This window comes from Sturnira hondurensis, unplaced genomic scaffold (genome assembly GCF_014824575.4).
Source record: "Sturnira hondurensis isolate 20B ecotype Veracruz unplaced genomic scaffold, ASM1482457v3 Scaffold0004136, whole genome shotgun sequence".
NCBI lineage: Eukaryota > Metazoa > Chordata > Mammalia > Chiroptera > Phyllostomidae > Sturnira > Sturnira hondurensis.
The window spans coordinates 42,382,193-42,958,908 of NW_028076767.1; the positions used below are offsets into that span (position 1 = coordinate 42,382,193).

The 576,716-nt window shown below is 42.8% G+C and overlaps 4 protein-coding genes across 17 annotated transcripts in view; all 4 read right to left on the reverse strand.

Moving 5' to 3' along the window:
- Positions 1-54,345, reverse strand: part of MAP3K20 (mitogen-activated protein kinase kinase kinase 20) — a 158,768-nt gene extending 104,423 nt beyond the window's left edge. The window contains exons 1-2 of one of the 3 annotated variants that reach the window (XM_037044437.1): positions 54,238-54,345; positions 41,388-41,580 (exon numbers count right to left, since the gene is read on the reverse strand). In XM_037044437.1, the coding sequence (XP_036900332.1) occupies positions 41,388-41,546 (159 nt within the window). In that variant the 5' untranslated portion in view covers positions 41,547-41,580; positions 54,238-54,345. Of the gene's footprint in view, positions 1-41,387; positions 41,581-41,747; positions 41,928-54,237 lie in introns of those variants that run through there. The other 2 variants (XM_037044438.1, XM_037044440.1) reach the window with 2 other exon arrangements.
- Positions 54,346-75,500: 21,155 nt separating this feature from the next.
- Positions 75,501-362,761, reverse strand: RAPGEF4 (Rap guanine nucleotide exchange factor 4). 10 transcript variants are annotated; one of them, XM_037044441.1, is made up of 31 exons: positions 362,558-362,761; positions 323,377-323,519; positions 320,321-320,409; positions 298,799-298,945; positions 200,557-200,629; positions 196,689-196,708; positions 164,593-164,646; positions 164,193-164,299; positions 160,024-160,145; positions 158,313-158,496; positions 140,378-140,462; positions 138,527-138,587; positions 136,739-136,815; positions 136,168-136,314; positions 134,219-134,334; positions 128,162-128,250; positions 124,554-124,632; positions 112,887-113,037; positions 110,988-111,076; positions 110,053-110,083; positions 109,752-109,830; positions 108,449-108,595; positions 106,613-106,710; positions 99,280-99,405; positions 98,685-98,863; positions 95,584-95,674; positions 91,806-91,856; positions 90,929-91,016; positions 90,453-90,517; positions 79,704-79,758; positions 75,501-76,768 (listed from the first exon to the last, which is right to left on the reverse strand). In XM_037044441.1, exons 1-31 carry the CDS (start codon positions 362,620-362,622, stop codon positions 76,641-76,643), a joined length of 3,036 nt encoding a protein of 1,011 aa, XP_036900336.1. In that variant the 5' UTR covers positions 362,623-362,761; the 3' UTR covers positions 75,501-76,640. The 10 variants fall into 10 exon arrangements, with proteins under 10 accessions (XP_036900336.1, XP_036900337.1, XP_036900339.1 ...); XM_037044442.1 differs by lacking the exon at positions 164,593-164,646; XM_037044444.1 differs by lacking the exons at positions 298,799-298,945; positions 320,321-320,409; positions 323,377-323,519; positions 362,558-362,761 and adding an exon at positions 291,692-292,087.
- Positions 362,762-423,593: 60,832 nt separating this feature from the next.
- Positions 423,594-457,183, reverse strand: PDK1 (pyruvate dehydrogenase kinase 1). Of its 2 annotated transcripts, none has more exons than XM_037044453.1 (11): positions 456,891-457,183; positions 454,927-455,068; positions 451,938-452,009; positions 449,739-449,923; positions 449,139-449,234; positions 448,057-448,134; positions 446,495-446,572; positions 444,331-444,368; positions 432,881-432,991; positions 428,814-428,927; positions 423,594-426,815 (listed from the first exon to the last, which is right to left on the reverse strand). In XM_037044453.1, exons 1-11 carry the CDS (start codon positions 457,090-457,092, stop codon positions 426,675-426,677), a joined length of 1,257 nt encoding a protein of 418 aa, XP_036900348.1. In that variant the 5' UTR covers positions 457,093-457,183; the 3' UTR covers positions 423,594-426,674. The 2 variants fall into 2 exon arrangements, with proteins under 2 accessions (XP_036900348.1, XP_036900347.1); XM_037044452.1 differs by having other exon boundaries at positions 444,331-444,429; positions 446,496-446,572; positions 456,891-457,180.
- Positions 457,184-471,575: 14,392 nt separating this feature from the next.
- Positions 471,576-541,652, reverse strand: ITGA6 (integrin subunit alpha 6). Of its 2 annotated transcripts, XM_037044455.1 has the most exons (26): positions 541,248-541,652; positions 511,270-511,394; positions 509,743-509,822; positions 508,425-508,680; positions 506,465-506,596; positions 503,022-503,232; positions 501,943-502,136; positions 501,719-501,807; positions 500,933-501,051; positions 497,864-497,962; positions 497,539-497,600; positions 490,746-490,906; positions 490,413-490,556; positions 488,669-488,784; positions 488,350-488,539; positions 488,179-488,262; positions 488,003-488,082; positions 487,772-487,849; positions 487,581-487,683; positions 486,007-486,180; positions 483,843-483,941; positions 483,635-483,745; positions 483,438-483,536; positions 479,560-479,685; positions 475,863-475,992; positions 471,576-473,748 (listed from the first exon to the last, which is right to left on the reverse strand). In XM_037044455.1, the coding sequence occupies exons 1-25, from the start codon at positions 541,427-541,429 to the stop codon at positions 475,885-475,887; spliced, it is 3,222 nt and encodes a 1,073-aa protein (XP_036900350.1). In that variant the 5' UTR covers positions 541,430-541,652; the 3' UTR covers positions 471,576-473,748; positions 475,863-475,884. The 2 variants fall into 2 exon arrangements, with proteins under 2 accessions (XP_036900350.1, XP_036900349.1); XM_037044454.1 differs by lacking the exon at positions 475,863-475,992.
- Between the last annotated feature and the right edge of the window lie 35,064 nt (positions 541,653-576,716).

The window sequence follows — 576,716 nt, forward strand, 5'->3', positions numbered from 1 at the left end:
ACATGCACACACATTTCTACATATCGCATACAGATACACGGACTCATCTGTGACTATACATATGCCTAAGCTTTTGTACGCAGTAAATACTTTAACCTATTTGATCTCAGTGTGGAAGGAACTCTAGAATCAGAATCAAGAGACCTGCATTCTAGTCCTGGTTCTGACACTTGATGGCTATGTGATCTGAGGCCTCAGCTTCCCTACTGACAGAATGTCAAAACGTGGCGGTAAAAACAAAACAAGGAATGATCTAAAAAGTCTCTTCGGCTCCAACACTCTGACTTAAATCTGACTGGGATGGGGTGGGGGCCAGACATGGGTGCTTCTTAAGAAGCTTCCCGGGTGAATGTAATGTGCAGCTGTGACTCAGACCCACTGGTCTGGAGCGCTTCTGTGGCAAGCTGAGCGGCAGCCTCATTGCTTTGGAGTCAGAAAACACTGGGGCTACTTCAGCTCTATCATGTAGGAGCTGTGTGGCCTTGCAAGTCTCAATGTCACTGAGCTCGCTCACTCTTCAGCTAGAAAGTAAGAAAACCAGTATCTACTTAAAACAGCTGTAAGGACTATACATGAAAAAATGCATGCTAGGCACGGGGTTTTCTCCTCAATAAATGTTAGCTGCTAGCAGTTGTACCTATAGTGAGCAAAGAAAACATTTTTTAAAGACACAAAGCGCTGAACTCCGATCTGCAGAATGTCAGCTGGAACTGCGAATTGCTGGCAGACAGATCCGAAGACCAACAGCAGGAGCAGGGTGAGACTCATAGAGATGGGAAGAAGCCAAAACACAGGTCTGGGCAGGACACTGGCCACAGACTGGAGAGAGGCCAAGTGACTGCGACAGCAGAAAGAGTTAAGGCACCGGTCATCTCGCACACTTGGTGGGGGGGGTGCTGTGGCTGTGGAGAAAACCTCCAAATTTAAAGGCCAAACGCCAAGATGATCACAACTTGTGCAGCTGGTTCTTCAAACTTCCAAATAAACCTCTTAAAGGGTCCCACTATTTTTAAAATCAAGTGCTAAGCTGAAACAAAGTGAACATTACTCCTCGTTTCTGGCTTACCATCACCAGCCTCACAGTTACTGCAGTGGAGGGGGAATCTGGGTTTGACAGGGCAGTTCTCGTGTTTCTATTTTCTACCCGTTCTCAGATGTTCGTGTCAGAGGTCACAGGAGACCACACTATACCATCATTCTTTTTCAAAACAACTCTCTTTGGCCCTGGTTATCGTCATCACGATGAGATTTCTGTTGTATTGTTTCAAGCACATGAGTCCCCCAAATGAGCCCATCCAAATATGGAAGGACTACAGACCCAAGGTCAATGGGAAAAATACTTTTGAGTTATTTTTCCAGTAGGGAACATGGATCACAATGATCTATTATCTGCACAACGAGGACATTATCTCCCGAATCTCACAAGGCTATTGGGTGACGACGTGGAAGGCGATGCGTTCTTACTGGGGCAACACCGAACACAGGCCGAGCCAGGGACGCAGACACTGGGGTGGGAGTGTCAGCAAGTTACTTAGCCTTTCAAATATCAGCAGCTGGTGCAATGGGGGCTAATATAAACCATTTAATCAACTTAAAAAAATAAACTTTATTTTGGAATAATTTTTAGATTCAGAGAAAAGCTGCATTCTAGATTATGTTTAGATTCAAGGAAAAAGATACTAAAGTCCCTGGGTAGCCCTCACCCAGGTAACACCTTCTGTCCCCACAGCACACTGCCGCTGGCTCCACTCCAGGCTTTGTCTGGACCTCACTAGTCTCCCCTCACGCCCGCTCTGTGCTCCAGGACCCATCCGGGCCGCTCCTCACAGTTAGCTGTCAGGTTTCCCAGGGCTCCTTGGGCTGAGTATCACAGGATTTTGGTGAGAATCAAATAAATAGTTTATAAAACAGAAAGAGGTATTAGAACATAATTTACTATTGTTGCGCATTAAATGAGTTCCTGCATGTAAAGCACCAAGAAGACAGCTTGAAATGCACTAAGTTTGAAATATGGGTTATTCGCATTACCATTGCAAATATTCATAGCTACCCTACACCTTGACCAATTCTACGTCTTCCACAGCTGCTTGGGGTTCAGAATTCCTCTACGACTACGGGCCTTATTTTCTCTGTAGTCAGCTTTATAGAGTTTGCTCTTGACCTAATCGTGAAAAACAGTTCTAACCAACTGAATTAGCTAAAACAGCTCAATCTTGGGGAGCAAGACAAGAAGACAGAGTTTAGGCAGAGGTATTAATGGAACCGCAGGAGTCACCAGGTTTCATTTTATCATCAAACATCCATCTTGTGCCTCAGAACTACACAGCCACACATGCCATGAAATTCAAGAGGGCCTGTCCCACAGAAACCAGCGAAGTGACCAATAGCTGCACATTTCCTGTTACACAGGAATCTGCACACAGCTTCCAAGCACCACTAGGGGGTTAAAAAAGATGACCTGTGGTGATGAGGAGGCAGGAGAGTGATGCTTTTCTTCATTCCTCAGCTCACTGAATTGTTAACTTGCCTGGGACAGAGCTCAACCAGGATCCACACTACTCAGACAACTCATCCTAACGAGATCAGGAAATTGTGCATGTATTCCAAGTTGCTTTAGAAGAAGAAAATGAAGGAGCAGCTCTGGAGCTGAACATGTACTTAAAATCACTAGACATTATGCCTCTCGTGGCATAAATTTTACTAAGAAGTGTTCAGAAGTTTTTATGACCTGAGAACCAGGGAGAACACTAAGAGTTGTTTTTTTTTCGTAGAGAGGCCAACATGTCCAGTTAAGGGTATGTTTTTCAAACCCATTAAATATAATGTAACATTAGCTGATTAAAAGCATCAGAGAGAGAGAGAGAGAGAGAGAGAGAGATGGTGAGCAAATAGCTTAACAGAGGCACAAGAAAGAGTGAAATAAAAATTTTTAAAGGTTTTACTTATTTATTTTAGAGAGATGGGGAAGGGAGGGAGAAAGAGAGGGAGTGAAACATCAGTGCGGGGTCGCCCCTAGCACACCCCATACTGGGGATATGGCCTGCAACTCAGGCACGTGCCTTGACTTAAATTCTTTACTTGTAATGAACAGCAAGCCCTGTCAGCTTTCAGCATTATCTTTAGCATTATCACATATAACAAAAATTTTGGAAGCCAGTTACAGGATGCTTTTGGATCAAATTTATATTTCACAGTGGTTAGGATAATTCCTCATGAAGTATGGTGGTAGACTATTTTGAGCCCAAAGTAACAACTACATGTGCTGTGGCAGTTGGTTAGGACAGCAGTGACCCCAACCAAAACTTTCATCCCCTACCTGCCCTGTAGCTAAATGTGGCCATATGACACAACTCTGACTATTAAGGTGAAAGAAGCTGTTATTCACGTACAAAAAAATTAAGTTGGACCCCTTCTTTACATCATACACAAAAATTACTTCAAGTTGGGTCACAGACATGAACAAGCTGAAACTACAAAAGTCTTCCAAGAAGATAGAGGGTAATCTTATTGATCTTGGGATAGGCAAAGCCTTAAGCAATGGTAGAAAAATAGATAAATTGAATCTTATCAAAATTAAAAACATTTGTGCTTCAACAGACATCATAAAAAACATAAAAAGACAATTCACAGCATGAGGGACTATATTTCTAAATCATATGTCTGATAAGAGACTTGTATCTAGAATGCATGAAAACTCTTACAAATCATTAATAAATGACAAATAAATCAGTTGGAAATAGGCAAAAAATCTGAATAATTCTCCAAAGAAGATATACAAATGGCCAATAAGCATATCAATAGATGCTCAACATCAATTTTGTTTTGAGTGTTCTGTGCATAATCACATCCTGTCTCTTTTCCTTCCAGAACTCCAATTATACATATAATTGTATATTGATTGATTTTATCTCACTTTATTCAGCATTCAATTTTTTCAGCCTGCCTTCCTTGTGTTCTCCTGACCTGCTGCATCCCACTGACCCGCCTCCACACACACTGGCTCCTCCTTGGGCCTGCCCTCACCTGCTGTTCTGTCTGAAAGATTCCCATCTCAGAGACTGCACTTTCGCAGGTTCTAAATTCTTAGTCTCCATCTCTCTGCTGAATTCCCCATTCGGTTCTCTCTTTATGGCCACATTTCCCTTTAAGTCCTTTGACATGCTTGTAAAAACTGTTTTAAAGTCTATGTCTGCTACTTACAGCTGCGTCATCTTGATGTTTCTACTGAAACACTTTTGCGTTTCTCTGTATGTCTGGTAATTCTTATTCTACACTGGGCAATAATATAAGTTAGTATAAAAAAGTAAGGGTAAATGAATAAATAGTATTTGAACATAAAATATAAAAGTTTTTCAGAGGAATGACTAGCTCTATAAGTAGTCACATGGTGCCTCAATATACTAAGCTAAAAAAACAAGTGCAATATTATATATATATGTATATATATATATGTATATGCATGTATGTATGTTATATATATTATAGCATGGTCCAATTTTTAACTTTTATTTTGAGATAACTGTAGATGTATATGCAGGTATAAGAAGTCATACAGTGATCTCACGTGTTCTTTGCCCAGCTCACCCCAATGTTAACTATAGCAAAACACCACAATCAGGACACTCACACAAAATACCACCCACATATCTTACCCGGATGTCACCAGTTTCACATGTGTGCATGTGTGTGTTTAGTGCGACACAATTCTACCATATGTGTGTTCAAGTGATCACCACCACAGTCAAGACACAGACAGTTCTACCACAAACTTCTCTTGTGCCATCCTTTTCTCTATAATCTAGATTTTAGGGGTGGGGGTAGTATTAGTATAGTTACAAACGCAGAGAAAAAAATCAATCTGCAAAGTTAGTCACAAACTGGTAAGTTTCAGAGTACAGGATTCAGGGAAGAGCAAAGTATTCGCTTTTTTTACTTTATACACTGCATAATGTCTGTTTGACTATACAATAAGTGTGTGTCACTTTTATAATATAAAAATAAAATGTGGAAGATAAGCATAACATGGAAACGTCTGGTTTTAAGTACAGCAGGGTCACAGAGAACAAGCAGAAAATTGAAAAGAAGCATGATACTGAAGTGTATAAAGTAAAATATTTAGGAATCTACTTTTCTTTTTTTCATTGCTTTTAGAGAGAAAGGGAGAAAGGAAGGAACAGAGAGAGAAACATCAATGTGAGAGAGAAGCATCGATTGGTTGCCTCCCATACGTGCCTCCACCAGGGATCGGCACCCAGACCTGGGATCGAATACATCCAGCCCACGGGTCGCGCTCACCCACACCCGGACTTGGGATTGAACCTGCAACCTAGGTGTATGCCCTGACAGGGAACCTCACCCGCAACCTTTCAGTTCTGGGACAATGCTCCAGCCAACTGAACCACACTGAATCTACTTTTCTATTATTGTACTAGTACACCACATACAAATTGGGTTTCTTCACTTAAGTAAGAACTGGTCACTTCCAATGCTAGGAAGAGATTTCAAAAGCAAGAAAAAACTTTTAAAAATTCACAGAAACTAAAAAGCTACAATAATGGAATCATATTACTTATAAATAAGAGGGAATAATAGGCACTTAATAAATGTCACTTGGTAAGAGTTTTCTGAGGAGTAAACTCTTGTTTTTAAAAATCTCATGAGAGTATTCCATTTTCCTTTTACGCTTGGCCAAAGACATACTGTGGCATTTGGTACAGACTCAGAGTAACTTAGAGGAGAACTTTCTTACAATCCGTTTTTCAGAGGTGCAACAGATCGACCCAGGAAGTTAGTGAGTTCTCCATGGTCAGTAATCAGAACTCAAACAGAAGCTAACTGCCCACTGTGTCAAGAATGTTGCAGAAGAGATTCAGGCAACAGAAATAGTACTGATTAAGGTCTTTTCCAGAACTGAGATTCTATTAAGGGTAAAGAGCACTGGACCCAGAGCCAGAAAAGCTAGGGTTAAGCTCTGGGTCTCTCTCATTATTTTGGGAATCATAATGAACCTGATTCATCATTTGTAAAGAAAGTAAGATAAGTACCAGTACTTTGTGAATGGTAGAAACCCTATGTACATATCCATTTATTATAATTTGAGGATAATGCCCAGGATGCTGGGTTACAACTTTAACACTTTATTTAAGCCACCCACGAGGCACCCTTCTGAGTGGTAAGGACTGCAGAGACCATTCTTCCAGAGAGCCTGTGGAACTGTAACAAGAGATCCGTAACCCTCAGTACCTGGGGATGATTTAGATATAATCTTGATCTAGTTCAAGAAGCTGAATTGTGAATTAGGTGGCACTTTCTCCCTACTTGCTAGAAATACTATGAAGGAAAGCAAAATGATCTTTTATTATTAATGTTAGGATGTTATCAAATGCCTATCCCTTCAGCATATTTAACCTTCTCTCTTGGAACAAGTGTAGGGTAGGCAGTGCATGCCATTTAAAAGTCACAGATGCAGCATGAACTTGACGGTGCACCCTGGATCAGAGCCCCAGGCTGGCAGACCAAACACCCGGGCCACACAACTGAACTTACTGCCCAGCGTAACCGTCCCGAACATCAAATCACTAATTTTTTTAAAACGGGGTTTGGAAGTGTTGAACTAAAATAGCTATTAAAATTTCAGTGTGAGTATTGCCCAAGATTTCTGGTACACATCTTTTTAATTCTGTGCAAACCTATCCATTAGGCAAGTCACCTGCCACAGTATCAATTCTTTATCATTGTTCAAATCTCCTTTCTCCGATGATATTGATGGGACTATGTACAAAGTAGCCAACTCTTGACCCATCCATGATTAAGAGTTCACAACACACACAAAAGAAAACATACCATGGTCCATAATCATGAACACTTTCACATTTTAAACATTCTTTCTAAAATTACAAATATTTGTTAAATCTATGTATCTTTTCAAATAAGCCATTTACCAGGAACAAATGGGGATTGTTAAATTAGAAAAAAAGCCAGGTAATTGTTTAAATAGATTTTTGTAGGTTGGTTGGTTGAAGAGCACATTTATTTTCTCTTACTGAAATCTTGCTGTCCAAGAGCCAATGGTCCTGGTATTAGAGAATTTTATGTGGGTTACAATTTAAGTCAGTACTTTTAAACACTAGACAAAATAAAATCTCCTTCTGTTTCTGCTCATGGACTCCCAGTTCTTTCTTAGGACCCCAAATTGTCCACGGAATACAAAATACAGTATTAACAAGACATGTATTCACTGCAAGAAACAAAAGAAAAGAAAAACAAAAGAAAACACATTCCTTTTTTACTGTTATATACGATGACTAGACTACCTCCCTTACACATAAAATTACTTGTCCTAAAAAAAATCTTCTCAAGACAATATTTTAATTAAAATGGATGCTTTTGTCTTCTCTTTTGCCTTCATACTGATGCCTGCCTCCCCAGAGGACTTGGGATGTTTATAATTCTCTTCTCTGCACACACGTGCACTAGGCTACGTGCCTCAATAACAAGAAGACCACCAAAGGACAAAGACTCCATACAGCCACAATCACTCGTATTCTTTAGGCCAAGTGTTTTGGCAGATTCCTAATCTAGATTCTGATAGTAAATGGGGACCTTTGCATATAAATTTTATGGTATTATATTTAAAATCTAAAAAAACATTAGGAAGAGCCTAATAAAAAATCTAACACTTGAACACCCCAAGGACACACACAGGAAATCATGTTTTCCCACACCAAGTTCACAAGCACGGCCACACGTCCCTTTGAGGCTGAGAGAGAAATGGGGAAGACTAGTCTGAATATTTCCACAGCTGCTGCTCCTGAAAAGTGGCGCCTCTTGCAAGAAAGGGACGGAACAAAGATCTTAATGTTGCAGGTCTGAAAGATATCCACATCAAAACCAGGTACAGTGGTCCCAACCTGAGCAACTGGCAAACTGCAGGACGGATGTGGGCACTCTTCTGCCTAATAAAATCTGAATCAAACACTTTGCATCTGATTCTCCATGTGAGCTTTTATGCAAACTTCTAAAGTGCAAGGAATCCTGGGGTGGAAGAGCTATTCTGAGAGATTTCACATAGTTCATGTAATTAGGGAAACCACTTCCTTTGATTGTAAGTGTTCAAAACAGCTGAATTTCTCCTATCAAAGGCACTCTGTGATTTGGGTCACCTCTTTTACTTTCTCTTTCATGTTTCTCAGGATGAGAGGTGAAGCTGGAGAGCACATTATTTAGGGGAAAAAGAGATTTTGCTTTTTGTTTTAGAGATTGAACTTACACTATATAAAAGACTGTCACTTAGAGCCTTCCTTTCTTTCTCACCCTCTGTCTCTGTCCTCCTCTATCGAGGCTCTTCAGTAACTACAGAGGACACAATCCAAAATGCCAGTTTAAGGATGATGGGAGACTGCCACACCACGTGTAAAAGGATTCTGATTTTCATGACTAAATATGTTTGGGCTTAAAACATATTTAGAAAGAACGGCAATCTGCAGGATCTTGGTCTCCACATTGTGCATTTCTGTTGCTGTAACTAATGGTTGAGTAAGCAAGAGACAGACAGAGAGAGACAGGACTGGGATGAGGGGACTTCTCTCCCTTCCCCTCAAAAGCCCAGACCACTAGCAACAAACAGCATCAAAGAAACCGCCACTCTGGTCTTTTGCTACATATTCCTGGAGCATCCTTTTTCCCTACAAATGGAATGCGCTTATTCAATGAGGTGGTTCACGCTGCTTTTGCTACAGCTCATTTAGCACTGATGCTGTTAAGATATTCAGCACAAATTATTCTCAAATACCTTGGTCAGTCTAGCACACAGATTTGTCAGTGAATCTACAAACTAAAAATGAATATACAAACTAAAGTAACTCACCATGTATCAACCAATTTGATGCCCACATTTTACTGACTATAAGGCAAGACAAAAAAAAATAATGTACATGCTATAATCTCCTAAGATTTTGGTTCATTTAAGTTGCAATTAATGAAAATTCTGGATGGCTAAAAGTTGGTGATGTCAGTCATATCAAGAAAAAAGGGGTTTTGAACCACATGAATAAAATATGGCAAAATTCTCTGAAGTGACAACGATACCACTTGCATTTGCTCTTTACATTTCAAAAGGGAAATATGATTAGGCAGGAATATCCCCATTTTACAGGGGAGGAAACGAAGTTCCAGAGAGGTCAGCTGACTTGCCCAACATCCCAGTTGATAAACAGCAAAGTAGGAGCAGACTGAGAACTTCAAACAGGGCAGAACAGGCCATGGTCCCCCTCGTTCAACATCCTAAATTTCTCTTATCATACTGTGAAACTCACATTGGCTTTCCCAACAAGGATGTCACACTGAATCTCCTAACAAGCCAGATACAAACTGTCCTTTTGTTAGGCCGTATCTTCCTCATCTGCCCACACTTAGCTTTCCAGAGTGGTTCATTATAGGGTGGTTCATTTCCATCTGTTGGCTTACTGCTCTCATCTGCGGAAACCTTTTCAGGTTCCTGTTTCTATTGCACCTTTAACATGTCAACTACTTTTCCTACTATCATATTAACTGAATCAGATGCTATCTAAATTATTAACATAAGCATTAAATTAGACATGAGTAAAATTATTTAATTTAATTCCACAAGGATTAAGTGCTCTTTATTTACTTATAAACATGTATATGAACTCACCTAATTTGTACACGGAAACCTTATTTTTATATTTTTATATCAGTACCAGATAAACTTTGCTGTGTGAATAGTAACGTATCCTCTTTGTCCCTAACACTATTGTAACCCTTAGCATGTTTTTTAGTCCAAATGTATTGAGCACTTACTACATGCCAAGCATTGTACTGCAAACCTTTAATTCCCCCAAAGGTATGCTAAAGTAGGTCCTAGTAGCATCCTCACCTCGGAAATGAGGAAATTAGGGCATGAGGAGCTTGCCTAAAGACTAAGCCAGTCAAGTGGCTGAGCGAGGGATTCCAGCACAGGTCTGACTCTAGAGCCCACTGCCTCTGTCCTGAAGGTATCTGGTCACAGTTTGTTTCTCGCAGGTTAACTGCAAGATTCTGTGGGCCCTCCAAGTTCCAGCATGGACCTGGAACATTTTAAGTACCTAATAAATGGCTTCTGAATTAAGTTAAAACCACAGCACAATAAGGTGACAAAGCCTCTGCAGAAAGAAAGTTTAAAACAAGAAGGAAGTTTAAAGAGCATCATAGCTGTCTCCAAATATTTGTGTGCTGCCAGACGGAGGAGGTATCGGACTCAGTTTGTGCGGCTCCAGTGGACTGTACTAGAACCAATGGGCAGAGTTAAAGGGCAGCAAATGTTAACTAAAACCAATTAAGGCCTGTGAAAGAGAGCAATGCCCCCTGCCCCCACCACCAAAAAAGTGTCTTAATATAAGGAAGGTTCTTATTGCCAGAGGTATTTCAAGTACCCAGATAACCCGATAATATAAACAAGAATCCCACATGAGAATCTCTGGTTGGGGCAGATCAGTGATTTCTAAATGCCAGTCCACCGACCTGCTAGACTCTACTCTGGAGCTACTAAATCGGATCTTTGGAAGCAGGGCCGACTACGTAATTTGAACAAACCAGGCTCTTCTAATGTGCAGCCAAAATCAGAATAACTGGACTTGTGAGGTCGGTCCTTTTCCACTTAAAATTTCTCTAGTTTTATGAAGTATGCTCTCAACCGTCTCTTTAAATTTCTGAAGTTCTACAGCTGCTATAGTCCCCGCAGGAGTCTCCCTCTGCACACCAAACTCCGGCCTCATCCCTCCTTTCACCGTGTTCTTTCTGTTGGTTATTGTGAAAGAGCTTCTTCCAGGCAGTTGGTGGCCAAATTGTGCGTCATCTCTCCCCGTGTTACCCAATCTGTTTCCAGATCATGTCCACTTTTATTAGCACGGATAAAAACAATGACATCAGCTCTATGGGTAAAGGGCTCTTGGAAGTTTACACTGCTTTGGTATTACTATATATTGTCCTCTAAATTCAGGAGTTATAAATAGAGTATGCATTCCTCACCATACTTCCCGTCTTAAAATACATAAAAATTTAGGTAAAGCATTGAAAAATATTGCTCCGTAAATTTTATATACTTCCATTCCCTGCTTTAGTAGAGAAACACTTATGGAGGACTCTACAGAAATAAGCCAGTTTCTAATTAATAAATATTTCTGAGTACCTACTATGTGTGAAGTGTTGTTGGGAGCTGAGAAGTGGAAGTGAAAGGATATACTCACTATGTGTTTCTATAACACTTACTATGTGCTAAGCACTGCGTAAATGCTTCCCTCACTGCGCTGCACACCCTGCAGAGGGTAGGGCTAACGTCTTAAACAAAGCACCTGAGGACACACGTTGTGTAGAGGTGGAAACAGAGCTCTGTGAAAACTCTGAGGGAGAGCTGCGCTCCCACAGAGGGCTGGGAGAGCTTTAAAGGAGGGGATTTTAAGGACAACAGCCTTCGGACCTGGCAGGAGTGGGGAGAAATGCATTTTGGCAGGAAAGTACACTGCCTCATGGGAGAATGTTCTGTCCTCTCATGAAGGAAATGTAGCAGGAGAGGACACTGGAAGCTTTGTTGGAGATACATTTATTTAAAGGATCTAATACGTTATTAGAGGTTAGAAGTTATTCTATAGGTAATGGAAAACCATCAAAAGTTTCTGGCGTAGGAATGACATGATCTTGATCTGTTTTTCTTTTTCAAGTTGGTGTCCATATGGCCGATGGATCAGAAAGGGGAAACGGCCAGGTGCTGAAAGGAGAGATAGTAATGAGTCGAATTATGGAAGCAGAGATGGAGATAAGGTAGTCCCAGTTCTAAAACATCCCTCTCTGCTGCCAACCAAATGCACATGGTGGAGAATTCAGCTAGATGAAAACTCATTTCCTTAGGAGTCCTAACCTTCTGTTCCAGGGGCCTTGTTTTTGAATGCATTTGCTGAGAGATGAGAATTTCACTGGGGAGGGTCAGGGATGAGATCAGCGTAAAACTACTCCTAGGCACAGGGGAGGATGTGAAATCACATCAAACTAGCTGCTGCCCTTACTGCTGCTTCTGTCGTATCTTATTAGTTTTCATAACTTGCTCCTTTCCCAAATCTCTGCTTCATAATCAATCCAAAGGCTACCATAGGGCTCACAACTCCAAGGGCATGGGAGCAGACCCTTGGAAAACTTGCTTTCTGCTTTCCTACCACCGCCCTTCTAGGTTTTCACACTTGACGTTTTGAGTTCTTTGATTAAAATATTTTTCTCTTAACAATAGCTATATGCCATATAATATTCTAGCTAAATTGAAGAATTCTGGCCAGCCTTGTGGCTTACAAAACAACAGACAGTATAAAATAACGTCCATTAATCGATACTCATTCAGAAACATGGTTTCCTTTTAATTGACAATTTTAAAAACAACTATTTGTATATGTGACTGGTTTAATGGTTCCTATTTCCGGACAGAGTATTTTTCGAAGTACCTCAAAATCAAATTGCTGAATTCCTAAGCAACTCTTTCCCCATCTCCATCACACTGGGTATCCATGGCAACATGTCCTGAAGAAATGGTACACTGTGCCACTGCATTGTTTAATGGGGCACCTAATGTCAATTACCATATATGTAAGTTTACATGCATGTGTATTACTAATCTATTTTATATTCTATAAGGCACATAGGATAGTCTCTGAATTCCCTGAAGATAATATACATTATCCCCTCTAGTGGGTAAAAGCCAGCATAGAAAAACAAAATGGCGTATGCCGAGGATGATTTAAGATCTTCAGGCTGCCAATGGCTCTGAGATTTTCACCAAGTTAGAAGTCACAGCCAAGGGCTTCCTCCAGGCAGATGAAAACTGCACAGAAATGCCACTACTATGTGAAGCAGTTACAATGCCCGAGAACTCACGTGCCCGTTGTTTTCTTAAGGCTCTGACAGACAACTCAAAACCTGTTTTTGGAAGCATCTTGTTTTAGTCAGAGCCAGTACAATTAGTCAAACTCTGACTCCTGGTGCAGTTCAAGTTTTGTTTTACAAGGACATGATGATACTTCCATGGCAGTGACAGTCACCAGCCTGACTTGCCCTCTGTCACTGCTAAGCTCATGTTACTCACCAGGCAGTTGGCCAGGAACAGAAAGGCAGAGCCTGAGGGCTCCCAGGTAACACCCGTGGGAGAAATAATGAAAGGGATGAAGAAAGACCCTCTCTCCAGCAACGCTGCAGAAAGCCACACACACAAGGTGCCCAGGGAAAGAGCTTTGCTGTCCTCCGAAACAAGTCTAAGAACCCAAGAAAGACGTATGAAAAAGAAGAAAGAGCCCCTTCCCCACACACAAACCAAAACTAGAAACTTCTGGGTTAATTCTGTGAAATTTTGAATAGCTGAAAAATTAAATGGCAATTGCCCTGGGATTTGTGTGTGTGTGTGTGTAAATTTTGGACCTACAGACACACACATACATGCACGGCAAGTAACAATACAGTAAGTGTAATAAAGGGAACTAATAAAATATTTTTTAGCAATGGAGGAGAACCAAGTTCTTGTCTAAAGGAATTTAAAGGAAATTCTATTTGAATAGGAAGCGATCTATTATTTTGTACTTCCAGGAAAGAATCAGCTCAGTAACACCCTGAAATCACGATCTTACATAGGTACGGGAGAACTAACACAAAGAACGGCATGGAGACTTTTCACCCAAGTCAGCGTAGCCGTGGTGTTTTCCGCCGCTGCTCTGCCGCAGCTCTTCTGCGGATGCCGGGGCCCAAACCAGCGCAGCTTCCTGGGCGTTCCAATCAGAACACCACCATGAGAAATACTGGAGAAGCACCAAGCAGGAGTGTGAGAAACACCCACTATTAGAGGGAGAAACAACTTTCTCTTCTTAGTTCAGTAATTTTCATACATGTTTAGTCTCGAAGTTAATTCATTTTATTTCTCTCATTAGAGTCCAAAAGAAATGTAGAGCTAGGCACTGGGAGGGCTTCACCTAGGTGGGCCTCAGTCGACAGAGGCGCAGGGAGAGAAAGTGCGCCGGGAGCCAGGTGCGCCTGGATGAGTTCCACCCCTCACTACGTGTAAGTGAGCGTCTCTCCGTTTTTCACCTGTGTGTGGGCAACACCAGCGAGGGCACACAGAGCAGTGGGACGTGGGAAGAGTTCAATAAAGGAGACTGCAGTGGTATTACTAGTTGATATGTGTGAGTTACAGGGCTTCTGACTTCATCGCTTCTTGTGCCCTAACTCCGGAGAAGTTTTACTAACTATGTGGCAGCCTGTCAAGGCCGGGCAGGTTCACACGGGATTTGGGCAGACGGAAGCAAATTCAGAGCCGTCGGGATGTCTGACGTGCCTTTATTCAAGCGTAGGGTGATCCATGTACACGCGCAAGCCGTGTGTCACACGCAGGAGTCCCAACTCCCTGATACACTGAATGCACACAAAGCAGGCAGGGTGCCAAGATATTGTATAACAAAGAGTGATTCTGCATGTGTCTGCCCACTCAAGTTCACGGGAAACTGCTTCCCTGAGTTGCCCAGACATCTGGGTGAGGGAGCCCGGCTGACTTCACTCACCCTACAAACATTGTATTCTGAACCAACACACGCACTGCAAGGTTAGCTAGCACCTTTCTCCTTGTCCCCATCCCCATCTCATTTAGGAATTAGGCAATTTTTTCAAAATCTTCCCCAAGGAAGGTCTGCCTTGTTTTCTAAAAGCACAGTAGCACAGTTTTGCTTTTTCTCATATCTCACCAGTTCCCACCATCTTTCTTCTCCACCAGAAAGTCTTCACAATGCGAACATGTTTGTTTTTAGCTGAGATCCTAAATTTGAAAGATGCTACTAATTTTAATGGTCACCTTGTTAAACAGAATCTTCGAAACAGCAAAATTGCTGTTTCTAAACAAATTATTTACGAAAGTATTTTTTTCTCTCTCCCCATTATGACTAAAAGAATAAGTCTTAAGAAATGGGGTAAGAAAGTAGTAAGTGGTTATCTAAATATTAACAAAGGTTGATTTGAGGTAGACAGTGGAATGTGGGGAATGGGAACTTAACCTTCACAGATTTTACAAACAGTGTACGTCTGTCTATCCTTTTGTTCTTTCTAAAACACACTGAGTAATGAGAGGGGAATGACCACTGTGTTGTCCTCTGCAATGGAAACTGTTTGTCTTATTCCTCGCTTTATTCATTTTCCAACTAAAATCCTTGTGTGTACTGCTAAGTTGTCATAATGCTATTCCCTACTTCCTGTTGCATGTTCAAAGAAAGCCACAAACCAAACAGGACTGTGCTTTGGCGAGAAAATGAATGTCCATTCTAAAACCACGTGGCTGTCACACATGGTACGAATACTTGCAGGCTCCACTTCATTCTCTAAACTCCAGAAAACACAAACCTCTTACTTGCTGCAGTGGCCAATGTCTGAGCCAACTGTGTGGGTGTTGCCTAGCTGAGGGTGGATCCTGCCCAGAATAGTGTGTAAGAGTATTCTGCAACTCAAGCAGTCCTCACTCCCCTTCTCTCTGAACTGACAATAAAAATAGGAAATGAGTGTTCCCTTTGAAAAGAAGCATGTTTTGTTACCTTAGACACCACCCTCTCCCCATCTCTTGGCTGGAATACTATAGCCTTGTCTCTGTCTCTCCCTATGTCTCTCCCTATGCAGGTCATTCTTCTCTCTGCCCCAACTACACAGTAGAACCCGAAGTCCTATACCCACTCTCGTCCGTGTCGGTGCCCGTGTCCAGTCATCTATGCACATATACACAGAGAGACAAGGTCTCATTCTCTGCATTAAACCTAATACAATTCCCTAACAAAATTTAATTACACTGCTGCAAAGTATTTGTTTTGAATCATTCTAGTGGTATAATTTTCTGTTCATTTATAATGTACAGATTACTGGAAAACAGAATTAGAAAGCATACAAAGCCTACACCCCTCAGTTTAGGAAATTAAAAGGAAATGAAGGGGGGGAAAAGCCTTCTGAGGAAGTTCCCTGGCATGAAACGCATCTTCCCTTCCACTCCTCTGTCTCCTCTGTCTCCTTTCAGGAGACAGAAGTACTAGCAGGGCGATATTCAGTCATGTAAGGCTCTGTTTTCAAAGACCGTATCTGAAATTTAACTTCATTTTCTACTTTCAAACTATGAGGCAGAGGCTCTAAGCAGAGAAGCACAAGCAAGCGAGGTTGCTATGAAGGTAACTGGGGATCCCTGTTCTCACTGTGGTGAGGGCTCTCACCGTGCCAAGGAGCCATGAAGCAAGAGTATGTTCTTTAGATGTTTTCCCAGGACACACAGATATATTAACGATCTGAAGCCCGAAATACATGGACAAGAGTTTACTGCACTAAGCCCTAGCCAGGTAACTCAATTGGTTAGAGCGTCATCCTGATATGCCAAGGTTGAGGGTTCGATCCCTGGTCAGGGCACATACAAGAATCACTGACTGAATGCATAAATAAGTAAACAACACATCGATGTTTCTCTTCCCCTCTTCCTTCCCTCTCTTTACAAAATCAATCAATAAAATTTTTTAAAAGAGTTTCTTCCACTGACAAAGTGCTTTCTTTTAGGAGGTAATGTACAGGAGATTCTACAAGAGATCTTTAAAGGTAAAGTGAACATAATGCATCTTCCACAAAATATACAAACTAATGATGAGGCTATTTGTGTATCTTCTTTGGAAAAAATGGGCATTTCCTCCATGTCTTGCATACAAGCTATTAGAGGTTAACTTTATAATTTAGTCTTTAAGTACAGCATACAGTGGGGCTGTGAATTAATTTGAAGAGAAATTAAGGAAGCTGGCAACAGACACAATGAGTGCTGGGACCGTGTGACTCCTCAGTTTAGGGAACGAGCGAGCACTTCTCCACTTGTACGAGGCATGGCTGGCGGCGCTGGCTGGCAAAGGCAGAGAGTTGTCTCAGTACCACACGGAGGTTCAAATGTGTGTAGAGCGTGCATAGACAGGAGTGGGCTGTGCTAGGTAATCGGTTGTTGTCTCTTAGAACCCAGCCATTGTTTTCAGCCCTGCTTTGGGAACTGGAGCTGGACGTGGTATCTCCCCTTTGCCAGCAGGCACAATGGTAGGCTGTGTCAACAAAGGGCGTGGGAGGGACACTGCAAGGCACAGCAGGGGAGGAGACTTCTCTTTCAGTTTCCAGTGATTCTTCCCACGGTGGCTGTGGTTGCAGGCAGCATGTGTGACACCCAGTGTCATTCGCCCTCAAGTGTTTTACTGGCACCTCCATGGGGAGACGCCTTCAGGCCAGTTCTAGTCTGCCAGCACTCCTGCAGGCGGCCTCCTGCACTCCACCGAGCACTTCACCGGAACCCCAGCAGACGGCTTCTGTGGACCAGTTCCCGCCTGCGACACCGCAGTCTGGTAGGCTGCATCCTGCATCGGCAAGCTCTCCAGGGAGGTCTAGTTCCAGCCTGGGGCGCCCTCCTCCGAGTCTGCGCCTTCCTCTGGTGCTTTCCCTGCTCCAGGGGCAAGAGCTGCGCCCACATTTGTTATTCTTACATTCTTTAGAGGCTCTCACTAGTCAATGGTAGTTGACCTCTTGCTAGTTAATAATTTTTATACTGAATTTTCACTGTTCCAACTCCTGGTGTGGTTCCTGTCTCCTGAACAGACCCTGACTGATACAATCTACTGTTCCACACTATAGCAACTTCCATGTACGGCACTGCCCACTGGACAGGATTGACTGACTGTGCAAACTATGGACCTTGCACACTTACTGACAGCTACTTCTAAAATCATTACCTTGATAACATTTTAAGTAAACAACAGGAAGAAATTGTAATTTCTCAACTGGAAGAAGACAGTTTGAAATCAAGTCCAATACACCACGATGACACAGATGCCAAAAAATGACAGTGAACTGACACCATCTCCACCAACTTGTGAGTCAGGCTTGCCAGAAAGGACTCTCCTCCTCAGGAGCCCAGGGAGTCTCTCTGTCCAACACACGCCCCACCCCGTGCTTTACACTGTGAAGTCACCATATCAGAACAAAGCCTTGTGGAAACCCAAGGGGGAGAGCATGTGTGGGAGTGTTGTGCACACAAGTGTGCTTGTGGCTCCTGAGTGGTCATGTCTACAGGGATGAAAGCTAGACACATAGTCAGTCCAGTAACCAACACATAAAACACACACATGCTACATTTTTTTACCCACTGTTTTTCTAAATGGCTGTTCCACCACAAACCCATAACACAGAGTGGAGAATCTGGAAATTATTTTTAAAAGTTAATAGGTCCCTACAGCTGTGTGGTTAGTTCTTGCTCCCCCAACTAGACTCACTCATGTTACTGGCTGTACATCTCATTCTTTCTGGCACATCTACTTAAAGGGTTATTTTATCTTCTTCAATGAAAAAAAACACAATAAGCTAAGAAATATTCTGATTGGAGGAAAATGGAATTACAAATAGAGAAGAAATGAAACATGATCTCAAATTCTTCTAAATGGCTACATTTCTCCATTTACGGAACGAGGGGAGCAAAAAGAGCCAGCCTCATGCAGAACACTTTCAGGTCCAAACCGTCCCCATTATAACTGTAGAAAGAACAGAAAACCCCGTGGGCTGAGTCTCCTGCCACAGCTCAGGTTCAGATGCTGCACTCTTGTCCCATCTCCCCACTCCCCACCCCCCCAGCACCCATCACCCCCCCACCCTGACAAATGGCAGGTGCATCACTCTCACTGAACAGAGAAGGCCTTTATACGACTTAGGTGTCTTTCTAATATGCACATACCTTAGGAGGAAAGAGGACAGTGTCTACTGTATTAGGGGCTGGCGGAGATTAACTAAAATTTCTGTAGCCAACAATTATTTATATCTCTTTAACTCTCTCAGACCCATTTTCTAGATGAGCACTCCTCTCCAGTATGCTAACATCTGTTCTGTGTTGTGTAATCTTGGAAATTATTAACAAATACTTCTTGTGCAATGAAAGATATTTAGGTTACAATCTAAACAGTGAAATTTTATTAAGGAAATAAGTGGCACAATAGATGAGGTATGTAAGAGCCTTCGTGTTATTTTCACTAATGGGTACATCGTCAAGGAGTTAATTCATATAAAAGTTTATGTTTATTGTTACAAATGTCATCGTGTTTTTAAAAACTCTCTTCAATAAACAAAAAAATTAAATATACCACTGCACTTAGCATTTCTTATATTTTGGGGAGAAGACTTTACATGGAATGGAAATGTCAGCTAATAAAATACTCTACGATGTATTAAATGTTACATGTTTTATTTCTTTTGCTATCAGAGAAGTAAAAAAAGAAAAGTCAAAATGCGGAATATGCATAGCCTGATCATTCCAAAACTCTCAGAGAACGCTTCTTTCCGTCCTCAGAGAGAAAATGAGGAGAGAAGAGAGAGCTTCGTGTGGAAAAAGAAACTGAAAAAGACACATTGATCTTTTCATTATCACTGTTCTTGGTTTTTGTCTCACTCCGTGATTGCCACTGTTATGACCGAAACAAAAGAATCACTGCATTAACACTTCATCACATAAAAATAATCACCTATATCTGTGGTTTGGGAAAATAAACAGAGGTAAAGAATAATTTCCTGAATTATTTCTGCTATCAAGTCAGAAATAGTTCAGGAACTATGATCACAGTATTTGAGTTCAGAAATCTGCTTCTTGCCTAAACATACATTTTAGCTCATGATTTTTACATTTTGTGTTTTTGTATTCCTACTTATAACTTTTATACCAAAAGTCAATTCCAAGAATAAATTTCAGTATGTTTCACGAAAACATATTATAAAATTAATAAGAAAGTTTAAAAGTTTACGGGAACATAACCCTCCTTCATAAAAAGACACTCGGTGCATTCTTGAGAAATTCAGTTTAATATTTCTTCATCTCTCAGAAACATGTTACAACTAATTTTTTAAAAGACCAATTCTCTTATTTATTTGATTGATTGCATTGTTAAACACTGACGAAAACTGCATGTTATTACAAGACAATGATAAAAGAATAATACTGATCTTTACTAAATCTTTTAAAACTGATGCTCTGTGAGAGCCTGAAGTGGCCAGTCAACCTACAGTCGACCACAGGGACCCCTGCACTCCTCCTTCAAGGAAGCCAGAACTCTGTTTTTTCATGCAGATCTCACCTAAGTTTTAAATGCTGACGACAGATTTTTTAAAACTAAAGCGCTGGGTGGACCAAACAGTGCATATCTGCAGGACAGACACACACACAGGCTGCTACTTTGGACCATATTTTGAACAATGAGGACCCTGGCGGACTAGAACATGGCTGAGCCAGTGCAGGCTGCCTGCTCTCCAGCCTCTCAGTCCTCGCCACTTCCCGCTGTGCGGTACCTGGCTGACCTGACTCCTTCGGATGACTGTATGTAGACTCTGACGTTTGTAGCCTAGATTTAAAAGTACAGACCTTGGGATTCCATTAGTTGGGTTCCTCAGTATTGTAAACATTTGTCCTCTGGGGGTGGGCTTACTTTTTGACACAGCCAAAAATGATTAAAAGTAAACCTGTGAATAGGTAGGTTAACATTCACTGCCCATTAAGAGGAAACAATGAACATGGAGCCAGGTGATACAGAGATGCAGAAAGCCACCGTGTCTGTCTTCACTGGCTAGAAGATGATGACCAGAGAGACAAGACAGGGGCTTAACCAGATTAAGCGGCTTGGAGACGAGCGAATCCAAAAGCGAGTGCTGAGTTTGGAGAATCAAAGTCAGATGCCGGGATAAGGATGAAGAAAGGCAGAGCTGTTGGGAGACCGGGTAAGATAAATAAATGATGAAGAAAGGCAGAGCTGTTGGGAGACCGGGTAAGATAAATAAATGATGGGCAGAGGAGGGATGCTCGGGCTCGCTATTTTGAAGGCAGAACAGTTCTGAGCTGAGATGTGGACGGTTTTTCCCAGAAGTGGCTGAAGAAAAGTGTGGCTGACAGAGCGGTCGTGACACTAGTCTGCAGGCAGCTCAGTGGTCCTTACAGAAGACCCCAATTCACTCAGATTGACAGTCCAAGACAGGACGAAGACCGTAGCTGAGGCGGGCACTGAAGTCAAGGAAGGCGGGGATATTTGCAAGATAAAGAAGTGAGGCTGCAGCCCATGGTTTAAGGAGCCGTATGGAAAGAAAGTCCGAGGGGTGGTAGCAAATGAAAACACAGGTAAGTTTCTCACATGGCTTATGAACCGATTCAGTCAAAGAGGACACCACTTATTTTGATTTAGAAGTTGTATACAAAAGAACTTTGTTTCTTTTTAAAGTAAAAAGGATATTCTTTTTACTCATGTCATCTAACTTATTACTGAACTGAATTAAGAATATCTTAAAAGGAAGATCATAAAACATTTCTTCGGAGGAGACAAATACAGGGCACTGCACCTCCCCACCCCCAAACGGGACTTCCTAATACACTACTAGGAAAAGAGAGACATTTACTGTATCGAATGGGGGCCAGAACTGAAAGAAAATTTTCATTAAAGAAAAAAAATTCTAAACCCTAAAGTGTGTTTCTGAAAATGCATCACAGAAGGATCCCGTGAACATACACAACTCAGCGAGCTGAGCTGAAAGAGCTGCACAGAGGGACCCGGAAAGAAAGGGGCAGCTTAGGAGGGGTCCTGCCTGTGGACACCGATGGCGGCCCCTCCACCCGGCTCTGAGTGCTCTTACCCAGAGCTGACAAGGCGGCAGGACACTCGGAGGTTTGCTGGACTCTTCTCTGAGTGGAAGAGTTAATGGAGGGACCGCCTCCCCCTTTCTGCAGGCCCTGCTAAGACAAACAGGTGTGAGGTGCTTTTCTCTGTTTATACGCAGATCTTAAAGAGGAAAATTCCTACCTAACTCATCCCGACAAATGGTTGTGGGTAAACATTGCAGAGCCTTTACGGGTTTGCAAAAACAAAAAGAAACAAATAATCCAACAGAATAAAGGGAAAGAAATTATTTCAATTACCACCAAAGTACTGGATTAGGTGTTCTTCATAGGTTCTCACCTACAGGGCAATCCCGATTTCCCCTTCTCATAATTACAGATCTGGAGCGAGCTAGAAACAAAGGCAAAATTCTAAAGCCCTATTGGTCAGTAACTAAATGCGCTATTTGTATACCTAAAGAACACTAAAGGAAGGTGCTGAATGCCCAGATAAATGCAAATTACATTTAACTTGAAATGCCTGCAATGTTTCTTCAGCTAACAACTGAGGCTAGAGAAACTGTTAAGTAGAATCAGTGTTTATTTTATACCACATGTGCGCAGACCTTCATGATGGCAAAGAAAACGGGAGGAAAAAAATAAGATAAATGAGAAGATTAAAATTCTAGGCCATCAATGATAATCTAGGGGAGTTGAAGCAGAAAATATCAAAACCATATGAATACACTTTCAAATCACTTTGCAGGATTCAAGACTTAACAGAGGGGAAATTGCCTTTGTATGCAAAACACAAATTATAAAGATGCTTTTCCCCTCTACATGCTGTAAGATTCCATGCATTAGGTTAGCTTTGTTGTTTTTTTCTGATTATAAAGATAGCATGTGCTCACTGTTTCCAATTTTTCATGGTCACACCCAACTCCTAATACATATGAATGTTCATTTTTCCATTTTCATAGAACAAAGTCTCTAAGGGTGAGGGTGATGAGCCAAATGGCATTACATTTCACTTTCTGTCAATCTCCTCAACTACCCTCCAGAAGGTGATGTCATTTTAGACTTGGGGGAGAAATCTGAAGTTCCTCTCCTTCCCTCACCTCCTGGAAGGCTTCTCAGCAGCAGTGGGTGTGTCTCCATCAGCACTCTCCCCCCCACCTGGAGGTGAGGCGGCCCTCCCTGTTTCTCATTACCACTCCAGCTCTCGTCCCTCCTCCTTCCACACTGAGTCACACGTCTTTCCACTGCGCTATTCATTATCCCTTCACTGTTGCCACCACATACTGAAAGATCTCATTATTCCATCCCCTCACCAGCACTAAGCACGCCATTCCCCTCCACCTCCCCGACCCCATCGTGGGGCAAGGTCTCCATACTGCTCTAGTATGCAACCATACTGCTCTAGTATGCAACCACAGGTTCCACGGGACAGTGATCCTCGAGCAGGAAGAGGAGGGCAGGGAAAGGGGAAGGAACTCGTTCAGTTAAAAAAAGGTCAAATATCCTACTTCATAACACAAAGTACAGTAAATTCATGACCAAAGATTGTTGGCTGGTGAGAAAACAAAAATAAGATGAGAAAGCATCACAGAAAACATGGATTTTAAAAGATTGGGCTTTTAAAAGATTGGGAATTACTAGTTATCTACAAGCCTCTTTTTTTAATTTAATTCAATTTTATTAGATTTTCATTGAACTTACTGGGGTGACACTGGATCACAAGATCACACCGATTTCAAGTGTGCAACTCAACAAAACGCCACCGGCACACTGCATCGTGCACCCCTCACTCAAATTCTGCAAGTCTTAAAAAAAGAAAGCCATGTTGAAGTACATGCTAACAAACCGCCAAGGAGAGTGTGAATACTGGGTATATTCTGATTATAAGTTGCTCAAATAGCAGTAATAACAACAGTCACAAATACTGAAAGCTGACCGAGTGCCAGGGAGCATGGTAGGTGCACTTACAGGGATTACCTCACTTGGCCCTCCCAACACCCTTCTGAAGTGCGCCCTGTTATTACGACCTCTCACAGAGGAGGAAACAAAGACCCGGTTAAGTAATTGCCCATGCAGCTAATGAGTTGTGGAGCTGGGATTTTAACCTACACCGCCTTACTCCAGAGTGCCAGCTCTTAAACACGAGGCTGTACTTGTGTCCTAGAACGAATGCCTCCATTTCCAACAAGACAGAAGACTTTGTGTAAAACCTGCCAATGAAACTGCATCATAAACGTTGACTGCTACCTTTGCCAGTAGAGGGATTCCCCTCTAAGGACATGCAGGCAAGAAGGCCTTCTCCGCTGCAGATTTCCTAGATGCTTCCAATGATTTTATGTTTTTGCTGCATTGTAGATGGTATTTTTTTAAGGTTTTTAATTCCAATTGTTCATTGTTTCTATCAAAAATGAACTCTTGACCCCGCTCACAAACCTGTTCCATCCATCATGCTCTTCCCCATCTCACGTGATAGCAAATACACCCTTCCATCTCCTTGGCACGGAACTGCGAGACTTCCTTGACTCTGCTTTCACGGAGCAGGTCTGATCAGTGAGCAAGTCCAGTTGGCTCTACCTTTAAAATATGCCCCAAATGCAACCACTCCCTTCTGCCTCCATTTCAACCTTCCTGGCCCCAGCCACAAACATCTCTTACCTGGATTCTACTCCTAACTGGTTTTTCTGCCCCTGCCTCTGCCCCATATAGTCTTTTCTCAACAGAGTATCGAGAGTGGTCATATTAAAACACAGTCAAACTACTTCACTTCTCTACTCCAAAGCATTCGATTGCTCACCATCTCCTCCCAATTTGAATCAGAAGCTCTTACAATTGCCGACAAGGCCCTACACCCTTTGGTCTTGGTACCTCTCTGGTCCAGTTTTCTGTTTCTCCTCCCCTCACACACTCCACTCTGGACGCAGTGGCTTCCTTGCCATTTCTCCCGCCCCCCAGACATGCTCCCACCTGGCATCTGCCTACGCCTCTGCCTGGAACGTCTAACCCTCATAGGTACACGTGGCTCCCTCTCTTCCTTCCTTAGGGTTTTCACCCAAATATCACCTTCTCGTTAACCGACTAACCTATTTAAATTTGCAACCTTAGCCCCTTCTGGCACATTTTTTATACAAACTTTTTATTTTGGATTAATTTTAGATTTATAGAAAAGTTGAAAAGATCGTGCAGATGGTTCCTCTTACCCTGTCTCTCTCTAATGTTTACACCTTGCACTACCAGGGTCGATTTGTCAAAATTACAAAACCATCATTGGTTTACAGGTATTAACTAAACCCTAGACTTCATTTGGATTTACTATTTTCTCACCAATGTCCTTTTCTCTGTCCTAGACTCTAATTCAGGTACCCTGTTGTGTTGGGTCATCATGCCTCCTTAGTCTCTTATGCACTATGACAGACCCTCATTCTTTCTGTTTGTTTGTTTGTTTATTTGTTTCTCAAGACCTTAACAGCCTTGAGGAGGCCTGGCCAGGTACTTGGAAGAATGTCCATCACTTTGGGATAGCTGATGTGACCCTCAGGGCTAGTCTGGGGTTGTCGGTTTTAGGGAAGGAGGTCACAAAGAAGTGCTTTGCTCATCACATCATATCGGGGTACATGCCCCCAACATGACTTACCACTAGTGACATTAACCCTGCTCCAAGGTGGTGTCTGCCAGGTTTGTCCACTATAAAGTTAGTAAGTCTTCCTCTTCTTTAATCTTTGGAAGTCAGTTACTATGTTCAGCCAATATTTAAGAGGGATAAGGAACTTTATAAGGTTTAACATACTATTAATTTTGTTTATGTCCCCCATTTGTAGGTAAGCTCTAAAAGGACATGAATTTTTGTCTGTTTCATTGGCGGATATGGCTCCAGTATCTAGGGCAGCGGCCTGGCAGGCAATAAATACTCAGTACTTGTGGGATGACAGATACAGAAAAGGAGGTTTCCTTGTAATGTGTTCAGGTCACAGTGCCCTAGGCATCAATCATGCATCTCCCCTCCTGGAAAAGTATGTGCTCAGGAGTAAAACCACATATGTCATTTACTGAGATATTACTAACATGTGGATTATTGTGTTTTTCGGACTATAAGATGTACCCCCCCAATTTGGGAGGAACAATGGTGTTTAATGCTGCTGTTGAGTTCTGTTTACATTTACATTGGTGAAGTATTATGTTATTTATGTTATTAAATATTTTACCACATTTTTTGCTTCAAATTTTTTCCTATTTTCCTCCTCTAAAACCTAGGTGCGTCTTATGGTCTGAAAAATATGGTACCTTTCTCAGTGCCTTTTGCAGTTTTATTAGGGAAAACTGCCTTTAAAAATGAAGTTACAATGCTAAAATTTGAGACATTAGCAATAGGATTAAATAAGGAATATATGTTAACTGTTTAGAATAAAGGTTATAAATAGGAACTCAAGAAATGTTCATTTTCTTATATTTTCTTATCTTACATTCAAGTGAGAGAGATTTGGGGGGTTACCTGGAACCCCCAAAATATACTTATTCTACTTATTAATGATCTTAAATTGTTTCTAAAACAAGGCAGAGTATAAAATGGTAACACTCCATACCCCCAAACCCAGTTAATATTGTTTTCATCTCTTCTTAAAATCTCTTAATTTCTTTGAGTATAAAGTCTGTCCCAAGGAAAAATGTAGGTTACACTCAGGGGCCTTATTTTGTGGTTAATAAATTATCCTGAAATTTTAAGGGGAAAACATTCTCTATATTCACAACTCTAAAAATTTGCTCAGCAGCTAAACAGTTTTGGAGAAGTTAGTTTAGATGCTACCTAAACTATGTACTATATTATAAAACACCTATCCAATGATTTAAATAAAAATGTATACATCTTACTTAAAGGTAGGCTCTATGGCCATAGTTCCAACAAGAGAAATTCCTTTCCCACTAAGGAAAGCACCGTTTTACCTGTTTTTTAAAATTTAGCGGGTTAACCTGATTCTGTGCATGAATTGCTTCACATAATCTCTTTTCAAAAGCAGAGCAACCATACAGTCCCCTGTCTGCAAACAGAGCCTGCATAAACACTGCCCAGACATTGCCTCCTCATCAGTGTAGCTGCTCTCAGGTAGCTAATTGTACCAAGCGCTGTCTTCTTGAAGCACAGTATCAGGGCTAGGAGTCATATTTTCATGTCATTAAAATGCCGGCAGTCTCATTTCATTTAAGACACCTTAATTTTTCTCAGATCATGAATCAGTGAACATCTGATATTAACAGAGCTAAGAAAAAGCATCTTAGATTCCTTTTTTGGAAACGGGGTTGAAAAACAAACCAGAATAAGAAACATAGCCAGGAAAAATCCCTCCCAGCTGCTATGGAACAGAACCTTTCATTCAAAGACAAACTAATTTATTAAGAGCTTAAAAACAAAACAAAACAAAATCAGCCAAGCATGGAGAAAAAAAGGCTCTGATGTCGACTAGGAATGGCAAGCTGTTTTCGTTTCTGCAGATTTAGAAGAGCAAAACCTTACGCAAATGTGACAAAAGAAGAGAAAGTTAAGGTGATCACTGTGTTTATTATTTTGTTTATTTATGCCCTATGCATTTATTGATTGTTTATGGCGGACCAGGTACTAGGCTGAGCTCAGAATATACCCAGATCATTAAGATACAGGTACAGTCTCAAGAAGCTGACACATGGAAGAAGGTAAGGTTTGGCCCTGAAGACAGAGACCATATCAACAGCTAGAAGTTACGCTATAAGGAACTTTCTAAGAATGGAACTGTTTTCCAAATGAACAGCCCACACCCCACAAGTTATCAGTGGTGGTGTTGGAACAGAAACTCGCTGTCCTGACCAGGAGTAGGAATCAAACATGAACAAAAAAACTGATAAGACAGTCACTATCTTGGGCAATTTCATGTCAGTGACTTCCTGTCTACACTCAGAAGAAAAGAAAATTCTTGGCAGCTTTTTAAAATACAAGTGAGGTCATTGTATTCTGAAGACTGAGAGCAAATCATGTCTACTTAGATCACAACTATTCATGGGTGGCTCTTCCTCTCTTTTTAATTGTCTGTCTGTTAGGCTTTGACTTTCTCAGAAATTCAATGTATGCCTCATACTATTTTTCTTCCAGCAGCAAGAGTCTGGCTTTGTATAAGACCAGTTAGTCAGAATATAACATTTAAAATATTTTTTTATTGTTCAATTACAATTGTCTCCATCTGCCCCCCCACTACTCTCCCCTGCCTTACCCATCCCCCAGCTCTCACAGTCAATCCTCCCCTGTGGTTTTTGTTCATAGGTCCTTTAGACATGTTCTTTGACTTAATATTTGTTTAAAGATTTTATTTATTATTTATTTTTAGAAAGAGGGGAAGGGCAGGAGAAAGAGAGAGAAATAGCAACCATGTGTGGTTGCCTCTCACATGGCTGCCACTGGAGACCTGGCCTGCAACTCAGGAATGTGCCCTGACTGGGAATTGCACTGGCGACCCTTTGATTCACAGCCTGAGCTCAATCCACTGAGCTACACCAGCCAGGGTGACTTCACATTTTTATTGCAATACATTCACTGCTTTGACTTCAGCACAGTATGGAGAGCATGGCTGGAGACAAGTATTAACTAACTGAAATGTTTATTGCTTAATAAACCAAGATCAATACTACTTTGGTGAAAAGCTGAAATAATAGTTGCAATAAAGTTCCTGATATGACAAACCAAAAATAACCTTCACATGCAAGTAAACATGTAGCTAACAAAGTTTTTAAAGGATTTTTACAATTTTTAAATGACTAAGTAGCAAAAATAAGAATGATAGGAGCTTTCTCTTACAAATAAAATACTTTTTTAGTAATAAAAACTGACGCTGATTACATCTTTTCAAAGGTGATACAGGCACTTGATAAACACCATCTCACCACTTTTATAGGACGAAACTGAGCTTTGTCAAACGACACAACTTACGATCGGCAGAACTGGAATTCGAATCCAACGTGCCAGACTCTGAATCTATCCCTTTCACCCCACTGTACTGACTCAATACATGCCTTCTCACGCAGAAAGGCATTATTCCTGTGACCTTCTGGAAAGTGAGGGGTCACTGAATGTCACACACGTGGTTACCCAAATCAACTTCCCACCTGGCACATGCCTTCCTCCCAGAGCAGAGGGGAGGCCTGAGCACCTCAGCCAGGCTGTCTCTGCCATGGCCCATTGTGTGAACCACCTGTGCTTTTTAGGAAGTTTGATCCTAAACAGAGTGGCCTGACCACGGCCTGCCCGCGGCTCGCCCCCAGCCCTGCTCCCCGGACGTGAGGCAGTCATCCACACAGCCACCCCAAAGCTCTCAAAGACAATATTCTGTTCCTTACCTCTCTGACTCTTAGCCGGACTACGTATCTTCAGTTCTCCCACTTTCTTTAAAATGTGGTATAATTTTCCACACCCTCCATCTTTCTTATTCTCCTTACAGTGCTCAAAGTGCCATTTCCCTCGTAAAATCTAATACCCCAAGTTCAGTAAACTGCTGAGCTATGTCCTGATGGGTAAAAAACATGACGAATTTTTTTTGCCAAGTTTTAAATTTAATTTTTCTCATTGTGGAACAGGTTTACACTTGGGCTCTTACTGAACTTAGGGTTCAGTGAAAACCTCTGGTCTATTTTTCACTGAAAATACTACCAAATCAAGTTTCTAAACACTCATCATTTAAATGTTTCTTTGGGTTTCTATTATTTTAGTTGCTAGAAGTAAGGTTGAATTCTGATTTTGCCAATGCTCCCCTAATCCTGCCAAACTAAGGAACTCCGTATTTGATGTTATCTTCAATGCCTTCATCCGAGGCGTGGATACCCAAGCTGAGCGAAGTGAGTCAAGGTCAGGGCATTCTGATACCTCAGACGACCAACCGGAGGGAGGATTCCTGCCCTCTCTCACTCTGTTCTCTAGATTTCCTTAGGGAGCTACCAAGAACAACGGAAAACACTTAATGCTCATTTGGCTGCTTTTCACGGTTATTACAAACACCAACTGAAGTCTCAGGTAAGGCCCCGCAGAGGACTGACGGAGGGGGCATTAAGTCAGGATTCATAGCTTTGTTCACTCTTATTTTCCCTTTATCTCCAGCTGAAATAAGCAGGGACATATCGGTGAATAACCCAGTGTTCTCTGTAATCCACTTGGATATTTTCCATACTTTCAAGAAAAATGTTCCAAATGGAACTCATTATCTTACTTTTGATCCTTTCTTCTTCTTGGTCATGCTGGCTCACGGCCTCCCTTTCTCTCCAATAGTCAGTGTCTCAGTCTTACGCTCATTTTTGCACTCCTTTCTGTGCCTCATATCTCATCTGTGGCTGCATGCCTCAGCTGTATTTCTAAACAGCTTCCACACTGAAACCTTATTCTTTATTCTTTTTAAAACATTTTTATTGTTTTATACTATTACAGATGTCCTCATTTGACCCCCTCTTTGTCCACCTTCCCTCAGCCCCGACCCCCTTCCCTCTAGCTATCACCACACTGTTGTCCATGTCCGTGGGTCATGCACGTATGTTCTTTGGCTAATCCCTTCACCCCCTTTCATCCCGTACCCCCTTCCCCCACCCCTAACAGCTGTCAGTCTATTCCATGCATCCATGCATCTGTTTCTATTTTGTTTATCAGTCTATTTTTGTTTATTAGATTCCACGTGTAAGTGAGATCATATGGTGTCTGTCTTTCGCCAATTGGCTAAAAAACATTTTTATGGTCATATCAAAGATCTGAAAAATATCACAGAGTGATGTCTGTCTCAATGTAATTGCACCTCACATAACATAAGAACCTTATTTACAGTTCAGGTAATTTCCTAAACTTTCCTTGGTCCCAGAAGAATCCATTCCTGTAGCTTTTCCTCACTGGAAAGTTACCTCTCCCATAAGGTTTGTGTTACCTTTAGAAATATCAGTAATATATGCTTACTTGTTTTGTTTACATATTTGTTGAACATGTGCCCAATTTTCTATGTCTCTTCACTTTATTATTGTTTTTACATTTTATTTTTCAATTACAGCTGACATTCAATATTATTTTATGTTAGTTTCAGGTACACAGCATAGCGGTTAGACAATTATATAATTTACGAAGTGATTCCCAGATACTTCTAATACCCACCTGGCATCGTACATAGTAATTACAATATTATTGAGTAGATTCCCTATGCTGTACTTTACATCACAGTGCCATTCCATACCTGCCAATTTATAACAGTTCACACTGGGGTGTCTTAGATTATAAGCCCCCATTAATAGAAATATCTCATAAAAAAAGCTGAGTGACAGACAGCTGTTCAATAGAGACTTCTGGGTGATGACTGCATTAATGATCAAATAAAGGAATTCATCATTTGAAATTGCTTATTCTCTAGTTCAAATGATGACGTATATATGTAGCACAGAGTTGAAACATGGCACAGGAAATGTTTAACATTCCTTAAGCAGAAATGGCGCGCCAGTCTTGGAGGTACCGAAGCTAGGGCATTTATAAAAGTCCAGCATCAGGTAAACCACAGGTAAGTACCAAGAGTTCTGTTACTGCGCAGCTGAATGCAGGTCACAAGCATTGACACAATAAGGACAGAGGTGCTCTATCCTTTCCACAGCTCACAGAGCAAATGAAGTAAATGAAGCATGGGATATTGTTCCTGAATGCAAATGAAAGGCGAGTCTACTGCGGCACGATACCAGGCACCAAGGAACAGAAACTGCACCGTGAGCGAGGCACGGAGCCAGGGGCTGTGAGGCAGGCAAAGGAAGGCGCTGTTTGTATTAGCCCGGTTGCTTAACTCCTCTGAGCCTTAATTTCTGATCTGTCCAATGGAGATCACAGTCCTGCAACACGGCCGTGCAGGAGAGGGCAGTAATGCAAAGCCCCTCACGAAGCGCTCAGCTCACAGTGGCACCTGTACTTGGCACAGTGGTGATGACTACGGATGTGATGGCATCAGCCACAAAGGCCATGGCAGTCCTCGCCCTCAAAGGGCTTGCCACCTACGTGCTTGCCCTTCCACATCCATGCTGAGCCTCGTCATGCCTCTCTCCCGCAGACGGTAAACATGGCCTCTGACCCCTTCCCAGCCTAAGATCCTAGGACCCAAGCAATTGCAGTTCTCAGGACACCTACGTGCTATCCTGACTTCAGAGAATGGCTGTGAAGACACACTGCTAGTTAATACTACCCAAGTCTTCCTGTGTGTGAAGCACTTTCCTAGATATTTTACATGAATTATCTCATGTAATCCTCTCAATAACCAAACCCTGTGATGTGGGTTCTGTGATTAGCTCCACTTTTCAGAAGAGAAGACATGGCACGTTCACACGAAAGTTAAGTGGCAACAGCTTAGAGTAAGTTCTAGAATCTCAAGGCAGTCGAATCACACGTTCGATTAGTGGTACGGGTGCTAACTGTGACCAATTCAGGAAGAAAAGGACAAAACTTATGCTGTGGGACCTGAGAGTGTTTCACAAAGAAGAAAGAAGGTAAACCTGAAGAATGAGCAGGATGGGCCCAGCAGAGAAGACGAAGGTGTTTCAGGTGAAGGAGAGGACGTGAACAAGGCCGCCAGAATGGGAAAGTAGGACAGGGGAGCGGCTGAACGGGAGAGGGAATTCAGGCCATAAAACGAAAGACAAAGCTGGGAAGTCAGGTGAGAGCGAGACTGGGGAAGGTTTGGAATCGGGGGGCATTGGCCCGAGGTTTCAGGGACGCCCGCCATTCTCTGCCTTTAGTCTATTCAGCTGGATGACACCACGGAGCAGGGCCTGGGCACGGGCGGTCCCCGGACTGCAGTGAATTTAAAGGTCTACAAATCCTCTAAGAACCAAAGTCTCTCCACCACCAGTTTGGCAGAGTACCTAAAATTCCAAACTGAAGTTTAGAATTTTGACATGTCCCTTGTATTTGACATGTCACTGGCTGGCTAGGTACAACCGAAAGCAGTGATTCTTAAACCCTAGGGGCATCAGAAACATCTGGAAAGCGTGTTACATCGCAGACTACCCAGCCCCACACACCCCGGTTTCTGAGTTCGTAGGTGTGCGGTGTGGCCCAAGAATCTGCATTCCTAACAAGTCCCCGGTGATGCTGGATACTACTGGTCTGGGGACATGCTTTGAGAACCAGTGACCTAAAAGAACAGCATCCAGGATGAGTGAGTTCTGACTGAAGAGAGAAAACTTCTACATGGGGTTATTTTAATTAACTTAGAAGGGACTCCTGAGGGAAGGAGAAGAGACTGGGGATGTGGAGATGCTGTAACAAACGAGTTCAGCGCGGCAGCAACTTCCAAAGTCAACGCCAGTAGAACCAAAATGGCAGTCTTGAGGCTTAAACCCACCAGTGGTCATTCTGGTCATTCTGGAGGACCATTTTGGACAAATCATCACAGAAACTATGCCAGGATTCGAGTATCCACGACATTTAATTTTTGTCTGTGCTGGGCCCATCTGTATTTTTAAATACTGAGAGGATTTACAAAGAAAGTAAATGTAGTATTATTCTTCTTTATTGTGTTCAAGGGAAAACATTAAAACAGCATTCCTACAATGGAAGCAAATGCAAATTTAAGTCAGCTACAGAACTACAAAGTTGAGGAAAAAAGGGTCTCTTATGAAGTAATAAAGCGGTAGCAACATTAACTGGCCTTCTATGAAGCACTGAATGTTGTCGTGTTGATGAAGTTTGTATAACGAAAGCTTTTATATTTAGTTCTTTCCTAGCTCTGTCTCAAAATTAAGATCGTTTTCTGTGTCACAGGGATATTTTCCCCTTTATATAAAAAGTTGCCAATAGTTCCTGTTCGTATGATCAGTTTAGACATTTTTGATCTTCTCTTTTTATAAATATTTACAATGTGGGGCAGTTTTGAAACTTGAATTTATATGGCTTTCCACATTTCCACCAAAACTCAAATTGGGGTAGAAAAAAAACTTTTTTAAGTAAAGAGAGTAGTGTCTTGTGAAAGGCAAGGCAGATAAAGAAAAAGCCTCATATTTTACCTCTTGAGGATTCTGCTTCCTTTCAACTCTTTTGAGGAAATACAAAACAATCCTGTTTCTTTCACATCTCAGACTTAAATCTGGTTTCCTACTATCAGGTGAATATCAGCAAATCAAATGCTTACAGGTTTCCATCTCTCGGACAGAAAAAAAAATTGTGTACAGACACGTCTGGTTCTACATATCACGAAATACAGTGTGAAAGCAAAACGAAGCTGTTCTGATCAGCCCTTTCGAAAAGCTGCTGTGGGGAGGGGGAACTACTGGCACGGGCACGGTCTTCTGGGTCCGCAGCAACAGCTGGCGAGAGGATGCAGGGCCCACAGTGCCCTCCTCCGCCCTCCCCTCCACACCTGGCTTCCGTTTCTACCTCAGCTGTTTGGTCTGACCTCAGCTCAACTGAAATTTCCCCAAAAGGTACAATAACGATCTCTTCTCATCCCTCTAGGGTATATTCTGCAGATCATATTTTTTTCCTGTTGAACACTTTTAAAAACAAAAATAAAGAGTGCACTATAAGTAAATCTTCATCCAAATAAATGAGGTAAATTACCACTGAAAATCCTACAGTACTGCTATGGAAAAGTAAACATTAAACATTTTAGGGATTTATGACGTACTAAGGAGTTTGATAAAACTCAATTCACATGAACAGTCTTAGAAAGTGCCACAGACTATCAGAGCTACAATTTTTAAGTGAGTTTTTTTCTGATTATAAAAGTAAATAGGTGGGTCACAAGGTGCTCGCATTTGTCAAAATGATAGATGCATTTGATTGTATGTAAATTTTACCTCCATAGGAAACAAAACTGTAAACACACACGGAACTCTGGTAATAACGGGCATGCTTTAAAGGAATTTCACGGGAAATGTACTGATGCGTGTAACTTACTCTGTAATGCATGAGAGTAGGCTGATACATGGAAGCATACATAGCAGGGTGCATATGTGATACCTCCGGTGTTAGTATCTGTGTTGATGACAGACCCCAGATGGGAGACACACAGATGTTCACTATAAAACCATTTTGACTTTTTAATTTTGCAATTGTTCATAATAAAATATTGGGTGCAGGAGAAAAGGATGACATGATCATAGAAAATTATGAAAAATAAAAGACAGTACAAAAATAATAAAAACACTATACAGACACCAAGCAGACACTTGAGATTACATTACAATGTTTTGGAACTTGCTTTTACCACTTAGCAGTAGATTATATGCATTTTCCTAACTCTGTGGATATTCTGCCAAGGTGCAACAGAATTCTATTATACAAATGCAGCATAGTTTTTCAGCTTTACTGAGATGTAATTGATGAATAAAGTTGTAACATATTTAAAAGGTACAACACAATGATTTTAATATATATATATATTGTGAAAGGGCTCCCACAATTGAGTTAATTAACATATCAATCACCTCCCATATTTGCCCCTTTTTTGGGGGGGTGAGATATCCCATAATTTAAAAGATAACTTGTTGTAGACACACGGGTTGTTTCTAATCCTTCACCATTATACATGTAAGATGCACAATAGCCTGTTACATTCCTCTCCCTGCACATCTGATTATTCCCTACTTCCCAGTATTAAGTCCCAAGAGTAGAATTTTTGTTTCAAAGGAAGTCTATATTAAGACTTTTTGATACATTTTGCTATACTCTTCTCCAAAAATTTTACCAATTAACATTTCTAACAGGAGCATAGTATAGATCATAGCTATTCTGATGTATCATGTTAAAATTTTAAATGAAATGCTTCCATAAATACGATTTATCTAAACCCCTTTTTTTTCTCTCAAAAGAACAAAGGCTCTTTTTCGACAGTCTACAATGAGCATACCTAATATCGAAATCTTGGCTTCTAAATACCATACTCCCAAATCATGTACCCAGAACCAGGGCTTCTTAAAAGAAATGGCTGATCCTGGAGTATCTTTTGGTCCCCAAAGTAAGAAAATGCTAAAAAAAATGATGATGATGAAGACATATCAAAAGGACAAAGGAGCCAACCTGAAAGGATTCTTGACTTACTAAATCAAAGGCAATTTAATCATGAAAGTGAAAAATAACAAAAATGGACTGTAACATTTTGAGTTTGAAAAGAATATCTGTACATCTACAATGAAACAATACATAAATAAATAAGTGGATGAATAAATAAGTGAAGGAAGGAAGGAAGGAAAGAAGAAGACTCATTTTATGCTAGAACTTTTTGCTTTCTACATAATAACTGTCATGATAATACTTGATTCTTTTTTGAATCAAGAATTCTTGTTTGATGGATGCAATAACTCAGAGTAATGTTTGCTGAGGGAAAATATTTACATAGACTCAAAGTATCTACTAACAGCTTAATCATTAGTTACTCAGGAAAAGGAGGTATTTTTACTGTGAACAAATTGGGTGAGACCCCCTCCCTTGATCAAGGGTTCAGTATTATTATCACCAATAATGGAGCAACTGACATTGGTGGTCTCTCATTAAGATACACCAAGGACACGTGACCTATGTAGCATTCCTACCAAAACTACATAACCTTAAACTAGGCAAGAGGAGGAAAAATCAGATAAATCCTAAACAAGAAACATTCTAGAAAGCTGTCCTGCACTCTTCAAAATGTCAGAGTTTAAAAGATTAAAAAAAAAAGGCAGAGAAACGGTTACAGATTAAAGCAAACTAAACAGATATATTAACTAAATGCAATATGTGAACCTGGATTGGATCCTCGGTTGGAAAAAATCGCCCTAAGAAGCCGGTATTGGGACAAATGGCAAAATTTGAATATAGACTGTATTATTATTGAATCAATGTACCGTTGTGGAATCAATGTTACACTTTCTGAATTTGACAGTTGTGTCATGGTTGTGTTCGTGGAAGATGCCCAAGTGCTGGGATATAAAGGGACACAGCATCTGAAACCTGCCCTCCTGTTTCAGTAACAAAATTAAACAGGCATAAGCACACGTAAGTAAAACATTATAGAGATGGGAAATACTGCAAAATGTTAATAAGCGGTGATTTTAGGGAAAGGATATGCTAGAATTCATGGTATTCTTCTTACAATTTTTCCCTAGGTGCAGAAGTTTTTAAAAAGTAAACTTTTAAAGAATGACCAGAAAAAAAGAGAACTACTGAGATTTAAAGTAAGTATCATTTTTCTTTATTTTTTCTAAATTAGAAAAGTATACTCACTAAAGCGGAGGAAAGTAGTAATACATACTCACTAAATTAGAGGTCTATAAATAAAGTAAAAAATAAATAGTCTTCCTCTATCTCCTCACATGGGCTAAGTTAAAGAATTTGGTACATATTTTCTCCATCTTTTTCTAAGTTCATCAAACATATATTTAATCGGGTATCAGGTCATTCTTAAAGAAATACATGAATGAGCAACAAACATATTATTAAATATTCCACTGCTTCTAAAACTCATTGGCAAAAATGACCAAGTGATATACGACTGAATCTATAAATTATAAGAAAATCCAGAGCTAATTACTTTTATCTTACCACTTAGAAAGCTGATACCTAACAAGCCGATACCTAGTTCATAAAGTATAACAAAAATTTATGAAAGAAAAGCATATTTTCTTTCCAGTAGTTGCCAACCCCCTAGCAAAACTTTTCCACAACCTAAACTCATGTTGATTCAGTGTGGAGACGCACCATTGCTCTGCAATAATTTACATCTCTTTACCACTGACAATCACTGACTGAACCAAGCCCCAAAGCTGAAACAGAGTTTATGTGTTCCCTACTTACAAGTTAATGAGTTATGCCCCTGCAGTTTACTGTAACCCACTCAACTTCTGCACGACACAGAACACCAGGTTAAAAGCTTACACCACAATTCTGGCCAAGAGGCAGGCATAGGTAGACACACTGTGCCTCCTCACACAACCAAAAGAAGGACAACAACAACTTTAAAAACGAAAAACAACTAGAATTGCCAGAAAAATCGAACTGTATGGAAGTCTGACAACCAAGGAGTTAAAGAAGAAATATGCATCCAGACCGGTAGGAGGGGCAGAGAGGGACAGAGAGGGACAGAGAGGGGCAGTGGGGGTGGAGAAGACATGTGCCAAGGTGGCAGCAGGCGGACCAGGTGGTCCCACATTCGCATGCTGATAAACTGGGAGGAACAACTGAGGGGAGAGACAGACAGCGCAACCCAAGGTTCCAGGACAGGGAAATAAAGCCTCAAAACCTCTGACTAAAACCACCTGTGGGGGTTGAGCTGGAAACAGAAAATTCCCAGCTTTACAGGAGAATTCGTTGGAGAGACCCACAGGGTCCTAGAATGTAAACAAACCCGCCCACCTGAGAATCAGCACCAGAAGGGCCCAATTTGCTTCTGGGTAGTTAAGGAAGTGACTGCAAGCCAGCCAAGAGCCAAACAAGCAGCATTGTTCCCTCTCGAACCCCTCCCCCACAGACAGCGCCACAAAAGTGGGTTGCCCCACCCTGGCAAATACCTCAGCCTCTGCCCCTTACTACAAAATAGGCGCACCAAGACAAAAAAAATATGGCCCAAATGAAAGAACAGATCAAAGCTCCAAAAATAAAAATAAGTAATAAAGAGATAGCCAACTTACCAGATGCACAGTTCAAAACACTGGTAATCAGGATGCTCACAGAAATGGTTGAGTGTGGTCAAAAAATAGAGAAAAAAGTGAAGGCTATGCAAAGTGAAATAAAGAAAAGTGTACAGGGAACAAATAGTGACAGGAAGGCAACCAGGACTCAAATCAATGATTTGGACCAGAAGGAAGAAATAAACATTCAACCAAAATAGTATGAAGCACCAAGAATTCAAAAAATGAGGAGATGCTTAGGAAACTCAAGGACAACGTTAAACGTTCCAACATCTGAACCCTAGGGATGCCAGAAGGAGAAGAGGAAGAGCAAAAAATTGAAAACTTATTTGAAAAAATAATGAAGGAGAACTTCCCTAATCTGGCAAATAGACTTACAGGAAGCCCAGAGAGTCCCAAAGAAATTGGACCCAAAGAGGAACACACCAAGGCACATCTTAATTAAATTACCCAAGATGAAAGATAAGGAGAGAATCTTAGAAGCATCAAGAGAAAATGAGACAGCTACCTACCAAGGAGTCCCCATAGGACTATGAGCTGATTTCTCCAAAGAAACCTTGCAGGCAAGAAGGGACTGGAAAGAAGTATTCCAAGTCATGAAAGGCAAGGACCTACATCCAAGATTACTCTATCCAGCAAAGCTTTCATTTAGAATGGAAGGGCAGATAAAATGCTTCCCAGATAAGGTCAAGTTAAAGGAGTTCACCATCACCAAGCCCTTATTACATGAAATGTTAAATGGACTTATCTAAGAAAAAGAAGATAAAAAATATGAACAATAAAATGACAACAAACTCACAACTATCAATAACTGAAAAAAACAAAAAAAAACCAAACTAAGCAAATAACTAGAACGGGAACAGATTCACAGAAATAGAGATCACATGGAGGGTTATCAGCAGGGAGGGGGAGGAGGAGAATGGGAGAAAAGGTACGTGGAATAAGAAGCATAAATGGCAGGTACAAAATAGAAAGGGGGAGGTTAAGAATAATATGGGAAACAGAGAAGCCAAAGAACTTATATGTATGACCCATGGACATGAATTAAGGGGGGAGGAAGGGAATGCTGGAGGGAGGAGGGGGGTGTAGGGCAGAGGGGAATAAAGAGGAAAAAATGGGACAACTGTAATAGCATAATCAATAAAATCTATTAAAATAAATAAAAGCCTACACCAGAGAAGTACCTGGCACATATCAGCTCCTAGTTCACATCCCACCCTCCCAGGCTTTCCTATGCCATTTTCTGGCTCTCTTAAGATAGCCAAAAGGGCCCTGGCTGGTGTAGCTCAGTGGATTGAGCACGGGCCTGCGAACCACACGATCGCGGTTCGATTCCCAGTCAGGGCCCATGCCTGGGTTGCAGGCCAGTTCCCAGCAGGGGATTCACAAGAGGCAACCATGCATTGATACTTCTCTCCTTCTCTCCTTCTCTCCTTCCCTTCCCCTCTAAAGATAAATAAAATCTCCTTAAAAAAAAAGAAATACACAGTGCTGTTTGTTAAAAAAAAAAAAGATAGTCAAAAGGTATTAAGTATGGGTGGCAGTGGAGAGAATGGGTGCAAATTATTGTTTGCTTATCAACATGTGTTTCACGTTTCATAAAGTCGCACATCCAACAATCATATAAAGGCAGGTTTGTTGTACTGAAGTTGCAGGACCTAATGTAAAAAAATATCGGCCCACTTACATACTTCCTAGAGTAAAATTTGATGGAACTGACTCATTTTGTTCTGCACCGTGCCAACCAGAGGTTTCAGAGTTTAAAAAATAAAGCACAGGGGGTGTGGCCTCCCAGATCTCACTTGGCCCTCCTGGGGCGGCACCAAGCATTTTTCACAGCCCTACTTCCTGCCCTAGAGAACAGGTACAGATAGGCTTCTTACAAAGGCTTCAGGCGTTCACTGGGGAAAAGAAGTCAGGTGCAGTCCAGAGAAAGACATGGTGTTATCACTGGGCTACTCTTTAAAAATTTGTTGACCTGGAAACGAGGAGAAGGAAACTTGGCCTACATAATGCCCTTCCGGTTTGGGGCACACATTGGCTTTAAAGGCTTTCACTGCCTGAGCTTCCCACAACCCAGAGATACCCCAGGCAGGCCTCTCTCAGTCCTCTGACCGGCTTCCGTGATTGGAAACCCTGCCGGTGGCAGCACAAGCACGCGGCACTGCTGGAAGGAGAGGTCCCCCCCACCCGCTGCCTTTTGGGTGGCTGCCCTCTCTAATCCACGGCATGGTTCACCAGCAGCAAGTAATGAGGGGGAAATGAAATCATTCAGGGAGATTACGAAATAATTACAGAAAAGTTCACTTTAAAAAGATACTGAAAAGAATCATAACTAGCCAAAACAGGACTAGTAGAAGTAGAAATAGAAAAACAGAAATGACCAAAATGAGCTCCATGGGGTCAGCTCTACAACCCGCTTTTCTCTCAAGAAGCCAAGCTGAACGTGGCGGTGATGTTGTATCACATTCCTGAGCAAGAAGAAGGGCCAAGGGCCAGTGCGTTCTGAGCTGGACATGACCTGCACGTATCCCAGACTCTGAAGGACTTTTCTGGTTTTAGAAGTAGGGCAGCTCTGTCTGGCACCTGCTAATTTTGTAGAAAACAAAGTCCATGACTTTTGGCTTCAGGCAGAGGTGAAATCCAGAACACCGGTAGTGCTTACATTTAAGTAGGATACGCTGTTCCTTTTTTAAAAGGCAACTCCAGCTGGCCACAAATCCACCCACAGAAAATGGAAAGGGGATGAAAACTCTTTACTGACCCCTCTTGGCTGATCCGGGGAAAAGAAAAGGTCTGAAATCTTACCTCTCCCCCAGGAGAGTTCAGAGAACATTTGCTCTTTCACGCCATGGAAAGAAATCCTCTCAGTTCAGATGACCCCTAGCAGAACTCAAGCCTAAAGCACACGCAGCAATAATTTCTATTTATGGGGCTCCTGGAATGGAAATTGGGAAACGGCCTTCCAGATCAGCCCCAAAGGCTTTTGCTAGGTCCCTGACAGCCTGTGACCTCTGACTCTAGCTGAAAAAGTTACATAAGTGCCATTGTGACCACTTCTGATAGCAAAAAAAGACCTTACCTCTTTCTCTATTTTGAGTAGCTTCTTCACAGCCACCTCCTTGTCCTGTGATATCCATTTGGCTCGATAAACACTCCCAAAGCTTCCTCCGCCGCAGTTTTCAAAAAACTGCAAGTCATCAAATTTAATTTGCACAAAGGAGGGACCGAGAGACGACATCGCATAATGACAAAGTATTATACTTCCACAAACTCTGCAGAGAGAAAGAAAAAAGTTGGATTACAAATACGTTAGAATGAATCCTCTGAATCCTACTTTAGATAATGTATAACAAGTCCTGTGAAACTTCCAGAAAGAATCCTGGATGACTCAGGAGAAGGAAAACCAGGACTATAAACAAATCAAAATGCAAACACTTACTCTGGCAGCCCGTGCAAAATTCAACAGCGACTTGCCCAGACTCTGCAACCCAGCTGTCCACAGAGAAATGGCTCAGATTTCCCCCCGACAAAACCTGCAGCCGGACTTCCTGCACATCCCAGGAGCTCTGCCGAAAGGCTACTGTGTCACCAGGTCTCCTATCACGAAACCCTGACAAAAGGGAAGCATGCTTTCCACAGCACGCTTGCCTCGCTCTCCTGGTATGTGAGGCATGCCATCTCTCCACACTGTGCTCACTTCACACAAAATATACGTGGCCTAGGCAACTGAGCATCCCGGCCCACGGAGAGCCACCGTGCTGGGAAATGGGCACACATTCAATGCTTAGATTCCAAAAGCAAAAACATCCACCTTCGGGATGATAGAAGAGTTGGCCAAGCGTTTTCCTGAGTGGTTCCCTGGACTATACACGGTACCACAAAGTTAATTAAAGAGTAGAAGATTTGCCCTTGATTACAGTATATTAAGTCATCCAAAGACCTCTGCCAAGAGTGTTTAAAAAATATTATGCCTGTTTCCAGAGGAACGATTTCCCCTCCCAGAGATCATTATAGTGGCATTTTTCTGCAGTCCAAGGTGTTTACCATTCACCAGGTAAGTGTTCACCCTTCACACCCCATGCCAAACTATAGACTAGCAGGGAAAACAAAACACTAAACTTTTGAACTGCATAAAATGCAGGTAGATACCAAAGTTTATTTGCATACACTTGCTGAAACTATAAACCAGAACGGCATAATGAGGGAGCGGAAAGACAAATTCACAGGTGCAGAGCGTTCCACAAAACCGGCGGCCTGGGCTCCTCACAGCTGTCAACGTCGTGAAAGGGGCTTTTTTTTTTAAAAGCAGGGAAACTTGTAGCATAAAGAGGATTAAAAATGGTGACTAAATGCAATGCATGATCACTGGATTCTGGATCAAAAAAAACCTACAGAAAGTACTAGTTGGGATTTTAGGGAAATCTGAATATCAATTCTGTATTAGAAAATATTATCTATGGCAAATAATGGTATTTTAGCTTTGTATGAGGACGTCCTTGTTCTTGGGAGATATACTGGGAGATGTATTAAGGTGTGATATCTACAGCTTAATTTAAAATGATTCAGCTTCTCCTCCCTTCCAACAGAAGTGTGAACATACACAGAGAGAAAGTGAATGTGGCAAGATGCTAAGAACTAGCAAATCTAGGTGGAAGTTCATGGGCACTTTACTACTTCGGTCATTATTCTGTGGGATTTGATTGTTTTCAAAATAAAAAGGTGGAGGGGGCAGTTTGTATCCATACAAATCGACAAAATGTATTTGCAGACAACTTGTAGCTTCACTGTGTGATGTAAACAGTCTGCTCAGAGACTCAACGTGCGGCTGATGAGCAATCCCATTTTAGGAACGCCGGTCACTGAGGAACGCTGATTTCTCCCGTGAAGTCAAGCTCTGCCCGACTTTGGGGACAAGGAGAGAGAGAAGGCTGTTTATTGTCTGAAGTTGAAAAGATAACTTGGAGTCCACATAAAAACACAGTCAGAAAAAAACTGTAGTATCTAGGTACAGTCTAGACACATAGTTGAGTCAATAATTTACCTTTACTAAATTTCGCTTCAATTTTAATTTAGTTAATCATAGAAAAGAACAAAATGTGGATAAAATTTAGGAATGTGCCAAAGGTAGGGACACAAAATATGCAAGTTAAAAAGTTTGCGCAACCAAATACAAAACACCACTTGCAAGATTCCCTCAGGGTTACAGATACTTGGTTCAATATTTTTATCAAAGTCTAAAAATAAAATAGAACAACAAAGCTAATAGTAAAATTAGAACTGCCTGCACTGAATTCTCTCTACAGAGGGAACTGAATTCAACTCCTTTAGTAGCATTTTCTTCTGGTATTTACCTCCAAATTTCTTTCTTTCTTTTTTTAAAATCCTCACCTGAGGATAGGTTGAGTGATTTAAGAGAGAAAGAGGGAGAATTAGAGAGAGAGAAACATCAAATCAGTTGCCTCCAGTATGTATCCTGACCAGGAATCAAACCCGAAACCTTTTGGTGCATGGGACAACACTCCCACCAAATGAGCCACCTGGCCAGGGCTTACCTCTGCATGTCTAAAAAATGTGTTTATATTGTTATTTTTGGCTGTTCCATTACAGATATTATGTATTAAGTCTGCCCTGTGGAAGACAAGGATTTAGTTCTCACATGCCACCCTTAACCTCTTTGCATATGACACGTCACACCTGCCGAATCCTCCCAGCTTCCAACCACATTGTAACAATTACGTCAACAATCAGGGTACACAGTAGTCTGACAAGGTAAGTACTATTCCCAGGAGTGTTATGTAGAATTCCGTAGCTATTCCTTTCTTGAATAACTTCTTGTTTCTCCTAGAGTTATTAGTTGCTCTGTTTTCATTTTTGTTGTTTGCTTAGCTCTTTATACGCCTAACACTTACTAACCTTATTGAACTCTTCCAAGAACTGCAAAGCTACTCTCAATAAAGTAAAAACATCAGGTAATTTTTTTATTCTGTTTTTTTTTTCCCTTGGGCACATTCCTCCTATATCCTTCATCTTGATTCAGCCTGGCTGGAACAGTCTCTCTCAAGGCCTGACTTGGACCGAGACTTCCCTTCACTGCCATCCCAAGAACTTCCTGCGCGATTTCCTCTGTGGGAACCCCTGCCCTTGGACCTCCTTGCTCCTCTTTCCCAGTTTACCTTCTTGTTTTGACAGTGTACATCTCCCTTTAGCTACCTGATAGAGTGCCCCAAATGTAATTTTTTTTTTTAAAGAATCTGTGTCTTAAAATACTGACTGGTAGCCTGGCTGGGTATGTAATTCTAAGTAGAGAATAATTTTTCTTATAATTTCGGAAGTATTACTTCATAGCCTAGTTTCTAATGTGGCTACAGAGCAGACTGATGCTACTCTGGTTACTAATCCTTTTTTCATATCTTTTCCTTTCTGAAAGCTTTTAGGATCTTGTATTCATGGCTGGAATCCTGAATTTAACAGCATATGTTTCGGGGTGAGTCTTTGGTATTCACTGGCAGTACCCACAGTGAATTCTGTCTGTAACTCATGTCTTTCAACTCTGGGACATTTTCTTGTGTTCTTTACCAGTGACATCCGCTGGCACTTCCTGTCTTCCCATTCCCCATACACACGGAGGAACCACTCACAGTTCCCAGTACACGCCGCTCTCTCTCCTATCTCCTGTACCATTGCACCTTGTCTTTGCTTAGAAAACCTCCTGTTTTTCGAAAGTAAACTGTCCACAACCAGCTCCCTTTTTTAAATCCTCACCTGAGAACATTTTTTCACTGCTTTTAAAGGCAGAGGAAGAGAAGAGAGAGAAACATGGATGTGAGAAAGAAACACTCATTGGTTGCCTTCTTGGATGTGTCCTCATCTGGGATCGAATCCAAAACCTGGGTATGTGCCCTGGCCTGGAATCAAACCCACAACCTTCTGGTATACGGGACAGCGCTCCAAGTGACTGAGCCACACTGGCCAGGGCCACCACTACTGGCTCCATTGAGCCTCAAGAGTAGAGTTAAATTTTCCTTCTTCTGTGCCATAACACCTTCTTCACCCATTCATCTTTCCCCCTTAGTTCCCACCAGACTGTAAGTTCCCTAAAGGCAAAAGCCATTTGTATTTACATCTGGATCTTCAGTAGCCAGTACACAGCCAGGCGTACGCACCTTTTCCATTAAAAAATATTTGCTGAATGAACGAATAAATAAATAAATAGTTTCTGGCTATTCTTCCATCATACCTTTTACAACTGCAAAGATTCCAACCCCACTAAGTACAGCCTGAGACCTACAGTATTTCCAAGTCTCCCCACCTCACCCCCAAAGGATTCTGAGGCAAATCTTGATTTGGAAGGGGGTGCCTGGGCTTCTTGGGAGACTGAATGAGTGTATGTTTTGGGACCTTCACAACTGGGTATCTCTGAATCCAAAGAAGAAGAAGGAAAAAGAGGGGGAGAGGAAGGAAAATCCTTTCTAAAATACATGTAGAGATTGGAACCAAGATGAGATCAGTATGAATAAATCTAAACCCTCCAGTGCAGAGCGGGTCCAGGGAATATGGATGCACCGAGGTAGGTTGGTGGCATCTGCAACTGGCCTAAGGGGGCCAGAGAAAAGGGGACCTCTGAGACGCACAGACCTCCACGACCTTTACCCTTTGAGACGAGGCAACTAGTCCTGTTCTCCCCAGAACCACTATTACTCAACTGTGATACATCCCGCCATTTGGAAACTGGCTATGTGATTATGTGAAGATCTGCTGAGACCACACAAAACGAAGTCCCTTCTGATGACCAAAGAGACACAACGCCGGGGCCCACGGGGACAGGTCTGAACTCCAGTGAGCTGGCCATAAAGCCTCCCTCTGCCGTCTGTGAGTGTGGGGCCGCATAGATTTCTTTTTCCCCTGCGGCTTTCTCCCCTTTAACTTTAAAATCACTATTCTAAGAGGGTCAACTTACGACCATAAAAATGAAAAATCTGAGTTGCTGATTAATCACATTAACAGCATCTTGCGGAAGACTGCTACCAAATCAAATTATATTCTTATTTTTCCGATGTATTCTCCAGTAAATACACTAGCACTTAACAATGAGCATCATCTATATCAATGTATTCACACAGAATATCCACTTATATGATGTTTTCATCCCACCATGTTAAAATTAATGCTTTCAAACAAGAAAGGCAATTTTTCTCCATGCAACAATTTCCAGTTCTAATTTTGTGGCATGCTAACTTTTCTTTCATAAACTCTCAAAGCTATTTGAAATATTAATAAGTCTCTACCACACGGCGCCAAGGGGCATGTCACCCAAATCAAAGCCTAACGGAGGGTCACGACTGTGGCAATGTGGAAAACCACTAACTCAGGGGTGCATCTGATCATCCGAGGACTGTAGCAAGACAATGTTTTTAATTTTAAAATCTTTCCTTAAGTTAAAAATTTAAAAATTTAACTATAAATTGCTGAATGCATACACATACACCATTGGCTAATTATTATTAAAAATAAAACCACACGAAGGCAGAAAACTTTAAAGGTAGTATTACATTACTTTTTAAAGTGTTCAGCCTTCTAGTCCAAACAAATGGACTTTTACCCTGAATTAAAAACAACAAAAACAAGAAAGGCCCATCTAAGTTGTAACATAATAATGATAACGACGTTTAGAACAGATAGGAGTGAGTCTGCTCCACCTCTACCACTCGGTGACCTCCGACCAATCACCTTTTCTCAGATTGCGGCATTTCCTGAAGCAATAAATACAAAATTTCCATTTTACTATCAAATGTCTCCAAATTGATAGGCCAAATGTTATTAAGTCTGCACAGTACGATTTGGCTTCTCTGATGACTCTTCCAGATGGAGAGATCTAACAGCAAAGCTGAACCTAGCAGCTGCGAGACCTGGGACCAGGCCCTGTGCCTCTCTGAACCCAGTTTTCTCACCAGCAGTAACCCCACCCACGTTGCATAGGTGCTAGGAAGTGGGAGATGCTGTGAAAGGGCCTTGCACAGTGTCAGACGCATAATAAGTGGGAATTATCACTCTAATTACTTTAATGTCTTTTTTTAAAGATCTTATTTATTTTTTAGAGACGGGCAGGAGAAAGAGAGGGAGAGACACATCAATGTGTGGTTGCTTCTCGTGCGCCCCCTACTAGGGACCTGGCCCACAACCCAGGCACGTGCCCTGACTGGGAATCGAACCAGCGACCCCTTGCTGCACAGGCCAGCACTCAATCCACTGGGCCACACCAGCCAGGGCTAGTTTAATAAGTCTTGATGTCACATGTAGCTGTCTACTTCTTTAGCCTCTGTATTCAGGTGTGTTTTCCTCAACAGTTTTCCTCTCTTGTTTTCAGAATTGCCTTATATTGTATTTCTATGAGTTTTGCTGAGCAATTATTAATAGATAAATGTACTATTGATCCCCAAATCCTTTTTATCTGTGCTTCTCTGAGTATTTTTCTCTCTTTTTACTGCTTTTAATTTTTGGTCATTTTTGCCAGATCTATCTTATTAGTAAATAATTATAATTTTCTTTCAATCATTTAATAAATTGACCATATTTAAGTTACTAAGAGACAACACTTTTTTTTAGATACTAGAGTTACTAGGACCTGTTCGTTCCATGATAGCACTGGCTTTGGGAGGGACTGAGCACCCCTCCTCCCAGTGGTGGCTGCTGTCTTCTCTCAGACCTCGTTTCCTGCACAGGACGCAGGGAGCCGCAACCCGCTTCACCAAACACCTGCAAGTCACAGCTCTTCAAAAGATTCAATCTACTTGACCAAAGGGTTAACTTTACTAGAAAACAGGACTTTGGACTTTTTCTGTTTTTTTTATCTTTTAGGTTTATATGGGCCCCACTTCTGAATTCTGATCCTTCATCTTCCTCTTCCCCTAATTTACACTTTCCTTTTCCACAAAGTTACACATTTACTTGTAATGCAATATAGAAAAACTACATTTGTTATGACCCAAGTGTGACCAAAAATAAAAAGGCTTTAGAAAACGGCCCTCGACAAATTCTTTTGCCAAGCCTGCTGCCCTAATACTTATTTTTGAGAATCTACACTACTACTTAGTATTATTTCAGCCTCCTTAACACAGATTAGTGAATAAACTACTAAAAATGTGCTTTATCATCAGGTGTATTAAAACACCACCACTTGGGTCCTGGCCAGGTAGCTCAGTTGGTTAGAGTGTCATCCCAATATGCCAATGTTCCTGGAGTTCAATGCCCAGTCAGGGCACGTACAAGAAGGAACAAATGAATACATAAATAAGTGGAAAAACAAATCAATGTTTCTCTGTTTCTTTCTCTCTCTCTCCCCCCTCCTCCGTGTAAAATCAATAAATATTTTAAAAACAGTACTTGGATTATGGTTTTGCAATTATTTTTTTCCTACAAGTCTATTCTTCAAAAAATGGGGAAAGCTCAGGTTTGGTGTTCATCACACCAAAGTTAAGAATGTAAATACTCTTTTTCTGAACAGGGCTGTTGTTCTACTGTGTTTCTGTTTTTCAACCCCGCCCCCCAAAAAAAAGATCTACACTCGCAACAGGAGAACAGGTGTGTGAGTAGAACTAACTAGTTGTTAGTTACCATGGATAGTCCTTCCTGCCCCCCATGTGCAGGGGGAGGAAATCAACATATCATATAGAACAGGTCGGGTTCAGTGAATAGGATCACTAGCCACAGATATGTGAGAGAATTCGACTTTAAGAACCTTAAAATAGAACCACTACTGTTTCTTTTTTTCCCCACCCCTCTATGCCTTACTATATAAGTAACATAATTCTCTAGTTAGAGCAAAGGCTAAAATAAAAGGAGCTATTTAAATGAAACAGCCTTAACAGTACTTTACTATTTCAATTAAGGAGAACAAACTGCCACGACACACCTCCTCACCAGAAATGGTGTTACGAGAGACAAAACACAGGAGGAGCAGGAAAGTAAGGGCAGGTGCACTGATGTCGCAGAAACGCCGTGTGGAAACGTGTCTGTGCTCGCACCCCGACGAGGACACGAGGAACGGGCCTGATCCGTGACCCAGGCCACTGCAGGGGCTTCCTGTGTGGAATGACTGGCGGCAGGAGGAACAGGAATTCAGGCTTTGAGTGGAGCACAGGAGCTCTGGCGAGGGGCACATGGCGGCGGCGGGGGGGGGGGNGGGGGGGGGGGGGGGGGGGGGGGGGGGGGGGGGGGGGGGGGGGGGGGGGGGGGGGGGGGGGGGCGCTGGCTAGAAGAGGAAGTCACAGGTGTCTGCAGGTGCCTTGGGGACGGCAGCTGCTCCTGAGTGAAGGTCTACTTCGGTCAGCAGCCCCACACCTTCCTAGATCCTGCTGCTACTTGGCCTTTGTTTCTACCCTGGAACCCGGTTTTCTGTCAAATAGGAAGAATCTGACCATATTGGCTACTGCTAGCAAACAGGTACAATTTTCGGACTAATTACCTAGAATGAATGCTCACTGAGAAGGGCTGATATGAGGGTCAGATTCTGGTGATCGGGATGTAAAGTGAAAGAAAATTGGGGTGCTAAAACTAGAGAAGCCCAAAGAAAGACTCTAAATGATGCATCACCGATCCAGAGGAAAAGCCATCCATGGACAAAAATTATAGAAAAGAATTTCTGGTTATTAGAGTTGCCTAACAAGAACATATGCCACCTTGTTTAATAGTGAGTTCCCCAGCACTGGAAGTGTTCAATGAGAGGCGGGCACGTTCTGCAGTAGGAAATTCTCACATCAGCCTCCAGAGCAGAAGGAATGTTTTTTTAAGATCCACTCCAACCCTTTGAGTAAACAACGGCTAATTAACCTACTATAAAGTATGAATGGTCCCCTTCTCTTCCTAGGGATAGTCAGAAAGCTGGCACCAAGAGCCCCTTGATGTTGAGGAGGAGCACAGTGATTAACATCAGTGAGGGACACAATGGTGATGACTGGTCATCCTTCTCAATTTCTCCTCCCAGACTGCTGGGAAGGCAAAAGCCACATGCCAGAGTCCTATCCTACAACTGTCCTCCGCCCTCCCCCTCCACTTCCAAGGCAAAGAGCTCTTTTCACCTGGAAAGCCACAAAAAACCCCACAGAAAATGAAAACTCTTCAGATGAGGATCTACCCCTATTATTTTCTCAGCAAGATGGAACTGCATCACCGCATGCACTGGGCTGGGCTGTGAGCTTAACGGCACAGCACCGTTTACCAGAACCAGGCCCGCAGTCCACGAGCATGGGTATTCCCACAGGTGGGGCACCCGGCACAGTGCAGAAGGCGTATGAGTAAACACACGTCCTGCAGCCCTGATTTTACTTTTTAAGACCTGGAGGAACAAGGACACAAAATGCTTAGTATCTGTTTGTATGGGTTTGTTCAATAAAGTCAAACAGTACAGAAGAGAATGCAAACTTCACATGAATTTTCATGATTAAATGCAACATTTTAAAGAAAGTGCTTGCTTCCATTGGGGATATTTATGGCTATATTTTAAAATCCCTGAAGGAATACATTCTTCCCCATAACAGGACACACTGGCAGATAAGTTTAGTACGCAAAGATTTACTCCATGACCTTTAAACACACCTCCTGCCTTCTTTCGTCGGTTTTCCTACATGAAGTCCAGAGATAAGTCCAGAGATAAGTCCAGGAAGGAGGATGTTGGGCCCCAGAGATAAGCTGTGCTCAAAATCGGCTCTAAGGATGATTCTGGTCTTAAGCTAATAACCTTCTGCTATTCATGCAACCCCCCAATTCCTCAAACTTCTCATGTAAATGCATTAATTTTCAGATTCACCCCTGAGAACATTACAAAGCTGCTTTAGAAACCCTTACACTAAAAGGAAGAGAGTAGCTATGAAAGCCTCCTGGCCCTGCATAGACAGATAAGCATGACCTGGGAACGGGGCAGGCGACAAGGGCGAGCCTTCGCCCAGGGGAGGGGAGCCAGGCGGCTCTCTCTGTGGATAACCTGGGGATGTGGCAGAACACCCTTCCCTATTACTCAGTTATGGCAGCTGAAGTTTCAGGCACTGGTTCAAGCATTTCCATGTGCTGTCTCATATGCTTATAAAGCAGGTATTACCTTCCCCAATCTACATGTGAGGACACTAAGCATCAAAGGTATGAGAGTTGCCCAAGCCGACTGACTGCCTAACTGAGAAGTGACACAACCAGGATTCAAACCCAGGTCTGACCCCAAAGGCACACCATTTTCCCCACCACACTGTATGTCTTCCTTCCACTGTGTCATTCTTCTTCTTCCTTCTAATTTGCTTTCTCCTCCCTCTTTACACAGACCCTTTTCTTATTATAGTAATTACTGGATTGCTTACCATCCCCCTAAAGTTCAGTCCAAGGCTTTCATTTCCTGTTCACAATCCTGATGCTGGGGTTCAGGTGTCAAATGTGTGGCTGCTTTGTCCTCACAGAAACTCCTACTGTGCTGGGATTATTCGCCCGCGATTAGGACATATCGATGCTTCTACTGTCCATTGGAGGGTCTCACCCAAAAGCACCCATGTATCGGTCAAACCAATCTAAGCTGTAGCATTTATAGCTCTTTCCTTAACAGGTGCAGTTTTCTGTTCACAGCTAGAATTCTGCTTCTTTGTATGTAGCAGGACAAGGTTAACAGCCACAAACGATGTGGCCTACATCTTCCGTGCAGCAGTTCCCAACTCCGTCCCTATCGACCTGTCCAGGGTAAAATAAAATGGAAACCAAACGATCCAAATTGACTTTTATTTCCAACATCTCTGGATACAGACATAAGGCTCTCATTCTAAGAAGTACTATATCACCACAAACACCTTTTCTTGGTTTAAAAAAATCATTGATTCTCTCCTCTCTTTTCTCCAAATCCATCAGTTTCTAAAACCAACTGTCCATTTTTTTTCTTCTGCTCCACACTAATAGCTTCACTCTATGTCTGCCCTCTTTTCATGGAACATCATTGTAATTCTGCCAGTGTTTTCTATGATGACTAGATTATTCACTCCATGCCCCTCATAATTCTGTTTATAATTTTGTAGCCCTATCAAAGTCAGTTTCACAGCTCATTCCAGATAGGCACTCAGCCAATATATTGCCAATAACATTCACTCATGTGCTAACTTAAAACACACAGTGCGGCTGGCCAAGTTTCCTTATTTGGCAAGAAAGTCCCTTAGTTCCCAAGATCTTTGACCATCCATTTTTAGATCCAAATCCCCATGCTTAATATTGAGTTATTTCTCTCTCTCTCTCTCTCTCCCCTCTCCCTCACTCTCCAATGTGTTCTTATGTGTTCCCTGAAAGAATAAGGGAAGAGATCAACCACTTATTTGTTTCCCTGGACAAAAAAATAATGTCATGTTACGGTTATTTACTCTGGAATATTATTAGCACTAAAACTTTTGATTTAAACAATATTTTCCAGCTTAAAAAAAAACCTCCCAAAACTATTCCAAAAAAAGTTATCGTAAGAATTAAATGCTTTAAGATTAAAATAAACAGTACATTGTTCTGAAAGGCCCTTCTTCTTTATCTTAATTCTCTCTTTCCAAACAAACGAAATTTATATTCATTTACAATTTCCCAAATCTCTCACTATTGTAGCAGGAATTTAAAACAAAGGCGCTACAAATCACCAAAACCATAAGCAAAATGCAGCCATCACATATTTTTTTGAAAATCGAAATCATAAAATTTCACTGTGGAGACAAAGAGGACATTAACTGTCTTGAATCACTTGTTTATTTTTGTCTTTCAATGTGTTGGCAGGTTTGGATTCATTGAATTCTGGTGGTTCAATTCAACCGAGTTCAGAAAAGCAAGAGGATTCTCCTCAAACAGCTTTCGGGTTAAAATACGAATGTACTTTAACAATCACTTTAGCTCAAATACTCCCGAATTAGTAAGTTGATTCTAATACACCATTACTGATGAGAGGGCTGCTTATTGTAACATTTGGCATGTGCCACTAAATGGTGTTGCTTTCATTATTAAAGAAACTGACAAAAATAGTAATTAAGTTCTCCATAAACAATGTTTTTGCAAGATCTCCAGGCGTATCCGAAAACGTACATTTTTCAGCACTCTAACAATGACTGCCCCATTTTATTTTATTTTTTGGCAGTTGGATGTACTCTTCCCAGTTCTGTACTGAAGTTTTTCTACAAGCTGTCAGGGGCGAGCGAGGAGTGCCGGCGACCTCAGCACTCCTCTCCAGGTCTGGCACTGGTCTCAGAATCCATGAACCCGGGGACGCCACAGCGTAGGCAAAGGGGTGATCCTCAGCATCCATGAAAGGAAAAGGGGGACGCTGGAGAGTGCGGGTGCGTGGTAGCTCCACTCTGCCCAGGGCCGGGCAGGAAGTCGCCACTCTGGGTGGGAGATAACGCGCCCGGCCTGGCAGAAGAGCAGAAGTTTGTGGTCTCCCTTCGCACGCAAACACCTCTGCTGGAAAGTGGCCTGCACCCTGCCCTGATTTGGGAAACTCGAGTTTCGTTTTCGAGCGGTAGCCGGATCACCCACTGAGAGGCCGGCGCTCGGGTGCCGCCGGTCCGTGGGGGAGGAGGCTGCCCGGGAGGCGGCCCACGCCGCGCCGCGCGCCCAGGGCCCAGAAAGCCGCAGACGCTCCGGGCTGCACCCCGCTCTCCTGGGCGCCAAGTTCTGCGTGGGACCGGCCCAAACTTCCCAAACTGCTTGAGGCCGAGCCGAGGCTGAAGTCGGGCGCCGAATCCGTTAGAGCCCGGAACGCTCGCTCCCGCGCCGCCCTGGAGGGCTCCGGGTTAGGGAGAGGGTCCGGGTGGGGACCCAGAGGGCCGCCAGGCTCCGGAGCCCGGCCCGGTTGGGCCTTGGCCAGGAGACGTCGGGCGACTCGCAAGGGTGACGGGCCTCCCTCGCACCCTCTCCCTCCCCGGCCTCCTCCTGGCTCTTACCTGGCTCCCGGGCCGGACGCGAGCAGCAGCCGGGCGCGCAGAGGCCCCGCGCGCGGCGAGGGCAGGGGCGGCAACCAGGGGTCGAGAGGACGGCGTCCCGTGTGGCTCCCACGCTTCCCCCGGAGTCAGGAGTTGAACATTCCGCCTCTCTACCCCGCGCCAATGAGGAAGACAGTCGCGACAACAGCACCACCTACCTCCGAGCGCGGAATGGCTAGGCCTCCCTGCCAGCCGGTGGTCGGGCCGCAGCTCGGACCGGTCAGCGACTGGGGCGTGGGACAACGCTCAGGCCCCGCAGGCCTGCATCCCAAGGGGTGCCATCCGCCCCAGCTCCCTGGAACCCACCAGGCAGCTGGCTGAGGCTGGTGGGGCGCGGGGTGGGGGTGGGGGGCGGTGCACTCAGCCGGGGACACCTGCCCTGTCACGGGGGGCGCAGGGAGAGGGCCCATGCCTTTGCGCCCTTTCATGCCTTCACATATTTTTAAGCGCGTTACCACCACCCATCCCGACAACTCAGTCCTTTTCCACAAATAGTAGAAAGCTGGGAGGTTGCTACGTGCCCTAAAGAACTTATTTATCTAGTTAGGAAGGAGACAGACCTGTAAAGCTATTTCCGAGGAGTTAGGGCTACAGATTGCCTCAGTGGAACCACTCGTAGATACCTACCGAATTTTGAGGAGGGGTCATGGTCTGCTGCCCTGGTTGGTGACTTTAACAAAACTGAGTTCAGATAAGGCCACTAAAATTCATGTCAGGTGTGAGCAAAAGGTGGAAATAGATATTGGGAAGGGTGGTTCTGTGAAGGAAAAATTGCAACGGTATGGCACCATTATCCAGGGGGTTGAGTTTGAAGTTCATTATCTATGGACACTGGGGACAAGTGGAAAGCTAGAATCAAAGGGGTCAAATAGGTCTTTGTCTTTTTCGTTTAATGGTGATTTAGAGAGAGAGCAGGCCACAGTGGTTGTTGGATTGGTTGGCAGGACAAAACAGGGAAGCAGCGTGAGTGGCACATACTGCCATTACCTGGGAATGGGATTGTGAGAACCGGAGTGAGAGTACACATCAAAAAGAAGGAATGGGGTGGAGAGACGTGTTTCAGGAGGAGGCCACAAAAACTGGTGACCTACTAGATGTAGAATGATGCCCTGGTTTCAGACCTGGATGGCTGGAAGGGCGATGGTGTCACGGACAGAAATAGGGCTATGTGGAGGGGAAGCTGGCTTCCCATTAAGCTGAGGTCATGGGAGGAAAAACAGGGATGCAGCGGTTGAAATAGAGGCCCAGTTTCAGGAAAGAGGTCAGGAGGGAAATATATTATAAATCATTTATATAGTTAGACGTGAAAGTGGAGGCATGGGTAAATACAGGTCAAAAAATAGCTTTCTAGTCTGTTATTCAGATTCATTATCAAATTTTCCCTTTGATAAGAGAAATTTTAGCATGGATGGATTCTACTTCAGTAGCTGAGAAATTGGGATTGATGCAAACTGTCATTCTAAAAAAAAGTGTTAACATAGCTAATCAAATAATTCTAAAAACCATGTAAACACTAAAGGGGAAACTAAGGCCCTTTAGCACAGACCCAAGCATGAGGCAACACCAGCCCTTTCTCCTCACCTTCAAAGGCACTAACTGCACTGTGGCAGAGAGGACACTCACTGGGGGTCAGAGGATGTGGCTTCTGGTCTTAATTCTGTCACTCACCAGCTGGGTGCTTTGCTAGACAGACCTCAGTTTTCTGCTCTGCAAAATAAGAAGGCCCACTTAAACATTAGCTACAGGTTCCAGATTTGAAATTCTCAATGTATTGCTGCAAATTTGGAACATGGACCTTAAGAGACAATATTTTTAGCCATATTCCCCTTCTTTCCCATCCATTTTTCCTTCATTCTATTTCCCCCTTATAATTGGCTGATAGAATAACCGGCCGGAACAGTGAACACTGAAGAGGAGTCTCACAAACCTGATTAAATGACAATCGGGCAGACATTCTCTTGAATTCCCAGTTATGTTGTAAGCTCCGTGAGGTCATCTCTTCTATTCTATTGCATGTGTTCATAGCTGAAATACATACATATTGTGTGATAAGCTGATTGCCTTAAGTATAACTTCCTTGCTCAAGTTGCTGGTTTCCTTATGATTATACTACTGCTCTCTTTAATCCCCAGACCTAGTATCTGTAGTCTAGTGCTTATTCCCATGGTTGACTCTGCTTTTTCAAGCTTTCAAATCTTTTTGGAAGCATATTACTTAATTTTCACCTATACAAGTTTACAAACGTAAAGAGCAATAGCAAGAGAGACCCAGTCAAACCTCTCTTATGACTGACGCCTTCCCATTTTTTATTTCAAATGTCTCTATGCTAAAAATAGATGTACTCTCAGGAGGGGGTGGATTGGAAGTCCTCAGCACCTACTCATACCCAAGAACGCCCTCCGAAATAAACATGCAATGACACCAAAAACCATGTATTTGCTATGCAAATTTAGGCTAAGGAAGAAGTCTCCTAGGCTCTCATTCAATTAGATTGTTGTTACTAAGCTGGTCTTTTTTAAAAGAGTTTATTTATTTATTTTTAGAGGCGGGGGAAGAGAAGGAGAGGGAAAGAAACATTGATTTGTGAGGGAAACATCCATAGGTTGCTTCTTGCATACGCCCCAACTGGGGACCAGGCCCACAACCCACACTTGTGCCCTGACTGGGAATCCGACCAGCGACCTTTTGGCCGGCACCCAACCCACTGAGTCACACCAATCAGGGCTCTAAGCTACTTTCAAATAGAAATTCTGGAACTGCCACCAGCTATCAGCAGATCGGAGAAGTGCAGACATAAATTCTCTTAAGGATAGAAGGAAAGGCAACTTAAAAGGAAGGAAGCATTCTGTTGTATCCTTCCCTCTCCTTACTGCGATAAGAGCTGGGATGAGAGCTGGTACCCAGGAGCATTTTCGCTGGTCATCTCAGTTCTCCATCTTAGATGATGAGTAGTCTGTGTGGGGATCACAGCTAAGAATTAACCACCTTTTATCTTTCACTCCTGTAACACTCTGGATCCCTGGGAAATTCGGGCATACAATCAAGCATCCCTTAAGGTATGTAGCCATTTCCTTAAAATCACAAATGAAGACCAGGTCATTGTTTGAGCTTAGTTTTCACATTTAACCCGAGGACTCAAGATTCACAAGCATATCTCGGGTCCCCAATTTGCTTAGGTGTTCTAGAGCATGAATGGAGCAGTGGGGCAAGAAGAGAAATTGGGGGACTTTTGCAAAATGTATAGAACAAACCTTGACTGACTGGCAGGCACTGTGCTGAGCTTTGTGATTATAACAGAGACTCAGGCATGGTCCCTAGTGTCACAGAGTTTTCCAAGTGCAGTGGAAAAGCCAGAAAAGACACAGGAGGTTATACTGCGATGTACTCTTAAAAGGCAAAAATGGGGGATTACACCAGGGTGCCTGACAATTTTGGGAGGTCAGCGAAGGTTTCCAAGTCAAAGAACCTCTGAGTCCCTACAAGAAGAACAAAGAAAATCTGCTGAACAAAAAGAAGGGAAAGGTATTGTAGCAGGAACAACAAGAGCAAAGGCCCAAGAACATTTAACAAGTTCAAGGAAAAAATCCCTCGAGTATCTGAGTAAACACAGTGCCTGGAGTAACAGTCCCCATGGCAGTAGTAATAGTAGTAGCCGTAGCAACAATAATAATGACCATCATCATCATCGTGAGGGCAGTCGCTAAGATTTACTGAGGGCTCATGTGCTACACAGTGAGCCGAGAGTTTTACACTTATGGCCCCTTCGTTGCCCATACTCCGTTAGGTAGATAGTACCAATGCACGATCGCGTGTCTTCACTGGTCACTCCCTTCTCATCAGTATGGTTTTCTGTTTTGTTTGGCTCTGTTAACAAATATGCCTGATTTCTATGTTTTCTTCATTTTGCTTGCCTCCAAAAAGTCCACAGCTAAGCGATATAGCTCTGGTCTTCCTAGAGACAGGCTGGAGGAGTAAAGAAACAGCTACCGGCCAGCAGATGGCCCAGGCCCTCTCAGGAGCGGATTAACTAGTCCGTTATAATCAGAAGATCCCGATCAAATTCCAGAGTCATCTTTTCAGTCACACTTCTTTTGTATTATTTTTCTGAAGTTTGACTTTTGCAATGACTATTTTTATAAGTTCTATTTGCTGCTTTTTTTTTTTGCCAGCATTGACTTTTACCCAATTTTTTAAGGTCCGTTCGTATTAAGCCCCTGTCTGCATTGTCGTTTGTAACACCTTCCAATTGAGTGTCATCTGCAAATTTCATTAACATGCTATTTACTCTCTCTTCCAGATCATTAATAAATGCTATTTCTTATGTATTAAAATTTGCGGTCGAATAGATTTAATTTGCTGTTGTAATGTCAATCCTGTTTTCTAAAAATACAGTGTAGTTAAGAACGGCCTTAACATCGGCTTAAATCCATACGCGTTTATAGTTATTTTACTATTAGGCAATTCATTTGTGTTCTCTAATCAGCACTGTTGTGAGCTTCATTGCAGCAATAATCCATCGATTCTCTCTTTCCTCTGTCAATACAGTCATCATCTTGGCTTTAAATGCACAGCAATAGCAGAGTTAGAACTATTGTATTCTAATCCCTAGCTATTTATAAAAGGAAATTAAGTCTTTTTCTCAGTGGCTATTCTTCCATGGGTATAAGAAATATTCTACATTAAAATTATTTCATAATCGTATTTCATTTTCCTATGCATGGTCTCATTGTTTTAAACAGAAGTAGAATTTAGATCTTTTGTTTTAAAGAAATTTCTTTTTTTTCTTTTAAAGGTTTTATTTATTTTTAGAGCGAAGGGAAGGAAGGGAGAAAGAGAGGGAGAGAAACATCAATGTACGAGAGATACATCCATCAGTTGCCTCTTGCACACCCCCTGCTGGGAGTCTGACCTGCAACCCAGGCATGTGCCCCAACTGGGAATCGAACCAGCAACTTTTCAGTTTGCAGGCACTCAATCCACTGAGCCATACCAGCCAGGGCTGGAATTTAGATCTTATAAAAAGCATGTAAATATAATATATATTATATTTATATTTTAAATAAGTATATTGTAAACATGTATTTATTAATATAATACATATATTAGAGGTATGTGTGTATTTTCTTTTCTAATAAATCCACTCCCTGTTTCCCTGACTCTCAGAGGATCTGGGGTGACTTCGTTTCTGCAATCGACTTACACATGCCACCTTCAAATCAGAAACAAGACTCATTAAGCCTTTGCCTCACTTTAGGTCACACATCATTCTCCTCATTAGACCTTTATAGTGCCAGTTTTTTGTTTGTTTTTTCAGTGAGATGAGCCTTCCTACAAGCCACCTATTTCAGAACTTATGTTCACATATTGCAATTTTAAATCATTATGCATGAGGTTAGTCTTCATGTTTCTACATAATATTTCCAGGAACTACTTTTTTCCCCTGACCACCAATACCGCTCTCTCTCTCCCCTCCCTTAGTGTTAACTGAATATAAGTCCATGCTAATCTGATTTTCCACTGTGAAATTTTATTTAATAACCTCTAAACCTCAGTCTCCCTGCCCGTGAGTTGTCCCCTCATAACTCACCTGTTCATCTCAGCCGGTTGTTGTCAAATTCAAATGAGATGATTTATGAAAAAGTGTTTATAAATGATAGAAAAGCAAATAAAAGGTGTTGTTTTTATTGAAACATAGTAAGGGCACATATAGGCTATTGTTTTAATTGAGAAATAAAACCTTATTTCTGGAAGATTTTCTATGTTGAACTTTCAGTAAATGTCCATTTTTATATGAAAAGATATGCTATCTTTTCATAATTGGTGTTCAATGCAATTAAGTACTAAGTCTAAGATTTGAAGAGAAAATATCTGTGATTCAGAATTTCTCTAGCTAAACAACATGCAATTTCATATAGGTTCATAGATAACTCCATAGTAGACCTGTGAGTTAAAATAACATAAGACATCACCCCCCCCCAAAAAAAAAACAGAGTAAAACTTGTTTTAGTATGGGAAATTCTTTTTCATTCTTTTTTCTTATTTTCGAAGTCTTAAAGAACTGAACTTAGGCCAGGAACAACAATTGGGTTATTCATTAATTTAATTTTTCATCCAGAACAACTGGTCTTATGTAAATTTTTGGAGATTTTATGAGAATTTATTCTTGTGAAGGACACTTACTGGTTCCTCCTCTTGCTAATTCATCCTCCTGACACATTCTATTCCTTTCCTTACAATCATGTTTAATGATAAATCTCTGCATTATCCTCCCCACTTTTTAAAAAAGATTTTATTTATTTTGAGAGAGGTAAAGGGAGGGAGAAAGAGAGGGAGAGAAACATCAATGTGTGATTACTCGAGCCTCACTGGGGACCTGGCCAGAAACCCAGGCATGTGCCCTGACTGGGAATCCAACCCGCGACCCTTTGGTTCACAGGCCACCATCCACTGAGCCACACCAGCCAGGGCTATTATCCCCACTTTTAACTTCTCTTTAGAAATGGTCTTAGTCTTCAATAATGATATAGTGGGTTTTTCTCCCTGGGGGGAATGAAAAATCAGACACTTGCAGGTGGGTGAGAGGAAGAATGTCAATGGAAGGAATGTTCTATCAGAGTGACACATATACACACGGGACGTGGTAGAAAGTTGCTATGGACTGAATTGTGTTCGCCCAAAATTCATTGATTCTGTAAGCCCAATGGACTGCATTTGGAGGCAGGGCTTTTAGGAGGTAATTAAGATGAAATTAAGTCATAAGGGTGGGGTCCTTCTCTTGTAGCATTGGTGGCCTTTAGAAGAGAAAAATCTACCTCTGTCTCTCTCTCCCCTCACGTGCACTGAGGACAGGCCATGTGAGGACATAGCAAGAAGACAGAAGTCTGCCGGCCGGGAAGAGGCTCTTCATCAGAGCCCAATTGTACCAGCATGTTGATCTCAGACTTCCGGCTCTGGGACTGGGGGAAAATAGGATTCTGTGATTTAAGCCACCCAGTTTATGGCATTTTTGTTATAGCAGCCCAAACTAATACAGAAGTACTTCATTTTTTTTAAATTGTTCAAGTGCAGTTGTATCTATTTTCCCACCATTTTCCTCTGCCCCACCCACACCCAAATCCCACCTTTAATCCTTCCTCACTTTGGCTTTGTCCATAGATCCTTTATGCATGTTCCTTGGTGACCCTTCCCCTTCTTTCCCCCATTATCCCTCCCTCCTGCCCTCTGGTCACTGTCAGTTTGTTCTTTATTTCAATGTCTCTGGTTATATTGTGCTTGCTTGTGTGTTTTGTTGATTAGGTTCCACTTATAGGTGAGATCATATGGTATTTTTCTTTCACTGTGTGGCTTATTTCACTTGGCATGATGCTGTCTGTTCCATCCAAGCCGTCACGAAGAGTAGGAGCTCCTTCTTTCTTTCCGCTGCATAGTATTCCATTGTGTGAAGACACCACAGTTTATTGATCCGCTCATTTACTGATGGGCACCTAGGTTGCTTCGGGCACTTGGCTATTGTGAATCGTGCTGCTATGAACTTTGGGGTGCATTAAAAAAGAAGAAAACATTTTTTAAAAATTGAAAGTGATAGGGAGAGAAAGCAGAGAAATTTTGTACTTTCCCAACAAGATAAAACTGATCTTCAACTCAGGGCTGTCTTCTCCTAGTTTTTAAGGTCTAACTAAAGTCGATTAAAGGGGACAGTGAGAGCTATTTGTCCTCTGTCCAGAAGGCTGTCCCTTCTTATATCTGATGACTTTCCCCAGCCCTTGCCTCCAGCACAGGACCCAGGTGTGAACCAGGGTAATATCCCATTTCTTGGCCACAGTGATTGATCTATGGGTACGAATGTACCACATACAGGGTCGAATTCCTTCCCTGGGATTTCTGTATGGTCCCCATGAGAGGTTCCCTGGAACTGGAATAAATTGAGGTTCTTTGATTGTCAGCATTATAAGCCAATGCTAACTACTTTAAGCAAAGAAAAAAAAAGTTTTTCTGGAAGGATGTGAGATAGTTCTCAGTAATGAAGCAAAGCTTAACAACCAGACCATGTGAAGGAAGGCAGCTTTAGGAATGGGAGAGCAAAAGCTAACAGACCATTTCTCCAGCGGTCAGGACCCAACCTCCAGGATAAGTCAGCTCGAGTCTGATTCTGCCACTCTTCTCTCAACTCAACTCAATATTCAAGATCCTGAAAAAGAGCAAATGATTGGCTCTGCTGGTCACAGCCTCCCCTGAGACAAGGAGAGGGACACATGGTCCACAGTCCCACAGGACTACAGTGAATGGGAGAGGAACCTTCCCCAAAGCAAAATCATGCCTCTGTGGTAAAAAGGGGGAAGTGGCCGTGAGCAGGCAAAAGCAGATGTTCACTCTAGACTGTTAAGCCAGGGCAGCTGGGGATCTTTCTTGATCTGGGCCTGTGATAGTTCAGATGGCACTGGTAGGGAAAGAAGAGCCGAACAAGCAGCCCAGAACCCCCGTGCTCAGCCTTCCTGAGGTAAATATTTCTATGAGGTAAATATTAAATTTTCTTAGGGACTTGCTATATGGAAGTCACCACTCCTATCTTCTCTCATTTTCCCTATTATTCATTGCTGGTGTTTATTGGTTCAAATGTAAAATATCCCACCTTGGAATGGTTTCTGTCTCTGAAGATTTAATAAATGCTTAACACCCTTTTCTGCAAACAAACAAACAAACAAAAGCCTTCAGAGGAAGAAATGATCTATCAGAGTGGAGTGGAACTAATTATCTAGCATGTGCTCGTAACTGTAATCCCCTCCTCCCCCACACATATGCTTACAAATACATTTTGCTCAATTATTTAAATGTTTTATCAAAATTCTCCTTACCACCAGATATCAGGAAAAAGTAAAAGAGTTGAAATGACTAGGTAATTGTCATAGTGTTTCAATCCATTTACATAAAGCCAACCTTATCAAAGTTTTGTGGTAGGTACTCCAAACTAATTATAAGTCAGACTTGCAAATCCTACTGAGTTATTTCAGTTGATGAGTAATCAGAAGTCAATCTCATTTAGCCGGCCTTGGCCTGTCTTGACAACCGGTTTATCTGGGTCGTTTTGGCACGTGAGTTAGTTGCACAAACCTCTTTAACAAGTTTCAGTGTGCGAGATAGCGCAGCAGGGCATCCATGAGCAACATCCCCAGCCTCTGAGGAAATTGCATTAGATGTATCTCTAGACAGATGTCTTTCAGATTTTCCTGGCTTTAAACCAAGTTTTAGTGTTGATATCCAGTTTGAGAATGAAGCTCACAGGTAGTCTTATCTTCCAATGTGTGTGTGGAAGGCAACCAAGTTCAAGCTCTCACCCTTTCCCAGACTTTGAGGCAAGTCAGTATGGAACTTTCACGGTCTTATAAGTGAGAACTTGGTAAGTGGATAGGTCCCTTGGGTCAAATGTTTATGAAGACTTCAAAGTGTCTACAACTCAAAGATGAAGGCTTTCAATGCAATATAGCACAGGGACGAAGAACATAGGCTTTGGATTTAGATAACTTGGGCTGAGGTCTGCTGCCTATGAGCTATGTGACTTTAGGTACTTTACTCAGCTCCTCTGAGCCTTAGTTTCTTCGTCTGTAAAATGGGGATTATAATAGAATTTTTGTTTGTATTAAATAAATTAATATATGGCCCTGACTGGTGTGGCTCAGTGGGTTGGGCACCATCCCACAAACTGAAGGTTGCTGGCTCAATTCTAGGTCAGGGCACAAGCCTGGGTTGTGGTCAAGGCCTCCAGCTGGGGGTGTGCAAGAGGCCAATGTTTCTCTTGCACATCAGTGTTCCTCTCTCTCTTTCTCCCTCCCTTCCCCTAAATAAATAAGTAAAATATTTTAAAAATAAATAAACATGCCTCAGAGTTCATTGTTATTACTGTTACTATTCATTGTTATTACATTGTTATTACAGAGTTTATTGTTATTACTGGTCATGCTTCAGATGCTAAATATTTGCTATTATAATTATTATCCAGTTACCTGGATTAGTTCTATTTTCTCTGGAGTCAGTTTTTCTCCTTATTTTCCTTTACTTTCCTCTTTCAGGCTATTAGTTTTCTCAGAAATCTCTGGTGATTGTTAGTTATGGTTTATATTTTAAAAAGGAAAAATCATGCTGACTGGTTTGAGTGGCTGGCATGGGTTTCCGCTCTTGTTGTGAAGCAGGTGTTTGTTCTGTAGGACATGTCCCGGAATAGGAAGACTCACTGGGAACCTCAAGCTGATGGAGAGACAAGCTGACCAGTAGGTTTGGTTTAGGAGGCACTCACCTAACTATGTATTTTCATGGTTGACTCAGCCAGTACAACACTATTAGTGCTATCATGTCTTGGACTCTTTTATTTTGGAGAGATATAAGCTATTATGGCTAATGAAAAAAAAGTGTGAGAAATAATGCTGGGAGTGACCCAAAAATGTACCCAGGAAGAGTAGCCTGTTGGAGAGTTAAATGAAAGTTTCCTCCAACTTCAGAGTCCAGTTATCAAGAAGGTAAGATCAGGAACAAATTGGGAGTTGGTAGAAGTTCTTTGATATTATGAAGGGCATTAAAAATATCACTATAGCCTCTGAGGATTTGTCAAAAATACCAGGGAAAAAACTATTCCCTAAGCTTAATGTGACTCAGGGGACCTTAAGAGAAAGAAAAGTGACGTCAGTGTGTGTTCTGGGAATTTGGCTCCACTCGGGAAAGGGAAGGCTGGGTCACACTCCTGTTTCCATGAATGCACCCCCTGCTGAGTGTGCTAAGGCTCAGCAGAACTGGGTGGGGGCTCTCACGTGTCAATCTTTCCTTCTCCCTTTCCTCACCAGTCTCTGAAACAAAAGTAAGAAGAGACAGACTTACTTTCTCTGATGGAAATTATGCCCCCACCCTTAGGAGGCAGAGGGCACTGTGGCCAGTTTGGTTCTAAATAAGACCATGTTTCCTACTTTCTGTCCTAACCGTTTTTGCTAAGTTTTTCATCCATTTATACTACCCTCCTAAAGAGAATGACCCTGGTAATAAGACAATGTCTTCAACCGCAGGCAGAGTGGAGATTTTCAAGCTTGGGGCTAAAGCTATGTGAAAATTAAGCTGATTTGCACAAGTGAGTAAGTAAGAAAATCCCAAGGATCTGTAACATGAAGGGGGCAGGGAGAATTAGGAACAGAAAGAGGAGACCATATGATTGGCAGCAAAGAGGAGAGATTTGGAAGACAAGGTGTGTCCAATGAGGATTTTTTAGAGAAGTGTTGTGATGTTCTGTAATGAGACCCTCTTTGTTTTTTCTGCAAAATATTCAGTAAATCTACATAGTTCAATAATGCTTTGATTTTACTGGAGTCCATTTTGAATAAATAAAGGATAAAGAATAATACGAAAACAACCATTCAGCTTAAGAGATTAAGCATTCCAAACACGACAGAAACCCCTTCCTGAATTTGAGTGCTTTCTTTAGGGTGAGTGCAGAAAATGTTGTACCTTGATCAATGAAGACTTCCCATGGCATAGAAATGGTACATGGGAAACCTATTGAAGGGACACACACGAATGCACACATACATTTGTATTTTAAAAACAAGCGTTTATAGAAAATAACCCCATATCTCTTTTCTAAACTTCACTTAGAATATTTTTTCAAAATTAATCTAGTGTTTGGTTCCTGGCCTTTTTTTCTGTCATTTTTAGCTTGTGGCATCAAAAGCCTGACTACTCAGCGCACTTGGGGGCACACAGAGAGGTAGCCGGTGGAGCCTCCTGCTTAACAGCACGTGCTTTGGAATTAGATACACTTGGTCTGGAAGCCCAACCCTGCCGCAATCCAAGCATGTGACCCTGAGCAACACAATTTTCTCCTTGTTTTCTCATCAGTAAATAGCTAGACCATTCATACCTTAGGTATTTAGAATAAATACTGGTTCCAGCCAAGATGGAGGCGTAGGCAGAAACCCTGGGCTTCCCCACACAACCAAAAGGAGGATAGCAACCAATCTAAAATCAATAAACAACCACAAATTCCAGAAAATCAAACTGCATGGAACTCTGACAACCAAGGAATTAAAGGAAAAAACCAACCAAAATAACCAGACCAGTAAGGCGGACTGCACAGGCTGACTCAGAAAAACCGTGGGGAGATGGCTGGGGGGCGTTGGGGCTGATGGCTGAGCTCTGCAGAGCTGCGAGGGAGGGACTGACTGAAGGGGGAAACTGAGACTCACAGCTGACTGTGGGCTACGGCTGGGGTTGTCACGGTGGGAGATACGTCCAGTCTGACACAAGCGTCTGTTGGAAAGTGTGCTGGAGGTGAGCCACACTGTTCCCTCTCTGGCCCCTCCCTGAAAGACAGCAGCACAGCAAAGAGGGTTGCCCTGCCCTGGTGAATACCTAAGGCCCTGCCCTCTTACAACTTATCAGCTGTGCCAAGACAAAGAAATACGGCCCAAAAGAGAGAACACAGCAAAACCACAGCAGAACCAAGCAATGAGATTGCCAACCTATCTGATGGAGAATTTAAAGCTCTAGTAATCAAAATGCTCACAGAACTGATTGAGCTTGGTCAAAAAATGAAAGAACAAATGAAAGATACCAAAATATGACCTAAATGAAATAAAGCAAAATATTCAGGGAACCAACAGTGACAAAAAGGAAACCAGGATTCAAAGCAACAATTTGGAACAAAAAGAACAAATAAACATCCAACTGGATCAGGACAAAGTAACAAGAATCCAAAAAAATGGAGAGAGGCTGAGGATTCTCTGGGAAAACCTAAAACATTCCAATATCCAAATTATAGGGGTGCCAGAAGGAGAAGAACAATGACAAGAAATTCAAAATTTATTTGAGCAAATAATGAAGGAAAACTTCCCCAATCTGGCAAAGGAAATAGATTTCCAGGAAATCCAGGAAGCTCAGAGAGTCCCAAAAAAGTTGAACCCAAGGAGGAAGACACCAAGGCACATCATCATTAAGTTACCCAAGATTAAATATAAAGAGAGAATCCTAAAAGCAGCAAGAGAAAAGAAGACAACTACCTATTAAAAAGTTCCCATAAAGCCATCAGCTGATTTCTCAAAAGAAACCTTACAGGCAAGAAGGGGCTGGAAAGAAGTGTTTGAAGTCATAAAAGGCAAGACTACATCCAAGATTACTCTGTCCCACAAAGGTATCATTTAGAATGGAAAGGCAGATAAAGTGCTTCCCAGATAATGTTAAGTTAAAGAAGTTCATCATCACCAAGACCTTATTATATGAAATGTTAAAGGGACTTATCTAAGAAATAGAAGAAGATCAAACACTATGAAGAGTAAAATGACAAGAAGCTCACAACTATTAACAAATGAACCTAAAAGAAAAGAAAAAACAATGAAAACAAAATTAAGCAAACAACCAGAACAGGAATAGACTCAGAGCAATGGACATCACACAGAGGGGGTTCAGTGGGGAGGGAGAAGGGAAGAATGGGGGGGAAGGTACAGGGAAGAAGCAGCGTAATTAGTAGGCATAAAATAGACAGAGAAAGATAAAAATGGTATAGGAAACAGAGGACTCAAAGAACTTACATGTACAACCATGGACATGAACTAAGCAGGGGGAATGCTGGAGGGTTGGGGGGTCAGGGCGGAGAGGGGATAAAGGTGGGGAAATTGGGAAAACTGTAATAGCATAATCAATAAAAATACTTAAAAAGCAGAATAAATGCTGTGTATATGTACAGGTTTTCAGAAATAGCAGGTGAACCGACAGGTGAAAAGCATTGATGATTGAACTGATCAGTATATTCCAGAAAGTTATCTTCCAAAGTCAACATTCAGAAACCTTTGTATGTAAAACATTGTATTCTTTAGTGACCCCACTTTCCTTCCAATTTTAAATAGAGGTAGAAAATGTTTTCTTTTTCTCCCTAGCAGTCATCTGTGCTCAAAAGATTCCCATGCCCTGTGTCACAACTTTATTCAGTTGCTCTATAAATGTTTTTTTCTAACGCGTAAGTGAACTCTGCACACTAAGCTCAGAGCACAAGTGTGTATCTCGCTTAGTCCCATAACCTCTCCACCTGCGACTGATTCAATGTTGACTGAATGTTATTCGTGTACTTGCATCGTTATTGAAAGTGAATTGTTCATTAAAATGGCCCCACACCACCTGGCCCACGTAGAGTGCCACAGGCAATAATCCCTAATTTAATGTATACTTTGACTCAGACCTTTAATTTAATTCCTGGTCATAAATATAAATGCACTTTATAAGGCTCCGTGAGCATCAGATGAGAGGATATCAGAACTAGTAACTAAGAGCAACTTTCTTAGGAGGGATCTCATAACAGTGCACAACTGTTTCTAGGCTATGTGGACTGAGCATGTGAATGAACACCCCGTTTAAGTGAAAAATACAACTTCTAGTGCGATCCGTGGACATATGACTTATGTTAACCCCTGGTTTCGTTTCTGATCTACTCTGTCATATATGAACATTTTATTTGTTGGTAAGAAGCATGAGTCTTTTATTCTATTTTCTTTCACTTCTCCCCTTTCTCATTCAGTCATGTGAAATGTTTTCTATCACTGTAAATAACGTCAAAGCTGGGTGTAAGCAAGATCATAGCATCCTGTTTTAATTACTGCAGCAGCAACTTTCCGAATTGGTGTAAGTTTTGGGGTGCAAAGGATGAGGTTAACAACAGGCCTCTTGAACTGCTCCTCCACCCCGAATCAATTTCAATGACTCAAAGCCACAGTGAAAGCTTCTTCCCTTCTCCATCCTTTCAAAATTGGTTTGGCCGGAGACTGAGGCACACTTGAATGTACTAAAGTACTCTTTAATGTGGCCCCTTATAGCAGATACTAGTGTCTCTGGATCACCAAGCACTCAGCACACTGGGCGTTTCATCCACCTTAACCCACTGAATCCTCACACAGCCCTTGGGAGGGAGCTGTTGTGACTCCCATCAGCAGAGGTGGGAGTGGAAGCTCAGAGGTGAAATACATTGACCAGTGTTCACAGCTAAGGCACAAGCCTGGCACAAGCTGGCACAAGCCCAGGGAAGCCTGGCGGTGAGGGAGCTCTTTGGCGGGGCAGCGCCAGCTGGAGAGAAGGGTTGCTTTTTCCTAGCACACATGAAGGTGCCATACACGCTGGAGGTGGCTCTGATCAAGTTGTCCCCAGATATTTCTGATTTTAAAGCTCATTATGTTTCCACTATTCCATGTTAGAAGTAACTAGGGCAACTAGACTGGGCAACTAGATTCACCTCGGAAAAGCATTTTAAACACACAGGAACCCCAGGGCCTCCCCAACTCCCCCCACACAAGAGCAGTGTACCCTCCAGGCCCTCACATTTTGTGCTACCTCCACTCTAGTAGATGGTTTGCAAAAGTGGCAGTAACTTCCTTCCCTGTATCCACAATCTTGGCCATGAGACCTAGAAGCTCTGCACGGGAAGAGGCAGTTATTTCTCCACCCTTTGAATCTTGGCTGACCTCTTGACCAGCTTGGGCCAGCACAGTGCTGCAGAGGTAAGGGTGTGCCTGTTCTGAGCCTGGGCCTCAGGAGCTCTTGCTTACCCACTTACTCCCTGGGAAACTGTCACAGCCCACAAGTGAAGAACCCTAAGGGAGCCTGCTGGAGGACGGTGACAACGTGGAGCTGACCGCAGACACATGATGGGGCCCAGCCCTGCCCCACCCAGCCTGGCCCAGGTTGGCAGCACTGCCCAGTTGGCCCATAGAGTGGTCTTTTTTGTTTTATGGTACTAATCTTGGGGTGGTTTGCCACACAGCACCATGGTTAATTTTCTGTGTTAACTCAGAGGATGTTTGGGGATGGGATTACCATTTAAACTGGTGAACTTTAAGAGAGCAGATTGCCCTCCATAATTGGATGGGCCTCATCAAAGCAGTTGAAGACCTACTAGAACAAAAAGACCACCTTCCTCAAGCAGAAGGGGATTCTCCTGCAGACTGATTCGGATTTCTTCTGTACCATCCATTCTCTTGTGTCTCTCACCTGCTGACCTACACTGCAGATTTGGGGCTTTTCGGCCTCTGAACTAATATATATATACATACAGGGTCCGGCAGAAGTACAGCCATTGAGTGTGGTTGGTTAGGTATGTGAATGTCTCACACAAGATGGACCGCAGTTTGAATATTTCACCTAAAGTGTCAGATGGTGTGATTGAATGTGATGTCATTACGTTACAGAATTACATGCTTATGACTTTGTAATTAAGTACTTTTATGTAATAAAAAGAGGCTTATTTGTGCTGGATGCTGTATTAGTGCTGTTTGTCCAGAGAACCCTGTCTAGTACACGCAGCCACTGGTACACTTCCTAGTGTGGTTTATCTGACCGTCTGTTTCTTCGTCCTTCTCAGCTGCTGCAGCACGGCTGGTGCGGCACCTGCCGCCCCCGGCACTGTGGTAACTCCTCGCCCTGAGCCCTTCTCCTTCCGGGGAGACCAAACCTCTTCCCCTGCACTCACATTTTAGGACTCCTACTGGAGCCATCAATTCTCCTCCATTTCTGCTGAGTCCCTGTTGCCACCACACTAGAGACTCTCGCCACCTGCCTCTGGGTGAGTGGGGGAGACCTCATGGGGATCTTCTAATCCACTATTATCCACAGGGCCTGCAAAAACCTGTTCTGAAGACTTTTATGCCAACTTTTTCTTCAATTATTCTCTTGGTCCTCCTATTGTAGAATTCCACTCCTCTTGAATTTCCCAGCCTGGGAAGAGTCTGAACCCTTCCTGCCGGTGCTGAGGGAAGAGAACTATTGCAGAATCAGGCAGCTCTCACATGTCCTGGCCCCAGCCTCTCTTTATTCCTCAAGTCTGGGGTTGCTCTCATGACGTCTGCACCCAGGAGTTCACAGTGTCTTGTGTTCACTTCTATTTATAGCACAGCTTTGGCCCCAATCTTTCCAAATTTAAATTGTCCAAGAACAAAGGTCCTAACTTCCTGTTGCATCCAGACGAGCTTAGGCAACCCAGCCATGGACTATCCCGTTCCCAGGCCATTGTTCTCTTGGGATTAGTAACATTTCCTCCAGCTCCCCCATCCTTAAGTGTCAGGCAACAGTAGATTGACACAGTAACCAACAGAGCAGCAAGGACAGACCAAGGTTCTAGGGCTGTGACTGCCTTGTGAGCCATCATGGCTTCAAGGAGGGCACAGAGGCAAATGCAGACCTTTTGCTCTGTGCCAGGACATCCATACACTGAGGCTGCGTCCCCTGCCCTTTGCTTTTCGCAGCAGCTATGCCACACATTGGCAGCCTCGGTCTCCAAGGAGATGACAGGTAAGCAGGGGCTGTGTCACACGTAGCCCATAAAATCGTACAGCAGCCGTGGAAGACAGTCTGGCAGCACCTCGAAAAATTAGACATAGAATTACCATTAAATTCAGTGATTCTCTTTCTAGGTACATATCCAAAGAATTGAAAGCTGGGACCTGCACAGGTATTTGTGCACCCATGATCATAGCACTGTTATTCGCAATGCCGAAGGGGGAAACAAATTAAATAGTGGATGAATGGATAAACAAAATGTGGTATATATTTTCAGCCTTAAAAAGGAAGAAAATTCTGACACATGCTACAACACGGGTAAACCTTGGAAACCCCAAGCGAAACAAAGGGACAAATGTTTTATGATTCTACTTATATGCAGCAACCTCCAAGTTCGAGAAACCGAGAGTGGAGCTGCAGCTCCCGGGGCTGTGGCCGGCAGAAGTGAGAGCTGTCACGTAATGACTCATCTCGGTTCGGGAGGGTGAAGCACTCTGGAGGTGGCGGTGGTGGTCACACAACAATGTGATTGTCCTTTATGCCCCTGGCCTGTACAAAGCATGGTTCAAATGGTAAATTCTACGGCAAGTACATTTTTGCACAACAAAACATTAACCACTGGCCCAGCACAGAACAAGTGGGGAGGAGGTGCAGGGCTTGGCTTCATGTGCGTAGCTGGGTCCACCACTTTTAATATTTTCATTACACACACCTTTTAACATCATCCACAATTTTCTCTGTCCGACCTCTGGCCTGCATAATAAAGTAATTAAGGAATCAGGGATGACGCCACGTGTGTGGTATTGTGGCGTGACGGCCTCACAGGACATAGCGCACAGCAGAGAGAGTATTGTAGCAACTATGTAGGGTGACAGATGGTTACTAGATTTATTTCTAAGGTACATAAAAATGTTGAATCACTAGGGTGTACACCTGAAACTAATACAATATTGTGTGTCAACTATAATTAAAAATAAAATTAAAAAATGCACCATTAAAAAAACCCCAGGAATACAAAACAAACAAAAACAAAGTGATGACCTTCCCTTCCGAGGGCTACCATTAGAAAGGCAGTGCCCTGCCCCGAGCCCTCCGACGGCTTCCCACTGCTCTGGGGTACAAGACAAAGCTCCTGGAAAAAAGGCCTGCAAGACCTTGAGTGCTCTGAGCCAGTCTTAGGTCCCCAGCACATCTCGGAGCCTGCTTGTCCAGTTCTCTCTGCTCTGCCACAGTGCGCTTCCATCCTTCACACTAGCAAGGTTACTTCATGCTTAGAACACATTCTTCTCCTCCCTGCTGAGTTAGCATCTCCATCCTTCTGAGTTCAGGCCAACCGTCACTTCACAGGAAAACAGTTCCTCACTCAGATCAGGTCAAATTCTCTTGTTGTATATTCCACATCCTCCCTTGGAAATGCTTTTACATTTATTCTGAGTGTGATTATTGGGTTAATCTTCTGTCTCTCCTGCTGGATGATAAGCTCCAGGAGAACAGGGACCCTCTAATTTTCCTCATCACTGAATCCTGAGCTCATAGAGGGCCTGGCATTCAGCAAGTTCCTCAACCATTATTTGCTAATGAATTAGTGAATGAATGAATGAATGAATGGAAAGATGACAAATAATAGTGAAGTTAAAGGTCCTTCTCCAGCTTGTATGGCAGAGATGCTGCCCTGGCTGCTGTGGCTCAGTGGATTGAGTGCAGCCTATGAACCCAAGGGTCACTGGCTTGATTCCCAGTCAGGGCACATGCCTGGGTTGCAGACCAGGTCCCCAGTAGGGGGCGAGTGAGAGGCAACCACACAAATACGTTTCTCTCCCTCTCTTTTACTTTTTCTTCCCCTCTGTCTAAAAATAGATAAACGAAATCTTTAAAAATAAGGCAGAGATGCTGTGACTGACTCACCACACTCTTCTCCGCGTAGGACAAATAGAGAAAATTAAGATTGTTCTGAAACAAGAGGCATAATACATTTTACGCTGGCAGTTTAAAAAAAAGATATTCAAGGTAGAAGTTAATTTTTAGCATACTACATATTCTATGCTGATTTAAAAAAAATTATAAGCACAATTTTAAACCAGAATGACACTTCTTTTAATTTCCCACCCCGGTAGTCATTGATCTGCTTACTTACTTCCCAGAAAATGCCATTGAATTCAAGGAGAAATCTATTTAACCTTGATGGTATTCAAAAATTGCTGAAAAAGCTTGGCTCCTGTACGCTGTGCCAGTGACCTTGCTAAGCAGGTATGTAAAAACACTTTAAATGCATAATTTTGTGCAGGCGCTTTTGGTAAAAACATTCTTTCTTCTTTTTTCATGTCTTCTGCAAACCTCATTATCCTTCTTGTGACCCAGTAGGTAACCCATTTTCTTTTGGCTTGTTTGCAAGTTCGAAAATATTAACTGCAGCTCCTGCTCCAGGAAGGGTTGCTTGGCTACTCGTTCCCAGTTTTAGAGTGTGAATTCTTTCATTTAGCCATTGCTACCTTGAATAATGGAGTTTAATGCATTTTCAAGGAAGACAGTCGTAATTAAAAATCTCTTATCTTTATTAAGTGCAGCAACAGTTATCTCACTTGGGAGACCAAGGAGGATATATGTGGGAGAATATATATTAAGTTTGAATAATGGGGAAACCAAATTAGAATAAGGTTATATATAAGGGGTCATGGAAGTAGGGGAAGGAGCTGTCAGACACAGGATACCAGCTTTAAGTAAGGCAGGAGTAAAGAAGAGCGAAACAAGAGCAAGGAGGCCCAAGGACTAGGCTTTCGGTGTTAATTGTTACCTTTAAAAATGATCTAGAGAAGGAAAAGCAGGTGAGTGAAAACCTCACAGCTGGTATTGGGGTCAAGGAGACAGTGAAGTGCTGAACAATAATGACTTCAAGAAAATCTATTCAGACTCTTGTGTTTTTTCTCTAGTGGATTCCAAGCATGATGCTCTCCTTGGGGCAGGAGGCTAACACTGCATGAAGACAAAGTCTCTGCTCCAGAAGACCTCCCTGGGGCTGCTGGGGATCGACACGGAAAGGCATTGGGCTGGCCCAGCTTCTCCAAGCGGGCGTGGCTCTGGGGCGGGAGAAAGGACGGCATCAGGACTTCCCGGAGCCTCTGGCACATCCATGGATAGTCACAATTATTTCTGAGAAGGGGGTACGTGACAGTGGTTCCCGGGTTTATTTGAAGATACCTTTTGGTTTATGGTTTTTGCTTTGCAGTTGTGTGTCTGCTTTTGGATACACAGCATGTGAAGTTGTGAGGTTAGTATAGCTTGGAACATACTATGGCAAATGCTGACATTAAAAAATAGAGATGGCTGGAATTAAAAAAAGTTTGGAAATCTTTTCATCAAATATTTACTAAGCACTTACATCACTGAGAAATCATATGAGACCGCTCACCAGGCTGCTTTAACACCCAGTGCCCGTTCATACCAGCAATATTCCTGATAACTGAAAAGCAGAAACAGCCTGAGTGTCCAACCCGTGAATGGACAAACAGCATGTGGTACACCCATGCAAGGAATACTATTATTCAGCTATAAAAAGTAATGAAGTACTTATACACGCACTAACATGCGTGAACTTGAAAGAACGCGCTAAGTAAAAGAAACCAGATACAAAAGGCTACCCCCATGATTCCATTTATTTAAACCAATGTCCAGATTAGTGGTTGCCGGGCACTGGGAGGGGAAGAGCGTGAGGAATGACCACTAATGGGTGTGAGGTTTCTTTCAGGAATGAGGGGAACGTTCTGGAATTACAACGTAATGATGGTTGTACAACCGTGTGAATATACCAAAACCCACCGAATTGTACCCCTTCAAAAGGTGACTTTTATAGTATGAGAATTTTATTTGAACTTTAAAAATCCAGGACCCCACCATCCCAGTTATCTCCCCCCTATTTGAGGAATTGAGGAGCACAGCCACTGCTTGTCAACAGTCGCATTTAATGAAGATACTAGCTGTTATTTACAGGAGATGTACATACATACAGTTCCTACACTAAATGCAGCCTAACTGTAAAACCAGGAAAAATGTACCCCAGATCACATACTAAATCAAATAAATAAGAAGTAGATATTTGGCACAATAGCTATTATGTAGCAAATAAATAACTCTATACCCTTGATTGAATGAACTATTTACAATCTATTTGAAAGTGCAAAACAATTGCTGAAAATTAAGGTATTTGCAATAACATTTAAGTCCAGAAAATATTTTTTAATCAGTAACAATAATTAGCCAAGAGTAAAGGTGTTTAATGCCCAGGAAAATATTTAATTTTGAAAAATGTTCTGTGCATATTGTGCTCTTCTGAAATTTCTTTTTTTAAAATCTTAATGCTGGCAATTGTAAGAACCTTGGAGTTTCTTAGTGGAATTCTTATGTATGTAATCCTTATTTGTGAGTTTAAAAAAGTTACATTGTAAACATAAATATCATTCTATATATCATCCAGAAATTATAGACTGGTCCTCCCTAAATCACATAAATGGGCATAATGTTTCATGGTGATATGGTCAGGTTCAATTCCTCAGAGGTCAGACTCTAAAGATGGAAGAACACAACCTTGATGTGGATTTATACTGATGTCTTGACACCTTCCAAATACCTCATGCTCCAAATCAAGATGTTAAGTTAAAAATTATGGAACTATATGATCACTGATGTATTCAAATAAATCCCTTATATGTAGCACATCTCACCCTGTAAATGGTCTTAGAAAAAATGTCAAGGGCTTGATATTTCTCTTGACAACGGTATTTCTACCAAACCCTTCACATGGGTCTTATTTTATGTTTCGGCAAAGAAGACGGCACAGTTGGAAATGAAACCGGGTGACTGCGAATGGGGGGTCCGAAGCTAGCGGTGCAAGCTTTATGCAAACTAAGGAATTTCTTCTCTTGTTGTGACGCTGGTAAGTTGAATGCAGCCCCAAGATGTCTCAGGGTGTGTTTTTGCTTGTTTTGTAGAATTCTCCCGTGACAATACAGTCAGTGGTGGCATAAATGCCATTTCTGAAAGACCGTGGGCTGAAGGCAAACCATTGTTCTGGACACTTTAAATGTCTATGGCCGACGAGGCTCTAATCGGTGTGACAACTGGGATAAAGTTCTCTGGTTGTCAATCACATTTAATTGCCGTACATAACTCCGGACATCCTGATGGTTCTTATTAGCTTGAGCTGCATCAGGATCTGTGGGAAAAGAGGAGACTTGGCATTGCATGATATGTGCACATAAGACACAGCTTTATTCTCTACAGCTACTCATTACTCTTATCTTGGATTGCTGGGTTCTGTCAGGACCTTTCAACACCACCGTATTCACTGAAATGTTTCCACTTGGATGGTCCATCTCCTCCCTCTCACCCTTTTCTTCCCTGGAATCACCGGTTTTGATCATTTTCCTTTGCATGTTGTAAAAAAAAAAAGTCACGAAAAAAGAAGTGAAAGCATCACCTGATAGTCCCTGGTTAAACAGTAAAACTGTTTCCCATACCATCCCACCTATGTCTCCTACTCTGACCTCTGCCCACGCTGATCCAGATGCGGACTAATGACAAAAGACCATTGTCATTAGCTCCTAACAAAAGCACTTAAAACCTGGGCTGACCGGAAGCAAGCCCGTGAGACTGGTAAGTTCAGCTCCCTTGTTACCTGCGTGCGACAGGCAGCATTACCGCAAAGGCTGTGCGTTCTGAGATGTCCACACTCAGGAAAAAAACCAACTCACGGGTTGAAGTCACGGCTCCTGCTAGACCTTTGATTCTCTGACGTAACTTACTCTGAAACCCCGGCTACCATTCTATCCTCACTGGCCCCCAAACACGTGAGCAGCGGAGCCCTCTGACTGACCCGTTTCCTTAAAACCAGGCCGAAAGAAGATTCGAATGCTTCCAGCCCCACACAGGGCATGTGCTGGAATGAGGAAGGCCGAGCTTGACAGTGGCAAACTAGACACACACGCCCCTCCGGAAGTGGCCATTAATATTCTGCATCTGCACTCTGAGTTGCCAGATTTTTCCTCTTTTTCTAGAGAAATGAAAAATCTGAATGTCTTCCCTGGGGATTCTCTCCATTATTAAGTGGTGACACTATTTTAAAACGAAAGGTTAAAAAATGCTCGGTGTAGACTCAAGCCTTCTGCTGGGGTCCTTAGGCCCCCTCCATGCTGTGCATCCCTGGCGCGGGGCTCTCCTCCAGCAGTGGGCCAGCAGGAGTGGCCAACCCAGAGTCCGGACTCAGACCAGAGACCTTCCCACCACAGGGCAGGGCTCTGCGGTCCATTTGCTCTAGGTGGCCCACACCATTCCCACAGACAATCAGAATGCCATCTGCCTGAGGGCTGAAGGGGAGCATTGCAGGTCTGAACACAGAGAAGCAGAGAGAAGATACCAAGGCCCCTACTTGCTCTAAGAAGAAACTCATCAGTATAATTATCACATATAAATAATGCCACAGTGTTTAATTTCCTCGCTTCTCACTGGCAGTGTACTCTGCATGTACAATATACTGTAATTACATTGTACATATTCCCACAATGTTTACGAATCTATTCCTATAGCTTTATCTATAGATTGTTGACTTCAGAGCCGAGCAGCTGTTGTTTACCAGCAGTTACTGATAACTTCAACACACGCAGCAGGGAGTTACATCATGGAGAAAAATTTCGCCCCCCCCAGAATTCTAGGAGAAAATGTAGGCGGACGGGGGTTTATTTCCAAAGAGGCCTATAGAACGAATTTTACCGTGGTCCTTCCATCCTTGAACTTCACTGAGAATCTTCCCAAGGCTATGAACCCTCTTCAGCACACAAAACTTTGCAATTGATTCCAGGAATTTCTTGGACAATACCCCTTCCCCAACCCACCGGCTTCAAAGGGCCATGGATTCTAGATACAAACCCTTGTTGTAGGCTGGCACCAATGACATATTCTCCTATTCACTTGTCTAATGGCTTAACGACCAAGTCTTTATACATAGGGTGAGTTTCCAGGCGAGGAGGTGTGAGACACTCGGCTCTGGCAGAGGCCACCTGGGAGCCGCGGACGAGGGGCAAGACTGTTCTCACTTCACAAGGATGGGAAGGTACAGCCATTTCAGTCAGTTTCTGAAAGGTCTATTTGCTCCCAAAATCGAGATCATGTTTCCTAGATTATTTCTGCTGCACATTGAGAAAAACGAACATTTAGCAATTCCTGGTCCCATGTTAGCGAGCCCCCCTGGCCAGTCTGACGCTGAGAGCAGAGATGGTTAATAAAGTGAGAGCCTGTCAGTCTCTTAGCAACAGGTTTACTGGCGGGGAGAGTCCTGGCCGCCTCACAGTCATGTTTAGGTCAAGGCAGGGTGTTGACTTAGTGAGCCAAGTGACTTCAAGTGACTCATAAAATGAAGCCAGCAAAAAACTTTACAGGGGCCACCGTCTCACTCCAGGCCCAACTTGAGGAAGCCAAAGCCTCCCCGCCCCCCTACCCCGACCCAGAGTCCCAGCCCAGGGGAGACAGCAGCACCTGTGGGCATTCGAATCCGGTGTATGATGCAACTTAACTCCCAACAGTTTAAAATTGCTATCTATTATTAGCAATAGTTTCATATTAAAGCACATGTTATCCTAGATATTCAGATTTAAGAAGAGCCCCTTAAATTCACCTGGGAATACTAGAACTATAAATGTGAATTCCTGCTGTGGAACATTTTACGAATGTGCTATACCCATTAATGGATTCTTGCAACACGGCAAGAAACAATACATTTTGTCTTTCCCAGTTCATACAAAACAGGCCGGCACCATCAAAAGTGGATGTGCATTTCTCAACACCAAGCAGTGAGTCATAAGGAGAGTTGGTTTGAGGCAGGATTTGTTGGCAATCATGCCTTAGTTGTCTCTGGCCATACTGAAAGGAGCAAGTTAATTCTTTTTAAGTTCATTCATAAAATAAATAATATTCCTGTGGTTATTTTCTAGTTGAACAACTAGAAAATCCTGAAACCCAGGCTCTGGTCCCATGGATTTCAGGGTCCCAAGTGTCTCCGACACAATCAAATGTTGTCCAGACTTCCACTGTGTCCCAGCAGCCTCATTTAAAAAGGACCCGATCCCCATCCATCCGTGTCACAGCAATGAACTTACTGAAAGGTTGGCTTCTGCAGTATCTCACTGTTCTGGCAGTATTTGCAATCATGCGCTAAAAAGAATAAAGAGAAAAGACTGAAATGCAGGCAAGCTTAGTGTATAACCCAAGAAGGAAAACAAACCATTATTAATTGCGGCAATACCTGGGACTGTGTAAAACGGCCTGCTCTGAGGTGCTCACTCTCAGGAGGCAGCTGACTGATGTACAACCTGTGTAATCACTAGACAGAGGAGCCACACTCACACGGATGAGGCCCCGCTCAGGGGAGGAGCGGGATGGCGTGATGCCCCCTGCCCTTCGTTGGTTCCTCAGGTGACAAAAAGCAGCCTGCTGTTCCTGAGACCACCTTACTCCTGAGGACAAGCTCTCATGTTTGGAGGTCACTGTGAATTTGTTCAGAGAATTTGTAACTATGCTAGATTTGGACAAGGGTCAGCTAGTTAAATTCCTCTAAATGGAGGACTCAGGAATGAGGTATTAGATCAAATTGACTGAACGGTCATAGTTCGAATGTTCTAGCTGTATATTTTTCTACATGCTATGTGTTGCTTACCTCTCAAATTTCCAGCAAAGGTGTGTGTTTTAATGTTAATTTCCCTCCCTCCCTCATTCTTCCTTTCCAGTTATAACACTAACACATGTACATTTAAAAAATAAAAAAATATAGAAAATGTCAAGAGCAAAGTTAAAACCACTCAGAATATCACTGCACAGAGAAACCTCATTAATATTTTGGTACATTTGTTTCTAATACTTTAAAACTAAATCTATAGCAGCGTATTTTTCAAAAAATTGAAGACATATGCACTTTTGTTTTAATCTGAAGTTTTCACATGGCATTGTGACTCTTTTCGATACTCTTTTCATTTGAAAACATTTTTTTAAATGAGCAGGTATTCAGGAATAGAGATGGATCATAATTTAGTTAGCCTTTGTTAATTTTGCAATTAAGTAGCCTTAACTTCTTTGTAAAATTTTGTTGACATAAAGACTTATTAGGAAATCTTTTGTACTTTATTCAACTTAGTTAAAAACAAAAGAAGAAAAGAGAAAGAAAAAGAAGGCACGGAAACCCGAGGGAAAACATCAGTGAGACCTAAGCCCCATTTCTTGGCCGGGATGTACATTTCTTGCTCATGGTATTTGAATAGCAGCTTGGCCCCCCAGCCTCTGGGCACCGTCTCAGAACACCGTTGCGGCTCAGATCTCAGATTCTAAAGGGGATCCTGCAGACATGGTGGATTAATTCTAACACTACTAGAAAATTGATAAGGCTCCAGTCCAGAAATGAGACTTTCTAATCTCTGAGTGGCTATATAATTCCATTCCTTGCTATCTTCTTTCATGCACCCTTGGCTTACCAAAGTATAGAAAACGACTTTGAGAAAGCTCATGCAGTGTTAAAAATATATCAACTTATTTGGCAGGACAAAAATCCCTAGCAGCGTCAAAGCTTTAGAAACACATATATGTGGACATTCATAACACTTCACCGAATGCTCCAACTTCAAGGACTGGCAGGCACCGAGTGACATGTATCTGCACTATGGATGGTTTCTCATACACAAAGAGGCAATTGGAAAACTTTGAACTTCACTTTCACAAAGGATCCTAAAAACCAGCATGTCTGTTGAACAGCATGAGAAATATATTACAAATACCTCCAAGAAACTGCAGCATACAATGTATAATTAGCCTCTGATATATGGAACCCTGAAATAAACAGTAACTATGATAATTTTCCTGCTAATTTACTTTAAGTTGTTTTTTCACTTCTCTAAAGGCTTTGCATCTAAAGGGCACAAGTATATTCCATGTAGAATTATTGTAATTCAGATATTGAATGGAGTGTAATTACCGAAAACCCTGGGAAAAGCTGCCAGTGTGCCCCTCTGAAGAATAATAAAACAATTAGCAGGGGTCAGAAACCTCTTCCTATACCATTTTTGTAGGGAGTAATTGTTCTGCTTTTTAGTTTGAAAGCTAAAACATTTCATTCTGACTTTAGTTTTAGACGACTCTTTATAGCTATACTCAGAGGCTTCATAATTTTTAGCTCATTATGTAGTTTAAAATGTGAGAATAATGGTTTAAATCAGTAATTTCCAGCTCTGGAGTTCATTCTACCCTTCTCAATCTTTGATTAATTTTCACAATAGTTTTAATTTTGACGTACTCTTTTTAATTGCACTCAGAGATAACTTTGAAGTCTAAACCTGGCTTTGCCACAAGGTCCATCCCTCTCTGTCGTGAGGCCTGCACTGTGCGCTGCGTGCGACATGAGAACCCTCAGAAGCAGGGTGTGCGCCCTTGAGCCTGGCTGGCCCGTGCCTAGTCACGGAATGCTGGCTCAAGGCCAGAGAAGGGTTAACTTGATCTTTTGACTCCACCCCCACTTGCCCTCCTGACACCGGCAGTATTTAATATGCTACTAACAACTACACTCAAGTAACCAGAAGGCACGCTCCTGGGAGGCTGAAGGAGGCCTCGGAGGTCCCCTTCTCCAACTGTCTCTGGAGCATGTACGACTTTTATAACTTGCCTGCAACCAAGGGCTTTCCCACTGTTTAAACGAAGGCACAGAGGAATGCTGACCCTGTAAGGAAAGTCCCTCTGGTTTTTCGATACTTTTCTGATGACTACAGATTTCCTCACTGAGTCAACATTTCTTTTTCTCCCTCTGCTGTTCACCTGCTGATTCTAGCTCTGAGCTCTGGAGTGCCAACACCTTTAGCTCCTTTTTAATAGGAAAGTCCTTAAAATACTTGAAGACAACTCTCATGAACATCTCCCTACCCCCTAGTCTTTCCTGGTCGGCCTAAATATCGACAATTTCTTTCACAGTTTTTCATAAGAAGGTTTTGGGTCTCTTCTGGACAGGCTCTAGTGTAGTGCCCCAGACCAAGCACATCCCAGAGTGCAGAAGAATTATTATTTTCCTTCCTCGATCTAGACAAAACTATGTAGCTAAGTCCACAATTTAAAAACCCCATTACTGACATCCATTGAACTAAGAGTGAATGAAAGCTCTCCTTTGATGTCACTGCACTGCTGTTTGCTCTTGGCTTCCTTCTCTGCAGATGTGCATTTTATTTCTTCGGCCAACGTAAAAAATTTTGCAGGTATCCCCACTAAAATCCATCTAGTTAGAGTCTTTCCATCCCTGTGTGGACTTCAGCTTCCCATGTGATTCACTGGTGTTCCCAGTCAAGGTTGGCAGAAACTCAGGTTGAGGTGATTTAGGCTTTATTATCCAAATTTCACAGCAGAGATGAAGCCAAAAATTATACCCTAGGCTCTGGGGTCCTGCCGGAGCAGGTTGCCCTGCCTAGAGCAGGGCGGGCAACTTTCCCGCAGTGCCAGTGGGCAAATACCTGAGTACTCCCAAGCAGATCTTCTCATCTTTTCCCATCTCAGCAAACCTGAGGTTTATGACACACTCCCATTAGCAACTGGCTGGTTCAAACAGCAATTTATATAATCCAGGGATAAATGGGAGCAGAATGAGCTCCTTTAGAAGGCACTCCGACTCAGTGTGGTGGACAGCACGACCCCCCTCTCCACACCGGAACTGACTCTGATGTCCCCTCACTCCCCGTTAGAACCACCGCTGTAGGGGCTGCTCGTTGGTCTGCCCCTCGAGGCCTGACAGCCCACAGACAGAAGGCCAGGGCTCCCCGTGGGGGTCCACATTTCAAGTTTCACACAGCCACTATTTCTCTTGGGACTAATTAGCTTATTGGCAAAATTAATACGTTCATACAGCTCCTCCCTACAGGGCTGAGAAATGGGCCCAATGGAAAACTGATGAATTTCCCTTAGGACATAAACTCATGAAGGGGGGAGCTCACAGAGGAAAAATGAGGTAGCAAGTGAAAGAGTCTATAACTACCCCCAAGTAGTTTATTCTTTATTAGCTGGAAACAGAGTGACTGAGAAGCAGATGTCTCTCTTGGGGCCTGAGTTGCACAGTGACCAGGACAAAGATGCCGACCAGAGGAAGGGTTGACCAGCTGTCCGCACTATCCCCTGGCACAGGCAACAGACCCTGAAGCTACTGTCCCAAACACAAATTTCCCTCCAGCTCTGGTGCAAGGGATGGCCCTTAAATCCAATGGAGTATCAGAGGGGCCTCTTCTCAGACTGGGCCCTAGGTGGTGGGGAGGGCGGGTGGGCTCCCTATTTACCTTTCTGTGGCACCTTCCCCTCAGGGATGGGAGGACCAAGTTACACCTTCACTCTTATCCAGATGAGCTGACAACAACCGGGTCTTTCCGGCTTACCCAGCTTTCCTGGCCAGCTCTGTACTGACTCTTGCTCCCCAGCCAAACTTTTCCTTGGCAATTCCATCACCAAAGAGGAGCAGCAGATTTTTTGACACACTTCTATTAGCAACTGGCTTATTAAAAACAGCAATTTGCAAATTGAGGATAAAGGTGAGGAGAGCTCACTCCTTTAGAAGGCGCTGTGACTCGGCGTGGTGGACATTGAGACCCCCACTCTCCACAGCGGAACTGACTCTGATGTCCCCTCACTCCCCGTTAGGGTCGCTGCTATAGGGGCTGCTCATCAGACTGCCCTGAAGGACTCCCCACAAGAAAACAGCCCACAGTCTTCTCAAGTTCAGACTGGCAGGCCCTCCAGGTGAGGCCACCTGGCACGGTTACACTCCTGGGCCGCCCTCTTGCAGCCAGCCGCCCGCAAAGCCTCTCTCTTCTCAGGCTGGGCATCCGTCTGCAGACTTCACACCTCCTCCAGGCGCCTGCGCTCCACAGTTGTCTTTCCTTCCGTTTTCCCTCAAGGTCTCTGCCATCCTTGGTTTTTAATGCTTGCTGGATTCCCTTTCTTATTTCTGCCCTGACTGATTCGATTCTACCCCGATCACAGGCCTATCAAATATATTTAGACTCTCCGTCAGTGATTCCACATTTACACCATCTGATCATTTCACTCAGACCTTCATGTATTTAGGACAGGAATTTTTTTACACAACAGGATCTAGAAGGATATAGTCTCTCAGCTACAAAGATTGTCCCTGTGATCGCCACTGAGTAGAATTGAGTGCACTGTGAGGGCCGGAGGTAAAAGACAAAAAGGCCCGGGAGCCGAGTCTGCCTTCACTCAACGCAGCATGGAGGACAAGCCCAGGGCCCTGCGCCCTGGCCGTGGATCCTCACTATTCGAGAGGTATGTGACACGCAGACACACGTGTAACATGCATGATGGTATACTGTACATATGATGGCTATGCATCATGGCAGTCTGGGCAGAGTGCTGTGCATGTCTACACTTGGGGAAGGACCTGGAAGGACAGATGTCATGAGCACCATGGGGAGGGGGAGAGACAGAATAATGTCCAGTTAGGAACAGATGGCTAAGGGAGTCATCTCACATAAAGTATCAGTAATGCAAAATGCTTGGGATGTTCTGCTTAATCAAATTTCCTAATAAAATAGAAAATGCTTTTCCATGAAATCTTTGTTACGCTAATCCTTTGAAAATGTTTTAGTGTGCTGTCCCATCTCACTAAATCCAACACTGGAATATGATTTGGTTATTCTTTAACTCAACAAATAGTTTGTGCATACTTTGATATGCCAAACACCTTCTGGGTGCTGGAGAGATATTAGTGAACTAAACAGATGAGATACCTGGTCTAGGACATTTACATTCTATTCTAGTGGGGGAGACAAACCATGAGGAGGTGAGTGAAGATCATCGCAGGTTGTGAAACCACCTAAGAAGACAAGGCTATCTTCTGAAACTGCAGGGTATGGAGGGCAGAGGGATGTTTGAAGGATGGCCAGGGAAGACCACTCGGAGGAGGGGACATGTGAGGTGAGACCTGTGATGAGAAGGAGCCAGGCAGGTGAGGAAGAGGGGAAGACGATTTCAGACAAAGGTAATGGCTATTGCGATACCCTGAGGTGGGAAGGAAAAGGGAGCAGCGGGTTCTGCCAACTGGGACTGAGTACAGGGAAGACGAAGTGTGAGAGGCTGAGGGGACGTGCACAAGAACACGTCTGGAAGTGATTATATCATGTTACTGCATTGAACAGGGCTTTATTTTCTTCTGACACAGCTTTCCTTACATTTTGTCCTTTGACATCTTTTTTATTGTCATTGTGAACTTGTTTTTGTATTTTTGTTGATTCTTAATATTTCATGTCTTTATCATCTCAACTGTGCATAATCTCCCAGGGACTGAGGACTACTTTGGGGATTTCTTTTTGCCTTCTCACAAAGCTCTTTGCCTGGACACTTTACATGTACTGTATTGCTTTGAAACACGCCCTCTAGAAAGTCTGCCCTTGGCGCAGTCTGTGAATTTTATATGAAGGAGTGAACACTCCAAGTCCTCTTGCAGATTTCTACTGTGTGGGAAAGGTCTGGGAACTAGGTGGTCTTGACCATCCAGGTGTTTACTTGGAGACTCCTTGTGATACTGGCCCCTTTCCGTGCTCTCTCCATGATCTTGTAATGATGTTATCGGTGGCAGAAAACACATCATTGCTAATGACATCATGGCATGAAGGGGAACAGAGTTTGCCACCCCAAAACATGAATCTTTGGGCTATTATTTTGAGGCCCAGAAGGCTCAGGAAGAACCTCCCTCGAAACGTCTAAAAGAATTTAAGATGGAAGGCCTATTCCAGGAAGCAGCTCTCACCATAGATAACAATAGTTGATTGACCCTTGAACACGTCGGGGTCAGGGATGCTGGTCCCAGTGCAGCAGAAAATCTGAGTATAACTTTCGACTCCCCCCAAACTTAATGACAATTGTCCAGCAGTATCCACCAGGGATTGGTTCCAGGCCCCACACTAATACCAAAACCCCAGGATGCGCAAGTTTGTTACACAAAATGATGCAGGACAATGCATCTGGTGGGCCCCCCACATCCACGGAATCCCAACTGTGGATCAGAAATACTTTCACCTACATTTGTTGATAGAAACCTGGGGCTTTGAAGGGCAGACTGTAGGTTTATTGAAAAAGAAATCCGTATATAAGTGGACCTGCACAGTTTCAAACTCACGTTGCTCAGGCAGCAACTGAACAGTTTCTTCTGAATGAGGTGTGTGGGACCTGGCAAGGCCCCTTCGATCAAAATCTGTTCTCTGTCCCATCAAATATTTGTTTACTAAACATGAACTCTTATCACATCCCTGTGAATGGTTTTAGTTCCCTTTGAAGTCCCAGACCCTTGCTTCTCTCTCTTTAGTCCAGGATGACATATATACCTTATTTTGCTTTACTGTCATTGGAATTCCATGCTTATGTGAATCCCTGTAGGTATATATTCATTTGATTTCCTCCTGTTAATCTGCCTCATGTCACTTTATTTATCCCACCAGCCATGAGTATCAAGAGGGAAAGGGGTAATTTTCCTTCTCCCAGAATACAAAAATAAAAAGATTCCAAACATTTCTCTTCCTTCATGAATTAGCTCCGGTTAATGTTTCCAGAAGCACAGACTTTGCCTCATGCATCTCATTCCAAATAAAATGACTACCTTAAAATAACGTCCATAAGTAAATACACCTAAATATGGGTACATCTGAAATAGAACCAACCTCCTAATACAGTAGCAACTGTGGCTATCAGCATGCTCTGTGCAGCCTGGGAGAGTGGCAGCCGGCCAGCACATTATCCTCTAATCCACTGCGAGACTACCTCCTAAACGTCATAAATATTCATGTATGCCATAGAAAGCTACAAAGGGCTTTATTCAAACAGTTTTTTGAATACTCCTTTATGTTCCCCCCAAATAAAAGAATGTCTGCCTTTTCTTTTTGCATGAGGATCAGAGTGTGAATTCTCTTTTGTTCATACTTCATAAATCCTGAAAACCAATATGCAACAAATTCTCTAATCCTCAATTCGTACCCCAAGGGTGAAGAGGTTCAAAATAAAAATACTGAGGGTTGGCACGGTAGTTTGCGGTGGCTGCAATGCTGCCCCCAAGAAGAGGCATCTGTGTTCCTGGCCACCCTGGTGACTTTTGCCCCTGGCAAGGGCTCCTTCTGGGGATATAGCCTACCAGCCCCACAAAGGCTGCCAGCTCTGCTCACAGCCTTGGCCTTGCTGATGATTGACTGGGAAGCAGCGTGAACATCAACCTGAAAAGGGAGATGGTTCCTTCCTGAAGACACACAGCAATAACAGCAGCCCCCTAGGGGAAGCTGTGTGGTAGTGGTGGAGGTGTGGGGGCAGGGGTGGGCTAGGCCATTGAGAGCAGGAGTTGGAAAGTTGAGAAGTGCCAGGTTGGTCAAAGCCAGGTTTAGAAAACCACAATCAAATATTTTTGAAATTCTATTTCATTTTCCAGTAACACCTAACTCAGGGAAGGGCAACTGTAAAATTAAACATTGTCATGATATGATTTACCAAATGAAGTAAAAGTTACAGTTGCACGAGCAGAGAACTGACAGTACTCTTGCTGTGTCCTTTCTCCCTTTCTCTGCCACAGTAATAGAACCTCCTGATTTTCAGTGGGGCACATGGATACCAAAATAAGGGCTACATATTTCACCTTCCCTTTCATGGGACTAAATTTCTGGCCAGTAAAATGGGGCCAAGTAGTGAGTGCCACTCCAGGTTGTATCCTTACAGGGAAGAGGCTTGCCTCTGCCTGTTCATTCCCTTTCCCCTTCCCTTTGGCCGGAATGTGGTCCTAGTGGGTCTGCCACCTTGGACCACGTGGGATGAAGGGGAACCAACAGGAAGAAGCCTGGAACCTTGACTGCTTCCTGGAGGAGAGCTACCGTGCTGGTTGAAGCTTAAAGAGAGCTAGAAATACACTTATCTTGCCGAAGCCATTGTGAATTTAGGTTTCTGTCATTGCAGCTGAACGGCTATCATAGCCACTGAGTAAATGACAAGTAGAAGTGGACTCCTTCTGAGAGCAGGGTGTAAAGGACCTCTCTCCTCACTGCTAGGCATGCAAGAACCACTGCTGTGGGCATGCAGGGCAGCCATGGGGCAGGGGAGCCCCCCTAACATCTACTGAATACAACCTTGACGTTGCCTTTGTGGGTTATGAGTACAACACCAATGTCTACAAGCCCAGATGGAACAACTTTCATCCTCCTCAATGGGTACTTCTGCTGCTCTTGTTTGCTCTGTTCAGTTAACTTTAACGATCAAAAGCTCTAAAAAGCCCAGCCAGCTCTTTAGGAAAATCCCTGACTTCTACGCCTCTATGCACATCTGTACTTCATAGTCAAATGGTTGGCTGCGGCACCCCTGCCTGCATTTCTGCGTAAGTGATCCAGAAGGTCCTCCACTATTTTCTAAATCTTTCATTTCTGGAAAACAGGTTTTCTTTTGAGAAATCATGGAAAGGTATTTAATTCTCCATACTAAGGAGTGAACAATTCTTTTTACTTTGATCAAAGAATTATGAAATTGACATGGCAATGGAGATGCTCATACCCTTGGGGGGTGGGGAGTGTGGGGGAGGGGAGGACTGCTGAGAAAATATTTGCCCTCTTATAGTATGGAGTGTCTTGGAGGAGTGTGGACTCATGTGCTATATCTTAGGAAGCTTCAGATACGGGAACCTAATGCCCAGCAATCGCAGCGCTTCTTTATCAGACTGGGCTTTGCAATGAGCTCATTTCCAAAGCTGAATGGCTTGAGCCTTATAAAAGTACTGCTGGATGTTTCAAATTCTCTTGGTGTCACAGAGGTTCAAAAACCAAGCAGAAGAGTTTCCTGATAAGACTTCTATAGCACTGTATGGCTTACAGGAATACTTCTATAGCTGGGCCCACCAGCAGTCTCCAGGGATAGATACAGCAGGCACGATCCCAGCCTTCTTTTCGGGAAACTGACTTGCAGAGAAGGGGCAGCTGCAGAGTGCCGAAGCTGAGAGCTGAACCTCATGCACCCTGCACTCCAAGTCCTGAGCTGCTGCTGCAAGAACCCGGTGCACCTCTGTAAACCGTGGCCCTGGGCAGATGCTTACCCACACATACAACACTGTAGCACCTTATCCACCCCAGCTGCAGCCAAAAAGGATTTAGAAGACAGCAGAGCATCCCATTAACACGCACTATGTAGCTAAATAAAGGTTCTGGCTTCTCAGAAGAAAAGAAAATAAATTGCAAAGTAACTAATGTTGATGCCAAATAACACAACTTTTTTTTTTAAATTTTTGGGGGAGGGGGGGAGGAGTGGCAAATGCTGACTAGATGCCAGTTCCATATCTGTTACTTATAAGAATGTTGGTTTTAGATAGGGAGAGTTTCAACAGCTTCACCCTGCTGCACTTTGGTGAACTTTATTGGGATGAACAACACACATTTAGATGAACAGACCATAATAAAGAAGGGCTATAAAGTTGCATTTTACCTATGTGCACTAAAGTCAGGCTCAGCAGATAAACATTTCAAAGGCCTCCTGGGCAGTCTAGCACTACAGATCTCACAACAAAACAACAACACAGAAGTCACTGGGGAGCGTTCATGCATTTTAGCAACAGGCAGCCAAGGGCAAAGCACTGGGCCTAAGAGCCAGTGGCTGCCGTGAGTGGCAGTGCAAACACCATTCGGTGTCACAAAAGAGAGCTGACAGGCTGAACTAGGTGGCCCATTTGAAACACATGTTTCAAAACTCTGCTGTGTGTAACCACCTTTCTAACATGGCAGCATACGTGAAAGTGATTTCCTTTATTAGTATAAATGCAAATGTTATTTTTTAAAAAACCATTGTGGTTAAGGTAATAATACTGCACGTACCATTTTTTCAAAGTTTACTAGATTGTCAATGAACGTCTTGTTCCCCTCATGAGTAAATGTCATATCTGCAAAGAAATAAAAGTTACAGTCTAATCACTAACAGAAATATGTCATACTAAGAAATCACAATAGCACCATTAGCTTATACAGGAGGATTTGCATAACACTGGGGTTGAAAGAAGCTGACAATAGTTCCTTTTATGTTAGGTGTTTAACTTTCTAACATACTTTACTTGAGGTTAGTAAAATTTCCCCATTAGCCCTCTGTTTTACTATCAAATCCTCCAAATTGAGGATTCCTGCTCCGCCCGTAATCTTCCGGACCCTTTCAGGGAAGTCTGGGCTGAGGGGAGATGACAAAGAAGAAGGAAGAATGGGATCACTCTTCCCCAAAAGATGGGCCTGACGAGGCCCTTGCTCATTTCCTCCCTGGCACGCGCACCACTGGCTTGGCCTGTGCATGTCCCCAGAATTACCTTTGATGAGCAACGGCATGAAGGGGATGAGAGGAGGATCCAGCTTAGCGACCGTCAGCCTGTAGGCCCTGTGGTTTCTCGAAGGATCCTTCGGGGAAACAGAGAGGCTGATGAACAGGTAATGACACACACACCCCACACCTTTACCTCCTAACACACCCAGCCTTGGCACCCCACAAGCCGGTAGTTTGGAATCGAGCATAGCTACAAAAGAAGGGTAGACTTAATGAAACAAATTGATTTGTGTTTCAGAACAATTTTATGTGACATGAAAATAATTTGCTTTTTGTTTCCTTTTGTTGGAAAGGGAGATTTGCATATAGAGATGGAGGGGAGAGACTCGTTTGAGAGCAAATACAAAACATGAAAAACAAACAGCAGCCTGAGATTCCCTTCTCCCAAAGCCCTGCTCCTTCCCGGGGGCTCTCCTCCCCGGGGCTGCCCTCCTCTGCCAGGCCCGGCCAGTCCCGACTTGCCCCCTCTGCGACCATCCCACCACTGCTGCCAAGTCCCATGCACTCCTTTTCTGTCCGTTAACACCTCCCAGCCAGTGGGGAGAAATAATTTTGGCAAGCCAAGAGAAACGCAGCCTCCAACCCATCGTCAACCTGTGCTAGCCGGAAAGGACCCTATTACGCTGCTTTTCTTAGTTACACAAATTGACCTTATGTGGGACATAAGTCCTCTTTAAGTTAGTTCCTGAGGGTGCCATTCATTAGTCAGACATGCTTGTTTTAGCAGCACTAAAACGGGATCATAAACTTCTTAAAGTCATACAAGGACAGATAAAATGTCTGAAACGAGGACTTCAATTCAGCTAATCAGAAACTGGATTAACGCAGACAGCGCACAGAATAAAGGAGCCGCTGTCACTTACCATTAAACTTTCAAACTCTGCATAGAACTTCTTGAACTTGCTTGGCAGTTTCTGTTAATGAAATGAAAATGCCACATTTATATGTCAGATTCAATATCTCAGTATGTATCAAGGGTTACCATTTCTAAAGGAAATGTATTTCTTTTGGCTCTTAATCAGGCACCTCTAGGAGAGGCCAGACCGCAATCCGTCTTGTCATTTGAGGATTATCCCCTGGAATACAGAGAATTCACCTTTTAAAAGTCTTAACCTGACCAGGTGGCTCAGATGGTTGCAGTGTCGTCCTGGGCACCAGAGGGTTGTAGGATCGATCCCCTGGTCAGGGCACATACCTAGGTTGTATGGGTGTGATCCCCGATTGGGTCATGTACGGGAGGCAACTGATTAATGTTTTTCTGACATTGATGTTCCTCTCTCTCTCTCTCTCTCTAAATCAATAAACATAACCTTGGGTGATGACTGAAAAAAAAGTCAATTTAGTTGAGCCAAAAGTTACTATGGATGCTGTGGTCTTCCTGCTTTTACAATGTTTTCTGGAATTGCTTATTCATAAAGCGGACAGCAGTCCCAGATTCCATATGTTTTGGAGTTAAACTCTTTGATTCCTATAACTAGGAATTTAGACCAGAGAATACTAGGATTAAAAGTTATAAAATTTTCTGTTTTAACCCTTCTCCCTTCCCCTACAAGCTACATGAGAACAGGAATTTTTATCAGTTTTGTTTACTGCTATGTCTTCAGTGCCCCAAAGCATCAGGAACTCAGCAGGTGTTCAATAAACATTTATTTGGCTAGATTAAACCTTTATTTTATAGATGGAAGAGACTGAGTCTCAGTTTAAGTGAAATGCCCAAAGTCACGCAGCTGATTACGGTCACAGACTGTAACTCACCTCACCGGCTCCCTTCCCCATTGCCTCCCCACCTGCTCCATCTATGCTCTTCTACCGGAGCATCTCTCCCCCAGGCCTCCTCTGCACTGCTGTGATACAAACATTGACAGTTCCGCCAACTTAGCCGTTTCTCCAGTTTATGTTTCGCACACTACTCAGCACCACTGACTGCCCTTGTCTCTCTACCAGTCGGCCGATACTGTCACACCTTTCCATCTAGGGGTCTCACTGAGCTTAGGTTCTAGGCTTTTCGTAGAGCTGAACGTTTCTGTTCTGACCGGGCCACACTGGGAGAGCGCAGTGTGACCTGTTTCCCATCCTGAGACTCCAGAAGCATCGACCGAGTCCTGGGCCTCAGAGAGTCCCAGCTCAGCTCTGCGTTGTGACTTCAACGACCGATTTACGAATGAGGTCTCTGCCACCCACAGAATAACTCCTCTCTTCTCCTCTCCTCTCTTCTACAAGAATCCACTTATCAATTTAAATATTTCCACTTAAATATTGTAAAATATCTTACTCTGTGTCTAGGAAGCCACATTCATTTTCCTAGCACCTATTTTCAAGGTGGGCTTCAGGGAAAGTTGACATCCTGGCTTGGAGGGGCTGTTTGAAGGCATGAAAACGGGAAGGACATCAAGAGACGTAAGGGTCTCGTCCCACAGGCAGTCTCCAAACCCTCCTGCCCAGAGGTAACTCCACATGAACAGAGATCGTGTAAGAATGGGGAGCGAATCCCACTCTGGGGCACTCAAGTTCTCTTTCTCGACTTGGCTGGCTTTGGGGTAGAGGCAGGAGGGCACAGGGAAGCCAGGCTTCCAGGGCAGTGGTTCTCAGCCAGGGGCACTTTTGCACCCCTGCCCCCCCCAGGGGATATTTGATGATGTCCGCAGACATTTTTTGTTGTCACTGGGGTGGGGTGAGGTGACAGGTGCTGCTGGTACACAGCAGACAGAGGCAAGTGATGCTGCTATGGATCCTGCAGTGCACGGGGCAGCCTCCAGGCCAAGAACAACCCCACCCCAAACGCCAGTCCCACTGGGGCCAGGAGCCTGCTCCCGGCTGTCATCCCCATTTGCTTCATTTCAGATGGGCCTTTCCCTACCATTCTGATCCACTTCCTTTGCCATGTGGTCTAACTTGCTTTTTTCTGTTTTGTCCATGGACAGTTTCGTATGATTCTGTAGTTCCTGGAGGTTGGGCCCCACCTCCCACACAGCTCGTGGGGCCATGGGGTTCTCACCGAAGCTGTGGGGGGGGGAGCCTTGGGAGGCACTTGGCAAGTACAGGTAGATAAGCCAAAATCAAAGATCTCTTTACTGTGTGATATAATTATATTTACCTTAAAAATAGAGGCTTATACCTGACGAAAGGTTAATCTTCTCTTTTCAGTAACATGCAAGGATGAAAAAAGAAGCTCAGAGAATGATGGATGCCTTCCTCTTCCCCTGAGATGGAGGGCTGGCCAGTTAACTCTCTTCCTTTGCTGACGGCACCCCCCTCCACCTAGCAGCCTCCATTCTCCTGGACCAGGAGAGAGGACTCCCTAGGGTTTCCCACGTGCTGCACCCTTCATTTTTGGCTGCTGTCATATAGTCCCTATACAGGGCCTCCCTGGACCCCTGTGAGGCTTTATACTTTGATTATTCCATCCAACTCATGTGAACGCTGCAGGGTCAGGAGCTGAAACAGCTCGGGGAAAGCAGACTATGTGAGAGGAAACCCCAGGTCACCAGAGATCCCTGGAGCCGTGGGCCCTGGACAGGTGAGCCTGCACCGCGGCTCCACTGCTCGGCGGCGCTGACAGCACCAATCCTGTCCTTTCTCCAGGTGGAAGATGACACAGCTGCGTGGCCTGTGGGCCTCGCCGATTCCCTCATTCCTATATTCGGGGGATGAGCTGCTGTGTGCTGCATCTGCCTGGGAGTCTGAGAGAAAGCCGAGACCGAAGGACTTGTGAGGACCTGCCCTGTAAACAGCGTTTCCCTTGAAGAAAACAGCTTCAAGGGGGACTGAAGGACATGTTTCAGGGAAACATCTAGCGGTGCAAACAGCTGCCTTCGCCATTGCACATTAAATCTCTGCTCTCTCCTTCTTGCCCTCTTTTTGTGTCCCACTTACACATACTTTTTACTGTTAGTCAGAGTCTATTTTCGTGTGTAAGTTCTCTCAGAGGTTAGTATTTCTTTGACTATGTACCACATGCAAGGGGTCAGGTACATTTTGAGTACTTAGCTAATGAAAAATGAGGACGTTCTCTGGCACAAATGAACAGCTACCAACAAACTACTCTTCACATTTGCTACAGAAATTCATGACACAACTGCGTAACTTTTGCCCCAAACTGACCACTGGCCAGTGGCTGTGCCTCCAAACCCAGAGAGGTCTGCCAGGCAGTTACAAGATACTCAGTACTTGGCTGGGCCAAACAGTTGGCCTGCTGGCTAATTCTCCCAGAAGTGAAATGACTGCTTGGGCATGGGGTGGGGGAAGGATCTCCTGCTATCTCTTAATTGTAGATAAGGTTCATTGCAACAGCAAAAGCAGACGATCCAGAAAACAATGGAATCTATGAACAAAACCTTTGAATCATCTAAGCAATGCTGTTGACTCACATCAGACCCAGGAACTGGACTTACTATTATTTACACTGTAGAGACTGAGAAGCTGAGATCTCCCCGCTCCCCCCACACAAGAGAGGGACAACACCTCTTTAAACTCACACTCCGAGGCACCTAGAAAAAGAAGGCAGGTCACCTCCCTCAAAGTGTGCCACCCTTCACACTGTGACGCGAGTGTGAGTGGTATTTCTATGCAAAAAGCTCACTGGTGTGCCCGGGTTTTTCTCCCTACGGCCACGGTTGCAGCTGGATCGCGGTGGAAACTCACCTCCCAGGTCAGCGCCAAGCGGCTCACGGCAACGTTGCTCAGCCCCATGACGATAGCGAAAAAGGAATTCAGATTTTTGTACTCCTTACAGCTGAAACGCAAGAAGTACACGTGTGAGTAAAGTGCCATGCTGAGCGAGATTAAAAAAAAGTCGGAACTCTATTTTCTGGTAGTCGTTAACGTTCACCGGACCCCTTTATGAGGACAGGCAGCAGCAGGTCTACTGCAGTGCCTGTTCTAATGGCTGAGTTCTCGCCGCGATTGCAGAACGGTGGTGGTTGGGGTCCACCCCGCCCAAGCTTGACAGGGGACTTAGGGACACCTACCCTAGGGATTGTTATTGTGACCCCAAAGTTTGCTAAAAGCCTGTGGAACCTGAGGGAAACATCTCCAGGGGTGGGAAGAGAGGAAACAAATGTCCTTCACCAAAGGCCAGACCTGCAGCCCGAAGCCGGGCACCTCCCGTGGCAGCTTGAGAGACAAGGAGGAAATCACACGGCTGAAGAACCGTGACTTTCACCTGCCGCGTAAATGCTTCTAATCTATTGAAAAATATCAGTTTACAAGTCATGACTCTAACGGACTCAAGGAATTTTAAAGCTGAGAGAAAAAAAAAACCTAAGCAATTGACAAAAATAAAAAAAGAATCTTATTTTCTCTGTTTTACTGCTATTAGTGAAGCCGACCATTTTGAATCTGTACTTACGCCACTATTAGCTCTTACAAATATATATTTGGGAATAATAATATTGTGGAATAAGACCAAAGATTCTTATTAGAATGGCAATATTTAGCTTAGGTACTTGGGTTAATTTTAAAATAAAAGGGAATCCCCAACTTCATACCACCTTCTGGAGAAGAGAAAGAATTCATTTTGCAGTAAGTGCAAATCCTTCACCCCAAATCGATTGATTATCTAACTTGACTACATCATGATCAAATCCTATCTGGATTCACAGTTTGTAACAGCTTAACTAACGCGTTACATGTGGTGCCCCTCTTCTTGCAGAGGGAGCAACCAGGGTGGCTCTGATGGCCTGTGTGGAAACGGGAAAACCGAGTCTGGAGGTTCTCAGCCTAGTGCACGTGGTCTCTCCAGCGACAAGGCAAGCTAGGCCTTTGCTGGGTGAGGACAGTGGCTCCCAGGACAGGGCTGAAAGCAACTCAGAGGCCCCCAGGGCTGATGGCAGTGGGGATGGCCATGTCCACGCTCACCTCTGTCCTGTCTGTATGACTTTGAATGAACACAGGCAGGACCAGAGACTTGCCTTTCTGGTGGCTGCTCTGATCACTGTTACCAACTGACTTTATCTCCCTAAGTCAGTCATGACATTTCTCTGAGCCTCAGTCTGTTCATCTGTCAAAGGGGATAATAACATTTGGACTCCCAACTTCCCCAAGTTCTGGGCAGGTCAAAGAGCTGAAGTAGAACATGTTGAAGTTCTGTAAAAATGCCAGACGACACACGCTATGCTTCTGGGTTCAGAACTCAGTGTTATGGATCTTGGCGTATGAAAGTCTGTGGTCCTCTCCAGCCGGGCCGTGTAAACAGTGCCACTGTAGGACGGTGTGGATTAATAATGGTTAAATAGTATAAGTCAATTACTACGAAAGGCCAAATCCAATAACTCACTTATATAATCAGAAAGAAGAGAGACAAGAAAGGCAAAAATATTTTTTAAAATTCCTGAGCTCTCGAAAGGCTTTCCCGAGTCGCCTCTGTAAAACAGCAGCAGGACTGGCCCCACGGCTCCCTGACCACCCACACTGGCGAGCAGATCGCCCCTCCTGGCCCCCGTGAGGCACCCCCCATGGCCTGGCTGGGGCGGAGAGGGGGCGTGGGGAAGGCCCGTTTTGTCAGTTTCCATAATCATCTCCTTCCAAACAGTGCTGTTCGGCTCCTCAGGAAAGTGGCTGCCCTCTGAACCAGAAATTCACAGGCCACATTCTACCCAATCTGTCTGCAAAGGGGCAGCTTTTCCAAATTAAGAGGAGCAGCATTTGAATCCAAGGGATTTGACTATCCAGAACCCCTCAGATTTTTGGCAAAAAATTCAAAGCATTTGGCAAGCAGATATGCATATAATGTCAACAGCAGTATTTACTTCTTTGTTTAGCTCTGGAAATCAGACTCTATACGGGATCTAAGTCACTTGGCTCAAGAATTGCCTAGCAAGGATTGCTTGTGCTCCCCACCTTCCTGCGCTCCAGCTCCCTGCTTTTAGAATGGAAAGAAGTCTCCCAGCCATGGGCCGCATTTAGCATTTTATTTTTAGCCTTGTGGCGATACCAAAAACATGGGCGTCAACAGGACGTTGTCAGGCATATCTAAATGGCAGAAGATTAAAGTCATGTCAGGGAGAAATCTAACTGGCCCCCACAGTAAATAAATTGTTTCCCATTTAGTGCTGTTAAATAGAATATGTAGAAGATGCTTGCTTTTTCTGATGTTTATGGAGATGATTTGCATGTACCAGGTTAGCTGTCTGTTTTTACAGATTTTATTCTGGCTGAGCTGGATGTGCTGTGGTACACGCATGCACTCACTGCCCTCTACTGGTGAGAATGTGTCATGTTGGACATCAACTTTGAGAGCCTCCTCAAAAAGAACTTTCTATAGCAGAACTTTGCTGAAGGACTCTTCCAGGGGTGTCCAACATTTTGGCGGCTCTGGGCCCCACTGGAAGAAGAAGAGTTGTCTTGGGCCACACATTAAGTGCACAAACAGTACTGAAAACAAAAAATACTCATAATGTTTTAAGTAAATTTACAATTGTGTTGGGCCATCCTGGGCCATGGGTTGGACACCCCTTCCTGCCTGGAGGAGGCACAAAGTTTGGGTAGCTCAGAGCAAAAAGGGGTCATGATTCCGGCTCCACCACAGATGTTGCAAGATGTTACTTTATGTGATGACGTCGAATATTACAAAAGCCAGACAAAATTAATCTTTCACAAGAGTGTGGTTATTCTGAAGCCCCTGTGGTCAGCCCTTGTGCACAAGGAGATCCCGTGTCTTGCGTTTCTTTCTAAGGTGCAGTCTGAGAGAACAAAATGCAAACACAGCTCACGTGCGTTCCTGTCCCCAGGCCGATGATACTCACTGTGCTGCTATCTTAATAAATTTTTTTAAGAGCTGAACACGCTTGTTGGGCTGGGAACAAAGGCAAATCTCGGTGGCAACCCAAAACTGAATTTCATTAAATCTCCTCAGGAACAAATCCAAGTTTGCTGTGGTCTTTTTAAAATTATGCCTTCCAAATGTGTGGTAGATTAGCTCCAGCTAGAAAAGGAAGGAAAACAATTTCACTTCTTTGTTTTTTCAACCAGAACACCAGCGAGGCGTCTCTGTTTGTTAAGACAAACTGACAGTGGTCAGCAAATGTGACTGTAATCACTGACCAGGATTCAACTTGTACTCTGGGTCTGAAGCGCTTCAATAAGGCTTGTTCAATATTAACAACAAGCTAGGTGCTGTTGGCTTAATACTCTCAGGAAGACACAGCTTACTGTAAATCATAAAGATGTTTCTCTAACACTCAGAGACTTTGACAGGCTTTATTAATAAACTCAATATTTTAAAAAGATCATGTGGTTTCCATATTACAGCACGTCCTAACACTTGCAGCTGAGCAATGCCAGCAGGCTCCATCCAGCATTGCTCTGGTACCTGCTAACGCTCTCAATCAAGCAGCTTACCTCATGCACACAGTTGAAGAGTTCCCAATCATAAATCGTCATCTGGTATGCTAAATCTTTCGAGCTCATCAGTTCAAAAGTTCCCACTGTTCCAACAGTTGGGCCTTCCTGTTCTGGCAAAGGAGTCTATGAATAATCATGCAAAAATATATCAGAATCTCAAAACAGACAAGCACTTAATGCTGACTGCCTAAGGAGTCGCTGAGGGAAAAGGATTCTGGAGATGCTTTCGGGAATATTTGGAAACTTTGATTTTACCCAGGGGAGAAAGATGCCTTTACTCTTAATGCTCACTTGCTTCCGTGCCAACTTTATAATCATCGTCACTCTAATCAATTCCACTGCCTGAGAAACGTGGACCGTGACAAACAAGATTCAGAGAAGAGTGGCCTGTGGAGGTTCTCTTCTGCCTGGGCCGGGGAGCTCCCTGGAAGCTATTTTCCCTGGTAAAGATGTGAGAAGTTCCTGGAGACCCCCCCCCCCCCCGCCCCCCGTGTCCTGAGGAAGCTGTTCCGAAGCAGGTGCGGCAGTTTGGGATGGTGAGCCACAGGGCTTAGGAATGACGACCCACTCTGGCGGGGCGGCGGGCTGTGGTCAAGCTGCCACATCGCCAACCCCTAGAACACGTTGCCTGGGGTTACTGAGTGACAGGGCCCTGGACATTGGGAATCATCTGCTCTCCGGGAGGCGTTGGTTGAGAATGACTTTCGTGTGGTCACGATGTTCGGGCCAGGCACCAGAAAGCCACACTCTGCTACTCTCTGGGAGACCCGCAGAATGCTCCATCCAACTTACTCATTTTGTTGTGTTTTAGGAGGAAAAATTTACAGTGCTCCCCTTTGTAATGAATGATTCACATACACTGGAAATTTATGTATAACATATTAATACCTATCTATCTATGTGCACAAAGTTATAAAAGTCACATGAATTGGACAAGAACTTCCCTAAATCTAGGGGATACCATATTAGGATATTCAATATTTAGATTGGATGTACTAATATTGTACAAGTTGTAGCATCGTCATTGTTATCATCACCCATAACGGTTCTACTCTATAAATGCCCAGTCCATTTTGGGCACTAAAAAAATAGCACATTCAGGATGCAGGTGGTCCCTGCATCTGAAAGCTGGCCGTCCAAGAGAGGGGTCAGCCCAACCAGCAAGTGCCACGCTGCACGTGGATGAAGAGCTGACTGCCGGTACCCATTTGCATCTATAAAGGGGTGGACAGAGGCATCGACACACACCTGAGTCTTGGACACACAGATAAACAGGTGGCGGAAAGTGAGTAGGCTTTTTGGAGAGTTAGTGGGCACTGAGAATGAAGTATGGCCTGAAGGGTTTCTCAGAGAAAGCAGCTGGGCTTTGAAAGATGAAGCAGACAAACTTTGGGTGGGTTAGAACAGCCAGGCTTTCTCCAAGCAACAAGGCCTGCTATAGGTTAAAAGACGGCAAAAGGGGCCCTGGCTGATGTGGCTCAGCAGATTGAGCACGGGCCTGTGAACCAAATAATCGCAATTCGATTCCCAGTCAGGGCACATGCCTGGATCACAGGCCAGTTCCCAGCAGGGGACACACGAGAGGCAACCATACATTGACATTTCTCTCCCTCTCTCCTTCCCTTCCCCCTCTAAAGATAAATAAATAAAATCTAAAAAGAAGAAAGATGGCAAAAGGGGCATGAAGGTAGGAAAGCTACTAGCCTTGTTTGCAGGATTCACAGAACTCAGGGGCATCGAATGGCCAGCTTGGCCAGCTTGGACAGCTTTTAGAAAGCCCTTGAGTACCAGATGAGGAGTGGGGGGGAGTTGTAATACACGAGGTTAGTGCCAGCTTTAGGGAGTAACAGATTCTAAAGCTAAACTGCACTCTTTAACTACAGGCTTGGACTGATTCCCTAATCTCCTGAATGTCTGTTGCCAGCTCCGGTAAGTTGAGATCACAGTACCTAGAACCTAGGCTTGTTGAGAGGGTTGGATGAGAACAATGTACGTGTAGCACGTAAGCACAGTACCTGGCACAGGGGCCGGGATCCCTGTCCTCCTCTCCCCACCCCCCACAGTTCCATTCCCAGATGTGTGGAGCAGCGCAAAGGCATGGGAATGCTGATCAGCACGACGCCTGGGTGTAAGAGCTAAATGCTGTTGTTCCCGATTCACTCTATGTAGGGGACAGAGAGCCGGGGAGAAAAACAATGATGTCAAAGTTTTAAACCTTAGGGAGCCAACCTGAAGCTGATGGGCAAGTAGCTTCTGAAAGGAAGTAAGGAGGATGGTTCCAGCAGGGTAGGTCTTAGGTAGAAAAGCTGGGGAAGCTTTCAAACAAAAAGCCCAAGGAACCCCCTCGGGCTCCGTGTTCTCCCCGCCCTCTTGCAGTCGCTGCTGTGACCACAGCCCCTCTGCTCCTCTGTGGAGCTGCCCCCCACTCTTTCCCATGGGTCTCCTCGCTTCTCAGCCTGCCTGGCTCCCGTCTCTTTCTCTTGAGACCTTACAGCTTTTCACAGAGAGGACAAGTCAACCCAACGACTGCAGAGAAGATGCCGAAATAAAGACATGTATAAAATTCTCTAACTTATGGATACTGGCTTATCTTTCCTGCATCCCTTTCGAGAAAATGATGGGAAGCTCTACTGAACCTTTATCTTTTTTTTAGGGGGCTGGGGTCACCAAGCCTCCTCCCTTTTCGGCAAAGGGCAGGCTAATGTAAGTGGCCACAGGTGCTCCTCTCTCTGAAGTGGGGAGTGTTATCCGCTGACCCCGGGCCCCATGGAAGCTTCTCCTCAGGCCATTTTCTCAGAGACAACCCTGTGGAAATTTCCTATGGAGGAGGCACAGCAGAGCTCATGCTGGGTCTGCATTGTACAGACAGACCTGAAAGTGCCCGCACAGAAGCGCAGAGCTCCCAGCCCCCGTCTCTGCCCTCTTTTTGACAGCTGATTTCCTTGGTAAGCCTGGGTGGTGGCGCTGCGAGGATAGCACTGTTACCTTCCCCTTTTCCAGACGAGAAAACGACGACATAAAAAGGATGTGCCAATTGTCAGCGACCAAGAGGTGGTTAAAGTGAGCTGCCACCCTGGCGTCCGTCCCTCTTTCCTTGTGCTCCCACGTTCTGTGCCTAGTTCTGCCATAGTGTTTGTCATACTGGGTTCTCATGACTACTGGTGTCCCTCACTACTCTGTGAGTTCCTTGAGCCACAGAGGCCGTGGTGGATTCACCTTCAAGACAGCCCCAGAGCCAGAGCCATCTACACCGCCTGGGGCGACACAGTGAGCACTAAATTAAAAGTCGAAGGAACGATGAAAGTGGAACCAAATCACAGCACAATGGGATTTGAGTGTCATTTTCTCTGTACTAATATTTATGCTTAAACAGACTGTCAAGAGCATTTAAAGCCCTGGAATCCAAGTCCTTCACTGCCTGGGATCGATCGCTGGCACTCTCCTAATTCTAGACAACACAATCTGGCCCCACACTTTGTTCTGTCCCAGGCTGTCTGTGTCCGTCTCCTCTCCTTAACTTGACCCTCCCTGTCATAAGGGATGCCAGTCTAGCGTCACACAGAAGCTAGCACAGCACTGAGGGAAAACGCGCACCTCTTAACTATGCACTGACAGACCGAAGGCTTTGCCTGCATTCTGGACCGTGGAGTCATCTGGGGCGTGACTTCCCCTAGAAGGATTGTTTTTAAATAAATTTTTAGAAAGTCGGACAGGAGCTGCATGTTTATGTTTTCTGAGGCAGGTAAGGCCTGACCACTCCTTAGTATGGCAACATAACTTGCAGCCCAGTGAACAGCACAACACCAATAGGGAAACAGCTAAAGAAGTTCATGTCCTGGGTACTTGTTGCACAGTAAATTCCTTTCAATTGCTCCGGCCTTAAAATGGAAGACTAGTGAGGATGAGAACTTGCAAGGCTGTGGGATGCTGTGCACATAAACAGAGGCTTAGAAGTTAGCATCTGTCCCGCAGGGAGCCGGAGGCTGTCCCCATGCTCCATCTGAGCACCACGGCACCGCACACTGAGGCCAAGAACCAGCTGGCGGGAGAGGCCTGATGCCACAGGGCAAACACGTCACACAGCACCTCCCCAAGGCCCCACTAAACCGGCTTCTGATGGCTTCCATTGCCAGGAGAGGGCAGCACAATTCATTTATGACATTGTTTTTTCCCCAGTCCCTTGATAGGAAATATTTTTTAAAGTATTTTATTGATTATACTATTATGGTTCTCCCAATTTTACCCCCTTCCCTCCAGTGATCCCCCCTTTAGTTCATGTCCATCAGTCACGCATTTAAATTCTTCAGCTTTTCCATTTCCTACACTATTCTTAACATCCCCGTCTATTTTGTACCTACCAATTATACTTCTTAATCCCTGCACCTTTTCCTCCATTCTCCCCCTCCCCCTTTCCAGCTGATAACCCTTCAAATGATCTCCATATCTATGATTCTGTTTGGCTGTGGTTGTTGGCTTCGTCTTTTTTTTAATTCAGTTGTTGATAGTTGAGAATTTGTTGACATTTTAATGTTCATAGTTTTGAGCTTCTTTTTCTAAAATAAGTCCCTTTAACATTTCCTGTAATAACTGTTTGGTAATGATGAACTTCTTTAACTTGGCCTTAACTGGGAAGCACTTTATCCGCCCTTCCATTCTAAATGAAAGCTTTGCTGGATAGAGTAATCTTGGATGTAGGTCCTTGCCTTTCATGACTTCAAATACTTCTTTCCAGCCCCTTCTTGCCTGCAAGGTTTCTTTTGAGAAATCAGCTGGCAGTCTTATGGGAACTCCTTGGTAGGTAACTCTTTGTCTTTCTTTTGCTGCTTTTAAGATTCTTTATCTTTAACCTTTGGCATTTTAATTATGTTTCTTGGTGTGTTCCTCTTTGGGTCCAACTTGTTTGGGAGTCTGTGTGCTTCCTGGACTTGCATGTCTATTTCCTTCACCAAATTAGGGAAGTTTTCTTTCATTATTTTTTTCAAATAAGTTTTCAATTTCTTGCTTTTCCCCTTTTCCTACTGGAATCCATATGATTCAGATGTTGGAACATTTGGAAATGTCCCAAGGGGGTCCTCACACTAGCCTCACTTTCTTTAATTCTTTTTCCATCTTGTTGTGGTTAAATGCTTATTTCTTCCTTATGTGCCAAACCATTGATTTGAATCCCAGCTTCCTTCCTTTCACTGTTGGTTCCCTGTAGAGTTTTTCTTTATCTCACTTAATGTAACTTCCATTTCTTCCTTTATGTTGTTGCCATACACAATGAGTTCTCTGAGCATCCTGATGACCACTGTTTTGAACTCTGCATCTGATAGGTTGGTTATCTCTGTTTCGTTTAGTTCTTTTTGGGGGATTTGATCTGTTCTTTCATTGGGCCATATTTCTTTGTCTCCTCAGTTTGGCAGCCTCCCTGTGTGTTTTTGTGTTAGGAAGAGTTGCTTTGACTCCTTTTCTTAGTAGTGTGGCCCACTGTAGAAAACGCACCTGTGAACTGGGTGGTCTGGAGCCTTAGGTAATTGCATGGGCGGGGGCAACCTGCTCACCACTCTGTGGCTCTGTGTGTGGGGAGGGCTTGGAGAGGGGACAGTGCTGCTGCCTGGCTTCTGGAGGTTTGCCTGGCACTCACCCCATTTCCAGTCACTTCACCCACTTCCTGTATGTGACTGGTACCCTTCCAGCTGTTGCCCTGGTGCTGAATCCCAAAGTGGGTGGGTTTGAGTATGTTCTCAGTCCTTCTGAACCAAGTTCAGAAGGGCCCTTTAAATGGAGTCTTCTGAAAATCCAGCGGTTTCTTCCACTGCCCCAAACCCCACTGGTTTGTACAACCGGAAGTTAGGGAATTTGTCCTTCCCAGTACTGGAACCCTGGGCTGTGTGGTCTGGCCTGGGGGCTGGGATGGCTCGCTCCCAAGGTAGCCCTCCTGATTTTTATCCACCACACGTGAATGTGGGACTGCCCGTTGCTCTGCCGCTGCTGCCTCTCTGCACCACACCATGTCTCCGCACCTCTCCGCCCATCTGGGTGACTGTGGCTTCTTTACACCCTTGGCTGTCAGACTTCCACACAGCTCGATTTTCTGACAGTTCTGGGTGCTGTTTTGAGATCTAGTTGTGATTCTTTCCAGGGTTGTGCGAGGAGGTGAAGTGTATCTACCTATGCCTCCATCTTGACTAGATGGAAATATTTATTTTTTAGAAAGCAATGAATGTAGATGACCAAAAACATGTGAAAAGGATGGCGAGCAGACTCAGATAGTATAACACTGGTGGTCAAGGAAAGGCAAGGGTGCTCGTGGGTCATGGTGGATGAGAGAGTTGTAAGAGAATTAAGGCTGCATGGCGAAGTTCGTCTCCAGGTGAATTCGAGATACGGCAGAAATCCACTGAATTGCGCTAGAGTGCACAAACCTGCTCTCCCCAACCCGGAAAATCAGAATTATTGTATGATGAGGCAAAATCAAACTCTAAAAGTCCAGGGAGGGAAATCTTGATTTACCTATAATGTCTACTTGGATTAAACCTGAACATCTTCCTGCAGCAGCCAATGTAGTTAAACTTGCCCCCTCAATGTAACACGCACTTCCCCGCTAGCCCCCGTGTCACACTCTTCTTAGTAAAGGGGCCCTATGTGTCCAAAGATGGAAAAAAGCTATTCTTCTATCGCTGAACTTGGCTCACAGGTGTTCGAAGGTACCTTAATAGCTACTCACCTCCATCCCTAATTTTTATAGGATAAACAGAAATGAACCCTACCACCTGCGTAAAAGAGAATAGGATACTCAATCATCAGCAGGAGCCAATTAATCCTGTATTCACAGAGAGCCGTGTGTGGCAGAGAACAAGTGTTTTGGAGACTTAGCGAAGATTGTTGGCCCCTGGTATTTCCTACACAAGACAGAACACTTTCGGGAAGAGCATTTTTCATACTCGGAGTGGGGCTTTGCCAGTGTATTCTACACCCCCTGTGGAGTATGATAAATCAGAATAGCTTGTCCTGAAATTATTCTTATCCTGGTCTAACTACTCATATTTTTAATATTAATATTTAAATTGGGGACATTTCAAGGAGGTGAATTCCTACAAAGAGTTCTGAAAGCTGAATTAGGCCCCAATAGGGGTGCTACTTAGCTTATTCCACAAAAGAAAACCTAAAGCTCAGAGCATCTCGAATGAACACCTGGGGCTTGCCTAATAGACCACAGAAAAAAGAAAAAACCGAGTAGCATTTGAGATTTTTTTTTTAGCACCTAGGTTCAACATAGCTGCAAAGCAAAGCTCCAGACAAGTTTTTCTGATTGCAGGCGCTGCTCCCAGGAGCCGCCCACACCTACCAGTGAATCGAATTGCTCTCGCGGGCAAGCAAACAGGCGTCCATTAATGGTGAGCGTCGTAAATACTGAAACATCATTAGGCTTGAGCACCACCTTTTCTGTGAACATAAAAAGCATGAGATTGCCTATTAAACGCATCTGAGATTTGCTGCACTGCCCTAATCACACCAACAAATTGCCAGCTCGGTGAATTACTGGAACACACAGAGCAACGGCATAAAACACAGCACTGAAGGGGCCCACTGAATAAAAGAGACGCGGCACTCGCCCAGGCACGCGGCATTCAGGATGCCATCAGAAACGACCATGAAACAGGCCTGCAAATTCCCGAGGGTCAATTCACCCCACTCTCTACTGCAACTGTAATTACATAGTGAACCACACTTGCTATTCATATAGCAAGTTCTCTCTCCAGATGGTCATCGGGCCCAGAACTTGGGAGCTGCAAAGACAACTGTTAGAGAACTTTGGCGGGGTGTTCTGAGCCCATATGGCCTTTGATGCAACATTTATTATTTTTCCCTTATTTCCTAATTCACTGGGCAATTGTATTATCTACATTAAGCCTTGTGTATTTTAAAAATTAATTAGTTCAAAAAACATTTAACTTAGGCTTTAATACAGGTGGGACACTCTTTAGGCAATGAGGACACAGAAGGGAACAATACAGAAAAAAGTCCCAGTCTAAAAGGAGCTTCCGTCCAGGTGGGAAAGGCAGTCACCAAGCTAAATACATTAGTGAGTGAGAGGTAACGAGGGGAAGGAGATCCGGCAGGGAAGGAGGTAAGGTAGCCGGTGTTAGGGGGACAGTTACAGTTTTAGAAAGGGAACGGAGGAAAGGAAGGGGTCCTCAGTGACACACTGCCACTTGAGTGAAGACTGAGGAGGTGAGGGAGGGACCCGGGGGAGCCGGGGAAGGATGCCCCAGGGGGTCAGTGAGGGCAGATATCCGGGGCCCTGTGTGGCTGGGACAGAAATGGAAGGAGAAATCTTGGGAGTACCCAGCATGCATTTTAACATCCTACATCAGGGGAATCATGTACCTTCAAACGCAGCAGAAATGGCTCACCTGATCCTGAAAGCTCCCCCAAATGGCTGTGAATCATTTACTGGATAAGCAACCTTCCTGCTCCGTCCTCCTGGCTCCTACTGCTAGACTTGCTAAACTCTTGAGGGCACAGATTGTAATGGTTTGCTATTTAGCTCCTTGTGGGCCTGGGAGCAACTTGGGGGCACGAGCTGTGCCGACCTCATCCTCTCCTGTCACAGCCACACTAAGTGGCCAGCAAATATATGAGGAGTGAATGCATGACCTTACAGGAGAGCACAGAGTAATCAAGTGATTCTATGGGGGAAAGACTCCTCATTTCGTTTGATGGCTGGGGTTCTGGCGCTCTCTACTGAGAAAGGAGGGGGCCACCATCGGCCAAGAGAACTAGCCCATGACCACCTCCAACTTCAGACTTTTAGCTTGTCCTGCTAGACACTCTCTTAGTGTTGGTGTTTCTCAGAGCTCCAAGGCTGTAAGCTTTTCCTTTTTTAGGGTTTACACGAAAAGAACTCCAAGCTGGGATCCACATCAGAGTCCTCATTTCCAGCTGCCTCAGAGTGATCCTGTCACTTCTTTCTGCTTTACAGTGGGCACCTAACATGATAGGGGATAGTAGACACTTGGATCACTTCTAAATCTGTGATTTCTGTTGTTCATGGGAAGCTATACATGGCACCAGCTTGTCCCTGTGCATCAACTTGTAAGGGCCACACTGAATCCTGGTAGGGTTTCTGTTTGGCTGGGATGCCCCATTTTACAGAAGCTCGAAGTCCTAAGACCATTACCTCCTCCGGAGCTCATCTTGACTACAATCAGGCCTTCCCCCGAGCCCAGTTTGTCGGCGACTGCGCTGATGACTTCTTTCACCGAGGCGGCCACCGGTACCCGAATGGTTGTGTAGGTGTGGTCCATGCAATAGACCTTGAACAGAACTATTGGGAAGACGGCAGCAATGTGGTCAGTTAGTCTTGGGAGTTCCAAAGAAAACCTTAGCTATGCAAAATGTTTAGACATCCTCCAGAATTTACATCATCTTGCCATTCTTACTATTATATTGACTTGGATTTGTCTACACCAATAACTTGTCCCCTTCTGAAACTCTGCATTGCCCACAGCACTGGTCTAAGAATAGGTGCACACTTCCCTGTCGTCCCCAGTTGAAACAAACAACAACAGATATTTGTGAAAAACCCACAAATAGATCATGGGAAAGAATGAGAAGTATGGTTCAGTCAATTTTCCGGGTCTGCCCTTGTCTGCAAGCCTTTCTTTCCCCGAAGCACAGGGGGGCGGAGTCACAGGCCAGTCACTGGGTTGCCGCTGCCTGGCATGGCGGTGGGGAGCCAGCACTAGTGCCTCGGCAAACAGGACTGCCTCTGCCGGGGCACCACGTGCATGCTGACACGTGGCTCTCTCGTTCGCTGGTTTGCTTACGATGGGACCGGGCCACATCACTTGGGTGGCATTTAGGTCAGCAGATACGTATGTGACCCCAACAGGCTCACCTCACCCTGGAAGCAGTTCTGGCTATTGTAATTCTTGGGCTTAGAGCCATTCCTAAATTATAAGATTCATTTGTGGCTTAAAATACAAAATTTTATCATTGTTATTAGTTTCACTTTGGTTTTTTGGTTTTTGGTTTTTGGTTTTGGAAAATGTTCCACAACCAAATAATAATGGCCAACACCTGCATCTCCCTGACGGCTGCTCACGGGGCTGTGCCCAGGGCCAGAACATGCTCCCTGGGCAGGAGCCCTGCTCTGCAAATGATCCTGGCCTCCCCCTCTGCTAGGCATCTGCAAAGTCCCAGCTACTTTCCTGCCAGCTTTTCCAGAAGTGAGCGACTTGACAACAGACCCCTGAGATCATCTTTTTGTCCCTTCAATGACAGGCGGTAGTGGGAGAGAGGCAGAACCAGGGAAGAGCGGATGAGCGCCTTGGCTCCAGGCACAGAGTCCAAGGAGGGAAATAACCGGAATGCAAAGGGGCGCCCCCCAAAGGTTGTTCTGTGGATCCAAGGTGACAGTTCCCAGGGGAAGATTTTATTCAGATAACCTAAACAATCCTGACTGGTAAGAAGAGTCTCACCTTCGTCAGAGCCACGGATGGGCTGGCGCTTCTGGGCTCTCTCATCCCCTGTGTTGAACTGTTGCAAAAGAACTTTGTGCTGTAAAGATAAGAACAGGAACTGCCTTAAAGGGCGAATCACTGGCACACGTTTGCAACTCAAAGGAAACGCACCTGAGAAGTAGTCAGAGTCAATAAATGAAGAAGACATATTTTGTATTGATGAAAGCATCACTTTTACATGCTGCGATATAACATTGCTTGAGAGCTGTCGTTTTACAAGGCACAGACAATTAGAGAATCCCAATCCATCACCACTTACCTTCTTTTGTGGATTCTTTGCATCTTCTGAACTACGAGAAACAGAGAGAGCACATTATTTAACACCATTGGTACTAGACTATTTGAAACTGCTTCATTTGCAGATAACTTTTATCTTATGTTAGAAAATGAAATCCCAGCATCCCTTCGGGAGGCAGTATGAGCCTCTCACTTTAATACTAAGAGACCGAAGCATGGAGGACACAGCCAAGAGATCAGTGTTCGTCACAGGCAGATCCCTAGTGGATCCCATGTGAAAAGCCTGGTTTGTTGGAGCGTTGTCCAGTACACCAAAATGTTGGAGGTGCGATTCCTGGTCGGGGTGCATATGGGAGGCAACCAATTGATGTTTCTCTATTCCTTCCTCGCTTTCTAAAATCAATAAGCATATTTAAAAACAAAACAAAACAAAACAAAGCCTGGGTTTCTAGCTCTCGAAGTCTATCTAGCAGCATGCCCTGCCTCCAGTGTTTCATCTGTGGCTCGGTAACAATGTGAGAAAACCTTCTATCTTTTCATGGAAACGACACAAATGTTGACCATCGACAGCTTTGGCAGCACAAAGTAAATTTTCCACGTAAGTAATTCTCTTCAAACTTTCTTTAAATGCCACTGACCATTTTATGACTGGATTTACTGCTTAGACCAAAGGGACCCACGTCCATGGAGTTACATGCCCCGAAGAAAGATCCTCTCCTTCTCGGGCTTCCCTGCGGCAGCCGCTCAGCCTGGGAGGCAGCTGAGCAGAATCTCAGTCCTTTCGTTCCTCTGGCCTCAGCCCACCACCTGCACCCCAGGCCTAGTCTGCCCACATCAGAACACTGTGTGGTTGTTGGAAAACCAGCTTTCACCTTCTGGGGGAAAGGACTTGGTGGAAAGGCTGAGAGCAGGCACTTCTGCGAGGGAAGCACACCCTCAAGCCAAGCCCTTCCTTACATTTGCTTGACAATCTTCTCTAACTCGGGCAGCTGCTCCCTGAGGGCGGCGGTCATCCGGGCATCATCTGACACAGACACATAAAACTCCTGTAATGGGGAAAGGGCACAGGCTTTTAAGGAGAACCACACAAGATCCAAAAGTCTGTGAAGCGCAATAAAGACGTGCATCTCTGTCATCTGCATCACTAGCATCTCCAGACCGTGGTTTCATGGATGGGAGACAAAAAACCGGAAAATGTTATATAATATGCCTCAAGCCCAAGTGGCAAGTGAGAAAAAAATTTGCAAGTAGAGGTGATGGCTGTGTAACATTGTGCTTGTGCACTTAGCATGGTTAAAACAGCAAATTTTAGGTGGGGTATATTTTGCTTCAAAATTTTTTTATTGTAATTGCACATGAATTGTTTATATGAAAGGCAATGTAATGCAATATTTTGGAACAGGTAATTTTGTATTCTATCTTTGAAGAGCATCCTTTTTTACCTCAATACTTTTCAGGGGGATTTTAATATTTATTTTGATATTATTTTACTGTTTACTGTTTGTTTACCTCTAGTTGTAGTTAATTGTTGGCGGTAAAAATGCAGGCAGGGCCTTCAGCACCATGCTCCTGTATTTTGCTGTGTATAATGTTCATGTCTGCACCCAAATTTTTGAGGGAAAAATAAGGATGTGCATCTTGTGGGTATAATGATTACAAACCATGGGTATAATAATGGGCATAATAATCCCGTGCATAACACGTACAAAAACGTGGGTGTACATCATACACGGCAAAATATGGTCAATTTACGTTGAGTTGGTGCCACCCTCTCAGGTCTCTTTGCTGAGGTTCTGGGAACTGGCCGGACCGTGGGTGGCAGCAATGCGCGCTCCGCTCTGGAGTAAGGGCCTCCACAGCCGTGGCCACGCCCACCTAACCGCCACCTGGGCCTTTACTCCGTGGGTGAAGGCCACAAATCGAGTTATGATTCCAAGCCATTCTTATTCTTTTACATTTTCAAAATACTTCATTTCCCAGCCTTAAAGGACTCTTGGTCCACCCTTCCTCCCCTATCTCTGCCTGACAAACGACATGATTAAAGAGTAAGGGGTATGTTTCTTTTGGATAATTCATTCTGGAACACACAGGCTGGTAAAGTTTGAAGTAGAAGCCACATTGTGTTTTGCCTGCACCAAAGTAAGGTCCTTATCTGAGTTTTGGAGGACGCAGTGAATGATCAAGGATTAAGTGCTGGGGTCAATGCTATAATGCACAGGAAGGAAAAGGGAAATTTGGCTTAAAAGCAGTGCTTACAAAATAAATCCTCTCTCTTCAGAACCATGTCATGGTCCCAGCAATTTCTTAATAAAATGACCTGCTTCACTGCATCCAAAATCCACATTTGATTTAGTGACCCCTCGTGCAGGAACGTGACCCCGTGTGCAGGAACCAAGGACAGACCTATGTGCACAGGAATGTTCACCACTACTCTAGGATGGTGAAAATGGAAATGACATATATTGTTGACAATACGGGACAAATAAATATATCTATGGCATAGCTACCCAAAACCAGAAAGACTGTACTGATTGGAAAAACTCTTACATGAAGTTAAATGGAAAAAGCAGCCTGCAAAACCATGGGTACGATGTGATTATAACTACGGAAAATACACAAAGAAAGAGATGAAATGAAAAATATATTAAAGTGCTATCAGTTACTGAATTAGAGTGGTAGGATAATGGACGATGTTTTTCTGTACTTCTCTTAAAGTAAATGAACATTTCTGATAAACGGACATGTTAACAAAGTCTGTAATTTGCAATTATGGCCTCCCCAGGGAAGCTGCCGTGCCTATGGGCTAGTGTGTGTGTGAGACAAAGATGCACCCCTGGACAGAAGGACCCCACGCACCTCCAGGAAGGCCATGGCCACGTCATCCTCTTGCAGGAGGTCTCCATGTGTGGCAGCCCACTGCAAAACCAGGCGGATGACTCGCCTCTTATTGTTGAGGGCATAATCCATCTTCTCCTGTTCTGTACCTTGTGAAGGCTGTGCGTGGTAGGTTCCGAGGAGTCAAGGAAGACATTAGCCATTTCACACTCATTTGACTATGCTGCTTGCCAAGGCAGAGTGTGACAGAGCCCAGCTTCAGAGAGCCAGCCTTTTGAACTGATTCATTCCTTCCTGGGCCCTCAAGAAAATCTCCACCCACATACAAGTTCTGGACCTAATGAATACAAACCCTTGTTAATGACAGCTGGCTTTGACCTGACAGTCGCCCAGGAATTAAACTGGTTGGCTCCACCTGGACTTGTGTGTTGACAAGGACTTCTGTGCCCAGCTCTAGCTTTTACCAGGCTGCATCGCGTCTCCTGCCTGCCCTCCACCTGGCGCTTCGTTTCTAGGGCCAGAAATGCTTCCCAGTGTTTTTGGTCTCTGGGGGCCTTCCCATTTCCTGTTGATTGCCATAATTCTGCACCCATCTCTTGAATCCCTTTCATTATATGCATTTATTTTTTAATTTAATTTTTTCTCCTTTTTTTGTATTTTATTCTATTACAGTTGTCCCATTTTTTTTCCATTTTGCCCACCTCCACCCAGCCCACCCCTCTCTCCCAGAGTCAATTTACTCTCCCTTGTCCATGTCCATAGGTCATTCATACACTTTCTTTGACTAATCCCTTCTCCTTCCTTCCACCATTCCACTCCTCCCCTCCTACAGCTACCATTCTATTCCATGTTTCCATGTCTCTGGTTCTCTTTTTCCTCATTAGTTTATTTGGTTCATTAGATTCTGGTGATAGGTAAGATCATATGGTATTCATCTTTCAGCAACTGGCTTGTTTCACTTAGCATAATAGTCTCCAGTTCCATCCACACTGTCACCAAAGGTAGCAATTCTTTATTTCTGCTGCATAGCATTCCACTGGGTAAATGTACTTCAACAAAACCCTCCCAAGAGGTCAGCTAGTAATGCCAGTACTGTCACTGATACAAAGAGTGTGGGTTTTGGGGGGTAGTACAGGGGCAGAGGGGGAGGTGAGAGGCTGGAGGAAGATAAGCTTGCCCAGTACAAGAAGGAAAGCCTCCTGCTGTATCGATCTTCTGGTGAGGGGCTCAGACAGTTCTTACACTGTTTCTTCTTCTCTTGTCTAGAACCACACTTAACTCACACTGGCTTTTTATGCATTTATGGCTGGCCATCTTAAATCAACTGTGACATATTATCTGTCTTGCATTCTAGATGACATATTATCTGTCTTGCATTCTACACCATGCCTAGCACAGTGGTTTTTATCTAGAAATTTTATTTACTTATTAACCCAACAAATCCTTCATTGAGTGCCTACTGTATGTGTCAGGTAAAGGTCTCTGCTCTCAGTGTTCATTCTTACGTGGATTACAGAAAGGGTACTATGATATGTGATTAAGACTGCCTTTAGGCAGGACACTGTTCCTTTTTCAGTGATGTATAGCAGCACACGTCACCGACAGGGAGTTCACAGGACCATTTCCTCATCATAACTTACACTGTGACTTGCACAGAGTCCCACAGTCAGGCTCTACTTTCTAGTCTCGTGATCAAAAGCACCGTTCCCTTTCTACAAGCGAGCCGCTCGCAGTAAAGGAGCATGAATGGCCAGGGTCACAGAATGAGGATGCAGAGCCGGTTTCGAATCCAAGACTCCAATTCCAAGCAGCTTCCTTCCGCATCACACAGCACCCCGGGCCACAGAGCTGCCTGCGGCACTGGCCCAGCCTCAGCTTTCCTCCGCCAGAATTCACGGGCACTGCAGAAAACTGCCTGGTGGCCGCGCTGTGCTTGAGAGCGACACCAGGAGAGGGCCTTTTCTAAAGGGATTATCAATAATCACGATCAAGGCAAATGACAGAACCTTAAAGCAGAGGTGTGCTGCATGTAAATGGGTTGAAAAATGGCTTTCATAAATTGAGCACGAGATTCATAAAAAAAAGAAAGAAAATTGCTCAACCTGTATTGCTACAATTCTCTCTGAACTTATGATTTAAAAAATAGGAAGAAAGATCACTTTATGTGAAAATTATGTCTTTTCTGATTAACCCTTTGGTCTCTTGCTTGCATGCACACATAACTTGGGTTTTTTTGTGTGTTTTTCCCCCCAAAGAATTGCAATGCTGGGCACTACCTTTTATGACTTTTTTATGGTAACTAGCAGCATAGTCACGTATATCATGTTTATCAAATGAATAACTCCTGGAAGATTATAAAAATATGTACTGGTTCATCCGAGAGTCGGTGAGAAAAGGAGACTCTTTCCTACTTGTATGCGGCTGGCATGGTTTGAAATTTCAAGCTGATGTCAAGTGGCCATAACTCTAACTTTTCATGTTATTGTATTTGGGACACAGAAATACCAGAAGCGCACCTGTGGCCACCCTCTGGGGCCCTCACATACGGGAACTAAATCAATGTTGTCTCTGTGGGTCAAGACAGATTTTTCTCATCCTCCTTCCTACTGGGAAAATCTGTCTTTTATCGACGATAAAAGATGGAATGCCTGATTGGGAGGATTAGCATGATAGCACTTCAAATGTGTAAAGAACTTGACAGTTTATAATAAATATTCTTAATGTGCTCACATGATCATGTAATGCTGTCTATAAACACTCGGGGATATATTTATAGACAGGAACCTGGGGGGCGGGGTGGGGGTGGGGAAGAGGTCTGCCCAGCACGGTTCAGTGAGTAGATGGCAGGGCTGACACAATGTCACCACTGGCTCTTCTCAATGTCACTACGCCCACAGCCCCAAATAGCAGCTATAGTGATAAGACATTAGTGCTTGGGTTCATGAAATTATAAATAATTGTATTTGGGAAGCAAAAAATCCTCATGGAAAAGATTTTTTTCCTTTTTTTGCTGAAGTTCCAAGCTTCCTGGAGCGGAGCTGACTCAGCATGCTGAGTGCCTAAACCAGAGCTGAGCACCTAACCCCTACTGCCTCCTGGGAGCTGGAACTGGCTGAGTCTGGGGGTGGGCGACATGGGGAGAGGTGTCTTCCATTTTCTGATTGAAGTTAAGTATTTTTTGCCTCTGGGGAGAACAAAAGGAAGCAGTGATTTGTTTATTGACTAAAACAGAGTCGTGGGTAACACCACTTTAATAGCTGAATCCCAGCCTGTGCCCGAGGATGCTGCCCCTCCCTAGGCAACAGGCTGTTCCAGCCTGAGCAGTCTGCAGAATCAGGTTCGTAAGGGACACGGAGACTTCTCCTGTAACTGATTGTGCCTGGAACGGTTACAGGCCAGCTGCTGGGGCTTCTGTTTAGTTCCGTAACAATCTTCTCAGGCTTTTAGAAGATTTATGTGATTTTTAGATTTTATTACCCTCCTACAAAAAAGGTGGGGAGAGAAAAAAACTAAATTCCCTTTACACATCATCAGCCAAAGAATAAAGAGCATCCCACCAAGTCCCTTGTCTCAATAGAATGTCAACATGCAATCTGAAAAGAGTTATATTTCAAATGTAGTATGTTCACAAATTTAAACACATCAGGCTAAAACTGGAAAAATGCATTATCCATTTGATGGAGAAGGTCCTATTTGGAATAAAAATCTAACTCTTTTGTAGGATGAATAACAACAATTTAGAAAGAATTACCAATCCCTACCACCAACACAAGAAATTTTTAACACCTGAAGAACACAGTCTGAAATATGTAGCTGGTTAATGTCTATGTTAAGAGTAGATTAGTAGAGAAAACAAACATATAATATCCAACAATTTTGTCAAATGACCTGGAAACACTTGCACTGAATAGGACTGTGGTTCCTGATACCAGGACAGTGGGTTCCGGTAGGAAGTGAGGTGGCTTTTTGGGACTCACAGGGAAAAGAGCCTCAGAAAGAAGCATGTCCTGGCCCCTCATGAAGTGCTAGGTAAAAGCCTGCATGAGAATCTAGAATCATTCACTGAATTGTTATTTCAAACACAATTTTTAAAAGGCCGTCGGGGTCGAAGTGGGCAAACCCATAACTGACACAGAGTTCATTTCAGAGGATTCACAGAATCATGGAATTTACGAGTTGCAAAAGCCCTTTTCTCCTTCAAAACCACCAGTTTGGAGATAAGGAAATTCAGGTAGAAGGAGGTCATTTTTCCACATTTGTCAATGGGATTTCTGGGGCTAGAACTTGGTTCTCTTGTCTTTCTCCCTATTACCCTTTTTATCTGTTTATGCTGTTGTGTTTTATCTGACATTAGTATTTTTATGCCAGCACATATTGTACAGCAGAATCAGGTTAGATAACAGGGAAATCCATCTGAGGTGTAGAAACTGATCCCCCCAAATTCTCAAAGACAACAAAACACACCCAAGAAACCAAGAGTTAATTGTGCAGCCTTGACAACCTGATACGAGGGAAGCATAGAAATGTCCATGCCTGAACCAGGTCCTCTCTGCTATAGTTTCAGCCAGTTCTCTTGTCCAATCTCTGTAGATTTAGAAAGCAGTAACTCACCAAACGTTCTTAAATCTACTGACATTTCAAATTCCAACTTGAGGTTTCTCTTGTTATGGTAATAAGATTCCTTACCATCTCACAGCATTAAATTTGAATCTTTAACAGCAGGACCCCTGCGTTAAACTCCTGAATCTACATTTTCTAGTCAAGGACTGGGCACTGGAAAACATAAAAAGCCTCAAGTGTTTGTCAATTGACTGCTTGCCTTAAACAGTTCAATCACACTGTTTGGAGCGCTATATATAATGCAATTTTCTGAAAAGCTCCACCTTGTCAAAATGTCAAGTACAGATCATAGACACATTCTATATAAGATCGTACTCAATGTCGCCAGGTTGACCAAGTCCACACAAACACCCAAATGCCTGGCACCTCTTTTAAGCTGGATGGTGTGGTTATCGAGTATTTAGTCTAAAGGACCACAAACTTGGGGCGACTACATCCTCATTGAATTGGACCAGCGCCTCCAGCATCACATAGAGGCAACTGGATCTGCTTTCAGTGAAGCACCGGGCCTGAGAGTCAGGAGCAGGACGGCCCCAGTGTGGGCTACGGTCTTTCTACCCTGCCAGCCATAGGCTCAGTATTCCATTGAGTCATTTTCCTCACACCAGCTCTGCCGTTCAAACACTGTAATTATTTCATATATTTTTACCCAGTTATTATCTTACCCACCACAGGCACCTTTAATTTTCTGTGTTTTTTTTACTACTCATTTACTTATTCTTAATTCAGCTAATAATGGTTCCACGTATTAAAATTATCCTGGAGAAAGTAAGTGAAAACCTCCTAGGACGTGGAGGCAGCAGATTCATTACAGCCTGCAACAGGGAACAAAATATTATGTATACTTTTTGCAGTAAGTATATGCTAATTATGCAGCTATTTATAAAACACTTATCAACATTCAAACTGATACTCCTCAATGTTGTTGTTTTTTAAAGCCCTGCTTTGCATACAAGATCTCTGCTTGCAGCTGAAAACAAACTTTGGGGGGTCATCTGCCCACTGCCTAGACCAAGCTTTTCTGTATTCTTGACAACATGCCACGTACCTCTCAGGACAGCACAATAATTTACTTATATGGGGCAATATATTTATATTTATCAGGAGCTTCAAGGTTTGTAATGTGCTTTCATGCACATGGCCTCCTTTGACCTTCACAACAACCTGGAGAGGTGGGTAGACAGGTACAACTTCCCCTGTCACAGAGATAGGGTTCAGGGAGGTCAAGGTTAATAGCCGAGGAGTAAAGCCTGTAAGACGCAGGCCTTCAGCAGGTCCTTTGACTTCAGGACTCCTGCTTCTCCCACCGCACACGCGACGGGCCTCCTCCTCCCCTGCGGGCCTTTGTGGCGCATCCCGGCATCCTGCACAGGGAACCTCCACTTCCCTGACGCTGCATGTCCTTGGGAAGGCAAGTTCCGGAATTAGACCCCCTGGGCTCATATCCCAGCATGCCCACCCATAAACTGGGAGACCCTTGGTCTGTTAACTCACCATCCAAAGTTGTTAAGGATGAGATGATATTGCTAAACCAGGTATAGAACAGTATCTGAGACATACAGTGAGCACTCAGTGGAAGTTAGCTATCATGATTATCATAGTTCCACTTCTGGAAATCATTTAAAATCTTTTAAATGGTTGGTTTTAGCATTTTTCTTTAGAACTGGCCTTTCTGGGTTTAACTCCATGATGCTATTCCCGACAATTTTTTTCCATGCGAAACACTGCTCCTGCATTTGTGGGCCCTACTAACTCTGAGCTCACAGAAGCCATTTCAGTGCCATTGTTTTCTTTAGATACTTCCAGTTTTCTTGTTCAGAATATGTTCCCCCACACCCCTTACTGGGCTCAAATCTTGTTCTAACACCTACCAGCTATGTAACTTGGGGCAAATTACTTAGCTGCTCAGTCTCACTTCTTTTTTTTCAAAAATTTTTCCTTTTAATTGAATTTATTGGGGTGACACGGGTTAACAAACTTATACAAGTTTCAGGTGCACGATTCTACAATGCACTGTATTGTGTGCGCTATATTGTGTGTTCACCTCCCCACGTCAATTAGCCTCATTTCTCATTGTAAAATGAGTATGCCTCTCATAGGGTTGATGGGAGGAGGAAAAAATGTATATAAAACACAGTACTTGGTAGACTATCTGATAATACAGTTATTTTTTTCAAAGAGTACAGCATGTTTTTATCATCAAACCAAGTCCTCCTCCTGCACTGGACACGCGTGCTCCACCCCCGTGCCTGCGGAGGCAGACCTCTGCAGCAGTGGCACACGGGCCCCATGCTTTTCTGAGCCAGATGGAGACAGCGGGGGCTAAAATTTAGCTTCAACGAAATTCAAGATGATCATTTTCCTTAGCAATCTAAAATCTATTCCTAAAAATCTGTCTTCATTCTAGAGAATAAGAACCTGATACTGTTTTGTAACTATTTCTCCAACAAGAAAAGCAAATTCTGAAAAATGTCCCTTTTAGAGAACCCAAGACAACTCCTAAAGAGAACATGTCCAGTTCCATCTCCCAGAGAAATCGATGGCGGAAGCCTTTTGTGTTTATTTTGTTTCTGCATAAGGTATATACATACAAAAGTGGTTTCAGCTAAAACTTAGTGACAAATGTATTCTACTTTCTCTTTTTAATTCATGAACCTAACAATTTTTTCCATGCCAAAATCATAGAATTTGTGTTGAATACTAAGTCAAAAGAAATTAGGATAGAAAGAGAAAATATTCATCCCATTATACTTGTTACAAGAAAAAAAAAAGTGGAAATAATCATCTAAATATCTAATAGGAAGAGGCTAAGAAAATAAGTTGTGACATACCTGCCATATAATATTCTTAGTCATTAAAAATGATAACGTGCCCTGGCTGGTATAGCTCAGTGGATTGAGTGCAGGCCTGCAAACCAAACGACCATGGTTCGATTCCCAGTCAGGGCACATGCCTGAGTTGCAGGCCAGTTCCCAGCAGGGGACATACAAGAGGCAACCACACATTGATATTTCTCTCACTCTCTCCTTCTCCTCATGTCTAAAGATAAATAAATAAAGTCTTTAAAAAAATAATAACACGTTTTTCTTATGCATCTTTGTCACCTTGTTGCCCAGCACTGTATGACACATTGTAAGTGCCCAGTTCAATGTTTGTGGAATTATCTGAAAAAAAATGATGTAGTTTTATTTATATCTATTGGTTTGAACAGATATCCACAACACACCATTAATAGGAAAAATATACTACAAAGAGACCCACATATAATGTGATCTCACTGATCGGAAATTATATAAAATTCCTGGAAGATTTTTCATAAAATGGCGGCGAGGTGCCACATGAATTCTGCTCTCTTCTCTTTCTCTGTAAATTGTTTTTTTTTACAGTGGGAATGTTTCATTTTTAAGGATGACAAAGCTGTCTATATTTAGAAAAATTATGTAGAAAAGTATTTAATGGCAAAGAAAGATCTTGTTTTGTGACAAAACAATTATAGTATGATCATATTCTTATATATTTTATATTTACTATTTCACTAATATAAAATTGAACTGAGTTTTAAGTGCAGATTTAAAGAAGATTTTAAAAACTGGAGATGAAAAGGACAGAAACTGGACAAATAAAATTTAAAAAACTTATTCTAAAGCACTTGTATTCATCAGGCCAAATCATGTCCCCAGCATATCTAATGAATAGAGCCTCTCTCATTAGCACATAAAAGGTGTGAAACATTAATGTTAAACAGCTCTACCACCTTCCTTCTGCTAAAAGCAAAATTGGAGGAGACATACAATGTGGATTAAGGACAGAAGTAGGTGTCAGCGGCTCAGGGTTTAAATCGTTTCTGCACTAGTAATTACCTTTCTCTGAGCAAATCATAATTTTTCATTATCCTAATGTATTGATTTGGAAAAAGAGGAGTAGAAATACCTTCTTCATAGGGCTGCTGTGAAAAGCCAAATATCAAGTACTTTGAAAAGAGCCAAAGCAACTCACTTGAATGTGGGTGCTTTAATGGAACGTGGCTAAGTATTTTAATGTCCCCACATCCCATGTTAAAACCATGGGGGTTAACCCACTTGCTCGATTGCACATTATATTTCCTTGTGACTTCTGCAAGTAGTGTTATGCAGCCGATGGGCATGCTCTTTTTACCTGCCCATCATCTCTTTCTCCACTTTCCCTGTTTGCCTTTGTAGGCCGTCTCTGTCCAGCACAGTGCTTTGCCTTCCTTTGACTGACATGTCAGCAGAGACCCAAGCTAGGCCAACGAGAACCTCCTTCACAGAGATACAGGCATGAGGCGAGGGCCCGGGATGCTTGGAGCAGAACTACCCCAACAGCACTGCCTTTCATTGCTGCCCAGAGGCCCCTTTCCAAGGCTGGGCTCTTCCCAAATTCCTTCAGTTCTCCAAGTGACTCCACATCCTTCATAAGAAATTCCTTCATTTGTTAAGTCAGTCACAGTTGCTTTATGTTACTTACAACCAAAAAAGAGTAGCTTATATCAGAAGCCTATGTAACATGTCTCTGGAGGGAAAGGGACTAGAAATTGAGTCTTCAGCATGACATAGAAGCACTTAGGCATAAATGACCTCAGGGACAGAACCTTTCCCGTCTGCTTGCCTGCAGCAGGCTAAGCCTGGGCCTCCTGGCGCTCCCTCCCTGGGCATCACAGGCTGGTAATTTTTGTTCGAGCCTCTTATTCCCAGTCCCCACAGACCAGACTTAGCCTATCCAATGTGGTGGCCACATGCGGCTATTTAAATGAATGAAATTTACATAAAGTTCAAAATTCAGTTCATCTGTCATAGTAGCTAATTTTTAATTTTTTACCTTAATCTTTACTATATTGTTTCTATCACCATTTAGTTCCCTTCTACCCTCCTCCCCCCAGCAGTCACCACACTGCTGTCCACGTCCATGAGTCCATTTTCCTTTCTGCTCAGTCCAATCTCCTGCGGCTCCTGCACTTGCGAAGATACAGAACACGCCCATCACTGCAAGCTGTTTTACTGGACATTTCATTTATTTTGTTTCAACAACCTAGGCCTACTTGGGTTTTAGCCACCTCAATTGTACAACACATTGTCAAGAAATGTTCTTAAATGGTCATTAAAGGATACACTTTTAAAGAAATAAGTGGTAAAGAAAAAAATGCCGTACCCCAGGCTTGGAATCCTAGGACCTGGAAGAACCATGGCTCTGCCACTTGCCTGAAGCAGGTACTCCATTTTTTTGAACTTTAAATCCTCATTTGTGGAGTAAAGCTAATATCAACCCAACAGACTCCTGTAAGGGTAAGCGCTATAACGCAGGTCAATGCGCTTAGCATGGTGCCTGATGCGCAGAGAACTCACTGCAAATAGAACAATGGAGGGACTTCACAGGGCCAGGTGTGAGGAAGGTGGTCTGGGGGCACTCGGTGGTGCAAATGATGCTCAGCCACCCTCAATCCCCTCCTTCTACTGAGAAAAGAATTAAGATCAGATACGCAAGTTTCTCTTGAGTCTATTGTGTACTCCTCCGTCTCCTTCTCCCTACCTAGGCTGGTGAGGATTTCACTCTAGGAGCTTGCATTTTAAACACAGAGGTCAGTGATAACAAGTGTCCTTCATCTACTGATGGAGAACAAGCTAATAAATGAACAAATCAGAATTCTCAAAAAAAATAAGAACACTAAGCTCAGTGTCTGGCCCCTGAGTTGTAAAGACGGCATGACTTGGTCCTCTGCACCCTCACTCTTCCTTTCATTTGGTCTGCCTTAAGCCCATCAAAGTGCGGTTGAAAAAACTAGCGTAAACTCGATGATGGCTCTTGTTTTTCCTTTCTACAAATCTCAAAGATCTAATCATGACTCCTGCGTATGGAGTTAAAAGAGCACAGAGTGATCCCAAATGTGTTAATTTGACTAGAGAAAAACTGAATATGAGCCAGAAAGAATATATAATCTACGTAAGACTCATTAAGCTGTCTTCACTTAGACTGATAGTTCCCAGGCAAATAAACACCCAAATCTCACTCCTGCAGCTCCCTCTGAATAACACATTCAACTCAAATCTCCGATCCTCACACATGCTATTTACTTCAAAGAGAATGATGGGTGAACAAGAAAATGAGAATCAGGTAGGGCAATTATAATTCTGAGAAAGGAAAGCCTGCCCAACATTGATTGGATTGCCCAGGAAAAGAAAAAGGAAGCTATTCTCCTCCAATACATTTAACTGCTCACAAAAGGCCAAAGTATTTTGGGTTCTAAATTTTTGCTGCTTTAAAAATAAAGCAGGATTGGAAAATACACTTTCACATGCCCCCCCAATCTGAGGATGTGACTCATTAATAATATTTACGTCTCTTATTCAACTTGCATTTTCTGAACGTTCCCTCTGTGCCGTGCATGGTATACCAAGTAGTCAATTCAACAGACTCCTGAATAGCTGCTGAGACCAGCGTGGCTTTCAGACTGCTGAGAGGAACTGCCACTAGGATTTCAAGTTGTGTATCCTTTATTCAAGTAAATGTAATGATCATAGAAATTGCAATGCGGGAATAAGTTTTGGTATCTAGAGGAGAGGATGGACTAGGACAAATGTAAAAGAAAAGCCAGCCCACAGAGATAACTTGCCTTTCTCCTGATGGGTTAGTGGTCTGATTGACACTACAGCTTAGAGGAAGAACACAAGCAGGCCGAGACCCAACCTGCCAGGTACCCTAATGGACATGTAAAGTCTGTCTCGCAGGTTAGGGAGCTATCCCTAAAAATACTCCCTGAATTTCTCTGGCCTCCTGCCCAGGTATGTATATTTCTAACCAGTCTCACCTTCCTGAGGTGACCTGGCTCACATTTCTGACACAGATAACAAGGAAGAAATCCTCAAACAGGGCACAGCAGAACCATGCCAAGGGGAGCTGGGTCTGTGCTGGGGGAAACGGCTGGTGTTTCAGTGAGACGGGAAAGCACAACCGGGCCTGGGCCATGACTTACCTTCAGAGGATGGGGCGGGATAGCAGCCATTTACATGTGGGGTGTCTTCAAGGGAATAGAGGCTTGTCACAACAAAAGGATATTGGGCCACCAGGGCTGGACAAAGCTGGGTATTTGGCATAAAAACACAGTGCATCATAACAAAGTCATTTAAAACAGAATCTGCAGGGGGAAGAAAATGCAAAACAGAAAAGATTAAGTTCTCATAGAAATCGTTAGGAAAGCAAGAGCATCTATTCACTGGTTCTTGACCAATGTTGGCTTAGAGTATTGTGGTTTTACTGTCCATAGAAGCAGTGCATATACAAACAACTTTACACATACGTATATATATTTAAAAAGACCACCCATGGGTAGTACCATGTGTCCAGAAAAACAAGGTCATTTCTTTGTCAACTCTACATTATGTGTCTTTTTCAACATCACTTTTTTCTTCATCTCTTTTTACCTCTTATTTCCAGAGGGAGCAATGAAGGGTGGGAAGATGATGGAATTACAGAAAAAGGAGGTGGTAAGAGAAGAGAATTAGTGAGGGGCATAAAAGCAGGGAAGAAAAAAAAACCCAGAAAAGATTAAGGCTGTGAGCAGCAACGGAAGCAAAACAAAGCTCTCCGGTACATTAAAATGGCACTGTCCTGTATTTGAACTGTTCTGTAAGTAGGCAAGCAGGGAGATGGCAAGGGAAGTAAGGTAAGTCCTAAAGACAAGCTTCATTGGCCTCGTTCTGGACGCATGCTGGTTCTTCACTGCAAAGGCGACACTGACTACGTAGCCACGTGAAGCACGTGAAGACAGACCTAGGAGCCTAAGCAGTACACCTGTTGATGGGAGCAAGGCACTACGGGGATTTTGAACTGAAACCTGAAGCACACTAGCTGGCATTTGTGCAACTCACATAGCTTTTCAAAGAGAAAAGGGTGAGAAATATGAAAATTTTAACTATATAAATTAGATAAACCTTAGTGTCTATGTTTTAAATGAACTTACATGAGCAAAGTTGGAAGCAGAGATTAAGGGTTTAACCATTATCCTCATTTGAAAAAATGAAGACATAATTGACACACACTGTGGAAGTTTAAGGTATATGGCACGTTGATTTAATGCCCTCGCACACTGCAACACGGTTACCACCGTGGCATCGGAAAACACCTCTACCATGTCGCATGATACCCTATACTCATGCAAACATAAGGGACACAGGTAACCTCAAGCTGTCATCCTGTTGTTACTTTATGTTACCAGTCACTTCAGCCCCATTATACTGGACCAGGGAAGATGCAGAGAAGGTGCCAGACAGAGTCATATACTTTTTTAAGTATAAAAGGACTTTGGCTTGTCTGAGTTTAACATCTAGGGTGTCCTTTATATGTTTTAGATATTCTCTGAGGACAGGGTAGGTGATGCTTGCTTACAAGGCTCCCAGAGGCCTTTGCTATACCGTAGTCTACATTTTGCTAAAGCTGAGATTTCGGTAGAGGACTCCAAGGGTGGGGAGCTGGTCTCTTAGCATGGCAACTATCCAGCACGCACAGTTCACCAGTTTCCTTGTTCTCTCCTATGTGAAGTAACTCTTTCTGAACATTGTTGAGAATTGATTTTTAAAAATCATTTCCTACTAGAAAATGATATCCCAAGTCACTCAGTGACTCGTGCTGGTCACAGAAGTTCAAAGTCTAGGCAACGAATAGGTCTACGGCAGAGCATAGATGTTTTGGTAAATTAAGAATGTACTGACGAACCCAGAGGTGCCCATTTCTGTGCCAGAAACCACTGTCACTATTAGCTCTGATGTTTCCCACTGCATTGTAAACTTACATATTCCAAAGGTTTCCCACCTCACGGCATCCTTTAGTTTCTTATCCAGGGCCTCTTATCACTTCCTCCTTGCTCAGATACCTCCAGCCACTCTCCAGTGCTTAGCTTTGCATTTAAGATCCTCCAAGATGAGTAGTCAAACTCTTAGACCTTACCTTCCTGCACCACTTATGTATACAGTAGTATGCATAAGCAAAGCCCAGTTGCCTGATCTCCCGAGACCATTTCTATGTCAGTGCTAATGTTGTACCACATTATGGAAAGTTTTGCCCCCAGTCTTTGGTTACCAAACACCAGCCTTTTCTCAGGGCCACTGCTCAGGCTACACTCTCCATGACACAGTGCCTGGGCCCCTCAGCTACTCAGGGCTGATGGGGCTCTGACCACACTAGGCTTTATGCTCACGCTATGGGCACGTTCCTTTCTGTCCCCTGGCAGGTTGTAAACTTCCTGATGACAGGGGAGCGATGTCTTGCCCACAGCGCCTAGTCCTCAGCATCCCCCCTAGTGCCTGCTCAAGAAAATATCCAACAAATACTGGACCATAAATAACCGCCCTGGAGCCAGAGCTCCTGGCTTTTATAACAACTACTCCCCAATTAATTCACTATAAAAGAAATATCTCAGATAATCTATTTATAAAGGAGAAACTGGAATGAAGAGCTGAAATAAGAAGTAAATCAGTGATAAAATACTTTTAGGAGGTACATAGAAATAATAACTTCACCTTGAGTGTACTGCAAAGTCAGTGGAAATGGACTTTGAACTACCATTAGTTTTTTGGGGACAAATCTTTGAACTTCTTTTAGTGAGAAATCTTCTTCCATGGAGCTGCTTAAAATACTAATCTTTTATTCTGAGTGACAGGCCAGTAGCATAGGAATATTGTTTTTTTAATTGGATGTAGTCTGTTCCAACAAGATAGCTCCTAAAGTGAATGACAGTATAACTCTGAACACTCTGTTCACTGGTGAGATTTGCCTCATTCACCCTCGAGAACCTCTGTTATGGGTTGACTTCTGTTCTCCCCAAAAGACACATTGAAGTCCTAGTCCCCACCACCTCAGAAGGTGACCTTGGCTGGAAATAGGGTTCTTGTAGGTGCTGGCGAGGTCACAGGTGGTCATCAGTGCGGGCTCCAACCCAGCATGACTGATGTCCTTATGAAAAGAGAACATTCGGCAACAGAGCAGATGCACAGAAGGAAGACTGTGTGAGGAGACAGTGGGAGAAGATGTGGACACACAGGCAGCAACTGGGGTGATGCATCTATCAGCCAAGAAACACCAAAGATCCTGCCAAATGCCAGAAGCTGGGAGAGAGGCATGGAACAGATTCCGCCTCATAGGCGTCAGAAGGAACCAGCCCAGCCAACACACGGAGCTCAGACCGCCAGCCCCCCGAACTGGAAGACAGCACATCTCTGCAGGGGAAACCTCCCAGTCCGAGGTGCTTTGCTGCATCAGCCCTAGTAAACTAATACGGGTGGGGTTCAGCCACCCTCTGGGGCAGCGCAAGGATCTCCAACCACGTTTTACTCCCGTTGGAGCAAGGTTGTGGCTCTTGTGCAGGCAGCAGCAAATCCGTTTGGGAACGGGTAGGGCTCAAATGATAACTTAAGAGATGCCTACGGAGGGCTAATCCTAATGTGTACGAGTGAGACTGAGCCATTTACGAAGGACAGCCAGGGACGGGAGGGGCAGAGGAGGGCCAGAAATATTGCTCCCCGAGTGAGCCACGCAGGGATGCCTTTTGCGTGTGAATATGCACGCCCCCTTTCTAACACTGCACAGCACGCACACTGAAGACGCACTCAGGGTTTCCTCACAGTGCTCTGCATGATTTAATGCACACACACACTGTGCTAGGTGTTTACCTGTTGCTTCATTTAAAGTTGGTTCAAGGCGTATGGTTTCTAGAAAATGCTCTAAAATTTTTTCAGGTGTTCCTGACATCACAGTATACCTGGGTCAAAAATAAAAACATCATTAGCTTTTTGAAGGTGGGCAAATCATTAATAAATAACTTTTCACATAGCTAAGATTTTTTAAAGATCCCAGGAAACCATGTTGACTTAACTTGCGGCCCATATTCTCCTTTAGTAAGAGAGCCCACGAGCCTCACCAAAGCCACACAGGAAGACAACAAATTGTAGTTACTGAAATGTGACTCTTTTGTCCCTATATGGAACTGAAGTAAATGTCTTGGAGAGCAGTGGCTGTAGTAAGCTGGGAACTGAGTGACTCCAGCCTTGTTCCAAGGGGAATGAAAAGAAACATGTGAACCCCAGGGCAGTTCAGGTCAGGCACAGGGAGCTGGGGACGGGAAGCGACAGTAAACTAGGTTATCCATATATGGGTTACTTGTAGCAAAACTTCAGTCCCACACTGGATTCCCCTGCCTATTTCTGGAATGCTCTGTCTTTCCCAACTGTACACTGGCATGTGCTTTGGAAATACAGCTAAGAATAAAACAGGAGAAGAAAAAAAACAAACATCGATGGGCAAACAAGCAAACCCCAACACTACCTGAGCAGAAATAAATCAGCAACAGAAAATTCATATAGTTTACTTCGATGTTAAATATATATTATTGGGGGGCTTCATCATTATTTCAGATGATCTGTCCATGCAGCTTTTTAATCAACATGAAAGGATTTATTTTTTAGATTGAATGTGGATTATTTCAAAGTCATATTTAAGATAGTAACAAGACAGTGAGTGAAAACTAAAGACCAAATATACACTAAGATGATATGGGAGCTCCTATTCCAAACCTCCGACTTTGCTTTTTTTGTGGCACTTCACCTAAAGCAAAATGACAGGAAAGGGAAACAAACATGAGAATAAAATTCTCTTATGCTCAGCAAGCCTAAATTAAATTCTCTTATGTTCAGAAACCTGGGATCTCTTCTAGGAGAATCCAGACCTCTTTGCCTCTTCATTGATACCTTTTCTCTGCTTGACTGAGACCTTGGAGGGGGTATTTGGAGATCCCAAGAATATCCCTGACACATTAAATCTCAGGGTTTTCACCTCGTGCCTGAGGGAGTGAAGAAGAGGCAATTCAACACGTGACCCTCTTTCTGCATGTGGAAACAGAGAGGGAGAGTGCACGAGGCAACTCTGGTACTGAGGGAGGTAACAAATGCAGTCCACCTGGAAGGCAGCCATTGGCTCAAACTACCCTCTGTGTGCGTGCGTGCACATCTGCACATGTATGCCTGCCTGCGGGGCCAAAAGGGAGCTGAAAAGTTAAAACTTTGATGTAACCTGGCTTTGGAGACTAGAGAAAAAGCGGGGGAATGGAAAAAAAAGTACTTTCATCTCAAATACATGACCCTTTTCTCAAAATAAATAAGGTAGAAGACAATGGTTTTTCCCTTCATAGGCAACGAATATTTGAGAAAAAAGAGATGGCATAGCTACACATGACTCGCAATGCTTAAGTGGAGAAAATTGCTGAGTTCATTCAGTAATTCCTGGAATACATGATTCTTTGATCATGCTCAGCAGACAAGCGGGAGCAGCATCTGGCCACGCAGTGAGGAGCTGAGGCTGGAGAGGACACTCGACATCTGGCGAATGGTTACTGTGCCCAGACAACCAGGTGGGCCCTGAACAGCGTCCTCGGCATCCTCAGGTTTACTCCTGCTAGTTAAACACTGTCTTTATTCCGCAGGTGGAGAAAGTGCTCTGTAAGGGGAGCCACCGGCCCACGGTCACACAGTTAGCAGATGCGAGATCTCCGCTGTGAGCCCAGGTCCGGCTTCAGAGCACAAGCGCGAGTCTCCTGCCGCTGCTGGGCCTGTGCAGCAGGACCTCCAGGCAGCGCTACCTCCCCGTGTTCGGAGCTCACTCTGAACAGGAAGTCTGCTGTGCAAAGGAAAAACCTCCTTTGAAGAAAACTTGTTCGCTTGTTTCTGAAGAGTTTTACTTAAATTAGGGTGTAGATACATTACCTTAAAAACTTGTTATTTACTGCAACATTGGGCAGCCGCTGCTAGTAAGCAACAGAGGGGCTACGTGACTGCTAAATCCGATTGGACAGTTCCCTTGTCAAAAACGTCACTCTGATGGAAAGTTGGCTTCACAGTCTGGTGTTCTTTGTTTGGATATCCCTTGGTTAGGGTGTTCTTATCTGGTCAAAAGTCCAGAACAAAGACCAGGGTGGCAAGCCAAGTATTCTATCATTTCACTAAGAGAAGTGCCCATCTGGTCAATCTGACACCAGGGGACCTTTCTTTTGCTACCAAAGGCTCCCTCTAGTGGCACAGCTGCTGTGGCTGCCTTACGGGTCCTCTCCCTCTTCCCAGCTCCTCGGAAGGCTGTTCAGGTGCTGACCTTCTTTCACCATGGGGAACTCTGAGGGAGAGGGCCTGGGAGCCACTGGCCACACACAGCCACCTATGATCTTGCAGCTGTGGGTTTGACTGAAACATCACGTTATTTCTTTGTCTCAGGCTGGACACTGACTGCCAGGTGCCACCTGCTTCATATCGTTTAAATGAGAAACTTGCAGGCCAGATGGTGTGGCTCTTTTCAGATTATCGCAGGAAGGAGCTACTTTAGTCCAAGTTCTAGAGAACTCCAATCAGCTATCTTATCCAAGTGGTGGGGTTTCAAGCCTGTGACAGAAAATCTTTTCCTAACATCAAGTCTGGAAATGATATTAGGAAAAGAGACACTTCCATCTGTACTGAGAACAAAAAAAGAAGTGGTGTTGGGGGAGGCCTAAACAGACTACCTGCAAACAGGATGGAGGTGAATAGGGTGTCGGGTCTCAGTCAAAGCAGCACAGTACCAGAAACAGGAAGAGCCATTTGAAATTCTTTCTTTCTTACTAAAACCACATAACCACAGAGCAGAAGACAACCACAATGATAATTTTTTTAGGGCTCCATAAAGTTCATCTACCATGAGAAATACTGTCTTGCAATTGACATCTTACTATCACACTCATAGCTGAGTGACTTGGGCAGAGTCAGGAGATTTTGAAATTTCTGGATTTCTCAGGGGAAAAGTGAATTGGAAAAGTAAGATTATTAGCACCAACAGTGACCCTCTGTAAGCTCAAAAAGAACAATTTCTGCCCTGGCTGGTGTGGCTCAGTGGATTGAGCACTGGCCTGAGAACCAAAGGCTCGCTGGTTCAATTCCCAGTCAGGGCACATGCCTGGGTTGCAGGCCAGGTCCCCAGTAGGGGGCGTGTCAGAGGCAAACACATTGATATTTGCCTCTCTTTTTCCCTCCCTTCTCCTCTGCCTGAAAGTAAATAAAATCTTTTTTTTAAAAAAGGACAATTTCTGAGGTGATAGAAGCCCTAAAGGTTCCTACATTTTGAGTCCCTCCATAGACATGAGTGTTGTTATGTTATCGAAGCTGTCCAGAATATCAACCAAAATGTACTTGCACAGCCTCCCATTGACAAGTCTGCTCTGGCTTGGGAAAGCTCTCCATGGAAAACTGCTGCTTGAGAGAATGGCCTTTTATCCTTCAGGAAACTGACTTTGCATGGTGTGTTATTTTGTGCTCATCGCTATTTCTTAAATGGTGTGCTGAGAACATGCACAGGTTATTGAATCACATAAGAAATTTGGATTTGTCTAGAGGACACAAATGAGATATAATAGAAATCAGATCCAGGCCTAAAATAAGTTTCATGCACATGGCCTCTCCTTTTCTGTTCCCTTTAGTTTGATGTCATAAGAAAATCTATATTTGGAAGGCGCTCTGAATGGAAGATGTTGTAACAAGCAAATGCTTTTGATCATTCTGCCGTGGAGATCAAAATGAAGAGGCGAGGGAAGGGGGCCTCCGGGGGACATCTTGGTCGCACGCTTCAAGGTTAAGGAGAATTATCAAGGCTTCCCTTTTCAGGCCACAACATCTCCCTGAGACATCTGAAGCATTCTTAAAGAATGCAGATGATCACCATAACATGGCCTAGTTACGTTCAAGTTATATTGAGGAGCACGAAGAAAAATGATTGGGGACAGTTCAAACCTTCGCGTAAAAAATGTCTTAATTCTCACCCTCCTCCGGAAGGACAGCTGATAAAAACACTTGAGCAAGAGCATTTTCGAGAATGAGTAGCCGTGAAAAACAAAAAAGCAATCATGAGAAATTCTGGATAGTTATTTTATAGTTTTATAAGTGAAGAAGTACTTTTCACACAGTCTGTTTTATGTCAGTCCTGTTGAAATGGTTTGCAATGTCCAGCAGGTAGTGCTGGGGACACAGGACTCGGATTACATGCTTTGCTGCAGGCACCTGTGAGGCTAAAGGAGAAAAAGGCACAGAAGTTGATCAAGCTGGACGTGAATCCCAGCTCTATCATTACAAGCTCCGTAATCTTGGGCAAGTAACTCGCTTCTCCGAGACTAATTTCTTCCATCTGTTGAAAGGGGCTGTAATAAGGGATTACACGAAGTATGCAAAAGATACTGTGGCTATTCAATAATACTACATTTCTTCCCAACTTCCTGGTAAATATGCCAAGTCATCCCGATGAAATGTCTGAGCCTTAGACTTTTAGTCTAAACAACAAAAATTCATCAGCAGGGAGGGTGTGCCGATGAAGGGGAACACCCCACTCACGTGGCAGACAAGGAAACACCACTGGGATGTGTGCTTTGTCAACACATCATTTGGTGACATTTCTTCAGCTGCTGCATTGGTGTTTTTATCACCCTAAGACTGAAAATTAATCTTCATTTTATTTTATTTATTTTTTTATTTTATTTATTTATCTTTAGAGGGGAAGGGAAGGAGAGAGGAAGAGAAACATCAATGAATGGTTGCTTCTCGTGCATCCCCTGCTGGGAACTGGCCCCTGCCGGGAACTGACCTGCAACCCAGGTGTGTGCCCTGACTGGGAATCGAACCCTGATCGTCTAGTTTGCAGGCCTGCGCTCAATCCACTGAGCTACACCAGCCAGGGCATCTTCATTTTAAACATGAGAGTCTAGACTTTCTATTTCTTTCTATTTCTACATTTCCTAATTCTCCTGTAATACCATTCAAACATTGGTACATTTGATGAAAAAGTCTCAAGCAGGAGGTTGCTATAAAAGATGGAACCGAACATAATACGTACTCTGTAAAGACCCAGTTACACGGGGGCCTGAGAAGCAAGTACCCTTTTGGCATTAGCAGGAGTAACGATGGGTGCAGCCAGACGGCTGCTTCCGGGCTGCACTCAGCAGACTGTCTTGCCTTTGAAATCTGGGTTTCTGTCAAAGATGCTCATCCTGATAGCAGGATGGAAACACTTCTTGAGAAATCCTCTGTACGAAATTCAAACACCAAAGGCTCTTACCACCTAGGGCAGTGGTCTTCAACCTCTTCCATCTGATGGCACACTTAAACTATTACTAAAATTCTGCAGCATACTAACAAAATTTTTTCCAATCTGATTGAAAAAAAAAGGGGTATAAATTTGATTCATTCACACTAGATGACTATTGTCATATTGGCTGCTGTCATTTTTTTATTTGATAATCTAGGGAAAAGAGGTCAGTGCCCCTGACTAAAGTCAGGTACTGCATGTTTTAAAGAATTCTTGCAGTACACCTGTTGAAAATCCCCGCCCCAGGGGCTTCTGTGTCCTCAGAGCAGCCTGGCATTCCTACTTCCATTGTTCTCTCCAATGCCTTCTATTCCTAAGCTATTACAGTCAAACACTGTATCAAGAGAGCATGTTCAGAGTAGGGGAATAGTCTCCCCCACATTACTCTAGGCAGCACCAAGCTAAACACAGTGCCAGAAATGGATACATTATACTCCACAAAATGTGTGATTAGTCAATAGAGAGAAAGAAGTCACATGCCACCATCTTCCACAGAAAAGGAGAACATGCTATTGTAGAAATGATGATACCATGTGAAAAGGTTAATCATAGTCTGGCAATTGCGGTGTTGGATGCAAACCTACTTTTGCTGAGGCTGTGCGTTTCCTTGATTAGAAGCCCTGTTCCCCGCTGGGACCTTCTCCAGCACCAAGACATCTTGGTCATGTTCTTTGAGTCTGACTGTGTTCGCCTCCACATCCTGCAAATACAAATCACACCACATACGGATGCTGCCATTTTCTCAGACAATGAGAAAAATTTCAAACGCTTCAGAAACTCATTTGGTGCTTGTGATGCTAATTGTTGTGTCTACAAATTAAGTCATTTTCAGAGTCAAGGGCTGGAATGGTCAGAGAAAGGAGCAGATGAGGTTTAGGCATGTGGTTTTAAAGCTCTGCTTTCAGTCCAGAGTCAGAAAATCCACAGAGTAAAGAGGAGTGTGGCTGTGTTCCAAGAAACCTGCGGGGAGGGTGGTCAGTGGGACATGGGGGAGCAAAGAGCCTTTTATTTATGCTTTATACAAACATGTGGCAAACAGCACTGAGCTTCGACAAAGTTCTTACCCTCTGATTTCCTCCTGAGGGTATTTAGTTTTCTCAAGAGTAGTACTTTTTCTCTACAATAGAAAAATTGTTTACTTAAAAAAAACAAAATCAGTTTGTAATGTGTTAAAAACCTTTCCCAGATATTTCAAATAATTTTATAAATCACATCAATGATATGGTCCTCATATGTTTCTTTCAAAGAATGTTTTTGCTAAATGCAAAGTCCATATGAGCAAACTTCAAAGAGTTAAAGTTTATCTCTAAGTTTCAATGTCATATTAAATAATTAATTTAAAAAATTTAATGTGCTTTTTCTCATCATTTGGTCCCCATTTTAAAAGAGATTAGATAAGAACCAAGGCAAATTCCATGTGGCACTTTTTCTATATTGTTCAATGGTATGTATCCAATAGTATAGTTTTAAATTCAACTTGCTTTGCATTAAGAGAATGCATTCCTAAGACAAACTTTGCTGTCAGAAATTTTGCCACCAAAGGCAAAAATTTAAGGCTGTGTAGGGAGTGATAGGTGTCTGCACATAAGGAATGGACAATGACGCAGTAAATGATCATTCAATAATGTCAGATGTTCCAGAAAGCATAGAAGCTGCATTTTGGACTTCCAGGTAAAATGCACGGAGATGCTGTCAGCCAGCAGGGAGGGGACAGAGCAAAGTGATCCTGGAGGGAACAGTGTCTTTGAGTGACCTCAAACTAGGGAGGGATGGAGTAAGAGCCACCTGAGAGCCCAGAGGTGACAGGACACTGTCATCATCACCAGCAGTCCACGATTAGTCCACAACCTGGCAAAGCAGGGCTGTTCCTCCCCAGGGACCCGGGGCTGCACTGGGTGGTGGAAGGGCCAGGGACCACCTCTTTTAAAGATCGCCCACCCTCACAAATGCCTTGCCAGGCTTAGAGGAAGCTCATCCGCAGAGCCAACTTTAAATGCAATTATTCTTCGCCTACTTGCCAAAGTCTAGAATTCCTTTAGTGTGAATCAGTTTGACATTAAGCACTTGAAATAAAAATGCTTGGTTAGAGTAACCATGATTAACACGAATTCCCACTAAAATGTAAACACTCCATAAATCAAGAGCGTGTGTGATGTTAAAGAAATGTTCAGATTGGGAACAGACTGGAGGTGGAGACTAGGAAGGTTTGGGATGGAGAAAGACACGCATGAGGAAGGACACAGAAGTGGAAGCCTCGGGTCGCAAAGAGACGTGCCTGGCTTTGACATCTGCCAGAGTCCCACTATGCCTTCAGCTCTCACGGCCTAGTCCGGGCGTGAGCAGAGCCGTCCCTGGGTATCCCCTCTGGGCCCCAGAATGCACCAGCACACTGAACGCCCCAGGTCTGTGACGAGGCTCTTTGCTCCTAGGGCCTTCATTAATCACAGCACCGCTCAGTTCACATGACACTCAGATCTGTGATCTGGCCACAGGAAAAATGGGATGCCCCTCAGCCAGTTTGCCTTGGACTTACCCTCAGAATCCGGTTGAAATCCTCCTTGTCTACTCTTAAGAAATGGCAATTATCTTCCCGCAAGACAATAGAGGCAGCCCTGGGGGCGTCATTCACTAACGCCAGCTTGCCAAAATCATCTCCTTCATGCAGGGTGCAGACCACGCCCTGAAGAGAGCGGACATTCGGATGAGGGTGATCCCTGTGATAGAGCCGATGCCCACCAGCCTCCCACCACGAGACTCCCCTTCCCCTAACACACTGTGTATATAAATGGGCCATATCCCAGGGATGCCAGAGAAGAGTTATGGAATTAAATTGTAATGTTAAATCTTTCTTTACCCGGGTAATATGGGCTATGGAATAACTTAAAGGTATACATTATAATCTATAAGGCGATGCCCCCACAAAGTTCAATACTGCTCTGAGTATAATAATTTAGATAATTTATGATTAGAGATGCTATAATGACTTTTCTACATTGAGTAACAATATCATTGCAAGTTTAATTGTAGCGCTACATTGTGAATACTGAGAGCCACACGGGTAAATGGAGCACAGGGAAGATTCAAAGAGAAAAAGATAGGCATACCTTGCCATAAATGACTACATTCACTGATCCTTTCAGAATAATGTACCAGGAGGTGCCTTCTTCTCCCTGGTTAAACACTAGATACAAAAAGATAAAAAGACGTATAACGAGAATAGAAGCACATCAATATAAATGACAGCTTATCAGATCTTCACTCTAAGTTCGCAGAACTACACATTTACTCCAGGAGGAAAAAAGACACCGGCAAACGCTAACTTGTTCCGGTGGAATATTATTTCCCTTTCAACAGCACATAGAGGGACAGAAGCACCGCTCTGCCCGCTCCTCCCGGAAAGGTCCGTTTTCACTGGCTAGGAATCCATCAGCAATCCACTTCGCCACGTGACACACTTTCACCCACCATTCACCAAAACTTATTGTGCCATAGAACTTAGTTTTTAAACGTAATCTGACCAGTAGTGTGAAATCTGAAAATGTGCAAATCAGTGCTACTGATGTTTATGGATATAGATGTCTACATAATTTTTTTAAATAATGGGTTGGAATGACAATGGCTACATCTAGGATAGAAGTTACCTTGGGGAAGGAAAGAGAAGAATGAGACAAAGGAGGAAACAACTGTATCTATAATTTCATTCTTTAGAAAAGATTAAAAAATGTTGCATGTTAGTGTTTAATAAAGATTAAAAGGGTACGTGTGATAATCTCTATTATCTGTTTGAAATACATAAATATTTCATAATAAAATGAAAACAATCAGTAAGTTTGAATGAAAAGAACAAAAGACAAGTTGTAAATCACCAATGGTCAACACATTTTAAAAAAAACTAAAGCAAACGTTTAAAATTTCAGGAAAGGCCTTTCGTATTACAGTAAATATCAGTGTCAGAGACACCACTTTAGGTGACTGGAAAACATTGTGAAATGTAATTTTTATAACTTTTTGCATTTATAACTTTTGCCCCCTGCTTGTTTGGCTAACATAATTGGCCTGAAGAAAGAGCAGGACTTTTCCCTGAATGTCTCCTGAAACACCCACAGGTGTCTGTGAAACAAGTGTTCTACGTCTCACCAGGTCTAGGAAATGCGGGTCTGAACGGAGTGCCCGTCTCTCTCTGCGGCAGAACTTCTGGGAGCCCTGGCAGGCTGACGCATGCACTCCTCCGAGAGGTTAGAGAAGGTGGCGCCTCCCGACCGGAGGAGACCCCTGGCCCTACTTTTCAAGAAGGACTTTGCAGACTAGTGGGAAATGCTAGCCTGAACAAGTTTATTCACATTTATTGATATCGAATTTCACTTTTTGCTTCCAAATATAATCACAGAACTAAGTTACAGTCTGGATTCTGGAGAGATCCTAAATATTTGTACTATGTAAATATTTGGGTCAAAGAAATTCTTCCAGGCTTGGAGCTGATAATGGAAGTGATAGAAGGAAAAGAAAACAGGATCGTTTATCATTCTAACTAGCGCTCTCGAGAGATGGGTGAGTTCTTTGAAAACCACCCCCTGGAGTGAGGTCACTGTGAAAAGCCCTGACCTGAGGAGCAGCTTCATCCCAGCCTCCTTCAACGCCACCCCGAGACAGTGGGTAGGGAGCGAGCAGAGACACGGCAACTGCCCCCACGCTGGTCCCAGAAAACCACTGTGCTGCAGAATAACAGACACTTCCTGGGAATGATCACAGGTCCCGGAAAACAAGAGTCCACAGGACGTCTTGCCAGGTCTGACCCAGGCCCAGGAAAGGGGAGTGTTTGCAGCCAGGCACCCGTGACACGTGTTGGCGAGGGGGCCAGCCAGGCCCAACGTCCGATTGCAGCTTTTACTTACAGACGGTGCCTCCTTTGGCATGAGACTCAAAAATGAGAACACCTGCCAACTCCCGCTTCACCTAGAAGAAGAAGAGAAGGAATGTGGAAAGCCCAGATTTGGGGTTGGGGGAGGGACACCTTCCCTCTCTGAACAGTGCCAACTGTACCCGTCTTCCCTCACAGCCATCTCCGCCTCTGCTTGCTGTTAGTGTCCTCTAGAACCTCTTTCACTAGCTTGGCCACGAGACTCTTAAAGCTCTTACAAAAGCTCTTTCATAAGCCAATTCATATAAGACAACCACCCTGGGGACCGTTGGAAACGTGGTGTCACTCATCTGCACTAGCCAGTTTCACTGCCAGAAGGTGCGAGTGTCCACAATATCCTATGACTCTGCTGCCATTAGAGGCTCTTTCCTGCATCCCACATAAGGCACCCCTGCAAACAGGTTGGGAAATTCAATGAGTTCATGTTGAATAATTAAGCTTAAATGTGTGAGCAGGTGTATATTCCAAGATAGCTAAAACAACAACAACAACCACCAAAACTAAGTTCCGAATTATCGTCCCAAATTTTGGCTCCATCACCCTAAGAATCAAGTAGCCTGAGACTTTCCCACCTGTGACTTGAGGGAGAACTGGAGACTATCCACAGTCAGCTCAATCCCATCAGGACTGGGAAGTCAGAACAGGGGCGTGCTGGGCACCTGCAGTGCAGGTAGGGAAAGGGGTCTTCCCTCGCCTCCTCTGCAGTGGGAGCCTATGGTGCTCACACGCTCTGGGGCTTCCCAGGTGAGGCTCCCAGGCACTAAACCACCTCCCTGCCCCCAAGGGTGACGTGACAATGACAGGGCAGTGGCGGGTGAGAGGGGAGGCCGGGCTGGGCCATATCCCCGGTCACTCCACATAGGTGAGCAAGCATCTGGACCCCCAGCAGCACAGTGGGGAGAAACGTGAAGGCAGCTCTGTTGGGTTGAAGGCGGAGGGGTTTGGAGCCCTTCTGCTCGGGGCTCTGACAAACGCCCCCCTGCTCTCTGCAGAGACCTCAACCCTCCCCCACAGGGCCGGGACCACAGAGACCGCCACCGCGTGGTCGCTCACTACCACTAGCAAGTCGGGAATGAAATGCAGGGGTTGCTAAGGGGCCTTGGCACAGAATCTGTGAACACTGAAGCAACTTATTATTATTATTATTGAATTATTAGCATGTAAGAGGTGTGTTGTCTGGAAAGCCTATTCCTGTGTTCCTTTCATGGGAGGAGTTGTTTCTGTCCCTACTCAGGGGCCAAATTTCTGCCCACACTTTCCCAAATGTCCTAATCATGCAGAAGTTTAAAGTCAGATACAGCCACCGGGCCGTTTTTCACTTCTGGGTGCTGCTGTTGGGCCCTGACGTAGCCGAAGTAAAGCTCTCTCGAACCTCCTCCTTCCTTTTTCAAAAAGGGCAGCAAGCCTGGGCAAAGCTGGCCACTTGGGCCAGGACAGGTCATCGCGATGTCTCTCCTTCCTCCCTCTGGCTCCGTATTTCATAGAAGGGGCTCAGGGCCCCCCTTTAAGGCCTGGCTTTTTTGTCGAAGGGCGTAGGTTGCGAGGTTGAGGTTTGGAAAGACAAAGCTTTTGTTCACTCCTACTCACACCACCCACTTTTGGGTTTAGAGCACAGGGCGACTACTAGAGACATGACAGTATGCGATCCCATGACCGTGGTTGTTCCTGAGTACGGCTTACTTAGCATGTCACGAGAAAGACTCGGGAAGATTTACGAGGTACAATCCAGACACCCCTGCCCTCCCCTCCACATCAGACTCCTCCCGTCCGAACAGTGCATTTAACTCCAGGGCCCCCTGACCGTGCCCAACAAGGGACACCTTACGGTCGTGGAAAGGTGGGATAAGGCTTTGATGTGAAGGAGCTCCTCATAGATGATCTCTAGGTCATCCATCGTCCTCTGGCCAGGTCTACAGAGAAAAAAGTAGAAAGGAAATGATGAGAAAAAATTCATCACCGAAGCCTGAAATAGCGAAATGGATTCAAGGGCCAATACTGTGTTCACAGATCTCTTCGGAATAATCTCTGTGCAACGGTGCTGGCAGAGGGCGAGACGGTGCCATTATAACCCCTGACGGAATTTCTGAAAGGAGTGCGTTCTCAGGGAAAGAATGTGCACGGAGTCCGCCTCCCTCCAATCTCACAGGGAGGACCATCCCTGCTCACACCGTACATAGTTGGCAAATCTATCTCCCACTTTGTAGATGATGGCTCTTAAAAATGGCTTTTCATTACCATCTTAATCAATAACAACAAAACTTGTCCTTTAACACGACTAGAAACAACTGATTTCATCAACTGGATGACTGATCCAAATTCCTTGGGATCCCGCGTGATATCTTGGCCCAACAGAACACTAATGGTCCCGTCACGGTGCCCCGGGTTACGCAGTACGCTTCCACCACAGGCCTTAATAGGGGATGCACAGAGACTCGACATCGTCTTTCCTATCCCTGCACAGTGAGGCCATGAGATGGCAGCAGACAAAGAGCAGCAACTGGGAGAAGGAGGAAAAGTAACGAAGAGAGGTGTGCATGTACATTTCCCAACCTGTGACACGGATGACGACTGTTCCATGAGGTGTACTAGTTAACTTCCCCCTATAATTTATTATAAAGCTAGCATCCAATAATCTGCCTTTCACAGGGGATGTGAATGTTACGGACATCTTGGCATGGGAGGACACAGTGGATCCCTAAGCATCCTGCATGTCTATAATTGTTCCGGAATCACTCACAGCATTTAACTAGAGATCAGTGAGAAAATATAATTGGTCATAATTTAGATTTTCTCTTTTTATAAGATTTTATTTATCTATCTATCTATTTATTTATTTATTTAGAGAGAAGGAAAAGGAGGAAGACAAAGAAGGAGAGAAACATCAATATATGGTTACCTCTTACACAGCCCCACGTGGGGACCTAGCCTGCAACCCAGGCATGTGTCCTGACTGGGAATAGAACTGGCAACCCTTTGGTTCGCAGCCTGCACTCAATCCAGTGAGCTACGGAAGCCAGGTAATTTAGATGTTCTACTGCTCTCTGCAACATAAGAAACCCTGACTAAGATGTTATTGAAATTTTAAAACAAATTGGTTATTAATTCTGAGAGCGCTAGGAAGTCAACCTACACAGGCAGCGTTTGCCTGCAGCGAACTTCTGCCATCAGGTATGTTACCTATTACATCATCAGCAGTCTATTTTATGTATTTTTGTCCTAAAACTTGAATAATTTATAGTACTATCATATGATCTCACTTGTATGTGGCATCTAGTGAACAAAATGACAAAAAATAGAAACAGAAGCTCGTATACATGGAACAGACTCACCGCTGTCAGGGGTGGGGGATGAGGAAGGAAGGTGAAGGGATCAGACAAAGAACGTATGTGGATGACCCACAGACAGCCAACAGTGCGGTAAGGGCCAGAAGGGGGGGGGGCAGGAATTGGGTGGAGGTAGACAAAGGTGGGGATAAATGGGACATCTGTAAGAGTCTTACTAAAAATAAAGTTAAAAAACTAAAAAAATTAATAATTTATGGTATTATTTAATGTTACTATATACTAAACATTTAAACATTGAATTAAGGATGATATTCCAACCTTAATTACATTGTATTTTTATAAAGTGTTCCTTGGGACTTCCAGTCAAGATGGTGGCACAGGTATACACAGCTTATCTCCTCGCACAGCCACATCAAAATGACAAGCAAAATATAAAACAACCATCACTCAGAACCATCAGAAATCAAGTTGAATGGAAGTCCAAGACCTATAGGATTGAAGAAACCAAACCCATCCAGACTGGTAGGAGGGGCAGAACAGGGAATGAGGTGGTCCCACATCCGAATGTGGTGGATGAAAATTTGGAAGGGATATCTTGGTAGCAAGGAGTCCCAGCCCCACATCAGGATGCCTGGCTCAGGCTTCCACGCCAGGAAGATGTCCCCATAACATCTCGCTGCAAAAATCAGCAGAGATTGAGTCAAGGGAAGAAACTTCTGGAGTCCCAAGCAGTTCCCCCTAAAGAACCCACACATGGACCTACTCAGATTCACTCCTGCTGGGTTCCAGCCCCAGGGTCACAGCTTGAAAGGCACCAGTGACTTATAGGGAGGAACTGAAGTGTGTGGCATCAAGGCAAGAGATGGGGGAATGCTTTCTTCCAGACAGAAAGGCAAACAGAGGCCAATGCCCTTTTCTGAACCCTCCCCCCACAAAGCCACAGAGTCGGTAGTCTGGTGCCATATCTGTATCCATATCCGAGACTCCGTCAACCTGTCTGCCCGGCCCTGGAGATCCCCAGATCCTCCATTCTACCCAATTTATGGGCCCACCCAAGCTGCTTTTACATATGAATGCCTGTTGGCGCATGCTTCCTGACTTCCTAAATCCCTCTCAAACAAGCAACAGCCAGCCTCAGTGAGCCCCCATCCCCCATACCTCTTTCTAAGAGGCCTCAGGTCTGGCACTAGTAGCAGCCAGCCGTGGAGATCCACAGAGAGCTCTATCCCATCCAACTTATGGACCCACCCAAGCTGCTTTTCCGTAAGAATAGCTGATCTTGGCTCCTAAATCCTACCAAACAAGCAACAGCTGACTTCAGTGAGCCCTAGCAGCAGCCAGATTAGAGTCACAGCTTGGCTTCACCTCTGAATCTCCAAGCCCAGCACAGGTAGCAGCCATCTCAGATTGCTTTACGGCTCAGGCAGGGTGCTCTGGACAAAACACAGGTAGTGGCTAACCATGATCTGCACCACCCAGGAAACTCCAGGGCCAACGCACACAGTGGACAGCAACAGACCACACTGGAGCACCTCCACCATGCCCCTGTGCAGCTGATCCACCACGGAGGGTGGATGTTGGTGGTCAGTGGTCACAGCCAGTCCTTGAAGCTGACTGGCCTGGGTAAATCCCTCCCATTGATCTGCCAACAGCAATAAAGACTCAACGACAAGAGGAGGGTGAACTCAGCCCACACAAAGGGCTCAACTCGAGTGCCCAGCTTGGATGATAGGGGAGGCTGTGCCACTGAACCTCACAGGACACCTACTACATTAGACCACACTACCAAGGCAGGGAGTCAAAGCAGCTCTATCTACTATACAGAAACAAACACAGGGAGGCTGCCAAAACGAGGAGACAATGAAACATGGCCCAAATGAAAGAACAGATCAAAACTCCAGAAAAAGAACTAAACCAAATGGAAATAAGCAACCTATCAAATGCAGAGTTCAAAACACTGGTTATAAGGATTCTCAAGGAACTTAGTGAGAAGCTCAACAGCATAAAAAAAAAATCCAGTCAGAAACGAAGGATTCACTAATTGAAATAAAGAATTTATAGGAAAATGACAGTGGAGTGGATGAAGCCAAGAATTAAATCAATGATTTGAAACATCAGGTAGCAAAAAACAAGCATAGTGTAAGCAGCCTGTGGAACAACTTCAAGTGTTCCAACATCATAGGGTACCAGAAGGAAAAGTGAAAGAACAAGAAATTGGAAATGCATTTGAAAAATTAATGAAAGAAAACTCCCCTAATTTGGTGAAGAAAACAGACATGTAAGTCTAGGAAGCACAGAGAGTCCCAAACGAGATGGATGCAAAGAGGCCCACGCCAAAACACAGCATAATTAAAATGCCAAAAGTCAAAAACAAAGAGAGAATCTTAAAAGCAGCTACCTACAGGGGAAACCCCATAAGACTGTAGCTGATTTCTCAAAAGAAACTTTGCAGGCTAGAAGGAATTGGCAAGAAATATTCAAAGTCATGAAAGCAGGGACTTATAGCCAAGATTGCTCTACCCAGCAAAGATATCATTTAGAACTGAAGGGAAGATAAAGAGCTTCCCAGACAAGAAAAAACTAAAGGAGTTCGCCATCACCAAACCATTATTATATGAAATGTTAAAGGGACTTACTTTAGAAAAAGAAGATCAATACTGTGAATAATAAAATGCCAATAAAAACATATCTATCAACAACTGAATCTAAAAAAACAAACTAAGCAAACAAGAAGAACAGAGATAGAACCATGGATATGGAGAGCATTTTGATGGTGGCCAGATGGGAGGGGGTGTAGAGTTATGGGTGAAGAGGTGAGGGGATTAAGAAGTACAAATAGGTAGTTACAGAACAGCCATAAGGATGTAAAGTACAGTGTAGGAAATGGAGTAGCCAAAGAACCTATACACATGACCCATGGACGCGCTCAATGGTGTAGGGATTGCCTGAGGGAGTGGGGGTGCTGGGTGGAGGGGGCAAAGGGGGCAAAACTGGAAAAACTGTAATAGCATAATCAATAAAATATATTTAAAAAACGTTTCTTGGTCAAATAACTTTGGGGAGGGTTGATGTATTGAACACAGCACTGGGCTTCGAGTCTGGAGATAAGGTTTTAACCTTACTGCCACCCCCCACCAGCTGTGTGACATCAGAGCCCCAGTGTCAACTGTAAATTATGGCTTCCTGAGAGCGATGTGAGAGCTAAAGGAAGCAGTGAATGTGAAGGCACCTGCACACTTACCTGTACAAGTGGGGAAAAATACCCAGCAGAATGATTTTCAAACTCAAACCTTTGCATAAGAAGTTAAACTGACAATGTACAACATTTGGGCCAGCAAATTAGGCCTGAAATGTAGTCAGTTATAGATAAGTACTCTGAGCAACCAAAACTGAATTGCAAATATTCTAAAATAGTTCATTGGATCAAAGAATGTTGTAACCATTTGTCAAATGGGGTAGATGACAGACCAAGCGGGGCTAATCAGAAGAAGAAAACTCTTTGCACACCCTGCACATCACCTTCTCAAGGACAGCTTTGATATCAACAAGAGAATATGATATCCCTCTCTGACAGCATCAACGGAGGATACACGCCCTAATTTTGACTATACCAAGACAGGTACTAAGTCCATGACCCAGGGAGATGCCAGCCAGGCTCACTTCCCGCCAAGGATCACCGCTGTGCATCCATCCAGTGCTTAATGGTGCAACTCAGAAAGTATGGGACCCACAATGCACCAGAGAAAAAGCTATGGCCACAGGGTGCTGAAGGAGCCCGGCCTTCTTAGCAAGGGGCCTAATCTACCACTTGACTTAGGCAGGGGATTTTGACAGGGGATTTTGAAACAGGGATCCGTGGGGATTTAAAAGTCAATTGAGTCACCTCGGTCCGTCTGCTACAACAGAGGCAGCTAAGGTGAGTCTCCAGGTAGGCATAATAGGATTACGGCTCTTCAGCCAAGGAACTGCCCTGCTGTTCCTGCTACTTGACATCCGCTGCAAATAGTATGGGCCTTCCCAGAAGCCTGGCTAAAGAGAAAACAGTCTCCAATCTCATTCTCACCTCTACAGGATGGGCTGTTAGGGAAGGAGGAGAAAAACTCAGCACACAGAAGGGTTAGAATTTAGATCTAAAATCTTAACAGATTCAAATTTAGAATTTTGGGAGCAGACCTATGAGTTTAGGAAGAGTGTTTTTACATAATACAAACATGAAATCCATATTGATCAACTCTTTTTTCAGGTTTAATTGAGTCTTTTAATTAAAAAGTTTTTGTATATTAATTCTTACAGATCGAAAAAGTGTTGCCCTTAGAATCTACACATTGCATTAAAACTGATTATATATTATCCAAGAGTTAAAACCAGTGAGAAAGAACTCTGTCAGGTCCCCAATGCAGCACATTAAAATTTTGACACAGCTGGTTCAAGGCTGCCTGTCGAGCCATTATCGGCGGTCCGAGTACTGGCATGAGAATGCGTGAGAAGAAAGGCACGGATGGCCGCATTCAGGCCATGTTGGGAACGCACTCAGTGCTCGAGGCCAAACACCAGTGAGCCGAGACTGGGGCCCTCACCCTCCTGACTCTATCTTCCTACTTTCCTAAACTTTTCCCCTCAGTGTCTTTTTGGGTCCCTTCTGTTCACCTCCTAAACTGTGCGGTGCTCCCACAGTCTGCCTTCAGCTCTCTTCTCATTTTGTTCTGATTTCTCTTCCTGGGAAAAACCTCCAACTTTCATCTATATAATGCTGAGACCTAAATCTTTATCTCCAAACAGACCTATTTCCTGAGCTCTGAGAGCAACCTGGCCACCTCTTCCTAGATAACCCACAAGCTCCACAAGCGAAGTCTGGGCAGGGGCACCCCCTGGTCCCCACACAAGGCCCTTTAAAAGCAGATCTCGGTGCCCTCTTGCAGATGCATCTGTCTTTCCTCTCTTCATTTCTTCCCTCATGGCTCTGTCCTCTCCTCCACCCATGCCAGACACTTCTCCATCCCTCAAATACACTGTGCTTTTCCATATCGCCTTTTCACAAGCTCCTTCTCTCTTTGCCTAGGAATTCTTTTCTGCTTTAATCCCAGCTCATTTCTCAGGTGAAATTGGTTTTCCATCCTTTATTCTTCCATAGCCCATGGTTCTACTATTGTGGTATTTACAACATACTGTGAAGAACGATAGTTGCTTAAATACCCATAATCCTGGGCAGCTCTTCTCAAGAGAAGCAGCATCTCATAGTGCAAAGGGCATGGGATTGGAAGCAGAAACTGGATTTGAGAGCCTAAGTCATCAACTTCCAAGGTGCCCAGAATGCCTTGTTTCTGCATCTGTACAACGGGAACAATAAATAGGATGGTTGTAAAGAGCAAATGAGTTAACAAACACAAAGCACTGATACACTGCAACCGTGATACAAATGGAGGATGAATTATGATCAGGGTGGAGGTTCAATACAGTTTATCAAATAAATGAACACACTAGTGCTCCCAATTTATGCTGAATTCAGATTCCAAGGGATCTATGGAAGCAACATCATGAACCAGTTCTCGTTTTGTGGCCTGAGAAAATGGGAGCTTATGCACTGTCACCCTTCCTATTCAAGGTCAAGTAAGACAAGGTGGCCATGACACAACTCACTGTATCATGACAAATAATTAATGGAGGAAGGAAAAAGGATGGAAATGTTGGTCCTCGTCTCTTCCTCTAAATCCTGCTAAATGATGGAAAAGATATATTTTCTAAAAGATAGATTTATTCACCCAGCTGTGAGGAAGAAATTACCATCTTAGACTGGCTGAAGTTACTCAGACAAACTCAGTCAAGACGGGGGGGCCTGGACAGTGACGATCATGTAAGACCACATAGCACCTGTTGGGCGGGGCCCCCTTCTGGCCAGATTTTTGTCTGCCACGCTGAAGGTCTGATGGGGACGACACCTGAAAATCCAAAACACCATGGAAAACAAACAAGCACCACCACCATGAACCACAAACCATGAAACAGCACTATCGGCTGGTGGGAGAGCTGTGGGAATTCTTGGATGACAGAAAACAGAATAAATATGTCTAAGAAAATGTCTAAGAAATAAAATGTCGGAATAAAATGTCTAAGAAATAACTGGAGGCAGCCGCAAGTCAACACTGAGAGGAGAAAACCAGCACAGGAGGAAGACAGCACTGCTGATAAGACCAGGACTGGAGAGGGTCGGAGCAGTTCACTGCAAGACTGCTCCACTCAGGCCCTCGCAGGGCCCGCCCCACACCGAGCACTAGGCAGAGGCCCAGTTCAGGGGCCCCCGCCCCGCTCCGCATGCAGCAGTGGGCAGCGGCAGAGTTGACCGTGGGCTAACACTGGAGACCTGCTCTCTAAAACAAACGTCCAGCAAGGAGCCTGCTTCTGAGAAAGGATCAGAACAGAGGGTGTGAAAGCCTTGGCCCTCCTGCCAGACACAGAGGAGGACAAGGAGTGGCAAGATTTCTAGGAGGAAAATTACCAGGAGGGCTCCATCCCTGGAAAATTCTCCTTAGTTAGGCAGTCAGTGGGAGGAAGAGCGTTCAGCCCATCTGCTCCACAGGCACCTCTCAGAAAGCATTGCCTGCCAGGAAGCGTGGCCTCACTGCCTTCAGGGGGAGCCTGTTGGGGAGGGACTAGCACACCCACCCAGAGACCCACGAGGCAGCTTATTCCACCCTCCGGTGCTCATACATCAATAATAGCCACAGTGGAGAAATAAAGACACCCCTGCGGAACTGCCCGATGCTGTGGAGAAAGCTAGGGTAGCAGTTTGAAACAGAATGGAACAAAGCTTAAAAACAGGTTAGTCTCTGAGTCCTAAATAACATTCAGGATGAAAGGAAAAAAAGAAAGAAAAAAACTTACCCTGAGGTCTATGGTGGTCAAGTAATCATGGGGCAGGCCACTGTCATTTGGCAATCCAGCCAGGTGGCCATGAACTTTTTGGTTCTGTTTACAGAAAAATTTTAATGAAGTTCGAGAAGTCAGCACTGCAAGGTGCGAAGAGACTTTAAAAAATAAGTGTATCGCAATTAGCAAAACAACAAAAGGACTCGGAGAGGTTTGCTATCATCAAACTCATTGTTGCCTGGGGCCTCAACATGTCATTTGGACTGAAAGTTGATGGAAGTCCCCGGGAAGAGGCCAGACCTGTGCCACCACACTGAATCCACGTGTGAGCTCCACTCCCAGCCACGGGGACCAGAGAACAGGCCCCGCTTTTCCCAAGGCCGCCAGCTCGGAGCTGCTGTGCCATCTAGTGTCTCAGAGAAGACTCAACTCTCTTCCCTGGCCTTCAACAAAGGTTCTCCTCTTCATCTACCCCATGCCTTCAAAGAGCACCTGACAAATCGACAACGGAGCATTCCCCACACAATCACTGAACAAAGCCACATTTTAAAAGCAGGTTTCTCCTGGCAAACAGTGGCATTAAGCACCTCTCATGCTTTGGTCTTTACAGGGGTAACAGAGAAAAAAAATCGAGAAGAGATTTTTCCCTGTAAATCAGCTCCCAGCCTGTTCAGACAGGAATGAAAGGGTCCCAAGGACTGAAGGCAATTTGGCTTTCAAGAGTCAAGGGAACACTGTGCCCGGAGCAGGAGGAGGGATCTCCCAGGCACCTTCACAGAGTAACCGATGAGGCTGGAGAACTGAATTGACTCTTGGGCAGCTCTGAGTGGCAGCCAGTGAATGTACCTCGTCTTTACTTGTCCTTCTCCAGATGTCACAGGGAGAGATATTAGGCATCCCTGCTTCTTTACAAACCTGCATGGTGCCACACTGATGTGGATTTGTCGGATCCTGCTGTGGAAAGGCCTAGTTTCTGCAGGGGATGCATTCTGGCAGCAGTGTCTAGTTACAGACAAGATAATAAATGGGGATGGATGGAGGAGCAGTTTATACATTAAAGGATGGGAGGGCTCAGGTGATATTGGAAGCCGCTGGTAAATACAGTTTTATCAAGGAATTTATCAAGGTCAGGGAGAGAGAGAGAAATCCTCCGTTACTGGAATGTGGATAAAATGAGGGATTCATCCAGCCACCAAGCAAATGGTTGACACGAACAGAGATAAAACATGCGAGTGAGAAAGCAGATAACCCAGTTTCTCTGGATCTGCCACCTAGTAGACCTATTCCCTGGTGCACCGGGAAAATACAGAAAAGTCAACATTGTAAGCCTCCATGTAAGCTGCAGTCAAGCTTAAAAACACAGGAAACACTTCACTGCATTTTTCTGGGGGTGGGAATGCAACACTGCTCCTCGGCCAAGCTGCCTTTACTGCTTATAAAGCCACTTCTCCAACTGGGGTCATTTTCCAATCCCGCTAAGATCTTCTTCAGAACTCACCTCTTCCCCCCTTACTGGTAAGTTTGCTGCCGTTTCCCACCCCCTTGTAGATGAACCAGCAACTTGTGTTTCCTTCCTTAACTTCCCAGAATCTTTGCTTCTTAACATTGGATCTTAAGTGTTAGAATCATTCTAGGAGCCTGGTGATTTGACATTTAAAGTGTTCTGCCCAGCCCTGGCTGGGTGGCTTGGTTGGTTGGAGCATTGTCCCCTAAACCAAAAGGTTGTGGGTTCGATTCCCAGCCAGGGAACATACCTAGGTTGTGGGTTCTATCCCCTATCAGGGCATGTACAGTAGGCAACTGATGGATGTTTCCTTCTCACATTAATGTTTCTCTTTGTACCTTTCTCTCTCCCTAAAATTAATACACACATCCTTGGGTGAGGATTAAAAATAATAAAGTCAAAATGAAGTGTCCTGCCTGCTATGTCTGCTCACCTCCCTGCCACACCACCACCCCCTCGCCTTATCTTAGACCAGAAAAGAGCATTTTAAGTTTATCAGATGCAATTAGGCGTTTTTTAGTTCTGATAGCAAAGCCTGTGTACACAGGGATTCTTTCCATCCTTGTAAAGTTAGCAATGAATACAGTTTATAGCTGCTCTAAAGGGCAAATGGCTTATGAATATTTGTGAGAAGTGAAGTCACCCCCATCAGAATCAGGGGGAAGGCGCACATACTTCAGGGCTTCTGAGTACTAAGTGTATTTAAGACAACATGATTTAAAATTTTTCATTTTTAGAACACTAAATATTCCCAACATCCTTCCAGCAAAAGTATTTACTACAAGGACATGCTAGACATTTAACATCAGAACATTTAGAAGGTGCAACTGTAAATATTTTCCTTTAAAACACCTAAGCAGAAAGTTGAAAAAAAATTGGATGGAATCAGCTAGTATAGCTGGCTGCCTTTGTGTATGAGGCAGGTACACACACACACACATCACACACACATATGTATGCATGCACATACACATTATACACACCCACACATGTATGTATATGCATACGCGCCACACGTTATATATGCACACACACAGTATACACATGTGTGTATACATATACATGTTTGTGCACACGTCTACATATGCATGTGTATCTACATATACACATGTGTACTTCTCAAGTACACACATATATATATATACACACATATTAGGTGGAAATGCAAACTTTTTTAGAAGTTAGCTGCTAAAAATGCATTATTATATTTTCCTTGTAAAAATTAATTCTTAACTAATCAGGGACAGAAGGATCATTCCTATTTCTTTGGATTTCACTGCTTGCTTAGTAAATCCACCAGAGAGGACAAAGTTGAGGCAACCTAGTAGAGAGGAAAGGATGTTAGACATAGAAAAATGAAACTGGATTTTGGAGTAAGCAGGAGGGTTCAGTTCCTGCTTCAGCCTCGCGTGCTACTGGGTGATGTTCAGGAAGGTAGTTGACAAGCTCAAGTTCTTCACTTGTAAATTGTGGGGAATAGGCCTACTCAGTTCACAGAGTTATTCTGAGATTTGTAGAGGGGCTATATGGAGATTACTATATAAACTTTAGGGTGATTCATTTATTAATTATTAATTTTTATTAGTAATTTTGGCTAGGAGGTTGAGCAAATATTTTTCTAGAGTAGATGGTACATTTGTACTCCACTCAGGTATATGGTAATAACTGAATTAGATAAGATTTGTCTGTAACAATTATTTTTATATCATATTTCCCCAACATATTTCTTCCCTAGTGCTTAAAGGGCAAACCCAAGAGGCCCCTTTGAATCCTTTCAGCCCAGGATGGCTGGGTGCAGAGCATAGTAATGCACACAGGCTCTAGGGTCAGACGGACCTGGATCAGATCCTGGGCCCATCCCCTCTGGGATAAACACAGGCAAGTGACTTAGCCTGAGCCTGTCTCCTAGTCCATAAAATGGGGATGATATAAATAACTACTGAATAGTTCTGTTGGAAGAATTGAATTAGATCATCATCAAACCCAGTGCCTAGCACCCACGAGCTCAATAACTGTTGGCTGTAATTAAACACAATCCCCTTTTGTGAAGGTAATAGAGAGTAAGTAGACATTATTGGCCTCAGTTTATAGCTTAGAAGATGTGTTGTCTGGAGTTGTTGGGCGATTTACTAGTAAACTGGTAAGACTGGAATTCAGGGCTCTTGCGCTCAGGATGTCTTTGACTTCATGAGCAGACACTTGGGTCAAATGCATGTATCTCAAATGCTGTCATTAAATTTTCAAAACATAATTAATTTTAATCCATAAAACTCAGTATCCGATGTTCTGTCTTTGGTCTCAACCCCTCCAAACCATTCTTCACAGACAACAAAGAAACCTGCCTGCTGCAAAGATGACCACACTGCGCTTCCTTTTAAAATCTCCAGTGGTGCCCCAAGTGGCTACTAATACCCAAGGTACACAGAGGGTAGCAGACCCCTTCAGTCTGACCTGGGCCTCACTCGAAGCCACATTCACTGGCACTCCTGGTCTGGGCCCTCCTCCGGTGAGAATCAGCTTACTGTGCCCTGAGGGAACTTTCCTGGCATCACCTTGCCTCCCCCCTACCCCTGCTGGGAGTTCTTTCTTTGTTCGAGGAAGAAGAGCACTAAAATATTGTGCTCCACTGCTGTTAAGAAGAAAGGGCTTGAAAAAGTAAAGTACAGGGGACCTAGTCAACAATACTGTAATAACCATGCATGGTGCCAGGTGGGTACTGGAAATATTGGGGGGGATCACTTTATAAGGTGCCTGAATGTCTAACTGCTTTGCCTTGTACCCGAAACTAATACAAAATAATGGTGAATGCAAACTGTAACTGAAACATAAAATTAAAAATATAATAAAATAAAAGAAGAAAGGGCTTGAGAATTAACCTAAACATCCAGCAATGACAAGCTGAATATATTCATGAACATGAGGATAAATTACTATGCACCTACTAAAAATCCCAACTTTAAAGAATATTTAAGGTGAAGGGAGAATGACATGATAAATGTTATTAAATGTAAAAAGAGAGAAATAGAAATAGAACCAGAGGGATAAATACCAAAATGTTAACAACAATTATTTCTGGGAGGTGGGATAGCAAGTGTCACTTACGGTCTTTACCTCTTTTCAGTTTCCAAAATTTCTACAGGGAACAGATTGACTTGAACAACCAGAAGTCATTAAAATCGTGAGGTCATCTTACAATGAACCCTAGGCTACCAATGGGAGCTAGATCCACTTTCCCCTCCCCAAACCTGAACCCTCGAGGCAGCACTTCAAAGGCTGGTTTCTGGGGCAGGTCACCGTGAGGGGTTGGGGAAATTGCTTTCATACAGGGGAGGCAAATCCAACCCCAAGAAATGGCCCACATAATGCAATCCTTTCTTCTGGTAAATTCTACAGGCTTCCACTAGGCACAGTAATCTTTCGAGGTGGGGCGGCAGGGGGGCGGGCAATGGCGAAGTTTGTCCTGATGTGAAGGGAAAGATGCACAGTGGGTTTATTTCATTAAGGTTAGGCTCTTTCAGTCGTGCTTCTCTTCTCCTCTCATCTGCATCTGAGAATGGACTTGACAACTCTGAACCTACCCTTGGCACACTCCAACAAAAATCAGAACCCTAGGCACCGCTGACTGTAGGTTTGCGAATCTGGGTTCCGCTGAGGAAGCAAACTTTCCTGTCATTAATCAGGATTTCAAATTTTACACCCTCAAAAACAGGTTGGGCAAATAAAGACCCTATTAAAACAGGCTCTACTAATTAAGAGAAAATACCCAGCTTCTCAAGTGCCCTCTAGAGCAAGTGTGTGGAACAGCTAACACCACCCTCTGCCCCCGCCCCCAACACCTTTCCCACCATTTTTATGTCATCTTAAATTGTTTCCTTTTAACCTGATGCCCTATAGCATATGCTAAAAAATATTTTTGCATAAAATAAATGAACTGAAGTTTCTGAATTTCAAACAGTCCAGAACCTGCCACAATTCTCTTGTTATATATATGTAGTAAATAAACATTTTATATAATACATTTAGTACATAATAATAAATGTTAAAAATTCATATTTTGTCTGCTCAAGTCTCACTGACAATCTCTTTCTGAACTACTTAAGCCTCCAGGCTATTAGGGAATTTCAGAATTGCAGACCTACCCAGAATTAGATTTGAAAAACGGCATCTACTTCATTTCTCTCCCACCTCTAGGCTGGGTTCTTACAGGTCATTCTACCTAGTGGAGCCTTATATGTATCTCGCTTTACTTGGAAGGGGAGGTTGGGAGACTTGTATGGCAAGAGCCTCCTTTGTGCCCCTGAAGCCTTCTTTCACCCAGCTGGCTTCACGTTTACACCCCCTGCTGGTCACTCTGCATCCTTTTGCCCATGACCCCCTATCCACAGCTTCTGCTCCAAGTTAGCCAGGATGTACGTTCCTACTGTAAAGGTCTGCATTGTATCTTTTTGCTGTAGGGTAACCTCTGGTTTGCAGGCTTGTAAACAAAGCAAAATCAAAACAATAGGCTCCAAGGCCTCATTTTAGGTTTGACGGCCCTGTCTGCGAGCTTTTACAACAGCACCGTCAAACTGTCATTGTTCTATGGCACTTGCCCCCAGATGCCATCCAGGTCTGCACCTGTGAAACCAGCACAGGCATTGTGAGTCACTCTGCCTGCCACCACATAAAAAGCTAATTTCACATTCAGAATGTATGTTTTTTCCCCCAATACCAATAGCAACAAGAGTGTGCCAAAAAATTCCCCTGAGGCTCTATTCTGTTTTTTAAACTACAGAACATTCTTTCATAGTTTGACAGTTAAAATGCCGCAGTTAATGTAATAAACAGAGAATTTTTCTAAGTAGCCTGTCAAAACAAGTGACACTTTTTTTCCCCCTCTAGCGAGTCTCAGATTCAGAACAATAGGAAGTACCTTTCAAAGCAACATCTTCATTATACAATCAAATTCTCAAAGTAATCTTCTCATCAAAGAATATTGTGTTATTCCTTTCCCAGTAATTATCAGAGTTCTGCAACCCCCCTGGCAGTGGTGACTGTTATAAAACGCAGCTGTGCTGAGTTAAAAACCGGGGGATCCTGCTCTGGTCCATACAGAGCCAGTGCATCTCACGCCTCCCCATTTCTGAATGACTTGGCAGTTGGGACAGAAAGTCAACATTTTTAGGACCTATGAACCCACTCTCACGTTTCCAAGAGCAAAGTGCTCAGGTGGTCTCTTCAAAGACAGCAGTGATACTGGAAATTCTTGATCAACTAAGCTATTTTCTTTCCACTTAAGTAAAATAAGGTAGAAGCTCCAAAAGTTATCATATTTTTTAAAAAGTGTGTGTGTGTGTAGTTTGAAAGTCTCTCTCGTTAAATAATGTCCTCCTCTTTTAGTTTCCCATGTCTTGGAAGCTGGCTGTCTTTGCGATAGAAAGAAAACCCAAGAACACAGACTCAAAAGTGGAACCACCAGCCCACTTCCAATGTTTGCAGTTTCATAAGATGTGGGAGGTGGGAAATCCCAAGGGCGCCGAAAATAATTCTGGTGAAACCTGCTCTTTAACAACCAGTGATAGGCTGGAAAATTTCAATCTTTGCAATGTAATTTTCTCTGAAGAATCTTTGGGCTGCCAAGGATCATGCAACTCATCACTTCAGGGGAGAAAAATGAAGCACAGGAACAGAATTCCATTCCTAAGGGTGACTCATGAAACCAGCTCTCGGGTTCTTGTGAGGGTAAATCAAACAATTAGCGCGAAGCTGCTTAGCAGGCACCTAGCACGTAGCAGGCACTCAATAAATATCTGTTTCATCTGAATCTGATTTGGGAGTGCCTCTCCCACTGAATTACAAACTCCCCAAAGGCAGGAACCATTTCATTACTTTTTTAAGCCTCTTTGGTATATACTCAAAACTCTTTGTAAATAGAATGACATTTCTGCCTCCCTTGGTCAGAGTTCAAAAACCGAGGGAACATTAGCCAAGCTGTACATTCATGGGGATATGGCTCTTTCTAACTCCCACAGCAGACGAAATCCCCCTCTGCATATTATATTCTATTATCACCCATCACATTTCCTTTGCCGTACACAATGCGGCTGTGACAAAATGACTGCTTGCATAGCCAGTTGTGTAAGGTCTGTCTCCTGCACCAGAAGAGAGCTTCAGGAAGGAAATGCAACCCTCTCATTCAGTGCTGCAGCCTTAGCCACTAACATAGTATCCAGAACAAAATAGATGTTAAATAAACATTGGTTAAATGAATAAAGAAATGAATGGAGTAAAATGAGGTATGTTTTTCCTTTTAAGAAACTCAGGCTTACAGCCATGTTCAACAGGGGCATTCTTTCCAGGACAGCTTCTCCTTTCTCAGGGCTCTGGTGTTAAGGGGTGTTAAGCATCCTTGATTCCAGTTACTGGCCAGTGAACGCCAGCAGTGGGGCCCCTCACATACTGAGACAACCAAACATCCCCCCGTATTTCCAAATGCCCCTAGGGGGCTGTCCCATCTCGGATTCAGGACCCCTGCACGGTGCTGGCTTTAATGAAAGGGGCATTAGAAACAGCAGGAAGGGGATGGATCCAGGAAACGACGGAGTAAAGACGATGGGGCAATGGGTCGTGGAGAAGAGAGCGGAGCATTCTGACAGGAAAGAACAGCATGGCTTAGAAAGGTGGTGTTTGGGTTCTCCAGGCCCTGGGGACTCATGTCCCCTCTGCCACTGCCCCTATGATCTTTCAGGGCAGACAGAGCACACCTTGCTTGAAAAGGTTTCTTGGATGCTACTTATAATTAATGTCTGTGAAACTCTAGCTTTCTGTTTGATACTTGAGATTTTTCTAAGAAAAAATTTTTCTAATAAAAACTTTTTGTTTGAAGAAACAAAAATTTGAAGCAGAAAACCAAATTTTGTTTGTTTGTTTGCAGCTAAAGGAGGGGAAAACCAATAGACCCAGAGTCAAGGAGGCAAGGCCTTTAAACACATGGTAGGGGACATTAAGACCCAAGAGAAAGTCTTGACAAAGGGGACATGGTGTGATAAAAAGTGAAGTATATTGAAAAGCCTTGTGCAGCACTAAGTAAGGACAAGTCAAAGGGGAAGAACCCTGGGGAAAGGAAAGAAAGGTGAGCTGAAAGGCTATTATGAGTTGGTGTGAGGGGCGGACACTGAGGTAGCTGGTCTGAAGGACATCCCACTTTGGGAAAGTGACCAGTGGACACAGAAGACATGTGAAGTTCAACCCTCTTGTGGGACCCGCTAATAAAGGGAGGTCCGCCAAGCCAGTGACTCAGCGCTGACATCCACAGCTGGCTGGCACTGGCTGCAGGGTGGAGAACCGTTTCGTTCCCAGCAGGAAAACATGAGCCTGTGGGTGGTGCTTCTGGAACCAGGTGCCAAGCTGTCCCTTATCGAAGAGTCCCCTGAAGGGACCATGGTGTGTGCTTCTGTGTGTCCCCCCTAGCAATTCGGAGAGCTCCCTGAAAGGAAGAGGGGCTCCCTCCTTCTTTCTGAATTGATCTGATTAAACAGCTGAAATTCTCAACTTCGGCTGCTCCAGGAGGGAAGGCAGGTTTTGGCTGAGAGAGAAGGGAGAGGGTGCCTCCCTGGCCGAATGGAGGCCCCAAGGCCTAAACAGAGCAGTATGCTTTTCTTTAGCATGTGTCTTTAAGGTAAAGAGCAGAAGGCTCAGAACAGGGTGAAAGGATGTGCTGAATGAATCAATGAATGAATGAATGAATGAGTGCAAGCACAGGCCTGAGGTCTGCAGTTCCGACAGCCTCTGCCTGGTCACATTGGGAAGAAAGGGGCTGTGACGGTCTGGCATGGAAACAGAGCGGTTTGTTGTCAGTGGCCAAAGGTCGCTTAACACATGCACTCAGTTTTGATCCTGAGCCAACCACTAAAAAAATCGCTATGTTTTTAATGCATGGAAAAGGGAAATAAAATTATCTGGCTCAAAAACAAAAGAGGAAAGAGACAAACACTGCTGTTTCACCCTTCAGAGTCTCTCCTCTGGCCCTGGGTGAGGCCAGAGCTTTTGAAAATCAGCCCGTGCTCCCCCAGAGTGCGCCTGCCCACGCGGTGTCCCTGGCGCCAGGTGGGCGCCGCGCTCTTACTCACGATTTGCGGAGGATCATCCGCATGTGGGCATCGGGGCCCATCTGTGACAGCAGCAGCATGGTGTCCTGGAACTCCTCATCACACTCCTTCTTCTCCTCCTCGGTGGGCAAAGGAGCATCCTCGTGCTCGTCATCCAGAAATCGATAAAATAAATATTTGTCCTGGAAATGATGCTCTTGGTCCACTGTGGGAAACATGGGGGCGAGTGTCAGCTGGTGCACCTCTGCCTCCCGGCCCTGGTTACCAGAAACAAATGGACGACGCCGGCAAGACAGCCGACTGGTAGCAAAACAGTGAGACTGCTCGGCCTTCTCACTCCGCCTGCCTAGGGCAGTGCAGCTGCAGGACGTGGTCTCCCAGCTGCGGCCAGGCACCTCGCAGCTCCCTCCGACACGCCCGTCTCCTGGACCACCCCAGGACTCTTGTAGGACAACCTGCCAACTTGTCTGAGATGAGCAAAAATTACCCTGATGACATTTTCTGGCATGTGGCACATCTTCCCCCAAAAGGGAAAGTAGCCAATTGCCAGATCATGCTCTAACTTGAAAGTACAGACTTAAAAAAAACTTACTTTGTTGGGATAAGAATCCATGTTTTTCTTACTATATATACTGTTCATAAACATATTTGTCTACACTTTAAAAAATTAGAGTAAAATTGTTTGAACAAAGCTGACTAGACCAAGCTTCTAGGTCACATACTCCCAACCTACCCCTAGGAAGATTTAATGGTAGTTCCCATCCAGTTCTGACTTTTTAAAGTTTTTTTCCCTTGTTTCCTCTAAACAAAAAGATTTAGATATGGAAGGACTAAGTTAGGGAACTTAGCTCAGAATCCCTCATCTCTACGTCTCAAAGCTTTGAAGCCCCCTTTCAGGTCAGAGCATCACCACTGACAAAAGATAAAGAGAAGGGGAAAACGTGATCCCAGAACAGCACCTCGGGGCGGAGTGTTGGAAATGCATTCGCAGGACCTGTTCCGGACCCACTGCATCAGAATCTGTATTTCAGTGAGAGTCCCGCGTGGCTGGTATGTGCATTAAAGTCTGAGAAACACTGGCAAGGCCATCTGTAGGTTCCCAGATCCCGGTGAATTGAGTGAAAGATTTTAATAGTTGGGCCATTTGGAAAAGTTGTCTTCATACAAATAGCACATGCAGTTCAGCCGCAGTCACACCCCAGGCCCGAATAGCTACTCTGCAGAGATCAGGGGCTGCCACCGCGGAGCACATTCCTGATTTTAAATGCGGTCCTCCTGTGGGTGTGCAGATTGGTCCCCCGTTGACCCTGGTCAACAGCAGCTTCGGGACTCAGTACTTTCTTCCTAGTCATCGGCCCAGCCACCCATCTCATTGCTCTTCATTCTGCCCCTGCACCAGAATGCGTTGCTGTGCGGTGCTCAGAGTATAATCATGCCATCCATGAACCGTGAATGCAAACTAATAAACATAATTGGAGCTGATGCACTCGGGTTGCAATTCCATTTTCCTTTATACAGTCTCCCAGCTTAGGAAGGTACAGCGGTGGAACGCAGCAATCAATAGTACCCACTTGCTCGCTGCATTTGTATTGCTAAATGAAGATGCTAAGCTGGAGGCTCGCGAAGGGGATCATAATTCTTTCTTGCCCATTTGGGAGTTTGGCAACAACTTACCCAGGGAAATGCATTTAGCATTTCTTGAGGGTTTTCCAGGCACTGTGGCTCGACTTACCATGGTTGAGGACACCGTCTTCCACCAGAACTTGCCACATGCCGACGGCTTGAGTTCGGGAGTGAACGCACGGAGTCTGCTGCAGCATCCAGTCCACCAGCTCAGTTCCCACACAGCATTGTCTAGGGGGAGGTGGGACCCAAAGAATGGGAGGTCAGCCCCTCCCAGACGAAGATGTGTCTTTTGAGAGGAGACCCTCTAGAGAGCTTAGTGCTCTTCCACCATATGGTGCAGGCAAAGCACCACATGGTGTGGTTTCAGGTTCTCAAACTCAAGTACGAACCAATAAAACCACTCTGCTCAGGAGAGAACCTTCTAAGCAGGGCTGGCTAAACACAAGAGCATTACTGGTTGCAGCGCCAGGGGAGACCAAAGGGCTGCTAGACAGGAAGCATTATCTGGCAAGTCAAACAGTGCGGGGCCAGAAACTCTTTCATCTTGCACCTGTCTCAGGAAATCTCAGTGTAAAACGAAGAAAAGCAAATTCTGACTTCCTTCCCCGGAGCCTTGTGAGGAATGAGTTAATGTTTGTGAGGCACTTGGAGGTGCTCCATGAAGGGGGCTGTGTAAGTGCAAAATTATATAGCACTTTATATTTTCAAGTAATACTACTGATCTTCCTCAGAGGGGTGTTGGGAGAAACAAGCAATTAGCGATGCAAATCTCTCAGAAATAAGTTCCATGTAATGAGTATCAGCACTTCCACAGAGCCTGACGTCTGAAGAGCTCCATGCTTCCTGTAGTCACACGTTCATCCCTAAGGTGCCCCTCTGCAGTAGGTGGGTCAGGGTGGGCAAACTACATGCATCAGCTAGGAAACATATAATCACATACACACACACACAACTTTAAATAAAGCCTTCAGTGGGGTGACAAAGAAGGGCAGGGGTCGGTGGCATCATGGTTCAAGGGAAGAAACGGAATCAAGTCCTAGGGATGGATCCCAAGGGCAATGGGACAGACAGGGAGTCACAGAGCAGCTGGGTCTGAGTCACTGGTGGCCTCCCTCCCCTGCTAAGGATGTCACCAGCTCTGGGGCTCAGGATGAGCCTAGATCAAGACCAGGGAGCAACTCTGTAGTCTTAACTGGAGGAGATTCCTGGTGCTGTTGGCACTTTAGAAAGAGGCTTAGCCTGGGAGGACCAGGTCTGCGACTTCTTAGCTATATGACTTTGGCTATATTGTTTCAACTCTCTGGTTCTCAGTTGCTCATCTGTAAAAGAAAAGCGGAGGAAAAGATGGCCTCTGAGGCCATCTCCAGTTCTAACGTTCTAGGAACTGAAATTTATCAGAGCTTCTTGGATGTCCCGATTCAGGGCTGACCTTAAAATGTTTCACAAGGAGGATGTCCTGAGAAGGTCATTAGAGGTCTGGGGCTATGCTGATTACAGTCTACACCCACACAGTGGGGCTGCAGTGGGCAAGGAGGCACCTGGTTACTCTTCATTCTGAACCAAACATACAATCTTTCAAAATATTCCTCTTCTAATTTGAGAATTTATCAATGGGCTAAGTCTTAGAGAAGTATAAGAAAATCAACCTCATGTGGTCTTTAGCTCAGTGACACCCTTTACTAACAAGAACACATGGAATTAGGATGATCCCGGCTCACGTGGGCCCTGGTGCAGGGCACGAGAATCCGGCAGTGAGAGCACAGGATGAAGACACCAAGCTGTGTCACCTGTAGCTCAAGCAATCCCTGGGTTTCCCCTCTGTTAACCATCCCTGGCCACTTTAGAAGTGACAGCAGATCACTAGCAGAGTGATCATTAGGGAAGATACTGCATCTGGGGAGACTTCAACCCCTTAATACTGCAGCAATGGTATAATAGGGTGAGGAGCAGTAGGGAGGGTGAGGATGGCACTGGCAACAAGATCTGGAACAAGGAGCTCAAACTGTGTTGCAGAAAAAGCAAATCACGCCTTTGGCTTCCAGTTGAGTCCATGGGTCACCACCGACAGATCGTTAATTTGTGCCATAGGGTGTGGAAGAGACATTACGAGACACCCTATATGTCAGGGGTGTAAAATCTTAGCTCTATGGAGCAAGAAAGCAATTATGGTTTCTGATGTCTAGTTTCCATGATTTGTCACCAAAGGTGACATATTTTAATGAAATTTCCCTAATGCAAGTCAACACTTGGCAAAGCAGAATCAAACTTTAAAATGAAAAAGGTCCTTTAGCCATACAAGATCTTGAAACTCACTTAATGAGTTAAAGAGGTTAAACTCTGTTCTTTTTAACCTCAACCTCCCTTAAAATTGTAGCAGTGTATGGGGCCATAGAATCCCAAAAGCATGAGCTTCCAGGGCTGGAGGTGAGGACAGCCTGTCTACAGAGATGAGATATTTACTGAGAAGAATGTGCTGCTGATAAGACTGAAGTGTTTCTCAAATCCCATCTCCCTTCAAAAATTCTGTCAAGAAGAGGCCAGCACCACAAGTAAGCTACCCATTTTGGAACTGCAAACACTTTGAGATCTAAAGAAGAATAAAAATGAACAACAACAAAATAAACAAACAGACTCATAGATAGAGCACAGACTGAGGGTTGCCAGAGAGGTGGGGGTTTGGGGGACAGGGTGGAAGAGGTAAAAGGATTGAGAAATACAAATTGGTAGTTACAAAATAGTCATGGGAGCATAAAGTACAGCATAGGAAATACTGTAGGTAATGGTGTAACAACCATGTATGGTGCCAGGGGGGAGCTGGGAATACCAGGGGGAGCACTGTAAAACACACGACTGTGTAATCATTGTGCTGTGCACCTGAAACTAATATAAAATAATATTGAATATGAACTGCAATGGAAAATAATAATAACTATTTAATTAATTAAATGGTTATGACAAATGCAGGCAGAAGAACGATAGTTTGTGTGGAGTTCGAAAAAGGTGATTGGACAGGAAGAATTTGCAATGTTTTTCCACCTCTGTCCTTGGCAAAGACAATCTCGAGGCACATGTGCTTGAAGGTTTCCGATAGGGCCAACCAGGTATAATTTTACAGGTTCCATCAGAGTTGATAGCACTAGAGAGACATATATACCCTTCGTGGTGACTTAAAATGTGTATTATAGCTTTTCACTGTCTTATGAACTTGATTAACATGGGTCAAGTGGGTTTTGATTCATGCTGAGACTGATGTGTCCTGAGGTCATGTCTAGGCTGAATGGGACAGCGGGTCTGCCCAACAGCTGGAAGAGGGCTGCGCGCATTAGTGCAGCCCTGAGCATTAGTGCAGGGAGAGAGTGTGAGGCTCATGAGCCGAGTACAGGCCATTCCAGCTCCTAAACCCTTATAGAACTGATAAAATCAAGAGGCAGAGATTGGACATAAGTTCTTATTTGACTCTGCAGGGCTCAGTCATCCCAGAAGGATCAGGCAGCTCCGGTCTTTATTTTTTTAACTCCAGTGACAGCTATAACGACTGTCTTAACTCCATTCGATTATAGCCGAGACAGTGCTGTATGTCTTACCATATACATAGTAGAAAAAAATCTATATTGATTTTCTAAGTAAAATCTGTCAGGGACATTTTGTATATATTTTGGATCCTGTACCCTTAGGGCTTGGAACACCATAATGTCTGGTGGCCAGTAGGTGCTTAATACGTTTGAGGGATACAGGACGACAGACTGAATGAAAAGATCACTGGACCAACCCTGGTTTAAATCTCGGCTCTGCCACTCACGACATCTATGACTTGGACAAGAAAAACTTTAATTTCTCTGAGCCTCAGTTTTATCATTTGAAAAATGGTCATACATCTACCTAGCAGGTTATTGTGAGGATAAAGTGAGAGAATCTTTAGAAAGTGACCTGGTACAGGGCTTCAGGCATAAATAAATGCTCAGTACATATTAGTTGAATCTCATCTAAATATAGTTTTCTGGGGGGGAAAAACTCTGTAAACAGAAATACAAAAATTTTTCTCTCTTTGTTCGTCACAATTAAACCAATGGTCAAGCAAATCAGTTTAGGAGTAACTGCTGGGAATATTAAGGATAATTAAAGTTATGCAGGATCCAAGAGGAACTTAGATCTTCCAGAACCAGGAGGGTTCCCAAACGCGCTGCCCATGGGTGAAAATGGGGAAATGCAAGTTTGTGTCAATTTCCCTAAACATGAACCTGAGGGGCTCACAGACTTCGGAATTACTGCACATACCTGTATGTCTTCAGGTGATACTTTCTATCTCTTATCATGTGAGGTGCTCGAGAGAGAATGGCATTTCGTAAAATTTTTCCAGCTCTGAGGATCTTCTCCGAAGGGACCTGGATTTCAACCAGGGGGGAAGGAGGGGAAGAGAAAGAAAGAGAGTTTAAGAGGCAAAATAAACCAGGTGGATCCTTAAATCACTTTCTAATCTGACTCTGGCTTGAAAAACACGACTCATTCACACATTTACACTTTTCACATGTGTAACTGTTTCGTGTTGCGAACCAAGGCCCCCTGCGCATTTATCGTCTCTGGACAGTGTGCCTGAGGCTGCCTGGTGCGGTGCTCTGCCCTGAGGACCACCGCCGGTGGTTACTGATGGCTCATCAACCCACTGACATCCCATTACCTTCGTAATGGTGTGAGCAGGACGAAGAGGAACGTGAGGTTCAATGAGAGGTGTCTGAAAAATAAAACGTTACAGCAAAAAGAAATTAAACAAAAAGTTTACTAAAGAAAATTATGGGTTGGGGAATAGCAAGAAACATCCATTTTTATAAAATTAAAATAGAATTTAAAAAAAAAACCAAGAGATAAAATCTGCCTGTAGAATTTGAATGCACAGGCATTCAAAGGGCAAAGTTAGACCATTCGATTTGCCAAAATTTAAATATAAATTATTAAAGATGAAATAAACAGATAGGAATGATGAAATGTTTGTAGGCTTAATGAGAAGGGAACTGATATCTACTGAAGGCATCAGAGCAAAGAAAGCAAAGCAAGATAAACATGAGTAGACATTAAAATGACCCATCTCAGGGGCTAAGGGGAAAGTATTGATTTAGGATCAAAAGGAGTGACTCCATCCTCCATCTTGTAGTAAAAATTCTTTTTTGGCAATTTGTATTTTAAGAAAGAAATCTTAACTTTTAAACAATACTTGGCAGTTGCACATGTTCAAGTTCTTAGAACGCATGGGCAGCTCGTGTGCCTTCCCCTTCACCCACACGGCAGGGCACACTTTTCAGGGCCCTGTGACTGCCAGCACAGCTCTGGGATCTGGATCAAGCCCCAGTCCTCAGCCACATCCTTCCGTGAAGGCACTGAACTGAAATCCCAGAGCAATGACTTGTTACACGGCTATGCAGTTGAGTGCCCCAGTCCTACTGAAATCCCTTCTATTTCTCTGAAATATTTGGTAATGGCATTCCCAAAAGGAGGAGAAAGTTAGATTGGGCCAAAGGTACTAGAACCATCAATACTACACTCTTTATGCCACTTCCAGAAGGAAAGACAAGATGGTAGGGTTATTTATGGGGTTGCAGTGGGCAGAATAACGGCCCCCCAAAACATGCTATGTCCTCATCCCCAGGGCCTGTGAATATATTAGATTCCATGGCAAAAGGGACACTCTAGATGTGATTAAATTAAGGATCAGAGTGGGAGATTATCCTGATGCTTCCAGGTGGGTCCAATGGAATCACATGGGGCCTTAAAAGGTGGAGGAGGAAGGCAGAAGAGCCGGAACCACAGAGGCGGCAGCGTGAGCAGGACTCAGCCCAATTTTACTGGCTCTGATGAAGAAGATGCCAAGAGCCAGGGAACGAGGGCAACCTCTAGAAGAGGGAAAAGGGGAAACAAGACATGGATCCCCGCAAGCCCCCCAGAAGGACCTGACCTGCTGACAACTTCACTTTAGCTCAGTGAGACAGACCCACTGTAGACGTCTAAACTACAGCCCTGGAAGGTCTTTAATTTGTGTTGTTTTGAGCCAATAAGCTTGCAGCTACTTGTTAGAGCAGTCACAGAAAACTAATACAGACATTATTGTACCGTATATTAAAACCCCTGTGTTTTGCAAATAGAAGCCATTAAATAAGTTGGTAGGTATTCACTCTAACCCTAATTTTATATAGGACTATATAGATATAATCAGTGGGAGAAATAAAAGTTGATACTAATTTTAAATACTTTACCTAATACAAACAGATATGTATAAATACATACCTATCTTTTTATCAATGATACATTTCAGGTGAGTTGATTCTTTTAAAATTATAATAGCATTAAGGAAAAAGTGAAAAGACTACTAAGTGTTAAGACAAGAACAGGTGGGACACATTTACTTAGCAAGACTGAAATCGCACTGAACTTACTGACAGATTTTCATCACCTTGCTGACACCTAGTAAACTTTCTTTTTCCCTTGAAATCGCTACAGCATAGGTGTCGGGCAATATTATGGTATTTCAGCGGTATACTGCTTACAACCAGCACAAGCCAACAAATGCCAGTCTGGTCCCATTTAACAGTAGCTTTACACAGAGACCAACTCCCCGAAATAATTTGTACTCCCTTATGACAGAACTTGCAGTGGGAGAGGGACCGTGAGCTTCAGGAGTCCCCATGCTTGTGCCACCTCCTCAAAGACGGAAGAGAGAATTCTGAGGGGCCAAGTCTCCTGGAAAAAAACATTGGACCGTGCCAGGCCAGCACGCCCCAGCGCTCGGGAAATGTGTGCAGTTAAAACACACTGGTGCTTTCTGAGTTGTGAGTTCTCAGTACTCCTGCTTCCTGACTCTTCATGTTTCACAGGATGGTGTCTGCGTCATGTCTGGTTATACACCCAGATTGTAGAGGCCTTTGGTTATTCTTGGGACTAGTAGTAGAAGCGCATTTCTTTTTCCCGTCTTGGAAGAAAGAGGTGCAGGTATACATGGTCTAGAGTAGATGGATGTGGCATTAACTTCTAAGGTGCTCTTTCCCTTCTCATGAAAAAAAGCTACTTTCCTTTGCATTAGTCTTTGAGAGGCTGGCTGAGGAGGAGGTCAAGGTGCCCAGGCTTGAGGATTACTGACGAATGTTTATTCTTCAGTTGGTACAATGAAACATTATTGGAAAATTGCGTCTTTTTGTTTGTTTCTACAGAAACGGCTATATTTTACCAAAATGCTAACAAGTGGTACCGAGGTTAATTTATTTTGTTGGATAGTTCTCTTTTTGGTGCCTGGGAACCCTGAAGAGGAGGTATTACAGAAGCAGGGGAAGCACCAGACTTCAGCCAGAATCCCCTCTTTGATTCACAGCGGGTAAGGGGGTAAAATGCACACGAGGCTGTCTTTCTGCTGGATGACCCTAGTGCCAGTTCCGGGACCTGGAGGCGGTTTAATCTGCCAAAAGGCAGCATTCTTAGAACCTTCCCTGGCTCAATGATTTTAGGTTTGAGGGCAACATACTGAACCGATGCTTTGAGAAGGCTCAGTGCCTTTATTTGAATAAAACCTCCAAGGAAACATGCAGGGTGAAAGCGGGGGGAGTTTTATTTGGGGGGAATAAATTATTTGTCTTTGAACTCTACTCAGTTAGGCAAGCTCCTGTGTTCCGAGAACCATGCTGGTGCCAGAGCAGCCACACTGTGCGAGACAGGGCATTTGTGACAGGTGGGCTGGGTCCCTGGAACGGCCACCTGCTTACACTGGTTCAGGAACGCCCCCAGCATGAGTGGGACTTGATTGCTCTTGTTTGGACTTACTCATGTCCTTTTCCGTTTCCCCGGCTTTCAAAGAAAGTTCTTTTGAGAATTTCACCTTCGCTGTGCGTTAGGGAATAAGGAAAAGCATTTCATTTTACAAAGGATTAGGTTCAACAGGAGTAGGTTTAACATTAGGCTAAAGTGATTCAGGAGAGCAGCAGCCTGGTGATAGGCCTGAGGATGAAGACAAGGACGGACAGCCGCCCTGAAGCCGAGACCAAGCCTTTCCTGTCACAGGCCCTTTATATGCGGTGCCTGCCTGTGTACGCTCATACGTGTCATCTCCTTGTTTTATCATTACTCTCAATTCTTTATTGAGAAAGCGAAGGGCAGAGACACACAGGGACTGGCTTCCCACGAGTAACTGGAAGAGCCTGGAGGGGTGGAGTCCTGCATCTGTGCTGCAGGTACAGTGACTGCGACCCACCTGGGTCATCTTCTAGAGACAATTGTGCTCACCCTTTGGAAGGATTTGCATTCTGTTTGACTCAAGTGCATTGAGAAAAAAGCACTTAAACCCTTCGAGGCCACCAGATATCAGACTTGATCTTAACAATTTCCAGCAATAAGTACAATGACTTACTGAGATGGCAGCACCATGCATTGTGCTTGGTCTGACTTAACTAATTTTGTCATTGAATAAATCCAACGTGTAACATTGGATGAGTTTAAGGTATACAGCAGTGTTCCTCTGACACATTTATATGCTGTGATAAGATGGCTGATACAATGATGTTTATCATCTTACATACCTATACACAACGTTACTGTCTACATTCATTGTGCTGTGTGTTATATACCTCTACGGCTTATGCGCTACTTGTTACAAGTCTGTACTCTGAAACACCCTCCCTCTTAGTCCCCTGCCCCACCCCCAATAGTTTCTATTTTACTCTGTTTTTATCAGTTTAACTTTTTTAGGTTCCACATATAAGTGATATCATGCAGTATCTGTCTTTCTTTGTGTGACTGTATCCCACTTAGTACAATGTACTCAAGGTTCATCCACGTTGTGAAAAACAGCAGAAAACCCTCCTTTTTCATGACTGAATAATATTCCATCATATATATGTACCATGTTTCTTTTACTCCCATGTTTATCTCAGCATTATTCACAATAGTTAAGATATGAGAACAACCCGAATGCCCATCAATGGGTGAAGAGATCATTTAACTTTTTAAAAAGCAAATTTGTGACCATAAAACATTTGTCACTGAGGAACTGCCCTACCAGGGGTAAGAAACTACACCAGGGACATGGGTAGAGGTCAAAGTCTGGGCGAGAAAGTGGATACCACTCAGTACTTCCCACAGAGGGAATTTAATGCCCAAACTGGCTTTGTCAGTAGTGGAAGAGCTAAGCCACACAGGTGACTGGGAGGTCACCCGGATGTTAGCAAAGCAGGAATCCTCTGGCACGAATAGAAGGAGAAGGGGGCATGACCAGAGCCAGAGCTCGGTGTCCTGATGGAGGTTGGAACCCAACCGGAAGAGCCTGTGGGTCCAAGAGGTGTGGCGACCATTGGAGGTGCTGCCCTACCCTCCCTCCCTCCCTCCCTCTGCTGAGTGGGAGGTGACTCCCTCCTACACCCATTTCCCTCCAGTCAGAAGCCAGAAAAATAAGGAAGAGAATTTCATTTTATACACGATTAGGTTAGAAGTAGCCTGGTAATAGCAACAAGACGATCAAGGCAAGAAAACTAGCCTTAAGAGCAAAACCAAGGGCAAAGGAGTCTGGGAAACACTCTGCAGAGGCCGGCCTCACTCGAAACGCACAGCAGAGCACCAGAAGGCAAGGACTGCTCCAAGGACAAACAGGGCCAGGACTGGCCCGGCAGGGGGGCCGCCGTGGCCACAGCGTGGAGGCGGGCTGTGGCATCTCTCTCCCAGCCCTCTCCCAACTCCATGCTCCCCGGGCACTCCCTGTGTTGGGCTGCAGACAAGAAAGGTGGACAGTGGACGAGCCCAGAGTGAGCCTCACGAAGGCTTCCTTGGTTTGCCTCCCAGGGTGGCCTTGTATTTCGACCTAGAGCCAGAAAACACATATTACCAACGGGAGCTAAAAAGGAATGGACTCTTCTCCAATTAAATTTCATACATTTCCACACATCAATCATGTGTTGAGAATAAAAATTCTTCCTTCTCACCTAGGCATGAATGAGTCCAAATCAGGCTATGAAAAGATGATCCTAAAGAACTGGGCCGAGAGAAGAGATAAAGGCAGAGGTATTCAGCAGTCTCTCGCTTTTCTTGGCTTTCTCCACTGAAGACTTCCCTCAGGATTGACCATAATTGATTTTTGTTTGTTTCTGGAGAGCAGATGCATTCTACTGCATTTTATTATGTTTCTATTACTACTGAAAAGGAGAAACAGTAAGGGAAAATATTTCTTTTGGCACCAGGGCCAATTCAGAAATACTAATCAGGTGATGAAAAATGAGTTTAGCCTCCATTACGGGGCACACAATAACTCCCCAGCAGATCACAACGAGGTATAAGGCACTGTAATAGGCTCCGTGAGAAACCGTATTCAGGCCCTTTTGAAAACGGCTAATTCTTTCTACTCTAGTACTTGCTCACAGAAGCCTTGTGCAAGGCACAACATTTTACGGCAACCGATAAGAATGACAAGGTAGATGGAGACACAAAGCTCGGTGCAGAATTCTGGGAGCCCAGTGCAATACAAAGTCACATAAGTCCGTACCCAATTTAATTCAAGTATTTGATGAAGGCCTATGGTGTGCAGAGCCACGTGTGAGGCTGAAGTAGAAGATGCTGATAAAGCACTTGGACTACGAGAGCTTTTGATCTCGTAGGGAAAGCAAAGTGTCTGTGAGCTAAATAATTAATGAGACAACCTGCATCAAAATAAAAGCAACAATGTTCTAGATTTCACACTGTCTCTCTCTCTCTCTCTCTCTCTCTCTCTCTCATTTCAGGAGAAAAATCTCTAGAAAGTGGGGAGAATAATATTCAATGTTTTAGTGAAAAAGATAAACTTTTAGGAGTCACATTTCCTTATTTTGGCATTTTGAAATGATACAACTAAGACTGTAACTATCATCAAAGTCATCAATCTTGGGTTGACTAGATAAAATTAAAGTAACAACTAAGTCAAGCTCATGAGCAGATTTCACCACTCTGAAATAACTACGTAAGTTTTTCCATTTGTTAAATGGAAAAATCATCTATAGACCTCTTTGGCTTCTATCTGTAGGCTTTTTAATTTTTTAAGTCTTTCCTAGCTTAAAATTGGCTTATAGATTTCCAGTTTCAGCTCCATGTATAGAGGTTACAAGTTCTTACTCTGATCCTTACAACAAGAAAAGTGGAATGGAGTGAAAATAACGACTTCTCTCGGGCCCATCGGAGGCGTGAGGTGGCAGAGGACCTGCCCACCCCCCCAAGGTGGGGCGAGATGGGAATTCAGAGGGCCCATGGCAGAGGTTTGGCCACCTGGAACAGAAGCCATGACCTGGTGGGAATGTTTAAACTGTGTTAGATTTATTACACAAGGAGACCATTGGACTGAGGTGGTTCTGATGCCCTGGCAGCTTGTGCAAGCAAGCCAAAAACCTAAGCCTGTACATGCCTCAAGGGAATGAAATTGAAACCTAAAGGCAACCGATCTCCAACAGCCAACCAGGCTAGAAGCTATAGCCAGTTAATTTCCTTGCTTTGCTCCTACCTCTCCTCTGTACAAGAATCTCCCTGAGCTCCTGTCAGTACAGCACTTCTAACCACTTCCCGGTGGGGTCTGCCAGATTCGAATCAACTTTTGCTCAGCTAAACAAAAAATGGCTAGTATGCCTCAGTTTGTCTTTTAACAATGGTAATTTTGCTGCATTGCCACAGAGACTGAATGTAGAGTAGCTTGAGAGTGAGAAACTCCTGGGGGTTGGTCTTAGGTGGATCCCCTCGCTTTTGTGAGTTATACCTCCTAGAACGGTATCAGGTCTTCTTGGGGAAGAGCTGACAAAGACCTTGTGGTTCTGGCAGGGAGAAGGGAAGAGCAAGTATTGTGAGCCACACCCAGGGCGTCCTAACAAATAAAAAAGACTTCACGAGAATCTCAACCCACCTGGGGGAAGGGCATTTCTCTGCCTGCAGTCCCCTCTAGCCTTCCTGTCTCCCTTAAGAGACAAAACAGGAGCCAAGAAATAATTGCAAAGATCACAGTGCAGAGACACATGTCTGCTAAATGACTGAGATTTAATCATGAGATTACAGGATGCTTCCCTTCCATTATACGCCCCAACCATGCCAATGTAAAAATCATGGATTTAAGGAGCTGCAAGATAGAGACTCTAAGTTACAAAATAATCAGGGGATGTAAGAAAAGCATAGGTAATATAGGCAATAATGTTGCAGTAACTCTGTATGGTGCCAGTTGGGGTACTCGAAATCTTGAGGGGAACACTATGTAAAGTATACAACTATCTAACCACTAAGCTAAGCTGTACACCTGAAACCATACAAAATAAAACTGGAAGAAAAAAAAGAAGATGCGGTCGGTACCTATGGAGAAGTTCTTCAGGAAGCACAAACACAGCAGATGAAAACGAGGGCACCGCAGGGATCTGAAGTCTCCGGCTTCTACGGCCACAACAAATATCAAACACCGCTCAATCTCGAACCAGATTTACATAAAAAACTCACACCAGGGCCCACTTATCTCAGTTCCTCTTACCCAATACATCACGTCTGTCTTTCATCCAAAACTACAAGTCATGCAACGGTGAGGAAAGACACAGTCCAACAGATGAAGTAAATGTCGGAGCCAGACCCAGATTTGACCCAGAGTTCGGGGCTGTCAGACAGGAAATTTAAATGAACTGCGATGAACACGTTAACTATGGAATCGTATTCTATTAACAAGACTAATAAAAAAGTAGACGATATGCAGGAGTATATTGGGTAGTGTAAGCAGAGAGATGGAAACTCTAAGAAAGAAATGTCTTCCTTCCCTCCCCTTCCTCCAGGGAGCAGCAACAGAGAGGGAGGCACAGAGGCGGGTGGGAGAGGAAGAAGGCAGACCATACCCCTCCACCAAGTGCTGGAGCCCCCAGCCCAGGGTCCGCAGTGACTCCGCTCCAGCAAAAGCTGGAAGTTAAAAACGATCCAGCCAGTTATTTTGTAGATATTAACAAACTGATTCTAAAGTTCACAGAGAGGTAAAGGACCCAGAACTGTCAACACAATATCAAAGGAGAGGAATGAAACTGGAGGACGACGCTCTCCACTGCAAACCTCACTGGGAAGCCACAGCAATGGAGACAGCGTGGTGCTGGCAGAACAGCAGACACCTGGAGACAAAACGGAGCGCTCAGCAACAGACCCACGCAAGTGGCCCGTACAAACTGGCCTTTGACCAAGAAGCTAAGGCAACAGAATGGAGAAAAGGCAATCTTTCAACAAATGGTGCTGGAACAACTAGATTTTTCACATGGAAAAAACATGAGTCTGGACACAGAACTTACACCATTCACAATCAATCATTTGAAACGGGTCATAGACCTAAAAGGAAAATGATGCAGCATAATACATTTGTAATAATACACTGTATAAAATAATGGGTAATTACTGAGTTAGCAAGTTGTGTAATTCTAGTTTGAAGAAAAACACGTATAAATATTAACCTACTCCATGGACTTTAGAGAATGTCCTCTGGGCTGTGCTAACATTGATTTATTTGGGTTACAGTACTAGGTTGGGGCTGCAAAATGTTTCAAATGAGATTGGTCCAGTTAGGGTCATACTCTCTGACACAATCTGAGAAACTACAGAAACTGCTTAAAAATAAAACCAGCTCACTACAAATGATTTTCCTACAAATGATTTTACTGCTTTGAAGATTCATCATTAATGCATTAGATGAAAAAATTTAAAGAACCACTTGAGGAGTTCAGTGGGCAAGTGAGCATGGCCCTGAATTTCTTATTTTGAGGGGTGTACAGACTGTTTCCAACAGATGTCTGTTGTGTCCTGAGCAGACCGTTGGGTCTCTCCGTGTTTCCCGAACCCACTGCTGTGGGTACCTCACTGCCTGTGCCACAGCCGCTCATGTTTCTTCAGGGACAACACGAGCTCCTTCAAGTCAAAATTTGTGTTCTTGTTATCTTGGAATCTCCTTGGCACTTGGTTCCTAGATACTATTCATGAAACATTTACTTGACTAGTACGTGGAGAAATCTCTGAGGAGCATTTACCTGGCAGAGGTAGGAAAACATGGGGAAAATTTTCATCTTTCACTTCTGAAATTTCAGTTTTGTTCTTCGTGGTTAGCTGTGCAGAGGCTCAGTTCGCCAGATGTTAGCACATAATCTGTGGGCTGCTCTACCTTCGCTCCTTCCTTCCTCGGGATAACATTTCTTTTCAGTTCACATCAGTCATGAGGTGTTTCAGATCGGAAGGGAGAAACATTAATTTAAAGTTGACACTTTTGCATTTCTTTTAGGTCAAGGATGTTCTAGAAAAAGACAATCCCAGAGAGATGTGAAATTATGCCTCTCCAACATTTTGACTTTCTCTTATTTGCTCATGATAGGCACAAGATACATTTTGAATTTTCTCTGTTTGGGTAAGTATTTCTGAAGGTTTTATGGACAATTTTGAGAATTCATACAACTGATGGAACCCTCAAGATGCATATACATACCTATATCCAAAATTCTGCTTATAATTTTGGGGGTTGACAGAATTTATAGACTTCCAGAAACCCACACACACAGATCCTAAATATAAACATGTGTTTTCCTAACACCCCAGAAGTCCACTATATAAAAGCCCAGAATAATATGCATATATATTCACCAAAAGACATGTACTAGAATGTTCAGAGCACAGCTATTCACACTGGTCCATCAACAACAGAATGGTCAATAGAGTATGGTAGGTCCCACAATGCAATGACAAAAACAATCCACAGCCATATGCAACAATATGGATAAACCTTGCAGGGGCAATGCTGAATGAGAGAAGCTGGGTACAGAAGGTGTGTGCCAGGTGACGTCATTCATCTAAAGAATAAAAACAGATTCCCTTAGCTGGAGGAGTGGCCAGAAGGGGCATTTCCTTCTGGAGTGGTGGTAATGTTCTGTTGCTTGATTTGCGTGCTGTTTACATGAGTGTGTTTGTGAAAAATGTACTGACCCAACTGACATGTGTTCATATTTACATGCTAAGCTTCAATGAAAAGTTAAAAGAAAAACCCTACTGTAGGACAACAAATGAACTGAACCGTCTTACCAAAAACAATTTAGGAGCAAATGTACTAACCCTCTGCCACGCGTAGAAAACGGGAGAGGAGACCCTGGGATTCTGAGAGTCGACGCTGGAGTGGCGCCTGCTCACCTGTGCTCCTGACACATGGCCCACAGTCTCAGGCAGCAGTCTGTCCCCTGTAATTGTCCTATGCAGGCGGCCCAAAGGGAAACGGAGAGAACATAAAGCACACCTAAAAAGCACCCAGCAGAAACATCACCACCCCCGCCGACCTCCACAGAGGGTGGTGTTCAGGAGCACCGCTGGGTCAGAGCGCAAGTCCGAATGAGGATGACCGCCTGGCGTTTTTACACCTATTCGTTCAGTCAGTAATTCTAGAAAAAGTTGAGAATGCCAATCCCAATTGTCAAGTGTCCACTGTTTCAACATGAACGACGCCCTCAAAAGTATGTAAACACGTGAAAAATTCAAACAAAGAGTATTAAAATTGGCATGTAATGAAATGTTTTACAGCTATTTCATGTAAATATTTGTTATACCTGGCAAAACATGTGTTTTTCTAGCAGATCATAAGGATTAATATAATATCAATGTACTTTATTGATGCATATATTCCATTGTAGATACAACACAATGACATTCTTCTCAGGTATTACACATAAGAAGCTCAATGATTTGACTCTAGAGAAAGTGAGAAGCAGTTTTTTTACAGCCAAATACAGGTTCCTGAAGATATCAGCTGAATCCATTAGAAGTCTCAGAAATTCTTAAAAATAGTTTTAGGTGATGTGTTAAATGCAAACTAAGTGACACACATTCAATGTTGTGTGTTGTGGAAACTCCACCATTCTGCAAGTGGATGAGCAGTCAGCAGATGCATACACTCCTCCAGGCAATCAGCACTGGGGACCACGCAGGGGGTTCCAAGGTCAGAGGAGTAGATGCCTGTGCCACCGGTGACAGCATGAACAGATGGAACTATATTCAGCTGAACCCTGTACACCTATCACCAAGATTGTATAGAGATGCAAGGAGAAGGGACAGCAAAAGCTGTCCTTGGTGGCTCAAGGAAGCCTTTCCAGAGGAGGTGGGATTTGAACAGGGTCTTTAGGATAAAAGACCTAAAGGCTAGATAGAGTGCAGCGTAGGCTAGAGCCCAAGTCACGGAGGTGGGAGTTTAAGATATCCCGAGTTTCCTAGCCTAGCTGCAGAATAGAGCTGGTTGGAAAAGGGGAGAAAGCAAAGGAAGATGCTACGTGGTAAGATATTACAGATTCAGCTTTGTTAGGAAGACTTGGGAAAGTCAGATTATCAATTGTGGTAAAGGCATATACTCAGTTATTGGGGCTTTTTAAAATTACAAAACAATGCATGCTTGTTGGACAGAATAAAAATATTTTAATCATGTAAACCATCACTCAGAGATAACTGTAATTACTACTTTGGGAAGTTAATATTAATCTCTTTTGTCTAAGTGTGGGTTTCCTTTTATTTTTAACTGAAAGGCAATAATACTCTAGGTAAAATTTTATATTTTCTCTTTTTACATAACACTAAATTATAAACAATTTCACATATTACTATGAATTCTTTATAACCATCATGTAAAAATTCCATTAAGTGTATATAGCATAAATTTAATGGTCCTGTGGCTGCATCTGTGACTTTTGAGTAATTTCCTGGACTAAATATACTATGAATTTGGGCAAAAATTCCCCTGGACCCCCTTGCCCCCACCCCGTATTTGGAGTTACCTTCTCAGAATCAAGCCCCGGCAGCAGAATGCCTAGGCCATGGGTTCAGGTTCCTGACACATACTGACAAATTCCAAAGCTTACATCAAAGGCAACTTGGATGGGACATTTCTTGAGAAACCCTTGGGAAAATGGTCTATTTTTAGCCTCTTGGATGTAGCCATTGGTTTCTGTATTAAGACTAATAAATATTAGTGCAGAACAAATTAATCAATTAAGACGTAAATTTCCAACAGGAAAACACAAATACATTTTCCTAACTTTTAACTGCATGCTTTGCAAAATGCCCCAAGCCATTATTTTAAATAGCATAAGAACTCCCACTTGGGAAAAGTAAAATAATTACCATGAAAAAAAGAGTTCTTTGTCCTCCACTTTGAACTGACAATCATGCACTCAATTGACTTCTGCACAGTCTTCTGCATGAAGGCATATTTGTATTAATTGAAAATTTTAAAAGATTTCCCCCCTGTCTCCAACAACCTAGTAAGTGAAAGCTGCAATAAATACAACTTTACTTATTGGACAAGAACATTCAAATAAATGACTTTGATAACTTCTGAAGACTCAGGAGCCTGAGAGCAATTGGGTATTTGATCTATGTTATGCAAAACTCCTGGAGTAGGAAAATCCTATTAAAGTTTTCAAGAAGCCTTTCAAGCCTTTGCAAAGCTCATCAAAACAAAAATCATCAAAGCCCTGAAAGCCACAGCATGTGAAACAAGGAAACAAGGTAGGAAAGTGGCATCCTGCAGGAGATACCAGGTCATTTCACGCCTGGCTCACAGGTTAGGTTCCCTAAACACAGTCTTCTTCTGTTCTTAATCACCGAGTCGCTCTGCTGCAGATGCCGGGTTCAGTTAGATGTGCAAACTGCCTAGCTTACAAAGCCGAAGACGTAAGTAGTGTGATGTATTACACTTTTCCAAAGGGATTACCCTCATGTTTTTCTTTCTCCCCCTTTTTATAGTTTTCTAACTTTCAGAGAGTGCATAAGAAGAAAAACAAACCAATTTTCAAAAGCCTTGCTATTACTAGAGGAATAAAAAACTGATGGAGGCCTACGCATACGTTTCTACAGCTGACATTTCTGCCTCAGGGACTCAGTCTTGTTCATTCAAAGTAATTTGAAAGGCTTTAGAAGTACTTGAACCATCTGCAAGCATAATGTGAAGAAATCAGATGTTATTGTATTCTTTTATTGATAAGAAACTTAAACAGTGGACTTTTTTGTTTGGAAGTAGGATGAGGATTACAGCTCACTCTCAGGACAGATTATCACAGCATCTCTTGGAGAAAGGAGAAATGTTTGGCTGCATACAACAAAACACTAACAGTCCCTTGAAGAAAGCCATCAGCCAGGCTGGAATCAATCATTGTAAGATCTGGCGGTTAACAGGCTGTTTCCAGAGAAAGCAGCAAGGGTCCCATTCCCATCTGCTTCAGTTGCGTGAGGCTCCAGATTCTGGAAGACTCGGGCTGGGAAGGGAGCCATGACTTGATGCGGTGACAGGGGTTCCCTCCGGGCACCCATCAAAGATGATAACAGGGGACTCGTCTGCTTTCCTGTTTTCTGTCTCTCCTTCTACCGGTGCTGGAAACACCGCACGTCTCTGCTCTGGGCAGCTTACAATGGAAGAAACGCTGGGCTCATTTTAAAGTAGGTCTTTTTTCAAAAGAAATACTGAATTGTTAATATGTTACTGTTTTACCACTTGAACCTAAAGGGGTTTCTGAGAACTCCAAGTTCCATTCCTTTACACACTGGGGTCCCTCCAGAATGCAGACGAGGACAGGCGGACCACCAGGAACAGGCAGGCAGGAAGGGGGCGGCCTCCGTCCGATGTTCACATTTTGGCCAGAAGTGAAGGAAACATTCTCCATGTGATTTAATCTTAGTGTGAAAATATTTTATTGTAAAATTTCGCGAGGAAAATGCCTAGGTGAGTCACTATGCTTGAAAACACCATAAATAATTGATCTGTAATTGGTTGGCACTATCATTGCTTTTTCCCACTGTGAGAACTATTTCTCTCTAATTATCTTTAGGAATTTACACCTCAGAAATCTTATCACATTTTTAAAGGATAAGCCAGTGGCCGTCCTTATAAACACACAGACCAGAGAAAACTCTGAGACTACACAAGTCACACAAAAACCTTCTCAAGATATGAAAGCAAGATACATATAAGAACAAAAAGTGGGGTGAAGCACAAGACAGTAAAACCAGTTTCTTGTCTTGTGTAATTCCAGATTGTGGGCTAGGGGGAGCTGTTCCATTCTTTTCTCACCTCCTCTGTTCAGGTGCTTCACAATAGGTCCAGAAAAGGGAAGAAAGAAAGGAGGGTTTGTAGATTCATGCCACAAAAAATCCCAGGTGCAGAGAAGGATAAGATTAACATTTATTAAGTGCTGAGTGCTTCACATGAATTACCTTATTGAATATTCGCCAACAACACTATGATGAAGGTCCTCTTGTTCCCATTTCACAGATGAGGAAACTGAGGCTCAGGGACATTATGTCCCTTGCTCAAGGTCATAGAGCTGACAAGTGGCAGCCCTGGCACATGAACCCTGTAGTTTATCTTCTCTCTGAAGTAAGGGGGGTTGTTTTTAAAGAGCCAATCTGAGCATGTCACTTTTCCACCTAAAATTTTTTGATGGCTCCCCACTCTTCTGGGAACAAATCCAAACTTCTTAACACTGCTTAAAAAGTGCTTCATGATCTTATCCTACCCCTTCAGCCTCATTTTCCACCTTTCTCCCTCTTGTACAATTGTTCAGAATGTTTTTCCAGTCCCTCAAGTATGCCAAGCATTTTGTTTTGGAGGTTTTGCCCAATTTGTCCCCCTCTATCACATGCTCCCTTCCCTTTCCCCGACTCCTTCATTCTTCCAGTTTCAGTTAAACGTGCTGGGTCCTCTATGTACATGCTTCCAGAGCTGCAATGTCCAGCATCACAGCCATTAGCTGGATATGAACACTGTGCACTGGAAATGAGGTATAAATGTGAAACACACGCTGGAATTTGAAACTAAGCTTAAGAAGAAAAAGTAAAATAAGTGGCAATAATGTTTAATATTGGTTATGTGTTGAAGTAGAATATATTATGTTGAATAAAATGTATTATTAAAGTTAGTTTACCTTTTTCTTTTTACTCTGTAAAATGTGGCCAGAAAATTTTAGATTACATATTCGGCTGTGTTCCCTTTCTCCTGGACGGGGCTGCTCTGGGGCCGCTGCACTTCCCTTTGCTAACACAGTGTTGCCTGACCCTTTCACCGGACTGCGAGGTCTCGGAGGGAGGCTGATGCCTGCTGTATTCCCCCAGTGCCCTAGTGCTGAGGCCAGAGGCTGGCATGGCGTGCTTAAATTGAACTGCTGAAATAATGAAGGCTAATAAAGGGTGGAAACCAGATGGAAAAAGGAAAGTAGCAAAAATGTTATCTCCTTTAGCACAAAATGTGAATGTGGTTTGTAAATCTTGGTGTTAGAAAGGAAGAAAGGAGATGGTGGGTATGAGTTTGGGCTAAGGGAATTTAAAAATATATTACTAGAGATATAAGTGAGGCAAATCAACTTTAACTTGTTTATAATCAAAAGAATATAGTATTTGTTGCATGTACTCACGTGCCAGGTACCACGCTTTGTGACCTTAATCTGTGGGCCCTCATTTAATACTCAGGACAAACTGAGGAGGTAGGTGCTATTGCTGTCGACCCATTTTTTAGACAATGAATCTGAGTCTTTCAAGGAGTTAAGCAACGTGCTCAATGGCACCTGACTACGGAGTGTCAGAGCCGACATCTGAATTCAAGAAGTGTGGCCCCGGCCTCCCTACTGGTGTGCTCCTGTGGTATGTTGCCGTAATACTGTTTCCACAGATACACAGCAGCCCCCCTTTATCCACGGGAGGTAGTTTCCAAGACCCCAGTGGATGCCTGAAACCATGGAAAGTACCAAACTCTATATATTCTGCTTTTTCCTATACATACATATCTATAGCAAAGTCTAATTTATAAATCAGGCACTGTACGAGATTAACAATAATAACAAATAGAATAATTTTAACAACACACTGAACAAAAGTTAACTGAATGTGGCATTACTAAGTAAAATAAGGGCCACCTGAACGCAAGCACTGAGACACAGAGACTGCTGGTCTGGTAACTGAGGCGGCTACTCAGTGAGTGACGGGCCTGGAGTGCACTCCATGTGGAGATGCTGGGCGGAGGGATGATTCACACCCCCACGGGGTCAGAAGATGAGCAAGGTCTGATCACACTGCTCGGGATGATGTACAATTTAAAACTTAGGAATTGTTAGGGGATGGACTCACATGAACAAATATAAAGGACACGTGGACAATAACTAAGGTGGGGGCGGAAATGGGAGGGAGGTGGGGAGCACTGGGGGGGGGCACGGCTGGGAACATAAGACAGAAAACTGTACTTGAACAATAATTAAATAAAAATAAAAATTAAAAAAATAAAACTTAGGAATTGTTTACTTCTAGAATTTTCCATTTACTATTTTTGGACTGACACCATGGAAATGGAAACCATAGGTGGGGCAGACTACTGTATAAAGAGATATGTCTGCCCATAAACACAGACTTTACCCTGATTCCCCTAATCATTCATTTTTCACAAACCTTAACAATAGTTTTAGCCAAAAAAACATTTTATCAAGTGCTTATTTTTGTTAGGCATGGCAATAATGACTTTCCATACATTATTTTATTTTACTTTGTAAATGAGAAAGTTGAAGATTAAAGACAAACACACTGTACGTTCTATTCTAGTTGATAAAGTTTACTTTTCCTGGGGATAATCAATCTGAAACCATCACACACATATATGGAATCAGACAAGTAAGTCGATGGCAGATGGTATGAGTCAAATTTCTTACTGTTGGTGTGGGAAATTACAAACAAACATGAAGAAAAGGCTGCAGCGATCCATGTGGTGACGGGTTAGAGTCAGAGACATCAGTATGAACTAGTATTTAGCTACACATAGATACAGATAAGTATATATAAACAAGTATCTATAGATACGTATTTATGCTCAAGTTAGTGTACCCATGCCTATTTCCTTGCTCCCTCAGCTGCAAGGGCTTGGGAGCAATAACACCCCAGCAGAGACAAGCACACCTACCCCCTGGAGTTTGGTTTCTAATGCCACTCTTCAGTAAAGGAAACCAAAGCCCCTTGATGAACTGGCTGCAATAAAGGGGGTAGGGAATACCCAAGCATCTGGTTGTGTTGGGAAGTTCAGAACGTGTCCGAAATACAATGACAGGGGTATACCAAAGAAACACAGGAGCCAACCGCAAGAGTTCCCAATGGCCAAAGCCGGAACAAGTTGAGCAACAAAACAAATATAGTAGTATTGGATTATAATTCAAAATACAAATTGAAAACATGTGAGTCCATACTGTCATAAATAAATGATTAAATGCATAAGTAGATGTGAGAGAATTCCACATAATTTATGTAGCTATTCACTATCAAGGAGGTGGAGTGTAACACCCACTACAGTGTGGGAAGTGACAGTGACTTCCTCCCAGAGTTCAGTATGGGAAATGCAGCGGGGAGAGTGACGTCACAGTGGGAAAACCTAGCAAACACTACCTTAGCCAGGTCATCAAGGTCAACATCAATGATAATAAATCATACTGACAGTATGTATTCCTGATACGATGTGATGAACATGGCTCGTTATCTCTGTGATTTCCCCTGCCCCCAAACCCATAATCTGAGTCTAATCTTGAAAATAAAAACAATCAGTCATATCACAACTGAGGGACAGTTCTTATAAACACCTAGTCAGTATCCCTCAGAACTGTCAGTCATCAACAAGGAAAGTCTGAGAGTCCCACCAGAGCCCAAGGAGCCCAAGGAGACAGGGCTGCAAAATGTAGCATGGACGGGACCCTGGCACAGGGAAAGGACACCATGTAAAAAGGAAGGCACTCTGAATAAACAGTGAACTTGAATGTATCAATATTGGTTCATGAAAAATGCTGAAAGATTAAAGCTGTCAACTCATAATTCTCTATCCAGAGAAAATATTCATTAGGAATGAAAGTTTCCAAAAAAAAAGACACTCCCAGACGAAGGAAAATTTAGGTGAACTGGTGGCCAGCAGAGCTGTTTTACAAGACTTTCTAGAGGAAGTACGGAAAAGGGGATCATACCAGAGGAAAACCCAGAGTGTCAGAAATGAAGGAAGAACAGCAGTGTACCAAAAATAATTCCAAAAATGGCAACAGGAGAGTGTAAAAACTAACTTTTACAAGATACATATTTCCATTTGAAGAAATTGTTGCAGGAGAAATTCATTCTCCAAAATGGCTGAGGCAATATCAAATAATAAAATAGTCCTTTGAAAACTTAATTGAAACATGTAGGCTATGAAACTACATATATAGTGTGAACTAAATTTTGTTTCTATATATTAAACATATAAATACAGAGAGCTCTGGGTGGTGGCATTTATGGGAAATGTTTAAGATAGTTATGCTCCCAAATATTCAATATAAGCTCTACTATATTTATGACCAGGAAAAGATAACCATTGTTTTAAACATCCACTGTCTTGCTAGACTTCATTTTAGACTCTTGGCATAAACATTTCCTTCTGAGCACACAATGTAAGCTTCCATGACTCGTCTGAATGTAAATTTGGCTCATAGACTTTAAAGACTTAAAATCAAATAGATAAAAACAAAACTCATATCTAGGACAAATAGGATTGCTTATTTCACCTGCTGGTTCAGAATCTACATCTAAGTAGCTCAAAAGACTTAACTAGATCAAATCTTGTTAATTTCCACAACATACATGTTAAGAAGACAGTGGAAAAGCAACTATGATTGAATAGAATGCATGGAACTTGTAAACCACAATGCCTGTCGCAATCAGAGCTATTGCAAAACGTAATGTCAACATTATTCTCGTAAGAGCTTCTGTCCTGCTTCTTCATAAACAAGGGCTGCAGACCAACCCCAAATGAGATAGTGATTGCCTTATGATGTTATCTGAGAACATCGAAGGAAGGGGACTGAATTTTTAGTGGTCAGCGAAACGTGCCTCCCTGGGGAAGAGTAATAAACAGCTATTATTTCCTGTTCCCCAGTTTTCTGGGCACAGACCTTGTCTCCATCTTCAGAGCCAAGCGCACACTGGCTCAGAGCTGGGATGAAGGGACTGCATGACCCACACTAGATCAGTCACTGTCCTTTCTCAAGGTTTTCTAACTGTAGCTGCCATGGAAGAACCAGAAACTGTTGGTGGCCGTGTGTCCAGGCTTGGGGACGGGGAGAAAGAAGCAGAGCCCTTGGCTTCTATTAGCTGAAGGCCGGCTCCACGCCTGAGGACTGTAGACAGGGGATGCAAGTCCCCAGCTCACTCTTGTTTGTTTGTGAGGTGGCTTGATACATGTTTTTTCCACCTGTAACCTACACAGTCTGAAGTTACACAGGAACTCTGCATTCTTGTGAAGAGGGAGAATGTCTGTTATGGTGTGTGTGGATAATGAAACATTGGTTCTTCAGGGATCCCTTGGGTTCAAGTGATGTGGCTGTTACAGTGTGTGCGGTATGTCGGCACTTGGCTCTAGTTTCTCTCAGTATCGCATTGTGATATAATTACCTGTGTACCTATCGCTCTCCTACACTGCTTAAGCTATTAGGTTCTTTGCTCTCTGAAGTCGAGAATTAGTTTTATTTGACTTCATATCTCTAGAGCCAAAGTATGCACCAGGAGAGCAAGCACATAACAGGCACTTAAGACGTGTTCGTTTGTGCTCGCCTCGGCAGCACATATACTAAAATTGGAGAGAAATGTTAGTTGATTTTTACAGGAATATATAAAATTTGATACTTTTCCCTCCTGTTAGGAAATTACTTCCCTCCTTTAAAGTTTATTAATTGGAAATTGGTGGCTAGGCTAGAAAAATTAATTTATTTAAGGAAAGAGGGTCTATTATCCTATTGAGTAGTATGAGAAACTATAGAGAATGATTAAACTAATTAAGAAAACAAATTGTTTCAAGAAGGCCATTGCCTTTAAAATCACTCATTCATATAAAAATAAATTGTGGGTTAAGTTACAAATATATCCCTCTACCTATTCATTAAGTTAGGTCCCTGAGGATGTCTACTAAGCGACACTTTGTTAGCTTAATTCATTTACTCTCTGTATTTGAAATATTCCATGCAGCAACCTTTAAGCAATTCAAAAGGTGACATCGGCAGTTACAGAATTTACTTACAAACATAAATCTACAAAATATAGCAGAGAAAGGTGATAAACCTAATAAAATTTTGTGATTTTTGTCTCAGTATTTTTATTTCTTTCAGATGCATTCTAATTTCATTCATGCCCCAGGCATATGCTACTTGGTATAAATACCCAACATATAACCTCATTAACACTCTCACTAATGTTTATTATCATTAACTACTGACTGGACTGGGGAGATACAGAACAGAAGTCTAATCCCACCTCATCCCTGGATACTGTCTAGTACAACAACCTTCAAACTAGATCTCCAAACTCACTTTTTCCTCAGCTTTCCCCTTCGTAGCTGTTGGCAGCTGCATCCTTCCACAGGGTCAAGCCCAAAACCCTGCCATCCTCCTTGACTCCCTTCCTTCTCTCTCCTTATAATAATTCATCAGAAAACCTTATGAGCTCCACTTTCCAAATCCACCCAGGATGGAACACTTGCCATGACCTCCACTGCGACTATTCCATTCTCTCTATCTCTCCATGAGGTACCACACCAGCTGCCTAGGAGTCAAAGGATTTGGTGACATTGCTCCTTAAAACTATTTCCATTCCCAGTTGCTTACTTATATGAACAGGCTTTCCTAGTACATACCTAAAAACCAAGAAGAGGAATAGAGTTAATGTTAAATCCCCATTGCATGTAGGTAACAAATTCATTTTTTAAAAGCACACAATGATGTACTGTCAGTAATGATTTACTTTAATATTTAATAATTGTTTATAACATGTATAAAATATTTATTTTGGAAGTATACTTTATTGATTATGCTATTACAGTTGTCGCATTTTTCTTCTCCCCATTATCCCCCTCCATTCTGCATCCCCGCCCGCCCCCCCCCAGCATTCTCCCTATCCTTAGTTCATGTCCATGGGTTGTACATGTAAGTTCTTTGGCTTCTCTATTTCCTTTATTATTCTTAACCTCCCCTATTTTCTACCTACCATTTATGCTTCCTATTCCCTGTACATTTTCCTCCATTCTACCCCCACCTCCTCCCCAATGATAACCCTCCGTGTGATCTCCATTTCTGTGATTCTGTTCCTGTTCTAGTTGTTTGCTTAGTTTGTTTTTGTTTTTCTTCTGGGTTCAGTTGTTGATAGTTGTGAGTTTATTGTCATTTTATTATTCATAGTTTTGATCTTCTTCCTTTTCTTAGATAAGTCCCTTTAACATTCCATGTAATAAGGGCTTGGTGATGATGAACTCCTTTAACTTGACCTTATCTAGGAAGCACTTTATCTGCCCTTCCATTCTAAATGAAAGTTTTGCTGGATAGAGTGATCTTGGATGTAGGTCCTTGACTTTCATGACTTCAAATACTTCTTTCCAGCCCCTTCTTACCTGCAAGGTTTCTTATGAGAAATCAGCTGACAGTCTTATGGAGATTTCTTTGTAGGTAACTGTCTTCTTTTCTCTTGCTGCTTTTAAGATTCTCTACTTATTTTTAATCTTGGGTAACATAATTATGATGTGCCTTGGTGTGTGCTTCCTTGGATCCAACTTCTTTGGGATTCTCTGAGCTTCTTAGACTTCTTTGGAGTTTATTTCCTTTGCCTGATTGAGGAATTTCTCCTTCATTATTTGTTCAAATAAGTTTTCAATTTCTTTCTTTTTCTCTTCTCCTTCTGGCATACCTATGATTAGGATGTTGGAATATTTAAAGTTGTCCTGGAAGTTCCTAGGCCTCTCCTCATTTTTTCAAATTCTTGTTTCTTCATTCTGTTCTGGTTGAATGTTTATTTCTTCCTTCTGGTCCAAATCATTGATTTGAGTCCTGGTTTCCTTCCCTTCACTGTTGGTCCCCTGTATTTTTTTCTTTATTCACTTTTTATAGCCTGCATTTTTTTCCTGTATTTTGTGACCATACTCAACCATTTCTGTGAGCATCCTGACTACCAGTGTTTTGAACTGTGCATCCGATAGGTTGGCTATCTTTTCATCATTTAGTTGTATTTTTTCTGGAGCTTTGATCTGTTGTTTCATTTGGGCCATTTTTTGTGTGTCTTGGAACACCTGTTACATAGTAAGGAGCAGAATCTTAGGTATTTGCCTGGGCGGGGCAACCCACTTGACTGCACTGTGATGCTGTATGTGGGGCAGAGCTCCGAGATGGAACAAAGCTGCTTGCTCAGCTCTCTACCAGCTCTGTCATTTCCCCCACTACCCACAAGCAAATTGGGCCCTTCTGGTGCTGATTCCCCAGTGGGTGGAACCCTGTGGGTCTCTCCAATGAACTCTCCTGTGAGGCTGGGAGTTTCTTCCACTGCGTTAACCCCCACAGGTTTTTGTAGCCAGAGGTTTTGGGGCTTTATTTCCCTATGCAGTTTCCTGACTCCCCAGTTGTTCCTCCTGGTTTATCCACATACAAATGTGGGACTGCCGGTTCTCAAGCCAACACCTTGCCACGTGTCCTCTCTGCCCCAGCTGCCAGTTCCATCCTCCTATCAGTATGAATGAGTGTTTCCTCTTTAACTCCTTGGTTGTCAGAATTCCATACAGTTTCATTTTCAGGCAGTTTCAGGTGTTTTTGTTTTTAAATTTATTGTCCTTCTTTTGATTGTGCGAGGAGGCAAAGCATATTTACCAATGCCTCCATGAAATAGACTTACCTTGGCCAGAAGTCTATTTATTTTGTTTTGATAATTGTGTAATACTACTACTTGTTTGAGTAGTATTGTGTAATACTACTCAATTCAGAAGAAAAAATTTATTAGAGACTTATGGTCACAAGAAATCTTAAAGTGCTAAGATTTAAATTTATATATTTATTTTTGATACACAAAAGTATAAGAATAAGGGAATGAAAAGAGACTTTCAATCATAAAAATACACTACAATGTGGGGTGCCACATTAATCCTAGACAGCTCACATCTGGACAGTTAACATGAAGGAAAATCATCTTCTAGTTCATTTTAAGAGACTTATGTTTGGGCCTAGGCTATTGTAGTTAAATCTGTATACTGACTAATACATTGACACAATTAAAAAGTAATCTGGCTGACAAAAATATTAATTTAATAGGATAAAATTCTCTGAGTGAAAAAGAATGGGATTATGATTTAAAGAAGAAAAAAGAAATAATATAACATTGCCAACTGTTAAAGAAGAGCAAATTCATATATTTTTAAAATGGCAAGTAACAAATGTTTCCCACCATGCCCAACTCTGGCTCTGCCCAACACAGGAAACATTCTACAAAAACGTGCTTATTAACAGAATGACTACTTGAGAAAATCTGACTTACAGGATTGGAGTTAGATGTCTTTCTATGTCTTTGCTATGGGTTTGCAAGCCACATACTTCTTCATTCCAGAAAGCCAAATATCAGCAGTTTATTAGATTAGAAGACATGAATGAATAAATGAATTAGGTATTTTATCCAATTTGGAGGTTCCCAATTACCAGGCACCTTACAAAAGAAAATAACATTTACTATTCATATTTCCACTTTCACCCCCAAATTTTGTGTCATGTAACTAAAACTTCAGCTTTAAGCTTAGACATGCATAAATATCGGAGTGGCCTCCAGAGGGAGCCCAAGTGTTTTCTGAATCTATCAGACACTAAAGGCAGGAAGAAAATACATACAAAATATAAAGCTGGGGGAAGTAAGAGGTTTGGGATAGGTGGGGGAGAGACCATTACCTGCTTCAATCATTTAAAAGTATATCTGGATGAATGACAGAACTGCCTTTGCATTTGTTGTAAATTCCTTTACTAGAGCGTTGTACACTACAATGCCTTCATGCTTTTCAGAGAAGTGGTTAAACATAATATAAAAATCCTGACCTACCCTAAAACTAGAAGGTCCAGGGTGCACTGCTGCGATAACTTCCATGATGCTCCGCTGGGACCCCCAAACAAGCCAGGCGCCTTCTCCAGCATATCTTCACGTTCCGGCTCCTGCCCCTGCTCTCTCCCTCCTGGTCTGTCCTCCAGTCAGCTTTGGGTGTGGTTTCCTCACTTTGTTTGGGATTGGGTTATCAAATTTCAGCACCCAGTAAGCACTTGGTGTGACTTGGGAATTTTTCATTCTTCTGGGTGAGCCAAATTAATATGGACATTAAGATGAGTGACTTCCCATTTGGCATCCTAAATTCTCCCCAGAACTCAGAACTGGACCAAGTCCTAACACGGGGTACAAAAACAGCACCTTTATAAAGCCCCCAGACCAAATCTTCATATAAATTAGAACCCACTGGCCAAGCTCAGTGATTCCCCCCAGGCCAGAAAAGTGTCCTTGGGTTTAGGCTATGACAAGGGTGTGATCTTATTTAGAATTAAGCTCCAGGGAACTTAATAGAATGTGATTTTTTTCTTAAGCAGTGTCAAGTTTGAGAATTTTCCCGATACTTAACGTCAACTTACTCCCCCAGCGATCCTTTCATTGTGCTAGTTTGGGAATCACCTTTTTACTGATGACGAAACTGAAGCTCATGGAGGTGACTTGTACAGTGTCACTGGCTATTAAGTGCCAGGGACAGAAACTGATACATTTCTGGGAACATGGACTATAAAAATGAATGAGAATTAAGATCCATCATACTAATGCCTCCTGAGATAGAAAGAAAATTACTGCCTTCCTTCTCTTCCACATGACAAGTGATTGAAAAGCATGGCAGAAGTGAACGTAACAACTTAGTCCTTGTCATTCAGCCCGCGTTTTCATGGTGCGCTTTCCCAGGTTCCCTTTTCATCTCTAGAAGGGGTAATTTCATCACGTATACAAATCAATTAGTACAAACAAATTAAATTCCACAAAGTTAGGTCGTCTGCTGAATGTTGCTAGACTTAACACGCTGATTACTGCCTTGAATATGGAATCAAAAGCATTCTTATTAAAGTTGATAATGACCCCCAATTGGGTGGGGGGTGGCTGGCACAGAGGAGAACTGGAACACAATTTAAAATGACCTTGACAAATGGAACAGGTGAAAGAGGGCGGGATTCGATAGAAAGCCGTGCTGAGTGGCTCATTCAGGAGAAGGGAGAAAGTACAAAGGAGAACGACAGAAATGAAGGAGCACCGGCTGTGCAGTTAGAACAGGAAACTAGCTGGGGGCAGAGCAAACAATAGGCTGCTTAGGCGTTAGCCTAAGGTCTGCCATTTTTAGAAAGAAGACATGATACTGTGAGGTACAAATAGGGGAAATTCAAGCTAATTCCCCATCTACATCCACAACAGGTCAGGCTTTATGGGGAAAAGTGTGTTGATTTGTTGAGACCTGGAAATGCCTGAAGCTTGGAAGTAAGATTATCAGGACTTTGAAAGGTATTCTAGAGAGGAGAGTGCCCAAAATACTGAACAGTTTTTGAATTTAGATTTGATGAGATTAGCCTAAAGAAAGTTCTGGAACTCTGTTCCTTTGTTCATGCAATGTTCTCCTTTCCTGTTCACCTGGATGACTTCTAGTTTACACTGAGAATGCACGCAGGCATTTCCTCCTCTGAGAGGCATGCTCCAAGCCCCTGCCCATCCCCCTGAAAACTGCACGGACCTCCACGTGTCTCCTGAGAGCCCACAGTGGGCTGCAGCACTGGCCAAGCTCTTGGTGTGCATCCTCTCATTAACCCTTCCGCAAGCTCCCTGAGGTAGAACACCACCGTCACTCTCCTCTATAGACGGGGAAACAGAGGACTAAGGGGTTAACTAACTTGTCCACCTTCATACGGGTCGTAGTGGCAGAGCTGGACTTGAACTCAAGCCTGAAGAGGTAACATCATGTATGTCCTCATGCCATGCTCTCTGCCCATGTGTGCCCATGACACCTCAATGTACTTTTTTGTTCGCATGTGTTCCTTCACATGTTACTACAACTTCTTGAAGGTACTATATTTTATTTTCGTAGCCCCCCCCACCCCAAGGAAGCCTGTGATCCATCAACACACATGCGCTAAATGAAGGGTTTTTCATTGAGCAAATAGATGGCACATTCTCTGAATAATTCTGAATCGTTCTTTGGAAAATAAAAGTAAACTGAAGTGAAGAGAACATAAAGCATTTATGAAAACTAAGCAATAAGAATGCCAGATCATATTACTAAAGGTGGTTTTACAATTTCCTTTCCTGAAAATTTTAAGAATGAAAATAGTTAAATATAGTTACCTAATCATACATATGTATGTGTCTCTACACCAAATATGTATGCAAGTGTATGTGCATGTAGATGCATATCTACCATCTGGCTCTCTTCCCTGTAATTTTACATAAAGATAACGAGAGTGACTACAGAACATTTTAATACCTATGGACTTGGGGCAGCCTGTCTCACACAGAACTGTTATTATAAATGGATCCAAATCCTACGTGACATGTAATCATGAGATACATTTATCCAATCTGAGAACACTACAATTTTCTCTCCTAAAAAGAAGACATATTTTGCAAATAATCTGGTCTCAATTTCTCAAAACAGGAACAATAAAAATTCAAATTCACCAAACATAAACACTGTATTATTTTACTCTCGCAATCAGTTGAGATAATGTGCTAGCAGCCCAAAGTCACTGGTGAGGAACATAACTGCCTGCTGCACAGGATGAAGTCTTTCTGAAGACGAGAATACTCTCCCACAACTCTGGAATCCGCAGTGGAGCAAACACCTTACTATCGACATGGCATTACGTTCCTCGTCCCTGCTGATAGTGGAACCAATTCTTGGCAACGAGCTGGTTCTGAGCAGGCTCACCTCAAGGCTGTGCTAGTTTTTGAAGTGAGAGCCAGAAGAAGCTGAGGCTAGACTTGGGGGTTGAGAGACAGGGAATCTCGTTTTATTGGATCGCGATGATGTTTAACAATTAAATGCTGTCCAGGTTCGCTCTGTGGTACCTGGCCACATCAAATTCTGATCACAGAAAAGAATGAGAGCATATACTCAAAACAACGCTACAGCACCATCAGTGACAACCAGGGTAAACTATTAGCCCGGCAGCACCATTAAGGAGTTCTATGTCATAAAAGAAAACTCCAAAACATAAAGGATGTTCTATGTCATAAAACAAAACTTCAAAACCTCAAAACCAACTTGAAACATTAAAACAATCACCAAATATAATTCATAATATTATAGACCATAAAATATGGTAACAAGGCACCACCCCAATACCGCCCGATATGTGCCCTTTTGACAGGCAGACTCACAGAAAGCAGGTCCTGCGAATGTGACTGAGAACATTTGGTGGCAACAAGCACATGGTCTAATTGGCAACCTGAGACCAGGTTGTTAGAGTGTCGCCTGCATTTAGTATTTACTACTCAGCTGAGGGACAACCACCCATTTACCTTAGAAATTCAATCAATCCACCACTGCAGAAGCTAGGGAAAAAGGAGAGAGGCAGTCTGGTCAGCTTTACAACGGATGGAATAGAAAGCAGAAAGAAATTCAGCAAGGGCATTCTGCCCCATACAACCCATACCTCACAAACACCAAAACAAACACGTCCTCAGAGAGCGCAGGCTGTCCCTGGCCCCGTCCACATGAACTCACTGGTGTTCTCCAGGAGGCGGGGCAAACAAAGTGAGTCCTGGCTCGCTGAGTGCCACATTCCAATTGGCCCGAGGAAGAACTGAGTGTTTGTTTACACACTACACATCGCACAGACCAGGGCCTGCTCTCACCTTCACTTGGGTGATAAGCAATCTGTCCTTCAAAATCAAGAGGAACAGGTTCAGTATTTTCTGAGTCTTCAGCATCTGGCTGGTCTGCACCCCCCACCCATGACATACGCATCATTTCAGAGTGGTGTCAGCACCAGGGAAATCATTCTCACCCACAAACAGGGCAAAGGGTTGCTGGCAAGCCCGGGAGCTCTGGCCAAGATACTTTGATAAGCTCTGGACTTGCATCAGTCATGTTTTAAAACAGGATTTTTAAAAACTCTTACATTCTGCCCTGGTTATTGGATTGAGTGCTGGCCTGCAAACCAAGGGGTGCCTGATTCAATTCCCAGTCAGGGCACATGCCTGGGTTGCAGGCCAGGTCCCCAGTAGGGGGCGCATGAGATGCAACGACACATTTATGTTTCTCTCCCTCTCTTTCTCCCTCTCTTCCCCTCTAAAAAATAAATAAATAAAATCTTAAAAAAAACCTTTTCTGTTCTGCAGAAAACTGTTAATATGAATCAACAGGTAATCTAAAGGTGAAGGGGAAGGTTTTACTGGGTTTTATGGGATTGTTTAAGTTTTTCACATTTTAAGTTTGTATCAAGATACACACCTCTCTATGACTGGCCCAGAATTGCAGCCAATCTCACATGGTAAAATAAGATGTTGCCATTTCATTGGTAGAAAACATTCTCATTTGTTTTCTCCAAACTTGAAAAAGAGCAGCAATAGAGATAAATGTCATTATAGTCTCTAAAATTCCTAAAATTCCTAGCCTTCTAACCCTAATAGTTACTTGCTTATTATTGTTCTATTACTCTCTCTCCTTAATGAGAATTTTCACAAACTGTGTAGATTATTTCCTGACCATCTGCCATTTAAAAACTTGTGTCTTGATAATAATTTCTGAAATTTGTTCTTCATACAAATGACACATGATTTGTAAAAGCTTGAGAAACATTGTTACCTTCTAAAAATGAGACCTACGAATAGTTTTATAAGACTCAGAGCTTGCCCATTAGTAATAGCTAGCATCAGTTCTGGTGCTTGGGAGACCTCTGACCTCTGCATCGATGGTGGTTTCTACGGGCAGAGCCGGCGCTCCAATTCAGCGAGAAGCTTGCTAGTGACACTCTCAGCACTATGACTGTCTAAAAAATGAAGACCTCAAATGACCTTTTTTGGAAACAAGATGTTTGTAAGTCAGGAAATGGAATTATTTTGTAATCTCTTCCTGAGTCTATTTGCTGGCTTCTTGCACACTCAAGGAGAAAAGTATAAACTTCTAAGATTACAAAACTCCACAACAGTTGCCTCTTGGAGGATACAGCACAGTAAGCGGCACAACCTACATAAATAGCAAACAATTATAGACAAGTTCATTCCTCTGCAGGGCAACTGCAATATTCGACTATAAAGCTCTTGTAACTGTGATTTTTTTTTTTAGTTTTTGTGTTAAACATGGTCAGTCAGATATGGCACATAAAGACAGAAAAATACAACTTAAACAGATCAAAGAGAAGAACTTCTTTATAAACCCAATAGCCACAAACAATCGCCTACCAACATAGTCTACTTATTTTATTGGCTCAGTGGTCATTTTTCTGATGTAGTTATCAGTTACTTTATGGGTTCCAGTATCCTGTGGTACTTAAAGTTAAATATTCCCCTATCAATTACAGTAAGTAGAAAACAAAATAATCCAGCAAGTTAACCGCCAGCCCATTTCTTTCTACAGAAGTGCAGCTTATGAAAAGGAAGTTCTTTCTACGCAAGGTAAGCCTCGGTCTGGAAGTAAAACATGGCTGGCAAGGCGGGTGCAAACACCACTTGCTGACGTCCGCATATCTGATTAAAAGGTAAACGTGGTGATTAACCTAGTCAAGAGAAGGAACTGGAAAGAAGAACATATCCTTTCCACAGACTCTGTCTGGACACCGAAAGGCTAAGTGCCTCCACTTCAGTCGCCAGCGCATTATTCTGCTCAGAAACACAAAGGGAACACAACACGGCCCAGCGTGCAGTTACAGAAGGTAAAGGATCAAAGGAACCGTCACAACACAACCCGTCTCTCATAAAGGAAAAACTTCAATTAATGCCACTTTACGATCTCAGGCTTCTCTTTATCTCTCCAAAGCTTCAGCTCTGCTCATGAATGTCTTTCATCTCATTTGCTTTGCTTTGATGGCGTCGGAGAGGTTTCCTCATAGCACAGGGTGACATTGCATCCACTCTACTTGCTGATAGAGGAAACCTGTGCTTTGCCATCTGCCAGAGGATTTGACACGGAATGGCCCGCACCAATGCCAGGGAGCTACACCACAACTTCACGTGGGGGAGACGGCCTGGCCAGCCCTGCGTTGTCCAACTTTCCGCAAACATGGAATTCCTCTTTTGTCACAATTGCATGACAAGATGCTACAGGGTGACAGCTGGTAGACCTTCCGCTTAGAACCTGTGCCTGCTGCCCCGCTGCAGGGAGGTGCATCCTGAGGGGGGCCCCGGGGCTGAAGGGAGACAGGGCTGCCTTTTGAAGCTCAGAACATCTGAGACCCCCAGGGTCCGGCCATTCTGTGCACTCTCAGCATCTCCGAGAGCCCCTCGATGAGGGGGCAGCGGGCCCTTTTGTCATCGCGATTTGGTGGACGGCTGGGTATTTTTTGTTGCAGCGTCTCGGGGACATCTGTGTCCAAAATGGTGGCAGGAGGAGGTTGTTACTTTGGACTCTGAAGGCTATGGCTTTAGACTCTCCGCGAACCGCAGGTTCACTGAAGACAGGTATTTCAAGGACAGCCATAAAGGCAAAAGAAAAGGTTCTTTATCGAGGGTAGGACATTTTCAGAGAAGGAAAAATAGCTAGAAAATGATAGGAGGCTTGAGAAAATAATAATTATAATAATAGTCCTAACATTTACTGAGCTCTATGGTAATATCTCCGGGTTTCCACAGAAGGCCTCATTCAGTATTCATGATGGCCTTTTAGGGTGCTCAGGGCTGACATCCGCATTTTGAAGATGAGGTGAGGATGTTTAGGAAAATCAAGCAGCGTGCCCAAGGCCCCCCGGGAGGAACCAAAATCCTTCGCTGAACCAAAGCCAAGGAAACTTTTGGTGTGATATTGGAAGCATCATTGCTGGGTCCTGAACCCAAATTTGTAGAGGTACCAGGGTGGGCCAGAATCCCCAACTAGCCCTTTAAAACCAAGATTATAGAAACAGGGGGACCCAAAGAAAGCTAGGGCCAGCACTCTGAAAAGGAGCACAGAAGTAATCTGAACTTAGTGGAGATGGTATCTTAGCCCACAGACACAGGACCCGGGGCAGGGAGAGGAAAGGGTGACAGTGCTGTAACATTGCCGCTTGGGTATGGCGACCAAGGAGCACAATGGCGAGATGACACATCTGAGAGCCACCGAGCGCGGCTTCAGATGAACCACGGCATGCTTCCATCAGTAACCCTTCCATACTGTTGTCGAAATTTAGATTCCAGTGAACGTAATTAACATCATCATTATTATTATTTACACACAAAGACAATGACACCACATCGCTTCCATCCTTGGAATGCATGCTTGGTACTCTTTCCTAGGAGAGGTTTGTCCTAAACCTTCTACTCTCGCCCCTGCTTTCCCTAAACAACTACAGCAAGTATTTGTTTTTTGGGTTCTGAAGAGAAATATGACTTTAGTATACAATTAGGGAAACTCATCATCTGACCCTGAATTTCATGTTTTTGTATCCCTACTAAGGAATAACAACGTGTTTTCTGTAGGCTGTGAAAGTAATGCTTTGTTGTACTGCTACCTGTGAATCATGGGGAAAAGAAAACACTTAGCACTTGCACCATCTGCCCCCAGAATGACCTTTTCTCAGACTAATTAATGTCAAGGACACGTGATGACCATGTCACAGCAATCGGCCTTCTCCCCTTTATACTTCAAAGTGACCCTCCAAAGATGCCAGAACAAGATTAGAAAAATATTTATTGCTCTGTTGAATGTGGATAAAGAGCTCTCTTTGCTGGCAAGGTTACCATGGTTATTTTTTACCTTTGGACAGTTTTAGAAGCTAGGCAGAGAGAGGAGCTACTCACGTTCTCCTTGTCAGGGATCCCTAGAAGAGCAAAAGGGGGGAGAGACAGAGAGAGAGAGAATGAATTATAAGATCAACCTATAAAATGGAGCCGAAATCCTTTGCTGAATCAAACCAAATAAAATTTGGTGTTAAAAAAAACAAACCTACATGATGCTGCTTTGAAAAATACATGCTATTTTGCTTTCAAAGTCTAACATGCATGGGTCGATGAACCAGGAGCGGGCGGGGCTGTGTGCCAGACAACCAAATCCCCTTCTGATTTTGCTTTCTTACCACGCGCTTCCCTTTCCCAGAGGTGAAACTTTACCCCTGACTTGTTTATACCATGGGAACAACTAATTCCTCTGTCTTGGGCACCAGAGCACTCGAAATTTTAGACAGACACATCAAGTGTAAGTGGCCCATTTGTAGTTTTATACTTCCAACCACCTCACACTGCTCCAGGGATTTGAACCTCGGGGCAGGTTGCACATAAAACCCACCAGGACACACCTTCCATCTGGGGCAAAGTGAGCTCCTGCTGCCTCCAAGTGAGGTCTGAGCTGGGCAGTGGCTATGTCCTGGGATATCTCAGTTCTCTGAGCAAAAAAGGTTAAACATTCATCCATTCACTTATTGTGAATGAGCACCTCCTACAGGCAGGCCCGGCCCTTCGCACTTCCTCTGGGGCTGCTGTCTGGCAGACGTGGTAGGTAAGGCTGGTCACGCAGGAGGGTCCGCAGCCCCAGCAGAGCGCTCTGCTCCCAGGAACGTGGGCGCGAGTGGCCTTATACTGAGGAGACAGAAGCACAGGTGGTTTTAAGGTGGCCTGCACCTAGTTTTGAACCACTGGGGCTGTGTGTGGTGGTTTGCAATGTTACAATACAGCATGTCCAAATTCTGAATAAACAGAACCTTCTGTGTTTAATATGGGACTATACTGATGTACAATATTGGCCTTAAAAGAACAGAGCACCCACCCTGATGGGCAGCAGCACAGTACACAGGAGCAATAGAGTGAAAGAGACTATTTGAAAACATTCCCTAATCAAGCTTTGGCTCCCGGACTGGGACAGCACCAGGATAGAAACACAGGGTACTAAGGGGCAGGTCTGCCACCACTCCCCAGATCCGTCAGAAGAAGTGAGGGTGGCCTAATGCCGGCACTCTGAAACTCATCTGGAATCTACCCGCCCCATTCAGTCAACAACCATTTGAAAGGACTGACGTGGATTGAATGAGGAGATACAGGGGTATACAGAAGCTTCCTTTCTAGGAGGTTTAATAAGACAGCTACAGAGTTACACAAGTCACCATGACTGAGTGGCTGGAAATTAGGGTCTCTATAGAGAAATAATACTGAAAAGGAGATTCGGGGCCATGCAGGAACCTGAATTTACTTTCCATGGCAAGCGATGGACAATTATTAAATGGTTTTGAGTAACAGAGAGATTATGACCAGGAAAAGGATGGAAAGGGACTGTTCATAATGAAAAGACATTTAAGACATAAAAATAGGGCACGGTCCTTGACTGAGGTCCAGTTTGAGCAATGAGCTATAAAGCTGTTCAGCTGGGGAAATCCAAATATGGACTAGGTACTAGACGTCATTAAGGAAAACCATGCCAGCCATTAGGCATGATAACAGTGTATGGTTATCATGGAAACGCTTTTATTTTAAAAAATACCTGTTAAAGTACTTGGTGTGAAATACATATGTACGATTAAAAGAGATAAATGTGGCAAAATATTAATTTTAAAATACGCATTAAGTTAATGATCAAATCCTATTTAAATATTAAAATATTAATTAAGTCGAAATGATGAAAACATAGGTGTTCACTGTCTCATTCCATAGGTGGGACATTTTGCACAACAGAAAGTAAGTAAAAAGAACTCCTGTACAAGCCCGGAGCCAGGCAGACCCAGGTGAGACACGGCAGGCTCGGGGCCAGCTAGGCCACTTTTGCCCTCAGGTCAGGAGTGATGCGGCCTTCAGCCAGGCGGCTGCAGAGGGAGCAGCAATGAAAGAATGTGGACACAACAAACAGGAGCAAGGGGTGGACACGTGATGGACCGCAGTGGTGGAGGTAAGGGAAAGGAGGCCTCCAAAATGGGTGGGGTTTAGAGCCTGGTACACGCAGGGGAATGGTGGAGTTATTGATGAAAATGCACCTTCGGAGAAAAGATCGGTTTTGTGGGAACCAGAATATGTTCCATTACTGACATTTGGAGTTTAAGAAGCCAGCAGAACATCTGGATGGAAAGAGAGCCAGCAGTCATTCGGAAAGCTAGGCTGCCCTTTGGGGGAATCAGAGGTGTTGGTTGGGGAAGTATTTACATCAATTGTGAAAAAGGATGCAGTGGTCAGGGGAGAATATAGAGAAAAATGGTGAAGGCTAGACTCTTGGGTTATACCTAACCTTTTCAATGAAAGGAAGAAATATCTGTAAAAGAGACAAACATTCAAGTAAGCAGAGAGATACAAGAAAACCAGGATAATGCAGTGCAGCCTGACGCCACAGGAGAATGGAGTGTGGGCGTGAGAAGTCTTATTCAAAGATGGAGAGAATGGAAAGCTGCAGAGTGGTTTGAGTCAGGAAGCTGGGGCAGAAGCCAGACTTGGAGGGGTTAAACAGTGGCTGGCGGTGAGGAAATCATAGCTCACATCACGTGGATGCTCATTATATGCTTGGAACTCTTCCAAACACTTGATGTGTTTCGCTTCATTTAATCCTCACAATAACCCTGGGAGGAAACTGAGGCACAGACAGAAAGACTAAGTGCCCTGCCCAAGGCCACACAGCTAGGAGACAGCACAGCTGGGATTGCAACTCAAGTACCTGTCATGAGCCAGTCATCCCTAGATCAGCCAGCAGAGAAAAATCAAATCAGGGAAGCAAAGGGGAGGGAAGAAAGGTCCCCAAGGCCCTTCTCCCCAAGGACAGACAAGCAACAGAAGGAGAGGGCAGAGGCTACACGGAAACTGTGAACGGGAGGAGAAGGAAAACGAGGAAGCTCACTTAGGTCTTGGGCAAGCAGGGAGGAGAATCCCCTGTAGACAGTGACAAGTCTGAGATTAAGAGTGAGGATTCAAGGTGTGAGGAAGAGGATTTGAAGAGTGACTCTCAGACTCCAAAGGTGCTTGGAGTGGAAGGTTTTCCTGCTCCGTCACTGGGCCTACTCGAAGGACGACAGCCTCAAAAACCCCAGTACTTGGTACCTTGTCACCTGTAAATGTGCAAGAGCCAAATAAAGGGGCTGAGAGATGCAATGAGCATCTCCCAGGGATGATAAGGAGTGCTGAACAGATGCTTCTGATGAGCACAGACAGAGAAACATAGTCAGGACACAGGATTTCTCAGGGTCTGGCGGGCGCCCACCAGAAAAGCGTATCGCATAGAAAAACTCCCTTACTTTTCTGACCACACAGAGACTGGTCTCCTACAAAAGGCCTGGAGTTTGGAGAAGCTGTGATTTCAGAAGAATAATGACTCACACTGCTCCTCTTTGATCAATAACGTCAAAATGAGCAAGAGGGTGGGGCTCGCAGGTACACACAAGTGACCAAGACAAACACAGTTCCTGAATTCCATTTTTAAAAGAGCACAGCAATGACACTGGACTTGGCAATAAAATGAAGGGACTCTGAGAAGGTATTCTAAGCATGCTGAAGTTCCAACTAGCAGCAGAGCAGCAGCTAAAGCCATGGAATAATACTGTATGAACATTTTGTAAAATAACCCACGTGAGCTGGTTGGTCTGTTTATCCACAAAAGAGTCTAGAAACGTAACCTGTCAAGCTGGTGCAGGACATATTTTTGTCACATGAAAACACACACCACACAACACATGTTTAGATACAAATGTTCACATTTTTCACTTACTGTCATTGTTAGAGCCCGTTTCCATAACACCATAAGGAGGAGCCAGAAGTCCTGCCATGTACTGTCGGTATTTCTGAAAGACAAGATTGCAGACTCAGTACATAGATATGTATTCATGCGGAGCACTCATTTATTTACACATTAAGAAGAAACCTTGGTCATCAGGAAGCATCTGAGTCTTGCATTTACAGAGCATTGAAATGCGCTGTCTGGGATCTGTGGCCTACAATAAAGATGCTGTGTTCTAAAGAGGTCTTCCCGGGCAAGGCTGAGTGTACCCTTGCCCAGGGAGGGGGCTCCGTCTCAGCCCGATCTTCTATGGAGCTGTGACTGATTAACCAACTTGTGCGGCTTTCACCCTCCCTCCACCTCCTGCCCTGCTCCCCACTCCTGCTGAACACACGCTCAGGTTTTGGGGGAGAGCAAAGACACTTGGTATTTACAGCTGCAGATACAAATAAATAGCTGAATGACACTGAATCAGCTTTCTTTCAAAGCAAAAAGAGATACATCCCTAGAACATGTCTGTTTTGAAAGAAGCTGATTTGCTTCCATTTACCTACTTCCTTTTATATTGTACACCTGCCCATTTGTGACCTCCAAGGAACTGTTGATATGTTGCCAACCAGAAGAGTTTGGCTTCATTTAGTAGTGTCTGGGTTCCCCTGAACTGTACCCCGCTGGTTTTCGGCCCAGGCATGCTTTAAAACCCGGGGCTCAGCGATATACACTAGCCCTCGAAGTCTGTGCTGTTCTGAAGGCACAAGGCTTGGTGAGCATAAAGCAATCTAGAGCATCAGCATACGAGACAGGAGTGGCATTTAGGGAGAATGAAAAATGCCTATTAGACATCCTCTCTTGTCAGGTGCTAATAGAGCCTCCTCCCCATCTCAGGATGAAAGCTGGGCAATTTCGTGTACCGCATGGTGTCATGTATATTTATGGTTTGTAATCACGGCGACACACAAACGTTAAGCAACATCAAAAGAGCCAGCACCATACAACGTGCTCGTGGGTTACACAAACGTCGGCAGAAAAGGCTTCATCTGTAGCAATGGGCAGCTGGCAACACGCAATACTTGGGCAACCACCTGGCCCATTTGCTATATTTGAATGGTGTTTGTAATGTAACATTGAACTTCTCAAAAAAGCCTTCTTCCAGTCAAGATGTGACTAGCTCTTATTTTTTAAATCCATTTGTGCTCTCATTCTGAGGCAACTATACCAGCACCTGCATGCAAACATTAAAAGCCATGAATCTCTCTGTCTCTGAGCTAACTAATCAGTCAAACATACCCACAGGACCAATCTACCACCCTGAATCCCGGACCTTTCCTTTGATGACTTCCCCATTCTGATTCTCTTCTGTCTTACAACACCATCTACTCTTCCTCCTCACCAGAGAGCACTGATTAAACACACTGCTCGGCATGGTATCATGCTGAACTCAGAACAAAACAGGCTCAAAGAGAGGAGTCGGGGCCGGGGGTATGTTCTAAGAAGCTTTGTGACCCCTACAGCCTTTTGAGCTATGACTCTCACTGTTAGCAACTTCCTACCGGGCTCCTAAGAGAAAGAGTTCATCTTAAATTAAAGGAGGAATTTTGCTCTGCTTAGAAATGTTTGGGATGCAGAGCATGTTCTTTGTCTCAGGCACCTCCACGTCAGTTCTCAGGAACTCCACAGAGCACTGTCCTGGCCCCCGCGAATGGGACGTTGCCTGCCTTCAGCTCCATAGCCCTTGGTCTGCTGCTCGCTCAACAGCTCACCACCAGGGATGGAGCTCTTGGGAACAGAGCATAGGCTGGAGCTCAGGATATAGTGACAGCCTACTATGTGCAGACGGTGTCCTTGGCACTGGGCTCACTGCAGAGAACAAGCCCACAAGACCCCTTGCACTTGTGAGCTGTGTGTCTTCTATAGCACAGAGCGCCATGGCTTGCATGTGGCACAGACTTAACACTCATCTGTTGGATTTTAGAATTTTTTATGGCAAATTTCATATATATGTAAAAACAGACAGAATACCACATAACTAACATCCAGGAATAATAATTATTAACTCATGGCGCATGCCATTTTATATATACTTCTCTCACTTGCCCCTTCCAGAGCTATTTTGAAAGAAATCCAAGATGTACCATTTAATCCATAAATATTTCAATATGAATCTCTAAAAGACCTGTTTTTTCTGAAACAAAACTACAACACCACCATCACAACTAAGAAATGTAATATCTTTATTATACCCCGTCGCTATTCAAATTTCTGTTTCATAATTGTCACATTGAATTGAATCTAAAAAGTACAACAGGTGGTTGTATTTAATAAGACAACATTGGTTCCCATATAACAACTTTTAGTATACTGGAGATTGCAAAACCAGAATTGAAATATTTATGCTTATAAATAAAAAAACTGCACCTTCTAAAATTGACGGGACATTTTTAATAAACAGTCACTAAAGCAGGAAAACTCATTTCTTAGGTAGCACCCTGCAGTGCACCCTATGTTAATTAGGATAAAACACAACTAACCGGAATAGAACCTGTATCAGAAAATTGGCATTTCTAAATTATTTGCATATTGCTTGATCTTCAGGCAGCAGCTCATCTTCCTAGTACCACTTAAAAAGCAATCTATACACTTACAGATCAAATGAAAAGAGGCTGAAGCTTGCTCATGACAAGCAAGCACATTAAAACCATAGTGCAATACCATGTTTTACTCGTCAGATCTGGAGAAGTTTCAAAAAGTTTGCTAACACATTATGAGTGAGAGTAGGGAAGACAGGTTCTCTCCTGTGTGGCTCACTGGAGTATAAAATGATACAGCCTCAGTAGAAGGCAATTTGGAAGTATCAATTACATTTTAAAATGTGTATTTCCTTTGACTGAGCAAGGAATCTCCTCAGGGGACAGAAGTACAGCCTCCTAAAATACCTGAGTACGTATGCAAACATGCCTATCTGTTTGTAATAGCAAACAAAACAACAGAACCAACAGGAAATAACCCAAATGTCCACCAAGTATTACTAAGACATCTGGGCTACTTCCAGAGAGAATGAAGATGGGGTATTTCCTGATAGATGATGTTGGAATACTATAAAGCCATGAAAAAGAATGAAGTCCCACTACCTGTGCCAATATGGAATAATCTCCACGATATATTGTTACATTTTTTTTAAGCAAACTATAGCACTGTGTATAGAGCACGCAACCTTTTTGAGGAGATAAAAGATGTGTGTATGAATATCCACACAGATTTGCAAATGCATGACTATTCCTAGACAAATTTACAAGTAGTAAAAAGGACCGACTGCCTCTGGGACAGAGATCTGGCGGGGTGGGAGGGGGGCGGGAATCTGAAAGTCAAATGCGAGAGAAGCTCAGAGTTCACTGTTCATCCTTGGCTGAGCCAACACTGAGGCTGGGCGATCACCACTGTGTCTTTCTGCCCAGAGGCTGAATGGGTGGGGTTAGCCCACAGTGCATGAAGTGTCAGTCATCTGAGTGTGCGTGCAGCCCGGCAGCAAGGGGGAGTGGCAGCAGGGGAATGAGAAGACAGCTCTTCTCTCTCAGTTTAATAAGTGGAGGTGGGAGTAATTCCCTTCAACTATATAATCCTTCAGAGGAGGGGAAATTGGAAAGTTAGATACTGGGCTTCCTTGTAATAGGGACGAATAAAAAAGCGAGAAACAATTATAGTAGTAAATCTAGATTGTCGAGCAGTTCATGTCTTCATAGAAGTTTAAAAGACATTTCAAGCTTTCTGAGAGCCAGAAAAAAAACTAAAGGGAATTCACCAAGGCCATGGTTAGTAAGGTCTCCACATGAAAGTCAGCACAAGGCCAGCTTAAACCCGAGGTCAGGAGTTTCCAGAGGTGACTCAGCACATTTTCATGGTGGTTACTCAATGTCGCCCCTACACACCACCCCCATCCCAGCTGCTGGGGTGTGCAGTGGCCTGGCTGAGTCCCCTGATAATGTCCTCTTTGGGGCCCTGATTGGCCTTCCCTTGCAAAACCTTTCCCTAGATTCCAACACCCTTCCACAGCTTCAATGGCCTAACTCAGTCATTCTTGAATTGCCATAGGCAGTGGGAAAGAGCTGGGCCTTTCACAGCCAGGGGCCCTGGTCCATACCACGGAGGGCCCCTAGTGGGAGGACTCCCCAGCATCCCAACTCCCTAGCCCTCCCAGACTTCCCAGGGCAGTTAAGGAGTCAGGTCTTCATCGGACAAGAAAACCACAAGGGCCTTCGAGGGTCTTGGGAGAGTTTGGTAGGCTTCATTCTTAGGATGTACTCCTGGCTTGTCACTAATCAGCTGAATCACCTCAAACATGTCATCTGAGCTCTCTGACTTCAGTCTCTTCATCCGTAGAATAAGTGCTCTGAATTGATCTGGGCTTTCTAAACCTTGTTCTTTGGCAGAAACCCGAATTCCCTCGGCAAGGGCACCATGCAGGGCCTTCAGCCCCTAAGGCAACTAGCGTGTTTTCACTTTTGTTGTTGTATAAATTAGAGTCCCAAGAGCAATTTCATTTGAAAGATGACTTTTGCTTTCAAAAAAAAATAAAAGTTGACCATCCTGGCTGGTATGGTTCAGTGGGTTGGGTGTCATCCTGCAAACCAAAAGGTTGCCAGTTCGATCCCTGGTCAGGGCACATGCCCCAGTCAGGGTGACTATGATAGGCAACCAATTGATATTACTTTCACTTTGATGTTTCTCTCCCTTCCTTTCTTTCTCCCTTCCACTCTCTCTGAAAAATTAAAAGCAAAAATTAAATAAAAGTTTACAAACCACACAATTAAATAATCTCAAAACTTCCAGCCAAACACAGGTCACTCAAAGATCTCTATGAAAATCAACAGAGATCAAGAAAATAGAGTCCCCAGTACTTTCTTTGTCTAGAAAGTACTGGGGACTCTATTCTCTGTTAGGAAGACTTCTGAGGCTGTGGATTTACCTGAAGATTAATCCTTCAGGTAAAGGTTTCTTCATACCTGAAAGGTCTATTAAACACACACACACACAAAAACAAAAAAAAAGGACACTAAAGTTTGAGCTGAGATGCACCACAGTGCAATGCTGACCCTCTCAAACTGGTGTGCAGACCCCCCGTGCGCCAGCCAGCAGGGCAGGCGGGGCCGTGAGAGGGGCTAACAGGGGCTCTTCCTGGAGTTGAAGTTTTATTCTATGTTAAGTAGTTTAGCAGATTATTTTTATACTTTTACATTATAAAGTAGAAGCCAAATTTGCATACATTTTAAAGATTAAAGCATGAGACTTCAAAGAAATTTTGAACTTGCTGAGGGCTATGTCTAGCTACAAAGGGTCTAGATCCGAGCATAATGTATCGATTTCATCTGCATTCAGGGAACTTCAATGAGAAAAACAAGAACCTCTGATGTTATGGAAAGTGTGCTGCCACTGGGCTCACACGAGAACAAGGTCTTAACTCCAATCCGCCACGTGCTGTGTGAACTTGAGTAAGTTTTCCCTCAGTTTCCTGCCTAAGGAACCTGGGATAATAACACCCATTTTCAAGGACCTTCGGAAAGATGAGCCATAAAAGCTATAAAAGTGCTTAGCACATAGTGGGAACTTAATAAATGGTTGCTGATAATAATAATAGAAATAATAAGCCAAGGATTAATCAAGCTGATCAAAGTCTGTGTGATGATATCTCCCAAGCAGAAAGTCTTCGGCCTCAGGGAGAGCATTCTCTCCAGGACAACTTCGCATCACCGAAGCTGCTGATACACACTCAGTATAAAGGCCTGAAGACACCTACCGATCTGCCTATTCAATGGGGCTGTGGAGAAATAAGAATTTAAACAACAGACGTCCTTAAATAGCTTCACAGTACACTGTCCACTTTTATCTTCACGGTCCAAGGAGAAAAGAAGAGCACAAGAGGGCAAGGCCAGAAAGAAGTTAACAAAAATTCGTGAAGCCTTTCAGCCATCAGCCCATTTCTCATGAACAGAATCCTTTTTTAAAAAATTAATCTGTAAATACAGTTGGCCTATTTGTAAAGCAAGTCAACACCTGTGATGCAGGATAGAGGGAAGAGGAAAGGCCGCATGAAGTGGGCAGAGCCTAGAGCAGAGGGGCGGGAAGACGTCCCCAGACTCCTGTCCCTGGACCCAGGTGGAGACGTGCTACCAGCTGTCCTAATGTTTTCTGAGAAGAGACAAAAGATGACAGACTCAGAAAAGTTAAAACCTGGTCTATCATATCTCAGCCACTTCACTGGCCCCACCAAGGCCTCTGCAGAAGGCTGGAGGGAAGGCTGGCAGAGCAACCACCAGGCTGAGGGGGCTGGGGAGGAACCCAGCTCTGGGCCACAGCCTGGAGCCCCAGCCCAGGGCTTCTCCCATCTAGAACAGAGGGTACCACTCTCCAATGTGCCCGAGGACTCCATATGACCCAGGGGCCAGAATACAAAAATCGAGGGTGTCTGCTGGGGGTAGAGGCACACTAGAGATATGACACATTCTGAAAGGCCAGCCAGTCTGCAGAGCAGGACTCAGAGAGAACAAAGGAAGGCTGGCAGCTTGAATCTTAGCGGGACCCTCTCTGACCAGAGAAGGAGCCCCGCAGGGGCCGGATGCCCGACCCTAGAGGTCAAGGTTTTCCTGACACACCGGGACCTTTTCTGGATGTTCTCCGAGATGCTGCCCATTGCCCAGACCTGTCCAGCCTGCCCAGGAGCCTCCACTAGGCAGGCCAACGTGACACATGACTGTCACCAAATTCCTGCCCGGCCAGCAGCAGCCAGGTGGAGGCCTGAGCTTTGGGCACTCCCCTCCCCAGCAACTGTCCCTGTGCCTCCCCTCTCCACCCAGGAAATCACCAGATTTAAGGGAGAACATAAATAGTATCCCTGGATTGGGATACCAGCACTGAAAAACATTGAAAACAGGAAGGCACGAGGACGACTGGCAGGCATTGCTGTGAACACCAGCAGGGGCACGAGCTCGGAACAGGGACACACTGGGGAGAGCACATGCTGGCACCGTCCAGGGCTGGGGGAGAGTAGAGAGGGCTGTTCTGCCAACGTGAGGCTATGTCTTCCTATAATGTCCCATTTGTTACATCTTTACTAGGTCCTCCCAATGTGTTACAGCCGAGTTCATAAAGTGTAACAGCAAACACTTCATCTGTACTTTCTCTGAAAGCATCATGATTATGTGGTAGAAGAGCTTAGCATAGAGGTATGAAGTGTAGGTCCCTTTTTTTTCTGTTTCTTAGAAGAGTTCTTTTACAACTTCTGTATAAAGATGTATAAAGTATGGTATAAAATGGACATGGCACACTGTTCTAAAAACCTCAGAAAGCTAGACACTGCTTTAATATGTGAAAAGAAGAAAAGAGGGGGAAAGTAAGACAGTTATAAATGAAACCCTCCAGAAGTTTCCTGTTTTCCCTTTAAAGCCATGGGTACTGCTCTTCCCACAGCAGATCGCAGGCTGGACCAGGTTCCCACTTTAGGCCAGTTATTCTGTTTCATGGTTTCTTGCTTTCCACAGCACGGCATAATGGGGCACGAAGAACTTCCACAGCCACTTCTTCAAGGATGTTTAATCACATCCTTCGGCCCTATTATAAATATTTCTAAATAAAAGCAAAATTCTGCTTGCCGACTCCTGGCCGTTTTGAATTCATGAACGACCCGCAAGAGCTGTGGTCTGCAGTGCGATAATCACAACTACAGTTCATGGACCACATTTTTCAAACCCAGATCCTCTAAGAATCCCGGACTAAAGCCTGAGTGGAATGTACAAATAAGCAAATAAAGTCTCTATGAAAAAGCCACCTGTTTGAAACACTCTCTCCTACTGGCCTATGAAGGTGCAAAGATCCCCACTGACAGGTGTAGGGATGGACCCTAAAATAGCCCCAAGTAAGAGCAGAATTATTTACTATGAGTAGTAGCAGTTTTTAGCTAGTCCTCGCTCAGTCAGTTATAACAGAGCTTAGTCGGATTAACCCTGAAGGAACGGGAGAGTAAATACGCACTCACTTGGCCAAGGTGCTAAGGGAGGCCAGCGGGGTCCTCACAGTGGGCCCCCACCAGCGTTCCCACAGGACCACACACTCCTCTCAGCGCAGGGGTGCCAGGGGCTGGACAGGGACACAGTGCAGGGTGCACTGAAAATGTGGCTGGGTGGCGGAGAGCGGGGCAAATCCAGATTTGGGGGTCAGGGTGAAGACAGGGAATCTGAGGCTGAGAAGGCTCCAGGGTGAGGGATGGGACAGCAGACACCAGCCTTCCAGGCAGAGAGGGAACACACGTGGTGTTAAGAGACAAAGAAGGCCAGGCCGGCAGGAGAGTCGGGGCAAGGGGTGGAGGGTGGTGGGGGAGGCCCGAGCAGGGCAGGGGCCTCACAGGTAAGGCCTTGCAGGTCACAGTGAAGATTTTGAACGTTATCAAAGCACAGTGAGAGGCACTTTAAGCAAAGAAATTACAAGAACAGGTGGTTTTAAAAGATCATTCTGGCTGCTATATGGAGAATAGTTTTGATGGAAAAATTAAGGAAGGCACAAGCCCTTAAGTGAAGGGCAGCAGGCCTGGACGTGGCCCTATTAAAGGGGCCTGAACTGGGGACGAGGAAGAGAAAAGGCCTGGCATAGGGGGAGGTAAAGACCCTTTTTCCTAGAGGCTAAACCATCTCCAGTTACTTACAGTTAATGATATTAAAGACTGAGATTTCCTGGTTAAGCACACTCAATACATCCATACTTTTCATATCACTAAAAGGTTCAGAGATTTCAAAGCGCTCACTGGAATTATTGTAATTTAAGTCAGTGCACACTCTGCATATTCAACAATTAAATTAGTCATGAGCTCCTCTTAGGGATGCTCAAACTGAGAGTAAGACACACATACTGTAGGTCAACGCTCCTCAACTGAGAGTCATAGAATGATCTGCCGTGGACAGACACTGTATAGCAAACCCTCGTCTCCCTCTCTTCATGAAGCCTGAACCTACTGCTACAGTCCATCTCCTACATGCATGGACCGTGAACATTAAGACTATAGCTGCTGCCTCCTTGCTTACAGAAAAAAACAGCTAACTGGCATTATATGTAACCATATGGGTCTTCAAAGAGTGATGGATATTAAGTATCGTTATTTTGAATTAAATAATCGAGCCAAGTTCTTACCCAACTAATCGGAATACCAGCGATACCAGCATGGTTCCAGCAATCATGGAACCATGCAAAACCTAAGAAAGTCCTTAAATACTGATAATACAGAATTAGGAAGCATTTGCAATTTAAAAACCTGAAATAAAGAATCATTTCACAGGAAATAATCACCCACAACAGTCCCCCCATTAGAGCGAACTACCGGCATTCTGTGTGCTACCCTCAGAGTCGCAGGCAGAATGGGACGGAGCAGTGAGGAGAGATTCAGAGTTACTACATCTGAACGTACTCCCCCCCATTTACATAATGAAGTCCTGCCGCCCAGGGTGAGGGTATTAGGAGGTGGGGCCTTTGGCAGGTGATTAGGTCATGAGGGTGGAGCTATATGAGTGGGATCAGCACTCTTTTCAGAGACCACCCCCCACCACACCTTCACCCCCCCCCCCCAAGGAGCTCCCTAGCTCATCGAATAGGTGAGGACACAAGGAGAAGTCTGTGACCTGGAAAAGGGTCTTGTCCAATGACTCTGGCACCCCAACCTCAGATGTTTTGCTTCCTGTAAGAAATAAGTGCCTGTTGTTTATAAGTCTGTGGTATTGTGTTAGAGCAGTCTGAATGGACTAAGACAGGGGAGAAGAAAGACTTTCCTGGCCCAAATAGACATCGGAACTTCCCACATTAGAGAGATTCTTTTAGTTTCTGGCTTGGTCTCTCAAACCCTGAAATCACTGTGCACTTCTCTGGTTCTTTTCTAACCCAGTTTCCCTGGAAGCGTCCATCTATAACTCGCCTGTTCTGCCCCTCAACTCCAATCCCACCCTGTAACCCCCAGTGGGCATCCAGTACCCCAGCCTTGCCATACTCACTTCCCTTCATTATCATTTCCACGATTTCTGTTCCAAGATACACACCTACTGCACATTTCTGGGGAATCATGGTCATATAGTGCTGTGTGGTTTTGGAAGCTTCTGTTTATTGTGGGACACCGCACCCCTCGAATCCTGAGTGGATCTTGATTTCTATCATCTCTCCACTCTAGATAATATGAATGATGTTTTACCAGCAGTGTGATCTAGGGACCTCACTCAGGCCCCATACTTTCTAACCCCCCTCTATATCATCCAATAGCTGAGTGGGCCCCACTCTTCCCAGTATGAACACGGGGGCGGGTAGAATAATGGAAGTGGTGCTTTAGCCACCTTGGGAAACAGCGTGGAGAACATTATAGTGCCGCCACGTGTCTGAGGGGGCAGAGCAAGAGACAGGGCAAGGCTGACACAGTTGGGGGACGCCAGCTTTAAGATCCAGGCAAATGTGAGCTCCCTCAAGTTCTGAAAACTTCCACTGGTGCTAAGAAGACTTCTGAACGTTGTAATGAGCTGCCCTGCCTGCTCCTCCAGCCCCAGTTCTCACCCTCCTCCTCTGGTCACTCATCTCTAGCCACACTGACCCCATTGAGATCCTCGAGCACACTGGGCTTTTGCCTGTAGGCCTACTGTGGCCTGGAATGTGCTTCCCACCACTTGGCCTTGCCCATTTCTACTCATCTGCACTTATACACGGCCTCCTCAGGGTGTCCTTCCCTGAGACCCCAGTTGCTGTGTTTCTTGTTACTCTCTCTCCCTGCGTCATGTCTTTGCCATCAGCCTGCATAGGCAATGTGCAGTTATGTACTGTGTGAAAGCGTGTACCAGTTCCATGCCTCTCTCCTCTGCTCCACCACAGGCTCATCGTGGGCAGGGACCACATCTACACTCTCCCACTGCAGACCTAACCTAGCACAGGGCCTGGGACGCAGCAGACTTTCAACGACCATTTGTTGACTGAACGAGACAGTGAATGAAGAACTGAAAGAAGTTCTTAACCACTCTGAGGTTCAAGTTCCTCAATAATAAACCAGAAACATGACCCTGTGCCTGCCATGGCTGACGGAAGGGCTAAGTGAGGTGACCCGTGGAGAGCTGCCCTCGGCCAGGCACACCATGGGTGTCGGCTCCAACTCCCTCTGCACCACGGTTTCTTCTGGTCCCAGTTCTGCTGAGGGTCACATTTCCTTTTTTTTTTTTTTTTTAAACAAATGCTTAGAGGAAAAACAGGCCTAATGCATGAAGATCTACAAAAATAATTCTAATGGTTTGGAGATAGGATGAAAGAAGCTATTTGAAACCATGTGATGTTCATGGTCAAATATCTCTGTGATGTTTGTTTGCTCTTTATGAATAAGCTTCTTGCTTTCATAAGAGACGGAACAGAATGGGCATGAAATCAGTTCATGCTGATAAAAACAAAACCTAAATTTAACACATCAAAGCCTATGAAGACTAATCAATTTTGTAATTTAAAAGGCAGTACAGAAGGGTAGAGAAGCCAGTCTGCTCCCCGACAATTAGCACCAAAATACACTCATTAGTGAAAATTTAGTTTTAAGAGACCCATATACGAATCTTGCTGAGAAACTTGGCAGCCATATATTTATAGCTGAAAATAGAAAATGATTCATTTTACATAACCAATTTATTCATAATCCCACTTATTAATTATTGATGTTGCTTTCTAAGCTACACTATTTTTAAATAAGGTTGCCTTTTGGTTTTGTTTTAATTACTACTCTCTCCCTCTCCCTCTCCCCCATTTCATTCTGTCTCTCCCTCCCTCCTCTCCCCCCTGCACTGCAAACAGTTCTGTCACTACACAGCACATAAAAGCACATGACAGCGGATTTAAACCACAAGGTGTGTCAAGTGAAAAAAAGTCACTCTCACCCCTCACTATCCTTCACCTAGTGACCTACCTACCCAGTCTCACCGCCGAGTCAACCACCAGCAACACTCCTACCTCTGTGACCCCAAAATGCTTCCACACACATGCTGACACAAAAGCTCAGCCGGCCTTAGACAAAGGGGGCCATACAGCACGTGATGTTTCCTCCTTTTTGTCTCTAAAACAAGATCTTAGATAGCTTTTTAAAAAATGTATTTATTTATCTTTAGAGGGGAAGGGAAGGAGAGAGGGAGAGAAATATCAATGTATGGTTGCCTCTCGTGTGTCTCCTGCTGGGAACCGGCGTGCAACCCAGGCATGTGCCCTGACTGGGAATCGAACCGCAATCATGTGGTTCGCAGGCTCAAGGTCAATCCACTGAGCTATGCCAGCCAGGACTGGATAGCTTTTGACATTAGAACACATTTCACAGTTGCTTTCTGGTTCAATGTGTCTTTTTATTTATTTGTTTGTTTATTTATTTATTTGCTATATGCCCATTTAACCCAATTGGGGTAAATATATTAAATTTGCATCATCAAACTATCTTTCCTGAGTTTAAGGCAAAAAGATAGAAATCATGTACATGGGTCTTACCAAGTGGTGATTTCAGTGTTACTCTTGAAATGAGATAGCACTATAAAAATTTAATTCCCAGGCAAACAAATGTGCAAGCACTTTATGCATTAAAGTTCTTCGATCTCTCTGGTGGCTTTATCTAATTGGGGTCACTATGCTGGAATTCCATCAACTGCCAATAGCATATTTGCACACTTGGCAAAGGCTTCCCGTGTGATGCATTTGGGAAAAATACACTGCGTGCTCTCTTCTCCCCGGCACAGTCAGAAGGTAAAAAAAAAATGTGATTAAATTTCAGTCTCTGAAAGTTCAAAAGTAATAGAACAAAAACTATTAACTATGCATGGCATTTGAATATTACAGTATTAAAAGGAGCCAGATTTACTAATTTTGATACCTGCAGTGTGGTTATACAAGAGAATGTCCTTATTCTAAGGAACTATGTACCAAAATATCAATATTTAGGGGTTAAGGAGGACAGTGTGTCAACTTACAAGTGATTCAGAAAAAAATAAAAGAGAACAATAAAGCAAATGCAAAATGCAAACAATTGGTAGAATCAGAGTAAAGAGTCTAGAGAAATTATTCATACTATTTTCACAATATTTTTGAATATATTTAAAATTATTTCAAAGTTAAAAGCTACCAAGAAATGAACAGGAGTCAGAGTTGAAACTTTAAGCTATCACTCTTAATGCATTTATTTTGTCAATATTTGCCTTTCCCAACTCAATTCAATTACAAGCCCTGCCCCTATTTTGTAGGTCCAGCTGCCTCTGCCTCTCCAACAGGTCCTCATCAGTGTGGGCACTCTGTCCCCACCAACAGAGAAGGCCCAAATTCACCCGTGGGTGCTATGTGTTCAGGTATCTGGCATGCAGAGCGATGGGTGCAGGGCTGAAGAGCTGAAATGCCAGTTTCCCCCTAACCCTTTATGTGTTCAGCCCCCATATCTGGGCTTCAGCCTTTCCCCCTTGTGTCCACTCCCTTGCTGGGCCTACTGCCCAGCCGTCAATGTGGGCCACAGCCCGGCTTGCCCTTGCTGCCCCTCTTCCCTCTTGTCCCTTATATCTCTAGGTCTAGCCTGAAATACTACCCACCCTATACAGGTAGGTGTCCCAGCACCACAATGCAATCACCTGGTCTGATTTTTGGTTCTGTCACTGTTGGCAAATCTTTTCTCCAGGCCCCAGCCAACCAGACCACAGAATCCCCTTAGTCTCAATGCCACCCTGGACCGAGTAGGAATTTTCTGGGCTCTTCTAGTACTGTCCACTGACCTCAGGGGTCAGCCTTACACTTTTGCAACTAGGTCTTCTGGGAAGTGCACTCTGGTTTCCTGCACTCTCCACGCCGCACTGCCTTGGGCCCAAGGACACTGACCTTGATCTCCAGTGTTGAAAGAGCCAAAGAGTCTGACTGCCCTGCACGGATTAAGCTTTCATCACACACAACGCAGATTTCTGTGGCAATCTAGAAATTCAGCTTCAAGTGTCAATTTCCCGGTCAGACAATAGCTGCTTTCGGCTGTTCTATAAATCATCTCTACAGTGCTGGAAGGAGAGAAAAAAACATTCCTACCAGTCGACACGAAAATCTGAACAATAAAATACAGCTGTGCTATGCTTATGAAAATCCAAAGTATAAAACATGAATGGGTGCTTTCCAATATTTGTAACATACAGGTATTCTTGATTTTATTGCAGAGTTAAATAAAATTTCTGCTATTTTAACAATAATATTTGCCCAAGTCATTATATATGGTTTTATAGACACCTGTACGGTTTTTAAATAACACCTACTGAATACAGTGAGGTATATTTAAACTGCAGCGTGGCGGGGTGGGGGTAAAGCACACTGCATCAGAGTTAGAACAACCCGGGGAGGAGAAAACTTGGTGGGGGAGGGGTGCCTTATAAAGAATTCCTTAGAAGTCTCACTGGAAAAGGAAATTTTGTCAACCACTTTCCTACATGGTACATAGCTAATCTGGACAAAAAAAATATTTTTTCCATGAAAGCGTCAAGCTGAAAATGGCACCTTTAAAGACAGACTTGGAGACAGCCCAGGAGGCGGGCAGCCAGGTGAAGGACTCAGAATCTGGACCCCAGGACCCAGGAGAAATCTTGTCTGAACCTCCTCCGCCCACCCTCAACCTGTCTAAATGACAGCATTTTAGTCCCTCCGCCCGCCGAAGTGTGGGCTGGTCCAAACCATCTGCATCCCGGGCAGCTGAGTCGCCTGCCAAGTACCTGTTCTCGCTCACCTATGGGTGACAGTGGCTGGCTGAAGGAGGGTTGGCTTCTGAGAGAGAATGCTGACTGGAGGAGCCTGCCCAATGGGTGCACACAGTGAAATGGGCCTGAGGAAAGGTATGGGGTGGGGGAAAGGGGATTGCAGAGAAGAAAGCCAGGAGCAGAACTACTTGGACAGAGCAAAGAGGAGGTGGCCTGGGCAATTCTAAGCGTGAGGTGGCATCCAGTGTGGGTGGGTGGGGTTCATTCACAGCGTGTAGGATTCAGCAGCCAGGCAGGTCATCTTCCTGACTCTTGGGTGCCTGCTGCAGCTCCTCCTTCCTCAGGTGTAGATCACATCCCCATCTGGATATTCACCACGATCTCCACCTCCCTTTCTTTGCCTCCTGTTTGAGACTCTTCCATTTTGGTGTTTGACCCTCAACCCTGCAACCTCCTGTAAGGAAATCCTCCTGGTACCTACGTCCCTCTTTTCCCCTTGGATCCTCTTCTGGCCACTGGCTTTCCTGCTGCCCCCACTATAGACCAGACCTCCCATAGTTGTGCTCAGGTTGCCCAAATGTCTGGATTCCAGCCTGCAGGTGCACCCCAAATAACAGGGTTCCTCTCCTCCAGGCCAATCTCCTAGGAACCCCTCACCCCAACCCAGCATGCCACCAGCCAAGCCTCTTGGCTGCAGTTTGACAGAAAGTGTTTTGCACACTGTAAAGTACTGTACACCCTCTGTTAGGAGCTGTGAAAGTGGTTGCTATGCCATGAAACAGACACGGGATGAAGAAGGCAATTCCAAAGATGAGAAACCAACCAGATGGGAGAAGGCTTTGCAAACAATACCTCCAATAAGGGGTTAATATCCAAACTATAAAAAGAGCACATACAACTCAACAAAAACCCCCATACAATCCAATTAAGAACTAGGCAGAGAACTTGAACACTTTTCCCAAGAAGACATACGGATGGACAACAGATATGTGAAAAGATGATCAACTCCACTAGCTATAAGGGACATGCAAAATCAAAACCAGAATGAGATACCACCTCAAACCTGTTAGAATGGCTACTGTCAGTAAGACAAGAAATAACAGGCATTAGAGAAGATGTAAAAAAAAAACGTACCTTCATACACTGCTGGTGGGAATGTAAATTGGTACAGCCACTACAGAAAACAGTATGTAAGTTCCTCAAAAAGTTAAAAATAGAGCAACCATATGACCCAACAATCCCTCTTCTGGGTATCTATCTGAAAAACTTAAAAACATTTATTCATAAAGACATATATAAGTATCCCTATGTTCATTATTCATTGTGGCCAAGACATGGAAACTGCCTAGGCGTCTTTAATGGGTGACTGGATAAAGAACATGTGGAGGGGAAAAGGGGGAGGATTTACAGGAACAAGTTTAAAGGACACATGGACAAAAACTAAGGGGCTGGAAATGGGAGGGAGGTGGGGAGCCCTTGGGGGGGGGGCGCTGGGATGAGAATAAAAGACAGAAAACTGTACTTGAACAATAGTTAAAATTTAAAAATAAATAAATAAAAATGCTTACACAATGTGAAAAAATAAAATATTTTTATGTATATGTTAAATAAAAGAACACGTGGTACACACGTACAACAGAGTACTGCTCAGCCATAAAAAGTGATGAAGCATTGCCATTTACCACAGCATGGATGGATCTTAAGAGTATCATGCTAAGTGAAACAAGTTAGACAGAAAAGGACAAGGACCATATGATTTCACTCATACGTGGGAGATAAAACAGAAAGCAACAATGAACCAACAAAACAAACGCATAGACACAGGCAGTAGTATGGTGGTTACTGGAGGGGGAGAGGGTAGGGGCAGGGAGGAGGGCAAAGGGGGCCAAACACATGGCAACAGAGGGAGACCAGGCTCTGGGTGGTGAATATACGATGCAATGCACAGATGATGTGTTATCGAGCTGTACACCCAACACCTACGTAATGCCATTAAGCCAGTGTTTCCCTAAGAGATTTAATTAACAAGTAAATAAAAGTGGCCTAGAGAATGTTGACCTTCCACTCACTGAATTCATTTATCCAAATCTGGGTTTTCAGAAAACACTAACTGGATGTGGTTTGTCTTTGGGGTAACAAAAATGTTCTAAAATTGACTCTGGTAATAGTTGCAGGACACACTAAACGCTATTGAGCTGTACACTTTAAGTAGGTAAATTGTACAGTATGTGCAATCTTGGTATGTCTTAATAAAGCTGCTTTTAAAAAGAGAAAACACTGAATGGAGTTCAGGATGGGAACCTAACTTACCCAGAGTAGCCACCTGGCTGTCAGAGGGAAGGAATCAGAAAAAGATCCAGGAAAGTCATTTTCCGGAAATTCGGGGTGGGCTCTGCGGAAGCACGCACCCTGACGTGACCTGCGTGGAGCCCCAGTCGGAGCACCACCCACGCTACCCGGGCGCTGGGTGCCTCCAGCATGCAGAGCAAACACTGACTTTTTTTAGCATTTGATTTTTCCACAGGAAAAGAGAAACCAAGCACATAAAACCCAACAGTGAACTGATGAGCAACTTTGCATATATATAGAATTTCCAGGCAATGAAGCATGCTCTCCAACAAGCCTGTCTTTGTTTGGAGGAAACTTAGGCTTTGCTTTCTCACAATGCCCTCTGCCAAGCCCAGTGTGCCCTCCTAGTTTAAATTAGTCTTTCAATTGTATGATCCTTCCAAAAGAAACTAATTTTCACTATGCCCATTCAGGAAACTTAACCAAAAGTTGAATTTTTGTTGGCGGGAGGTGGCAAACCCACACAGTACGGTTTTCTGCTTTGCTAAGTCCTAAGATTAGTCATCTTCTGAATATCTATGAATATTATTTTGGTTATGTGAATGGCTTTAAATAGCTATTTATGAAAAACAATACTACAAGACTGCAAAGAAACAAACCTAATATAAAATGTGAGCCAGAGAATTAAACACAAATTACACATTATATTCTAATTTATAGATTGTAATTCAGTGTGCCATAATGGTTTATCCTGAAAATTGTTATCTCAAAAAAAAAAAGATTAAGAACTGATTCAGATCAATTTTCTCACAAATCCTAAAGTGCTTCATTTACTGGGTAATTTCATTCTGTGTGCTAAAAAGGACATTTCAAATCAAAGTCCTCAAAAGCAAGATTAATAAATCTCGACAGCTTCAATAGGTTGTTTTCTTATTATACATTAAATTCTGTGTGAAATTCAGCAGTCTATATAATATGGCATAAAAATGGAAGATTAAAAAATGTTTAAAACTTTGATTTCTCAGAAAATATTTTAATAATATCTCTTTCTCACTGCTGGGTTATTTCCCAGAAAAGGCTTTATTTTCACTATTATTTTCCTAAATAAAACTGATACAAGAAGATACCAGGGTGATGGGAAGAGTGAGAAATCTGATCAAAACTGGCTTAATTTTTTTAATTGCCATAACTATACAGCTCATTTTATAAATTCATCATCTGAGCAAGCCAGTCATTCTGAATGGCTTTGAGCAAATTTTTATTGTTTTTGGTTGTTTTTTTCCTTTTTGAGACAGTGTTATTTTTATCCCTCCCCTTCCCAGTTGCCTTCCTGCCATATACCAAAATGAGATATTCATCTCTGAATGCCCTTGGTGACCCGGGCATATATATTTGGGGGGCAAATTATATCAGCACAAAATTCAGAATTGGCAGTCTCAGAGAACTAAGGTAGAAGTAGACCTGTTATATATAAAATTAGACCATTTAAGTAATAACTAAGTTCACAAAAAACTGAACAATAACTCAGGATATACGCCTTTTAGGCCGTGTTCATGTAAGTTACAAATGAACACCTGCAGGTTGCCCTCGGTAAAGCGTGCATCGTGCTCTCCCTCCACAAGCAGGGAATTAGTTGATAGAAAGCACCCGATCTTGGTTGAGGAGGCTGCAAAGGGTAAAGGAGGGTCTCATACCTCAGAAACACTCACTGGCTCCGTTGTCTAGCAGTTGCCCATGCCAAGCTCTAAAAAACCCAAACTTTTAATTAAATAGTATAGAAAAGTAGGATGCCACATGCCTTTCAAAAAAAAGCCCACCAGAATGGCTCACAACAGGACAGGAATCAAGAGTAAGTACTAGAAGCAGAACCCAGCTGTTGTCTTGAAAAGATTAAAAACAAAGAGCAGAAAACATTAAAGCGAAAGGGTTGCAGGGACGCTGCCACAGGAGCATTTAAAACAGACCCAGAAAGTGACAACAAATCACTCTGCTCTCCGCCACCGTCCCTCACATACCAGAGGAAATAGGATGCCTTCTGAAACAAATTCAAAAACCAGTTCTTCTGTTTGATACTCTTTGAAGAAGATACTCAGTATACAAAGCCTCCATCAGCCAATGAACATACAGAAAGCTCAAGACAGTTAACTCCAATTCTGTGATAATTATTATACAACGTCCATTGCCCACTTCAAAGGCCGGAGTAGTTTGTGCAGATGCCTATGCAAGTGTAAGTGTTTTTTCAAAGGTCAGTCGAACTGGAGTAAACAGACAGATGGCAAGACCTCGATAGCATTTTTCTGGGCTTCTCTGAAATGCCCCCTCAGAGCACAGACAGATTTCAGCACCCATGACTCACAGCATCAGATGAGTTTTCTCTTCTCATTAAATCCTCATCCTTGCAGTCAGTCTAAAAGCTCATGACAGACTAAATTCCCATTCAGATGGAAATGGACGTATCATATACTCTGGACAGGGCCACTTATGTGTGCTTCCAAAATAAGTCATCGTCTTTTTCTTTTTTTTTAACAAAATAATTCTTCCATTCTTTCCCACTAACTCCTTAAAAAGTCGTAAGCGTAAGAACTAGAATTGGAATTTTTACTAAGCTGATCCCCAATTTTCCACTTTAAGCCTCACAGGAAAAGGACATTTACAACTTGGAAGTCATTACTACAGAAAAGTAGGGTGCAAAGAGCGCAGGCGCTCCGGCTAGACATGAACTACTGGGAGGCAACTGTACCTGAAAGCATCCCCGGTGACGCTGCCAATGAGCTTAAAAAGGCCAGCGCACAGAGCTGTGTAAGGGAACCCGTCCGATTCTAATGTTCTCTACAGGCCACTCACATTGGACAGGCAGTGAGCATGCCCCTTGGCACAGTGGCCCAGCTGCTTGCAGTTCACCCCGGAACATAGCTACTGGGGCCACCAGGCTTCCCCGTGCCGTGTCACGCCCTTGCTCGGTCTGCTCCGCTGGCTCACACCACTCATCCTTCACAGCCCCTAACCACACACGCACACACAACCACCCATTGCCATTGCACTCTTGTACTCTGCAGATTTCTAGCATCATCTCTCTGACAGACCACACACTCCACTGGCAGGAGCTGGACTCTGTTTCTCTTTCTAGCACCAGCCGATAGCCCGGTGCCTGACAGCATGGGACCTCAGCAAGGTGATGGCATGGATGACTATGTAAGGAGGTGTTATCTGATGTAGGGGAACATTTGCATCATAAGAATATTTAAAATTTTTTTTTTGGTCATCAATTGAAGGTTTGAAGACTTGCAAGGAACACCCCAGATGAGCCAGGCCATATGGAAGGTTGGCGTGTATGCACGTCAGCCTGGTGAGCACTACATCCCATTCATTTTATGGGCTTCTCTTAATTTGTATTCCTCTGAAGGCAGTGCCTGAAAGTGGGACTTGAATGCCACTCATTTGGGAAGTGATTCCCAGGAAGTAGGAGCGAAGGGCAGAAAAACTGCGACAAAGACAGCAGAAAGGACAACAAAGGCTCTGTTACTGAGCTGGTTATCGCACTGGGGGCACTTGGGGGATAGGATGCATCTCAGAACTCTCTCCAAAGCGCAGGAGTCTGGGGCATTCACCTGCAGACTCCCACCCCCCCCATTATTGGAGGGGTACCTCTGGAGGCACTAATTCCTCCCCAACATCCCAACCGTCTTGAGTTTCAGTTGGACGAGATTTTGCAGTTTAGGAGGAAATCCTGAGGCAGAGAAGCTGAGAGGCTGGGAACAGTTGGGGTGGGGCACTGAAGTAAGCCTGAGCTGCCCATCCCAGCCACCGCTGAAAGGGCAGGTAAGCCTCAGCACACACTGAACTACTGCTAAGGAGAGGGCCACTAAAGTAAATAGTTCAGGTCTTACATCATATTTTCCTAGATTATGCAGCCAAATGTAAAACTTGATTCCAAAATAAAATTGATAAATCAATGAAAAGAAATTTCTTAGTGGGGCCTGGGGAAGGATGTCCTAGCTGGACCTAGGGGATGAAGCTTCCAGAGAACAGGGGACTTTGCCAGTTGATGCTCAGTAATATCCAAGATTTATACATCTCCTTGCATGCCAACCACTGTTCCTCCCACTCCGTGTCATTCACAGGGCAAACGAAGGGCTGAGAATTGCCATGTATCCTTTCTCACTTCCTGTGACTTCTCTCCAAGTAAATTGGTCTTGACAGTCATTTTATTAAAAATGAGTGAAGAGAACAGCAAAGAGGAGACGGGGAGGGACTTCCTGCTCTGAGTAAGTTCAAGCATTTAAAGCTAGCTTCCCTTTTCCTCTCTTGGGCTCTGATTAGAAAGAATTCCCATCTACTTCATAAGCTGGGGAGACTTACTACAAATGATAACAAACTACTTGTCTTTCTCCTACGTATACTACTACTTAGCTTTCTCCGAGTATACTTGATAAATCTCCTTGTATTCATTGTCACTAGAATTTTCTATGCCCATTGGAAAAGGAACAAACCAACTGCAGCGCCTTTGTTATTTTTTACCTGAACTGCTGTACTACACTGTTCCTTCATTTCGCAAGGACGACGTCAGGCGTGTGGCCCGCTGCTCCTCCACGCACGTGCACCCCCCGCTGATGCCTCCCATCTGCTTCTGCCTCCACCACGCGGAACTGCTGTCAGTGAATCTGGCCTTTTGTTTCTTGCAATCAGTCTCACTTTTCCAACATGAGCCTTTTAGCTTAATACTGGCCCAGAATTTTGAGATAACCAGATGTCATAGCAGTGAGATTAGGGAAAGGGACATACAAACAGAAATCAAAGCTGGCTTCTAAAGAAACTGTCTTTTAATAAGAAGCAGGATGCTCAGGAGAGGATGCTCAGGGCAGTGAAAATGCTCTGTATGATATCATAATGGTGGATATGTGGGATTATACATTTGTCCCCATTCATGGACTGGACAACACCAAGAGTAAACCCTAATGTAAACAGCAGACTTTAGGTGACAATGATGTGTCAAATAAAGTCTATCAGGTGTAACAAATGTACCACTCTGGTGCAGGCTGTCCATAATGGGGGAGGCTGTCATGGGGGAGGAGGAGGGGGGCCTACAAGAAATCTCTGTGCCTTCCCCTCAAGTCTCCTCTGTACCTAAAACTGCTCTAAAGAAATCTATTTTTTTTTTTAAAAATAAATGACTAAGGAACAAAGTCGAGGAAAAGCAATAGGAGAAAAAGGAGACAAAATACGCATCAAGAGATTGAGAACTGTGACATCTATCAAATGTCATAGATCTGAAATAAGGAAAATCAGGGCTGACTTCATGAACGTGTAACCTGTGCATTCACGCAGAGCCCGTGTTCAGACGTGCCCTGTGCCCGGTTTAATGCTCTGAGGTTTCCATGTTGAAATTCTTAGTAATTTTTAAACAAAGGCCCCCAGTTTTCATTTGGTTTTGGATTCCTGCAAATTATGTATCCAGTCCTGAGTAAAAGGAATTGTGAGACAAGAGCTTTCCTTTGCAGACTACAGCACAGCAAGGAAGTATTTGCAAGGGTGTTCTCAAAGCACTCCCTCCTTCCTTTTAACTGATTTCTGTAAAATGGTCTCTCTTGGTTTAAATACACTAGAAATTTCAGTCTTTCATGTGCCTTGTCTTGAGAGCAGGAAGTCTTATGGATAAAGTTGTAAATGGATGAGTTTCTAAACTCTCTACACTGGTTTCCTTATTTGCAGTTTAGAGAAATAATAATTTTAAAAAACCCCAATGATCACTCCTCAAAACAGATTCCCTTGTATAAACCCTAACTTCATGGTGAGGGAAATGCTTCCAGAGTCTCCTGCAGTACACGCAGCCTGATTAGAAATCTGCCTTCCTAAAAAAGAACAGAAGACCCAACCAAAGGTCTCCCGACAGTCCCCAAGGACAACTGTGGAAATGGCTGTCACCATCATCCAATTCCTGACTATGTGTCTAGGTTCTTATCAGTCATCAAACTTCCTCTCCCTAAATAGAGCCATTCCAAATGTCACCACCAGCTTTCCTGGGACAAAATCAGGGATTTGGCGTCAGAACCTCAGCTGCCAAAATAAAAAACCCTCTAAATTACTCTCAGTTCACATAGGACCTTCCTGACTTACATGTTCTCAGTTAACTGTTTATCATTGCAATGGTTGATTAAGTCTTGTTTTTGGTTGGTCCTATTGGCTTTTTAGCTTAACAGCTGTAAAATATTAAGACATACACTCTTCTTTCTCCTAGGGCTACAAAAACATGCCCAGTGCACCACAGAGCATTCTCCAAAACTGGTGGCTATAGCCCCAGATACAGAGACCAACTTTAAACAGTTCTGCATGCTAGAGTGACTTTTCCTTTACAAAAATCTGCTAGGAGAATCCATTTATCATCTAGAAGTTTAAATATTTGTAATCTTTACTTTATAAAACATTTACCCATATTTTAAAATCCTTCCTTGCTGAATGACATTAACAAGTGATAAGCCAGACACAATTAGAAATGTACTGGTTAGCCTGAATGTGTGTATACGTATATATATTTGATTAATGCTCATGCCTGTGTAGAGACATGTCCTCCTATGAAACCCTGTGTTGTAAGTGGAAATTGCATGTTGAAATGACCTCCACGCAAGAAGAGGCACTTGTTATTTGGATGCGTTCCTGATTACGAAACAGCTCAATGAACAGAGATCAAATATTGCCCATGTTTCTAGCTTTTGGTCTCTCAACAACAAAATCTGTTTATGGGCAAACAAGACCTTTTTACTGACCGTTTCTCTCTACACGTAAGTATGACTGCCAAAGCTTGAACAATGAAAGTCCAGCAAAAATGGATTTCTTTCACTACAAACCATTACCCAAAAGATGGTAAAAGCCCATTAACTTGAAAGTAGATGGTATCATGTGATAAGTGGTAGGGGGAAGATGAGTGCCACGACTCTTAAAAACATAACTTTATAAATACTAAAAGAGAGGCTCTGGTTCGTGAGTTCTCATTCAAATAGATCTTTGACATGACAAATACAATTTTCCTGGAATTTAAAATTAGGTCCAAACTGCCTCTCAGTCTCAGAGGTTGCTTGCCAGCATGCACTCTTTCCTTTCCTCTTCTCCTCCTCAGTCCCTCAGCGAAGAGGTGTCTAGGAAGTCGATTAAAGCTCGTCCTCATTACCACAGGAGTGGTCACCAGCTCCAGTAAGATGGACAACTGGGCTCTTCGCCAGATCAAATGCCCCCCATTAGGCAGCTAGAGAATGTGAAGCACCCAGCAGTTACCTGGCCCTCGCAACATGAAATCACCATCATTCAGATAAATATAGAAACATCTTAAAAATGCTGCTTTCCATTTTGAATTTGATCTTTCATAGAAAAGGAGAAAAATATAAAGTTAATTGTAAGAAGCCAGGTAGGTCATCAAGCTTCTATTGCAAAGGCCATTATAGATTTGCAGCAGCTTTCAAAACATTCAAAATGGTCAGATAAAACAGAGACAATATTGAGAAATGAGAATTATCTCTTTCTTTCCAAAAGGAAAAACAGAGGGAGATAGAAATGAAAGACAGAGCTAACACTAAAATCCTCCAATCTGTGTTCGATTACTGAAGGTCAGTCCACCAATAAATACCCTGCTTCCTTCACCATGGAAATAAGTATTAACAATTTCACTGAGCATTTAACTCTGTAATTAGTGCATCACCTCTAGTCAAACCCACTGAAGGGTTTCTGTGAGGTGGTGCCACACAGTTAAAAAGAGCAATGGACTGAGATGTAGGAGAATGCGATCAGCTTGGACAAGTCCCGTCTTTGAGCATCAGCTTTTCCCGCCCCCTTGAGGAAAAGACAGGGAAAAAGTAAAACCAAAGTCATCCCCGAATACTTCATTTTTAAAAGTCTATAATTCCTCCAACTGCTGTGTCTCTGATTTCTTTTGTGTGCATTGGTTAATAACATGCAACACTCTAATGTTCGACAGTCACTTTATGGTATGTACTTGGTGCCAGCACTGGGGGATGCACTGAAGATACAAAATTGTTGGGAACCGCCCTTCCTGGTTTCAGAAGCTGAAACCTGCCCCCCCCCCCCAGGGCTAAGGCTGAGTGAGCGACTTTGGACCATAAGCCACTAAGGAGACAAAGCTTATCTCCCTGGCAGGGACATTGCTTCTGCTCCTTTTTCTTCACCCTGCCTGGCCCCCAATGCTTGATCGGTTAGCCAATGATGAGTACAATTCCTCAAGGGAGGGATGACCTAAGATAGGCATGATCACAGGAAGGCCCCCAGGAAGGACTTGGGGGGCTATAGCAAAAGGGGGTGATGAATCCTCACCCCTCAGCTTTGACATAGCCTGAGTCCTCATTCTGTCTGCAAGAAGTCTCCTAATCTTTTGGCTGCCTTACTTCCCCTGCTTGACTTGAGCCTGAAACAATGACAGAGGGTGGTGCAGCACTGTGCTGGAAAGGGCGGGTTCCCTGGGTGATCAGGCCTAAGAAAGAATATATAAACTCCTGTGAGACCTGCTTTGCTAAGAATGCTCTCAATTAAATGATAAGGGTCCAAGCAGAAAATTAGTTTGTTTCCCAAAGTTTTGTAGCCCTTTAGCTAATAGACCCTGACTCAGAATAAGCCCTATTAGTTCTTTGTATGCTATCTATTGTTTGATCCTTACTGTCTGACAATGATTAATGAGCTATACCTGTATTCCTGTGCAAAATGAACCTAATAAAAGCCCATTGAGGAAAAGGCTCTTGGCCTTTCTCCTTTGAGAGACTGGCCACCTTTCCTCCCCAAGCAGATCATGTCTTGGTAGACTTATTCTCATCCATGGCAGCCAGGGGCAGGGGCCCCTGTGGGCAGAGTCCCCCCCACACAAAATTAAATAGTGATATAGAACCCCATCTTCTATAGCTCATGCTCTAGTAGGAGATAAACATAAATCCAGGAATTATGATACAAATAGCAATGATAAGTTCTTTAACACACATCTGTACAAGTGACATAAGAGCTCAGAAGAGGAAATAAAATACATTTGGGGAATTTAGAAGTTTTACAAAGGAGATGAAAATTAAGCAGGACCTTGAAAGCTTAAATGAGTTTTTTAAGCAGGAAAGGGGAGGGTGGTCTTCTAGGCCGAAGGAACAGTATGTGCAAAGGCTCAGAGGCATGAAAAAGTCTGGCAAGCAGAGGACATGATGAGAGTAGTTGGTCACAGTTAACATAAGGGATTTCCTACAACAGCGATCAAGAATTTTCTTTCCTATCAAGGGATGAAATGTAAATATCCTTGGCTTTGGCAGGCCATTCTGTCTCGTCCCAACTACTCACTTCTGCCATTATAACAAAAAACAGCCATAAACAATATGTGAATAAATGAGTGTGGCTGTGTTCCAATAAAACTTTATTTATAAAAACAGGCAGCAGTCTGGATTTGGCCTACAGGCTGTAGTTTTATAACCCCTATGCTAGAACATTACAAAGGATCAGATTATAAAGGCAAGTTAGAAACCAAACTGGGTAACTTTCTCTGGGCATTATAGAGATGCTTAAGAAAATATTACTTTTTTTAAACTAAAAGGGTGAGATCACCCCTTTAGTTTAACCCCTACACTGCTATGCTATAAACGATAGCAGCATGGAGTACGTACATTTTCACACTCTGTATTATTAAAATAAAAGCTATTAGCTGTCTTTACTTCACGATAGTCTGATATCCTAAAATTAAGTCTAGTTAGGGAATCATTTCCAAAGAAATTAGAAAAGTGGAATTCCTTCTAACCATCTGGAAAACACTTTACATAGTATATCATGTCCCACTTGTTCTGAATATCTGCTCCCCCCCAAAAAAACCAGGTAAAATCTTTACCTCTTTAGTGAGAGTGTTGCCTATACAACTAGTAGACATTACAATGGAGGTAGGAACCTGAACTGTCTGATAAAGAGCTGTATGGAGATGGTACCACATCCTCATCTAAAGGCCTAGAAATGCTTTACTTGCTATAGACAGCACTGCCACACACACATGAAAAATGCACAAGACAAGGGGCAAATAATAAGAAGGAAATAAGAACCACATTTGCAGGAACTTTGTTCCAAGTTAGACAGTAAAATAAAATTTATGGCTGTTTTTGTCAGGGACTGTGTTGGGTACCAGGTCACAAGAGTGAGCAAGAGATTTTGCTCTCCAAGAGTTAGTTTGTAGTCTGGAGGAGGGGTCGGGAAACTGTTTTGTAAAGGTCTCAACAGTAAATATTTGACACTTTGCAAACTGTATGGTCTCTGCTGCAAATACTCAACTCTGGTTGTAGCACAAAAGCAGCCACAGATGCTACATAAATCAATGGCTGTGTTCCAATCAAACTGCAATTGTTTGCAGGTCCCTAGTCTAGAAAAAGGGAGGCATTAAATACATCATTGAAAATAACTTACCTCATTGCAAATAATCAATGCTCTATGGAGAAAAAGCAAAGTCTTGGAACTACATATTTGAGTGACTGGACTAAGCCGGGAAGGTCCAAAAAGGCTCCCGTGAGGCTGATGGTGAGGAGAAGGAAGGAAACAAGGGGGGCGAGAAGAACACCCCAGAGAGAGAAACAGCTGTGAAGGGAAGCAGACATGGGGGGCAGGATGAGGAACGAAGAGAAGCCTGTGGGTGCACCTGGAAAACACTTAACATAGTACATCTCAGGTGCAGCTTCAGTGCAGAAGCAGCCAGGCCACTCAAGGGCTCTCTGCTGAGGCAGGGGCCTTGGCTTCTGTTCTATGGCAGGAGGAAACCATTTAAGGTTTGGAGCTCTGCAGGATTTGATCTATTTGCATTTCTAAAAGATTTAGAGGTGTTGGTGGCAGGAGGCCCTGCAGGGAGAGACCTAAACCAGTAGGTCAGGGAAAAATTCTCTCTTAGTTTGGCTTCCACTGGAAATAGACTCCCAGACAAGGTCTTGGGTTCAGAGAGTGTATTTGGGAGGTGACCTTAGGAAATACATGTAAGGAAGTGGGAAAGTGAGGCAGGGAAAAGAGAAAGCCAAATACGGGAGTATTAATAAATGGATTACTGCTGTGGGCAATTGGGGTTCTGTACCACGGGGGACCCACTGAGGAAGTGAACAGACCGCACCTCAACGTTGTCTTGCAGAGGGATGGCAGAGGCTGAGGTATTTGTCCACCAACCCCTGCCTCTCATCTGTTGAACGTTGCCCCAAGGGCATCAAACCCCTGTCACTTTGGGGGTGGCTCATTCATTGGCTGTGAAGAAAACCCTCAGACAGAAGTAGAGACACAGGTGTAGGGGGAGAGGCCTCTACAGCTACAGATGAATTCAGAAAGGGGCTGAGGGTATATAGAATTTGCATCAATAGGGTCTGCCACAAATAACTTTTCAGTTTCACCAGAAAGTAGATAAATCAGTAAAAATACAAGTGACATTCAAATTCTCTCAACCCTTCTTAAATAAATTTCTCCTTTTTAAAATCAAGGACTGAAGTGCACTTTACCTGACAAAATTAGTGGCATATTACAGGGCCATGTTCAAAATATGTAATAACTAAAACAGCAATGGTGCTGACCATTCAGAATGGACCTTGGCCTTAAAAACTCTTTCAGAGCACCTAAGTGTGGAACAGGTGAAAACCAGCCCTGCTGGATTTTCTAAAAATGTTTCTGCACTGTGGTAAGAATCACTGCAGGCACAACTCAAATGCAAGCACAGAATTTCCATGTAAGGAGAAATGTTTCTGGACCCACAGCCAGATAAAGCGTGAGTAATAAAGGGCTGCCTAACACGGCATGAGAAAGCCAGAAGTGACCTAGGCCGAGCTCCTTCAAGCAACAGCGTACTTCTGAGCAAACTCAGAGCTGACATTGCAAACATTAATGCAAGACAGGTAGGTAGGTTCCAATGCATGAACACTACTGATCGCAAACACAGGTTTTCTAACCAATCTACCTCCCTGCTGCAAATGGGTAATAAAGGTGCTGTTATCCAAATTACAGTCCAAGGTCAACACAAGATTAAGGTCTTGCATCTGAAGGTAAGATATTTCAAACCATTTTCATGGCTCGCAACTTGGAGCCACTGCTGTCAGAGTGGCCTCCTGGCAAGGAATGGCTTCATACATTTTAATGGCTCACTGCTGGCTCCCTGGTTATGGGGTGGAGTTACATGGGTATAGTAGAATTGAATTTAAACACTGTAATCACAGGTCACTGTGGTTACAAAATTGCTAGGGTGGCAGTTGAGTTTCTAGAAGAAGCCTCATCGATGAAGACAAAGATTGGTTTGGTTCCACAGCGGCTGTCCCAACTCCATGAGTCCAATTACTTCACTGACTACACACATCATTCCCCTTCTCTACTCAAAATGACCCTTATACACGGCTTATTCTTTTCACTAACCTAAACACAAGTTAAGAAAGGAATGCCACTCTTGCCTTCTTCAGACCCATAGTTTGCATCTCATTTTCACACTGCCTGAGGTTAAATTTGGGTTGGCCATTCTGCGGTCCTGAGAACCACACCCGAGTGGGCTCTGTGGCGTAAGTCCTCGCTCTGCCACTGCTCCCTCGAGCAGGCTTCCCATAAAACCCACCTTTTCTGAAAACATCTTCTTGGAAAGTAAGATCAAGTTCAGGGTAAAAACTTCACCACGTGTTCACCCAGCAGACTTTTCCTTAATGTCAGGCCTTCCTTACTTCCTTCATTCATATATTTGACCAATAAGCTGGTTTTTCCTTTAAGAGTCTTCACCCATGATCTTTAATATGAATGTTTTCATCTCTTGGTGGAGCAGGTATATCCACAAAGTCCTCAAAGTTGGGTGAGCTTCTTTATTATGCACATTGAACATGCTGTTCACACATATGAAACATCTTGCTTTGAAAGTGGCCTAGTCCTGGTCTCAACCTGTGCTTGGCCACCTGCTACCTGACCCCCACTCCATTCTTCCAAACCCATGGATAATTACAGTTAACAAGTTTAACATTTAATGACATGACATGAGCAACAATTTGACTCGGAGCAACCAAATGCAGGAAAACAGCCTGATGCTCCTAGTACCCAGCACTACAGAATTATGGGATCTAGAATATGTCTCTCCAACAGCAGTTACAATGATGATGACAATGACAATGACGACGACGATGATGATGATGACATTTGCTAGCACCTCAAAATTTGTAAAGCACCTTCCCATGTTGTATCATTTAAAGTATATTCAACCTCACAACACAGATAAAGCAGATATCCTTACTTTCCCGATGAAAAAACTGAGTCTCAGGGATGAAGTGACTTGCACAATGTGAAGTGATTCACACAGTTATAAATCGCAGGGCCAAGATATAAAACAGACCTTGAGATTCTAGATTCCATATGCTTCCCTCGTATCACATGGCCTCCTCCTTCCTCCCCTTCTGGCAGCTTCTCAAAGTGAATTTTAAACTTCTTTCTGGTTGAAATTAAACCTCCTCTTTTGGATACACATAAATTGTAGTCGTAGACATCTCTCTAAAGTTCCTGCACTCCATTAGACAGCAGAGTCAAAGGCCCTGAGTGGGGCCCATTATCTATAATGAAGGCAAAATTGGGTCCGTATTCAAGGCATCTGGGTGGTTCGATAGCCCCAGAGAACACAGGACTGCATAGAGGAATTCATTTCAAGGGGATACCCACAGAGGTTAAAGAGATTAGGAAGTGAATGAGAGGGAGAGAAAAAGTGTTAGCTAACCCAAATTCAAAATTGAGAAAAAGAACATTACTGGTAGCTAAATAATCTCTTAGCATTTCATAGTGTGCACACCAGGGCAGGAGGTTAGTCTAGAATGAAATTTATATTTAATTTGGGAAATTTAATGTAAATTTAGAAGAATAGTAGATGTACTTAATTATTAATAGCCCCTACTAAAACCCATAAACACACCTTACTTGCATTTAATGTTTTTTTATCTGGCTATCCAAAAGAGCTGAGTGGCAAAATCTATCAGGAAAACAGGTTTCCCCCTCTTAGCTCACCGACACCACAGGGCGGCATTTCTCACCATCCATTTCCCCACCTTCTCCCGTCACTCAGACAGCAGCTTCTCAACAGTCTATAAGCAGTTAGAACATTTGTAAAATGTTTGAAATACAAATTTAAATTCAAAACACTTATAAAATGTTTTAAGTAGGGGTACTTCATTCCAAGGCCACTGATGAATTTCTCCAATGGAGAATACTCTTCTCCAATGAGTAATATATTTTCTCTCAATCCAAATCCAAGGAAGTACAATAAAATGAATGAAATAAAATAACATAAACTGCAGAAGTGTTGGAGTAACACCGATTCTAATAACACAATTTTAGCACCGTATGATAGATAACAGAGCACTTTCACTTATGTTAAACTACGCACTATCTCACCAGAGCCCACTGACAATGGAGGGCCAGTCTTGTCTCCCTGGTAGAGAAGAAATGAGTAGCCCACCCAGGGCTTGAACTCGCTAGCACAGGCTGCTTCTCCTGTTTAGAGGAAGTGCTAAACATGCTAGTGCAGTTGAAGGGCATTATATTGCATTCCAGTTAAAACTGTAGAACAGAAAATAGAATAAAACTTCCCGGTGGATGGTAAGACTTCATCTGTTCTTATACATATGCAATGTTAGCATCAAATAGTAGATAATTCAACCAACACAGAAATTGCAAAAATCCTTCACTTTATTCATTAGAGAGCTCATTAAGAACCTCATCGAGTCACTCTTATTTATACACAATTAAACGTTGCTTAGTTGTCTGGTTCCCAAGAGGACAGCATACTGGAAAAGGAAATTATAAAGGTAAGAGAAGGTACCAAAAGCAGGCCACTGGGAGTCATCAGAGTTGACAGTTGATTGTTTGGGAAAGTCAGGAGGAAGGCACCGAAAAGCAGAGCTGCTGGGGAACACAGCGACGGCACACACCTCTCCAAGCTCAGGCGGCACTGCTGTGCTACGCATGGGACAATAATCAATACTCTTGATAATGTTCCCGAGTTAAAGATTAAGATACTCATTATATTGTTTCAGTAAATAGAATCCATTTTAAAAAGATACATTTGAAAATTAGTTAAGTAAGAAACACTGTGGTGTTCAAAGAGGTATTCAGAAAATTTGAACAACTAGAACAGCACCAGGTTCTTGAAGGTTCTAGGTAATAATTGCTAATAATAAACAATGAATGAACTTGTCTCTATGCCAGATCCTGCTGTTAATGCTTTGCTTTAATTACCTCACTGAATCCTAACAATCAATCCATGAGGTAGATAATTTTGGTATCTTGATTTTATAGGCAAGGAAATTGAGGCACAGGGAGTTGAAAGAACTTGCCCAAGTCACCAGCTAGTAAGTGAAGGTGTCAGGATTTGAACAAAGGCTGTTCACTCCAAACCCAAAACAGTGACCCGGTTGGTCATACAGCTAACATTTAACTGTACCAGTTTTTAACTGTGGTGCTTCTAGGTCTTTCTCTTACATCTAACAACAGGCAAACCTCAGTTTTCAGAAGTGCCTTTATAAGGCCGTTGTTCGGAGTTCTGACTTTGCGCCATTCATTCAACAGTCATTTCTTGAGCATCAGCTGTGTGGCAAGGCACTGTAGGGATGCCGGGGATACAGCGACGAACAAGACGTGACCCCTGCCTTGACGTAGCTAACAGGGGAGAGAAGGGGGCTGACATATGAACAATCAATCACTATACAATTACCTTAGGGAAGCAGCCCTGGTGTAAGGAAGACGTAAGGGCATGCCTAGTGGTTAGCACCTAGAGAAGCACTTCACAGGGTGTGAACGCCAATAAAACGAATAGCCCTGACCCCTGAGTCTCCCTAAATTTCCTTGAGCTCTGAGTTCACCGGAGCTCTGGGGGCAGCAGGGAGGGATGTGGACCTGAGCAGTAATTTGTTTACCCATCTTTAATGAGGGACTCTCTAACGCCAATCACCAAGTGGCTGTGACAGGCCTCCACTCTCTTCTGCCTGCTGAGGACTGGCTGCCTGGCCAGTCATGTACAACACGCCCCTCATCTGCAGGCCGTGCAGGTATGTTTTTCGAAAAGTGTATGGACAAAACCTCTCTCCTGCTTCACTACATAAATAGACCAACCACTGCCAAAATAAAAAAGAAACACTTCCATTACACCCACCTTTGGTTTCCTGAACAGTCTCTTTGGGAAACAATTCAGTATGCTTTTCCCAGAAAACTTAGTTGCAACTCTCCTATTTTTATATATGTTTAATGAATTACAAAAATAATACATTCTCATTATAAAAATCAAAAGGTCAGAACTTTGCAGAGTAAAAAGTAATAGTTCCACTTTACCTCCTCCCCCAATTCCTCTCTCTTCTCCACTGTTAATAGTTTGTTATATATAATTACAGAACTTTGTACATTTACTTACATATCTAAGTATTAAGTTTCATTTTTTAAATAAATGGGATCATATAAATATGTATCATCTTGTGGCTCCTTATTTTTTAATTAACAACATGGCTTGGTGATTCTTCCATATCACTACATAAGGATCTCCCTTAGCTTTTTAAAAAAAATCTTCACCCCAGGATGTATTTACTGATTTTTTAAAGAGCAAAGGGAGACACACACAGACAGACAAAGACACCCATCGAAGTGAGAGAGAAACACGGATCCATTGCTGCCCATAAGCACCCCAACCGGAGACTGACCAGAGATGGAACCCACATACCTAGGCATGTGCCCTGACTGGGAATCAAACCCTCAACCCTTTGGTGTCTAGGACAATGCTCCAGCCAAGTGAGCCAACTGGCTACGGCTGCCTTAGCTTCTGAAAGAGCCCCACGGTATTTCAAGTTATGGATGAATTATAATTCATTTAACCAGTCCTCTACTAATGGACATTTGGAGTTTTCCAGATTTCCCATTATAAACAACAGTGAAAAGAAAATTCTGACACATATTATCTTTGTGAACAAGTGAACGTATTTTGGTGAATAAAAATAGAGGCCTGGAAATATTTGGCCCAAATTGTGTGTGCATTTTAAATTTTTATACATACTTCCAAGTCAGCCGCAAAATATGATTCTTATTTGTTCTCCCACCAATAGGGTATGAGAATAATCTGTCTCCCCATGGCCTCCTTAACACTTGGTATTTATCAATTATTTCCCTTTTTGCTAATCTGATGAATAAAGGCAGCATATTTAATTGCCGTTTTATAGTTTTCTCACTACTTGTGATATCTACAAGTTTACTGTCCATTTCTATTTCTTCTTTTGTGAATTACCTGTACATAGAGCCTGCCAACTTTCCTAGCTAGTGGTCTTGCCTTGTTCATCGATGAGATACTTGATTTCTTTGTGTTAGATGGGAAATGAAACGTGGAAGACTTCTCATCCAGGTGGGCAAACATGGCTGCCAACCACAGGAATACCCACACCACAGTCTGGAAAGCTGCCCTGTGCCCCAGCTATAGTTTTAGCCTTTCCTGAAAGTGAACAGACTAGAAACAGGTCTCCCGCAGTAGATGCACACAGAATTATTCTGCACACAACCTCACGTGGACATTAAAATGTCTTCAGGTACGAGAAAAGCTGAAAATGTGGACGAGTCTTTCAGCAACTAGTTGGCACCACTTTGCAGGTGCCTGGGACAGAGAAAATGACTTGGGGAGAAACCTTGTCCGTAGACAAGGAGGCTGGGGAAGGACCTAGACAAAAATGCTGGAGGAAAAATTGCCACAGCAGCACTTTCCCATCTCCAGCTCTGTGCTCACCTCCTCTCAACCCTTCGGTTTTGTTTTTCACACAAGGTGGGTGTAAAATTAATTCACTGAAGTGCAAATTCTAATGCAAAGAGCACCAACTTCAGTAATTTGTTCTAATAGATTCAAAGCCTGACTCCCACAGCAAATTAGTAATGCTGGCTGAGTCATGGAAGGGTCACAGACAAAGTTTCTTAGAGTCTATTTGCCTCTATTTTTAGGAGTCATCTTAGAGAGAGAGAACAAAACATAATGAGGATGTATTCATATTGCAGACTCGCAGTATTTATGGAACCACACAGCACCACCTTTTCCACAGTTAGGAGATTCACTGTGCTCTCCAGGCAGAAGGTCCCTCGTGTCTAATTCTCTCCAGGGGCTTCTAAAGAGCAGTAATGAAGAAAGGGCTTCAGGCCAGCACCTAGCTGGGTGCTTCCCAGGGGGCAGGCAGCCAGGGCAGAAGGGAGAGGTCTTTTATCTAAGAGGTCAATCCAGGTTGTGTGAGGTGGAAAAAGAAAAAGAAGCCTGCAAGAGCAAGCCTAGGCTGGATCAGGGAGCTCTCACTATCCAAAACCTCAATGCCAAAAAAAAAAAAAAAGGAAATCTTTATCTAAATCATTGCATTTGAATATATCTTTACTGTGCTAAGTGATTACATGTTATTGTTGGGTTAGGAAAGAGGATAGCAGCTGAGGGGCCAAGGAAGAAAAACTTGGAGCTGTTCTGATATTTTCTACAAAATACAGCCTCAAGACTAAGCCGAGGTGGTAATGAATGTGAGAGTCGAGATGGCATGGCTTCCAAAGTATTACCTAGTAAATTCTCTTATATTTTCATTGTAATCTTAAATGCACATGTATGCACATAGACATAGCATCCCTCTGAATCAAGTTTTCAGTAGGAAACATGAGAATATTTCAAGACAAGATGAAATAAAATGAATCTTGGAAAAGGTTCTTAAGACTTCCCCAGTGCCTGGTCTTCAATATTAGCCATCTTACTTTTATCTGGCTACACTGAGTACAAAATCACAGACACACTGTGTTCACTGTGAAAAAAATTATTGGACTTGGTATTCAAAGATTTACACTCTATCCTCTAAAGTAGCATATAAAGAGCCCAATTACCTCGCCTGAGCCAGCGGTGTATTATAACAATCAATTGCATTTGACTAATGCACGCCAGTAATGGGCATTCGATAGATGTGTTCCAGTCAGTCTGACCCGTTCAGACAAGACCTGAGTGAGGCGGGGTTTGCAATACCACTGCTGCCTGTGAGGCTGGAAGGAAAAGCAAGCATTTGCTCAGCTTTCCATCCTCTCAGACAAGATTTCAAGACCACAACATCTAACACATGGTGAAAGGAGGGCACGTTTGGGGAAACAACAGCTTTTATGAGTGTGTACAGGACAGCACGGCTGCACCAGAACACCCGTAAATATTAAACAGTATGTGCAGCCAGGCCTTGGCAACCAGCAGGCTATCCAGTTGGCTTGAAAAATTCCTTTTCCTAAAAATTGTATTACAAAAATAGGCATAACAGTGCTGCTAGGTTATTCAGCAGAAGTCGTATATTGTTTAAAAAGAAAAATACTGTTGCACATATATGCTTCCAAAGAGTTTCATTTTACCCGATGCTAAAAATACCAGTAAAAACTATTAATAATTAACAAATGCACTTGATAGAAAAAATAAGGTTGAAACAATATGGTAACCTATACATTAAAGAGAAATAGTTGAATTCGGTAGAGAATGAAGCAAATTGGAAACTGAGATACAATTTTGAAACTAATATAGGTACTTTATTTCTCCAGTTTTCTCAGAATTTGGATTTATTTTAGATAGAGAAGTTCTATTGTCATGATATATTAATACCATAACATGAGGAGAATGCTGGGCCCCGTCAGTATTAGAAGAAGACTCGAACCTGAGCTCTGCTACTTCCATGCTGTGTGACCCAAAGTGATTTGATTTACCTCTCTGAGCCTCAGTTTCTTTATTCACAAAATCATAAACAGGACAAAACCAACTGCCACCCGGCACTATTGGAAGGATTAAACAGCCAAGTAAGAGTAAATTGGAAAGTATTTAGGTTATACAAGCTTTTCAATAAATGTTTTTTTTTAATTTAAAACATTTACTTTATTTTAATACATAGTTGCCTTGACATAGTTGCCTTGACATAGTTGCCTTGTTCATTTGCTTATTTCAAAAATGCCATCATCTCAAAATATTGTTGCACCTCCCCTCCATAATCACCTTCGGTGCCCAAAACTATGAATTTCCTCTCTCTGTCAAAATGTATAATATCCTTTCTAATGAGGTCTAGGAAATGGGGACCTTCTTTCCATTTTACAAAAGCACAGACATGGAGGGGTTAAACGATTTACTCAAGGACATAAAATGGGTCAGAAGCTGAGATAAATCGCTGAGACTTGGAGCCTCGTGCTCCACTCCACTCCACCTCACCCTGGGCTCTGTGAGGCATTTCTCTGAGTTCTTGAAAAGAAATCCCCTGATTGCCACGTTCGATGTGCGTCAGCTCTCGCCAGCAGACAGCACGCCCATGCCCGTCAAAAACTCTGTCAAGAGCCTCTCACCTTAAAAATCGGGGAAAATGGGAAGCCAGTGAATTTCCAAAGTTTCCCTTTTGAGCAACATCAGGAACCCACTGGGAAGTCACCAGAATAAGAAAAAATAAAAGACTTGACATTCACACCTCTCGTCCCTGCCTGATGAGCGGAGTTTCAGATGTGATACAGTCTGGTTGGATAATGGCAAAGCCCTACAGGGAGAAGTAACTTCTTCCTTTTCCCTCTAGTAAACATAGGTGACTGTCTGGGAATTAAAAGCAGTGGGGCACTAGAAAGGCCACATTTAAGAAGGTTTTCTGAATCTTAAGATATACGAGTAAGGTTTAGTTTTCTTAATTCTAATAGAAATAAATACCAAATGTTAAAACTGAGTTAGAGGTGCTATGCCTCTTCTTAAAACATTAAAATGTTTTCATCAAAACCTATTCTCAAGCTATTTGATCAAAACCTGATTCTACTGGTATAATCCCTAGTCTATACTCAGGTAGACGGCTTGACATGGGATTTTTTATAAATTCAAATCTTAACTTATAGATAGGATAAAATTATGAAGTTATTTTGAGAATACAAAACAGGCATAAAGAGAAATAATCTCACCCCGCTACATTCATGTGCACAGCAGCAGACTGCAGGTGATGTTCACGGTCGTTCTAAGACACTCCACAGCAACCGAAATGAGCCATTACCACCTAAAATTAATTATATGAGCTTCAGAACTTTCTTCCAGAAGCCATAGCCCCATCCTGGGGCTCGTCTGCAAGGCTGTGGCCTCTCAAAAACGGGAACAGGAAAACAAATCCTGACATAAACCAATACAGGCTACAGCTGCTTAACAGGGATAAGAAGCTTAAAGGTTGAGCTGGCATTTTCCCCTCTCCCATGAAACAGAAAAGTCTCCACAAGTTACATTAGACCCTCACTCCACAAAAAGACATGATGGACAGCCTCTCAAATTGACCAGTTGACCTGGCAACATACATCATGCATTTTAGGTATATAAGATATGCATATATCTTATGTATATATCACATACATATATGTATACAGTAGAGTATACAGGGTGATGATGTAAATCCATAACAAGTGCTTAGAAAGCAGTGCAGTGGGGTACCCTAAATTCCCCAGCTGGGCAAGCTGCAGGCAGAAGCAGTAGTAGCTGTCTAGTGGTGACATAGCAGAGGGAAGTGAGGTCCGCAGGGAGGGAAGTGTGACTGGGGAGTGAGGAGGAGTACGGGCAATGCAGCATCCAGGGTAATGCAGTTGCCAGCACGGTTCCTAGTTTGAGCTGAACACTCCTTCAGTGTCCCCAACTATTAAGCACCTACGAATTCTATTGCATTGTTTCCACAAAGAGTGTCAGTAATAGCATCTGCAGCTCAGGTAAAAACACTTTTTTAACATGTATATTTCATATTTTACATTATCTGAGGTCAGACTTCTGGATGTGAATTTTAGATCTCAGATACAATCACTACCTCCAGATGTCTACATCAGACTAAGCAGGTAAACAAATGAATGCCCACCCAATAACAGAAATATAATTACACTAGGCTGAATGCGTGAAACTGCTATTCTGTAGGTCTAAAGTGGTTGAATATCAACAATTTTGCATGGTTGAACTTAATAAAAAATCACCAAAATGCAGTGAGGAGCTAAGCGGCTTAAAGACTGGACTGACAACCTGAAGCCTGAGTCAAGTAGTTTTGAATATGCTCCCTGCCCCTATCTTCCACACACAGCAACATAGGTGAAGATACCTAAATATCAGAAACACATTTTCCATGATTTTCAATCCACAAAATCTAATATTAACTATATACTTCCTTTGCTTTGTAGGATTTTCCTCAAAAAATGCAGGTATAGCCCTGGCTGGTATAGCTCAGTGGATTGAGCACGGGCCTGTGGACCAAACAACTGTGGTTCAATTCCCAGTCAGGGCACATGCCTGGGTTGCAGGCCAGTTCCCAGCAGGGGATGCATGAGAGGCAACCACACACTGATATTTCTCTCCCTATCTCCTTCCCTTCCCCTCTAAAAATAAATAAACATAATCTTTTAAAAAATTACCCACAGGGAAAGAATTTTTTAACAATAACATCTTCAGTATTTTTAGGGGGATCCAAGATGGTGGAGTAAGTGGAAGCTACACTAATCTCCTCCCAGGACCACTCTGTTATTACAACTAAATTGCAGAGAAATCATCTGGAATCAACTAAACAACAGTGAGAGAGGAGCCTTATTATAACCACAGATTGACAGAAGAAACCAGTTTACCACAGTGTGACTGGTAGGGAGTGCAGAGGAAAAGTGAGAGGGCTGGCTAGGTTCTCCTAGGTGGTAGCTGAAGTCCTACAGGAATATTTCAGTGGGTGGGGGGTTCCCCCGAGAAGTGTGGGGTCTAAATCCCAAGCTGGGCTTCCCAGCCTGCAGCACCAGATCCCAAAAAGAAGCCAGATAATACCCAGCTATGAAAAGTGGCAGGGTTTCTCTCTGCCAGGCATGGGCAGCTGGAGTCACAGAGAGCCTATTAAAGGGCCAATGCATAAAATTGCAGCCACTTACCCTGGGCTCCAGCAGAGGGAAGGCAGAGTGAACTAGAGACGTTTGAGGTGAGACTGGGGATGGTGGTGTTGGGAAGAGAACTGAGGGAGCAGCCACCAGTATCCTGGTGCTAAGTGGTCTCCCATATAGCAGGAGCCATCTTGCTTAGGCAGACCACTCCCCTCTGAGTGGCATCAGCCTGAGAGAAGCATTAGTTCCAGCCACAGAAATTACTCTGCCCCACCCTGTGGTGCTTAAGACAGAGTGACCAGATTGACAACTGAAGGAGTTAGCCATAGACAGTGGATCACTTGTAGTCTTAACTGTCTGCCTAAGGCCAGATTGGGACACCATCTGACACCACCAGAGGCAGATCCAGAAAGAAAAAACAGTGGCAAATACTAGATGCTACCAAGATGAATTCCACATGGTCTTTATGATTAGATGTATTTTTCTCTCCTGTACCTTTTAAACATCCATTTCTTGTTCTTCAAGTTTGTACATATTAAGTCACTAGATTTTATATTATAGTTTATTTCAAATCTCATATTTTTCTCCTCTCTTCTCTTGCCCCATTTTGCCTTCTTCTTTCCTCTTTTATTTTGATTTTAAATTTTGTTTTCTCTCTTATTTTGACTTGCTTTCATTCTGCACTCTTCTATTTCTCCCCACTCCAGTCTCTCAAAATCATTTTTCTTGTCATTGGTCACATCACATCCTTTTTCCTGCTCTTAAAATACCCTTGTTCTCTCTCCATCATTATCAATCTTTGCTTATTGATTGTGGATAGGTTGCTTGTTGTTGCATTTCTCCAATTTTATCTCTAGATCTTCACTAAATTGATATTTCAAATATTAAATTTTACCATTCCCCTGTTTTACACCATTTTGCCTTCCTCCTGCCCTTTCTTTTTTTTTGTCTCAAATTTTAATTTTCCCCTGGTTTTCATTCCTCACTCTTAGTATTCCTTCTCCCTCTATCATCTGGAAATAACTTCCCTTTCCCCTAGATATCTCTTCAGCTTTTCCTTCTTTCTCTTTCCATCTTATCCCCAACCCACTTATAACTAATTTTAGCTCATTTGTTGTTGATAGAGCTGTGGTCGATCTTTTTCTCCAATTTGGCTCCTAGTTATTTAGTTAGTTAGTTATACTTTTCTTTCTTATCTTTAAAAAAGATTTTATTAATTTATTTTTAAGAGATAGGGAAGGGAGGGAGAAAGAGAGATTGAGAAACATCAATGTGTGATTGCCTCTCATATGCCCCTTACTGGGGACCTGGCCTGCAACCCAGGTATGTGCCCTAGACTGGGAATTGAACCAGTGACCCTTTGGTTCACAGGCTGGCATTCAATTCACTGAGCCACACAAGCCAGGACTCTTTCTTTCTTTCACTATATTTTTTTAAATTTCTGTTTAATTCTAATAGAATGTGCTTTCCTTCCTTTGCTCTATTATACCTCCTTCATTCCCTTTTTTATTTACAATGTAACTTTTATTTTCTTTGTCTCTACACCTTGCCTTGATTTCCTACATTTATTATTGCTCCTACACTACCCCCTCAAAATCATTTTTCTTTCAGTTAGCCATCTCATATTTGTTTCTCATTTCTTATAATAGTCTTAATCTCTTTACATTTTTATTAATAATGGCTCATTTGTTGTTGATAGTGTGATTGGGGGTGGAGGTTATTTTTGCAGGTATGGGTTTGTTTCCTGGGTTGTGCAGTTTTGTTCTGCCAGCACCTGCATAACAACATACACAACATGGTGGGTGGAGTGACTCTCAGTCAGCCAGCTGGAGGGAAGGCCCCATCAAAGAAAGACCCATCTACAACCAAAACCCAATTAGATCCAGAGAACCAACATAAATGGCATAAAGGGCATCCCCAGAGTATAAAGTTCAGGAGATTAAGCATACTGCACCACTGAATCTCACATGTCTCCTACCATACAAGATCATACCACAAAGTCAGGGAGTCGAAATAGATCAATTTAAGAAGCAGAAGCAAACAGGAAGACTCTTACAAATAATGGGAATACAAAGAAACGATTCCAAATCAAAACAAAAGAAGGAACCCTCAGAAAGGGTGCAAAATGAAATAGAGGCAAGTAAACTATCAGATACTGAATTCAAAACAATGCGTATAAGGAAGTTCAATGAGCTCAGTGAGAAATACAGAGAACTACAGTGAAGCTACAAGAAAATTAACTGTGCACTACATCAGCATGAAAAAGGACATAGAAACTATCAATAATAGCCAGGAGGAAATGAAGAATACAATTTCTGAATTGAAGAACACAATAGAAGGAATTAAAAGCAGGCTAGATGGCCTGGCTGGTGTAGCTCAGTGGATTGAGCGTGGGCCTGCGAACCACACAATCGTGGTTCAATTCCCAGTTAGGCCACATGCCTGGGTTGCAGGCCAGTTCCTGGCAGGGGACTCACAAGAGGCAACCATACATTGGTGTTTCTCTCCTTCTCTCCTTTCCTTCCTCTCTAAAGATAAATAAATAAAATCTTAAAAAAAAAGCAGGCTAGATGAAGCAGAGGATCTAATCAGCAAGCTGGAGGACAACATAGAAAAAAATTCCCAGACAGAGCAAAGAAATGAAAAAAGACTCAAAAAGAATGAAGAAGGTTTAAGGGAGCTATGAGACAACATGAAATGTAAAAATATCTGTATCAGAGGAATACCAGAAGTAGAAGAGGAGGAGCAAGGGATAGAAAACCTGTTTGAAAAAGTAATGACAGAAAACGTCCCTAACTTGGTGAGAGAAAAAGTCATGCAAGTCCAGAAAGTACAGAAGGTCCCAATCAAGATGAATCCAAGGAGGCTCACTCCAAGACACATTATAATAAAAATGGCAAAATTTAAAGACAAAGAGATAATCTTAAATGTAGCAAGGGAGAAACAGCTAGTAATGTACCTGGGAGCTCTGATAAGGCTATCAGCTGATGAGTCAACAGAAACACTACAAAACAGAAGGGAATGGCAAGAAATCTTCCAAGTAATCAAAAGCAAAGACGTGCAACTAAGACTATTCTACACAGCAACACTCTCATTTAAAATAAAAGGAAAAATAAGGAGCTTCCCAGACCAAAAAACAAGAAAGGCTAAAAGAACACATATCCACCAAATCAGCATTGTAAGAGATGCTAAAGGGACTGCTTTAAGGAGATAAAGAAAAAGAGAAAGAACAAAAGACAGAGCGCCCTGGATGGTGTGGTTCAGTGGATTGAGCACCAGCCTGTGAATCAAAGGGTCATAGGTTTGAGTCCCAGTCAGGGCCCATGCCTGGGTTGCAGGCCAGGTCCCCAGTACAGAGCACAAGACAGGCAACCACAGATTGATATTTCTTTCCTTCTCTTTCTCCTTACCTTTCCCTGTCTCTAAAAATAAGTAAAATCTCTAAAAAGAGAAAGGAGGAACACAAGTACAAAGGAAAAATGGCAATGAATAAGAACCTATCAACAATAACTTTAAATGTAACTGAATTAAATGCTCCTATCAAAAGACATAGGGTAGCTGAATGGATAAGAAAACATGACCTGCATACATGCTGTCTACAAGAGATTTACCTCAAAACAAAAGATCTACAGGAACTGAAAGTGGAGGGATGGGAAAAAGAATATTCCAAGCAAACAGACATGAGAAATAAAGCTGGGGTAGCAATACTTATACCAGACAAAATAGATTTTAAAACAAAGGCCATAAAAATATACAAAGGAGGACATTATATAATACTTAAGGGAAAAATCCATCAAGAAGATATAACCTTTGTAAACATACATGCACACAACATAAAAGCAACAAAATATAGGGTCCAAAATGTTATATGGTGTGCTTGAGTGTGATATTGTTATGTTACAGAATTACATGCTTATGATTTTGTAATAAAAGGTTTTGTAATAAAAGAGGAGTGTCATTTGTGCTGGACTTGGTATACAAGAAAAATCTTGTAGGACTTCAAGAAAGATATCGACAGCAACATACTCATAGTAGGGGATTTTAACACCTCATTGTCAACAATGGATAGATCTCCCAAGCAAAGAATCAACAAGGATATTGTGGCACTGAACAACACTCCAGATCAAATGGATTTAATTGATATATACAGAAACTCTCACCCCAAAGAAGCCAAATATACATTCTTTTCAAATGCACATAGAACATTTTCAAAAACAGATCACATGGTAGGTCATAAAACAAGCCTCAACAAATTCAAGAAAATTTAAATCATATCAAGCATCTTCTTGGATTACACCGGCTTGAAGCAGGAAACCAATCTCAAGGAAAAAATTCAAAAAATTCGAATTCATGGAGACTGAAAAACATGCTATTAAATAATGAATGGGTTAACAATGAGATCAAGGAAGAAGTCAAAAAGTTTATGGAAACAAATGAAAAGAAACACACAACAGAGCAAAACCTACAGGACACAGTGAAGGCAGTCCTGGGAGGGAATTTCATAGCAATACAGGCTTACCTAAAAAAGATAGAAAATTTTCAAATAAATGACCTAATCCTACATTTACAAGAACTAGGCAAAAAACAACAAACTAAGCCCAGAGTGAGTAGAAAGAAGGAAATAATCAAGATCAGAGCATCACTGAATTACATAGAAACTAAAAGAACAATTCAAAAGATCAATAAATCCAGGAGTAGATTATTTGAAAAGATAAACAAAATTGACAAGCCTTTAACCAGACTCATTAAGAGAAAAAGAGAGAGGACCCAAATAAATAAAATCAGAAATGAAAGAGTAGATATTACAACTGATACCACAGAAATACAAAAGATTGAAATAGATTAGTATGAACAAATATATGTCAAGAAATTTGACACCTAGGCAAAATGCAAATTTCTAAAAACATATTATCTTCCAAAACTAAATCAAGAAGAAGCAGAAAGCCTGAATAGACCAATAACATTTAATGAAATTGAAGCAGTAATCAAAACACTCCCAGCACACAAAAGCCCTAGAGCAGAGAGCTTCACAGGTGAATTTTACCAAACTTTTAGGGAAGAGCTAACTTCTATCCTTCTCAAACTATTCCAAAAAATCCAAGCAGGGGGAAGACTCCAAAAGTCTTTTTATGAGGCCAGTACTATCCTAATTCCAAAAACCAGGTAAAGGCACAACAAAGAAAGAAAACTACGGGCCAATATTGCTGATGAACGTAGATGCTAAAATATTCAACAAAATATTGACAAATTGGATCCAGCAAAACATTAAAAACATCATACACCATGATGAAGTGGGATTCATCCCAGGGATGCAAGGATGGTATAACATTTGCAAATCAATAGACATAATACACCATATAAACAAAATGAAAGACAAAAATCACATGATCATAACAATAGATGCTGAAAAAACATTTAATAAAACATAGCACCCATTTATGATAGAAATGCTCAGCAAAGTGGGAATAGAGAAAGCATACCTCAACATAATAAAGACCATATACAAGAAACGTACAGCCAACATCATACTCAACTGGCAAAAACTAAAACCTTTCCCCCTAAAATCAGAAAAAAGACAAGGATGCCTGCTGTTACCAGTTTAATTCAACTTAGTATTGGAAGTTCTGGCCACAGCAATCAGACAAGAAAAAGAAATAAGAGGCATACAAATTGGAAAGAAAGAAGTAAAAATGATGTAAACTATCATTTTTTGCAGACGACATGACAGTGTACATAGAAAACCATATAAGCTCCACGAAAAAACTATTTGACCTAATAAGTGAATTTGGCAAAATAGGAAAATACAAAGTCAATATTCAGAAATCAAAGGCATTTTTGTACACCAATAATGAAATATCAGAAACAGAAACTAGAAAAAAATTCCATTTACTATGGCAACAAGAAAAATTAAGTACTTAGTAATAAATTTAATCAGGAGGCAAAAGGCCTATACTCAGAAAACTTCAGAACACTGAAGAAAGAAATTCAGGAAATATGAAAAATGGAAGCATATACCGTGTTTATGGATTGGAAGAATCAACATCATTAAAATGTCCATACTACCCAAGGCAATCTATAGATTCAATGCAATCCCTACTAAAATACCAATAACATATTTCACAGATTTAGAACACATATTTCAAAAATTTATATGGAGCCAAAAAAGACCCAAATAGCTCCAGCAATCTTGATAGAGAAGAACAAAGTAGGAGGGATCATAATACCTGATACCAAACTATACTGCAAGGCCACTGTGATCAAAACGGTCTGGTACTGGCATAAAAACAGACATAGATCAATGGAACAGAATAAAGAGCCCAGAAACCCATAGCTCTATGGTCAGTTATTATTTGACAAAGGGGGCAGAAGCATAAAATACAGTAAAAATAGCCTCTTTAGCAAATGGTGCTGAGCAATCTGGAATGGTACATGCAAAAAAGTGAAACTAGACCAACTTACATCTTACACCAGAATAAACTCAAAATGGGTAAAAAACCTAAACATAATCTGTGACACCATAAAAGTCCTAGAGGAAACATCCCATACAGCAATATTTTCACCAATGCGTCCTGTAGGGCAAAGGAAATAAAAGAAAGAATAAACAAATAGGACTTTATCAAATTTAAAAGCTTCTGCACAGCTAAAGAAAATATGAGCAAAATGAAAAGGCAATCAACTATATGGGAAAACATATTTGCCAATGATACTTTGGACGAGGATTTTATCTCCAACCCCATATAAAGAACTCATATGACTCAATGCCAGGAAGACAAATAATCCAATTAAAAAATGGACAAAGGACCTGAATGGACACTTCTACAATGAAGACACACAGAGGGCCCATAGAAATATGAAAAGATGCTCAGCATCACTAGCCATCAGACAGATGCAAATTAAAACCACAATGAGATACCACTTCACGCTGGTCAGAATGGCTATCATTAACAAATCAAATTAACAAATGGCTATCAAAAGTTCTGACAAGGATGCGGAGAAAAGGGAACCCTCCATGCACTATTGGTGGGAATGCAGACTGGTGCTGCCACTATTGAAAACAGTATGTAATTTCCTCAAAAAACTAAAAATGGAACTGCCTTTTGACACAGTGATTCCACTGCTGGGATTATACCTAAGAACCCTGAAATACCAATTCAAAAGAACCTATGCACCCCTATATTCATAGAAGCATTATTTACAATAGCCAAGTGCTGGAAACAGCCTAAGTGCCCATCAGTAAATGAGTGGATAAAAAAACTGCAGTACATTTACACAATGGAATACTACACAGCAGAAAGAAAGAAAGGACTCCTACCTTTCACAACAGCATGGATGGAACTGGAGAGTATAAAGCTAAGTGAAATAAGCCAGGCAGTAAAAGATGAATACCATATGATCTCACCAATAACAGGAACCTAACAAACAAACCACAAAATGAGCAAAATAGAACCAGAGCAAGAAAACAAAGAACAGACACCAGAGGGGAGGGAGAAGGTGGAAAAGGGAGGAAAGAAGGGCCTGGTTAAAGAATAAGTATAAATGGCCCACGGACATGGACAACAGGGTGGGGACTGACTGCGGGAGCAGGATGGTGGTGGGGAGGGCAGCAGGGGAGAGCAACAGGGGGAACTGAGACAACTGTAAGAGAACAACCACTGAAAAAGAAAACAAATCTTCAATATTTTTATTTGAGAAGTTCAAAATCATACATATTATTTTCTTTTTTAAATGGGTTGCTATTCAATAAGAAAATACATACGAATTTGTCAAGATTTTAGACTTGGTTTTATTTTTTCCCATGATAAACTTTCTATTTGAATAGAACTTAATTGTTTAGGAAAAATTTTCCCCTGTTACCTTACTCGGGCCCCCCTGAAAATCCCACAAGGTAAGTATTAGTATTCACACTTAACAGAAAAGGAAATTAATCATTCTAAAGGGGAGGAAAATCTGTTTTGTTTTTTTAACTTAACCTTTGGCTTCTGATCAAGATTCCGGTCAGCTTCAGACTCTGGACCCCAGCACTTACGCAATGCCAGGCCCTTGCTTGGGAGTTTGTCCTTGAGTTACTTTTCATCTTTTGGAAAACACTTTAGCAGGAAGTCAAGCCTTTTGAAAGTATGCAGAAGCTTAGGATTCATGGTACCCTTTTAAGTCAAAAGTAGATACCTCTGCTTTTAGAAAATATTGTCGGAAGAACTGTTCGTTTTCATGTAGACTGCTCTACTTAAGCTCTTCCATCCGTGTGTTCGTCACGTTAAAGAACGAGAAACAAGGAGGAGATCTAGGCTGTGTCACTTCAATGTCCTTGTGTGGCCCCAAGTTGAGGAAGCATGAGGGAGAGTGTATAGACAAAGGACCAAAAACTTTCTGTTCCCCCTACAGTATATGACTGAAACAAAGAAAACCTCAGCTTTCCACAAAAGCTACAGACAATATAAAGTGACAACACTGAGCTCTTTTGTTCATGAAAGTGCCTTTTGAAGAGGCTTTGTTGGAGGTACACTTTAACATCATGAGAAATAAATCTGGCTCTGCTCTAAACATTGTGCCTAGAAAAATGTCTGGCACACAGTGGGAGTCAATAAATGAATGAAAACAAGCCAATGAACGAAACTTAAAGGGACACCAGTAACTGAAGCCAATCCTCCAAGGACCGAGGATCATGTCAAAGAAAAAGATTCCATAACCCTTCCTCACACCTGAAAGAAATTACTGAGCTAATATTACGAGCTGGGGGATGCTGTGTTTGTTATGCCTCAAAAACGACAAAATAAGTTGAAGATCCTACTTTCATGCTATGAATTTCAGTCAATTAGGGGCAGGATAGTATAGCCTCTGTTTATTCCCACTTCGGATCAGCTTTCAACTGTTGCATGGATTCCCCCATAAGGTTCTCCAGCCATCTACCATTCAATTTCTGAACAAACACCAGAAACTCCTGTGGAGCATCACTGTGAGTTCTAAAAGCAAAATGACATACGTGAATGATTATACCATTGTTCACGTTTCCAGGAGAACTGCCATCCTTACCAGTGGCCTAGAATGGGCTGAATACCACAGGACTCATTTTGCAACCTCGCAACACTTTGCCGGCCGGCAGTAAGTGGTGGAGGCAAGTTGCCCACCTTTGTAGTTCCACGTGCCACTCCAGTCACTGCAGAGGAGCTGAGGCTGCTGATGGATCTGCCTGACACTGGTGTTTGGGAAGGCCACAGCAACAGAGCTTTCCTTCTGCTCTGCTCCAAATGTGACTTCATAGAAACTTAGGATTGTTCCATCACTGAGTTTTCAAATTTCAGGGCTTTTTCAAAAAGAGTTCAAAGCACTTTCTATGTTCTCCTTTCAGAAGAGGCCAAACTGCAGAACCTGAATTAGTTAAGAAGACACTGGAACTACAACTCAGTCCTCTGAATTAACAAAAAAACTTCAAACAGGTGCCTTTCTTGTTTGGGTCTCCATGCAAGAGGCACTTTTTAAAAAATCCTTATTTAAGGGTGCATTTATTGATTTTTTTTTGAGAGTGAGAGGGACAGAGAGACAGAACATCAATATGAACAAGAAACATCAATGGGTTGACTCCCGTACATGTGCTGACCAAGGACCGAACCCACAGCCTAGGTGTGTGTCCTGACCAAGAATGTAACCCACAACCTTTCAGTGCACAGGAGGACACGCCAGCCAACTGAGCCACACTGGCCAGGGCAAGAGGCACTTTTATAGAATGCACGAGCACAATTAACAGGAGAAAAATTATAGACGAGGCTCTTTCTCCACTCCAGGGGTCCCTTCCCCTCTGTCCGCCCCCGTTTCCTCTTACTGAAACTTAGAGTAAAAAAGGAGAGATGGTCTGTGCCCTTAAAGAACATGCTATTGTGCAGTCAACTCTAATTCCACAAAATGAAATATAAGACTCGTATTTTCTAGAAGCACTGGGGTTTCAAAACAAATTTTGAGTTCTCTGTTTGTGGACTGCAAATGAACCTTGACACAAAGGCCTTCCTTTCAGGTAAGCACCATCATTAAGGATATGAGTTGTGTGAATAATATTGATCAAAAAACATTTAATTCATGCTTTTATTATTCCAGAGATCGATTACTGGGAAGCTGTTTTGTCAGGTGGTCCAGTAATCTGTTCATCTGATTCCAATCTGCCCAGAGTGCAATTGCATGCCCAGAGAAGGACTCACCAACTGAAGCACATCACTTCTCGTCTAGTGTCCCTGTCAGTGATGAATAGTTAACATTTGGATGACCTTAGGTATGACACAATTTGAATATGTAAAACATTTCAATTTCTTGTGTTCTGGAAAGTTCAAAAATAGTCTATATGCTTCAACAAAAAATGGTTTTAAGGATGTTAATTAAGCAATGCACACATTTATTTGACCTAAATCACTAGATTTCTTCCATGTCACTGAGACCTTTCCAAAATGCAGTCAGGGCTTGAAGGTTCGAAACAATTTCTTAAATGTTACCCCCCTCACCTTTATAGATTGGCCTGGATGAACATTTGTTTGTGCCTATTTAATCAGGATGAAACCAGACAAGGCTAACAGGTTTAGTTCTTTTTTACTACAATTTCTTATAAAGACCTGACAAACAGCCATACCCTCAGTCATTTTCACTCATGAAATGCTGAAAAATTAGATATGTCTAATCATTTGTCTAGGTACATTTCAGATGACGAGGGATCTGTTTCAATAAGCGAAGAGATTACGCTGGATCTTCATGTTTAGGTTCAAGAGTCTTTTCTCTTGGATGATTTCTCAGACCACAGGCAAGAATAACTCATTTACCTTTTACTACGCCCCTCCTCCCACCCCGTTGCCTCAGGACTGTTCAATTACCCCTAGGACATGAAAAGACCTGAAGGAAACTAACCAGCTTTGGAACAGAAAAGGCTTCTGAGTTCCAAAACTTTGGTTTTATTAGGACAAGTTCGTACTACAAACAACAGAGTAAGGAAGAATGTAAAAAGATTTGAGTCAGCATTTCAGCCCCGAAAGAGATGAAATACAACAGAACTGGTCGTGTGCGTGGTGGGGGCCCCGGGCAGCATGTTGAGGGAGGTTCTTCAGGAGAGGAGGGCAATTCAGCAAACCCAGAGAAGTTCGGCTCTAAATGGGGAGGAAAAGCTGAGCAGATAAGCATGGGCAAGATGAAGGTTTTGTTTCGTCCTTTGTGTGTGTGTGTGTTTTAAGATTGGAGTGGCTGGAGATCAGGTACACTCTGACGAAAAAGGCCCACCCATTAGAGATGCAAAGTTGAAAGACAGAGGAAATTGGGCATAAAGCAAGCACCACAAGAATATAGGAGGGAATGGGCACAGAGCACAGGTGGAGGGATCAGAGGGAGAAGCCCTCTTCTATTTTAACCCGAGGAAAGATGGAATGGATGAATGCAAATGGACAATTTAAAACATAGATTTAATTCAGTTATTTAATTTAAATGCAATTTTATTTCATTTAGATTTTATATATGTTCAATCACCAATGTCTGCAATGCATGCCTCTTCTCACTCAGAAAAAGGACAGTCTGCTTACTGAACTATCTACAACTTGTGCTGACGAAGACAAGGAGTGGGAGAAAAATGGCAGGCAGCAAGCTAGACTAGTGTGCCCCACCTATACGGAGCAAAAGAAGGGGCAGGAAGACGAAGAGAATTAGTGTGGGTAGAGGAGGGTAGAAGAGGAGAATTAACTGACAGCTGCCCTGAGGAGTCAGGCTTTGGGGAGAAAGATGTGAGAAGAGAATATTTAGGCAATCTGGCTGTGTGATCTGAAATCAGTTCCCGATTTGGTCTTGGTTGACTCCTCAAGAAGCTTTCAGTAAAGGCTTTCTGGAGTCAGATTTGACTTTCACTGTGTTGAACTACTGTCCTCAAGGCAAATGATTTTGTTCGGCTCGTAAGGATGATAGATTTGGTGGCAGGAAACTGAAATCTTGCATGGTAAGAGGTATGAGGGATGTGGTTTGGCCAAATATTTGAGCGAAGTAGAAAAGTCTTCAAATAAGTTCTGGGGAGAGCGGCAGAAGAGTATAAGGAAAGCACATAAGGATCACTGAGCTATATACTGAGGAGTCCAGCTGAGATTGCAGGTCATAAATTGATCACATCTTCAACCTGGACTGCAGTATAATTTTCTCTACCTGTGCTTAACAGTCTGGTTGGAGGCAGGAGAAAGCCCAGAACTGGATTGATTAAGGGTTGGTATCTGGCCTGGCAAGTGCCAAAGGCAGGCTTGGTTCATTTCTAAGTATCTGAAACAACAATAACTGACAAATAGGAACCATTCGAAAAGTCGTTATTAAATAGATGAATGGGAGAACTGAAAGTATGGGTAAGAGAGTGATAAAATGATAGACCATGGTATCCAAACTTTATAAGGAAGGAAGTGAAGATAAGAGAGGGCTATAAGGGGGACAGAAAAGGAGACCAAAGGTTCCTAGGAGATCGACCAGGTCTACCATCTACTACCAGTCATGTGAGCAGCATCACCTACTCAAGAATCAACTTCTCTGAGTCTTAAGCACCCCCTGGTGACTGACCCAGGGAGCTGTGGGGCCCAACACGCTCTCTTCAGAACTCCCTCATTTCCCTTCATGCAGTACCTTCTCACTCACTCTTCAGGCCTGCTCCTTCTCCTTTCTCCTTTGACTCTTGCCCCAGCTACCCTAGGCACCTCTCCCTCCCACTTTTTCTCTCATCCTCATTCCCTGTCCTTTCCAATTCATGAAAATGATCCTGGTCACAGCAGCTATCATTAATGGTAAAATTCATGATATGCCTGAAATAAGGATGAGGACATCCTTACATTTAAATTTTTGTAAGTTCGAAGTCTAGTAAAGTCAGTAAAAGTGGACACAAATTTTAAAATAGCCATAGCACACACCATCTTGTAATTAACTTGCATTTCTCCCAGCACTAACATTCAAAACATTTTCCATTCTTGGGATTATGGCTCGTATGTTTTAATTATTAACATAGAAGTCTTTTAGCTATTAATTTTTTATTGCAAATGTACGTGATTTCTACTATAGGATGAATTGAGCAGACTTTTAAAAAGTAGCCCAAAGATATTTACAACAGTGTTCCTGTAAAGGATTGGTAAATAAATGTGCCTTCTGGGTCACAACGTATTTGCCTGTTAGGGGTTAGATATAGTTTTGATTCCAGCTTGAATTTCCTGAAAAATCACAATGAGTTATTTAAGGAATAACAGTGGCCAAACTTTCTGATAAGTCATCATAATGAATGGTTAAGCTCTGAAAGGTCAACCAGTCTTCTTTTGGCTCCCATCTCCTCTTCACAGCCAAGCTATTTTGGGGATTTCTCTTCCTCATGCTCCTTTTCTTCCCAGCCCTGACACTATTCGTGTCCCCTCGGTGGCATTTTTCCACTCAGGAAAACTGAAATAAGCTCCAAGATTGCAGAAGAGTCTAATTATTTGATGATTGTGGGTTTTGTCTGGGAAAAACTCCAAACATAGATTTGCCATTTTAAGCAATTCCTTTGAATTCTCTCTCACTCTATTGTCAACAATAGTCTTATATTATTGGCTTATTACTGATTTTTTCTTTCCATTTACATAAGTTACCTAGGCACTCCAATTTCCTCTTCTCTCTACTTATGTTTTGTTAGTTTCTAAGTTCTCGAAGGACTGGATTGTTCTAGCTTTTTGAGCTGTGGACAACACAGACCTTGCTGTTATCGCACACCCGTAATCTTTCCCCTCTGCGCCGTGGCTGTGCCTCCTTGGTAATCTTCCTCCTTCCTCTTCACCTTATTTTAGTATAATCAGCTGCCATGCTCTCTCAATTTTCCCTTTAAAACATATTTCAGATTCATCTTTTCCTCCGTGTTCCCATGGCACCACATGCTAAAGAAAGGTTCTGGTACACCCCCCTAGCCAGCTTTCCTGCCACTGCTGCTCCTTCTGCCCCATCCCCAGAGTCCCGCCACACACTCAGTGCACATAGCAAATCATCCTGCTTGTGTCCTGTGAGGGTAGGAAAGCACCTCTCTTTCTCACAACTCCACATGGTGAGCGTTCCTTTCTTCACCACCCACGCAGGAAACTCACTCTCCCGCAGGTTACACATTTTCTCCGAAATTGCCTGACTTGTAAGTGTTTGAGTCACTGCCCCTCAAGCCTGACAAGGGAAGAGTCATCCCTGTTGTAAAATAAATAAATAAACAAACAAACTTGCATAAAAACATTTGATGGTTAATCTCTTTTAAAATCAAGGAACTAAACAGACTTGCAATTATTACCATATCAAGGCCACTGATTTTCAAGAGATGGATTCACACATGAGAAGTATAAATCCAAGTGTCTGCTCTTTAATAAGTTTGTAATTTATTTGGTTAGAGTATGTATGTAGAACATGCCAGATACATAGTATGTGCTAAACAAAAACTTGCTCAAGGCTGGACCAGCGAATGGAAGGAGACTCCTTGCTACTTTCTCATTCTGGCTTGCCAGTAATTGCATTGTTTAGTCATCAGACGATCCCTAGCATGAACCGCTCTCTCTGACACTTCGTCCTGACCCAGCCCCAAAGACTATCAGGATGATACACCGTTAGGAAAAAAAGACTTTGAGATTACTGGGCTGCCTTCCAACCCACAGGCTTATTTATCTTTTCCTAACTACGAGATAATTATTGCTGGATGTTATTATGGGATTTTTCCATATGTCCTTTAGTTACGACAGTGATGACCCAATGCAGCCTTTTAATGTACTCTGGTCTTCTGCCAGCTTACCTCATTTTACAACTTTGTCTTCGCTTTTTATTTTTATAATTATTCAAACTTCCCGTTGCCTAATCAATACCTCATTTGGTCACTGCTGCTGTAGACTAAAGACCTCAACAAAAACTCCTTGGAGAGGGTCTTTTTTGCTTGCAGCGGGCTCATTTGAAACAAGTTCTTGCTATGTTCATCATTTTGGCAAACAAGGACAAGTTCAAGGAAATTAGAGGCCAAACTTGACAGAGCACTGGGTGCAGCTGCTGGCCCAGCTGTGCAATGATTCTCAACTGGTCCATTACCTCTAAAACTCAACTATTCAGCACAGCCTTCCCTAGGCCAGCACTCCTGTCGGTCTAACATATTTGGCAACAGCCATTATTTCAGAAATGAATGCTCATGTGTATTTATAGCAAATCGCATGCCTGCTCTATCAACAATTAAAGAGATTAGGATTCAGCAGACGTCGTCCTCTAATTAGGACAAGATGGAAGACGTAGTATACAGAATGCTGCCGTTTGGTCAAGGTTGATCTTTTCCTAACGAGACTGCCACGCTGCTTCGCCTCAGTCAAACATCCATCCTCTCTAGGGCTGCGCTGCTGCATGGAAGACATTCGCTTCCTGGTTCTGTCCGATGGAACTTTCAGGCAGGCGATTCTGTTCACAGTGGAGACTTCACATTTCCCTTTCTCCCTCCCTCAAACCACACTGTAGGCTCAATGGACTGTTTTAAGGCTTGTTTTGAATTAGCAGGTGGACAGCACTGTGTGGCCACTAACCTCACTGACTTACGCCCTTCTCCTGGAGCCTCGAAGTGTGTTATAGGCTCACACTTACGTAGTCTCTCCTCTGAGCAAAAAGCCCAAACTCGGTGTCTGGGCTGTAAATTCCATCTTGTCTCGCTCTTGCCCATGCATTATTTAAGCTCTCTTCTAGGTGAGCTGGCGTGAGAATTTCCCTCAGAGTAACAACCAGCAAGTGCTTTGCAAGCTGTTCCAATGGGAAAATGTAGGATATCTGAGAGAGTCCCACCCATTCAGTCCTGATAATGAAACATGATAATCTAATTTGGTAAAAATAAACTGTGAAATCAGAGATTTGAGGAAAAAAACTTTAAAGATGCAATTCAGACGAGCAATCAATGCTTATTCAGTTTTGTACCATCCCAGCTTTCTCCCTGTGCAGATGCTTGAGTGACACTAAATTAAATAATTGACAAATTTTTAAAACGGCTGGAAATTACCATCTGTACTTAATTTTGAAATATAAAAAGGTCCATAGAAAACATCCTTTATGATTATATTGTCTAATAACAGATATGAAACAATACAAACATCCCAGTCATAAAATATAATGTGTTGCGAGCAGTCTGGCTCACATATTCAAACACAGTTTTTCAAAACAAAAGACCGCAGGAGGAACGAAATACTGGGTTACCAACACGCTTTTTTTCAATGAATGGCAAAAGGACTGAGTGTTTCGTTTAAAATCTACCCCTCTCACCCTCACCTCCCCACACAACAAGAAATGGAAAAACAAAACTCACCCACAGGCAGTCCTACAGGCATTAATAATAGGCATCACTTTTCTGCATTTCTCTCCTGGATAAACACTGGGCGAAACTGTCCTCTGTTAAGAACTTTTACTAGGTTGGTATTACATTTATACAAAATAAAGGCTACAACTGTAAATAAACATGCTTGCAGCTTCCACTGGAAACAGAGAAAGAGAAACAAGCTCCCTGCGTGGGAACACACGGGTAAATACGTGGATAAAACAAGCTGAAACTTACACCAGACACTTCTCCCAGGTCCAGCACGGCAGTAGCCCTAAAGGTACATTCTAGTGTTTTTTAATCCATGTTCTGCTCTTCTCACTGATGGGACTACTCAGGCACATGGTCAAGTTGCAATCAGCTTCTCCCTCAGTGATGTATGAGAGCTGGGCTGATTTATCTGGTCTTTCTGCAGCATATTAGCACTAATGTTTCTGCGTATGCATCCTACCTTTCTTTAGCCGGAGCCCCGGCTTTATCATTGGTAATCTAAATTAAAGAGCCAGTGAACAGAGCAGGGTTGTTGGCCCCCACCTCTCCCTGTTTTCCATGAAACAATTGCCAGGCAGTGATTCCTGGACAAGGATTCCACTGTTTATTCCTAGTGAGCCTCCCCTTCAGTATCCCGTTGGGACTGGCAGTCAGTTGCAAAAGGATAGGTCGAGCAAGACTGCCTTAGTTCAAAGGTCTATTTGTGATTTATTCTCTAAAACGGTGCAGATGGCCTCAGGAAATACTAGAGAGAGCTGTCACTTGCCAGTTTTTCAGCCCAGAAGACAGAATTGACACTATTTACAAAAACAGAGTCATCTGATATTCCACTTACTGCCCAGGGTGCAGCGCATCTCCGGTGGCTGTCCCCTATGTTTGTTTTGCCTATGCACGTTTAAATGCCTATTTCAATGAGGAATATGAGTGCTGTGATTTAGCAAGTTGCATATAAGAAGCATAAAATCCTATTCCTATAAAAATTTGGGAGAATCAATCAAACAAATCATTATTAAACTTGGAACCTTCTGAAAGAATGTGTTTAATTCAGGAGTTGTCAATTTCTTTCTTTAAGATGTGTGTAAAATTTCCTCCATCTCCACAAATGTTTGGGAAAGGGAAACACAACAGTACATTTTCATATGAAAACTTGGAATCTCTTGACGAGACAAGTGTCTTAGCAGCATCTCAATGCTCTTAACTCAGATTTCCAATGATTCCTTAAATAATATTAGCTTTTTTTCACTTTGAACAACAGAACTTTCTAACAGATGTTAAGCAACAGAACTGGGAGGGTTAATAAAGTGTAACAAGATTCATCTCTACTTTGTATATTTTTGGTTAAAAGAAAACATAATTTTTTCCATCATTTAAAAATGTATACTATATTTTTTATTTTGCTTTTGAAAATTAACAAAGTATGACATATCAGTTTCCATACAAGTGTAAAATATAGAATTGACACTTTTAGTAGCTTTGCAATATTCAACTTTCTAATTCTTTGATATTTGCATTGTTTCAAGGTTTCATTATGAAAATAAAATTTCTCTTGTCATGAATACAAACTCACATTCCAGGCCCTTACTCGCATAAAAAAAATCAACGTCAAACTTTTGGCTTCTCAACTTTTTTCAAAATTGCAATCAGGATTAACAATACTCAAGAGGGCTGCTTGAAGACTACACAGGGTTTCAGCTCTTCCATATTGTATCCCTGGGTTAAACTTTAAACGTTAGTATGTTAATTTCTATACTATAGAACTTGATTATGCTAAACTACTCCACAAACATCCAGAGTGATTATTTAAAAAATTTAAATCTGGATTTGTCACTCAGCTGCTTAAAACTCCACATAGCTTCCCATCATTCTTAGGAAGAAAGCCAAAATCTTTATCATGGCCTTCAAGGACTCAGCTTTATTTCACTCGGAAGGGAAGCCCACCTTCCCAGAACTGACTGGCTGGGATTCAGAGCCATCAGTCAATCTAGTATTGAACCCCTACTCCTAACCGGCCAATCAGCTCAGTATGGTCTGAGAACACAAGTGTGGGATGCCGAGAGAATTCCAAGAGCAAATAGGCCTTTTCCTGTAGTTTGAAAGGAACACACATGAAGAGATTTCACTACTTTACAAATAAGCTTATCAACTATGACCAAATCAGTATGAAGCAAGCCAGGCTCAAAACTACCCCCCAAAAAAGAAGATAAAATCAAAGGAGAAGAAGAATAAGATGAAATTCATCATTTAATAAATGTTAACTGAAACTGACTTAAGCTAGAGGAGAAAGAGGAAGACATTCAAGAAAGAGTAGAAACTCTAAAACAAATGTTGCTCAAGCTTGGTCCTATTGTTATGCTTCCAAGGTCTAAGGTTCACATCAGCTAAATTAATCTTAGGCTTACATTTCCTAAAGGCAACTACCTCATAATTATGGTTGTGAGTTTCTTCAATAAACAATTTATCTGCATTCATTATACTACTGTATACTACTCTCCTTCAACAGTTCTCTTTATGTGAATCACTAAAAGGCCCACATGACCAACTTCACCAGTTTCTAAGTCAGATGACCCAAGGAGCCCAATATCACAGAACCCTAAAAATAAGGGCTGTTTCATAACTAAAGCTCTATCTTGCAGTTAACCAAAAGCAACATAGTTCTTTCATGCAGCTTGTATATAAACTAGTGGATAACATAATGTAAACACCCAAAGACATATGAAGCATCCACTGACTGGTAAGATCCTGAGACTGGTCCACTGCATAAGGAATTGACCCCTTATCTCCCTATTAATCCCACAGTATTTCTCATACTTCTTGCCATTGTCCTGAAATTTTTTACCATTAAATCCTCCTCTTGGAAGAAATTGTAAGGATTTAGAATCAAACTGCTTATTTGCCTATGTTCAAATCATAGATATGACCTTGGGTAAGGTACTCAAACTTACTAGAGAGAGAGAGTGAGTGTGTGCCTGTGTGTGTGTGTGTGTTTCATTCATCTGTAAAGGGGGCTCATAGAGTTCTGCTTCTCGCCATAACCGTAACTCACATCAAACCAACTTTCTCATGGATAAAAACCATAAACTCTAGATAAAATATTAACAGAAAAAAAAAAAACAACTCTCTGACAGTGACCAAGAGCAGGCAGAAACTAATGGAGGGTTGACCCTTGGAAGAATGACTCTTGAAAAATTCCCAGTTTTTTATAGTCTCTCCTCCAAGGGCAGGCCCATGAGTCAGTTCCACAGCACAGCCACATCTCAGACAGACACCTGCTATCTTACCAGTTGAGGAATCAGAGCATAAGGTTCCAGGAGATGATAACAACTAGAAAACGAGGGTGGAAACCAGAGAAAAGGTAGCCACAGAGGGGAAGGCCTAAACTCAGTATATAAAACCCAATCAATCTCTAGCTGATGACAATATTATACATGTATGGAATAGACTCCAACCAGCCCAGGTAAGGCAAAAAGAACTCAAGAGATTTCTGTTGCTGTCTGTCACAGCAAAGATAAAATTAGAATTTGAGTTCTGCCAAGTTAAGTGCCAGCTAAAAGGGAAAATCAATACTCTTCAAGAGTATATGACAGAATTCAGAATCTCTGTAACACATGACTGACAATGTCTGAGGTTTATTCCAAAATTGTCAGATATACAAAGAATACAAAAATATAACCCATCCTCTAAAGAAAAAGTAATCTATAGAGAACAACTCTGAGATGATACAGATATTAGAATTAGCAGACAAGGATTTTAAAGTAGCTATTATAACTGCGCTAAAGGATGTAAAAGAAATATGAGCAGAGAAGGGGAAGCTATAAAAAAGAACCAACTTGAAATTCTAAAACTAAAATATACAATATATGAAAAGAATTCACTGGATAAACCTAACAGATTGGGGTTGGGGGAGAATATGAGTGAACTTGAAGATAGAACAATGTAACCTATCCGATCTTAAGAATAGGTTAAAAAAACTAAAAATGAACACAGCTGAAACGGCTATAGTGATATCATATGAACTAGATATCAAGGCAACAAGTATTACCAGACACAAAGAGGGACATTTTATCATGATAACAGGCAATTTATCTAAAAAAATAATACATGCATAAGTTCTGAAATAGAACATTTTGAAGCAAAAATTAACGTAAGTATTGAATAAACAGACAAATCCACAGTCATAGTTGGAGAGTTTCTCTACTCTCTCAATAACTGAGAGAACAGCAGGACAACAAATTGAGGACATAGGAGACCTGAGCATCACTATCAACCACATTGATCTAACTGACATTTACAGCATGCTGCCCCCAGGAACTGTGGAATACCCATTCCTTTCCAGTGTACGTGGTACGTTACCATGATAGACAACCTGGTGCGCTACAAACAAGTGTCGGCAAATTTCAAAAGACTGAAATCCTACCAAATATGTTTTCTGACCACAATTCAATTAAACTAAAAATAACAACAATAAGATACCTAGACACCCACAAATATTAAGAAATTGACAAGACACTTCTCAAGAACTCATGGCCCAAAAAATAATCATAGAGAAAACACAAAAATATTTTCAACTAAATAAAACAGAAACATAACTTATCAAAATTTGTGTGGCACAGTTAAAGCAGTGTGTAGAGGGAAATTTATAGCTTTCGACATTTATAATAGAAAAGAGCAAAGGTATAAAAGAAATGACAAAAGTTTCCACCTAAGAAGTTAGAAAAAAGAGCAAATTAAATCCAAAGTAAGTAAAAAGGGAAATATTAATTTTTAGAAACAGCAGAAATCAGTGAAATAGAAAACAGGAAAACAATAGCAAAAAATTTTTTTACAAAGTTGCTTATTTGAAACATCAACAAAATTGACAAATTTCTACCTAGACTGATCAAAAATTCAAAAGAGGGAATACAAATAATCAGTATCAGGAATAAAAAATAAGCTATTTCTAGAGATCTTAATATATTGAAATGATAATAAGTATCTATAATAGGCAAATTTCTTGAAAAATAGAATTGACCCAAACTGTCAAAAGATGAAATTAAAAAGCTTAATAGCTCAATGTCTATTAAAGTCATCGAATATATTATCAAAATCCTTCCCATTAAGAAAACTCCAGTACAAATGGTTTCATGGCACATTCTATCACACACATAAAGAAAAAATATATTAATCCTACACAAACCTTTTCAGAAAACAGCAGGATGGAACACTCCCAAACTCATTTTATGAGGCCAACATAACCCTGATACCAAAATCTGACAAAGATACTGTAAGGAAAGAAAATTACAGCTCAATATACATGAATATAGATCCAAAATAAAAATCCTCAACAAATATTATAAAACAAAATCCAATATATAAAAAGGAGAATTATCCTTTAAAAATCATGACCAAGTAGTGTTTATCTCAGAAACATAACACAGTTTTAATATTTAAAAAATCAATCATTATAATTTACCATATTACCAGAATAAAACAGAAAAACTATTTGGAATTTTAACACATTCAGAAAAAGCATCTGACAACATTAAATACCAACTCATGATTAAAAAAAAAAACTCTCAGCAAATTGAAACTAGAAGGAGATTTCATCAATCTTTAGTTAAAATCATATTTAATGGTGACATATTGAACACTTTCCCCTAAGACTGGTAACAAGGATGTCCACTCTCACCACTTCCATTCACCCTTGTGCTAACAGTCCTAACCACTACAGTAAGGCAGGAAAATAATAAAAGGCATAAAGATTAGAAAGAAAAAAAAGAAGACTCATTATTTATAGATGACCTGATTGTTTATATAGAAAAATCATAAAAAATCTAAAATGGAATCATAATAGTACCTACCTCATATAATTGTCATAAGGATCAAATTACCTTAAATTTGAAATATATTTAGAACTGTGCCTAATACACAGTAAGCACTATACAAGCATCAAGCACAGTTTTTAAAAATACATAAAATCTGCAAAGGTTACATGTTAGCTTATTGACAATAACTATAGATTTATTAGTCAGAACAGCTAATAAAGAGCTACCTTTAGGAATAAGAGTGTCTTCATTCTGGGGCCCACGTTATGAAAGGGCTCAGGGCAGGTAACACTGGAATGCCTAGCGAACGGCCAGTTCTCACTGACATTCCTAGGACAGATCAAGGAAGTGTGTGGGTGAAGTGTGTTAGTGTGACATTGTCTACAGAGTTACTGCTTTAGATATGATCTAATATGTTCATACACTTATACAAACAAATCTAGTTGCTGTTTTTAATGAACATATACATTGCTATGATCTCATGGCAGAATAGCCATGAAAGACATTTAAGTTTTAAGAAAGCCGTTGACATCACTGTATTTATAGTATAATGCAATTTTTAAGGCAAAAAGATAGGCACATCAACTGCTTTGATATATGCATAGAAAAATGTCTGGAAATACACAGATAAAAGTTTTAGTAGCAGATATGCCTAGACAGTGGTAGAGGAAAAGAACTTTCTTTTTTTCTTAGCATTTTGTGCATATAGTTTGAATTTTTTATAATATTTATTAACATTTTTACCTTATAACTTAAAAATAAAATAAGGAAGAAATTCATTACTACGGCAAAAAGTATATCAACATGTAAAAGTCATAAGGTTTAGAGTTTTTTTCTAAGTCAAATAAGATGAAATGAATTTTTCATGTTTACCTTGGTTTCTTAAACCAAGGTAGAGTTTTATTTTATTTTATTTGTTTAAAGATTTTATTTATTTATTTTCAGAGAGAGGGGAAGGGAGGGAGAAAGAGAGGGAAAGAAACATCAATGTGTTGTTGCCTCTCCCATGCCCCCTACTGGGGACCTGGCCCACATCCCAGGTTTGTACCCTGACTGGGAATCAAATCAGCAACTCTTTGGTCTGCAGGCTGTCACTCAATCTACTGAGCCACACCAGCCAAGGCAGAGTTTTATTTTACATATCAAGAGTATATTCCAGATGTTTCTGCCTCTAACCTCACTCACCGCATCCGCTACTTCCCTATCCCAGTGAGGAGGAGAGTTAAAAAGCCAGGTCAGATCTGGTCTGTGGTCAGGTGCAGGCTCATCAGAACTCAGAGCACTGACAAGGCAGAGAGCTGGGTGCCCCTGCGAGCCTATCTGCTTCACTCTAAGTCGCACCTTCTGGCTGTCCCCAGCTCCTATCCCTGGATGCATGAAGACCATGGAAAGGAATACGGGTCAGAGATAGTTCAGTACCACTAGAAGCACAGAATTTTATTAGAATGACCTTAGAAATTTTCTAGTTCACATGACCACTTTCCAGGTAAAGAAATGAAGTCAAGTAACTTGTCCAAGGTTACAGGGTTACTAAGTGACCACAGCACATCTCTTAAACCTCAGGATAGCATCCCTTCCATCACAACAAGGAGTCTAAAAGGGCATGTCCTATTGATGCCAGACTAGGGCTGTGCCTTCATGAACAAAGAGAGTACATTAGGATGCAGACTCTATCTGGCGTGGAAGGGAGCGTTCTTTTTGCCTTTATCATAGAGCCCCAAATTGGAGTGCAAACATGAAAAACTGATGCTGTTATTCATTTACTTTCATTACTAGTGTTCCGTAAGATGCATATACACTCTCTCTACAAATAATCCATTAGTATAAAACAGAGAATGTTTCCTATTTGAGATATGCCTTCTGGCTACATCATCCAGAGATGCTTTTAGTATCTAACTAACACTAATGAAGGGCTCTGGGTAGAATGTGTTCCACATTTTGGTTATAGACAACAGGAAATATTTAAATTAATGCAATGTGTTCTATTATGTCATGTCATATTCTATAGGGGGAATATCAATCAGTTTATCAAGTGTAGGAAGTAAACTAATGATTAGGCTCTGCAATTATTTAACATCAATAAGTTAGAAACTGACTCAAGTTTTCCTGCAAACTTACCCAGAACCATAAAGAAATCCCTCATTCATCTCTGCTAAAACACAGCACACACACAAAGCCAAAACAGCACTCCCAAAGACCATGAGCTAAAACCCATACATAAAACCTATACTAACTGATATGCAAATAACAAATCATTCTTCCCTCTATATTAAGTTCTCTAAAACCCTCTCCTCTGGGTGGTTATTTATTAACACTGATTTAATGATCGTAATACACTCAGAATAACAAAATCATTGCCTTATTCAACACATATTTTCCCACTAATCACAGACAAGCCTTCCAATGATTTATTGTAAGTTCTTCAAACGCATTAGAAATACGATCCCATTATACACGCTCTCGAGTCTGCAGGAAAATATTGTGGGGTGAAGGAAAGGTGTAGCCACGTTCTGTATAAGAAGCTGAAAGGGGACACCTAAGTGGCAGATTCTTGCTGGACATGAGTGCTACTCCCATTTTTTATGTCCCCTTCCCAGACACTTCATTACTAGCAATTTTCCAACACTGAAGCTTTTTAAAACTTTGATGATGACAACTCAGTAGGATGATTAAAATCCTCCAGCTGAACAAACAGACTAGGGTGGAGAGACCATCTCCTTAGCATTTGTCACAGAAAGTATCGAGTGCCCCGACTCCACCCCAGTGTTTCGTTACAGAGGCATCCTTCAAAATGCACAAACAGCAGTAATAATCTGACAAACAAGTGAATTAGGTGAGCCTCTATAGGCAATTTACTCAAGGTAATTAAGAATGCTAAATCAAACACATTATTATTTTAAATGACAAGTAAGCTTTAATTAAACTTGATTTCTATACTAAAAATGAAACTACTAACTCAACAAAAAGGACTGTGTGAATTAAAAGGCAAAGTGTCAAGAAGGTGAGGAAAGATGTCCCCTCCAACTCCTGATTCACAGGATTAGGACCAGGTATCACTGCATTTTCATCGGATGCTGGCTCAGAGAGAAGTAGCTACGGGTGTGAATTTAGAATTGAAGAAATTCATTTGGGTGCCTAGAGCAGGAGCACATTTTACACGGTACAGATGCTAAGGGAAAACAGAATCAACCCACACCCACGGTAATTTCTTTCCAACTAGCACCTCACTCCTCCTCAGCCATTAAGACAAGAAACCCAGCAGGTTGTAGCCCGCCCAGGGATCGAGTCTTTCTGGAGGGCTTGGTGGCACATGGCGGGTCCACAGCAGAGCCGCCACAGTAGCGTGATGGCCAATCACCCATGAAATACATGTGTGTGATGGACCAAACCAATTGGTCCCGGTACGCGACCATGAAAATAAAGGTGCCCATGGAGAGATAAGAATCTCCAGAGTTGTCTTGAGATGGACACAGCTAAAACATGGTCCTATTAAAGTAGACCACATGTATGTACTTAGTACTACAGAATAAGAGTCTTCTAAATACAGTCTCTTTTGAAAGCTCCAAGTCATCTGAGACCAGGCATGTCTATGTCTCTTTTCCCTTGAATGTTCTGTCCCAGTCATTTTACTGGGACTCTGATTAGACCCAAGCCCCCAGCAATGACAAGCAGCAAAGCCCTCCCAGAACCTCCTGTTTTCTTCTCCACCTGCAGCATCTTGCCTGGTTTAGCCTCCTGGGTCTTCCCCCTTCCACCTTTGGCCCAGAGTCCCACAGGAATACACACGATGCGTTCTGTCCCCTTCGCTCTTGGCTTCTGGTCAGGCAGGATGACCGAGAGCAGAAATCAAGGAGGAAGCTAAGAGCAGAGCTGGGTGGTGGCAAGATGGAACAGGGAGGGGCCTGGAGTCAGGCTGGGAAACCATTCTAAGTCACTACCTCTGGCATCTGGGCTGGCCGCCCTGCCATACAGAGCCATTTTCATATTGTTTCCCTAAATAGTCTGCTCTCAGAGTGACCTTAGGGATACTGTTAAAATACTAATGACAGTGGTAAGAAGTCTGTGACAAGCCTGTGTTCCAAGAGCAGAGAGAAGTTAGAGGACTGTTTTCTCATTTGTCATTGTGCCTTCCTCTACCCTGGAGTGGCAAGCATGCCACCACTGACTGTGCAACTACCGAGGGAAGAATCACTGTGTCTAGAACTCAGGAGATCTGAAGCGGCCGTGGTGTCCCTAATTCTATTTCCTCCTGACACTTGTCAGAATAAGATTCATTCATTCATTCATTTATACATTCATTCATCAAATAACTTTTGGGCACTTTCAAGATGCCTTGCTCTGTACTATGCTCCGGACATATAAAGTAATACCAGTCTGTCCTCAGGTTGCTCACATTCCAGAGAGAGGAGAGCCATGCAAACTAGCAATTACAAAAGAGTGTGTGGGAAACTCAGAATGCAATGGGAGCAGCTGAGGGAAACAGAGAGCAGTGAGAAGGTCAAGGAAGGGGATAGAGAAAGGCATCTGTGATTGAACATCGGGCCCATTAGAATGTGCTTATTGTGTTGTGCTTTGACTCACCAGGACGGGAGCTGTGCACCTTGTGAAAAGAGTTCTGTCTCCTGCTTAGAGCAGAAATCCCAAGAGTGCTAGACCCTAATTCCTGTGTCTAACACAGAGCTTGGTGTGCCATGAGGGCTCAACAAATATTGTTGAATAAATGAATAACCTAAGAATTCAGATCTGCCCCTGGGACTTTTTGTTTTAACAGAATCTTAGAGAGTGAGACTTTTAGAGACCATTTAACAATCCAATCCTCTAGGATTTACAGACAAGCAACTACTAAAATGTTTGCACAGAATAGCAGAGTTATGCAGAGTAAGTGTGCTGGGCCCAAAAATATATGCAGGTGAGTGGACAGATAAAATGTAGTATATCCGAAAAAGAAAGAAGAAAAAAGAAGAGAGAGAGAGAAAGAGAGGAAGAAAGGAAGAAAGAAAGGAAGGAAAGGAAAGGAAAGGAAAGGGGACTTCCGGCCAAAATGGAGGTGTAGGTACACATAATGTGCCTCCTTGCACAACCAAAAGAAGGACAACGACAATTAAAAAACAAAAAAACAACTAAAACTGACAGAAAAATCGAACTGTATGGAAGTCCAACAACAGAGGAGTTAAAGAAGACACATTCATCCAGACTGGTAGGAGGGGTGGAGACAGGCAGCCAGGTAGAGAAGACTCCCGTGGGGGCTGGTGGAGTGGGCAGTCCCACATTCAGGTGCAGAAAAATTGGGAGGAAAAACTGGGGAGCAAGACAGATGCACAACCCAGGATTACAGTGTGGAGAAATAAAGCCTCAAACCTCTGATTGAAAACACCAGGTGGCAGCAGGAGAAAATCCCAGCCTCATAAGACAGTTCATTGGAGAGACCCACAGGGTCCTAGAATGTACACAGACCCACCCACATGGAAATCAGCACCAGAAGGGCCTAATTTACTTGTGGGTAGCAGGGAAAGTGACTGAAAACCATCAGAGTGGAGCAAGTGCCACTGTTCCCTCTCAGACCCCCCCACACATACAGCATCAGAACATAGCAATGTGGGTTGCCCCACTCTAGTGAACACCTAAGGCTCTTCCCCTTACTATGTAACAGGCACACTGAGACAAAAAAATGGCCCAAATGAAAGAACAGATCAAAGCTCCAGAAAAAATTACAACTAAACGATGAAGAGATAGCCAACTTACCAGATGCAGAGTTTAAAACACTGGTAATCAGAATGCTCACAGAATTGGTTGAACATGATCTCAAATTAGATGAAAAAATGAAGGCCATGCTAAGTGAAATAAAGGAAAATGTACAGGGAACCAACAGTGATGGGAAGGAAATTGAAACTCAAATCAATGGTGTGGACCAGAAGGAAGAAAGAAACATTCAACTAGAACAGAATGGAGAAACAAGACTTCAAAAAAATGAGGAGAGGCTTACAAACCTCCAGGACATCTTTAAATGTTCCAACATCTGAACTGTAGAGGTACCAAAAAGAGAAGAGGAAGGACAACAAATTAAAAACTTATTTGAACAAATAATAAAGGAGAACTTCCCCAATCTGGCAAAGGAAATAGACTTTCAGGAAGTCCAGGAAGCTCAGAGAGTCCCAAAGAAGGTGGACCCAAGGAGGAACACACCAAGGCGCATCATAATTACATTACCCAAGATTAAAAATAATGAGAGAATCTTAGAAGCAGCAAGTGAAAAAAAAGACAGTTACCTACAAAGGAGTTCCCATTAGACCATCAGCTGATTTCTCCAAAGAAACCTTGCAGGCAAGAAGGGGCTGGAAAGAAGTATTCCAAGTCATGAAAGGCAAGGATCTACATCCAAAATTATTCTATCCAGCAAAGTTTTCATTTAGAATAGAAGGGCAGATAAAATGTTTCTCAGATAAGGTCAAGTTAAAGGAGTTCATCAACACCAAACTCTTATTATATCAAATATTAAAAGGATTTATCTAAGAAGAAGATAAAAAATATAAACAGTAAAATGACAGCAAACTCACAGTTATTAACAACCACAGCTAAAAGAAAAACAAAAACAAACTAAGCAAACAACTAGAACAGGAACAGAATCACAAAAATAGAGATCACATGGAGGGTTATCAGCAGGGGATGGGGAGGGGGAAAGAGGGGGAAAAGGTTCAGAAAATAAGTAGCATAAATGGTAGGTAGAAAATAGACTGGGAGGGGGGAGTAGGAATAGTGTAGGAAATGTAGAAGCCAAAGAACTTACATGTATGACCCATGCACATGAACTAAAGGAGGGGGAATGTGGGTGGGAGGGGGTATGCAAGGTGGAGGGGAATAAAGAGGGCAAAATAGGACAGCTGTAATAGCACAATCAAGAAAATATATTTTAAAAAATAAAAGAAATACTAATTGACATATACTATACCCTGCATTAATTTCAAGAAAATTATGCTCAGTGAAAGGAGCCAGACATGGAGACCACATATCATATGATTACACAGATATGAAATGTTCAGAAAGGCAAACTCATAGAGACAGAGAGTTGATCAGCGGTTGCCAGGGCTGGAGGAGGGAAGATGGGAGGTGACTGCTTGGCAGATACGTGGTTTCCTTATGGGGCAGTGAAAACCTGCTAGAACTAGCTAGTGGTAATGGTTGCGTACTTTATGAGTGTACTTCGTGCTACTGCATTATACACTTAAAATGGTTAAATGGTAAATTTCATGTGATATGTATTTTACCAAAATTTTCAAGTCTACATGTTTTAAAAGGCCATGTTCGAGGAAAATTTCCCTACCTGCCAAGTCCATTCCCTGGTAGCCACAGAGGGACTGGCTGCTGTCCCCAGCCATCTTGTGCCAGGGTGTCTCATCCAGGTGACAAGGGAGCAATGTGTTTGCTGCACTCTATCACCATCTCCCTGGTTGGCAAACATCAGACATCAATTTAAAAAAAATTGGGGCTTGGTTTGCATTTTAATCCTGCCCACTTGAAACTAGCAGGCATCAATCAAAACAACACACACAGGGATGTTCCCTGAGCTGTCAGCCCATCTCATTAAATGTTGCTGCCATGGCTTGCTGGCTCACTGACAGTGTAGGAGGGGATGACTTCTCCTGCCCTGGGTACAAGCCATGGCATATTTCGTAACACTTGCTGCTCCATCAGAAATAATATAGGTGATAAAACTCAGGGACTCCCTGTGCCCATATAATCCAAAGTAAGCCAGCCTGGCCCGGAATCACTTCCACATGGTCCCTACTGCCAATGCCCAATGTCACCAGGATCAATGGTGACTGCTGGAGTACTTCTTTTTGCCAATATCTTTGCATACGTATTCCTATCAGACATTTTGTAAGGTTGTTGAAGATATTCTTTCCTTTTTCCTAATAAGAAGACAAGGTGGTAAGGCATTTAGTAAGTTGTTCAAGGATGTCAATTCATTAGGGCTAGAACTAGCATACGAACATCCTTAGTGTTCACATATTTGATTGCTGTTTTACATGGAAAGTATTATCAGCTATAAAATATTTTCTGCCTCAAAGATGACATCAAACATACTTTTATTCTGAGGTTGCTTAAAATATGCTTGATATTTTTTATTGATTATACTATTACATTTGTCCCAATTTTCCCCCTTTCCCCCCCTCCACCTAGTACCCCTCACTCCCTCCAGTGACTCACCCCCTCCTTTGTTCATGTCTATGGGTCATGCATATAAGTTTTTCGGCAACTCCACTTCCTCCACTTGCTCATAACATCCCCCTGCCCATTCTGTACCTACCAATTCATACTTCTTAATCCCTTCACCTTTTCTCCCATTCCCCTAGACTCTTTCCCCATTGGCCACCATCCCAATGTTCTCCATACCTATGATTCTATTCCTCTTCTGCTTGTTTGCTTAGTCTACTTTTTAAGTTCAATTGTTGAAAATTATGATTTATTACCATTTTACTGTTCATAGTTTTGATCTTCTTTTTCTTAACTAAGTCCCTTTAACATTTCATATAATAATGGTTTGGTAATGATGAACTCCTGTAGCTGTACCTTACCTGGGAAGCACTTTATTTGCCCCGTGATTCTAAATGATAGCTTTGCTGGATAGAGAAATCTAAGATGTAGGCCCTTGCTTTTCATCACCTCAGATACTTCTTGTCAATCCCATCTAACCTACAAAGTTTGTTTTGAAAAATCAGCTGATGGCTTTATGGGAACTCTTTTGTGCATAAGTATCTGCTTTTCTCTTGCCATTTTTAAGATTCTCTCTTTACCTTTAACTTTTGACATTTTAATCATGATGTGTCTTGGAGGGGTCCTCTTTACACCCCTTTTATTTGGGACTCTCTGTGCTTCCTGGACTTGTTTGTCTATTCCTTAACCAAATTAGGAAAGTTTTCTTTCATTATTTTTTCATATAGGTTTTCAATTTCTTGCTCTTTCTCTTCTCTTTCTGGTATCCTCTATGATGTGAATGTTGGAATGCTTGAAGTTGTTCCAGAGGCTCCTTACACTAGCCTCACTTTTCCTATTCTTTTTTCTTCTTGTTGTACTGATTGGATATCTTTTTCTTTATGTTGAAAATCATTGATTTGATTCTAGGCCTTATCCACTCTCCTGTTGATTCCCTGTAAATTGTTCTTTATTTCAGTTAGTGTATTCTTCATTTCTGATTGGGTCATTTTTATGCTATTGAAGTGCCCACTGAGTTCCTTGAGCATCCTTATAACCAGTATTTTGGACTCTGCATCTGATAGATTGCTTATCTCCATTTTGTTTAGTTCTTTTTCTGGAGGTTTTTTTTTGTGTGTGTGTGTGTTCTTTCATTTGGGCCGTTTTTCTTTGTCTCCTCATTTTGGTAGCCTCCTTGTCATTTTTTCCATGTATTAGGTAAGGTTGCTTTGACTCCATTTCTTGGTAGCATGGCCTAATGCAGCAGGCGTCCTGCAGACTCCAGCAGTACAGCCTCCCCTATTCCCTCCCCATGCTGGGCACTTGAGGTGTACCCTTCATGTGGCCTGAGTACTCCCTCCTCTTGTCGATGAGTCTTGATTGCTGTCAGCAGGTCAATGAGAGGGATTTACCCAATCCAGACAGCTGGTAGGACTGGTTGTGACCCGTGGCCAGCAACCACCTCCCTCCACAGCCTGTGGAGGTGGAGGTGCTCCAACAGTCTGTAACTGTCCTCTGGGCACACATTCTCTGAGATTTCTCGGGTCATGCAGGCCATGGTCAGCCTCCATCTGTGTTCTGTCTGGGGCCCCTTGGCATAAGCTATAAAGTGATCTACATTTGACTGCTGCTACTGTCTGGCCAGGGGCCACTCAGCAAGAGGTACAGGGGCTGGGCTCAGCTGTTGCTTGTTTGAGCAGATGTAAGAAGGTTTGAAGCCTATGCCTATCCCAGCCCTTCATATGGAAAAGCCACCATTAACAGCTTGGGTGGGCCTGTAAGTTGAATGGGGTGAACCCTTAGGTAATCGTCAGGGTGGGGCTTACCGTGTGAGCCAGGGTGATGGAGATTCAGATATGGTGCCACTGCTCTGTGGCTCTGTGTGGAGGAGGGCTCAGAAAAGGTACAATCATCACTGTGTGCAGTTCTCTCTGGGAGGAAGCTGTCCCCAGCTCTCACTCTGTGAAAAGACACTTCAGTTCCTCCCTGTGTGGTGTGGCACTCGTGTCCTTCCAGGTGCTGCTGTGGTGCTGGAGCCCAGAGGGAGTGAGTCTGAGTAGGTCCATGCATGGGATCACCCCAGGAGAAGATGCCTGAGAAATCCACAGTTTCTTCCACTGACCCAACCCCCACTGGTTTTTACAGCCAGAAGTTATGGGGACTTATCTTCCTGGCACTGGAACCCTGGGCTGGGTGGTCTGGTGTGAGGCTGGGATTCCTCATTTCCAAGATATCCCTGCATTTTATATCCACCAAATGTGGGTTTGGGACCAGCCTGTTCAGCATCTCTGCATCTCCACCTCTCCATCCCTCCTACCCATCTCGATGAATGTGGTTTCTTTAATTTCTTAGTTGTTGGACTTCCACACAGCTCGATTTTTCTGACGGTTCTGAGTGATATTTTTTCTGTAGTTTAACTGCAAATTTGCCATGGTTGTGTGAGGAGGCGAGTTGCATTCACCTACACCTCTATCTTGACTGAAAGCCTTTGCTTGGTATTGAATAAACTTAAAAAAAAAAAACCCTCAGGTTTCCATTTGTGAAATAAAATTTAGAGAGCAAGTACCAAATGCCACATGTCTTAAAAGAACTCCCTAGAGAAAAAATTACTTTATTGTCAGCCCAAAATCCCAGAGACACACGGCAGCTGAATTTTTTAATTGTGTTTTTAGATGTTGGATAATTTTCAGACCATTAAAAAGATAATTGTAGCCAAGCATCACAATAAAAGTAATTGAATCTCAGACAGGGGAACACACAGCTGATTCACCATAGGGGTGTAGGAGAGGAAGGTGGCAAATGAGAGGAGGCAAGAAGTCCACAAGTCACTTTCTCTCTATGAGAAGCAGAGCCTGGCTTCATAGTAGAAAAGCCCGGGATGGACGTGTGTCCTCATCTCCCGAGTGCCTCGCTCTCCAGGGCCTGTTCTCCCAGGTGGCGCCTAAAACCATCAACAAGCATTAGCGCTCTAAACCCAACCTCTGCTTGAGGTCTCACAGGCCCATCTTAGGAGGCTGAGATGAGATTTCCAATAGCAGACAGGGTGAGGCCCCAGCCATGGTGCCCTTGAGAGATTGAACCCACTCTGAGCCTCCCAAGGCAGTGGGCACAGAGCACACAGTTATCCAGGGGGGCGCACTGACCAGCCACAAAATACAGCCTGACTTAGGGCATGTGCAAAAAGGAGTGTTTGTCTTACCTATCACATGTATGTATATCAATTGTATTCAACATCAATGATTAAGCTTCTAGAAGTAAAGCAAATAACGCATATTCTACAGTGACCCTGTCTTACAATTTAGTGGTGGAAATACTAGCACTTTGCAGAAATAAGCTGGCCTAGAACATTATGTGACAGCAAGACCTACTTCTGCCAACATTTCATGAGTATAGCTTTTGAGATTGAGTTGGTGTCACAGAGAAGGCCTTCATAGACTAGTTTAGGAGAACTAGTGTAGTGCTAGTACTACTGTTACTGCTAGTGTAGGGGCCTTGGGTAAACTAATTTTCTGAGTATCAGTATTCTCATCTGTAAAGTGGACATTCAGGTCCACAATCTCTGGCAGACATATAAAATGCCTGCAACAAATCACATGAATATTCACACTAAGTGGGATAAATGGAGACTATAAATAGCCTCATGTCCTTAAGAACAGAGCCTATTATTTTTACATAAGCCATTATCCTTCTCATTCTTTTCCTTTGCTCATCTAACCTAATTATTTTTAACATCATATGCTTCCTGGCAATGCCTGCCACACCTGTCACCTTTTTCCAGTCTATATTCACCCTATGTAAAGCCTCATCTTGGCATATCCAGACTAACATAAGAATTTCCCAGTTAATGTACCACCTCCAACCTCTCCCTCCAAATATCCTTCACTCAATAGCCAGATCATCCTTATTAATAATCACTGTAACTATTAACAAAACTCCAACAAATTGCTAGTGTCAGCAGGACCAAGTTCAGATTCCTTGACTTAGGTTCTTACCCATTTTCCCATGCTCCACCCAAACTTTACCCCTTTTAACTCTACCACCTCTGCAACCTCTTTCCCTCAATTCCATAGCCTGTGTAGCAGACTATTTTTCAAACTGGTCACAACAGCATCTCCCATCCCACACGCTCTTCCTACAATGTGATTTCAGTGTGTTAAAGGCTGAGCCCACATTCCTTCCCCTTAGATCTGGGTGTGCTTGCAATTACAACCAAGGTGGTAGTGGATGACTTACAAGGTAGGCTGTACAATTCAAAGAGCTTGTGCCTGGTTCTCTTGGGACACCAGCTCTTGTTACCCAGCCCCTACGCTAGGAGGAAGCCAGACAGCCACATGGAAAGGCCACATTAGGTGTTCTGGTCACTAGCTCCAGCTGGTCCCAACTGACAGCCAGCAGGAACTGCCAGACATGCTAGTAGTGAGTCTGCAGTTGATTCCAGCCCCTGGCTGTCCCCTGAGCTGTCCCCAAATGATCCCAAGTGGTAGAGAACTCTCCCCTCAACTCCACCCCCTGCCACGCTCTATCCAAATTGCTAATTTGTGAGCAAACTGAAAAAAAACCGAAAATGGTTGTCTTAAGTGACTAATTTTAAGGTAGTTTGTTATATAGTAATAGAAAAATATACCCTTCATTTCTTTTCGGCCTTTCTCAAATCCCACCTGCCTTTAAAATGCCCAGTATAGACCTCGCCTCCTTCATGATGTTAAGCTTACCTAAAAGTGATTTCTGTTTCTCTCTCTCTCTTGCTTGAAGCTTAAATAACACTTGAGAGAGAAAAACATACATACCTGTATCTTCTTGGGAAATGCATTCTATCCTGTCTCAGAAAATCTTACACACGACAGATGGTCTACACACACTTGTTAGATAACAAATTTTCTGGCTTCCAGAGTAAAGTAAATACACACAATAGGAACTAAATAAATGACAAACATGATGACAGGTGTTTGATATAAAAGAAAATATGATAGAAAAAGAGGGATATAACAAAATGATTTTTAAATGGAATATTAGATACTTGTAGAAAATTTAAACTTTTAAGTCTTTAAACTGTCTTTAGATTGAAAGAAGTAAATGATTTTTAAATTAACAGTTTATATTCAGGAGTATGTGTGTGTGTATGTGTCGAGCCAACATGTGGTAGATCTGGATGTCTGCTTTGGGAGTTGCTCCCTCATTAATAATTGAATTCTAAATGGGAATTTTAAGAAGTGGCAGTAGCCATCCACATTCAATGGCCTTGTGATTACTCAAGTGTAATTAGAATATAGAAGGGTTTAGAAAAACACAGAAAGCTTTCTGCCAAATACTATCTCTATCAGGACTTCTTAAAACGGGGATCACGAATTCTACATGGCTGGCAATGTGTGAGCTTCATGAAGTGCATGCCCAACATTCTATATAAAATTTTGCGTGCATGTGCATTTTTCTAAGGAGAGGATCTAAGACCTTTATCAGATTCTCAAAATACTTTTAGAAACACAGTTAATCCAGGTTTTACCTTATCATATTTGCCTTTAACTCCTATTCAGAGATTCTGCTAACAAGGCAGCCCAGGGCCAGCAAGGGGGGCATACCAAGGCTGGTCTGGCTCTGCTGCTGTCTTGCTGTCTCGCTATCTCATGTGGTGGCCTTGGGGAAATCTTTACAAGCTCTCTAGATCTTCTGGACTTCCCAACTGTAAAAACAGGGGGCGCACTAGAGCTACCAAGACATCTCAAGACAGTTTTCTCGAGAAGGGTCCTGAAGAGGAAGGAGAAGGCTATCTCACTTGGTATTTTTCCACTGGATTGTCTTTCCTATAAAAGAACTATAATAGTAATTTTGATTAAAATCTGTGTTTACAATGGTTTATATAATAGATATTGAGTGCCCACCGTGTGACAGTCACTGATTATGAATTTTCCACTCACTCCTTTAAGACTTGGCCATTACTGAGTAGTCCACTCCAAAACTGCACCTATTTTTAGAGGTAAAAGAGACAGTGAAAATATCAGAAACCAAGGAATAACTGATTTTTCATTTAAGTGGGTGGAACCAGGGTTGTGCAGGCGATCAAACAGAAACAAAGCACCCCGCTGATAATCAGGCTGATGTGGCTGATCTGCCATATTAGGTGTCTGCCCGCTGCTCCTGTGCCTTCCAGAACTGCAGGCTCCATTAAGAGAATAGCTTCCCTCTCTAGGGAAACACTTTCTTGAAAGACATGTAAGCAGCTACACTCAGGCACAGAACCTCTGAACCAGCTTTCACAGGAACAGAGGGTCATAAACAAAAGCAAACAAACACAGGTACTTCATGGAAAATAATACATATAATGAATCATTTGAATACAAGTATAAAATGACCGTAATTCTCCTCACACTCAGAGATTTCACTGAAGGAAGTAAGATTTTATGAAAGTTTTGTATTAGAGAGGAAACACAAGACAAAGTACTAAAGAGAAAAGAAAGTTTTCAGCACTTAAGAGGATAAAAAAACTTGACATTGATCATTTCATCATTCGTTGGCCCACTAATTTCCCCTTAATATTAACACTTTAAAACACATTAATATTACATATTTTCCTATCTATATGACTAACCTCTTGAATTAAACAATCACCTTGTTGGACCCAAAGCTCATATGTTATACTTTTAGACATCATTTGAATAACGAGGTGTCCCAACTAAATATTCAGTAGATATTCTATGAATGAATAAATGGGAGTTTCTCCTTAAAGCCGAAGATGGTGGTAAAACCAATGACATGGCTTTATAAGGAAGCTGAATAATTTCTTCTAACTCACCATAATTAATACCCACAATATACTTCTTTCATTAAAAGCAGAAGTATTGGGGGAGTGGGGACATGGGGATCTATATGAAGGCTATTCTCTGCTTGGTATATGAAGACCAGGGGAAGGGTTAGGAGACAATCTTATTTGTTATCCATCTTTGGAAATTGTGGTTTCATTCATTTGTGCTACTTAAGAAAAAGTACACTAAAGAATACCATATACGTTGCACTAAAGAACAACATGTGGCACAAGTACCTGGAGGTTGGTTTTCTCCAATACATGCTTCATGCAATTCTCCCTCCTAACCTCCCCCATGACCGTGTGCGTGGTGTGCGTGCCATACCATTCTGGACTTCAGACGAATCTGCACACGAGTGAACAAAATGCCTGGGGCAACAAAAGTGTTGGGGTGCACGATATCTTCACACTGTTAAAAACTATGTAGAAAGTTTCTGGAACCACCTCAAGACCAGGAGAGATCTTACCATAAAAATGTATCTATGTAGTAAAAAGAGCCAAACATGGAACGCCACCAGCACGCTTAGAAAGACCTTAAGTTTATATAAGATGAGATACACATGAGAAAGAAAACCACACATGAGATTTTCTTAGATAGAGCTGCCTCTGGATTCTTTTTTCTTTTCACTCATAAATGAAATATCCAAGAGCTGGCTCATACAATATCTTCATTTTTCTCCAAGTCAGTCACTTTAGAATGAAAACAAATTGTAGGGAAAACGAAGGTGGGAAATGGTAGATTATCTTTCACTCAGATTTCCATAGCATAGCATTTAGAGGTGAATTACTTGATCATTTTGATATGAGGGGCTGTTACCATGACTCTGACCTCCCTATGAAGTGTGCCAAGGTTGAAATGGGGAAGGAAGAGTTTTTAGGAGGATGTTCTTTTACCTCGTGATTTGTACAGAGAAAAAAATACATCTCGTCTCTCAGAAAACCAGAGGAAAGACCCTCTAACAGGCCACTTCTCATAAGAAATGATATGTACTAGTATGAAGGGCTAAAATAAGAACAGTAGCTTTCTAATGTAAGAGGGTATTTTTTTCTTAAGTAGCTCAATGTTCACCTCAGGGTGTCACAAGAAGCATGACTGACACAGAAGGCATTTCATGTTTGTTGAACTTAACTCCATGTATAGATTCTGATTTCTTCATACGTGTTGGTGAGAATGGAGTACTACTCCATATTTAGGCTACTGCTCTCCAAGTGAACATAAAAAATTTTCTCACATATGTTCTATTAAAGGAGGCTAAAAGTGGGGTTTTTTAATGGCTTATCTCCCTATTGGTTTGTTTATTTGGTTGGTTGGCTGCTTTATGCTGACACCGCTCGATCACAGGACAGTAAGAAAGAGCAACAGCGTGATACATATTACGAGGTTTCACATCAGGTGAAGGAGTTAGTTTGGATCCTAACTCCTTCACTTGACTAGCCATCTAGCCATGGGCAAGTTTCTTAATCTATCCGAGTCTCAATGTTTTTATTATAAAATAGAATAATAGTCTCTACTGCCCAGAATTGTTAGGAAAATTAAATGGGACAATGTATATACAGTACTTACTTAACATAATGACAAGCCTACAGAAAGCATTAGGCACACAGCTAATTTTATGTGATTATTAGCTCATAAAAGTAATGGCTGGGATTAAACAAAATAATACATGTAAGTATTTAGCATGGTCCTTGACATGTAATGAATGCTGATGCTTAGATAGGAATGCAATTTAATACACAATGGGAGCCATCTCCCCTACGCTCCCCAGGGAGATTTCTTGCAGGATAGTTTCTCTGCCACATTTCTATGTGCCATACACAGGTCTATCCCAAGCACATATGATGAGTCTCTCACTCAGAATTAACTTTAAAAATGCTTCCCAGTTGCTAGAAATCACAAGAAATAGAAACCAGCACCAGATTTGCACTGAGGCTGCGGGTAAACATTCCTACTTGGACGTGATGGTTTTGGATGTTGAAAGCACAAAATGACCAGCACCAAAGATGCCGCCACGTAGCCACCAGCTATTTTGAGTCATTCTCGCATTTCCTGGCTTTACCTGGACGGGATACGTGCAGAATGCGGATTTGTCATCTATGTCATTCAAATAATTACGGCCTGACTGATGTCCTGTGTCACATCCTCCAGTCTCTCCACATGACTCACCATTCAGCCGGAAAGCAGGAAGTGCTCCATCTGGGGGAGGAAGTCAAAAGGACACCACGCCTCGGGGACCATACCCTCCTTACCCAAGCAGTGTTATTATTCTCATCTACCTGGCAACACCCAAACAGAGCATGTTCAAACACCATCAGAAAGGAAGGTTGGGGCTGTGAGTTTACCCTAGCGTCTCACATCTGACACATCATGGGAAAAAGAGCTACAACCAAGACCCTGCTACACCACCCCCATTCCCTCTAGACCAAACCTCTAACCTCAAAGCACAGAGACCTGAGCCCCCTTCAGTTTACTCTGGCACATCTCTTGGAAGTGATATTCACTGACATAGAACCAAATGCAGGGAGGCAGAAATGGGTGTGTTTCGCACACATTCATGCAGGTACACACGTCCTTACATGAGAAGGTTTTGGCAACCAAAGAGTGTTATTGTGAAAAATCTTTCTTGCCAAGATTGCCTGCTATTTATCAGTTTGCATTTTTTTTTTCAAAATAAGCCTGAATCTACACCAGGATGTGACATCTTTTATTGCGTGGAGAGTATATTTCTATTACAGGGGGTCAGGCCTTACCTCCCACTTTCACTCAGAAGGGCTGGAGTGGCCAGAAATATCACCCTAATTCAAGGCCAGGAAAGTGAAGCACAATCTCAACCCCTCCAGCCCTAAACACACATCCGGATCTCAAAATGAACACTTCAGAGGAATGAAAAACTGGCCTGCTCTTTAGGGACCCCAATCTGCCACTGCCACTGAGCGTTTGACTTCTGAATTGGAGTGGATGATGAAGAGACTTTATTTTATAATTGCCTGGGTACTTTTTAACCATTTCTAATTGTATATTTATTTATATAGCAATAAAGTTGAGATTCATTTACCATGAATACTGAGAATGTATTCTAATGATACACACTTATAAAACATGTTTAAGGTAGTATCAAGTTATATATTTCTATATATAATTATAATTTAATTAAATTCTTTCCCTCAATGTTCATCCATGTGCTAGACTCTCAGACACTCTACAACCACACAAACCATATTTTACCTCATTTTATAGGTCAGAAAATTGGAGTACAAACCTCTGGCCCAACATCACACAGCCAGGAAGCAGTAAAATCTCATTTAGACACAAACCTGTCTGACAACCAGGCCATACGCTTTCCACCCTAGAAACCGCCCCCTTTATTTGTTCATGAACTTGCAAGTTATGAAATATGTTTGTAGCCTGATGAACAATTTAGAAGTGATGTTTTACAAAGATTTAAATCACATAGCAACACACCACTACCAGAGGTCTCCTGTGCAAATCTCCCAAACTACCTGAACACAATTAATAGCTGCAAGTAGGTCGCCTAAACTCCCAAAATGAATGTGACATTTACTTCACATTTCACAGCGGGCAGATGACACCCCTACGAGATGCATACTCACTTTTTTAGGGCCCATTCGCTCCTACTGCAGACACCATGCTAAAAAGAGGGGGCTACACTGTTCCCCAACCTCCAACAGAGAAAATGCACCAGTAGAGGCAAAGAAGAGGTAAGTAGAGGCAAGAGTGTGGACTTCAATGACAAATCAGAGCTGGCAATTTGGAGCAAGGGGAAAACAAAAAAAACTACAGATTCTGTACCATATCAGTGCTATTTAGTGTGGGGAAAAACCACCCCCACAGCTGGGAGGCCTCTGAGGACACCAGCCAGTGGAAGCCCAAAATAAAATCAGGAGGCCATAGACATTATGTTAGAGGAAAACAAAATGAACATTTTACCTAGGGAAAAAGTTGGATAACGATTTTTCTTCCAAAAGAAATTTTTGATGTTTAATGGAGGAATTATTTCCCTTTATTGAAAACCAGTCCTTTGAAGAGCTTCTCATTTCTCATAGAGGTTAAAGGCTGTTTGTTTGGTTTGTTTGTTTTTTACAAATAAACATCTATTTCCAAGGGGCACGTTGTATATTTAAGGAGGTTTCCAAGCTTTGCTGGAAGGGCATCTCGCTAACTGTTTTTCTCTGTTCCACCACCTCTCACCACCATTTCAGCCTGACTCCAGAACAAGGTTTTAATTATGAGTAGTTCCCTTCTTGTACTTCCATACATACGCCCAGTCTTAGACACTCCTTTCAGTCTCCCTCCCCTGGGGTTTTTGAAGCTGCCTCTGCTCTTTTGTTACACATGGTTATATCCTGTTTTTCTAGAACCACTAAAGGGCAATGCTTCGAGCACCTGGGAATAATCCAGTCACAAAAGTGGAATCACTTCCTCTCTGCATCCAAGGATTTTAGCTTCAACAGCCAAGGCAATCTCCTAAAAATATCTGATCTGAGAAGAGAATGATGGGCCCAGTACTGAACGGCTCACCATTGATCTGGCCAAGAGAAACAGCCAGTGATATGATCTGAAAATGCATTCTTCCTTTAGCTTCCCCACAAGCAGATAAGGGTGAATTATTTCTGGGAACTACATTTCATAGCAAACAGATCCAGAAACTGACTAATTTGGGACTAGCCTACTGAAGTAGCATCTCTCCAGCAACAAGAGAATAGAAAAAAATGCATTAAATAGATAAATTAAAATAATTTCTAGGAGAAGTGGTGGACAAAGAAGGTGAAAAGATTAGCCAAAGAATATGTATACAACTGCCAAGAAATATTTTAAAAGATGCCTCACCTCACTCATGATTGGAGAAACAAAGTAGCAGTTAGATGCCTTTCCTTCCTGGCAAAATTTTTAAAGGTTGAAATTGCCCCTATTAAAAATGTGTCAAAACAATTTTACACATAGACGCAGACAAGAGTGTGGTGATGGCCAGAGGGAAGGGGGTAAGGATTAGGGGGAGGTGGGCAAAGAAGAACAGGGGAATGGGGACATCTGTAAATGTGTAAACTATAAAAAATAAGGAAAAAAGAAAATAGTTTTTTTAAAGTTTTGCTTTAGAGTAATATACCCCTGGGGATTTGCAACTAGGGCATAGTTCAAGGAAAAGAGAATAGAGGGGAAAAAAGTTAGTCAATGAAATGTCTTGAGAAAGAGAACCATAAGGCAAGTCAGAAAGTGTTTCTCCAGGCCTTAATGACTGATCACAAAACATATCTCAAAAATAAAATACATTGAAAATATATTTTAATACATTTGGCCAAAAGGACATATTTCTTAAGTTTACAAAGTGCTCCTATAATCTTATAAACTATACATACAACCTAACAGACTACTAGACAAAGGATATGAACCAGCCACTCATAGACAAAAAAAAATACAACGGCCAAAAAATAGTTTCAATGATGCTTAACCTCCCTCACGATTGGAGAACAAAATAACCACAGGATACATTTTCTTCCCAGCAAAATATTTAGAGTTTGAAGTTGCCCACTGTCAAAATACCTCTACGCAGACACTGTAGCGGGGAGTGTAAATCAGGGCAGACTTTCTGCACTGTAATTAGACAATACTCATCAAATTTTAAATTTCATATACTGTTCTTATAATTCCATAGGCAAGAACTTACTCCACAAAAGTATATGAAGATATACATACAAGAATGTCCACTGCAGCACTGGTTTTTTAAAGATTTTACTAATTTACTTTTAGAGAGAGAAAAGGGAGGGAGAAAGAGGGGAAGAGAAACATCTGTGTGTGGTTGCCTCTTGTGCATCCCTAACTGGGGACCTGGCCCACAACCCAGGCATGTGCCCTGACTGGGATCAAACCAGCAACCCTTTGGTTGGCAGGCTGGCACTCAATCCACTGAGCCACACCAGCCAGGGCTGCAGCTCTATTGATAAGAACAAAAATCAACACTTGCTCATCAATCGAGGAGAAGGTTAAATAAGTTACACTAATCCAGCCAAAGGAAGGCACTGTCGCATAATGTGATTAATGGCAATGGACTGAGACAGAAGGATCTCTAAGACACACTACATGGGGAAAAAGCAACATACAGACAATGTGAATAACACAATTCCATTTGTGAGAGTTTATGAATTAAATGTTTTAATATATATAATTATATAGTTGTTGCTCATTACAAACCACCCCAAAACGTACTGGCTTAAAACAATGACTGTGTATTATTTCTCTCAATTCTGTGGGCTTCTTTGTTAATCCTTCCGTGGGTGGCACCTGGGCTTACTCAGGGGCGGCAGCCAGCGGGGAGGTGGCTGGGCGAGGTGGATTCACTTCTCTGGGGACTCGGCCGATGGGGTTAAAATGACTGGAATGCACCACATGCACTTCTGCCCTCAGGGCTGGCTTCATGGACATGAGACTAGTGCCTTGTGCACTCAGTTCAACGCTCTGCTGTCACTATCTTGAAATTCTTAACAATTTTATCTTTGAACTCGTGCTTTTTAAGTAAAGTCCATCTGCACATCACGTCTGTGTGAGCAGAGGAGACAGTGCGACAGGCACACCCACTGTTCCTCGATGCCCTGTTTACACACAGCACTCACACTGCCTTGTGAGGATGGAGTTCTGGTGGATTCAGTGAGCACAGGGGTTCAGCAGCACTCACAGCAAGCACAGGGTAGGCATGTTACACCCTCCAATGAATAAATCCAGCTTCTGGGAGCCCCGGGGGTCCCATATTCTATTCTAATCGGAACTTGCTCTCAACACACAAAGAAATCCATGGTATTGATGAAGAAACTCCATCATATCCTTTCTTATTCAGGTTACACTTCCCTGGATTAGCCAACCACTTACATTCACAATAAGGACACGAAGGGAAAAGAAAGCTAGGGAAACCCACAGTCCTTTTCCAGTCCTTCCTCACTCAACTGTAAGCTGGAGGTGGAAAGTCCAGGGAGAAGGTGCATGCATCAAGAACTAAAATGTACAGTTCAATTAGTTCTGTGCACAGTTTTCAGTGTTCTGGTAAAAATGAAGTACATATACATGTATGGAGCTAGAAGACATAAATTATGTCATTTTGGTGATTCCACATATGAGTTCATTGTTCTTTTATTTGCATTTAAAATTAGCATTGCACCACAAAAATATAAACAGCAAATTTATGCTAATAATTTAATTTTTTATTTTTCTACTTAGAACATTAAACAGCAAATAAGAAACATGAGTTCAGATACAGAATGCAGAAGGAAGGAAAAAGCTTTATATTTTGGTACTGTTAATAACACTTGTTCTCTGGGGTAACAAGGGACGTTACATTTCTATTTTTTCACCGGGCTCTGCACATTACGTACCTGGCCTTGCCTGTACTGTTTGAATTTGAATATATATGGTTCCACTTTCGTGGATTAGAAAAATGGGCTTCTCTTACCACACCTCTTTTACTCTTTTATTTCATATATATGAGCTTTATGCTCTTACCTTAAATCATCAAAGAACTGTCTTAAAAAAATAACATAAAAATAATGGTAAGATCCAGGGAACTAACTGCTGAAAAAAAGACAGGTACCCAAATGAAAAAAAAAAAAAAAACCACTTTGAATAAACAAAGGCAGTATTTCACATTATTATTCCAGCTCTTTTTGTTTTCTGAGCGAACATTCTCCCTGATTTATAGCACTAGAGCCACAGTCAGCACAAGGAAATTAAACAAGAATAACATGTCAGAGTAAAAAGCCCAAACCCAATTTTATGAACTCAACTCATGACAGCTGCACTGTCAACATAAATATTCATACTCTCAAGGGCCACGGGTACAAGGTCATGTGCACCACAAAAGACATATACATCAACTCAGGAAATGTGGAGGGTATCTAGAGGTTATTTACAGGGGTAACTTCTTGGAAAATTAATGCCCAAATAATTCCCCATGTTTTATTAACTAGCACGATGTCAACGTGATATCCCTTAGCCATATGACTGTCTCTATTCAAGCTGGAAGAGGTATTATTTTTATTTCTTATATTTTTAGTATTACTAATCACATATAATACTTTGAATTTTCAACAAACTTGCTACTTCTTAATAACTAAGAAAATAGAATTAATTATACTACAAAGATATTACCTGCTTAGTTAAAATTTTCTATTTGAACCACAGTCACATTTTGCAATAATGTTTCCCAGGTTTAAAACATCAGAAAATAGCCCTGGCTGGTGTGGCTCAGTGGATTGAGCACCAGCCTGCAAACCAATGGGTCTCTGGTTTGATTCCCAGTCAAGGCACACACCTGGGTTGTGGGCCAGGTCCCCAGTTCGGGGTGTGTGGGAAGCAATCCACTGATGTTTCTTTCCCTCTCTTTCTCCCTCCTTTCTTATCTCTCTAAAAATAAACAAATAAAATAAAATGTATAAAATGTAAAAAATATCAGAAAATGCTCATGAGATATTCAAGTTGTTGATATTTAATAAAATAGTAAAGCAAAAGGAGAAAGTAAACTAAACCCTGGTAGGTCTGCTGGGGCCAATTTGTGGGAAAATTGTGATTCTTTCAGAAATTCTAAACCTTATTCTTTCTCAAAAGGCTGCAGAAAAAGAGTCAATGTAAGCTCTGGAAATTTTGTCTAATAACCAAAGAGAACCCTGTATATAAAGTATTCTACAGAAGAAGGTGATAACAGAGCATTGAAGGGAGTGGATGGTTCGGGGCTGAGGTTAGAAAAAAGCGGACTTTTCATAAACATACACACACATCCTGTTGCACTTTTTGAATTTTTTTACCAAATGCATACATTACCTAGTCTCAGTAAATTATATTTCTTTAAAATAAAAAAGATGATGATCCCTGCTCTGCATAAGGAGCTGTCCTATAGCTGATTATCAGGAGCGCTCCTGTCCGAGGGGTCCAGTCGGTTTCCTGAGCAGTGTTAAATGTGGACCGTCTAGGGGAGGGTGTGGAACAGAGAGTACACCACACTTCCACGAGAACCTGCTACTAAACTTTAATTGTTTGGGGATTGGGTAAAAAATATTACTATGGGTTCCTACGTAAAGGCCAGTGGATCCATAAATTAGAAATATTTATTTAAAAACAGGTTTTGGTAGCATCTCTTACTGCAAAGCATTTGTCTGAGTCTGAAACTGGCATTTTTTTCTTAATGATTTCTTTGTCACTACATAAAGATTTCTGCACACCAAGGTCAAAGCCCATAAAGCCACAGTGAAAATTCTTTTCCTATCTCCCTTCTCACCATCACTTCTGCACATGAAACTGAGGGAAAACTGTTCATCACTCTCTTGTGTAAAGGACGAACAGGCTATAGAGCCTGGTAAGGTTTTTGGTCTTTATTTTTTACTCTATAGAAAATGGTCCTCAGTCTTTAGGGGGTAACATATCCCTTTCAGATGAGTATGAAAGCTATGTACCATCTTTCCAGAAAAATGTGCAGACATAAAAAAAATAGAAGAGGTTTCCAGCTTTCCCTATAGCTGATCCATAGTCCCCAGGGCTCGTGAGCCCAGACTGGAAGCACCTGTCATGGTCCATTCCTCTTTCCCGACTCCACACATAGACCTACCTGTCAGTGGGCTAAATTAGTTATTCTATCACCACAGGACACATTGTCACTTATACCATATTATTTTTCAAATCAGCTACAAAGAAAAGTAAGATAATATCTTTACAGGGCAAAGTTGAAAGCTTTTAAATCATGAAATAGCCAGACTTAGGGTAAAGTTAATGTATTTAGAATTTATATGAATTAAATATTATTTTAAAATGAGAAGTATACAGATAAAGACAAAATATTTGCTAAAATCATAACAAAGGGCTAAGACCTTAATCAAATAAAGCATTCAAACAGATTGATAAATAAATGCCAGTGTATGAATGAGTAACATGTCCTAATAGAGAAAATATAACCAGTAAAGAAACATGTAAGAAACTCTCAATTGCCCCCAGAGTAATCAAAGAAACACAATGACAATAACAGTGCCTATTACAATGGAAAAAATACACAATGACCATGATGAACAAGGCTGGGTGTACTGGTATTCTCCAATACTCTCGATGGCTGAATAAAGCTACTGAACATAAATGTGGTCCTATATACCAAGAATTATCAAAGCTTTCATTCCCTTCAAATTAGTCATTGTTATTCTGGAAATATATCCCATAGCAGTGATTCTCCAAGTATAGAGTGCAGGCAACTGGGGGCGCTCAACCCAGAGGGCCATGAGTTCAATACTCTTGTCATTATAATGCCAAGATATTATTTTCCATTTTCACTCTAAATTTTTCAGGAACTGCATGTGACAACACCATTTCTCTGAAAGCTAAGAGAATGTGTGCTTGTAGGATGGTAGAACTTGGGGTGATTTTGTACCTTGTTCTCACACTTTCAATATGTGTTTGAACCAGAACACATAGGCAAATAAATAAATAAACCCCACTCACTCTACCCCTAAAGTACTGGTGGCCATTATCATTTAAACATGCCAGGGACCCCAATTTGGAAGTAGAATGTCTACATGAGAAAAAGAAAAATTACACTAAAAATCTAATACAGCCAAGTGTGGGGGCCCGCCAGGCCATAATGGGACCAAGGACAGAGTTCTCCACTGTGAGAATGGTGGATGAACTTGGTTTCTGGTCCCTGGAGCCGGCGGGTACCTTGACACTTTCCTAACCTTTTAGTTCCCAGCCTTGAAGGACACAACAAGGCTCTGGCGCAGGTGTCATGTTCCCAGATGGTTATGAGAACTTCTTGCCCTTTTGATAGCTTAAGGGAGTGCACGAACTTTGAAAAACAACATTGTTTCTAGTTCCCTGCAGTCTTGCTTTAGGCATTAACAGTTTGTATATAAGACAGCTGTTCCTTGAATAAAGTTGCCATTTTGCCAGCAGAGCTTATGGTCCTCTCCATTTTTTAAGTCCCTCGCCTCACCTCGTGATCACGCTTGCTGCAGCGGGCTGTGGCAGCCAAGTAAGGAAAAACACATTATTCCATCACAGAGCCTTAACGCAGGGCAAAGATGCCAACCAGGTACGTACAGAAGCAGCAGGGACAAAGAAGCACAGAGTGATTCACCGAAGCCCTCTGTCGGGAGACAAGAGTTTTCAGGCCTGGCTGCCCACCAGGCCCATCTGCGGAGCCTTATGAAGCTACTAATGAGACATATACATAGGAAGAATATTGCTAAGAGCAATGTCAAGAGTTTACTGCCTAGGTTTTCTTCTAAGAGTTTTGTGCTTTTAGTTTTTACATTTAAGTCTTTAATCCATTTTGAGTTTATTATTGCATATGATGTTTAGGGAGTGGTCTAGTTGTGTCTGTCCAGTTTTCCCAACACCATTTATTGAAGAGACTGTTTTTACCCCATTGTACATTCTTTCCTCCTTTGTCATAGATTGACTGACCATAGAAGTGTAGGTTTATTTCTAGGCTCTCTAGCCTTGTAGCGTAGTCTGATATCAGGAAGCGTGATACCTCCAACTCTGTTCTTCTTTCTTAAGGTTGCCTGGCCTATTCAGGGTCTTTTCTAGTTCCATATAAATTTAGGGGCAGTCACTTCACAAGGTATAGAAATGTTTAATCACTATGTTATACACCTGAAACTAACATAATATTGTATGTCAGTTGTAACTGAAAAATAATTTTTCTTAAAAAAGTATAAATGGTAGGCACAAAATAGGGTGGTGTTAAGAACAGTATAAGGAAAGAAGAAGGCAAAGAACTTATATGCATGATCCATGGACGTGAACTAAGGGGGGGGATTGCTGGACAAAAGGAGGGTACCAGGCAGAGGGGAGTTCAGGGGAAAAAATGGGACAACTGTAATAGCATAATCAATAAAATATACTTTAAGAAAAAGAAGCAGTTACAGATGCCAAGGCTCCATTCTGGTTTCACTGGTCTAGGGAGGACCCACAGATGGGAACTTAAACAGCTTCCCAGGTAATTTTAATGTGGAACTACTTGTAAGAACTATAACTAGAAATAATGAAAGATACCAAGAAGTTCTTCTTGCCTTTGAAATAATATGTTTTGATACAATATGACCTCTTGTGCTATGTGTTTTCTTTCCACTCACATAACTGGTTGTTCTGCCTTCTTAAACTTGTGAACCAAGAGCGAGGGCACTAAAGTTTTCAATTCACCAGGCACTTGGGTACTTGATCGAAATTAACTCACAGCACTGTTATCAGAAACACAGGATTAAAATAAAGGCATCTTTATTTTACCAAGAGATGTCTCAGGAAGCTGGAGAGCTTTCCAAACAGCCATCCAGCAAAGCTGGGTTAAATAAAGCAAGAATAGATCAGAATTTCAGGCCAGACCACTGACCACATCAATAACCTTTAGAAGGTCTGTCTTGCATTTATTGGCTTGGGCTAGACAGCTCAAAACGTTGAGGTCAGAGAGATCAATCACAGCAAGACAGCAGGAATTCAGAAAGACTGTCCTTTTCACAGGATTTCCTGCTGCTCCTTCCTCAGTGTCGATACCCGGCCCCGGTGACTGTGCCCTAACCTCTCCTTGGCGGCCTGGAGACCTCCCAGAATGGAATTTGGCCCAATGAGAGCAGGAAAGTCCCATGACCACAGAGCTTCCTACACATAAAGAGCTTAATAATCTCTCCAGTCCACACCACGAGTTCCTTCTGAAAGTCTCAAGTTCTTAAAGTTTTCCCCACTAGACCTGCCTTTGCCTGGGGGACCCATTAAGACCTTAGAGAGGATTTCTCCAGATGATGACTGAACAGCAAACAAAACACAAATCCAGGCATTTGGAAATGCAACACATGACACCCTCGGAGGGCGGGCGGACAGACCCGTAACCGAACCCACCAGGGCCCTCCAGGGGGACAAGGCAGAATGCGGGGAGAGAAAGCCAGGCCTCTTCTGTGTGGTCAGCCCCTTAGGATGAGGCTGCCTCCAACACTGTAATTTGGTTAACTGACCCCAATCCTTGAAGGAAGCTGAAAAACAGCCTGTTAGCCGCAAGAATTCAGAACCAGATCTCTTTGTCTTTGGATGAAATGATGCCCTCCCTGGTGGAAATGAGTCTCCCTGCTCGCCCCCATACGTCCTTCAGCACACTGATCTTTCTTACAGTGCTTGTCATCTCATCTTAGGTCAGGGTGACAACTGTCGATGCTCGTCTGTCTCCTCCACAGATTGTGAAGCAGAAAGACAGACATGGCGCAGTCTGCACCTCCCACAGGGTGGGAACCAAGTATGTTTGATGAATATGACAGAAGCTTCTTAGGGATGAAATTTTCCAAGTGGCATCAATTAACATTGAGTCCAGCAGCTCTTTTGCAGGCAGGCAGCCCTGTGTGTTAGCTGAGAGGGTAAACAGTGCCTCTGCAAGATGAAAGCAGGGGGCAGGGGGGGAGAGGTGTGAACAGCGCGCTGGCAACGGCACAGCCAAGGGAGGAATTTCAGAACTCTATTAACAAAAACTCCTAAAAGGCCTGAGTACCCAGCACACACTCTGAAACGAACACCCGAAGGCACTCCAGCTCAGGAGGAAAGGCTGCAGCTTCCAGCGCCCTGCCAACAGGCCTGCAGCATCTGGCCACTCCTGCACCTGCCAGCAGAGCCTCGATCTGGTCAGACCCCCTGATTGTCTTCTGAGAAATAGTGAGATCATAGCTGCAGAGCTGGTAGGACTTCGAGTCATCAATAATGTAACAGAGTTCCCATAAACACTAAGAACTTCATACAGACTGAAAGCTGTAGGCAAGATACCTACTGAGTGCCCAGAGGGTGATATACCATCACTGTCAATCTGTTTCCTTGCCCCAAATTTATTTTTAATACATGCCATTCAAGTATGTCAGCAGATAAATACATATATTTAATATTAATGTGATAAATGTAACTCTGCCTAGATATGAACAACTATCTTTATCTTTTAGAAACATATTTAAGATCATCGGGGCAAACAAACATAACCTTCACCATCAAAAAAAGATGAGTTCCCACTCTGCCCCCCCACACACACACACCACAAATAAAAATGAAATCAAATTATGTCAGTGCTGTGGTGCATAGTAGATCTGGCAGAACCTAACTGGAGAAGCCAGAGCATAACTCCTCAGGCCAAAATGCAAACTGTGACAAGTAATGTTTCCCCACTAAAGAAAAAAAATCCACTCTGACCTTGTAGGGCATACGTCCTTCTTTGTCTCTCAAAGTTCTCAGTCATCCAGTGAGGGTCTGTCCTTCATTTGGACAGCAAAATGCATCTTCATCGCTGACAATTACCTGCTTGTATACATTCCTGTTAAGAGGCTCTCAGACCACAGAGCGGAGACTGGTGCTGCTGGTTCTCCAGGGAAGCACAGGCAGTCAAAGGCAATAGGGAAAGACGTCCTATGCACACACATATACACACACACACATATTCTTTGCTCAATTCTAGTTCCCTCCTAATAACTTCACTCCTTTCTGGATTTGGATCACTCTGTCACTCTGCAGAAAAACTTGAGGACAGAGGAGTGGGACCCTGGCGCAGACAGACGCAAGGTCCAACTCGTCGAAGCAGGCTTCCGCTCGGTTTAAAAGAATCAGAACTGTGAAGACAGAGACAAGTGAGACAGCCAACAGGATGTGTGTGGCTGGAGTTCCTGGCATGAAGTCTTGGCTTTCATGTTTATTTTTGGATATATTTTTCTTAGCCTTTAGATGCAAATTTCTGGCCTGGGAAGTAACCCTATGGTACTAGATCCAAAGTTCTCAAAAGTAAGCACAGGCTTCTGACTTGGGAGGGGACAGAGCCTTTGGCCTTTGGGCTCCAGCGACTCTGCACAGGATGGGGGGTCCCTGTGCATTAACAGGCAGGCAGGAGACTGCCTGTCTGGGGACAATGGGTCCTGCAGCCCTACCTCTGCACCCAGGCCCACTGGCGGGCACCTGAAGTGCCAGGCCACCTGCAAAGCCTCACAGTGATGTAAAAGTGAAACAACCTGGAGTTGCTTGTATGCCAAAGAAAGTAATAAAACCCACCCAAAGGACTTCAGAGAGTTTTACGTTCTGAGATATTATGTTTTAAGTATATGGCTTTAATTTTTCTGACAGCCCAAGACAGATAGGAACATCAAGCCTACTCAAGCAGGAGCAGACGCCTCTGAAAGATATATTATTCTAATATGGTTTTTAAAGCACATCAGCAAAGACTAAGCTCCTGTTGTTTCAATAATTCCTATTCTCATAGTGGCTTGAATGATTATTAATGGAAAAGGTCTTTTCTCCCCATGTAGTCCAAAGAGGCAGTAAACAGAAAGAACTAAAAAGCTTTTCAGCCCCACAACTGCCAACACAGCTGGTAGAACTGTGACAAAAAAGCACTCCGAGAATTAGGTGCTAGAGACCCTCCAAGATGTAAAAATATTTCTTCAAGAATATTCATCGATCTTAGAAATATCCTTGCTTACAAATCAACTTCTTTTTCTAAGACAGAAACATGAACCTATTTCTTATTTTTCCCATTGAGCTTTATAACCCATAGAGCATGAACCAGGGTTTTGGTCAGGTAACAACAGTTAACCAGGCCACAGGCACTTTGGGGGAATCCGCCCTTTGGGGGCACCACTTCTGTTCCAGAGAACAGACTGGTGGCTGCTGGATGGAGAGGGGAGGGTGGCAGTGGGTGAAGGGGGTCCAAAGGGACAAACTTCCAGCTATAAAATAAGTGAGCCATGAGGATGTACAGCACGGTGGCTCCAGTTAATGGCAATGCATATTGTGTATTTGAAAATTGCAAAGAGAGGAAGCCTTAGACGTTCTCATCACTGGAAACCAACTGTAACCATGTGTGGTGATGGGCGTTAACTAGACGCACTGTGTTGATCACGTCTCAGGATATATAAGCATCGAATCATGTCGTACCACTGAGACTAATGCGATCTTATAGTTAACTATAGATAAAAATAAAAATAATATTTAAAAATTCATTACATCTGAACAGTGATCCTCTGTGAAATGGTTTGCCCAGGTTAAAATAACATCGCAATAGTGTGTCTAGAGGTTTCTGGGTAAAAATTACAGCTTTTATTTTAACATGGGTCAGACTACAAATTTAAAATATTGCTTTTATTTTGAAAGGCTGTAGTTTTATTGCTCTCTTTGATTTTTCAAATAATATTCATGAACATACATAATATAGAATTATTTTGAACATGTTAAAAGCGGCTCACAATAAAGAAAAGTTCTTATCCAGAAGGATGTTCATGCAATTGGAACACAGGTAAACAGGTGGGAGACCACTAGTTCAAGGTCCTCTCAGTAGTGTCTTACACGGACTTGTTGGAGAGGGCCTCCCTAATTGACTTCTGGAATACACTGGACTCATCTCCTCATCCGATGCTGGGTATTGAAACAGTCCCCACGAAGACGTCAAACACGCTGCAAGGCTGAAAGCACCCTAATGCAGACACACTGGACAGAAAGTCAGGAAGAAAACAAAAAAAAATCCCTCGTTTGTTGTTCTTACCCTAGGGAACCTTTTTCTATGTGCTAACAAGAAATTCATGGAAATGGACAGCAAATCACTCCTTTATTTATTCCAAGAGCCACTGACAATTATAACTACCCATAATCTAGGGGCAAGAAATTCATGGAAATGGACAGCAAATCACTCCTTTATTTATTCCACTGACAATCATAACTACCCATAATCTTGGGGCAAATATTAATAACTGGCTTAAAACTCCCCCGCCTACACTTAACTGCTTCGCTATCTAACCTCCTTACTGAGGCTGTGCACTGTCACTGGTGCCAAAGAGTTTAAATTACAATGGTCTCAAGCACCAAAATGATACTCCAAGACTTTCAAATTAATTTTCTTCTGAATTAAACCCAGAAACATAACTACCTTTTTTCTCCCTCTCCTCCCTCTCCCTTTCCCTCTCTCTTGAGATGCTACTGAAAAATGACATGTTTTACAGCATACTTAATATAGTTTATTAAGTTCTAATATCAAAGAGGTGTAAAAAGAGGGAAGCATTATTGATCACTCCCAGTAAATTTCCTGTAAGTCACTTAATCTAAGACAATATGACCTAACTTTAAAGGTGGGACATCCCAGAACCCTCAAATCTAACTGTAAATTGGGAACTGAAACATTGAAAAGGAGGAAAAAAAGTCGTTTTTATTAGAAAAGATACAGGGAACAAAGGACAGCAGCAAGCTGCTACCTCAGTTATATTTTGGGGCATATTTTTTCTATTGGATGCATTTGTAGAGACTACTGAATAATCCTTCTGGTCACAATTATGACAATAATTTTTAAAAATAATTCCAGATGCTATTAATTTGACCAAAAACATAATAGATAATATAAACCAAGAGGTGTTTGGGATGAAACTGAATAGAATTCAAAATCTCGTATGGAGTTCTCTCATGAGGAGCGGGGACCTACCTGTGGGGAGCCGAGGAAATGCGCCCTTGGTCAGGAAAGGAAGCAGGATTCCCTAGTTTTGTGTTGCCATTGAAGTTCAAGTGTAAGATTTAAAATAGACTATTTTCTCAGCCTATTAAAGAGCTATTTTTAGACCGCACTACCTGTTAGTGACTAGGGACGGTAATTTTCAGAGAGAGAATAAGTAACCCAGAATCCTAGTCCTTGTGTTTTATCCTTCAGCCCCTTTTAGTGCCAGCAAGGATATAAGTAAGGACGGAAAGCAAAATACAAAGTTGCTCACCACACAACTGACACACCATGGCAATCCTCAAAAGTAAATAATCAAAGGAAGGGAATGTGCAAATTTAGGCCCGTGATCTAGGTTACTGAATTTTCATTCTTCGGAACCTCTGGCCTAACTCCAAGCTCCTTCCCTCGCTGACAGGAGAAGCTTCAGGCAGCTGACCTTTCCACTGCCTCCTTCCTGCCACCTCATGGCTCGCCGAGGCTTCCGCCTGAATTCTGAAGCTACTACGCAGTCCCTCCATCCACGGTCTTTCCCTTTTGGTATTTGGCTGACAGATTTGCTAACACATTTTTTTTAACCAGTACAGTGAATAGCTGGAATGTAAACTCTATTATTTGATATAATCAAAGAATTCAATTATCAGATATTTTATTGGCAGACTAGTGCTATACACGCCATCAGTGGACTGTCTATATTCAAAGAAGAGAAATACAATCTATTTAATGAGAATGACATGCTGCACTCTGAAACGACGATACTGACTTGCTAGTTTGTCTTCTGTCTCCTCCACGTGGAACAGAAGCTCCACCCCTGAGAGAGAGCAGCAACCCTGTCAGTCTTGCTCGCTGCTCTCTCTGAACCTGACACCCGGGTGATATTCAAAAGTGTTTGCTGAATAAACAAACAGTAGAATAAACGTAATTCAATCCTTTCTATTTAAGAAGCTCTTTAGCCCTGGACAGTGTGGTTCAGTTGTTTGGAGAGTCGTCTTGTAAACCAAAAGGTTGTGAGTTCAACTCCCACTCAGGGCACATGCCCAAGTTGCGTGTTTGGTGCCCAGTCGGGGTACATACGAGAGGCAACCAATCAATGTTTTTCTCCCACATCAGTGTTTCTCTCACTCCCATCCTCTGTCTCTAAATCAATAAGCATGTCTTCAGGTGAGGATAAAAAAAAATTTTAAGACACTTTAAAATTTTACAGTTTCTTAGGATTATCATGTACTGCATATGCACAAGTATGCACGTTAATAAACTTCTGATTAACAGAGATTTCTCCTAGTTAAAAAATTGGTTGACCACCTAATTTGAGCCCTGTGCGTAGGTGCAAGAACAAGCAAATAAAATGAAATACTGACTAATCTCTTACTCATGCTGAGGTTCCCACCCCGACCAGTAGAAGAGTCCATACTAAGACCTCTATCAACCCTTTCCTGCTCACTGTAGTCACTGGCAGGGGAGATCAGAAACCATGCTCTGAGGTTAAAGATGAGGGATTGGACCCATGGAGCTGCAAACTCATGTGGCAAGATTTGGGGTACCAAGGACCACCCTCAATACCAATACCGCCATTTTATAGTTTTTCTCTAATGGAAGTATCTGTGGAAAACAACCCTAAAATATACTCACTATTATAATATACTCCCTCTTATAAACTTAAAATATACTCACTGTTATAATGTAAATCTGACCAGGATCACTAATAGTGAGGCAACGAGACATTATGAGCTTCCCAATGTACTAGGTATCCCCTTTAATGTTTTCTTGCCAAAATCATTTGGCTTGAAACAATCAAGTCTTTAGCCTTAACTTCCATTTACAGGAATCCCTGGGATAAGGGTATAAAACAGATACTAGAGAAAACAACCAGACAATTCTTGAATTTGGGAGAAACTGACCTGGCCTTTTTAACTAGTCAATGCCATGGAGAGAGAAAGAGAGACACAGACAAACAGAGAAAGAGAAGACAGGTAGGAAGAGAGGGAGAGAGACCAGGAGACTGACTTAGACACAACAATCAAATGTAATATGTGCTTCCTTTCTCAAGACTGATATGGGGGGCGGAGGTGAGGAACAGCTATAAAAGATGTTATGGAACCACTGGGAAAATCTGAACTCCAGACTGGGTATTAGGTGGTATTTGAATATTGTTAGTGTTGCAGGTGAAATAATGGTATTATCAGAGTATAGCAGAGTATTCTAATTTTTCAGGCACACGTGCTCTATATTTAGGGTGAAATATCATGGGCCCATCATTCACATTTAACTGGTTCCACAAAAACAAATACCAAGCAAATATGCCTGCATGTTAACAGCTGCTGAACTAAGTAAGAGTATGCAGGTGTTTACTGTATTCCTCTTTTTGATTTTCTGATAGGTTTGAAAATTTTTTAAATAGTATTTTAATGTTCTCAAGTATCAACTTCTCTGTAACTTCCTTGACAGTGCTGAGGGCTCCTAATTAAAATAAGTTTTTAATATTTCCCCAACATCATTTTCAGCAACTTGGATCAGTCATCACACACAAAAAGCAGCAATAATGACACACATCACAGGTAGAAATCTTTTTTTGTTCTTAAATCAGCTTTCTGAATTTTTTTTTGGAACAGCATTTTTCAGTTTACCTTTTAAAATGAAAGATCCCCCCAAAATGGCCTATTTGCCTGGAGTTTGGTCCCTTTTAATTGACAGAAAACCTCTCCACACACACCTCATGCAAACCTACTTCAGCTTTGCTTTCCTAAAACTAGCTTTTGTCTCTGCACTTTACAGAACGGTGGGAGCTCTTTAATAGTTTCTAAGAGAAACATTTCAAACAAGTAACCCTGCAATTTATTCACTTCTGCCAAGAATAAAAGTAACAGGTTTCACTACCAAGGCCTCCAAGGCTTTGCAGGACTTTCAAGGCAAAGCATCACTCATTCACCGGCAGGTTTGCCCCCTTAGTGTATCCGTCATTTGTTTGGCTCTGGAGGAAACTATTTGATTACACAAAATTCTTTTTAGATCAAGTTTAAAATCTTTCCCACACTGGGACAAGTGGCGGAGCCTGCCAGCTCGATGGGTTAACACTCGGACATACTGAGCCCAGGACAAAGATAAGGAACAACCACAGGTTCAAAATCAGAAGCTTGAAGAACTGAAAAGGAATGAGCATGAAAGATGCAAGGCTTAGCTGGGCCTTTCTAAGTGCTCCACTTGCCATTACTGCATATAAGATGATTTATTCCTCGCACTTCTGACAAATGAGTGCAGTGGCCTGAGGGGCGCTGGTAAGCAGCGGTAAGTGCAAACCCACCAGGCCCCATTGCATCCATCCACTGCTGTGCCACCTATGCATTTTGAAGCTGGCAAGTAACCAGACATCTTCGAGTCCTTCATTTCCCATACCTTATTATGGGGCACATCATTTTTAAAAGCATTTAAATGAAGCAGATGTTAGCCCCATTCATTCCACTTTACCAGGGAACGTGTCAGTGATGATTTTTAAAATGCAAAAGAAAATGTCAAAGTATTTTGTTCCCTGGTTAAGAATACATCTGTGGAATAGGAGGGAGGAAACACATAAAACACTCTGTGGTCATTCAAGAGATAATTGTAAGGTGTGTCAAACTACAGAAAATTGAGCAAGCACTAAATTAAAAAAATAAAAAATAAGGATGTCTTGTGTCAAAATGGCTTTTTCGCTCACTCATTTCAAAAACAAATTTTGAAATTAAAGTCCATTCCCCGGCTCAGCACAGAACACATTAGGGCCTGGCGGTAATGCCGTTACCCAGGTGGCAGCTCCTTTTTGCTTGCACAGCCACACCAACCGACAGAGCAGCCCTGGGGCTCACCTCCCATAGCGCCTTGAAGTCCTTCTGCTCGATGCGGAGCAGTTCGCTGCTCTCCCTGGTGACGATGGTCGCGTGGCGGGGTGTGTTGTCCAGGATGGACTCTCCGAAGGCCGTTCCAATTCCCAGAGTACAGATGGTCACCGCATCCTGAGAAGCCCAAAAACTGGCCATCAGAAAATTAAACACTTTACAGATGGACAAGTTGTCTTTTAGCTGAATTGAAGTATAATTTGTACACAACAAAGCACTTGATTTTGTTGCACAGTTCAACAAGTTTTGACCCAAAACAAGAGATAGAACATTTCTGTTTCCCCCCAAAGTTCCCTCATGCCCCTTTCTATTAAACCCCCCTTTGGGAGGTAATTGATTTCCTTCTATCACAATAAAGGTGCGTCGGTGGTTTTAGAACTCAGGTGAGAGGCATCGGACAACACGCCCTCTTTGATGTCTGGCTTCCTTTGTTCAACACAACAGCTGTGAGACTCATCCAAATGGTTGCAGAGACCAGTCGTTTTTTCCTTTTACTGATGAGCAGTTTTCCTTTGCGTGGAGATGCTACGGTTTGCTTATTCATTTCCTATTGGTGGATATTCGAGTTGTTTCTAGTTTAGGGACATGAGTAAACCTACTAGTAATTATCTCATGCAAGCCTTTTTGTGGACAGGGTCATCTCTGTATATGACTACTATCTGCTTTAAGAAGAAAGGGGGAAATCTTTTAAAAACACACTAAGATTTTTAGGGAGGAGGGGCAGTCATAACATGTAAGGAGGCAACTGGAATAGGGATGCTGCCATGTCCATCCACCTTGAAGAGAGGAGGAAACTGGGGACCAGAGTGGTGGATCCACACAGCCCCCCTCTCACATGGAGTAAGGCAGTCAGGCTCCACCCACTGCTCTCCGGCAGGAGAGTCTAAGCTTTGGTGTTATGCTGCCTCCTGCAGCCACAGCAGAGTCAAAACAGCATCTGGTTCAGGGCAGGGTGGCTAGTTTGTAAAAAAGGCTGTCTGTCCATGGTTTAAACATTCCTTAAGGTGCATGCGTTAAAAAAGTAATTTCCTCTCTGCATGCAACATTGGTGATGAGATTTGGAATTAATCCTAACTAGTTTCAAATAATACAGATAGCCACTCAAAGTCACCTAGATAATAATTTTTAGGGCATTGCCAACTACGGAAGATACACAAGGGCACGTCTCTGAGTCAGAAAGCACCGCTTTCCTCTCATGCGTCTGATGCACTAGAACAGGCAAAAGTTGTGAAGATCAACTCAGTGACTCTGTAATCACATTATAAAGACAAATGCCCCTAAGAATCCAGCTCCTTGAACCGTAGCAAATTGCTTCTGCACAGATATTACCATATAAAATTGTGTTCAGGAAAATAAAATCAATAACCTCTCAGAAAAGAATAAAATATGAGGGGAGAATTTAAGAACAGCCTGCTAATAACTTTCCAGAAAGTCAGCTGCAACAAATCCAGTCAGAAACGTATCCCCAGAACTGAGGTATCAATAGCCATTGAGAGTAAAGTACCTCTGAGTAATGTTAAAATTCTAAGAAGAGCCACAACATGGGTTATGACATATCACAAACTTTCATAAGTTCTCTAGTACATTACATTCCCTTAAGAACCCCACTGGCTTACTTCCTTTTACCCCATGAATCCTTCAGAAAGGATTTTTCCCTAATTTGCACTTTTCAGTGTTAAATTTTTATTTAAAAATTTGACATGAATGGCGTGTAAACATTACTCCTGCCACTTGGCACACATAGCTTAAGTATCTAAAGTTTTCCACATAGTATAATGCAGAAGCGCAGCGACAATCTATTTGTTGTTCATGAGCTGGTTGCAGATGTCTATGAATTTAACAGCCTTCTCCTTTCTCACCGGCTCTCCCTGACATGTGTACTTTGTCACGGAAAGGCACACCAAGAAAGACATCGCAGGTGTGCACATCGCAAGAGCCCGTCTTCTTGCTTGCGAACAGCCCTTGCAGGAAAGAGGAAAGGTTGACCTTTTTCCTGGGTCTCCCTGCAGAGGGTACCATCGCCCGTGCCTTCGCACCCAGGCTGAAATGCAGCCGCGTCAGCACCGCCTGCTGCACCTCTCGGTACCGCCCCGGGTCAGGACCTCGGGGTGGGGGTGCAGAACATTAATCTGCAAATGAGCAGAACGTAAAACAGTCTGAACAATCCCTATTAAAGTACTGAGACCCAAGCAGGTCTCTAGAGTATTTGTAAGCTTAAAAGAAATAGAATGTGACATTTAGAAATGGACACTTTCAGCCCCAGGGTGAGGGGGGCCCTGGGATAGCTGGGTTCAGGGAAGTAGAAGACCCAAGGAAAATATTTTTACTCTGAACACCAGTCACTCTCTTTATAGCCCATGGGCGCTAGGTCTTACTTGCATCTGGATCCCAGGCAGGGCCTTTGTGAGGCGCTTAGAAAATAATGATCAAATAAGGTCACTGAAATTCGAACGTTTCCTCATTTAGCACAACCAGTACATGTTGCTCACCATGGAAGCTGAAGGCAGAGAAAGGCGAGCGGATGGATACAAGCCAAGCAGGGTAGAAACACTCTCATGTTGGTCCACATGACCACAGAGCTAGGAGAGAGGGGCTCCCGAGACTAAATGACCTGCAGTACACCAACGATATGCCACCTGGTTTCTCCTCCCAGTCGGGCCCAGGTCGCTCTCACGTATCAGTCCATGGGAACATCCTTCTCCCACCCTCTAAAACACTTCGTTACACGCTTCCCCTTAACAGTGCACTCTCTCCTGTGCGTCAGTATGCACATGGATCTCCACGTGTGTGCATGTCATAGTATGTGCCACACACTGGGCTGGGAGTGTTGATTGTGATGCGCTTTTATTCCTTACAACAGGTAAATGAAAAGATGTATTTACTGTGCTTTGCATAGTACCTGACTCAAAAGAAATGCTTAATAAATTGCAGGAATTCTTATTGATGGTAGTATTAAAATAACATCAGTATTATTGTTATTTTTATAGTTTGAAGAAAATCAGGCTACATAATTTGTCTAAAGGATGACTAATACGTGGAAGAGTTGAGACTAGAAACCAGTTATTCTATTTACTTCCCATATAATTCTTTTTTTAATATTCAGAAATCAATTGCATTTTATTTTATTTTTTTAAATTATTTTTCAAGTACAGTTTTCTGTCTATTACTTCCATCCCATCCCACCCCCCATCCTCCCCCTCCCTCCCATTTCCACCCTTCTCAGTTGTTGTCCATGTATCCTTTATATAGGTTCCTCTAAATCCCTCCCTTATTTCCACTGAAATTCCCTCCCCTCTCCCCTCTGGTCACTGTCAGCCTGTTCTCTATTTCAGTGTCTTTGGTTATATTTTGCTTGCTTGTTTGTTTTGTTGTTTAAATTCCTGTTAAAGGTGAGATCATATGGTATTTGTCCTTCAACACCTGGTTTATTTCACTCAGCATAATGCTTTCCAGTTCCATCCATGTTGTTGCAAAAGGTAGGAGCTCCTTCTTTCTTTTTGCAGCATAAAATTCCATTGTGTATATGTACCATAGCTTTTTGATCCATTCATTTACTGACGGGCACCTAGGTTGCTTCCAACTCTTGGCTATTGTAAATTGTGCTGCTATGAACATTGGGGTGCATAGGTTCTTTGGGATTGGTGTTTTAGGGTTCTTAGGATACAATCCTAGCAGTGGAATTGCTGGGTCAAAAGGCAAGTCCAATTTTAGTTTTCTGAGAAAATTCCATACTGTTTTCCATAATGGTTGTACCAGTCTGCAATCCCACCAACAGTGGACCAGAGTCCCCTTTTCCCCACACCCTCTCCAACATTTGTTGTTTATTGCTTTGTTTATGATAGCCATTCTCACTGGTGTAAAGTGGTATCTCATTGTAGTTTTAATTTGCATCTCTCTGATAGCTAGTGATATTGAGCATCTTTTCATGTGTCTCTGGATCCTCTGTATGTCCTCCTTGCAGAAGTGTCTGTTCAAGTCCTTTCCCCATTTTTTAATTGGGTTAGTTGTCTTCTTAGAGTGAAGTCGTGTGAGTTCTTTGTATATTTTGGAGATTAAACCTTTGTCTGAGGTATCATTGGCAAATATGTTTTCCCATACAGTTGGTTGTCTTTTTATTTTAATGCTGTTTTCTTTAGCTGCGCAGAAGCTTTTTATTTTGATGAGATCCCATTTGTTTATTCTTTCCTTTATAGTCCTTGCTCTAGGGGACATATCAGTAAAAATGTTGCTGCGTGAAATATCTGAGATTTTCCTGCCAATGTTCTCCTCTAGGACTTTAATGGTGTCATGGCTTATATTTAAGTCTTTTATCCACCTTGAATTTATTTTGGTGTATGATGTAAGTTGGTGCTCGAGTTTCATTTTTTTGCATGTAGCTGTCCAGTTCTCCCAACACCATTTGTTGAAGAGGCTATCTTTACCCCATTTTATGATACTGCCCCCTTTGTCGAATATTAATTGACTGTAGAGATTTGGGTTTATTTCTGGGTTCTCTATTCTGTTCCATTGGTCTATGTGCCTGTTTTTATGCCAGTACCAGGCTGTTTTGATTACAGTGGCCTTGTAATACAGTTTGATATCAGGTATTGTGATCCCTCCTACTTTGTTCTTCTTTCTTAACATTGCAGCTGCTATTCGGGGTCTTTTATGGTTCCATATAAATTTTTGAAGTGTTTGTTCTATGTCTGTGAAATATGCCATTGGTACTTTAATAGGTATTGCATTGAATCTGTAAATTGCTTTGGGTAGTATGGACATTTTGATGATGTTAATTCTTCCAATCCATGAACACGGTATACGTCTCCATTTGTTTGTGTCTTCCTTGATTTCTGTCTTCAGTGTTGTGTAATTTTCTGCATACAGGTCTTTAACCTCCTTGGTTAGATTTATTCCCAGATATTTTATTTTTCTTTTTGCTATATCGAATGGGATTTTTTTCTTGATTTCTGCTTCTGCTGATTCATTGTTAGTATACAGAAATGCCTTTGATTTCTGGATATTGACTTTGTATCCCGCTGTTTTGCCAAATTCATTTATTAGTTCCAGCAGTTTTTTGGTAGAGTCTATAGGATTTTCCATGTACACTATCATGTCATCTGCAAACAGTGACAGTTTTGTTTCCTCCTTTCCGATTTGGATGCCTTTTATTTCCTTTTCTTGTCTGATTGCTGTGGCTAGAACTTCCAATACTATATTAAATAGAAGTGGTGAAAGTGGACAACCTTGTCTTGTTCCTGATCTTAGTGGAAAAGCTTTCAGTTTTTGCCCATTCAGTATGATGTTGGCTGTAGGTCTTTCATATATGGCCTTTATTATATTGAGGAATGCTCCCTCTATTCCCACTTTGCTGAGTACCTTTATCATAAATGGGTGTTGTACCTTATCAAAAGCTTTTTCCGCGTCTATTGATATGACCATGTGGTTTTTGTCCTTGCTTTTGTTTATGTGGTGTATTACATTTACTGATTTGCGGATATTGAACCATCCTTGCATCCCTGGGATGAATCCCACTTGGTCATGGTGTATGATCTTTTTGATGTATTGTTGGATGCGATTTGCCAATATTTTGTTGAGGATTTTAGCATCTATGTTCATCAGTGATATTGGCCTGTAATTTTCTTTCTTTGTTGTGTCTCTCTCTGGTTTTGGAATTAGGATAATGCTCGCTTCATAAAAAGAGTTTGGGAGTTTCCCATCATTTTGGATTTTTTGGAATAGTCTGTGAAGAATAGGGGTTAGCTCTTCCTTAAACGCTTTGTAGAATTCTCCTGTGAAACCATCTGGTCCGGGGCTTTTGTGTGATGGGAGTTTTTTGATTACTGCTTCAATTTCATTTGCTGTTATTGGTCTGTTCAGGCTTTCTACTTCTTCTTCATTGAGTTTTGGAAGATTATATTTTTCTAGAAATTTGTCCATTTCACCTAGGTTTTCAAATTTCTTGGCATACAGTTCTTCATAGTAATTCCTTACAATCCCTTCTATTTCTGTGGTATCAGTTGTAATCTCTCCTCTTTCATTTCTGATTGTGTTTATTTGTGTCCTCTCTCTTCTTTTCTTAATGAGCCTACTTAAAGGCTTGTCTATTTTGTTTATCTTTTCAAAAAACCAACTCTTGGATTCATTGATCCTTATAATTGTGCTTTTGGTCTCTATGTCATTTAATTCTGCTCTGATCTTGGTTATTTCCTTCCTTGTACTTGCTCTGGGCTGTCTTTGTTGTTGTTCTTCGAGTTCTTGCAGGCGTCGGGTTAGGTTGTTTGTTTGAAATGTTTCTATTTTCTTTAGGTAAGCCTGTATTGCTATGAACTTCCCTCTCAGGACTGCCTTGGCCGTGTCCCATAAGTTTTGGGTTGTTGTGAGTTCATTTTCATTTGTTTCCAGAAACTTTTTGATTTCTTCCCTAATTTCAATCTTGACCCATTCGTTGTTTAATAGCATACCATTCAGTCTCCATGATTTTGGGTGTTTTGGGTTTTTTCCTTTGGGGTTGGTTTCTAATTTCAGTCCCTTGTGGTCAGAGAAAATGCTTGGTATGATTTCAATTTTCTTGAATTTGTTGAGGCTCATTTTGTGTCCTATCATGTGGTCTATCTTTGAAAATGTTCCATGTGCATTTGAAAAGAATGTGTATTTAGCTTCTTTGGGATGAAGCGCTCTATATATATCAGTCAAGTCCATTTCTTCTAGAGTTTCATTTAATGCTGCTATATCTTTGTTGATATTTTGTTTGGAAGATCTGTCCATTTTTGACAGTGGGGTGTTAAAATCCCCTACTATAATTGTGTTGCTGTCAATATCTTTCTTGAAGTCTTCTAGGATTTTTCTTATATATTTGGGTGCTCCTATGTTGGGTGCATATATATTTATGATGTTAATGTCTTCGTGCTGGATTCTTCCCTTGAGCAATATGAAGTGACCTTCTGGGTCTCTCTTTATGGCCCTTTTTTTGAAGTCTATTTTGTCTGATATTAGAATTGCTACCCCGGCTTTTTTTTCTTGTCCATTTGCTTGGAAAATTTGTTTCCAGCCTTTCACTTTTAGTCTGTGATGGTCTTTTGTCCTGAGGTGGGTCTCCTGTAGGCAGCATATGTGTGGGTCATGCTTTCTTATCCATTCAGCTATTCTATGTCTTTTGATTGGAGCATTTAATCCATTTACATTTAAGGTTATTATTGATAGGGACTTATTCATTGCCATTTTTGTACCACAGTTCCTCTCTGTCTCTCTCTTTTCCTTCCTTTCCTTAAAGCAGCCCTTTTAGTATTTCTTGTAGAGCTGGTTTGGTGGAGGCATATTCTTTTAGACTTCTTTTGTCTTGGAAGCTCTTTATTTGGCCTTCTATCTTGATTGAGAGCCTTGCTGGGTAAAGTAGCCTTGGTTGTAGGCCTCTGGTTCTCATTACTTGAAATATTTCTTGCCATTCTCTTCTTGCTTGGAGTGTTTCCATTGAGAAGTCAGTAGCTAACCTTATTGGGGCTCCCTTGTATGTTACTTCCTTTTTCTCCCTTGCTGCCTTTAGGATTCTCTCTTTGTCTTGAAATTTTGCCATTTTAATGATGATGTGTCTTGAAGTGGGCCTCTTTGGGTTCCTCTTGAATGGGACTCTCTGTGATTCCTGGATTCGTGTAACTTTTTCTCTCATCAAATTAGGAAAATTTTCCATCATTACTCTTTCAAATAGGTTTTCTATCCCTTGTTCTTCTTCTTCTCCTTCTGGTATTCCTATTATTCGGATATTATTACGTTTCATATTATCTTGCATTTCTCTTAGCCCATCTTCATTCTTTTTGAGCCTCTTTTCCCTTTCTTGCTCTTTCTGGGAGATTCTTTCTACTGTGTCCTCCAACTCACTGATCCGATCTTCTGCCTCATCGATCCTGCTTTTCATTCCTTCTACTGTGTTCTTCAGTTCCGAAATTGTATTCTTCATTTCCTCTTGTCCTTTGGTGATAGTTTCTATTTCCTTTTTCATGTTGATATAGTTTGCGGAGAGCTCATGGTAGCTCCCCTCTAGTTTCTGGTAGCTCATTGTGAGCTCTTTGAATTTCCTGATAACTAGTGCTTTGAATTCAATATCTGATAGCTGACTTGCCTCTCTTTCATCTAACATTATTTCTGAGACTTCCACCTTTTCTTTCATTTGGGCATTGTTTCTTTGTCTTCCCATTGCTTATGAGACTCTTCTTGTTAGCTTCAGCTTCTTAAATTGATCTGTTCTGACTCCCTAGGTTTATGGTGTGAACTTCTGTGGTAGAATTCCTGTGAAATTCAGTGGTACAGTCTCCTGCAGGTATCTTGATGTTCTCTGCTTCCACCTACTCCTTTCTTTGTGTGTGTGTGATCAGCTGGAGGGGGAGGCAAAATGGTTTATGACAGCAGGAGAGTACTTTATGATATTTACAGTCAAAGCCAGTAGAGAAGAGATAGAAGATCTTTAGGCTCTATATAGTGTTAACTGTAATCTTCAACCCAATTTGCCACCTCTAGGAAAGGATAGACCAAAGATAAGCCTCTTGTTGGGGAGGGAAGGCTTGTGAGTTGTATCTAGAAAGCAGTGAGGTTGCGGGTGGTTGGATTTTGAGTTAAGGTGAGAGTAAAGAATAGTAAATAGACGTAGCGTGTGAGCAAGTAGAGTTAATCACTACAGTAATAGAATTCAGGAACCTGTAAAGTGGGCTAGGACTGGAGAGATGTGTTGTGAAGTATTTACAGTGCTATAGAAAGCAACAAACAAACAAACAAACAAACACACAAAAAAAGGGCAAGAGAAGTGAGGAAAAAGCAATAAGTTTGGGGTGAAATGAAGAGGGATTAAAACAGGAAAAAAGAAAGGAGAAGAACAGAGTACTGAAAGATACAGCAACAATAAAATTAAAAAATATATACGATTACTGAAAAAAGTTTAAAAATAAAAGTAAAAAAAACAACAAAAAAACAAAAAAAAAACCAACAACAAAAACTCCTTCCTTGTTGGTTTCAAATTGTCCAATGCAGTTTTTCTCGTTTCGGTGGGACCCCTCTGTGGACTGGGTTGTAGGCCCAGGTGCACACCCACCCACCAGCCAGGCTACCAGACTGGGGTGTGGGTGCCCACACACCTGACAGGCTGCCTTGGTCCCACGGGATCTGGTACTGTCCTGTGGCTGGGTAAGAAGCAAGTCAAGCTGCCTTCACAAACACCTCAGTCCACTTTCCAGTAAAAACTTCTCCAGAAAGCGTGCCTCTCAGCCCAGCCCAATCCCCAACCTGACTGGTTAGGACAATGCTCCTCTCAAATTTCCTGGGCTGGCAGGCTGGTGGGCTGGCGACCACAGAGATCGCAACTGAACACGGCCCCCTGTCCTTGCCACCCTCCCTGCACACCTAGGCAGACAGGTCTCTGCCACCCAGCCCCGCCTAGATGGTGAGGGAGGGAGCCAGCTCTTCCAGGGACCCCACAGCCGGCCCAATGCTCCACTGGGTTCTGGGCTCCCTATGAGTCCTCTGTGGCACTGGCCACAGACGGAAGCCTCTACACCCCTAACACAGCGGCAGTGGCGGCTCTGAGGTGTTTTGGGCTGGCCGAGGGCAGCCGATCCTGCCACGGCAGCTTTTGTCTTTACTCACAGTTGCTGGGCTCCTGCTGAGTCCTCTGTGGCAGACGCCCCGACGCTGGCCGTAGACAGAAGCCTCTGGGCCCTGGAAGCTGCGGCAGCAGCAGCTCTGAGGTCTTTACACGCCGGCCAATGGTTGCTGGTCCCGCCGCTGCTGCTTTTGACCTTACTCTGGGGTGCCTGGCTCCCGAGGGCAGCCGGCCCTGCTGCTGCCGCTTTTGTCTTTACTCACAGGTGCCCGGGTCCCAATGAGTCCTCTGTGTCAGACGCCCCCATCGCTGGGCGCAGGCGGAAGCCTCTGGGCCCCGACTGCTGCGGCAGCCAAGGCTCCAAGGTCTTTATGCACCGGCCAATGGCTGCCGTCCCGCCGCCACCGCCACCGCCGCCGCCGCCGCCCTTGACTTTTCTCAGGGTTGCCGGGCTCCCGATGAGTTCTCCGTGGCAGACGCTCCTGTCACTGGGCACAGGCAGAAAGAAGCCTCTGGGCTCCAACCGCTGCGGCAGCCGCGGCTCCGAGGTCTTTACGCACCAGCTAATGGCTGCCGCCGGTCTGGCCACCTCCGTCCTTACTCACGTCCCTGAGACCCCAACGACCTCTAGCTGTCTGGTTCGTCACTATCTCTGGTCTCTTATTTTCATAAATGCTGGGGAATTGTTGGTTGGGGAATTGATTGCACTGTTCTTCTGTAAATCTGCCAGGATTTTCTCCCAGGTGTAGGAGCACTGCAGTCGCTCCGTCCTACTCCGCCGCCATTTTCCCTTCCCATATAATTCTTAAATTGTCATGAAATTTAAGTACCTCTCGCCAAGGCTCAATAGGAAAATCTATTAAAGTGTTAATTTAATCTTTATAGGTTCTTTTTTTTCTTCTTTTTTTCAATCCTCACCCTAGGATATGTTTACTGATTTTAGAGAGAGGAAGGGAGAGAGAGAGAGAAAGAGAAATGTGACACGTCAACCAATCAGAAACCTCGATTGGTTGCCTCCCTCCCACAGGTGCCCCAGCTGGAGGTTGCACCCACATCCTGGGCATGTGGCCTGACCAGGGACTGAACCTGCAACCTTTTTGGTGTACAGGATGATACTCCAACCAACTGAGCCACCAGGCCGGGGCGCAGGTTCCTTTTCAGTCGGCCATTTAACAGATTTACTGAATACTTAAATAACTACAAATCACCAGGAAAATATAAAACATTTGGCACTGCACCTCCTCTGACCCTTCAGTTCCACTACTGGGGTCCACTTGGCCCTTACCAAGAGGACCAGTCCATTCCAGGATGGGACACCAATCCTCTTAGTCACTAGGAGAAATGCAAGCAACCATAAGCCAAGCACTAAGGATGCATCAGCATGTCTGCTTTTCCTACGCTGATCCTGTGCCCCAGAGCTAGTAACACAGTTCCTACCTCAGTTGGAGAAACAGTTTCTCTCCTCATGCGTCTCTGCCTTGACAACCTGCCTCGCATCCTAATTCCTCTCATGTGGCTGACCATCTTGTTCTGACCCACCCCCACGGGCCCCGGTGCCTCTCTGGCACCTTCCTGTCACCAGGGCTTTCTGTCAGCCCACCTGGCTGCCCGTGGCCATCAGTGGGTCTGCTTCCCGACCCTCTGCTCAATATTAAGCTCTGCCCCACCATGTTACCGCTTATTAGACCTGCCGTTGTCCTTGGCCATGCAAACCCTGGGGGCTATGTTGCTCCAACTTCCTGCCCAGCTCCTACCCAGCACAGCCTGAATGTGCCTCTAGATGGCTCCCACCTCCACCATGGGCACCCCCTTTTTCCTTCCCACTGGGTTTCCAGGTTCTCTTTGGCCCAGCAAGGCACCAACTTGAACTCATGAACAATTTTTGCCATGCTATGTTTTACAGTGGGACAGACAGGGTCTGGTTATCTCCATTCATAAGATATTGGATCAATGAACAAACATGTTGACAAAGCTGCCCTGATGGAGGGCAGGGAGCATCAGGCAAGGGACGCATGCCTGGTGGTACCCAGAGTTAGCACACTCCATGCTTAGTGGGAGGTCTCACAGAGAGGCACGGCCTTGCAGACCTGGATTGAAAACTGTTTTCTGCTCATTCCTAACGCTATGGCTCTGGGTAGAATGCTCCCAGAGCCTCAGAGCCTCATTTCAGAAATGGAAGCAATCTCTCTTAAAAGATTAGCAGAATTTGGTAGAAATAAAATAATATACTCACAGGCATTCTGTATGGTTCCTGGCACATTGCAGGTGCTTCATAAATAATATAAAATATCATTTCTGGCTAAGCCATGGTTATGTCTGTATATAGGTTATCTACATTTCTAAAAAGCAAATTGTATTTTTCTATTGTGTAAATAGCAGAGAATCTCTATGGCTTTTCCACACTTAGACTCCAAGTTTCTCTGACCCCCAGTTTGGATGCCAAGTGGTCTGAATGATCTCCAAAACCCTTCAGCTCTCCGGGGGGGGAGCTTGTATTCAAAGAAACCCCTCTGATGGATCCTGCTGTAAGTCAAAGAATCCTTTCGCTCTGCTACTAATCACCCCGTAATTTATCTGCTCTGTGTGTCAGAACTATGGTATGCTGGGTTTTTTTAAAGCAGGCATTCTGGTCTGAGGCATTTTATTTGTTTCATTATACATGTAGCTGCAGTATGAAAGTGGGACTGGTGTTAAGAAAGCCAGTGATTATATGTCACTGATACCCAAGCTAATAAATATGTGCCTTGCAAATAATATCTGTTAACATACACTAAAATCCAACTTACACAAGTCACAGTCTGGTGAAACTTAAACTAACTAACAATAAAACAGACATAAGAATTCTCTGTGAAAAGTACATCAAGATGGTTTTCAAGTGTCCTATAACTTCAAGGGGTATCCAATCTTTTCAGTATGTATTTTTTTTAAGTTTTCATGTGAGGTCTCACATGTAAGTGGGACCCTGGCACTGCATTTCACTTAGCACAGTGCCTTCAAGGTCCACCCGTGCTGTTCCGAACGGCGGGGGTCCCTTGCTTCCTATGGCTGAGTGGTGTTCCACTGTGTGTATATCACACCTTCTTTACCACTGAATGTGGGGTACAGATATCATTTCGATGCAGTGTTTTCATTGCTGCTGGGTGAAGTCCCAGAAGGCAGTTTGCTGGGTCACAGGGTAGTCCTATTTTGAATTGTTTGAGGCGCCTCCACACCGTTTTCCACAGTGGCTGCACCAGTTCACAATCCCGCCAGCAGGGCAGGAGGGTTCCTTTGCCATCTCCTCTTTTTGACAATGGGCACCCCACCACCTGTGGGATGATGTCGCATTGTATTTTGGGTTTGGATTTCCCGAAAGAACAGTGCGGCTGAGCATCTTTTCATGCACCTGCTGGCCTTTCATATATTTCTTTGGAGAAATGTCTACTCAGGTCCTTTGCCCATTTTTTAATTGGGTTATTTGGTTTTTGCTACTCAGTTGTATGAGTTCTTTACATATTTTTGATACTTACCCCTTATCAGATATGCATTTTGTAAAGATTTCCCCCCATTCCATAGATTGTTTTTTCACATTGTTAATGGTTTCTTTTGCTGTGCAGCTACACATATCCACCTCACTTGCATATTACTCAAGAAGAGTTCATTCATTGTTTTGGATACATGTTGGGTTAACATTAAGGAATAAATCGGTCCTTCAAGTATATAGACCCTAAAATGCAAATTTTTACAAAGCCAACATGTTTGCAATCTTTATTTTAGGGCTACAGGAAATACCTGCCATGAACTTTAGTGGAGCCTTTATTTCATGAGCATGAATTTAGTACTGAAATGTACTGAACGCTCCACATTTCTTTTAATAATAAGTTAATGGAACCTAATCTTTGAATCTGTTGAGACATCAGACAGCATATGCTGTTTTAGTATAGGATTTATTGCCAAGCACAAAGGCAAAACAATTCTAAGTCAAATGAAGTGTTTTTTCCCCCTAAAGAACAGCAAAGAGCAAAGACAAGATTTGTCACTCTTGAAGCAGTTCCCTGGAAACGGACTGTTAGACACAGCTCCCCGAGACCAGGCAGGCTGGCGGCAGGAAGGCCCCGTCAGAACCCACGGGCATGTGCGTTCTGATCATTGGCCCAGGGAGGCCAGCCCGATTTCGGCAGAGCCAGTCTGCCTGCACTGACTGGGCTGTCTTGCATCCACCTGAACGAAGAATTAAATGGCAACAAACCCAGCCACAGCGTGTGGATGTGTTGTGCAGGGCGCTAAACAAACTCCTGATGAGTCCCTAACAAACGGCAGGCCTGAGCATGGCCAGGCAGTAAGAGATTGCAAAGGCCCACTGTGGGTTTGGCACATTTCAAGATTTATGGGCTCAATAAACGGGTTGAGAAAATGTTTCCTGATGATGAGAGTGTCTCTGTTTGAAAATAATGGGGGGGGGGGGGGATGAGCGTGAAGGGCAGAAGCAGGAGGGTTAAGACAGAAAGAAAAATAGAGAGAGATCCACACAGAGGAGAAATGCGTCTGTCCTTTAAACCTTGTAAAGAAAACTCTAATGCTTAAAAATGTCTTTGTAGAGACAAAGAAAGGGTCAATAAAAGCACATCTTACTTTGGGGAGAGTACCAGTAAGAGATCCTTTTCCAAAATTGGGCTAAAAATTGCCATAGAATTTCAGAGAGACAGATGTGAAGATGTGTAAAATGATGACCAAGGCCAAGTGCAGCCCAGATTCTCTGATCCCAGGAAATGGCTGAACAATATCCTTAAATTTGACATTGCCAACACAAACACATTTGTGGCTTTTTCTATGCTAGCACTGCCCTCTTGTGATAAAATGACAGCATTGCAGGCATTGCAACCAACAGCATTCCCCACTCTGACAATCAAGTTTTCTTTCTAGAAAGTTTAAGACAAAAACCAAAACCAAAACCAGAAGCCCTGCCCTGCGCCAAGTTTTGCGCTAAGTACTTTACACATTAATTCATTTAAGGTAGGAGCCACTGTCCCCAATTTATCGGTAATCTAACTGGCCCAAATTCACACAGTCACTGCCAGAGAGAGGACTTCAAAAGTCTGATTTAACCACTGTGCTTTGCACTAGGTATTTATTTACACTTTAAATCAGCAAGTGTGAAAGAGATGCAGAAGTTTTAATGAATTAATGCACCACCCCATTCTCTGTTTTGTAGCATGAACCGCTGTTCACTCAGCAGCCATTGGAAATTCTTCTTTGATATGACTGGAACCATATTACACTTTTTTTTGGTGTAAAGATTAATTTAAAACCTTATGCATTTCTAAATTTTAAATCTTTACCATGCCGAAAAGGCCCCTCACCTATAAAATCTGCAGAGAACAGGAACTTTTCTCTCTCTGAAACACACAATTGGATATTCTTGCTTAATACAGTGAAGTTTATAAGCTTATTTATTGCTTTTAAGCCTATTGTCTATAATTTGTTCCAATCTACAGTTTTCACCCATAGTACTATTCCTCCTAGTGGGAATGTAAATCTCTGACTTTTAGCCCATCAGGTTAAGCAGGCACCCAAACAGGCAGGTCTGCCTGCACTGACTTGAAGGCCGGAGTCCAGCTCTGGGCATCTGGAGGTGTAGTGTTCTGCTCAGGCTTAGGTGAGAGACCGGGGGGAGAGGCAGGTGCCACCGGAAACTGGAAAGATCAACCCTTAACAGGCTCTGCGCTGCCAAGTGCAAATCTATGTGAGGACATGAGCCAGGCTGTTCGGATGATGACATGGGCTGTAAGCAGGTCCCCTTGCTGGGCATTCCAAGTTCATGGGCTAAGACAAAGAACGGCCAAGGCAGGAGAAGTGTCTGGGAGGCTGGGAGAGGCGCCGCTGTCAATCACACAGGGACATGGGGTAAGAGTGTTTGCAAAGGAGGTTTCATTTTATGGAGTAATTGAATCAGTATAATTTGTAGGAAGATACTTGCAGGGACAATAGTCTTTAAAACTGCATCAAAATCATAGGAACAGAATGGCCTGTGTATAATATCTCAGAGTTCTTAGCACAAACATGGTTTCCAGGTGGTAACAAAACAAATGAGAGCAACACAGCACCCGCTCCCCAGGGAGGGCCCACCATCCCTCTCCTCATCTGGAGACCTTCGATCTCCCCCCTCCAGTCCTCACCTGAAGCCTGAGATTAGGGAGCAGGGGAGCTCAGGCAAAGAGAAGACAGGGAAGCAGAACGGAGAGCTGGCCAACCATATGTGAGAGAGAGAGAGAGAGAAGGTGGCTCTGACCAGCACTCACAGGGTTTTGGCCCCTGTGGGACTGTGCAGAGCCGGAGGCAGACCCGCAGGGTGGGGCAGTCAGCTCACCAAGTTGTGCCTCCCCAGCTGGTGGGTGTTTCTAAACCGACCAAGTGGGCTGACCCCAAACACAACTAGCAGGTGAGCCCTCAGCTTTTTTTCTCTATCATCTTCTTCCAGGAAAGGGCCTGAAGTTTATATTACCACTCACTTGGGTGTTTGTACTTTTCATACTTCTCCCAAGTGTGCAGTGAACGGCTTTCTTTGTTAGAATCTTAGGCATCAGTGATTTAAGGGGGCAAAGAAGAATGAACACACCACCACCACCCACGGTACTAAAGGAACTTGGTAGCAAGTGGCCTTTGCAGATGCCCTAGGCAAGCGACCGCACATGCTGACCACTGCTGAGGATGGCAGGAGAGAGCACCAATTGGGTACAGAAATCACGGAGAGTTCCAGCTCGGTGGGTCACCACCATGCCATCTGGTATGAACAACTCATTCACCTATGACAGGCAAAAACAACCTAGTTGTGTTCTCCTAAAAGGATGGCTCAGACAAAGGGATGCCAGTGAAACGCTCCGTAATGATGAGAGTTACTACTACTGTGCCCGGAGATCACCATCCACAAGAAATATGTGACTCTCGATCTGGAGCCCAGACTTCAAAAAGGACAAACCAATCACACAGAGAGCGAGACACTGTGTTTTCTTAACCCAGTGAGCAAAAAAAGCATAAGGGAACGATGGGAAGGGACAAAAAGTAATATTGTTTTGAAACGGGCAGGGAGGTAAATATGAATTTATGAGCCAAATAAAATATTTATGCCCTATGTATTCTTGAAAGTTATATATAGTTATATTTCCCTACAACTATATAAAAGAAATAAGGTAATTTTGTTCAGAAAAGAATTCCATTAAACCAGTAATACCTAATATGTATATGATGTAAAAACAGTCTACTAGAATCTGTGACTAGAATCTGTGAAGGTTCTTCTTCATTCCGTGTTCCTTATTTCAGTTAATGTCATCGCCATCCACCTCCTTGTTCACACCAGGGCCCTCCCTTTCTCCTGACTCCCAGACATCCCACCACACCCATGCCGACCGTTCCGCCTGCTCCTGGACATCCTGTACCTCAGCCTCCCCCTATCACCCTCAGTTATCTACCCCACTCTGACCTGGAAGCCTTCTGAGGTGATGGAACACGCTCATTTCATTGTGTATCTCCTGATCTAAAAGGTGCTGGAAGGCAGACTCACATCCCGGGGCAGTCCAGCTGAGCCCGAGGAGTGGGCCTTCCCCAACAGCACTTCCCCGGTGGAGCAAACACCTGCCAGGTGGCGGGTTTGCAGGTGAGCAGGTGTGGAGCTCTGAGCTGGAATCAGCAGCGCAGGAGGGTGGTTGGAGGAGCTGTATGAGAAAAGCCCCTTCTCCCCACATTCATTATTCCTTCTGGATGGCAAGTGAACACCCCATGTAGTCAAGACCCTAGGACTACAAAGAACTGGCTCTGAGACCTAATGGCTGTGTGACCTTAGGCAAGTTATTTGGCATCTGACTTGTAAAATGAAACTAAAGGTCGCATTAAATGGGGAAGGGCGCTTGTAAAGTGCTCTGCACATAGCTGCCTGCAGTGGGCGCTCCTTTACCACTAGATATTCCTGCTCTTATCTCACCAGTCTGGCTCCACTAGCTTCCCACTGAAGGGCTGAGGCTCAGAGAGGAGTTTGAGAATTTATCACCACCATCCCCTCTAACTTCTGACTCTCAGATGAGAAGGCAGGCATTCGGGGCAGGGAGAGACCTGAGGAGAGAAAATGAAGAAAGTGGGCTAGGGAGAAACCCTGCCCTGCATCTTGCCTCTTTCCTTAATTTTTAGTCTCTCTTTTTTTTTCTTGCCCTCTGCCACCTTTTTTCCTGTGTGAGCAGTAGGAAGAACATGAAACACGGAGTATGTCAGGCCTGAATTCAAATCTTCATTCGGTCACACACATTCGTGTGGCCCAGGGAAAGTTATACCTACTGCTGCTGAGCCCTATTGTCAAGGCCAATCGTAAAATGGGACAAGAACACCCCGAGATGGAGTCGGTGAATGCGCCCAGAACCCCTGGCGCAGCGCGGCACAGGGAAGGCACTCAGCAACGGTGGTGCTGTCTCCAGGGACAGAGTCTGGGGCTTCCTTCACCTCTCCTTCCACGGCCCCGCACCCAACCTCATTTTTCTCCCCCTGGGGTACGTGACGGTTAATTTAATATGCCAACCATCACAACCAGTTCCTTATTCAGATGTAATTAACAATTATAATCAGTAGACTTTAAGCAAAGCTGGTTGCCCTCCATAATGTGGGTGGGCCTCAGGGCAAACAGACTTCCCTTGAGGTTTCTTTCCCAAAGAAGTAATTCTGCTTCCAGAACACAACGCTGAAATCCTGCCTGACTTCTAGCTTTTAGCCTAAGACTGTGGCATCAACTTTCATATGAATCTCCAGCCTGTCGGCTTTCTCTTCAAATTGTGAGTTCACCAGCCCCCACAATCACATAAACCAATTCCTCAAAACAAATCTCTTTCTATTTCCTATTGGTTCCATTTCTCGGGAGAACCCTAATATAAGGTACTACTCTGATTGGCTAACCCATCATCCTGATTTGGCCACATCACTAGTGGGCAGAGATCCAGAGCCCATTACAAGGTCAGCTCAGGGAGAAATCGCTTCTTTGTCTCTCACTTTCAAGAAATTTGCCATGGAAGGAGGTTCAGCCATCCTGCTCATTTTCCTCAGCTTCTTCCTCCCAAGTGGCTAAAAGCACGTCCTGCCCAGCAGAGCTGACTGGAAGGCTGAGCCCTCTTCTGTCTATCTCAGGCCGCTCTCTGGAGGGCTGGAGGACGTAGAGAACAAGGTATTTTATCGTCCTATGTCTTCAAGACTGTACAAATCAATCCAGAAAACCCTGATTGGACACTGGGGTGCGGTCCCCAGAGGAGGCAGGAAACCAGCTTTGATATAAAGCTAATGCTAACTCCTGACGTCTTAAGAGAAGGTTAAGTCCAGTTTAGGAACATTGTTGGCATTGGGTGTGAGGTCAAAACCACAACTAAAATCTACAATTAAAAGTTTGTTAGAGCCCTGGCTGGTGTGGCTCAGTGGATTGAGCATGGGACTGTGAAGCAAAGGGTCGCTGGTTCGGTTCCCAGTCGGGGCATATGCCTGGGTTGCAGGCCAGGTTCCCAGTGGGGGATCCATGAGAGGCAACCACACATTGATGTTTCTCTCCCACTCTTTCTCCTTCCTGTCCCCTCTCTCTAAAAATAAATAAATAAAATATTATAAAAAAAGTTTGTTAGAAGATTTTGAAAACCCACAGCTAATAACAAAATGTTACTCAGCTATTCTTTGCTAGGAGCACATGGTGAGAGATAATTGGTCCAGGGCACTATTCCAAGACCCCCTGGTCAAATACTATTTTAACACCATCAACACCTCCCACTGGCTTTTAACATCTGCTACGCCAGCACATTGTAGCTAATGTGATTAATCGTCCCCTAGGTACATCTGCTTTGCCTTTTAAAATTGTCAGTCTTTCCTCATCCCTCTTCCCTCTCTTTTCCTTCCCTTCTCACTTTTCTCCTCTTCAATTTTCATCTCCTTCCCTTTCCCCTTTCCTCACCTTTCTACTTTCAGCTCCTCCCCTCTCTCCATCACCACTCACTCAGGACCACCTGGAGAAGCAAGGCAATCCGTCCTCCGCAGGCCCGTCCCCTCTGCACACCCGCACAGGTGAGGCTGGGTTAAGGTAAACATCGAGAGTAGCTCTTGAGCAAAAGGGCCCAGAGGGGAGCCACCAGGACAGCAGTCTGCAGGTTGGAGGTGTGCAGAGATAAGGGACGTGGGGGGCACACATAATCTGAAAGGATGAGAGATGGCGGGGTGGGGGGCACACACTGCAGGCTTCCCCATGTTCCTTTTGAGTCACACAGTACAGAGCAATGGCTAAGAGCATAGGTGCAGGCACCAGACTGCATGGGTTTTAGTCTTAGTTCCCCTAGGATCTAGATACATTACATGGGGCAGGTTATTTAACAACTCAAGGCCTTAGTGTCCTGGTCTATAACATGAGAATAGCAAAATGCCTACCTCCTGGGGTTATTGTGAGGATTAAAACAGTAAACAAACACCTATTAAGTGCTTAGAACACTGCTGAGCACATGCCAAACATCCGAGAGATATTACCTAGCTCCTCCCAGTGCCATGGGGAAACTGAGGCAGCTTACAGGAATCAAATCCCGCCTCTCACCTTGGCTTCTCTGGCCATGTGAAAGAGGGGAGAGGGACAGTGCCATCGGCCGAGGGGCCAGGCTGCAGGCAGTTTCTAACGGAACTTCTGCACATCAATGCATAGAAAGGCGTACTCTGGGTTCAACAGGACTTGGGCGCTGGCCCAACACTAACCACCCACAACAGTGGGTGGGACACAGGCAACTGCATCCCAAACTCCAAGTGCCCACCTCACCAGCAGTCTTTTGGGACACCCACATTTTTCAGATGGTCACTGCCTACAGCTCCAATAGGGACATACATTCCTACAAAACTTAAATCTCAAACTGAGTGCGTCCTGGGCATTTCTCACATTTGAGGTGGGCTGCATGTGAAAAAGGCTCAGAAGCTCTGTCTTAAACGTGGTGCTTAGCTCAACGTTATATGTCCCTTTAACTGTTTTCTTTTTTATTTTTCTTGATAATTCTTTCTGATTTTACAATTTGTCAGTTCTCTTTTCCCTGTTTTTAACTTGAATTGTGAGTATATGTATAGAGAACTTGGCCCATTTTCGTACTGAAGCTTGACAGTGGCCTGTGGGGGCCATTCTTCTGAGAGTGAAGGTTCTTGGCTCCCAAGTGGGAAGGTTCTGCACAGTCAGCTCCGTGGGCTAGTGATGGAGTAAGGGTTGTCATGGAAGTGAAAGGGGACTCTGGGTATAGTTTTAAGTATTCACAAATATTTCAAGGGGTGAGGATGGGGGGAAGAACACAAGTTTTATCTTTTAGGATGCCAAGCTCCTCAGAGGTGACTAACGAAGATAAAGGAAGCCAGTGCTGCACGTTAGGGGGAAAAGGTTATTACTGACCCTCCCACACTTGAAAAGATGAGGTAGGGAAATGGGGCGAGATCTTAAGGGGGCTTCCCTGGCCACATTTCCCCAGCATCACTGGGCACCAGAAAGGCCACAGGGGGTCACTTCCAGGACACAGAAAAGTCAGAAAACCAGATGGAGAAAGGCTCCCAGAGAAACCCAGGAAGACTGCCTGCTCCTCCCCGCTTTGCTCACATTTCTCCTGACACGACAGCAACTCAGCACCTTGCACATGATCTGTTTTCGTTTCCCACCAGACAGCAGCTCCCGGAGGGCACCAGGCTCCTGCACTTCACGTTCCAACACCCAGCACCACACTCAACTCCCGGAAGACATTCAATGTGTATGTTTCTTGAGCAACTTAATAAAGGAATTCACCAAACACCTGAACTCCTTAGTATGGGAAAGAGGAGAGGAAATGGGTTTGAATATGTAATTTTGATAGGCTAGAAGACATAGGGATGATGTGTCTTTCAAAACAACAATACATCCTGCTTGAAAGAGAAACAAGAATAAGAGGTCTTACCTGGTGGCTACTGGTCTCAGACACTTTAACATCCAAAGACCCTGCCAGGACAGCGTACCAGTTTGTTCCAATATCACCTTGACGAAATACTGGAAAGGAAACAGTATTGTGACTATGCTGAACATGAGCTGGGTTTCCCGTACACCCTGACCATGTCTCATGGGCAGTATAAGTGCAACTTGGACCTGGCTGAGCTTACCACTCTTCCTCTGCTTTTTTCCATAAGAACATGACATATTTTTCTTTTCCTCATCTATCAACAAGGCTATATATCCCATTTATTCAATATTCTGTGAAGCAAAATTCTATTTATTTATTTATTTTTATTTCCTGTTAAATATTTATTGACAATAGCTGTGGGAGACATATTAAGAGTGAGATACCTGTACAGAAAGCTGAAAAACATCAGCTCTCCATATTTTCCATGACTCATTACAGGCTATAGTCCATTTTTAAAAAATAATTGACAAAACTGAGATTATTTTTTAAATGTGCTGTAAGCATAGAAATTGAATTATTATTGTTTTGATCGTGAGGCTTTTCTATACTTTATTTTTTTTATTTTTTTTAAATATAATTTTTATTTAATTCTTGTTCACGTACAGGTTTCTGTCTTATATTCCCAACCCTGCCCGCCCCCCGCCCCAGCAAAATTCTATTTAAATATAACTCTTTCATATTCACAGAGCAGCAATAAGGGACAATAACCCTAAAGAGTATATGATCCTTTGAATTTAAGAAGAATTGAGTGACATCCTATGTAGTTGATCTTCACTACACTTCAATGTGTTATGATTCTTGGAATATTTCTACTCTGGATGGGGTACATATTAACAAGGCTGTTGGACTCAACAGAACCAGGCCATTACCCCAAATTATTAAACCTTTATTAAAAGCAACTTGTTTTCTAGGATAGAATGTCTCCTTTTAAGCTGAATAATGAATGAGTAAAAAACTAAAATCTGCTTTCACAGTTTTAATGACTGTATTAGCACTGTCCATTTTCTTGTTTGTGTGTTCTTTTTAAAAAAAAAAAAATTCACTGCTTTAGGCATTAAGGGTTAACTGCTCTTTGGAAATGACTCTCACCAGGCATTTCTGAACCTGACTTTGCTTTGCCTTTGGTGCTCTCAGAGAAGCAACACTTAGATGTTTAGGTAGAACCGCAGTTCCCACATTAGGGTAAGACCAGGACTTGGCAAAGTCATTCTGAAACACTGGGTCAAAAATCTTGCACAAACCCAACAATTATTTTAAATAGTCTAGCTAAATACCCAGATGGAATGATCGGATATTTTTAAAGTCTTTTCATGGCTAAAGTCAGAGATCTAGTGACTCAATGAGAAATCACACAACACCCCAGCAGGACAGCTGAGTTCGGGCAAGGCTGGAGCTCACCTGTAGGAGCCGGCCTCCGGGGCCCCAGTTAATGCCCGGAGCTGCTCCGGACTCCCCGACGGAGGCCTGCTGTGGGAAGGCACAGTATGACGATGTGTCCTACCAAGGTCAGTGATAACCTTAATGGGGAATGGGTGCATTTATAGCCGGCCTCTCCAGTAACTGCTGTTCCTCGCCTTCGTAAGTGACTTATTTTAGAGTTAGGGCTTTGCCTTTCATGAACTTTCTGGCCCCCCAAAGATATTATCATTTGCCAATCAAATGATATTAACATGATATGTCATAGGGGATTCATTTTGAAAATGGCTTTAAGAAATAGAAAATAGAGCCCCCCAAAAAGAAGTTTCCAATATCAATAATAATAATAGTAATAATAATAATGTTTGAAAACAGCATATTTGAATGACTTTGTTAGTAGAAGTGTGCGTGTACACATGGAAAACATCTTGAAGGACACACACAAAGTATTATAGTAACCTCTGGGTTTGGGAATCATAGGTGATTTTTATTTTGTCTTTTAAATTTTCTACAATGATGTTGTAACAGACCCTGTTGATTACCCATCCAGAATCATGCCCTCCCTTACTCTTATCTAACTGAACATTATAGATACAATAGTTATAATCAAGTTTCCACCCTTCTTTAAAGGCCAAGTGCTCAGAGCAAGAGTTTTTCTAACTCCAATGGGATAATAATGATTGGTCTAATTTAATCAAGGCAGTCCCATTATCTTTGCACTGATTGGCTTAGACATGGCCATGTGACACAATTCTAGCCAATGAAACAATACAGGAAGTCTGCTGGGGGACTTCTGAAAAGGAGGCACAAAAAGAAACGGCCCTTCAGCAGGATGTTTTTGTATCAGTATGCAATGCTTCCTTGTGCTGTAACTGTCTTAGAACCATTTGGGACAAATTTAAGGACAAAAGCCAACATATGAGGCTACATAGCAAAAACAAACAACAAGATGAGAGGAATCTGGGACCTTATTAATGTCACTGAGCCACCTAACTAGCCCACCCTGAAGTCATCCTACCTCAAGATTTCTGGTATATGAGTAACTGATTTTTCCACTTGTATGAGTAATTCATTATTCAAGCCAGTTGGATGGGAGTTTTCTGTTACCACAGCATAAAATGTTCCAACAGACATAAAAAAAGCATTATGCTTTTAATGAGAAAATACTTCTTTTTTAAAATGTAGCTAACCCTACAAATTGTTTCACTCTCAATGCCCCTTATTCACACCTGGAATACAGAATGCCACTAAGGTTAAATCAAAACATTATTACTAGGATTAGTTAAATGACCTTTTATTTTTATTTAACATTCTGCTGACTAACATATTTTGGAGGCTAGAGAAAATAATTATTTGAATTTCTAAAAATACAGCTGAATTATATGAATCAGTAGGTCCTCCCAATTCCATCTGGAAAGCAGGCTGCCCTGGAAAAACCACTTACATGCTGTCAACAACAGAGCTAAGGAAAGGTGCCCATGAAACCGAGTAAACAGAGTAGAGGGAACTGTCAATCTAATACCTTCAGGGGAAACGCAAATATTTGGCCCAAACATCCCAGGGCTATCAATCCCCACAGGGTAACCACAAATAAGCACACACCATACATAAGAGTATACTGTTGGAGTTGAATTTCTTACATGTTATTCCTTTCTCCAGATTCTCGTAATAACCACATAAACAAATCTGATGAAGGAGATTTGGGTGAAATTTCTCAAAAGCTTTAACTTCTTTCAGGCGTGTGAAAATTATATCCACATCTTCACTGGATCGTTCCAATGGTCTGTTGGAACAAGAGGAGACAAGGCACAAAAAGCTGTATCAGAAAGGATTTGTTGGAGTCGACATGCATTGTTCTAGTAATACCGAAGTTTATGCAACTGTCCCAATTTCAAGTTTTTCATTGCAAATGTTTGCTTTACTTACCCCATCACAGGTACTTCCAAGCTTTTGTCAACTGTTCACCTTAAATCATGCTTACTGAAGATGCTGTGATATTGCAATTTATAATAAGGAATATATATATTTGGCCTTTGCCCACTGTTTCTAGCTCCTGAAACTTGTAATTTTCTATATAAGAGCTATACAGGGGCATCTTTTGTTATAATATTTGGTCTTTTGTCCTCAGTTCCTGAAATGCTTCAGAGCCATGAGGGTGAAATGGGGCCTGTTGAGGACCAGTTTGTTTTGGTCTGGCAAATGTGACTCAGCTCTGTATGGAAAACCTACAGATGAGAAGTGGTGGGCAAAAGCCAGACCTTCAAACCAAGTTGTACTGTAGGAATCAGGCCTTGAAAATTCATACAAACTGTTATGGCTTACTCTTGCTAAAACTCCATCACCCTGGTCTCAAACAACAAATATGTATTGTCTATCTTCAAGGTAATTTCCAAAGCCTGTGTGAATTTTCCAAGGACAGAGCTAATCAGCGTGTCGCCATTCCCCTCTGCATGTTATTTTCATTTCCTTGATTGTACCTAAAACGTAGACAATAATATTCTATATAACAGATAATAAATCCTTCCTTGATGTAAGACCCCAGGAAAACAATAAAAGCCTGTCTAGGCAAGGGTCGACACACTCTCCCCTTGAGGGAGTGGCCAAGGCAGGCATAGGTACTCTCCCCTTGAGAGTACCTTTCAACTACAGCTGAGTTTATGTCAATGAGGTGACTTTTGGAAATCCCCTGAGTACCCTACGGAGGATTTTTGTATCAGTATGCAATGCTTACTGATACACACAAAGTTGGAACTTCCAGCCCCACTCCTCAACCTCTATGGAGGAGGCTGAAGACTGAGTTCAACCACCAAAGGTCGATGATTTAATCAACTGTGCCTAAGTAATAAAGCCTCTATAAAAGTCCTTGAACTACTTACTGGGTTGGGACAGCTCCCAGCTAGGTGAGCATGTGGAAATTGGGGGAGAGCGGCGCCCTCGAAGAGAGCATGGCAACTCCCATGCTCTTTCTCATGCCTTGCCCTCCGCACCTCTTCCATCTGGCTTTTCCTGATTTTATCCTTTTATTAAAAATTGGTGGCCCTGGCTGGCGTAGCTCAGTGGATTGAGCGTGGGCCTGCGAACCATAGGATCAAGGTTCGATTCCCAGTCAGGGCACATGCCTGGGTTGCAGGCCGGTTCCTTGCAGGCTAACTACCAGCAGGAGACGCACAAAAGGCAACCATACATTGATGTTTCTCTCCCTCTCTCCTTCCCCTCTAAAAATAAATAAATAAATAAATTTTTTTTTAAAAAAATGGTAAATTGTTGTTTTTAAAAAGTAAAAATAAAAAAACAAATAAACTGTTTTCCTGAGTTCTGTGAGCCATTCTAGCAAATTAATCAAACCTGAAGAGGAAGTGGCGGAAACCTCTCTGATTCATGCGCCCATTGGCCAGAAGCACAGGTGACAGCCTGGACTGGTGATAGGCATCTGAGATGTGGGGGTGGGGGTACTCTTGTGGGACGGAGCCCTTAACCTGTGAGATCAGATGTGATCCTCAGGGAGACAGAGTCAAAGTTGAACTGAGTTGAGTTAAATTGTAGGACACTTAGCTGGTGTCTCAGAACTGCCCACCTGGTGTCAGAAGTGTCGGGAGTGTGGGAGTAGTGAGTTAAAGGAAATGCTGGAGGAGTGAGTTTGCCCTTTACAGATGCTGTAGCAGGAATCCGCAGCAGAGTAATGAGTTCAAGGTGATGCTTCTTGGCAGTGTTTAAGCCCCTGGAAGCACCGGGATATATAGTAAGATAAAAGAAGATGCAGATTTTACTTAAAATTGAGGTCACAAACACAAATGCCTGCAGGGGCCATTCTGGTAAATTATATAAGTAAAAAGATCCAAATATAAGGAAGAAAAATCTATGCTATAAGAAAACAATGATGAAAACACAAAGATGAACGAGACTTGATAGTCAGCTGCAGGGCTGGCAAAACCAGAGAACGGAAGGCATAACAGCAAAAGGCGGGGATGGGCTGTCTACAGGGAGGAGCATTCAGTCCTTTCCCTTATGCCTGGTTTTCTGTGGAAATGGGGCCCAGATGTTGTCAGATCTTCCCATTGTTCAAGAAAGATCGATGTTTGTTCACATTTCTTAAACATTATGTAAGCCACACATAAAATAACTACAGACTGGATCCAAATTGTCGCCCACCATTTTGTACTCTCTGGATTATGATGAACCAAAGAACCAAACAACAATGGGATAGTTTCACAGATTATATATACTGTCTTCTTTGTTTTCAAATCTATTCCTTCAATATGTTCTTCAGGATCATATGATATTCCTTGATAGGCATTTCACATTATATAGAAACTATCCAGCCTCATATGTGCCCAAAGCATCCTGGGACCAGAGGAAATGAGCTGCACAAGGATGTGACCGAGAGAAGTAATTCACGCTGAGTACCACATGCTTCCCTAAATGTACTGGCTTCCACTGCAATTATGTTGGGTCCATACTCTGGTCAGTATATTGTGAACAAAACTAGCTTGTATCACTTCTGAGGTGAAACTGTTGAGAGCCAGGGGGTGTCTCTTCCATCTCTCCCTTCCTCCCCCAAACTTTGGTGGGTGTTATGGGTTGAACTGTGTCCTTCCCAAAAGATAAGTTGAAGTCCTAACACCTGGTACCTCTGTGTGACCTCATTCGGGAATAATCTTTGTTGATGGAATTGAGTTAACATGAGATCGCAGTGGATCAGGGTGGCCCGTAATCCAAGGACTGGCATCCTTATAAGAGAGGGGAAATTTGGACTCAAAGACACTGGGAGGATGGCCGTGTGACAGTGGAGGCAGAGACCCAAGCGATGCGTCTACAAGCCCAGGAAGGGTCTTCCCCTTGAGGCTTCAGGAGAACGTGGCCCAACTGACTTCAGATTCTTCCAGACCCATGAGAGAATAACTTTCCATTGTTCTGAACCACCCAGTTTGGGGTATCTTGTTTTAGCTGCCCCAAGTAACTAACACAGAAGACATGTGTTTCAGTATCGGGGCCTAAAGACAGCGGATGCAATCTATCAAGAAGATCGCACCAGGAGAGCTTGGCTGAGGCAACCCAAACAGGATATTGCAGCCGAGCCAGGTGGCCCCACCCTTGGGGGCATCCCTGGATCACAAGTACTAACTACCAATCAAGATGCTGATCACACGCCCACCTACCAACCGTCGCTAGGAGCATGCAGTGAGAGTTGTCCTGAGCATGCACAGGACAACCTATTAGAACCACTTCCCCTTTTTCCCTGCCCCTATATAACAGCCCTGCTCAAAATAAAATTTGCAGCTTGATCAGAATCCTTTGTCTTGCTGCCATTCTTCGCCCCTCTTGTTCCCATCCCTATTCATCCGTTTCAGGTAGACTCGGGACCCCAGTTGACTGTTCCACGGGACGGAACAACTGGCGCCCAACGTGGGGCCCCCGGAGACTGCTTGAGCGGACTGCCGTCCCCGTTAACCGATACCCGCTCGAAGCGCCGCGACTGCCCGACCCCAAGACGACTTCTGGATTGTGACGACCCCCCCTCCCCCCCACCCCACCGCCACCGCCGACGGCGGCATTGGCCAGGTAAGGCCCAATCATGGGACAAGCATGTTCACAGAATGATATATTTATTAGCCAATTAAAAGAATCCCTCAAGGTGCGTAGAATTCGGGTTCGTAAGAAAGATTTACATTCATTTTTTGCTTTCATTTTTAAAACGTGTCCATGGTTCCCCCAAGAAGGCACGATTGACTCTCGAATATGGAATTGGGTCGGGGATTGCCTTAACGATTACTACCGTGTTTTTGGCCCCCAGACCGTCCCTATTACCGCCTTCAATTATTATAACCTCATAAAAGATGTCCTCACTAATCAGTGTCACGCCCCAGACATCCAACGCTTATGCAAAGAGGGCCAGAAAATCCTTACCAACCATTCCTGCCACCCCTCCAGAGCCCCCTCTGTCCCGTCTCTCCCAGATACAAATAAAGAGCCTCCATTGCTCCCGCCCTCGCGGGCCCCTTCAATCTGTCCCTCAGTATCCATCGATATTGACACAGGTCCAAAACCTGCCCCAATATACCCTGCCCTTAGTGAGTTCAAAAGCCCCGCCAACTCAGGACTTGACGATCAACTAGACCCAGTGGATCAGGCCAACCTAGAGGACAAGGCGGCCTGCTATAACAATCCTGATTGGCACCCCCTCGTGGCGGCTGTGCTTCCGCCATTTCGACCGCCGCCATATGCCCCCGCCAATCTACCCCCTCCTACCGCGCCCCATGCGGCGGCCATTTTACCCCCTGATTTAAATAGACCTGAGCTGCCGGCCACCCACCGAAATCTTCCCCTCCAAAAAACCTCCATTTAGGAGGCCCTAATTCTCATACGTGAAATCAAAGCCATAGCAAAAGAGTTTACTGACCTGACAGTCTCCCCTCCTGCTGAACTTTTAGCTTTCCCAGTTACCAGGTCCCAAAATCGACCCAGCAGACCCGGAGCCATAGATAGCTCTGCCGTCCCTCTACCCAACAGTGATAATGAAGAAGACTCAGACAACTCAGCCTCTGATGAGGAAGAGGCAGAAGGCAATACTAGAGATGAAGGAGCCTCTGCCTCATATTCTCACACGTACAAAAAACTTAGCCTAAAAACCCTAGAAAAGGTCAAAGCAGCAGTAGCTAATTATGGCCCCACTGCCCCTTTCACTATTGCCTTGATTGAGAACCTCAGTGAACGCTGGCTCACGCCTAATGATTGGTTCTTCCTAGCTAGAGCCGCCCTTAGCGGAGGTGATTTTATACTCTGGAAGAGTGAATATGAAGAAACCTCTAAACAATTTGTTGAGCACAACATGGGTAAATCCTCCTCTAAACACTGGACTATAAAAAAGTTTCTCGGCACTAGCCCCTACCAACATAACGAAAAACAGGCTCAATTTCCCCCCGGGCTATTAACACAGATTCAGTCCACTGGCCTTAAAGCCTGGAAGCGCCTCCCCCAGAAAGGCGTGGCTACTACTTCCCTTGCTAAAGTTAGACATGGCCCAGACGAGCCGTACAGCGACTTTATCAGCCGCTTGCAGGAACTAGCAGAGCGGCTCTTTGGCACCAGCGAAAGCAAAAGCGCCTTCGTCAGGCATCTCGCTTTTGAAAATGCCAACCCCGCCTGCCAAGATGCTATTCGGCCGTACCACCAGGGGGGCCTCTGCGACTATGTCCGCCTTTGCTCGGGCATTGGCTCCGCCCATGCTCTTGGGCTTGCTATCGGAGCCGCGCTGCAAAACTTTGCACCCGGTCAGCAAACCCATAACCATAATCGTCTTTGCTTCAACTGCAACCAGCCTGGACACTTTTTAAAATCCTGCCCTCAAAGGGCCCAGAACCTGGCTAGCCCAGGTATAGACAGTCCTACCCCGACATTTCAGAAGCTATAAACACAAGACAGAGACTTTGTGTAAGTGACAAATAAACCTCCACTGTGCGAAGCTACTGAGATTTGGAGGGAACGGGGCATCCATCCACAGCATCACCTAGACTAACACAGAGGTCAGGGCTACACATGCCCTAGTCCCAAGAGACTTGGGGCACTGTCAGAGGAAGACAGATCCCACCACGACAGATGAGCATTTTGGAAGACAAACAGATGACCTGTCAGTCGTGGGAACAACTAACACACAGCTTTCCTGAGTTGACTTGGAGGCTCTTCACCTGCACCATCACACTTTCAGACCCAAGTATGCTACACTCAAAGAACATGCCCACCGTCTTGGCCAGCCACCCAATGACCTGTACAGAAAGGGCTTGAGTTACGCCTCCAAGGAAGGAAGAAGGGAAATCCTGCTGCACGAGTGCCTGGTCTACGGCACAACCAAGTGCCTGCAAGAGCTGAGAGGTGTGCAGGCTCTACCAGGGGAAGGTACAGCACCTCCGTATGTGTGTTGTAGTTTATCAGCCTCTTCCTACCTATGGGCAGGTTGGAGGGGCTTTATAAACTCCCAGCTACATTCTCTAAGTTCAGGACCAGAACGTCAGCAGTTAACAAAGAAGTACAGAAAGCGGTGCAGACCACTTTCAACAGAAGCCTCTGCGTGCCCAGAGGGAAGGCTCTCCACAGGCAGTGACGGCCACAGCGGCTGGCAGAGGTGCTGCTCAGCAAGGAGCCGTGCCAGGGGCCCCCTTCTGGAGAGCAGTGCTGGCACCTGCAGGGAGCCACACCAGCCACAGCAAGCAGCCACAGCAATGCTGGCACTCACCTGCAGCCCAAAGCAATGGCAGCTCTGAAAGCACCATGGGAGGAATCACAAGGACCACATCAGCTGGAAACTGACTGGACATTGATAAGACAGACACTACTTAATCACATGGGGAGGGAGATAAATGGAGATGGGAATCCATCTTCCATCAAGGAAAGCAGTGTCCTATTTTGTTTATTCTCCTCAGACAGCGTCCCATTTTAGGAAAGCAGACCAGGGCGGCTTAAAAACATTTTTGGCCCAACACTCTCCAGAAGAAGCTGGTCTCTGGCAAAAACAGAAAGCAATAGGAAGAAATGTGTATACTTCCAGACAGTCAAAAACAGGCACAAAAAGCTTCAGGATTCATAACCGGATATGGGAGGCCAAGTGACAAAAGACACTTGGAAAGACGAAGTTAATTTGAGATAACCAGGAAAAGTTTGAAACCTCTCTTTCCGATATTTGCTCTGGCCACACCAAATCAGGCCCTAACAATGTCTTCCACCATTTAAACCTTTAAACCACAGAAACAATGAAAAGCAATGTTATCTGTCATTGCTTTTATTGGCTACTTCAGACAGTGGGGGAAATTCCATTCAGCTCGTAATGACATCTCAGCTGTACCACCTCTGTAACTGCCGCTGGTGAGGACCCTCTGCTGCCCTTCTTGTCCTGAGAACCCGCAGTCTCTGCATGCCACATCCGTTCTGGTCTCTGCAGAAGTCATGCCTAGCACGTCCTTTCCAGATCCCACAGGACCCAGTGGAGGGCAAGCCACGCACGCCTTGGGGTGTGATTTGCTACAGTGACCTCAAAATGAAGCATCCTCTTCCCCACACCTGCCACTGCACCTGTGCTCCTTATTTACATGCACAAGGAAGGCTCATCCTCCCTGTCCTAAGCAGGTAATTCTACTTGCTCCCTCTTTCCAATCTGTCCCCTCCTTTTAACCTTACTGTCACTGTCTCGGCTGAGTGTGAATAAAGGGCACCTGAAGCCAGTGTTGGGACATGAAGCCAAACGGCATAGCAGTCTCATCCCAGGAGGCCAGAGCACTGGGGTTCCATCTAATAGTCAGTGGAGGTATTTTTAGCAGGGCAGCAACATGACTGGATGTGCATTTTGGAAAGATCACCTTGACTGCAAGTAGAGGCAAATGGGAGAGAATAAAGGCCAGCCACCACGAGGCCGGCCAGAAAGCTCTGGCATTGTGTCAGAGTGGGGAGGGGGTTTCTCTAATTACAACCCATCCCTTTCCATTCCCTTAATTACTGTGGATAGCCGGTCCCCTCAGTTAAAGTAAGTAAAAGCCCCAACCTCAGAGAAGTTATTTTCCTTAGCCTGGCACCTGACACCCAAGGCCCATTTTTTAAACCACTCTTTAAAAAATACTTTACTTTTAAAACATGTTCAGACAACAAAAAACAGAACCATTTACAAAAGAAATACGTGGTAGGCAGGAGTCAAAGGTGACCCGCCCTTTGTATAACGCCCTTGGGTGTGGGCAGGAGCTGTACTCCATTCTTAGTCAGTAGAACATAGAAAAAGTGGGGCGATATCACCCCCATGATTGTGCTAGGTATAGGAAAAAGGTAAAGGGACTTTGCAGATGTAATTAAGATCCCTGTACAGCTTCGGAAATACAGTCAATAACGTTGTAATAACTACGGTGTCAGGTGGGTACTGGGAACACCAGCGGGAATCACTTTGGAAAGCACATGATTTCCAACCACTATGCTATACTATACACTTGAAACTAATACAAAGTAGTGTTGACTGTAAACTGTAACTGAACAGAGTATTCAAACATTTTTTTTAAAATTGAAGTTCCCTAATCAGTCAACTTTAAGTTAGTCAAAAGGGAGGTCCCCCCTCTGGGTGAGCCTGACCTAATCAGGTGAATCCTTTAAAAGAGGGCAGAGGAGGTGGGAGATTCTACTGCTGGCCTTGAAGAAGGAAACTGCCACATGGCAAGAAGGCTACGTAGCAAAGAATGTGTGAGTCCCCTGGCTGGCAGCCAGCAAGAAAACAGGACATCAGAACTACAACTGCAAGAAACTGAATTCTCCCGACAGTCCTGTGAGCTTGGAAGAAACAGGTCCCTGAGCTCCAGAAGGGAGCACAGCCAAGTCAGCTCCTTAATTTTGGCCTTTATGACCCTGAGCAGAGGATTCAGACCAGCACAGGGTCCCACCCCTTGGAAAGGCAAGATAATAAATGTGTGCTGTTTGCAGCCACTCAGTTTGTGGTAATTTGTTACACAGCAATAGAAAACCAGCACAGACATGAATTTACTTTCTCACACTGACTCCTTCGCTTATGACCAGGGTTCACTGCCCTCAGGGAGCTTTTCCTGATAACATTCTCTCTCATCTCTGAAATCCAACTGGTAACATTTTTTGGCATCTAATTTCATTACTTTATTATTTCACATTTCATACATATAAATATTGTCTTCCTGGAGGTACTGTCATTCATCTATTCATTCATTAAGTACTACTTGGGGTCTTATTTTTTATAAACCACTGAAATCACTGTTTTTCTGCTTTGTTTTAATTTTTTTCTTTTCAGGGTTCTTCAGCTCTTTCAGCTAACTGATGAGGGGGTGGCCCTCCCCACGGCAAAGTGAATGCAAATATTGAGTATCGTCTACCTAAACCCCAGGTCATCTGTAGAAGAGGTATGTTACCTAGAACGCCAATTTTCAACCTTTTATCTTATTATGTATTAAGTCTTTTCTGAAGGTAAAAATCATATGATAACATGGAAACAAGGCAGTGGCTTCTGCAATAAAGCAATATCCCCAAAATGAGGAAGGGCAAGCACAATTTTTGCAAGAGATACACTCAAAGAAATCCACTGAACTCGGCCCAAACTGAAAATGGCTCTAAACCAGAATAGATAACACAGCACACGGGGGTTTACTATCCCTGTGTGGAGATAAGCAAGCTATTCCTGCGGTAACTAGTCTCCTGCCCCACAGGGTTTCTAACAGATATCAATATATTTAAGTGGGGGTGGGAGATAAGCCTGGATTTTATCCTGATTGGCGAGTAACAGATAGAAATAGAAATACTGGCATGCAGACACACTGGGTGAAGACAGGTCTTTAGAGGTTGGGATGAGATGGAAGCTTGAGCATTCAGTCCCCTTGACAAACCAGATCTCACACAGAAGAACTAAATGCCAGAAGAATTCCAGGGCTCCGGCAAAGAGGGGGAGAATAAAAAAACTCAGCATGTCAAAGTCAGCATTATTTTGACCTAGAACCAAGGGCTTTTAACTAGAATTTCTTCCAACAGCTCCTCAGCCTGTGACTGACCACACACAGTAGCCACGTGTCCAAGAAAGCCCTACAGGTATCTTCAGCTCACTAGTGAACTTATCTCTATATTTAATGCTCCAGATTGGTCACTTAAGCACTATGTAGGATGGCAATTTATGTTTTTTTAATAAAAGGAATTTCTACTTATTTTAAAAATCTATTGCTTCAAGATAAAAGATAAAAAAATTCTACTTCTGTTAATATGGAGTAATTGGTACCAAACTAACCCTCCTGCAGAAAACCATTTAAAAATTGAACAAAATACATGAAGCGACTGCTTTCAGAATTGGATAACAGGAAACACAGGATTATGATCCCAGAAGGAAGGGAAACACAGAGGTGATCCACATAATAAACTTGATATTTTGTCTAGAGATACTTTCCAGAATACAGGTGGGCATGGAGAACCCAAGCAGAGCCTGGCAATCTTACTGGGCTAGAGTGGCAGAGACAAGACTTCAGGGATGCTGAGATGATTGGAATTTGCAGTGAAGTGAATCAGAGAGAAGGAACCGTTCACAGAGACAGATTCTACCACGGGGTCTTCTTGAGTCATTGGCTGCAAGTGTGCAGTCCAATACTCCAGAGAGGCTGGCAGACAATGGTTCCAGGGGAGGGTAAGCTGAACTGAAATTCTAGAGGTCACACAGTAGATAGCATTTGTGACAACCAGAGTAGACAGACCTCACCAATCGCCCTGGACAGTCAACCGAGACTCCAAAAAGGCCACGTCAGCCCCAGACCTAGACCTATCCTATCAATAAAAAGACATAAAAATAAGCCTCAATTAAAAGCAAGCAAATTAGCCAGTAAGTTACTACCTATGGAATAGAAGCTGACATTCTTTCAAGAAACAAATCCAGATTCTCAACATCATTGTATCCCCATGTCAAGCACATAATCAGAAATTACTACACATGCAAAAAAAAAAAAAAAACAGGAAAATGTAGCTCATAACCAGAAAAAAAGTTAATAGATAACAGACCCAGTGATGACAGATGTTGCAAATGCCAAAGACTTTACAAACAGTTATTATAAATATTTTCAAAGATTGTAAAAGATTAGCATAAGGAGAATGGATACTTTAAATAGGAAGCAAATGGAAATTCTAAAGCTGAAAAATACAAAATATGAAAGGAAAAAATTTACTGGATGGCCTTAAGAGTAGCCTGGGAACTGCAGAAAAAAGGTCAATGACCCCTAAGGCGGGCAATACAAATTATGTAAACCAAAACATGGAGAGGAGAAGGTTGAAAAGTACTAATAAACACGAACTCAATGACCCATGAGACTATATCAAGAGTTTCATCTACATACATTTGAAGTCCTATATAGAGAAGAGAAGAAAAATGAGGAAGAAAAAATGTTTGAAGAAAAAAATGGGTGTAAAAATGGGCTGAAATTTTTTCCAACTAAAAAGCAGTCACTACCCCAAAGAGTCTAAAATGTTATAAAACCAAACTTCTGCTTTGAGTATGGTGGATTAAAAATGGCCACAAATGTTTTATCATTACCTCCATCAAGAACTGGGACTCACTTCCTCTCTTCATGAATCCAGGCGGGCACAGTGACCAACTGAATGTGCTGGAAGTAATCACTGTGTGACTTAGGCTTAGCACCACCACTAACAAGCAAGTTGCTTAACTTCCTGGGGCTGCCTTCCCCACATCCAAAAGGAGGCCATGGGGCTAAATTGCCTTCAAGATTCGGTCCATCTTTAGTCTGTGTTCTAAGAGGAGTTATATACTGAGCCAAGAAATAAATAATAAATACATAAAATCGGGTGCTATGTCAGAGTGTTACCCTGTAATTACTCAGCAGTTTATATCCTGACTGTATCTTAAACAAAACAGGGTATACACCGACTCCTGGCTTTCACAAGGTGACCCAGGGTTTGTTGATGTTTTTAGGGACAACCCAAAGCAAAATCTATAAAAGAAAAAGTGATGTGTTAGTCTTTATTAAAAGTATTATTCAGCAATAAAAGGGAATGCAATCCTTGCCATTTGTGACATGAATGGAACTGGAGGATATTAAGCCAAGTAAAATAAGTCAGATGAGGTTAAACAAATATCATATAATTTCCTATGTATTTGGGATCCAAACAAAACGCAGCGACAGATCCCTAGATGCAGAGAATAAAATGATGATTGCCAGAGGGAGGAGGTAGGGGAGAGTGAAAAAGGTGAAAGGGAACAAAAGATACAAATTTCCATTTATAAAACAAATACCTCACAGGGGTATAATGTATAGCACAGGGGATATAGTCAGTAATATCGTAATTACTTTGTATAGTGACAGATGGTTTCTAGATGGTGATCACACTGTAAGATATATAAATGTAGAATCACTATGTTGTATACCTGGAATGTACTATTGTGCATTAACTATAATTTTTTTAAAAATGAGAACTTTGGCTCTGTGAGTTGGAAAATAATTCTTGGGTATAATATTACAATTTTAATCTGAATAAGTTTTCAAATATATATGGATAAGAAAAGGAAAAAAAACGGGGCAGGACTTTCCAGATCTGTTGCTAAATAAAAATACAGTCTGGGAATTTGGTTGGAATAATGTTCTCTGTACAGTATAGCTGGCTATGGCCTGTAAATTAAATATTGTACCCTATAGGATCTTATTAGCTAAAGATTGTTAGTAAACTAAAGGTTACTTAGGGCACAGTAGGATGTGTTTCTTAAGATATTGTCAAATTCTCCTTTCTTTCACAGTTCTGCAGCTTTAATAGTGAGTAGACAAATACAATGAGTTGGTTAGTAGAGAATATGATTTTTAAAAATAATTTTTGTGACACTAAAACCTTTTGTCATCATACCCACCCACTAAGACATCTAATTTTCATTTGTAGTATTGTGGTTTCAATACTACAAATTCCAGGAAAAACAGATGCCTTGAATTTCATTCTATGTCCCTTCGGAGTATAAAATGGCAAGAGCAGTCCTCACCAACACAATTTCCAGCACGCCTCACTGCAGAGAACGAGACGCCCCAGGCAGCAACACGATTTGTGCCAAGGACATATGGCAGGAACTGTGATTAGCTAGGGATGAAGATTCAATTTGACAGTCTTTCTTTTTACTGTTAGTCATTTTGGTTTTCAAAGTTATCAGAATTAATATTCCAGGCTAAGGAGGGTGGTGTATAGAATGTTGTAAAAAGAAAGTTGGCCTTGTATGAAGTTTTGGGCAATGTTTGAATTATTACACCCAGCCATTATGACTACCCAAGCAAAAAGATGCCTGGGGACAGAGTTCCCTAAAGGGCCAGTGTCTGACCAAAGTCAGTATCAGAAAGGGACCTAGTTGCAGACATGTGTGGTCCATTTAGTACATAGATATTGTGACTCTCCGTCTACATGAAAGACACAGCTCTAGTTTGAGAAAGTGTAACCAACTTTCTGAATGCCAGAAGCTGGTCCGCCTCTGAGTCCTTCTATGAGGAATGGGAAACCACTCCTCAGGGCCAACAAGAGTCAGATGCTCACGCGCATCCCAATCCCAAGTCTCTGAGCAAACAAGACAGGAAATACCTCTGTCCCCCACCATTTCTTCACCGAAGCAGAGATAAGGGCATCACAATTCTGAAGTTCACTCTCTCACCTCTGTCAGTCAACAAATCTGGTTGCATGGCAACCACATGCAAAGTACAAGGAAAAATTCTTTGAGAGTCACAGGAAGAAAAGGACTTTGATTCTGCCCTAAAACAACTTCTGACTGATACGAGGATCTAAGATCTCTATCTAAATGGTGAAAATGCAAGGATGAGAACAGTCATATGGGTCCATATAAAGGGACACAAAGGTCTACATAAAAACTCCTGGCGGTTCAGAGCTGGAGGAGGCACGAATGAGTACAGAAGTTGTACAGAGAACTTTTTCCTTCCAATTTTCAGCTTTCTGAAGCATTTGAGCTGGACGTTAAACTGGATCATGAAGAGTAGGCAGAACTATACAAGCATGAACAAAGGGTAGCAGATTTCCTGGCAAGAAAATGATAAAGCATAAGCAGAGCCGAGAGGTAGGAAATTGTAGGCCAGGAGTAGCCAGGAGTGCCAAAGGTCTGAAGGTCTAGTGGTCTCTCAAAGGGGAAAACTGAGAGAGAACTGAAGCCCTCTGAGAGCACGGCTGAAGCTTGAGCGAGTAGTGGTTCAGACTTCATTCTGCTCACCATGCTGGTCAGCAGAGATCTTAAGGAGACTGAAAAAAATCACAGCCATTATTTTGGAAGATCAGTCTTCCAGCAGGGAGTGAACTAGAGGAGAAGGGGGCAAAAGATATAGAGACTAATTAGGACAGAGCTGTAGGGCTCCAGGTACTACACTTTTTATAGTATCACGAAGATTTCGTTTCCAACACTTACAAAAACTTCACATGCTCATCCACAGGCGTGACAAGGACCATAACTCTCTTCTCTTTCTCTGTCCAATGCCCACTTAGAAGCCGTGTGACACTGGGTCTGGTATGCCCCAGGACAGCCACAGCTCACCCTATGGTCCCAGTGAAATGATGAAGAATGCCCCCACGCCCCCTCAGAAGTGTCCTGGTTTGGACAATAAATTGTACATGCACCTTAGTCAGATAACCTGTCCGCTGCCACTGTCCTGCAAGGGCACTCCTGGGTGCCAGGGCATGGAGCCAATCTGCACAAGCCACAGCCCACTCCCTCACCCACCGTCTGTGTCGTGCCCATGTTTCAACGGTTGTTACCTTTCGTACAGAGAGCTTTTTATCTTCCTTTGAGAGATGACAGTTTCTGTCATAGATTAAATGTGGACTTTATTTGACCTTCACTGCAGTCTGCTCACTTGTTGACAATGTAACAATTCTGCTTCATAATATTGTGAGGCGTTTACTTAATGGCCACATATAAATTAACATTGTTAAAAGTAGCATTTAAGTACTTCTTTTTAATCCTCACCCAAGGATTTATTTATTGGTTGTTTTTTTTTTGAAGGGAGGAAGGGAGAGAGATCAATCACTTGCCTCCCATACATGCCCTGACTGGGGATCAAACCTGCAACCTCTTGGTATATGGAATGATGCTCCAACTAACTGAGCCACCTGGCCAGGGCTAAAATGTTTTTTAAAGTAATACTCGTGAAGGTTTCCTTCTGTTAATTATAGAAATGCATTTAGAAAAACATTAGGGCAAAAAATCACCCACAATTACAATCTCCTCAAACATACTCAACTCATATATATCTTTCCAAGATCCATCTAGCTAAAACCTGTTTTGTTTTTCATAAACTATGAAACTATATGTATTATTTAGTGACAACTGTCCATTTTACAATTCAGCCTGGAACAGTGTCTTCCAACCTCGTCTAAAGTGATGGCACTCACGGACAATTACTGGGACAAACTGAGGCATATCCCCACCCCCCCACCCCCGAGGAAGCTCAGACCACCCCAAAGGCTAGGCAATGGGTCTTCCAGTTCAACAACTCTACACTTCAGTTGGGAAGTTCTTCCCAGAGAACTGGTCTGTAAATGTGACCACTTAGGACCCAACCAGAGTCTACTTCCTAAATCCGTGGAACAACAGGTGTCTGCTTCTCCAACTCAACAAACATTCACTCGGTGCAGTGCCTACCAAATGTCGCCACACCGTGTGCTGTGGATGAAACGTGAACAGGAGGTATTCCCTCTCTTCAAGCTGTGTACATCCAAGTGAGAAATACCCTTAGGTAAAAGGCTATAGCACAGCCCAGCAAGAACTATGTTTGGGAAATTATAGTAAAAATAGCAGCTGGCATTTATTGTGTTCTTATTAGTGGTCAACCAATGTACTTGCTTTACACATACAGGGTCCAGTGGAAGTAACGCCTCTTGAGTGTGGATGGTAGGGTAATGATATGGGTGTACTAATTTATAGTGTTAATTTGAACATTTCACCTAAAACATCATATGGTGTATTTGAGTGTGATATTGTTATATTACAGAATTACATGTTTTTTGTAATAAGAGATTTTGAGATAAAAGGGGGGGCATTCTTTGTGCCGGGCCCTGTATTAACTTTTGTTCCATCCTATGGTAGTCTTACAAGGTAGGTATTATTACCCTGCAGATGGGCAAACGAAGCTGGGAGGTGTTTAGTAACTTTCGGCAATCTCACAGTCAGCGGGGATAGCCCGGAACTGGACTCTCACCCACCACATTTTCAATCCGGGGCCACGTAGAGAGGTGTGACTGCCCCAAGCAGGCTGATAGTGGAGAGCGACTCTGAACCTCTCTGACTATTGGTTCCTGTTTACTTAACAAAGAGGCTGAGCACAGCGTAGGGGCAGGCAGAGGAGGAGGACCCGCCAGTGACAGCCCTCAGCAACTCCTCTCTGTTCCCTCAAGCAGCTCAGCCAGGGTCAGATCTGCATGCCCTGCTCAACAAACAGACTAAAGTGGCTGTACATCCCCATCACCACCAACACTACCGACAAAAACTAAGCTTGCATTTAATTAGTGCCACCCTCCTTAGAAGAGTTCAACAACCTGTGGTTGGCCATAAGCACTGTGTTAAAGTGGATCTCCTTCTAGAGCATTCTTTGTGTAAAAAGTGTGGCAGTCTAGACTTGCCTCATTTTTCAAATACAGATACAGAATAACACTTAAATTTGAATTTCAGGTCAAGGATTTTTTAGTATAAGTAGGTCCCATTGCAATAATCACGACCTACTTATAGTGGAAAGATGTTATCTTTTATCTGAAATTCAAATTCAATTGGATGTTTTACCTGGAAAACGTAGGTAAAGCGAATTTTCTCCATGTCTTATTTTTGATGTTTTAGAACCTCTTATAGATCGGAGCCCCAAGACACTTACTTCCTTTCAAGTCTCACCTCTTAGCTCAGCTCCCATTCTACTGGCCCCACAATATCATGATTTGTTCTACATTTGCACACAGGAAATGGAAAAGGTGAGCCAAAGCCTATGCTCCTCGCCCTTGTGTGAGCTTCGCAGGGCATGTGCCCATCACCCCTGGTGGTGGTCAGTAGGGCCTGAGAATGCAAGGAGAGCCGCGGGTTAAACCGAGCGCTTCCACCCAGACCGTTTTACAGAAAGGTGTTTGAAAAGAAAGTTTTGCAGTTTTGAATTTTTTGAAGAAGTTGTCACATGAATATTCTGATTTTCCATCTTGGCCCACGTCACATTTTTGCATGCAAACCAGTAGGTCATGAATATTTTTATATGCAGTACACATATTGCACATTTGCTGCTTTGGAGTTATGTGGGAATCCCCAGCCTCAGCACTGCAGCGCGGAACAATGAGCAACATCTTTGGTGAGAACTGATTCTACTAACGTCACCAGTGCGTCCAGCTGGCACTCTTCCGCTCAAGGGTTCACGCCAGGAAGTGTGATTTCTTGATGAATCCATAGAAGCTTTTTATATTTTTCCCTTTGGCTGCAAAAGTATCTACTGGCTCCCACAAACTACTTCCTGCTGGAATTGCTAAAAAAAAAAGTGATATATGAAATGTTTTGTTTACAAGCGTAAGACTATATAAATAGTTCCACTTTCTGTTTTAGTGAAAAATCCTTGTAACAAACACCAATCAAAAAACAAGTTTTTAAATGATAGATATATTTCCCCTCTTTACTTTTTAAAATAGCAATGCATTTCTTGTCCGAATGGCTGCTGGAGCATTCCTCCATCCAAAGACTTGAGCTCCCTGACTTTAACAGCTCCCGGGGTTTTACCTGGTAGAGATGTGGACCTGTCTCTGCACATGAAGTACATAAATTTTGTCCCAGTCAATGAAAACAGAAACGCGTGCACCAAACAACATGAATCACTGCAGACCAGAGCCCTAGTGTCAGCCTTTACACTTCCCCCTGTAAGCCCAGCAGTGAAGGTGCCGGCAAACCTGGGCCACAGGCAATTTGGTGCTACACGCAAAAGTAAATCTGAAAAACATAGAATGTGTTTCTATTTTATTTCAGATAGAAGTTTTATCTATGTGGAGATACAAATGAGCCCAAATCTTTTTATATCTTTTTAAAAGTTGTTTTATTTTTAAAGGATTTTTAAAAGATTTATTTATTTATTTATCTTTAGAGGGGAAGGGAAGGAGAGAGGGAGAGAAATATCAATATATGGTTGCCTCTCGTGCATCCCCTGCTGGGAACTGGCCTGCAACCTAGGCATGTGCCCTGACTGGGAATTGAACCGTGATCCTCTGGTTCAAAGGCCCATGCTTAATCCACTGAGCTACACCAGACAGGGCTCTTTTTATATCTTAAGTGGGAAACTCCTGAACTATAACTGTACGAAACTATGACTCTTATAACAACATCCAAAAGCCAATTATATACATCTTTGAAGAAAAGTTGACAGAATTTCTTTTTTGTAGCTAAAGACAATAGACTTGGTTCTAAGCAGGGTGATTTTTTTTTTAAAGAAAGAAATTACTTGAAGCTTTCCTTGGAGATGGTTTCAGAATAGTCTTGGAAGTGAAACTCAGAAGAGAAGAAAATGTAATAAAAACACTGCCTGTGGCTATTGGGCAGTGTTTTTATTTTCTCCGTGTTTTCAGAGGAGCTGAAAAGATGCTCCTGCCAGGTAATTCTACCAAATGACAAACTGCACTGTGCTCAGAAAGCATAGCTAAGCTGGCTGAGAGACAGAAATCAACATGACTCTTTATCAAGATGTTGGATAAAAGCAGGAAGGAAAAGTATTGTCTCCCAATACTTCTAATAGTATATGTTAAACATATTCACATGGACAGTAACTAAGGGTTAAAACCAAACACACAAACAAATAAAACTTGGACATGAATTTTCATCAGCATATATCTCTTTTTTTCTGCTACCTTTAAAAAAGTCTTTTAAAATTAAATTTATTGGGTTAAATTGGTTAATAAAATTATATAGGTTTCAAGTATACAATTATAGTGTAAAAATTATATAGGTTTCAAGTGCACAATTCTATAATACATCATCTGTGTTCGGTATAACATGAGTCCAAAGTTAAGTCTCTTCCCACCACCATTCATCCCTTTTTTGCCTCTTCTACCTCCCTCCATACCCCTTATCCTCTGGTAATTACAGCCATTCATGGTATGATGGAGGCTGAGAGTAGAATGAGTGATCCAAGCCAGTGAATGCCAAGGATTGCCAGCAACCAGCAGTGATTGCAGAGTGAATGAGGGCTGAGTGGAAGGGATGCCCTTTGACCAAAAAACTTTAAGAGCACTTTGGGGACCTCACAAAGAGTGTAGTTCACAATGATGAAGGTGTGACCCTTCTCATGGTCCAGCTGAATTGCTGCAAAAGAACTGCTGGATATAATACAGGATCCAGAAGAGGCTGTACACCCTCATCATTTAATATCACTCCCGTACCCCAAGTGGGTAGTGCAAGAGCATTTTGAGGTGGCATCTCTAAAGGATGGGATTCTGGTGCATAGGAGGAAGCAGTGTATTTTGTAAAGACAATGGGAGCAGGAGGGCACTCCCACTGAGAGTTATCATCCTGGTATCCACTGATCTCCTTGTGCATTTCTGTTTTGCAGGTTATGCAGCTTTAGTTCAACCTCCTTTCTTTCCTGTGCCTCTTATTTTTACTATTTTTTCCATTATTCTTTCTTCCTTCCTGATATTCTAAGATTCCTTCTTTTCTCAGCTTCCTTAAGCCATTTTTTAAGATGACTAAGCTGATGGCCATCTGATGGCTATCCTCTTTGTAACTAAACTGATGACAAATCCTCTTTGTTTCCCTTTATTTCATTTCCATCTTCATCCCTAAAGGCTACTCTTACCAGGTAAAGAATTCTAGGTTAATAGTTCTTTTCATTCAGTGCTTGAAAAAGGTTCCACTTCTCTCTGGGCTCCATGGTTTCTAATGAGAAATCCACTGTCATTCTAATTGTTTTTCCTCTATAGGTAAGGTATCATTTCTCTCTTGCTGCATTTAAGTGCTTTTTATTTGTCTTTAATTTTCAAAAGTTTGATTATTGTGGCATAGATTTCTTTAGGTCTATCCTGTTTGGGATTCATCTTCTTGCATCTGTAGGTTTATTTCTTTTGCCAAATTTGGTCACTTTTCAGGCATTATTTATTCTAGTACTTTTTCTACACCGCCCTATCCCTCCTCCCCTTCCAGGACTACAATGTTATATCTTTTGTTATAGTTTAACATGCCCCTGAATCTCAGTTCCTTTTTTCAGTCTATTTTCTCTATTGTTCAAACTGGGTAATTTCTATTGTTTTATCTTCAAGTTCAGTGATTCTTTTCTCTGTTTTAATCATTCTGTTGTCCACCCAGCCATTCAGATTTTAATTTGTTATTTAATTTTTCAGTTCTAAAACTTTGCTTTGGTTCTTGTTTATTTCTTGTATTTCTTTGCTAAGGATTTCTATCTTTTGCTTAGGCATTGTATTTTTTCATTGTTTCAAGTATGTTCAAATTGCTCATTGAAGCATTATGATGGCTACTTTAAAATCTAGGTGGATAGGGCTGCTTCATTAGTCAGGCAAGGGGGAAAGTTTAGGATCCACACTTGGCCTTCACCGATGGAGGTAGAAATGAGCTGGTAGTGTTTTCTGTAGTGTTTGGTTAAAGCACAATAGTTATTATCTAAATTTCTTTTTCATCTTGCTAGGCGGTCCCTTTACTTGTCCTTAAGAGAACAGGCTTTCTCCAGCATCCAATCTAGGGCATCTAGGGAAAAAAGTCTCTCAGGGAACTCACCACTATATCACTCTTCAGAGAGAAGTCCCAAGCCAGTCTGCCTTCTCTCCACCTTTCAGAGTCTTTTTCTCTTGTTTTATATAGAATGTCCAGGGTTTACAGTTGTATTTACTGAGAGAAATAGGAAGAATTAAGTCCATTCATCGAGAAATAGAACTCCATAGTTCTCCTTTTAGCAGCATTTTTCCTTACGTAAACTAGATAGTTACAATTTCACAACTGCCATATGTATAAAAAGCAAATGTGCACCAACCAGAAACCCATTTACAGAGGCACACGATTTCCTGAGAGATGTTTCCAGGGACATGGCAACCAATGAGCCATATGCTGTTTATTTGTTAATCGCTTGCCAACTCTGGCTTTATTGATAATATCACTTCTGAGGTTCACAGCAGTCCACATGCCTCAGCTGCGATAGTTTGCTTCCTTGCTGTTCAGTACTTATCACGGTGATACTGACTCCCTGTTCTTTTCTCCATCTGTTACAGAGAAATAACACCCTATGTCTTCATAATTGTATTCATGTTATCCTATCTCTTGTCCTCTGTACCTGGACACCTTAATCTTCTGTACCTGGACTTTCCCATGTATCCACATTTTTCAGTGGATGACCTCACCACAATCCCGTTCTAGTTGAACTCACCGGTTACGCACTTGCCCTCTACCTTGTGTTTGGGAAATCCTATTTTTGTGTTCAATTTTGCCGTCTTCCTCACAACAACATCCCAAGATCTAGCACATAGTCTGCAAGTGCCAAATATGCTTGAGAAGTAGACGTATTAGCAATGTCATCTGTAAGATATAAACTTCAAGTGCAAACCCAGACTGTGGTCTTTCTTCCACCCAATGTTTTGTCAGCATGACATGATCTATCTGAACACTTAGAAAAATCTTCACTTGCCTTTCAAGACACACTCCTCATCCCCTTGTTTCTTCCTACCACACTGGTCACTCCCACGCAGCTTCTTTTGCTGGTTACTCCCCCTGCCCCTGAAGTCTTGTTGGAGGACGGCAGGGCTTAATCCTCGGTCCTCTTTAACACTCATTTCCTTGATGCTCTCCAATCGCACAGCTTTAAGTACAATCTGTGTATTAATGATTCTCAAAATTGTATCTTCAGCTCAGACTGCTCTCCCAAACTCCAGAGCAACATATCCAATTTCCTACTCAACAGCCTCAAATGTATTTCAAACAGACATCTCCAACTCAAGATGTCTGAAATTGAACTCCTCATTCCCTATCTCTAGCCTTCCCCATCATAACAAATAACATCACAATTTTTCCAACTGCCCAGACCCCAAAGCCTTAGAATTATCCTTGACTCCTGTTTCTCATACAATTCATACAGTTTGGTTCTACCTCCAAAATGTATTCTACTTCTTACCATCTCCACTGCTTTCACTCTGACCCAAGCCACCATTATCTTTTACTTGGGTTACTGTAATAGCTTCCTAATAGGTCTCCCCTTCTCCACCATTACCCTCTCCCCATAGTATCTTCTCAACCATGCTATCACAGTGATGTTGTAAAAATGTAAGTCAGGTTATACCATGTCTCTGCTCGAAGCCCTTCAGTGACTCCCTACTTCACACAGAGTAAAAGGCACGGCCTTTATAATAGCTGTCTAGTCCCTACATGATCTGTCCTCATTTTCTGACTTCATCTAATCTTTCTCCTGGTCACTTTACTCTAGTGACAATAGCCTCATTACTGTTCCTTGAGCAATCCATGTATGCACTAACCCCAGGGCCTTTGCACTGGCGGATCCTTCCCATTGCCAGGATATTCTTATCAAAAACATGTGCTTGGTTAACTCTCTTGCCTCTTTGTTTAAATCACTGTCCCAGTAACCCATATTCTGATTGACTTATGTGGCAGTTTTCACAACCCCAATCTGCACTTTTTATCTCTTACTGAGTTCTACTTGTTTTGGGTTTTTTTTTGCCCTGCAGTATATATTACTTTCAAGAATAACATGTAACTTTTTTATGTTTTATGTCTGTTGCCTTTTATGTATTTCCTCTGTTATAATGTAAGTTCTAGGAAAACAGTAATCTTCTGTTTTTCTCATTGAAGAATCCTAAGCACCGGCAAGTGTTCCTAAGCATTCCGTAAATATTTGTTGGATAAAGGAATTAATCCAACAGTAATGCCTCAATTATTCTGAAGATCTTTATGTTAAAATTTCAGTTATTAAGAAAAAATACCATAGAAGTGAAATTATGTAGCAAGTAAATTTAAGAGGCTTTTTATAACCACACTGAAGTCCTTTAAATACTAAAAATCTAAAAATTGTCTACCATATTTTGCCATACATAAGGCTTTTTTGTCAACATTTTTGAGGGAAAATAAGGATGCACAGTATACATGGATATACCACGTATCCCATGGCCCTAATGGGACCATGGGCTTAATAAATGGGCATACTAATCCCATGTATAATGCACACAAAAATACAGGTGTGCATACATGGGAGTGTATTGTGCACAGCAAAACACAGTACTTGACTCAGAAGAGAAATTCCCAGGGGCAACATTCATGCATTGATATTATTATACATGCAGCTGGAGACAGGACAGACACCTAGTAAGCAAGGAGCAACAGCTTCTGCTTAGCTTGGAAGAGTCAAACAAATAAAACAAAAACAGGCAGAACTCATATTGCAAAAACACAGGGGGCATTTGGTGTTGAAACATAGTCCATATACCTCAAAATACCATGTGCCATATTATAACACAGGATACTAGTTTATGTTGACTATACTGGGCCTCAATCATTGAATAAAAGAAAAATGATATTCAGTATGCTTTAGAAAAGCAGTCATATTAAACAGCACTTATAAAGACCATTAAAGTACAATTTCTATAGAATTATTAAATTATGCCAAATTTGGAAGATTAACTGTGATAAACTTGCATAAAATTAACTTTTCTATGGCACTGGATAACTAAAAACTCACTGTAAATAGCTGTACTGTCTGCCTCTCAGCTATTTGTTTGCTGCGTATCCAGAAATTAATCTTGTGTTCTAAAACAGAGCAGCCTGACCAACTTGAAGATTTCAGAAGGTTTTCAGCACTCTGGGTAACTTGAGGTTTTTATAACTGCAAAACCATGTACAAAAAATCTTTAATTGGCCAAAATGCTTGGGAAATGGCATGTCCTGGGTAGGTGTGGGAGGCTGAGAGCTTGGTGAGAAGGAATGCATCAGGGCCGCGTGACTCAGAAGCGCCACTAAGCAGATATTCTCATTGCATGTGTTTCATCTTGATTTCCTCTGGGTTAAGGCTTTGACATCTCTAGAAATCCTTTATTAAAACAGAAACATTTCCACAAAGGATAGCACATCAAACTCTTTAATACATTAGCTCCAATTACTGTATCAATGGTTAGGAAGTTTATGACTATAAAGCTCACAAAATAGAGCTATAAAGACACAAAATAGAGAAGTACAGGGCAGTGCCCTCCCTCCCTGTCTGTGTCCACCTCCAGGTGTGGGCCAGGGTGTCTGTCCATCCTTCTTGTCTTATTTAAGAGATTGGCCTCTAAGAGAGATACAGGACGGGGCTCAGGGAAACAATGTCAACCCAAAGAGACCAGACAGAGAGAGACTAGACACAATCAACTAGGAATATCTGGCTAAATCAAATGGGTTAACAACGGCTCTTTACACGGCCCCTGGGAGCCCACTCAGAATGGGAAGAGCAGTGTTAATGTAAGTGTTAGAGGAGAAAGCCATCCTGACAACCCCAGACACTCAGGTATCCAAAGAGCATGCAGGCAGGTGAGGTACAGCAAAGTGAGAGGGTGGAGGGCTGCAGGAGGGGGCTGGAACACACAGATGTCTGGCATTCTGCAGCCACACATCACCTTCATGGTAATGTCCAGAGCTCTGAGTACTTTTGAAAAAAGTCTTACTTAATTTTAACTTGACATTTCCCAAATTGTTATCATGAGCCTTTTTTTTTGCCTTGCACTATCTATTTATATTCCAAAGAATATACTTGCAACACTGTTACAGTGAAAAGGGAATGGCGTTTCATCCCATGTTGGTCCCTGGCACTTAACAGCTGTGCGATGCTAGCCAAATAATTTAATTTTTCCAAACCTCAGTTTGCTGATTTGGAAAATATAAATAATAGCAGCTACCTTACTGTCCTGATGACAAGTTATTTCAAGAATTTCCTGTTAAGATGGAGGCAAAAGTAAACACAGCTCACCTCCTCGCATAACCACAGCAAAAATTGCAATTAAATTACAAAAAAACTAGCACCCAGAACTGTCAGGAAATCCAACTGCATGGAAGTCCGACAACCAAGGAATTAAAGAAGTCACATACACCCAGACAGGTAGGAGGGGTGGAGACAAGGAGGCAGGGAAACGCAGAGATGTGGAACAGACAGTCCCACACCCAAGTGTGGTGGATAAAAATCAGGAGGGACACCACAGGAGCAAGGGATCCCAGCCCCACACCAGACCACCCAACCCAGGGTTCCAGTGCCAGGGAGATAAGGCCCCATAATCTCTGGCTACAAAAATTAGTGGGGGTTGGGGTGACCAAAGAAACTGCAGGATTCTCAGGAGTCTCCTCTTGAAGGGTCCACAATGGACTCAGAATTTATGCAGACTCACTCCCTCTGGGCTTCTGCACCGGGGCAGCAACTGGAAGGGCACCAGTAGCATACAGGGAGAAACTGAAGTGTCTGGCATTAGAACAAGTGCCAGGGGTCAGCTTCCTCCCAGAAAAAACTCCAGAGGTCAGGCAGCAGCCACTGCCCCTTTTCTGAGCCCTTTCCCACACAGAGCCACTGAGTGCAACACTATATTTGAGACCCCGTCAACCTGGTTCACATGGGTTGCCCACCCTGGCAATAAACTAAGGCTCTGCCCATTCAACTTACAGGTGCTCTTCTCTACAAGAGGCCACATTGCTAAAACAGAGAGTCAAAGCAGCTGTACCTAATACATAAAAACAAACACAGGGAGGCCACCAAAATAAGGAGACAAAGAAATATGGCCCAAATGAAAGAACAGAACAAAAGGCCAAAAAAAAAAGAACTAAACAAAAATGGAGATAAGTTATCAGATGCGGAGTTCAAAACACTGGTTATTAGGATGCTCAAGGAACTCATTGTGTATTTCAGCAGCATAAAAAAGACCCAGGCAGAAATGAAGTTTACACTAAGTGAAATAAAGAAAAATTCACAGGGAATCAAAAGTGGAGTGGATGAAGCCAAGAATCAAATCAATGGTTTGGAACATAAGGAAGAAAAACATTCAGTTAGAACAGCAAGAAGAAAAAGGAATCCAAAAAACTGAGGATAGGGTAAGGAGCCTCTGGGACAGCTTCAAAAGTACCAACATTCAAATCATAGGAGTACTGGAAGGAGAAGAGAAAGAGCAAGAAATTGGAAATATATTTGAAAAAATAGTGAAAGAAAAATCCTCTAATTTAGTGAAGGAAATAGACATATAAGTCCAGGAAACACAGAGAGTCCCAAACAAGGTGGACCCAAAAAGGACCACACCAAGACACATCATAATTAAAATGCCAAAGGTTAAAGATAAAGAGAGAATCTTAAAAGTAGCAAGAGAAAAGCAGTTAGTTACCTGCAGGGGAGTTCCCATAAGACTGTCAGCTGATTTCTCAAAAGAAAATCTGCAGGCTAGATGGAATTGGCAATAAATATTCAAAATAATAGAAAGCAAGTAGAACCTAGGTTACTCTATCCAGCAAAGCTATCACTTAGAATCAAAGGGCAGATAAGTGCACCTCAGACAAGGTAAAGCTAAAGGACTTAATCATCATCAAGTCATTATTATATAAAATACTAAAGGGATTTATTTAAGAAAAAGAAGAAAATCAAAACTATGAATGTTAAAATGGCAATAAATTCACAACTATCAACAAGTGAATCTAAAAAACATAATAAGCAAACAAGCAGAAAAGAAACAGAATCATAGATATCTGTGATCATTTGGAGGGTTATCAGTTGGGTGGAGGAAGCAGGAGAGTAGGGGCAAATGTGCAGAGATTAAGAAGTACAAATTGGTAGTACGGAATAGGTACTACCAATTTGTTGAGAATGGTATAGGAAATGGAGTAGCCAAAGAACTTACATGCAGGGCCCATAGACATGAACTAAAGGGGGGATTGCCAGAGGGAATGTGGGGTACCAGGTAGAGGAAGTCAAAGGTAGAAAAATTGGGACAACTGTAATAGCATAATCAATAAAATATATTTTTAAAAAGTTATTTCAAGATATGTGTCAAAATCTTAAATCTCTTCACACACATTAACTAATTTTAGTTCAATGGATATCTCTATCCTAAGGAAGTAGTCTAAAAATAACATTTATATAAAAGTCAATAGCAGTATTGATAAAAGCAACAATCATTTTTAAATGTCTTAGTGGTCCAACAACAAGGAAAAACTTAAGCCATAAGATCCATATGAGTTCAGCCAATAAAATTATAAAGAATGTTAATAACCTATAAAAATGATCACTCTATAATGTTAGTTTTAAGAGACACAAAGTCTTAAAGTATGACCTAAAACAGATAAAAAAAACTACTCATAGAAAAAATACGATGGAAAACCCCCCTAAAAGTTTATGACCATTTATGCCCAGTGATAGAGTTTGTAGAAATACAGTAACTATAGACCAGAAATTCTCTGGTTTGGCTCCATTAAAACAAAATTTAAATCATAGTCCATTACCTTTCACAAGCTCCTGTCATGCTCTGGGAAGGAGAAAGACATGCAATACCTGTCAACTCAAAACACTCTTGGGAAGAAGCAGGGGGCATGCGCATGCGTCAGCTCTCAGCAGCTAGCCAGCACAGCACGAACAAACCCAGGGAAGAGGCAGGGATGCGGCAGCGGCAACCACGTCATGCGTCACGCCAAGGAGTCTTGCTGCTGAGTCTTATAACTGTTTTAGCACCGAAACATCAGTGGGCTTTTTCTAAAAATGTTTTTCTTTTCTCCTATAACTGTCTTCATTACTCATGTTTCATTTAAAAATTTTTTAATTCCTCCAATATAAATCTTAGGAGATAAAATTCCCATCAATAAGGTTGCCACTGTATAATTACAGAAATAAGTAGATTTCAGCACATAAAATCAATTTTATGCCGGGGTGCTTGTCCAGATTCAAAAGAAATAGATTCAAATGCTATTCTGTTTGTAGAGCCACTCTTATGTGGCAGAATTTGAACTGCAAAACTCTGTGCAGACAGATAAAAATCAATAGTAGGTGGTAAATTAAAGAAAAATCAACAAATAAAAGAAAACCAAGGTTAGAGCAACTAAAATGGAAAGAAGTTCCCTTTTACATAATTTTTCAACTTTTTAAAAATCATTCCATTCTATTGTTTTAATTTTTTACTATTCACTCTCCCTTCTCCCTAAAATCTCTTTCCCTAAAACTGATGAATAAAATATACATATTTTAAACTATTTCCATTTTGCAATTTGACTCCTTAATAATTCTCTTTCAGATAACCCCAAATAATAATGGGCTTAAATAAGACCCACTTTTTATTCCTGTAAGCCCCTCTGAGAAGTTTCATTGCTCATTTGGCAATCTGGATATTTAGGGTTAGGACTTCTACTAATAAAGACAAAAAAATATTAATCATTTAAATGCAAAGGTCTTTTTAAAAATGATCTTTAGTTTGCTATCTATAATCTGTTGAATGTTAAATTTGAAAATGAACCTCTAAAATGGTTGAGATAAATACTCAATGAAGTGCTAAAAAGGCAAGCAAAGCAACAGAGATAATTTAAAATTCAATTGAGGAAAAGATAAGGTGCAGTCATGAGCTGATAATGCACAGTGACAGCGCAGGGAGATGAAAGAGCACAGTGAAATTGTATTCCCATCCAACCAGTTAGCATCCAAGTCTGGCCATGCTTCGGAGACCTGCCTGCTGTCTGGCTAACGCTGCCTTCTTAAATACATGGTCCTGTTGGTATTTCCTGTATCAATAGAGGGCTCCCCTATCTATGCTCTGATTATCTGGATAATTAAACAGGGTCTCCTGGTCTAACTATTTAAATGCTTTTTCGTAAATAAAAAGTAAAACCTGGTTACTGGCTAGAATAGCCTTAACTCTACAAATCAGATCTTTGAGTCCACCAGGGAATGTTTACAATGAGTCTGCTGTGTGTACGGTACCTGAACATTACCACAGAGACTTACCTATTCTCAAATTGCCTCCAATGTTTAACATAAAAAATGTATAATCATGTTGCCATAGCATTTAATTAGTTGGTGAAGAGAATATGATAAATACTCAATATAAAAACATTGTTGAAAGGCAGATGGTGAAATAATGATAAAAAAAGTTGTTTAAGATAATGAACAAATCCTGAAGATGAGAAATTGTCAGAGTTTCTAGGTGTCCTGGACCACTTTGCTGCTCTGGAACATTTGTTTGAGAGGTCGATCTTGGAGAGCACTGACCTACATGGGTGCCAGACAAACTCATCACTGATGAAACTAAACTGGCTAAATACAGCACCCAAAGTCCATCAATAGGATGGGGACATTGGTACCACCATTAGTCAGCCATCAGCATCCATAGTCAAAAGTACACACTCAATATCTTTAGGACCTCATTTAAATAACAGTACTTTTCCTAATCCGTATGGCACTCATCAGTTCCCTAGGGGTAGCTTTTCTTCTCAAAAATTACAATAAAGACAAATTAACAGTACTTTAAATATCTTTTAAAAATAAAATTTCAAAATTTACCCCTTTCAAATATTTTCTGAAATTACCTGTGTTTATTTCCTCAACTTGCTTCCTATAAGCCTTGTTACAAATTTTTTTTTAAAAAGTGGGATCACATTTACTCAGCCTGTGTCCTCACAGCAGGCACTAGCCCAACACTTGTTGCCTAAGAAACTCATCTGTCTGTTCAGTAAAGTGTGGATAACACTGATTTAAATTCATACTAGGTGGCCTCTCGGTTCATTCAAGGTCTTAGATCACATGTTACTTCTGCAGAAAGACCTGCCCACCCTCTCTAATATAAATAAGACCACCCCTTGCTTCCTTCTCCTTTTCTCTGCTTTGCTTTCCTTTATTGGTCTCATCACTATCGAACGTGGTAGCATAGATTGATCCGTCCTCCTACTCCATCACTCCATATCTTCTTACCTTCAGTCTCCTAACATTTATTACCACCTAACTTTTCCTATTTTGTTTACCACCGTATTCCTCACCACATGGTAGAGTATCCAATACAGTAGTTACCCAATACACAGTTTTTTGAATGACTGGCTGAAATAATGTTATGTCTTCCTAATTACTATTTTAATTCATGAGGTCATGGGCCCTGACGATGCTCACTAACTTATCCTCACCCCAGCAAGCGTGTCCAACACGTGGAAAACAGAGTATAAAATCTCTGAATGAATGAACTGAAGGCAAGAAGATGATCAAGATCAGACCCTTTTCCCACAGCACAGTTGGGTTGAGGAAGGAGGAGAAAATACGAAGCAGGGAGAAGACAGGATAGCAGTGACAAAGGAGTAGCAAGGGACACTGAAGATAAAACGTCTTCTATCCCAAAAGTTTGTTGAACAAGTTGATAAAGAAAACATAACACTCAAGAACTCAACCTTTTTCTGCAACATGTTCAACAAGTAGCCAATCAATGACTAAGAGGACAAAGTTGGCAAAGCCTGAATTCCAGGCAAGACATTTGCACCTTCACGCGGTGTTTAAGCAGAATTGAAATTTCGCAGACAATATCAAGAATCAAATCACTAAGTTCTAGGTAATATCGGCTTCCCATCCAAGGTCTTTTGTATTCGTTTTCAACATCTCTGACCATTTCTAGGGGCCTTTAAAATCATTTCCCCATTTATTAAATAAAAGAGAGGTTCAGGAACTTTTAACCAATTTATAATAATCCTATAGCACATATCATCCCATTTGATATGCTGACATTTTACAATTTTATTCCATGAAAAGATTTTCAGAAAATTATATTATTTAAAGATAGGCATTCTGATGTTGTTTCAGTGCCATTAACACACGTTGTTGGTTTCTGTGGTAACAGTTTCAGGGGCCATGCTCTGTGGCGTAACGTGTGGACTCTTGACCACTGTTTGTCAGAGTGGCGGCGTCATCACTCCTTGAGAACAGACCCTTGCCCCCCACACCCTCACAGAGAAGGGCTACACCACCATAAGGTCATATACCATTGCTCGGCTATCAAATGAGCATGGAATTTCCCCCTAGAAAATTACAGGTTCAGTCCCAAGTCATATTAATCTTCTTCTAACCAACACAGAAGAGCAGGACTCCAGGTATCTACTGGGAAATATTACTTCAAAGTCCTTGTTGCCCAATTTTAATAAGTATCAACAGCTCAGATGTGGAAAAAATACTTAAGGAGGATTTCCTGACAGAGAAATGATCCTAAAATATCAGAAAGCTATTATATTAGCCCCCTCGCTCCTTTACTGTCCCTCTGGCATTAAGCTATCAAGATATACTTAGAGTCCTACGCAACCTATTGCAGAATTCACTGCTGAGATCTCCTCCATCACACTGCACACTGTTCGCTCCACAAGGGTAAGGAGGTCAACAGGTCCCAGTGTTGGCTTGATTAATTGTTCTTCTCTTGAAAAGAATATGGGGGCTTTTTTGGTAAACACTGAAATAACTGTGTTTCCTTTTTTGTGCTGATCCTGAGAAATCATAGCAATAATGCTTATATTAGAAAAGAGAAAATTTTTAATTAATTATCTAAATTTCCATTTTAAGAAAAAAAAAGAAGTTAAACCCCAAGTAAGTACAATAAAGGGGAAAGGGGTGAAAAATCAATGAAATCTCAAACAATAATGAAAATCAATGAGAAATTGGTTCTTTTAAAATTTTAAAATTAAGAAGCTCCCAGCAAGACTGATTAAGAAAACAGAGAGCAGACACGAATTAGTAATAAGGGGTATAAACATACCCTAAAGACATTAAAGGGGTAATGGGGAATACTATGAACAACTCATGACAACAAAATTGATAATTTAGATGAAATGGACAAACTCCTTAAGGCAACTTGTAAAAACTAACACAAGAAGATATAGAAAATCTGAGTAGTTATCTATCTATTAGAGCTTGAATTTGTCATCAGAACTTCCCACAAAGAAAACTCCTAGCCAGGTGATATCTATAAAACATTTTAAAAAATAACATCAATACTACACAGCTCTTTTAAAAATAAAGGAAAGAAAAACTAGAGGAAAAAATGTATCCTTATTTGACAAACTTCCACTCTCACCCCTTTTTTTCCGCTTTGTCCTGGAAATTCTAGCCAGTGCAATAAAGCCAGAAAAGCAAAGAATAAAATATAAAGATTTGAAAGAATAAGCAAAACTGCCAGTATTCAAAACAAGACTGTCTATATAAAAAATCCTGAGGAATCTACAAAGTAACTATGAGAACTGAATAACCTGCCTAAAGTTGCACGATTATTAAAATCAAAACTGGAATTTGAACCACTGCAGTCTGGCTCCCAAGTTCTTAATTGCCTCATTATGCTTTCTACTTAGAGGGGACCACGCAGCTATACTTGCATTAGCCCACAAACACAGCAACTACAGTAGATCTTCGGAGCCTCGTTTGACAATTTGGAAACAGAGGTTCCAAAAAATTAAAAACTTCACCAAGACCCCATGGCTAGGGGTAGAGGTGACAGAATTCGAATCCAGGTCTGGCTGACCTAAAAACAAAGCTGATTGGACACCCAGGGGCCTCCACCCCAAGCTGTCAGTTTGCTTTCCGAGGTTTGACTGGGTCTCTCTCTGCCGCTCTCTGCCGCCCTCCCCGCCCAGTTTTTTCCAGCCTCCTTTCCCTCCCCTCCGTCTCTCAGTACTGCAAAGGTGGTCTCTCCTCTGCCTCACCTGTGAATTGAAGTACTGGAGGGAGAGCTCACTCGTCACTGCCACTGTCCACCACGCATGAAGACGGGTTTAAATCTGACTAAACAAAAACTAGCTGCCCTGTGGTTGGGAAGGTGATCCAGAGGAATAAGCAGTAAATTCATAGGATGTTGGAACTGACAGGGATCTGCCAGCCCTGCCCTCCCACAGGAGCCAGAAGTCCATTTGAGGAAACCCAAGCTAAGACATGGAGGCACGGTCTGCTTTGCTGAGCACTGCCTGTCCTCTGTAGACTTCTCCAGGCCCCGGGCTGGGTTCCGGACCCCAGGCACACGGCCGAGGGCCTGGTGGGCCCACTGCACCCTGGTCCCACGGTCTTCCGTGTGCCGCCCGTCTGCAGGAGTCCGGCTCTGGCTGACTCCTACACTCCAGGGGCAGGTATGTCAGCACCACAGAACGTAACCCTGATTGTATACTAGGTTGCGCTTCCTCTGTTATTCCTCGAACGGATGTTACGTGTGCCCACGTATTTAGGGCTACAACAAGATATCCCACAAGAAGCTGCAGACACAATAGTCACCAAGCATTAAACTTCAAAAATATTGCAAACATCACAAAAAGAGATCGCTTGACATTACACACCTCATGATGGAAGTCTATACTTCTGTGGATTATTCTTGCCAAAAAATTATATCTAAATCTGATCAAGCTCTAAATCCAAATATCAATGTATAGAAAATACGGGAGACAAAGGGACATATTAAAAGACACCATGGGGTATAATTAAAATTCAGACCGTAAAAAATACCTGCTTCTTCAACAATTTTATTAGAAGATAAAAAGAGAGAGATGGAAGGAGAACCCAGATATTTTTTAAAAACTTATATATAGCTTATTTCAATCCTGATACAAACCACAGAAAGGAAAAAGTTTTGAGATAAATAAAGAAGTTTGAACACAGAGTGGACATTACATTATACTAGAAAACTAATATCAAATTTTTAATATGTGAAAATGATGTTGTTTTCTTTATAAAGAGTCCTTTCTTTATTGTTGTTCAATTACAGTTGTCCCCATTATCCCCCCACTATTCTCGTCTATCCTCCCCTCCCCCACCCCCTTGTCTTTGTCCATGTGTCCTTTATACATGTTCCTTGATGACCTGGGGTTATACCTAAGAATCCTGAAACACCAATTCAAAAGATCCTGTGCATCCCAATGTACAAAGAGTCCTCACTTTTTAGAGATATGAGCTGAAAAATTTAAAGATGAAATAACACTATGGCTGTGATTAGCATCAAAGTAATCCTGGGGGGTAGGGAGTGAATGAAATATAAATAAAACAAGACTGGCTATGAATTGATGATTGTCCGAGGGGGAAGAGGAAGGTACAACAGAATTATCATACTGTTATCTCTTGTTTTTGTACATTTTGAAATTTTCTGTAATAAAGGTATTTTAACAACATATAAGATTAGAGCTATACAATGTCATTGTGACAAAAGCATTCACGTCAGCCAAAGAAACACAGAAAGAGCAGCAGGGACACGTATCGATGGTGCTGTCCCATCCCTGTACAAGGCAAAGGGGACCAGTGAAAAGATTTGCCTGCAAGGTTGCTGATGCCCCTGTCCCTGAGGAGAAGGACGTGTGTGGCCAGCTCACCCTCAGCCCATAAGCCCCTTCTACAGTCAGGGCTCTGCATGGCAGCTGGAGATGAAATGATGAATAACATACAGGCATCAAATGATGCACCAAGAAAAGTAAGTCAGCAGTTGCAATGGAGTCTGACATGTTACTGCAGCGCGGGGCAAAGTGTGCTATGGGAGTGCATGTGACAGCCATCTACTGGGAGAAGTGGCAGCCAAGCTGTCCTGAAGTGCTCCCAGAACTGTGTTCTGATTATACTTCAATTCCTGGGTTCTGTCGCTCCGGGAAGGGGATGAGCTGGCAAGAAGCTGTAAGCATCCTGATCTGGCAGCTTTGCTTCTCATTGTAAATGCACAACATTGACCTCTCATGATCATTGGGTTTCCCATAAGGCTTGCGTAGAGAAGGAATACACTAGCCAAAAAATGGGTGTTCACTACTCTGATGTTATTTTCAAGTTCATGAATCGTCTTTCTGGTTTTTTACAGTCTCTGAGAGTTTAGTGACTGTGTGTCTGTATCTGAACAATGTATTAATCCTTGATGTGCTGACCAATCAAAGTTCCGAGACTGCAAGACCAGCCCTGAACCCTGAGAACTCACGGGGGGTGGGGGGGGGAATGTCACCCCTCGGGACCTGCCTGGGTAGACACCAGCCAGCCTCCCCCAGTCTTCCTTCAGCTCCACATGCTTCTTTGATCTTCTCTGTTCCTCAGGGTGGGCCTGTGTGTGTGATGCTTCTTTGATATCTGAGTCATCCTCTCTCACCACGCCTGCTACAAAGCATTTCCATTCTAACAAATTCGTTCCTTGATTTCTCTGACTCTCACTCAATCACATTGAAACAGCTAACTCAACACGTATTTGAGGATTAAGTGAGATACAATGACACTATGTTAGAGGCACTTTTAAATGAAATGTTAATAAATTTAAAAATTCCTCAGCTGTTTTGGAAGATGTCACCCTTTTTCACATATGTATACCGTGTTAACTTTTCTTTCTGCTTTGGTGTGTGATCACCTGGTGGTCTTCAAATAAGCCAATCGGCTGAGGACCTCCCTCCACTTTCTTGTTCTAACTGAGAATAAGAAACCAAATGTTGTGAACTCCTACCCAGACACAGACAATTTCTTTCACCTCTAGCGGTTTCTCTGTCAATCACTTAACTAGATTCTTTCATCTATAACAGGGGATGGCAAACATTTTCTTCAAAGATCCACGTATGTAAATACTTTAAACTCTATAGGCCGGTCTCCATCAGCTGCAGCTACTCAGCCCGGCCATCATAGCACGAAAGTAGCCATAGATAATATGTAACCAAATGAGTGTGGCTGTGTTCCAATAAAACTTTGCTTATGGACATTGAAATTGAAATTTCATATAGATTTCAGGGATCATGAAATATTAATCTTCTTTGGTTTTATTTCCAACCATTCAGAAATGTAAAAAATATTCTTAGCTCAGGAGACACACTGCCAGATCTGGCCCACAAGATGCAGTTTGCCAACTCCTGCTCTACAGCCCTGAATAAATACCGGCAAATGATTCACTGTAGATATGTGTGAATATGTGTGGCAAACGCTCCCTTATCAACCTTGAGAATTATGACTTATAAAGGGTTCTTAAATTCAGTGGTGGCAAACTTAAAATCTTACAATAAAAAATATTTGCGCTGAAATTAAACAATGATCAGCACAGTAAAAAAAAGAAGACGACGACAACATGTTACGTATTTTAAATCTGAAATAGTGGTTACTATGTAATATGTTTCTAGTTAGCATCCCTGCTCGGGGGAAAAAAATTGTAAGATTTATGAGATGTATGTTTTGCTTTAACAATGTCTCTGTTAGCATTTCCAATGCTTTTTTCCATCTAATTTTTCAATACCTTTCTGATTTTAAGATTAGTATCTTCATACTCTCATCTACTCAACCCCACCATAGCCCAAGAAATTGGAGTGTTGACCCATAAGAAGCTTTGGATTTTCTTTCTTTAACCTCTTCTCCCACTTGTGAGCTTATATAATATTATCTTGTCTATGATAACTTTCTAGGCATGCCTAACGAATATTTCTAAGGCTTTATTTTCCTAGCTCTTTGTGTTTCCACTTTCATTGCATAGTTCTTTACCCCTGCAGACTTTCCACCTGACTCCCCTTTCCATTTCCAAGTCCTGGGCCCTCTTTTTCTAGCCGTCCCTGGCAGTTACCGCTTGCATGGTGCATACACCTAAACTACTGTTCCCAGTGATGGAGCAGGTCCCACATCACACCCCAAGTAGTGCAGAGGAGGTCAAGGTACCACTCCCTCTTTTTTGTGTGTGTATGCCCGAAAGTGTACATAATCAAAAATATTTTGATCACGCACATTTTTCTCTATTTGAGAAAAATAGAGCACGTATTCCTGTATACTAGATTTAGTCACAAGAGGAACTGGTACTTGGGAAGAAATTAGCATACTTATATGCCATTCCTGTGTACCTTTGTTGACATTGGTCTCTCTGCCGGGCATGCCCTCCCCAAATTCTCTCCCTGAAAGAATTCTTCTCAGCCTCCATAGTCCAGGCAGGAACCTGTGGGAAGCATCTCTCGCACAGCTGCCAACTCTCTCCTCTGCTGCACTCCCAAAGCACTTCATACATCTCTATTAAAGCAGCAATCACTGCATTGTGGTTAGGTTTTTATGTAGCTGTCCCACCCTGACCCGCACCTCCCCGACCCAAGTGAATGTGCAACTTTTTTCTTCCTCTTCTTTTTTTCTTTTGCATCCTCAATGCCCAACACAGTGCCTGCAATAGGGTATCCAGACTGCATTTTCAGAAATATTGAGGGCAGTGTGACACTAAGGAGTGATTTCAGTGGACTTGCCCAGCCCATTTCCATCAGCACCCTTAAATTCTTCCTCCCCTAAAAAGTTTACAGACAATCTAAGTAAAAGCAACTTTCAAATAAGGCCCTCTTACAGTGAGATTACCAGTCCTGAACCATTCTTCAAAGGAATTCCACCATCAATGCTGACGAAATGCAAGGTTCTCAACACCAATACTTACGTGACACCCAACAGTTTTCAAAGAACTTCCCCTTTTTTTTCCATTTGATCCAATAATCCTTGGTAAGGCAGACAGTTCTATCTTCATTTTTCTGACACTCCAGTGAATAACAGTGACATGTCCAAGATCAGCGCTGGTAACAGCTCTGGGCCTAAAAACCGTAACTTACTGATCTGTCCATTCTCCTACACTCTGCAAATGTCAGGCTCAGTATTTGTGAAGGGCTGGGTTTCTTTTCCCCCAGTGGGCTTTTTCCCATTATGAACGGCAATATTATGCTGTGGCAGTATGTTCTAAAACTCCACTCTAAACAGAATCATTTAGGCAGATACACATTATGAAAAGACAGAGTCAAATATGCCCACTTGTGTTATTATTGCTCCATGATTTTCCCATGAGCACTTATTGACTAAAGAGTTCCCAGTGAATTACTGACTATTCAAAAAATGGCCTGCCATGCATTTCTGCAAATAGAAATATATAGTCTATTATCTTAAAAATCCACTCATGAGGAAGTACTACTATTTATAAGCTAAGAACAACAGGCTTGATTTTCTCTTTTTTTATAATTCATCTTTCCTAAACTATTAAATGTAGATTATTAATCACATTAGCAAGCTCTTAGAAGTGCTCTCACTTCCTCTATTTATAATTCTCTATGATTTAACCATCACTTCAATTCTCTCACTATTTATTGCATGTAACTCCTCTAATGTCAGCACATATCATTTCATCCATAAATAGGGCACTCCCTGACCTATTGTGTGGTAACTGAAAGCAAAGATTATTTTCAGATATATTAAGTTATTTCAATGAGCCACATTTAGCTTTTTTCAAATTAGTTTTGTTCAACAAAGGCCTATCATAGTAAAGTACACAGAGCATGTCACACTTAAGATTTTCAAGTCTGATCTGCTTAGAAATCTACTAATTGTAAAAATATCATCATGGCAGAGCACAAAATATTTCACACAAGTGCAAACAGAGATACCATGCAGATAGCTGCAAGACATGAATCCTTGCCCTGCTGCATCAAATTCAGAAATACAGAGCCTGCCACTCTGCACCGCTCCTGGCTTAGTTTTTAAAACTTCAGATGCATCACTTTTTAACCAAGGTAATAAACTATAACTGCTAATATACTGTGTCATGTTTACTGCTAAACCCACAACCTAACAGAAAACGATACTGTTCGAGCCTGGAAACAAGTGCAGTCCACTGTTACACACAGCGCTGTCGTCGGGGGTTCAATGCTTTATGGTTTTAACTTTTTTTTTTTTTTTTTTTAGAGTAAGGTCTTTACCACGCGAAGCAAGTATTGAGATGAAAGCAGTCTCCGGCGTGACCTTCCTAACACAGACCTTGAGCGAGCGACTGCAGGGGCACGGGCTCGAAGGTGCAGGACGGCTCCACTGAGTCCCTCACACTTGGCTTTCAGGAACAACAAAAAGAATGTTTCTCCGCACCTGCCTACCCTCAATCCTCTCCTTAAAACTTAAAGTACACTAGGAAGTGGCCTGAACAGCTGGAAGAAGATATGACTAAATATTCATCTCTCTGGTGATGCCCAGAGAAAACAACCCCCCAACCAGGGAGTGGAGCCTGGAGTCTGAGGGGGAGGGGGGCGAGGAGAAGGTGGGGGGCGCGGCGGGGGTGGGGGGTGAGGCTGGAGAGGCTAGTGTTCTCACCGCCACCACCACCACCGCGACCACCACCATCACCACCTACCTCCACATTGCACTGCATTTTCTCTACCACACACAAAAATCTCGTGCAGGCAGCTCCCCACCTGGGGACGCAGGGGTCTGTGTCCCCAGGCATCCTGGATGAGGCCCCTCAGCCCCTCCCCCCGCCCCTGGACCCTCCTCCCGCCGCTGGGCAGGCTGAGCCCAGGTATGGGGCTGCGGCTCTGGGTGGCTGTCCCCGCGATGGTCTCAGGCAGGGGCAGCACCCCAGAGCCCCGGCCGGTGGGGGCCCTCCCAGAGCTACCTTTTATCCAGGCAGGCGATCCACTCGGCCGAGGAGGAAGAATGGGCAGCGTGCGCAGCGACCATGTTGAGCAGCGGCGCGGCGTCCCCGGCTGCGGAGACCTCCCGGGCTCACTCTGCCACCCTCGTGTGTGGACACACCACCCAGCCCGCCTCGCCACCAGTGCGGCTGTGACAGCCGCTCCAGGCTCCAGGCCGGCTTGCCGAGCGGTGGGAGGGAGTGGACCTGTGGGGCAGGACGCAGGGGTGGAGAGGGCCGAGCCGCCCGCCCTGCGCGCTGCACTGCGGCGCCCGGGGGTGGGGAGCCCGCCGTGCGCCCGCGCCTGCGGAGTGGGCACCGGGTGGTGTCCCCAGTGGCGCACCACCTGCGACAGGTGGCCACTGCATCTCGGGGAAACCTGGCCCCACCCCTCACTTCAGGGCCTCTGAAACGTGAAGAGAGAGAAAATGCCGAGAGTGGGGGGAGGGGGTCAGTCTGTCTATATTTTCCATATAGCTAATGCCACTAAAATGGCTGCTGCCTCTCCGTTTCCTTAGAAACCCGTGAGACTTCATCAGCAGCTTGTCAAAACTTGCAGGAAAGCTTTCTCGCTCACCCCTCCTGTTCCCCATTTAAAAGGAAGGGAGAGGAAGGCTATTAAGGCTTGGGAGGGGCACACCTGCAGCGGTCCCTGTGGGGAACGCAGGGGACAGTTTCTCCTGAACAGGGAGGAAGGGCTGTGATGCAACGGAAAGGCGTTGCAGTCACAGCTGGAAGCTGGGAGAGGGGCCAGCGGGCCAGAATGGTGACCGGTGGTGGCTGGGGAGATGACAACTGGTCTAGGACCTTGAACCTTCAGCCAGATTAGGCTTTCATCACCTGCATGATAAAGAGGAACACAGAAGCATGGGGAGCAGTGCAGCCACAAGCAGAACCAAGGCTTAGGCATGGGGGCCAGGGGGCCAGGCCCTTGGGGTGTGCACCTGAATGGTTGGCCGCACCTGCCATGCTTTCACGGCTGGGGTGTTGAATGGTTTGTCTGCCATCTGCCTCTAGCAGGAGTACACACCAAATGCAATGCCTGGAAGTTGTTTGGTTACACTTTGCCAAAAGTTAAATTATGCTGTGATGGTTGTTTAGGAATCTGGAGACAAGTTAAATCTTTTGGACTATTACCAAGCAGTGTTTTTGATAATTATGGTGCTCATTTAGGGATAGACAATGGGGATAGAGACACAGCATTGTTTTCCTTACTTTGTGTCTCCCCTTCCCTCTTCCTCTCTCCCCTCCCCTCACTCCCCTGCTTTCAGGAGGTTTAAAAAGACCGGAGGGAATGAAACAGCAGGTGTGTTCGGGCATACTTTTGCCCTAATGAAACTCACCCAAAGAATCTGTCATTTTCCCTCTGCTCCAGAGCCAGGATCTGGTCCCAGACCTGCCACCATTCTCTCAGCAACAAACACACCTCGCTGATCAGTGTACCTCCATCTGGCTAAATTTCTACCATTTTTAAAGGTAAATAACATTAAAAATGTTATACTATATACAACTACCAAAGAACTTGTCATTCCTTTTTTTTAAAGATTTTATTTATTTATCTTTAGAGGGGAAGAGGAGAAGGGGAGAAATATCAATGTATGGTTGCCTCTCATGTGCCCCCTGCCAGGAACTGCATCCCCTGCTGGAAACTGGCCTGCAACCCAGGCATGTGCCCTGACTGGGAATCGAACTGTGATCCTCTGGTTCGCAGACCCGCACTCAATCCACTGAGCTACACCAGCCAGGGCCTCATTCCTTTTTTTTTTTTTTCAATTCTCAGGTAAGGACATTTTTTTTCCTCATTGCTTTTAAAGAGAGAAGGAGAAAGGGAAACCTTGATATGAGAGACAAACACTAACCAGTTGCCTCCTGAATGCACTGGGACTGGCACCAGGGATCCTACATACCCAGACCGTGAATCCAAACCTGCAACCCAGGTGTGCGCCCTAACCGAGAACCAAACCCACAACCTTTCGGTTATGGGAGGACTGGTGGAATGGGAGAGGATCCCAAGGTGTCTAACGTGTGTCTTAAGGCACAAAGTTCCAATCAACTGCAAAGCCTTTGTTTTGCTGTGTGGTACACAGCCTTTCCTCTAAATAGGAGTTGAAAATTATTTAAGGAATATCCTTTGGAAAGAGCATCAACAATCATTAGCTTATCCAGAACCCACACATTCCCATCCATCCCTGGAGGTAGGTTCCTGTAACCCCAATATATTCTGTAGGACACTGAGCCTCAGTGAAGGTTGATGCCTTGCCCACTGAACCCCAGCTCCTGGAGCCAGTTTTGGGTCCAGGGTATGAGTGTGGGGACTGAACCAGATTCAGGTTTGTCTGAGTTCAAAGCCCCTGTGCCTCAGTAAAGGAGTCTGGTTTGATCGTTAGGAAGAAAGTAGAAGGCGCGTCAAAAGTGACAGTCCAGATGATGAGAACACAATGGTTATAATTTTTATGTAAAAATAGAAAAACCGGGGAGAAAAAAAGATAGAAGAGATCCTTGAAAAGTCAAAAATAACTTTACTGTTCTACAAATTGTTCTTGTAGTCTGAAAAACACTCGATCATTGGCCAGGAACTACAGACATACAGGGAAAGCTGTTAATGGTTGTCCTCTGATAAAGAGGAAGAAAGTAAGAGATTTTGTTTGATTTTGATGGGAAAGTCAAAGAACCGGAGAATATTTATTCTTTTCCTCCCTTTTAAAGAACATATAAATCAAGCCAGACCAAAAATGATCACATATTATATGATTCCCTTTATATAAAATAGCCAGAAAAGGCAAGTCTATAGAGACAGAGAGTAGGTTAGGGATTGTCTAGGGAGGCTCAGGGGGTGGTAATAGGGAGTGACTGCAAATGAACTCAAGGAATATTTTCAGAGTGAAAGAAGTGCCAGAATTGGGTGCAGTGCTATGATGCACAGCTCTGCAACTTTAACACCAATCACCAAACGACATGCTTACACTGAGTGAATTTTGTAGTATGCAAATTATGTCTCACTACACTTTCAAAAAATAAATAATAATTTAAAAAATTATGAACCTGTCATGGGGGTAAGAACATGTATTGATCTTTTGGGGGGGAAATAAAGAAAATTATAGAAGAAAAAATAAAAATTACCCATAATTTTATCACCTAGAGATATCACTGCTAATATATTCGTACATTTTATTTTAAATTTTTTATTTTAAAAGATATCATATATACACCCATAAACACATACATGTAACGGCTCACATTCAATTATACATAGATACGTATAAATACAGGTACCATAGTCCCCTCTTGCCCACAGTTTCTCTTTCTGGAGTTTCAGTTACTCAGGGTCACCCAGTTAATCACAGTTCAAAAACAATAGGTGGAAAATTCCAGAAATAGATAATGACTAAGGTTTAGAGTACATGTCACTCTGAGTAGTGCAATGAAACCTTGCATCATCCCCATCTGTCCTGCAGGATGTAGCTCATCCGTCTGTCCAGGGTACCCACGCTGCTTTCTCCCCGTGCCCCTGAGCCACTTGCAGCCCTGGTGGTTATCAGGCTGACTGTTGCGTCACGGTGTCTGTGTTCAGGTAACCCGTACTTTACTCAGTACAAGCACAGCCGTAGTGATGCACATGCAGGCAATCCGGATATGTCAAGGAGAAGCCATAAAGTGCTTTCTTTAAATGAAAAGATGAAAGTTCTTGACTTCATAAGAAAAATATTGTATGCAGAAGTGGGTAAGGTCTATGGTAAGAATAAGTCTTCTACCCAGGACATTGTGAAGAAGGAAAAAGAAGCTCATGCTAGTCGTGCTGCCACATCTTAAAGTGCAAATTCATTTCATCACATGGACATTTTGTCATCTCATGTCATCACAAGAAGGGCGAGCACAGAACAGTAAGAGTTTGAGGGGCAGACCATATCCACATGACTTGTAGTATATTGTCATAATTGTTCTATTTCATTACCATTTATCATTGTTAATCTCTTACAGTGCCTAATTTATAAATTAAACTTTATCATAGGTAGAGATGTGTGGGGAAAAATAGTGTGTGTGTGTGTGTGTGTGTGTGTGTGTGTGTATACACACACATACACACGGTTTGGTACTATGGTTTCAGGCACTGACTAGGAGCCCCCAAATACATCCCATATGGAGGAGGGACTGCTACATTTATACACAGTTAAAATCATTTATAGACTACTTTTTTACTTGAAATGTAAAAATTTTTTATATGTTTAAAAAGTCCTCATTAAATTTCTTCTACTGGCTACAAAATATAATGTATAGATATAATTTATATTTACTTAAACTGCCTTTTTATTGAGGTATAATTGACATAAAACATTACATCAGTTTCAGTTGTACAACATCATAATTCGATATTTGTGTACATAGTGAAATGATCACCACAATAGTTTAGTTAACATCTATCGCCACAGAGTTACAAAATTTTTTCTTGTATTGAGAACTTATAAGATCTACTCTCTTAATGACTTTCAAATATACAATACAGTATCACTAACTGTAGTAGACTAAATATCTTTTGAGGCTTATTTTCCTCATTGGACAAATAGTTCCGTTTAATCCTCTTCCTCCCTAGTGAAGTGAACTCTCTCTCCACGAAAGCCAAAGATCTCTACTGAAGGTTTCCAATGAGATGAGGACAAAACGTTACAAGACCCAGGTCTGTTAATATCAAGTATTACCAGTTGTAGAAAACTGGATAAGTTAGCTTCATGTCCAAGCTCCATTTTCATCTGAACAGAATCTCAAAATTAGAAACTTAGAGACAAATGGCCAAGTTCAAATTCCAGTTTCCTCTTCTACTGTTCGACCTTAAATGAATTACATAGCCTAAGGGCCTGTTTCATCATCTGTGAAGTGGAGAGATTGCTGGCATGATACATGGATATACTGCTTATAGAACATTCAGCATAAGGGCCAGATATACAGCGTATACTTGATAACTCTTAGCTACTGTTGTTGTCATTATTCTCTCTACAATGCAGACAAATAGTACGTGCCCTCTGCATTTCACAGGGACCTAGTAACGATCAATGAAAGTCAATTACACTAAAAGGCCTTGGCATGTGTACATTGCAAGTCTTGACTGCAGGATACAAGGGATGGATCTGCCTCCCAGAAAAAACCTAAATCTTGCCAGGAACGGTTTGAGACTTGGTCTCACCATCTTTTCTCCATTTACTATGTGTCTAAATCTGTCGTTCTTCATAGGAGAGCTACAAGTACCTACCACTGAGTAGCTATTGCAATATATCAATAACACAATGATGGAAGCAGAACAGGGCCCTACATTTTTCCATCCCTGGGAATTCTATCACAGAGTGAATCCATCATTCACCCGTATCAGTGTATGGGGAGACTCACCGGCCCTGTAGAGAGGCTCTGGGGCATTACAGTCCCTGGTTTTACAGAACATTAAATGAAATGGTCAGGGAGCATAGTTAAAATGAACCTTCTCCCCCTCAGAAAATCACTCAGGGTTAAAATTTGTGACTTTGTTATGGAAGCAAGTCCTAAAAGAAAAGAAAAGTCTTTTGCTCCAGAAGTAAAATTATATTCTGAGGAGCATGCTGACCTCCATAAAGGAAACTGGTAGTTGTGTGTGTTAGCTCTTACAACACACGAACTCCCTGCCAGCAGGGAGCTACCTGTGAAAGAACTCAAATGCTTCGCCCGGCCGCCTTTCCAGAAAGGAAGACTTCCTCCTCCAGAGCTAACCAAGTTCAACACTCCACCCGTGCCACAGTCTCCCTCGCTGAACCACAGGCGGCCCCACATGTGAAAGTGTCCTGCCTGCCACCTCTTCGGGTAGACTTGGTAAAGTGGCGGTAATGAACTCGGGTGAATAATTTGGGGTGAGAAAAAGGTCACCATGTCACTGCGTTAGTCTCAGGCCTATTTTCTGGTGGGGTGTATCTCTTTTGGTGAAATAGCCAGCTGCCATCGCTGTCTTACATTGTGGGAGAGCAGCACAGTATATTACTCAACTCGGAAAATCTCCACTTGTGTTGTTATACATTCCCACAGTAATAGAGAAAATTGCCATAAAAACAATTTTGAATAAATGACAGTCACCTAGCATTTGTTAGCGATGTCCTTTTCATCTGTAATCCAATACAGGCTCCTACATATTTCAAAAGCAGAAATATCCACTTGATATTGTGGATTCTACAGAGGAAATAAGCACAGAAGGGAGAAAATACGACTAAAAATCTTCCTGATGGTATTAAACCAGAGTACGCAGAACTTAAAGGAAGTAAAACAGAGAACTGTCATTTGGAGTAAGACAGTTAGAAACTCTTGACCGGGCAATAAAATAAAAAGGAATTGAGCTCATCTGATCAGGTAGAACGTTTTCATGTTGCATATACGATAGTGCCACGCTACTAAGGAACACACACTTGCTAACCTTTCTGAGTTAAACGTAATACTTGGTTCCAGAGGCAGAAAATAACTCAGGAGGTTTGTTGAGGAAGAGATCAAGAAGCAATGACCTGACTTGGTACCTGCTGTGACCTAACAGGGCAGAGGGACCACCCCCTTCCACTGGTTCACCTGGCTGGAGTGAACACAACCCAGGGGTCACTCGAGGGAGATTCCTCTGCTGTCCCCTTCTCCTCTCTGCTCAGTGAGCCAGAGGCCTCGCTGCCCTGGCCCTGCCACCTCCTCACCTCCCCTGGTTGCTGCACAATTTAAACCCTGGAATAGAGCCTTCCCTTCAGGTGAGCCTAGGCCTTGATCTACTTCTGTTAGGACTGTCTGTGCCTGTCTGTGCCTGAGATATCTCCATAGCCATCCACTCAGCCAACCCCGGGAGACACTGTGGAGATTTGGCCTTTTACATTTCTTTACGCCCACATTCATTCATCTGGTCGTTCAGTTCATTAAACATCCGAGCTCCTTCCATGTGTCGGGTACTGTGCTAGACACAGAAAAAGCAGAGAACAGGTTTCCTGCTTGCAGGGAACATTGCTGCAATGGGATGGGAGAGAAGCAAATAAGCACATAAGTACAGGGCGGGGCAAAAGTAGGTTTACAGTTGTTTGTATGGAAAATAACAATAATTAATAAATAATAATATAAAAATAAACTGTGCTTCGTGTACTCATAGCTGCAAACCTACTTTTCCCCACCTGTTTATCATATGTCCAGTGGGGATAAAAGCTATGAAGAACAACTAAGGGAACACGAAGATGGAGCTGGGCCTTCTATTTGGTATAGTCAGAAAAGGCGTCAGTGATAAGGTGACTTTGAAACTGGTGTGGGGCTGACTACGAACCATCTGTCTCACAGCTTGGCGGCTTGCTCCTCCTTGCTGCTGGCAGACTCCAGACGCCAACCCCTGCAGGGTCCCTGCCTGAGGCTCACCAGCCACAGGCCCAGGATATCTGTCCCCCTTCTCCACTCATCTCCCCAAACCCAGCTAAGACGCCAAACTGCAGGGCTTTGTTTCTTGCCAGGAGGGCCGAATGATACAATCCAGAAATGCAGAGGATTTAATCCCCCCTCAGTGAATGAACTTGGTCCAGAGGGAGACAGGAGATGGGAGGACACTGGGCAGATAAACTTCCTCTCCCTTTTTGCATCAAGTGGACTGTTCTGATACAAGTTTTCTCCATACAGCCTGTCTGGAGTTGACCGATAGGACCAAGCCTGTGTGTGTGTTGAGTGTTATGAGTTGGATTGTGTTTCTCAAAAACATATTGAAGTCTTACCTCTGTGAATGTGATGTTATTCGGAAATAGGGTCTTTATATGTAATCAAGTTAAAAGGAGGTTATTAGGTTGGTTCTTACAGGAAGAAAACAAGACAGAGACACATGAGGAGAAGAAGGTTGTGGAACAATGGAGAGAGAGACAGGAGCTGTGCCCCCACTACCAAGGAACACCAAGGACTGCCTGAGAACTCCAGAAGGGGAGGCAAGGAAGGGCCTCTCCTTTCAGGGGCCACATGACCCTGACAGCATCTTGATTTTAAACTTCTAACCTCCAGAGCTATGAAACAAAGATTTCCATTGTTTTAGGCAACCGAGTTTGTTACAGCAGCCCTAGAAAACTGATACACCGAGTGGCCAGCTGTGGTGGGTTGCCTGAGGCTCTGTGTTCCAGAGAACGGTGGCTGTGGCAGCTAGAGGCCTGGATAAAGTGAGGGCTGACATCTGAGGACAGAGTGTGCAGACAGAGGGCAGAGCCAGTGCAAAGGCCCTGAGGAGGCCGCCTGCTTGAGGTGTAGGAGGAACAGGAAGAAAGGCAGCGTGTCTAAGGAGTGAAGAAGGGGAACAGTGTCAAGAGGGAGCCAAAGACATCACCCCCAGGGCCTTGTAGGACACAAAAAGGACATTTTTAACAATATATTATTGAGATGTAGTTTACACATAGTAGTTAAATGAACAAATCTTTTTCTTTTTTTTTGAAAAAAGGAGGGGAGAAGGAGGAACACATGACGTGGCCCCTTCCCAGCCCTGCTAGGAAAGGGGCTGGGGACCACGCATCTGCTGTCCTTACCCTCCTTCCCCCATCTTAGCCTGTAGGCTGAAGCCCCCCGGTGAGGGGTAAATGAACAAATCTTAAGAGTATTATTTTATAAAATTATTTTATGTATCAATATAGTTTGTATGTGTACCCCCAAATTCATGGGTTAAAACGTGACCTCCAAAGGGATGGTATTAGGAGGGAATTCTGGGAGGTGATTAGGTTACAGGGGTAGATATTTCACAACTGGGCCTTCATAGAAGAGCTCCCTGCCTTCTGCCGTGTGAGATACGCCAAGAAGTTGGTGATCTGGAAGAGCGTCATCGCTGCGCTGGCTCTGGGCTCTCAGATTTCCAGCCACCGGAACTGTGAGAGAGAAACTTCTGTTGTTCATGAGCTACCCAGTCTCTGGTGTTTCGTTACAGTAACCCAAATGGACTAAGATACACATGGGTAGCCCAAAGCGTCCACCATCCTGATCAAATACGGAACATCTCCAACACCCCAGAGAATTCCCTCACATCTTCCAGTCACGTAGCCTCATATAACCACCACTCTCACTCTTAATACCACAGATTTGTTTTACCTAATTCTGAATATCACATAAATGGAGCCATATATTATCTACTGTTTTTGTTTGAAATAACGCTTCTGAGAGTCATCCAAGTTGCTGTATACATATTTCACTTATTTTTGTTGCTGCACAGTATTCCGGTGCCTGGATATATCACAATTTGTTCATCCATTCTCCTGCTGATAAACATTTGGGTTATTTGTAGTTTAAGCCCATAATAAATGAAGCTGCTAAGAACATTTATCTACTCTTCTCTTTTTGGACATAGGCAACAATTTCTCTTGGTATAAACCTAGCAGTGTGCTTTATGGTGAATAGGGGTACCTTTATGTTAACTTTATTAGTTTTTCACAGTAGTGGCACTGTTTTATACTCCTGCTGGCAATGTGTGAGAGCCCCAGCTACCCCACATCCTCACCAACGCTTGGAATTGTCAGTTCTTTAAATGTCAGCTTTTCTGGTGTGTGTATAGTGTTGTGTCATTGTGGTTTCAGTGTGCATTCTCCGGATGACTGATGATGCGTTCCTTTCACATGCTCGTCAATCACTTAGATATCTTTGACTAAGTACCTGTTCAAGTCTTTTGTCCACGGATTGTGTTTTTGTGAAAACCACGTCTCATTTCCCAAACCCTGCAGTAGATTAACAATCTATTGCAGCATAACAAATTACTCTAAAACTTAGACGGCTGAAAATAAGAAATCTGCTTATCTCACATAATCTCCGAGGGTCAGAAGCCTGAGCGAGGCTTGGTTGTGCTCCTGCTCAGTGTCTCAGGCTGCAGGTGAGCTGCCGGCCAGGGTCGGAGCCATAACCAGGCCCTGCTGGGCTGGAGACTACACTCCTGAGCTCCTGCGCATCAGCTTCACGGGTGAAGCTTATTCACATCTGATTTTCGTTAGGCTGGTGAAATATTGAAAAGATCAAAGACCCCCTACCACTCTCGCTGACCTCTTGGTGCCCAGGAGCTCGGCTGAAAAAAACTCATCTAAAGGAAGAGATGGTGGCAACGAGAGTCCGAAGGCCACAACCAGTTGGCGGTGGGGGGTGGGAGGCTGGCTGGGGGGACAAGGAAGGGCTGTTAGAAATCTAAAAATATTCAGGCTAAAGGAATGTAACTGTTTGAAATGGCTCACTGGTATTAAGCTCCCAGGCCTGCACTAGCAGCTTAAAAAAAACAAGTCTTGGCAGCGTGTTTCCGCTCCTCCACTGATGGCCGTGGGAGCCAGGACCTCACCTGTGGATGGACACTGAGACTAGAATCCGCAGTAGGGAAAATGCTGCATCCAAAGATGTTCACCGAAGATCACTAATTAGAAATCTAAAAGAAATCTAAATTATGAAATTGTTAAAGAAAATATAAGTGAATACCAAAAAATTATCAAAAGTGGTCATTGCAAGTGCTTAACATATAGGAAATGTTTCAGGCATGATATTAAGTGGAAAACTAGATTAAAAAAAATTACAATGTAGTGTCATTTTTAATGCACAGAGGAAAATATTGAAAAAGAAGAGAAAAATATATCTGAATGAAAAACAGCAGGGTAAATTTCCTCCTGACTTCCCAAATTTTCTACTTAAAAACATTTCAAATTACCGATTACCATCCCTGCTTTAGACACTGAATTTGATAAAATAAAAATATATAAATTACCTTAATTTTTAAAATTTATTTTTCTCAACTTTTTAATCTGAAATTTTTTAAACCTACAGAAAATTTATGAGACGAGAACAACAAAGGCCCATGCTATCACCGAGATTCACCAACTGCTGTCACACTCATGTCTCTGTGTGTGTCATACACACACACACATGTTTCCTCCGAACCATCCAAGGGTCAGTGGCAGACGTTTTGACACCGTGGTCTTATACACTGCAGCACATGTCTCTTAAGAACAATGACTTTCTTCTACCTTTTCCTGCGATTATCATGCTCAAGAAACTTAACATTGATATAATCCTATTATGTCATATAAAGTTTACATTCATTTCTCCAATGGACCAGTAAAAGCATTGTTTTTGACAATGGTAATAATATTTATTATAACAAAAGATTCTTCCATTACTCTTATTGCTTAGGAAATCACAAGAGTTTTAGGAGCTGTATACCAGAAACGGGGATAAAGAACAAATATATATTTCTTATTATAAAGCACAGCACATAGTGGTTCTGCAGGTGTGGCTGGTCTCAGTCGGGCTCACAGGCTCACTCCTGCACCCCAGTCAGCTCCCTGCTTCGTTGGGGGCTGGCTGCCGAGGACCCTCAGCTGGGATGGCTCGTTTCTGTCCCATCGTACCTCTCATCCCCCCGCAGGCCAGCTGGAGGTTCTTCCCGTGACAGCAGGGGCAGGGTCTTCACTCAGCACAGTCCCCTTCAGGTCCACCCATGCTGTTGTAGAGGGCAAGGTCTCATTCTTTTTTATGGGTGAGTAATATCCTTGTGTGTGTGTGTGTGTGTATGTGTATATGTATACACACACACAACACAGAAGCTTTTTCTTGTCTGGGAAGCTCTTTATCCATCCTTCAATTCTAAATGAAAACTTTGCTAAAACCCCAACACACCCACCAACCCAGCCTTTCCTATTTCAGCAAGATATAAAAGGTTTTGATTTGATTATTAGTGATTTGAATATCATTTTATGCTTATCAAATTACCTCTATCTCTTCTTTTAAAAAATTTCTGTTGACATGTATATATTTTTCTTGTTCATTAGAAAAGATTTTTATAGACTACTGATAATAACTCTGTGTTATATGTATGGCAAACTTTTTTTTGCTTTTTAATTTGTTTCTGACTTTTAAAATTATTATATAGTAACATCTATACATAGTCTTCTTGTTCTGATATGTTTGTCATGCTTAGAAAGTTCTCCCAAAGCACAAGGTTATAAAAAGATTTCATATAATGCATGATGAAAATAAAAAACACAAATAACTTAAAAAAATAGCTTTGGCTGGTGTGGCTCAGTGGATTGAGTGCCAGTCTGTGAAGCAAGGAGTTGCTAGCTCCGTTCCCAGTCAGGGCACATGCCTGGGTTGTGGGCCAGGTCCCCAGTAGGGGGTGTGAGAGAGGAAACTACACATAGATGTTTCTCTGCCTTGCTTCCCTTCTAAAAATAAGTAAAATCTTTAAAAAATACTTTCAAAATAATAAGAGATAGCTCTGCTGGGTAATTTTAAAATATTTTTTAAATATATTTTATTGATTATGCTATTACCGTTGTCCCATTTTTCCCCTTTATTCCCCTCTGCTCTGCACACCCCCTTCCACCCACCTTCCCCACCTTTAGTTCATGTCCATGGGTCGTACATTTAAGTTCTTCGGCTTCTACATTCCCTATACTATTCTTAACCTCCCCTATTTTCTACCTACCATTTATGCTACTTATTCTCTGTATCTTTTCCCCCTCTCTCCCCCTCCTACTCGCCCAATGATAACCCTCCAGGTGATCTCCATTTCAGTGATTCTGTTCCTGTTTTAGTTGTTTGCTTAGTTTGGTTTTTTTTTTCAGTTGGGTTGTTAATAGCTGTGGGTTTGTTGTCATTTTAGTGTTTTTTTTATATTTTTTATCTTCTTTTTCTTAGATAAGTCCCTTTAACATTTCATGTAATAAGGGCTGGCTGATGATGAACTCCTTTAACTTGACCTTATCTGAGAAGCACTTTATCTGCCCTTCCATTCTAAATGATAGCTTTGCTGAATAGGGCAATCTTGAATGTAGGTCCTTGCCCCTTCATGACCTTGAATACTTCTTTCCAGCCCCTTCCAGCCTGTAAGGTTTCTTCTGAGAAATCAACTGACAGTCTAATGGAAAGTCCTTTGTAGGTAACTCTCTTGTTTTCTCTTGCTGCTTTTAAGATTCTCTCCTTATCTTTAATCTTGGCTAACATAATTATGATGTGCCTTGGTGTGTTCTTCTCTGGGTCCACCTTCTTTGGGACTCTCTGAGCTTCCTGGACTTCCTGAAAGTCTATTTCCTTTACCAGATTGGGGAAATTCTCCTTTATTATTTGTTCAAATAAGTTTTCAATATCTTGGTCTTCCTTTTCTCCTTCTGGTACCACTATGATTCAGATATTGGAATGTTTAAAGATGTCCTGGAGTTTTCTAAGCCTCTCCTCATTTTTTTGAATTCTTGTTTCTTCATTCTGTTCTGGTTCAATGTTTCTTTCTTCCTTCTGCTCCAAACCATTTTTTTGAGTCCTGGTTTCTTTCCCGTCACTGTTGGTTCCCTTTAGATTTTTCTTCATTTCACATAACACGACCTTCATTGCTGCCTGGGTCTTTTTTATGCTGTTGAAGTACCCAGTGAGTTCCTGCAGCATCCTGATAACCAGTGTTTTGAACTGTGCATCTGATAGGCTGGCTACCTCTTCATCGCTTAGTTGTATTTTTCCTGGAGCTTTGATCTGTTCCTTCATTTGGACCATATTTTTTAGACTCCGCACACCTGTTATGTAGTGATAGCAGCCAATACAATAACCATCCATGTGAATGAATCAAAATTATACCTATTTTTGTCAGACTGGAAAATACATATATGCATTTATATTTTGCTGTGCCACAGAATTTTAGTAATTAGTAAGTGTGCCAGGAGATGGTTGTGAAAATCACCATCCTGGCAAATAAAATCGCTGCTTGGCTGCTGCTCAGTCAGCAGCCGTATATGTGCCGTCGATATTGTTTTACTAGAACGAGAACTTCTGAGCCCTGAAAATGCCTGATTTCTGAATTAACAAGCAGAGGGAAATCTAAATTTCAGGTATAACTTGGCCCATCAAGACTGCCAATAAGTCATGCAATTCATAATAATAAAAGCCACGGCAAAGACGCTGCCTGAACAGTTAAGTGACTCTTATTTGAGACTTGCAAATCTTGGCTACATTTCTAGGAACAGCCTACTGCATCCAAGAGCATTGGCTTTATCCCAGGGATGACGAAGTTTTTTTAAATCAAGTTATCAATCCTACTTTGCTTGCCCATGACAGTTATTGCTAATTAATCAGTGTTCTTTTCTATTGGCCTGGACACTGTCTCAGAAAATTTCTTAACACAGCACTACAGGCAGCCACTAATCAGAATTTGAAGGCAATTCATCAGATGAGATTTTTATAACACTCCTAGAAAAAAGGATATTTTTCTAAATCTCATTTAGTTTTTAGCTTCTTGACTTTGCCTGCACCTCAATGGCAAGGGCCTAGAATAGTATTTCTTATGAATGACCTACAGATAACTAGTAACCCTGGTTTTAAAAATATCTCATAATCAGAATATCAAAGGTGAATATCAAAAAGGCGACTGGACAAGGGAAGGAAAGGAAAATGTGTTCATTAGGGTTGGCTATTTGCCATGGCCAACTGACCTCAATCTGTATAATAGCTGAAAGGCAATAGAAATTTATTGCCTGCTCAGGAAATAATCCAGTTGGTTCCAGGTTGGTGGGATGGAAGCATGTGAGCTCCATCCTCCACAGCCATTAGGAGCCCAGGCTGGTAGGAGCTCTGCCATCTTACTTCCCAGACCCCTGAGGGCATTTGCATCCAGCTGGTATAGGGGAATAGAGCATGGAGGAATGCCATGTGATGGGCTTTTATTGGTCAAGACTGAAAGCAGCTCTCAACTATGCTGCAGTGTTCTGTTGGCTAGAACACAGTGACATGGCCGTCTCTAACTGTAAGCTGGGCTACAAAGCGCAGGTGATGGAAGGGAAAACTCTCTCCAATGGCTCTATAGCACAGAAGGGAGCACACAGGTTGGGTGGTCAGCCAGCCATCTCTGCCCACAAGCTCGTGGCTTCTCATAGGACAGGGGAATGGCGACAGCACTGGAGTGCACCTAGCAGTGTGCCGGACATAACAGTTGCCTGAGCCTTTTCATAGTAAGTTAGGAGTAAGTTGGTTTATGATTCAGCCAGATGTGAAGACAGAATTCATGATGGTGAAAATTATTAACCCTGCAATGCATTACTGAAAATTTGTGGAATTTTAGTCTCTAGGATATCTTTAAGATATAGTAAGAGTTCTACTTCTACCCAAGATATAGAAAACAAGCAAGAACATTATCCTCACTCTACAAATAAGAAAAACTACAAATAAAATACAAAGTCATCATTTTTCTTGAACCCATCAGATAGCTAAGGCCACAGGGAACCAGTTCGACTAGAATCCAAGGCCCCGCTGAGAACATACAAGGTGAGCTGTGGCTCCCCTTCTGCAGAGGGAGAGATGCTGATTGCCATACAAACAAGTGAGAAGAATTCAGCTAAAATTTCTAACAAATTGCAGAATCTGACTATGAGCTAATGTGACAGTCGAGAACTTCTGGGAGCCACACACACAAGGGCAGGTCACACTTACAAGATCCCCTCCACAGACTCCACTGGGTGCTCATGAGAAAGGTTGGGGGATCGGGGAGAAAAGGGGGCCTCCCTCAGTGATGCAGGCCTGGAGGGCAGGAGTGAGTTGCTACGGGAAACTCACAAAGCCCAGCTTAGATACTTGCCCACAAAACAAATGCCTCAAGCCACTGGGGGGAGGGTAGAACTTAGTACCCTTGGGGCAAGATGAAGACCTGCAGCTAAAGAAGGGGTAAAAGAAAACAACCCTATCATTATTGGAGATGCAGGGAATGGTTCTGGATTAACAATCCTACATCAATTCCATCAGAAGTCTCCTACCACTACACAAAGTCCCACGGAAGGCTCACCGAAGATATAAGGCAGTTTGGCTGCCCTGGGAAGGTGAGGCACAATCATTTAGGAACCTGACCCCTGAAACTCAGGAATACAAGAAGGCAGAGGTTGGGACAGAACAATGCCCAGCAGAATGAGTAACAATCAATAATAGTCTAATCCTTGGGGATAGGCAAGGATATGGAGAGACTACCCCTTCAGTGGTGCAGGTACACAGGAAAGGCTGAAAGATGGGGTTAGGCCAGGAGCCTTGACAAAAGCTCTCTGGTACCCAAGCCCCACCTCAAATACAAGTTAATACTGCCAAACTTTGAAGCCAGTGGTCTGGTGAAACTAGTAATAGCAGCAACAAAACCTACTCAGTTGCTACCCAGATTAAGTCAACCCCACACAGAGAGCATAGCAGAAAAAGAGGCGTGCACAAACCCCATCTATCTCAGTCCCTTATCTCCACCCCTAGTGTTTGCACATCATGTCTGGTGTTCAATCAGACATAATGAGACAAGCCCAGGCTGGTGTCGCTCAGTGGGTTGACATTTTATTATAATAATAATTAAAGTTTTAATTGGGATTTGATACTCATCATTAGTTATATTCAAGATATGGTAATGATGACATTAAAATAGAAGTAAATATGCCCTGACCAGCGTGGATCAGTAGGTTGGGCATTGTCCCACAAAAGGAAAGGTCACTGGTTCAATTCCAGGTCAGGGCACATGCCTGGGTTGTGGGCCAAGTCCCCAGTTCGGGGCACACAAGAAGCTACCGATCTATATTTTTCTCTTATACCATTGTTTCTCTCCCTCTCTTTCTCCTACCTTTCCCCTCTCTCTGAAAAATAAGTTAATAAAATCTTTTTTTTAAAAATGAAACAAGCCCATGCCCATGTGGCTCAGTTGGAGCTTTGTCCTGTAACCAAAGGGTTATGGGTTTGATTCCTAGTCAGGGCAAATACCTGGGTTGCGGGTTCAATACCCAGTTCAGCTCATACACTCCCCAATCCAGGCACCTACCTACTGTAGGCAACCAGTTGATGTTTCTTTCTCACATCAATGTTTTCCTCTCACCCTTTCTCTCTCCCTTCCTCTCTTTCGAAAAGCAGTGAAAAAAAATGCCCCAAATTAAAATTGAAGCAGAAAACAATGAGACAAAGAAGAAGATAAGGAAAAAATCTAATGTCATGAGATAAAACAATCAAAACAACTAGACCCAGAGATGACTCAGATGCTGGAACTTTCAGACAAGTAATTTAAATTAATTATTATTAATAACCAAAAGACTTTAGTGGAAAAGGTAGACACTATGCATGAACTAACAGAAAATTTCAGAGGAGAGATACAAACTAAGAGAAAACATCTAATGGAAACTCTAGAGAAAAAGCAAAATGAAACAGATAAACAAAGTTTCTTTTTTTAATATTTTATTTATTTATCTTTAGAGGGGAAAGGAAGGAGAGAAGGAAAGAAATGTCAATGTATGGTTGCCTCTCATGCATCCCCTGCTGGAAACTGGCCTGCAACCCAGGCATGTGCCCTGACTGGGAATCGAACCATGATCGTGTGGTTCTCAGGCCCGAGCTCAATCCACTGAGCTATACCAGCCAGGGCGATAAACAAAGTTTCTTACATACCACACCAAATTAAAATCTACTGAGATACTACTACGCACCTATCAGAATGTCTAAACTTAATACTGCCTGTGCCACATGCAGCCAGAATTTTGAGCAACTATAACTCATATATTGCTGGTGAGAACACAAAATGACATAGCCACTTTGGAATGGAATATAGTTGGTAATTTTTTGTAAAGTTAAATATGCACTTGGATTATGATCTAGCCATCCTATTTTTGGTGTTCACCCAAGAGAAATAAAAATCTACGTTCATGCTGGTGTGGCTCAGTGGACTGAGTGCTGGCCTGCAAACCAAAGGGTCACTGGTTTGATTCCCAATCAGGGCATATGCCTGGGTTGTAGGCCAGGTCCCTGGTGGGGGGCATGCAAGAGGTAACCACACACTGATGTTTCTCTCCCTCTCTTTTTCCTTCCTTTCCCCTCTCTCTAAAAATAAACAAATAAAATGTTTTTAAAAATCTACATTCACTCAAAAGCCTGTATGTGAATATTTATCGCAACTTCATTCATTATCACCAAAAGCTGGAAATAACCAATTGTCAGTACCTCCACCAGTGAATGGATAAACAAAATGTGGTATGCCCATGCAGTGGAATGCTGCTCAGCAGTGTAAGTCAAAGTACTGATATGACCCATCGACTTGGATGAATCTCAAGTGCACAATGCTAAGTGAAAGGGGAAAAACCTAGAACTTACTGCAGGTTGTTGGGTGCCTTCTTGGAGGCTGGCTACAGAGGCAGGGAACCCTGCATTTGTAAATAAATATGAGTACTCCAACCCATGTTCAGGTTGTAATTTCACTGAATTGTAGAGGGTTATTTCATTGAACTGAAAGGAACAGAAAACACTGATGAAGTTTTATTCCAGATAAATAGAAACTATTTCTTAGCAACATAAAAGTATCAGTTTAGTTATCTGTACTCAGAATCACACTTTGTCCAGTGTCTATTTTCACCTCTGTATTTTAGACTTACTCAACTGAATGTGAAAAAGGTCCATGTAACATTATTACAGATTATAAGTAAATCTGAAAAGCACACTGTTTGAACACATACATATATGTTAATTCTAGCAATAGGAAAATAAATTATTAAATTGAAAGATTGAGCCGACCTAATCAGAAATTTTAGTAATAAGTGCATATTTTAGCCAAGCATACAGAAACAGTGTAGCATAAGAAAGGTGAAGGTGAAGGTGGAGGCCAAGTAAACACGTAAAAATCAAAGCCCTGTCTCTACACCATAGTTCCATGCTTATTAATGACGTGCTGTCATCTGTCTATGTTTCCTGCATCTTGAGAGCAGGTTGTCGATTTTGATCATTTTGCTACTGGATTTGATTTTTTCAAAACATTATATAAATGCTTCATAAATTTGTGGCAATTTTAAAACAAGATAAACTCATTATGGTATAATTAAATGTTCTCTAATGCCTTAAAATTATTGATCACAATTATGATACTCTAGATTGTAACACATTTATTAAATACCTTAGAAAATAGCATGATAGTTTTATTTGTTTCACCTCTAGATTGCTAAAAAGAACACTCATGTAACAATTAAAGTTTGGACCTTCAATGGATCTTAAAACAAGTACAATTTTAAGATGATTATGATTTTGTCTGAATTTTCCCATTACATTTTGGTTTTTTTTATACTTCTTGTTGGGCATCCAGTTCACATAAAACAACTGTTTTCTTTCCTTATGTAGATAAACTTTTGTTCAGAGATGGAAAAGCATCGGCAGACTAATACGCTGCCATCATTATCTGTTTCCCTCGGGTCCCACCTGCTGGTTCGGAACGGCCGCCGTTCCATGAGGAAGGCAGTTGGCACACAATGATTCAAGTCTACAGGAAGGTCTCTCACAGGACCCCCCAGTGAACCTCCTAGACAGGCTTTGTGTGCTAGAGCTTCCTTAAAAACTCAGGAAAATCCTGGCTGGTGAGGCTCGTGGAATGAGCTCCAGCCTGCAAACCAAAGGGTCGCTGGTTCAACTCCCAGTCAGGGCACATGCCTGGGTTGTGGGCCAGATCCCCTGTGAGGGCCACGGGACAGCAACCACACATCGACGTTTCTTTCCCTCTCTCCTTCCCTTCTTCTCTCCCTAAAAAATAAATAAATAAAATCTTTGAAAAAAAATTAGGTAAATTTAAAATGCACTGTGGATCCCAGAGGTCTCTCTAGATGGTCGTCAAACTTAGGTTGGTGTGGGAGTTGTGGGAGTTTAATATGTTTAAAGGGGATTCATTTCCATGTCCTCACATTCCGTATCATTCATGCCCAAATCTGATCTGCCTGAAAGCGCATGCTTTATCAGGGCCTTGAGTCTGGTCTCTCTCCCAGCTTCTCCTTGCCAGTCACCTTCACTGCATGTCACAAAACAAAGGCAAGCCTCTCGCCCTCTGCAGTCCCGCTATGGGGCTGCACCGGGATGTCAGTGCCTGTGGCAGCGCTGCCCTGATCAAAGCACTGGTCCATGTCTCAGCTGCAGGACTTCGGGAGAGGAGAGACTGAGCATTTCCACACCGAATGTTAAGTTCCATGGGAACTACAGACAGGCTGGAAATAAAAACATACATGTACCTTGTTCTTTTTAGTATTTGTTAGAATTTATTACAGAGGAATCTAAAAATAAATGGCCAGCCACTGTCCCAGGGTTCCAACAAAAAGAGATAATCCATAAACTTGAAGCTTTGAAGCAATAGCTTCTGATTTTATCTTTTAAAACTATTCCTTTTACTGACCTAATATGCCTATATATATGTAAACACATACATATATTCTTTCCTTTTTTATAATGTATTTCACTGATTATGCCATTACAGTTTTCCCCTTCCCCCCTTCATTCCCCTTCCCCTTGCACNTAGTATTTGTTAGAATTTATTACAGAGGAATCTAAAAATAAATGGCCAGCCACTGTCCCAGGGTTCCAACAAAAAGAGATAATCCATAAACTTGAAGCTTTGAAGCAATAGCTTCTGATTTTATCTTTTAAAACTATTCCTTTTACTGACCTAATATGCCTATATATTATGTAAACACATACATATATTCTTTCCTTTTTTATAATGTATTTCACTGATTATGCCATTACAGTTTTCCCCTTCCCCCCTTCATTCCCCTCCCCCTTGCACACCCCCTCCCACCCACATTCCCCCCTCCTTTAGTTCATGTCCATGTGTCATAAGTTCTTTAGATTCTATATTTCCCATTCTATTCTTGCCCTCCCCCTGTCTATTTTCTCCCCACCATCTATGCTACTTATCCTCTGTACCTTCTCCCCACTTCTCCTCCTCCCACTCCCCTGCTGCTAACCCTCCATGTGATCTCCATTTCTGTGGCTCTGCTCCTGATCTAGCTGTCCTCTTAGTTTGCTTTTGTTTTAGGTGTGGTTAATAACTGTGAGTTTTCTGCCCTTTCACTGTTCATATTTTTTATCTTCTTTTTCTTAGATAAGTCCCTTTAACATCCCATATAATAAGGGCTTGGTGATGATGAACTCTTTGAACTTGACTTTATTATCTGAGAAGCACTTTATCTGCCCTTCCATTCTAAATGAAAGCTTTGCTGGATAGAGCAATCTTGGATGTAGGTCCTTGCCTTTTATGACTTGGAATACTTCTTTCCAGCCCCTTCTTGCCTGTAAGGTCTCTTTTGAGAAATCAGCTGACCATCTGATGGAAACTCTTTTGTAGGTGACTGTCCCCTTATCTCTTGCTGCTTCTAGGATTCTCTCCTTCATTTTAATCTTGGCTAATGTAATTATGATGTGCTTTGGTGTGTTCCTTCTTGGGTCCACCTTCTTTGGGACTCTCTGAGCTTCCTAGACTTCCTGGAAGTCTATTTCCTTTGCCAGATTGGGGAAGTTTTCCTTTATTATTTGTTCAGATAAGTTTTCCACTTGTTGCTGTTCCTCTTCCCCTCTCGTACCCCTATAATTCAGGTGTTGGAATGTTTAAAGATGTCCTGGAAGTTCCTAAGCCTCTCCTAATTTTTTTGAATTCTTGTTTCTTCATTATTTTCTGTTTGGTTGTTTCTTTCTTCCCTCTGGTTCACTCCATTGATTTGAGTCCCAGTTTTCTTTCTATCACCTGTGCATTTTGCTTCATTTCACTTAGTATAGCCTTCATTTTTTCATCTAATTTGCAACCAAAATCAACCAGTTCTGTGAGCATCCTGATCGCCAGTATTTTGAACTGTGCATCTGATGGGTTGGTTATCTCTTGATCATTTTAAAGTATTGGCTCTGGGGCTTTTATTTGTTCTGTTTGAGCCTTAATTTTTTGGTCAGGTCATGCCTATTATATGTGAGGGGCAGAGCCTTAGGTGTTCACCGGGGCGGGGCAACCCAGTTGCTGGGTTGTGACTGGGGGCAGGGTCAGAGAAGGAACAATGGTGCTTGTTCCACTCTCTCTAGGATTTCAGTCCTCTCTGCTGCTTCCACAAGCAAATTGGGCCCCTTCTGGCGCTGGTTCCCAGATGGGTGGGCTTGTGTATGTTCTAGGGCCCTGTGGGTTTCTCCAGTGAATTCTCCTGTGAGGCTGGGAGTCTCTCCTGGCACCTTTTCAATCGGTGCTTTTAGTCTTTATTTCCCAGAGCTGGGGCCCTGGGTTGCATGATCTCATTGCCTGTTTTTGCCTGGTTCATCTGCAAGAGAATGTGTGACCACTTTCAGCCCCACCTGGGCTCCTGGCTCTGGCAGCCACTACCTGTTCCTGCCCCGACCCCTCTCCTCTGGCTGCTGACTCCGCCCCTCTTTCTGGTCTGATTGAATGGTTGTCGGACTTCCATACAGTTCAATCTTATGTCTGTTCTGGTTGTGTTTTTGTTTCTAAATCTTTGTTGTCATTAATTTGGGTTGTGTGAGAAGGCACAGTGTTTCCACTGACACCTCCATCTTGGCTAGAAGTCTATATATTCTTTCAACAACAACAAAAATATATGACACACAGTAAAGAATTTTTAGGTTTTTCTCCTAAAGCTTCTATAATTCTCCTCCCCTTTTGAGGAAAGAGAGTTGAGACTTCCTTTTATAAGTTTGTAAATACCTAATATGCTTGAACCTCCATTCTTATTGTAATACTCAGTGACACTAAATTTGGTTTCTTCATTAAAAGAACAAAATATATATTAGTTTAGTCACACATTTAACAAAACATTTATTCAGCATTTCCTGTGGACCTGGGTGTGCTAAGCCATTGTGTAATGGTTTGTATTGCCTTGCGTGGGAATGTAACCTGGGAGAGGGGGCACCACGGTGGGGGTGAAAGATGAGGTTAATGCAGTATCTTGGGACTAAATAGTCTGGAAGCAGATCTGGAAGTTCTGAAAAGAAACTGGAAGACTCTATAGTCCTTTATATCTGTCACAAGAGACACTGTTGGGTAGCTATTAATACAAAACATTTCTGGGATTAATTGTCCAGGTGGTGAAGACAGTTGCAGAAATTGAATAAGAACAGAAAATGGCCAGTGAAATTTGGCAGTAGAAAAAAATCCAGTCTAGGCCTAAAGACGATGATCTCTGAACTCACATAACATAGGAAAAATTTTAGTTATGCTGGCTTTAGCTAGCAGTCAGACTACATAACTGCCAGTATCTCTTCCAACACCTGGCTTGTATCAGAGGGTTACACTCCAAGCACAGAATCAAGTTCAGAGAATTCAGTTAGATGATGCTCATTGCTTAATGGCTCCAGAGACTCCTCCCCAGTGTGCCTATAACGACTCAACCGACTAAGAATTAGAACGTTCTTGCTTCTGGTGGGAATCTTTTCATCCCTCAGGGGTGGCAGTGAAGGACAGGGCAGGGCAGAATAAAAGGTCGGGAACCACTTGCTTATGTAGCGTGACAGTCTTGGACAATTTCGCTCCTCTTTGGCACCTCCAGCAGAGGGCGGGCGGGTATAGCAAACAGAGAGGAAGCAAGTGTTTCTCAGTGACAGTCACAGACAATCCTTGCTTTGCCCAGGTGTGAGGGACCGTAGCAATGGTGGTGCAAGTTGAAACTGCAAACTGATCTCACTGACTGATGGGGAAATTCTGACTATTTCATGATCTTTCAGATTTAAAACTCTTTTACTGTCAGGTATAAGTGTATGGAAAAACGAAATAATAATAAAATTACAATTTAAAATATTAGCAACATTGAGAGTTAAAGTGTTTTATTTCTTCATGAAAAAGAAATGTATCAAGAGTACTTTGAAGGGTGCTTGCCTTCTTCCACTGGTAGAACATAGAATAGAAACAAGCATCTTTTCTATGCTTCAGCTAATTTCTAAATTTAGAAATGATCCTTTGCACTTTTGGTGTCAACATACCTGAGAGTTCCCGAGAAGCTCTGCGGGACTTGTGCTCTGGAAGGGGTACACCGCACACCAGCCTCTCCTCGGGCACCAAAGCAATTGTCCCCAACATTCATGGTTTTACAAATCTCCACCGATCCCTGCCCAGACGCCACCAGCTATAAGCCTCCCCTTGACTAACTCCTCCACTATAACCTCCCGCAGCGAGTTCTCCCTTAGTGTTGTGGATAGGCTCTCAGAAACTCTGACTTTAAGCGAGACGATGTATAACAAGACCGATTTTACCACAGGTTGATTGATAGAAACCAGAGTTAAGTGCCTATGGCATATCTCTGGTCCCAAAACCACCATCAAACTTCTAAGTAAAAATTCAAAACACTTCCAATATTAAACATTAAAGTAAATGTGGGCTATGCATACATTTAAGAAATATTAATAACATCAAGTAAGATCTGACCCACTCATTCCAGTTCGGGGCCACTGGCGCCACAGCCTCAGTGTTATGGGGCAGGAACAGTTTCACTTCGGAGGCTAGGGAGTCCATTTCCTATAGTTGAGGGTAAGGAGAGTGAAGGGCAGAGAGAGGGAAGCCAGCTAGATTTCTCTGTCCTCCCCTGTCTCCCGGCCTCGTCCTTCTTTGCTGTGGTCACCCCACAGAGGTCGGATGGAACCACCCCCAACCAAGGTTGGTTTCGATGTCCAGACCAGTGATAATGCACATGCCCCGAGAGGGTATGAAAGTTTACTTCTCACATGCTGAGGCTTTACTGGGGGAGCAGGGCAGGCTCACAAGCAGGTCAGGAAATGGGCAGGCCGGGGGAAGAAAGGGGAGGCTGGCTTTGGCTTTTATTGTGGGTAGGGGGTGGGGCTGGGCTAGGGTTCCTACAGAAGAAGTGGCTTATGTGGGTTGAACTCTCTGCGTTCACCAAGAAAGGCAGTGTGTGGGCTTTCTTATTAGTCAGCGCAGGTGGGGAAGAAAGGTGAAGAGACAGGGGTGAAGCCTGACAGCCATCGGCAGTCAAAACGGAGCCAGATGCTATCACACCTTCAAGGCATAGAAAAGGAAGGGCCTCTCTGTGCCCGGACTCGGCCCCACTGGGGCTTATATGAGACACATGTGGGGGAAGGTGCTGTAATTCTGTGGAAGCAAAAAAATCTAACACAGACAGCAGCACGTGGTAGGTTCCTGCTAGGCATTATATATATTATATACTTTATAAGTATATATATTTATGTATAATAGATGCTAATTTAATTATCACAATAACCCTATGAGGGCTATACTAAGTCCCGCTTTACAGAGAAGAAAACTGAGGCACATTAAAGTAACTTGCCCAAGGTTACCCAACCAGTAAACGGCAAAGCCAGAGTTGAAATTCAGTGCCGCTCACAGCAGATACTCCTAACTACTCCACTCCACTGCCTTTTCTGTACAGATGCTGACGCAATGATGCCTGAATTCATGACACAGTGACTTCCAGCCAGTGTGCCAGGGTGTGTCTGCCTTCTGACTCATGTGTGAGGTGCATTTTTCCCACCACCACAGTGATATATCAGAGGGGCTGAAGGAGGGCAGAGTGGGACTTGGTGAAAGCTAAGAGGCTCATTGTGCTGTGAGCTGGTCCTCAGGAAAGGTCCTGGGGTGCCTGAGGCAGTGGTCCAGTCAGGACAGCACACAGCTCTGTCAGACACCACCAGGGGGTGCTGATGAGTGAGTCAGAGAACAGGGGGACAAATGCGGATGCTCTGCAAACTCTGTGAGGCTGTCACACTGAAGTACTGATAATGTCGTGAGTCTCACAGACTTGGTTAGTGTCTTCTGATCAGCTTCCAAGTGGACAGCAGAAAGTTCTAAGTTTTGAAAGTGTGCCAGGCAAAGAGGATGTGGTCTACTATTATAAGTTTCCAGCGCTACCAGTGTGTTGTAGTTGAGTCTTTTTCAAAATCTGTTTTTGATATAGTTCTTTTTTTAAGATTTTATTTATTTATCTCTAGAGGGGAAGGGAAGGAGAGAAGGAGAGAAACATCAATGTATGGTTGCCTCTCATGAGTCCCCTGCTGGGAACTGGCCTGCAAACCCAGGCATGTGCCCTGACCAGGAATTGAACCGTGATCCTCTGGTTCGCAGGCCCTTGCTCAATCCACTGAGCTACACCAGCCAGGGCTTTTTTTGATATATTTCTTCATAAATATGAAAATACACAACTTATATAAGGTATAACAAATAATAAAACCAACTTTTATATCTCTACATTCGGATTGAGACCTAGAATATTCCCAGGGCCTTAAAGCCCCTGTGTGGCTATCCCAGGAACAGCCCCTCCACCCCACCGAAGTCCACATCATGCCAAACACCTGTGTTGGCCACCACCACCGCCCACCCCCCCCCCGCCAGCACGGATGGCTGGTTAGAAAGTGTCATCGACTCCTTTCAGTGCTCAGTGTAGAATTCCTGCCAAAGCTTGGTGTGTGTGTCTGTGCACATGCGTGTGTGTGGAGGTGAGAAAGCTAGCTAGCTATTTAAGAATAATCCAAAGGGTAACTTCATCAATGTCCTTTGATCTAAATTTGTCCATCTATCTGTCTATTTATTTATCCAAATAAACTTGCAATTGTAAAACAGCTAAAATGAACATTATAATTACATAATGTCTGTCTTAGATTTCACCTTTAAAATCAGAGACTTACCTCTGAAAACTCGGTGGTTTTCAAATTGAAGTGAATTCTTCAGAAGGAGCATGAGGTGTGCACTATTGTCCTGTAACAACTTGTGTGAGCACACTTGCCACTCCGACAACAAAAACAATCAAGATGTAACCCTATACACGACTGCTACTGGCGACCAGGAATGTCACCTGTGGAACCGGCACATGCGGACATTGTCCCTGGTTCACAGCATCACTTAGCCCTTCTTTTGACTCCTTTCCTCTGGGGCCATCTCCTCCTCCCCAACACCTTAAGGACGGCAGCTAATCTAAACTGTTGCTGCCAGACTCCTACCAACTAGACTGCTGCAGCCTGAAACAACAGAGATCACAGTGCCCTGCAGCGCGTGACAGCTCAGAAATGAGCCAGACTCGCTAAGCCTGTTGCCAGGTGAAGGATATGGTACGGTTTCTTGCGGTAATTTGTATTTTCTGAGTTACTTCACAGCTTAGGCAGTGAGCTAGCTGTCACTGAAAAGAAAGTGTCAAGTGCCTGAAGTTAATCCTAGGTTTCTCCTTTGTCTAATTGGCCCCAGGCCCTCTGTAGTGGCTCCTGAAACCTGCCTTAAATTCACCTAAGCCAGCAGAAATGCCTGCAAGCTGTAAAATCCTCTGTCTTGTTTACTCTAGCAATGGTTTCCAAGTTTATTGTCAGTCAAGTCTTCAGTGAGACGTCCTTGATCCTACGGGGAGTGGCCCCTGTAGATACGCAAAAAGGGACAGCACAGGTCATTCACTCATTCATTCAGCAAATACTGATTGAGCACCCACTATGTGCCTAGTGCTCAGTGCAGTGCACTGAATGATGGACAAAACAGAACGACCCCTTCCCAGAGCCTGAGATTTAGTGAAAGATACGGACAGACAGACAATTGCAGATGACCGATAAAAACCGTGACAGAGGGAGAAGCCCCTGGCCCCCAACCTCCACCCCTCATACACCAAATAATTAATTGTACTGGTAGAATGGACCTGACATAAATGTTTTCTTCGGCATTGAGACAAAAATGGCTTCAGATTAAGGAGAGTGTTTTTGGTAGGTGTTGTGTTTGTGTGGGGCAGACAACTCTCCTTTTTAAAAGAATCAATCAGATCGACTCAGGTATGCTGAGTTCAAGACCTAGTTTCTAATAGACATATCTGTGTTATTGTCCTCTTTTCTTTCTGGTGTTTGTTTTGCCTCCAGTTTCAATTTTCTTCCTCTCCCCATTTTTCCCCATACTTTTTCTCCCCAGTTCTTCAATTTAGAAGATAAATATGTTGAGCAACAACAAGCAGCCAATTCACAACCTACAGGCCCTGTTTCTACTGCAAATACGCTGCACTAGTTACTGATCCAAACCCCCGGGAGAAAGACAGAACTGAAACAAGATTTCATCTTGTTCAAATGACAAGAAAGAAAATATCCTTTGGCGCAGGAAAATTTGGGGAAAGTTGCCAACTAACACACATCAACTTGACAGGAAAACCAAAAAAGGCTTTATCCATAAGGGTGCACCTTTTCAGGCATGATTTCTGAAAGTTTCATTGTTATCATTTCAGGATGACAGTCTTAAAAAGATCTTTGAAAGAGTATCAAAATCTTACATTCTACGCTCTAGAAATAAACTTTGTAAAGACCCTTCTCCAGCTCGCCTAAAGGAACCCTTTCTGGTGAACCCCACACTCAGGATAAGCCTGACTGGGTGTTACAACTGTACTTTAAAATATCAGACATTACTCGTGGCAATATGATTTCTAGAAGGTTCTTCTTCCTTTGAAACTATTACCAAACCTTGCTTTTATCCACTAACAAATACTTAATAAGCATACCCTATTTCAGAGATAAACAGAACCTAGTACTTACTATCTAATTGCACCTTAGAGGGAAAAGCATCAAATAAATAGTAAGGACAAATAAATAGTAAGGACAGTAAGTATTACAGGAGAACTCACATATGGCTTCTTACTGACAACAAGGAACATTTTTTAAAAATATTTTATTTATTTATCTTTAGAGGGGAAGGGAAGGAGAGGAGAGAAATATCAATGTATGGTTGCCTCTCGTGAGTTCCCTGCTGGGAACTGGCCTGCAACCCAGGCATGTGCCCTGACTAGGAATCGAACCGCGATCCTCTGGTTCGAAGGCCTGTGCTCAATCCACTGAGCTACACCAGTCAGGGCCTAAGGAACATTTTTTAAAAATATTTTTTTATTTATTTATTTTTAGAGAGAGGGGAAGGGAGGGAGAAAGAGATGGAGAGAAATATCAATGTGTGGTTGCCTCTCATGTGCCCCACACCAGGGATCTGGCCACCGACCCAGCTATATGCCCTGACTGGGAATAAAACCAGTGACCCTTTGGTTTACAGACCGGCACTCAGTTCACTGAGCCATACCATCCAGGGCCCCGGATGGGCCAAATTTTAATGGACTGTCAAATTTTAATGGACTATAAAGCTATGATTTATTTATGGGCTGTCTATTCTGTCCCACTGATCTATGTGTCTGTTTTTACACCAGTGCCATGCTGCTTTTATTACTATGGCCTTATAGTGTAGTTTAAAATTAAGAAGTGTGATTCCTCCAACTTTGTTCTTCTTTCTCAGGATCACTGTTTCTATGCAGGACCTTTTGTGGTTCCATATAAATTTTTGAAATATTTGTTCTAGTTCTATGAAATATATCATTGGCATCTTGATAGGAATTGCATTGAATCTACAGATTGCTTTGGATAATATGGACATTTTAAAGATGTTGATTCTTCCTATCCATGAACATGGTATATGCTTCCCCTTAGCTGTATCTTCTTCAATTTCTTTCTTCAGTGTCTTATAATTTTCTAAGTACAGATACTTCACATCCTTGGTTAGGTTTATTCCTAAGTATGTTATTCCTTTTGAAGTATTTGTGAGTAGAATTATTAACATAATTTCCCTTTCTGTTAGGAAGACATCAATAAAATAAAAAGACAACCCACAGAATGGGAGAACATATTTGCCTATACATCTAGGAATAATACCTAAAATCTATAAAGGACTTATACAAAACTCAACACCAAAAAAAAAAACCCAATTAAAAAATGGGCAAAGGACCTGAATAGATACTTCTCCAAGGACAACATACAGATGACCAATAGACATATGAAAAGATGCTCAATGTCACTAATCATCAGAGAAATGCAAATTAAAATCACCTCACACCTGTCAAAATGGTTGTCATCAATAAATCAATAAACAAGTGCTGGCGAGAATGTGGAGAAAGGGGAACTCTCTTACACTGTTTGTAGGAATGCAGGTTGGTGCAGACACTGTGGAAAGAAATATAGAGATACACAAAAAAATGGACAGAGACCCACAGGGGAAGGGATGTTGTGAAAACTTATAAAGAGACAAATCTTCAGGACTTCTGGTCAACATGGAGGCATAGGTGGAAATACTGTGCCTCCTTGCACAACCAAGTGTAAAGACAACAAAGTTTTAATAACAAAAATGCAACCAAAACACAGAAAATTGAACTGGAAGTCCGACAACAACGAACCCTTCAGCCAGACCGGTAAGAGGGGCGGAACCAGCGACTGGCAGAGCGGGGTTGCGCAGGAAAACTCAGCCAGACTGACCCAGGCGTGCAGGCGGTGGTTGGCAGATCCCAAGTGTGGGGTTGCAACAGGCAGACCCAGTGAGGGTGCAAGGCAGCAGGCTGACCACGGTCACACAGTCACGCGCAGATAAAGCAGGCAAAGGAGCAAGCAGTGAGACAGACCGTGCAGGCCCCAGCAGCAGGAAGCAGCAGAAGGGACTGCCATTGCCCCTCTTTGACCCTGCTCCCACATACAGCATCACAACCCAGCAACTGAGTTGCCCCATCCTGATGAACACCTAGGGCTCTGCCCCTCATATGTAACAGGTGCAAACAGTCCAAAATATGGCTCAAGAAGAACTCAAAGCCCCAGAACCAATAACTCTAAGCGACCAAGAAATAACCAACCTATCAGATGCACAGTTCAAAATACTGGTGATCAGGACTTGTTGATTTTAGAGAACACAGAATGCAGAACTTGTTGATTTTAGTCACAAATTAGAGGAACATATGAAGGCTAAACTGATTGAAATGAAGGGAAATGCACAGGAAACCAATAGTGATGGAAAGGAAACTGGGACTCAAATCAAGGGAGTGGACCAGAAGAAAGAAAAAAATGACCAAACAGAAAAATATGAAGAAACAAGAATTCAAAAAAATGAGGAGAGGCTTAGGAACCTCCAGGACATCTTTAAACGTTCCAACATCTGAACTATAGGGGTACCAGAAGGGGAAGAGGAAGAGTGACAAGTGGAAAACTTATTTGAACAAATAATAAAAGAACTTCCCCAATCTGGCAAATAGACTTCCAGGAAGTCCAGGAAGCTCAGAGAGTCCCAATGAAGGAGGAACACACCAAGGCACGTCATAATTACATTAGCCAAGATTAAAATGAAGGAGAGAATTCTAGAAGCAGCAAAAGATAAGGGGACAGTCACCTACAAAGGAGTGCCCATCAGACTGTTAGCTGATTTCTCAAAAGAGACCTTACAGGCAACAAGGGGCTGGAAAGAAGTATTCCAAGTCATGAAAGGCAAGGACCTACATGATCTAATTCAATGTATGTTGCAACCAAGGTTGCTCTATCCAGCAAAGCTTTCATTTAGAATGGAAGGGCAGATAAAGTGCTTCTCAGATAAGATCAAATTCAAGGAGTTCATCATCACCAAGCCCTTATTATATGAAATGTTAAAGGGACTTATATAAGAAAAAGAAGATAAAAAATATGAACAGTGAAAGGACAGCAAACTCACAGTTATTAACAACCACACCTAAAACAAAAGCAAACTAAGAGGACAGCTAGATCAGGAGTGGAACCATAGAAATGAAGAACGACGCATGGAGGGTTAGCAACAGGGGAGTGGGAGGAGGAGAAGGGAGAGAAGGTACAGAGAATAAGTAGCAGACTCATGGATAGAGAGCAGGATGTCAGCTAAGGCATGGGGGGTGGGTTAGGGGGTGGAGAGGTTGAGCAAAAAGGAAAAAGAACTCACAGACATGGACAACAGGATGGTGATTGCAGGGGGAAGGGAGAATGAGGGGACTAAATAGTAATGGAAAATACAATAAAAAACTTTTAAAGCATTAGGCAAGACTAATCTGTTCTAAAAATTAATCTTTAAGTTTGTGAATATAACAGGTAGTTCATGTTTTAAGTCAAATATTACTAAAAGACATATTAAAAATCAGCATTCTCCTGTCCTCCTCTCTCCCCACTGCCAATCCCACTCCCTAGAAACAGCCACTTTCAACTGGGTTAGCTGTCTTACCTGGCCCTTTTCTCTACACTGAAAACAATATGCCTGTGATTAGGTGACCACATACCCTGTTTGCTCATCAGTTCCAGTTTACACCATTGTCCAGCATAATTAATACCAGGGGTCCCCTTCACTGTCAAAAGTCTCTCTGTGTGGTAATTACAAGGCTTCCATACTTACAGTGAGTCACCATGATCTGCAGACTTCCTTTACAAGTTATGGTAGTTGAGCACTTTTAAACCCTCCACTCTCCCTTGAATCCATCCTCCCAATTTAGCTATCTAATTTTGGGTTAAGTCCATAAGCAATATTTACCGTTTTGACAACCTAAGTATTATTCGCTACTAAGCCAAGTAATGTGTAGTGATGCTGTTTTCTTTCTTTATAACTTTTTTATTTCCTCTAGAGTTAAGAACTGCCTTTTTAAAATTTGTTTAAATTTTTTGTATTTTCCCCCCCGATTACTTAAGCAAAACTGTGAAATGCATAAGCAACAAGTTTTCTAAATGCTCAAATAAGACCATGCTTTGACCAAAGTACAAGCCTATGCAGCTGCTCTTGCAAAAATCTGAATACATAATACATTTTACATAAAAAATCATCTCATTTTTGGTCAGCAATCAGGAGCCTGTCCAAAAGGGCAGACTCTGGGGAATGTGAGGGAAGTTCCTGGAAGAGTTTTCTCCGCTTCTGCTTTCTGAACTTGCAGTACCCTATTGAATTCCTCCCCAAAGAGGAAGCATGGCAAGTCTGATTGAAATCTAGAGAGCTGGCAGTCTCCTAAGCACCAATAATAACTGTGAGCCAACTGCTGCTAGAGCGACTAGGAAAATCCCAACGCCCTGAGCTGATGCTATCTCTACTCTCGAGAAATCAAGTGAGGTTGGAGAAACCCAAATGAATCTTCAAGGTCATATCCTATTAGCTCCCAGATGTGCCACTTATATCTCTACTTTCTAGAACAATAAAACACCTCTCCTATCTGTGAGTCATTAACCTTGTGATTCAGTTCTGTGATTATTATTTTTCTCCAACTAAATAAACTGTACACACCCTTCATGAATTAGTTTTGAACTCAGGTGGCCTACTCTTGCTGCTGAGCTGCAGAGAGAAGCTTGGATATCAATATGTCTAAAACGTTGGTTTAATAATTATTTTAGTCTCTCATCTCACTCTCACTTCACAGGGAATTATGCCTTCATTGGACAGTTGCTCTGCAGACTGTAACCAGAGGTTGACCAGCCTTGGTAAAGATTATTTCATTGACTGACAACCATCCAGGTTAATGTCAGAAAGCAAAATTATTTTTTAAAGATTTTATTTATTTATCTTTAGAGGGGAAGGGAAGGAGAGAGGGAGAGAAATATCAATGTATGGTCGCCTCTTGTGCATTCCCTACTAGGAACCGGCCTGCAACCCAGGCATGTGCCCTGACTGGGAATCGAACCATGATCCTCTGGTTCACAGGCCCATGCTCAATCCACTGAGCTACACCAGCCAGGGCGCAAAATTATTTTAAATCAATACTACTGTAGTAGCATGACTCTTGGTTTATCATATTCTCAATACAGATAGCTTCTTGCCCATTACTCAAACTGCAAAACACTTTACCAGTTATAAACCATTTAAGTGTGTACAACTAGCATTATCAAAGATATTAGATCTAATTCAATAAATATAAATTCAAACAAAAACAAGCACAAAATAAGTGTTAATGGTATATATATATATACATATGTTTTGCTGTTAAAGGAAAGATTCATGTTAGAAATAAATACAGAATTTATCAAATTGTGAAGCTTTATGGCATTCTATAGCACACTTTCATAACAATTATTTAATTTACTTTTTAAAGATTTTTGCTCCCAGCTGGTGTGGCTCAGTGGATTGAGTGCTGGCCTGTGAACCAAAGGGTCACTGGTTCGATTCCCAGTTAGGACACATGCCTGGGTTGCAGGCCAGGTTCCCAGTAGGGGGCACATGAGAGGCAGCCACATACTGATGTTTCTTTCCCTCTCTTCATCCCTTTCTTTCTGTCTAAAAATAAATATAAATTTAAAAAAATTAATTGATAGTTCTTTCTTCTTCTTAATTAAACTACACCCTGACCTAAAGAATTAATTCTCCGCTCAGATAAAAAGGTATAACTGTTCTCTTCCTGCACTAACTTCATCTTATTAATGCATCATCAGCACCTTACTATAAATACCTATTACTCCAGTTCCCTAAAACACCCATTCATTTTGGTTCTAATTTAACAACCGGCCTACATAGCAATCAACCCAAATGTTATGAGCTAAATTGTGTCCCCCAAAATTTATATTCTGAAGTCCTAACCCCCAACACTTCAGAATCTGATTGCATTGGGAGATAGGGTCTTCAAATAGGTAATTAAATTAAATGAGGTCACTGGGGGAGGGTTCTATTCAATACCACTGGTGTCCTTGTAAGAAGAGGAAATGTGGACACAGACAAAGACAACCATCTACAAGCCAAGGAGGGAAGCCTCAAAAGAAACCAACCCTGCTGAAGCCTTGATCTCAGACTTCCAGCCTCCAAAACCGTGAGAAAATAAATTTCTGTTGTGTTAGCCACCCAGTCTGTGGTACTTTGCTACGGCAGCCCCAGCAAACTAAGACACCCACCTCTCCTCTTTCCTTCTGAAGTTCAGCAAATATGTGTTGAATGTGTACCCATTTCAGATGCGGGGCCAAGGATTGAGGCTGTAGGGATAAACTTGCAGACATAATCCTACACACATGGGGCTTTCGGTTTATCATGGGAGATGTAAAAAGGCTTTAGTGTGCATGTCTTTCTCCTAGAAGGTCCTCCTACAGAAAACAAAGGGCACATTATTTTGCTATTGGCCTCTAACATGCTACTCAAAGTGTGGTCCACAGACGCATAATATCGACATCACCTGGGAGAATGTTAGAAATGCAAGTTCTTGGGCCCATCTCAGACTTTAGGAAGCAGAACCTCTGGGAGTGGGGCTCAGGCATCAGTATTTTAATGAGCTCTTCAGGGGATGCTTATGCACACTGAAGTCAGTGAGAAGCACTGCAAACATAGTATATTGTAGTTGGTAAAAATCACAGGCAGGCAAACACAATCCAACCCTCTAGTCTAAACCCTACATAAAGCAATTGCTCCAATTTGACTGTCCACCACCCAACCACCTCCATGCCCCAGGGTGAATTTACCTAAATATTCCCATAATCCAATGCTGTCTTTTTCTTAGGTACCATCCAAATTGTCCCAGACACATGACTCTGTGCCTTTATAAAGCTGTCAAATTAGAGTGGAAAAGTAGACTCTTGTTTGCAAAGAGTGATACAGATATTTCAACACAGGGCACCACTTCATTTTTCTTTTGATTTTTAGAGTCCTTCTCACAGAAGAAACAATGCCAAAAGACAACAGCATAGAGTGTATGGGAATTAAGCTGTCACTTAAACTATTTTTGTACAATGAGAATCACTCTCCAACAGACATATATAAGAAGATTTCTTTCCTGTTGTGTCTTAAATTATCAATTGTGTACTTTATTATCTATCTATGGCAAACTCAGTAGTAAATCATAATCCAGTCAAGGCAGAACCCACTGTGTAACTATGGCATTTTATTTACTATTTTATAGTAATTGATGTTATTTGCCTTATTGTTAATGGTACACACTTTGTGAGAAAGGAAAAGATAATAACAGGTATTTGGCCAAGTTTATCTACAACAGCCTGACTCAACCAATAAGTTAAAGCCTTTAAAAATCACTTCTTATGTTATATATACCAACCACACATATTATTTTATTACTGCATGATCAAACTGATTTGTTCAATCATTTAGGCAATAAACACCCATTCTGACAGGAATTGCGCAAAATCTGGGGGAAGTAAAGGGGAATAAGGAAGTCTGGCAGCGATGGAGAAGGTCGCAGTGACCCCCGCTCCAGCTGTGCCACCTGTAGTAACTCTGGGTCTCCACAGTCTAGGCTGTTCTCTCTTCGAGCAGATGTGCACAGCCTAGCCTTTTCTGGTACTGCATTTACAGTACCTAAAATAGACATAGACGCAATTAGGAGCTCAGTAAACAATCTGAAATATTTAACTTAATTTTAGTTCTTATTTTGTGCCGTGTACAGGGCTAAGCCTTTTAAATGTTTACTGAAGGTAATTAGTGCTGTGCTGGTAAATGCCTCTCTGGGGAGAAGAGCCTGATTTCTAGTGTTTGCTGATCTTGTGACAGAAATACTCCCACCATGGCTAATTTCAAGCTACCTGGTGGCTTACTAACTGGCTTGCAAAAATCCTGAAACTTGAGCAACTGGCTTGACCAAGATGGTTTGAGCCAACTCCAGTGTACCACTGCCACGCCATTGTCATAGTAAGACCGTGTAGTGGTATTAGAATTGTTGTTATATTACTCTCCCCATTTTGCAGATAAGAACACCAAGGGCATAAGGAAGTTAAGTAACTCATCCAGGGTCAGGCAGAAAACAGTAAAGCTAGGACGCAAACCTAGGGCTCTGAGAGGCTGAAGCTAATACTGCATTAAATTGACTTACACGGCATTCCATTTACAAATGTGGAGTAAGATGAAGGGTTGTGGAAATTCCCACTCAAATCTTCACAGAGGAACCAAGCATTCTGGGTTTTGACTTCCTTCACACTGGAACGTGAAGCCATTGCTCCCTTGTCTGTGAAACCCAAAGCTTTTTCCTTCTTGGGTTCAGGTTGTGTGAGTCCTTTGGCTCAGAGCTGAATCCATTCATTGAAGAGTTTGCCTTCCACTGGAGACTCTGCCTATCATCCCTATAGGCAAAATTTTCTGTAAAGACTAATAATACTTATAATAATAATAGCAGTTATTATTTATTGAGTGTTTACAATGTGCCAGGTACCCTACATTCTACATGTTTCATTTCATTTTTATCATCACAATGCCTCTATAAGATAGGCGCTATTATTATTCCCATTTTATATGTGGGGAAACTAAGGCACAGAGGAGGTTAAAAATTTGTTTCCTCAAAATCACACAGCTAATGACTTATCAGACACGAGAGTCGAGCCACAGGCATGTGGGTTTTGTAGAGGTTTTTTTTTTTTTTTTGAGCCTAAACTCTTAGCCACTATGTTATCGTGTTTAGTCTCTAAACAGTTTGTGTTAAGGTGATGATGGATTTTGTATCCCAGCAGCCCAACTCTGCTATACTCCTTGAAGTTCTTTTCTGGTACAGTTTCAAGTCTCTCCTCCTGCCTGTCCATGGTTAGCTCCCATTCTCTTTCCTAAAGCAGGTGCTCGTTGTAAACAGAAGAGCTGGGTACCTCATCTTTACCAGGGCTGCTCTCCAAGTTCACCTTGCTAAAAATCCGTTATGCTATTTGCGATTAACCTTCTTCATAGATGGCACTCATAGAACTCAGTAATGGGAAGATCCAAGTTTCATGTAACAGGGCACAACGTAAGTCACTGTTACCCAACAGAGGTGGGGTCCTGCTGCCCACTGCTGCCCTCTAAGCAAAAATTCCAGAGGCAAAGGTTTGGAGATAAGGGAAAGGAGTTTTTATTCGAAAACAGTTACTTAAGTCTGTCAAGGCACAGCTTTAATCACTTAAGCCTATCAATTAAGGCTCAATGTTAACACCCGAGTTCTATATGGTCCCTGTTTTTAGTTATCTTGTTTCTGTAGGGTTACTTGACAAAGTAAAAACTACATAATATACAAAGTAACTACAAAACGACACTATGGAAGAATGGCGGGCTTCTTCCTCAAAGCCTGTTTCCCTTAGGACTCCCACAGAGTAAACCTGCCACCCTCCGCCAGGCCGGCCCAATTCTAGGCTGCACCCAGAGTTCCTTCCCAGACAAAACGCCATCGGTTAGGAAATGCAGGCAGCCGCAGCATGATCATCCAGGTATCCTCGAGGAAGAAGAGCCTAAGAATGAGTGAGCCTGAGAGCCCAAGATCCAGAGCCTAAGAGAGAACCAGCTCAGGAGCCAGAGAGCTCCCTCCTTTTAACTCCATGCACTCAGGAGGCATTCAGCTTCTCAGACAATCCCGCCCACAGTTGCCTTGGCAACTGCTCCTACAGCCCTCCCCCTACCTTGCTCCACTCAATTGTGAGTGGTTATTCCACCCCTAACATTCTTGAGGCCTTGTGCAAGAACTGCAGGAAAGCTAATAGAGGCCCACATGCCATTCATATTTAAAAGTATAAATCAAGCTAGTAAGCTGTTGAAGTAAATTCTGTTCATAGTGCCTTAGGGGGTCAGGTTTTAATTCAGAATTACTGAACTCCTCCAAGTTTCTCATGGTAGGCCATGGAGAATTGGCCCCCAACATGATATCGGCCATGTTTTTCCCACCCCTGGCTCTGTTCTTTTGCATGTGAATGTGGACCACCTTCCTGTTCACACTCCAAGCTAGATTTCCCTCCCTGGCAAAGGGGGACTCCTTGGCTCTAGCAGAACACAGTGGGGCTAGGGTCTACCCCCTGGAAGGCAGACCAAAGGAGGAGTTCTGCTTAGGCTCTGGATGGAAAGCTCAAGGTAGCTGGGCAGGAAACTCCGGTGCCCAGGGACTAGAAAGGAGGCCTGCCAGCTGGAGGAGGCTCAGAGTCAAGGCTACAGGGCTCAGGGTCAAGGCCCCACTCTCACAGATCTAGATTTGGCACTAGTGGTAGGAGCCCGGAGTGTGTTCTTCCTGGGGGCACAACTTTGACCCTTTGGACATTAATTCTGAATGGTCCCAATATCTGCCAAAGGGACCCAGTGAGGTGAGAAAGCAATTTAACATTTATAAAATTATCATCATTATAATCTTCATGCCAATGGCTAAAAGTCACCTTTGCAGCCCCTGATGCCAACAAGATCAATGTGAAAGTTAATGGAGCTTAATACAATTTGACTAATTGCTTGTAATAAACATTATGACATTCCAAACAGACGTTTATTTCAAACAAATGGAAGGCTCCTCAACACGACCTTCCTGTACATACAACCCGGCTGACTCAGTGCTGCCTCCTTCTAAAGCTCCGCGCCTGCATGAGTCAATTATTTGAACAAGTTCTTTAAATTTTAGTTCACTTGAGTGTAAAAGAAGATGATCTCCTAAGATGAAAGGTTTGACACTTAAATTTTCTAAATCTCCTCAGCAGAACAATTGAATGAAGCCAGTACCTTGACAGAGGTGGAGAGTCTTGAGGTGGGCCCCGTCGCTGCATTTGGGGGTCTCAGTGAAGCTCACCAGGCCCAGCTTCCGCTGCTCCCCGGCCCGGAGGCTCTCAAACTCCCTCGTGTATCAGACCCACCTGGAAGGCTTGTCAAAACACAGCCCGGCGCCAGGCCGAACCCTGAGAGTTTCCGATTCAGCTGGTCGGGGCGGGGCCTGAGAGTCTGCATTTCTAACAAGGTCCCAGGGCGCTGGTGATGCTGCTGGCCTGAGGACCCCACTTGAAGAACTGCTGCCCCAGGTTCGGTACAGATACTCATGTTCTGTGTTCCCAGTCTGGCTTCAGCCTGTGACTGTTCCCCCACCACCTACTTAGTTACACAACCGATACCCCATTTTCACACCAGGTAACCATGTAGGAGACTAAAACCAGCAATGTAAGCAATTTGCACAACAAAAAAGAAAGAGTTGTCGGTCACAAACAGTTTTTCAAGTTAATGAAAAATTCTAAAGGTCATAATGAGAGTGACATCTGCTTCTTATCCTTTTTTCTTTCTTTCCAGTATTAAGAAGACCGCGGCCGCTCCATCCAGCCCCGTATTCTTGCCCAGCAGCAGTGGCGCCAGGGGATGTTTTATGGGAATCTAATCTTCAAAGGCACTGACTCTCACCGTTAGCCCAAATAACCAGAACACTCCTTTCTTCTGAGTTTGTTACTTGTGATGTTATCTAAACGCTTCCTGGTTCTACTTTCAGCATATTACCACCTCTAACAAAAATAGGCTGCCTCTCTGTGTAAAAGACTAGCGCTTATGTGATTGGCCTCCAGCGGAAGGCCATGTGTCACCAGCGCAGACCCGGGGTATTTATGGAAATCACCCTAAAGAAACCGAGCAGAGCAGAGACCTGCCACCTGTTCAGTTCCTAAAGGATTATGAATTTCTGGAACCACACTATTAGTCTAACCACATATATATATATATATACACAAATATATTTTTTCTGCCCCCGTCTGTTTGTGGCTCCTTTGCAGCCATTTGCCCCTTTGAATACATCTGCCAATGCGCAGGCAGAGTGGCTCTTTGCAGGGCAGATAGCCAAGGCCCAGAGTGAGATACAGTGTCAGTACTCACATCAACCCTAAATGCACACTTACAAGTAAATCAAAGACATCTTCCCTAGTCACCCTCAACTTCTGCCCACTATGTACTAGATAGAGACAGCCCATAACTTAAACTTTACTAAAATGTTTAAATTCCCAGTACCTTTCTACCCCTCCTCAAGGGAAAATAAAAATAAATTAAAAAAATAAAACAAATCTTCTGCCCTGGCTGGTGTGGCTCAGTTGTTTGGAGCATCGCCCCATAGACCCAGAGGTTGTGGGTTCGATTCCCAGTCCCAGCACATACAGTTAGATTGTGGGTTCAATTACTAGTCAGGCACATTCGAAAGGCAACCAATCAATGTTTTCCATCAACGTTTTTCTCTCCCTCCCTTCCTCCTTCCCTCCCCTTCTCTCTTACCCCTTCTTCTCTCTCTCTAGAAGCAATGAAATAATGTTCTTGGGTGAGGACTTAAAATATAAAAAATAAAAATAAAATAAATCTTTTGTGACAGTTCATGATTTCTATCACATTGTACGTTTGAGATATTTCTCAAGTTTTTTTGAGGTGCCTACTGATTTTCACAATAGACTCCTAGATCGTATCCTGCCCGTTGTTTCTCCTACTTAACGATCTGTGCTTAGGCAAGTGTCATTGCGGATTCAGCCTGCGCTGCTGGTCACACCTGCACCGAAGTCTAGTGATCGCACAGTCTCTGGAGTGCCGCAAACACACACACAAGGGCTGGAGCCCATCAGGGCAAAAGTCTGATGAAAGAACTAGATTCCTCATTTGTTTTGCTGATTTTTTAAGAGGGTTTTAGTCCAGAAATATTTAGCTTGCAGTTTTTCACATAGAATTTCCAAGGTAAATCATTTTTATTTATTTTTTTAAGATTTTATTTATTTTTAGAGAGAAGGGAAGGGAGAATGAGGGAGAGAAACATCAATGTGTGGTTGCCTCTCCCACGCCCCCTACCAGGGACCTGGCCTGCAACCCAGATATGTGCCCAGACTGGTAATCGAACCAGTGAGTTTTCAGTTCACAGCTGGCGCTCGATCCACTGAGCCACATCGGCCAGGACTAAATCATTTTTATTTTAAATAAAAATCTTTTTTTCCACCAATACAGCATGTTGAAATTAACATCACTTTTTTGTGATTGAAAATTATTATACATGACTTGTGGAATAAAAATCATAGCCTATTTTGCGCTTTTTGTGTTCGATCCTTTTAATGCAGAGAAAAAAGAACTCCGGTTGTGTCAGATTAGGGAAGTCTATTCTCGCCCCAGTAAGGAAACCGGGGTCTCGGGCACACAGCCAGGACACGGGGGGTGCAGGAAAATCAAGTTCTGCAGCCTCAGGAAAAATGGGACTTAACCAGCCAGGTCTTGTGGGGACTGGACGAGCTCCTCATTCAAGATACAGGTGCACAGTTACGATGTAGCAGTGCAGCCGGCTCCATAATCTGCAGGGCCCAGTGCAAACTGAAAATGTAGAGCCCTTTGTTTAATGAGCAGTTAAACTGTGTCATTATAGGTTCTAAAATACACAGCTTTTCTTCTTCCATAGTCTGCCATCGAGTCATGATGCTTTTTATTTGCTATTTAACGTCATTTTAAGTAAAGATGAAAGAAAAGTAAAGATGCAAGAGTCTTGCCACAGGCGAGGGTAGCAAATGAACATGGAAAAAGAAAAACAGAGAGTTTTAATTTTGTAATAATACTTTTGTTATTTAATGAAATAAAAGTTGAATTAAAAAATAAAATTAAATTTTATGATGAAGGGAAGTTGGTAGAATGAATGAACTAGGGGATATTCAGGGCTGAGACTGTGTATGTTCCAACACAGCGGTGATCAACAGCATGCTCCAGAGTAGATGCCAATGAACATTGTCAAAATCACAGCTATGTTTAACTCCTATTAATGAACACCAAACTGTTGTGTAAACAGCTTACGTATCATAAACTGAGCCACAGACGCTGAGAGACTTAGGGTCTAGTGCAGGGAGGAGACTTACTCTTCACTGTTTACGCTTTGACAGAGTTTGACTTTTTCCTGTACGCACTTTTATTTGTAAATTCCAAAAAGGAAGAAGATGACGGGGGGATACTGCAGCACACCTGTGGATGATAGAAATATAACCTTTTTAATAATCTAACATTACTATGAAATATATTTACAGTTTTGTTCATCTACCATGTTGCTATAGAAATGGGTGTACTATAAATAGATTTACATATTGAGTGATGCAATTCTATTGTAGACTTCAGCGCATATACTTGCCAAAGGAACTATATGAAAAAATGACTAGGTTGCACTTGGTTTTGGGGAAACAAGCACACAGGAAGTTTTTCGAAAAAGGTAATTTCCAATGGAATAAAGAAAGTTGACATTCTGATAAGAGCTCTTACCTGGAATGTGAGTACAACGACCATCTTTTCATTACAATGCACTAACACACTGCAATTATTTCGTACAAAGAGGGGCAAAGTCATCCTCAGAGTTTTTATCAATTGTATTTTCTTTTGATAGAAAATAACTCATCTATTTTTTTCTCTTAAAGTACAGATTGACTTTATTAAGGAAATAGAAGTTGTGGTTAAGGAATTCTTTGCATCCAAAAATGAAGAAGAAAGTCATCTCAAAGTTCACTGCAGCACTGATTGTAATAAGGGATTGATGGAAACAACCACAATGTCTCTCAATACAGAAATTTATAAAATACTATCCAGAACTTAAACTAAATAGATTAAATTTTTATGTATGGACACAGCAGGAACTAAAAAACAATGTTGAATGAAAATTACAGAGATAGCATGTTCCTCAGGTGCCCTACAGGTAAACAGTTCAAACCTACGAAACAATGCCATGTGTCACCCACGGACCCAGCTGTAGATGACAAACACACACAAAGTGCGGATGGGCTGCGCTCCAAGTTCAAAGGAGTGGTTGCCACAGGAGAGCGTGAAAACCAGGCACAGAACGGGAAAGGAATAACTTTAACTTTGTCTGTAATAATCATTTTATTACTAAATAAGATAAGTTAATAAATAAAATTAATTTTTAGTATTGAAAAGAAAAGAGGAAGAACTGAAGCAATAAAAAACCCAGCATTTGTTCATTTAGGAGGCTGGCTTGTGGAAGTTTGTTATATTATCTATACACTTGTCACATTTTTTCATTAAAAATTCTACAAGCAAAACAAGAAAATAGATCGGCTCTATATACAAAAAAATATTAAAATGCCCTAGTGTTATAAATTATTAGAATAAATAGTGCATGGAATAATTTGGAAAGTTAATGAGTATTTCTAAACAGTGCTCAGTTTTGATTTTCATCAATTAGCAGTTCCAACAGATTGGGCAAGTGAAGCCAAAGGGAAAGAAAAGCAACAAATAAGAAGTATTAAATAAAAATAGGTTATATTTCTTTGAATGAGGAACCAACTATGGTGAGGCATGCCATTACTTTAAGTACAAATCAGGGGACAGGGTGGAAGGGAATATTGCTAATTATGGCTACTAAATGTCATCAGTCTATAAGTGGACCCAGATTGCAATTATGTAAATGGAAAATGAATATAAATGGAAAGCAGACTCTCAAATGTAAAGCAAAACAAAACAAAGTGCTTTTTAGAATTGCAAGACGTAATAACCTGATGTCTGGATTGCCATCACAAGTTAACCCATAAAGAGGGCACAGGGCCTTTACTGGGAAAGTTTATTAAAGCTAGTTACAACTCTTTGATGAGAGAAGACCTAAGTAAGCAGCGAGATACTCCATTTTTGTGATTGGAATGCCTTAATGTTATAAAGATTCCACTTTTCTCCATATTAATGTATAAGTTTAATACAATTCCAATCAAAATTCCAGGGAAAGTTTTTAAGAAATTTGAATAACTGATCCTAAGGTCTATATGAAATAAATAAAAGTGTAAGTGAGGTAAATTCAGGACAGGAAGGAAAAGGATGGCTGTATCAGTAAGAAATATATTTACAATGACCAGATAACCTTACTGGAGGGACTTCCACAGACAGAGAATGATTTGATTCAGGCATCAAACCCACAGGCCCCCAGGAGGGATGCTGACAACTGGACAATACTATCAGTGACCCAGGCCCTAAACGAATACTTTTCCTGTCCTGCCATGCTTAATGTAGAACTTGGACCCCATGCTTGTCACCTTAGAATACTATAGGCCCCATATCTACATCTAGGCATGAAAAATGGGAAGAGATGAATGGCTTCTTCATGGTTATCCTTTTAACTTGGGAGGAAAAAACTGTCCTCGGGAATTCTTTCTCCATCTCACTACCTATTACTGCACTGCATGGCCAATCATTGCTGCAAGAGAGGCTGAGGAAAAGAGTATTCATAACTGGGCATACTGCTGTTCTGAAAAAAGTTGGAATTCTGAGCGTAAAAAAGAAACAGAATGGATATTGAATACATAACTAGGACAGTCTGCTTTAAGAGAGGATTTATTATTAACAAACAAATAACCAAATAAGCCATCAGTGTATTGCACTTCCGGCACGAGTCAAACAAACTGACCATGGGCTAGAACAGGGTAAGACAGGCGAATGGGATGGGGTGGGAAGAGATGGGAGTGGTTGGAGGGGAGGGAGGGGAGTGGAATTCGGAAACAGACTCGCATGCATGGGACCTGTTATTTGCTAGAGGCAGCCACACACACCAGCAGGAAGGGGGTGTATTCTTTGATAGATGGTGTTTGGGAAACTGTTTCATTGTCTAACTAAAAATAAAGTTGAAACTTTATATATTATATAAAAAAGGAGAAGTCCTACATGTGCAAGGTAAAGCTCGAACAAAAGTGAATGGCAGCAATGTGGGGGTGAGGAAAGACTTCTAAAGATCTCATAAGTATAAAAAGTAAATATGACTACATGAATATTAAAAATTTTATTCAATAAAGGATACAATAAATAAGATGTATAGTTGGTTGACCATCTAAGAAGACGTATTTACAATACTAAAAATTGACAACAGGTTAATCTTGTTTAGCAGTGCTGTCCACTAGAACTTTCTGTGATGGCAATGTTCTGTACCTGTGCTCTCCACTATGGTAGCCACTACCCACATCAGGCTACTGAACGCTTGAAATTGGGTTAGTGTCACTGAGAACTACGTATTTATTTTCATTAAATTTAAATAACCACATGTGCCTGTGGACACCTTATTGGATAGTGCAGAACTAGAGTATTTAAAGACTTCTAGCAGCCCAACAGGAAAAATACAATACTGCCCAAAAGAAAAGTATAAATAGATTAACAAAATAGGAAGCCCCGACAGCTGTATGAAAGGATCTAAAATCACAATTAATTCGAGAGATACACATTAAAATTAAAAGTCAGAAAGTCATGTGACACCAAATATTGTTGGGGCTGTGGGGGAAAGCCTCCCTTGTTTACTGCTGAAGGTTAGGGGTAGACTGGCGCAGTTATTTGGGGACACAATCTGGGGAAAGTATGTTTATATCAAATAACCCAGCAATCCACCTCACTCTCCCTAAAACAGCCCTCACACAGCTCATCAAAAGGATGCATGTTCAAGGCGGCCGGCATGATGTTGTTTATGATGGTTGAGATTTAGAGACAATATAAGACCATCGTGGTGGAAATGGAGAATTAAAATGCAGTGTAGGCATGCTATGGAGTACTCTGCTACAGACAGAAATAATGAGCCAGAGCTACAAACCACAGGGGCACAGAGCTCAAAAACCTAGTGTTTGATTTAAAAAAAAAGAAAGAAAACAAGAAACAAATTGAAATGTGTTGTGTACTCCTATTAATGTATGTTTTCAGCATCAACTTACACAGAAACTACTGTATTTTTCAAAGATGCTTACATATCCAAGAACAAGTACCAAGCATATTATTCTTGGTAGCTATGGTGTGGTGGTGGAGCGGAATCGGGGAGCAGGGATGAAGCGGGTAAAAGAGAGAGGCCTGCTGCAAAGAAGTGATGATAACATGCCATCAGTGAAAGAATGAGTATCTTAACCCTCTTTGACTCTGAAAGGCAAGGGAACCAGAATGTGGCCTGGCACCTGAATTTCCCAGATCTCCTAATCACGATCTGTGGTTTTCTTGATACTGTGCATATTTTATAAGCTAAATAGAAGCGCGTTTTGTGTTCTGTTGCCTCTTTTATGTCTGCGCTTGCTTTAAACACAAGCAAGCTTACAATTCATTATCCTGGGCTCTGCTGGTTTCTATGAGCTCCACCAGCTGCAATTGCTTTTGCACAACAGACTATTTTTATGTTCCATTTCAGTATTTCCCTAAAGAACATAAGGCTTTGTGAAACCCGTCTTGCAGAAAATATCTGAAAATTGAATTGAAGCTGTGAGAGCTGAAGAGCAAAACGGCCCAGAAGAACAGAGCCTGTGACAATTCACAGGTGCTCGGTGGCTGTGGTGGGTGCAGATGTAGATACCATTCTCTCAGACAAGGTTCTCGGCCCAGTGCATCAGCCTACCCCCTGCACCCGGAATGGTTTGAATAAGCATGTGGCCAGGCCTGGGATTTGATTGCCATGGCAACTTTGAAGCTTCTTCAGATTCCCTCTCTCTTTTTCTTCTCTCTTTTGGTATTCTGAAGAAATGGATTAGTGAGTCTTTTTTTTTCTCTCTATGTAGTAGCTGAGCGTGTAAATCTTTTATAAATTGCAAAGTGTTCAGAGCTGCAAAAGAAAGTAAATGGACAATGTAGTATGGTATTGCACCTTCCCTAAGGCACTGACCATGATCTCTTTCTAAATTAGTTTACCTTTTTGGTTTTTTAAAAACTGACTCCTTAAATAAATGCATGACCTCCCCAAAAGTAATGTGGGACAGTTTCAATATCAGAAACTGAATCTCTAAAATAACGGAAATTAATGCCCAGATAGCTTTCCAAACCAGAGGTGGAAGAGAAGTTACTTCATTTCGTTCCTTTTAAAGCTTTCTTCTTCTGCAAAACAAGCATGTGATGCCTCTCAAAAACTGGCAATAATGATATGTTAACAGAATTAAGTATGTAAATTAATTTTTATTCACCACCCCCAATATTATCAATTATCACCCTACCTCCAAAAACAAACAAACAAACAAAATCCCTAAAATTTACCATGTATCTGACTTAGGCTACTGAAAACTTTAAAAAACTTACACTATATTACATACACACACAGGCATATACATAGACACTTATATGAAATAAATCTATATATTTCCCACTATGTGCTAGTCATTGGTTTAGAGCCTGGGAATGAAATACCCATGAGCCTTACAATGCTTATAATCTAGAAAGGGAAAACAGACAATTAAGGAATTTAAATAAGATGTCAGAAGTGCTCTTCTAAGATAAATAAGGAACACTGCAGGGCTCAGAGCAGGGACACCTGAGTAGACTAGACTAGAGATTCAAGTCGGGTTTACTGAATAAAGGGATGTTTAGCCAGAGTCCTGGAAGATGAGCCTGATTCAGTCCTGTGGAAACAAGAGGAATGTGTTCCAGGTGCAGGAAGGTATGGCAGGGACCAGCAGGAGATGAGGCTGGAAGGAAAAAGTTACAAACAGAAGCATGACGCTATTAGATGAACACTTCAGAAACAACATTCTTCCTACAGCGTGAGCACGGAGAATTAATTAAATCTGCCTAGAATATAAACAAAAGCTGAACTACAGTAACGAGATAAAGATAGAGAAAGAAGATTTGTAAATCCACAAGATACCTGATTGATTAGCTGTTGGGGTAGGGTCGGGGGAGAACAGTTGACCTCAGCCCTTACTTGAATTATGGCCAAAGCAGTGAGCAGTCATACAATGGATTACGGTATTACTTTTCTCCCAAGCAGGCTCCTTCCTTGCTGCAACAAGGATGGGTACCCAGCACACCCAGACTCAGCCTCTAGTGCTCCTGATGTCAGGAGATAAGCTTCTCCTCATCCTTCTCTTAGCGTCCTTGATAATGCCTGAAAAAGGATTCTGGACCTGTTTGGGTCAAATGGGGGTGCTCACTGGGCAAGTCACTGGAGTGTACTAGTCAGGTTCTCCAGACAAAGAGAACCACACACACACACACACACACACACACACACACACACACGCAGGCACGCACACTGTGATTTATTATTGGAATCGGTCATGTAGTTGTGGAGGCTGAGAAGTCCCACGCTCTGCAATCTGCGAGCTGGAGAGCCAGGAATGCTGGTGGTATAATTCAGTCCCAGTCCAAAGGCCTGAGAACAGGCAGCTGATGATGTCAGTCCTGTCTGAGTCCAAAATACTGAGAATGAGGGGCACCGATGTCTGTGGGCGGAAGATGGATGTCTTTGCTCAAGCAGAGAGAGAGACAGAGAGGGGAGGAAATTAGCCCTTCCTCCACCTCATTGACCTATTTGGGTCCTCAACGGATGGAACCACGCTCACAGTCATCTTCACTCCGTCTTCCAATCTAAATGCTAATCTGCTCCTCAGAGACCCTCACAGACACGCCCAGAAACAATGTTCTACCAGCTATCTGGGCATCCTTTAGCCCAGGCAAGTTGGCACATAAAATTAACCATCACAAGGTGGATGGGGAAACTCAGCCAGCCCAAGCTGCACCCTAGTGCCGTGGGAGCCAGGTCCCGTGATCAGCAGCCCCACCGGGTCTACGAGGAGTTCTGAGAAGACAGAGCTGCTCTGATACCAGAGGCAGGGAGGGGTAAGCAGTTGAGCTGCAAAAACAACAGCTGACACCAAAACTAGTATAGGTTTTACTTCCTCATCAGACTCTGGTCTGGAATCTTGGGAAAGCTGAACGGGAGAAAGTCAACCTATGGAATCTTAGGTTAGGAGCAGCAGGTGGGCACCCTCCTGTGGTTTTACGCTCTCAAGTCGGATGACTAACCCATTGCCACACTGTGAGTCTAGAATGTCAGATTTTTTTCTTATCTGTATATTCCTTGGTATTTTATCTTTGCAACAGCATAGTTGAGCCTCAGTTTTTAGCCTATACTGAGGTTTATGGGTCTCCTGTGGAAAGCTACAGTTAGTGTAAAATCTATGCTGTATTAAATCATGAAGGAAAAATGGCCCCGCTTTATCCTGTTGGAATATGATTTACAAGTCCATGTCTCAGTGTTTTATTACTATGTATCATAACTTTTATTAGTGCTTCCATTAATATTTCTAGTCATGAGCCATAAATTCTGTTCTTAGTGTATCCATAGACTTTGATAAAACTCTTTCTGAATCACTAGTTTTCCTGTAAATCATATAAAACATTTTTGTAAAAAGTGGCAATTCACTTGCTTTTGGTTTAGCGCTCACATTTTTCAAAATATAGAATCATAGCTGCTCAGAACTATAGGAGCTCTCAGACTTCATCTAGTCTCACCGTCTGCAAGGGGAAGGCAGGCGATCCGTGCATTAGGGAATGAATGAATCTTCTCCATGGCAGCGTGCTGCTGGTAAGCTTATTACCTCACAACATGTAGGGGTTTGGGGGGGGTTGTTGTTTGTTTTTATTTGGTTTTGAGGCAAATTCTAATTATCAGAAATTTTCCCTAGATTTTTTTGTCCTTTGAGCCCCACATGACAAATGCTGACCTTGTCACTTAAATTATCGTGGGCTCCTGGGGCTTCTCCAGGCTTCATGTCCAAGTTCTGTCCACTCTATTCATGTGTTGTAACTTCCACAGCCACCGGTATCTTGACCATGTGACTTTGACCATGCTCCTGTTCCCACTGGGGATGTGGTTCATCATACTGCAAATCTACCAACCCCTCTATTTTCTGGTCCCCATTTTTGTATCTTGTTTGTAGTGACATCCCAGAAGCTGTCAAATTATTTACTGGAGTACAGATATGGTACCTTATTTCAAGACCTTTGACCAAGACAACTAAGAAAAAGAAAAAGGCAATGAGATGAGTTTTGTCTGGTATTTTCCCCACATGGAACGCTGAGGCGGCCAGTCTCCGGTTTGCAGCATCCTCCTTCCTTCTGTGAAACACAAACAGAGGTGTTTTCCTGACTTGGATCATCTGCTCTCCATGCCTTCTCCCTGAACCACGAGAGACTGTCGCCAGTCTCACTGATCTCACCCACAGGGCCTGGGGGATTCTTGGATGTAAATATGGTACAATAATATTTTGAGATGTTACCTAAGCTTTTCTTTTCTGAATTTCTTTTACTCTTTGCCTTTCACTCATTTAGTGAATGCATTTGTTGCCCCTGGAATAGGTTGTTACAGCAGAAAAGCAAAGAAAAGGCTTTTAAACTCCTGAAGCTTTTGCCTTTGAGAGGAAAAAAACCTTAGACCCATAGGAAACTCGGGTCACAAAATATTAGATGGGGAAAAGTTGTTATCTGCAGTCAGTATCAGCTTTTCCTGACCCTGTCACACACCCTGCTTTCCTTCACTCCAAGTGGTCTACTGAGCTACCTAAACTTCTTCAGACTGGAGGGAAGGGGAGAGAGAGAGGAGAAATCCCCAATATGTTTGGAAATCCAAGGACAGAAGTGAATGGGGACACTCTGCTCCTTCTGGACAGGAGAAAACCCTTAGGCCCTGGGAGGGCAGCAGGGGGTAGGGTTTTCTCACGACCAGGAGGAGCAGAATGAGTGGAAGTATATAGATGAGGTATGTAGGCACCTAAGACAACCTCACAAATCCCTGCTTTCCCCAGTGCATCTTGGGGAAAGGCAGAATGGTTTCCCCTGAACCTGAGAGAAGCACAGGTGGTGAAAGTCATGCTAAACTGGAACCTTAAAACAGATTAATGAGGACTAGAAAGGAAAAAACAACCCTACTTTATTTGTTGCAGTGGATATTGTGGCACTTCACCCAGATTCCCTTCTTACCGTCCTTAACCACTTCCCCTAAGGTTATCGCCCTCCCAGAAGGATGATCTGTGTCCAACACCAGGCAGTTGGACAGAACAGGGCAACCCTCCCTTCTCAGTTCCAGAACTCCCAGGATTGGCTGAAACCTCAGTGACAACCACACTGCAGGAAAGCTTTCTGCTCTGCCCAGTCTTGCCACCTCACTTCCTGCCAAGTTTACCTACCAAGGACTCTCCCCAGTGAATTTTCTGACTCAGTTCTCCATTTCATTCTGTTTCCAGGGAATCCAATGCAAAACGTCTGCACACCGAGCTCACAACTGGAGAATTCATCACACTCCTTCAAACATACTTTTCCAGGTTCGGAGGTAAATTATTTCAGAGGTTCTTGCTGCACTATCATACTTTCATTCCTTCACTCACCTTTAGCTTCAGTTCTCTTACACCAATTTCACTTCTACTTCTGTCTGATAATGATTATGAAAGTAAAGCAAAGAAGGAATGCGCTGCTTTGACCTTCACTGGACTGCATGCTACCACCATTGTCCGAACTTGGAACCAATGCTTCCTGGCCGCCTTCTTTTTAAAAAAGAGATCTGCTCTCTTAGCAACTTTCGAATGTGCAATTCGGTGTTATTAACTATAGTCACATTACTGTACACCACATTCCCACGGCTGACTTATTTTATAAGCAGAAGTTTGTACTTTTTGGTCATCATCTTCTTTTGGGTACACTAAAAAGAACCCCTTGCTTTGTCTTAAGCATTTTTCAAAATCTCAATCTAAGGTTTTAGCTTTTCTTTTTCAAACCTATTAACTTCAATAGTCTTATATTTTATGATGGTGACAACTTCAGGGCTTCAAGCCAGTGTACAGAGACCTCATTACAAGTCCTACCTAAGTGGTCTCGCATCTCACTTTAGAACGCGGGGATGGTTGGCACCTTTTGTTTTACATGCAGACTTGCAAGGCTCCGCTAACACGGACATAGAAAGAGCCTCATTTAGCATTACATTACACTGGCAATGATCTACATACCTATCATGTTTAAATCCGATCCTGACCTACCCATTACAATGGAAAACCATCTGACCCCTAAAAGTATTCATGGTGATTTATGGGTAAAATCAATGACATGAAAAAATATTACTCTTAAGTAAAAGTGTAAGTTGTTGAAGAATATTTTCAGGCAAAAGAGTTTTGTGTTTTTACTTTTATTTTTATATGGACATTATCTTTTTTATTTATTTTTTAAATTTGATTTTTATTGTATTTTTTCCATTACCATTTAGTCCCCTTACACCTCCTCCCCCCAGCAATCACCACACTGTTGTCCACTTAAAGGAAATGTGTTTGGTGTGTTTATACATGAACACATGTACCTGTGTTCATATAGGCATAGAAAATGTCAAGAATAATGCCCAAGTGTGGTGATTATATCTCCCTAGATATCATTATATATAGCAGATATATGATATATAATATATAATTATAATGTTATTATATATGATTAGATATAATCGTATCTAGAAGGATTGTGGAAGTTGAGAAGTACAGAGGGGGGAATTTATTTTTATTGAATATCTTATGTGTTGTTCAAATTTTCCATAATATCAAATCTCTACTTTTATATAAAAACGAAGACTACTTAGTGGGGAGTATAACATTTGCTGCCGTGCCATGCTTCCCTGCTATTCAGTGTTCCCAAGAACACTAGCCTGGAGGTCAGAAAGGAGGGGTGCGCTGCTTGTGCTGCAACTGTGCAGGAATATGCTGTTCAGAAAGAAGCATTAGCCTCTTGCCTTTTAAATTATCCAAATAACTTTAAAATATTTATAATTACAAAACAACACATTATCATATATGTAAACTATGCACCAGGCTATAACAAATCTTCACGAACCTGCTATTCAGGATAAAACCCTCAACTTCAACAAGAACCTACTGTCCCCTTCCCCCTGTTTGTATTTATCATCCTCTCACTTAAAAAAAAGATTTTACTTATTTATTCTAGGAAGAAGGGAAGGGAGGGAGAAAAACAGGGAGAGAAACATCAGTGTGCGCTTTCCTCTCAAGAGCCCCCTACTGGGGTCTAGCCACAACCCAGGCATGTGCCCTGACTGGGAATCGAACCAGCGACCCTTTGGGTTCACAGGCCAGCACGCAATACACTGAGCCACAGCAGACAGTGCTCTCCTCCCACTTTTAAAAAAGTATATAGTTTTGCCACATCCAGTGCTAACCAGGTCAGCTGACACAGTCACGGCTTGGGGACAAAGGCTTCACAGAAGCATTTTCTAACCATGTTGGTTGACACAGTCATGACTTGGGGATGACGGGTTCACAGAAGCGTTTCCAGCAGGACGGACGTGGCGTTAGTGGATATATGGTGTTGCTTTTATTCTTACTGTTTCTTAGTTTTCTAACCTTTGCACTTCTGATAATTTGGAATCTCCTAGAATTAATGACCACTCTCAGAGAAAAAACAACAGTTGGCTCAAGTCCTAAGCAATATCACCCTGGCTGAATTAAGGCATCGTACTTTACTTATTTGTTCTTTTGAAAGCCACCCAAGAAAGAACAGTTCAGGGAAAAATATGTATTCCCACAAAACTGCCTCATAGAATAGCAAAAACCCCTTTAGAAAATAGCCCCTGTTTGTCAAAGAGTTGTTAGAGTAACAGCCCCTCCTTTACCTTGAATAGGAATATATATCAGTTAGAATTAGACAGGCATAAAAACAGAAGAAGCTGGTTAGCTATTATAAACTAAGCACATAGAAACAACTACCAAGGAGTTAGAGTCCACAGTATACAAAAAACATTTTAGACAGCAAGATAGATAGCTAAGTTAGACATTACAAAGGCTTATAATGAATTTCCTAACCTCTGCTCGGTCTAAGTATACCTGTTGCCCATGACAATTTCTGAGAACTTTAATAAACAATAAGACATTCAAACTGTATACATAGAACTATTTCAAATTGTCTGATTAATCGTTCTCCTGGTCAAAATAACTTTTGTTTAACATAATTGAAACCATGGGAACTTTCGTATTTTTCCTGGTTACCTTTGTATTGATTTTTTCTGCTTAACTGATCATGCTATGCACCTGTAAATGCTAATCACTACCAGAAATGAAAATATAAAAATCAGCTTGTACTTGCAATAAACGGAACAGTGCTTCACCTGCCTTTGAGCTGTGTAGTTGCCTGTTATCCAGCGCCGACGCCTACTCTCACCTGAGGGACCCTTATATAAGCTGCGGCCGGACCGCGGCATAGTTTTACATATGCCTAAGCAACACAGTGTTTTGTTTTGCTTGTTCTTGAGCTTATAGAGATGGTATCATAGAGTATGAGTCTTCCGGGAATTTCTTTTCACCCAAAATTATGTTCCTAAGATGCACCCATGTGTGCAGCTGCAGATCATTGATTTTCACTGCTTTGCACCAATAAATAGATGAATGCACCAACAGATGCATAAGTGGAAAAACAAATCAATGTTTCTCTTTCTCTCCATTCTCTTCTCTCTCAAAAATCAATAATAAAAAAGGAAAGAAAATTAGATCACAGGGTTTGTCAATGCATGACCTTGTAAGAAACTGCCATACGGGTTTTGAAAATGGTTTTGTAAATTTACATATGATCATAATAAACACTGAGAGTTCATATTGACCCACATTCTTACCCTTGGCTTTGTTAGATTTTTAATCTAAGGGATAGAAAATTATATCTCATGTGGTCTTAATTGCATTTCTGTGATTCCCGAGGGAGCTGAGTACTTATTTATATACAATTTGGCCACATGTGTTTTCTTCTGTAACGCACCTACCTGTTCACAGATGCATGCCTTTGATGCCTCTTACATTGTAGGCACTCCACAATGTTGGTTGAATAAATGAATGAATCACTATATAACAAAATCAGACTTAGGAGATGGGCTTGTTAATTTAAGAAAGATGTTTAACCACAGGGAACCACAGGCCCCACTTTCCTTATATTGGTAGTTTAATAACTTCTATTGTGTAGCCAGTTCAGCATAACTGACTGATAACTGATTCTTGTGCATAACTGATTTTTATTTAAAAAAGTAATCATCTTAGAGACAATTTTGCAGATTAGCTATCTTTGGGGAAGCAGTATCCTGTTTCTATTATTTAGTTTAGCCGCCACAGAGGAGTCCTCAGTTTTGTTCCCATGGCTGAACAATGCAAACAGTCCTGCTGTTTTCAGAATATTAAACATTTTTTGGAAAATCATAAAATATTGGATGTTTAATTCCAACAAAAAATTAGTATTTTTTCTAACAGAAAGTGGTTACTTAAAGTAAATTACACAAAATCACATTCACAAAACTATGTTTCAGAAAAAGTATATGAACAGCTCCTCCTCTGGGTGCAATGCCTATGAACAGGCGTGTCCTATGAGGCACGAGATTTGTGAAAGCAGTAGAAACGATATTGAGAAGACTCTGTCTATCCATGGCCTTAATTTTTATTTTTCCCCCTAAATTTCTCCAAATTGCATAGTTGCAGCTGTTTGGTGTCCCACAGAAGAATGATTTTAAAATCACCTTTCTCAAAGGAGTCCATAAAGAAGGTAAAGAAATCATTATTGTAGTGAAAAAAGCTCAAAAAGAAAGGTTACTTTCCTAAGGCTTCTCCAGCATTTCTCCCAAGGAAATCATGGAGATGCACTGCTCAGACTTCCCTTTGAGAAAGAATTAACCGACCTGTACTTCTCAATCCCTTCTCCGTTTCCTCCAGTTCCCCAGATCGGTAGTAATAAAAGTCACGGGGATGTAAAATCAACATAGGAAATACAGTCAACAATATTGTAGTAACTATGTATGTGGCCAGGTGTGTACGGGAAATATCAGGGCAACACTTTGCAAAGTACATGACTGTCTAACCACTATTTTGTACACCTGACACTACTACAAAACAATATTGAAAGTAAATTGTAATTAAAAAATTAAAGTTAAAAAAAAAGAATTCCTGGTTAGCTATCCAGTGAGATAGCTGGAAAGCTCCATCTGCTGGTGCCTTCAGGCTCCGCTTCAGCTTTCTCACCAGCTGGTCCAGAGTAACCCGTCCCTCAGTGACTGAGCTTGGAGAGGGACTGGCCACTTCAGGGTCTGCGGCTGTCCCTGACTAATACTGTCCCCTCCCCAAGTCACCTCGCAGTTGGATTCATTCTAGTTACCTCTCAATACATCTGCCCTTCAGCACTGACTCTGTCACAGCATCTGCCTCACAGAGTAGCAAAGTGACACAACTTTGATGGAGCAAGGGCTTTAACTAAGACATTAGCTGACATTAGCTGGCAGCGTTTGTTTTTATTGACACTCATATACAGCATGTAAATGGCTAATGTCTACTACTGGGGAAAACTATTGGCAAATCTTTTCATCCACCCTGGATTGGTAGGATAGTGAGTGATTGAACTTATGTGAACATAAAAGTGTTCCCATAATATAAGACCTTGAATTTGAAAAATTGATCAATAGCTTGAATATGCTTTACATTTAAAAATGTACCTGCAGCCCTGGCTGGTGTGGCTCAGTGGATTGAGCCTGGGCCTGCGAATCCCATGATCACAGTTCAATTCCCAGTCAGGGCACATGCCTGGGTTGCAGGCCAGGTCCCAGCAGGGGACGAACGAGAGGCAACCATACATTGATATTTCTCTCCTTCCCTTCCCCTCTAAAGATAAATAAATAAAATCTTTTTAAAAATGTACCTGCTGCATTAGTATTAAAAAACCTCATGACATCATTAGTTTATAATACTGACACTAATGGATATTATTTATTGAGTACTTACTATATGGCGGGAAATGTGCTAAGCATTTTGCATAGAGTATTCCACTTAGTTCTAGAGGCCCATGTCTAAACGTTAATTCATGATTTAGTTAATTGCTCTTAAGAGTTTCAGCTTTAGCCAAGAAGCACATTAGCACTGGATCTGGAAATTGATATCCTGGCTATATAATTAATGTATTTATTCAAATGTTAATGTATAACAGACCTTGGGAATAGAAAGGTTAGGATGCTCATTAGCTTAATTCTGTAAAGTATATATATCATAGGAATAATTATGAACTCTACATCTACATTATTTATGTAGAAAAATACTATTTTCTCTATGCGAAAAAAATCACATTTTTAAATGTGGGTTGGAAAATTACGATATAATAAATCTGTTTGATATACCATTTCCACCCATGTATTTCTCTTAAAATCTGACTCCTTCACAAAATTAGATATGAAAAGCATTACCCTTATATAGGGGACTGTCAAGGAAGGCAAAGTTGCCCGGGAGTGGAAATAATACTATCAGATTTCAAAGTGGGGACCCCTGGCTATTTTAGATGGGGTTGGAATCTGTCAGATGTTTTTCCAGACCAACTGATACTGTCATAAGATTCTTCTACATTAGCCTGTTTATATGGTGGATCACATTGATCTACACTTGAATATTGAATTGGCCTTGCATATATTAAGTAAATCCCACTTGATTATGGTATATACTTATTATACATTGTTGGATTATTTCTTAAAATTTTTGGAGATTTTGCATCTAAATTCTTAAACGATATTGGCCTGCAGTTGGGGCGGGGTAGTAGTTTTTGTCTAGTTTTGGTATCAGAGAAACACTGGTTTTATAAAATGAGTTAGAATATGTGACCTCATCTCCTGTTTTCTGGAAGAGATTATGTTAAACTGACATTAATTTCTTTAAATGTTTGGTAGACATTTCCAGTGAAAGTATCTAGGCCTGGAGATTCTTTTTTAGAAGCTTTAAAATAACAGTCCAAGTTCTTTAACTGTTTCTTTGAGGGACTAATCAAATCATCTAGTTCATTCTGGTTGCCTTTGGGTTTCCATGGTTTTCCTCCTGGCTGTTTTGAAGGAAGAGAGGGAAACATTCAATGAGAGGGTCACGTACTACAAAGATCTTACTATTACTCTCAGAAGTGTATAGAGTGTAAAGTACTTTATACTCAGGAATCAACTATGGACTTGTTAATCATAAATCTAAACCATTGCTGAATGCAGCGTTGAGGGGTTTGTTTCTCCTTCTTCCAACCTAAATCTATTTGTTCGATTTTCAGACTGAAAGTAGATGATTCCATTTTCATGCTACCAAAACCCCAAGATCCTAATAAGTTTCACTTGGAGGCACAGATGGGGTCTAGAAAATAAAAACCTTCCTCAGTAAACTACTGGAATAGTACTTGAAATGTGTTTTTATGTTTACAGCTACACTGGTCAGGGATACTAAAGAAGACAAATTATGTATTTCAAATAGGAGATTTAATGCAAGAAATTGATTATACTGATGGGAGAAAACAAAGATTAAAAAGGAAATTATGAAGTAATCCAAAGATTAATAATTGCAGGAAAATAATTTCTCAGTCCCATCCAGGGCTGCAGAACAAAGGGGAAGACGTGTTACAAAAACCTGGGTGCCACCAGGAGCACAGGGGGCTGGTGCTGGGACCCCGAGGTGCTGTGTGGCTGGTGCTCAGGGTGCCGAGGGGGCACTGGGGGCTGGGGCTGCAATGCCTAAACACAGCAGGCACCAACTTGTCTGTCAGCTGATAACTACAGAATGAGAGGGGCAACTAATCAGTGACATAGTAACCCACTTCAGAGATGACAAATCAAGAAGAGCCACTTTTGAAAAGACATAAACCTGAAATAATGTATTAGACAACTGGCAGCAAAGATATAGATGGAGAAGAGATAATTCAGCTGGAAAGTTACAAACTGCAAGTGAATGCCTATGGCGACTTGCACGCATCCTCGGGAAACTGCAGGTTTAGCGCGTTTGTGGAATGGGTGACTCAGTTTACTTTTGGAACAATATTGCGAGTAGAAACAGCCGGATAAATCACACCTTCCAATGATGAACATTTACGAAAACTCATATACCCATTTTATAAACCTAGTATCCAGAATCATTTCCTTTTATTTCTCTGGGTTGTTAGGAAGACTTTCTTCAGAGTGGTCTTTGTTTTACAGAGTGCAGCGGCCAGCTTAGAGCTCACGGCAGAACACTGCAAACTGCACTAAGTCAAATTCACGTCACTTAGAATGTTTCTGAGAAAAGTGAGAGAAGACATAAAATCTTATTTCCTTGAGAGTAAATAAAATTTCAGATTGTGTTTAATGTGAGGCTTAACAGGAAGGAGGCCAGATGTTCGCACTGAAGAGCAGGACAAGCTGCCTTTTGCCTTGTTAAAGGCTCTTGACCGTGGTGCCGCCATGTTCCCCCTTCTAAAAAAACCCAGAGAATCTTGCATTTAACTGTGTTCAATTTTCACTTAGGAATCATCTTCTGGAAGCGCTGCATGTGTTTGGATGGTGTTACACGGAACACCTCTGCAACTCTCTCTTGGAACTGAAACCAGGTGCTGCCGTTTGCTGACTGGAAATTAGGTGCATTCATTGTGCTGTCTCAAAAACAACTATTATTAACCGTATCCCTTTAGAAAACTTCAGCCTGAAGCAAGAAAATGTTTGGTTTTTGCCTATTATAATTAAGTCACAATAACCTCCTATGATTTTGGACATGTTTTTTCATTATAGAAATTCAAATGGTACCATTTAATGTGATTTATGAAAATGTCAATTATCTGGGAGCCTCCAAATTTTCTAACTAAAAATAGAATCGACTGGGTGAGTCTTAAATGATACAGGGAAAGAGAAATTCAGTTATATGACCTAGGGAAGCCATCTAAGTATGCTGCTTCTATTTTTGTCTAAAAGTCAAACACTGTAAGTCCCAGTGTTTGATCCCCATAATGGAAGACATGTACATACAAAAGTAACTAGGCAAAATTACTGTGGCCTTTTATGTGTGAGTTCAACTTAAAAATGCTCTGGCCTCCCAAACTGTTTCCTAAAGGAGTTTTTCACCATTTTTAATTTGTTATAAACAGATGTCAATGTTTCAACTCACAACTACAAAGTGTCTGACAATAGTTATGTGCTGACTCTAGAAAGCATGCTTCTGAACTCTCAGAAAGCAATTCCTGAATGAAGACAACACTCATATGTAAGTTTCTCCGGTTTATCTTACTAGAATAAAAGTTGTTATGTTTGCTCAAAAATCTCTAATTTAACCAAGTACAAAATAGCTGTCCTATTCCTCAACATAGAACAACTTTTCCAAGGCAAGAGATTAAAGTTTTGTAGCAAAAACTGGCAATACTGTTTCTTGCTGTTAAAAGCCTATGGTTAGTGAAGGCTAAAGAAATGTGAAGACTAGAAAAAAAATGGGCACTTTAATATACAATTCTTTCCAAATATATAAATGGAACAAAAGGTGCAGTCCTTTAAAAATGCCAGAAATAAGCAAACAAGTGGTGTGTTCTTTGTTGACACACATAAATCCTTCACACCGTGTTACAGCATTTTTTCAAGTGCATTGGGCTACACTGTAGGAAAGTTAATTATGGGGGCCAGAAGTTAAACATATATGATTTAAAAGTTCCTCCAGCAAAAGCCATGTTTGCGAATGAGCTACCTTAATCCTGATCACTCATTTGTTAAAATGTCACATTCATATCACAGCATTGAAGACATAAACTGAAATTAGGTGACTGATTTCTGGCTTCCTCTCTGATTAGCTATTCACAAGGCCAAGAAGGTCCATAACACTAAGAGCTTGTATCCCCATTTCTTTACCTGCAATGTTCTATTCTGGGACTTGTCTTTAACAATGAAGGGATGTTGTGGTCCTATCCATCAATCAGAGGAATTCAAATCTGACTTTCAGCTGGTACAAGCAGAGGAGCACTGCTCATTAAATTAGGACTTTTTCTACAATTACTTATATTGTGAAAAGTTATTCAAAGAATACTTAAATATAGCCTTCTAAGAATCATACAACATATTCATTCATGCAATTAGTCATGTGTGTCTGGATAATGAAAATTTAGGATGATTCAAACCATATGAACTCTCTCTTCCTCTGGCTTTCCCCATTAGGATAATACACCTTGGAAATCTAAATTCCAAACACTTCCTCTACTGAAGATGGTGAAATGTAGTGCAAGCCACCTACCACCAACTTTTTGAATGTTTACAGAATGTTGACCCTTGATGATGCAAGACTTTCATTTAAAAGACATGATTATATTTCCAAAACCTAAATTGCCCCAATTTAATCTTCAAAATAAGAGTTGATTCATGTTTTCAGTTTATTGCCGTTCACAAAACATTTTATAAAATAGTATGGTAGACTTCAACTTCAACATTGTAACATAAAAAACTTCACAGTGCAAGAAAGTGATTGCTATTCAGTAGGAGGATCTCTAAAGCCAGCCCGTGTTTTAAGTATAACACAGAATATTTTTGCAATTCTTCCTAAAAAATGTTGGCACGTTCATTAAATGCCCAGGTTATAAAAATCATGTAGTATTAATTCTTATCCTTCAGTATATTTTTATATCTACATAGCATCACATCAAATGCTGGTGGGCAAAAGAATGCAGAAATCTAAAAATAATTCAGGTTTTAATGATTTAAAACCAACTAGCAAAACTCTTCCCCCCAAATATTTTTGTATGTAATTTCCTGTCCATTACCACAATAACAATGTAAGAGTCATTATACCTTAAAAAGAAGCTAAAGTAAAATATTTCACTTTTTCTGTAAAACATAATTTCTTAGCCCTTAAATAAAGAAGGAAAACTTTAAATTTTGGGGTGGGGGTAGTCTTTCATAAGTAAAAATACATCCAGTATGTCAGCTGCACAACTGTTTCATTTAGGAAAGTGGATACTTTGATTTCAAACGATTCCGATGCATTTTATTACAAGAAGAGTAGGATTTTTTTCCTGAGGTCCTGGGAGCAAGGGTGTGGCAGTGAGCGAAGCTCCCAGCTGCAACATGCACCACCTTCCTCCGCCCATTCGAACTACTTTTTCCCTTCCCCTAACCAGACTCCAGCGGAGGCACCCGTGCAGCCACAGTAGAGGCTCGACGCAGAACAGCGGAGGGATCTCAGGTGAGGCACCTTCCCAAAGGCTGAGGGTCGGGGGCCAAAAAGTCGGCGGGGGCCTGCAGGGCAGAGCGTCCTCGGGACGCTGTTAGACCTGAACCGAATTGGTTGTGCGACAGTCGTCGCCTCCTTCCCCAACCCCCACTGCCGCCGGCCACAGGCGCCCGGAACTTGGCGAGCCTGTCTTGTCAAAGCCACCGCTGATCTCCAGGACAGAAAGTCGTACTTTAAAATTAAAAAACTGTAACACACGTAATAAAATAACCTATTAGCATATCCTATCGTTTTTCACCAAATCCATGGTAAAAGAAGAATAGGTTAGGTAAAAGATCTGTTTCCAACATTTGGTTACTTTAGCCAAAAGCCCCGGGGCAAACCACACACTCCGAGTCTCGGATCAACATCTCTCAAATCAGGGTTAGACTCATTGCCCTCCAACATCCCTCCCAATTTACAAGTGTGTATGTAACTATTAAGTTTGTGCAATCCTTTTGAGAACGAGGTGTTTCAACTCGACGTATTTGCCAGATAAAAATCCCCCGTTTAAGTAGTAAAGCTGTTCTTCAACATTTAAAATCTTACCGGTGAAGTTTATTCTCAGTGTATTTCCCTGCCACCTTGAAAGATGGGGCTCGACTACCCTCCTAACTTCCCCGTCCCGAGGGGCGGCTGGACTGGCGGCCGGGGGAGGGGCGGTCAGAACAGGGGGGGGCGGGGCCCCACCCCACGCAGCCCCGGCCCACACCCCTCGTCCCCACCCAGGGGCGGTATCACCTGCACCGCCTCTCTGTTCCAAAGCCCAACGGAGTTACCTTAATGTGTTATACCAAAGTATCTGTAGACGAAATGCAAAACATTTCTGGGATAAGCCCAAATTGACTTTTTTCTGATAACAAAGTCTAGATATTTCTTTTAAAACATTTGTTCTTTGTCAAGACGTGCATCTATGGTTCTGATCCTTCTGGTATGTACTATTTATTCTCCAGTACTAATTTTGTCTCCTGCTTCAAATTATGATTCTAATGGCAACAGATTTGAGACTCAGAGGGTGTCTCCTGGAGCCTGGAAGACTGACCTTTGGATAGGTGAAAACCAGAACCTAAAGATTTCTGTTAGTTGAGTAAATGTGGTATTATCATTACTCACTTTAGAATGGTTCCTGCTGACTGGAGCTCAGCCTGTACAGCAAAAGGTTGTGGGTTCGATTCCCCATCAGGGCGCACACCTAGTTTGCAGGTTTGAATCCCCAGTCAGAATGCGTGCAGGAGGCAGCCGATGTTTCTCCCTCACACCAGTGTTTGGTTTTGTTTTTCCTCTCTACCTCTCTTTCTAAAAATCAATAAACACATCCTGAGTGAGGATTCAAAACAAAAAGAATGTTTCCCTAAGTAGGTAATGCATCAAACTCCTGTAGGAACGTTTAAGTGAATCTAATTCAGCATGTCTGGAGTGGGGCCCAGAAAAGCTCAGTTTCTCAAAAGCTCTTCCATGTAATCTCAAAAATTGATAGTTCAGTTTTGGGGACTCACTGCTTTGCCCACAATTTCTTCTGTAGAATGTTGGCAGCTGCTGGTTTGTTTTAGCACAAAAAATTCTCTTTACGTTAATTGCAAGAACAAAGTAGACTGCCCATGATCTAGGCTTAGATCCATAGGGAACTAGTCATTATAACCCTTTGCAATAAAATTAAAAAATGACAAGTTAACTTCAGAGCTAAGACAATGCATGTGTAGAAGCTTTAAGGTGGCTGATTCCATGCTCACAGGACAACTGTTTCTGCTTTACTTGTAGTTAGTCACTGGTAAAATTGAAGACTGTCTTACTACAGTTGCCACTACTAAGTAAAGGATGGCAGAACTCCACCAAATCACAGAAAAACGGTTAACTAGCTAATCAGTATTATTAAGAAAATGTTTCCAGCAGACATAAATGAAAAGTATTTTACAAAACCACACAGCTTCCTATAGAAACCCAAAGACTTACACTCTTCTGAAGTCTACCATAAAGGGAAAAGTTGACCAAAAGTACAGTTGTTTAAAAATATGTTCAATTAGCTGTGAAAATATAAGTGTCCAATAGGTACAATTTCATTCTTTTGGAGGTTTAATTGGCATAAAATAGAATTCACTTTCCATTTATTCTACCCAAATAGTTGCAAAAAGGGCACATGAAGTATTTGGTATAATGTAGTTCTCCACACCATCCCTTCCAAATGTACCACAAAAGCCACATTCAGACTTCCTAGGGCTCCCACGTGTGCCTAGGCACTGCGGAATGTCGTCATGTCTTTTGGTTCTTTGCTGGGGACACACCAGTCATCAGCCTCATGGTTGGCGTTGTAATGCTTCCAGGCAGCTTTGTTATACACTGGGAGTCTTTCTACCGATTCTGTTGATAGAGCCTGAAAGAAAAGCAGGACCTAAGTCTGGCATGTTTTTAGAGTCCATTATTTAAGAAAACATACAGTGGCAAAAGGTTACTACGAATTCAACATACTTTACTGACTTTGTATCTTATTAATCATAGCACCATCTCCGTACGTTTTTAAGTAGTGTACATACTGGAAACATATTGACTAAGTCTGTGGCACTGCCTGGTGTGCATGCTGACTGGGTGTGCTGCCCGGAAGCCACGGGACTGAAATTTTACACAAGTATAACACATGCTTCTTACGAAGCATGAGCCAGAAAAGAAGCTCATTAATTTAAAAAGTCATGTAAGCATAAAAGCATAAAAACTTGACATATGTAACTTGACATATGTACCTTAATATATGTAATTGTACAATCATTTAGTGAACTCTATTTTAATTATTTATTAGAATGAATACTATTTTTCATTCACTGTATTTTTAAAAATGTAATATGATATTACCATCAATATATATAAAACTATGTCTAAGGCATCGCAGTTTTTGCATGAGTCATTTTTGGCCCTGGGTTTGATCCTGTGTCTTTCTACTGCCCTCAAAGCCAGTCTCAATTGCAGCATGGGCGTCTGCAGCATGCATAATTTCATGGTTCCAAACATTACTGTTAATGCACTCTTCTATTTTACCTTCCTGCAAATCATTGGAACTTGAAATAAACTCCTTATCTTCTTCAAGTTGGGATATTTAAGTAGAATTTCAACTTTAAGTCATAGGCATTTCCCAAGATGTAGAAAATATTGAACTATAAATTTCATTTTGATAATGCTAAAGAAGATATTTGATGTTAGTGATTTTAATGATTCTGTAAGACTTCCTGTCATCTATTTTTTCCAAAGTGGAACTAAAAACCTTTCACCTGTATATTCTCTTTAATTACGCCAGAACTGCCAGCACCTCCTGATCTATACAGACCGGATCAAAGATGTTACATTTAGTGATACAAAGTATTGCATTCATGTTGCCCTTTTTAAGTTCCTTAAGATTGAGATGGTTAAAAAGAAAAAAAGAAAAAGAAAAAGAACTATGATCTTGAAAGAACTTAACCTTTTCAGATAAATTTATTTTTTCCAAAAGTCTTCAGCATTTCCTATAAAATGGTCGCCATCTGGTGGCCAGAACAGGAAACTATCATCACTAAATAGGTACCAACAGATGAACCAGTCTAGTGGATTGATGGGGTTCAGTACTCTCTATCCCTGTAAAATATGCTAATTTCCTCATAAACACATGGAACATCCAAGGCCAGTAGGCTTAGTGCTTCTCCTCCCACCTGGTGAGCTATAGGCTTACCAAGAGTCACCTGTGCTTGTTCCAAAATCTGTTTATGCAATTACATCTGTTATTGTAAGTACATAATTTAATAGAGTATAACTAACACAAAATGCCAAAAAAAAGGGGAGATTCTTTGAAAACTAAAATGAATATTTTGGAAAAAGTCATGATAGAAAGTCACATAAAAATGATATCAAATCAAAGTCAGAATATATTTGTAAAGGACTGCATAAAAATAAAAAAGGATTATGCACTCAGTTGTTTCTTTGTTTAAAGAAACCAAAAAAAAAAAAAGAATTGTAAGTACAGCTTCTGCAAGGAAGATAATTGAAGTTTCAATCTATAGGACCAAAGAAAAGGCCTGGGCAGTACATCAAAGACTGCTGGATCAATGTCCGCTCACGTGCTCCATGTTAAAATTAAATTTGTAAGACATAAATCTTTTTATGAGTCCCCACTTTAATCCAACTTTTTTTCTATTAATAACCATAATTCTGATCATTACAGAGAAGAGCATTTCTTCTCCCAAAGTCAAGGAGATAATCTGTCCAAAAAAAATGAGATCCTATGTAAAAAAACCACACATTTCTATTTTGATAGCCTAGGGTAAAGGAAGTTTTCATTATAGTTAAATATTGGCATCTTTTCTTCTTATGGAAAGAAGTCTCATTCACTCGAAAAAACTACAGTTACCACCTTAATGTAGACCACTGCATCTGTTCCGTAGCCCTCCAGCGAATACAGCTTCAGGTCTCCTTGGAAGTACTGTGCATACAGACGGGAGATGGGCAGTCCATAGCCAAAACCAGCCTGTTGTGTGAGGAAAACGAAATTCCATTCAGAAGATAACTGACATTTCAATCTGTAGAACCAAAGAGAAGGCCTGGGCAGTACATCAAAAGACTGATAGATCAATGTCTGCTCATGTGCTTCATGTTAAATTTGTAAGACATAAAAGTTTTTATGAGGCCCCATTTTAACCCAACTTTTTTCTATTAATAACCATAATTCTGATCATTACAGAGAAGCGTTTCTTTGAAATACTTATCTAATGAAAACAGACGATACTGAGTACTCCAGGGCTGTTGGTGCCTGTATCCAAGAAACCCGCTAATACTGTGATCACTGGACCCTAGCTGAGAACTACATTATATGGCTCCCCTCCAGTCATTTAGAAGTCTTCATTCTTCTTTCTACCATGAAATGACTTGAGAGGTCTGGAAAAGCACACTGCTTTGCTTCACTGGCCTGCTCTAGAGTATCCCAATAGTGCTTTGGGCAGCATCACCTAAAACATGTTCTCTTTTAGAAGCAAGAGTAGAAAAAGCCTCGTCACAGCCTAACAGATGTGTCTCCTGACTTCATACCCTGAATTTCCAGTCTGTGTTCTGAACCTGGGGAGATCTGTAACAGCTCTACTTTCTTAATCCTCACTTATAGGTCACTCCTCTGCTTAAAATTTTTCAAAGCACAGCTCCACCCNTTAGAAGTCTTCATTCTTCTTTCTACCATGAAATGACTTGAGAGGTCTGGAAAAGCACACTGCTTTGCTTCACTGGCCTGCTCTAGAGTATCCCAATAGTGCTTTGGGCAGCATCACCTAAAACATGTTCTCTTTTAGAAGCAAGAGTAGAAAAAGCCTCGTCACAGCCTAACAGATGTATCACCTGACTTCATACCCTGAATTTCCAGTCTGTGTTCTGAACCTGGCGAGATCTGTAACAGCTCTACTTTCTTAATCCTCACTTACAGGTCACTCCTCTGCTTAAAATTTTTCAAAGCACAGCTCCACCCCCCCACCCACTGGCTTGAAATAAAAACCCAAGCTTGTAAAAGAGTTTCAAGACCTGATAAGATCAGGTCTCTGCCTCCCACTTTCCAGTCCAGCTGAACTAAAGCTCCTGCTCTTAAGTTCTTCAAACATATGCTATTTTTTTACTTCTGTGTCTTCGTTCATCCTGTACCCAGTATCCGGAATGACCTTATTTACCGGAATAAACTGTACCAATCCTTTAATACAAAGCAAAATTTAGATAAATGTAAAAATGATTTTTATCACCAAATGAGTGTTCAGTGACATTCTGTATAACACTTTAGTTAAGAGCTAATGTGGATTTGAGAATCAAAGTGCTATTAACAAATCCAGGCTCTGGTTATAACTATCTCCACCACTTACTGGATTTTTCTAACCACAGTTTCTGTTCACCCCTTCACACTGACCATCCTCCACATTTCTCCTTCCTCTGGGAGGCTGAGCTGAATGAATGACATCAATGGATTCCCATGCCCTCTTTTTCCAGTGGGTCCAGCCAATGGGAAACCCATAGGAGTTCAGAGGGAGTCAGGTCAAGAGTATTCATTCCCCTTCAGGCCGAGGTTGCTTCCCTTGGGCAGGCTGGGCCCCTTGTTACTAAGTAGCTGCTTTGCAACCTTCCCCTTTGTGGGTTCGGCTGGCTTCTCCCTTTGATTCTGGGTGGCGGCCAGCTCCACTGCTGCTAGCCCTGGATCCCTGCACTATCCTTACCCATAGCTCTGTAATCTGTCTTAAGAATGGCTTATTTGTAAATAAGCCATTCTTAATTATCAGAAGTTAAATGTGCTGTCTCTTTTTTGTTGGAACCCTGACTTATATATTAATTAGTTCCAAAAATGGACCCAAGGAAACGGCACAAGCAGGAGGCTCAGGATGGCATGGCCTGATCTGCTTCATCACGGCCTCTCCCTCAACCACACGTGTGGACTCGTGGAGCTCCCCCTACAGATACTTTGGAGACGGAAAATGGCCTGACAGCCAGTGGAGCTACACAGGATGCCAGCACCAGCCAGCAATGGGCTGCTCTTTCACTACAGCCTCTCTCAGGACAGAAGTAAATCCTACTCATGGGCAGAACCTGAGGTGCAGCACCTCCATGGACTCCCAGGTGGCCAACAGGCTGGCTGGTCAGGGACTTGGAGAAAACAAATTGGATAGCTGATGGGAAGGAGGTCTGAGAGACAGAAATGGGGATGGTCCTCTCTGAGTGGGCTCACAGTGTGAAGATGTTCGGCCTATGTAGATGCCCACCAGAGGCAACCACATGGAGGAAGCTCTCAGCAATCAGGCAGACAAGACAACCACACCTGGGGATGTCGGGCAGTCTGTCTCCAGCTGCCCCAGTGTTTGCTTACTGGGTCCACCTACACGGTGGTCCTGACATCAGGAGGGAGACTCTGAAAGGAGCTTCACAACCGCCTTCCCCTCAGTGAGGCTGTGCAGACACGCAGGGAAGCTTGTGCCATGTCAAGTATCCTGTTTTCCTAGAAATTCACATAAATTGTAGCCTTGGTTGGTGTAGCTCAGTGGATTGAGCACCTGCCTGAGAACCAAAAGGTTTCTGGTTCGATTCCCAGTCAGGGCAAATGCCTGCACTGTGGACCAGGTCCCCAGCTGGGGGTCTCTGAGATACAACCGACCGATGTATCTCCTGCACATTGATGTTTCTTTCCTTCTCTTTCTCTGTTCCTTTCCCTCTCTCTAAAAGTAAATAAATAAAATATTTTCTTAAAATTCACATAAATTTGGCCTCCTAAACAACAGACACTTACATGGCACTGAATTTGTGACAGGCATTATGAAAGGTATTTTTACACAGAGTAAAAGCCCATACAATAACTCGATTTTTAAAGTTGGAGAAACGGGGATATTAGAAGGGCCATAATTTTCCCAAAGCTACTCAGCTAAAATGTGGTTAAGTCAGGAATGGAACCACACAGTATGGATCGAGTCTGGACTAGTATGCTATGCCCTCTGCACAGAAATTCTATGACACATTTTACTACAAAAGCCGTATATCTCTTTCTCCCCTTATTCCTAGAGCAAAATTAGAACCTAAGAAGATACACATGTTTATTGTTTGACCTTGTCTGCCCCTCAGCACACGGATGCCTACCGCAGGCACCACATATCTACACTGGAGAAACTTACTACTACATGAACCATTTAAAAAGTTTTGTAAGACACGAACCATATTATAGTTGTAGCTACAGAATTTGTGCTACATAACAGATAAAACTATTAGAACAAAGTCCTTCCAGTAACTTCCAAGAGTCTAAAATAGATCCGTCTTACGCTGTTTCATCATGTATACAACTCCACTGTATATGCCAGAGAAGATTCCAAACCTAGAAAACCAGTCCTTCGAGAATTACAGGGCAGAGACTTGGCAAAGCACTTTTCTGGGGGTGGAGAACAAGAATGGAGTCAATTCAAGAACTACTCTTATTAAACCTGAAAACAGCTGACTATTAGGATGAGCAAATAACACCAGCAAGACAATTATAATCTGGCCATTTTCAGGTTGCTGATCTAATTGATCAGACCTCTAGTCTTATTTCTGGGTCTAGAATATGAAATTTTTCTGTTATACATACTTGAGGGGAAAAAAATCAACACTGAAGACTAAATCAGTGTTGATAAGATACCAGTAAAACTGCTAATTTAGTCTTTACATAAGAAACGGTAGGTCCCACATGAAAACTACCGACATGTGACTACCCGGCTTGGCAACGAGACCGCTAAAACAATCCTCTTTGTGTTGTGCTCTTCAACCAGATGAAAAATAACCAAGTGCTATTCTAATTTAGAGCAAATTTTTTCCTAATAGCTTCCCTTCTTCCTTGTGGTGTACCCTACACAGTGTCTTAACTGGTTTATTTGGTAGCCAGTTTGTTGGGGTTTTCTGGCAACTCACAAAAACACACTTCGGTATTTCTTTATCACATACCAGGGGCACTGCGCGGGATGTCTCGACACGAGGCCGGGGTGCCGTTGAGTACATGTAGTTGAAGAGTCGGTCAATCTTCCTCAAAGGAACACCACCTCCTCGGTCACTCATCTAAGAGGAGAAAGAACCACGCATTCTGACCAAGTCCCATAAACAGCAAAATACCCACATGTACTCAGTGTCATAGTCTAACTGCTGGCTGGAGAGTGCGGCTTTTCCAAACAAACACCATGCAACGGAAGTTGCCAGTGTAAACACTTCCCACACTGCTGGACTTAACTCGTCTCACACATAGTATATAATAAACCCCATCATGATGCAGATTCAATGTGGTGGCTTAGTGTATTGACTGAAGTCATGCTAACACTGCAGTACTGCACAGAATGAGGCATAAGCTAAGCCTATCTTCAATGTAAGCATACATTTATTATTTCTTTATGGTAGGCAGTTTGACAACCAGATTAAAAATGCATAAACCCTCTGACCCGACAGTGTTTATCCTAAAAAAAAAATCAGAAGAGTATGCAAAGAATGTATAAGACTATCCATCACAGTTTTACTGTGATGGAGAACAGCTAAAACTGGATTACAACCTAAATAGGGGACTATCTGAGTAAACTAATGGACATTCTAAAACAGAATACTATTTAACCATTTAATATTATCTAAACCTACACTGGCATGAGAGATGTTCACAAAATCTTGTTAAGCAGAGAAAAGTTATGAAGAAGAATTTGTTATATTCTAATTTTATAGAAGTTAAATTGTAAAGTCTATAATGATATATTTTAGTCAACAGAATTATGAGCAATTTTCTTCTTTCGGGTTTTTAGTTTCTGAACTTTTTTCATAATTACTTCTATCATGGGAACAACAGTATAATGTACATTTTCAGGGAGGAAAGAGCAGAACCACGTCACTGTGTTTAGAAGCCCATCTACCAGCCATTTCAGAGCACAGACTCCCAGACAACTTTCTGGCGAGTGTGTAAAGTACACGGGTTTATACTGTGCTTATAGCATTTTCCAACTCAACTCATACGGTAGATTGGATGTAATGATTTCTTTACAGATTGTCTTCATTTTGTTTTCCTTCACAATTAATATAGACTTACTTTCCTAGCTGTTGTATATATACCTCCTAATCTGATCTACCACAGCCATCTTCCTTTGTTACAAGATCTAAATTGATTATACTATCTATAATATTATCACAATTGTCATACACAAACAAATCTGCTTTAAACATGGGTGTATAGACATGCGTAGATACAAAAATAGTTCTGAATGCTATGTATTAAGATGTTAATAGGCTAAATGATTTCTGGTTTTTACATACTCCTTAAAAATCTTTATAGTATATTTATACAGTAAGTGCTCACCTAACATCATCAATGGGTTTTTGAAACTGTGGTATAAGGAAGCCAATTTTTCCATAGGCTAATTGATATAAATAGAGATCAGTTTCTATGGCATCCATCAAGGTTATAACTAAACAATGTTAGATTAAATAATGTTATTCGAGGACCTGTTGTCTATTCCTTACATAATTAAAATCACATAGCTATTTTAACTTATAAAATAAAAATCTGCTTTGAAATACCATTTGAAGACTTGCCTCTGACATATCTATTATTAGATAATTGCAGTATAAAAATATACAAGGACTTTATTAAGAACTTGTCTGTTGCATTATGCTTAAAATTGTTCTTAGCCATGGATTCAAAGCCCTGTAAAGAGATTTATTTTAGTAAGATGAATAAAATGGTATGGGCATTTTCTTAGATTCATCAATGTGTTAATTATTCATCTTTTAATGCTCTGTGCACATTTGCTGGTTACATGGTAAGAAATATGAGAGTTCCATAAATATTAACTAAGTAAACAGCATACTAAAATAGATATAAAGATAAAAAGGTAGGATTCAATAAACATTTCCTGGTTTTCCCTAACCTTCCAGCACCCAGCAGTTATAAAACAAGAAGTGACTTCTCGCCAAAGGGAGTAGGAGAAAAGCAGGGAGCAGAGCAGAAAGGACACGGGTGACTTTGATCGGTGTCTTCTTACTAGATGGTGAAAGGGGTAAACTAAGCCATAGGAAAAACTGATAAAAGGAAATAAAGGTAACCTCCTTTGCCTTGCACCCCAAAACACAATAAACTGGAACCAGCAGATTTTTTCAAGTGGTCAAAAGAGTTTCCAAGAGAGTTGTAAGAGATGATAGTATACCAGAGGATCTAAGTTCTTTGGAAAAAGGGAGGGAGGAAATAACAGGGGAGAAAGAGACAGATGTTTGGTCTGGATGTATTTAAGACAAGAAGAGTGGCACTCTGATGACAAATATACTGGGAAAGAGATGTGGAAAATTAAACAAAAAATCTCTGATTAAGACAAATTAAAGAAAAAAAATCTAGACTCATAGGAACATAAGCCTGTGCTAAGGAAAGGAAAGACATACCCAGTGAGGAGTACTGTCAACAGTAAGGCTGAGGAAGAAAAGTTCGCCAATTATTTTTAAAGTTTTCTAATCAGGGTATGAAATCACCACTTCTCAATGTCATCCAAGAGCTGCCATCTCTAACTTCCTACTGGCATAACACTGGACTCCCTGGGCTAGCTCATGTGAATTTCAAGTCCAAGGGAAATCAACCACAGGCAACTTGATCAGAGCTCTGAAGGTGGGAAATTTATTAACCCTGACTCCCACCCGGAGCTCCTGAAGTCTCTTACTTGACATCTTTTTCAGTGTCAACCTTATAAAATCAACAGTCAATGAACCAAGATGTTTACATTTTAATTTTAAAGATATGTGGCTATAACACTTGTATTATTTACTGAATATAGACCAAACACAAATCTGAAAGAGCAGCAAGAGTTCTAAGACAGACAAAAACAATTCTTTCATAGGATTTTCAGCAGAGGGTAAAAAATGTCAATAATTTGAATAAACTAAAAGGATGGAGGAAAAAAACCCATACTTTGATTCTTAAAGCCTAGGGTAAGTGATGGGGATGAAATCTCTACTGAAGAAAATTAAAGCAAGCATTTAACAGATAAAGAGATAACTAGAATAGATGCAGTCATGTGACCTTGGATGTGAGGAGGCTGGAGGCAGAGCCCAATGCACAGGAGGGTTTTTATAAAGGGCTTCTAGAATAGTCTATTCAAGACCCTTATGAACATTTTTAAAAGCTTTATTGAAATATAATTCACATACCATAAATTCACCCATTCAAACTCATAGCTTTTAATACATTCACAGATAGTACGACCACCAATACGGGCAATTTTAGAATACTTTTATTACCTCAAAAGGAAACGCTGGGACACGTTGCTGACCACACTCTTAAGCAACCACTAGTCTGCCTCTTGCCCCTTGATAGCTGCGTCTTCTGGGTATTTCATATGAATAGAACCAAAGGACACCTGGCCTCTGTGACTGGTTTGTTTCACTAGAATAACGTTTTCAATGTTGCAGGAACCATGTCCAATGCTTCATTCTTTTTATGGCCAACTAATATTCCATTAGATGGATATATATCACACTTAACTGATCCATTCATCAGTTGATGGACATTTGGGCCGTTTCCCTGTTTTGGCTATTGTAAACAATGCTGCTATGAACAACCATGTGTAAGTTTTCGCTTGAACATCTGTTTTTAAAACTTCAGAGTATATACATACCTAGAAGTGAGAATCCTGGGCCATTATGAACCTTTCTTTACACCAAACAGACAGAATCCCTAAGCAAAGCCTGTCTGTCCACCAGCACAGAAGGAGTCTCCTGAGTGCCTAGGTGATCCATGTGGTGATGGATGACCACAAGTAGCAATGGAAAGCACCTGCAGACCATTTACTAAAGCACAAGAAACAGGAGCAGGAAAAGCTATAAGAAAGGTCATGCTGTGTATAACTGAAACTCCAAAGCAGAAGCCATATGGGACTTATTTTGAATCAAGTAATAAACCTTAGTGAGCAAGCAGCTGACACATAACCAGCCAAAAAATAGACACACATGAGCATCTGGACTAGGAAAAAAGGGTGATGCATTCACATTACTTTTTCAGCAAATAGAGGGTACAGTCATGTATTTATTTGTGCCTCACTCTTTTAAATGAACATGCAAGAGAAATACACATAGAAAAAGAAACTCAGAGATAACAGTGCAGACAGCAGAGACAGATTGATTTTTTAAAAAAGCTATCATTAATATTCTCAGAATGATAAAAGATAAAACCAAAGTGGGATACTATAAAAAAGAATAGTAAAAAAGACATTTATAATAAGATAATGAAACTATGAAGTCAATAGAAGGGCTTGGAATTTAAAGTCAAGAAAATCTGACAGAGTAGAATAAAAAGTTAAGCAGGAGAAAAAAGATACGGAAAAAAAAAGAGGATCATTTCACTATCCCAACATCTCCCAATGTGACTATCAGAAAACAACACAGTGGGGTAGAAAGCATCAAGGAAACAGCAGAAATTCTAAATTCTACAGGGTCCAGCCCAGTTAGTGAGGAAAGGCCCACAGCAAACCACATCATTATGAAATTTCAAAACAGCTGGAAGAAAGATTTTAAAGGCTCCAGCTGAACAAAACCTCCCAACTAAAACGAGTCACATACAAACGAATGAAAACTGAAGTGTTAAGTCTTCTCAAAAGGAATTACAGGAATGATAGCAGGAAAAACACTGGAGAAAGGAGTTCCAAAAAGTCTCTCCTCCATCAAAGCAACAGGAGATGGCAAAAGTTGTCAGAATCAATTTTGTTCAGCTCTAGAAATTAACCAAAGTCTTACAGCCACATTGGGAGCAAGCTGTAAAGAAAAACAACAGTGAGATTTGTGGTGTTTTAACTGGCCTTATTCCCACTCCCCATCAATAATATGCAATCAGAATGAAATCAGGAGCCTGACAGCCACTGAATTTTTTGACCCAATTCTGACCTCCCAAGGCAAAAAGGACTGCACGCACCCACTCCCCATCATCAGAAACATTTGTCAAAAACAATTAGAAGGAGACTTCCAGCCAAGAAAGAAGCATAGGTAGATATAATGTGCCTCCTTGCACAACTAAAAGGACAGCAACAAATTTAAAAACAAAAACCAACCAAAAAATTGAACTGTATGGAAGTCTGACGACCAAGAAGTTAAAGTAGACACAATCATCCAGACCTGTAGGAGGGGTGGAGACAGGCAGCCAGGGTGGAAAGGACTTGCAACAAGGCAATGACAAGAGGACCCGGCGGGCAAGGTGCAGCTGGCAGACCGGCTAGGCAGCAGCTGGAGGACTGGGCGGCCCCACATTTCGAATGCGGATCAACTGGGAGGAACAACTGGGAAGCGAGACAGACCACACAACCCAGGGCTCCAGCTTGGAGAAATAAAGCTTCAAAATTCTGACTGAAAACACCTGTGGGGGTGGAGGTGGCAGCGGAAGAAAGTCCCAGCTTCACAGGAGAGTCCGTTGGAGAGACCCACAGGGTCCTAGAAAGTACACAGACCCACCCACCCGGGAATCAGCACCAGATTTGATTGTGGGCAGTGGGGTAAGTGACAGAAAACCCACAGAGAGCAGAGCAAGCACGGTTGTTCCCTCTCGGTCCCCTCCCCCACATATGGTATCACAACGCAGCTATGTGGGTTGCCCCACCCTGATGAACGCCTAAGGCTCCACCCCTTACTATGTAACAGGAATGCTAAGAGAAAAAAAAATGGCTCAAATGAAAGAACAGATCAAAACTTCAGAAAAAATACAACTAAGCAACGAAGAGAGAGCCAACCTATCTGATGCACAGTTCAAAACACTGGTAATCAGGATGCTCACAGAACTAATTGAGCTCAGTTGCAAAATGAAGGAACAAATGAAGGCTACCCAAAGTGAAATAAAGCAAAATATACAGGGAACCAACAGTGAGTGACAGGAAGGAAACTGGGACTCAAATCAATGGTTTGGAGCAGAAGGAAGAAAGAAACATTGAACAAGAACAGAATGAAGAAACAAGAATTCAAAAAAATGAGGAGAGGCTGAGGAACCTCCAGGACATCTTTAAATGTTCCAATATCCAGATCATAGGGGTTCCAGAAGAAGAGGAAAAACAACAAATTTAAAACTTATTTGAACAAATAATGAAGAACTTCCCCAATCTGGCAAAAGAAAGAGACTTCCAGGAAGTCCAGAAAGCTCAGAGAGTCCCAAAGAAGTTGGACCCAAGGACGCACACACCAAGGCACATCACAATTACATTACCCAAGATTAAAGAGAAGGAGAGAATCTTAAAAGCAGAAAGAGAAAAGGAGATAGTTACCTACAAAGGAGTTTCCATAAGACTATGAGCTGATTTCTCAAAAGAAACCTTGTAGGCAAAAAGGGGCTGAAAGAAGTATTCAAAGCCGTGAAAGGCAAGGACCTACATCCAAGATTGCTCTATCCAGCAAAGCTATCATTTAGAATGGAAGGGCAGATAAAGTGCTTCCCAGATAAGGTCAAGTTAAAGGAGTTCATCATCACCAAGCCCTTATTATATGAAATGTTAAAAGGATTTATCTAAGAAAAAGAAGATAAAAAATATGAACAGTAAAATGACAACAAACTCACAGTTATTAATAACCAAACCTTAAAAGAAAAAACAAGCAAACAACTAAAACAGGAACAGAATCACAGAAGTGGAGATCACAAGGAGGGTTATCAGTAGGGTGAGAGAGGGAGAGAGGGGAAAAGGTATGGATTAAAAATTATCTATCTGTATGCTGTCTACACAAGACACACGTTAGATTCAAACACACAAACAGGTTGAAAATAAAGACTTGAAAAAAGATACACCATGAAAAGAGAAACCAAAAGACAGCTGGGATGGATACATTAATATCAGAGAAAACAAAATTTGCCTCTCAGACAAAAATTGTTATTAGAGACAAAGATAAAAGGTCAATACATCAAGGAGATACAAACTTGTAAAGATATATACATGTAACAAAAATAAAAGGTCAATACATCAAGAAGATACAAAATTGTAAAGATATATACATTTAACAGAGCTCCAAAATACACGAAGTAAAAACTGACAAAACTGAAGGGAAAAATACACAAAATAATAGTTGGAGACTTTAATGACCCACTTTCAATAAGGCCTAGGACAACTGGACAGAACAGGAACAACACTATAAACTAACAAGACCTAACAGCTATCTACAGAACACTTCATGCAACAAAATAGAATACACATTTTTCTCAAGTACATATGGAACATTCTCCAGGAGAGACCAAATGCTGGGCCACAAAACGAGTCTCAATAAATATAAAAGGATTAAAATCACATAAACTTTACTTCTGAAATTACAATGGCATGAAATTAGAAATTAATAACAGAACAAAATGTGGGCAACTACAAATATATACAAATTAAACAACATGGTCTTAAATAACCAATGGGTCAAAGAAGAAATCACAAAGGAAATTAGAAAATACTTTGAGATGAATAAAAATGAAAACACAACATAAAAACTTATGGGATACAGTGAAAGCAGGACTAACAGGGAAATTTTAACTGTAAAATGTCTCAAATCAATAACCTAAATTTCTATCCAAAGAAACCAAAAATGGAGCAAACTAACTTCAAAGTAAGCAAAAGGAAGGAAATAAAGATTATAGTGGAAATTAATGAAATAAAGAATGGAAAACAATAGAGAAAAATCATAGAAACAAAAAGTTGGTTTTTGAGAAGATTAACAAAATTGACAACTTTTAGTTAGACTGATCCCCCCCAAAAAGGTAAAAAATTCAAATTAATAAAATCAGGAATGAAACAAGGGATATGACTACCAATCTTACAAAAATAAAAAGTATTATAAGAGAATACTATGAACGATTGTATGCCAACAAATTAGATGACCTAGGTGAAATGGACATATTCTTAGACAAATTACAGAAATTACCTCAGTAAAAAATAGAAAATATGAATAGACTTACAACAAATGAAGAGACAGAACTACTAATCAAAAATCTTACAACAACTCAGGCACAGATAATCTTACAACAACTCAGGCTTGGATTCCACCAAATATTTTTAAAAGAATCAACACCAATCCTTCCCAAACTTCTAAAATACAGAAAAGGAGGGGACACTTCCCTCCTAGGGTAATGTACTAGAAGGCTAATATCACCCTGATACCGAAGCCAGGCAGAGACAACACCCAAGAAAACTGCAAACCAATAAACATCCCTTATGGATATCAGTGCAAAATTCTCAAAAAAAAAAAAAAAAAAACCTAAGAAGTAGACAGCCCAAGAACTCAAGTTTGGTTCAACACACAAAAATCAATCAATTTAATACACCAAGTGATAGATAAAGAACAAAAAATACACGATTATCTCAATCTATACAGAACAAGCCATCTGACATAATCCAAATCCTCTCATGATAAAGGCACTCAACAAACTAGGAATAAGTGAAGTTTCTCAACCTAATGAGCAATATTTATTAAAAACCCACAGGTCACATCGTACTTAATTGTAGAAGGCTGAAAGCTTTTCCCAAATCAGGAAAAAGACAAGGCTGTCTCCTGTCACTACTTCCCTTCAGCACGGCACTGGGGGTTCTAGCCATACCAGTGAAGCAAGGGAAAAAATCCACACTGGAGAGGAAGAAGTAAAATTATCTCTCTATTTGTAGATAACATGACCTTGTATATAGAAAATCCTAAATAACCTACAAAAAACTGTTAGAACTCATAAAGGAGCTCAGCAAGGCTGCAAGATACAAGATCAGAACACAAAAATCAGTTATATTTCTATGCACTGGCAATGAACAATCCAACAATGAAATTTTTTAAAATTCCATTTATAATCACCCCCAAAAGATTAACATACTTAAGAAAAAAGTTAACAAAAGAAGTACAAGATTTATACACTGAAAATCATAGAATGTTGTTGAAAGAAATTAAAGAAGACTAAATAAGTGAGGAGAACCTGTGTTCAGGAATTAGAAGACTCCATTCATCTACACATTGAACAGTCCCTGTTAAATAAAGCTGGGGTTTTTTTGCAGAAACTGAGGTGCTAATATTAAAATTCTTATAAAAATACAGGGAACCAACAACAGCCACAAAAATCTTGAAATAGAATGAAAAAGGTTGCAGGACTTACACTGGGCTATTTCAAAACTTACAACAGAGCTACAATAACCAAGTATAAGTAGAGACATATACACAGACTAATGGAATAGAACTGAGAAATCAGAAAGAAATCCATACTTTTACGAACAACTGATTTTCAACAAGAGTGACAAGAAAATTCAATGAAGAAAGAATAGCACTTTCAAAAATGGTACTAGGACCAGTATATCTATTTGCAAAAGAAAGAAATTAAGTTTCCTACCTCAAACCATTTATAAAAATTAACTCAAAAATGGGATCAAAGACCTAAATGTAAGAACTAAAACTATAAAACTCTCAGGAAGAAACCCAGCTGTAAATTTTGGTGATACTAAATTAGGCAAATGGTTTCTTAGATATGACACTGAAAGCACTAGCAATAAAAAAATAGAAAAATTGCAATTTCTTAAAATGAAAAACCTTTGTTTTAAAGGATACTATCAAGAAAGTGAAAAGCCACAGAACAGGAAATCTGCAAATCTTATAGCTCACCATGGACTAGTGTTTACATTAGAAAATATATAGACAGAGTAAATTCTTGTAACTCAACAATGAAAAGACAAACCCCTTAGAAAAAGCAAAGGATCTTAACTGATATTTCTTTATACAAACAGAGAGTTGGCTCATGAAAAGATGCTTGACATCATCAATCATTAGGAAAATGCCAATGAAAAGCACAATGAGATACCACTCACACCCATTAAAATGGCTACCATCAAACAGACTGCCAATAACAAGTGTAGGCAACCATGTGGAAAAATGGGAACCTTCATACATTGTTGGTGGGAATGTAAAATGACACAATTACTTTGGAAAACAGTTTGGCAGTTTCTTAAAAGTTAAACATAGAGTTATGTAAAAGCAATTGAAGTCCTAGTAAAGTAATAGAACTGAAAACCCATGTTCACACACAGACTTCTACATGAGTGGCAGCTTTATTCATAACCACCAAAAAATGAAAACAACCCAATGTCCATCAACTTCATGAATGGATAAACAAAATGTGTTATAGCTACACAACAGAGTATTATTCATCCATGAAAATAATGCTATATTATGCTATACCATGCTATAACAACCTACTAACAATACATGCTATATATATTACATACATGCTATATAACATTATATTCAATGGAAGCAGTCAGTCACTACACTTTTATGAAATGTGCTGAATAGGGAAATCCATACTCAGAAAGTAGATTAGTGATTTCCAAGGACTGGCAAGACAGGAAAATGGGGAGTAATTACTAAATGGGCATTGTGTTTTTCCTGGGAGTGATGAAAATGTTCTGAAATTAGACAGTGATATAATCGCACAACCTGTGAATATACTAAGAGCCACTGAATTATACACTTAAAGAAAAGAGAAATAGTAGATGCCTTTAAAATCCTCAAGATTATTATTTTCAACCTAGAACTCCATGTATGAACTTAACTATAGAGAAAATCGCTGGGTACAGGAGGGGAAGAACTCTCAGAGACCTAATTCCTCTGCTACCATAATAATGGGAGCTGAGCTACCAAACAGAAACCTAATATTTGATGTCTACATTTTTTTAAATTTCAGAAATAGCAATATCAAAATAGCAATACATAAAAATAAAGCAATACATCAGAAGAAATAACTAAAAGATCATCTTGAGTAATGATTCACAAATAGCCAGGAACTGACATATTTGAGTTTTATACCTCCTGCATTTACTACTTTGAAACAAAATTTTAAATTATTATTTAAAAACGAGAACATCACTGTACTCTGAGAAACTGGGCTATCTGAACAATGTAATGGAAAAGGCCTGGCAGTAGGGTCAGTGGACCTGATTTTAAGTCCTGTGTCATTTACTCACCATGTAATCACAACCTGACCACTGTCTAAGTTTGTGATCTGCAAAACTGAGATGAAAATTACCTGTGCTCTGAACTAAAGAGTCATTCTGAGAAGCCAATGAAATAATTAAAGAAAAAGGAGACTGAAAAGCATTATTTAAAAGTGAAAAATTATGTACTATCTACATAACATTGCAAATACCCAAATATTTTAGATTTTATGTATTAAAGTGGGTATCAAAATGGATATTCACAATCCTGCTAAATCCTCTAGGATTTATTTGAATCATCTGAATCACCAGAACAGAGACAAATTCAAGAAATAATTCCATAATCCACCAGATAAATGAAGGAATATGCTTATTAGCTATTAGGGAGATAAGATTTCTTTCTCCTAAGAAAAAGTGTATCTTTGTAGAAATTACGTGCATGCCTGTACATCAATTAAAAGAAAAAAAAGAAGCATTTACCCTCACAGTCAAATCCTCATTGCCCAGTGTGATGTGAACTTGAATGGGTGGATAAACACCTTTGTCAGCATGGAATTCCATGGTCGCTCTCATTGCATTCTGAAATACATTAGATTTCCATTAAAAACAAAACTTAGAAAAAGACAGAGAAACTCATTATAGTTTTAAACTATATATGCACTACTTGAAATTTTAAAAATTTTAATTTGATGGAAATATGGCAAAGAATCATAATTCTCATAACCATATTAAGAATGGTTACAAATTAACCATTCTTAATATGGTTATATAATTAATGGTTATAAATTCTTATAACCATATAAGAATCATAATTCTTATAATCATTTAAAGAATTACCTTTTTAAAAAAATTATCATCAGTTTTGGAGGACTTGTGAGATATTTTCATTTAAAGATTCCAACTAAATTCTGCATATTTGCAAAACCAGATGTCTCAACACTTTTAATAGCTTACAATAAAGCAGAAAATTCTATCCAAATGCTTTTATAATTTAGTAGATAACAGAAAAACCTTATTCATGAAAAGTTTCATCTCTTTAAGAACCATTTTGTCATAAATTGCTCTATGGAAAAAATGTTTTCATATAGTATTAAAAGAAATGGTCCCATTATGATGTAGAAACTAATCCAATTTACCACTAGGTTTGAAACCAAAGATATTGACATTGCAAAATCGTTTTGATCAATTTCTAAAGGATACAGGATACTTGTTGCCAACTTAATCATAAGCACTAAATGATAACATGACCTGTAGCACTGGAGTAGAAATTGACAAGACTAGATAAAGTAAAAAGGCAAAAGATAGGACTGAATTTGCAAATAAGTGTGACTCTAGCACACCAGCCAGGACTGTGTACCCCTGAGGAGGAGATTTTACCCTCTCTACCAAAGGCCAGTTCCAATTAGGGTCCGCATGGAAGCCATTATTCTGACACTACATAAAATCTCACACACAATATGGCAGTACTTCTTTTATTAAGGACCATGAGGAACAAGATCTTTATGTGACTGAAATTTCAAGGAAAACACTATTTTTAATCCTGTAAGTGCCGATCATTTATTTAATTACTTTGAAAGATTTTTGGAAGGATTAGATATTTTTTTGCTGTCTTAGAACGAAAGAGCATTCTTGAGCCCTTGCTGTTCTGAGAGATTATTCAGTCTTTCTCTGTTTCAGTAGGTATTTCTTTTTCATCATCCGGCTGAAAGCTACCTCTCTCTCTTCCAGTCTACTGCTGGCTGAAGACACAGAAACTAAAGTAAGGGAGAGACTACAGGCTTGACTAAACCTGTCATTTTTAGCCACAGGGACCCGAACTATTTACCAACCACTTTCCTGTCTACCAGCAAGTGTTATTGAAGGAAAAAATATTCTCAACATTACTAGTATAAATTTTATTTAATTTTCAACATTTGTTGTAAAGAACAAATATAACAGCAAAACCCTTGTAAGTTAATATAAATTACTCTCTAAAAAAAAATTTTAAAGCATACAACAGTAGGACTCTAGTCCTTTAAAAGTGGAGAGTTAAGAATCATTCTTCTAAATATTTTGTTTTGTAAAAATATAACTTCACCGAGCACCTATAATGTGCTGACTTTGTACTGGACATTTAGTATGTTATCCCCCAATCGTGGTTCGATTCCCAGTCAGGGCACATGCCTAGGTTGCAGGCCAGTTCCCAACAGGGGACACACCAGAGGCAACCATACATTGATATTTCTCTCCCTCTTTCCTTCCCTTCCCCTGTAAAGAAAAATAAATAAAATCTTTAAAATAAATTAAATTAAATAGTATGTTATCCCCAATCTTCATAGTAACCTGGATAGTATTATCCTTGTTTTCCAGAAGAGGAATCTCAGGCTCAAAAAGGTTGTTACTTGGCGAAGGTCACACACATAATTAAATGGCAGACTGGAATTCGAACCCAGGTCTTTCTCACTCCCAAGTCTGAGCTCACCAGCACACTGAGGTGCCCATCAGGGCTGACAAAAGGCTGGTCTCCAGGAACATGACATGATGCTGAACAGGAAATGACATCTTTTGATGAAACTGAGGAGACCCGGTAGAGTATTTAACTTTCAGAGCAGATTCCTAAGCTCAGGAAAGGACTAATAAAGGTTATGTAATACTATTTCACAAACCTTGAAAAGCTCAAACACCATGTGATAGAGATGAGATGGTACATAAACCACTTGTATTGGCTGTCCTGGTGATTTTGCTACAGAGCAGAAGAGAAAAATATGAAAGTACAGAGAGATGTGCTTAAAGCATTTTAAAGACTATACTGTGTAGTGATGAAAACATTTACTGTGGCGAACAGTATCATTTCGGGGAGAAGCGCCACACCCGTTCTTCTCGGCATTCGTGTCTGCACCCCGTGCTCACCTAGAGGAACACCTGACGGTGACAACACGCGTCCTTAGAAACAGTTTAACCAACCCATCGTCCCATTCTTCTCTATGACAGTCAGTCTTTTCAAAGGGCACTCCACCTTAAGGTCAGAATTTTGCTCTCCAAAAAGAAGTACTACAGTCCATAAATTCTTTGGTTCAACTCACATAAACACATTCTTTTTTAAGCCATTTTTAAAAATTGTTTCACCTAGGTGGAAGGTTTTCTGTTTTATTTCAGGCATTTCCACGGATAGGGATCTGAAGAAAAAAATTAAGCTAGTATCAGTTTATCAAGAGATGCTAATTTTACATTCAACCACTTAAGAGGTGCCCAGGTGGGCCTGGTGGGCAGGCAGACAGTGTGTAAAACAGAACCTTTCGCAAAACAAAGGAGTAAGCCTTGCCGTATCCTACAATTCTAATGCAGCCAGCAAACTGGATTCTCCTCCGAATAAAACCTTTCTTGGAAACATGGATGGAACTTCGACAAACTACCCACATAGTTTGGGAACCCAAACCCACATACTTTGGGTTCCCGAACTACCACTGTGCACTGTTGATTTACTGAATGGTACCATTATGGACCAAATGCATTAATACTTCTTTACGAAAACATCAATCAATTCTATTTTCAATTGGATACCTTCTTCCACCACTGTCCAGAATACAACTTAGTAAAAGCCTGCTTGACTGTCTTCTTCTTAAAGGGTCATGTTAACTTAGGAAATGTTCTTCCCTCTTCTAAATCACCCCACCTCTAGAAGAAACAGTGCAACTCATCAATCTCCTTCCAAGGCACCTCAACCTTTTTTTGTCCAAATGGCACTAAGTCAGAAATAAAGGCCATCAGAAATAAAAAGATTCTCAAATAAATGAGTGTCTTTCTTTCCTCTTCTACACCTCTAGTCTTTCTACTTCCTCAACAGTAAAAATGATTTATAATTCAGGAAGTAAAAATCTTTAATGGTAAACCTTGAATTACTGCAGTGTATATGAAAGTCAAATGTAATTTTTTTGACATCACTTTTCTCTATTTTTTTCTAACCAGAAAACCAAAGATAAGCAAAGAATCATTATTATCATCAACATTATCAAAAAAATTTTAAACAGGGGAGAAAAATACAAATTATCTTTCAGAAAGAATCCTACTAGATTAACTACACACATACACAAATATTTTTTAAATATTTCCCTCACTCTCACAGCCAATGAAGAAGTCCTTTTATATTACAACAAATCTAAATTATTCTTATCATTCCTTCTTACATAACTGTAATACTGATCATTGAGAAGACAACATCAGGCTTACCATTCAGTTCTTCAAGCTCTAGTTCAGGAGAGTTAATATAATATAAATCGCAAAGGCGCCTAGCATTTTCATAGCCATCTAGTGAAAATCAAAACAAACAAACAAAAATCATTAAATAAATTTACATCTGTTTCATGCATTAAGATAGCAAGAATATTGACAAATGAAATTTTAAAGTTTTCTGTAGAAGAAAATATACTTTAAAAACCTTAGTTTGGGGAAGATCTTTTAAAATATGACATGACAAAGTCGAACAGCCATAAAAGAAAAATGACAGTTACCATACAAAAAAACAAACAAACCCATAAACAAAGCAAAGGGAAACAGCAGACTGAAGAAATTATTTGCAACACACACAATAAACACTTAGAGTTTGTGAGGGTTTAAGAAATACATACTCTCATTCATTGTTTCATACCTTATGGGGGCTGTCAAAATTTTACATACACTTTAACTGTTTCTAATTCCTTTAGAAAATACTAATAAAAGTCAGCACTATCTAAAAATGTTCACTGCAGTACTGTTGGCAAAAGGAGAGAAATGGAAATAAACTATATGTGCATCAAAAGGAGGATGGACTGATATATTCTGATACATCCATCCGGCGGCCATTCAAAAACCTGGGGTGCAGCCACATGTACTGAAAATGATACAGTATCTGTAAACTTGTAGAAAAACATACATAGAGAACCCCATTTTCCAAAAACAACAATGTAAGATGAACATTCATATACATGTACGAGTTTATGTGGTATAAACAGAAAACAGGATGGAAAGATGCACACCAAACTATTATGAATTATGGCTTCTACAATAGAGAATTAGAAAGGGGGAAGGGAGCTTAAAATTTTTGAAGGGAAACAGATACCCTCATGGTATCACTCTACTTTGCCTAACAAAGCATTGTGTCAAGACATACTCACCCTATGCATAAGGTTCAATTAACAGTGTAAAGTTATTTACAAACCCAAACTCCTAACATTTTTATCTCATGATATAAATAGTTGTTTTAATAGCATGAACTACCACTCAGCAGTTTTGATTTCTGCATGATTTCTGCAAGGAGAAATGTAAGTATTTACCTTGAATAACTTCAACTACATTGCAGTTTGGGTTTATGCTTCCAATGTGTTTTCGATGAGAAGGGCTTCCTTTGTCTTTCCCACCAAACAATAAAGCTATCAAGAAATAAAATATCAAAGACAAAAAAAAAGGTTAAAATATCCAATGCCCTTTTCCAGATCTGAAAACTGTTTCTCCAAATGGTACCAAACAACAGAACATTCTTCTTAAACATAAACACAGTATTTTACCCTTAAAAAAAAATACTGCCCTGGCTGGTGCACCTCAGTGGATTGAGTGCGGGCCTGCAAACCAAAGGATCTCGGTTCGATTCCCAGTCAGGGCACATGCCTGGGTTGCAGGCCAGTTCCCAGCAGGGGATGCACAAGAGGCAACCATACATTGATATTTCTCTGATATTTCTCTCCCTCTCTCCTTCCCTTCCCCTCTAAAGATAAATTTTAAAAAAATACTTATTTTGTATGGGAATGTATTTACTTTTCTTAATATGCAAAAAAAGTAAAATTGAACATTCTTGTTAAAGGGAAGTTTGCTAAATAAATTTAAAATATACCAACACATGTTATTTAGCTTCTTTTCTTGCCTTTCCAGACACTTACAGTGCTGATTCAGTAACATTCGAATGGAAATCCGGCTCATGAAAAAGCGATCCAAAAAGTACTGAACATTCTGGCTGGTGACAGGATCCACCCCGAAGCTCTCCTTGTATTCAATCACACCCTGAGCCATCGTGGGAATAACATCATTGTGACGGTTCCTGATCCGTATCACAGTATCTGTAAAGCTAAGCAAACCTGTCTCTCAAAACAGACCAATATTGTGACAAGTCAATTTAGTACTAAAATCTGAGTTTAACCAACTAAACCAGGCAAGAAATCCCTAATTCAGCAAAAGGAGCCTCAGTGCACATTTTCCTACACTTATGTAAATATATTTCAGATCATAAAATACACTGAATCTGTGAATGGTAAGGACTTCCAAAATAAAGCTTTTGACATTTAATTATATTCTTGGAAGTCTTCAAAGCAAAGCTGAACCAAAGCATAATCCTAAAACTGTTACGGTCTTCTTTAACCATTACCAACTAAGGCCCTGTGGGCGCGCACTATGAGGGAGGTGTCTGGGCAATCAGCGTAAGAGAACACAGAGCTTCTCAGGAACACATGCTCTGTAAGCAATGAAGATGCATGAGCCAGTACAGCCTGTCTGCTCTGGAACTACTCCCTAGGGTTCAAAGAGAGAAAGGACCACTCAGAACAGAAAAAAAGTAGGCAAGAATTCTAATTTCACTCATCCTGTAAGTTTAAAAATGGGAGAAGAAAAGTCAATTATTGTGTGAAAAGAAAACTTTCAAGTCATCTGGCCTTACTCATTTCTGTCATTTAGATTAGAAGACATTGTTGCACGGGTAATTTAAAGAACTAAGTAAAGGAGAAAAGAAGTTTTCATTGGGAAGCAACAAAATCCATTTTGTGACATGTTCATCAGAATTTACACTTTGAAATGAGTGCTTTCCCATTCAAAGTCATCATCTTGAGTACTATTAACTTATTCCAATGATGCTCTCACTGCTCAAAACAGTTTTGAAATTCCTAGTTTGTAATTAGCTTCAAAACCAAGTCAATCCAAAACACAAACAATAAAACTCCTCGAAAACAGCAAACATCTCATCATTTCTAGTCACCCCTTTATTAGTTTATATTACTTCTCTTTTTTACAAAACACAAAACAGTATTATTCTGCTTGACTGCTCTGAATGATGGTTTCCTGAAGGTTCCATAGCATAATCCATATAACACAATGTTTACTTTCCAGACTACCAGTGTCCAAATCCTGGTCCCACCCTTTGCCAGCTCTGTGACCTTCCTGCTACCTTAAGGTACTTAACCTCTCTGTGCACATAGATAGCATTATCTCAATTTAATTGTTTTAATGACCGAATGGCTCAGTCATGTAAAATGTGCTGCACACACAGACACAGAGTAAATCTTGATGTTATTTTCAGACCAAAACCATGCCTACGAAGTGAAGTGTTGCCGCTGCCTCTAAAGACGGTCAAAATACGTATAAACAACAGAAGAGGTGGTCTCCAGCTGTTGAGCCACATTCACTGGAATAATCGGGTACCTGCCTGAGGGGACTGCTTGGGTGTATCAGCTCTGGTATGTTGGTTATTAAAGTGGCAACCATATTACTTACATCATCTTCCAGACCACAGGTCATAAATGAGAGACCCATCGCCATGTTTTTGTAGGCCTGGAGTATTTTTTAAAATTTGTAATTACCTGTCGATCCAATTTGAAATTAGAAGATTTTACATTAAAAATGTAGACTTGTGACTTTTCTTCACACACACAAAAAACCACTCAGATGACCTGGGCAGTATGGCGATAATTAGTTGGAGCTGAGGTGGCTGCCTTTTGATGTGTGTCCCCTGCAGGCTGAGTCCTCATGTTATATCCAAGTGGCATTACGGCCACAGCTAGACATCTGTTCATCATCACACTTGAACTGTGTGATGACTCAGTCTTTTATTCCAGCTGGAGTTCAGAAGAACATGAAGTATTTTTCATTCCCAGAACAATTTACCGATTTATGTTCATTGCCTTGCTTGTGTGGGCTACTGTAGAGAACCACACTACCACTTGTTCTAGAGCAGTGGGAAACTAGAAATGAATCAATTTCCCCAACGTGATTGATCCAACAGCAGGTTTAAGCTCAGTACACTTATATTTTTATATGATGTTTAAAGGGTACAAAAATTATGTTCAGAATAAAGGTTAAAATAGTATACTTACTCATAAATAGTTTTAGCATCTTCAGCACTTTTGTCCTTAAAATCAAGAAGCTCCTGAAGACTCTGGATATACCTAAAGTACAAATGAATAGGGTACATTTGTTCTTCTACATTTTGAGAGTTCAGTATTATAAAATGCTCAAAAGGTATTTTTAACATTTTTAATTTAGAATAGCACTATAAATTAAATTATGGTTGAAGTAGGTTTTTTTTTTTAATCCTCACCCGAGGATATGCTTTTATTTATTTTAGAGAAAGAGGGAGAGAGTGAGGGATGTCGGAACTCAACGTGATAAGTTGTCTCCTGTATGTGCCCCGACCACCTAGGGATGCGACCTGACCAGGATCAAACCTGCAAGTTTTTCGTGTATGGGGCAATGCTCCAACCAACTGAGCCACCTAGCTAGGATGAAGTAGAATTTTTATCCCCAATCGCATTTTAGCAAAGTTCCTGGCACAAACTAGTAGAAAGTGCAAGTTTTCTCCTAAAAGCACAGGTTAAATTTGATTGAAGGATTGTGAGGTCTCCTGCCCCTTTTACTTTTTAAACTTCTATACTCTAAAATAGCTCTTAAATTCTTTAAACTTATAACTACACATTATAGCATAAATAATAATTGCCATGGGAACTGTATCCATCACCAATAACTATGTGGCCATGAGCAAATGACTTAACTTGTCTTAGTCTCAGTAAAATGTAGAGCCCAGCCGACCTTGGCCTAGGGGTCAAACTTAAATGTCTCTACTTTAAACCTTAATTTTAGATGTTTATATCCAATCAACAAATATTTGTTGAAAGCCTACAATCTACACCACATAGTTCTTTTAAACAAGACTGAAGAAAAACACAAAAGTCATGAAAATGTAGGTTTTAATTTATCTCACTATTCAAGGTTGCAAATCACCTGTCAGGAAGGAGGAAAATAAAGAAAGCCAAATGACTTCTGAAGGTCATGCCACCAAGCACAATGGCAGCGCAGAGCAAGAGCTAAAAACACTTCACTGCCAGTCAATGACCTTCAAAAGCATAATGTCTGGCCCTGACCGGGTGCCAGGTGGCTCAGTGGGTTGGAGCATCCCATACACCAAAAGGTTGTGGGTTCCATCCTGGTCAGGGCACACACCTAGGTTGCCAGTTCAATTCCTGGGTCAGGGTGCACATGAGAGGCAATAGATAGATGTTTCTCTCTTTCTTCCTGCCCACCCCCACTTCCTCTCTCCCTAAAATCAATAAATAAATCCTCAGGTGAGGATTTTAAAAAAAAGAGTAAAAGGTCAGCAGGAGTCTGGGGCAATGAAAGTGTTTTTAAAAAATCTGTAAATCCGTATGTTTGTTTGGAGAGCTGGTGCTGACAAGCAATTCGCCTCTCTACATTCCAAAGTCAAATGATTCTGATACCTACTGTTTTGCTTTGACCATTAACTATCTTTTCACTGGCAAGAAAAACTGTGTTCTTTATTCAAGAGGGATTTGAATACTTAGAACATGTTATACACAGATCGGTTTTTTAAATATAGCATATGCTATTTTTAATTAAAAAAAGAAATAAGCTTCCAGACAAAATTCTGTTCTCCTTTATACTCCATCATAGTTCCTAAACAAATGTCTCTTCCTTAAATGTTTGTAATTGTTCCACATTTGGACTGCATGGCATCTATCATCATATACAGTTAGCCCTCGAACAACTAGGAAATTAGGCCACATCTAGACATCTGGTGACTCCTGCCCCTTGCACTCCAGTCACAAAGCCACATGTAACTTTTGACTGTCCAAAAAGTTAACTACTAATAACCTACTGTTGACCAGAAGCCTTACCAATAACACAGTCAACAAATATCCTGTAGGTTTTATGTATTATATACTGTATTCTTACAATAAAGTAAGCTAGAGAAAAAAATGTTTTCAAGAAAAGCATAAGGAAAATACATTAACTGTATTTATTGAAAAACATCTGCATGCAAGTGGACCCACACAGTTCAAACCCATGTTGTTCAAGGGTCAAGAGTATACAGCAGTCATACTTCTTCCACTTATTTTTTAAAGTCGATGTTAGGCCCTGGCTGGTGTGGCTCAGTGGATTGAGCACAGGCCTGTGAACCAAAGGGTCCCCAGTAGGGGGCGCACAAGAAACAACCATACATTGATGTTTCTCTCCCTCTCTTTCTCCTCCCCTTCCCCTCTCTCTAAAAATAAATAAAATCTTTAAAATAAATAAATGAAATCAGGCAATCAATCAATAAAAAACAACTCTGGAATGACTATTTTGTTTGAAATGTATAGTGATTAAGAGAATAAAACTATTAAATTAATAACAAGAATGCCTGTATTTAAGTGGCCACATGTGGTGTATACCCCTCATAACTCAATTTTTTGGAAGAGAGATCACAGTTTCTACATTATTCCCATAACTTCTAATTGTTTTCAAATGATAAAGATTTTACCTTTTGTGACTTATGAAGATACTCTTCAATAAAATAATTTTATTTTATAAAAAATACGCACCCTTGAATACATTCCACTTTTCTAACTGCAGCATGGCACAGTAGAAACAAAAACTCTGGGTTTGAATCCCAGCTCTGATCTGAGTGGTACTGGCTTAAGCAAAAAACTTATCAGCTAAAGCCTGTTTCCTCATCTGTAAAATGAAGATAACAATGTCTACTGAGCAGGGGTGCGGAAAAGGATTAAAGGTACTGTATGTAAACCCCTCACTTCAACAGTGGTAGTTATTACTACTATAACATCCCTGCAGGCTTAATAACATAAATCTTAAACTTAGTGTCTGCATTTCTGTGCAGTTAATTGTTTTTTTCAAAACCAAGGAGTCGTAGAATTCAGGATTCAGAGGATAAGCCCAGATGCGCCCCCCAAAAGGAGGATTGGAACGCTGCTGCTTATTTTAAGATTCCACTAAAGAGTAAAAAAGGATTTGGTTTAGCCTGGAGTTTAGTCCCCAACTCCATTAAAACTGCAAACAAGGGAATCTTACCAGCTTTGTACCAATTGAACTGACGGTGTCCTGAGAAGATTATCTGGAAGAAGACTTATTTCTTTCATTATATTTGCCAATCTAACAGGCAACTCTTGCCGCAGAAACATAAATGAGGTCTTTTCACAAGCATTCACGGATCCTGAAACCAGACACGGTGGGAACAGCAGTGAGTGGAAACCAGAAGGCAGCAGAAGCCAAGAAGCAGGGAGAAACACAGGGGAAGTTATTCGGCCAGAAACCTCAGAGGGGCAGCATCACCATAATTACAGGGTAAGTAAAGAAGAGAAGACGGGATGATAACCTCGTCTCTAGGGTATCCTAAATAACCTTCCGATTCCTGACATTACAAGCACTTTGTGGAGCAATGAAGACACTTTCCTGTCTCCATTACTTTCACCCTCACTGCGATCTCCTGTCTTAGAACTAAGGCAACCTGAGCAAGTCTGGGCAAAATGAGGAGTCTGATCAACAGCACTTGCAAAGCCTACCCACTATAAACTTGCTGCCATCATTTAGAACATGTTTCCTAAATCTAGGTTTATAAGAAGTGAATACCGCCTAAAAAAACAGAAACATTGTCATGTGCATGAGAACCACTACATAAATTCCCATAACCAAAGAGTAATGTACAGAAGGGCTTTCAGGAAACAAAGAGCAAAAAAAAAATACCAATGCCTGTCAGCAACCTTCTTCCAGTGTCTCCCCCAGAAAGCCCCATTGGATTGTCTAATTCCTGGAACGCAGCCTGCTCATTACTCCACTCCTGCATCAGGATGCTGAGCAGAATACTTGTAGAACGTCCTCTGGCAAGCAGGTCCATTTAAAGTTAATTTTCCATAAAAAAATTAGGTTGTTGCAGCAATTCATTTAAAACTCACTAATTTAATCTTACTGTTTCAGCAAAGACAACCTTAGCAAAAATTAGATTGCAACAGCAGGAATTACAGGATTAAAGGAAAACATTTGAAGGTGAATGGCATACTTGTGAACAAGGCCACATTCACCCCTTAAGCACACTAGAGTCATTTTAAAGTAAAAACAAAAACCAAGGGCTTGAGCCAAAAAAACAAAAAAAACCACAAAGTTACAGTGTGGTGACACTGTACACCACAATTTTAAGATAAAGTTGCCAGCCATGCCAACATCTCTCAAGCCCACTGGTGATCTGTCAGTGACCTAACAGCACTCACAATGCATCAGACAGCTTTTTCTTCTTAAATTTTATGACTTCATTACAGTGTATTAGAGTTTTCTCTTTTCCCCTCAATGCCCCCACATGAGAAGTCAAAGTTAAAAGCCTAACTTTGAAATTCTTCTGTAATTTGTTACATCCCTTCTAGAAGGCAGCACCCATCAGAGAAAGAGGAAAGTGAATAGTCGCCTCTACAAGTGTAAAATGCGGTAGGCTGTGAAATGTGGTAAACCCCAGCGTCCTGTACTCATGCACTTTACACGTGCTCAAGACTTATTTTGCTGCTGATGAAATGAACGCGCTATTGGTGGAAACAGTCAAGCCAGTAACAAGAAAAACATTCTATGAAACACTGGGCCAGTTATAACCCGCCTCCCGGATCATCGTGCCAAGTTGACGCAATCATCACACAAAACTGGGCATTTATCATCTGTCTGCAGAAACGGCACACGACCCCGGGAGGTGTCCTCACACTGCCTCTCCAGGAGCAGGGGTCTTCCGGAGGGGCCTGGCCACCAGGGTAGACCCCGGCACGTGCGCCGCTAGGCGGATGGTGTTCACCACGCGGCCCTTCAGGTTTTTCAACAACACACAGTAAAAAGGCACACGCCCCCAGTTTTGCACCTGAGCATCAGGATCTGCCCTCCAGGGAGGAAGGAAACACCGAAGGCCCAGGGCTGGGGAGGCGGGGAGGCGGACGCTGAGGAGGAGCCGGGCGCAGAGGCGACAGACGCCGCGCACAAAGGCCCTAGGCCCGGGCCGCACTCACCGAAGTCGAGGAACTGCTTCATGGAGAGCGGCGACGGCGAGAAGCGCGCGTAGAAGTCCACCTGGCCCGGAACGCCGCCTTCCGGCGCCAGGCCGGAGCCCGAGTCCGAGGTGAGGCTACGGCTAGCGCCGGGGCAGGCGGAGCGCGGCCCCGGGCCCGGGCCGGCCGAGGCGGCTCGGCACAGCAGCCGCGCCAGCCTCATGCCCAGCGAACCCCGCCGGAGGAGCTGGAGCCCGGCGCGCCAGGTGGCCGCTCCGCGGCCGCGGCCGAGCTGTACGTGACGGACGTGGCGAGTCTTGGGGGCGGGGAATCTGTCAGCGACTGTCACCACCACGGCTGCCGCCCCCTTCGCCGGGGCCCGCCCCCCAGCGCGGTTGGGCGGGATCCAGAGTGGGACGCCGGGAGGTGGAGAGGCGCGCGGGCGGCCGCGGAGCCGAAGTGCAGCTAGGTTGACTCGGGGCGGCTAGAAGCCACTGTGCGCGCGGGGCCGCCAGGCCAAGGGGCCGCCTGCCCGGATCAGGGTGGTCCTATCCCCCCGCCGGGAAGCCTGCGAGGTCGGGCCGCTAAGTCGCACTGGCGGTGAGGGGTACCACCCCCCAAGCCCTTCTGGGACAAATCCCACTTTCCTGCTTCCTCTACCTCAGCCAGAAGGCTCAGGGATGGGCCTGCGCTCTGCTTCCAAACACCGCGGGTCTTGCTGCGTGTGCGTTCCAGAAACTCCTCTGTGTGTAAGCCCCACATTTACAGGTGAAGAAACTGAGACCCAGAGTGTTTAGGGAGACGACCCTTGCGAAGCAGTGGTCCATGAATACGAATGGTGAGCACTGTGGAGTATGGCCTTAAATAATGTCAGGGACAACAGTCCCAAGAGATCTTTGGCATGCAACTTGAAGCATTATCTGCAGGCATTCTTGGCACAATCAGCAATGTATTTAAAGGATCCCTGCACTCCGACTGCCCATCTCTGTAACTCATTCTAGGGTCAGAGTTCGGCTACTTCACCCTTTCCAGATTTCTAAATAGTGAATATAAGACTAGACAATTTCTAATATTGGTTTAATTGCATAGAGAGAGCTGCAAAGAATATAGTCTACAGTGAAAAACACTGCTGTCCCTTCTCTCTGCTGCTACTTCCCCATATATTTTCCCCCAGTGGTTTCTAGTATATCTTAGATGCAAGAAAATTACTTTTCCAGGGGTGTGAAGTTTATATATATATAATTTTTAAAACCTGAAAATAAAAAGCCAAAGTAAGAGGCAACACACATTTATTTGAGATCACAAAAAAATAAATATTTTGAAAGCACTGGTTTGGGCAAAAACCCAGATAGCATTCTGATTGTGGGGTAAAGGCAAGGGGGTTTCATGAGAAGAAGAGGAAGTACATGAACAGAAAGAATTTCTACTACTAAGCTAAGTTATTTTTCACCTGTATATGGCTATTTACTGATTCTAAAGAATGTCTTTCATTATCAGTCCTTGTACTTGGAAGCCTGCTCTCCTGTTAGCTTTACAAGCAGTTGTTTGGAAAACAGTGCTGCTCTGGCCCAGTTTAAAGGTTATTGGTGGGGGCGGGCAAAGGAGGAAAAATTGGGATAACTGTAACAGCATAAACAGAAGGAAGGAAGGAAGGAAGGTTGGCTGGCTATTTTGCCCACTTCAAACATTCCAAAGTTTCAAGGAGTAAGACAAACAATGCAGTTGCTCTGGAATGGCTGCCATGACCTAAGTATATAATATGTATTTGTGGTATACCATGACAATTCATTTCTCTATAGTGGTGAGATCTTGGGTTCTGTAAAAGTAGAGTGAGATGAGAGTCTCTTTTTAGGGTGTACTAGTCCCACAAGTTTAGCTTGAAGAACATTGACCACTTAGAAACAAGGGTAGGTGGTTGAGGGGATAGGGTGGAAGCAGAACTAACACATTCTCTGAAACTGGTCCCTCTAATCATTTGTTTGTGTATCTGTTAACATGGTGGTTGTTAAGACTTTGATAAAAATACTTTATAGGAAGTAGTAGGAACACAAGATTATGATATGCAGAGAAAGTAATGAAAGGGGAAGCAGAATCTCATTTATATGTTTGCTGCCCCACAAACCATACTCTGTACCTCCCCAACCTAGCCAGCCTTCATCCGTTCTATGCATATTTGCCGAATGCCTACTGATGTACTAGTTACTAGTAATGTTCTACATGATTGGGAGTAAAGCCACATGCAGTTCAGATAGGATCCCTTTCAGAGATGCCTGCTCTTACAAAGAATATACTGTAGGGTCCAACATTGTAGAATTTTATACCATATCTTCGAATATTAAGAGTCTGCTCTGTGAAAGAATAATTAGGTTTGTTCTTACTGGCTCGGGCAGCAGATGGAGGACTTCTGGATGGAAACTAGGGAGCTAGACCTGACTCACATGTGGAAAAACTTTCAGTGGTTACAGCCATTGTACTGTGACATGAGTAGCCTTAAGGAGGTAGGGGTTCTTGTCCATTATCATTTGAGTCTAGACAACTGCTTTATAAAGATGGTGTGAAGAGGATTATGGGGAAGCAGTGTAGTGTAATCAAGAGTGCCTGGGTTCTAATTTCAAATCCTGGTTCGGTGATGTACTAGCTGTGCAGCCTTGAGTGAGTTACTTAACCTCTCTGAGCTTCAGTCTCCTTACCTAAAAGGGGAGGGTAGTGTCTGTCTCACCATGTAACTGTGACCTAGACAGTGTAGCTGTCTGTGTTAGCACAATGGCCAGGACGTACTAGAGCTACTCAATAAATAGCATCTATTTATCATTATTGCTGTTTTTAAAACTTATTTCCTTATTAGGATTTTATCAGAATGAGTCACACATGTTTGGCGTGAAGACAACTTTACCAGAGGACTGGGAGGAAAGGACTTGAAATTGAATAGTAGACCTCCTTAAATTTGTCCCTCGACCATGTCCACAACTCTGTCCCAGCCTTCCTTCATGTTGCCTTTCTCCTTTCTCTTCTTCCTTACAGACCACTTCCTGAGCACCAAATTCTTCTCACACCGGGATGCTCAGTAGCATTCAGCTCCCTCAACCTCTGTTCACAACTCTGAGCAACCCTATCTGCTTTCCACCCAAGCGTGTCCAGGTGCTCAGCTAAACATTAACTTGCACAGAAGAACAAAAACCCACAGAAACCTTGCGATTTATTTTAGCAAGGTTATTCCCCTAGAAACCAGTCTAGCTGTTTTATAACATGTGTTTCCTTTCCCCCCTAGTATATTCACAAGGTTCCACCCAATATACAGAGAAGGAATATATGAGAACACTGAAAATGGCATCACCTTTTTTCCTTCTTGATCAAAGGCCTAGGGCCCAGAAGCTTGAGAGAACATTAGATTTTTTTTCAGATATCTGTTAACACAGTGGTTGTTAAGACTATTACAAAAATAATATATTCAGGGAGCAGTATGAACAAAAGACCCTAAGATGTGCAGAGAAAGGTAATCAAAGGGTTGTATCTATTTGGGGAGGTGGGTGGAGTAATCTCATATACATGTAACTAAAGGGCTAATAGTCTGTATTTAACTATGCAGATATAAAGTATAATGATATGCTAAGATAATAAAAATCTTTGTATGTGTCATACTTGGGCCGGATCCTCCAATTCACTGGGAATTTGATTCTCACTGGGCCAATTTGACTGGAGAGTGGAAGAAGCAATGGAAAACAAGCTAGTCTGTGTCACCCCGTCTCCATCACCTTCTGGCTTCATGGGGCTCATAGTAAAACTAAGGGCATTATGACTTTGATTAAACTCAGTTTTAAATCCTGTCTCTAAATCATATCCCTCTCTCTCTCGCTCTCTACATATGTGTGTGTGTGTGCGTGTACACACACACACACACACACACACTTCAGAGACCTAGCCTTTACCCAGGGTAGTCAGTAACTCCGAGGCAGCAGCAGACCGACCGCAGCCCGGACCTGACGAATGGTCACCAGGTCTGGACCTCTGGCAGGCTAAATATAACATCTTGACCTAAGTTATCTTTCTGAGCCCTAAGCTGGAACAAACGCCTGGCTACTTTCCCCTGAGACCTGACAGAGAGAGGCCAGAAAAGATCTCAGAACTGCCCTCAAGACCTGAAAATGATTCGTTACCCTTCCCGTACCTCAGACAGCTCCCAGTACAGCCCTGAACCCTAACCCACAGTGTCCTGTGATTTTGCTCTGTGTTCTCTATAACCTACTTGCCTTTGGGGACTTCAGGCCTTTGAGCATTAGCTTCCTGTTCTCCCGGATCACCGTTCCTAGTAAAATAGCCAGTGTGGGTCCACTCCTGTTCTGCACTTAGCGTTTGGCTCCACTAGCACCAAGTGGACAAGGTCTTCCTATTCCGTAACTAGAGGACAAGGGGAGAAAAAAGTCATGATATGACTCCCCTGCCCCTTCTTGCCCGGACGTGATTTGTGTCCCTCTTAAGTGTGGCTACTGCTCCCTCCCCCTGACCAGTGAGCCCTAGAGGTGGTACCAGTTTCCCCCTGTTGTTAATTGGGGGGCTTCACCACCCCTAACTGCTTACCTCTGCCCACAACTCTGCGCATAGCCCCTTCACCCTTCAGTTCCCTTTTGGAGTGTGCTTTCATTCCCTGCCCCAGGACCCTGACTGATACAGCAGAAAGACAGTTTTCAAAAAAGGAAAATCATGGCTGTCATGCAGCTATAAAACATACATGTCATCATTGTGTATCTCAAAGCTGAAAAAAATGAACAGAAAAATTCAAGTAACAAGTTAATTAAATAAAGGGAGCCAGAACTGATGTTACAACCTGTTCAAAGAAGTCAAAAAAACCGGATTACAGAAACGTCTTTGCAAAGGGCTATAAACTGCCTTTTCCCTGCAGGAATCTGGAACCCTTCGCCTGATGTTATTTGCATAGATATCGGCAAGATTTATTTGTATTATCAGTTATCTACAATTAACAGTTATTATGACTTCAAAGACATAAATCCGAATCAGATACCCTGGAAAGTTGTGCTCTAAACAGTCCATTGTTATTGAACGCCAACCATAACTGAAAAAAAAAAAATGAAAGCATTGTATTGTCTTCCACTGAAGCAAGACTTATCCCTGCATTCTTTAAGGAGTACTGCCATTGAGTTACTACTCTTGCGACATTGCAGAGGCCACGGTGTTCACCAGGACTTGTTTGAGTGAAAACCCTGTATGTATCTGGAGGAAGGACTGTACTTCAATGTGCTGCTGGGGTTGGAGAGGATCCCTGGGGAAAGCTCAAGGAACAGCTCTGCAGGGAGCCAGGGGAGGGATTCACTTGGCTGAGCAAAGGGGAAGGGGAGTTGGCAGAAGATTGCAAGGGCTATTTCACAATGAGAGCACTCCCTGTAACCTTTAGTAGAGTTTACTGAGAAAAGGAAAAGGCTGTTGAGACTGGGTCTTTTGTGCCTTTGTGCAAGCTAGTGAAAAGAATGAACTTTGTGTTCTTTTGGAGAATGGGAGCCAGTGGGGACAGCCGAGGAGGTTAAGGGGTGAGAGTGCTGAGCGGGACTCTGAGGTACAAACCCCAGGGAACATATGGACCAGGACAGGGAGGAGTGTGACGTGGACAAAATAGACAGTGATCTGTGCCAAAGTGTCTGAGGTCCAGGAAGACTGCTGACCAGCCGTGGGCAAGTTCCCCTTTTAAGTGTGTGTAGGGGTGGGACAGTGTAAATGTCCATGTTCGCCACCAATTTCCCTTCATTTCTTCATTTCTTTTCTTCTGAGGCCCATAGCTGCCTTTTCCGGTGGTTCATTGATTCCTTGAGTGTCTGTTTAGAAATGCGATTGCTGGACGGGCACCACTTCAGGTTTTGCAGTACAGCCGTGAACAAGCCGTCTGGTTCCTGCTCTCGTGGGGCTTCCAGGGGAAGAAACTGATAGTGAATATACAGCTCGTGTCAGGGAGTGCCAAGGGTATGAAGATAATGAAACAGAGCCATGGCTTGTGTGTGTGTGTTGTATGGAAGTTGCTTTACTGAGGTGGTCGGCAAAGGCCACTTCAGAGGCCTAAGAAAAGAGGTGTTACTATGACCCTTCCCACCATGATCGTCAAAAAGAAAACAAAAAAATCCCTAATCTTGTTGCCTTTCATTTACTCATAATTCAGCATGTTAAAAACAAATTCAACCCAGTGAATTTGAAGATTTAATTAGCTTTATTCAGTGATCATGAATCAGGCAACATCCCACCCAGCAACAAAAAGGGGTTATAAGTGAAGATTTTCATAGGAAGAATGTGTGACATTGTTAGGGGAAAGCCCCACATATCTAAATTCAGGATCTGTTCTAGAGAGCTGACATACAGCCTTATTCAAAATCATAAGGGCTTTAATAGGAGAAACTTACATACAAGGGCAAAGCAGCTGCTCCAGCTGGTGGCGAACCCAGAGAAACCCACACCCCCTCCCAGGACAGTCCCTCCCTCCCTCCCTCCCTCTCTCTTCCTCCTTCCCTCCTTCCTTCTTTCCTCCCTCCCTCCCTTTTCTTTTTTCTTCTATTTCTTTTTTTTTAAATTTTATTTATTTATATTTAGATAAAGGGGGACAGAGGGAGAGAAACATTCGTGTGAGAGAAAAACATTGATCGGTTGCCTCTAGCACATGCCCCGACCGGGGACCGAACCCTGAACCTCATCAGGTGCCCTGACTGACCGGGAATCAAACTGAGACCTTTGGATTTGGGATGCTGCCCAACCAACTGAGCCACACCAGTCAGGGCAGGGTTACTTTTTAAAGGGACTTCAGAACAGGGGTTAATAGCAAAACCAGTTGGTGGGTAGACCTCCTGAGAGAACAATGAATCACTGAGTTAAAAGAAAGATTAAAAGATAACATCGGGCAGTTATTACACTCTATACATACATTAACCTCCTCCCTGGGGGCATGACATTTGTCACAACATTGTCTGGGCAGCATTCCCTGCTTTCAGGGTGGTCAGCCAAATGTGACGTTAGAGTGTAAACAGTCACAGAGAATTCAGCAGTCACAGAGAGTTCACCATCTCCCAGATGCCTCTGCTGGGCGAGCCATATTGCAGCTCTAAAGTGAGTTCCCCAACAGAGGGGTGTGGTAAATTAAGGTTTTCGTAGGAAGAAGAGTGTGTAACAGGGGAGTTAGCAAAAGAAGGGATTATAGTCATGTACTGCATAAGGACGTTTCAGTCAACAGGCAGCATACACTGTTGTGGTCCCAGAAGATTACAGAGCTGAAAAATCCCTATTGCCTAGTACCCAGTAACATCACAGAATAACACATTACTCACATTGTATGACGCTGGTGTAAACAAACCTACTGTGCTTCCAGTCCTATAAAAGTAACACACAATTGTGGAGAGTGCATAATACTCCATGATAATAAATGACTGTGTTACTGGTTTATGTATTTATGTTTTATCATTATGTTAAAGAACACTCTTCTATTTATGAAAAAAACTTGTTGCAAAACAGTATGATATGTCTGCAGCCATCTCATACGTCTCGTGTTTACTGCATCTGTTGATGGTATAATTTTCCTTTGTGGTTGATTTAATCTCATGTTGTTTTGTACAGTAACAGGCTGTACAGGTTTCGTAGCCTAAAAGCAATAGGCTATACCATATAGCCCAGATGTGCAGTAGGCCATACCACCTACATTTGTGTAAATATACTCCATGATGTTAGCACAACGATAAAATTGCCTAACAACGCATTTCTCAAAAGCGTTTCTCGGCATGCATCTCCTCAGTCGAGGATATATTTATTGATTGGGGGGGTGGGGAGAAACATTGATGCAAAAGAGAAGCATTAAATGTCTCCCACTGCATGGCAAGGAACAGAGCCTTCCGCCCATAACATCTAACTTCTCTTTGCCTGCATCCAAACATTTCCATGGAACTGCCGCACGGCCATGCCTAGGTGGAACAAAAGTGGAAAGGGGTTTTATTCTGAGTGGGATATCTGTCCAGAGAACATCTGTGTTATCGTGGTAAAAAGAGAAAATGGACATTGGGAGCTAGCGCACTGTCTCTAATGCAAGTGGTAACTGGAGTTGGGACCACCTTTGGAGAGTACTTACACATTTCCACACTCTTGGAGATGTAGAAAAGAGAAGAAACTAGATTCACCTTTATGTGAAAACTTAGGGGCGTGTATCTTGGAGAATCAAGTTGATCTTAAAAGCGGTGGAAGTGCTCTGAGTTTCACATTATTAGCTGGAAGGCAGCTGCCTCCTCTCTGTTTCCTCTACTGTCCTCGATCTTGTAGCATTTTCTTTGGGTGAGTGGCCGTATTGGTCAAGATTCAATGCTTAAGATAAAAACCATTCTAGGTATTATTGGCATGAAGGGGATGGCATATACAAAATAGAATGAAGCATTCTGTAATTTCTAGCAGTCACTAGAAAGTGAAGAAAAATTTTGATTAGGGGAAGTCCAAAGGAATCAAGAGGCCACCACCTGTTAACTCTTGTCTGCTCATCAGAAGACACGCTACATACAAAAGAAGTAAAAAAAAAAAAAAAAGACAAAAACATAAACATGGAGAGGTGAGTAAAAATGGTGGTGATTTTAGAATCTGTTTAAACTTAAGCAACTATCAACTTAAAATAGTCTGCTATAAACATAGCTTGGTATATATAAAGCACATGGTAACCACAAACCAAAAATCTGTAAGAGATATACAAGAAACAAAGAGAAAGGAATCCAGACACAACACCACAGAAGGTCATCAACACACATGGGAAGAAAGGAACAGAGAAGAACTACAGAAACAACCAGAAAACAATTAATGGCAATAACTACATACCTATCAATAATTAATTTATATGTAAATGGATTAAATGCTTCAACCAAAAGACAAATAAAGATATGATACACATACACAGTGGAATATTATACAGCCATAAAAAGAATGCACTCTTACCATCTATGACAACATGGATGGACCCTATAGAGTATGTTAAGTGAAATTTACCTAAGAGAAGGACAAATACCATATGATTTCACTTACATGTGGAATCTAAAAACCAAAATAAAGCAAAAACAAACTCAGATACTGAGATCAGACTGATGGTTGCCAGATTGGAGGAGGGTTGGGTGAAAAAGGTGAAGGGATTGAGAAATACGAATTGGTAGTTACAAAATAGTCATGGGATGTAAAGTACAGCTTATTAAATATAGTCAATGATATTGTAATAACTATGTGTGGTGTTGGGTGGGTCCAGACTTACTGGGGAGAATCACTTCATCAGGTATATAAATGTCTAACCACTATGCTGTATAGCTGAAATAAAATATTGAATATCAACTGTAATTGAAAAAAAAAGACAACACTGGAACTTAAGTCTATACACTTACTAGCAAAATACCTGCCATGAGTCCACCTTTCAGATCTCAAATGAAGGTATGTATTCCATGGAATCTAATTCATATTCAAAACCCTAGCTTTCCAGCCCTTCCAACTAGAAGGGTAGAACAGAGGTTGAGCAATCTGATGGCTTAGGCATTTCATTTATTTGTTTTCCTGGGAGGAGTAGCTGGGTTGTTTGTGGTGGGAACAGGCAAAGGAAAACTGGAGAATAGTTGGTGCTAGGGAAATGTCAAAGTGCAAATACTTAACTCCTACAGTAAGCCTGACCCTTATTTCACTCTTTTTGTTTTATAGCTGAATTAAAGCAGTGACTGTGACCAGACCCACGTATCCCTGCTTCTGAGTCAGCTACTGGAACTGGGGTATTGTTCTCCATTCAGTTTTACCGGTACTCACTGCAGTGGGATTTTGCTTCTAGAAGGGCAGGTATGTTGAAGACATGGCCCACAACACCAGCTTAAGACTAATGTCATCTAGCCTCTCAAGACAGTGAAAGCTATATCCTCAAATATAACAGACTAAAATGCACCCTGACTGCTCTCCATTATGTTCGAGGCTGTTAGAGGGTTAGAAGTTGTATAGATGGGATGGTGTCTACTCACTGGAAGCCTGGGCTGTAATCCTAGTTATTCTCCATGCCATTTCACAGGTAAGGAGGTTAAACCACCAGGGGTTAGTAAACTTGCCAGAAGTCACACAAGTTGAAAGCAGCAGAGCACATCCAATGAATGAAGACTGACTCCAAAGGTCCTTGCTACCCAACACGTGACCCGTGAACGAGCAGCAGGGCACGGCAGCCCTGGGGCTCACTGGGAAGTGGACTCTCAGGCTCTACGTCCCAGACGGCCTGAATCGGAGCCGTCATGGAACAAGGCCCCAGGTGATTCTGAGGCACCTTGAAGTGTGGAAAGAGGACTGCTGTCAACCGTGCCGCTGACTGTGACGTCCCAACCAGGGTGGCTTCCTCAGTTAGGCAAACACCCTAGAACTTCAGCTCCATCAGCAATTCCTGGGGATTTTTTACAAATTTATTTTTTCCCTGTTAACAGACAAATGGGAAAGAGAAATGGAAGTTTTAAAACTCTGTTCTTCCAGTGACAAACTTTGGTCCGATACACGTGATGCAACTCAGGCACAAGGTGGGCTGTGAACGCGTCCTCTTGCCCAGAGCTGTAAAGGTAACAAGCAGCAAGCCTGTAGGTTGCCTTCCTGCTAAAGGAGACCAGAGGCTTGATTGTGTATAAAGAACTGAGAAAGAGTTAACAAATCTGCTTATCTAATTAAAACTTACATTTTGTTACGGAGGAGGAGGAGAATGGGGAGAGGGGAGGAGAATCGGTGCATACTAACCTGAGGATGCCTCCTCGCGGACTGTGTGTTCCCCCTCCCCCATGCCCCCACCCCATCCCTACCCAGACCTACAGATGGTCACTGTGAGTGAGGGCTGAGACTGAGTTTAACACAGAAAAGAAGGTCGATCTTGTACAAAATGACCTATATTGATAAGTTTTAAGACTTAGGTTCCTATTTTTTAAGTTAGTTAAGGGTACTGAGTCTTGCAGAGTGTAGCTCTCATACCCACTAGTAAACCGTGATAGACTTTAACAGGAGACAAAAGTTTCCAGTGACAAATTATGTTTCCCATCTGTGAAATAAGAAAGTAGAACTAGATTTCCATGCTTCCTTCCTACTTTTAATGTTCGGTGACTCCACGTAATGAACAAATGTATTATAAAACTAGCTAACATCTACAAAACACTTCCAGATCTTCTCACTCACTCCTTGGAAGGACCATGAGGTGGGTGCTCTCAATCCTCTTTTACAGATGAGGAAACGGGCTCGAGTGTTAGTCACTGGCCAGGACTGTACTCTAGGAAGAGGTGAAGCTGATTCACATCCGGGCAGCCTGACCGGAGCCTCCCCTTGGAGAAACCTCTGGTTTCTCTGCTGGGTACTGGCACAGAAGCGCCACAAGCAGAAATGGGACCATGTCCCCCCCCCTGGTGGGCAGAGTCCTTTCAGTAAATATTCAGGCCATCTGAGGACCTCTAAAGCAGTTCTTAGTTCTCAGTCTCAGCTGCACCTGAAGAGTCACTTGAGGAGCCTGAACTGGCACCGACGCCTGGGTCCCACCCTGAGATTCTGATATGTCAGTCTGGTGTGTGGTCTGGGATCTTCTAAAATGTTCTTCAAATGTGCCATTCAGGTTCAGAACGACTACTCCATCTTTTCTGGGAATGGTGTTAGTTCCAAAGCAAGCTCCACCCACATAAGATCAGGTATGACCTTGTATGTCAACAAGTGACATTGTAGCCCAAGACTTTGGATTCTGCTACTTACATAGATTGAATCCAGCTGCTTGTCAGTATCACAAGCTTCCTCATTCTCAACATCAATAATTATCAGAGACATGCAAATTAAAACCTCAATATCACCTCACACCTGTCAGAATGGATATCATCAATATATCAACTGAAAAGTGCTGGTGAGACTGTGGAGAAAGGGGAGCCCTTTTGCACTGTTGGTGGGAATGCAGATTGGTGCAGCCACTGTGGAAAGCAGTATGGAGATACCTCAAAAAATTAAAATGGAACTGCCTTATGACCCAGCAATCCCACTTCTGGGAATTTATCTACAGAAACCAGAAACACTAATTCAAAAGAATATAAACACCCTCATGTTCATTGCAGCATTATTTATAATAGGGTAAGATCTGGAAACAGCCACAGTGCCCATCAGTAGATGAGTGGATAAAAATGCTGTTGTACATTTACACAATGGAACACTACACAGCAGTAAGAAAGAAGAAACTCTTACATTTTACAACAGCATGAATGGACCTGGAGAATGTTAATGCTAAGTGAAATAAGCCAGTGAGTGAAAGACAGATACCACATGACCTCACTTTTATATATGGAATCTAATGAACACAATGAACTAATGAACAAAACAGTCACAGAAGATTAGATGCATGAAACAGACTGACAGCTGTCAGAAAGGGGGGTGGCGGGATGACAGACAGGACAGGGACCAAAGAATATTTATGCACAACCTGTGGGCATGGACATGGACAACAGTATGGGGATTGGCTTAGGGAGGAGGAGTGTGGAATGGGGCGGTGAGAGGGAAAGGGAGAAAATGTGGGAACAACTCTAATAGAAGAAATAACAAAAGTGAATTTAAAAAACAAAATATAAGCGTCCTCGAAAAGGTCAGAGCCAGTGTCATTTGTGTGTGGACCCCCAGAGCCTAACAACGTCCTCACAGACTTTCAGGGAAAAAATCCTTCAACCATGTCTAACTCCATTTCAAATGTCAGGATCTTAAGACAACACTCAAATCTACAGGCTATTGATGGATTGAATATTTATCTGCTGGGCCTTGAGAAAATAAAAGCAGCAAGCTCTGTCCCCGTAATTTGATGTTCTGTGGCTGTTCTATTAGAAGGAACAGTACATGAGAAATTCTCTCAGACTGGTGATAGGTCTGGCTGTGCCCGTTGCAATGACCCTGGCGCAGTTAGTCAGACTGAGGAATGGCTTTAGGGAAAGGCCAAAGGGGAGATCGAGGCATTTAAACTTTGGTGACTGACTGCTGCAAAAATTGCACTTGACTTTCACTCGTGTCATCAACCATTATCTGGTTAGTTTTACCCTCTGTGGGCACATGTCCACCCTTGCACTGCACTGGACCAGCTTTCTTACTCAGATTTGTTTTACAGTTCACTGATCTTTAGAGGATTTAACCATGAATCCCCTGTACAACTTCCCCCTCAGACAGGTCTTCTGGCAACATCACTACTACAGGCCTGGCTTTAGCCACTAGTACGCAGCACTCACTCCCACATTCTACCGGCTGGTAGGATGTCTTTCTGAGTTGGCAAAACCTGGTTTTTAAGGCATAAGAAAGAAAATACTTGCTTGCCATTTACCATAATCAGGAACTCCTTGAATAACCCATTACCTTCTTTGCAATGGCCATGCTTTTGAAATCATTCTCAAGTTCACTTTCTTCATCTCTTGGAACCTCGCCTTCTCCTCAATCTAAGTGGTTGAACTCTATCCCTTGGTCTCAAGGAACTGCCTCTAATCATTTACTTTATGCTACTCAGGCTGATGGAATAGCTGTTTCCACACTGTTTTCTCAGCCCCGAGGATGGACTTACATGGAACCCAGCCACCTCCAGCATTCCACTCTCCTTCAAAACGAAACAACTTAACCCCAGTCTATCTTCCCACATTGCCGTTCCATGAGCTAGTGTATGAGATCAGTTTCTCATTAAGGTGTTTTCCTTTAGGGTAGAATTGCTTGGTCTTCTGCCAGTTTAAAACATTCCCCACCTACATCTGCCCCACAAGGGCACCACAGGAACCATGACTGGGCATCACTCAGGTAGGGCTGTGGCAAGTGCTCTGCAGCCAGTGTCAGCGTTTGCAAATGAGTCCAAGGACAGCCCTGTACTAATAATACCATTATCACTGCCGGGCACTCGTGTGCTTTCTGAGAGGCAGAGAAAGAAGTGGGATGACAGGAGTTATATAAAGCACTGCTATGCCCTCCAGTGCTGGTCATTTATGCCATAGCCCGAGCCAGACTGCAGCTACTGATGTCCTTAACGGTTATGGTGACCATACATTATTATAGAAATTTAATCTGGGTATATCCATGGAACCGTGGTGAAAAAAGATTCACAGCCTTTGGCCCTTCATTAAAAAGTACAACTGCACATTTCTTTGGGACATTTATATATCTTCATATAAGAAGTCTCATAAAATCACTGTAAACAGAATCCTTTGGTTAAAAAAAAATCTGACCAGTCAACTCGGCACAATCAGTCCTTGGTGGACAATGTAATGACACGTGTCAGAGCTGGACTGCTCTCACATCCCAAATATGCTCTAAGAGGAAAGCAACTTAGCTGATAGAACCTTTATTTGTCACGCCACAGTGTCACTGCTAAACAATACCCCATCCTTCGCAGGCACAGCCCCTGGAGCCGATGAATCAGTCCGGACAGTTCTCTCCCTGTTTGTAGATACCTTGAACAAAACATCTTTAAGATCACTTCCTTTTGAGTATCAACTGACAGGAGAGCCCCAGGGGAAAAAAGAGTCCTCAATCTTATCTATATCGCATTTTTAGGGGAAGAGGGGACAATACTAACAATCTTTGGCTGATCTGAAACTATATGGGACACGAAGAATAAACAAAAACATCAAAAACTTTAGTTTGGCTGATGCAATAAAAAGAAAAGCAATTCTTACAATTTGGGAGTTTGTTTTACATATATAAAGCCATGTTACTAAGCAATGAACATTTTCATAAAAAATTTATTTCACACTTTTATACAAATATCCACAGGTATTTCCTAATCATGAAATAATTTTACAATGCTAGTTAGTATAAAAATGTTATCAAATGCAAACAGACCAGTGACTTGACTTGAGATGACATTTTTAAACATCACTACATTCCCATTTCTTTGACAGTGAACCACCCTTCCACCCCCTCCCCGCTTTTCAAGGACATTGGTTTTTATAACAAAGGTCTATAAACACGTTCAAAATATCAGCTTCTTAGCAACCTACAAAGCCAGTGCATGAGGTTCCAAGTTACCTACCTAAGCAAGAAACTGAGATTTTAGACACTGTTATGACCTGTTGGAGAGATTTTTGTAAACAAAATATCGTTTGTAAAACAATTTCTGTGAATGAAGAGTCCAAAGTACTACTAGAATAATGTTTTTAGTATCTTAAGGGTGTTAAGGTTTCCAAAAAGAAAAAAAAACCTCCAAAGCAACAATGGCACACAGCTGCATTTTGCTCCTTTAGAAGAACGAGACGGCGCTTCACTGTATCCGGACAAGTCAGCACCTGTTTGCTGCTGCTCCCCACGGGACTGAGCGCTTTGCAACACAGTCCTTTTTTTTTTTAAATTCGGCTTTCACATCTGTTCAATCTCTGTTGAAGGTACAGAATCATGTCTACCTATGCTGCTCCACTTTTACATATAAAACACAATTTAAAGTCCTCATTAGAGTAGTCCTAAAACAATTTTGGGACTATAGATAGGGGAGGAAACACAGAAGAAAAAAGGAACACTGACCCACATTCGGCAAGTCCAATGATACTTAAAACTTAAAACCCACGCTGTTCTAATCTGACTCTCGGTAGCAGGTACTCAGTAGTCTCCCACTGGATCGTCTGGATCCACCATAGGCACGCACCATTTCTTTCAAGTCCTGTATATACAGCAGTGACAGAAGGTCAAAAAACAAACCCACTATTCCCAAGAGTTCCTGAAAGTTATAGCACGAAATGCAGATTGATCACACAGGGCTCTAAACTCAAAAACATCCAATGTCTGTTAAGAAGTAAACATCTAACAGTGAAGCCTATTTTTTAAACAAACCTTTGGGGTTTGGAGGGACCGGGTAGGGATAAGCATGGTCATGAAGGAAGATGTTTTAATAACTTAAACTTATCTGTAAATTATAACAACTCTCTGGTATATTTATAAAGAATTACTTTCTTTTTTGCAGTAAATACTTTAGGTCAAACCACTGACCTCCCGGGTTCTAATTCTGATTGCTGAATCCAACCTGAATGATAACTGGAGAATCTTTGGCCTGTTAGTCAATAACCAAATGGTTTTCAAAAAATAAAAAATAAATACCATATACAAATGAGTATAACTAGCATTCAAGTCTGTTGCACCTGTTTTAGTGACAAGGGAGAATGGAGCCCGGGTGCATTCGGTGTGAGCAAGTATCCACAGACCTAGGAAATGGGAAAAGGTGGCAGGATGGCAACATCACCTCCTATTGCACATTTAGTTTAAGATCGCACTTTGAATTGAAACACAGTACCCTTATGGCACTGTCTTGTGATGAGGCGCACAGTTCACTGGCAGGTTCTCCAAATCCTGTGGGGCGATGCTTGTGGAGGCAGTGTTGAGGGTCACTCCACTGGCATGGTGACTGGGGTGGCGTCTTGCAGCTACACTATCGGGAGGATGTCAGATGAGCGTGACTGGGCAGGCCCTTCCCTGGCACACACTGAGTCAGCCACACCCCAAACAAAGGCAATCCAGAAAGTTAAATTAAGGCAGTTAAAGAAAAATCCGTTCCAACAGTCTTACTTTGGCTGTGCAAAAGAGAAGCCTCGGGCTACACGATAATGTCCACAGCAGGTAAAACTGTAGGTTCGTACTATGTGTGGCCTGTCTGAAATCAATATTCGGGTATCAGGCTTTTAAACCATTTGAATTTCTGAGTTGGGTGAAAAAAGAAGCAGTTTGGGCGAAGGCTCCTCTGGGCCCCCTAGGAGTAGCTTTCGTCGTCATTCCACCTTGTGATCCACTGTTTTTTTTCCAGGTTATCATTATATTTCTCATCTTTGATCTCTCGCTCTTCTTTTGGGATCTTCACGGCTTGGTAACGGGGAACGCTGTCGTCGTACCTGGAGCGTCTGAAGAAGCCGCACTGGAGGGGGAAGCAGAAGCCGGTAAGTAACCTCGAGGAAAGCAAGTGCGCTCCACGGGAGCGTCTAAGCTTTCTGTTCAGCTCTGCCTACGTCTGGACTAAGGGAAAAAGACGTGGTTTTCTTGTGAGAAAGATCCACTAGGTTGAGAAGCCAGTGGGGATAAATGGAAAAGAAAAAGAGCTGTAAAACTGGAAGAAAAGTCTGTTTTTCCAGCTTGTCTTCACTGAAATTCTGAAACCATGTAAGCTACCTCCTTACTGAAGTTTATGTTTATGAAACAGCGCTTTCATTTTTTTTAATTAATTACAATACTACATGTAAAAGAGCTATGTTTTAGATTAGAACATTGTTTTGAGAAACAATTTTTTAAAGGTCATACCCCCAAAGATTATTTCATGCTCCTATCCCACTAACAAAATGAAACGGGTCACAGATATTTTATGAATTACAGTTTGAATACACCAGTGTTCAAATGGGTCAGTTTAAGAACTGTCTCTTCTCCAAGGCCTCAGGACACAGCACGCATTAGCTAGAAGGTAATTTACACTGCCTGGATTTGTGCTTCCAAATTAAGCTGTTTCATTAATAAATCTCGTAGGAACTCTATCCTGCAGAAAAATCAATCATGTACCAGAGAACTTGAAAAATGTGTTACTAGACTGAATTTCAGAGCACTACCTAATTTCTCTTTTTAAATCAATATACATTTTATTCATTTTTTACAAAATATTCAATCTGATTCAAAGTAGATTTTTATTGAGAACATATCTGGATAATTAAACAATCAGATTGAATATTTTAAATGAATAAAATATATAAATGCTTTTTTTAAAAAGATGTTTTCAATTTAAAAATGCAGATGGATGAGGAAGATACTTAGAATGGTCAATTAATATGTTTATTATGCAAACTCACCAGGAATGGAACATTTATGTTGAATGAAATTATGTTATAAAAGTGTCATGGGGCAAAATAAAATTATGCATATAGTTATCACTGAAATCAATAGGAATAGTGGATCAAGAAATGTTCTAAGGCCATTTCTATATGGACTCCTTTATTATTTTGTGCAAAATAGCCAAAAGATACATATCTATTATAAAATGTGGCTCTTGCCCCACTTCAATAAAGAAGGAAATCAAGGGTGACATGTACACCGAAATGGAAATGTTGGGGTTCTTCATGACAGTGCACGGGAGGGACGGGGGGAGGAATTCCATCCTCTCACACCCAAAGAAATGGAAAAAGGAATCATCACCAATTCCTGTTCCCATGGATTTGCAAGCAACAGAAGCAAAACATAACTTAAAATCAACTGAGACCCAAGGTTGAATCAAATCTCTAGGAATATGAAACAAGGTCAAACTCCATTACAATATATTGAAATAAAAACTGTCCAGAGCATTTTTGTACTAGAATTTTGTATACTGAAGGTCACTTCGGTAACAAACTATCTTCTGAAATTGGCCGTAACATCTATCATGGCAATAGTCATAGTTTGTTGTAATGGTCTTTGACCTCGATACACGGGAAAAGGAAGGTGCATGCTTAGCCAGCATAAAACAATTTCTGAGCAACAACAAAAGCATTCCGAGCCTTCTCCCACCACTTAATAGCAAGATCAAAAAGATAACAGCAAGAAAGCCTTCTCATCAAGAGAAGCACCATTGTTTCCAACATGCAACGAGTTAATTAGGCAGTCAACACAAGCGTCTATCTGTAGGAAGTTCCAAAATGGACAAGAAATCGGGATGGATTTCTTATGCATCTTTGAAATTCCAAGTGGGACGCTGCATTTAACAACACGTGGCAAACCGGGCTACTAAGCCTCCTTTTGTGTGTACAAAGATTGCAATTTTCTTCATTGCTGTGGGTGATATTCAACAACAGCAACAACAGAAATAACTCACCTGCAACAAATGATTCTTTGTGCATTGAAAAAACAAACTTGAGCTTTCAAGTGAAATAAAATAAGTCCAAGCAAGGCAAGCCAGTGTGGACATTTGAAAACATCTGTTAATGGGACACACACAGCAAGCGGTTGCTCTTAAAGTTAGCCACCACAACCATAGCAGGTCCCACAGCTAGCGATTAAAAAACATTGATCAATTACCAATTACAGAAGTAGATCAATACTACGCATCAGAAGTAAGCCTCTCTTTATCAGACGGCTGAGCATGGATCTCAGCCTTGTGATATGTAGCATCATAATGATCTTTCTTATTTCTCTTGAAGAAACCACACTACAAGGAAGCAAGGCATTTGGTCAGTTTTACAGTTTTGTGAAGAGCTAAACAAAAGAATATCTCAGATTTTAACCTGTTTTTCATTCACAGCTTGTTTACAAAGAGACTGGTATAAATCAACCACAAGCAAATGGCCACTGTGCCATGGTACTTTGGGACAGCAATCACCCCAGCTACATTACCCTGGGTCTCTGGTCAAATAGTTATATGGGGGACATTCCTCTATTTGTAACAGAAATCTTGATGACAAAATCATCCTAAAAGGGAAAGTATATACACATCTGATTATAGCTTTGAGTGGTTTCTTCTTACAGAAGAATACGCACCCTAACATGGGCATAAGATTGACTTCTGTAGCTTATTGAGACAAAAAGTTAAAGAATAAATTCTCTAAGTAAGATTTAGCACAAAAATAAAATGGATACCATGTTTTTCTGCTTTTCACAGTAAATTGTAGGGAACAAATGCCATCTATTTGAGGGCTTTGAATTTGTGGGGTGAATCACAATATAAATTCAAATATACCGTCATGAAAGAATGATTGTAGTCATTTTCCCAAACTCTGAACCACCACATACATAACCCTAAAGTGGCAGCAATCTACGCTCCTCAGGTTAGGAATGCTGAATGAGTATCAAAACATAATCCCACTTTCAACTGTGATTTCCTTCATTCAGCAATGGAGAACTCTACTTTTATCTAGTTCTTAAGGCCATGGAACTGCCCTTTGAAATATAATATGGTTGAATCTCTGCCCTCTCACTCAATTCTGCTTGCAAGTCTGGCAACTCACGAAGGTAAAAATCCAGCTCTGCTTTGTACAGTATGGAAGCTGCCATATCGGATAGTGCAGCCGTAGAACATTTCCATTATTACAGCACGTTTACTGGGCAGTGTTGACCTAGACTACCTATCTTCAGATTTATTTGTGACTCTCAGTACACAGCGAACACTCCCAACCAATGCAACAATGACATCTGCTACTAAATGGGGTAGGAAAAGAAAGAAACCAGGAACCAAGAGCCCTGGTCCTGCCTCCAACTGGACAACCTTCTTAATATCCATGGGCATGCGCATCCTTGTTCGCAAAATGAAGGTGAGTGGACCAGCCTGGAGGACTTTGCTCTCTCACCTCTAAACAAAATCCTATGCAGAATCCCACTATTTAAAGCAGATAAAATCAGAACTGGTCTGACTGAAGTGGGGATGTTGGCCTTAGCCCCCCTGCTTAGTCTTGGCACCTACGTGGGTGTGCAAAACCCAATTTTGAGGGCACTGACCTAGAGTCCTTTCTGGCCCTAAAACTCTATGACTTTAATACATAAAAAAAAAACAGTTCAGTTTCAGAAAGAAGAGTATCTGTAAAGTAATAAAAATGATTTTCATGTGAGGGTGGTAGTGGTGGTAGATATTTAGAGTTCAGTTGTGAGTTAGAGCACTTTAGAACTTACAAAAAAAAAAGACAGTGAGATTAGCTAATAAAACTCACTTATTAAATAGCTAAGGCAAACCAGTATCCCAGGGAAGTGAAATGATTTGCCACATTACACAGCTTGGATTTCTTAACTCTCAACCCACTACTGTGTCTCACCCTCATTAAAGACTGACGATGAGCCCTGGCCAATGTGGCTCACTTGGTTGGAGCATCATCCCACACACCAAAAGGTTGTGGGTTAGATTCCTGGTCAGGGCACATGCCGCAGTTGTGAGTTCAGTCCTGGTCGGGGCACGACCTAGAGGTCCCCAGTCAGGCACATATGAGAGGCAACCAATCAATGCTGCTCTCTGACTTCACTGTTTTCTCCCTCCCTCTCCCCCTCCCTTGCCCTCTCTCTAAAATCAATAAACACGTCCTTGGGTAAGGATTTTTTAAAAAAGAAAAAAAAAAGGACTGCCAACGAGTCCTGCTCCAGAAAGAAGACTCTCCTTTTTGACCTCTTCCAGAGAGCAGAAGGCCATCCTCAAATATCAAACTTTAAATTTAGTTCTTTATCGAAATAATTTTCAGGTCATTCCCTATATTGTTTGGTTGTACTTAACCAGAGAAGCCTACTGCCTCATTGAACGCCAGGGATAGGACCGACTGATGCACCACGTGCAATGAACTCTTGGCGTAAGTAGCTACCAAGCTTCAATCACACACTTGGAGAACACCAGTAAATTATCTCGGATTGGCAAAAAAGGAAGTTACTTGAAAAAATAAAGCAAAAAAGAAAAAGATGACCAATATTTGAAAGTGTGAATATGCTAAACCTTGTCCACTGTACTTTTAGATCCAAGGAAGGGACAAGGATAGTTTGATCCTGGAGATTGTTGGTTGAGGTTACTAATTCTTCATCCATAACCCTCTGCACCAGTTATGTCTGGAAATCTAGAAGTTTCTGGCATTTTAGAAAAGCAATATGCTGCATCCATAGTGCTGCTGTAACCAAAACTTTAATATTTATGCAGTAAAATTAATGAATGAAGGATACAGACTATAAACAGCCTCTCTTCACATCAGGTCAAGTTTTGCTGCCAAAGAAGTCATTACAAAATTTCAGTGTTCCAAGGTTTTGAGTTTGTTTGTTTGTTGTTGTTTTTGCCATTTGTAGTTGTTGATAGGGGACTGTGGACCTCCATTACTGAGAATAAACCCAAAATCTATAGGTCATAATCTCTGGCAACAGAAAGTTTGCCTCCATCGCTCACACACTTTTTGGCAATGTTAACTATGTACTGGTAGGGAGCAGGGGGAAGACACATTCTATTTGCAGGGCCAATTGTAATAAAGAACATCATATTGAACTCAAGTCTTCTTCATGTTTTATATAGGCTATGATAATTCCCTTGAGATGGAGTTATTAAATTCATAATTTTATCTTCCTAACCTAGCTGCAATGATAATAAACCCAATGGCTGCCATAAACATTTCTTTAAAGAAGCTGAAATTAACAGGGAAAGAGATTCATATTACTGTGATACCCAGCAATTTGGCTTAGGTTTCGAAAATGATTTGATCTTAGATGAAGAAAATGATAAAGTAGAAAAAAATTTTAAATTGTTATTTGCCACACATGCTAACATATATGTGAAAAACACCAAAATTTAGCCCTGGCTGGTGTAGCTCAGTGGATTGAGCACGGGCCTGAGAACCACACGATGGCGGTTCGATTCCCAGTCAGGGCACATGCCTGGGTTGCAGGCCAGTTCCCGGTGGGGGGCTTATGAGAGGCAACCATGCGTTGAGATTTCTCTCCTCTCCTTCCCTTCCCCTCTAAAGATAAGTAAATAAACAAATCTTAAAAAAATTAAAAAATAAAATTATAAAAAACCCCACCAAAATGTATATATTTAAGAAACTTAGACCATATAAATAGTATACCTTTAAATACAAGATATTAGGGAAATATGCAGGTATTTATTGCAAAATTCTCAAGTTTGCTAGATGTTGGAAAAGTGTCGTAATAAAGTTTTGAGAAGGAATCAATGATAAAAATATATATATGCTATCAGTGTTAATTCACTTTTTAAAAAACATGAAATGAAGTATACAATCATGAATTCAAATGCCAGATAACTTACCTTCCATAATAAAAGAACTAACAGAGCAAGCATCAAAATTCCAGCGAGAATGGCCACTAGAATGACCCACCAGGGCACTCCTGAGTACTGCGCTACAGTCTTCGAGGGAAACACGGTCACACGGACCTACGGGCCACACAAGAAAGCAACGTGTTTATCAAACAGGAAGACAGTCAACATCAGGAATGTGTAGTCTTAATGATGCTTTCAGACACACTTCAGACAAGGCAGCCCGTGGAAGGACGAGATGCCTTTTTCATGCAAAATCCTCTCCCTTAATAAGAGATATTCCTCAGAGGTCTTTCCCCCAGAACCTAGAAAATGCAAGATTATGTTTTGACAAAGTGGTTATTTCTTTGCCAACTTATCTTTTAAAAAATTGTTATCAACAAAAAGTAGATAAAATTATATAATGAACCATCATTCAACATCAAGCTATAAGTTACTGATATACAACCAAACTTATTTCATCCACATAACCTGGTATCTTTTTGAGAATGATCACTTAAAAATATTTTATTTACTGATTTTGGAGCCAGGGGAGGGAGGGAATGAGGGAGAGAGGGGAGGAAAGAGGGAAACAGTGATTTGCTGTTCCACCTATTTATTAATTCATTGCCTGATTCTTATATGTGCCCGACTGGAGATTCAAACCCACAACCTTGGAATGCTGGGACAACACTCTAATCAACTGAGTTATCTGGCCAGAGCTTATTGCACTTTTTAAAAATTAGTTTTCAGCAATGAAAATAATAAGGCCAGTTTATGCACAATTGGCCTACACTCCTCACTCAGATTTTAAAGATGCTGTGAAATACAAAAACAGGGATGGAGCTCCATGACTGATACGGTTTTAAGTTCTCCTTAGGACAGTGAACTGAGGACTCTCCCGAACAATAAACTCTTCCTGAAACGGCCTGGCGCTGTCTTGTGCAACAATGTGTGTGGACAACATAGATCCTGGCTTCATTCAGAGGTCGCTTAGAATAGCTGATGAGACACTTAATGTCTAAACATTTCACAATTGGCAAATAGCAATGAAATAAAAAGTGTTCACTTAGAAATCTAAAAAGTTGTTTGTGGAAATTCACAACAACAGCAATGTGCGTTTAGAATTCAAGTGTGTGTCTGTGATGCTGGGAGACGATTTTCCAAAGCACATAAAGGACCTGGTGACTGCTGTGACCGTGATTTTGTAAACTACGCCGATCAGAGATCTGCCGCTTTTTTGCAGTTTCTGCTATTTCTGAGTGTATATAGAGTGAACAAAACTGGGAGGGAGCATTTACCCCCCAAGAAGTGTTTAACCGAGTATCCCACATTAGGACTGGACCCTGGACGCCACCTAAGAATGCCTCTATGCCTACACTGCGCTTGAAGGCTTCTCAACTCTGACTCTTCAAAGCAAAAATCTCTTTATTAACGTACTTCCCTTGCTACTTACACTAGAAAACATCAATCAACCCCATGTAACTCAGAAAAAGAGAACTGCTTTTCTTCAAACATTTCATAGGGAGAAATACACATTCAGATTTTCAGCCAACTACCTTGGCGTCCACACCTTTACCAGCCCCCAGGTTTCCTGTTTTGCTCTTGATGAGGTTTCTCCCTAGCTCCCAGCTCAGAGGGGGCCCTCAGCTCACTTCCCCTTGCCTCCCTTCCCCCACAGGTGTTCCAGCTGTAAGACTAAAGCAACCCTTTCTTCAGATCACTGGTTCTGATAAGACGAATGAAGAAATAATATAGTTGATGCAGTGTGAAATGAAACAACAAGTTAACTTCAATTAGCCCATGCTGAATTTCAATCAAATATGCTTCCCTAGTATCTAGCATTGGGAAGGTGCACAGTGTGTCCTTCGGGGCAAGATGACAACCTGGAAGAACTATCTTCATTTGTAAGAATAAGTTCTGATAAAACTGGGCATGTTTTTTTAAAGATTTTATTCATTTACCTTTAGAGGAGAAGGGAAGGAGAGAGGGAAAGAAACACCAATGTATGGTTGCCTCGTGTATCCCCCGCTGGGAACTGGCCTGCAACCTAGGCATGTGCCCTGACTGGGAATCTAACTGCGACCCCTTAGTTCCCAAGCCTGCGCTCAATCCACTGAGCTACACCAGCCAGAGCTGTATACCAAAGGTTTTTAAATGGCTGATAATAGGAGGAAATCACTCCCACAAAAGGCTACGATCCAACAGCATCCTGGATGAACAAGGTAACTTTTAACATTGCAGTCCAGGGTGGCAGGGTGGGGAGGTGAGAATCCAGTGGAGCGCTCTAAGCGCTGGGTCTGGCACCATTCTAACCAGAACTTGGAGCCTTTAGGAATTCCCACACAACTCACTGGGCAAAGACTGAGAGGGCCAAAGGTAGGGGCTGGGCTACCCACTTAAAGGGCAGATGTGCTCTACAAACCGCATCTGTGTGCAAGACCATGCCGGGGACCAGGAAGGTGAGCAAGGCCAGCGAGCAAGATTTTAGCAGTTTGTTTACTTGAATTATCAGCTACAGGGTTTTTTTTTCCATACTCCCCCACAGATATTTTTTCATTGCTTTTAGGGAGAGAGGAAGGAGAGAGAGAAACATGGATGTGTGAGAGAATAACTGATCAGGTGCCTCTTGCACACGCTGGACCAGGGATCATCGGCACACGGACTGGGGACCAATCCTACTACCTGGGCATGTGCCCTGACCGGGAATTGAACCCACAGCCTTTCAGTTACAGGACAATGCTCCAACCAGCTGAGCCACATCAGCCAGGGAGGGTTTTTGTTTTTGTTTCACGATGACCATCAATCTCCAATTGGGATCAGTGATAAGGAAATCACTGATCCTCAGAACTGGGTAGGGGGAGACCAACTCGGACCTGCAATTCCCACAGTTCTGGGAAGCCTTTTGCTCATTTTTCACAGTGACTGCTGCTGACACCCGGTGATAGGTTAGTGTGACTAGAACTTACTCAAACTCCAAAAGCACTATTTTTTTTCAGTTTCATTAAAATCTAGGCGTTTCCATAGGGATGACCTAGGCATGTGATCCTAATCCATCACGAGCCTGGGAGGGGAAAGGGGGCTTCAGCTCTGCTGAGGCATTCACTTCCATCGCCAGTGAGGAGCGCTTGACCACCAGGCTGCCCACTGCCAGAAGCTGCTCTAACCCCCTCTGCAATGCAACACCCTCCACTGCTAAGGTCAGCATAAGAAATCACCTGATGGAGGGGTTCTCATACCTTTTATAAAGCTCTATTAAAGACATATTCCCCTCGTGAATGTTCCCCATATCCAAAATCTATCTTATAAAAGGACCTTTCTTCAAGTTCTCCGAATTTAGAGCCAAAAAAAAATCTCATTCCTCTGAAAAGTGATATCCTTACATTTTAACCTATCATCCCATTTCTTTTTATCTTTGGCAGCTTAGATGCTCTCTTCCTACTTCCTTAGGCGTGAAACGGGGGCCAGTGTCCCCCTTGACTCACTTCCTTCCCCTAACACTTCTGGTGAGCCAAAGCATTGCAGCTGGCCACCAGAGGCACAAGCGACACCGTAAAGCCGTGAGGTCACCACCACGGGGCTCTTCCACGAACAACTACAGCAACAGGGACAAGACACAGGTTCCAGAGAGCTGGGAGGTGCGCCTCCTACTTCGCTGAGCCGGCAGCCCTCAGACCTGCCACGTGCACAGCAGAATCAGATGACCCCAGAAACACTGCGTGGCGGGCGGGGGGGCGGGGGCAGCACCTTAAGACATTATCTGGGTTCTCCTTCCTTAACAGGGGTAACCGTGTCCTGAAATGCCCACCGAAGCAGCATGCCCTCAGGCCGTGGGCAGGGGGCAGAGGAGAGAGCGACTCGCTGCGATCCAACACCGGAGAGGTGCTCACCTGAGTGCCAGCGTTGGGCAGCTTGATGTTCTCAGTGGCAGCAGTCACGTCAATGGACGCCCGCACAAGAATGTCCAAGTAGTTCATTTTAGAATATTCCTGTTTGGGGACAAAGTTAACGAATGTATCAGGGAGGTAAGAAATGTCCTGGGAGCTGGCAAATGACTTCCCGGGGACAGCCACACGGAGGGCCACACCTCTAGAAATGTACCATTCCATAACCTCGAGCGCAAAACAACGGAGGCCTTGCTGTCCAGGCCTCGCAGCGGGCACCTGATGTTCACGCACTTCACGTTGACGCTGCAGTTCTGGGGAGGGAAGGAAGAGCGGGGGGTGAAGTGCAAGGGGCGGGGGAAGACCTTCCTCCCACCCTCCATCGGAGTCGCAACTCGTAAAACTACTCACGAGGGTCTGGTATTTCCTTTCACCAAATAAAAGCAATTTTCTGCCTTCGTCAATCTGTTTTTCAGCAATTTCCCGTTTCTTTCTTGAGTTGTGCGACTCCTGGAAAGAATTATATAGCTAATCACCCTAATGAACATAATTCTGCCAACAGTAGAGACTTGTACCTGTGGGGAACTGTAACCTAGCCCACCATTCTTTTGACATTGTTTCTGTCATGCTGACTCTGATGTGCAGCTTGTAGATGAACAACATGTTTGTACAAGAATCCTAGCAACTAACTTCAACAGAGACAGACCCCGACCTTCAGCATCTCTGCTCTGGGAGACGGGCTGACCTTCGACTGTGGAGCCAGGATGACTGAACCAGGGTGATGCACGCTGGACCGTCACTGTCCTCGTGGGAATGGACTGTGCTTGTCCGTACGCGGAGAACTTTTCAACCCTGACCTCCCTTGACCTTTGTTCTGTTCTCCCCCCCCCCTCCTTACAAACACCTCTGCCTGCACTGAGGTGTGGAGACGGGCTCTGAGACGAGAGTCATGCATCTTCCAGGTGGCCGGCACCTGAATGAACCTCCTTCCTTTACCTCAGCACCTGCCTCTCAAGTACTGGCTTTCGAAGAGGGATGCAGGTGGACCTGTGTTTGGTTACAATTCTTCATCGTGACTGTACAAACCCCATGGGTACCTCCTCCCAAATGATGCCAAATTCACACAGTCTACAATATTGGCCCTTGCCCTGTCACCGAAGGCACAGAAATCATTTAAGTGTGGCCCTGACCATGTGGCTCAGCTGGTTGGGCATCATCCCACAATGTAAAAGGTCGCCGGGTTCCACTCCCCGTCAGGGCACATGCCTGGGTTGCAGGTTCAGTATCCAGTAGGGGGCGCACGCAGAAGGAAACCAATAGATGCTTCTCTCTCATATTGATATTCTCTCCCTCTCTCCGCCTCCCTCCCTCCCTTACCCTCTCTCTATAAATAAGTAAAATCTTTAAACAATAATTGAACTACAAAATTTGCAAGTGTTATTATCTCACTTCAAGTTTATTAAGGTAATTTCTTCCTACTCTGACCTTAAAACCCAGGGAGAGAAAGAGGCTTTCTCAGTTCTGTTTCCCCACCAAACTGTGAGCCTCCTACGACAGGCATCAAACCTCATTCCTGTGTCCCCTGCACCAGTTCAGGGCCTACATATGGTAAAAAGTCAGCGGACCTCAAACAAGTAAGTGAATAGGCGAAAAAGCAAAAAGAACTGGCGTGTGACTTATTCAAATTAGAGTAATGGAAACTAAGCCTTGTAAGGAGGTTTGTAATTGAACTTCCCTTAAAATAAGGGTTAGGAATATGGACCACCTTGTCCTTCAAAGTCCACGAGTAGCGGTTCGTTCTATACGCCACCAGTGATGAACAGTGACCACACCCCGTCACCCCAGCACTTCAGAGAGAAGAGGCGGACAGTCACTAACAAAACGAGTCTGCATCGCTGGAGCCTGAGCGATAAACCAGGTACATGAGCGCGAAGCGGGAGGGAGGGTGGCCACACAAGAAGGCTTCGAAGGCAAGCAGAGCTGAGGCTGAATGTTGACTCGGCCTCCTAACTGCCGAGTGACTCAGGAAGTTCCTCTCTCTCTCTCTCTCTCTGAATTTCAAATTCCTCAACTATGAAACGATGAAGAAAAATACCTCACAGGACTATCAAGAGAATGAAATGAGAAAAATGGGGAAAAAATGCTGAGCACAGTGCCCAAGACACAATAAATACGCAATATTTACTCTTTTAAAAACAGGAATGAAAGGCTTTCAAGGCCACTTGCTAAGGTGCGGTATTTGGGGGAACGAGTCTGGTTCTGTGGGGAGTCAACACCGCCTGGCCACCCCCCAGGAGCCTGCCCCAATCCTCTCTTTGTCATTCAGGCTCATACGACGGGAGGAAATGTCGCCTCAACAAGCAGTGACTGACCCCCACTCAGAGGCCGTCATGGCCTCTGACCACAGAGACTCTCGGCCTGACTTCCTCACGTAACCGTGCACGAGAGACTGGGCGCTGATGAAAAGCCCAGTACACCGGGCCATCGGTGTCCTGAGGCCAGCAATGGGTTTCCCCTCGAAGGTCAGCTTCTCCCATTTATGTCCATGAGACCTGAGATAAATCCACCAACATACCTTTAGTTTCAGAAAGTTTATTTCACCTTGTGGCTCACAAGCTATCTTTTCCAATCCTTTGGATTCTACTTTCATCAAATAAAGCAGCCATTTGCCGTTGCTAATTTCTTTTGGCCACTGGATATTCAAGGTCGCTGTGCCGAGGTTTTTAAGAGGCTTGCCCAGGTTAATGACCTGTTAGAAAAACAATATGTGTTATCTCAGTGTAACTATTGTGATGGAGAATTAAGTAGCAGCTCTTACTGCCAAGAGAAAAAAGCCAAAATACCTGACGTACTCCTACTATAAAAGCAAAGGTTCTAAAACTGGACTATTAATAGGACGTCCAAAATTGAGATTTGTGCGTAAAGACTTGTGTCAATAAAAACAGAAAAGGTCAGAGAGAAATGATGGCTCATTCCCCCCAGGAACAAGCGCCACGCGCAGCACAGTCCCCTGTGCACCTACACCCTGCTCTCTACGTGCCCAGGGGGAAGTCGCCTGTGTCTGTAACCACCCCACCTGGCACATGACAAAGCCCGTGCTGCATCAGTGCACCAACGGCCTGCTTCTGGGAGATGCCCCCTACCACGAAAATGAACCTGCTCTGTCCTCTCCCACCCTTGGGAGGTTTGGGATAACAGCTGAGACACTGAGTAAACCATGATGGCAGGTTTACCTCTGAACCAAGCTCCTTCAGAGCAACCTCTGCAGCTGAAGCCAGAAGTGGTGGAGCCCCGCCTGTCTGTGTGGAGGCCCGTTCCGGAACCCACCAACTTCTCCCTCAGCCACCACCACTCCCTGTCTCAGCTGTGTCCGTCAGGTTAAGAGCTGCATGGAGGAAAATTCGGCCTCCTCACCCTGCCGTGGACAGGGGCGGGCTCGTTGCAGACGTTCCCCTCAACGATGGTCACTCTGCTGCCGGAACATGATTCCAGGCCCACAGACCGGACCCACACGAGTTATGAGCCAACTCTGTAGCGTGCGTTTATGTTATTCACTCAGCAGGGCTCAGAGTCACTGTGCTTGCCCGCTTGGAAACCGTTCAGAGTGGTCACCGGTCCCCCTCACTGGTGTGTGCCGAGTCCACAAAACTGGGCTTGGGAAAGGTGCGTGGACACTAACCACAAGCAGTAAGAGAGATGGTGTCAATAAAATATTTATTGACAATAAAGATTTATTTCTTACTCCTTAAAAAATGAGGAAGAAATAAATCATAATACATTCTACAGCTCGGTATAAATGACTTTGAGATTTGTCTGTATTTTATGGACAGAACCAGGGGTGGGGGGCATCAACTATCCATTTGTTTCTGTATCACATATACATAAAACTCTCTAGTAAGAAAAGACCAAACTGAACTGGATTCTGAACACTGTCCTATGTTGAATGACAACCATTGTTGTCTGTTCTGGAGGAGAAAACTTACACCAGAATGTTGATTAAAAACCAGCAAGCTCACTTTTCACAGAGTGTTTATCAGGCTTACTTACTAACATTATTTATTAAAGTTACATATTTTAATTTTTAAAGCCCCTATTCCATATGTGTCACCTCTGGTCTCTGTAATAAAAGGACCAACTGTCACAACTTACCCTGAATTCATACTCTATTAAACTTCCCACTTGATCCTCAGATTTCATAGCTTGCTCACCAACAACTGTACCTCCAAAGTACACCTGGGAGGGTTTGGCAACGCTGGCAAATTAAAAAAACACCAGTTTCAGTGAGGATTGTAAATGGTCCTTTCAAACACTGATTTGCTATGCTAAACACAAACACTTACCCAGAGACCGATAAAAGCAGTTCAATAACCACTTTTGCCGAAGCTGTAATTGAAGCCAAATTATCTTGATTGCTTGTTCTGAAAGTGAAAAGGAAACAATGGGGTTTTATTTTACCAGTCAGTTTTCTCATTACAATTACACTGCTTTTATGAATTAGATCAGGGCCAATTCATCCACTGACTGTGTTTTCATGAAATAATTCTAAATGGAAAGGTTGAAGCAACTCTTACGTTTCCAACTTCAGATTAATATCCAGATCTGTGGTGTCAAAGGTGAGCTCAGTTGTACTCAGAATCAAATAAAAAGTAACCTAAAATGTAAAAATACCCATTAAGACAGGCCAAGCACATTGACATTGTAATGGCATTGAAAACAGTAAGATTCAGGATGGGAAGGTATCACCTACACTGGAATTTCTTTTAAAAGGATTTCCGAGCTCACAGTCTGCTTGGGAGCCGTTCTGGTTGGCAACACAACTCAACTGCTTCTCCTGCGACAGAAAAACACACGAGATCACACACGTCCCCTTGCTGCGGTGCCGGTCTGTCCCGCCCGCCGGGTCCTGAGCTCCACTCACGGGGAAAGCCTTCAGCTCTCTGTACGCAGAGTAAGTCAGAGTGTCTGGAAAAGTTGCAATGAGTTTCGCTTCGTGAGCGTCGTCACCATCTTTTGTGGGATTCCTTGGGTCGGAAGGGCTGTTTGTCACTGTTATTTCCAAAGCAATGTCCTTCTGATCTTTTAGAACTAGTTCTGGAATACCTTTTTGACTATTAAAAAAGAAAAAGAAAGAAAAGAAACTGGGCCAAGTCCTCACAGTGCTTTCAGTAAATCCCTCTTCAACAAAAGCCACCACACAGCCAGAGCCACATCCGCTGGTGCCACAGAGCAGCTCTTACATTGGCAAGTAGGAAAATTTGTCCTGGCTTCCTTCTCGGGTGCAAAACTTATACTCCAGCTTCAGGTTGCTGTTGCACACGTTGTCGTGTCCACACCCCTCCTTCAGGAAGTGCACCTGCGAGGAAAACAACACTCCAGTCATGTCTGCGTGGAGCCCTCACAAAGGCTTCTAAACAGGTGACTGGCTGCCTGCACGCAGCTCATTTCCCAGTGTGACCATCACTGCTGCAAAGCCAAGCTTCAGACGTACTTCAGCACGCATACAGTGTCTACTTTGTCCAACAAAGCCGTGTTTGAAGACCCTCTGCCCAGGCAATGAGGTTGTGGGGTAGGAAAGGTGTCATCTACGTTCTGGGCCTGGCTCCACCACTCCCTTCACTGCACGGCTTCAAGAGAGTGGTCGTAGGGAACACGGGGACGCCACCACCCTGCTGCATAGGGCTACTGTAATGGTGGTCCTGATGCTACCCACCTAACACGATCACGTGTGACCCGTTTAATCCTCACAGCAGACCTATGAGGAAGTCCGATTACGAAATCCATGGTACAGATGAGGAAACAGAGTTTAAGGTTAGGAGAGCACAGGGTGCAGACTGCCTAGCACGGTGCTAGTCGGTGCTCGATCATCACACTGGTAAAGTCGCTAGGAAAACTGTCTTCTTGCCTGTTATATTTAACAGGACTACAGAGCTGGGAATGTACACAAGACATACTAATGTGATAATAACATCAAAAATATTTTATAAAAATATACAGAAGTATAAGGAACTTGGTGATAATAAAGGCTGACGACATGTAGATTTTGGCACCAGCTCCTCAGCCTAATGCAGCGAGCACTCCCTTCTGCAGGGCTTGGTCAGTGCACCCCCAGGACCAGGGGCCTCAGAATGGGCACTGTGGCACTAACTGGACTTTTGACAGCGAGCGCATAATGCCAAATTAAGGTGTCACAGCTCCCTAGACTAATCTTTCATCTCAAGAAGCTTAACCCTGGCAAACAGACCCCACCTCACAGGTATATGACAACCCATATAATATAAATTTTTTTCCTAAGATTATAGGCTACACTTAACACTAAATGATTATTTCATTGCTACTACTTTTTTGACTTCCGGAATTTTGAGATTTCTTGATTTTAATGTTCAGAGTTAACAGTTTGTTTTCTACATCTCAGTGTTCTCAGGGGTAAAATACAATGTTTTCTTCCTTCTACATACAGCTGTAGGAGAAACCTGATGTAAAAATAAGAAGTTCTGCCGCCCTGACTGGCGTGGCTCAGTGGATTGAATGCAGCCTGTGAAGGGAAAGGGTGCCGGTTCGATTCCCAGTCAGGGCACATGCCTGGGTTGCAGGCCAGGTCCCCAACTAGGGGCATGCGGGAGGCAATCGACCAATGTATCTCTCTCACATCGATGTTTCTCTCCCTTCCTTTCTCTTTCCCTCTCTAAAACAAATAAATAAAATCTTTTAAAAATTTTTCTGCCAATTACAGGCTCCATAAGTTTCAATGGCCAAAAACACCTTAAGAAAAACACTCTGGCTCCAAACTGTATTCTGGTATGCATCTATATACACTGCTAATTGGAGAAACATCTTCGAACTTTGCATATATTTTTTAAAAGCTTATTTAATGCAAAGGAATGGCCTTCAAAGCAAATCACTAGGTCTAGGGCCTTTAAGAACTTTTGATTTAGCATAACAATATGGCAAAAACTTTCGCACAACAGAACCAGAAACACTTACGTCTGTTTGAACAGTCTTGGGTTCGTTTGAGTTAAGAATGGGAAGAACCTCTGGAAGTGAATTCACTCGCCTCCGAGTGCTTGGCTCTTGGATCTCCACTGAAGCAGTTATGGGGATGGGACGCAGCTTATCCCTGATATTTTCCTGAAACGTGGGCAGAAGCAGAGGTAAGCATGGCATAAATGCTACTGGGGAACTAACGCCAAAAACAGTGCTTAATTTTGTACCGAGTAATGGGTTGCTAGTATAAATTTCAAAAATCTATATATGCCACAATAAAACCCAACCTCTGGCCCCTTAAAAAAACTGCTCTGACTTGGCCGCCCGCCTCACCTGCAGCCAGAGGGTCTCCTCCATGCACGCCTTCTGCTTCTGCCTGTTCAGAGTCATCTCCTTAGTATACTTGGGCTCAGCACCTTGGCTCCGAAACTGAACTCTTGATGACAGCCCAGATTTTCTTCTTTCCTTTTCGGCCTCAAGTGTGCCCACAATAGCTAGATAAAACGGACAGGAACCACGCGATCTTAAAGTGCAGTCAGCTATAAGTATATGGGCTCCTTTTAAAAGTATTTTAATTCCTTTTAGAAGAACACTTTTCCCAACTGCGGTTGTTTCTTTTTCTCTTCGTATTTCACGGTAATGCACATTTTGATTGACTTACAGTGTTTCAAATCAAGCTGTTCTTTCCAAGCCATTGCTGTTAACAAGGTTTTAAAGTTAAATTTTCAGTGAGCCACCAGGGGGAGCCCAAGAATAAGTCAAAACCTCTGAGCATTGTCTTAAGATTCAGTTTCTGGCTGAATCTCAGACACTCAGAGAACTAAGATAACAAGAGAGGGAGGACCTAACATTCCCCAAGTGCCTAAACTGACTCTCCCTTCAATAGGCCCCTGTTTAAAGGACCTAGTGCTCTGATATTCAAAAAAGGATTAAATAGTACCAACTGCCAGCTAGCTATTAAAAACAATCCTGGGGCCCTGGCCTGGTGGCTCATATGGTTGCAGCGCCCTCTGGTGGTACACCAAAAGATTGGGGCTCAATTAGAGTGGGAGGCCATCCATCCAGATTGATGTCTGTGTCTGTCTGCCTCTTCCTCTCTTTCTCCCTCCCTCTCTCTTGAAGACAATAAACATATCATCAGGTGAGGATTAAAAAAAACACAAAAAACAGTCATGGGGATGTAAAGTGCCGCATAGGAAATATAGTAATATTACAGTAACTATGTATGGTGCCATACGGGTACTAGACTTACTGGGGTGATTACTTCGTGAGGCATGTAAATATATGACCCCTATTTGTACACCTAGAACTACAGTGATATATGTCAACTGTGATTGAAAACTAAATCACTTTTTAGAAAGAAAAAGAAAACCACCCCTCCCAACAGGGTCCTTAGATCAGCAGCAGCCGCATCCCCCGAGGTCAGCCAGGAATGCAGAACCCCAGGCCCCAGCCAGACCCACTGAAGCAGAATCTGCATTTTAAGAGGTGGTTCTTATACACATTAAAACTTAATAAGCACTGATAAAGGATGGTTGCCTAAAAGAGGAATGACAGCCCTGGCTGGTGTGGCTCAGTGGACTGAGCACCTGCCTGCGAACCAAAAGGTCTCAGGTTCAATTCCCAGTCAGGGCACATGCCTGGTTTGCAGGCCAAGTCCCCAATAGGGGGAGTGTAAGAGTCAACTGATCAAAGTATATCTCTCACACATTGATGTTTCTCTCCCTCTTTTTCTCCTTCCCTTCCCCTCTCTCTAAAAGTAAATTAAATCTTTATTTAGTTTAAATATTTTATTTATTTTTAGAGAGAGGGGAAGGGAAGGAGAAAGAGTGGGAGAGAAACATCAATGTGTGGTTGCCTCTCATGTGTCCTCTACTGGGGACCTGGCCTGCAACCCAGGCATGCGCCCTGACTGGGAATCAAACTGGTGACCCTTTGCTTCACAGGCCCGCGTTCAATCCACTGAGCTACACCAGGCAGGGGCGAAATCTTTTTTTAAAAACAGGAATAACATATATTAGAGATGGAAAAGTCTTTTGACAATAGAATAAGACCTTTCACATGAAAAAAAATTAAAAGGTAAAACATTCCTTTCAGTGGCTTAGAGAGCCTGTCAGCCAATAAATCTTCCACAACCAATTTCCAAGCTCCAAAGCTCTAGAAGGCAATCCTGCTCTTGACCACCTAAACTCATGGAGCGTAGAGGCAAGCCAGGATCAGCATGATCGAACTCTCAATCCCCGACTTCAGACTGCATTCTTTGCCAGTTCTCTAAATATAGCTGCTGTTTCTTTATGGGAGAATGGTGTATTCTCCCATTCTTCAGTATTCTCTATGGGAGAATACTGAACACTCACATTCAGTAATCACTCACTCACTATCAGAAAGGGTATACAATGCCAGGGAAGGTAGTCTCAAAAAAGAAAAAATGTCCAGAAAATGCAGAAAAGTGAATCAAAGACCCATATTCTATTACTCAGGGTAGAGTTAGAAAGAGGCCTTTGAGAGCCTCTACTTCAATACCCTCTTCCTGCAGATGAAGAAACGGAGGTCCATAGGGGGAAGTGACTGGCCCAGAGCCAGACAGTGAGTGACAGAGGCAGCACCAGCCTCTAAGTCTCTGTCACAAACACAAAAGATGATTGCTTATTTTAAAGCTGCTTAGATGTCCAGGGTCCCACTTGCCTCTGGGTCTCTGTGTGAGTCACTCTGTCACTATCCCTCTGCCAGACGGACGCCTCCTTTCCCACCTCCCACTGACTGCCCAGCTACCCTGCCCCTTCAGATCTCAGCACAGGCATCACTTCCTCCAGGAAGCCCTTCCGGGGCCTCCTCGGAGAGCTGACGGTACTGTACACCTAGCCCGCTGCATGGTAACTGCCTGACCACCCTCCCTGGGACCCCATTGGTCTGCCCACCACCGGAATGTCCAGCAGCAGCACAACGTACACCCGATACAAACAGCATTTGTAGACAGGACAAACAGGAGCGGGAGTAACGGGCCCCACATCACCACGCAGGCCGGCACGTGCCTGCACACAGACACGCATGCAACGTCACTCCTGTGCTGAAACGGGAGAGCTCCGGCTGTGTGCGCCCAAAGTTTAGAAACACTGACAGTTTCAACAGTAATTTTTGTGTCCATCTAAAGAATTTTTAAATGTCACGGCTGCCAAGTGGAATGCGCCTCCATACTGGGCCTCTGTAGCCTTGACATCATGCATTTATCAGTGACCTGCTAACTCCGAGATGAACCAGGCGAAGGCTCGCACACTGAGTGCCCCTCACAGCAGAAGGAGGGGAGGGTGTGGGCACATTAAAACCGTTTATCTCCCAAAACCACTCTAACCTCCCCTAACCCTCCAGACAGTTCACATCATCTTAAAATCCTCGCAGGCCAATTCTGCCGACCCTTTGAGGGGCAAGCCAAGTAGAATACTCATTAAGGCTCAATTATAAACATCTGTATGTATGTACCGAACACTTCGTCCAGGGACTGGGGACGGTGGGGCGAGAGCAGCCTGGGCGAACAATAAGCTCACAGTCTCAGACACTGGGACCACACTGTAGATTTCTAACTTACACAGCTTTCTGGAAGTTGTGTTTTATTTGATTTAGAATTTCCCAATAGTGTAGAAATACAGACAATGAAAACAAGTTTTCTTTAAATGTCTTCAGAGAAAAAAAGTTTTACCCATAACAGACAAGCCATAAGCACTTGGTTAATAGAGTAGTTCTATAATATAAAATTAATATTGATCTGGAAGGAGACAAGGAATGCTCTGATGAGATTTCACATCTCAGAGTCAAACTAAGAGTGGTTTGAGAAAACGGCAGACTAAGAGAATACAAATGTTTCCCTTGCCTCCCCAAAGAACCACCCCAGATACAACGGTAAAGGGCCCTTGACCTGGGCAGGCAACGGTCAGGCGCTGCACTTGGGTAAAATGGCACAGTGATCCTGAAAGGACGACAATGAGAAGTCGCTGGAGATGCTTTCTTGTCATTAGAGGCCACACCAAGAATGTTTCTGCTACTCAATAAAATGCCAGCTGCATCACCAACCAAAGTAAAAGGCCACGCTTGCCCATGCGGTCACAGGCCCCCCACACCAGCAGGCTTCCAGCCCGGGTCACAGGTCCGCCAGACACGACACTGCCCGGCAGAGCAGGGAGGGGAAGAGACCACCTAACGGCTTACATCTAGAAAGATGAAGGCTAAGCAGACATATGACGGTGTGGACTGGATGAAAGCGGACTTATTGCCAAACACTGGGGTAGTGAAAGGGGCATCTTTTTAATAAAGAAAACGGAGTAATACTTTAGATAACAAGGGGCAGTCTTAGGAGAACTCACTGCCTCCAGGTGGAGTGAAACCAGGAAATCGCGGAAAGAACAGAACTCCAGGTCCTCCCAGAAGCGTCCCCTGGTGGGTGGCAGGCTGCACCGCACAGCAGCAGCCGGGCCCTTGGCCAGACCCAGGGCGGCGATGGCCCTCACTCTGCACTTCCTTTCTGGGGAAAAGATTTTCTCTCTATCTCCACATTCCCCATCTTCGCCCTGGAGCTGGAGCAGGTGGCTTACACCTGAAGAGGGATGACTGCTACCAGGACCTTCCAGGGAAGGGCGGCTGAGTGATGATTGGTCATGTCGGCGTACGGTTAGCCCTGTCAAAATTCTGGACAAAAACCCTGCTTGCATTATCAAGAAAGGAGCAGAATGAGACCTTAAGAAATGACAGACGCTTTTACCACATCATCTCATTTGATCTCCGCACAACGTTATATAGCAACTCCTACTAGAGACATTTTTTTAAACTAAATAGGAAAATAAAAATTCAAATGTTAGGGGACTTTGAGCCAAGATGGTGGAGGAGTAAATGGAAGCTACACTGACCTCCCTCGGCCCATCTGGAATCACAGCTAAACTGCAGAGAAATCATCCCGAATAACCAACCACCTGAACACCAGCTGGAACGAAGCCTCATAACCACGGACAGGCGGAAGAAACCACTTCACCACAACGAGACCAGCAGGCAGAGTGGAGGCGGCGGAAGAGGGCTGGCTGGGCTCCCATGCGTGGGAGCTCAAGTCCTAGAGGGATATTCAGCAGCTGGGGGGTTCCCCCTGAGAAGTGTGGGGTCTAAACCCCAAGCTGGGCTCCCCAGCATACAGCACCAGAGCCGGAAAGAAACCCAGATAACATCCACCTGTGAAAAGCAGCAGGTTTCTGTCCGCCAGTGAGAGCTGGCCAGAGATGCAGAGAGCCTCCTAAGGGCCCACGCACAAAATTTCACTGGAAGCCACTTGCCCTGGGCTCTGGCAGAGGGAGGGCAGAGTGGACTCGAAACTCAGGAGGGAAGTCTGGGGCTGGTGGCTCTGGGGAGAGAACTGAAGGAATGGCTGCCGGGATCCCTGTGCTGAGTCATTCCCCATAATGCGGGAGTCATCTTTCCAAGTGGCATCAGCCTGGGAGGAAGCAATAGCTCCGCCTGCAGGAATAACTCTGCCCCACCCTGTGGAGCTTAAGCCAGGCTGCTGAGTAAAGACTGAGGCCGTATTGCTGATTAGTTTAATAACTAGTGTGGGTCTCTGAGAACTCTGAGACTTTAGCTGACCCTTCCCTGGCCCACCGCTGGTAAAAGCTGGCCTTGATGCCCAGCCTGGTTGGTTCTGTGCACACTGTGCGCAGTGCGCAGTTGCTGATAGCTCCAAACAGGTTGACCAGGGCCAGTCACAAGCAGTGCCTGACGAAGGTCCACACCAGAGTCTTTGCAGAGCCACCTGATAGACAGAAACAGAGACAACACAGCAGCCAAAATTGGAAGACAAACAGACCCCAAATAAAAGAACAAGAGAATTCTCCGGAAGAAGAACTAGATGAAATGGAGGCAAGCAATTTTTCCGATAGAGAGTTTAGAGTAATGATTATAAGGATACTCAAAATCATGAAAAAAAAAAGACATAAAAAGACCAGTCAGAAATAAAGAATGCAATGACTGAAATAATACCCTGGAAGGAAGAAACAGTAGGTCAGATGAAGCAGAGGATCAAATTAGTGATTTGGAAGACAAGGTTGAAAAACACCCAGGCAGAGCAGCAAAAAGAAAAAAAATTTAAGTATGAGGAGACCTTAAGAAACATTCTGGAGAACATGAAGCATAACAGCACCCTCATCGCGGGAATACCAGGAGAAGAGAGTGAGCAAGGGATCAAGAAAGTATCTGAAGAAACAATGACTGAAACTTCCCTAATCTGATGAAGGAAAAGACACCCAAGTCCAGGAAGCTCAGAGCTCCAAACAAGTTGGACTCAAAGAGATCTACACCAAGCCACATCGTAATTAAAATGACGAGGCTTAAAGACAAGGAGAGAATCCTAAAAGCTACAAGAGAAAAGCAGGTAGTTACCTATAAGGGAGCACCAATTAGACTTCCACCTAATTTCTCAACAGAAACATTTCAGGCCAGAAGGGAGTGGCATAAAATATTCAAGGTGGTGAAAAGCAAGGACCTACAACCCAGGTTACTTTACCCAGCAAGGCTATCATTTAACATCGAAGGAGAAATAAGGAGCTTCCCGGACAAATGTTAAGGGACTCGCTCCAGGTTACAGGCTCTGTCAGCATCAAAGCTGGAACCAGGAGGAGAGCCTGTGCCTCTGAATTTCGGAGGCCAGCCTTGGGGACATCACCTGGGTGTTCTGGGCCCCGGAGGCCCCTCCGGGAGGGGGCTGGGAGCAAAGAGCACAAACTGGCAATCACCCCACGGCCCTCGGCCCCTGCCCTCGCTCCTCCACGGCCGCCACCCACCACCGCACAACCACAAAGCCAGTTTTCCGCCCTGCCGTTCAAAGACAGGAATAGAGGAAACCGTTGTGGTGGCAAATGAGTGCTTTTCCAAGACGTTCTGTACCAAACCATCTGCACTGGAAAATTCAAATGAGGACCAAATGGAGTTTTTCCCTCACACGCTTCACCCTCCTGATGAGAGACAACAGAGCTACTTGATTCTTTAAACAGGAATTTATGGACCCATTTTGGTCATTGCAGCTTTATTTTTCTGTTCTTTATGCAGAGTGTTCAACCTAGCAGACAGAAAATATATTTTAAATGTACTAGATACTTACATATCGAAGGGTTGTAACCAGTGGGTTTGGCAGTGTATTCAAAGCAGGCCTTAACCTTGAGGCTGTATAAAGTTAAACACGTTTGTTAAAAGAAGCATTATTGCAGTGGAAAGAAACCCAACATCACATCCCCTAGCTCTCAACCCCTCCCACTGCTCACCGATGAGCGAATTCACTTGACGTGTTCACTGGACAGATTCCGCTTCCCCCTGCCCGCCGCAACCCAATCTTCCCCACGGCCCCTCAGGGCCACACGGTGGCCACTGCACAGCAGGTGTGTGAAACCTGGGGTGGGGGGACCAGAGGGCACAGCAGGAAAGCTCACCAGATCCCGCTGGGCGCCCCACAGACTGTTTTCTGGAGGAGATCGATCCTGGTGGGTGTCACCGTGACGGTTTTCTGGATGTTAATCACAGGCCGGGACCTGAAGGCAGAGGAGTAGGACAGCGGCTCAGCCTCGGGCTGCCCTGAATGGAGGACGAACTCATGGTGCACGGAGGCGTCCTCAGGTGCCCGCACAGGGAAAAACTGTCCCCCTACCCCGCCACTTGTTTCCAGCTACTAAAGAAAGGAACTGTTAAACGTAACATAAAACCTGATCAGGTGCTATTTATTTAAACATTTTAAATGACATGTAAAATCACAAAATGTTCTATAGTTTCAATAGCAGAATTTTTTAACTGGAAGTGCAGCATGTGAAGTTATGTAAATGTTCCCGAATTTTGCCCTGATGGGTGTGGCGGCTCAGTGGGTTGTGCACCATCCCTGCTCGTGGGTTCGGTCCCAGGTCGGGGCATGTGCCATCGTGGGCAAGAGGCAACCAATTGATGTTCCTCCCTTGCATCAAGGTTTCTCTCCCTCTCTTTCTCCCCCTCCCCTCTCTCTGTAAAAATAAATAAAATTTGTTTAAAGTCCCAGAGTTTTTAAAGTTCTTAGGCAAATAGTGTCTCCGTCCCCACCCAAACTCCTAAGTCACTTTGTACATCCTTTCGGACACGTATTACAGTCTATACATTGGTTACAAACACTGTCTACAGTTAAATATAAAAATATACATGTAATTCTTTAATGATAAATTTCGTGTGTATTACTGCTTTCCCCCCCATTAATTAATGAAGATTTCCGGCCTTCTCACATCTATCCACATAAATCTAGTTGATGGGTTTTCCCAGCTGGGGGTGCTGTGTCGTGCCGGTGGAGCCTCCTGTACTTAAACGGTCCCTAATCGGTAGGCGCTCACGTTGTTTCCAGGCTCTCAGCCCTGACAAACCCCCTAGTACAGGCATCTAAGCATGTGTTTGAATTTATCTGTGGGATAAATTCCTAGCAGCAGAATTTGAATCAAAGAATACGTACATTTTAATTATGAGTAATCTTGCCAAATCACACTTCAAAAAGGCTATACCCACACACACCTAACACCTGGGACGCTCACCATCGGGGCTGCTACATGCACCTGAGTTCCAGTGACACAGGCGGTGCTGAGCTCTCAGGTCTACAAACATCTGCCCTGCCTTCTCCTCCCCAGAATCACCCATCTCCAACCTCACGGCCTTGTCCTCCTGCTGCCAGAACTGACCACAATCTTCCCGCCCCACAGCACCGCTTCAAGCAAAACCCCGAGTCCCCTGGCATGTCCAGTCTCTGCCTCACCGCAGCCTCCCAAACCCTCAGGAAGCAGGAATTCCACACCTTTAGTCCTCCTCACCACATAAAAGCACCTTCTCTCCCCCTCCCCTACTCTGCCCCACCTCCCACAGCCAAAGAGGCCGCTGCTGGCCTGTGACCTGTCCTCTGCCGTAGGCACAGACAGGCCCCTGTGTGGAGGGGGAGGGTGGGAGACCTCCTGCCTCCGTCACCTTCCTTCCGGCCAGAACCTAGCACAGGTTCCCTGGTTGCATCAGCACGTGGATTCCGCTAGACTGACTTTAGTGGGCTTGTGGTAAACCCAGCCACCCTGGAGAAGTATTTAGATGGGAAGATGCATTCCCATTCCAAAGAACTAGACTGAACTTCTGGAATCAATCTACCAGTAGGCGAGAGAGATCACGAGCGCACTCACGGGGGATGTGAGAGCCAAGAGAAGGCAGACGCTGCCCACAGTCTGTCTTCATTTCCCTTCATCTTAACTGATTACCTTTCTACTGTTACTTTACATCGAGGCACTGCTGGTTTCTACAATGTCAACTAGATACACTCAAAGTGTTGAGATCATACGTAAAAGGCAAAATTCACAGGATTTTTTTAAACCAGTTGCTGCGGATGCTAAAGTGTTGTAAATATCACAGTAGTAAGGCTTTAATGCAGCGTAAGTTCAAAAGGAAGTATTTTAATACACAACATCCACACATTGCTCTGAGTGCATGTTAGACATGAATCACGAAAATTTTGTCTTTAAGACATGAAGCAGATCTACGGGCTCAGCCGTCTCGTGCTAACTGGCATCTGCTCACTAACGACCATGAAGTTCTAGTACAATTTCATGGGGAAATGCCCAGGACCTGAAGTTGGGGAGAGTGAGGTGCTAAGCCTGTTCTTCTTGCAGGATCCAGTTTAAAAGCTCAAGCAGGTCCTGGGCCTTCATTGCCTTGTTTGTAAAATAAGAGTTGGTTTGCCCTTTGTTATCAAAGGATTGTGAAGTTTACTTCCATACCATCTATGAGAAAAAATAGAACAATTTTACAGGGCTTGCAGTCAACCAATTTATGAGGATAGGAAAGTAAGGATGTTAAAATATCAATTACATCCGGATGGAATGTTTAACTAACTAAAGTCTCAATTACCAAATCTTGGTACAGGAAGTCAAGTCTTCCTGATACCTGAGGGCTAAACCTCAAACTACATCTACAAGTGCACACTGCTTTCTGATGGAAACTTTGCTGAAATAGTTCAATGTTATATACTCTTCTACCTTTTAAGAATGCTGAATATTTTAAGGTTACCTATGGGAACAGAGAAATGGGTGTAAAGCAGCATTAGAGAACCACCAGGTAAAACACTGAGCGACTGCTTTAACCTCGAGGGCACACTCCGCCACACCACGCCCACTGTGCCGTCCCAGAAGGCCCAGGCGTCCAGGACGAACATGCATCACTGTGAACACCAACCCCTGCTGACAGGGCTCTTTCCTCCCCGTGCTCACTCTTTTCCCAATCCCAGACACATGTTCATTTAGTCACCACTTGTGACCTAACTTTTTCCTCAGTTCAAAATTAGCGAGATTTTACCAAATAGCTTTTTATTACATTGCTGTATGACTTGTAAAGGAAAAATCTTCAAAGTCACACAAGCTTTCGTCTTTCGAAGTATAGGCATTGCAAATTTCAATTCAAAGGGTCAAAATTTTAGTGTATGTGTTTAGTGTATGTCAGATTATTGACCATGCTTAACACACCTGAAAATAGTCACTGAGTCGGAGAGGGAGCCAACGGCAACGTCAGGGTAGGAATTCCTATCAAGGTCCATATTTCCAGCAATTGAATATCCAAAGAAACGCGAGTTGCCCTCGAGAACCTGAAAGGAACAGGCAGGCGTCAGCATGGACAGTGGGCACTGGGATGAGCCTCAGACCCGCGCTTTGAAAAAGACACACAAGTTTCTCTGGAACTGAAGCTTAAGAGTTCACTTATGAGCTATACTCGATTACCAAGAAATCATAAATAAGTATACATAGGCAGCAATACTTCATACATTGCATAAAAGTCACCTGATTTACACTGTATCTCAAAGAATAAAAGCCAATTTTCGATGAGCTTGTTTACTGCATTATACTAAGTCAACCAGGGTATTTCAAACCAAGCCCCTCTAACTGCCCCACCCTCCATAAAATCACAGCCGTCTGTTTGTTCTGCCCAGTTTGTCTCTGTTTAGCCGAATTCTACTAAAAGAAACAGACCCATCGCATCTAGGTACAGGGCAGCACAGTCTTTTCCTTTGGACTGCTCTGATTTCTGACTTGTCAAAGGCATTTCACAATTAAAACAAGTCACTGCATTTATACCTATTTCCAGGCTATCTTCAAATAATACATTTTTTAAAATATACAATTCATACTATTGTAGATTTGTAAAATAAAACATGATTAGTGAGTGGAAACATTTACTTAAATCTCAATAGTTTATTATAAGGCAAAAAGCCGAGACAACCCCCGCCATGGTAGAAATCCAGGTGGATTGGTTACCTGTGTGGGTTTGGTGTTTATTCCGTTCGCAGATCCATGATAGATAAAAACTTTTCCGTTGCCATCGTAGGGAGCCCCAACGGCAATATCTACCAACAACATCACATTTCAACAAACATTACCTTTTGAAAACATCTGAATAAATGTTTTAAAGTAAGATGGCCTAAGTTCTCATCAATTAAATTTTCTATAATTCATCACCACTTCACAATCTATCACTCTACCTGGGTAGCCATCTTGATTCACATCGCCAATATTTTTGACGGCAATGCCAAACATAGAATCTTTGGTTCCATTAAGACGAACCGGCCTGACGTTCTTCCATCTGCCTTGCTGGTTGATGTAGACGTACACTGCGCCGCCGACTCCTCCGTCTCGATCAAAATACTGCGGGGCGCCAATAGCTATGTCTTGCCACCTAGAAACCCAAGGAAGGAAGAACGGTGAACCATCAGCTGGAACAGCGAGCTCGGGAGGAGGAGAGCAGCAGCCGGGTACCAAGGACACAAAGGGATGGGACAGACGGGGCGGGCCTCAAATCTGGAATTTGTATCTCACCAAGTCAAATGCTTTTTAAAACCAAAGAAAAGTCATGGAGGGTGGAAACATGAAGCCGGTTCCCAAGTCAGAACCACAGAGCGGAGAGGCGCCAGGGAAAGGCTCCGTGGCTCCCTGCCTTCCCCTGCAGACCCAGACCGGCACCACCCATGCACCAAGTTTGTCACCAACCCCGCCTTTCAACGGGACATTCTGGGTGTTCCAACTGTCACTCAAGAAGCCAACGAACAGAGTCACCAAGGTGTCATTTTTTTAGCTGGCTTTCCCCCAAATTTCAGTCGTTACAGACCCACTCCCAAGACACAAGTGAGAACTAGAAACTGAACCAGCTGTAGCCCGGCAGCCCAGGGAGGATGACTGTCTCCTACCAAAACATACCGCATTTTTCAGACCATAGGCGCACTTGGGTTTTAGAGAGGAATATAGGGGGGGAAATTGAAGGAAAAAAATGTGGTAAAATATTTGATAACATAAATAAAATATTTCACCAGTGTAAATGTAAACAGAACTCAACAGCAGCATTAACAACTATTATTCCTCCCAAATTTGCAGGGGGTCAGAGGGAGTGCACCTTGTAGTCTGAAAAATACAGGTAAGGGATGGAGACACGATAGGATGGGGAAAACTTGGCAGCAAAAATACTTTGAATCCACTAACCTGAAAGGATGGCTGGCTCTTCTCAAGGCCTACAGAAGCCAGAGAAGCAGCGATGCCTTTATAAATGTAAAATAACTGGGGCTCTCACCCATCTTTGTTCAGGTCCACCACTGCCACATCGTAGCCAAAAGAAGAAGCCAGACCTTCCCCCTCAAATATGTACTCGGGGAAAAGATGTGCAGACTTCAGTTCTCTTCTTAGCAAAACCACAGCTCCACTGTGATTGGCTCTCGGAGCACCAGATACAAAAGTGATGTCATCTTTAGAAATAATCCCTTTTCCTGAGTCCAAAGAAAAGCCTAGAAAAACAAAACACAGGTCACATCAACTGTTTGTTAGGTTTTGAGCACTGGTAACATCACTATCTTTTCCTTCCGCTTCCCACCTCACTCCTCCCAACCATCCCCACCCGCTCTCACGTGTACGGCACAGAAGCATCACAGAGCAAGGAAGAGAGGTGACAAGTAGAAGTGGCAGGCATTTCACTGCTTTCTATGGAACTATATTCAGACTTAAAGGGAAGAACCCACACTACGTAGCACCTGTGTAACTGGAATCATGACGCATTTCTTCATTGTAAGAATCAGTTCAAACCTTATTTTAATACTAGAACCACTATAACTAGAGATCAAACTAGATACTGAATTATCACAGTAAACTTACATCATACACACAGACACACAACCTGACGGAGCAGAACTGAGTGCACGCTGCGTGGTTCTGCTGTAACAAATGATTCGTAACATCCCACTCATCCGTCTGTCTCCTTGGCAATCACAGAGGCTAACGCCATCAGTACTCCAGAGGGCAGTTCATCATTTTGAACCAACTTAGTTCTCAGATGCGCACATGCAAACAAAACCATGATTGATGAGGTACGGTATTTGAGAACGTCCATCAACAATAGAGGTGAGCAAGTTGTCATCCCGTATCAATTACACATTTGTTGGGAGGGGCCAAAAACACCAGACACCTCATCATAAAGCCTCAGGCAGGATGTCAGATGACAAGTGTGAGATTCGGTCAGGAGCAAATGTAAATGCCCCTATCAAGGCCATTCAAATTAAACAAGCATTTCTACAGAAAGGTGCGGCAGATGCAGAATAGTATTTCAACATAAGCCCGCCCTTTTCACTGGGTTTTATTTATGGCAAGTTTCACCATTACTGTTGCAGTTCTCAAAATATGAAGTGAGTCGAAAAACAGGATGAGCCACCAGTTCAGCACAGGGCGATAGAATCGAATCCAGCTCTGAACACCATCTGGCAGCAGAGCCTCTCTGCCTGGCATGCTTTTGACCTGTGCTTCACTTGAAATGAAATAGAAAATGAAAAGGTTTATGCTCTGTATGGATCAAAAAATTTTTTTAAATGACCATGACCAAGACAATTTATTTGTCACCTCAGAGGTCACAAACCTAGGTAGCTATTCATCATCACATTGGGGGAAGTGTCGGGCTGCTCCCTGGGAGGCCGTGTTTTATAAACAAACTGATCGGGGTTTGCGTAGGAGACGCTGGTCAGGAACAGCAGGCCTGTGCACACACGAGGGACAGAGGGACGGAAGACAAGCAGTTATGCCGGGTAAGAGGCACCATGGCGCCCGCCACTCTCGCCGCACGATGAGGCCACGCCTGGCCAGCCGCTCTCCTTGCCAGCTTCCAAAACTTCCAGAAGAGCCATTTTACCCTCCAGACCTGCCGATTTTGAGAAATGACAGGTGCATGGATGGCACGCACAACTAAAATGGAACAATACAAATGACTTTTTTCTAGGCATCCACTTCAGAGGAAACCCATTCTTAAAGCAGCAAATGTATTTTGCATCCAAATGTTCTAAGAGCAACTAAGTTTATAAAATCCACAGGCCTCTATCATACTATCATAAAGGCCAAAATGTTGATTTCTTTCTTTAAAAAAAGATTTTATTTATTTTTAGAAAGAGGGAAACAGAAGGAGAAAGAGAGGGAGAGAAGCATGGGTGTCAGAAACACTGATTGCTTACCTCTTGCCTGCACCCCGACTGGGGACAGAACTCATAACCCTGGCAGGTGCCCTGACCGGGGACTGAACTGGAGACCTTTGCGCTTTGAGGAACAACGCCCAGTCAACTGAGCCATTCCACTGAAGGTAAAGTGTTGGTTTCTTGCCCAGAGCCATTAAAATTAAATGTTTCTCACCATAAACTTACCCCTAAACAACCATTTGAAGAGAGGCTGTCTGTTAATGTATAGTCAAATAAAATACTGGTTTCTTGGTAATATTTACCTTGGAAAACCATATCCAGTAACTGAGACTGAAAACTGCTTGGCCCCGTGTCCCCTTTATGTCCTGAAAAGCCATCCACACACCCAGCAAGAGGGACAATAATACTTATTTTACAATATTGTTGGGAGATCCAACGAGACCTGCACGGCAATAAGTGTAGGTGCTTGACACCTGGTGAGTGTAACTTCCCCTTCCATCCTTTAGGCCCCAAAGGCTCAGTCTTAGGGGTGGGGGGAGTGTCTGAGAAATGTTTTAAATTAACAGTGCTGTTCATACACGCCTATAAAATTAGAACTTATTTTTTCAACTTTACTTTTCAATAACAGTTGACATTTAGGTCAATTTTTAAGAATATGTTTAATTTTAACATATTATTCAGAAGTATTCTTATATCTCTACCTATTCTTTCCTTTTTCCTTTTCATTCATTGTTCTAGTAATATCTTTGGCATATGGGTACTTTTCTTTTAAAAAAATAGGTTACTATTTGAGTTTAGGAGATTTTTTACATTTTTTCCAAGAAAAGCACAGTAATTATTCTTTATGTCACTTCATACCAAGAATTAAAGCCTTTAAAAGCCTTTGTGCAATTACCATAATGGCACATGAATAATTTAGGACACCCATTAGTAATGCAAACAAGCCTAAGGAGCTAAGGAATGGGCACTTAGACCAAATCTGGGTGTCCTCAAAGCTGCTTCCTCGGGCCAGCTCAGCCACCGGGAAAGCCCCGGGCCACCCCGCCCGGGGCCCTGTGACATGGGGGCCCCAGTCCAGAAGCAGGGCCAGCCCTTGGAGAGAGGCAATCACAGAGGAAGGCCATGGGGGTCCAGACTTGCCACTTAAGAGTAACTTCATTAAATGGGGCTCTTTGGAGTTTCTCTAGAGAGAGGCACTAAAGGAGAGGGCAGGCAGCTCAGCTTACTAAAACCCATGCATTTCCCCCTCAGCTACATGAACTGCCTGCTTCAGGTTGCACAGGCCAACATTCGCTCAGGAAACAGACTTCCACGCAGAGGACAGATGGATCTAGGAGACAGCCGGTTTCCTCCCGACTCGAGGGAGCCCAGGGCAGAAGGGAAGGATCCCAAGCATCAGTCAGAATGTCTCTGAAACACCTAGGCCTAAATCAAATTCCAGTAAAAGCAGCCACAGGCCCCTGGCTCCACCTGACCTACTCTCAGCCTCCAAGTCCAAGGTCTTGTGAGAGCAGTGTGCCCCAGAGGCGTCTGAAGAGATAGGTGTGCCACCTGCTCTGGTTCCTACCTAAGTAACTGTTAGCAGGAACAGGAACCAGACTCTCATCGTGGTCAGTCTCTCCACCAACTTCGTAAGGCCCATCTTCAAAGATGTTCATGTCAAAAAAAGTGTTATTCTTTTGCTCTACACGAACGATCCCTAAAGAAATGAAATGGTAAAAAACAACAAAATGAAGATGAAACAAAATAAAACAGGTGGTTCCTGTAAAACATTCCTGGTGTTACCACTAAGTGCAGCAAGAAGAGTTCGGAGGAAAAAAAGGCAGAAAAAAAAGAGATGACTTTTGAGGTTATTAAAGTTAAAAAATCACGTTCATGCAAATTTTTATATCAAAGAAAGTTGTTCTGGTATTAAAAAAATATGCATGTTCATGAATTATCTTTACAATGCCATGCAAGTGGATGAAAATGGAATGTTTACTTGGTTAATTAAATCAATTTTTCTAAAATTATATGAATCTGATACTTTATAGTTTCTATAATCCCAAATCAATTTATCTTCTTTACTACAGTATAACAATGAAATTAATATTTTGAACAGTTCTTCATTTTAACCAATACTCATCTTTTAAAATTTTTCATTAGTAAGATTTTATATACTAAACCCCCTATATGACTTTAAAAAAAAACACCTTTTAAATCAGGGTTTATAAAGCAGATAAGACATGTTTCCCATAAATTAAAACATACATGATTGATGGGTGTGTCTATTGTTTTTGTTTCACTATGCGAGGCATCTATTCTTGCTGAAATAAAGCTGTTTCTAAACTCAAGCGTTGCACAAATAGCATGAAGTGGAAGGTCCGATCGGCAGTGGGGAGACCTCAGGCTCCCACTCCCAGGAGGCGCTCGGATGGTGCGCACACGGGGGAGGCTCTTCTCCAGGGGCGAATCCGGCAGGAATTTAACAACTTGGAAATTTTTGAATGGAAAAGGAAAATTTTCTCTTACGTTTTTTCTGACTAGTGAAAATGTCGTAACATAGGATTTATTGTAATATGTTTCTCAAAAAAAGTCTTATTTCTAAATCAGATGCCTTGCTCTTCATTATGCATTCAAGGTAGGTAACAACCTTCTTTGTAACACAGCAGCTTTCTGCGCCTCACTAACGTCTTCAGAGAAGTTCAAATTCATTGCAGGAGCCCACGGGGTCACCCAGTCAAAACCATGGCCCACTCTCCCCGGCTCCCCGACATCTCTCCTCTCACTGCGTCGCAGGGATAACTAAATGACACCGTTAGACAGTGTCTGCAAGCCGTCCCCAACGGCCATCGGCCATCGCAACATCCCCGACCTGTCACTTTTCCTCCTGACTGTCTTACCAAAGCGCAGCCTTTCAGACGGATGGAATGAAAGAAACGTCTGTGTTAACACATTATTATTTGTACCTGACAGACAGGACTCAATCCTTATCGGTTTTCAGGTCACCACCTTAAAACAAAAACTTGCGCTTTCATGAAACAGGCAAATATAAAATAGCGAAATTAATAATGTTAATTATTATACCCTTACAGAAAAACAGTTAACTACTCATATTAATGCCAATTGCTGGGAGAGGGGCGAAAGATGCCAAAGTGTACATCTTTATTTATTTATTTACTTACTTAAAGATTTTATTTATCTTTAGAGGGGAAGGGAAGGAGAGAGGGAGAGAAATACCAATGTATGGTTGCCTATCTTGTGTCCCCCGCTGGGAACTAGCCTGTAACCCTGGCATGTGCCCTGACTGGGAATCGAACTGCGATCATGTGGTTCCCAGGCCCACACTCAATCCACTGAGCTACACCAGCCAGGGCCATCATCATTTATTTTTAAAAGTCATGTAATTTGAGATGTTACTATCCTACCCTACTTCTATAATACACAAGTACCTGATAACACATTTTAAGATGTAGCAAATCATTGTGCATATAACAGAAATTATGTAGTCATCCTAGTCTCTATTTTTATAAATACACACGTCCTACCTTTCCAGTTATAAGTGCCCGGGGCTCCAAATACAATGTAATGAAAGTCTTTAGTGAAAGTGGCTGCCACCCCCTGCTGGCAAGAGCCAAACTTCTCGTGGCCTCTCAGTCGGCCGTCACAGAAACTCCAGTCGCCGCCATCCATCTCGTCCTCAATCCCGAGATTCTGACTCAGGACATAGCACCTTCCAAAGATGTCTCGGGATTCCTGCTTCGTGTTCACGTGCTGTCTCTTTTCATATCGATGAGCACACGTCTGCAAACAGATGGAAGAGAGTAGCCCACTCATGTCTACCAACTTGATGTTTTTCATTACAAATTGATACAACTGTCAATAACAAAGAGGATGTTAAACATGCCCTCATCCTGGGATTGGATCCAAAACCAGCAAATCTTCCCCGAAGCGCCACCAAGAAGACTATTATCCAGCCTTCAGAAACTACAGGACTTCTGCCTTATTTTCATCCAGAAAATCATACTCCAATCCAAATACTCCATAGGTGATCTACTTATAAATTTACCTGTCACATAAACAACAGAAATACCTTATTTCATTTTCTCTCTCACTAGCTACATACATCTGCACATCAGTTTGTTCATGAAAACAGCACATTCCAGGAGAGCAATCACGGGCATACATATATTCCCGGGGATTGGGCAAACACAGCTGAAGTAGACATTTTGCTTTTACAAGCACTATTCCCTTGTAACCCTAAACCCTAATTCACACTCTGAGCTCTGCTGGGAGAGATGCGACTGTCTCCATGATGTTACAGGGTATCCAAGCCTGTACTCCACCTGACACCGGCTGAAAATACGGTGCCATATCCACGTCAATTTCCCATAACACAGCCCTTAAAAAGCAAGAGTCAATGTTCATTACAATTCTCATTTTTCTCCTAATTCTATATACATTTGTTACAGTAACCAGATTTTGAAGGGGACACAGAAAGATCATCATAATTCAGCCTAGGGGCACTTCCAAGGCCGTCCAGCATTAAGACCCTCTCATTTTTGCTCCCACCTCTATTTGAAGAAGCTCGGAATAAGTAAGAGTTTAAAATTATCTGATCTTATCTTCCATGACCATTCCCTTAGTTTTCTATACCTCATCTATAAGAGCTCCATAGTCCCTTGGATCATGACCAGCTTTGTTTTGCTCTTTTTGTTTTAAGATCAACTAGAGTTTGAGATATTCAACAGAGGTTTTTCAGTAAGGTCTTTGAATTTGAATGTTCCAAAGAAAAGCACGGTTGTGTTCATGGCCATCAGCCCAGCGCGCAAGCACTGTGGAATGAACACACTTCTCTACACTTACCACGACTTTGCCTCCCGGACCCTGGCTCTGGACGGTGACCCCCATCCACTGATCTTCCTTGCTTTCCGATGAAGGGTCAGCTGTGGAGAGTGGCACAGGTTACACACACACAGTTAGGACTTCAGAGCCACGGAAACAGGCAACCAGCCAACAGATGCACAAAAATACAAGAAATGGTTTCTAAACAGCCTTGACTCCAAACATAACTACTTAGTAAACTTAGTTACTCAATCCAGGAAGATTACTTCTCATCTTAAAACGGATAGGTGATTGTTGGTAAAAATAGTTCATAAAATTCTTTGCACAAAATACATCGATCTACCAGGTGGCTCTTCACCTCCTCTGATACCCAGAGTCCTGAGTACAGAGAGGTTTTTGAAAATTTAAGCCTAAGGGGGCCCTCCAACATATGTCCCTTAAAGCAACAAAGTCAAAATCCAGCTTCCAAACCCCACCTACCACCCAAAATAACGGAAAGTGCTCCCTTCGCTACATACCCCCAAACTGGTTACCAAACAGCACACACTACTCTTTTCTTTACTGGAGATGTGCACACAAGGCTCCAGGTTCATTTTGTATTTTTCCACTGGTGCCAAACAAGTAAGGGAATACATTTCTTTGACCCCTTCTCCTCAGCAAAGAGAGAGAAACCACTAATACCACCACCTGCTCATTTTGGTATCAATCTGAACCCACAAGATGTCTGCCCTCCGCAACGAGAACCACAGTGGGCACAGTTTTCCATCCTGAACCGTTATAGAACTAGGAAAACTAAACAACCCCAAGTGACAGAAGTTAAACATCAAAATATTAATAAGGAGCAATTATGTCTAGATTCCCTATGGGTTTTTCTTTACAGGTGAATGCCATTTACAAGGTTCCCATAATTAACATGTATTATTTTCGAATTGGTTAAAAAACAATAACCAAAAAAGTCACTTCTCAACGATGAAAAAAGAGCATAAAAATACAACATGCATCTGCAAATATGCTCAGTCCAAGAACATCAAGTTAGGTGTTGGAGCTTCTCAGAACCTCAATTATTCTGCCCAACATCCAGAGTCCTTCCCAAACACGCCTCTCTCTGAGACAGGAGGGCAACATTAATCCATATTGGTCAGCTCCCATTTCAGAGGGATCTGAAATTTAAAATCTAATTTCTCCCAAATGTTTTCACAGCAAGCGAGAACTTTCCACTGCTGTGTACAAGATTGGTACATTAAAATTTTTTTCCCTGCTCTACACTGTTTTTTGACAGCCTCCTGTACAACTTCAACACGTCACTAGGTGGCAGCATCAACACACCATATCAGTTTAGGAACCAGCCTTAGGGCAGCAATACAGTGCATCCACACTTGATTTAGAAAGTAGTTAATGTTTTCAGGGCGGACAAAAAACAGTTAAGGCTGATGCAATTAAAAGAAGCCCTCTCTCCAAAAATAAATGTTTGTACCCCCTTTCCTCATGGAAAGGGCAAGTGGTACGGACGAGCTGACCACGTGAACTCTGAGTGAGCGCAGAACACACCATTGTTATCAAATTCAATCCGTGTGCAAGGGCCCGGAGAGGTGATGTCGCAGCTGTACAGGCCTCCAGTTCTGTTGGCCCTCTGCTTCGGAAGGGCAACTGCCCGAGGGGCCCCCACGAGCAGCCTGTGACAAAACAGAGAATTTGGAGATGTGAACTTAATACACATTTAACATTTCTGTTAGTCAGACCAAGAGATACCAAGATTATGCTTTGTCGAGAAGGCCACTAGGGTAATTCTCTGCCAGCTTAGGCAGCAAGGGGGAGCAAAGGCAGAGTCCTGTGCCTGCAACACACACACACACACACACACAACTACAGCACACACCACTCACTGGGACAGGGTTTGCCAAAACCAGACAGAAAATATACCCATCTCTCATAATACCAGCAGCTCTCTCCTGAGCACGATTCAGGTGTTTTAAAAGACACTTTTCATAGAACATGACCCCTACACCCAACCAAGGACATCATATGGAACTCAACAGACAAAACCAAGAGTCCCACACTGGAAGGTCACATTAAACTTATCAAGGGATAATATGTCGATTTCTAATACTATCCCTTCCTGAGGTATTGTTCAAAGGTAATTTCAGCTTCTACCGTTTAAGCTAGTTAAATAAGGAGGCCATCAGACCAATGTGGCCCTGGTGCCAGGGTGGCCCACGTGAGCAAAAAATACCTAAGCTTGTAAACGTCTCAAGGTTACAAAATCAAACCCTAAGAACAATCAATCACAAATAGCCAATAAGGCTTTAAACTATAGCTGATCAAATAATTTCCTTTCTTCGCTTCCTTGCTTTGTCTGTGTAATCCTGTCCACTGCTCCTGGTGGTGGAGCGCTCTTAACCATTTTCAGTTAGAGGGTTTAAATCAATGTTTGCTCAAATACACCCATAAAAAGTTTTAACATGCCTGTTTTTCTTTTAACCATACTGATGTAGAACGTAACCTTTGCCCAAGATACAACTTAATGAATTTTTCTCTTTCACAGCCTTGGCCTCTTTCCCCATCAATTCTTACTTCTTGGTGGTCGTATCAACAACCCCCCCCCCCCTACTATCAGCAAATCAGTCTTGCTCAAAGGATTACAGGAGGCACCTGGGAGTGCCACTTATGTACTCGGCATCATAACATTCCTTCTCTCCTCCCACACCGTTACCTCCTGTATGAGGGACCCTAACCCAAACCCACGATCCTTAACATCTCACTGTTTCACAGCCAGGAGGGATCTTTGCAGACCTACGACCTTCTGCCAACCTCTTCTGCTAATGCTCCTTACTCATCATCAGTTTTACAATTGTTGGGATCTGGCTGAAGGGTGGAACAAATAGGAAAAGAAACAAAGAAAAAACACCCCACTGGACAGAGAGCAATGAGGCTGGAGCTTGGGGAAAGGGCAGGAGAAAGCCAATATGAACGAACAACAAACTCCCCCAAATAGGAAATCCGCCACTCCTGCCTTTGAGAAATCTACAAAGCTCAGGTGCAGAAGAAAAAAACAAACCCCACAAACCAAACAGCCCCACCACTGCTGTCTCTGTTGTGATCCCAGCGAAGGTTTTCATGTGTTTTTTTTTAACCAACGCGAAGCAATGGTGGGTCCAACAGGCAGAAAGTGCACTCAGAAAACAGGGGGAACCAGCCACTACCCAGGGAGGGCCATGAAGCAACATCTTAGGGACCCAGGGAGATTTGCCTCACATGGGGACCCACGTCCCTAACACCAGCCCTCCTCCCTGACCCCAGGCTGGTGGCAGTCAGCCTGCACATTTGAAGAACAAAACAAATCACACCGAGGTACAGAACTGGAACTGAGACCAAGCAGGACCAAGGAGGGGTCCTTGGTGCCTGGAACTTGCTGGCAAAGGCAAAGCCAAGGGCCACAGGGGCCTGCACTGAGCTGCCCCACACCTGTTCCACTAATATCTCTGATCCATGAGCTCCGACAAACAGCTGAGAGCTGAACGGGCCTCCACTGTGAGTGAACAACTTCAGTCACCTGGCAGATACAAGGCTGGACCCCTGTCCCAGGTTCGGGGGCTATAAGCAAGGTACAGGGGTCAGAACCAGAGTCACAGGGAGTGAGCACTGGAAGGACCAGAGAGAGTGCCCGGCCTCTAACTCCACAGATGGGAAAACGGAGGCCTACGGAAGGAGGGTAATTTCTCAGCCCTACAATCTCACAACTAGTTGGTAGCCAGGACAAAGACTGCTTTGGAACCATGTTTTCTCCATGCTTTTAAAATACTTCCTAAGACATAAAACTCAGGATTTGAAGGCATTTAAAACCTAGCTGAAGTGGCAAAACCTACACATTTGAAACACTGAAACAAGCACTCTCCGTATGAAAGGCTAAATTCAGAAAGGCAGAGGGAGAGTCAAGAGCACGACTGCAGCTGGGTGGGGTGAAGATCGGGAAGAGATTTCCTGCAAAGGGAAACAGCTCCAACCGGAAGGCTGGAAGGAGCAGCCCCGAGTTCCAAGGTTATTACTGTGTGTCTTCTCTGACCATCTCGTCTCCTCCTTGTCCACACCCAAGGAGGCTGGCAAGCTACCTAGGGCAGGTACAGAACTTGCTGTTTCCTGTTTACTGTACTCTCTCATTCCTTCTCTTATTCATTCCACTAACATTCAAGAGCCTCCTAATATGACTAAAGACTCACCCCTTTCCCCACCAACCTGTCCCTTTGGGGAGCCAGATCCCAAAGGACAGGTAGAGAAGAGGTGAGGCGGGTCAGAGGGGGCGCCAAAGTCGGCCTACAAGGAAATGCCGGTGGAGCCTGCGAGGGTAGAGCCGGAGGGGCCAGGTGAGGAGCTCCGCACGTGCAAAGGCTGAGAGGGGAGGAGTCAGGAAAAGCAGGTGTGGGAATCGGTGTGATGCAACAAGACAGGTTGGGCGTGGACAGCCTGGTGGGGGAACAGGTCAGAGATTTGAGCCCGGGGGCCCAACGCTTCCGCTGCCTGTTGAGCCCTGCAGGGACAGGTGCTTCCACATGCCACGTGGCTAAAAAGCTATAGAAATTGCTCCATGTACAGAGCACTGCTTCATCCAGCCCCTTGTCTCCTGGCTGCGTCCTAGGGTTTCTCCCTCCTTGCCACCTCCACCTTCCACTCGGCCCCCTTCCCCTCAGAGGCTGAGGCAGGCCTTTAACATGCATGACAAACAGTGGGCACTTAAACCCACTTTGCTGGATGCTTATAAGGGCTGTGGCAACAAAATTTCACATGTGCTAAAAGTGCCTCACACTTTTAGCACATGTGAAAAGTAGTTCAAGAAGTATGCCTGCTTTACTTGAAGCTACTGCAGATGAGAGCAGACCACGCAGCAGGGGGCAGCAGCAGGAGGCAGGGGTCCTGCTGCCTCCCTCGGACTCTGCCCGCATGGGCTCCCAGCACCACCCTTCCTGCAGGTCCCTGGATAGCTGGCACAGTGAGCCCACCGTGGAATCTGTCCCACCCAGGGATAGAGGAAGGCAGGGCTGCTCTGTGGCCTCAGGACCCAGGCAGGAGGAAAAGCAGACAGTGATGGGGTGAGGTGGTGTCCCTGGCCACACACACACAGGAAAACAATGATGGGGAGAGGGGGTGGAATTAAGTCGAATAAAAATCAGAGTCATGGAAAAGGTAGGGAAGTACCTTGCTGGGAGAACCCCAACCAAACTCGGCAATTGTCAAATGTCTTAATCCTCAAGGTAAAGCTGCCCTCTCTGGTTCAGGAAATAAGCAAGCTCTTGATTCTGCTTAGAACCAGCCTTGATCACAGGAGGGCACGGCCCACTGTCTGAGGCTGTTTCTGGCAAAGACAGGTCAATCACACCAGCCCTGGTGCAGCCCATCTGCTTCCCAGTCTAAGTCCTTCGGGGCCTGGGCGTTGGTCTAAGCCACTGGGAACAGGGCCAGCTCCTGAGCTAGCAGAGGGCACAGCCCCAGGAGGAATGGTCTGCATCTTGGGGATCCCTCAGGCCACGCCAAAGCCAAGTTTCTGCCCAAGTCCCAGCTCCCGTTCCTTTGCCCCCACTGCTCTTTGATGCTGGCTTCAGTGTGAGCACAGGCACTCTCTGGGCACCAGCAGGGTACCCACAACAGCAGCTGCCAGGGCTGTCAGTTATTACTGACCCAGCCAGTATGCATGAAGGAATTCAGAATTATAGCAACAACTCGCATGCAGGCTAACTGGGACTAAGGGATACAAATTATGGCCTCTAAAAGGGAAGTGGGGGAGATTACCAGCACAGGGTCTCAGAAGCCTCTTTCCATACCAGGCCAAAAGGAAAAATTCCATCAAAGAAGGGTAAGAATTTGGGTTGAACTAAGATTGTGTTCGACACCAAAAAGCGCAGGAAAAATCACTGCCCAAATTATTTCCATGCAACCAGTGGACACTCACCTCCACTGTTGTAAACTGTGCTGCATAAAAACTGCCTGGGCCCTCCCACACATCAGAGACCCACAGTTAGAATGTGAGACAAAACTGATGAGGAATAATGAAAGTTGAGACACTAAAATACAATGTAAAAGGCTAACCACAAACTACACAAGTGAGACAGTAACTAAGCACGTTACAGAAGTTCAGGTCTTTCGGCCTAGATCAGAATTCTTGGCACAAAGATTCAGGGTCCACAGTTATACAAGGTTTATTTCATTCAAACTTCTTCAACCAGGCCACACTCCTGTTTCTTATAGTCAAATTCTCACCCAACTAATATACTTTTACGTAACTACTTCAACCAACAGCCTTAAATGCTGGGGCACTCTTCAAAGGGAGGACAAGAGCAGCTTTGCTTCCTTGTTTTTGGCAGTAATTCATTTCCTCGAGGATTAAAGACTCTGCCCCCAGCCATGCGACTTCGTCTCAGGAAATGTGAACAAGGACACTGCTATTGCTTAATATAAAACACAGCCTTCTTAGTTTGTCCCAATTAAGCCTTAAAAAATGAGAAGATGGTATCACAATTCCAACTGTCACCTCTACATTTAACCAATCTTCAACCTCAGTTTTTAATTTTTGTTAGATAAATACAAATCAAAAAGAAAGAACTTATAGTGGAAGGTAACAGATTCCTAACCCTTTAGCTCTAGATACTATGATTGTACATTTATTCTTGACTTACCAGCTTTAAGCAACAATTTTTGATACCACAATATGAAAAGACCTTGAACTACTTGCTCCTTCGGCTAATGTTTAATTACTGTATTACTTTAATTCTTCTATCTGCTACTTTTTAAAGTTTAAATAATGCATTTTAACCCCTAGTTTCCCCCCATCAACTTCAGTGCAGCCTCTCTACCCCCCAACCTCCCAACCCCCCACCCAGGTCGGTGAGCGGACCAGCCAGCGTGTGACTCTCCCTCCCAAACCCTCCTCCTGGTTTCTCCAAACCCACCATCCACCACGGGCTCTGCTTTCCCATCACCATCGGGGCCGTCACCACTTCCCTTTTGTCTTAGAACCACAATTCGGCCATCTGTTGTTCTTTTATGGAACCAGCACTGAACTAAACTGCATTGAAATTCTCTTCTTTCTGTCAGAGAGCAGAATCAGAGGCCCTGACTTCAAAGGAAACTGCTCCCAGCATCAAGGTCAGACTTTTCTTACAGTCTCTCCACTGCTTGGTGTTCTGCACCTTTGGACCATGACTTCTGCTGTTCCTGGCACTTCTTGCCCTTCCTTCACCTTCCAGTGTTTACTCTAGCCCCAGTCACACCTGTATTCAATCAGGTTCCTTCTTTGTTCAGGGTTCCTTCTCAGAGCCCCTGGACCTCCTGCCACGGCTCAGGGTGCCCCTCCAGCCTGCCTGTAGGGCCATCCAGGACATCCCTTCCTGTCCTCCTGGGGTGACCTGCTTCGACCTGGGATCCCATGTTGTCCTTTTTTTAAAATTGGTAATGACGTTTTAATCCTCAAAGATACTAATTTGACGCTTGATGATATGCAGATATGTAGAAGGACAATTTGAATGAAGTATTAACTCTGCCCTAGAATTACATAACACCTTTAGTCGGAAGGTTCAAAACACTTCCAAGTGTAAACCTAGACCAGAATAACAATAGGACTAACAATTCAGAACTAACAGGGGCCCATGAACTCATATGCTGTTCCCCATTCATTATACTTGGCAGGTGGGTTTACCTCAGGGACTTTTTTTTTCCCCCATCCCAGCCCACCTTCCCCAACCCTCCCCACCTCCCTCCCATTTCCACCCCCCTTAGTTGTTGTCCATGTGTCCTTTATACTTGTTCCTGTAGACCCTTCCCCTTTTCCCCTGAAATTTCCTCCCCTCTCCCTCTGGTCCCTGTCAGCCTGTTCTCTATGTCAGTGCCTTTGGTTATATTTTGCTTGTTTGTTTTGTTGTTTAGGTTCATGTTAAAGGTGAGATCATATGGTATTTGTCTTTCAACAGCTGGCTTATTTCACTCAGCATAATGCTCTCCAGTTCCATCCATGCTGTTGCAAAGGGTAGGAGCTCCTTCTTTCTTTCTGCTGCACAGAATTCCATTGTGTAAATGCACCATAGTTTGTTGATCCATTCATTTACTGACGGGCACCTGGGTGTCCTCTTATTTGAATTATGTTCTTAGATACCATCCTAAGGAACACTACATGAAAGGTAAACTGAGTTCCTGCAAAGACAGACAATGCCGCTATCCCACTCTCACCAGGTGGACAGTTTGGGTGTAGGGACTTTGATGTTGCCGCTCTAATTTATTCTAGTATCCAGCGCTGTCAACAACAATTCTGATATAAGTAATTTTCATTTCTTTGAGGGTGACTTTTAGGCTCTGCACTTCACCCCAGGTGCTGAACAGCGGGACAGAGGGTGAGTGAGTGAGCCCTTGTTCTCTTGCTGCGCACAGTGTGGCCCCTTTCGGTCCACAGACTCTGTGCACTGACTTCCAGGGAGCTCTCGCCACATGCCGATCCCTTCTCTCATTCCATTCTCTTTGGACCTCCTGGATTATTAATCCGCCTTCTCTCTCATTTCCCTTCCCTCTGTGTGGTTCTGAGATTCTTCAACTTTATTTTCTAGTATTTCTAGGTTACATTTAAATAAAATTTAAATTCAGTAAAATTTTAAATTTCAAAATTTTCAGTAAAATTTTAGAATTCTTATAACCTCCGAAACAAAAGCTCTTTGTTTTGATTGTGCCTTTTACATAATGCACCCTACTCTTATTTTGTGAACTTAATATGTTCTCAAATACCTGGAGGGTATTTTACCTGGAAGTACCCTCCTCCCTCCCCCATGGTTCTCGTTCTGTTCCTGGATTATCTGCTTCTTCCAGTTTTTCTGATGGTTACTTTGGCCAACCCTTTTATGCTGTTAGCTCTCATCACTTGCCTGGTAATCCTTGGTTGTCTTGTTTGGCTATTGTATAAAAAGGCCCATTTCTGGCTCAGTCTCACCCTGAGCTGGAATTCTGAAAGGGAGTCCGGGGTGGGGCCTGCTGAGGGCAGTTTTCACTTTGGACTCGGCGGGTTGGGAGCTGTTGTTTGCAAGCAAAACACTCAAATGCTAGAGGAAGGCTTCGCTCTGTGGGTGCCAGCAGCCGCTCTAGAAGCCCTGGCCTTCTTTTCCAAACAGCAGCATCACTGCCTCCCCTTACCTACTTCTACAAGAATCTATTCGTTTTTATTTTTAATTGAGTTACAATTGATTTAAGTTTTGTAAAACATTCACCTGTCAACATTTCCATCCCTCTCCCTGCAAAAAAAAAAGTGTTACCGGGTTTTCGTTTTGCTTTTGGTCAGAGTATTACACGCCAGCAGCCTACACTCTATGCCGAGTTGGTGGGTGCTGGCGTCACGTGGCGTCCGTGGTCCTGCACGCAGACCCTCAGTTCCAGAGCCACGCCCCACTGCCAGTCCCTGCCTCACTGAAGATCCACAGGGTGGTGAGGGCAGAGCACCCCACGCCCCGCCCTTCCTTTCCCAGCCCCCACCTGACTGTGGCTCCTTCCTTTATTAAGGTCACAAAGCAGACCCTAGGACTTTCTGCCCTTTAGTGCCCTCTCAGCCACTATGGCACCGAGGGGCTGGAGGGAGGTGCGCCTAGAATGCCGCCGCGAACCACAAGTCAAAGTCCAGTCAGCTCTTGAAGAAATCAGATTTTCATCACAGCCTAGTTCCCTGCAGTGTGAAGGTGAATGTCTTCCCCCCAGCTGTTACCACATCTCTTTATCGTCACTGCCACCCCTCATACACCAGGTGCAGACCCACACATAAGACTCCCTGCATGGAAAAAAACATTTTTTTTAAGAGGTAGTGGTTTTGGGCCAATTTGTATATTTAAGTTTTTATGATGTAGATGAATAGTTGATTGCCCACATTTGATCATTTATGTAAAATTTTTAAATGACCTGAATACTGTGGCTCAGTTTGTTGGGCATCGTCCCACAAAGCAGAAGGTCACCAGTTCAAATCCTGGTCAGGACACTGGCCTGGGTTGCAGGTTCAGTCCCCAAAGGAGCACGTGTGAGAGGCAACTGATGGGTGTTTCTCTGCTGCCTCTCTTTCTCCCTACCTTCCTTCCCCTCTCCCTAAAAATTCATAAATAAAATCTTTAAAAGATTTAATGAACATTATCTTAAGCATTCATTTACAATAGTTTTACTCATATTCCATGAAGTAATTTTTCAAACTTCATGTTTCTTTGACTTTACTTTCTAAAAGGAATGTCTAAGCCGGTTTTCCTACAGAGTGCCTCCAAAACATTTTAAAGCTTGAAACAATAAGACTTGAAGTTTGGATGTCAAAGGCTAAAGAATATTACTAAATGGGGAGGCAAAGAAATTTAGCTCACTTTTTAAAATCAATTTATTTTATTTAGAATATTTAGAGGCCCTGGCCGGGTACTTCAGTTGCCTAGAGCATCGTCCCGATACACCAAGGTTGTGGGTTCAGTCCCTGGTCACCGCACACAGAAGCAACCAGTGGGTGCATGAGTAAGTGGAACAGAGTGCTTGATGTCCGTGTGTCTCTCCTTGCCCCCACCCCTTTAAAATCGATACAATATTTAAAAACCAAATTTACCTCTATCTTCACCCACAATTACAACTGTTTTCGGTTAATGTGTTTGTAACAAGCCGAGCTTTGCTGATCGAAACTACGTAATCAAGGGGGCAGCTGTCATAGGATGACTTATTTCATAAAGGCTCACATATATGGCAGAACACTTGGCGTGAAAATAAACCTTGCCTTATATCAAGGGTACAGAGAAAACAGCTCTTTAAGAAAGACCCAAAGTCAGAGAACATTGTGCTTTGGACAGACGTCTTAGAAAAGGCCCCCAGGTCACCCCTTCTCCCATTCTGGAAGGTCTAGGCCCGTCTGCACAAAGACCACGTTGTACCAAGCCATTTCTAGTCAGCGGACTGCCCACAAAGTACAAACTGGTTCGAGTGTCCAGCCTTAGCTAGGCTGACTATACCATCCAAACTTTCCCCCAGGACAGCCCTGGCTCACACCTGTTGTCCTGGACCCCCTCACACCCTCAAAAAATGCCCGTGTGGAAGACAAATCACAATCACCTCAGGCTCAGACACAAAGCTCTCACTGGAACTTGACTGATGCAGCAGCTTGGGTTTAGTAACGTCCTGCTTGAAATTCCAGCTGTGTGGCTGGACTGGCCACGGTTTCACAGGCACTGACCAGTGAGCTGTTCTGGCCTGGGGGCTCTGTGAGCAATCTCCATGCAATCAGGCTCCCAGAGGGCAGCTTGTCTGGTCAAAGAAGCTCCACTGGCTTATGAGAGACGCCCCCCTCTCCCCCCACCCCCGTGACTCTCCAGTTGTTCACAGACAGACGCACTGTCCCTCCTCTAGCTGCTTTCCAAGGGACAGTGGCCAACAGGGAATGCCCACTCCCTTCCACCATCCTCCGGCCACCAGCAGCACCCTGGCAGCCTGGCTAGATTGCTGAGAATTCTGTCCTTCCCTGCCCTCTCTCTGGTTAAGGATCCTCTACCCTCTCCTGCTCCATCTGGGGAAGAGGAGGCATTAAAACCTGTGTGTGCTTTTATCCAATTTTATCCAACCCTTGCACGTCTGCCTGTGTGAGACCCCTCTCAGGAGAGAGGGTCTGCTTCTCTCTCCTCTGGAACTAGAAAACCAGTCAACCATCAGATTAACACCTATGCCCCCCAAATATATAAAGTTACGAAGTGACTGATTTTCCTTATTTTGGCAACTGGTCGTTTAGAGATGGAAAGAATACACCCGCGAACTCTGCACTCACAAATATTCATTCCCAGCAGCACTGAGCCGTGCATTGGCGAGCACCATCGAGCCCAGTATCCCTCTGAGCAGATCTGCTGCCCACTGAGCCACACTAGGCCCTGGTTTCCTGGAGGAGCTGGAGGAGCCCAGCTAGATCTCATCAGAGCCCCTAATTTGGGGGCAAGAAGGATGATGGTTCACAAAGGACCTGCCCAGGTGAGACTCAAATGCACAGCCTGCATTTATGACCTTAATGACCAAACAATTAACCACCTGCAAAGAAGAGCTAGAAGGTGGAAGAAAGACAGACCTGGAAACTGACTACTCCCACCTCTTTGTGAATCAAACTCTAAAGCCCTATTCCATCACACGGTTTGAGAGAACTCCCTAGAATGTCAAATCCCTCCTCCCCAGTCAATTATTTTCATTGTAACCCTAGGGAAACTCCTCATACAGCCCAATATTCTTTTTTTACAAGAAAGGCAGCAAACCTGAAGAGTGAGCAAACTATGACACTCTATAATTAAAGTCCTTCACATATACTTTTATTCAGATATGTCTCAGCAACTTAGACACCAAGAAACCAAACTCAGACATTACCTGACATGGGGAGGACTGCAGGCACCGTACCCTTCCTACCACCATCAGGCCACCCCTGCCCCCCACCAGGAGGTGCCCCAGCTCCCCTCCCCCCCCAAGGCCTTCCACACACACAGAGGCCTTGGTGCCTTTGCTCGCCGGCTTTCCTGCCATCCTGCCGCCACCCCACCAAAGCTCTCCTCACCAACGTCTGCCCAGCTCCAGCTCCAGGCTTTACACAGGAGTCTGCCTTCAAGACCCTGCGCTCAACTTTCACTAAATTTTCCAAAGTAAACTCACTTGGACAAGGACTTCTCCCAATTCCACCTGACTGGACTATACACGCCTTGAGGGCAGGAAACTGGTTCTATTTTTTTGTAACCTCAAGGAGGCTTGGCCAACAAAATCCAAAATCCTATTTAACTACATGAACTGGCGGGTCCAGTGGGGCAAGCATGAGCTACAATTCACAGTGGGACGAATATGTTCACCCCTTAGCCTTGAGTTTTCACATTTACACAGAAATTTGATTAAAAGGCTACAGCTCCCTTTCCTCTATGAACTATAATCTCACGCTCCAAAGACTGGATTTTCTAACAACCTTCCAAGAAACCCCATACTAAAAAATACAGACCCAACCTGCAAATGAGGGCGAACAGCCCATTACTGTCAGCAATGCACGGGCAGCTGTCGCCTCCCGCGCAACGGGCGCCCCGATACAGGTTTATTAGGAGCTGGACACCAGCACCACCATTTCACAGGTGTGGGTGCGGGTTCAGGGAGGACGAGAAACGTGCCCGAGGCCACACAGACGGTAAAGCAGCGGCTGTGCCTCGCACTCTTGGATCTTGCCCTAAAACCACGAAACCCACAGTCTCCTTTCTGTTTGGAGAAAAACATCGCTAAAGCACTTTGATCTACCCATCTTTTCAAAAAAGAGCATTTTACAAGAATGTACCTGGTTATAAACTAGAACTACTATGCACTGCTTTGCAATCCATGCCACAGGGGCCCAAAGAACACCCGTTGCCTTCATCTGTATCAAAACCCAGTAAATTTAGTCCCAGGCTTTCTAAAATTTCACAAAAAAACTTTCTTCCTGTCTCCCTGGAGAAACATGCTAGAACGAAATCCAGTCTCCAGTGACTCCCAAACTCCTGTGACGCTGGGGCCTGAGGTTTCCAGTTCTTACCTGACTTGGTACATTTTACTATAGGTGTGTCTCTGACCAAGAACAAGGGAGCTCACGCAATGAAGGAACACCCAAAGCAGAACATGTTTTAATATCCACAATGTTCAACTCCTCCACTTCAGAAATCTCTACCACCAACCAGAGGGGGAAAAAAAACCAGACGTGAAGTCACGGCATCAATTTCAACCACGTCAATGAAACACACCAGCAAGGGTGGTCGGATCAGCAAAACAGAGAAGGGAGTGAGGAAGGAATTCTAGCCCTGACCTCAATTTTTGGTACAACTTTGATTCAACACTCGCATCTAATTTCCCAACAATAAGGACTTAAATAATCTCTAGGAACGTATACCAATAGCACCCAACAAGGTAAAATTACAATAGACACTGGCCTACATTTCTTGGCCTACACTGGCCTAGAAAATGGCCAAGACTGTTCTTCAATTCCACACAAACTTATAAAGTATAGGCATAGCCTATAGCCCGCTCATTTTAAGAACAAGATTATTAGCTGAAAAGGGCTGACCAAGCCAATTCATACCAGTAAGACATCACCCAGCAATAATAAAAATGCATTTATCTCATACAGTAAGAAAAGGAAAAAGGAAAGTCTCTGAGCAACCCTGTCCTTTCAGTTTTACAAAGCAGCTGCCAGGCCTTGTCGAATGTGACATCTGGGCACTTCCTGTGCTTCCGAGTCGTCAGACACCTGACATTCCCCATGTCGAGTTACACCCACCCTCCCAGTGATCTACCCTTTCGAGGAACTGAGTCCAGGAACTTGTAGGACCTGGACCACAAGCCCACCCGCCCACCCTCTGACCTGCACACAGTGCCTGAGACGGCAGGTGCTGAGTAAATTTCTAGTTTATCATCTACCACCACATTTAACAATTTTAAATTCAAGTATGTTGTTGTCAAGCATGCTTTTATATGCCAAGTGTACCAAGCATCAATAGTAGTGTTTTTTAAATGACATTTTTAAAGGCTGTTATTAAATAACTCATTTATAAAAGTGACTTTTGAGTTTCCATCATTTAAAAAATCAGCAAGACAAAAGGCATTCACCTAGTAAGTCACCACATCCATTTCACCATTCCAATAACTTGAGAAATACAGATTTTTCAATGTTTTCAACAGGAAATTAATGGTTTACTTTCTAAACAAGCTAATTGAAACAACAGGCTCAGCAGCTGTGCCAGACACTGCTGGCTGCTGCCCAACGCCGGGTCTCCGCTTCTGCCGCGAGAAGGAGTTTCTGCTGGACACGAGGCCCCGGGAAGGAAGATGCCAGCCCCTCCGTCCCGCCGGACCTGCCCCAGAACTCGATCCTGATGAATGGGACACATGACAGAGTGTCACTTGGCTGTTTCCAGGCATCTTCTTTAAAAGATGGTGCACAGGAACCTTTGGCTCGACATCTCCTTGTCCCTTTCGTCCTCCTGCCTATCCCCCGTGGATGCAGATGTGGCATCGTGGATTACAAGGTCCAGGCTACCCAAGGGGCAGGAATGTGGAGGAGGAGTTCTGGGTCCTGATGCCGCAGACCAGCCTCAACTTTCATAGGGCAGGAACAACGAGATCTTTCTTGTTTAAAAAAAAAAAGATTGAGAAATAGGATACAAAAAAATACAATTTGAAATGTGTACCTATATGAATATTTACACAAGTTACATCGCTAAACATTTACACTGTTTACTACTACTCTCCTACATTTAAAGATGATATTTAAAATATTCAGCAACCAGTATGGCCTAGGAAGCAATTAATCAACGCAGACGGCAGTGTACCCAGAGACCCCTGTTGTATCAGACGTTTCCACTTTAGAGGCTGGGCTGTGGAAAGAAATGTGGGAAGAGGGGCGTGTCCTAAGGGAAGATTGGCCAGGGCAGTGTTGAGGGACCCTGTCTCAGGGAGACTGAGGAAAAGCTGTTTACCAAGCAGAGCTATTTCAATAGTTTTAGCCACTAGCCCTGCTTCACTGGCAAACACACACTGACATCTGTCCTGCCTGCGCCAGTCGCAGGCAGGATGTGAGTGCATGTGTGTGTAGCAGGTACTATCTCCAGACAGTGCTCATTTCCTTACCTGCAACATAACAGACCAGCAAGCCAAAACCATGATCAAATACTGTGGGCATTATGAGAAGACTCAGTGGGTGCAAGTGCCAGCTGTACCACTTCACAGTGGGGTGTCATGTGCATGGCTTCTGTGGATGGCTCTGCCTAAATTTTCCCACATGTGTTGCAAAGGTCAAATGGGACACTGTCAGATGACCTTGTAAGCACCAACGTGGTGCTTAAGCACCACACATGCTGTGATTAGTGCATTCAGTAGACACACATTCCAACAAGCCATTCTAATTTCAACAAGTGCACTTTAACGAGAGTTGGTGCAGGTGAGGTGCACATGCTAAAGCCGTCGGGAATGCAACAGCTTGGACGTAAAACTGTCCACTCCGGTTGTTGGGAAGACTCCAGCCACCCCCCCCCCCAACTGGTAGAGCATCCTGTGACATCAGACANAGATGACCTTGTAAGCACCAACGTGGTGCTTAAGCACCACACATGCTGTGATTAGTGCATTCAGTAGACACACATTCCAACAAGCCATTCTAATTTCAACAAGTGCACTTTAACGAGAGTTGGTGCAGGTGAGGTGCACATGCTGAAGCCGTTGGGAATGCAACAGCTTGGACGTAAAACAGTCCACTCTGGTTGTTGAGAAGACTCCAGCCCCACCCCACCCCCAACTGGTAGAGCATCCTGTGACATCAGACAGTAGGACAGAGTTTGTGACAGGAAGTTATAAGGAGCAGCCAGCCACCCCTCCCGAATCAGCCCCGATGAAGCGGGTCCTGTGCTCGCAGCGAGGGGGGAGGTGCAAAGCCCTTCACTGCAACACTGCTCTGAACAGCACGGGATGAGAAGCTACCTGAATATCCACGCTCATTAAATAACTCGCAACTCATTCTTAAAACTGAACACCATGCAGACATTCAAAACAGTGAGGAAACCCTTTACGTACAACATCAAACAAGCACCAAAACATGCCAAGGGAAGAAAAGGCAAAGTGCAGGAGAACACAAGTGGCATGCAACCACACATGTGAGAAATGTGGACATATGTGTTGGCCTACGAATGTGTGGGTACCTGTGCGGAGTCACACCAAACTGGGAAAACAACAGTCACCTCCAGGAAGAACAGGGTGACCGGAGACCAGGGGTGGGAGGGCGATTTCCATTCCCCACCTTTTTGGAGATTTTATATCTGTACCACGTGACTATCACCAAATCAAAAAACTGTCATTTTTAAAATGACGTCGGTCAGTGGACAATGGGTCATTGAAAGTGTTGCAGAGAAAATGACAAGAGATCGTCATGGAGGCTAAAACAGTGCCCGGAAGTCATGAAGGAAACCTCCTCACTGCACGAGACAAGCTCGCACAGGCTGTCTTTACGCAGGCCGTCGCAGGCAGGCAAAGTCAAAGACCGATTCTTACAGCCTGTTCAAGAGGCATGACAACACGCCAATAAAGACGCGGATAAACCCAGAGTGTCTGTGCGCTGTACTGGCCGTCTGGGCCTTGCAATAAAGCACAAATGGAGGGCAGAGGTTGAAAGACACTGAAGAAAGGAAGTCCACGCTGAAGAAGTGGACCAGCTTTCCACCATGGGCGCATGAGGTACGGGTTAAAGTGCAATGACATCACAAAGAAGAGTCTCACCTTCACTGTGAAGGTCCAAGGCACAACAGCATTCGGGGGGGGGGGGGGGACACCTCGGTCATGGCGAACCAGCAATACAAAGTGCTCGCCCCTCCCACCCTCCTTCAGAAGGGACTGCATCTGTCCAGTTCAGAGGCATCTCAGACTGCAGAGCTGAAGCACGGTCAGTGCCCTTCACACGCTGCTGCGGGGTTCCGATGCCTCTGTCCAGGACGCTGTGCGCCCAAACCCCCCGCAGCAGCCACCTGTCCCGGAAGGTGCTGGACTGAGTCACGGCTGAGTCAGGCACTTGACCTCACCCTTCCTCTAATCTAAAACAGGGGTGCTGTGGAGGGAACCAGGAACAAGGCCCGTGGGGATCCACGTGCGAACGCACACCTGCTCTAGGTCTGTGGTCCGTCAAAGGCAAACACAGCTCCTCACTGAGAAACAGTCATCTCGGGAACTCGGGATGGCAGCTCTGTGTGATGAGAAAAGGGTTTCCGACGGGTTTGGTGGGACTTAAATGGATCTACTGAAGCTTCTGGAGACATTTATAAAAACAGACCATTGCTTGGGGGTGGGCAGTCGAGGTGGAGGACAGGCACTCAAATGGGAAACTAGAAAGACCCCCGACACGAAGAGAAGGGCAAGGCAGGTGCAGGTCCGCCACGTTGGCTGCGTGACCCAAAACAAATCCTAAGCCACCGATTCGTGACTCCAGGTCATTTCCTCGGTTTCTTCCCTAACTTCTGCAAGTGGCTGGAAAGAAACCCACAAAAGCATCACTGGCCAACACCACTAGAACACTCCCACCACTGTTGTGCTGATGGAGACACCTCTGGCCTGAGCATGCGGTTCAGGTTTCTTTTACAGCACATTCTGGTTTCACCTTTGAGGAAATGATGCCTGGGAAGCTCCATGTGAAAGCTCTGGGCAAAATAGCCAACAGACACATCAGCCCCAACTGCTGCCTTTACAAAGCCCACAGTTCAGACCGGTCAGGAAGCGTTCTTTTTTGGACAGCTCCCAAATAGCTCGTTACAAATTTCATAATGAAAACATAAGAATGAAGAGAGTATTAAGCTAAACTCAACAGGACCTGAGCAATAGAGTCATTAGAAAACCAAGGAGGTAAGGAACAGAGGAAGAAAAAGCAGTTCCTAGGTGACAATTAAAGGAAGGTGGGGGCAGGTCGGGAGGGCTGCAGCCTGAAAAAGCATTTGCAAGACAAGCTAAAGATGGCCTGACCCCCAGGGACAGGTGTTAGTCTAATCTGGTATTCCCTGAACAAACACACTTCCTTTTGAACTTCGACCCATAAATGTCGTAGCAAACCTTAGCCTCAACCTGAACTCTGTGTGCCACTGGGTTTGCTGTTTCGTTTAGGAGCAGAGAAGAGTTAGGTACGAGGAGTAGCAAGTCATAAGAAATAAACAAACACGACCAGGCCTTTTACCTGCTGCCGTTTTCCCTTAAGCCAGATAAAAATTTAAGACAAATGACAGCAGGTCCTCAAATCATGTCATTTTGTTATAATGCCATAGGGACTTAACTCTTGTCTCTATCAACTAGCCTGTGGGAAAACTGATCTCATTACAGGCTGTTTCCTTACACCTTCGAGAGTCTATCGACACCGCTACGTGCGGACTCAGAGTACTCTGGTTCCTGGAGAGATGCGCAGGAGGAAGCCTGGAGGGGCACAGAGGGCCAGGGACCCAGGGACAGTCCTTCACCAAGCTGGGAAACACACACTGAGCCGTGAGATTAAATTTCATTTCTTTTTTATTGATCAATTTCAGAGACAGGGAGGACGAAGGGGGGAGTAGGGAGAGAGACATCAATCTGTTGTTCCACTGATGGAGGCATTCACTGGTTGAGTCTTGCACGTGCCCTGACCTGGGATGCAACCCACAACCTTGCTCTAACCAACTGAGCTACTCAGCCAGGGCCTCCATGAGATGGGATTTTAAATTTCTAGAGTAAAATCTGTAAAACTTTTCATTATGTTGCCACTGACCTACTTTAAACGGAATGATGTGGCACAATTCTATGTTCAGTGGCCTCACACTACGGGGCTACATTACAGTGCTTGTCTCTGGGCACTCTGGAGCAAGCGTAGGAAGTGCCAGGGTATTCACAGCCACGTGGGTATATTTTGACACTGCTGACCCAAACATTTAGAAGCGCACAAGTTTTTTGCTATGTGTATGTTACCACAGTGGGAGGGGGAAGAGAACCACCACCACCAGGGTATGAAGGATCATTCTTAAAAGAATTCTCATACCACTTCCTGTTCTCTAAGAGTCTCCACTGCAGGTGGAGAATTTTATCGACCCAAAGAACTCAACATATCGACTCCAAGAGTTCAACAAATGCTTGCCGGTGCCCCTTTCTGTCCATTAGGTTTCAACCAGAACTGGAGAAGTTACCACCCTTGCTCTCAAGAGGCTCACAAGCCAACAGGGATGTCATCCATCAGGCAGACATTTCTCGAGTGCCTTCCCTAGCGGGGGGCTTAGCCAGGCCACAAGGGCAAACAGGTGTCTCCTCCGGGCAAACTCCCACACACCAGCAGGGGCGAACTAGTGCTGACCCGGAGAATTCTGAGCCTCAGCTGGAAAAGCGCGTTGGGCCTCTGACATGCCCCAATTATCCAGGGGTGCAAGGGCAACAGTGGCTGTGTACCTGCTATCACTACAGTTGGCCATTACGTGGGAAGACAGTGAAAAATGTAGGACACTGTTCTATCATAAGCAAGATTATACCGCGTAGGTTCGATCCCAAGAATAGGCTACTCCATCAAGAGGTACGCGTGGGTGGCACAGCCTGAGGTGTAGCGGGTGAGCAGGCAGCTGGGTTTCAGGGCCCACATCGCCACAACCTAGCTGTCACTTGACTTCTGTGGGTTTTAGCGGTCCCTCTACAGAGGAAAGGTTGGCTGCTCGGGGCTTCTCAACTATTTTCACAAAAGCACAGAAGGTGAATGTGTACGACCAGTGGGGGTAGGGGGGTGGATCGCCCAAAGCAACCACCAAGCTTGAAATATTTTAAAAGCCTTCTGTTTTGTATTAAAAATTTACATATTTCATTCTGCACTGTAATGAGATAATTAAAAAAATAATAACCTGCGAGCATGCCACCGCCTGATGATGTTCAATATTTAATTTGTGGCACACCCCAGGCAACAGATGCTAAAGTCCTGATTATTCATCCTCTTGCATAACTTCAGAGATACCCCGTTCCCTTTCGGATTCAGATTTACCTCGGGCTACCTCTTCACCCTGCACTGCACTTTCTATGAAAGAAGAGACTGGAAATGGGTGCGCTTCAGAGCCCATGGGTCATTTTTATTCAGTGCACGAGGTGAGCCATCGGATGTGTGGGCAAGGATCACAACCCCAACCGACCAGGCTGCCAGGGGCTGGAGACAGGGCCCTGGGGCCCCTTCCCCATCCCCGGCCACGTGGCACAGCACAGGCCCACCCATGGACGCCCTGGTGTCCACCAGGCCTGGAGGACACATGGACCCTGTGCCATGCAAGACAGTACTAGGTTCTAGAACCACACACACGCTCACATGGGAAGCATTTGTTCAATGCCTAAAACGAGCCTTGTAAGAATTTAACAAAATAAAAAGTTAGGGTTCTCCGTAGTGCCAGTATAACTTAAAAAACTGGAGATCCCTGGGAGGGTTTTGACATGTTGCCATTTTTTCTTGCTTCCTCCAAGTCCCACATTTCCCCTCCCTCTCTTCAAGGTAGCTTCCAGTGCCTATTGGCCTGTGACCTGCCCAGTTCTGGTAGTAGCCCCGCCCATGGGGCAACCACACCCTTCACGTGACCCCCAAAGGGCTGCTGTCCCCCAGGCTGTAAAGACCAGATAACTACAAAAAACTGGGATGAGGGAATTCTATTCCTATTCTACATTAAGGCACCCACAACAATGGAGCTGATGTTCCTGGGACAAGTCGGGCTCTGTGCTGCGTCCTCACATTTAACCCACACAACCCAAAGGGGCTGGTGCTGTTGGCATCTCCATTTGATCGACAGGACACATCACTTGCCCAAGGCCAAATCCATAGAATGTGAAGAAGATGGGACTCAATCCCCACATCTCTAATTCTAGAACGGAGTTCTACAAGGCAAACTTCAACACAAGTACCGAGTAGCTCAGAACTAATGATCTGTTGTTACTCACTGAGGAATTATGAGCCACCAGGGACAAACCTCAGCCTGCCACCTGCCCGCATCGGTGCCCCTGTGACCTGGCAACTGGGCCCACCTCCACCTGCTGGAAGACAACACAGCAGCTCCCCACGCTCCCGCATCCACTTTCCCTTCTCCACCGAGTCTGCACCAAACAACCAGCTCACTGTAACATTCGCCCATCTTTCACACACACACAAAAAAGATGAAACTTCCCCTCAACTCCATTTCCCCCTTAGCGCTCGTTCTCCTCAGCAATGCCTGTGCTCCGCCCCCCAACCCCTCCTCCATCCTCTCACCAACCCACTCCAAACTGGCCTTGCTGCCAGGGCTCTGGGCCAGTGCTCTGGGAGGGCCACCCACGGCCGCCACGGTGCTGCGGCAGGCACCAGTTCCCAGGGCCATGCGACGCAGCTGAGGGGCACCAGTCCTAGAGCACTTCCAGGACAGCACAGCTCCTGGTTCTCCTACCTCAGCGGCCACCCCTCCCAGCTGGTTCCCCACAGCTCCGTCCCTCACGCCCTTGGCCTCGCGCCCATTGTTCTGCCCCGCACTCCACGTATGACCTGGAAACCAATGGCCCCGCTACTTGTACCTCCAACCCCAGCCTTTTCACCTGAGCGTCAGGCTGTGGTTCAACTGCCTATTTGGCCACTCCAGCTGGGCGCCCAGACGTCCAACTCCTGGCCGTCCTCCAGAACCTACTCCTCCTGGGTGCTCCCTGAATCCTGATCTCCCCGTGCCGTCCTTCCAGCTACTCCAGTCAAACCGCTGCAGGCTCCCCCTACCTCCTCTCTCAACATCTAGGCCACAGAAAACCCTGCTGACTCTATGCACAAAATATGTCCAGAATCCAACCACTTCTCACTATCTTCCCTGCCATCGCTTGGGCCAAACCACCATCTCCTCATCTATCACGACAGAAGCCTCCTAACTAATATCGCTGCATCTACACTTGCCCGCGTGCGGTCTATTTGTCACAATCTAGCAGCTAGAGAAATCTACTTGAGATCTAAGTCAGAACACGTCACACCCTTCTCAGAACACTCCAGTGGCTTCCCATCGCTCATTCAAGAGTAAAAGGCAAAGCCTTTCAATCACCCTAAGGCCCTATACAACCTGCTTCCCAGGAGACGATTGGCCTCCTTTATGGTCCTGAACATGCCTGACATACTTCTGCCTCAGGGCCTTTGCACTTGCTATTTTTGCCGCCAGGAATGCTCTTCCCCGCCCCATATTGACACAACTCGAGCCTCCACCTTTTCAGTGAGGTCTTCCCTGGCGGACTTATTGCCCATCACTTCCCACCCAGTTCCTCTCCCTACCCTCTTTCTCCCCTTTATTTTCCTCTGTATAACTTACTGCCATCTAATACAACATCCTATTTATTTTGTCTGTCTCACCCACCAAAAATTAAACAAGGATTTTACCTAGTTTGTTTGCTGCCATATCTCCAGCATAGAACAGTGCCTAATACATAGCAAATAATCAACAAATACCTGTTGAACTAACAACTTCTATTGGAAAAGCCCCAAAAGCTGGTTATGATTTCTCTAGCAGGTCCAGAGCACATTTTCCTCCGAGTTTTTACTTATTCCTCATATTCCAGTGAGACTAAAAGTCCTTATTTCCTTTAGGTTGAAATATAAAATATACATTTATACATATGTACACAGAGAGAAATGAGCTTACGGAAGACCAATTTCTTATTCTCTAATAACGAAAAAACTTCTCAGCTGGCTTCTGGCTGGTGATGCTGCTAAGTTTGGGGATTCAATGACTGTCAGCACTCACCTCCTGGGGTCCCCAAGTGCAGGGTCCCCAGGGTGCCTCTCCACACTCTTATAACCCTTCTCAGTTAATCTCTATAACTGACATGGCACTTCTGAAATATAATACAAGGCTTAGAAAGTACTTTTCCTCTAAACTGGCTGATCTAAGGCAGTACCTGCAATGGCTTTTTACCATGTTCTGAGCCTTAAAACACTTCTCCAGCTGGTTCCCTAAATCTTTCCTCGAGCCTCACAGCATTTAACTCAGCAGGCTCTCCTTCAGCCTTCCCCAGGCCACCCCAGCGAGAAGAGCGAACCTTCAAATTCCCGGTGCTGCTGAATGGGCCGCCCACACGAGGGGACAACCACTCCGCCACACCCCTGGCCTGCCACGCTTCGATGAGGATCCTGCCTCCAGGGGACGTTACTTCCTCTAGCTGCTCCGTTGGACAGGACAGGCGCACTGCACAATGGCTGTGTGTTCTGAAGAGTGGGATTCTGACTCTGCCAGGAGAAGACGGTCAACCGGCTGGGAGACTCACACTTCAGCAGCTTCCTGCCCTCTGGGTCTGAAATGTGTGTTGTCATTTGTACCACACACACAGCTCAAACAACCCCAGCACCAGGGAATGTCCTCTCCAAAACAAGGGCACTGCAGTGACAGTGGTATCAGCACTCAAGCAAGCACAGGCCTTGGGTACACAGGCAGTGCCCCGGGCTTCGTGTACTCGTTCCAGCACTAACCGAGGTGCCCCTTTCAAATTATTCTGAAGTTTATTTTCATTTCTCTATCCCCAGGCTTAGAAAGCCTACTCCTCTAAGAGGTTTTTCTTATACTGTGTCTGAAATGGTGTTCCAAAAAAAAAGTAACTGTTGGATCGTATGACAAGCAGAATGTACCTAGCCAGTTGGCAAATAAACAGGCGAGCAGGCATCCACGGTTCCACGGCTCCTGCATCTGCCTTCCACAGTTGTTTCAGTTGCTCTTTCCCCACTCCCCCTAATTCAGAACAGTCCTCCTCACCATGTCATTGGTTTTAGGCACTTAAAAGTTTTCTAAAGTTTTTTTGCCAATTTGGGAATAGATGAAGTGACAGCAGCATGCAACACTGCAATCCGGGGTGTGTGTGTGTGTGTGTGTGTGAAGTGGGAAGGATCTGCTGTTACACTGTGGCCTGTGAAAATGTCACTCTGCAAGCGTGCTCAGCTCAGAATAGGTAAACTGAGTTAGAGTTGTCCTGCTTATCCAAACAGAAAAGAAAGAGCAGACCAGGTGACCGTCGGGCCCACAGGGACCAGCACAGGTGGAGAGCTGATCCACCCATCCCCGTCCAGGCCTAATTAACAAGGAGCCTCTTAATTTAGTTTCTAGGTTCACAATTTTAAGTGCCAGTTAGACAAATATCTGCTAAAGGTTGAGAATCTGCACAGCACACAAGCCAGGAAACATGGAGGACGTGGAATTACAACCACTTCCCCTCTTACAGCCTTAGTTTCCACACTCACTCCACAAACACAAAGTGCTAACTCTGGGCCAGGACTAGTTAAAGGGACAATTATCTTTGATTTACAGCTGAGAAAAGGGATGCCCAGAGAAGTTAGGTATTGACGTATAAGAATATATGGGGATGATGATTTATAATGAATATATAGTTGGTGTTTATGCCTGTGATAGGACTCCTAAAACCTTGGAATTTCCTAAGTGATTAAAAATGGTCTTTTGTTATGTTAATAAGTTGACTCTAGGAAAGCATCTAAGAGGCAGGGCTGGTTGCCAGGAGAGCCAAACACTTCCTTAGAGGGTTGGAACTTTCTGCCCCACACCTCGACCTCCGGGGAGGGGAGAAGGGCTAGAGGTTGAATTCAAACACCAATAGTCAATGATTTAATCAAAGATGCCTGTGCAAAGAAGCCTCCACAAGAACCCAAAAGGATGGCGTTTGGAGAACTTCCAGGTTGGTAAACACATGGAGATTTGGGGAGAGCAATGTGCTCAGAGGGCGTGGAAGCTCTGTGCACCTGCCTCATTCCTTGCCTTGTGCTGCTTCTCCTCCAACTGGCCATTCCTGAGTTCACATTTTAATAATCTGGTAATCTAGTAAGTACAATGTTTTCCTGTGTCCCATGAGCCACTTAAGCAAATTAATTGAACCCAAGGAGAGGGGGCATGGTAACCTCCAATGTATAGCTGGTCCATCACATAACCTGGACTTACATTGGTAGCTCAAGTGGGGGAAAGGTGGACTTGTAGGAATGAGCCCTTAACCTGTGGGAATCTGATGCTATCTCCAGGCAGGGTGTCAGAATTTAGTTAAATTGCAGAACACCCAGCTAGTGTCTGGGAATGTTTGGTGGTATGTGGGAAAACCCTCACACACTGGAATTGGGAAGGAAACTATAGGAATCCTGCACCATGTCACAGCTAGTAGATGGCAGAGCAGGATTGGATCCTAACTAGCTTTACACTGTGGCTGGGATCTAGACTCTAGGTCTGGAGTCTACTCTTATCCACTATATTATGCCACCTTCTGTACTAAAAAAAAAAAGAGTCCATTCACTTAGCTCAAACCTCGAAAACTTTAAGAACGGAACCTTAGATCACATCAATGGAACCTGATCACACCTACTGCATCAGATCTGGGCTGACCCTAGAATTGTATTTTTTGCCCTGATGACCAGTCACTGTCTGGTTCTAAAACTGTAGCCAAACACAGAAGAGTAAGACAAGCAACAGGGTTCCTGTTACTGCAGGGCAAAATCTTGACCACCTCCCCGAGAGGCTGCAGGAACTGTGTTCTTACACATGGTCCACCCAGACCACCATGCTACAGCTAACACTGGAGGGGTCAGCAGCTTCCCCACCGTTACGCCTAACGGGCTACACAGACATACCCAAGGTTCCTTCACTGTCCTTAACTAAAGCTTTGGCCATCATTCACAACTGCCCTCACATGTTTCCTCCCATTTGACACCCACACACCTGTCGATTGCTTTCAGGGTCTATTCTATAGACATCCTTTTCTACCTAGTCTCGTTTTAACAACCAACAAATCCTGAGTCCCTCTGCAGGGCACGTCAGCCTGTATTTCTGGGGTTAAGTTCCTAAGTCTGCCTTCAAGGCAAAAGTCAAGTATAATTAACAACCACTCAAGAAAATAAATCCCTTAGCTGGGACCCGAGCCCTTGAAAACTCACAAGCCAAGAACTAACATCTTGGGTGTCTCTTTGCATTATGGCTATAGCTTCCCTTTCCCTGGGGCCAGCAGTGACCAACTGCTACTTTTGAGCAGGGAGGGCAAAGGGTTAAATAAAAGCATTTCTTTCTCTCTCTCTAACCTGGCTGGAAGTGTTGATTTCACAAGTTAAATTGAGTGTATGATACAACTCCATAGTATTTGCAAGGCATACACTAGGTACCATCAGGCAAAGAAACGAACAGAAGACCCCTGCCTTCACATAACATATAATATAGTTGGGAGAGATTGGATTATCCTCAAAAAATGGTAGAGAACAACAGTTAAACAGAAAACCATTAGAAATGTCACATGATGACACGATACTAATTGCTACAGACATTCAGAGAAAGAAGAAAGTGAGTGTAGGTTGGGCTACAAAGACTTTCAAAGAGAAATGTACACTGGTTCTTGAGATAGGATTATGTTTTTTAACATGGGCTGACCTGGAAGTTGAGCCAACGTCCTAAGGGTGCCATATGCCATAGTTCCAGCACAATTTGGCTACAAAAACTTAAATCAATATTATTGTTATACTAAAATAGAGATTTACACAGCTAAAAACAGAGTAATGGCTTCTTTACAATAATGGAATATTATTTGAGCATGTAACCTGATTTTCTCAGTAAATTATTCATACCATGTGAGTACTCTGACCTTTTTTCTCAACCCTAAGTCATCACTTAAACTGTTCGTGTAAAAATTAAACCTGTTTGTTTCTGTTTCCTTGCAGAGTCCTAAGATCTCAAAGTGCCCCTGCCCATTTTGGCTCTTTGTCCACTCCCAGGACTCTAAGTGACCAAGCAGTCCCTCAATGGCCCTGGGCCACAGGGCACTCTGAATGAGTCAAAGGAAGTGAGTGCTCAGGTGCGCTTCCTGAAGACAGCTGTGGTCCCTGGCTAGCTGCAGTCACTGCTCAATGGGCTTTTATCCAAGAAGGGGGTGTGGTGACGGGCAAAGGAGGAGAGACGAAGAAGCTGATCCAAGGCAAGCTGAAATTAAGGGCCAAGAGGAAGAAAGTCCAAGCACAGATATTTAAATAGATAGCCTTGACCTATATGGGAAGCAATTTAATAAATCAACATAACATAGTGCATTTCCAAAACTCACATGCTGGCCAATTTCTCTAGGTCTGAAGGCCATTTCTGAATTTTCCTTTTAGAGATGGTATAAACATGAATCAGAAACATCAAGTTCAAACCCAGAGTCTTAATATTCTGCTTAAGCAGTTGTGAGACTTAAGGCATTTCTTAACTTTCAGCTTCAGCCTCTTCATCTACAAAGAGAACCAGTTAGACTAGAGAGAACAAGTTAGACATTGTGTGCTCCTAAAACTTTCACTTAGACTAGATGATCTCTAGTTCAGTAAACACGATTTTACAAGTGAGAGCATTGCAATGCTGAGAAAAATCAAGAACAAATACCACAGGGTCAGAAGAGTCACACAGTGGGCCTGGGGCGCCCAGAAGATACTGGTGACCAGAAAGTAACCCCCCTGCCCACACTGAGATAAATCCAGAATTATTCCAGGAGAGTATTACTTACAGCTCTCCCTGTTCTAGATTCTGCCCTACGGTCATACCTAAGGCCATCACTTCCCAGAACAGCTAAGAGTGATGATTCACAGGATGGGTATACCCACAGATGTCATCCCATACTTCTACCTGGGGGTTGGGGGTGGGGCGTGGCGGTGTGTGACTCAACCTTAACTACCTAAGAGAAATGAGAGTCCAAGCCATTCAGACCCTGACCTCAGGAACTCAGCCACCCATCTCAGAATCTTCTGGAGTCTGAGATTTCTTTGATACACAGCCTAAAAACCTGAGTGAAGTTTTAGTCTCTAGTTCAGTTTTATAGTCCTGAAAGTTTTAGGAACACACAATGTTTTAAGACTCTCAGATTCAGTATTATTCTATTATAAAATTTTCACTAGAGTTTAAGATATTATTACATACTTAAAGCAGTATCAAAAGTTTAACCCAGGAAAATCTATGGTGGTTTCTAGAATAGTGCATTCATCTGCTATTCCCACATATCTCTGGTATTTTACTTCTAATGGAAAGTCCCTCATTCACTGAATTTTCTTTTGTTGTAAATCTAAACAAGATAGATTAAAGTTATGATATTTTGCTGTGTATAATGTGTTCCTATGTATAATGCACCCCATGTTTTTGGCCCAAACTTTCAGGGAAAAAATCTTTCATTTTAGCCCTGGCTGGTGTAGCTCAGTGGGTTGAGTGCAGGCCTGCGAAGCAAAGGGTTGCAGGCCAGGTCCCCAGTGGGGGACACATGAGAGGCAACCATACACTGATGTTTCTCTCCCACTCTTTCTTCTTCCCATCCTCTCTCTCTAAAAAGAAATAAGTATTGTTAAAATCTTTCATTTTAATTTTTAATTCATTTATTTACTTATACCTGATAGTTGTTTTTATATTATAAATGAATTTTAGCATTTATTTTTGAACATACGGATATCATTATTGCTTTCTAGAGTTACATTTTTAACACCTAGCACAAGTAAAAGAATTTATAATTTATATAGATGTACTTACTACCCATGTATATATAATATGCATCCTTATTTTTCCCTCAAAAAATTGGGCAAAAAACTGCATTCTACACAGCAAAATATGGTAAACTGCTTTGAAAATGGGTTTCATAAATGTGACCAACAGTTTAAAACATCAATTACCCAAACTACAGCAACCCTTGGCTTTACTCTTTGGCACTTTAGAATCACAGAATGTTTAACATCTGTACAGTAGCTGGCACACAGTAGGAATTTAATTACTACTTCTAAGTTTATCACTATTAACAGCTACCATTCAATCAGCAAGCACCCAGGTCAATCAGGAATTAAGTACTTTGCATGTTATTTCTTATCCTCATGCAATTGAACAGTAATATCTGCATTTTACAGATAAAGAAACTAAAGTTTAAAGTAAAACAGCAGCAACTAAGTGGCTGAGAATTTGACCTCAAGGTCTCCAGCGAGTGCAGAGTTTAGGAGCCTGGACCAGTGGGGTCCACACCTCACTGGCTGTTATTTACACCCACATCCTGGGTGACAAAGACAAAAACGAATGTAGGTATGGCCTGTGTGCCGCGCGTGCTAATTATCCCAGCAGGACAAGGCTGGTCCTAAAGCTAGAACACGGTACCAAGAGAAGGGGTGTGGGCAGTGGGCGTTTCACATAAACCACAGGCCCCTGGAGTCTGCTACCATCCCCCAAGCTCTAGGGAAAGATCCAGTCCCTGCAGAGTGGGTCTCTCCATATCTGAGGGGCTGGTGGGTCCTTCTGTCAACTCCCCAGAACAGCAAATCTAGAAGGCATCACACCCCCAACACAGGCTTATTCTCACCCTTGGGAGGACTTGCAGAAGCTCTAATAGCAGAGAGGTCCACCAACAGTAGCAAGTTTTAGCAAGCATGCCGCTAACCTTAGTGGCAACAGAGATTCCTAGCTAAAACCACATTTTGCACATCTCCATCCCAAGGGTATGTTCTTGCCCCAGTACTTCCCTCTCACGATGTTTGCTTGAACAAGAACTCCAAGGAAGCTCCAGTGGGCACCTGGTGCACAGAGAATGCCAACGAGAGTGTATTCCCTCTGCTGGCCCACTCATTTCTGCACTAAGTTCAGATTCTCCATGTGAGTAGACGCACGTCTAGGCACTCCTAAGTATTCAGAGACACTAACTGTCATCCGTGAACAGAAATGACCTTTTATTTCAGATTTACAGATTAACAATTCTTTTCAAAGCAGAATACAAGCAGCTGGCCAAGCCAGCAGACCACCTGCTAGCAGCCTCCCTACCCCCAACTAATTCCTTTGCTTAACTAGCAGGTGTTATAAAAAAATTCTAACATTCAGGGCCCCACAATATTCACCCACTCCAAAGTTCTTAATTGCTGAAATCAATGGGGTTTATCTCCAGCTCTAAAATCCCATTCGACTCTCATAAACACAAAGTCCTCTCATGACTGGCTGCACTTTGCTTTCTCCACTCTGTTGGTCCTGGAAGAACTTCGATTCAACTAAAGGCCGGGGGGGGGGGGCGGGGGAGACTTTGGTAAGTTTATTTTTTGGTAGGACAGATCAAGAATGCAGCCCCACTGCGATTAAGTCGACTAAGCTCCCCAACACCCCTCCTCAACCTAAATAATTTCATTATGTGGAAACCAAACACTATCTAAGAAAGAAAAGCAGAGTGCTGGTCTCCACTTTCTCCTGGGGACGGCCCCGCTATGCTTTGGGGGGGAGGGTGTCACTTCCAAACGTGGCTTGCAAAGCACCAGCCCAGACCGGACATGTCGCTTTCACCCCTAGGCTGGGCCTGCCTAATGCAGGGGCCCAGAGGGTAGCGGGTGTTGTCGGGCGCTTTGAGCCATGGGCCAGGGGCGGGGACTGGCACACCATTCAGAGGGGTTTGTTTTCTCTGCTGATCTAGTCCCGAGAACAGGTGCTTAGTTCCATCTTTTTAGTTTTTCAAGGAAGGAGGTGTTAAAAGTATCTTGCACAGGAGCGCCCGCCCTATGGGGAGAGCCGCGCAAGACACGAGGGAAAGTGACTACAACTTCTGCGGGGCGCGCGAGTCTGCGGGGTGACGGAGTGTTTCGCGAGTTTGGAAAAGGCCTGGGATCTTCCTGGAACACTCCCGGTAACTCCACAGCAGCAATGCAGCGACCCTAGAGCCCACGTCACCGCCGCCCCAAACACACACGTGAAGTTCAGCGAAGCGTGCCACCTGCCGGGTTCCTAACAAACATGCCCGGAGGAAAGGACCGCCGCAAAGTACTTTGCTAAAAAAAAAAAAAAAAGAAAAGAAAAGTAAACTCTCCCAAGACCAACAGTCCCGCCTGGCACAGAGGCGGCGGTCTGCAGGGGTCGACTCTCAGGTTCGCCCCCTGCCCGGGCTGAACGTGGGAAGGCGCCGCGCCAAGCGGGGCCGGGGTCCAGCGCGCAGAGCGGCGGAGTCCCGGGCCAGCAGCCGAGGGGCAAGGCAGGGCCGACCGGCGGGAACTAGAGGGCCAGCGCCCGGGTGGGGGTGGGAAAAGTCGGGGAACTCACAGCCGCTTCTCCTCGGGCTGCAGCTGCCAGTGCATGGCCAGCGAGAAGCCGAAGAGGCTCCCGGGATCCCCAGTTTTCCGGATCACATTGTCCTCGCGGGTGTCCAAGTTGAAGGCGCCGCCGAGCCGGCACAGGAGGAAAGCGGACAGGTAGAGCAGCCACAGCTGCCCCGCGGCCGCCATGGGAGGGCCGGCGCACGGGGAAGGGAGCGGGGAGCTGCGAGGTGCGGCGGCCGCCCTGCGCTAAGGGCCGGGTTCGAGACTGCAGCTACCGCGGCTGCCTTCGTCTCCTCTCGCCACTGCGTCCGGCCCCACCCCCGAGATGAGGACAAGTCGAGTTCTCTGCCTAGCCGCTCCCCTTCGCCGGCAGCTCCCCACCGCTGAATGAGCCCGTTGTTCTCTGGAGACTAGCAGGCGTTTTATCAAGTGACGAGGACGCCGGCCCCGCCCCTCCCCACCCCTCGGGCCCCTCCTTGCGCGCCAGCCGCGGCCTGCAGTCCGCACCTTCCCCGCGGGCCTGGCTGCGGTACCTCGGGGCGCTGCCCTCCTGGGTCCACCCCTGGCCACTCCCGCCGCCCCTAAACTGGTCCGGAAGCAGCGGCGTGAAAGGCAAGCAAAGGAGCTCTGGGACGAGCGGTGCCATCCTGGGGGTCCTCCGGGAAATAAGCACGTAAACTGAGGTTGCCATTCGGCAAAGAGCCAGAAAAGCGTTTACTACCTGTTAGTAAAGGAGTGTTGGTGAGGTGCCGGCCCTAGTCGCCTTCAGCAGCGTGTTTTTGCAGACCCAGGCCCACGTGTAAATGCAGACTTAATTCATTCCACAAGTGTTTATAGAGCGCTTACAACGCAGGCCGCCAGATACTTGGGGAACAGAGCTGCATAAATTGTTCTAGGCCTTCAAAAATCATAATAGTACACACTTCGATAGTACTGTACAACCTACAGCTCACCGCTATTATCTCATTTACTCCTCCTAACAATCCTATGTGATGGGTGTTTTCTTCCTGCAGATGAAAAAGCTGAACCTCCGCCTTAGCCCAGAGCACCCAAGGATCTGTGCCAGGTGAAAAGAGCTTGTGGGAGAAGTCACACGGGTGTCAGCAATTTAAAACTTGGTTTTCAGATGTTCTGAGGCGGAGAAGCCCCTCAACAGTAAAGGATAAGTTGTTTAAAGCAGTACCCAGGAAGCTCAGGGGACCTTCTTCCCTGCCCCCACATTCCCAGGACTAGTTGGAAGAACCTCCCTGCCCAGAGGCTATGCTGCGCTCTGTGTGGGTGGCCTAAGGCTCCTGCCTCCAGGACTTGGGGTGAGGCCTCCACTGAGGTGTTGACCCGTGGGGCAACTTTATCCTGTAGTGGATCTTAACTAGTGGAAAGAAAATTCGAGGTTACTGTGAATTTGGATGACAAAAAAAATGTACATTTTTACTTTCACTAACCTCTAAGTGACATTTAGCATTTTCTTTTGTTCTGAATGAAGGATATCCCACAGTCACAGTAGGGTTAAAGTATCTGTCTGTGACTTAGTCTCCAGTAGAACCCACAGGTTTTTTACATCATGTCTCAGTTGTCACAAATAAATTACAGCAGTTATTAGCTAGACCCTCAGCTGGATCTTACGTCATTTGTCAATTTAAAAATACGTGTATTGCTGCCGTACAATTTTAAACATTGTTTTAACTGTATTTCAATAAAATTGGTTTTCATGTATTTTATTTTATGCATTTAAAAGTCTTGTTCTGAAAATGGGTCTGTGGTCATCAGCAGCATGGCCAAAGGGGCTCCATAGGATTAAAAAGAGAAAAGACTAAGAAGGGCTAAGCTGAAAGCTCCTGGTATCCCTGCACTTGAAACAGAAGCAGAGATCAGTCCCAGGAAAGAGCTGGAGCTCTGTGTGTGCACGTTGGGGTGGGTATAGCATGACCTTTCACCTCAACAGGTATTTGTACTAGGGGAGCAGCCCGTGCTACAGAAAAAAGGCACTGGAACATCATCAATGGTCTGTAAGTGGTAACAGCTGCCAGAGTGAGGCCCTCAGCATAGTCAGGTAACTTCTCTGTTAGTCAATAACTCCGGTCAAGTGTAACCTAAAGTGGGGTGCAGCAGGTTCAGATTCAATCTTGGAACATATGATAAGCTTGATAAGGTTGAGAAACTGTTGAAGGCTATAAACTAGTAAACGAGGAAATATCTGCAATATGATGTTTCATGCAGGTTGGTTGCAAAGTTAGCCTTTCCTCTATATGTTAAACACACGCTATTTGAGGGAGACAAGTCCTAGGTATCATAGAGCACAATGAACTTCGCTGCAGGCTGGTACTCAGTGAGGGTCAATGATGTAAATGTAATGGTTGCTGAAGTATTTCTGAGCTGGTTGATAAAAGCCTTGCCCTCTGCTCCTCATTTTCAACTACACCTGCCCCCCACCACTGCTTCCCTGGGGTACAACAATGTCCCCACAATCCAGCAACTAGAGGGTTAACACTTTAAACCCAGGCACTGCAAGGGCTTCTTCTGATTGGGTGTCCTCAGGTCAAACCAGCTTCCAAGAGTAATTCTGTGCACCACTCATCACTTCTTCCCAAGATGTTTAGTAGATGATGCTTGAATAGCCAGAATTATCTACCTGATCCCAAGTTTTTATTATGCTCAAACTGAAATCTTAAATAATGTTAAATATAAATATAGCAATTAAATATACAGTGCTACTGAATTGAGCAATGTTGTGCAGGAGAAAGGAGGAATAAAGAAAAACGAGGGTGAGAGACTTGTCCTGGAGTGTGCCCAGCACCAATGAAAGACAACCACACTGCCACCTTCTCCCCATCTCCTGTCTAGGGTGCCAAAGACACTGGAAGCTGAGTGTCACTCAAGGGCTAAGCAATAATCTCATTGAAGGTTGTCAGTGTCAGTCTCTGGGGCCAGGAGAATGAAAGAATCAAGAAACCTAAAAAGTATGAATTAAAGACCTGTGGCGGGAAGTACATAGTTTAAGTGAAAAAAAAATTCTGGGACAAGAAGACACTTGTCTGGGGAGAGATAGCTCGATAATAGAGGTGTGCGGACTGCAGAGGGCACGGTGCCTGTGTGCGCATGCCCACACGCATAAGAAACCACCGTGTCACATTCCCAAGAACTCTGCCCCCGCCGAGGGGAAAACAAACACAAAGGAATACTTAAGAGCATGGTTATCACATCATGGAAGAGATTCTTACAAACCTGAAAATTTAAACAAAAAGGCAGTGCAAGCTGTAAGTAGAGGTATTTGCTCTGATGAGAGTTTTCGAAGTTTTATATTTTACCAATACTCTTTTCAAGAGAAAATTATTTCTATATGCTACATTTGGTAGGGGAGCTTTCAAATAATTTTAAGTTCTTGGTCACCTGTGGTGAAGTCTGAGGAGCTCATGTCATGCGGGATAGAACTTCTATTTCCCGGGACCTACTTGAATCATTTAGAACCTATCAGATTCAATGTTGTATTGATTTCATCGTCAGCCGACAGCAGAGAATATCATATTTGCTTCTTTTTGGCATCACAGAACCTATTGAAAACATCTCTCTATTCTCCTTCTGTGATCATGCTTACCAACCATTCTACATATTCCCTGGAGCCTTTTAATGAAAGTTCATGTATCAGAATGGTCAGCACGCATGGTCTGTGGGGTTGCTCCAAGTCCTGTCTTTGATGAGAGCATCGACCCCCACGAAGCTGACTTGCCTTAGGACTAATGAAGTTAACGTGATCTGAAGCACTTTGGATGCTGTGTTAAAACCAGAACTTCCACCTGTGTGCAGGTTTTCAAAATTTGGCTTTTACAAATGATGCATTGACCTAGATATACCTGTACACCCTGTGAGCTGCATATATGAACTGTTTCAAATAGGGATTCTACTATTCAGTGGCAGATTTGTTTGTTTCTTTCTTTCTTTCAGNATGGTCTGTGGGGTTGCTCCAAGTCCTGTCTTTGATGAGAGCATCGACCCCCACGAAGCTGACTTGCCTTAGGACTAATGAAGTTAACGTGATCTGAAGCACTTTGGATGCTGTGTTAAAACCAGAACTTCCACCTGTGTGCAGGTTTTCAAAATTTGGCTTTTACAAATGATGCATTGACCTAGATATACCTGTACACCCTGTGAGCTGCATATAGGAACTGTTTCAAATAGGGATTCTACTATTCAGTGGCAGATTTGTTTGTTTGTTTGTTTCTTTCAGAAAAAGGGAGTATTCCCGTATTGCTTTTTTGGTCTGCCCAAGCGTTCAGGGGTTTTCCTTCCATACTGGACGTTAATGCTTTGTGTTGACATTTCATTTGCTCAGAGCCACTGCACATATCTTAGGGCAAACCCGCCTTTGGCTGGGATCAGGAGAATTCAAATCGCCAGCTATTCCTTCATTTAACACCCGGATCAATTTTATTTATTTAATCTCCAGTTTTCTTGAGATATAATTGATATGTAATATTATAGAAGTTTAAGGTACACAACATAATGATTTGATATTTGTATCTATAGCAAGATGGCCACCACAGTAAGTTTAGTTAGCATCCATCACCTTACATAGCACAATTCTTTTCTTGTGATGAGAACTTTTAATATTTCCTCCCCCAGCAATTTTCAAACATACCATACAGTACTGTTAAATGTAGCCACCATGTTCTGCATTACATCCCCAGGACTTATCTACCGTATTAACTGAAAGTTTGGACTTTTTACAACCTCTACCCCTTTCCTCACCCCCAACCTCCGGTGACCACCAAATCTGTTCTCTGTCACTATGAGCAATTTTTTCTAGATTTCATATGTGAGATCATGCAGTGTCAGTCTTTCTGTGACTTATTTCACATAACTTAATATCCTCAAGGTTTATCCAAGGTGTTACAAATGACAGGATTTTGTTCCTCTTTATGGCTGATAATGTTCCACTGTATTGGGTTGGCCAAAAACTAAGATGGCTCTGGTAGCGCTTAGTTGTCTTGGGCCTCATTAGAAACAACTTTGTTGGATTGTATTGCGACAGCTGTCACATCAGCATGCATTTAAAAAGAAAGTTAACAAATTGGTGAATTTTTGTGGAGCTATTTTAACATTGAAAATAGAATAAAATATGCAACATTCTGCATATTATGCTTTATTATTTCCAGAAAGGTAAAAACACAACTGACATGCAAAAAAAGATATGCGCCATGTATGGAGACATTGCTGTGATTGATTGATTGAATGTGTTAAAAGTGGTTCGTGAAGTTTTGTGCTGGAGATTTCTCACTGGACGATGCTCCACAGTTGGGCAGAACAGCACTTAGGTTGTTCACCCATATCTATTTTAAAGTAATTTCACTTGAATGTTTCTAATATTCACTTTCCACGGGCTCATTAAAACATTGCAGAGTGTTTCACATGGCCATCTTAGGTGAAATTCCTTTTTTTCAAGTTTGTTTTGAGGGAACCTTTCTAAGTCAGGTAGCCACATTTTGCCGACAAGCCAGAAATAAACTCAAACCTGAAACGGATCGAGTTAAATTTAAAACTGAGCTCCCACGGCCGAGGTGAAAACCTCTCTGGGAAAACCTGGCTTTCCATCCCCGCCACTGTCAGAAACACGCGTGAAGCTGCGGATGAGGCATGTCACGCGCCATGCAGTCGTGGAAGGCCAAACTTGGGTATGTTTCAAAATTAAGTTCTTTAATTTAAAGAGAAATTCTGCTTGCTTTCTAGAAAAATATCTTCAGTGAAAACAAAAAAAAGACAAGCTGATTCCCGAGTTTGAACTTAAACCTGCGAAGTTTGGAGTCTATCAATTCAGGTCAAGGCAAAACACTCAAGGGAAGACCCACTTCCCATCTGAGTGCTTCAAGCAAGTCCCTCTACTGCTCTAGGACTCAGTTTCCTAAATCTGTAAAGTAGCCAGAATTCTTGCCTCAACAGGTTGTCACCAGGATTAAGTGAGACTAACTATGTGGTGTCAGTAGCACAATGTCTACTATTAAACATGTGCTGAGTAAAATGATAGCTGTGCAAATGAAGTAGAAGAAAATATACTAGACAATGAAATAAGCGAGGACTTCACATAATGGGCGCTAAATGCAGGGAGACAGAATTTGCACATGCACTCCATGTACACAGGGCAACCATTCCTTCCCCTTCCAGTGCAGCCAAACATCCCTGTCATGTCATAGTTTCTCAGTGCCTGAGCTTTGGGTGGAAGCACGTTTGTGCTTCACATTGGCTCTGGAGCACTTCCACCTCTTGCCAGTGTTTGGAGAATCCATGATGGGTTCCAAATTCGGCATCACAAGTTTGGAAGAGAGAAACAGTTCAGAGGATGAGCCAGCTAGGAGGCCTGGTGGGAGAAAGAGGCGAAAGCAGAAGGACATTCCCAAACACATCCTTACCTTCCACATGTCGCAATCTGTTTGGCCAAAGGGAGGGTTAGTGCTAAGGGTTACCCAAAATCAGGGCCACCTTAAAAATCATTGTTATTTTGTTTGAAGGTTTATTTTATTGAATACATCTTAGGCGTATTTAGGGAATGTATCTCCCTGCATTCAGGGAATGTATCTCCCTGCATTTAACGCCCAAGTTTGTAAAATCCTCTCCCGAAGATGGGTTTTATTGATTTTAGAGAGAGGAGAAGGGAGCGAAAAAGAAAATATCAATGTGAGAAAGAAACACTAATCGGTTGACTCCAGTATGTGCCCTGACCTGGGATTGAACACACAACCTTTGGGGTGCACGGGACCTTACTCCAAGCAACTGAGCTACCCCCAGGGCATCTTACAGCTAATTTTAAAGCAGCATATACTATTTTAAATAAATTGGCATAGTAGTTAGGAGAACATGCTATTTGACAGTGTAATCAGACCCTGAACTTCAAGATTTCTTCAAAAGAAAGTATAAGGCATTTGCACATAAACAATTCAATACTCACTGTCCTTAATAAATTGCTTCTACAGGCACATTAACAAGACATTTGAGCACAATGTAAAAATTCTGCCCTGTGCACATGCCACTATATAGAACAAACAATAAAGAAAGGGAAAGAGAATGCAGGAATTGGGCAACCTAATAGCTGAGAATGCTCTTGTAGCAATGGATTTTTCTGTCCCAGATCACATGATCCCCCAAAGAAGTAAGGGTCCAAATGGTTTTGCATTCTGTAATAAATATCTGGACATTCTCTGGTAAAAAAAAAAAAGAGAAAAATGGGCTCACTAATACTTACATTACATTTCATTTTCAAAAACTGTTAGAAAGTACAATGCAACTCCACAAGCAAAAGCCATTGTCCTATTTTATGTCTGGAGACATTGAAACAGGAACTTTTCATAGGAAAGGATGTCAACCTATCACTGACCAAATTAAGACTCAGGATTTCCCGACTTCTGATTTTATAAACGAAGCCACACCTTCATACCTTTCTCCAGCCTGGGCTGACAAAGAGTCCACAGAGACCAAATTTCCTGCCTCCCAAACAAGGAAATGTAGCAGTTCGCAAGGCATGGTCTTGATCAGAAGGTCTTCCCCAGCCGGAAAAAATACCAGTAACATTTTGTCATTTAGGCTGTGGTGTGCACACAGCAACCGCTGCCGCTGGGTCTTCCAGCTTGCAGGGTGGAAAGCTTAGAAAGGTTAGCCAGGGAAACTCCTGCCCTACCTTGCCCAGTCAGCCAGGATGAATTTTTTTAGCCTTAACCCCACTAGGAAAGAGTCTCCGCCCCACTACTCCAGAAGAAGTTTATTTTCCCTGAGTAGCCTACCCACCCCTGGTTGCTGTTGGTTACAAGAAGCAAGTTGGGTAAATGCCACACTGGTTGAAAAGGAGGTAAGAGAGTATGAGAGACAGTCAGCTCTTTGATTTTGAAGGGCTATTAGAATTTCCTAATTTACACTCTGTAAATAACCAAAATACATCTACTTCTCTGAGGCTTTCTTTTCATGCTCACTAGTCGGGGGCAATGTCTTTAGTAGTTATAAACAGTTTCAATTTGTATTTTTAAAAATAATTCAAATCAGGAAAAATAATTGTGTGCATTTTAAAAATATATTCCAAAGTTGAAATATTTTCAAATGTCCTTTAAAAGGATTTGTGTGTGTGTGTGTGTAGTATAGACATGTCAGATATACTGTAGCCATCAGCCACTCAGGACAAGTCCTCCGAGGAGAGTAGCGTTAAGTAGACTTCTATGCCTTTTCCCCGGGCCCATCCTTCTCAGACTCTGTCACACTCCGCACACCCCTCTCTCCTACTTCATAGTCAATGATACTGCAATTTAACTGCTTACATGACTGTCTGCTACTAAACTGTTAGGTGCTTCCAATTAGGGATCAGGCTTAATTCATCTTTGTATCCCTCGTACCCATAACTGGACTTGGAACACGGAAGCTACTAAAAAATGACTATGGCACCTAAGGATTTTCACCATTAAGGATTTGAATCATCACTTTCAGGCCAGTAGACTTCTTTGAGGTTGGAGGGTTGTGTTTTGTTTTGTTTTCAAGGAAATGTGTCACCCTCGTATCACATACTTAACATGCAGCACACCCAAAGGTGCATCTTCTTCAAACAGTATGTCCTTCCTACTCACAGATTCCTCTAAAGATCAGAAATTCTCGTGGAAATGGAAAACCCCTGCATCAAGTCAACCAGTCAACAAGGAACCATTTTGAACTCAAGGTCTTTCATGCTATATCCTGCCAACAATTCGAAGGTAGCTAGGACAACGTGAAAGTGGACTGTATAATCCGGGACAGAAATTCTTAGCACCAGATTTTGGGGAAGGTGGAGGGAGACTGGAGAAGAGGGGAATGGATTGGAGCGGGGGCCTAACAACTGCAAATCCCAAAGTCCTTTGGACAAAAAAAGGCAGCAGCCACCTAGGAGAGCTAAATTCCCTAAATTGGAAAATATATTTGTTTCACTTGGATCTAATATCCCAACATGCTCACAATGCTACAACCTTCAGTGTGTCTCGTCCCGTTGTCACCAGAGGGAAGACATGGTGACATGAAGTGGGAAGGGTTCAGGTGATGGACTTCCCTTATATTCCCTGCTCTACCAGCCGATCCACCCAACAGTATTTATCTGGGTCAGTCTGCCCTCCCACCGTTCCCAATGGGCGTGCCTAGGTGGGAGGCAGCTCAGCACCAGCTGGGCCTTCTCAGGAAAAGATTTCTGGGACAAAGCGTGTATTGAGTACCACAGCAGACACTGCTGAGGCTTGTGAGCTTAAAGCAATACCACAGATGTGGCTTTTTACTGCAATACAAATTAAAATAGGCTTCTGTTTGCACCTGCAAGGGTGATATGATGTGCTTCAAAGCCACAACTGTAGTTTCAGAAAATTCCGAGACTTGGTTACTATGTGAAGGAGTACGGTTGTAGCAATAAGATGACAGACCGTGAGGTAAACAATGGAAACAGGCATCCAGTGTGTGAGGGTCAGAGGTCAATGCTTATAGACTGTATTGTTACATACACATCAATCTCCTCTGTGATTTATTTGGGGTGGACAGTGAAATTGTCACCCACGAGTTATCGATTTGAAATCTGTGCAGTTACTCTCAGTCATATATTCCATTTTAAAATAAGGATTTTATTTATTTATTTTTAGAGAGAGGGGAAGGGGGCAAAGAAAGAGAGGAAGAGAAACATTGACATGCCAGAGAAACATCAGTTGGCTTCCTCTTGCACACCCACCCCCCGCCCAGGGAGGCTGGCCAGTCACCCAGACACGTGCCCCACCTGGGAAGCAAACCAATGACGTTTGGTTTGTGGGATGATGCCCAACCCGGTGAGAGACACTGGTCAGGGCTCAATCATATATTCCATTTAGTGGATCTCCCAACTGTTACTAAATATTATTAAGCACTCACTGCACACACAGGGGTTCTTGAGACTTTTCTTCTCCCATATTTCCCCATTACTGGGCATGGGCTTTGAGAAATCTCTTGATTTATAATACTGATTTTTCCCTAGGGTTACAAGAAAGGATTGGAGGCAAACTCAAGAAGGCCACAGATTTTTTTTGACATTCCTCTCATTGAGAGGTGGGGTCTTTCCCTTACCCTTGAATCTGACTGGCCTTAGTGACTTTGTTGAACTTAAAAGTCAGCAGACATGACATTCAGGGACTTCCCAGGCTAAAGCATAAGGAACCTTGCAGCTCATTCCTGGAACACTCATTCTTGGACCCTGTGCCTTTCTGTAAGAAGTTCAACTTCCATGACAGAGCAACCATGAGACCACATGGAGGGGGAGAGGTCTGGCTGACCCAGCCTTCCAGCCAAGCAGGCCACAGTGCTGGGCATGGGACTGAAGCTCTCTCAGACCCTACAAACCTACCTAGCCACCAGCTGAATACCACCAAGTAACCCCTGCTGACACTATGTGAATCAAAAGAACCACCCAGTCAAACCCTCCCCAAATTTCAGATGCACAGAATTGTGAGATATTAATAAAGTGGTTGTTGGTGGTGTATGATGAAGTAATAGCTAATTAAAGCAGATATGATTGAAGTTCCCATGTGGGGCCCCTCCCATGGTGGGTGCCAACCTTTATGCAGCTGGCCTGTGCTCTGCGGTCTTCCTCATCAGGAACAAGTCCACAGTGCTAGGCCGAGGTTGGCCAAGTACTGAGTCACACTCTTGCAGAAATGAGGTCAGTTATAGTTGCTCAAAGGTGACAAGAAAGAGTTGTGTGGATGATGGCTTCATGGCTCCATGACTAATTCCCAATCACTCAATAATAGGTCTAAAACATGTGCAAATAGGGTAGGCTTTATACAGTGTCTCCCAGCCTCTCACATTGTGGGGTGGGAGACCGGGGTGGGTAGGGGAAGAACAAAAAGCAGCTCTGTCTGGTTGGTGACAGTGTCCACAGATCCACATGGTGCTCCCTGAGCCACTTCATCTTTAAGAGTCTTTTACAGGCCCTAGTTGTCATTAGTGTTGCACTTATCCATTATCACAACGGATTTATGAAATGGCACCGCAGAGTTCCTGGTAAGCAGGAGGGCAAATCCCAAAGTGTCAGTCCAACCCTGGGCATGAAAATCCCAGGCTAGGGGAGGCTTTCTAAGTACGTAAAGGTTCCCACACCAAAGTCTCTCAGCCGCCCTCTTCATTAAAGGCTTTGGATCCCCCCCCCCTTCTCCAGCTCTAGTTTCATTTTGTGAAAAGGTTCATTGCCTTATGTGCTATGAGCAGACAGGCTTATCAAATGAACTGTAAATCTAATCAGTTTGGCACAGGGGCTTCATGGGAGCCACACAAACAATGGCTGGAGTTGTGTTAAGCTTCAGTGACTCCAACTGATTCTCAGTTTGGTTCATTTGTGCAGAAGAGTTGGAGATACAAAGCCAAGCCCATTAATTTCCAGAGAGCAGTTCTAAGGGAGGAAAGAGCTGTCGATCCCCAGGAGGTTTTCTAGCCAAGCTCTAATGACAGAATTTTATTTATGACATAAGGTGTATTATATAACTCTCAAAGGAGTTATTCAATCTCCTTCCATTTCCTCAATATTCTGTATCTCTAAGGAGATTCTGGCAATTCTTGTCGAAATTGGAATCCTGGGGAGAAATGAGCAGGAACGTTTCCAAGTTCCTCTGGCCCCTAATAAGAGCGATCAAAGGGTGCTGCTGAACCCCACCCGGGAGGGGTGCGTGTGTGTGTTTTTTAAATATAGTTGTGCCCCAGGTTACTTCTGAAAAAAATGGACTTCATTCGTTTCAGCAACTGATTCAGTTCTATTCCTCATGCATGTACTTTTCCAGCAACATACCCATCTCTAATGTGAATTACGTATGAAAGATTATAAAGTTTATCATCTTGGTAGTTACAGTGAAGTCACACCAGTTTTCAGTCCCCTAAGCAGCAAATGCTTCGCTTCCAGATGGAAAGACGGACATTCACCACAGCCCCATCAGGAACGCCCGTTCCCCGTCACTCTGCAGCGATGCAGTTACAATACTGTGTTCATCTGAGGCGTTTTGTGCTGCTCCAGGCCTGGTATTTACACACTAGCTGAAACTGCAAGTGCAATTAAATAGGGACGATGCTATTTGCCTCATTCCAATTTTTCTGTGAGAAGGAGAAAAGCACTTATGCTTGAAATTAGCAGATGTGAAAACACTTGTCACTAATCAAAATGTTTACCACTGTGTTCACCGTTCAAAGGCAGTGAATGGGTACGTACACTCAGCAAGGCAAGTGTATTTGGTATGACAGAGCCTTGGAGCAGAACGTGTGCTGCAGCTTAGTTTGACATAACCGCCAGCAACCCCACATTTGTCTGTCGGGCTTTTCACGGTTTGTAAACGTGGCCTCACGAGTGACTCTTGTGTCCACTTTAGTTATATAAATAACTCCCACGAATATACAGGTGACTTCAAGTCACTATACCCACAGGCAATGGGGAAAAAAGGCAAAGAATAATGTGACTACAGGATTTAAAGATTTAGCTTTGTACAATAGTTCGTATCAAATTAGGAAAAGTTCAATTAAAATAAATTAAATTTTTAATGTCCTGAAAGATAAAAAAGTTATGCAATTTGTCTCAATAGGATCCTGGGCACTTGAAAATATTTGTAGCAGGAAATTCATAAAATAATATGTTGACGTGTGAAAATGACAGGAAATGACCAGTGTGATTCTATAAATGTGATGCCTGCCCGTGAGCACCATGAGAAGCCGTGAGTGCGATGAGAAGGAAGAAATGGAAAGAGTACAGAAGAAAAAGAGAAGAAACAAGAAAATCTGGAAGTATGTCAGAGGAAGGGGTCGAATTAGCATTCACCTTTCAGATGATGGCCAACGTCACTCTGAGCTCCCTTATTTTGTACAATACAGTGTGTGACAGGGTGGTCAACATCGAATCACATCCTGGTTTAGAAGAGGCTCATACTGAGTGTGACAAATGCTGGTCAAGAGTTCAGACGCTTCATGCGCAGTCTCTCTTCCCCAGGGTCCACAAGACCTCTTTGGGGACAGCCTAAACACCCGATGGAGCCGGGCCAAGCTGATTCACCATCTCATTGCAGGACCCCACCCAAAGGGGGCCCCCGGCACAGTGGGAATACCTGGGACAGAAGAATGTCAGTTATGGTGCCACCCTGCACAGCCCAGGCTGCACACAGCTCTGCCCCCAGGCTAAGGTGTCATTTGAAGAAAAATGGGTGAAACGATTCTTATTTCTAAGGATCGTGTGCTGACGAAGCGAGGAGACTTGGAGGACTAAACCCGAATCCCAATCCATACTTACTTTATGGGAATATTAAGCACACTACTTTTCTCAATTCTCCCATTTCTGTCCTTACAAAAGCAGGTCAGACCGGCTTTCCTCTGACTGATGTATTCTATGGCATTGGACATATGGCATGGACATATCTGAATAAGTCATTGTGTTTAAAGTTGAGCTTTTTAAAAAGGAATGACAAAAACTGCCTGGTATTTACTATGCAGAATTCTCGGTTTATGGACCACTTTAGAGTTCACAAAGTTTTAGTGCTAAACAAGACCTTAGAGATTACATAGAACTCAATGTTTTCATGTATTAAGTTGAGGACACTGAGGCCCATAAAGGATTAGGGGAAGAATCAGGATTAGATTAGGAGTCTCCCCAATCCCACCAAGTACTCCCCAGCAGACCAGGTCAGCACAGAAGTAGCATGTTCTTTTTCTCAGCAACCACCAACACACTGGGATTCACAGGGGTCTGTGGTAGGACACAGCCATGACATTGTATCTGCCCAGAAATCCTAAAGTTGTAAAGCAAATCCTTGACTGAGACTAAGGTGATTCCATGACTGGGTCCCAGAGTCACATCCCAGTGACGCTGGACCCAGTCTGCTGTAACAGGATGTGAAGGTCACCAGTCATGCCCCCCAGCTCCCCGCGAGGGCTCGCAGTCTTCCTGGTTTCCTACTACTTCTTTTTATTTTATTTATTTATTTATTTTTATTGTATTTTTCCATTACCATTTAGTCCCCTTATACCTCTCTCCCCCGAGCAATCACCACACTGTTGTCCGTGTCCATGAGTCCTCTTTCCTCTTTATTTAATCTCTCTACCCTCACCCTGCCCACAGCTGCCAGCCTGCTCTCCATCTTTGAGTCTGTCTCCATTTTCCATGTTAGTTCAGTTCATTAGATTCCACATATGAGTGAAATCACATGGTATTTTTCTTTCTCTGACTGGCTTATTTCACTTAGTATAATGTTTTCCAGGTCCATCCATACTGTTTCAAAGGGTAAAATTTTCTCCTTTTTTACAGCCAAGTAGAATTACATTGTGTAAATGTCCCATAGTTGTTTTCTGCACTCATCTATTGATGGACCTTTGGGCTGCCTCCCTACCTTGCTGATTGTAAATAATGCTGCAATGAACATAGGGGTGCTTATGTTCTTTCAAATCAGTGTTTTGAGCTCCTTCGGATATATTTCCAGAAGTGGTATGGCAGGGTCAACAGAATAGAGAGCCCGGAAATAAACCCACACCTTTATAGTCAATTAATATTCAACAGAGGAAGCACACACATACAATGAGCTAAAGATAGTTTATTCAATAGATGGTGTTGGAAAAACTGGACAGATACGTGCAGAAAAATGAAACCAGTCCACCTTCTTATACCACACACAAGAATAAATTCAAAATGGATTAAAGATTTAAATGTTAAGACAAGAAACTAAAAATCCTAGAAAAAACAGAGGCAATAAAATCTCAAACATTGCTCATAGCAATCTTTTATCAGCTATATCTCCCCAGGCAAGGGAAAGAAAAGAAAAAATAAACAAATGAGACTACTTCAAACTAAAAAGGTTTTGCACAGCAAAGGAGACCATCAACAGAATAAAAAGACAACCCACAGAATGGGAGAACATATTTACCAGTACATCTGATAAGGTGTATTGGTAAATTTATAAAGAACTTACAAAGCTCAACACCAAAAAAGCTAACAACGCAATTAAAAACAGGCAAAGGACCTGAGTAGGCACTTCCCCAAAGAGGACATCCAGATGGCCAATAGACATATGAAAAGAACTCAGCATCACTAATCATCAGAGAAATGCAAATTAAAACCACAATGAGATACCATCCCACACCTGTCAGAATGGCCATCATCAATAAATCCACAAACAACAACCCGGGGAGGATGTGGGTTTGGAGACAGGGGAACTCTCTTACACTGTTGGTGGGAATGCAGGTTGGTGCAGCCACTGTGGAAAGCAGTGTGAAGATACGTCAAAAAATTAAAAATGGATCATACTACTTCTAATCTAGGACTGTGCATGAGAAGAAACTGAGAGAAAGTATACCTCTCACTCGTAGCGAGAAGCTCCGCCCTGGATTTTTTCAGTCCATCTGCATAGGCTCCTTCTGAAGTCAGTCAATTCAAATCAACTTATTCCAACACTTACATCACACTGGCTCCTCACATGAGTATGAATCCAGTTTCATTTTTCATAAGCAAATTAAATTATTCTAAATAAAAAGTGTTTTTGAATAGTTAAAAATATGAGTCAGCTGGTCATTATTGAGCAAAGAACCTGAGACAATAGAAGTGTATAAAACAGAAAGTGACATTTTCCACCCTTCAGTACCACTCCCCCAAGATAATCATTGTTACCAGTTTGGTTCACATCCTCCCTTTTATGCCTGTAGGAACATGTTTATAAATATTTGACTTTTGAACCTTGACTAATGTAAAGAAGCTCCCTATTGAAGATCATAGTTCAAACTCCCCCTTAATAATCTATAAGCCCTACTTTGAGAATCCTAAAACAAAAAAAAAATAATATAAGTACAGAGTGGGCCAACCAGGCTTGCTGTGACTAATTCTAGCAGGTGACCCCCAACATGCAAATAAGTCAGATCTGGTATTTTTTTTATTGTTTTACCCTCATCTGAGGACATTTTTCATTGCTTTTAGAGAGAGAGGAAGGGAGGGAGAGAAGCATGGATCATAAGCATCAGGAACAGATATCAAACCGCAACCCATATATGTGCCCCAACTGGGAATTGAACCCCAACTTTTCAGTTAGACGACAAGGCTCCAACCCACTGAGCCACACTGGCTAGGGCTCAAATCTGGTCACTTAAAAACAGAACTCCAGGTCTGACTAGAGTTGATAATAGGAAGTATGGAACTGAAATTATTTTCCAGTGCTATTCTGCTGAGCTGTGGAAAGGTTTCAAGCATTGAAAGCTGTAATACTAAATGGCATTTAATTAGGAATGTGCTTGGCATAATCTCTTCGGTGTTCTACATTTCCTGGTGATTTCTCTGAGTTACAAGAGTAACCATGGCTAGGGTGATGTTCCCCTGATAATTGGGGAGGTGGTTATAACTTGGTCTAATTTGAAGAAACACTCTCTCCAGTTTCACTATGACTAAGGCAAGTGCACACCCGAATACCTGAGGGCTGTGCCTGCACTTGCCGCCGTTGAGGCAACGCCACGCCAGGTGCTTGTTTATCTGAAGGGCTCCCAAGCTGCTGAGCTCCTGGCAGCCGCTAAAGAAGAAGGGACACCTGTACTTGGGGAGTATCTGTAGCTCCCCATGGAAAGCATTCACATTTCGGGGGTCTGTAATTAGAAGCAGATAACACCTTGCAAGCTGACTGCTGGCTCTCATGATCTCAGACAAGCTATTAGCTTTCATCTAGTCCCTTGTGGCTAAATAGGACCCTTAGGGGGAGAGGTACAGGGAGTGTGTAATTAGTGCCAATGTTCAGTGAGGCCCTGCACATTCTGGTCTGCAGTACCAATGAGTCCTGTTTAGCCAGAACAAAAAAGGTCAAGGATAAATGATTGTCAGAGCAAACCAAGGGCTGAACAACTCATGTGATTACCCTTCCCATTCCCTCTGAATTTGGCATGACTTTGACCTCTAATTTAAACTTCACCACAACTTTCTCTGTGCCTCTGGAGTGCTGTTTGCTGTCTCCGTTTCTTCATCTGCATAATAGGGTTGGGAGCACGTATCTCCAAAGAAGGATCAGTTGGTTCATGCTTGAGATGGGTTTTGAAAATATAGATCAATGGTCACAAAATCGCGTTTACAACAATTGCCAAAGATTTCCCAACTTCTTCTGTCATTCCAGAATTAAAACACACACACACACACACACACACACACATACTACTTGAAATAAGCTAGGGCAATGTTTCTCAAACTGAGACTGACAATTTCTGAAAGAATTTTTAAATTTGTGGTTTCCATTTGGATTAAGAGCTAAGAAAAGGAAGAGGGCTCTGGGCCATTGGATGATGGATGGCCTTGCAACCAAATGAAATCCCGAGTTTTGCATCTGCATTTGTGTCTCCAGGACACCGCTGCAAAACCTTCAGTGCTGCATGCAACACTCCATACACCTCGTATACAAGGCAGTGCACCAGTGATTGGACGACCAACATAATGGGTCAATGCATAAAAACCCAAATGTAAAAACTGACAATATCAGCGGTGACAACAAATAATGGGCCATCCTATTCAATATCAAAGGAATTGAGTCAACTAGTGAAATCTAAATGACTAAACACATCTATGATTAAATCCAATATCAGCAATTTAGTTTACATAAATATATCTGTTGCTCATTTGAATTTTACGGATTTATGATTATGGATGTTTAATTGATGAATGCAGGGTCCAGCACAAATAACGCCCCTTTAGTAGGGTATATCAACTCTTTTATTACAAAACCACAAGCGTGTAATTCTGTAACATAACAATATCACACACAAGCACACTCTGTGACACTTTAGGTGAAATGTTCAAACTACTGTCCATCTCACATGAGACATTCACGCACCTTACCAAGCACGCTCATGGCGTTACTTCTGTCAGACCATGTATGTCTTGGTGTTATGCTTTTTAAGGGTCAGAGAACTTAGAAGTTTATACTTAGTTTTTTGTGGGTCTATTTTTAAGTAATGTTACTTTAAAAAATAATGATTTGAGTTGTCACTTAGGATAACAAGAATTTTTTCCATAAAACACAGTGATAAGTTAATATAACTTGAAAAACACTAAACTAAGGCATTAGTAGGGGTTTGGTTTATTAAATAAAATATCTCATTTTAATGTCAGCTATTGCAAAAAATTTTGTCAGTAACTTTCAAGCAGAGATTTAAAGTTGGTGGGTACCTAATACTATTCAGTTTTCATTTCAATGAATATTTATTTATATACTCCCTTATTCATTCATCAACCATCGAATACCTATTTTTTGCAGGCCCTGTGCAAGAATTATAATGAAGAATATAATAGTATTTCTACCCTCAGGGTTCCTAGCACAGTTGGTAAACTGAAGAAATGCCCAGTAGAAACGTATTTCCCTGAGAGGTGCGAAGTCTCTTTGGGAAGAAACCTGAGCTCTGTGTCACCTCTGAGCCCGTATTCCCGTGGTGGAGCGACCAAACACCGTATTCCCATCCTATGTTCTATTCTTGGGGCAGGGCCATACTGGTTTAATCAAAAATTTTATAGTACATTTTTAAACCTGGGCAAGTCCTACATCATTATTCTACTTTTCCAGGGTTTTCCTAGGTACTCTTATATGGATTTTTTTTTTCAAATAATCTTTAGAATGTTTCTGTCCAGAACAAACACCACTGGGATTTCCTTAAAATCCCAACATTTTCATAATCAAATGTGCTAAAAATTAGAGCTTAATTGGAGGGGATTGACTTACTAATGATAGTGTGTCTTTACTAACAGAAACATGGAATATGTTTCTCCATGTATTCAAATACTCTTACATGTCTCAAAAGGAAAGTTGGGTTTTTTTTTCTACATATAGGTCTAGTAGTTCTATTCCTCTATATTTAATGTTTTGTGTGTGTATGTCTTATTGTGAAAGGGATCTTTATTTTTAGCATAGGTTCCATTACTGTTTGTATATGGGGACAGTATCGATCTGCATCATTATTGCGTAAGTGTCCCCCTAAATGAGTACTTCCGATAATTGAGTACTTCCAAAGCTTTTCACCTGAATGCCCCGAACAGCAGATGCCATTTTAACTTTAACAAAATGTCTCTAAATCTCTTATTTTGCAAATGCTTGCATTTGATTCCTAAAGGTGGTATTTGTTGTAACATAAATAAATTTGGAGACACAATTTTGTCAAGAAAAGTGATTCTCCGGGACAAGGTATAACACATACTTCCTAGTATGTTCACTCCAACCTGACAAACAGGTTTTCATGTGCTTCTCTTGCTTTAGACAGTCTTCTAACGGACAGTCTTGTGATTTTAAAATGATGATCAATGCATTCCTTTTAAATATATGTCTCATAAAATATTTTGTTATAAAACAGCAATGTAACAGGTTTTTAATCTTTACAGTCCACTTTATTTACTCAGATGCCTTACATTAACTCCTAGTGTGGTGGTAACACTGGGTACTCACGCGCTGTTCCGCATTTCCACAAACGGTGACAGGTTACAAGTGAAAATCTGGTTGCTAGTCTGTGTCCTTGTGCCATGTCAGACCCTAGCTTTTGAGCAGAATTTTGGCATTTTTGTCCTGCTTGCTCACTGCTTTGGCCCAAGGAAATGAGTTGGATGAGTGCCCTTCTTTTTTATTCAAAGATGCCATAGATTAATTTTAAAGACTTCCTTTCATCTACACAACAGAATGGGTTCAGATAGCCTTTTAAGCTATTATCTACAGTTCGGAACCTCACGCTGGAAGGTCGCAGTAGCTATACAAAAGGGGTCTGTTAGAAACACTGAACAATGAGAGTCTGACATTTTTCTCCCTCTGCCTCCAGCAAAGAACCAAAGCAACTATTTTACTGCATTTATGTATTTCATAAAAGAATGTGGGGTTATATTTATATGCCAGCAAGCTTCATGGAAATGACGAAACCGTGCGGCTTGTTTAAGGGGACCTCATCCATACCTCATTCCCATTGAGTTGGCTGAGGAAAGTGGCAGCACGTTATTCTGTGTGTTCTAGGCACTCGAACTGTGCATTTGTTTAAATGTAAGAAAAATAAGGAGCAATGTCTACCCTAGAATGAAATTCGGCCTTCTTGGGGCTGGGTGGCAAGGGAGGGGAAGAATAATACACAGTGTGTAATACATTCAAAGTTTTAGCTGAAAAGAGGCTATGTATACAAGCATTTTAAACAGATATTAAACACAAAAAATTTATTTTTGCCCTTCCATATAAGTGCTTCTTGGTTACATTGGTTTCTTTTTTTCCCTCCTGTTTCCTCTCTTGACTTCATTGATTTTGTGTGAGCCTGCCTGTGCCCGCATTCCCTGAATGTAAATTGCTTTAATTAAGAACCACCTGAGCCAGAGAGACCCCGTGCTCAGGAAATTCAGCTCTCAGCTGACCAAGGTGAGGCTCTGGCACAAAGGGTTTCGTGTCCTGGTTGCCCTTCCAAAGGAGCTCTGATTTTCCGGGACAATCTCTCCTTTGAACCCAACATGAAAACACATTAGCGCTCTTTTTGGAACAAAGAAATATACATAGGAAATAAAGACATTGTTTTATTAAATCCTCACGATCTACTCTGACGTAAGCTGGCTAGGAAAGAAAGTGTCTCCTTCCGAGAGGAAAGTCGATCCAGTCTGTTTTCTCCATACTTAATCCTGCTAACCTTGATTGGTATTATTAAAAAACACAGAAGCACGTTTTCCCATTCTCTCTTCCTAGGACTTTTGTGCTGCTGTTCCCACCCTTATCCTGCACAGGTCTTGAGCCCCCACCACCCTGACACCCCCCAACCCCCACCCACCACCACCCCCACACCGCCATTTAGCAGGTGTGAGTCACTGACTGCATAGCCAGGGCCTGGTCTGATCTCCTTTATTTGGACTGCTCTGACACATTATTAATCATGTTTATTTATGCTGATTTGCCTCATTCTGGCATGAGGAGAAGCTGCTACTGTCCGGACCTGGGCTGCTCAGAACCCAGACGAAGGCAGCAATCCCATCTTGCAGCCTGGCTTTCCATTTGTAACTTCCTCCACATTGGGCCCCAAAGGTAACCTGGCTGAGACCATTCAGGGCACCCCTGTTTAGGGTGTTCTGTCTAAACATGGTGTGTTTGTGCTGTCCCTCAAGGTCATCACTGCACAACATCTTCCTTCCTCCTTCAGAGCTCACCTGGTGCCCAAACAATCTGGCTCTACCCACAGACTCAATCCCAGGTCTGAAGTGGCAAGGTTCCCACTGAATCTCACTGCCCCTGGAAGTCTGGCTAGTACTTCCTTTCAGTGTTTCTCTAGCTTCTTCTTCCTTCTGGATTCTCTACTTGAAATCCAGTTCTCACTCTCCACCTACCCTCATTTTTGGACAAAGACTCCAGCCCCACTCCCTGGCATTACTAGTCTGAGGTTTTAGCACCCCAGCTCAGGCAAAGGCTTGGGCCCTCTCTGCAAGGTGCCTAATAAAGACACACCTCAGGACACAGATAAGACCGTGAGATGCACAGGATGCTTTGATTGTGCTCATTGACTCTCAGGGCTTATTCTCATCTTAATATCAGAAGTCACAGAAGTCTGCCCTGGCTGCATGGCTCAGTTGGTTAGAACATCGTCCAGATATGCCAGGTTGCAGGTTCAATCCCTGGTCAGGGCCCATGCAAGCATCCACCAGTGAATGCATCAATAAGTAGAACAACAAATCGACGTTTCTCTCTTCCTCCTCCCCTCAAATCAATACATAAACATTATTTTTTAAAACAGTAACAGAAGTCTAGTCATGTTAACAGCTGATACCTGAGGACACTTAAAGGAACATCCAAACCAAGTGTTGACAAAAGTCACATGGTTTAGTTCGTATTAAACTTGCCAAGCACTTCAGCAGATACAAACAAAAGGGTATATAATAATCTGCCACTTTTGAAACTTTTTAATTAAAGCAATATAAGCTTAAAATATTGTTTCTACACTTATTTAGCACCTACCATATATGGCAGGCAGTGGAGCAGGCACCAGATAACAGAAATAAATAAAGACATAGTCGGTTACCACAGGGACTTTGCAGTGTAATAAGGGGAAATGAGAAATATAAACAGTAATAGATACGAGCCCTGGGAACAGCAGGGACGGCAGCACAGCTGAGGAGGCTCTGAGAGGAAGGAATGGGTCATTCTCCAAACATTTATCAAAGGCCTACTGTGTTCCCAATGCTAGGAATACTTAGAAGACAGCCTCTGTTTCCAAGGAGCTCCCCGTCTCCTACAAGGGCAAGACAAACAGATGAATATGAAAGGACGTGATACAGGCCATATGAGGGACATACATGGGACGCAGCGGGGACTCCGGCTGTAAACAAGTGGCTCCATGAAAGGCCGTGCCAGTTGGTATGAGAGAACCCTGTTCCCGGCCCAGTCCGGTTGGCCAGGGAGTTTCCTGGAGGAAGTGACGCCTAATTAGACACTTGGAGGACAAGTGGAAGTTGGCCGGGCGAGGGTGTTTGAGACAGATAGCAGCCCACGCGCATGCTCGGTGGGGAGGGAGCACAGTGCATGTCCAGGAGACTCCTAGTGCCTTCCCCAAACCCCCCGGGATCGCCCAGGCCACAGGCCTCCAGTGGGCTTATCAGAAGCAAGCCCTGTGAGACGAGGCGGCCTGCTTGCTGAAACCACCAGAAGTGACACTTGAAGAGAATCAGGACTGGAAACAGCACCGGCACGTACACTCGCCACTGCCACTCATGACCAGAAGCCATGGATACACCCTAGATGGTGAGGACCAGGCTCCGAGCTGAGGATAAAATGGGAGAGACTGGTAGATAAAAGAAAGCTGACCAATGACAGAAAATGGGAAACGAGAGCAGGCTGCCTCAGGAAAGCCCCCCAAAATAAATTAGGTAAAGATGAAACCATAAAACTGATCTGATAATAACCTAGTTTGTGACTTCAGTGAAGGTAAGTTAGTAAGACTGAATGCTAAAATGAAAATAAAATGGAGAATGAGTAAATCCAATGTAACAAGTGCAGTGGACATCTGTTGTTTCCGCCTGCTCCGGCCTACCCCATTCTTTGGTTCCAAAGTCCCCTTTCCCCAGTGTGTTTTTCAGGTGGACCTAACCCTCCTGGCCCCCTATGGGTTTTATCCTCCTGGGAATAGGACCCAGGCCAGTCCCAGGTAACTCATTCCCTCTGACCCAGTGATGGGCCCAGGTTCTGCCAACACTTTCCTGGTGGAGTTCAGGGGAAGGAGCCCTTCCTCTCAGAGTTGGAAGCAGGTTGGATGTGAGCCTTGGGATGCTGGAAACCATCTTCTTCAGTGGTGAGATGAAGTCTTAGTTACATCCTTTCAGTCCCTGGAGCCGATGTCCAGCCCCGGGCTTCTCTGTTATTTGAGCTAATTCCTCTTTTTGCTGGAGCTAATTTAAGTTAGAGTCTACTACTCAGAACCCAAAAGACCCCAGAAGACAGGGAACCTGCACTTGTTGTGTTCCTGCACAGCGGTCACTTGGTCTGTGTCAATTCAGAAGAGACGGTGCACTGGGACACCAGGGAAGTACCAGGGCCTCTGTGTTCTGAGACCAGCAAGAACCCAACTCAACAGCTGACCATACTGGTGATTACACCGCTGTTGACTCAGGTAAAATGTAAGGGTGCCAGAAAAGTCAGGAATGAAGATATTTGATATTTTAGTGCAGAAACTCTAGAATAAACAAAATATCAAAATTTAAAATAAAGACAGGATCAGACCCTGCATTGCATGACTCATCTCCATGCGCCCACCCTCGTGCCCACCCCGCCCCTCTGTGGCTCTATGCATCTTGTAAGATTTGTCACTTCCTGTCTGTGTTTCTGTCCTAAATAGCAAAACAATGCTTAAAATGGGTGTGACTCCTGTGTTCGTATCTGGAGACACCAGGATAAAGTGGAGTCGGAAACTTCCTAAAACCTGCTCCCTACAGAGGGAGGGAGGGGGGAAGAGTGATGCGCCCTGCACCAGTCTGCGTGAGGTGCGAGGGAGCAGGTGGGCTGGAGCGGGGGAGGGGACTCTGTCTTCACTACCAAGATAGCAAGAGCGAGTCCGGGGAGGGGAGGAGACTGCCTGCCCTGTAAAAAGGCCTTGTTCACCAGTGTTACTAAAAACATCACACCCCTGCCCTGGTCAGGTGGCTCCATTGGTTGGCGCGTCATCCCATGAACCGAAAGGCTGAGGGTTCTATCCTTGGTTGGGGCACGTGTGGGAGGCAACTGATTGTTGTTTCTTTCTCACATCGATGTCCCTCCCTCCCTCTTTCTCTCTCTCTCTCAAAAAGAAAAAAAAAAAATCAATAACCATCCTTGTGTAAGGATTACAAAGTTTAAAAAAAAAAACCACACCCTCTCTAGTCCCCTGATGGAATTGGCCAAATCCCCGAAGGAGTTTTGAAGAAACCAGTAAGTAATGAATTACACATTGTTCTCCCTAGTTCTCTCTTCTCGGTCCTTTAATCCAGCCCCTTTTTCTAGGAGCTTGTGGGGCTAGTATCCCCGTTACAGAATCGTCCTCATCGAGCCTCGTGCAAAGCACAGGGAGTGAGGCAGAAGTAAAAAGAACTAACGGGCTACCAACTCAGCACTAGACCACTCAGGAGAGATTCTGGACCTGAGATCTAGCCAAATTCTGCTACTAAACCGTTGATGTTTTCATCTGTAAATTAAAGATAATATTTCTTGCCTTGCTATATTACGGTCTTCCTGAAAAATAAAAACTACAAAACAAAGGACTTAGGACACGAGACATTATTCTGTATGCTTAGCCAGAGAATTTTTCAAAAGTTATTTTTTATTTCCTTTTAATTTAACAAAAGGGGGGAGCTGTTGGCATTATCCATGATTTGTACGGAATGAGAAAACATGTCACCTCATTATCTACCTGAAAATCACCCAGATGGCTAACGTTCCTGTGCCACGTATCACACTAGGTTTAAATGAGAAGGATGTATCTCATTTAAAGGTAGAGGGGTTTCTAAGATAATGGAATGCAAGGAAAGTTAAAGGAATTTTATGTATCTTCTGTTTATTGAGACTCATTTTTTCATTTGTTTATTAATCTGACAAATACCTTATGGATAAGTAAATAAGCATGCAGACTTTATAAATTCTACATGTTTAAGGCCTCACGGGATTACTTCATGTTGTCTTAGAAGACTTTGGAGTTCATTTATAAGAGAGAAACCCAATTTAACAGATAATTTGATTAAGTTCACTCAGGCTCTGAACTCAACAGTCAAATGCATTTCCCCTCCTGACACCTTGAAACCAGGCAACTTTCTATTTTTTAAGTCAAGGTAGTCTCACTTTTCCTGGAAAATCACCAAACGCCCTAATACAGCTTACACAAAGCAGTCACTCAAATAGCATTTAGTTAACACCCACTATGTCCTAAGACCTGAGCTGCTAGTTGTTGATTCTAAGGGAATAAATAAAGGACAGTGCTCACCCTTGAGATCACTGTTAAGTGACAAAAGCACACAAGGTATTACAGCACAGCATGATCAGTGGCAATAGAAAGAAATGCAGAAAGTCCTGCGGGCACATGAAGGACCCACCCCGTGGGTTCTGCTCCCCTCACGTTCTAGGACGAAAGAGTACAAAACCCACTTCACAGCTGTGAGGGGTGTTATCAGACTCAAGAGAAAGATCTGCAACCAAGGGAGAAAAACCAAACAAAACTGTCCAGAGTGGTGTTTGGAAACCTTATCAGGAAGTGTGGATTATCACTCTCTTGAGCGTTGTCCTTTTTCCCCCAGAGCACAAGTCTTGGAGTCAGATAGTGAAATCAATCACTGAGCCAGCTGGGAAGAACTGGCTGGATTCCACCTCCAGGGGGTGGCCTGGGGGCGGGGCGGGGGGGGGTGAGGGGGGTAAATTCTCTGGATAGCCACCCTTTGGCTAGGGCTGTAAGCAGCAGCTGACTGGATTAGTTCACCCTCCACCCCATGCCTTTCCCAGGTGTTCTGGTAGAAACAGCCCCTGGGGGTCTTTGAGTCTGGGGAAAGGAGAAGGGAGAGAGGAACAGAGCATAATAGAAATTCTCAAACGAGTTAGAGAAATGGACTCTCTTTCGTGCTAAGCCAAGAGGATCCCTTTACTATACCAAGAAGGCTACAATTTCTTCACATTTAGTCTTTTATTTTGGCCACATCCCCAGGAAATAAAAGAATCGACATTCGTGTGGATTCAAGTTATTTGGAAATAGCCCCTACCTTTCATACCAATAATTGTAATCAGTGCCCCACAGGTTATTTGAAGGCTGTGGACCACTGACATCTTATGCAATGAATAATTTGCCAAACCGTAAAAACCTGTTTGCTAGAACAAGCAGACACCCAGCCGAGAGAAAGCTGGGACCCAGACAGATTAACTGAACTCAGTGGTAGAATAAAATCCAGAAGACCGCACTGAGGGCTTTGGTCAGAAGGTGACTTGTGTACTTTATGGCTCTCACCATAAAGAGGGAAGAATGGTAGTGTTCATGTTTGTGAGAGATTTTTTACATATCAACTAACTTTCCTGTACATTTTTTTCCCCTGGCAAGGCCGGTGTCTCTTCCTAGCTAGCAGCTCAGTCTCCTTCGACGCAGGGAGAGTAGACCCAAGGCTCGGCCTGAGAACTCCGCTTGTGCTTCCTGGTATCCTCACACTCATTCACTGTGGAAGGTCCACCTGGAAGCCTCCCAGGGAAAATCCTGCTGAGAAAGGGGGCGAGGATACCACCCAAAGAGTTCTGTGAGCTCCACCTCCAGTGTGCATGTGTTCCCAGCCCTGGCGGGACCATCGTTGGAATTTAGCAAGAAGCCTGAAGAGTAATTGCTGCGGGGCTGACAGCTGTTAAGGACTCGTTAGGGAGGGTTCGCTTTCCACAGGCAACTGCATTTCTGAGAAAAGGGCCTGCTCTTGGCGGAAAACCACTGCCCCCAAAACTAGCAGCTATTTCTATTTCAAGAGAACAAGTTGTTGAGCCTGAAGTGGCAAGAGAGTTCCAATCTCCTTGATCTCCCACTTCCGGCACGTTCCAGCCACTCTGGACTCAGATGTGGGCCTGGACTATAAAATAAGCACTTGACGAGTCTTCCTCTCCCCTCCTCCAACACACATGCTGAGAATGCAGTGAACAGCCTTAGGAGTTCTTCACAATCAAGGAGGAAGTAGGGGAGCTTTGGGTTTGAAAAATGAGGCCAACCGTTTATGGTACACACTTGGACATTCATTAATCATCTCATATTTGGGAATGCCAGTAAGTACAAGATCAGTATCTGGGGCTTTAGGAGAAATGACGGAGGCACAGATACCATCCATGCTCTGAAGTGAGAGCTAACCCCTTGGAACAATGAAAGACCAAAACAAGGTTGAGCGCTACACCTGCCTCAGAGATGGCACCTGGCAGCACACAAGTCCAGGGAGCAGAGAGGTCACTGAAGGCTGGAGTGAGATCCTCAGCCTCCCTTTCATCAGGCCCTCCATTAGATGCTGTCTCCTCAGGAATGTGTCCCACCCTTCCTGTCCAGTCTGACTCTTCTACTTTGGTGGTCCCCAAGAGCCCACTTGAGGACTCCCAGTTACTGCTCTGTACCCAACTTGAGTGAGTACAACTGGGTGGGCCTTCTCCATTCTGCAGCACGTTAGAATCACCTGTGTAGCTTTAAAAACCACCTCTGCCCAGGTCCTGTCTCAGACCGACTCCCCAGGTGAGAGGCCCCAGCATCAGACTGAAATGGGCAGCCAGGTTGAGAACCATTGGTTTAAGTGATAGAGGGCAGTTTGCAGGCTCACAGAGGGAAGACACAGGAAGGGCCAGGCGGAGGTGCCCTTAGGGACCACCGGAACCAGGACACTGAACACAGTCAAGTTCCTCTCTGTCCCCTGCTCACTTGTCCCAGATATCTGCTGCCTCTTCTCAGATCAGTTTCTCCGGGACATGGGAATCATTGCTAGTAGCAGCTTGAGTTTACACTTAGCAACTGAAGAGGAGAGGGTTTCTTTCTCTCTGTTCCATGTTCAGTCCCTCTAACCCCCCATTTTAATAAGAGCAAAAACTCTGATTGGCCACTCCTTGACCTATGTTCAGATATTATCATTGGTCCAGCTTGCTTCTTGTTCTTGTTCCTACCCCCGAGGAGGATGCTGGGGAGACTGAAACAAAACCCAGTGGTGTAGGCATCATGTAGGAGCTTGTTAGAAGCGGAAATTCTCAGGCCCCCCGGCTCAGACGTCCTGATTCAGAACCTGCATGCTAACAAGAGCCCCTCCCCCCGCCCGGTGATTTGTGTGCAACTGAAAGCTTGAGAGGACTATTGTATGCTCTGGCATCGCTTTCGCAGGTTGGCAAGAGTATAGGTATTCCTTTCTCTTGGTTTCACGTCAAAGCTGCAGAGCAATGATGCCGCCACTCCCCCTCTGCTGCCCTGACAGCAGCACTACCAACACCAGGTCTTGCCTGGTTGGCGAGAAACCCAGCCAAGCTCCCTGCACTACTCCATTTTCTCCTTCTTCAAAACTGCCTCTGAGCAGGCACATGGGGTAGGGTTTGTGGTTCTGCTGCAGTGGCTGATACGGAAGAGAATGTGGTGCTCTGGGCCAAGTAGGGCCCAGCAGCTGGTGCTTATCAGCTGCACCCTGTGATACACACAGATGTGTCCACGCTGACCTTCCTGGCTGAGGACATGCGAAAACTCAAAGCTTCTCATGGGAATGGAGGACAGGGCAAGGGGTCAAGAAGGCTGATGTAGGTGCGATGGCATCCTCCCCACTGCCCCCAAGTAGAAAGCTCCAGCATCACCATTAGTCAGCAAGGAGGGTCTGCCGCTGAAACCTGGAAGCCTAAACTTATCATCTAGGCATCAGGTCACCCTTTTGCCTAGTGACACTCCAGATGCCCACTGGAGGACACCACTTAAATGTTCAGTGGAACCCTGGCCAGGTGGCTCAGTTGGTTGGAGTACTGTCCTCTGCACCAAAAGGTTGTTTCAATTCCCAGTCAGGCCACATACCTAGGTTGTGGGTTCAATCACTGATTAGGGTGAGTATGGGAAGCAACCGATCCTCCTCTCTCTGTCTCTGTCTCTGTCTTTGTCTCTTTCTCTCTCCCGCTCTTCTTTCCTTACCTCTCTCTCTAAGAACAATAAACATATCCTTGAGTGTGAATTTTTTTTAATGTGTATTAAATATTCAGTGGACTCCCTAGGCCCGGAGCCCACCTTCTATGTCCAGATAGTCAACCAGTTTTTCTGTTACCTTCTCCTTCCTCCACCCACTTCCTTTCCCACTCCAAGAGGAAAGGGTGAAAATTAGTGCCACTTAATAATATTAGTCTAAGAAATAAATAATAAACAAGTGAAATTTTTTGTATTTTTGGAAGAAAGAGAGTTGAGCTTGGCTTTCATCTGCTCTGATGGACAAATACCATCACTTCTGGGAAATTAAATAGAATGACCACATAAAAATCATCGCTTCATTTTTGTTTATATCTCTCCTTCACCTTCACCCTCCACAAACAAGAAGTCCTCTCTATATTTGTATTTCAGAGCCTCAAACTTTTTACTCCCCCCAACATGAGCTACAGTAAGAGTCTGCCTTTGGTTGCCATGACTTCCTACCAGAAGTGCCTCTAAAACATGAAAATAATTCCCCCTCCCCCCAATTATTAACTCTAATAACTCTTTTAACTTTCTATTAACTCCTTCACCCCCAAAAGAGATATTTCTATCCCCTTATTCCAGAGCAGAATTAGAACCGAGAGCTGGCTTAGCCACTTCATTTTGTAGAGGAGGCAACTGAATTTCAGGGAAGGGACCAGATATGTCAATGTACAGCTAAGAAAGAGGCGGACAATGGGTTTCCTGAGTTCTGGTCTTGTCCTTTCTCCTTTTGTACCACAGTGCAGCCCGTTGGCTGGCAGCTATTAGCCCTCAGGCACCACCACTCTCCTGTGGTGACTAGAAGGTGGCCTCAGACAGGGCCCTTAAGTGATGGGTCCTACAACCCCACCCCTAACAGAGCAGGGAGGTGAGAGGACCCCGTAGGATTCCAGGGGCCAGTTCCACACCAGCCTTAAAGTTACAGACCTGATTTCCCAAGAGCCCCGTTTTTCCCCCTGTCTTCCTTACTCAGCCCAAGCAGCAATAGAGAGGATTTTGCTCAAACTTTCCAAAATAACTTCCCTTTGGAATGAGACCAAGCATGTATAGCTTCAGGCCAAAGGAATATTGAGAAGTTTACGAGCCACTAAAAATAGACAGTTGCAACAGAAACTCCCTCCTATTTCTGCCATATTTCCCGTTGGTTACACAAATACGAAGGCAGACTCTAACCACGAAGGGTGGGGAAAAAACACCACATGCTTCAAGCTACAGTGTAATTAGATGGAAAATAAGTTTAAAAAACAGTGCTGATTCAGGAATAGTTCTCACCCAAATATCATACCTGGAAAATAGAGGACCCATTGACACATCCTCTGGCCTTGAACCCTTCCTCCCACAGCCAAAGAGGGACAGAGGTGGAGTAACAGCTAGACTCACCCCCAGCCAGAGTGGCAAAGCCACCACAGGCCTCTGCCCACTTGCAGGATTCCACCTCTTTTGGGCATGGAAGCCAGATTTAATCATGGTATTGGTCCAAGAACATCCCAGAACAATTCCAACAGGGCAAAGGGTTTCTTTGAAGCATGTTTTGGCTGGATATTCAGAGTATACCTTGCCTTCTCCCAGGTCTGTACCTGGCTGCTTTAGAGATTTTGTTTCACTTCACTCACTTTATAGAGCCTGAAAAATAACCAATTTAGGTATTGTCTTTGGGTCCCAATGTACCTGGTTTCTTGCCAGCCACATACCAGGAATCCTGAAATACCTGTCCCTGGGGTGAGGGCTGTCACTTGCAGGCTTGAGTTACTGCACTGTCCACCAAGCCTATATGACACTACACAGCGCTGGGACAAAATGACAGGATCCCACCGAGTGCGTAAGAGAAAGCAGCTGTAGGTTTGGTTGGTCCTGAAGCCAATGACTTTAATGGCCCTCGGGCTATTGTAGTTATGTCATGAAATATATGAAGTCACACAAAGTAAGAAAAAGAATAACCGAGGTCTGCGGAAGAGAAGGCATATCTTTTCTATACACTTTGTCCAGAAGGTGAGTAGGATCCTGATGTGATCCTCCAGATTCTGGTTCTCCCCCAAGGAATAATTTAAAACTGTGCATGTTCCAACATCACCTGGGCACTTCCTGTACTTGACCTCCATACACATACTCTGCAGTGAGTGGCATCTCACCATCATTAAGAAGGCTCTAGTTTACTTTTAAAGACTCCCAAAAGAGGAGAAACAGCACCTCCCTCAACTAGCCATTAAGAGCCGCTTAGAGAAACTAAAATAATTTCTTCCAAATCCCTCCTGCTGGGATTTAAATCCATTTCTTCTCTTTGGTTCTTGTTAAAGAAAGGAAGCCCCTGGAGTCCCACCTGTGCTTATTGAAGACGTCTCGGGTTTCCCATTTTACTTTTTTTACCCTCTTATCCATCTTTTTTGAGTCTTTGAATTCTTCATCTCCCTTTCTTATTATGAAGTCCTGAAGTAGTCACCTGAAATACCTGAAATTGGACACCAGTGCCCATAATATATGTTATATCATATAATAAATAAATAAATAAAGATTATATACCATATATATTTTTTAATCTCCTTTTTAACCCCTTTGCCCATTTCTCCTGCCTCCCTCACTGTCCACTTCCGGAAACCATCAATCTAGGCTCTGTATCTGGGAGTTTAAGTTCGTGTTTGCCCCAGATCCCACATATGAGAGACTGCACAGTATTTGTTTCTCTCTAACTTCACTTAGCATAATGCCCTCCATATTGCTTCAAATGGCAGGATTTCATTCCTTTTCATGACTGGATAATATTCCTCTGTGTGTGTAATAATTTCTTTAGCCATTCATTCATCAATGGCCATGTAGTTTGTTTCCATATCTTGGCTGTTGTAAATAATGTTGCAATGAATATGGAGGTGCACATAGCTTTTTAATTCCAGAAGTAGAATTGCTGGGTCATATGGGCGTCCTATTTTTAATTTTTTTGAGGAACCTCCATACTGTTATTCATAGTACCTGCACCAGTCTGCATTCCCACCAACAGAGCATGAGGGTTCCCCTTCCTCCACAGCCTCACCGACATTAGTTACTTCTTGTCTTGTTGATCACAGGCATTCTAACAGGTGTGAGGTGGTATCTCACTGTGGTTTTAATTTGCCTTTCCCTGATAATGTATGAGGTCGATTATCTTTTCATGTACCTCGTGGTCACATGTCAGTTTTCTCTGGAAAAATGTCCATTCACATCTTCTGCCCATTTCTAAAGTAGGATTATTTAATTTTTTTGCCATTGATTTGTATGAGTTCTTTATATATTTTGGAGATTAGCCCCTTATCAGACATGTGACTTGCAAATATTTTCTTCCAGTAAGTTAACTTTTTATTTTGTTGACAATTTCCTTTACTATACAAAAAGTTCTTGGTCTGATGCAATCCTACTTGTTTATTTTTGTTGTTGCTGCTTTTGCTTTTGGTATCAGATTCAAAAAATCATTGCCATGACATAAATCAAGACATTTACTGCCTGTGTTTTCTTCTAGGAGTTTTATGGTTTCAAGTTTTCCATTCAAATCTTTAATCTTTTGGGATAAATGTTGCATATGGTATAAGACAGTGACTAAGCTTCATTCTTTTGCATATGGCTGTCCAATTTTCCCAATAGCATTTATTGAAGAGACCGTCCTTTCCCCATTGTATATTACTGGCTCCTTTCTTGTAAAATAATTGACTATAGATGTGTGGGTTTATTTATGGGCTCACTATTTTGTCCCATTGATCTATGCTTATTTTAGTGCCAATGCCATACTGTTTTAGTTATTATAGCTTTGTAATATAGTTTTAAATCAGGCGTTTGAAAAAACCTCCAGCTTTGTGCTTCTTTCTTGAACTTGCTTTGGCTACTTTAGGGTCTTTGTAGTTACATACAAATTTTAGAATTATTTCCTTTATTTTTGTGAAAAATGCCTTTGGAATTTTGACAGGGATTACATTGAATCTGCAGATTGTTTTAGGTAGTATGGACATTTTAACAATGTCAATTCTTCCAATCCATGAGCATGGAATATCTTTCTATTTATTTACATCTTCTTCAATTTTTTAAAATTAATGTCTTATAGTTCTCAGTATACAATTCTTTCACCTCTTTGGTTAAATTTATTCCTAGGTATTTTATTCTTTTTAAAAAATTTTGTTTATTTTTAGAGAGGGAGGAAGGAAAAGAGAAAGAGAGGGAGAGAATCATCAGTGTGTGGCTGCCACCCATGCACCCCCTACTGGGAACCCAGCCCACAACCCAGGTGTGCACCCCATTTGGGAATCGAACCAGCAACCCTTCGTTTCACATGCCAGCACTCAATCCACTGAGCCACACCAGCCAGGGTGATATTTTACTCTTTTGATGCAATTGTAAATGGGATTGTTTTCTTAATTTCCCATTTCTGATAGTTTGTTATTAGTATATAGAAATGCAACAGATTTTTGTGCATTGATTTTGTATCCTGCAACTTTATGGAATTTATTAGTTCTAAGAGTTTATATCATCTTTAAAAATGATTTTCATTTACACTATCTCATTTGAGCCTTAAAACCACCCATCTGTGAGATCAGTGAGCAGCTGTTATTATCTCTATTCTGTAGATTAGACAACTCAGGGAGTTGAAGTGAATTGCCAAGAGTCACAAACCTAGTAAGTAGTTGGACAAGGAGCCAAATGCATGGCTTCCTATCTTTTGTGGATAAACCCTGCATTGCATAAGGACTGTGTGGGCCAGGACCCTGTGTATCTAGACCTGGCCCCTCCATCCATTGCTCCTCTGCACTCTCTTCACATTCGTGTCAGAGAATGTCCAACACTGCCTTGCACTTGTTTACTCCTGGAGGGCAAAGGCCTGATCTTCAAATCCCACCTTGCAGTGTGGTTTAGTCCCTGCATGTGCTCAACAGGCTTAAGCAGAGTGACCAAATAATGAATGATTTAAGTAGCTTGAATGAATGAATGACAAAAGCATCAAGGGGAGGCCTGGAGAAGGTGTTTATGCAATCAGTTCTACTACAATGAGGCAAACAGACTTAATGGAATAAAAGGTGCAATTACACAACTACAGCATTAAATGAAACTTGCACCTCAATAATTTCATGAGGTTCTATTACTCACAGTATATTATCCAGCATTGTAACATTCAAATTATAAGCAGGTATTCCTGTGGTTGTAATATATTAAATATTTATATAACACTATTAAATAGTAAATCAACTATTTTGAGTCATTTCAAATCTAGGAAGTTCTTTTCTCCTGTAACAAATAGCCATATTCTCCATGGTAAAATGGCTCCTCTTTCTTTTCTCAGGACATTTCAAACAATAAATATCTAATCTATCACTAAATACATGGCAAATATTTATTGCTAATATTGGTGGGTCACATTTTCATTCCCAACTTCTCATAGAAGGCTACATAGGATAAGCCAGTGTAGCATTTATGGAGCACGGCCATCGCTTTTTGTCCCGTAAGAGATAACAGGATATCAGAAAGCCCAACCTCTGTTTACAGAGTGACCTAGCTTTTAACTTCTTTATGGCTTGGGAGAAGTTACAGTTTAGATAGCTAAAACTAAATATTGGAGCTACAGTTCACAACTAAAAGCACAGTTTTAATCTAAGCACCACATGTAGCTAAGAAATTTATGTCCTCAATGACATACTGTAAAAATGGTCTTATTCTCTGCCTGGGGAAAACAAACCCTTGCATTCGGTTGCATAGTCATGTGTTGTGAGCAAACTAGGAGCCATAATGTATTTTCTCACAATTAATTCAAGTCTTAAAAACCAAGTACTTATAACATTTAAATTTTCTTCCTGTTTTTTATTCACTGTAAAAACTGAATAGAAACAGTAGTGTTTGATGTTATTTCCAAAATGTCATTATAGGATTAAAGGGGGAAAAGGCAAAGGCTGAGTAATTGTTATGTAATTATTTATGGCTTCTTATCTAAGATCAATTTTTTAGAAGTCCTACAAAGGGAGAAGGGAAGTGGTTATTTCCTATACACAAATCTTGCTTTGTCACAATCAGCAATTTGGAGGCCATAATAAGCAGTATAGAACTTGCTGGTTTCTCCAGCCGAGAGGAGGACTCCCTAAAGACTCTGAACGGGGCTCTTTGATTTTGTCGAGCCCGAAATCATCGCGGTGCTCAGCAGCACACAAGGGGAGGAAATTTCTGGCATTTTCAATCCTCACAACTTGCAGGTTTCCTTAATTTTGAGAGCGGTCCAAAGTAAAGAAGAGAGCATGGAACATTTCCCACACATGAAAAACTTAATCGTAAGCTAAAATGTCATAGCCGGACTACAATTTGATACGCAAGCTATCTCAGCGAGCTAGAGAGAGAGCTCAATAATCATTGAGGGTTAGCC

What these genes read in the sequence shown, in the direction of transcription:
- PDK1 (XM_037044452.1), bottom strand. Translation starts at nt 457,092, where the DNA reads ATGAGGCTGGCGCGGCTGCTGTGCCGAGCCGCCTCGGCCGGCCCGGGC. An exon ending in GTTCAATTGGTACAAAGCTG is followed by an intron (nt 452,010 to 454,926) that starts GTAAGATTCCCT and finishes TTTGTACTTTAG; the next exon opens with GTATATCCAGAGTCTTCAGG. An exon ending in TGGTGTTTGAGCTTTTCAAG is followed by an intron (nt 444,430 to 446,495) that starts GTTTGTGAAATA and finishes AATGTATTTCAG; the next exon opens with AATGCAATGAGAGCGACCAT.
- ITGA6 (XM_037044454.1), bottom strand. Translation starts at nt 541,429, where the DNA reads ATGGCGGCCGCGGGGCAGCTGTGGCTGCTCTACCTGTCCGCTTTCCTC. An exon ending in CCAAGACTGTTCAAACAGAC is followed by an intron (nt 488,785 to 490,412) that starts GTAAGTGTTTCT and finishes TTTTCCTCGCAG; the next exon opens with GTGCACTTCCTGAAGGAGGG. An exon ending in GAGAGCTGAAGGCTTTCCCC is followed by an intron (nt 488,263 to 488,349) that starts GTGAGTGGAGCT and finishes TTTCTGTCGCAG; the next exon opens with GAGAAGCAGTTGAGTTGTGT.
- RAPGEF4 (XM_037044441.1), bottom strand. Translation starts at nt 362,622, where the DNA reads ATGGTCGCTGCGCACGCTGCCCATTCTTCCTCCTCGGCCGAGTGGATC. An exon ending in CGGATGATCCTCCGCAAATC is followed by an intron (nt 140,463 to 158,312) that starts GTGAGTAAGAGC and finishes TTTTCTCTGTAG; the next exon opens with ACCTGGCCAGAGGACGATGG. An exon ending in CATGCCGTTGCTCATCAAAG is followed by an intron (nt 90,518 to 90,928) that starts GTAATTCTGGGG and finishes ATTTCTTTGCAG; the next exon opens with ATATGACATTTACTCATGAG.